The sequence below is a fragment of the Convolutriloba macropyga genome, chromosome 6 (assembly GCF_964194025.1).
Source record: "Convolutriloba macropyga chromosome 6, txConMacr16.3, whole genome shotgun sequence".
Taxonomy (NCBI): domain Eukaryota; kingdom Metazoa; phylum Xenacoelomorpha; order Acoela; family Convolutidae; genus Convolutriloba; species Convolutriloba macropyga.
In genome coordinates this window covers 56,507,371-56,917,370 of record NC_134473.1, presented here as the reverse complement: position 1 = coordinate 56,917,370, position 410,000 = coordinate 56,507,371, and the positions used below count along the sequence as shown (strand labels likewise).

General features: G+C 36.1%; 6 protein-coding genes across 8 annotated transcripts; 5 read left to right on the top strand and 1 right to left on the bottom strand.

The window, feature by feature from the left end:
* The first annotated feature begins 2,016 nt into the window (after positions 1-2,016).
* Positions 2,017-9,935, top strand: LOC142341790 (repressor of RNA polymerase III transcription MAF1 homolog). Its single transcript, XM_075393024.1, has 4 exons — positions 2,017-2,921; positions 3,052-3,181; positions 3,398-3,684; positions 9,404-9,935. Exons 1-4 carry the CDS (start codon positions 2,774-2,776, stop codon positions 9,613-9,615), a joined length of 777 nt encoding a protein of 258 aa, XP_075249139.1. The 5' UTR covers positions 2,017-2,773; the 3' UTR covers positions 9,616-9,935.
* Positions 9,936-15,108: 5,173 nt separating this feature from the next.
* On the top strand, positions 15,109-29,344 carry LOC142341069 (WD repeat-containing protein 53-like). Its single transcript, XM_075391920.1, has 5 exons — positions 15,109-15,298; positions 15,788-15,974; positions 22,454-22,617; positions 24,497-25,031; positions 28,929-29,344. Exons 1-5 carry the CDS (start codon positions 15,268-15,270, stop codon positions 29,239-29,241), a joined length of 1,230 nt encoding a protein of 409 aa, XP_075248035.1. The 5' UTR covers positions 15,109-15,267; the 3' UTR covers positions 29,242-29,344.
* A 3,561-nt stretch (positions 29,345-32,905) lies between these two features.
* Positions 32,906-143,592, top strand: LOC142341789 (uncharacterized). 3 transcript variants are annotated; one of them, XM_075393023.1, is made up of 16 exons: positions 32,906-32,991; positions 33,355-33,625; positions 53,208-53,381; positions 53,652-53,936; positions 76,315-76,487; positions 79,510-79,708; positions 90,911-91,663; positions 99,329-99,481; positions 101,411-101,859; positions 105,808-106,019; positions 118,175-118,425; positions 118,813-118,917; positions 119,455-120,011; positions 124,024-124,179; positions 142,667-143,263; positions 143,329-143,592. In XM_075393023.1, the coding sequence occupies exons 2-16, from the start codon at positions 33,385-33,387 to the stop codon at positions 143,332-143,334; spliced, it is 4,311 nt and encodes a 1,436-aa protein (XP_075249138.1). In that variant the 5' UTR covers positions 32,906-32,991; positions 33,355-33,384; the 3' UTR covers positions 143,335-143,592. The 3 variants fall into 3 exon arrangements, with proteins under 3 accessions (XP_075249138.1, XP_075249137.1, XP_075249136.1); XM_075393022.1 differs by having other exon boundaries at positions 53,652-53,930; positions 142,667-143,592; XM_075393021.1 differs by having other exon boundaries at positions 142,667-143,592.
* A 1,296-nt stretch (positions 143,593-144,888) lies between these two features.
* On the top strand, positions 144,889-186,252 carry LOC142341068 (exocyst complex component 8-like). Its single transcript, XM_075391919.1, has 9 exons — positions 144,889-145,090; positions 160,517-160,858; positions 161,032-161,170; positions 161,783-161,912; positions 162,308-162,540; positions 179,340-179,459; positions 180,121-180,714; positions 184,994-185,206; positions 185,638-186,252. Exons 1-9 carry the CDS (start codon positions 144,963-144,965, stop codon positions 185,977-185,979), a joined length of 2,241 nt encoding a protein of 746 aa, XP_075248034.1. The 5' UTR covers positions 144,889-144,962; the 3' UTR covers positions 185,980-186,252.
* A 4,799-nt stretch (positions 186,253-191,051) lies between these two features.
* Positions 191,052-230,839, bottom strand: LOC142341357 (uncharacterized). Its single transcript, XM_075392285.1, has 6 exons — positions 230,672-230,839; positions 217,720-218,376; positions 213,348-214,072; positions 207,873-208,076; positions 195,146-195,854; positions 191,052-191,371 (listed from the first exon to the last, which is right to left on the bottom strand). The coding sequence occupies exons 2-6, from the start codon at positions 218,324-218,326 to the stop codon at positions 191,052-191,054; spliced, it is 2,565 nt and encodes an 854-aa protein (XP_075248400.1). The 5' UTR covers positions 218,327-218,376; positions 230,672-230,839.
* Positions 230,840-236,011: 5,172 nt separating this feature from the next.
* Positions 236,012-367,554, top strand: LOC142341067 (uncharacterized). Its single transcript, XM_075391918.1, has 16 exons — positions 236,012-236,137; positions 236,507-236,750; positions 241,315-241,510; positions 245,788-245,956; positions 250,511-250,650; positions 256,161-256,241; positions 259,776-259,879; positions 270,593-270,782; positions 282,839-283,002; positions 287,613-287,742; positions 297,190-297,377; positions 323,345-323,507; positions 342,190-342,346; positions 348,468-348,635; positions 366,583-366,693; positions 367,195-367,554. Exons 1-16 carry the CDS (start codon positions 236,106-236,108, stop codon positions 367,376-367,378), a joined length of 2,421 nt encoding a protein of 806 aa, XP_075248033.1. The 5' UTR covers positions 236,012-236,105; the 3' UTR covers positions 367,379-367,554.
* The last annotated feature ends 42,446 nt before the right edge of the window (positions 367,555-410,000 follow it).

The following is a 410,000-nucleotide window of genomic DNA, read 5'->3' as shown; positions in this document are numbered from 1 at the left end:
GACAACTGTGTGGTGTACTTATTCGTTTCCTTCTTCAATTACTCCTGAAACTTGTATATGATCACTCCTACCGTATTTTTCTAATGTATCAGCATGAAAGGCAACAGTCGGGGTCCGCGATGAAACTTGTTCTCAAACTTCGGAAACTTCTGTAGCCTGTTTAGCTGAGCAGAACCCACAGTAAAATGGTCGAGTCAAAAAGTCTCTGGGATTTTCTTCGGTAGCCACACCTGTGTCCATGCAACACATCAATTGCCCTTATCCACACCCGTGCACTCGATGAGATGAAGGCTTCCATCATCAATGTCATTTTCCGTTGAGACTGAGTTTTACTGAGATTTGGGACGCATCAGAACTTCGCCCGTGGGCTCCCCTATTTAATAAGTTTATCGCAACAAACACTTTCATCAAGTGACCTGCATCAAGTGACTTTTTTGTCTTGATCCAGCCAACTGAGACCAGTTGTAAACTCACCGGAACCCTGAATTCCATTGCTTTCTTAAGTAGTAGTAGTAGTAGTAGTAGTTGGGATTCGGCCAGGAGATACCTTCATCTGCTGGCACGGGGATCGTCTCCCTTTTTCTTTCGTGATGGTGAATGATGGCAAATTACACTCTCCACGTCGCACTGACAAGTTCGTTGTAATTTGCTTTGAAGAAAGTCCAGAGAACACGTAGTAGTCGTTGTTTTAGGCCAGTGGGGTTATTGATGTCGATCGTTGCTGGCAGTCTGTTGACGAGGGCACCGGTACGGAAGAAAAAGCTCTGCTCGCTTTGGCTTTTACGTGGTTTGCGGTGGTCAAATCTAACGTCGTGTGAAGATCGGATGTCACGAGTGCATTTCCTCAAACAAAGATATGGATTAAAATCGATATCAAAATATCCCGTCATGCATTTGGATAGAGTGAGCAGATCTTGTAATTGCATGTATAATGACAGGGGAAGTATTCCAGCTTTTAACAGGAGCTCTTTGTAAGTACTGTTTCGGTCCGAGCAAACCCATTTAAGAGCCCGTTTCTGGACATTTTCTAATGATTTCAAATTGTCGATATTGGCATACCAGCAACTACTGCCGTAAATAAGAACAGGGATTATCATGGATTTGAAAAGATTCAGTTTAACAGACATGGTAAGAAGGGGCGAGCTCCTTTTCAACAGGCATAAAACACCTATCGCTTTATTACATGCTGCTCTAATGTGATCAGCCCATTTAAGATCTCGGGATATCAACAAACCCAAGTATTTTTGCACAATATGTTTTTGTATCTCGTTGCCTGCAAAGAAAAACGCCTTGGTTGTATTGCCGAAGTCAAGATGGGTGCATTTCTTAACGTTAAGTGGTAGTTTGTTATGATCACTCCACTTTTTAATTCTTGATGAGTCCAGCTGAAAGAGCAATGAGGAGATGTTGATTGAGATGAATTTCGCATCTTCGGCACATAGCAGGGGTTGGCAATTCTTGCAGTTGAGAGGCAAATCATTTATATAAAGAAGAAAGAAAAGGCTGGCGAGGATTGAGCCTTGTGGGACCCCACTGGTAACCGGAATTTCTTCGGAAAAGGTTCCGTTGATTCGCACACGTTGAGTTCTGTTCGCTAAGTATGATTGCATCAATTTAAAAACTCTGCCACGAATCCCCATTTTATATACTTTCTGTAACAAAATCCCGTGATCGACATTGTCGAAAGCTTTTTCGTAGTCAGTGTAAATGACGTGAATTTCGTCGTCAGAATCTAGGGAATTGTAGATTTTCTCAAGGTATATTAGTAATTGAGTGATACAAGAGCGTTGCTTCCGGAATCCGAATTGAGAATCACTGAAATAGGGTGATGCGTATCTATTACGAGAATCAAACAAAGTTCGCTCGAAAATTTTTGAGATAATACAAAGGAGTGATATTTGCCTGTAGTTTTCTACATTCGCTTTAGAACCTTTTTTAAAGGTTGGACTTTTTAAAAGTTAACCTCATCTAATTTAAGGTTAATCGAATAAAAAAAATTATTCGTTTATTTCGCTTGTTTTAGATGCTCAATGGTGTCAATCAGTAGACACAATAGCCACTCTGTTAATTTCTGTATACGTTGTTTGAATACTTAAGGAGAAGATTTTACAAGCTTGTCGACTTGATGATGGCAGATCTTTCTGCGCACAGAGATCTGTGATTTTCCCTTGCTGCTGTTGTCTTCGACCCTTATCACATAGTTTTATGAAACTATTCAGGATTTTAGATCATCTGCAAATGTTAATGGTCGTCACTTCTGACGTCCAGTCTTTACCTTTTAATCTCTTATCTACTCTCTTCTTTCTGAATTTTTAACGATGAATAAAGGGCCGTGTACACCATCCGGCAATGATGGATATAGGTCGGAAAACCTTTTAATAATCATTTTATCGTTTACCTTTTTAAATAATCGTTTAACTTTTAATAATCATTTTTCCTCGTTTTTTAATTAGCTCCATTTTGTTGATAAATTTGGAAAATACAAAGTGTGTTCGTAGACAGAGCTGAGAGGAACCCGGACCAACCAGTTTTCACCCACTATTGGAAAGGCATTTTAAACATTTTATTAAACGGAATATGATATGCATAATGTGCTGCGCTGTTTCATGAGTAAGTGGTAACCTGAAATTTCTGGTTATTTGCAAGCTTCTGGGCTGAAACAGTTGCTGGGCTCTAAACGTCACACTTTGAAGTTGAAGGGTTTTTTGAAATTTTATGTTAGCAATGGATAGCATGAGCTTCAGTCACTGATTTCCGTGTAGAAACGGTGAAAATGAAGCTCCTCGAGTTGCCAATTTTTGAGCAGATCAATGCATTGCTAACCCAAGAACGACAGAATTGTCATGTGGAGTCTAAAATTGAGAGCTACTCGTGCAAAATGGTTGCAGATGACAAAAAGCTTCTGAAAGAACTCAGCCATGGTAAGGCTATTCCTGATCTCTTTCCCTTCTATAGCATGTATAATCATGGCGAGTCTTACGAGAACATGTGGCGGTAGTGTTTTTGTGCATAATGAAAATCGAAATATGACCTGTTTATTTTCTTGAATAGGTTGCATCGATCAAATGCTACCTTTGAGTCCACCAGAAGACAATAAGCTCTATCTTGGAACAAGTCCAAACAAGCATTACTCACGATGCCAATCGAGTTCTGATGAAGACCAACAAATCAACCCGTTGAGGTAATTAAGATTGATATTGATAAGGTTACACATAGCTGTATCGGCAGCTTCTGTGAGCGGCATATACTCACCGTTCAGTTCTGTCAAAGCGTATTTTCTATCGCCATAAACCACTAAATATGTCCGCAACTCGAAGTGGTGATGTTTTAAATACGGAGTTTATCAGATGAAGCTCCATTTAATGTGTTCTCTAACCAAAAGGATGCAATATTTTAGTTCGCTCAGCGTGAAGACCCATTTCTTCCTCGTGGCGACGCTAAACAAATCGTTCCATCCAGACTATTGTTTTTCTTCCACTCCATCGACTGACTTCTCTCGAGAGCTCAATCTAAATTCTGTTGTGAACTCAGTTGACAGTCTCTTGCTCACACTGGGAGGTACTTACTACAGCAGCATGTTCAAACCCAAGCTGTGGGAAGAAATAGACCGAGAGATCAGTCTAAAGGACTGCGAGATATACAAGTACTGCCCCGATTTGAATTGCGGACCCTTTGGCGAACCAGGTAACAATAAATTTTTAAGCTCGTTTTTCAATTATATCAAATCACGGCCTCTTTCTGATATAGACCCTCCCAAAAATAGTCCTCATAGATGGTCATCAGAATCAATTTCTCTTGCAGAGGAACTGACCATTTATGCAAAAAGAGAACCGTGACTCCATAATTATTACGAGGAGACGTTAATTTTGATAGTGCATTTGGGAAATTTTGTGTTCAATCTACGAGTACGAACATTCAATACTTAATTGTGCAAACATAATTCTAAAACGCCCAAAAAGAAAAACCTAAAAATCAACTGGATGTTTGTTCTTATGGACAATCCGAACGTACTAATAAACCGACCTAAAACAATTGAATGTTGACATATCATTCAGCTCAGATCAGACAGTCTTCAAAGTAGTATCTACAACCATTTCACGAAAACAGACCTGATTGAAAAAGACAAAATAATGCATTCAAAAAGGTAAGATTGAGCAAACTAAATGCAATCATATCATCAGAAAATCCCTTCAATCCCTACTGCTACAGTAGATGGACAAATTTGTTAAGCAATGGTACAAATGGCTGGAAAATTTTTTCGCAAAAACGTTCCAAAAACAACCAAGCGCTCTCTCACCCCGTGTTTAAGACATCACATTTAGTGAAAACAATTTCAATATTAAAGAAGAAAGTTCCCAAAAAACCAAATTTGTCAAAATAAGTGAAACTGAAGATCAATTACAAAATAATTTTTGTCAAAGCTCAAGCTGAGTTTGAGGATAAAATTCTTTCTAGGTAAAAACTTCTCAGACCTAAAAAAATATTTGTTTTGTATACAAATGTAATAATTTCCCTGAAACGATTAAAACATAGGGAAAATGAACCATGATGCACAAAAGGTAATTTTTTCGGTCACCTTTTTGCGAGCTTTTCTGAAAAGTAGAAAAGTAATCAAATAGATAGGAATGAACACTTCACGAAAAACACATATCATGCGAACATCAACGAAACGAAGTTTTAGCGAAAGTAACCGAATGATACACTTAGTCCGTCTAAACGCTTTCGGTCTCGGCGAAACTGGGCGCTTGCGGTAATTACTTGAAAATTGTTGCCAGCTACCTTAGCAATCGAATACAATATGTGCAATTAATTTGGCTGTAAGTCAGAAACTGAACAATCGACTGAGTGGGTACCTCAGGGATCTTTATTGGGCACGCATTATTCAACATCGTTATCCATTGTCTACAAGCAGAGAAAAATGACAGCAAGCAATTTGAGTATTGGTGTTTGAAAAATAGATTGAAAGTAACCGAAAAAAAGATGCTATTCCTTACCGATCAAAAGTGAAGACCCAGGGAAACTTTGAGTAACAAATTCTTACAGTGCCATAACCAGCAAAAGATCTAGGCTTTACCATTCTCAAAGTCACTTAAAACGTGAAGCGTCGAGGGTCTGCATACCGGAGAGCTAAGCTGAATGCTTACGCAGGTTATATGGTCTAAGTTATTACATATGCGTCAAACCTGATTCGCTAACAAAACTGAAATCGAAAATGGAGAGAGGTAAAAACAAAGCTACAGCTTGCATTGTCGGGAATTCGGAAACCAACTTAAAAAAGACTTCTTCTAAACCAACTTCGGAAACCAACTTAAAAAAGACTAAAAAAAATCATCTTCCTTTCTTAATTACTTTTCTCACTGGAAAGTGTAATATTCGTTGCCAATAATAAAAAAGTAAAATTTTGTCGAGCAGCCATATAGTAGACAATACGAGCTAATAAATATCAAGAAAAGCCGATAACAGATCCATCAAGTCGTTAAATGTTGTATGTGAAAGCAAAAATACGACGACAGAAATTTTTACTAAGGATCGTTCAACACAATAATACTAGAATTATTTCTCTCGTCGCTATTCAGAAATAAATTCTTGTATCTGGATCCTACTGTGCGACTGTAGCAAACCGGATTGTCACGATACTGAAGCCTAAATTACTACTGATAGTCCTGGTGTTAATTTCAACGCCAATTGAATTTAATAGCACGTTCGTTGCATCTCATATGCAGAAACTAATTAGGGCACAAACTGCTTTGACATATAATGGCAAATCAAAATTTTGAATTTCATGCTAATAGGGGCATTACTTTTGGCGCACAATTTAAGAAAAATAGCAAATAATAATGAGCGCTTTTATCAGTTTGGTGATAGTTTTTCATTCGAATGTCTTGATCAAGCTATTTTGACAACCGACAGCAATAAAAATAATAATTGTTTCCATCAGTCATCAAGTATCTTCAGAATTACTTTTACAAATGCAATCTCATTTTTGACTGTGGGAGAGCACTATTGGGCCGATGGCCCGTTCTCAAGTGTCTCATTCAGTTTATCTGGATGAAAATGATTCAAATTGAAAAAAAAGAGAGGAAGAACAGTTTTTCTAGGTATCATTAAACCTGGCAAAAACATAATTTTGGTTGAGGAGTACCTTTGAGCTGTTATATTAAAACTCCTACAACATTCTGACCTTTTCCGCATTAACCAGATATAATTAATCAATTATTCAGGAATTGATAACAGAAATTTCGGTAGACATGTTTTTCTCGATTATTTCATTATCGTAATCAGGAAGCGTTCTTAAGACTCGCGCTGTCCTGACTATTATTGAGAAATTGTGAAATATATTTTTTTACCTAGAGTTATCTTGTTTTTACTCAACTGCTAGTCTTTTAAAGGCCGTTTTGGTTTGAGAAACCCTTTTAAAATTGTTGAAATTTTACATTGTACCCTTGCGTTTATAGTGCTTGCTTGAGGTCCTTAAAGGCAAGTAACTCTGATGCTAAATGTATCCTGTGTTTTACTCTTTCCTCGTAAATGCTCTCAAACTTTTTTCGATCAAAACTTAGCCTCACGATACGTTTGATAACTTTGTCTATTTCTCTAATCGTTGTGATTGTTGTTGACCCGTTTATCAAGAGTCCATTTTGTACAATTGGTTGTTTGTATGTTCTAAATGCTTTTATCATCTTAGCTTTTTTTATTTTTGTTACAAAAAACATGCTGTTTGTTTTTTTCCGTGTTCAATGTAAGTTTGTTTTTTATGAGCCAAGCATTAACATTATCTAATGTTTTGTCTTGATCTTCATCAATTTTAGATGCAGAACTTGTGCTCTTTACAAAAATTCATTGGCATAAAATTACGTTTGATTTTTTCTGGGACACGCTCAAGTCGTTAGTGTAGATAAGGAGACGCAGAGTTCAAAGAATTGAACCCTGTGGCACGCCTAGGTTTATAAGCTTTAGTTTGGACTGTTTATCTCGCTTTTTGTACATTTAATTTTTGTACATCGCTTTCGTTTGGACAAATATGATTTTAAAATGTTGTTTATTGGACCGCGAACACCATATCTATAGCTCTTGTGCAATAAGATGTGGTAATCAACAGTATCAAACGCTTTCTGGGTCTAGAATGTTGCATTTTGTTCTGTCGCTGTTGTTGTGGTGATTTGATCTTATATCCTGTTTTAAAGTTGCTATGTCATCAAACGTGTTCTTCCCGTGCCTAAAGCCAAATTGTGAATCTGAGTGAATCTCAAATGCTTTTAGGTTATTTTGATTTTGATCAAAGATGATCCGCTCGAAATTTTTTTCTGTAATTGGTAGGAACAAAATTTGCCAGAAACTTCATGGTTCATATTTATTTCCATTTTTGAAGAACAGTAAAACTTTTGCAGTTTTGAGACATTCTGGGTACTTTCCAGTTTCTATGCATCTGTTTGACAATAGTTGTAATCAAACAGCGATCGTAAACACCTCCATCCTTACGATCGCTAAATATAATGGTTTCATAGCCATCCAAAGAAAAACAGTTATTGTTGCAGTTAGGATTGAGCCATGTCTCAGCAAGACAAGCTGCTTCTGGTTTCTGGGACAAGCCATTAATGTAAACTTTAAACTCGTTTGAGTTAGTTAACTAGTCAATCTTAGAAACTGATTGAATGTTTTGAAGAACAAATTGGAACAGTCTTGGATGACAGATCTTTTTACTTGTCATTGTTGACGTAGAAATACTGTTCGCTTGACGTAAAAATACTGTTCGTTATCAATTCCCTGCCGTTAGTCTATTTCTTAATTTTTTCTTGTATAAAATTATCAACTGTTTTGCTAAGTTAGAGTGTAATTGTTTTTCTTTATTTGTTGCGCCTGCGGAAATTACAAGCAGAGTGCTGAAACAGTTTTTAACGTTTTTTTAGTAGACTTTGAGGTCATTTTGTTAATATATTAGCCGACATCAAAACGTTACGCTTATTAGGTCTGGCAAAAAAGTTTGTATCTCAAATCTTTAGTTGTGCTCGTATTAAATAGATTAAAGAATCCAAACAAATAATCAAGTTGTTTCTACTTGTAATTACAGTTACTGTGTACGTGAGAAGTCAGTGTTTCAATTCCTTTTGAATATTTAGTCGTTTGTATGCAGGTGAATTGATAACGTCATCAATAGAGGATATTCCGAAATGATTTTTTTATTGCATTGACTGATCAAATCTATCACGTTAATTTTGACAAATTTTGCTTTTTCTCTGCTGTTTTCAACTAATACTGAGACTGCACAATTGTGTTCCATTTATCTGCTTCGTTTTCAATCTGAGCTTCACAATCTTTAAGGGGCTCGTTGTGATACATGAATTTAATATTTGTCCTGTTTTTTGTTTTTGAGTCATTTTCTTTTTTTATGAGCGCTTTGTTTGTCTGCAAAATAAATATATTTTCTATTTTCTGTTGGCAGTTGGTACTTGTTTCCGGAATTGAGAATCATGTGACAGGCTTTAATTCTGTCCTCAGTAATTTCGACCCACAAGAATTTCGCAAAAAAATGTTGAGTCGTGCGTCAATTTGGAAACTTGTCAGGCATCGAAGGGCAGATTTACGATTAGATTTGCGGGTGTGTCTCTCCTATGCTCTTAGTGGATCCGTAATGCTTTTTTTGCGTTGCCCTTAGATCCCTAAATTTTTCGTCCTTTAATCTATTTTTTGCTTTCAAGAGCTCGATTTCCCTTTTCAATGCACTAACTTCTGTGTCTTGAATGGTACTCACGGCAAACTCGGAACCTAGTGGTGTTGACTAAGAGATGATGTAGCATCCATCTCCATTGCCGAGTGATAAAATATAAAGTAAACATCAAATTGATTTAAAAAGTAACTCTCAAATAGGAATGTTGTTCGATAAGACTGTAACGGCAAAGAAAGAACGTTCTTTTCAAGCAAACATTTAAAGTTTTCGCACAACGTTTCTCTCAAGGTTAACCGACTGTTCTTCCAAATACCATGTATTCGGATCCCAAAAAATCTGTCAATTTTACCACCAATGCCATCCAATTACCGCGAACAAATTGAAGTATCGCTGTACCAAAAGGGAATTTTTTGGGGTGGGAGAAGGGGTGCTAATGGATTGCTTGCATAGGACGGGGAGGGGTCAAACAAAAAAGCTCAATAACGAATGATTTAAAGAATTGTTGATTAATTACATTATTTTACGTTATGCTCATTTGTTTTCTCTGTAACAAATGGCCTGTTCCAAATAAGCTTCCAATTAAATTAGTATCCAGGAATGTTGCTCAGAATTCATGTTGATCTTTCTCAGGAGAATCTTGTATCACTCGCACTATTGAGCTCTTCTGCTATCAAATATAAATAAGTGATTAAGCTAGTAGTCAACAAACTCCTTCTTATGACATGACTTATTCTTCAGGTGTTCTGTGGTCTTTCAACTATCTCTTCTACAACAGGAAAATGAAGAGAATTGTCTACATGAGCTGCATCGCGCGTTCTGGCTATGCAGACAATTTGGAAACTGAGAATTCTAGATTGGAAGCTGATGAATTAATGGAAGATGACGGCGATGAAAGTAACATTTCCGACCATGATCAGGAACCCTTTCAGCAGGAAATAATCGAAATCTGAGATAGTGTCTTTATTTTTAAAACAAGCTAATTTTTATTGTTTCCTTTTAGTTTAGTGGCACTTTATCTTCATTTAGATATTTAGATGACAATTGCAAAAATTGTTACTCGTTTTTCAAAGAGGGCTCAAAGGAAGATTCCTTTCTGCGTGTTTGTCTTCATTTTCACCATCGCTGCAAACATTTCTGCTCAACTTTACCAAAACTAGGCTGTAAAATATATAATTTCAGTCCGAATCATGATAGGGGAATAATTTTGAGTTGTTCTTCAGTTTAATTGCTCTCAAACTAACTTTCGCGCATCTTTATTGGTCCTGTTGGTGGATAATGATTGATTTTTGGTCAAACCTATTGCTGATCGGTACCGCAGATTTTATTTCGGTTCAAGTGACTTCCAGGTGGATGGGATAATAGGCGAAAATTCGATTAGGCTAACGAAACTTTTAGCCATTAAGCCAAAATCCGAAACTAAAATTTTGTGGAAATTAGGCGATTAGCAACTAAAACACTTAAAGGTACTTAAAAATCCAATTGATGTTATAAAGTTGCCAAGTGTCCCTAACAGTCGTCTTCACATGGTAACAAGTTGTTAAAGTTACCTAAAAATTTATCACTGTTTTTAATGTTTTGTAACTCGTTTACTCAGTGTCATCACGGCCAATGATTTTGATTTTCAAAAAAAGTTACAGGGAAAGAATGGTGAATGTTTAAAACTACTTATTATTAGCTTTAATGTAAATAATTTAGATCTACCGGTTGAAAAAACGCACAAGAAATTGGGAAAGTTAGGCTCAAACTACATCGTGGAAAGAATCAAAATTTTAAAATTCTGGTCAATTTTCATTTGTTTTAAAAGCTTCTTTTCTGGGAAGTCAATTGGTAAAGTCAGTTAATTATATTATAAGATCAAGTCGATATTGCATACCTCTTTTAAGTGTTTTGACGGGTATTCGCCTATTTAAGTTCAAAATTTTTGCTAATGGCTACAAAAAATAATGTGTTCGCCTAATCGAATTGTCGCCTAGATGCATGACTTCGTGATGTTTGTATAATAAAGGTGGCTCTCATTCAGAATTCAAATTGTACTGAAGGAGGTTTCGCCGCGTAATTTAAAAGTCTATGAAGTGCTGATATTGAACACTAGTATAAGAATAACGGTCTTATTTAAAATGAATACCAAATACGGCTGGTAGATTTAGATCAAAAATCAGAAGCCCTTGTCCGAAGTAGTTTTCAGCCCTGCTATTGTTTGAGAGCAATTCGTCCAGCGAAAATCAGGTCTTTCTCTATTATTTATGACTGGTAATTAGTTCTATATGTCACATTTGTGATATTTGAAGACTGGTTATTAGGAACTCGCTCATTTCATCTGAACTGTTATATTAAAACAGATTATTGTTCATTTACAACTCATTGTTGTTTAGTTGCTAGATAATTTCTGGGTATATAGAAGTATCTTTTCCTTTCTTGAGAAGCGGCGCATTATATTTTGAATCAAAGTTCTATTTTTCTTCTTGGCGTTTACTGTGTGTTGATTGATGTGTACCATTTCCTTAGCAATACTTTACCTTAATTGTTCTTGTTCACAGACAGTGGCTTTTAATATCAGTAGATTTATCTCACTCTTACTGTTGAATTGATGTTAGTTTAGTTTACTGTTTGTAAAACATAGTTAATAGATTATTTTGAGACATTTCTTCTCTCTTGAGCTAAGTGGTTGCAATTCCATTCGAAGAAAGGCTGGCTATTCATAATAATTTTGTGAGAAATTACTCTGCTAAAAGGGATTGGAATGTGCGGTGAATGTTCGAAATTGTAAATGCCTAAGTCATAGAAAAGCTCTAATTAGCGTGCTTTATTGGAAACTCTATTTTTCTGTATTTAAATCTTCACATATATAGTAAAGAAAATTTAGTTCAAAATATATGGAACAAGCATCTGTGGTGGTAAGTGGTAAATTCGCAATATACCACCAAATTGCGTACAAGACAGGCCAGAAATGTTTTCTCTCATTTGAAAGGGATTTTAAAAAGTCGTTTTTGGAGCGAAAGAATTAGGGCCACCCAAATTGACTAGGAGAAAAAAAACAGAAAACTTAACTTTTAAAAAAAAAAATTGTAGCATTTAAATTTTTAGATGAAATGTTAACAGTACTTTCTGAAGATGGATTGGAATTTCTCAATATTCAAAATATTTCTTCTGTAAAATTTAAATGTTATTTTAAAAAGCCGTTTTTGGAGCGAAAGATCATTAGCTTTTATCTGAATATTGTATCTTTATTTTGACTTCTATTTATACTAACTCAGCTAAAATTACACTGAATGAACAAATAACTTTAATTGAGCCACGTTTGAAAATAATTGGGATCTGTTATTACGCGATTGTGCTAAAAGAAAAGAAAAAGAAACAAAAATACACCACTCAAGTAACTTTTTATGAAAACGCATATTGTCCCACAAATAAAGCACCAGTTACGTCATAGTATCAGTAAACATGTTAATTTTTAAAATGCGTGGAATTGTATGGGACCTCTCAATAATGAGAATAAGTTACAAGTGGACAAAAGCAACAACAAAACTGAAAAAACTGAAAAATCCTTTAAAAATTTTAAAAACGTAAAATATAAACTTTCAGACTATTCGCAATAAACTGACTACTTCGGGTAACATCATTCATTCAATCCTCAATTACAAGCGTACGGGACATGCAAGCGTTTTACGGCTACCTAAAGAATAAAGAGCAAAATCAGCAAAAGAGCAAGAATAGCAAATTCAAAAAATGGAGCGAGAAAATTGTCGTAGCCATTGAAAAATGAATTTTTCATAAAACTTTTCTTCTTTTAATTAATTTTGTAACAGCAATGGGATTTTCCTTTTAACAATTTGATTCCAATAAATCAACAAGCATGAACAAATACATTAAAACCACCAAATTTTTGAGAAAACCCGTAGTATCAATGCCATTAACTTCAATGGCTTTCAACGTAAGCTATTAAATACGCTAAGTTACGCCTCGATGAGACAACAAAGATGTTTGTCACTCATAAGTCATCAATAGGACATTACAATAAGTCATTGACTATGAAAATAACAAACAAAGTCAAAATCCAAAAATTAGTAGAACAGTGCGAGAAGAAGCACTTAAGCCCTAAGTTTTTCTCTGAAAACTTTGTATGATCCAACGAATGTCATCTCTAAGCCAATGCAAACATCAATATTAGAATAATGTTTCAAGTTTCCGAATGAAACCAAAATTACGAAAAAAACATCCAAAAATTAAAAAAATATGAAAACTATGAAAAAGTATGTTCATCGAGATCATAACAGCAATAGTTAGAAGTTGAAAGAGTCTTAAAATAAATCGAAAAATTATTTTCAATTTCTAAACAGCCATTAAATTCAATAGCTTTCAACGGAAGTCAATAAATACGCTCAATTTTAGCATATGCGTCGATTGGAGGAAGGGAATTTTTCGTCATGCATAGGTAATCAATAGGACATGACAATAAGTCCTATGGCTATGGACTCATCAAATACAGGCAAACACCAAAAATTCAGTAGAAATGTGCGAAAGTGTCGAAGTCATCTAATCCATAAGTTCTTCTCTGAAAACTTTATCCATGGTCCACTTTCTCAAGCCAGTTTTCTCCAAGCCAATGGAACATATAAACATCAGGATAATGTGATAAGATTTCAAGAGAAACCAAAAATAAGAATATATCCAAAGTTTTTATGTTTTTGAAATCTTGTGTCATTGAAGTCATAACAAATAGTTCCAAGATAAAACCGCTAACAGGAATAATTTTGGTTGCAGTAGAAGAGAAGCGCTCCTGTCATTACTGAGACTGACTTAACAATTCATTAAAATAAGTTTATTATCGGTTAATATGAAAAAAAAAATTTAAAGCCTTTACAGCCAGTAGCTGTCCGCTGAAAGCCCTAGATAGGTTCACTTAATGCTCATTAGAAAATCTATTGCACTGTTAGTCAACGAGACTATGACATAGGACTCTAAAAAATTAGCAAAACTTCAAAAAGAAATTCAAAATTTTAAAATTACGAAAACTCGAGTTGGAGCCGAAAAAACACGAGCTATTCCTTTGAAATGAGGTGTTTTTTGTTCATTGGGCTTCATTTGACTGTAAAACAAGTTTGTCACTAACGGAACCTAGATATGAAAAATGACCACTAGGTGACCCAAAAAAACAAAAATATGAAAAGTTTCTAAAAAAGAGCTCTCAAATAGAATTCGTATTTTTTTGATATTAAACTTCTCTATGAGACCAGAACTAGTCTCGTCTGTTAGGAAGTCAAAATTGTTTCATTTTGTGGCGTGAAAGTTAATTTCGAATTAATATTTTAATGAAAAAGATCTTAATTTGAAGAAAAACTACACCAAAAGTGAACAAATTGATGCCAAATATCCCGTGTTCACACAAAACTTCAATCCTCGATAACTCCGCGACAAAAACGAAATTCAAAAAAAATCTTTTTAGTTTCAATTTCTACGCTGGTGGAGCTTTTTAATGATACCAATCACATTTCTCTTTGATGAATATATCGATCGGCCAAAATTGTCTGAACAAAAAAAACCCATTTGAGTATATAGTTCCTCCCCCCATAAGAGGGGTCGGAACAATAAATTTTACTGCAGGTTTCCTTCGTGAAAAATTCAAACTAATTTTTTTGCTTTTATTTTTCCATAATTTCTACTGCGCTTTCTCGAAAAATTCTTGATATCGTCAACCTACCTTTGGGTATTGGTCTGCTCACTGTTCAAGATTTAGTTATCACTGTTTCCAAAGTGAAAATTGCTGTTTTTGAACGTTTCATACATCTTCACTTTTTGGAAAACCTGAAAAATCATAAAGGGATCCATCTAATGCGCAACAGATTTTCTGGTAGCTTGGCTCTGCTGGTTTCCTCTACTTTGTAGAGCTAAACGGTCTCAAAAATAACAGTTGAAGGTGTTTTGAAGTCGATTTAAGGGACAGAACTGCTAACAAACTGCTGGCAGATCTTTAAATTTCGTATTACATCAGGTTTGAGGAAATGAATTGTTTACAATGTGAGTCTTTGGAATCGTTAAATGTGATCATGATCTAATGAGATTTCTATTTCCTTATTTATTGACATCTATACGATCAAATATGTACCAAAATATGTTACCCAATGAATAGTAATGAACTGTAGTAAGAAGTTAAAACTCATTTTGTGATTAATATGGTCAGTTTCAGTAATTGTAGTAGTTAATGCGTATGAAATATGATCATTCAAAAACACATTTAGTGTGTGTGCTGACTTTGCCTTTTTGAAACAAGTAAATTCAATACATATAAAAAAGGTTAGAACTTAAAAAAAATAAAACTAATTTTATATTCTATAAATCATGCAAATAAATTTAATTTCAATCTCTGAATTTGAAATAAATTGATGCTCTTGATAACTAACATTTTGTGCATGTTTTTGCAAGTTAATTTGTCATTTTTCAGATGATATGACGTTGGATGAATGTGACCGACAGTCATATCCGTTTTGAGTAGTGACCTAATCTGTTTAAGACTAAAAAGTAGTCATGTAATTTGTCTGTCTGTATGATGTCTCCTTTTCATCTCTGTGATTTTGTTGGTTTTGGCCTTTGTCAACTCTGATTTGATGTCATCACCTGCCCAAAGCAACAACACAAGTTGGCCTCTGTTTCGACAAGTTTTATCTGCAAAAAGTTTACAAGATGGCCGGGGAGGGGGGAAGGGGAGGCCAAACTGATAGTTTTTTCATCCTGATGATTATTCCGAAGTGATAGATGCGCTTGAGGACTTTAAATAGTGCTAGACCATTTTAGTTATTACTGTAATGATAGTGCCAATATGGATAAATCCGAATAACTCAAAACTTTTTATTACATGAATAACCTATTTTTCTTGGTTTAAGAATTTTTAATATAATTCTACAGAAAATTTACTTCTTGCATGCGCAGAATTTTTTTAGCCCGGTGCGGAGCATTCTTGAAGCTATCTTTGATTGATTTTTATGTGAACAGTTGTTTTAAAGCAGCATGTATGAGATACAGATGCTGCTTTTCAGTCGGTTGCTTTACCCAAACATTGTAAAATACACTAATGGTTAAAGAATATTTTTTTAAATAACACTTAGAGCCAACTTGTGGTGTTATCAGCTGTAATATGGCCTTCGTATCACCACTCGTCCATTCTGTCTTTGGATTGCAATGTAAACGGAGGCGTCCTTGTTTCGGGAGCCGAGTCCAGTGATGTCTGCATCTGGGATGCCAAGAACAGGTCTCTAATCCACCAGTTGTCCGGGTTCCCTGGTGAAGTCACGGCTGTCTGTTGCTACAAAAACCAGTAAATATTTTTTAAAGCTGCTTCAGTTGTTTCCAAAACTATGTTATATGTCGGGGTGCTGGGAATACGAGATTATATGTATTTCGCAAACTACGAGTGAAAGATTTCATAGAACTAATATAGAAGCAAAGGGGGTAGTGGTACCCATTACGTAAGAAACTTTTGATTAAGATAAATAAATTGAGAAGTCTCCTGAGGGAAATCATTGAGCACTTCGTTAACTTTTTTTGCCAAGTTGAACGTGCACATCTTATAAAGCGCCGCAAAGGAAACAAATTTCAAATAAGAGTTGAATTGCTTTATAATGAAAGAAGTTCGGCTCCCGCAAAAACAAGCCCGAGTTCGTCCATTTTGCAAATCTTTTTGTTTTCCTTCTTGCACGAAAAAATTAGCAGAGCAATCGCAATGAGCGATAGTTTAAAAATAATGATTCAGGGAGCCATTTAAACTGAATTTGAGTCTAAAATTACAAAATATGGGTAGATTATCTAAATCGCAAAGCTATGATGTAATTTTTGTTCTGACCCACCTTAAGCATTACCCTTCCTTCGAAGCTTCGGCATTTACCAAAAATACTAACAAAAAACTTAAGAAAAGACCCGAATAGTTCGCTGATTTCGGAAGTCAGAAAAGTTAAGCAGAAAAAGGGAAGGGCTGTACATGAAACTAAAAGCGAAGAAAACGATAAGTATATGGAAACAAAGAAAATAGTTTTTGTAGAGCAGACCCAGCTATTGTGCTCTCGTATGAGGAAACTGTCCATAAGAAAAATAAAATGACATCACCAAAACAACCTGAAAAGCTGATATCGCTGCAGCATGAATCAAACTCAGATCAGAAAAATTAGTAACAAACACAGCTATAAATTAAGGCACAGAAGATTGAAGCAATATCTTTAAAGGAAGCGATCCTCATGTCCTCACAATAAAGGATTCTTCCGTGATGTATAATGTTTGTAAAAATATTCACTACCAACTGCTAGACAACTGAAACGAGCGAAGTGTTCACAGGTACAGAGAACATAATACGTTATTGTGGAACGAAATCGTGATTTAACGACAGACATAAGGTTCTTAGAGAAATTCACTTGATTTATTATTTATTAAATGCTATTAGAGGTTATTACAGCCCGCTGAATTGTTGAACGCTGAATTTTGAGTATATTAAAGGAAAATGTGATCAGACTTGGGCAAGTTTCAATGTTCCGAACCCCTTTAGTGGGGGAGGAACTATATGCTCAACTAGTTTTTTTTATGTTCAGTCAATTTTAGGTGATCGATATTTCTATAGCAGAGAGTTGTGTGTGGTATCACTAGAGAGCCTATCAAGCGTATAGTGCAAAATTAAGTTGTTTTTAATTTTTCGTCTTTTTAAGTTATGGAGGTTTAAAGTTCTTGCCAACTTTTCACACTAATTTTGTTCACATTTTGAACATTTTTAATTAAAGAAATTGTTCATTTTGCCCAAATATTTCACCTTTTGCAACATTGGCTGGTTTTAGTAATCCTGAAGCGATATCGAGGTTATTTTTTGTTTCAACGTGGTTTTTTTTATCGTAAAACAGATTTGTCTTCACATTTTTTGGTTTTTGTATATAGATGATTAATTGCTGTCTCGCAAAGTTTTGGCAATTATATTAGTTCTGTGGTCTTATCCCATATATTTTTAACCATTTTTTTCTAATTTTTGTCCTGGAAAACAGGATAAAAAGGTAAAGCCCCGGAAGTTAAATCCCGGAGAGTAAGTGGCTGAGTAGCTCTCTTAGAGCCCTACCCCTTACTATTTTCTAATCATGCGATTAACCAAAAAGAATTTAATGTTTTTCACCAAACAATTTCATGTGAAGGGCCCTTCTTTAAAAGTTTAACCACTGAGTCACCCCAATTGACCTCCCCACTACCCCCGTATCGACCCTCCTCCACCTGGAGATTTGGCAACTCTGGTGACCTCCAATGCCAGCATTCTTAAGCCTCCACTGGCTACTACCAGATTTATTCGCCCGGCGATAGCCGGTTATGTTTTTTTCTGTAGTTTTGTCAAATGAATACTGAAAGGTCTAACTGTTTTCAGTAGTGGATTAGGTAAAGATTATCAGTGACGCGACTTCATAAGCTAAGGTTTTTTCTGATTGCAAACTATATGTGACTTCATAGTCTAGTTTTTTTTTATTGCACACTAATAGTGTTCAAGAATGTAACTCTGAGTTCTGACCCCTTTTTTAATAGCCGCACAGCGATAGCTGGGGCTATTATTGGCCTTCTCTTGTTACAATTCAAAGAATTTGAATTGTATTGGTGCGCTGTGTTGTTTTTTTTTTAAGATGTGTTCACACATTTTTCAATGACTTTGATCTTTCAAAACGGGATAAACAGGTAAAGCCCAGCGGGCATTAAGTTTCATTAGAGGCCCAATGTGGGCTTTACTAGTCCCTCAAGAGCATACAGTGGTGCAGCTGCTGGGATGGCCTTAATTTAAGGTTAAAAGGTCATTTTTAGGCGTTTTTGGGCTCAAAATGGTGCAATGTTTCATGATTGTGATTTTTTGTTTTGATTAGTCTTAGGTTGAAGCTTTTAAAAGTTGGTGAAGGCCATTTGCGAGACAAAATTGCTTGTTTTGAGCATTTTATGAGCTATATGCTTTGGTACTACAAACATAAACACGCAAAGTGATACTAATTTTTGCAATTTTTTTCAGGTTTTTTGAAAATTTTAGTCATTTTTTGAGTTTTATAGCCATAAGTGTCAAGAAACCTCCTCTAGGGTTGTTGATGATAGATTAATGCATAGTTTCTAGTGGAAATGGAATGGTTTTCATCTTTTTGCCTTCATGAATTTTAGCATTTTTTGACAAAACTTGCAATTTTTTTGACATTTTTTGACATTTATTTTCATTATTCAATTTTCATGAGTCACAGGGGCCAGAAAACCTCATCAGAGGTTGGATAATAAGTTTTGCGTCGCCATGGAATAGGAATCAACTTTTGAGTATCACAAATTTTTTGCAATTTTTTTTGGACAAAATTCGCATTTTTTCAGGTTTTTGAAAATTTTTGTCATTTTTTTAGTTTTTCCAGCTTCAGGGACCAGGCAATCTTTTTTTTCGTTTTCGAGTTAATCGATCTTCAAGGGCCAATGAATTTTTTTCTGTCTTGCAGATGTTATACTGGACCGATTTCAGAAACAAAAATCCGTTTTGAACAAATTTTTGTAATAGATGTTTTTAAAGGGAAAAATTTTTGCCTGAGTTTTAAAAGCTTCAAGAGTTTTAGCAATGAGTTTGTTTTTGTTCAGTTTTGATTCTATTAGTTTCTCAATTCTTTGATGATTTTTGTGTGCTGGCTGGCATTGTTCAATTGATCTGCTGGTCAGGTAGAGTACGTCTGAATTTTTATTCAATTCTTTGAATTGTTTTTCAGGACTTGTCCTGCTATGTTTTTTTTATTTCGTCATGATTTTTGTTACGACCATATGACGTCACAGCCACTTTTTGTTCATTCGCTCATGCAATTTCAACTGAATTGCATTTGGCGTAATTTTTCGCTCTTGGTGGAGCTAGTTTTTTCATGCGCGTGATTAAATTTTTGGTCACATTTGACTTACCTCACTCTCAAAAATGACTTCCTCACTTTGAAATTGACTTTTATTTACTTTAATTCAAAGAGATAAGGTCAAATGGGTGTGTGTCACTCTAAATGAAGGTTATTTAAGATCAGCTAATAGAGGCAGCAATAACTTACAGATTTTTAATCAAAATATAACAGATAAGCCTTCAATGAAAAGACGAATTTTTTTGGTCTGTCTTTTTTTACTTTTTTATAGACTGCCGATCTACGAATCTATTGCGGCTATTTTCTGGCAATCTGCCAGCTATGTTTGTTGATTTTTAGTTCTTTATTTTGCACCTGATTTTGTAGTCTTCGTGTGTTAATAATGAGGCATATTTGAATCAAATCTTTTCAATTGACGGCTAATCATTGATACAAAATTATCGCCATTTGATTTTATATAAATTCGGAGAGTTTTTGAGTTTTGTTCTTATTTGTTTTTATTTGTTTTTCTGTGTTAAATTTGATTGTTTACAATTGCACCTATGAAATTTTCTGATTGATTATATGACCAATTTTCTAAGGAAGCATAATTGGAACTTCTGAATGTTTCCATTTGGTAGCGAATGGTTTCAAACCTTCTTTGGAAAATATGTTTTTGGTCAGGTTTTTGTTTTCGCATATGTGACTTTATGCTTTTATAACTAATTTATTTGAAAAAAACGTTGGACAAATTCCAGAGGGCAATCTTGTCGTACATCACTCATGGCTTAGATTGTGATTATCCAGTTTAGTTGAACGCTCTTTTTTTAGTCTTTATTTCCTTCTTTTTTTTCTGCACTCACTTGTAAATCTAACTTGAGCATTTGGAGTCAAATAGAGGTCAGGAGCAAGCTAAATAGTATTGAGTTTGCTACTGGAGAGAATTAACAGTTTGACATTCAGTTTCAAAATTTGATAGATATAGACTTTCGGATACCATTTTTTGTTTTGTTGGGTAAAATTGTTTCTTGATAAATTGTCGTTTTACATTCTTACTTATTGCGAAATTGTATTGGATTTGGTTTTTTAATCTATCGTTCCATTTGTTTTGGTGTTCATTCAAACATGACTCTTTTTGTTTACTTATTTTGAGAGTCTTTCAAAGTTAAGGTTACAGTATGAGAACTATTGGGTCTAGCAATTGTGAAGTATCTGACTTGCGCTAATTCACAATACTGAAGTCTCGTTGAAATTCTATTGAGGTATAATAAACATACACAAGGTCTGTTTTTATATGTTATGGTATTGTTTACTTTGAAACTTTTTTAGGAAAAAAGTTGTAAATTTTCAAGTTTCGAGAATTTTTCTTATGAATGGCTGAATAGCTTATAGTTTTCGAAAGAAATTTTCATGTTCGTCTTGTTTTTTGCTGTCTTGTCCTTCAATCTCATTATTAAACTGTTTCATAATTCAGTAATTCGGCATATCTGAATCAGTTTTGTCTTCAATTGATAGCGGATCCGATATATTATTGACGTCAGTTACTTTTGTAAAAGTTTGGCGAAATTTCGTTGGATGTGTATATTTTTCTTTCTCCTCATTTGTTTTTTTGTTAGATTTGCTTGTTAATTGCTCTTGAGCAAAGTTCATATCAATTATTGTAAACGTGTGTGTCTTTATGCAAAATTTTTTGCTTGACAATTTTGACTTTTCGAGTGACTTTTACGCCCTTGACCTTCTGCCCCGACTAGCAGGCCGCAGTTGATTAGAGCTCCCACTAGTCGTTCGAGAGCAATCCTTCCGACGTTTAGTCTGTTATGTTTTAAAATTGAATTTATCAATTGTTTTGATTGATGACAAATCCTCTGGTTTCTAGAAAGGGATAATTGAAACCGTTGAATGTACCCATATAACTACGAATTGTTGTTAATTTTGTTTCATACATAATAAAAGGTTTTGGAAAAACTTCTGGCCTTCAATATTGTTTTGTTGACTTGTGAATTAATCTCATTCGCCAGATACCTGATTATTTAGCTTGGGTAACCTCTATTTGAATTTAATCTTTTGCATTCTCAATTTAGATTAATAAGTGAGTGTAGTGGTGATTTTTTCTGCACTCACTTAAGTGTAATCAAATTATGGATTATTTTTGGATCCTTTCGGAAAGATTCGGTGTCCCTTGAGTTTTAATTTATAACAAATTAAAACCTTTTCCATGGTATAGCTGGATTCGAACAAAACGTTATATTCGAACAACAAGACGACTGCTTTCTCAATTATTTACGTTTCTTCTTTACACGTGTTCCTTACAAGTACTCGTCTTGGCATGGGAAGTGGTTTTATGTTGTGATGGGCAATGATTTAAATCAAGATTTTTTCATTTACTGGAGAAATTTCATCCTATTTTTTGCAGTCTTTTTTTCGATTTAAGCTACTGTATCTATTTTATTACTAAAGAGATATTTGCAGGTTTTGTACTTCCGCTTTTTGAACATTTTGTTACGTTTGAAGGCAAAGATAGAAATTTTGAGAATTTGCTTTATTTTTTTGCAAATTTCTTCAGAAGTAATGACGTCGTTTGATGCTCCTGGCCTGTGTCATGATAAGTAGAAATTCTAAAACCATCTCTCAACTGAGCAGCTGAGGAGATATAACTACTGAATGCAAATAAGTCTGTTTAGTTTTCGTCTCATTGACTGAGATTTCAACTAACTTTATAACAAAGAATTGTTAACTGTTGCACATCAACAAATGCAAAATTTTAAAGAATATTAATTATGTATAAATAACGCATTGGGGGTACTTCGACAAAATTATTTAAATTATTTTAAAAAATTAAATTTTGAATTGAAAAGATGATCACACGCGAATTTGGTGTATTCACATTAAATAACAATGAGGGGAAGGTAAAAACATTGGATGCTTTTGTGCATGTACGACGTGTTTGATGTAGGAGTCAGTCACAATATTTCTGGGTGGCGAGCGACTGTATGTTGATGCAGTTCGACCTGAGGAACTATGAGTCGCCTGTCTTTGATGTGTGTCACTCTGACGACGATGTGAACATGATACTGTTGAATGAGACAACTGGATTGATAGCAGCTTGTGATGATTCAGGTGACAACATGGTAGACTTCAACATGAAGTAGATTGTTCACCCATTGACTCTTGCTCACAATACTGAAATCTGTTCTTCACCTCATATGACCACCCTTAATTGAAAATTTTTATAGCCGCCTCAGCTTCTAAGCTGGCTATTATAGCGCTCCTATTTTTTTACAATTCAAAGAATTTGAATTGTATTGGGGCGTTGCTTTTTTATATATATAAGATCTGTTCGCACATTTTCGATTTTTGAAGTGCAATTGGAGTAGTGATTTTGGTCACGCCGCAACAGGAAATGGAGCGAAAACGCGAGTGGTTTTGCGGTGTGATCTAATTTTAAAGTAGAGTGAGAAAACGGTGTTTGAAAAAAAATTCGCTCTTTCGCTAGTGGTTTTTTGTTCACATGCGGGAATTTCACTTTTATTTTTACTCTTTTTTTAAATTTTTTGGATTGGATTTTTAAATGGTTTTCCCCAATCCATCCATACTTCATTCTAGGCCTAGTGTTTTTTGTTTGTATAAAATTTCTCCTTCTTGCTAGTGGTTTTTTGTTCACACACGGCATTTTACATTGATTTTCCGTTTTTTCAAAAAATTTTTTGATCTGATTTTTTTGGAAATGGTTTTCCCGTTTCACTCATTGTCCGTTCTGGGTGTAGTTTTTGTTTTGTCAATGAAAATTCTTTGAATCATACACCAGTACTTGCCCTGCTATGTTTTTACAATTCAAAGAATTTGAATTGTATTGGGGCGCTGTCTTTTATCTGTTCACACATTTTCATGATTTCTGAAGTCAAATTGGAGTAGGTATTTTGGTCACGCCGAAACAGGAAGTGGAACGAAGAAACGATTGGTTTTGTGGCGTGAAATTTTTCTACTCTAATTTTAAAGTAGAGTGAGAAAACGGTGTTTGAACAAAAATTCGCTTTCTCGCTAGTAGTTTTTTGCGATTTCATTTTGATTTTTTTTAAATTTATTCGGATTGATTTTTTTAATGGTTTTACCAAGCCGTTCATAGTTTATTCTAGGCCTAGTTTTTTTTGTTTGAACCAAATTTCTCTTCCTCGCCTAGTGGTTTTTTGTTCACTGTTGCATTTTGACATTGATTTCAAAAATTTTTTTTTGGATTTTTTCACTCGGCTAGTTTCAAGTTGTCGAACTTTTTTTCGCTTTACCTATTTTGCCGCTTTTTCGACATTTTGCGTGAAATCTTTTTGACTTGTCTAGGCTAGTTTCAGTCTTCTCTCATTCTGCTAAAAGTGTTTTTAGACAGCAGTTGCCCAGCAAAGCAATTCAAATTGAGCAGAGCAGTATCAAAAAAACTAAATCTGAAATAGAAACGGGATAAACCCAAAGCCCAATTTACAATCTCTAATGCTATTGGTATTGGCACGATCCTCTGTGTCGTCTCACTACGAAAAAGGGGTATGGTCAGCCCCAAAATAACATCAAAAGAGTTTGCACTTTAAAATCGTTTTTGTACAAAAATCATTTTCATTAGTTTTTTCTTTTTTCATTCCCAATCTTGGTTATGGGATTCAACGGCGGCTGTTTTCTGGCAATCTGCCGGGTATGTTTGAACCTTTAATACAAAACAATCTTGGTGGAAGAGCAGTTTATTAACTCATATGCTTTTGAAGACAAATTTTACTCTATTCTGCCCCCGATTGGGGGCAATATATCACAAATATTTTGTGCACGGGGGGCACTGCCAATGGAGATCGTGCGATTAGATGTTCAAATAATAAGTCCCCACTAAGCTTGTAGTGAACGAACGGAAAATATCGAATAAACTCTACACTCAGTAAAATAAGGGATGATAAATTGGGGAGTTTTACGATGATCGTTTTGGCTGGAATTATTAATTTATGAACAATCATTTTTTATTTAGGAGCTGTGATTGTGCTGGATGACCGCAAACCAAACAAGGAGTTGCTGCACACGTTTGCGGATCATGACAGTTGTGTTAGTAGCATCCAGTTCAGCCCCACTGAGTTGGAACTGTTCTCAGCAGGCACAGATGCCCAGCTACGGGGCTGGAACCTGAAAGACGGATCTCCAAGTGCCGTGTGCTATCTTAACGATTGCTTTAATGAATCTGCTGCTGCATCTGAAGGTGGAGAATTGGAACCAAATGCTAACATTTTGACACCGCCTATGGCGCACTCTATAGCGATTAATAGCACCGGGACAACTCTTGCATGTGGCTTAGAGAACTCAGGACTGCTTCTTTTTGATATTATGAACGAGATTGCCTCGAATGGTGCTTCCAAACTGAGGACCTCGAATTTGCTAAGTGGGCACACGGGTGCTGTGTCTCAGACGGTATTTGCCAATTTGTGGAAAGATGCTGTGAGTTGTAATGAGGATTTGTTAATTAGTGGAGGTTGTGACAAAAGAATCATATCGTGGAAGGCAATCGAGAGGTTAGTTGTTCCTTAAAGAGATAATTGTAAAATTGCGTGTATGAATGATATCAGCCGTGAAGATGATTTTTAGTGAGTACGGATTTCAGTTACAATCGCTATGAAGATTAATTTTTTTTGCGGTGACTTGTTAAATTGTTATTTTCTGGTGTGCACCCGAGCACACCGTCAGCAACATTTCTTTAGAAAATGAACTATATACCAACCCACTATTAATTGCTCTCCGACGATGGTTTTTGTCGTCTGGCCCTATTGACTTTTCGTCCTCAAAACGGGATAAACAGGTAAAGCCTGGAGGGCGTTAAGTTCTCTTAGAGCCTATCGGCTTACTAACTCTACGTATGCGAAGCACCGAAACTGTTCTAGAGACATGAATTTAGGGGGTCCTCCATCCCACGCCCCTTCAGCTAAAGCTAGCCTCCCTAAACCGTAGCTAGCTACTGACGAAGCCAGCCGCTCGCCACTTGTTTGGGAGCAATTCAAACGACGTTAGTCGGTTATGTTTTCTAAAAGTTTTTCTACATAATTTTTGGGTTTTGATATTTTCATTTTTGGTCATTGTCCTGCTCTACTGGCCGCTTACGAAACAAGCATAATATATTCTCATTTGAACACTGCCATACGTTCTTTATATGTATGTATTTCTGATTTCTTGACAGAGAACGGTTTTAAACTGAGAAGGTATCTATCTCATCATGAGCATTCCAAAAAAGTTGTACAGGTATTTCTTTATCCAGTGGTAGGATTGTTCACGCACTGACACGAATCATTAATTGCTCTCAAATAAAGTTTATAGTAGTTTTTTGGGTCATATTGATCTTGTCAAGTGCAATTTTTGCTTGATCAATTTTTTCATCTGATCGATATGATTTCACGCTTTACTTGAGTTTTGCATGATCAAACTTGCTATCACGAAGATTGTAATCTGATGACGTAATTGGCGAACTTTAAATCAAAAGAACCAAAGTCGCGGAATTTTAGTTGGTTATGTTTCATCTGACTAAATTGCCTAACCTTGTCTCTAAACTTCATCTTAAAGTGTAAAATTGATGTCTGGAGGACTTTAATTCAGTGCAAGAAATCTTTATTTTGCTTTTCATGAAAATGTTTGTTCTTTTTGCTGCCCTTTAAAGTGATCAAGTTTATGAAACGTGTTGACAAATCATAAAAACATTCTATTACATGTGTGTTATATTTCTGTAGAGAGCAAAAATGTGAGTTTCTGGAAGTGACTGCGAAGGCTGTCTCTCTTTAAATTAAGTCCTAAGGAGGTCCTAAAAATAATGAATTCTAAATTTTTGAAAATTTTTAAAGAGTTTCCACGAAGGTCTTTTTGGCAGTATTTCGTAAAAGACGCCGTCATCTGCCCAAATGGATGTTTAGTAGGCGCTCTCCTTTTTTAATTTAGTGTTTCCTTTTTTATTGCAGTGGCTTCAGTTGGTATTATGCTTTTTATCAGTTGGTTTTCAAGTAATTTTCAGTTGGTATTATGCTTTTTATCTTCCAATTTAAAGGCTGAACTAGCCATGTTTAGCGAATTATCGAACTGTGGACAACATTAGAAAACAGTTCGAGAAAAATTTGGCGTTCAGTCAATCTCTTTAATTATCTTTAATTATTGATTCGATCCTAATGCACCGGACAGGGGATCAATGCCGGCTGTTGTCCGGCAATCTGCCGGCTATGTTTGAAAATTTCCGGGTAAAATTAATCAATACTGATGTTAGATCATGAATAAAAAAATTGAATTGGGAAGGTAACTCAGATTTTTTTGTTTTACAAGATGCTTAAAGATCTGTTGGCTGGCAAATGATCTGCAACATGCTCTGTTAAGTAGAATCGTTTGTAATATATATCAAATTAGGATAATATAATATATTAGTATATATAAAAAATATATATTTAATAGCCGCCGTTAACCTCTCAAGGCTATTATTTAGGCGCTCTCCTTTTGTACAATCCAATGAATTTGAATTGTTCTAGTGCTCTATCGCTTTTGTAAGATGTTTTCTGAGTTCTTCCATGTTTAGGGGCTGCTGAAAGTTTTTGTAGGGCTTCATGACGGGTCACTGCATGGTTTCTATAGACAATGAAATTTTTTGAGGATTTTAATTACTAAAAAGTTAGCGACCTATGAATAACTTTTTTGATTTTCTGAAGATTTTTGAGGCTTGAAATTTATTTACTGGATAGTTTCTAAAAACAACAAAATTGTTTTGAAGTTTTTATTTTAAGAAATTTTATCAACTTTTCGACAGAAAAAGTTCACGTTCACATGTTGTCATTTTTGGTTTGTCGATCTTTAAGGGGCAGTGAAACTTTTTTAAAATTTATTTGGAAACTTTTGGAATTTTAGCAACTTTTAATAAAAGTTGCATTCTATTTCATTTTTTGAAAAAAACCTGCGTCGTTTTTCCTATTTTTTCAATCCCCAGGTGCCTATGTGCCCTTTTCAAGATTTTTGCTTGGGTTACGAGGTATTTTTAAATGAATACAATTAGGTTTTCGGGATATTAGCTGCAAGATATTTAGCAATGCTAATTTGTTAATTTTCTCTAATTTTGTGAGGCTGTTCGGCTGGCGTTGTTTAATTACCCTGCTGGTGAGGCAGCAATAGTAGCTGCAGTAGCTGGTGTTACAGAAGTTTATTTCAGTCAATTTACCGGATTGTTTACGGGACTATGACGTGTCCTGCTGTTTTTTTTTTTAAATTTTTGCTGTACCTTTTGATCACGTTTTTTGTTTAATACTTCTTTTCAAACATGTATCAGTAATATTGCTGCAGCTTTCTAAAAAAAATCACTGTTTAATTAAAGTTTTCTGCTCAGCTATACAATGTAATTGTGATTTTAAATAATTTGGTGTGGATTGTTTATCGTTATTGATTTTTTTGACAAAAGTAAATAACGGGAACATTGTATCTTTATGAAAACTATCCTTTTTTCTGGTTTGTGTTCTCTAGAGTTTTTGTTTTAACAACCACTGTTGTTTTTGAAGACAAGGCAGATCAATTTTGCGATGCTTTTTTTAAGGAACTTTTATATTGATCTCAAACATAATTAGCAAATATATTAGTTCGGCGGTCTTTTTCCTTTGACAGATTTTTCGTTTGACTTTTTTAACCTTTCGTCCTCAAAAATGGGATGAACAGGTAAAGCCTTTCGGCTCACCAGACTTTAATTGCCCCCATATCAGCCCTCCTTCACCACCCAATTCCCAACCCTGCACATCTTTGTACCCCTAAAATAGCGTGCTCGACCCCCCCCCCCTCAACCTCTAAACCGTAGCTAGCTACTGACGAAGCCAACTGCTCGCCAGTCATTTCAGAGCAATTCGCCCTACGTTTGTCGGTCATGGACTTTTTCGGTATGTCAACGAGCGAGCAGCTTTTGAGTGATCAACAATCAAAATTAAATCAAAGATTGCACATCATTTCAAAGTCTGTCATGGTTATTAGTAGGGACGGGGCGAACTGATGAAGCGCAATCAATACCATAATACCATTTAGTTAATACTTTTCAATTTGCTTAAACAATGTGCTTTTTTCAATGCGCTTAAACAAATGTATGTACAAAAAAATACAAGATGATGCAGGCTCTGCTTATAAGATATATTAGCATTTGTATTATGCTTTTTTTGCGTTGTATGCTGATTACTAATGTGGAAACATTTTCTACCATACGCAGAATCATGCGAGCGTTCTTGTTATGTTAGGTTTGATAATTTGTAGTGCATGCTCAGGCTTAAGACTTAACATGCCTTGTGGGCTGTTTTGATATCGCTGCTGATCCTAATATGGGTTTTAGAGCTGCATTAAAATGTCTTAATATTGAAAATGTAAAAGTTTATAAGAAATTATTGTGCGACAAAGCATCAGCTTTAATTTTGTGGCTTTAGCTGCGAAAAAATGGCAGATACTCTGGAAAGTATAGCCGAAGATGGAGAGTTTACAGTTGAGCCGATGGAAGACGATGATAGTGGTGGTGGCAATGATGTTGCAGATGACTTAGCAGCCTCATCCACAGTTCAGTCGCTACCTAACCCAGCTGCCCTCTCTATCTCATCCAACTTTTCCCAAATTAAGTGCAATTCGCATCACAACAAAATCAATTGGCTCTGTCCCGCTGTAGTCAACGGCAACCCCCAACTATTCGTGGCTGATCTCTCTACTGTTATAACCTCTTATTACTATCATTCGCTATTTTCTTAATGGAGATCTTCGTTAATTTTGGTACCCGTATTGTACACATATTTCATCTTTAACTATTTGCAGATTTATTCTTCTGATTTGAAAATTTATAGCTTTGATTGTGGTCTATTTTTTAAGAGGCTGAAACTAAACGCGGTTTTTTCGTGAGTGCAGAGTGATAGATTGAAATTTGACATGTCGGAGGCTTAATAGTGTAGTAGAGGTGGGCATGCGGGATAAAAGTAGTGATTGTCATCGAGGGAATTGATTAAAAGCTTTTATATGAATCCCTGATAGTCAGATTATTGACTTCTTGTGTAGAGCTAATTGTCAATTTCTATTGCGCCAGTCTACCACTAATTTTCACATTGAAACATAAAATTACACAGCGATCTCTTATCAAGTGTCGGAAAGGTAACCCAGATTCTCCTAACTCTAGTCATGCACAAAATTTTTTTGCGCCGATTGGTTCTGATCGGTTCGCGCACGTGAAAATGACTTACCCTAAAGAAAGGTCTTGGAGGGCTGACACCCAACTGATCACCCGACAGTGGAATGTCAGAGGAAAGTTTTTATTTGATGGCTGACACCCAACTTGTCACCCGACCGTTAAACGTCAGAAGGCAAAAAATGCCCGAGGCTCTCATAACTGCAGACATCGGAAAATTTGGTCAAGAAACAAAAAGTTTATTTTCACTCTTTTACATTCAAATTGAGTTTTAGTTGAGAATGAAATCTGCCAAAGATGATCACTGGGGTGCGCTCGAAGAAAAGTAGGATTATATCACTTCAAAAGTTCTCCAGGGAAATTTTGCTCAAAACTATTGAATAATTTATCACTGTATTGAAAACTTTGAATCTTTTTTGCTGTGCAAGCCTTTGTGTCAGCTTTAGTCTTAGTACACAGCCACATGTACGCACGTAACAAATACTGTTCAGAATTGCGGTTACGTAGAATGTTGTTGTAGTTGTTGATAGTTCGCAGCATATGCTTCAGGGCGATTTAGTTACACGATCGTCAGTATGAAAATTATGTCCACTTATTTCTACACGTAGAGCAATCAATAAAATTTGAGACGCGGAGACGTTCGTTTCCGAAATTCTAGCATTAAATTTCCACATCAGGTTGATTAATCTGCTTGTCAAGTTTTGGTCGCTGGTCAGGCCGACGTATTTCGCCACATGATTTATGATTCGACATGTGTTGAACACAATTGCTCCGCTTGCCTTTTCAGTACGCCTGTTTGGTAGATTGAATATTTCATTGCTGCTTCCAGAACAGTTCTGCTCCTGTGTCAGCATCAGATTAGAGCCTTTGTTTTCTATCGTAATGAGAAGAAGAAAATTTGTCTGCATGAAAATCGGCAAGCGAAGAATTTTCAGTAGACTGACCTGGCTAATATATCAAGCTGACTTCTTTCCTAGTTTCCATATAACCGCCTTCTGGAACAATTCAAGAAGTTGAAGTTGACCGCAGTTTTCAGTCACGGATGAGAATCCTTGTGACATAACTTGTCAGATGAGAGATTTGCCCGGACCCAGTTTGCTTACTGATTTGACTTTGGCGGCTACATTCCTCCCGAAGCTACAGGACTAAGTTGGCTTTCTTCAAACGCTCTTAAACATAATTTTTCCAGTTGAGGTCTTCTGACACATGAAAGCCCAGGTATTTGATTGATTTTGAGCAGTCAATGGGGCTGTCTCCGGTTTTCTAGATAATGAGAACCTCCAATATTCACCGACGCCGAGTTGTGCAACTTTTTTTTTGATCAACTGAAAATGAGGTTCATTGTCGAAAGCCTCTGAGAAATCATTATAGAACGCTGTTAATTCGGAGTTCGTAGCCTGATCCAACTGTTCTTAGATTTGCTTCAGGAAAGACAGCTTGCTCGTCAGAACCAATCGTTTTTTGACACAACCATGCGTGTGGTATTTACCGAAGTCATTGCACAAGATGTTGATGGACTTCTGCGAGACTTTGCTGTCAATTTTCAGTCATGACACATTCTGGTAGTTTTCTACTTTTCTTTCCTTTTGAAAAAAAAGTTAGTTACGACAGCTATTTTCCCAGTTATCTATGTTCTTCAGCACTTCATGAAGTGATGAGTTTATTGTTTTAGCAATCTTTGTAAAAATGTAGGAAGTAAACCATTCAGAGGAACTGTTATGGTGAGGTCCAAAGATATAAGGATCTCGGAAAGGACTTCCGAGATACGCTAAAATTTATGATTACTCGATTTTTCATATCCAGAACCGGGAATACTGACAAGTTTGTCGAAAACTTTGAATGAAAGAATTGATTCATCATATTGACTTGCTCAAGTACATTTGTGCTTCGAGTCTGAGTTTGGTCAATTATCAGTAGCTTTGGTAGACTGGACTATTTGCTGAGAGTTTTAAAGCGTTTGAAATTCGCATATGAGTTTCGTGTTTCCATCAGCTTTTCCTGATATTTCAGGCAATCCGTCGCACCGGTCTGTCACCAGGTTTTTCAATCTAACAACCTGTGGTGCTCTAGAACTCTTATGCGTCTCTATTAACAATTTACGGCTAGTTTGAGTAATTATTGTGAATGTGTGTCTCTTTATGCAAAATCTTTGCTTGACCGTTTTTTGCGCTTTTGTTCTAAAAAAATGTAGCTTTTTCACACTTCAGTTTTCAATTTCTTGAGTGATCTTATTTGGCCTCGTTCTGAAATCTGAAATAGTTCGCTGGTCAAAGTGATCGTAAGGGAAAGGAAATAGATGGAATTGTGGCTGAGTTGTTAAGATGTCAGACTGCCAACCTGTAGCTCAGGGGGTTCGAAACATTTTTTAATGTTGGTTTTTGCTTACTATTTGGAATTCGTTCATTTCTCTGAGTTTTGATGGGGTTAATTTTCCGTGACTCCTGTGCTTATTTGGACAAATTCTTGTTTTTTTTGCAGTCTTTGGTAATAAGCAGGTTGGAATATGAAATACTAGGCTTTCAGGGTACAAAAATCTGGTTTTAAAGTGTTAAGAAGGATTCTGGGCTATTTTCAGTTCTTTTGTTTTTCTACACTCTTTGACTCTGTTTCAGATCTATGTCATCTGTCAAAAATTTCTGGTTAAGATCAGTATGGCACAATTTTATTGGTCAAGTATAAGGAGGTCGTTAATTAATTTGCCGAAAAAAGAATTTTGGTTCTTATTGACATGTCTTAACAAACTAATGCTTTTTGCACTGATAATGGTTTACGTAGCTTATGAAGAGAGACTAGCAATTACAATTTATAACACTATTATGGGGTAAATTTGGGTCATAGTTCCGGCTTGGGTATACGCAAATGGACATTTTTTTGAAGTTCGTCGAAACAGCTTTAAGCGAACCAGTACTGCAATGTCTTAGTTTTGGGTGCCGCATCTCTCAAAGCAACAGCAATGCGGCAACACAAGGGACCGCTAGAAAATTTGAAACGTAAATTTTTGGTTTGGGATCAATTTATTTGCTGTGGGAGATTGGCCAACTAATTTGTATTCGATATCCCCACAATCTTCAGAATAATGATACACTCGCATTGAAGATATTTGAATTTTACAGGGTGCTTTTGCATTAAGTAGCCCGAAAGTTAGATAACAAAGGCATAAAATTGATCATTACTTGCGTCTAAAATATAGTTTTTGCAGTCACCGCAATGTCTGAAAATGGTCTACGGATCCAAGTACGCATTTCTCTTTATCTTTAAGAGACTGTATGAATTTGTGTGCAGCTGAAAATACTCTCATAGGAGTCATATTTGAGTGGCTCATTGTTAGGAGCTGTTTCCTGTTTACTCGTGCGAGATCGATATTTCATTCCCTGGTCGAAAACAGCCAAAAGCAACTGTGAAGTAATCCCTCTAATAAATGAAACAATTTTCAAAGATACATTAAAGTGAGTGAACTCGGAGCTATGATTCACTCAAATAACTTACATCTTCAAATCAATTAAGACGGGTCTAGTAAAGACGTCTCCACGAAAATTAGCTCTAGTCTGATTCCTCTTTTTCCCCCTAAAATTAGGTGCGGGGTTTTCTATGTAAAATTAAGTGGTTTTTTTTTCGTAGTTGTTTTTCGAAACTCGTACTGCGGGAAAAGTACGAGGAAACAGCTCCTTCATGTTTTCGTTGGCAAGAGTGAGTAGAAGACTAGTTGAGTGCAATTAATGGCTGTGAATGTGAAGCAACCCGAGAGATGGGGGTGGGTGCTGAACTACATGGACTCCGAACATATCCAACTGTTGCAGTCTGAAGTAGAGACTGCCTACAAATTTTACCAAGTGCCTTGTCCAGATGGACCCCACGCTAGTGCAAACTGCAAGACCAACATTGCTTGTGTCACTAACTTAGGTCAAGACAAAGTGCTCAAAGATACTTTGCCGTCTAGCAGCAAAAAGCGCAAAACAGGTTTGTAAAAAACGGGTCAAGTATAATTGAGGTAACAGAGTGTAATTTCTGATTATGTAGAACTGATTAGGAACGATCTAAGGCAGGGAACTATCAAAACGATCTAAGGCAGGGAACTCCTCCGTCAGTTTTATGATCAAATCCCTGGAACTTAAAAACGATTTGTATTTTGATATGAAATTAATGAAATCATTTTTAAGTTTCTGGTTCTCACAAAATCTTTCAATGCTTGCCAATTGGAATGAGAATATCACTTTTAGAGTTCAGCGCAATATTTAAAATAGACGGCGCAGATCAGCGAAAATATAAAACTTGATAAACTTAGTTTTTTTTGTGGTAAAACGGACAAGCGAATTGACTGACGGTTTATACTCCCCTATTGAGTGAGCGCAATCAGAAAATTCTGTTGTTTGGCTTCAAGTAAGACGGAATTGAATTTTGGTGATCCTTTTTCAATGGGTGAGAACAATATTGTCTTCGTCGGTTATTTTTTCGGTACGTGTACCGTTTTGGCCAAGTTTGATTTTATTTTGTGGTCAAATTTGAAGTTAGTTCTGTTTTTTTTTTACATTTCGTATTTCAATTATTTAAACAAATGTTTATTTTTCTAAGCTCGTTTTTTTGAAAGCTGCGAGGTTCAGTGATCTGCCACTCCGAAACAGATTTTATTCTTTGTAGACGGATGTTTCGGACCAATGTTTTTGCGTATCTATTTTTCTCCTAATTTGGCAGTAATATGAAAACCGAACGCGTATTTGAACTTTTGAGTTAATTGCTCTCGAACAAAGTTTGAAGCAATTATTTTAACACGTTGGCCTTTTTATGCAAAAATTTAGTTTACCGTTTTGAGTCTAGCTTACCGTCGTGACTTTTACGCCCTTGACTTTTTCGTTTTGCTTGCTCTAAATTGTTCTCTCTCGCTCACAATTTTAAGCAGCTGAACTCTTCACTGCAATGGCTGAACTATTCACTGCTAAAAGTCAATGTGCGACAAAATTGGTTTAATTTTCTCATTTCAAGCCTCTCAAAAACTCCAAAACTCCGCTTGGCGAGATCTTCCTTGCTTGTCAAGACAGCAATCCTGGGCTTCTGGAGAACATTATGGCCACGCCACTTTTCGTCATGAGGGCCATTAGGAATGGGCCGAAGACTGTTGGATTTCGAGATAGCGATGTTTGGTTTTATTTACCAGCTGGATATAGCTTGTTATGCCAGCCTTCATTGTGTTGCCATGCAGCATTAGCACTAACTGCAGGACCTTCACTAGTTACTGGTTGGAAGGTTTTTGACGATACCAATTACGTTGCACGAAGCCTCGCATATTATGGCATCGGTGAGGAAAGGCATTCTGTTGTCTGAGGGAAGAGTGCCCGCCGTTGTCTCTTGGGCCGAGGACGCCAATCCATTGATTCTTCTGGATACGCGTTTTCGCCTACTTCGACAAGATCTCTGATTGTTTTGATGCGGACAAAGACAACTCGCAGTCGTTTGGGGTGGGAAGCATGTAGCCCAGAGTGACAGATTTCAAGGTGTCATTTTTTCCACCCAAGTATTCATCTGAGGCAACATAAAGCAAGAGTTTTAATAAAATGAATTTGAAATGAGGTATGTTTAAAACAGTGGGTTGGGCAAACTAATGCCGGATGTACAGATATTAAGGTAAGTTTCAGTGAATTTGTTTATTCGAATTGCAGAATTCAAATAATAAAGCGCCAATCCGTTTCGATTTTTTGTTGCTTTTTGGGAGAAGTGGTTGGTTGCCAAAAATATTTTCAATGTAATTTGAGCATGATTTATTGTTTTTTTGATACTTCCCAGAAAAGGAATTCATTATATGTTTCAATTTTCATGTTGCGGAAACGCTAACTCAAGTATAAACTGATAATTGTTCCTTCAGCGGTGTTGTTGTATGCAGGAGCTACAACTAGTTGTAACTAAGAGGCGAGAATGGGGTTTATTAACAGTTATCTTGTTAATAGCCGCGAAGCGATAGCGGCTATTATTGGGGACATCGTGGTTTTTTTGCGACTCGAAGAGGAGTATTGAGATTCTACAGGTTTTTTTAGCAGAAAGCAAGTTTGTTCATGACTTGAGTTTTGACTTCTTTCTAATCGAGCTTTTACCTCCGTTTTTGATTTTTGACTTCTGTTTTCGAACATTGGACTTGAACAATAGCTTAGTTTGTAATGTATAGCAATTGGTATCAATCTGTAATTCAAGGTGAAGAGGTCAATTTGAGAAAATTTGATCCCATTTAACTACCTACCCAGCCCCCCGAAAAAACTACCCCCCCCCCCCCACGTACCTACCCCCCCCCCCCCACGTACCTACCCCCCCCCCCACCCAAACGTACCTACCCCCAAACCCAACGTACTTATCCCCCCCCCCCCAACGTACCTACCCCCCAAACCCAACATACCTACCCGCCTCCCCCCCCCCCCGGCAACGTACCTACCCCCACCCCACCTACCTACACCCCTACCACCTACCTGCCCCCACCTACCAACCCCCCCCCCCCCACCAGCACCTAACCACACCCCTGAACTGAAAAAATTTTAACGCTTTTTATGTTATATTGGTCTACTATTTTTGTTATTTCTAGTGTATAATTTAGAAATTCAAAATTGTCCAAGTTAGGGTAGAGACTATCTTGCACGACGATTCGAGTCGTTTCCGGTATTCTACCGGCTATGTTTTTAATTCGTCGTCTCCATCGATGATTCTTACGACCTGACTTCTTGGAATTGACTTTTTCACTAACTTCTATTGCTTTGCAGTTAAAATTTGTGTGCGTGACGTCATTTCTGCTTTTAGGCCAATTGCGTGACTTACCTCACTCAAAAAATGACTTCTGAACTCACTTATGGAACTTTAAATTTCATGAACATTTTAGTTAAAGACCAATAGTGTGCATCTAAGTAGTGCCAAATTTATACGCCCTAATTCTTGAGTATTAGTCTTGAGTTTTTGATTTCGAATATCAATTTTGAAAAAGCTCTCTGAGCTTTTTTTCCTTATAGACCGTATGTGTCATAAAATTGACAGTCCGAATCTATCCCTAGTGGTCTATTAAAGGACTCGTGGTCGATCTATCTCTTATTTCTTTGGTTGTTTCATTTCATGGAAGGCCACAAGCGTCTATCGCGGCTATTTTCCGGCAATCTGCCGGCTATGTTTCAAATAGCCCCTCCATTATGTCTGACTAGAGTCAATTGTACACATAGTTGTAAGCTGAGATAGTGGTGTCAATGTTAACACGTTTGGGTGGGTAACGGGTGTTTTCTTGTCCCTTGTTTGGTCATGATAGAGGTTAATAAACGTAACGAAGGGGGAATAGTGTGTATATAGCCTCCGTCGATTATTGCTGATGGAATACATGGATGTTTCAGAAATATGGAAGTAATTTTGTTGGCAACTATGTCCTTGCCACCTTTCATTAAAGGAAGTGCAACTGGTTGTTTTGGAAAGGCATCTATGCCTGATAGGATAAATGTATATGGTGATGGGTGCGTTTTTCCTACATGTCTATAAGCTTTGTCTGCTGAAAAATTTTGGTTTGATTACATGGGGTGGTTCGAGTGACACTGTTGGTATAGTTTGTTTGCAAACAAATCAGGCATTTTCGACTGTAGTCGGTAAGTGTTTTTGTAATGTTTGAGAAGTAAAAATTTTTTGCGAATATCGAATTTGGTTAATGTTATACCTGTATGACCACTCCATGTGCTGGTGTTTATCCTGTGTTGTACTTCTTTTAGGTTTCGTGAAACACAGTAATGTTTGATAAAATTGTTGCCCTTGTGACCAGAGAATTTTCTGTACAGCACGTCATCAAAAAGAGCTGATCTAAGGTATTGTTTTAGATACCTCTTCATGTCTGCCGAAAGGTGGCCCATCTTTTGTGGCTCTCCTTAGAAACATATGATCTCTAAATTGATATCATTATCCGTGGCCGTACACGAGTCTATGGCCGCACAGGAACCCATGGCCGTTTGTAATTAAATCAACCGGCGGATTTCGCTCGACGTACGATCACTTTTCCTGGAATGTCCTAGGATATCAAAGATAAAAATGTCTAATGTGCCAGTGGTATTAATGTTGTCTGGAAGAATCTGGCGACTGATATGCTGTGTTAGTATGAGCACTGTTTCTGATGATGCTTCATCAGAAACAGTGCTCATAATTTTTTTCGGTTGGACTATTTTTGATCCTAATGTAACTGGTGAAGAGTTGATCCTGGATCAATTTTTTAGCATAATAACGTGGTATTTTTTTAAATTTTGATGATGATGATGATGAAGATTTGTTTGACCAGTTTTGTCTGTCCTCAAAACTGGTAAGGGAGTTCATTAGAAGGATTTGCAGAAAAGGAGAGTTTTCAATTTCTTCTTAAAATTCTCGTATGCCCTTCCATTCTGAGATATTCGGGTAGTGCATTCCATCTCTTGGCTCCCTGATAGGCGAAGGAAGGCCTTGTAGTCTCATTTGTACACTTTGGAAGACGAAAGAGTGATTGTCGAGCTGTAGATCTTGATTCTGTATTCTTCTCAAACATTTCAAGGAGGTAAAGTGGAGCTGTTCTTCTATCAACACTAAACATTATACATAAACACTTGTACTCAATGCGCTGGGCGACTGGTAACCAATGAAGCTGAAATAGTAGTTTGCTTGCAGACACCAAACGATTCGTTTGAAAAACAAATCTAGCAGCACTGTTCTGCATCTGTTGTAGCTTTTTCATCAGTTTTCCGCTAACTCCGATGTAGAGGGCGTTGCAGTAATCTAAACAAGAAAGAACAAAACAGCAGGCTAAAGATTTTCTTTGCTCAAAATCGACCAGGTTTTTTATTCCATATAACTTTTTAAGCTGCAAATAGCACTGACGGCACACGTTGTTCACTTGCTTTTCAAGCGTTAAATTTTCGTCCAAGAAAAAACCCAGTAATTTGACGCATTTGCTGATTTCAATATTTGAAGAGAGAAACGTAAAATTTGTCGGATAGGGGTTCTTGTCTCGTAAGGTCTTGAAAAATATCATCTCTGTTTTTGTCACATTAATTTTCAGTTTGAGTTCTTCAAATTTTTGAATCACAGCTGTAATTATGCCTTCAACTTCTTCTTTATCTTCTGTGAAATTAAAAATAAATTGACTGTCGTCCGCGTAGAAATGATGTTTTACCTTCATTCCACCAAGAAGGTCCATTACAGGCTTAAGATATAACGAAAATAGAACCGGCCCTAGAATAGAGCCTTGAGGCACTCCAGACTGTGCAATCAACTCCCCAGATATTGAATTTTTGACTTTTACCTGTAATTTGCGTCCATGCAAGTAACTTCTAAAAAATTTCAAAACAGTTTCTTCAAAACCGTATTCCTTCATGAGAATATCCAATAAAGTATCAAAGTCAACCGTGTCAAAAGCACTTGTTAAATCCAGGCTCACAAGCAAGGCTAATTTCTTTTCATTCAAAACTTTGTTGAGCCCTCCGATTATATAAATAAGAGATGTCTCGGTTGAATGGTGTTCACGATACGCCGACTGATACACTGGCCACAGTGAAAAACGTGATAAATAACTTTTCAACTGATAAAGAACAACTTTTTCCACCACTTTGGAAAAAATTCGTAAATTGGTAACTGGTCTGTAGTTCGATAGCGAATTTTTGTCACCTGTTTTGTAAAGAGGTACATTTATGCCACGCTTCAATTCATTTGGGAACACACCTGACTGAAGAATGCAGGTTACCATATCAGAACATAGAGATGAATACTTTGTTGCAAAATACTTGAAAAATACGGCAGGTGCAAAGTCATTAGGCGACGTTGAATTTGAAACTTTGGTTACAATACTTTCGATTTCTTCACTAGTAACTGTTTGAAAACTTTTCCAGTGGTTAAAAGATTTATCGAGCAAGACTAGAACCAGATGTGAGTCAATAGATGAACGTACTTTTTCAACTTTGTCCACAAAAAAAAACTGTTAAAATCATTTGCAAGTTTTGTGTGATCAGTGGAGTCTGGCAAAATCTTTTCTTTCCGCTTGAAAATTTGATCAAAGGTCATAAACCTAATACGAGAGTTATCACTGTTCAGTCTACTTGTGAGGTATTCAGAACGTTTTTTACATAATAAATCATAATATGAAACTAAGTGGCTCTCAAACCGCACTTCGTTTTCGGTACTTGGATTTTTCTTAAAATTTCGTTCAAACTTTCGCTTCAGTCTTTTAGATTGTAAACACTCATCGTCAAAATAACGTGGTTTGTTATACTTCTGGACTGATCTCCAATAGTTTGCCAAGCACTCGCGGGTATCATCTAAAGAGTCATAAAATGCCGTTTACGATTGTTTACGATTGTTTACGAAACATTTGTTTACGATTTCCCATTCCGTAGACAATAAATGAGGACCTACTGTCTCTAGTAGCACATCAAATTTGGTAAATAGGTGATCAGCAAAAACTGCGTGGTTTACGTTTTTCCATCTGTAATCAAAGTGCTCAGTTATCAACGGCTTTTGGGTCTCTACAGTAAACTGAAAGAATACAAACAAATGATCCGAAGCGCTGGTTTGAACTTTCACCTCCACTTCTCGGTCCATATCTAAAACAATTAAGTCTAGTATGTTGCCACTCGTGATTGTCGGGACATTGACAAAATTTGCTAAATTGAACTCGTTAAAAAGCGAAAATAGACTCCAAGCAGTAGGAGAACTTCGATTCATTGGAATATTAAAATCACCAAGTAAAATACATTCCGGATATTTCGGGTAATAAGTCGATAATAATTCCGATACTTTATCAATAAACAGACTCGTAGATCCACTGGGAATGCGATACATAACAATAACCAAAAAGATAGACTTGTCAAACTTTACTTCAACAATGAGGTATTCCCAATTTTTGGTAAATTCTTTCTCCACAAAATTAACTTTAAAAACATTCTTCACGAACAAGGCTAAACCACCACCACAGGAAGTAACTCGGTTCGAATGATGAGAAGTATAAGTTTCGCCAGCAATTGAATCGAGCTTAAAATCTGTTGCTTCGGAAAGCCATGTCTCGGTTACCACAAACAGAGATAAATCATTTGATATTATGAACGAGGATAGATCTTCGTATTTATTATTCAGAGAACGAGCATTCCATAAACATCCACGAATATCCTTTGGTCAAAGTCCAGATAAGCCTGGATCAGCTAATGGTTTCAGCCATGTTCGTGCTTCTTCATTCAAAAAATATCTAACAATTATGTGTTCAGGCCATATTTCACTGGATTCCACTAGTTCAGATTTGTCTTCGGGGAAAACAAGATGAAAGGATTTCTGATTCAAATTTTTACTGGGAAGATCTCTGCAGGCCAGTGGTTGTCCAAGATTTTGAGCTTTGCAGTAATTGACCAGCGATGAGATATCAACATCCTTTTCAACGCGGCTAATAAAATAATGTTTTCTTGGTGGTTTACGATCTGCAGGTTTCACCCCTTTAAGCACCGCATCCGTTTTCTTTCCGAGAACAACATCAGCCTTTGTGACCTCCCTTTTGCGCTTTTTGGTGTTTTCAGCATTTGATTCAGAACATGAACTATTACGTCGATCCATTTTGAAAATTCTTTGAGGAATTGTCATCTTTTTTGCTTGTTCAGCATACGTGTCTGATTTGGAATTGCACACAGTAGAAACATCTGTTTGATAATCTTTGCGTTCCATCGACAACTTTAAATCATTTCGCAACAGTATAACCTCTGACTGAATAGCATCTATTTTATTCAATTTCTCTGCAATCGAAGTTAGTAAGTTAGGAATACTTAGCTTTGAACAGGAACTGCAGCTCCACGCCGTTGATCCTGATTTGACAGAGATGGCATCCAGAGGACATCATTCCACACAGATTGTAGCCTTTTGACACCAGAGGCATCGAGTGGGCTCATCACTACTGAGTCCATTGCAAGCACAGCATATGTAGGATGCAGGTTGATGACCCCGGCCATCACCCGTTATGCTCATTGTTATATGAATCTATTTAATAAGTTTATCACAACAATTAGGCTATTTTGGTTTCCTTATTTAGGGTCCGTTGAAAGGGAGTAGTTTTCCCGATAGTTCGGGAATGAAGACTATGTAGAGTTGAAATACTTATCGTTTTTGGCATTTCAAAGTTCTTGAGGAAGGTTTATATTTTCTGTGGTTTGGTTGTTTAGCCTGCTGATGTGATTGTATCCCCGAGAACTTGTTCATCGCTCAGTTTGAACTGGCACTTATCGGTTGCAATCTTCATACTGGCATCACGGTTGCATGACAAAATTGCACGTAAATTTTCATAAAGTTGTTAAAACTAATATGTCATGTTCGAGGTGAATTGAGTTTCTTTGATTTTTAGATTAAACAGACCTTTCGGTGTCAGGGGTTGTTAACAGAGAATTTGAGGTATTATCCATTAGCATATCTGTGGCACTTAAATATATCATTAACTTAGACAAGTAAGAACTCAGTTCTAGTTCTGTCAGACCCTGATAATATGCTTTCATTCCACTAAAATGAGTTCAAGAAATATTTTACAATCTTTGCTGTTTTAAACAGTGTTTAAACCGCATCGTAGATACGCTTTTCAACAACAGTGAGTTGGTTTGAGTCATGATGACTTTCTGTACCAAGGAACCAAAATCAGTTATGGTTGGTGGAAATGTGGTTTATTTTGCGCCATCGATTGGTTTTCTGTACGTTTTAAACTTTTTTCTGAATTTCTATTTGTAATAGTTTTGGTTCTAAGAGTATAAGATATCGAGCCTGTTCGGGTGTGATGGTTTCAAGTGTGGCAACAATTGATCTCTTTCGGATTTCTAGAAGTACTTCTCGTGAGCTAATGGCTCGTTGAGTAAGTGTTTTGCTTTACTCAGTTTGTCCATGTTTATGGTTAAGACCAGTCCAATTTTTTTTAAAAAAATGGGTTTTTTTACTATGCCAATTTGATGTGCTATTTGCGGCTGTAATAGCTTCCGTTTTTGAAGGGCTGATGAGGTGCTGTATTGTTGTTTGCAAAGCAATTTGTTTGGTGTGTTTAGACGTTTGCTTCATTTTTCCTTCTATTTTAATTGTATTCAGCTGAAAGGTAGAATCTGGGCAATTTAAGCAGTTATTGGGGTGAAGAATGATTTTTTTATTTTGCAAAGAAAGGGAATCCAATAAGTATTGGTCATTTTTTCAAATATCAAAAATTTTTCTAGAGGATTGTGTGCGATTTTAAAATTGAATTGTGTTATAAAATGTATTGGTGATTTCTGTAAAAACGCCGTTGAAACGTTAATTGGCAGGTGGGGTTGTTATTAGCTTTTGTGTGAAGAACTTTGATTTGTATTGTCAAATTATGTGTGTGACATCGCTCTACTGAAGGCGCTCATGTCAGTTATGGCTTTTTTTGAATTTTTCTGAATTCTAATGGTACAAGAAAAACGTTTCCCGAAAGTTTAATATAAAGCTATCTAGGTTTCATAGAAGAGCATGCAGAGTATTTTTTGGCTACTGATTTAACGGCATACTTTCGTCTCAGTATGCTTGTTGTTGTTCGAGGCAGTGACGACTAGTGTGCTGACTGCTTGCATTATTTCGGTGTGCTGATTGCTTGCACAAGGTCGGGTATGGAGTATGAGACCGTTTTCGGCTATGATTGAATTTTCGATGCTCATTTGTTTTAAAAACCCTGTTCCTTGGAAGCCCTCTCCTCTTTCCCCTTTACTTTTTTGATATTGAACCGTCTGCTGATATGGCTATTGTTAAAGTTGTACAGTGTCCGTCTGAGTTGCGAGAATGATCGCTGTCTCCTAAAGTTATCGAGATTTGGTTGTTGGTTTGAAGTTAGTCCGAATAGTTGATCCTGAGATTGTGTCACTTGCACTAAAGCAATGCCTGCCGCCATAATCTCTTTGGGTGCCTTGAAAACTGCTGGGTTGCTTGCGGCGTCGAGTGTCTAAATTAAACACAGGCGTTTGTGATGGTTTTGAGTGCATTTGGTCAATGCGGACTTGTCTCTTGATGATCAAACATCAATTTTTTACCGGAACGTTATCATTTTTCTTTAGTACTTTGTAGGTGAAGGGCATTCCTCGGTTGCTTTGCTCTCGTATTCCTCAATGTCTTTCTTCTGAGCGTTGCCTGCTAGGTCGTCGTCGAATGGTTGCAAGTTTGGAGATGCGTTGCAGTTGTGTTGTAATTGGCTGTCTGTTCTTTAACGGGGTCGAACTTTGGAGATTGCTAGTCGATTTCGAATTTTCATCTTTTTGTTTTGCTCCTGTGTATCTGTTTCTAAGCTCTTTCAGGGAGTGGTAGAGATCTTTTCAGTGCATTTCCTTCAAGGCGTAGAGAGAGATTTTGTGCCCTCAGGTGGTTGGCTTCTCTGATTTTCTTGGCACTGCGATGCTTGCCGGAAGTAGGCCTTCGAATTTGTCCCAGTTTTCGTTCGGTAGTCCGGAGAAATGTCGGAGATGAACATGAAAAGGATTTGTGTCAGCCATATTGGTTTAGGTTAAGTCATTCTTCTGTTTGGGTTTTGAAATGAACTCACTTCTGCTTTGCTGAAGTTAGTAGGTAGTGTGTTGTTGATGCCGTTGGAGTTCCAGTCAAAGATGTGAGGTTTTAAAGTTGCCGTGTTCTTGAATGTAAATTTAATTTGCAGAGAAATGTCATCAAAAGTAACATTAACTTCAATGCGCCTGGGCGATGGGACTATTGATAACTAAAAGCGTTTCAAAACGTCTAGTAAAAATGGGATAAGTTCAGCGGTTTGTTTTGTTTTTGATATTGAAAATGACTATAATGAGGATTTTGTATAGAAAGTATTGTGGCAGAAAAAACGTTGCAAACCTCTGTCGCTATGGGGCATCGGCTATGTGCTAGAGTGCTGCTACTAGTTTTCTCTAGGTTACTGTTAGCAGCCCAATAGGGGATTCGGTAATTTTTTGCCAAGTTTTTCAGAGTGCGTTTGAGGAAAAACGTTCTGATTTCTGCTAGGTCGAATTCTAAGATTTTTGTCGGTGCTCTATGAACCAACTGGATAGTTGTAATATTATCAACTAACTTTCTGAAATTTTAGTGGATTAGTTTTTTATATGTTCTACATTTATCGACCAATCAAAAGCTGGAAGCTTGATAGATGTGGTTTTTTTGTCGAGCTGAAGAACTACAATTTGTGATAAGCTAAACTGAAACTTCTGAAATAATTTAACTATTACTTTTGAGAGGTGAGGTAAAAGAAGAAAAAGATTTTTAGCTGGTCCAGTTTTAATATAAAAAACGGGTTCAAGATTTATTAATGTCTTCACTTACTTAGTTGACCATGAGATTGGAAGCTTTGGCTTCTTTATTCTATAGTTAATGAAGAAACCCAAGGATAGAAATGGTTGGAGTATTTTTAAAAAAATTTTCGGCTTTCCTTTTACTACCGGTTTTACGACGGAAATTTATTTACCACAATTTTTTAGCTGTTCTGGAGTTATTCCGGAAAACGCTGGGTAACATCTTGTAAAGCGTTCAATTTTCAAATTAATTATTCATCTATAGCCGTCTTTGTTTATCTGGTATCCTGATTTATTGCTCACATTTGTGACCAACTCCCGTAAAGGTTCAGGTTGTTCGCCTTTTTTTCTTCTGAAAGAGTTACGCTACGACGAAGTACCTATCGAAAGTTTGAAATAAATGTAATTTTGTCTAAACAAAGTTCGAAGATGTGCCATAGTTTGGAAGATGTACCATAGATGATTTGATTCAAGACGTGATATCAAATCAACAGTTCTGCTTGAAGTTTGTAATAAAGATTGGCGTAAAATTAGGATTTGTGATCCATCCGAATTTGAATTATTATTTCCCCTTTTGAGAGTGAAAGCCTTAGTAGAAAATTTTAATGATGAGGTTTGGAACAAATTGCGAGCTCTTACAAACCTTTGTTTGATTTAGTTCAGATTAAAAGCGGTTGCATTTAAATGCAATGCAGCTGCGCTGGATAGCAATGCTAAGACAATATAGCAAAACGTTAATAGCCATGTAGCAATCGCGAAGCTCTTCTTGAGCTTATTTTAGTTTTTAGATCCTTGTAACCAATTATTTGGCACGTGAACAGCTCATAGCAGCACTTTTTTGGCTAGTAACGTTCAAAAATAGATTGTTTGCGTGCCGTTAATACCTTCTTCAACATAAATTTTTAATGAAATGTGTTTTACGTAGGTGCACTTACCACCTTCCCAAAATGACATCTGCACTAAGACATTTAAATCAAACGAAAGTTTCGATTTTGAGGTTTTAGCTTTTAGCGCTGTTTATGAGAAGCTGTAACAATGGATTTCGGAAACAAATTTTACTATAGGAATTTGTCCTCATCGTTTTGACCTGACCTCGTCCATGAGAGTACGACCTCTGTCACCCCGTGGCTTTTTTCTTTCGCCCTTACCAAATGAAATATTACTGATTAAGGTCTCATCGAAAGGTATTATGCTCTGATAAGATATCAGATTTCTGATAAGGTTCCCATTTTATGCTAGTAACAACTGCTTCTGAAACTACTTTATTTCTGAGCTAATTAGTGATTCCTTTAAATAGGAAACAAGCGGTGTTGGTTGAAATTGTAACAGAAAGCAGTTCAAATTTTTTTCAGCGTATTGTTCAATGACATCATTAGAACCTCGTTAAAATATGGCCATCTTTAAAAGTTGTTAAAGGAGAATTCAATATATCCACAACACAAATATTCGAGAACAATAATTATAGATCTAAACTCTGATTAATTGCTCTCGAACGAAGTTTGTTATGTTGTTGTGTTGTTATTAAGGCCCTCACAGGGATCGGGTCAGAGCAGCGGCCTTCTCGGGGTCTTCCCAGAAAAGTTTTGCGGCTTCTCAGAAATTGCCTTGCATGTTTCTTGCATGGAGTGCTTCACTGTCTCAATTTCCTTTTTGCAGTTTCTGCAGTTCGGGTTGCCCAGGATTCCGAGTCTTAGGTGGTAGTTCAGGCTGCTGCATAACCCGCTTCTCTGTGTGCCAGTACGACTTCGTCTCTCCTGTCTAGGTTCTTTTTGTGTTAGTCTTGAAGTGATCCGACTATTGGTTGATCGTTGAGGACTGTTGGAATCGAATTTTTCACTGTCCGCATTCCGTGTTGTAGAATTGCTTCATGCTCGACTTTGTTGTGTGGTGGACCTGGTGCCGTGCAGACATTTTTGTGACATTCTGCTCCTGATTGTAGGCGTGTACTTAGATCACATGCACTGATCCTTTACTAATAGCCGCACAGCGACGGCCTTCTTTTGGTTTTTTTACGACTCGAAGAGGTGTATTGGTTTTCATGAGGTTTTTTACGACTCGAAGAGAGTATTGATTTTCTTAAGGTTTTTTATTGTAACTTGGATTTTAATTGCTCTTGAACGAAGTTCATAGCAACTATTGTAAACGTGTTGGTCTTTTTTATGCAAATTTTTTGCTTGACCATTTTGCGCTTTTCTTCTAGAACATTCTTTGACTTCTCAAGTGACTTTTTCTCGCTTTCGCTCTTCAAGTGATCTCTATTGCTCTCACTCCGATGTAAAGCTTATTGCTAATATAAAGTCGGTTGCAGCATAGAAACAATAAGGGCCAAATAGCACAGTCGGCAGTGAATATGGTTATGAAGCGGGAGGTGAATGGTTCGAATCCCGGTGGGGGCAAATCTTTTTCCACCCGCCTGTCGTTCGAGAGCAATTCTTCCGACATTAGTCGGTTTATGATTTTAGAAGCAAATTTTGATCGATGCCGCATGAATATGCAACCTTCTGTAATCGATACCACAATGTTTTTGAGAGCTTAATATTGCGTTTCAAGTGCAAAATTGGCCAATATTTCTCGATTTTTTGTCAATTTTTGGCTTTTTTATTAATTTTCTTAATTTTTGGCTCCTTGATTGGACTTTTTTAACCAAATTTGTAAATATGTCAACGTCTTTTTGATAATTACTGAATTGAATGGCTCTTTTTGATGTGAGGTGTTTTTGTTTTATAAAATTGTACACACACTAATCGGATTTTGGCGGTTTTCTCAAAGCTTTCTAAGTTCTTTTGGTTGTACTTGTTGAGTTTATTTGCCATAAAAAGTCTTTTGGCTTTTGGTGCCACATCGGTGTGTTTGGTTTCGTTTTGTTGCTAATTGAAATGTTTTTTGTCGATAACTCTTTAAATTTCAGTGAACATTTTTACCATATTTCGAACATTTTTTTGAATTTGTTTTACTGTTTCGCAATTGAGCTGTTTTATCTTCTTACTGAGACAGGAAGATGGATATGTATTGTTCTTAAACCTCGATTGCTTAATGACAAAAATCCTTGTTTTTTACCTCATTTTGTTCGTTTTTTAGGGTTTCTAATTTAGTTTTTTTTTCTATTTAAGTTAGTTTTTCTAAACTTTTTCACAATGTATGTATTCTCCCCTTTCTAGCATTTTTGTTTCTAACACTCTCCTAAGACTTATAGTTTTATTCGCTCTGCTTTTATTAAATTGAAAATTAATGCTTTGAACTAATAGTCTTTTTCCTTTCAGTTTTTTAAAATTTTGTTTACAATTAATTTTTTAAACATATGGCACTGAGGTTTTGCTAGCTTTACTTTTACAAATGATGAACAACGCTCATTTTCTGCGGATTTTCTTAGGTCATGATTTTGATAACATACAAAGTTTTGCATTTGAATATTTTTCTCTCTTTTTTATGATTAATTTCGATTTTATTAATTTTTTGGTCATTTAGTTTTATTTCGTTCTTTGTAATTTAAAGCGACAACTGTTTATAGTTAAAGCGACAAAGTTCATTCAGTTACCAATTGATCACAGTTTTTATGTTAATAAAATAGTGTTTCGATTTAGAGAACTTATTGAAATTGATAAAATTTGTAACAAGTTTGGCCATTTTTTGTAGTATTCAAATTTTTCTTCGGAATTAGAGTTTTCGGAGCCTGACATGGCTAAAAAGCAAAAACGAGTAAAATTGCCGTGTGAACTATTTGTGTCTGAGCGAAAAAAGTGTTATCGTCATGCGCTGCGTTAATTGAATGACTCTTTGACTTTGAAAAGTGTTTTTGACAGAATTGAGCATATATATAACCGTTTTAAGCCGTTTTTTGGCCAATTGGCCCAGTTTTTTATTGTACTTTGTTTTGTGTATGGAAATAATTTTTTTTCAATGCTGTATTCTTATGCAAGCTTCTAAAATTGATACCACAGTTTATGAGAGCCTAATAATGCATTTCGAGTTCAAAATGGGCGCATATTTCTTCATTTTTTAGTTATTTTTTGGCATTCGTCTAATTCTTTTTTAAGCGGAATTTTTTGAAAACTCAGTGCATATGGCAATGTAATTTTCATAATTTATGCATTGAATGCTTCTCTTTAACAATTTGTTGATTTTTTCTTGTGACCAGAAAAATATCTCATTGTGCACTGTCACGGATTTTTGATTCGTTTTTATCGAAAATTGAGTTATTTTGTTTCTGTTCAGTTAAATTTCAGTAAAAAAAATCGTAAGTGCTATTTTAATACCTTTTGATATTCTTGTAAAATATTTTGAAATTTGGAAACTTTGAAATGTTTTTATTTTTTCTATCTATACAGGGGATTGCCATTCAATGTATCTAATCCTCCAATTTATCTTTCTTTAGTTTTTCTGCTTTCTTTCTCTTCACTTTGATTAGTATTTTTTTGTAACTCAAGAAGTAATCTTTTTGTTTGTTTTTTTTTTGCAATACGTGTCTTTCTCCACCTTCTTGCATGTATCATTCTAGCACTCCTAAAACCTATGGTTTTTTTAGCTCCGCTTTTTTTGTTTCATTTTGGCAATTGTCATGAAAATTTAAAGATTTAAGCCTTTTTTTCTTGAATCTTCATTTTATTTTAACATTTTCTTTTTATTCTCTAATTTAGTTCCTGTTTTATGAATGTCTGTCATATGATTTAACAAGGTCTTTTGGTTGGCAGTGTTGATTGCGCAGTTCCAACTTTTTGAGACTAGTATCTTGATTCTTTTCATGACAATTTGTGGCGTTCTCGGTTTTCTGAGCCTATCAGTTTTGACCGTACTATTAATTGTGGCCGTTTTTCAACTTTATCAAATGTTTGCTAAGAGTTTTTTCAGTCAAAATGACAACTTATATTTTAAATCCGTGTGGCTTTATATTAGTTCTGACTATTGTCGTAATTCTTTTTAATTTCTCTCAAACGAAGCTTGTAGCATTTATATTAGTCCGGTGGGTCTTTATGCGATTTTTTTGCTCTACCGGTTTTTCTTCTGACCCATTTGACTTTTCGTCCTCACAAATGGGATAAACAGGCAGCGCCCAGCGGGAATTAAGTGCTCTTATAGCGTTTTAGCTCATTGGTCTCCAAGTATGCGATTCATAGAAACTGTTTTGGAGACGTATACGTATGGTGTGAAGGGTGGTTCTTAGAGTTGACGCTCCCTCCCCCACATCAAACCCGCCTCTCACTTCACCCCCCCCCCCCCACTTCACATCAGCCCCTCCCAACTCACATCAGCTCCCTCACTGCAATCCCCCTCAATCCCCACCCCTGCACATAGTTCAGGCCTTAAGTGCCCGGTGCAGCCGTATACCCCCTCCCACCGTTGAACCCCCCCCCCCCCCCCCGGTTGCACCCCATCCCTTGATGGTTCAGTTAATTTCTGGCTTTCTTTTTAAGCGGAATTTTTTGAAAACTCGGTGCATATGTCAGTGTCCCTTTATATTCTCTATTATGTCTGTTTTTTTAGTTCTCTAATTCAGTTCATGTTAAGAATAATTTCTGCCATATAATTTGACAATTTCTTTAGGGTGGCAGAGTTGATTGCGCAGTTCCAACTTTTTAAGACTAGTATCCTGATTCTTCTCATGACATATTGTGACCTTCTCGGTTTTCTGAGCCTATCATGTTTGACCGTACTATGAATTGTTGCCGTTTTTCAACTTTATCAAATGTTTGCTGTTTCAAAGTTGTAATGAGTTTTTTCTGTCAAAATGACAACTTATATTTTAGATCTGTGTGGCTTTATATTAGTTCTGACTATTGTCGTAATTCTTATTAATTGCTCTCAAACTAATTTTTAGCAATTATATTACTCCTGTTGGTGTTTTATGCAATTTTTTGCTCTACCGGTTTTTCTTCTGACCCATTTGACTTTTCGTCCTCACAAATGGGATAAACAGGCAGCGCCCAGCGGGCATTAAGTGCTCTTAGGGTCTTTTAGCTCATTGGTCTCCAAGTATGCGATTCACAGAATCTGTTTTGGAGACTCATACGTATGGTGTGAACGGCGGTTCTTAGAGTTTTACCGGTTGACTCCCCTCCCCCCACATCAAACCGGCCTCTCACTTCACCCCCCCACTTCACATCAGCCCCTCCCAACTCACATCAGCTCCCTCACTGCAATCCCCCTCAATCCCCACCCCTGCACATAGTTCAGGCCTTAAGGGCCCGGTGCAGCCGTATACCCCCTCCCACCGTTGAACCCCCCCCCCCCCCCCGGTTGCACCCCATCCCTTGATGGTTCAGTTAATTTCTGGCATTCTTTTTAAGCGGAATTTTTTGAAAACTCGGTGCATATGTCAGTGTCCCTTTATATTCTCTAATATGTCTGTTTTTTTTTAGTTCTCTAATTCAGTTCATGTTAAGAATAATTTCTGCCATATAATTTCACAATTTCTTTAGGGTGGCAGAGTTGATTGCGCAGTTCCAACTTTTTAAGACTAGTATCCTGATTCTTCTCATGACATATTGTGACCTTCTCGGTTTTCTGAGCCTATCATGTTTGATCGTACTATGAATTGTTGCCGTTTTTCAACTTTATCAAATGTTTGCTGTTTCAAAGTTGTAATGAGTTTTTTCTGTCAAAATGACAACTTATATTTTAAATCCGTGTGGCTTTATATTAGTTCTGACTATTGTCGTAATTCTTTTTAATTTCTCTCAAACGAAGCTTGTAGCATTTATATTAGTCCTGTGGGTCTTTATGCAATTTTTTTGCTCTACCGGTTTTTCTTCTGACCCATTTGACGTTTCGTCCTCACAAATGGGATAAACAGGCAGCGCCCAGCGAGCATTAAGTGCTCTTAGGGTCTTTTAGCTCATTGGTCTCCAAGTATGCGATTCACAGAATCTGTTTTGGAGACTCATACGTATGGTGTGAACGGCGGTTCTTAGAGTTTTACCGGTTGACCCCCCTCCCCCCACATCAAACCGGCCTCTCACTTCACCCCCCCCCCCCGCCCCACCCGCACATCAACCCCTCCCAACCCACATTAGCCCACCTCACTTCAACCCCACCCCAATCCCCACCCCTGTACATAGTTCAGGCCGTAAGGGCCCCGTGCAGCCATAGACCCCCTCCCACCGTTGAAACCCACCCCCGGTGCACCCCCATCCCCCGATTGTGTCCAATGATGATAATGCTCAAATGTTTCTCGTTTTGACAGTTGTGCATTTTTTGCCAATTTTCAAATGAAATTTGGTCAGTCGAAAAGTAAACGTATCAAGACAAAAAGATAATAATTCGAGTCGGTTTTGGAATTTGTCCGGCTATGTTTTTTTATGTCGTCGTCAAGATTGTTGTTACGACCATATGACGTCTCAATCACTTCAAATCTGCTTTGTGTTCATTCGTTTGTGCAATTTCAATTGAATTGCGTGTGACGTCATTTCTCACTCTTAGTGGAGCGAATTTTTTGTTCATTCGCGTGATTATTTTTGGTCACACGTGACTTACCTAACTCTCGAATATCACTTCCTAACTTTGAAATTGTCTTTTCTTTACTTTAATTCAAAGAGAAGGTTAAGTGAATGTAAATGAAGTTTATTTGAGAGCAGCTGATAAAGGCAGCAATAACTTATACAGATTCTTAATCAAAATATAACATCTCATCCTTTAACGAAAAGAGTATTTTTGGTCTGTGTTCTGTTTTTTTTTGAGATTGGAGATCTACAATGCTGTTGCGGCTATTTTCTGGCGATCTGCCAGCTATGTTGGGAATGCACTGCGTTTCATACCGCTGATGATCGATTCGGGTCCTGCGGAGGCATCCCGTGGCATCTAGAAATGCGTCCGTTTGTCTGGCCTCCAGTTTGTGCCAGATTCGGTGTCCAAACTCCGAGGCTTACTATCGTAGTCGTGTGTCTTTATGCAAAATTTTTGCTTGAGCGTTTTTAGATTTTTCGTTGGCTCGCATGAGTGCTTTGACTTTTTCTCAATAAAAACAGGTAAACTAGTAAAGCCTTAGGGCTTTGACTCGCCCGGCAGCTCTTTCCGAATCAAGTAGGCGCTTATTCTACAGTACAGTGACGCTGGAAGATGCTGGTTAATGCTTCGTAGTGTGTGAATTTCATGGTGTGAAGGGTGTTTTCGGGAGGCTTCAATGACCCTCTGCTGTTATAGCTTTTTTATCATCGCTCAACTCCCGGGACCAACCTACCTAAGTTTAAACTAGCTTCAATCAGAGAATTCCTTGCGTGTTGAGAATATTTGACCATTTTCTGTAATATCCATTGTAGGGGCTCCTAACTTAGGTGGTAGTCGATCATTTTTAAGAGGACAATATTTAGATGACACGAGTGGTGTGATTGTGCCTGAGGTGCGTGACCTTTCGAAACATCAGCCGATGGGACTGAAGAACTTGGGAGCCACGTGTTATGTCAACTGTTTCCTTCAGTTGTGGTACCATGATAAGCAGTTGAGGAATCTTCTATTCTCTTTGGACATCCTTGTCGAGAAAAAAGGTTGGCCCACTAAGCTTATGGCGATACACTTTTATTAATGTTTCCTGTTTTCGATGTCGCAAACAAATAATTTCTTACCGATCAGTACATGAGCACTTTTATTTTGTTCTGCGCTATAGTATTATTGAAGAACACTAAAGATCAATACTTTATTGAAGCTGTTCAAAAATCAGTTTTTGATTTTTCAAGATTTTAGAATTTTTTGTGGTAATTAATAAGTTTTAGACTTCGTTTGATGATATAACCCTGCAAATTGTGTTGCCATCTTAGATATGGTGTTGGATATGCTGCAAAATCTTTGCCCACAATCAGAGGCTGAATCAAAGATACTTATCATACTTGAGCTGAGGCGTCTGTTTGCCCTGATGTTGAAGTCAGAACGACCTGTAGCCGACCCAACACCCTTCCTCACAGCTTTAGGGGTGGGAGTGATGGAGCAGCAGGATGCTAGCGAGTTCAGCCAGTTACTTCTTTTCAGAATTCTGGAAGAGCACATATTGAAAGCCAGAGAAATGATGAGCGATCAAGCAGCCTGCACCAACCTACCCAGTGAGGGTTTGTACCAAGAAGTAATCAAACAGAAACTCTAAGACGCCGAATTGTTAGCCTCACCGTGTTACCTTGAACCTATTGCGCTCACGTATATTTCTTATAATTCTGCTGCTTTTCGTCAATCGGCCACTTGCATTTCAATATTCATATCTATCACGTTATTAATAGACGCACAGCGATAGCTGAGGCTATTATTGGCCTTCTCTTGGTTTTTTACGACTCGAAGAGGAGTATTGGTTTTCGTAAGGTTTTTTGCGACTCGAAGAGGAGTATTGGTTTTCTTAAGGTTTTTTTTACCGGAAATACTATTCGTTCAGACGATGTTTTGACCTAAAAGCGAAATCGAGTAAAATTGCTGTGTAAACTAATTTTTTCTGAGCGAGAGAAGTTTTTTTGATCATGCGCTGCGTTTAGTGAATGACTTTTTGACTTTGGAAAGTAGTTTTTGACTGAATGGCACATATAGATAACCGTTTCTAGCCGTTTTTCGTCTAAGTGACCTATTTTTTGCTTGTAATTTGGTTTTTTGTAGAATTAATTTTTATTCGCTGATATATTGAAATGTAAACCCCGGAAATTGATACCACAGTGCGTTTGAAGTTCAAAATTGGCACATTTCTTTGTTTATTATTTAATTTTTGCCTTTTTTTCTATTAATTTCTTCATTTTTCAATCTTCCAGCCGTCTTTTGTCAAATATCAGTTAATATGGCAACTTCCCTTTGATAATGCATATAATCAACGCCTCTTTCTACCTCGATGTAATTTTGTTTTATAAAATTGTGCATATGCTAATCCGATTTTGGTAGTTTTTTTCCAATTTTTCTGTTTTTTGTTCGAATTTTGGTTTTAATTACTAGAAAGCCTTTTTGTGCAACAAGAGGGACTCCAATTTTGTTTCAATGAAAATCAACCCCTTTAGGCGTAACAAATTTTTGTTGCGTCTTACCCTGACTTCTTGGAATTGGCTTTTTCAATGACTTCTGTGACTTCTATTGCTTTGCAGTTAAAATTTGTGTTCGTGACGTCATTTCTCCCTTTAGGTCAATTGCGTGCCTTACCTCACTCTAAAAAATGACTTCTGAACTCACTGATCGAACTTTAATTTTCATGAAACTTTACTAATTAAAGGTCACTAGTGTGCATCTAAGTAGTGCCAAACTTATATGCCCTTTTTCCTGAGTAATAGAGTCTTATATCGAATATTAATTTTGAAAAGCTCGATTAGGGCTTTTTCCTTGTACAGCAAATGTTTCTCATAAAATTGGCAGTACGAATCTTATACAAATTGTCCAGTGGTCTAATAAAAAGCTGGTGGTCGATCTGTCAATCTTTTTTCTTTAGTTTTTTTTTATTTCATGGTAGGCCACAAGCGTCTATCGCGGCTATTTTCCGCCAATGTGTCTGTTGACTATGTTTTGTTCTGTTCAGGAGGATGGAACTTTGTCTCGGATGACTCGTCGTCTTTTTTGTCGCGAATGCTGAACAATGAAATTAGTATTGTTTCTGAACGATTTTTTGCCTTTGAATATCATTCTGTTGCTTTTTCTATGATTTATACTTTTTGAGTTAGTATGAAATCATTTGGTCCATAATCTTTATCCAACAAGGAAGACTTATATGCTATTTTTGTTATAATTGCACTGATTAGAAAACTAGTAGTGGTTTTATCAGTCTTTCATTGGCTATTGGTTTTGTTTACAGCTTTTTGAGCTTGTCAGTATTTTGATCATCCCTATTATTTTGGACACATTTAACGTTACGAAACAATTTCAGTAATTTGAAATTTTGCTCCATTTTGTTTCTCTTGGCGACAGCGGTAAAAATTCCACCAATTTTTAGATCAGATCTGGGGAGGTAATGAGTTAAAGGTTTAATACAAAAGGTAATGGCTTCAGCTGCAATTACGGTATTTTTATGAAAATCTGAAGCTTCCAGTCGCTTCTGGATTTCTTCCGGCTATGTTTTTTTTTATTTCGTCGTCAAGTTTTTTTGTTACGACCATATGACATCATAACTTCAAATCTGGTTTTTGTTCATTCGTTCATGCAATTTCAACTGAAATGCGTGCGCGATGTCATTTTGCGCTCTTAGTGGAGCGAGCTTTTTTTGTTCATTCGCGCGGTTAAATTTTTGGTCGCACGTGACTTACCTCACTCTCAAAAATGTTTTTCTCACTTTAAAATTGACTTTTAGTTACTTTAATTAAAAGAGATAAGGTTAAATGGGTGTGTGTCACTCTAAATGAAGGTTATTTAAGATCAGCTAATAGAGGCAGCAATAACTTATACAGATTTTTAATCAAAATATAACAGATCAGCCTTCAATGAAAAGACGATTTTTTTTGGTCTGTCTTACTTTTTTTTAGACTGCCGATCTACGAATCTATTGCGGCTATTTTCTGGCAATCTGCCAGCTATGTTTGTTGATTTTTAGTTCTTTATTTTGCATCTGATTTTGTAGTCTTCGTGTGTTAATAATGAGGCATATTTGAATCAAATGTTTTCAATTGACGGCTAATCATTGATACAAAATTATCGCCATTTGATTTTATATAAATTCGGAGAGTTTTTGAGTTTTGTTCTTATTTTTTTATTTGTTTTTCTGTGTTAAATTTGATTGTTTAAAATTGCACCTATGAAATTTTCTGATTGATTATAAGACCAATTTTCTAAGGAAGCATAATTGGAACTTCTGGATGTTTCCATTTGACAGCGAATGGTTTCAAATCTTCTTTGGAAAATAAGTTTTTGGTCAGATTTTTGTTTTTGCATATGTGACTTCATGCTTTTATAACTAATTTATTTGAAAAACGTTTTCTGATAGCTGGGGCTGTTAATGGTCACACGTGACTTACCCACTCTGAAATATGACTTCCTCCTTCTTAAGCTGACTTTTTTTAAATTAATTTAACGAGATAGGGTCAAGTTAGTGTATGTCACTCTAATTGAATGTTTTTTAAGAGCAGCTAATTAAAACAGCAGTAAGTTTAGAGATTCATAATCAAAATATAACCTCCCAGCAAATAATGAAAATTATAGCTGCAGCTGTTATTGGCCTCCTTTTGGTGTCTTACAATTCAACGAAATTGAATTGTAGGGTGTGCTGTCTTTTTGAAAACTCGAAAATGAGTTTTGGTGGAGCTTCTTTTTTGTTGTATTGGTAATTTTTTGAATCGGTATTTTTGTTGGAGTGTATTTGAAACAGGAAGTAACTTGCGTTCAAGGAAAGTATTTCTGTCAAATTGCTGGAGAGCGGAGAGAAGTGAGATTGTTTTCTGTTCATGCCGCTTTTTCGAGGGAGAGCGAGAAAAGTTTGTATGAGAATATTTTTACTATGCCAGGGGATTTTTTTATCACTTGCGGTATTTTGAAAGTAGTTTTTTAGTTTAACCTCCAATTTTTCTGTCAAAGTTGTTTGTTTCTTTTGCCCAAACTAGCAATAGTGCGTTTAAACGCGGTTTTGCCTATCTAAATAAAAAAAAATGATGTTTTAGTCATTTTTGAGCTATTTTTGTAACATTTTGCCTTGTACGCTATTTTAGTCAGTTTTTGTTTTCTTCAAGTTCTCGTAGCATTTGGGGCGTTCTGTGATTCAAATGGGAGTTTAAGTGGTTTGCGTTGGCTTTTTTAGTTGTTTTTTAAAGGTAAGTGAGTAAATGTAGGCAAACGTGGCAGATTTTTGTCTGTTTTAATTTTTTTAAATAGTTTAGCTCGTTTTGAGCTTCTCGCTCTAATTTTTCTTGTTCAGTCTTTAGTTTGGAGCTATTTTATATGTTTTGCTCCTTAAAGCTGCCCTTGAAGGTGAGAGAGGGCACCCTTCACTGAATTAATTAAAACAATTTTTTAAAATAATTTTTTTGGGCTCTTTCTTTCCTTTGCATTTTCTGTCGTATAGTAAACTTTTGCCAGATTTTGGACGGGTAAGTGCCTGACCAGAAGCAGTAATAAATGTGGTTGCCAAATAATTGATTACATTTTAGCATTTGTATGTTTTTGTTCAAATGTTCTGTTGAAATTGTTTTCTACATTCTCCATCATTTTTTCGTTCCTCAGTTTTCTGTTATGAACTTCTTTGTCACGTTTTCTGTTAATTGGCAGTTTATTGAATGAGAACTAATTGTTTCGAACGGTTTTTTCCATTAGTAGTTTTAGAGCCGCAATTCAATGAGATTTTTTATCAGATTCTTTATCAATTTTTGTTGTCAGTTACTTTTGCATTGTTAATTTGCCTGTTATGTTTTCAAACTGATTATCATTATCTATCAGGAGGCTCCCTATATTAGTTAAAGTAGCCAGTTTTGTCTTCTGAGTCGTTTCTGGAAATCTTCCGGCTATGTCTAATGGGTCATTTTGCTGGAGTATATTTCAAACAGGAAGTGAAATGCGTGAAAACAAGGTGTTTAGTTCGAATAGCTGAAAAGCAAAAAGAGTGTCTTTTTGTTCATGTTGCTTATTTGACAGAGAGCACAAAAGTAGGTGTGAAAAAATTTTCACTGGCCGAGCTGAAATCTTTGGTCACATAAAGCTTTTTGGAACAGTTTTTCTTAGTTTTAACTCAAATCTTTTTTAGTCAAAGGTGTTTCGCTTTAAACTGTTAATAGTGCGTTTGGAAGCTTGTAACTGGTCGTTCATCTGAAGCGAACTTAGCACTTTTGGTGTCGTTTTTCAACTATATTTACCATTTTGCCTTGTTTTAAGATTTTTCAGCATTTTTTCTGTTCTTCATGTTTCTTCATGTTTCTTCTAATTTTTCATGTTTTTTCTTTGCTTTTTAAATTTCTTTATATATTTCTCTGCAAAGTACTAGTCGGATGACTGTTCTAGAAAAATGAAGTGCGTGCGTGAAGTCATTTTTCACTCTTAATTGATCGAGTTTTTTATTCATTCGCGTGATAAAGTCTTCGGTCACACGTGATTTACCTCACTCCGAAAAATGACTTACTCCTTATGAAACTGACTTTTTTTAAACCCAATTCAATGAGATAAGGTCTGGGGCTGTTAATTGTCACACGTGACTTACGTCACCTTGAAAAATGACTTCCTCCTTCTGAAACTTACTTTTTTAATTTTATTTTAATGAGATGGGGTCAAGTTAGTGTATGTCACTCTAATTGAAGGTTATTTAAGAGCAGCTAATTAACACAGCAGTAAGCTTACAGATTCAGCAAATACTGAAAATTTTTCTTTCCTTTGCCTTTTTCTTTTACTATCTTTTTGAGAATGTTGATCTTTTATGCTATTGCGGCTATTTTTGGCAATCTGCCAGCTATGTTTATTTAATTGGTATCATTTTGTTGTCAACTAGCCGTATTTCTCTATTACCAGGTCCTACCTGTACTTTTGGAGTAACAATTTTGTAATTTTTATCAGATGTTTTCTGGTTTTGTCATTTCGTTTCCACACTTATTTTTGCCTGTTTTTGTTTCGAAGCATTTATTGTAATCAAGTATGAAATTCGTCAGGTCAGTGAGGTTGGTAAGTATAGTCTGAGTTGTTTCCGGAATTTTTCCTGCTATGTTTTTTATCACTTTTATTGGAGTGATTGTTGCAGCAGGGAACGCGTGAAAATTTTTGGTGTTTGGGTGGTGAATAAACTTGAAGATTGGAGCATAGATAGAGTGCTATTTTGTTCATACCGCTGTTTTCGAGAGAGCAATAAATCTAGGTGTGAAAAAGTATTTCTGCCAACGATCAAAATTTTTTGTTTAATTGCGGGTTAACGTTTGGTTTTCAAGGGGTTAATTTGTTATTGGTTTGAAGGTTTTTGGTAATTAATCTAATTTTTTTTAATAATTTGTATGTTTTTCAGCTGTTTTGCTGAATTTTGCAGTTTTTCGTTTTCTCATCTCAGAAAAGTTTCTTAGCCTATTATGACTTGCCTGTTCTTTTGCGAGCATTGTTTTTTGGGCGTGGTCTTTTGCCAATAGGTCTTTTGGGAGTTGTAACTCATAAGGAACTTTTTGTTAGATGATTTATCATCTTTTCTGGGCAGTTTGATCAGAAAATTGTTTCCGATCGTTTTCATATTATTGTTCATTTTCTTGTTATTGGTCATTTTTGTTATTGTTAACGTGATCAGTGTTTTTTAAAATATGCATTGTATCAGTTACGGTGATCAATTTTCTCCTTCGAGTCGTTCCTGGACTTCTTCCGGCTATCTTTTTAAAATCTGTTCACAAACTTTCATTTTTGGAAGTCAAATTGGAGTGATGATTTTGATGACGTCGAAACAGAAAGTGGAGCGAAAAAGCGCATGGTTTCGGGGCCTGAAATTTTTTCGCTCTGTTTTTAAAGTACAGTGAGAGAACGGTGTCTGAAGAAAAGTTCTCTTCCTCGATAGTGGTTTTTGGCTATTTGACTTCGGCAGGCGATTTTTACTGGCTTTTTCCAATTTGCTTGATCAGGTTTTTTTCTGAATTGTATTTTCAATTCGTGTATAATCCATTCCAGATCTCGTTTTTGTTTAGTCAATGAATATTCTTTAAATTGTATCAGGACATGTCCGGCTGTTTTTTTTTCGTCAAGTTTTTTACGACTATATGACGTCACAATCCCTTCAAATCTGCCTTTTGTTCATTCCTCTATGCAATTTGAACCGAATTGTGTGCTTGACTTCATTTTTCACTCCTTGTGGAGAGAGTTGTTCATTCGCGTGGTTAAATTTTTGGTCACATGTGACTTACCTCACTCTCAAAGATGACTTCTTCACTCAGAAATTTGACTTTTCTTTACTTTAACTCAGAGATAGGCGCTAGTGGGTGTGTGTCACTTTATTTTAAGGGCGTTTAAGTGCAGTTAATAAGAGCAGCAATAAGCTAAACAGGTTCTTTATTAAAATATAACCTCGCATTTAATTAAAGGTTTCTTGTTTGCTGTTTCGTTAATCTTTTCGAAACTGCAAATCTACAAAGCTATTGCGGCTATTTTCTGACAATCCGCCATCTCTGTTTTGTTGTGTAATATGTTTGAAACTTCTCGTTTAGAGAATTGAGATGGTTGAAGTTGTGGTTTGTGGTTCTCTGTTTTTCTGAGACTATTTTTCTGCGATATGAAGCTTAATGGTTTCCTAATTGCCGCGGTGCAATAGCTGGGATTGTTAATGGTCACACGTGACTTTCCTCACCCTGAAAAATGACTTCCTCCTTCTGAAACTGACTTTTTAATTTTAATGAGATGGGGTCAAGTTAGTGTATGTCACTCTAATTGAAGGTTTTTTAAGAGCAGCTAATTAAAAGAGCAGTAAGTTAACAGATTCATAATCAAAATATAACCTCTTAGCAAATAATGAAAATTTTTCTGTCTTTCGCATTTTTCTTTTACTATCTTTTTGAGATCGCTGATCTATCAAGCTATTGCAGCTATTTTCTGGCAATCTGCCAGCTATGTTTATTCAATTGGTATCATTTTGTAGCGAACTAGCCGTATTTCTCTATTACCAGGTCTTACCTGTACTTGTAGAGTACCCACTTTATATAATTTTTATCAGATGCTTTCTGGTTTTGTCTTTTTGTTTCCACGTGTAATTTTTCCTGTTATTGTTTCGAAGCCTTTAGGGTAATCAAGTAGAAGGTGCGTCAGGTCAGTGAGGTTGGTACTTCTAGTCTGAGTCGTTTCCGCAATTCTTCCCGCTGTTTTTTAATCTTCTTTTTGAGTGAACGTTGAAGCAGTAAATGAAAAGCGTGAAAAATTTTGGTTTTTGGGTGGTGAACAAAATTGAAGATTGGAGGAAAAATAGAGTGCCATTTTTTTCATACCGCTGTTTTCGAGAGAACAATAAATCTAGGTGTGAAAAAAACATATCTGACAGCGATCCAAATTTTTTGTTTATTTGCGGGATAACGTTTGGTTTTCAAGGGGTTAATTTGTTAGTCGTTTGAAGGTTTTTGGTAATTAATCTAAATTTTTTTTTACCAATTTGCATGTTTTTCAGCTGTTTTGCTGAATTTTGCAGTTTTTCGTTTTCTCATCTTAGAAAAGTTTCTTAGCCTATTATGATTTGCCTGTTGTTATGATTTGCGAGCGTTGTCTTTTGAGCGTGGTCTTTTGCCAATAGGTGTTTTGAGTTGTAACTCATAAGAAAGTTTTTTTCAGATGCTTTATCATCTTTTCAGGGCAGTTTGATCAGAAAATGGTTTCCGATCGTTTTCATATTATTGTTCATTTTCTTTTTATTGGTCATTTTAGGTTATTGTTAACGTGATTAATGTTTTTAAGTAAGATAAGCATTATATCAGTTACAATGCTCCTTCGAGTTACAGGTGATCAATTTGCTCCTTCGAGTTGTTCCTGGAATTCTTCCGGCTATTTTTTAAATATCTGTTCACAGATTTTAGTTTTTGGAAGTCAAGTTGGAGTGATGATTTTGGTGAAGTCGAAACAGAAAGTGGAGCGAAAAAGCGAATGGTTTCGGGGCGTGAAATTTTTTAACTCTAGTTTTTAAGTAGAGTGAGAAAACGGTATTTTAACAAGAGTTCGCTTCCTCGATTGAGTTTTCTGCGAGTCGACTTCGACAGGCGTTTTTTACTGGTTTTTTTCCAGTTTTCTTGATCGGGTTTTTTTGAATGCTATTTTCAATTCGTGTATAGCCCATTCCAGATCTCGTTTTTGTTTAGTCAATGAATATTCTTTAAATTGTTTCAGGACATGTCCGGCTGTTTTTTTTCGTCAAGTTTTTTACGACTATGTGACGTCAGAATCCCTTCAAATCTGCCTTTTCTTCATTCCTTTATGCAATTTGAACTGAATTGTGTGCTTGACTTCATTTTTAACTCCTTGTGGAGAGAGTTGTTCATTCGCGTGGTTAAATTTTTGGTCACATGTGACTTACCTCACTCTCAAAGATGACTTCTTCACTCAGAAATTTGACTTTTCTTTACTTTAACTCAGAGATAGGCGCTAGTGGGTGTGTGTCACTTTAATTAAAGTGTCTTCTAGGGCAGTTAATAAGAGCAGCAATGAGCTAAACAGGTTCCTTATTAAAATATAACCTCGCATTTAATTAACAGTTTCTTTTTTGCTGTTTTGTTCATCTTTCTGAGACTGCAAATCTACGAAGCTATTGCGGCTTTTTTCTGACAATCTGCCATCTAAGCTTTGTCTATGTTTGAAACTTTTCGTTTAGAGAATTGAGAATATCTGTTAAAGCCCGAGTGTTTTTGAAGTTGTGGTTTGCGGTTCTCTGTTTTTTTCAGACTATTTTTCTGCGATATGAAGCCTTATCATTTCTTAATAGCCGCAGGGTGATAGCTGGGGTTGTTAATGGTCACACGTGACTTACCCACTCTGAAATATGACTTCCTCCTTCTTAAACTGACTTTTTTAAATTAATTTAACGAGATAGGGTCAAGTTAGTGTATGTCACTCTAATTGAAGGTTTTTTAAGAGCAGCTAATTAAAACAGCAGTAAGTTTAGAGATTCATAATCAAAATATAACCTCCCAGCAAATAATGAAAATTATAGCTGCAGCTGTTATTGGCCTCCTTTTGGTGTCTTACAATTCAACGAAATTGAATTGTAGGGTGTGCTGTCTTTTTGAAAACTCGAAAATGAGTTTTGGTGGAGCTTCTTTTTTGTTGTATTGGTAATTTTTTGAATCGGTATTTTTGTTGGAGTGTATTTGAAACAGGAAGTGAATTGCGTTCAAAAAAATTTCTGTCAAATTGCCAGAAGACAGAGAGAAGTGCGAGTGGTTCTCTGTTCATGTCGCCTGTTCTAGAAAAAGAATGAGAGAGAAAAATTGTTATGAAAATATTTTCACTAATTTAGCGTAATTTTTTGATCACGTTCGGCTTTTGCGAAGCAGTTTTTTAGTTTCAACTCCAACTATTTCAGTCAGAGATATTTGTTTCAATTATTTAAACCGGTAGTATTGCTTTTGGAAGCATTTTTAAGCTGTTTTTGAAATTTTGCCTATCAAGACATTTGTTGAACATTTGTCCGAATAGTAGTTTGGAATATGCTCTATAGCATTTTGTAAAAAAAATTTTGTTTGCAAGTTTTTTTTGATTTTATTGTTTTGAACCGATTTACATTGTCTCTACATTGTTAGTTCTTTGCAGACTAACTATTACAAGGTATTTGTCCAACAGTTAGAAATGCGTTTTAATTTTGTTTTTATCAGATGCTTTTTAGTTTTTATTTTTCAATTCGTTATAGTCCATTCCAGATCTCGTTTTTGCTTATTCAAATGAATTCTTTAAATTGTTTCCGGACATGTCCGGCTTTTTTTTGGTCAAGATTTTTATTACAACTATATGACGACACAATTCCTTCAAATCTGCTTTTTGTTCATTCCTTTATGCAATTTGGACTGATTTGTGCTTGACTTCGTTTTTCACTCCTTGTGGAGAGAGTTGTTGTTCATTCGCGTGAAATTTTTGGTCACATGTGACTTACCTCACTCTGAAAGATGACTTCCTCACTCTGAAATTTGACTTTTCTTTACCTTAATTCAAAGAGATAGGCGGCAGTGGCTGTGTGTCACTCTAATTAAAGTGCCTTTTAGGGCAGTTAATAAGAGCAGCAATAAGCTAAACAGGTTCTTAATTAAAATATAACCTCGTTATTAATCAAAAGTTTCTTTTTTGCTTTTTCGTTCATCTTTTTGAGACTGCAAATCTACGAAGATTTTGCGGCTATTTTCTGAGAATCTGCCGTCTATGTTTTGTTGTGTAATATGTTTGAAACTTCTCGTTTAGAGAATTGAGATGGTTGAAGTTGTGGTTTGTGGTTCTCTGTTTTTCTGAGACTATTTTTCTGCGATATGAAGCTTAATGGTTTCCTAATGGCCGCGGTGCAATAGCTGGGATTGTTAATGGTCACACGTGACTTTCCTCACCCTGAAAAATGACTTCCTCCTTCTGAAACTGACTTTTTAATTTTAATTTAACGAGATAGGGTCAAGTTAGTGTATGCCACTCTAATTGAAGGTTTTTTAAGAGCAGCTAATTAAAACAGCAGTAAGTTTAGAGATTCAATCAAAATATAACCTCCCAGCAAATAATAAAAATTATAGATGCAGCTGTTGTTGGCCTCCTTTTGGTGTCTTACAATTCAACGAAATTGAATTGTAGGGTGTGCTGTTTTTTTGAAAACTCGAAAATGAGTTTTGGTGGAGCGTATTTTTTCGTTGTATTGGTAATTTTTTGAATCGGTATTTTTGTTGGTATTTGAAACAGGAAGTGAATTGCGTTCAAAAAAAGTGTTTCGGTCAAATTGCCAGAAGACAGAGAAGTGTGAGTGGTTCTCTATTCATGTCGCCTGTTCTAGAAAGAGAATGAGAGAGAAAAGTAGCTATGAAAATACTTTTTACTAATTTAGCGTAATTTTTTGATCACGTGCTGCTTTTGCAAAGCAGTTTTTTAGTTTTAACTCCAACTATTTCAGTCGGAGATATTTGTTTCAATTATTTAAACCGGTAGTATTGCTTTTGGAAGCATTTTTAAGCTGTTTTTGAAATTTTGCCTATCAAGACATTTGTTGAACATTTGTCCGAATAGTAGTTTGGAATATGCTCTATAGCATTTTAAAAAAAATTTTGTTTGCAAGTTTTTTTTTGATTTTTTTGTTTTGAACCGATTTACATTGTCTCTACATTGTTAGTTCTTTGCAGACTAACTATTACAAGGTATTTGTCCAACAGTTAGAATTGCGTTTTAATTTTGTTTTTATCAGATGCTTTTTAGTTTTTATTTTTCAATTCGGTATAGTCCATTCCAGATCTCGGTTTTGCTTATTCAAATGAATTCTTTAAATTGTTTCCGGACATGTCCGGCTTTTTTTTTGGTCAAGATTTTTATTACAACTATATGACGACACAATTCCTTCAAATCTGCTTTTTGTTCATTCCTTTATGCAATTTGGACTGATTTGTGCTTGACTTCGTTTTTCACTCCTTGTGGAGAGAGTTGTTCATTCGCGTGATGAAATTTTTGGTCACATATGACTTACCTCACTCTCAAAGATGACTTCTTCACTCTGAAATTTGACTTTTCTTTACTTTAATTCAAAGAGATAGGCACTAGTGGGTGTGTGTCACTTTAATTAAAGTGTTTTCTAGGGCAGTTAATAAGAGCAGCAATGAGCTAAACAGGTTCCTTATTAAAATATAACCGCGCATTTAATTAAAAGTTTCTTTTTTGCTGTTTGGTTCATCTTTTTGAGACTGCAAATCTACAAAACTATTGCGGCTATTTTCTGACAATCTGCCATCTACGTTTTGTCTAATATGTTTGAAACTTTTCGTTTAGAGAATTGAGATGAACTGTTAAAGCCCGAGTGTTTTTGAAGTTGTGGTTTGCGGTTCTCTGTTTTTCTCAGACTATTTGTCTGCGATATGAAGCCGAATGGTTTCCTATTAGCCGCAGGGTGATAGCTGGGGCTGTTAATGGTCACACGTGACTTACCCCACTCTGAAATATGACTTCCTCCTTCTGAAACTGACTTTTTAACTTTAATTTAACGAGATAGGGTCAAGTTAGTGTATGTCACTCTAATTGAATGTTTTTTAAGAGCAGCTAATTAAAACAGCAGTAAGTTTAGAGATTCAATCAAAATATAACCTCCCAGCAAATAATAAAAATTATAGCTGCAGCTGTTATTGGCCTCCTTTTGGTGTCTTACAATTCAACGAAATTGAATTGTAGGGTGTGCTGTCTTTTTGAAAACTCGAAAATGAGTTTTGGTGGAGCGTATTTTTTTGTTGTATTGGTAATTTTTTGAATCGGTATTTTTGTTGGAGTGTATTTGAAACAGGAAGTGAATTGCGTTCAAAAAAGTGTTTCTGTCAAATTGCCAGAAGACAGAGAGAAGTGCGAGTGGTTCTCTGTTCATGTCGCCTGTTCTAGAAAGAGAGGGAGAGAGAAAAATTGTTATGAAAATATTTTCACTAATTTAGCGTAATTTTTTGATCACCTTCTGCTTTTGCGAAGCAGTTTTTTAGTTTTAACTCCAACTATTTCAGTCGGAGATATTTGTTTCAATTGTTTAAACCGGTAGTTTTGCTTTTGGAAGCTTTTTTAAGCTATTTTTGAAATTTTGCCTATCAAGACATTTGTTGAAGATTTGTCCGAATAGTAGTTTGGAATATGCTCTAAAGCATTTTGTAAAAAAATTTGTTTGCAAGTTTTTTTTTTGATTTTTTCGTTTTGAACCGATTCACATTGTCTCTACATTGTTAGTTCTTTGCAGACTAACTATTACAAGGTATTTGTCCAACAGTTAGAATTGCGTTTTAATTTTGTTTTTATCAGATGCTTTTTAGTTTTTAATTTTCAATTCGGTATAATCTTTTCCAGATCTCGTTTTTGCTTAGTCAATGAAAATTCTTTAAATTGTTTCTGGACATGTCCGGCTTTTTTTTTGGTCAAGATTTTTAGATTTTTATTACGACTATATAACGTCACAATTCCTTCAAATCTGCTTTTTGTTCATTCTTTTATGCAATTTAAACTGAATTGTGTGCTTGACTTCGTTTTTCACTCCTTGTGGAGAGAGTTGTTGTTCATTCGCGTGATGAAATTTTTGGTCACATGTGACTCTCACTCTCAAAGATGAATTCTGCACTCTGAAATTTGACTTTTCTTTACTTTAATTCAAAGAGATAGGCGCTAGTGGGTGTGTGTCACTTTAATTAAAGTGGCTTCTAGGGCAGTTAATAAGAGCAGCAATGAGCTAAACAGGTTCCTTATTAAAATATAACCTCGCATTTAATTAAAAGTTTCTTTTTTGCTGTTTCCTTCATCTTTTTGAGACTGCAAATCTACGCAACTATTGCGGCTATTTTCTGACAATCTGCCCTCTACGTTTTGTCTAATATGTTTGAAACTTTTCGTTTAAAGAATTGAGATGAACTGTTAAAGCCCGAGTGTTTTTGAAGTTGTGGTTTGCGGTTCTCTGTTTTTCTCAGACTATTTTTCTGCGATATGAAGCCTAATGGTTCCTTATTAGCCGCAGGGTGATAGCTGGGGCTGTTAATGGTCACACGTGACTTACCTACTCTGAAATATGACTTCCTCCTTCTTAAACTGACTTTTTTAAAATTAATTTAACGAGATAGGGTCAAGTTAGTGTATGTCACTCTAATTGAAGGTTTTTTAAGAGCAGCTAATTAAAACAGCAGTAAGTTTAGAGATTCATAATCAAAATATAACCTCCCAGCAAATAATGAAAATTATAGCTGCAGCTGTTATTGGCCTCCTTTTGGTGTCTTACAATTCAACGAAATTGAATTGTAGGGTGTGCTGTCTTTTTGAAAACTCGAAAATGAGTTTTGGTGGAGCTTCTTTTTTGTTGTATTGGTAATTTTTTGAATCGGTATTTTTGTTGGAGTGTATTTGAAACAGGAAGTGAATTGCGTTCAAAAAAATTTCTGTCAAATTGCCAGAAGACTGAGAGAAGTGCGAGTGGTTCTCTGTTCATGTCGCCTGTTCTAGAAAAAGAATGAGAGAGAAAAATTGTTATGAAAATATTTTCACTAATTTAGCGTAATTTTTTGATCACGTTCTGCTTTTGCGAAGCAGTTTTTTAATTTTAACTCCAACTATTTCAGTCGGAGATATTTGTTTCAATTATTTAAACCGGTAATATTGCTTTTGGAAGCATTTTTATGCTATTTTAAACATTTTGCCTATCAAGAGATTTGTTGAACACTTTTTTCCGAATGAATAGTAGTTGGGAAGTTGCTCTATAGCATTTTGTAAAGAAATTTGTTTGCAGTGTTTTTTGATTTTTTCGTTTTGAACCGATTTACATTGTCTGTACATTGGTATTTTTTGTTGCAGACTAACTATTACAAGGTATTTGTCCAACAGTTAAAATTGCGCTTTAGTTTTGTTTTTTATTAGATGCTTTTTATTCTTAATTTTTCTCATAGTTTTGTATCATGAGGTAATGGGTGCATCAAGTCAGTGCGGATGGTCACTCCTCTTCTTTGACTAGTTTCCGGACTTCTTTTGGCCATTATTTGTGAGACCTTTTTTACATTTTCATGGTTTTTGAAGTCAAATTGGAGAAGTTAATTTGGTAACGCCGAAACAGGAAGTGCAACGAAATAAAGCAAGTGGGTTTGCTGCCTGACTCCAATTTAAAAGAAGAGTGAGCAAACGGTGTTTGAACAAAAATTCGGTTTCCCGATTGTGAATCATTGTTCGCATGTGGCATTTTGACTTTTATTTTATCTATTTTCAATGTCTGATCAGATTTTTACTGTTTTTACCATTCCATTTATTGTCCTTTCGAGGTCTGGTCTTCGAATTTTTTTTTGAATTGTGCCAGGACTTATGTTGTTTTTTATTTCGTCATCAAGATTTTTGTTGCAACCATATAACTTCACAATTTTTTCAATTCTGCTTTTTGTGCATTCGTTCATGCACTTTCGACTGAATTGCGCGTGTGACGTCTTTTTTCAATTATTATTGGATGTTTTTTTTTCATTCGCATGATTTAGTTTTTAGGTCACACGTGACTTGCGTCACTCTCAAAAACAAATTCCTAACTCTACAATTGACTTAGGAAGATAATTTCACGCGAGTCTGTCACTCTTATTGAAGTTTATTTAAATCAGATGATAGAAGTTTATTTAAATCAGATGATCAAAATATTACATGATAGTTTTTCAAAAGAAATTTCTGTTTTTTTTTTAAAAAAAGATCCAGACTGCAGATCTACGAAGCTATCGTGGCTGTTTTTTGGCAATCAGACAGCTATGTTCCTTGTTTTTACGGCTATATAAATAGTTACCCAATGGAATGCTATTGCTGGTGCTATTTTTGATCGCTTTGGTTTTTGGGTTGTCTGGATTGAATTTTCGTAACATGTTCAAAAGCTCGGAACTCGGTATTCTTTGACATGTACTGTTCAGTAAATTTATTACTAGCATGATGACCCTCATATATTTGTTCTTACCATTATCTTTGATGTACATGCTATTCTTGTGCATTAAGCACATTGGTACTAAAATATTTCATTCGCAGGCTCATAAACAAGCCTATCCCTGGCTCGGGAGTTTTCATTGCTTGTGCTATCAAAGCTGCTGTAATTCAATTTCAAAACTTGCATTTTCGAAATTTTCCCAGAAAGTTTAAATTTTGCATTTGGCAGTCCTGTCGCAATGGTGTGCGAAAATTATAGGCCGATCGCGGTAACTCATTGTTTGCAAAACGTTTTGAACGTCTTCTATTGAATCAAGTGATTGAATACGTACAAAAAACTCATTGATACCCAATTTCAAAGGTTTTAGTCGTCGACAGATGCTGCTCTACCTTCAGTTGAAGCCCTACAGTATAGTATAATTACGATAAATTTCAAAAATAGGTTGCTATTTTTATTGATTTTTTAAAACGTTCAACTCAATATGCCATGCCATCAAATCTTTTCAGGAAAATAAGTGCTTACGGATTTTTAGACAACGGTGTAAAAACGTTTCAGGGATTTCTTGCTATTAGAAGCCAATGTGTGAAACTAGTGTGTGGTCGTTTAATTACTCTTGAACGAAGTTCATAGCAATTATTGTAAACGTGTGTGTCTTTTTTATGCAAAATTTTCGCTTGACAATTTTGACTTTTCGAGTAACTTTACGCCCTTGAATTTTTGCGTTTCGCGTGATCTAAAATTTGCTCTCAATCACAATTTCAAATAGCTGAACTCAATTGGTGGCAATTTAATACTATAAGTCAACTGAAAAGTGCTCCGAAATTGGAGTCATTTCTTACTTAATGGAGTCATTAGAGGTTAACATATACCACTATTAAGATTAAGTGGTATATTTTTACCTCTAATGTGGTTATTTGAAGCCCACTATTGAACTTTCTAGTCCATTTAGGCTCCCCCGACTGAAGTAGGCTGCAATAGATTAGAGCTCCCACTAGTCGTTCAAGAGCAATTCTTCCGACGTTTAGTCGGTTATGTTTTCTTTAGTTGTTTCGATTCATGGAGGGCCACAAGCGCCTATCGCGGCTATTTTTCGGCAAACTGAGGGCTATATTTGTGACTTATTTTCTCGTTGTTTTTCTTGAGGATATTAGTTTCCACGAAAAAGTTGCAGAAATGATGAAGTCAGTTAGAATGACTACTCTTGTTTTAAACTTAGAGGCATGCGGTAGTTGTATCGCATGCTACGAGCAACGTTGCTATTCAAAGCGCTATCAATGAATCATTGATCAGTTTGTTATCGCAACTTCCTTGTTCCGACCCCACCTTCCTTAGGGGGGGGGGGAAACTATATGCTCAGCTTGTTTTTTTTGTCAGTTTCCATCGTAAAGAGTTGTGAATGGTATAACCAGAAAGGAAAGTCCGTCCGAAGGGGTAGAATATGGAATGAAAATGTTTTTATATTTTTGTTTTTGCGAGGAGTTATTAAGGCTAAAATTTGACTTCACACCAACGGGGTTTTTGATTTATCAAATGAAACTGAAAGTCAACCGGAGAGTCATAATTTTGTGGAAGGATCGGAGACTGGTTCAGAAAGTTGTTATTCAGCTTCTGACTTTGATACGAAGAAGAGTTCTTCGACGTGTTCAATACAGAGTGCAGCTTGCTACATTGTAAATCGGAAGTTGTTGAAGGAGTGGAAAAATATCAGAAAAGCAGCCAAATACTCACAGGTTATAAAATATGGCTGAGAAAATGTACTGCTTTATTTGCCTTTTTGAGTTTGGGAAAACGCAGCTAAAACAAAACAAGGAGTCTTGGTAACATGCGTTTGCATATAATGTTCCGACCCGGCTCATCTGGGTTTTTGACTTAATTGTCTACCAAATGAGGTACTGATAGAAAACTTTAAACATTTCACATGTTGTTCAAAACCTCTAAATGAATAAATGAATAAAGTAATGACGTATTACAGGGTTGATGAAACCTGCCAATCATGAGACTACGACAAGACAAACGTAAAAGTCAAATAAAAATAAACATTAATTACACTCAAAATTCGATGTTCATGTTTAGAAGAAAACACAGTAACAAAATCCAAACAGCATCTGATAACACCTGAACTAAACAAGATGACCTGTACCTTGCCAAGAGAAATTATGATACCTGTCCTCAATGAGACTCCACACAATTCGAAAAATGATTTCAGAAAGGGAAATGTTCAAAAATAAGTTTCCATTTTTGAAAACCATTATTTTCTAAATTATTAAAACCATTAGGTATCAACTCAAATCATTAAAAGGATTCATTTCAAGGTTCTGATGTATTATTGAGAAAGCGAATAAAACTGGCAATTTAAAATTCTTATGGCGGCAATTCTGACCGATCATTATCTAGATTGTCTTGTAACAACAAAAAGACCGACAAAAATAGGCAAACTTTCTTCAAAAAATGTAATAATTTAGCAAAGAAACGGTGTCACAGCCCGTAATACGATTGTAGTTTCACTGAGAACAATAATTACGTTCAATTGCGCAATCTTTCAACGCCAAGGGGACCTCCTCATTAGATCGTTTTTATGGAAACAAAACAGATTAAACTCGAAGTTAGCAGATATCCAAAATAGCATTAGCTAAAATGAATGTGCGTAGTATCCTTATCAAAAACCATCAGTTGAAAACCAAACATATATAAAGCTGGGATTTTGCCTCGCTAGAAAGCTGATACGGCACGGCCTCTCTTTACAGATAAAAAGCTACTTATTGACAGAAAGAAGGTAAAAACTGTTAGAGCTAAAAATTATTTAATTATTCTAAATGAGTAATTTCAGAAGTCATTAAAACCATAAGCCTTCAACTAAAAACCAAAATAGAATGTCTTGCAACTCCGGAATGTAATTGGGCTCGGCTTTAGAGTTACTGAGCCAGACGACTACAAAAAAAAACAATAATTACAGACGGATCTCAATATTTTACAAGTTATATGACGGAACGAAATTTTTGAAGCCATTAAATCTTTGAGATTTAAAAAACCATGAAAAACTCTGATAAACTGATTTTTTTAAATCTTCACTTCTGTCTCTTTTGATCATCGATGTGTCCTCTTTGTAAAGGATTTATGTGGAGAAAGATAAAAGAACCTGAAATATTGACCAGTACAGAAAACTCAATTAACAAACCATTTGACGAAACGTTATTCAAGCCATTAAAACTGAGATTTTAATAACCATTAAATACCATGATCAACTGAAAATATTGTTTTTCGATATGGTCTCATTTGATTTTCAGTGGGTCTTCTTTGTAATTTGTTTTTTGAAATTCTGACCAGCACAGAGAACCAGTACAGATAAAAGTTCCTTTTAAAGCAAATCGACTAAGCCATAAAGTCATCAGTCAAAAGATATAACAAACAGAAAACAAATATTTGGTGCAGCAAAAGTTGACAATACTTATCGATAATGTCAAGATCAAAAACAAAAAAGGGAAAGATTCAAAATGCTTAACGTTTTGAAAAAATTTCATATGAGAGTTACTGAAACTATTAGCTATAATATCAATTTACCGAATTTGCTTATTCGTACGGTTATGTTCACTGAAGCTCACTTTCATGTAAGTTGCACTTCCATTTTATTCAATAACTTAAAAAAATGTTTTGAAAAAACGTGCCGCAATACAATGCGAACAATTTTAAGTAACAAGAGCCCACGAAGCCAGCAAAACTCGCCCTGATGTAGCTGCTCGTCCAACTAAACACCCAATGGCTCCCAGATTTATAGTTTGGCAATTGCAAAATCTCTTAAAAAATCAGAAACAAACATTTTAGATACAAATCGGGTTACAGCGAAAAACGGGCAATTTTTTTAAGTGATGAGGACTCAAGGAAGCGGAAGCAAAAAGAGCCCTCTTTCGGAGTTGTAAAAGGTTGTGATAGCAGTTTTAAGGTCTGTACTTCAGGCAAACTTAAACAAATGGACTAAAAAAATTTTGGCACCTTTTTTGATGAAAATCTGAAATTCAAAATGTTAACAAAAATTTAGCAAAAAAAATCGGATCAAACCATTCAACGACCCTTTTCTATCTTAAGATGTAAAACCACTAACACTTTTGTTAACACTTTTTAATTGCTCTTGAACGAAGCTCATAGCAATTATTGTAAACGTGTGAGTCTGTTTTTATGCAAAATTTTCGCTTGACAATTTTCAAGTGACTTTCGAGTGACCTTTACGCCCTTGACTTTTTGCGTTTTGCGGGATCTAAAAATCCCTATCAATCACAATTTCAAGCAGCAGCAGTGAACTCAATTGGCGGCAATTTAATACTCAAAGTCAAATGAAAAGTGGTCCGAAACTGGTGCCATTTTTCACTTTATATCTTAATAGGGGTATATATTAACCTCTGATGTGGTTATTTGAAGCCCACTATTGTACTTCTTAGTCCCGTTTAGTCCTCGCCTCCCTCCCTTCCTCCCTCCCCTCCCCGCCCCCCGACATGCAGGCTGCAATTGATTAGAGCTCCCACTAGTCGTTCGAGAGCAATTGTTCCGACGTTTAGCCGGTTATGTTTTCAGAATGAACAATAGTCAACCACGGGGTTCCTCAAGGAACTGTCTTGGGGCCTCTCATTTTCATGATGTACATCAATGACCTTAAGGAAAAAGTACCAGGATTCTTGGAAACTTTTCAATTTGCGGATGATACAAATTTTTATATCAAGTGTTTGCATTCATATCAAATGATTTGTTTCCATAAAATATTATGTTGTTTTGTTGTGGCAGTTTTTGCAATTGCTTGTTGTCTTGTTTCTCGTCGGTAATGGCTTTTGTTAAGGCATAGTTTAACAGTTTTTTGGTTTCCTCTGAAGTTTTACAATTTGATCAACTTTGACAATATTTGTTTTCAGAAAATGTGTTTAGTGGGATTTGCTCGTGTTTGTTGTTCTTGTGTGCTCGTTATGTTTACTTAGTCGCGTTTAGTCCTCGCCTCCCTCCCTTCCTCCCCCTCCCCCCCCCCGACATGCAGGCTGCAATTGATTAGAGCTCCCACTAGTCGTTCGAGAGCAATTGTTCCGACGTTTAGCCTGTTATGTTTTCAGAATGAACAATAGTCAACCACGGGGTTCCTCAAGGAACTGTCTTGGGGCCTCTCATTTTCATGATGTACATCAATGACCTTAAGGAAAAAGTACCAGGAATTTTGGAAACTTCTCAATTTGCGGATGATACAAACTTTTATATCAAGTGTTTGCATTCATATCAAATGATTTGTTTCCATAAAATATTATGTTGTTTTGTTGTGGCAGTTTTTGCAATTGCTTGTTGTCTTGTTTCTCGTCGGTAATGGCTTTTGTTAAGGCATAGTTTAACAGTTTTTTGGTTTCCTCTGAAGTTTTACAATTTGATCAACTTTGACAATATTTGTTTTCAGAAAATATGTGTTTAGTGGGATTTGCTCGTGTTTGTTGTTCTTGTGTGCTCGTTATGTTTAGTTGTGACATGTTTCATCGACTTTTTGTTTAGACGAATATTATTCCATTTAGTCTCTGAAAGGCAGTAGGCTGAACGTTTTTGAAACAATTTTTTGAATTTAAGGGGTTAGGAATCACTAGTCTTCTTTAGAAAATGGGAAATAGAGTGGTTTAAAGATCTTTTATTTTCCATGTGTTTTGGTCTATGCTTTCTTGACACTTTTGTTTGTTGTCCAAGTCTTAGGATTATTCAAAGGGAGTGTAAAAGCGAGTAGGTTAGCAGTGTTATTGTTTTCAGACTTTCTAACGTAGAATGAGACATCTGTGTTGAAACAAAGTTTCTCACATTGAGTGATTTTTCGCGTGCGGTAATTTGACTTTTTCCGTGTCTCTCTTGAGTCCAATTAATTTACTTGTCTTTCTTTCACATGCGGCGTTTTGACTTATTTTCTTTCACTTTCTCATTCTAATGTTTTGCCTGACTGAGACACCTTATGTTTCAATGAGTTTTTGATCATTTTGTCACTTTCGCCTTTATTGAAAACAGTTAAGCTACTCATCGCTTGTTGTTGTATTTTGTGACTACAGTTATACGAAGCTATCACAGCTCTTTTATGGCAATCCGACTATGTTTTGCATTCAAACACTTGCAATAATTTGACTCTTCTCAGCCGACTGCTATTGCGTTCCTCATTTTTCTATTCATCAATAAAAAATTTGCTTTGTTTTACCAAATTTTTGCCGCTTTTACATTTTACACAGCTGTAAACTGAGTTTAGCTACTTCTTCTGACGCTTTTTTCATTTCACATTTGAACGGAGCGCTTTTGTTCGCATTCATGCCGCTCGTCAGCGGCTTTCATATGCTTGACGTTATCTGTTTCTCTTTAGTGGTGTTCTAAGATGAATTGCTTGATTTGTTATAACCATAAATGATTTGCTATTTTGGTACACAGAAGTTGTGCTTTTTGTGGTTAAATGTTTTTCTTCGTTAAAATCTTTGATTGTTGGATAACTTTCTAATTTAAGTTTATGAAAGTTGTTTTTTTAGACGAAGCGCAACAGGAGTTTATGGCCCGCTTCTATGGCTCAATGACTGAAGAAATGACTTGTCATCAGTGCAATATGACCAATGGTTCTTCATCTGTCTTCACCCATATGAGTCTAAACATCACCAACTGCAAATCACTAGCCGACTGCTTCAATCAATTTTTCATGCCCGAGGTTACTAATAATATTCTACTTCCAATGACTTTTATATATGTGCCTGATCTAAATTGCTCTGATTAATTGCTCTGGAAAAAAGTTTGAAGCAATTATTTAAGTTGCTTGTCTTGCTATGCAATATTTTGCTGGAGCGTTTAGACTTCGAGTGATTTTTACCTCGCTTGACTTCTTGATTTTTGCGTGATCTAAATTGCTCTCTCATTCACAATAATGAGCAGCTGACCTCAAGTGTCTGCATTATACTCTAGAAGTCATGAATAGTGCGCCGAAAAGGGTCTCAATTTAATCTTACTAATGGCTTGCGTAAGCTCTATTAGCATGATTTAAAGTCCCTTTGTAAACCTATTGTCGCACACTACCAACCTCTTCCACCCGGTTAATTTACAACAGAATTAAACCACCGTCAGTGGTTTGCGTTAAATTTGTCCGACATACGGGTTAAACCACCGTCAGTGGTTTGCGTTAAATTTGTCCGACATACGGGTTTTTGTGAGCGTCACAGTTATATTTCCAGCGAGCCTGCATTTATCCTCATGCCTTCTAGTAACTGTATAGTTTTTTGCCTTTCAGTAATTGTGCATATTTTTAATAGCTGCATTAGAAGTAGCTGAGTGGAGCTGTTATTGGCTTGACTTTGGGTGGGGTAATTGATTGAGCAGAAAACTTTTTAAATTTTCTCTGATTAGTTTTTGGGAAGCACTGTCTATCATTTTGTAGTAATTTTTAAAGATTTTGTTTCCTTTTCGTTTCTGGGTTTTCTCTGGGTACACTGTTTTAAATGTTTATCTATCAATTGGGAGTCGCTAATTAATTGCTCTTGAACGAAGTTTGAAGCAATTATTGTAAGCGTGTGTTTTTCTCTTCTGGAACACTCCTCCACTTCGTTTCTGGGTTTTCTCTGGGTACACTGTTTTAAATGTTTATCTATCAATTGGGAGTCGCCAATTAATTGCTCTTGAACGAAGTTTGAAGCAATTATTGTAAGCGTGTGTTTTTCTCTTCTGGAACACTCCTCTAACTTTACTTGTTACTTTTCCACGTTAGGTTTTTTGAATGATTTGAATTGCGCGCATTCAGAAATTAAGTCTGTTGCCGAATTGAAACCTATTTTGAGCGATTATCGCGCGTAGCACATTTAGCGTGGAGGTTAATTTAAGCGACTCTAATCGAAGAGTTTGCGGGTTCGAACTCCTCGCCAGTCAGAAGTTTTTGCACCATAAAGGTTTCTCTACCTTATAAGTTGTTTGCTTCGCCAGTTTTTCGAAATTATTTCCAATGTTAGTAGGTCTGTTTTTATTGAGTTTTTTTAAATCGAGAGTTTCTTTGCCAATAATTGTCTTGGAGTTGCAATTTGTAAAGAAATTCATATGAGAATTTTTGTCAGTTTTTGATTTTTGGTTTGTTTTTTTTTTAACTGTTTTTGCTTCAGAATGAGATATTATTAATGAGTTGGGGCTCAATTTATTTTGTGAGTATTTGGTTTGGGCGTAAGTTAATTTATAATTCGATTCAATGCCTGAGTCTTCTGCTATGTTTTTAAATATGCAAAATGGCAGATTTTTGCTGCGTAATTCTTTGCGCTACGGCGGAGTTAAATGTTTGATGTCTTTTTTATTCTTATTGGAGTGAATTTTTTGTTTATGCGAATGATTAAATTTTATTCATACATTACTTACCAGAATCTCAAAATGACTTACTTCACGATCAATGGACTTCCCTCTCTCTCAAATTGACTTTAATTACGTCAGACATTACTATCAGACATCACTATTTTTCTCTTCAATTTTCCTTTTTTATTAATAGTAGCCGTCAGCCTATCAACGGCTAATATTTAGGCACTCTCCTTTTTATAATTCAAAGGATTTGAATTGTACTGTGGCACTTTCTTTTCACGACTCGAAGAGGAGTTATGTTGATCTATTGTTTTAATCGTTGAATTCTCTTTTCACAGGATGCAAAGTAAAATGACGTACGTGAAAGAAAGTGTTCAGTTCGATGTACTTATTAGAGTTCAAATTCAGAGCGAGAGAAAGTTTTGTTTTTTGATTGAATTTTTTAAAATCGCAAGTTCGTTTGCCAATAATTTTGGGGTAGATTCTTGTAGAGAAATTCATATCAGTTTTGACAGATTTAGTTTTTTTCATGTTGTTTTTACTGCTGTTGTTTCAAATGAAATTTTTATGAATGGGTAAAGCCTCATTTTGCTTTGAAGTTGTTCTGAGGCCTATGTGAATGTTAATTTGGAGCCGGTTCCGGAGTCTGCTATGTTTTGTTAGATCTGTTCTCTTATTTTAATGAATTTTGAAGTCAATTATAATTGATAATTTTGGTCACGCCGAAATAGGAACTGGAGCGAAATAGCGAGTAGTTTTGTGGCGTTGTTTGAACGTTGTTCGAATAAAAGTTCGATTTTACGCTTGTGGATTTTGTTAACTTTGGAAATTTGACTTATGGTTTGTTTTTTATGGGGGATTTTTTATGGATTATTCGATTTTTACAATAGGATTTTGTTTTAAATGGGTTTTTGCCCAATCTATTTATAGTCCATTCTTGAGCTATTTGTTGTTAAACCAATGAAAATTATTTGAATTGTTGGTCTGGTCTTCTCCTGCTAATTCTTTTTACCTTTCCTTCGATTTTTTCGTTTCACTAGATTATCAATTTTCCTTAGAGCAATTTTAGCTGGCATTAGTTTTAAGGCTAATAGCCTTCAGTTTAGAAGCTAATTTAAGTCTTATTTTAGACTGCTTACCAAATTAGAACACTTTTTCACTATCTTCTGACAATCTGGCAGCTATGTTCTTATAATTTGCTTTTCAGCTACTTACTGATATTTGCGTTTAATTGCTAACGCTAAGTTAAGTCGCGTTGAGCTCAGCAAAGCCTATAGAGCTAATTTACATGTTAGTTTCCAGCTTCTGAAAGTTACTTATGTTGAGTGCTGTTAAGTGCTGATCTCATAGTTCGGCTAAGCATATGTAATTACGGTTTGACCGCTTGTATTGTTATGTTATATTAGGTGATGGAAGGTAGCAACCAAGTGTTTTGTGACAATTGTGGGTGCAAAGTGTCCAAAACGAGGAGAACATCTCCGCAAAAGCTGCCAAAGGTGCTCTACCTGGATCTGATGCGCTTTCAGTGGCAACTCACAGGGCGTGTCAAGTCCAAGCAAAAAGTGTCAATACCCTTAATCTATGACTTCTCATCTCATTTGCCAGGTTGTTGTTTTTCTGCTATCAGTTGAAACATTAGTTTTACCAAGTCGAGTGGCATTGTTGGTTTTTGATTTGAAGTCCCTGGGTTTAGAATTTTTTTGACTGCCTTGAAAAAAAATGTTTAAAAGGAGAGCACTTTTCACAAGGTTTTGTGATTTAATCTTGATGCGAACAGTGTTTGCGCCTTAGTGCAATATGTTTTGCTGTTTCTAATTGAATGCGCGCTTTTATGAGTTTTTCTAAAACCATACTAGGTAAATGAACTTAATTTGATCTTAATTATCCCTGCTCTTAAAATGAATTTTAATTGAGTCTGAGTGAAATCTTTGATTCACATTCATGCCGCTAATGGTGAAATTATTATTAATAGCCGCGAAGCGATCGAATTTGAATTGTATTGCTGCTCCGTCTTCTTTTGTGAAATGTATGTGATCACTCATTTTTTCGATAACTTTGAGCTCTTTCGAAAATGATAGTTATTTTTAAGTAGTTTGCCTAAATTTTCCTTGTATATGCGCAGCTATAATTTGAGCGGAGCTATATTCCCGTGATAGTTGTTTTTCTTTTTGTTTCGTCGTCTGACGTTATTTTCTGTTGTGCATTATATGTAACGCCAGAAACCTCCTAAAATTGGTTTTGTTCACACGTTCATGCCGCTCTTTCAATGATCGTTTGCTGATTTAATGTGGGTTTTGTCATATTTTCAAAATGGATGGCGTCATAATTGGAATTGAGTTTTAAGCGGAATTTCGTGATAAGTTTATTTGATCCTAAATTACAAGCTTTACTCTCTAAATGATTTTTGCACTAATGTTAAGGTCATTTAACGTTATTCTTTCAACGTCAACAAGGGAATCCTGTCTAATGGAGATGTGAATAATATAGCATGGCGAGCAAAATAACGTAAGCGTTTCAATTTTTCTCAGAAAACAAAAACATTAAGAAAAATTTTGAAATTCGGACTTTATTTTGCTCGCATGCTATATTATTCACACTCCATAATGGACTCCTTTATTGACGTTGAATACACTCACGTACACATACTACAAAAGCAAAATGGTTTTAGTATTTATAAGAAAATTTGTAATGCTTACGTCATGCTTACTCTCGCCACGCTTTATGATTCAAAACGCCATTATAAAGGACGCCTTTCTTGACGTTGAAAGAGTTTAGAGAAACGTCAATTGATCTTAAATTTAGTGGTAATAATGATTTAGCGTGAAGATAATATAAGTCATATATAATATAAGTCATAAGTCATGAATATAATATAAGTATGTTTTGTATTATATCTTGCGCAATATTTTGTGGGAAAGTTAAAAACTTTGCTTGAATGAAACAACGTTTTTCTTTTGTATGTGTACTGGTACTATATGGAAAAGTTAATTTACTTATGACTTAAGAATTAAGAATCTGAAATAAGATTGTTATTTTCTCTGACCTGAGGGGTTCTACCAAGAGTTTTAATCTTTCTTACTTCTCTAGGCTGGTTTCAGTCTTCGCTCATTCATTCAAACAGCAGTCGCTCAGCTAAGCAATCTAGAATCAACGGAGTCATTAATCGAAATAAAATCTAGATACGGGATAAACCCATACACTTCAATTTTAGATACCCGCTCCTTAAAATTTTTTTATAAGCCTTAGTTACCATCTCTAATGCTTATTGGTATTGATTATATCTGGCTACCATATGAAATTAAAACTATTGCACTTGAAAACTGTCTTTGGACAAAAATCAGTTCATTTTTTCTGTTTTTCATTCCCATTGTGGATTATGGAATCAACGGCGGCTAGAACAAAATTGGCACTTGATGACCTTCCTAAATTGATTTTTGTCACTTAAGTAGATAGTTTTTGTGAAAATGTTTGGCGTTTTTGACTCTGTTCTTCTGTTATCTGCTGCTAGGTGGTCGCGTGCTTTTTGCTATGGTCAGGCATGAAGGACGGGGTAGGGGCCCAGGACGTGTGATTTACAGGAGTTGCGGATACCTCATTTTTTGCGCGCATCAAGTTCTCGAATTGCACCCTCAAAATTTTCTGAAAATTTGACAGCTGTTCCAAAATCGCGAGACGAAAATTTACCCTTATGTCTTGAAACGATTGAAACAATCCTTCCATGGTTTTTGGGCAAATTTTGGTCGAATTTTGCTCTTCGGCTAATCCGCCAATCGGCTCATTGACCAAAAAAAGAGTTCATCTGAGAAAAAGTGAATTTTCTCAAAGTTGCAACAAAACCTTGATTTTTTACGTTGGTCCATTGAAATTGTCCTGAAATCTAGTTTATATTATACAAAACCGTTGAGAGATAGCTTTTCCCAATTTGAAGAAAACCCACTTTAAAGTTCGCCCCACTTGCTTAGTTTTTTTTATGCGGTGGAAATTGGCGCATTGCGCGATATGCGTTTGCCTCCCACGCTGCAGGACGATGTCAGAGCGATTCTGAGCAGGAAAGAGAACGACCATTGAGTGAAGTTTTCTAGTCAACGTGTTCTGTTTTTTGTTTACTTTAAACCAAACAGGAACTGTCTAAGTGGCTTGTTCCCCGCCAGACAGTTCCTTTCATAGTCAATCGACAATGAACCAACTGTACTGCTTCTTCATACCGGGAGCCGAAACGTCATTCAGATGTAAACAGCACAAAGCGAAAGACTGTGTGACATGGGTATCTCTTGACCACTCCTGATTGAGGGGAAACTCCTGACGGTTATAGGTGGTCTTGTGCTTTTCGCTATAGTCATGCTTGTAGGACGGGGTTTTGTCGGACGTGTGATTTACAGGAGTAGTTTGTACCTCAAAATTTCCCCGCGTCAATTTCTCAAATTGCACCCGTCAGGAACCAAACAGGAACTGTCTAAGGGGCTTGTCACCCGCCAGACAGTTCCTTTCATATTCAATCGACAATGAACAAGCAGTACTGCTTGTTCATACCTCGAGCCGGAACGGCTCAAATTGACATACGTCTTTCAGAGGTAAACAGCACAAAGCGAAAGACTGTGCGAGTGACATGGGTATCTCCTGACGACTTGCCGAGCGGAGAAACCCCTGACCGCTCTAGGTTTCTGCTAGCCTGCAACTTAACTGTTTTGAAACATCGCGTTCGCATTTAAGTCAAAATTATCAGACAAACTTCACAAACTGTCGATGAATTGAGCTGTTTCAAGGTTTTAATTGCTCTGAAACAAAGTTTGTAGCAATTATATTAGTCCTGTCGGTCTTTTATGCGATTTTTCGCTTGACCGATTATTTGTCTGACGCTTTTGACTTTTCGTCCTCAAAAACAGGATAACAGGTAGCGGGGATTAAGTGCTCTTAGACCTTTTCAGTTCGTTAGAGTCCAAGTATGCGATTCACAGAAAATGTTTTGGAGACTTATACTTATGGTGTGAAGGGCGGTTCTTAGAGGTTGAAGACACCCCCACTATTGCCAGCCCCACCGCGCTGTTGCCCCCACCTCACTGTTGCCCCCCCCCCTCCCATCTCCATCACCCCCCCCCCCCCCTTGTGGCTACTGACTACTAACGAACAACCAATCGCTAAAAACTCGCAGTTTTATAATAATTTTCAAGCTTTTTTAAAAATTTTTGTCATTTTTTGAGTTCTTTCAGCCCTAGAAGTCAAGGAACCTCCTCTATGGTTTTATAATAGGTTACTGCATAGTTTCTAGTGGTAGTGGAATGGTTTCAACATTATAACATCACGAATTTTAGCATTTTTTGGACAAATTGTGCAAATTTTTTCAAGTTTTCTGACATTTATTTTTCATTATTCGTCTTTCCAGACGCAGGGGCCAGAAAACGTCATTAAGGGTTTCATAATAAGTTACTGAAAATATTTTATTTGCCATGGAATACCTTTCAGTATTTTTATATGACAAATTTTAGCAATTCTTTTTAGAAAACTTGCATTTTTGTCAAGTTTTTTTCTTAAACTTTTTGTCCGTTTGAAGGTTTCTCCAGCCTCAGGAGCCGATGAACGTCCTCATTGCTTTGACAATAGATTACTGTAAGGTTTCTAAATGTAATGGGTTATAATTTTTTTTCACAAAAATTGAATTTTTTCAATTTTTTTGACATTTTCATTATTCAGGTTTTTCAGCGTAACAGAAGATCTCCGTTAAGGTTTGAAAAAATTTACTGGAAAATGTTTTTCGGCCATGGATTAGTATTCAATTTTTTAATCACAAATTTTAGCAGTTTTTTATGCAACTGGCAATTTTTTTTACAGTTTTGTCATTTTTTAGGTTTCTCCAGCCTCAAGAGCGACATAACCTCCTCTAGGGTTGGATTATATGTTACCGAATAGCTTCTACTTGTAATGTAATGTTTATCAAGATTTTAATATCAGCATTTTTTTTAAAAAATATTTGCAATTTGTTAAAGTGTTTTGGATCTTTTTTGAATTTTTCATCATTTTCCGGCACCAGGGTCCTAGGGACCTCCTCCAAGGTTCTATAAGCTGTCGCATAGTTTATAGAGTTAATGGAAAGGTTATCAGTATTTTAAAGACTCCAGCTTAAGCAATTTTTTGATAAAATTAAATTTTCAAATTTTCGGAAAATTACCTCTTTCCAAGTTTATGGATCTTTTAGCCAGTGAAACTATTTAAAGCTTGAAATAGGGATACTGGATAGTCTCTTGAGACAATGAAATGGTTTTGAAAATTTTAATATCTTAAATTTTAGCAAGATCTTGTTAGAATTTGCGATTGATTTCAAACATTTTTGAATAATTTTGTCCTTTCCTGAGTTTAACGATCATTACTGGCCAACTAAGTTTTTCAAATCTTTTAGATGGGTTTCTTGACATAACTGACATAACTCAAGACAAAAAAAAAACATTTTTTTTGAAAATTTTCGCTGCTAAAGCCTGCCTCACTAAACCGCGGCTAGCCATTGACGAAGCCAACGGCTCGCCGGTTGTTTGAGAGCAATTTGCCGGACGTTAGTTGGTTATGTTTATTTTAAATTGTTCAATTAAAATGGTCACTAAAACTTCCTTCGAGCTTTAAGCTCGTTCTTGAGCTCATTTCGCGTTACAAATTAGGTTTCGACTATTGTGTAGATATGAGTAAGCGAAAAAAATTAATCATCAATTTAATCTGGTAAATCATCTGTTGTCACTAAACCGAACACTAAAGTAAACAAAAAACATTAAGAAACAGGCAAAAACAGATTTTCGGCTGCAGTTTTTTGAAGCTGCAGAAAAATTACTCTTACAACGAAACCATAATTTGCGTTTAATATCTATTTTTCGGCTCGTTAAATGAATATCTGTTTTTACTATTGTGTGGGAAATTTTTATAGTCAGGCTTAGAGTAATTGATTATGATGAGAATCCATTGAGAAATGCTTTTTCTGTTTTCAAGAAGGTTTTTAATACCTATCTTGTGGGTTTTTCCAGTCTGCATAAAATGAATTGCTCGAGCCTGTCAACGGCTGCAAGTGACTGGAATCAACATATGATAGTTCTTCAAAATGAAACGTTTTGAAGGTTTTTTAATTGAAATTCTCAGAAATTGAAACTACTATCAGAAATCTGTTCATGGCCACTGTTTTTCCTGTGAAATGGGGACGATGCAGAGTTTAGATTGGCAAGAACATCTAAAAGTCAAGTCTCTTAAGTCTAAAAGTCGTTAAGGTCAGCTTACTATAACTTCACAACTCAACAATAATATGTTTTCCGGTGACGCTGAAATTGCCATGATTAAAAATTTTTGACACTAATTCTTTGTTTTCAAAAATGCAGTTGAATTTTGAGTACATGGAGAAAGCAAACGCTCATCGTCATTAAGTTTGCTTTCCATTAAATTTATTGTTAAGCATTTCTACCAGATGTGCCCAAAATATTCTAACTTGCTTTCTCAACCTGCACTAAAAATTAATTTGTAAAATTTGAATTTCTAAAAATTATGAAATTGAATTTCTTAAAACTTGTGTTTCTGTTTGTGTAAACAAGTTTGCAAGTCATTGAGTAGTTTGTCTGGCATCGCTTTATTGTTTTTTTTATGTTCGCAGTAAAAGCGAAACATTTGACAAAAATGAAACATCAGCTACTTGTATTTTTCTAATTTAAATATTTTTTCCTCACAAAAACTGTTCTAAAAACTGTTGTTTCTCCCAGTGTACTGCTCTGATATTGAAACTGTTTGAGGCCCTTTGTCAGCAAAGTTTTTTTCTGTGCATATGCATTCAACGATTGGACATTCAAAGACTATTTTGACCGACAATAAAGGATCTTAACTTGAAGGTTATTGACATTCGGTTAATTTCGGTACCACGTGTTTTTGCAAGTGAAATTGCTCCTATTTCCAAAGAAGTGAAATGTCAAATTGTCCTACTAGTTCAGCCAGAACCGTAGAAAATTATTGATTTGCTCTACAGTTGTTGAGAAATGATGGGACAGAAGAAAAAATGTTTTTTATCGTAAGACCTGTTAATCAAAAAGAACTACATATAACTAATGAAAATAGCTGAAACATTTCAGAAACTGGCAGAATGAGATGAAAAAAAAGAGTTTTTGTATAAATTATATTCCGGATCAGTTCATTAGATTTTGGAAGCCCAAAGAACCCTTGCTTTTAGTCAATAAGGTATGTCAACAGTAATGGCGGCGTTGGTTTTTTTGTGTAAAACGGACAATCTGAGCTAAAATTGGCTGCTTTGGCGTCCAATTTCTTCCAAAAAACGTATTTATTGATATTTCAGCCAAAATGTTGGCTGAATGATTCTAACGGAAATGTTTGGCTACCCATTAAAGTCTTTAGATATTAAAAAGGTAAATAAAGCTAAATTTGATTAAGAATTTGTGAACATTTCATCAAAGTAACTTGGTCAAAGTTTGCTGATAATTTTTAATCTCTATAACTCATAGAAAAAGAGGCAATAAAAACCCTGCCATTAATTTATTTTACTCTCAACGGGCTTTATGGTGGTACTCTAATCCTTCTGCGTCAAATATAGCGGTCGTCCAAATCTGACAACGAAAGGAACCAGTTGGACATTTAGCTTTGCAATTGTGGGTTTCTTATATGATTTATGGCTTGCTCACTATGGAGGAGTTAACTAGGGCTACACTTTTTTTCATTGGGATCTTTTTCAGTCACTTCGTTATAATAATCTACCACGGTTTAGGCAAATCTTCTAAGCTCTTTCAAAAGCCAGTTAGCAATTTTTGTCTGATTGTTGTTTTGTGTTTAAATTGACTTGTAGAGTGATTTTGTTGCTCGGTGTTTTTTAGTTTTGTTGGGTTGTAAGTTGATATCATTGAGCATTTCAACAATTTTCGGTAGTTAATACTAAGAGTGAAATTGAAATTTCCCAACATTTGAATTCATTTTATCAATTAAAATATCCATAGTTGTCTCTAATAGTCTGTTTAATAGCCGACCTCAGCTTCTCAGCCGGCTCTTATAGCGCTCCTATTGTTGCAATCCAAGAATTGGATTGTATTGGTGCTCTGTCTTTTTTTGTTAGATGTTTTTACACATTTTTTTATTACTTTGATCTTTCGAAACGGGATAAACAGGTAACGCTCAGGGGGCTTTATGTTTCATCAGAGGCCCATAGCTGAATTTAGTAGTCCCGCAGGTGCTCAGAGTAGTGCAGATGCTGGGAACGGCTAAATTCTAAGTTATAAGCTTATTTTTAGGAGTTTTTGAGCCCAAATTTATCCAATTTTTCTCATCTTTTTTTTTGTCTTTTTGGAGTTTTTGTTTGATCAGTCATAAATTTGCGTTTTTTAAAGTTTATAAATTTCTTTTGCACGAAATAATTACTTTTTCAGACCATTTTCTGAGCTATATGTTTTGGTACTGCAAACATAAAAAGCAAAATCATTCTAATTTTTGCCATTTTTAAATTTTTCGATACTTTTTTTTGTCATTTTTGAGCTGTCCAACCCTAGTGGCCTGGGGAACTCCTCTACGGTTTAATTGTACGGGACAATGGAATGTTTTTCAACATTTAAATTTTACGAATTCTTGCAGTTTTTTTTAATTAAATTTGATAAATTTGATTTTCAATTTTTATGAGAGTTTTTGTCATGAAAATGTCCTAATTTATCGGTCTTTATTGGACAATTAAACTTTTTTAGGCATAAAATGGGCTTACTTTGAGTTTTTGGAGACAACAAAATGGCTCTGAGGATATTATTATCACGATTTTTAGCATCATTTCAATAAAATTTGCAATTGTTAGCAAATTTTTTGAAAGTTTTTGCCAATTTCTTAAGTTTTCCTACCTGTAAGGGCAAATGACACTTTTTAGTTCTTGCAGATTGGTTTCTGGACAGATTCGAGAGACAAACATTTTATATAAATTTTGCCATGCTTAGAAGCCTTCAACAAATATTCCAATTTTCCTTTTTTGAAGTGTTCATAGTTATCGAGTTTTTCCTTCTTTTGGCCTTTCAATTCTTGTGCGTGTGTTATTTTGTGTGTGTAATTGGATCAAAATTGGCCTTCAGGGTAAAAGTTTTAAGAGTTTAGCAATATTTTTATGTTTAATTGGTTTGATTTTTTTAGTTTCATTTTTTTCGGTTTGTTTTTTTTGGCTGGCATTGTTTAATTGATCTGCTGGTCGGGTACAGTAGTTAAAGTTTTTTGTGCAATTCTTTGGATTGTTTTTCAAGACTTGTTCTGCTATGTTTCAGCAAAGCAACTTAAATGAACGGAGTCTTAAAAGCAAATAAAACGGGATAAACAGGATTGCTGAAGACCAATTTTAGATAAGTGCTACTTGAACTTAGTTCGTATCAGTCTTAGTTACCATCTGTAAAGATTTTTTATTGATACTAGCCCCTGTATCCTCTCATTCAGAAACAGGAGTTTGTCTGTCTCTAGGAAATCCTGGGTTATGGGTATCAATAGTGACTATTTTCCGGCAATCTGAAGGATATGTTATAATGTAGTTCTAAGCTCTTTTTCCCGGTTACATTTGATTTTTGACGTCCCGTGGGTTTAGAGCATCTCGCCCGACGAGTGCCAGTACTGTTTCATATTTCACAACTTTAGAATGGAAAACTTTTTGTAGTCGCCGTCATCTATAAAAGGCTATTATTTAGGCGCTCTCCTTTTTTAGAATCTGTGTTTTATTGTGTTTGTCACACATTTTTGTGTGAGCTTTCACAGCGGGATAACAAAAGCCAGTGGGCATTGATTGGTATTAGAGTTGCGTAGCTGACTTTGGTAGTTTTTGAAGTACTTGGTGAACTGACGTTGCTGAGAAGGTCCAAATCTATGGCGAAAGGCCACCTTTTGAAGTTTTTAAATGAAGCAATGAACAATTGGTCAACAATTTTATAATTTGTCTTTTGGGTTTTGATGTAGGTCGGAGATAGTTTATGTGGCTCAAAAATAATTTTTTCAATGTTAAATTTTCTGTGTATATCTATTGTTTTGTTTACGCCGACTTTAACTCACAACATTTTCAATGATTTTTGCTGAATTTGTCATTTTTCTGGTTGTTAGTCTTATGGGAAAAAAACTTCTAGTGCTATCAGATGGGATGATAGGTGGATTTTAGCAACACAAACTATTGTGAAGATTTTAGCGATAAAAGTTTTAGTACGTTTTTGGTAGTTCTGCTAATTTTTTTCAATTTGATTTATTTAATTATGTTTTCTACCGACACAAATTTATGCCAACACAAAATTTTAGAAACGTTTCTAGTTATTAATTGTTTTTTTTGACATTTTGTTGTGTTTAGAGTGTTTCTATTCTTTCCCGATCTGTTATTTTCCATGCAGGATGGCAGTTGGCAATCCAGCTATCTGGCCACAAGTTTGTTTTTGATAAGAAATATTGGTTTTCGATACATTAACACTTAAAACGGCAATTGAGTGCCAATTTTTCCTTCAATTTGTAATAATTTTTTGTCTGTTTGTATCGTGATTATTAACAATTAGTCTGCTGGTCAGGTCATTGATTTTCAGGTTTTTCATTCATTGTTTTGTATTGTATATCATGACCTGTACTGCTATATTTTTAAATTCGTCTTGCCTTTCGATCGCCTTTTTCGTTTTACATCAGTCACGAATTGACGTTTGATTGATGATTTGCCGAATGAATTCACTAAGCAATGTTACTCGAACGTTCAACGTCAAAATGCGAATTGAAAACAATTGCGATAAAGCCCGGGCTCTTGAGACTTAATGTTAAATACTTGAACTTAGTGCATTAAGTTATCAGAGTTCCTTAGAGCATGCTCCTAACTGTAATTTGCTTTAAATTACTTTGCTCCTATTTACAGGTTTAATTCGCCATATTTAATGAATCAAGTGAAACTGCGAACCAAATAATAACTTTTTTTGACACTTAGGCTGTCGTATTTTTTTCCTTTTTCTCTAACTGCTTAAGTCCGAACTTCAGTCAGTGGGGTCAACTTTTTAGTAATTTAAAACGCATGAGTTTGTATTGGATGGTTTTACTTTTTAATTTAAAACGCATCAGTTTAAAACGCATAAGTTGAAATAAGTTCAGATAAAATGAGAAATTGCTGAAAAGGAAACCGTTGCTACACAACCTGCTATGTTGGATTTATATTGACGCCTGCGGGGGTTATTTTATTGACCAGGTGCCGCTTACATAGAAATGCGAATAGCTTTTTGGGAGACTTTGCCGGTTCTAACAAATTTTCCGGATATTATTTGGATCTTTGGGTCCTATTGGTCTTATTTTACTTATTTTATGCAATTTTTCACTTGATTAGTTTATCGTCTGACCGTTTAACTTTCCGTCCTTGAACATGGACAAACTGGTTAAGCCACCAGATCACTAAGTCCATGTGCTGCTCTCTTAGAGCTTAAGTAGGTTTTCGTGGTACGGTTCGCAGCTACTGCGGAGACTGAAATTCTTGGTGTGGAGAGAAATTTAGGTCTGGCCGTCCTTTTTTAACCTCACCCCTAACTTTCCCCGCGCCCAATGAGGCTTTTGTCAATCTCCCAACGACAGCTTCTGTCAATGCAAATTCCTCGCTAGTCGTTGCGAGCAATTTGTTCGACATCAGGTCTCTGTTTAAGTTTCCTGCATGTTTTGTACTGCCGACGATGTATTAGGATTGTTAACCTTTTCTCGCATTCCCTTGCAATGTTGTAAATAGAATTTTTAATTATTTACAATGGTTTAACAATTTGTGACTATTTTTGCAACACTGATTAGGATGTTTTTTTAAACTCATGATTAATTTTGAGTGCCTTCTGTGTGTTTCAGGATGTGGTGTCACGAGCGATAGCAACTATCATTTAGTAGGAGCAATATTTCACATAGGAACTTCATCTACAAGCGGTCACTACATATCTTCCATCAAAACGTCGAAAAATGGTCCATGGATTGATTTCAATGATCAGGAGTGGAAAAGCTCAACACAGATTCCTAAATTATCCAAAACAGACAAATCTGGTGCTAAAACGTCATCCAAAATGGAACCGAAAGGAAAAGGAGCGCCTTTGAAGAAGGTGCCAAAAATCAATACCAAGGATGGTCCAAGAAAAGTGAATTCTGAGAATGCAAACCCGTTAAGCTTTTCATCATCTGAAGTTTACGTTTTAGTATACGTGGCCGAGAATTACCGTGACAGTTACTTCCGACAAAATCTTAGTCAATCAGAGAGTCTTATAAGCTGTTCGAGTTCAACTGTCGATAGCGCTGGTCAGACGAATGGTTTTGAGTTCCTGCTTTTGAATGGAAATCTTCAAACAGCTGAAAGCATAGTGTCCGAAAATACCGCGTCTGTGGTTTCTCGTGTGCCACAAATGCCTGTTGCCAGAGAGATTGAAGTATTACCTGTCGATTTACAAGAGTATGTTGATCTGGATATAGCTATGTATCGACAAGATATCATAGAAGCTACTGCCAAAGTGAAAGACGGCGAGGAGGAAGCCAAACGAGAAAAGGGATTTTTGGCCGAATTTGCTCTGATGTTGCCTAATTCGGATCCGTGCCAGAAACACTCTTATGCGCCTAGTACGTTTGTCACCAATTGCTACGAAAGTAGAGTTCGGAGTGCTATTATTGGTTTTCTTTTTAAACGGCCTAATTGTTGGTAGCCGCTGTCAGCCTCTCAACGGCTATTATTTAGGCGCTCTCCTTTTCCTGACTCGACGAGGAGTATTGTGAAGCAGTGTCTTTTTAAAATTACTTCTATTGGAGTGAATTTTGAAGCAGAAAATCAAACGAGTGATTTGGTTTGGGATTGGTTTGGGTGCTGAGCAAAATTGACGAGTAGAGCGAAAGAGAGTGGTTTTCATGTTCATACCCCTCATTTCGAGAGAGCAAGAAATCGAGGCGTGAAAAGTTATTTGCAAGCGAGCAAAATTTTTTGTTCACTTGCGGCTTTTGCAAACTTTTTTTAATAGCCGCGTCAGCAATTCCAGGCGGCTATTATTGCGCTCCTAATTTTGTTTTTTACTTCGTCTAACAGATTTTTGATTTGTCTTACCCTGACTTCTTGGAATTGACTTTTTCAATGATGTCAGTGACTTCTACTGCTTTGCAGTTAAAATTTGTGTTTGTGACGTTATTTCTGCTTTTAGGTCATTTGCGTGACTTACCTCACTCAAAAAAATGACTACTGAACTCACATATGGAACTTTCAATTTTATGAGCATTTACTAATTAAAGGCCAATAGTGTGCATCTTAGTGCCAAACTTATATGCCCTAATTCCTGAGTGATAGAGTCTTGAATTTTAATATCGAATATTAATTATGAAAAAGGGCTTTTTTCTTGTAGAGCAAATGTGTGTCATAAAAATGACAGTTCGAATATAACCCAAAAAGTCCAGTGGTCCATTAAAAAGCTGGTGGTCAATCTATCAATCTTATTTCATTAGTTTTTTCAATTCATGGTAGGCAACAAGCGTCTATGGCAGCTATTTTCTGGCAATCTACCGGCTATGTTTTTTAGTTTAGGGGTTTTATTATGATGTATTAATTTTATGGTTGTTAATTGCTCTAAATTGAAGTTTGAAGCAATTATTAATTGCTCTCAAACGAAGGTTTTAGCATTTATATTAGTCCTGTTGGTCTTTTTTTGCGATTTTCTTTTGACCAATTTTTCGTCTGTCCCATTTTACTTTTCGTCCTTAAAAACGGGATGAACAGGTAGCGTCCAGCGGGCATTAAATTTCATTAGAGGCCCTTAGCCGCATTTAGTGGTCCTTGAAGTGCCTAGTTTGGTGAATCTATTGGCTGTAGTGTAGGTTAAAAGGTCATTTTTTAGGAGTTTTGGAGCCAAAAAGAATGCATTTCTTTTGTGTTTTTCCGTCACTTTTCGAATTTTTTGTTGGACCAGTCTGAAGTTGAGGATGGTTAAAGTTGATAAATTTCTTTTGCAAGACTCAAGTACTTTTTATGATCAATTATGAGCTATATTTTTTGTACTCCAAACGAAGACACGTAAATTTATACTAATTTTTGAATTTTTTGTCATTTTCAGCCCTAGGTGTCAAGGAAATTCCTCTAGGGTTTGATGTTAGGTTACTGCATAGTTTCTAGCGGTAATGGAATGGTTTTCAACATATTAACATAACGAATTTTACCAATTAAACTTTTTAAAAAAAATTATAGCCATTATTGAAGTTTTTCCAGCCCCAGGGGGCCAGAAAACGTCCTTAAGGGTTTGATAATAAGTTACTGAAAAATTTTTACTGGCCATAGAATAGTTTTTAATATCACGAATTTTTGCCTTTTTTGATAAAACTTGCAGTGTTTTTTAGGAAATTTTTCTCTTTTCCAGGTTCTCCAGCCCCAGGAGCCCATGGATTCGTTTTCAACTTTTTTATATCACAAATTTTACCAATTTTTTTAATAAAACTTGCAATTTTTTTCAAATATTCGAAAATTTTTGTCATTTTTAGGTTTCTCCAACTTCAACAGCAAAGAATTCTCCTGTAGGGTTTGATAATAGGTGACTGCATAATTTCTGGATGTAATGGAGTGTTTTTCGAGATTTTAACATTACTAATTTCAGCATTTTTTATAACTTTTTTCACTCTTTTCACTTTATTTTTCAATTTTTTTTCACTTTTTTGACATTTCTCACTATTCAGGTTTTTTAGCCTCATGGGTCAGAAAACCTCCTTTAGGGTTTGATAATAAGGTAATGAAAAGTTTTTATTGGCTATGAAATACTTCTCAACTTTTTAAGTTTGGTAGTACTTCAGCGCAATAGTTTCCAAGTTTGCGATTCACAAACTGTTTTGGAGACTTATACTTTTGGTGTGAAGGGCGATTCTGAGAAATTGATCACCGCCCTATCCCCACCACCAAATCCGCCCCAATCCCCACCTCTGCATATCGTTCAGGACTTAGGGCCCCGTACAGCCAAAGACCCCGTTGCCTCCCCTCCTCCCCCCTCCTCCACTGTAATGTTCTCACGCCCCTTCATTTAAGCTTAAGCTAGCCTCACTAAAATGCGGCTAGCTACTGACGGAGTCAATCGCTCGCTGGTCGTTTAAGAGCAATTCGCCAGTCGTTAGTTGGTTATGTTTGTAATCGTTTTTGTCTTTTTATGCCAAATTTTTGCTTGACGCTTTTGAATTACGTAATATACTGTCAAGTTGGGGAGCAATATCAGAAGAAACGGAATGTGCCGATAAAGCCTGGTCACTTAGTGTTATTGCATTAGGTTATCAAATTTCATAAGAATGATTGCTAGCTGACATTAATTTTAAGGTCAACTAGCAGGCCCGCAAAAGCATCACCAGAAAATCATCTAAACGAAAAGATAGAAGGTTAAAAAAATCGTTTTTTTTGCACCACCTGGGGCTGGAACCTGGGCCCCTCGTTCAAGAGCAATAGGTATTACGTTTCGTCACCGATGTGTTTCGTTTGAGTATATTACACTACGTGCCAACAATTTTTTGTTCAGCCGTTTTCTGCTTTACCATTTTGCATATTTAAGGAGCGCTAAGACTTGTACAGATAACGATATTCTACATGGTGGCATAGTGTAACTCATGTTCTACGTTGCGCTGCATGTATAAGGAGCGTTTATAACAAGCGATGAAACGGAGCTTAAACATACGAAAGAGAAAAGGGAGAAGAAAGAAACGAAAGACAAAAGACAGGAAAGAAAATGAACGCAGAAAAAAAGAACAGGAAAGAGATAAACAAAAGAGAGAAAAGGAGAGAAAATAGAAAAAAAACAGAACAGAAGAGAAAAGATAGAGAAATGAAACACAAAAAAAATAATGAAAGTGGGAAAAGAGAAAAACAAACGAAAAAAACCAAGACAGAAAAGAAAAAGAGAACAGAAAGAGTAAAGAAAAAGAGAAAAGAAATCGAAAAACGAAAGACAGTAATGAAAGAAAAGGAAAAAAGAGAAAAAGCAAAAGAGAAAATAGAGAAAAGCAAGAGAAAAGGAGAGAAGACAGACATAAAGAAATGCAGAAAATGAACAAAAAAAGAGGGGAAATAGAAAAACAACAGAGAGAAGACACAGCGAAAAGCAAAGAAGAGAAAAGCAGATAGAAGAATGAGAGAAAAGAGAAAAAAGGAGAGAAAAGAGACAGGAAAAAAATAGAAAAGAATCGATATAGAAAAAAGAGAAAGAAACGAAAGAAAAAAGAAAAGCAGAAAAGAAGAACAAGACAAAAAGAGGAAAGAAAGAGAGAGACAAGAGAGACGAAAACGACAGAGAGAAAAGAGAAAAGCAAGACAAAAAATCGAGGCATAAAAGAAAGGCAGAAAAGAAAAAAAAACGCAAGAGAAAGGAAAAACAGAAAGAAAAAAGAAAACAAAAATCTAAATAAAAAACGAAAAAGAGGATCAAAAGAGAGAAGAATGCGAAGGAAAGGCAAAAAAGAACAAAAGACACAAAGAGAAAAGCAAAGTAAGAGAAAAGCAAGTGAGAGAAGAAAGACAGGAAAGAGAGAGAAAAGCAAAAGATAAAAAGAAGGAAAGAAAAGAGAAGAAAGCGAAAGGAAGGAGAGAAAAGGAAAGAAATAAGACAGAAAAGAAAAGGCAGACAAATGAAAAAGAAAATACAACACGGAGAAATGAAAGAGAAAATCAATTAAGAAAAGAAAAGAAAAGCAGGAGAGAAAGGAAAGAAAGAAAAGAAAAAGAAAGGCTGAAAAGGAGATAGAGAAAAGAAGGAGACAATAGAAAAAAGAACAAAAAAAAGAAAAAGAAAAGAAGGACTGAAACAAAGGACAGAAAAGAAAGTGGAAAAGCAAGACAGAAAAGAAAGAGAGAAAACGAAATAGAAGGGCTGACAAGGAGAAAAGCTAGAGGTAAGGAACAAACAAAGGAAAGAGAAAATAACAAAAAACCAAAGAAAAAACCGAAATGAGGAACGAAGAAGATTGGGAGAGAAAGGTAAAAACGAAGAACAGAAAAACAGAGAAAAGAAGTTGAAAAAATGAGAAAGTAAACAAACAAAAGAGAAGAAAGGCAGCAAAGGAAGAAAGCAGAAAAGCAAAATCCAAAAGAACACAAAATAAATAGGGAAGAGCAAAAAAAATAGAGAGACGAAGACAAGAGAGAGAAAACCAAGAGAGAAAGAAAGAAAAGAAAGACAGAAAAGAAAGATAGAAAAAAACAGAAAGGAACGACATCAAAGAAGGAGAAAAGCAAAAGAGAAAAAAAACCGAAATTAAAAAAGATACGGGAAACTAAAGAGAAGCGGAAGAAGAACGAAGAGAAAAAAGAATAAGAAAAGACAAAGACAAATGAAAAGACGGAAAAGAAAAAAAGAAAAGAGAGAAAACAAAAAACGCAAGAGAACAGAAAGGCAGAAAAGAAGAACAGAAAAAAGAGGAGGAAGAAAAAAGAAAGACAAACCAAAGACAGAAAAGTCAGACAGGAAATACAAAACAGTGTGAGAAATGCAAGAGAGAAAAGCAAGAGATGAACGAAAGAGAAAAAAAACAAGAGAACAGACAGACAGAAGAAAAAGAATAAAAGCGCAAAGAAAGATAAAAGAAAGAAACAGAAGGGAGAAAAGAAAGACAGAAATGAAAGTCAGAAAAGAAAGCGAGAAAAGAAAGACGGAAGAGAACAAAAAAAGGAAGGGAAAAGAAAGAAAAAAGACAGACAGGAAAAACAGAAGAGAGAAAGAAAATCAAGAGAAAAACAAGAAATAATCAAAGAAGAGAGTAGACAGACAGACGAAAACAAAAAACAAATAAGAAGATAAGAAAGAAACAGAAGGGAGAAAAAGACAAAGAAAGAAAAGTAGGAGAGAAAAGAAAGAGAAATGAAAGAAAGAAAAAAGGAGGAAAGCAACAGAGATGAAAAACAAAGGAAAAAAGATACGAAAAACTAAAGAGAAGCGGAAGAGGAACAAAGAGAAAAAAGAATCAGAAAGAGAGAAAAGAAAGATAGAAAAAAGACAAAAGAGAAAAGACAGAAAAGGAATACAGGAAAGAAAGAAAAGCCAATGAGAGGGGGAGAAAAGGAAGAGCGAAAGAAGAAGCACAGAAAGAAAAAGAAAGACGAAAGAGCAACAGAAAAAAGACAAAAGAAAAGAAAGATAAAAGCAAAAAAGAAAAACAGAAAGGAAAAAAGAAGCGAGCAACTAAAGAGAAGTGGAAGAGGAACAAAGAGAAAAAAGTGACAAAAAGAAAAACAGAAAAGAAACAGACAAAAGAAAGAGAAAGAAGACTGAAAAAGAGAGAAAAGACAGAGAAACGAAAAAGAAAAAAGACAAATGAAAAAACAGAGAAGACAGACAGGAAAAACAGAAGAGAGAAAAACAAAAGAAAGAGATAAATGGAAGATACAAAAGGAAGAGGAGGACAGACAGAAGAAAACAGAAAAAAAGCGAATAGAAAGAGAAAAAGAAACAGAAGGGAGAAAAGAGTCAGAAACGAAAGACAGAAAAGAAAGCCAGAAAAGAAGAAAGACGGAAGAGAAAAAACAAAAGAAAGCGAAAAGAAAGACACAAAAGACAGACAGGAAACACAGAAAAGAGAATGAAAAGCCAGAAATAATCGAAAGAGAAAAAAAGAAGAGAATAGACAGACTGACGAAAACAACAAAAAAATAGAATAGAAAAAAGAAAAAAAAACAAGAGAAAAAGACAGAAAGGAAAAACAAAAAAAGAGAAAAGCAACGGAGAAAAGACAGAAAAAAAGCAACAGAGAAACGAACGACTGAAAAGCAAAAGAGAAGAGCAGAAGGGAAAAAAGATACGAGAAACTAAAGACAAGCGGAAGAGGAACAAAGAGAAAAACAATGAGAATAAGAAGGACAGATAAAAAGAACAGAAAACAAAGAGAGAAACAGAGAAAAGAAAGATAGAAAAGAAAAAGACAAAAGAGAGAAAAGACAGAAAAGGAGCACAGAAAAGAAAGAAAAGAAAACGAAAGAGAGGTTGAGAAAAAAGGGCGAAAGAGAAAAGAAATACAGAAAAAAAAAGAAAAACGAAAGAGAAAAGATACAGAACAAGACAAAAGAAAGAGAAAAGAAATCGCAATCTTTGTTGAGAATTTAAAAACGCTACACAAAATCTTGACCGTGTTGCAATTCTATCTACGTAATTCAAATTTCTTTTTCATTTTTCATCATTTCAATGGAAAATTTTTCATCTTCGATTTCATTTCGGACTTCATTTCTTTCAAGGACCGTTTTCGTGTGACAAATTTTTCGGCGATGGAGTAAATTTTTATAAGCAGGTTTTCAGTCATTGACCTATTTTTGAACAGACAGGTTTCCGGACTTGGACAGCTTTTTGGTCAATGACCTATTTTTGCATCCACGGCTAATCAATCATTGACCTTTACGGCATTGGTAGCTTTTAAGTCACTGACCTATTTTTGCATCCGCAGCTTTTCGGTCGTTGACCTTTTTGGCACAGGCAGCTTTTCGGACATTGGCAGCTTTTCGGTCAATGACCTATTTTTGCATCCACGGCTAATCAGTCTCTGACCTTTACGGCATAGGTAGCCTTTCGGTCAAAGACTATTCTGGCAATAGCAGGTATGCATGCAAAACGATTTCGAGCATGGTGTTCAGTGGTTCTCTGTCGACGTTGAATTAATAGATGCTGAACAGCAAGGGATTTAGCCTAGTGGTTTCCGAACGTTTTTATACCCTGATCGAACTCAACAGACCCCGGTTCGAATCCACCTCGCAGCGCTCAAAATGCATGCAAAACGCTGGGCTGCATGTTTAAGGGACGCTAAAACCTGTGAAGATTAGGAGCTTAATCATGGTGACGTAGCATTCGAGTTAGAATTAATATATAGAAGATAGCCTTAACTTTGAAGCTGAATTAAGTAAATTTAGAATATGACTGAAAAACACTTAGAACACTTTCTGACACTTGGAACGAAATTTTCTCAATCTCTACTTTCAATCATGATATGCGTCAAGGGGTTCAGCGGCGGCTTTTTTTTCGGCAGTTTTCCGACTATGTTTGCAACTTTTGAACTTGAGTTTTTACTCCGATTTATTAATTTAAACAGTTGTTATTCTTCCAATAGCAGAAGAATGTTTCATATGAAAACGAGCTAAGAATGGGTAGAGTACTAGTCTGAACATACTTTGTCAATCTGATTTAGTGTTGTTCCTATAGAGACTTTAGATCCCCCTGGAGTTAAAAGCTTTATTAATCGGAAAAAGTTTAATTCTTACATTTACTTCCTTTTGTTTTTTAGTTTTTGTCTTTTTTCTGATTTTAGCCAGTTTGATTCGGAAATTCCTGCAGAGTCCGAGTGCTGCTTTGAGCGAGTTTGACCCCAACTCGTTGGATGCAATGATGTTGTGCGAACACAGAAAATTATCTGTGAAGAAACTCCATTCGCAGACGGGACTGAAACGCATATCAGCTGCAGGTTTGTTACTTAATTTACTATTAAGGTGTCAACTGGAGATCGTAGATGATTGGAGCTGCACCTTAATCGAGACTCATATGGCGATCCGTAGCTAGATGTGCCCTTTTCCCTGATTTGAGATATTTTAGAAATAAGTTGTCTTGATCTCCAAAAGATGAAAACCTTGAAAGCCACAGGTTTGCGAAGCTTTGTTGCTCACGTGATCCACAGAAGAACAATTTGTTGATTCCGATCTGCCGAGAACAGCTTTTATTTCAGTCGTATGTTTGCTTTTCTACTATTCTGTCTGATATACATTCATCTGCTATTTTATTGCTATCGAACGAATTATATTAGTCCTGCTCGTTTTTTAATGCAATTATTCGTGCTACCAACTTTTCGTCTGATCATTTTTTTTCGTCTGATTGTTTGACTTTCCGTCGTCATGACTTGTCCAGTGACTTTTAACCCTTGAGTTTTCATTTTGCATATCTGATTGTCTTTCATTCACAAGTCAGCAGCTGAACTCAAGTGGCAGCAGTTCTAAAAAGACTAAAAAGTCAAATTAATAATTCATCGAAATTGGTGTTTTTCACTTTAAGTTTTATTAGTGGTTATAGCGGTATTCTATAACCTCTAATGACGCCATTTGAAGCCTCCCGTAGTGAAATAAGTTATTCAACCCCCCCCCCCCCCCCCCCCCGAGTGAAGCAGGTTGAAATAGATTAACAAAAAGTTTCGGATAACTTTTGTTTGTATATCCATGATGCCTTTTTTAGAAATTTCCCTTCCAATTTTTGTTTATTATCCCGTCATAGTTAGTTGGCTGATTCTATCAAAGATTTTGTGCCACCTTCATTCACGATTAATAAGCATAGGATAGTTCTTCTGTTAAAAGACGTTCAGTGCTTCTGGCTTTAATTTTAATGTACATAGTAATTGTTTTGACTATTTAGTGATGCGAAAATGTTCCGACCCACCTTAGTGGGGAAGATCTATATGCTTAACTGACTTTTTTCAGTCAATTTCGGCCGATCGATGTATTCATCGAAGAGAGTTGAGTGGTATCATTATACAGCCCGTCCAGCGCAATTTTTTCTCTACGGAGTTAACGAGGTGTCTTGGTTCACATTTTGTATTTTTGCTCATATTCTTGTCAGTTTTCCTGAAAAATGTGAGATGTTCAGATCTAGAAACTGTTGACACAAACTTCTCGAACTTTGAAATGGGCTATTTTACTTCCGTTACCTCTGAGTGTTCTAGAATTCAAAGTTTGCCGATTTTTTTAAAATTTATTTAAATATTTATATGATATTCAGAATTTATTTTTGATATGACCTTTTCGGTCTAGAACCTCTAACTAACATTTGGAACGATTACGGTTTTCAAATGACAAGCAGTAGTAGCTGGGCTATTATGATTTGGATTGTTTTGGGGTGCTGTCTTTTTTTATTATTTCCGCCATTTTTGTTCTTGTTACCTGGTGACCAAGATAATTTCAAATCAATTCCCGATTGTTAAGTATAATGTTTTTATAGAATATTTCATGGTTTTCACGGCTTCGACACCGTTTTCTGGCAAAATTCAATTGCATTTTTGGTTTTTAAGGTTTCACTGGCTTCGAAGATTTATTTATTTCTTCGAAGATTTTACTTTAGTTGATGGACTAAACGTTTAAATATTTTATTGGAATTATTGAGCTGTACTGCTTTGAACGATGCTTGGCCCACAGAACTTCTAAAAAGTATTGTACAATATCTTGGATTAATAGCGGATGAGTTTTTTTGAGATCATAAAAGGTGCTAAAACCTATTTGGCTGGCTATTCTTGAGTTTTTGAGCTCATATCCTCAATCACATTATGAGTATCCAACCAGCAGTGAGCTTTGCAACGTTTGTAGTGCAATATATGTAAGAAAAATTACTGATCAATTGGTTCTGACCTTTTCAGCTGCTGAGATTTTGAGCAACGCTGGCTTCAAACTGCCCTCAAAAGATGATATCTGTAATACTTGTGTTACGGAATCAGTGGAGAAGTATGTAATGGATGAACGACTAAAAAACGAATGGAAGATTATTTCCAAATATCTTACGAGTGGCACCATCACCCAAAATGTGGAATTGTTGAAGTCGATTCAGAGGGCTGGTTTGAAGGAAGCGTCTTTGAAACTTCACACCAACGGGGTTTTTGATTTGACAAATGAAACTGAAAGTCAACCGGAGAGTCATAATTTTGTGGAAGGATCGGAGACTGGTTCAGAAAGTTATGATTCAGTTTCTGACTTTGATACGAAGAAGAGTTCTTCGACGTGTTCAATACAGAGTGCAGCTTGCTACATTGTAAATCGGAAGTTGTTGAAGGAGTGGAAAAATATCAGAAAAGCAGCCAAATACTCACAGGTTATAAAATATGCTGAGAGAATGTACTGCTTTATTTGCCTTTTTGAGTTCGGGAAAACGCAGCTAAAACAAAACAAGAAGTCTTGGTAACGTGCGTTTGCATATAATGTTCCGACCCCGCTCATCCGCGTTTTTGACTTAATGGTCTACCTAATCATTTCACATATTGTTCAAAAAACCTCTAAATGAATAAAGAAATGCCGCATTACAGGGTTGATGAAACCTGACAATAATGAGACTACGACAATACAAACTTAAAAGTCAAATAAAACAAACATTAATTACACTCAAAATTCGATGTCTATGTTTAGAAGAAAACAGTAACAAAATCCAAATGGCATCTGATAACACCTAAACTAAACAAGATGACATGTACCTTGCGAAAAGAATATATGAAACCTGTCCGCAATGAAACTCCATAACAATTAGAAAAAAGATTTCAGAATGGGAAATTTTCAAAAATAAGTTTCCACTTTTTAAAACCATTATTTTCTAAATGATTAAAACCATTAGGTATCAACTGAAAATCAGTAAAAGGGTTCATTTCAAGCTTCTGATGTATAATTGGGGAAGCAAATGAAAACTAGCAATCTAAAATTCTTATGGAAGCAATTATGACCGATTATTATCCAGATTATGTTTTGTAACTACAAAAATATCGACAAAAACAGGCAAACTGTCTTCAAAAAATTTAATTTAGCAAGAAAACGGTGTCACAGCCCTTTATTCGATTGTATTTTCAATATGAACATTAATTACGTTCTTTTGTGCAATTTTTCAAGGCCAGGGGGACCTCCTCCTTAGATTCTTTTTATGGCAATAAAACAGAGATTAACATCGAAGCAGATATCCAAAATAGCATTAGTTAAATTGAAAATGCGTAGTATCAGTATCAAAAACCAGAAAGCATCAGTTGAAAACAAAACAGTTATAAAGCTTGGATTTTGCCTCACTAGAAAGATGATACGGTCTGTCTTTACAGAGACTAAGCTACCTATTGACAGAAAGAAGGTAAAAACTGTTAGAGCTAAAAAAAATTTTATTGTTTTTCGAAATAAGTAACTTCAGCAGTCATCAAAACCATAAGCCTTCAACTAAAAACCAAAATAGGATATCTTGCAACTCCGGGATGTAATTGGGCTCAGCTTTAGTGATACTAAGTCCGACGACTGCAAAAGAAACAATAATTACGGACGGATCTGAATATTTAACAAATTATTTGACGAAACAAAATTATTGAAGCCAATAAAACTATGAGATTTTAAAAACCATGAAAAACTATGGTCAACTGAAATTTTGTAAATATTCACTTGCGTGTCATCTGATCATCAATGGGTCCTCTTTGTAAAGGATCTATGTGGAAAAGACAAAAGAACCTGAAACATTAACCGGTACAGAAAAATCAATTAACAAACTACTTGACGGAACATTATTGATGCCATTAAAACTCTGAGAATTTAATAACCATCAAAAATTATGATCAACTGAAAAATTTTTATTTCCTCACTAGGGTCTCAATTGATTATCAATGGGTCTTCTTTGTAATTTTATATTTAATTATATGACCAGTACAGATGAAAGTTCTTATTAAAGCAAATCGACTAAACCATAAAGACATCAGTCAAAAGATATAACAAACAGAAAACAAATATTTGGTGCAGCAAAAGGTGGCAATACTTATCGATAATGTCAAAATCAAAAACAAATAGATGGAAAGATTCAAAATGCAGTGTTTTGAAAAAATTTCATATGAGAGTTACTAAAACCATTAGCTATAATATCAATTTACTGAATTTGATTATTCATACATACGAATGAAGTCATAGAGATCTTTCGTAATCTAGGGTTGTTTAAGCGGCTGCAAAGAACAAATACAGGTAAAATTGAATTTTTTAATCAATTTTGCGAGAGAACCATTTCGCAACAGTCAAAGCCGTAAGATATTTGTCAAAAACATAAAAATATGTTTCATTGTGCAATCTTTAGACTTCTTTTGGACCTGTCGTTAATGTGATATTTTGTCAAGCTAACAATATTGAACCTCAAACTTTGGCAAAAATGGTCAACTTTTTTATAAATTGAGTTTTTTTTAAATAACTTTTTAAAAATTTTGAACGAGAGAACAATTTTGCAGCAGTCAAACCCATAAGATAATCGTCAAAAACTTTAATTGTGTTTCATTGCAAAATCTTTAGACGTCAGTTGTCGTTAATGTGATAATTTGTCAAGCAAATAAAAATGAACTTCAAAAATTGGCAAAAATGACTTTTAAACTCGTAGTACCAAAGCCAAGAAGCAATTATAGAAAATATTTTCTTTCTGAATGGAAGAAAAATTGAGCTGTTTTTACTGAGACTAAGACACCAGTCGACAGAAGTATGATATAAAATATGCTTAGTTCAAAATTTCGCTGATATTTTCTTAAAACAAAAATATGCAAAGTGTACGTGCCATTTTATATCCACTGAAAAGGCGGTATAGTTTCACTTGTACCGAATTAAAACGTCTATTGCATTTTTAAAATTGTTCAGACTAAGCTATGAGACTGCAAAAAGAACCAGAAGTTCAGGCAAAAGACAATTCTATTTGAATTTTTTTAAAAAAAAATCATTTAAAGCCTTTAAAACCATGAGCTCATTCTCGAAACCTAACGTGTTTTGTTCACTGAAGCTCCCGTTCATGTAAGTTGAACTTCCATTTTTGTCACTTACTTAAAAAAATTGTTTTGAAAAAAACGTGCCACAATACAATGGGAACAATTTTTGTAATAAGAGCCCACGAAGCAAGCAAAACTCACCCTGATGTAGTTGCTCGTCCAACTAAACACCCAATGGCTCCGTTTATTTGCCAAATATATAGTTTATTAATTGAAAAATCTCAGAATATCAGAAACAAACATTTTAAATACAAATCGGGTTAAATAAGCGAAAAACGGGCAATATTTTAGTTGAAGAAGACTCTTATAGGAAGTGGAAACAAAAAGAGCTTTCTTTCGGAGTTCTAAAAGAAAAGATTGTGATAGCAATTGTCAGGTCCGTACTTCAGGCAAACTTATGGGCTAAAAATTAATTTTTGGCACCCTTTTTGATGAAAGTCTGAAATTCAAAATGTGTAGTAAAAATTTAGCAACAGAAACTCGGATCAAACCATTCAGCGGCCCTTTTCTATCTTAATAGGTAAAACCACTAACACTTGTTATCACTTTTTATTAAAAAAAATTAAGAAAATTTGGGCTAAAATTACGGAAAATGGGAATAAAGAGAACGGGAATCTGTCTACTATTCACAAAAATTTAAACCTCGATAAATCCCCCTAGAAAATGGAATGCGCTGGACGGGCCTTTTAAAGATGCCACTCACAACTCTACGATGAATATATCGATCGGCAAAAACTGAATGAACAAAAAAACATAGTTCCTTCCCACTAAAGTGGGGTAGCAATAATTATTGATTGATGGCAAAAATGGATGATTTTGGCTCATTAAAACTTTTACAGGGCAGTATTGAATTAACATGTGATTCAGCATTATAGATTCAACGGTTAGTTAATTCATCTAATGTCAAGTCTCGAAAGTTAAGTTTGAAGGTGACATTGTAACGATTGAAACGGTACGGTTTTACAAATCAGATGAAAGTAGATTTTAATGAAAGCTGCAATGGTTTTGCAACTGAGTTAGCAAAAGATTCATACCATTTTTCGCGTATTGATTTTTGATATAATTGACGTACCAGCCATGAAATATTGGAACTTATTATGAATTTCTTTTTTTTGGGTGATTTTCTCTAATTGTTAGAGAACACTATCACCCCTTTGTAAAAATTTTTGTCACTACAGGATACAACTATTTTTCTCCGATGAATTTTTGCCTGAAGACTTTTCATAACAAATAGGCCAGGTTAGCATATTTTTTCGAGGCTTGAACAAGTAAAATTTAACGTTTTTTCACAGATCTTGGAAACCTCACCTGTGTTGAATGAGGTAGTACTGAACAGTAATGAAGAAATAAATTCAGCTGGAACTGGAGTCGTTGGTACTGACAATGATGGATCTGATGAGATTGTTGGATCTCCACCCAATGAGGAGCAAGACAATCAGGGCATTGTGCTGAGTCTAACGGAAGACCTCATTTGTACTCACCACAGAAACAACCCCGATGATAGGTAATGTGGTCAATAGATGTCTGCCGAAAAATTATTTTCAATTGATCTCTGTGCAGCTCTGAGGATTTTCATTCCTTCATGATTGGATGAATAAATGTTGGAATAAAAGGTTTGATGAAATTGTATTGGTCAAACCTCTTGAATGTACCTTTTTTCGCTCTTCATATTTGTTGAAATGACAGTGGAAAGAATAGCAATAAAGAACGTTTTGAACCGCATTTTGTACCACATAGAAAACGAAATATTTAGTCATGAGCACCGCTTTTTTATAAGCTTTATTGGAGCTTAAGTAAGTTTTTAAGTGTACAATTCACCGGGGTTGCAACGGGTTTTCCACTGAATTATTAAAAGATTCAGTCCATTTCACTTATACTCTGAAAGGTTGATTTTTGATATATAGGTTTTGTACAAAAGTTCACCTTACTAAGTGCTCTCGAATGAATTTCGGAGCAAATATTGTAAACGTGGTCGTCTTTTATGCAAAAGTTTTGATTGAGCATTTCGAGTGATTTTTAGGTCCATGACTTTTCCGTTTTGCGTGATGTAAATTTCTCTCTTATTCACAACTGTCAGCAGCTGAACTCAAGTGGTGCCCGTTCACTGCAAAAAAATACAAGTCAAATGAAAAGTGCGCCAAAAGTGCTATTTTTCGGTAGTTATATTTGTATATAATCACCTCTAATGACAATTTGAAGTCACCTTAGTGAGTTTATTTACCCTCCCCTCCCGACTGAAGCAGGTTGCAATAGATTCGAGCTCCCACTAGTCGTTCAAACACAAATCTTGCGGCCTTAGTCAGTTATGTTTTTTGTGACTGTTTGAATGTTACGCAGTAAATGAACGAATTTCATCCAATCAGAATCGAGTATTTCTAAACTTTAAAATAAGATTTAAATACGTTCTAATATACGTAGAAAGTTCGAAAACGTTCAATTAACCTAATTTTAAGTAAATATAACCACGATATGTACCGATTGAGGTGGTTTTCGGCTTAATATTTTTAGGTTTTCTAGATAATTGCCGATTGAATACGAACTGATTTTGACGTCAATGACATCAGACAAAAAACCTGTTAAATGAACAACAAAAAATCTTGCCGTCTAAGTTCCACTTGCTGGCTTCATCGTTGCTTACACGTTGCTATCATTGATAATGCTTACACGTTGTTGACATAAATATGAATAAATTGAATTGACTGACGTTCGAAAGAGTGTTGTGTTGCACCTTTTACATGGTGCCGCTCCGGTTTGTGAACCGTTTTAGACTAGTTGTTGTGATGAACTTCCCTTTCCGACTGAACCATTACTCCTTTTCTACTGCCTCCTGCCCCCGTATTACCTCCATTGGCACCAGCGTCAGGTCCGGTTACACCCCGATCAATGACAGCAGTGGAAACCGAGCTGCAGGAGTGGAAACCCAGCTTCAGGTGGGTGCTAGTGGGTCGTCAGGAGGGCTTTTTCGGAGAAATTAAACACGTATCGGACAGCAAACAATTGCATATCGGATAGCAAACGAACAAGCTGCAAAAGCAAAGAATTGCATTGAAGGATGTGGACACAAGAGACAGTGCGGTGCGGCTAAGAGACAGTGCAGTGGTTCTGTGTCTTAGTAGATCTCAAACAAAAGGCGACAAATATCAATTGAATCTGTAAGATCAATACTGTTTAAAACTTCTATCCGATGGGGTTTTCCATTTCTCGTAGTAAGTTTCCTAGTTTAATGTAAAATTAACACCTTTAGATGGCAAGAAATCCAACCCCTTTATTCAATCCAAACAAATGTTTGATTAAAAGTGATGGTAATTGGCGACCATTAACGCCCCACAAACACAATTTTTGACACGAAAAAACATCGATTTTGAAAATTTCTGGTAGATTTACCAAAAATTCGAGAAAATTGATATAGTCGGTTCGTATATCAAAAATAACCCCTGATAAAGAGAAAATTGAAAGAAAATTATGCTAATTTGTCCAATTTTGAAAATTTTTGGTCAATTTTGATGCAAATCAAAAAACATAGAATATCAATATAGAATATTGAAAAACCGTACGTTCAGGCATAAAACCGTCCAATTTACTGGATTACCATTCCGTATTCAAAAAATTGCAGAAATATTGACCAAAAATAGAAAAAATTGAACAAAAGCATAAAATTTTGACAAATTTGTCAAAAAAAAATCAATTTTCCAGCAAGATGGTTCGTAAACACAAAAAAGTTGTGAAAATTTTCACAACCTCCGGCCAACAAAAAAAAATATATCGAATTCCCATAATTTTTCTCGTCGATCGTTTATGAACCGTTTTGCCCGCGTCCTTTTCGTCCTTTCGCTTTTTAGTTTTCCGTGTTACGATTTTTTTCTCAATAACGTCGCTCTCCCAAAACTTCGCTTTTCGTTTTCTTCCGCTTCTTTTCCAGATTTCAGTGTAGTATGTCATATGTGATGAAGTATGTTGTTGTTTTTGCTGTAGTATGTTGAGTATGCTAGTATGCTGGTTTGTTTAGTTCTTATAGCTTTCTAGGGTGTGACTTAAGTTTATTCTCGAGTTACGGCTGGATTGTTCTTTGACTTTTCAACTTTACTAATTTACTAGCCCTCCTATTGTAGTATTTCGATTTTCCTGCTCTATGTTTGTGTGTACCTGTATGATTGCTATTTGGTTTGGTCTTGTTACCTTCTAGGGTGTGACTTAAGTTTATTCTCGAGTTACGGCTGGATTGTTTCTTGACTTTTCCAACTGTCTTAGTCTACAAATACACTATTGTAGTTCATTCAATTTTGCTGTAGTTTGTTTAATACCGTTAGTATGCTGATTGTTTGTTTTGGTTTGGGTTTTGATAAGATGTGACTTAAGTTTATTCTGGAGTTACGGCTAGTAAATTTCTTGACCTTTACATCCTTTTAGTGTACTACTGCATTGCCGTAAATTAGTTTGTCTTTAAATTTGTCGTTATAGACCCATTATGAACTATGTTAGATTGTCTTGCAGTAGCTTCTCTCCTTCTTCCTAGGGTGTGACTTAAGTTTGTTCTGGAGTTACGGCTAGGTTGTTTGGTTGAGTTTTTGCTGTGGTCTGCTAACATAGTTCTTTCCAACCTCATTTCCCGTCTGTTTTTTCCCACCGTCCCGTTTCGTGGCGTTGCGCAATTTTCGTTCGCCTTCCCGCACGTCCCATTTCTGTTCCGTTGCGCACTGCTCGCTCGACTTTTCGTATGTCCCGTTTCCGTTACGTCGCGCGTTGCTCGCTCGACTTCCCGTCCGTAACGTCTCCGTTTCGTCGCGCGTTGCTCGCTCGACTCCCCGTGTGTCTTTAGTCTCCCTCCGCGTTGAGCGCATAACGTTGAGCGCTGCCCTTCTGTTTTTGTCGGGCACTGTGTGCTCGACGACCTTTTCTGCTCGTTTGTTTTACAGACTGTCTACAGTGTGCTGTGTTTGGTGTCTTTTGCGTTGGGTTTTGTTTTGCGTGGATTTGATTTGTTTGGAGTGTGCATATAAAATATAACCGTGTGCAGTGGTAGGATTGCTGGTCTTTGGAAATAATAACATCATGATGTCTAATAGTCTTGATCAAAAAGTCAAAAAGTTGTACGCTGCCAGGTCAAAGCGTGAGGCTGAATTGCATGCTATACATGAATATATCCTTCATTGTATAAATAGTCAAAGTAGGCGAGTGAAAGTTGAACGCCTAGTAACAAAGTGCAACGAAGCATTTATGACCGTTGTAGACAAAAATGATGACCTGATTGCATTTGCTGGAGAAACGGAGGATCCAAGTGCACTTGTTCCTTCACTAGAGTCTTACTTAGAGGCAATGACAACCAAGAACGACAAGATCCTCACTTCAGCACAAAACTACATCAACTCTGCTGATGATAAAGTGAGTGAGTTTCAGGAACCGAGGGCTTCCATTCGTTCTAGACTTCCCTCATTGATGACCTCGTCAAAAACATCTAGTCAGCGTAAACATGATTACGTAATTGCTAAAATGAAGCGCGAAGAAATTGAAAAACAGAATGAGGCAGCCATTCGCCTTGCTAAACAGAAAAAACAAATGGAATTGGATGAACTGGAGGAAAACAACAGGAAACGGATGACAGATGCAACTCTGCAAGAATTTGAATTGCTGGACGCCGTTTCTAATGGTAGTCAATCTGAAACAACTGCAAGTGCTAGGAGCTCAATGAGAAGTGAAAAGGCTGTCCAAGACTGGATCAATACCTCACTTGCTTTAAGTTTTCACAATGAGGAGAAAACTAGCGAACCACAGGTTATGATTGACCCTCCAGAATGTCCTAGCCACAACAACGGCAAAACAGTGGAAGATCAGAGCACTGAAATTTCAAGGCATTCCATTCCAAAAAATTGTCGAGGCAATTACATTTTAAGCAATGAGACCTTGCAGCAACTCGACCCCTTTTATACTCCACCTGAAAATTTTTTGGCTGCTGCTAACACACAGGCGTTGTACCAGGCGCATTTAAGAGCGCAAATAGATCAAACCGGCCAGCAAGGCATGGCGCTTCCAAGCATAACTAACCAAGGAACCACGGATAGTCAGCCGCCTTCTGTACACGCCCCAGGGGCTTCTTCACCCCCTATTCAACAGCCCGTTCCACCACAGCCGTTTGCACCGCAATTAAATCAAAATAATTCATCCGAGTTATTTCCAAACGCACAACTTCAAATTTCACAATCCAGGGGACCTGAAACATCAAGTCTACCCAAGAATAATTCGGCCCAGCGAATATGCTCCCGACAACAAATTAATTTTGTCCCCCAAGCACCAAACGCCACTATTCCTACTTTTCCGACAACAAATCATCCAGCCCCCGCAATAAACGTTCCCTTGCACCCAAGCGCCCCACCAAGTCCAAACACTCAACAGCACAACTCCGAACCCGCTCATCCCATTGACCTTCCTATTCCGGACCCAGTATTTGCACCTAACGTCACTGCTCCCATTCTACACGCCCCAATGATCAATCAACCTCCCGTCTACAACACTTTTCAAAATAATAATAACCGAGTAAACAAAGTCATACGTTCTGTTGCTCCTCCTTTCCTAAATATGCCCAATATCCCTCTTGGCCAGAACTTTGTGCCAAATATGAGTCATTGGCGGTTTCCACAGCACAGACCGTCAATAGTCAACCAAGACACAACCACCGTGAATAGTCTGCCTCCAAATGTACACACGCATATCGCACCATCAAGCACTAATGTTCCGCTACGAATTTATCAGAATTCGCCCCCTTTGATTGATATGCAATCACCATCAGGTGCACAGCAGGAAAACCCGATCGGGATTACTAGTAATGTTGTACCTGGTCTAGCCACTCCGGTTTTTCAGCCAACATACCCCTATGTTGGGCCCACTGCGTTGAGTTGGAGCGGTCCGCAGGTGTCTGCAACTGCCCCTCCGATACCAGACAATGCGTCATTGATTAGGGAACTGGCTGATGCGATAACAAGTAAGAAAAACGACCCTTTACCCGAGTGGAAACTTGCAGAGTTTAATGGCGACCCATTAAAGTGGCATGAGTGGTATGGTCAATTCAAAAGCGCGATTGACTCGCAGTCGCTCACTGATGACGTTAAATTGACGTACCTTAAAACACTCGTCACCGGTAAAGCAAAGATTGCAATCGCCGAGTTTGCTTATTGTGGTTTAATGTACAAGGATGCACTAAGGACTTTAGAACGTAAATTTGGCCAGCCATAGGCAGTCGTAAGTGCACACTTGGATAAACTAAGCAACTTTCCGCCTCTTAAAATGCACAATAGTGATAACATCATAAACTATTCTGCAGCAATATCCAGCCTCGTTGGGGTTTTCAAGTCACTATCATATGATGCTGACTTGAAGAGCGCTTCCCTACTTAACCAAGCAGTACAAAAGTTACCACCAAACATGAAAGAGTCATGGTCGCTCTTTACGGTTAAGAAGCACTGGGTTAAGCCTACCCTCCTTGACTTTAACGACTGGCTTAAAGAAAAGGCTGAGGCCCACGATCTTATGAAACAAAGCGCAACCAAGGCAAGGCCTGAAGATAACAGCACTTCAGTAACCAAGACCAAAACAGCTTCAAAAGTGTTTGCATCAAATTCGCAACAAAGGGAAACAAAGAAGCAAATGCCATCGGCTTCCACAAACACTTTCTTTCGATACATTGTATGCAAAGGTAACAACCGGCTATGGGAGTGTCGAGTTTTCAAGGAAAAGACTCCAACTCAGAGAGCTAATTTGGTGGCGGATAACAAACTTTGCTTTTCGTGCTTACGGGACAAGCACACATTCCGCCAGTGCCCTCAGCCAAGAAAGTGCCGAGCAGAGGGGTGTAATAGTTCGCATAACTCACTATTGCATGGAGCAGATAGGGTTTTCCCAACAAAACAGTCAACAAATCCCAATAATATCCAGTCTTCTGGCAACACAGGTCAAAGTAAAGCAACTACTAGTCAACAGCCGTCTAATAAGACCACAACAATGTCATCTGTTACTGATGTTAAGGGGCTCCTTCAGGTTACGGAGTTGCAGTTGGTCAATTCGTCCGGTTTAGATACCAAGGCTTTAGTATTGTGTGATACCGCCTGCAGTAACTCTTGGGTGGCCGGTAGTCTCGCAGATAGACTCGGTTTGCACGGTAAAGCACTAAAGCTAACTGTCAAGGGTATTAATACCGAAGAAGTAGTTGACACTAGGATCGTTGAAGTTACTGTGAAACCAAGAGAACATCAAGATTTCGAACCATTTACCATCAATCCTTTCGTTGAAGAGGGTCTGAACGTCGGCTCTGATATAATTAATGTACAGGCCCTGCAAGAGACTTACCCACACTTAGCAGTCCTTGATCCTGTGACATATTCCTATAAAGACATTGAGATGATACTCGGACAAGATGTCTATCATGCATCCCGCCCGTTAGATTACTTCTCTGCCGATGAGAAGCGTTCACCCATTGCCGTACGCTTACCCTTAGGCTGGGTCTTAAGCGGTCCGCTACCATCAAGTTCGTGTTTAACCTCAACGTGCTTTAAAGTGAATATCGAACATGACAAGGAGTTAGCAAGTCAAGTAAAGGCATGGTACGACATTGAATCATTCGGAGCGAATACGCAGGTCGACCCACGATCTGCAGCAGACGCAAGGGCTCACGAAATTCTTGAGAGTACCACCATACACAATGGCCTAAGATACGATGTCGGAATGCTATGGGCAGCAGATAACACCAAGCTCCCAAATAATTACTTCTCCCTTGTGCAACTAAAATCTCTCGAAAAACGATTGGCCAAGGATGAAGACCTTAGAGAGAAGTATACTAGCACCATTAAGGAAGACCTAAATAAGGGGTATGTAATTGAGGTTCCGGACGCTCACAAGGTTGAGAACCGGTCCAATAAAGACTGGTACCTACCCCACCATCCGGTTTTAAACCCGAACAAACCGGGTAAGATGCGTAGGGTGCTCAATGGAGCAGCGAAATTTCATGGCGCCTAACTGAATAAATCTTTGCTCACTGGCCCTGATCTGCTCCAAAATCTTATTTACGTACTTCTTCGCTTCCGACAACATCCATATGCCGTGTCCGCCGACATCGAGGGAATGTTTCTACAGGTTGGCGTGTTACCATCTGATCAACCATCACTTTGCTTTCAGTGGCGGGAGGACCCCAAAACAAACGTTGTAGTGTATCAATATACGCGCCATATATTCGGGGCTAAAGACTCGCCCACATGCGCCAACTATGCATTACAACGCACTGCGAGAGACAATGCCAAGTTTTACCCCGAAGCTGCAAAAGCCGTCCTTGAAAGCTTCTACATGGACGATTATCTTGACTCAGTGGAGTCTCCCGAGAAAGCCATCAATAGATCGAAGGAATTGGTACATCTTCTCCATCTCGGTGGGTTCAAGCTTACAAAGTTCGTAAGCAATGTACCAAATCTGGCTGACCGAATTGATGGTTCCCCTCAATCTACTGAGCCCAAGGTTATTGTTTCATGTCAGGAGGATTCATCGCATGTGCTAGGGTTAAAGTGGGATCACACTAATGACACTTTAGTTGTGAGTCGGGGTACAAGCTGCGCTATCACCAAGTCCCTCACGCAACGCTTGGTCCTAAGTCTTGTCTCGAAAGTCTTTGACCCCATTGGTCTTGTCGCACCGTTTACCGTCGGTGCGCGACTGCTCTTAAAAGACATCTTGCGTGTCACAGGACAACAATGGGATGACGAGCTCCCACAGGACATGGTTCAAAGATTTTTGGTCTGGAGTGCGGACTTACCAAAGCTTGAAAACATCAAAATTCCTCGAAGTTAATTTAGTGGACCCTTTGATAATACAGAGTTGCATATGTTCGGTGACAGTTCCCAAGATATTTTTAGTGCCGTCGCATTTCTTCGAGCCCGAGTAACAACTCCTACGGGCAAGATAAAAACAGAGCTTGCGTTTGTTTTGGGGAAAGCGCGCGTGGCGCCAATGAAAGTAATGACTGTCCCTAAACTGGAATTGCAAGCAGCTCTACTTGCCGCTCGGCTGAAGAACGAAATTATTCAGGCACTTACTGTAACTGTTAACCAAGTATTCATGTGGACAGATAGCACGACCGTTCTTCAGTGGATAAACTCTAATGAAAAGCAACCAATCTTTGTTGCAAACCGCGTTTGTGAAATTTTGGAGTATACCAGCGTCGACCAATGGAACCACGTCGCAACTAAGGATAATCCAGCTGACGCTGGCACGCGTGGAATGTCCGCTGAGGTTTTGCGACTAAGCAGTTGGGTCAATGGTTCACATTTCTTAACTAAATCAAGGTTCCCTTTCGAGCCGAACAAAGACATCATTAATAACATCAAACTTGGCGTCAACCAAACAGTCATTATAGAAGACACTGTTTCTCTCGCTACATCTGTTAAAAAACAGACAACTCCCGTTCCGTCGTTATTCCCATTTGATAAGTTTAGTTCTTATCAAAAGTACTTGCGCATTGCCGCATACGTTCTCCGGCTTTTGCCGAAACATGCCGGCTACCGTAACCCCGATGGTAGCATTACCAACCCTACTGAGCTTGACGAAGCCGAGCGTCATCTACAGTATTTGGTGCAAGGAGAGTCTTTTGAAGCCGAAAGAAAAGATCTTCTTGGCAATAAATTTGTTAAACGGAGTAGCCGAATTGCTCCACATTCACCGTTTATTAGTCCAAATGGGCTAATACGTTCCTCGGGCCGCATCAAGCGCTTAATTGAAGTTGGGTTTAATGTAAAGTACCCAATCATCTTAGATGCACGTCATCCGTTTGTAAAACTGTTCCTTGAACACACGCACGTAAAGCATTATCATCAGGGCGTTGAATACCTAAGTTCAATTGTGCAGGAACACTACACAGTACTGAAACTAAGATCATCCTTGCGTTCCATCAAAGCACACTGCCTGAGATGCCGAGAATTCCAAGCTGTTACTATGCAACCAATCATGTCTGACTTACCTAAGGAGAGACTTGCTTACCAGTCTCCTCCCTTCACGAACACTGGCGTTGACTACTTTGGGCCATTCTATGTTACTGTCCGCCGTACTACTGAGAAAAGGTGGGGCTTCCTCTTCACCTGTCTCACTACTCGCGCTGTCCATGTCGAGATAGTTACATCCATGGACACCAGTTCTTGTGTTATGGGAGTTGAACGGTTTGTGTCACGTAGGGGTACACTCGCCATGATTTGGTCGGACAATGGCACTAACTTTATTGGAGCGGAGAAAGAACTCCGAGAAAGTATTGAGAAGTGGAACGTTGTCAACATTGCAGCTGAGCTCGCTCACAAAGGTATAAAGTGGAGGTTCAATCCACCCAGCGCACCACATCAAGGGGGTATCTGGGAGAGGTTGGTACGCAGCTTCCAACGCGTCTTGTATACTATTCTTGGCACGCGTCGCCTCACGGATGAGGTACTGCATACCACCTTTTGTCTCGTGGAGAATGCTCTCAATTCGCGTCCTTTAACACCCGTAAGCGCCGATCCGTGCGATTTGAACGCTTTAACGCCCAACCACTTTCTTTTAGGAGAACACTCTGCCTGTATTCCGTCTGTTGTCGGCAACAATGAGTTCGACCATCGTAAACGTTACGCCCGTGCGCAGTCGTACGCTAATGCGATCTGGTCCCGTTGGATCAAAGAGTACGTACCGACGCTGAACCGACGCTCTAAGTGGCAGACGCCTGCCGAGCAACACCTTAAGACCGGTGACTTGGTTTGGATAGTTGAGAAAACCAACCCCAGGGGTTACTACCCAACCGCTCGGATTGTGGAACTCCGTTACGGCTCCGATAGCGTCGCGCGCTCCGCCGTTTTACGTACGTCAACCGGTTCACTCGTCCGCCCGCCATTAAAACTTGTACCAGTTTTCCCAACATCTTCTTCCGGGCCGGAGGATGTTACGCAGTAAATGAACGAATTTCATCCAATCAGAATCGAATATTTCTAAACTTTAAAATAAGATTTAAATACGTTCTAATATACGTAGAAAGTTCGAAAAAGTTCAATTAACCTAATTTTAAGTAAATATAACCACGATATGTACCGATTGAGGTGGTTTTCGGCTTAATATTTTTAGGTTTTCTAGATAATTGCCGATTGAATACGAACTGATTTTGACGTCAATGACATCAGACAAAAAACCTGTTAAATGAACAACAAAAAATCTTGCCGTCTAAGTTCCACTTGCTGGCTTCATCGTTGCTTACACGTTGCTATCATTGATAATGCTTACACGTTGTTGACATAAATATGAATAAATTGAATTGACTGACGTTCGAAAGAGTGTTGTTTTGCACCTTTTACATTGAATCCCAATGTCCGTTAGTGGGGTCAACTGCGGCTATTTTTTGGCAATTTGCCGGCTGCATCTTTAAAAGATTGAAACATTCAAGTACAAAAAAGCCGTAGAGATGAATACTAAACATTGCTGGAAGCAAGCAGCAAATTTTTGCAAACAAAATTCATCTCGAATTTTAAAAGAACAATTAATAATAATCTTTAACCAAAATAAATGTTAGAACCGAATCCAAACCAATAATCTAAGATAATTTAGTTCGAAAGATTTGGAGTTTGAAAAGTTGTTTGCAGACAAGATAGCTCACAGAATTGTTGCAATACCACGAAATACTATTTGAAAATTTAAAGAAACTTAATCCTGTTGTTGTAGATTTGACATGTTCAAAGATGTCCACGGTGTCATTGAAAATGGCCTGGAATTTACTTATCGTTAATTGCTCTCGAACAAAGCATGTTTTGTATTAGTGCATGTCTTTAATGAAAATTTCCCCTTGATAAGTTGTATGCTAGAATGTTTTTTCGCTCGCTTTAGCGATTTGAATTTTTCAGTGACTTTTTTCACTTGGTTTGTTGATTTTTGCGTGGCCCAATTCGCTCTCTAACCCAGAACTGTGACCAGCTGATGTCATTTGGTGGCCAGGTACGAATGAAGATCCAGTGAAAATTGCACCAATTTTGATTGTTAAAGTCCTGTAAGTTTTTCAAGTGCAGTGAAATTTTACGTTTTAGTGCTTTTTCTGTTTTCCACGATTTTGTTCGAAAGGCGATACATGTGAGCTAACGTTGCTTTTTTGTTGTTTAAACCACTCGAAGGGCTTTTTCATTTTTTTTCTCTTTTTTGTGTTTTCTTAGTTGACTGACAGAGGCTGTTCGTTACGCCCTACTAGTCTCTACGTATGCAATTCACCAAAACTGATTTGAGGAGACAACTTCAGTGTGAAGGGTGGTTCTTAGTCTTAAAAGTTTGACCCCCTCAGTCACCCCCACCCCTCAGTCACCCCCCCCCCCAGTCATCCCCCCCCCCGATACCCTCCTCCAACCTGGCGTTTTGGACCCCTCTCTCGTCCAGCTCTCCCACAACACTACCCCCCCCCCCCCCCAGAGAGCAATTTGCCTGACGTTTTTCGACTCTTTCATTGGGGGTATTGCTGCAAAAATTGATTTGAGTTTTCATCTGGATGTAGAATTACAACCATTTTTTTCATTATATGATCCTAATGTTTGCTTTCGATTGGAGTAAAGCATTGACATTCATTGTTTAGTTGGACGGAAGTTAATGGAAATTAATTATAACAAATTTAATTGTTCACGGTTAAACGTCCTTTTACAGATTATGGGCGCTGGTTGGCGAGGATGCAATGGAAATGATAGAGAAGTTCTTTTGCGAGACTAAAAGATTAACTCCTCTCTTGGTAGAAACAACTCCAACACTGACCATGTCTTCACTGAACACCACCACCACACAACTTGTGGGCAGTGGATCAATTCAATGGAAGAGTTGTTCTGAATGTGTTGGTCTGTTGAACAAAGAGGCGGAACTCTCAGAAGTGGCCAAGCAGAACTTAAAGCCATTTGTTCAAGGTTTGCATTGTCGCTAATCGAATAATTAAATAAGCACATGTTAAGATTTCATACTAAATTTTCGAATGAGTATTGACTCTAAGTCTATACATCTCAAACAAAAAACACCAATGGTATTGATAGATATTTACTTAGTTATGCGGGTTCTATTGGTCTCTTTTATCTGATTTTTTTTGCTTGATTGTTTTATCGCCTGACCGATCTGACTGTTTACTAATACTACAGAGGGGGCATAATTTCATGGTTTAGAGGATGATTTGGAGTTTTCTCAGGTCTCATCCCTTCCACTTATTTGAGGCTCACTCAAATAAATTCTTCAAAATGGGTTGTTCAAAATGGGTAGTCCCAATGATTTCTTGCAGTGTTGCATATGGGTGTTTATTTCAGCGCTTAAAAGTTTGAAGAGGAGTGAAGAACTGTTCCAGGTGGGACGCCTTCAGTATCTCCCAAACACCTCAAGACTCTACGTTGTGCCTTCGCAATTTATCGAAGGTTAGAAAAATTACATTGAGAGAATCCGCGCCCTCTGTGTCTGCATTATTAGAAAATAGAACAAAATAGAAGCAAAAGCTATCACAGCATTCCTGTTTTGCTCCAATTTTGTAGGTTATATGATGCAGAAAGTGGTTTTATATACCAAAAATTTAAACTTGGGCAGAAAATCTGTAAATAATTAAATCGCGACTAATGGAAAACGCCCGAGTTTCCCAGGTTGAAAGCTGTCTCATATCGAGAGTTTCTCATATTTGAAAGCTGCCTGACTGATCACATTGAAGTATCAATGGTATCAACTGTCCATAGATATTAGAAGTAATCGTTCTTATAAATGCGTTCTTAGTTGGGATATTTACCTAATTTAAATTTGAAAGAAGCTGCTAAAAAGCTGCCGGGAAAAGAATACAAAATTCAAACGTGATTATATTCTTTGAGAAACAAGTTCATTTCAAAAAGTGCTATCCTGAAAGTACTATTTTAACATATTGTTGATTCCTCAAAGTCTATGACAAACGCAATCAATGTTTGTTTCAGATTTCAGCGATTTTGTGAATACGTTGAAACTGGATACGTCTACTCTGATGGTTGACCTTGCTCGCATTCCAGAAAGGTTTCTTTCAATCGACGCTTCGAAATTTTACTGCGGCTGTGCTGAGCAACACCAACAGAGGCGTGTACCTGTGCATGTCGATGGTGCCAAAACTGGTCAAGAGCAATCGGTGATAGACCAGTTCGATTTGGAATATTTTATCATATCAGAAATGCAGAAAGCTGTTTTAGAAAGTCTCAATATTGGCTTTAGTGATAATGCTATCTATTTTGAACGTACGCCCGATAATGAGCTGTTCGTTGACGGATCTGCAGTTTCAAGTATTGAAAGTTCAGCGGACGGGTCTCGAGAATTAGACGATGGTGGTGTTCTGGGAGGCGGTGTTTATTTTTCGACCACGTGGAGAGTTAATGTTCCGTTTTGTGTCTTGAGTTGGCTGCAATTGTGTGAAAAATTTGAACGTGAACAATATGTATTTGAAGAGCGGAATATCTATGTTGTGTCCCGAAGTCGTTTGGATCGAGTGAAAGAAGTCGCAAAGGTCTGATTGTTTAGTAGCCGCAAAGCGATAGCTAGGGCTATGATTGGCCTTCTATTGGTATTTACGACTCGAAGAGTATTGGTTTTCTTTAACGGAAGTACTATGTGTTCAAGCTAAAAGCGAAAGCCAGTAAAATTTTTGTAAACAAATTGTAAACAAATTCTTGTGAGCGAGAGAAGTTTTCAATTGCTCTCGAAAAGAAGCAATTATTGTAAACGTGTCTTTTTTATGCAAAATTTTCGCTGGACCGTTTTTTTGACTTTTCGAGTAACTTTACGCCCTTGACTTGTCGCGTTTTACTTGATCTAAAAAGCTCTCTCAGTCGCTATTTCAAGCAGCTCAACTCAATTGGCGGCAATTTAATACTAAAAGTCAAACGATAAGTGCGACGAAATTGGTGTCCTATTTCACTTTGTCCTAATAGTGGTATATATTAACCTCTAATGAGGTTATTTGAAGCCCCCTAATGAATTTCTTAGTCCCATTTAAGCTGCCCTCTCCTCCCCTCGCCTCACCTCCCCCCCCCCCGACTGAAGCAAGTTGCAATCGATTAGAGCTCCCACATGCCACTAGTCGTTCGAGAGCAATTATTCCAACGTTAGTTGGTAATGTTTTTTATGCGCTGCGTTGAGTGATTGACTTCGATTCTGAAAAGTGTTTTCGAGAGAATGGCACACGAGGGCAAGAGGGCAACCGTTTTAGCCGTTTTTTGTCCATTTGACGTATTTTTTTTTACTTGTAATTTCGTTTTTTGTAGAAACGTTTCATCGATGCTGCATTAATGTAACCCTCTAAAATTGAGATCACGGTGTTTTTGAAAGCCTAATAATGCAATTCAAGAGAAAAATGGGCGCATCATATTTTTCAACTATTTAGTCAGTTTTTAGCTTTTAAATGCTCTCGAACGAAGTTTGGAGCAATTATTTTAAATTTTTGTCTTTTATGATGCCAAAATTTTTGATTGAACGTTTTTGCGCTTTCCTTCGAGAACATTCATTGACTTCTTGAGTTAATTTTTCACGTTTGAGTGCTTCATATATGAGTATTCTAAGTGGCATGTGTCACTCTAGCCTCCTCCTATGACTTACATTTTTATTTACTCTGCATTTTTAAGCTCTTACGATTGTAGAATCTTTCCTTCAATTTTTTAACATTGTTTGCTTTGAAATTGAAGTCATTTAATATAATGCAGCACTGAGAATTTGCTGGGATTACATCTAAAATTTTGTAAGTATTTTCGGTATTTTTGTAAGCTATTTTGCGTTTAGTAATTTATAAACATTTTCATTCGATTTTGTGGCTTTGAGTACACCTAAATTTTTTGTTTGTTTTTAGTTTTGATTTACTGGAATATTGATTGAGTTCGGGATTTTAATTCCGTGTCGTTGATAATTCAATTTTCTGGCTTTAGGAACTCATTAGGAGTAAGAATTTCATTTGGAATAACTCGGAGTTTGAAATTCCTTGAAATTTTAATTATTTTGGTTTTAAAAAAATTTGACTTTTTTTTGGCAAAATTTAACATGGTTTCAAATCTTCAAATTCTTTCCCCTTTTTAGTTTTGACAGGTGTTTGATATGTCTTTTACCGAATCCTCAATGCTAAATAATGAATTGTTTGTTTTCTACTTTTTACTGTTGGCTCTCAATTTTCAAAATCACGAAAATGCCTTTTTGTTACTGTGTTTTACAGTATGTTCATTATCAGCAGACCTTGGTTTTGATCATTTTTCCTGACAAATATTTGTGTTGAGTCTTAACCATAACCTATAGGTTTTATCGCTTCGCTTCTATGCGTAGAAAAAGAAATTTGTAGATTCTATCGTTTTTTGGCAATTGTTAGTTTCGATTTTCTTTGTGTCCAGTTAACTTTATATAACATAATGCACTAGAAATTTGTTGAAATCACTATTATAATATTTGTTCTTGTTTTTTATGATATCGTTCTACAATAATATCTAATTTCTGTAAAATTTCTTGCCCTTAGGTTTTGGTAATGAACCATTTTCTGCCTTTCGAACTGAGTTTCGAACTGTTTCTTTCGTCTTTTTTCCTGATAAAGCTCAATTTTTCCAAAGCTAGCGTTCATTATAACAAAAATTGTTCCGAAAAGACAAGTATTTAAAAATTTATAATTTCTGAGACGCAAAAACGAAAAAGTGAGACCTAAACTTTTCGTTCTAATTATTCAGCTCAGTATTTAAAATTGTTATCGACCTTAGGCTTTTCCTTTTTATGTTTTTTAGATCTTATCAGTTTTTGTCCATCTTAAGAGTGTGGGCTAGTTTTCAAACTTACCAGGTATGTTCCCAACAGATATGCTAAGTTTTTTTACGAAATGCACTGGTGAGGTAAACAGTAATTATATTTAGACAAAAGATATTGGTTTCTGCAATTAAGATCTTGATTGGGAGGGTACGAGGCTTCGCCTTGCTTCCGGAGTTGTTCCGTGTGTGTTCTCCTTGGATCTTTTCAGTTTGTGCTTCCTCCCCCAGTGCGTTATGCACTCGCAGTTCCAGAGAACGTGCTATTACATAGAAAATCTTTCGGTAAAATTATAGCACGTGCGTCTGGGATTGCATATAATATGCACCCACTAGGCGGGGTGGGTGTACAAACGGAAAAGATCGTTTTTTATTTCGTCGTCAAGATATTTGTTACGACCAAATGTCACAATCACTTCAAATCTGCTTTTTTATTCATTCATGTATGCAATTTACCTGAATTGCATGCCGTACGTCATAGTTCTCGCTTAGTGGAGGAAGTTTTTTTGTTCATGAGCGTGATTAAGTTGTTCACTTATCTCTCAAAAATGACTCTCCTCACTTTCAAAGTGACGATTTTTTAAATAGCCGCACTGCGATAGCTGGGGTTATTATTGGCCTTCTCTTGGTTTTTTGCAATTCAAAGAATTTGAATTGTATTGGGGCGCTGTCTTTTTTTTAAGATCTGTTCACACATTTTCATGATTTTTGAAGTCAAATTGGAGTAGTGATTTTGGTCACGCCAAAACATGAATTGGAGCGAAAAAGCGAGTGGTTTTGCGGCGTGAAATTTTTTCGCTCTAATTTTTAAGTAGAGTGAGAAAACGGTGTTTGAACAAAAATTCGCTTTTTCGCTAGTGGTTTTTTTGTTCACATGCGGCAATTTCACTGTGGTTTTTACTGTTTTTTTTTCAATATTTTTGATCGGATTTTTTTCGAAATGGTTTTTCCAATCCATGCATCGTTCATTCTGGGCCTATTTTTTATTAGAATTTCTCGTTAGTGATTTTTTTGTTCGCTAGCGGCTTTTTGACATTGATTTTCTGTTTTTTTTTTGTTTATCTGATTTTTTAAATGGTTTTCACAATTCACTCATAGTCCGTTTTAGGTCTAGTTTTTTTGTTAAGGCAATGAAAATTCTTTGAATTGTACGTCAGGACTTGTCCTGCTATGTTTTTTTATTTCGTCTTTGTTTTTTTGGTCTGTCTTTTTTACTGTTTTTTTTTTAGACTGCAGATCTACGAAGCTACTGCGGCTATTTTCTGGCAATCTGCCAGCTATGTTCTTTAATTCAAATAGATGAGTTTTTGTCACTCTAATTGAAGGTTATTTGCGAGCAGTTATTAGAAGCAGCAATAAGCTATACATATAAATATAACTTCTCAGCAATAATAAAATTTCTCTTTTGGTTTGTTTTTGAATCTTTTTGGAACTGCTGATCTACAAAGCTATCGCGGCTGTTTTCTTGTAATCTGCCAGCTATGTTTTTCCTTCCCATAATAGCAATGTCCTTTTGGAGGCAGCGTGCCAGTGAGAAATCGTGAGTCGTCTTGTTTCTTTAAGTTAACATTTTTAGCGCATATTTAGTTACCTTAAGTCTTGCTTACTTTTGATTTAAGCCTTCTTTGTGCAAAATGAATAGTAAATCTGTTTGGAACCGTACCATGACAACGAAATACGATCAGCCATAAATTTATGATTTGAATATGGTTTTTAATGATCCGTTGCTCAAAGAATTTCCATTTTTAGCTGTCTGGGAAGCGGCATGCGTGTCTAACGGGATCGTTTGTTGCACTGGTGAGCTCCAGAACCACTGTGATGGATGTGAAAATTGCAGTGGCAAATAAGTACAGAGTCACATTTCCTTCCTGCATTGAGCTGTCCAAGTATGACATTAACTCACAGGTTGGTTACCAGGTGCTCATGGAAAAAGAGTACCATTTAAAGCTCCTTCAGAAAAAAAAACTTGTCAACTAGATGTTTGATGCCACGAAGTTATTGTTTTTAATAGCCGCCCTCATCTTCTCAGCCGGCTATTATAGCGCTCCTATTTTTTTTTACAATTCAAAGAATTTGAATTGTATTGGGGCGCTGTCTTTTTTTTTTTTAAGATCTGTTCACACATTTTCATGATTTTTGAAGTCAAATTGGAGTAGTGATTTTGGTCACGCCGAAACAGGAAGTGGAGCGAAAAAGCGAGTGGTTTTGCGGCGTGAATTGTTTTCGCTACAAATTTAAAGTAGAGTGAGAAAACGGTGTTTGAACAAAATTGGCTTTCACGCTAGTGGTTTTTTGTTCACATGCGGCAATTTGACTTTGATTTTTACTGTTTTTTCGTTTTTTTGGATCGGATTTTTTTCTAAATGGTTTTACCAATCCATTCATAGTCCGTTCTAGGTCTAGTTTTCTGTTTAGTCAATGAAAATTCTTTGAATTGTACGTCAGGACTTGTCCTGCTATGTTTTTTTTTACTTCGTCGAATAAAAAAATGTTTCGCTTTACCTCATTTTGCCGCCTTTTCAACATTTTGCGTGAAATCTTTTTGACTTCTCTAGGCTAGTTTCTCTCTTCTCTCATTCTTCTAAAAGTGATTTTGAACATCAGTTGCTCAGCAAAGCAATTCAAAATGAACAGAGTCAGTATAAAAAGAAGTCAGAAATAGAAACGGGATAAACCCATAAAGCCCAATTTTAGATGCCCGCTATTTGAACGTCGGTCCTACAAGTATTAGTTACCTCTCTCTAATGCTTATTGTTATTGATAGTAGCCACTGTAGCCTCTCTCTAAGAAACAGAAGTATGTTCAACTACGAAATGCCATCAAAATAAATCGAACTTAAAAAATTGTTTTTGTACAAAAATCTTTTTTTTTTCAATATTTTCTGTTATTTCAATCCCAATCATGCTTATTGGAATCAACGGCGGCTATTTTCCGGCAATCTGCCGGTTATGTTTCCTGTATCTATTAAACAAAATGTTTATTATAGCTGTAAGCTGAGTGCAGCTATATTGCAGTGCTCTGGGTTTTTTTACGACTCGAAGATGAGTATTGGTTTTCTTAAGGTTTTTTTAACCGGAAGTACTATTCGTTCAGACGCTGTTTCAACCTAAAGGCGCAAGTTGCCGTGTGAACTAATTTTTTTGTGCGAGAGAAGTTTTCTGATCATGCGCTGCGTTTAGTGAAATACTTTTTGACTTTGAAAAGAAGTTTTTGACTGAATGGCACATATAGACAACCGTTATTAGCCGTTTTTTCGTCTAAGTGGCCTAGTTTGTTCTTACTTGTAATTTGGTTTTTTGTGGAAATAATTATTTATTCGATGCTATTTTGAAATGTAAACCTCGGAAATTGATGCCACAGTGTTTTGCAGAGCCTGAAAATGCGTTTCAAGTTCAAAATTGGCACTTTTTTCTTGGTAATTCAGTTATGTTTTTGGATTTTTTCTATTAATTTCATTTTTGGATCTTTCAGCCGTCTTTTTGTTAAAATTCAGTTAATATGGTGACTCCCCTTTGATAATTCAAGTACTCAACGCCTCTTTCTACCTCGGTGTAATTTTGTTTTATAAAATTGTAATCCGATTTACGTAGTATTTTTTTCCAATTTTTGTCAGTTATTGTTTGTATTTTGGTTTTAATTACTAGAAATAGTCTTTTTGTGCAACATGAGGGATTTTAATTTCGTTTCAATTAAAATTCAATCAGTTTTTGACGTTAAGTTTTTGAAAAACAGTTGAATTATTTTTATAAGTGCGGTCTTAAAAGTTTTTTGACCTTTTTTATGCAAAATGTTTCATTGTTTCGTATGTTTGAATTCTGCTTTTTGTTTTCTTTGTTCTGTTCAGGAGGATGGATCTTTGTGCCGGATGATTAATTGTCTTTTCTATGTCTCGAATGCTGAACAATGGAAGGTATTCGTTTTTTTTTTATTTTTAACTTTCAAAAATCAAGAATTAGTTTTTTTTGTTACGGTGCTCCTTACTATGTGTCCATATTCTTCACATTCTAGTTTGTATCATTGTAGCGTTGTCATGACACCTACATTTATTTTCCTTCTTTATCGATTTCTTCAGTTTGTAGAAAATTGAACGATTTCAGCTTTTTATTAGATTTTCGCCATTTTTTGGTTGGCAATTGGTTTCATTCAACATAAGGCAGTACTGAGAGTTTGCTAGAAAGCCTTTTTCAAAACTTATTAACATTTTTTGCATTTTTCCAGCCTTGTTTCGTATTGTTATTAAACGACTTTTTGCCTTTGAGTTTTATTCTGTTGTTTTCTATGATTAATTTAGTTTTTGAACGAGTATGAAATCATATTCTCGAGCATATATACAACAAGGAAGAAGTATGTGTTGTTTTTGTCTCATATGCAGTGATTAGAAATATTTTTGTAGTGGTTCTCTGTTTCCTTAATATGAGCATTCTTTTTTGAAAAATTTAACTTAGTTTCTAAGATCATTGTCTGCTGTTTGCTTTCGCGACCTTTTTGAGATTAGAATCATGAATTATTTGAGGGAAATTCATAGCCCTTTTCAGTCTACGAGTATTTTGACGTTGCTAATTATTTCGGACTTTTGTAACGTTACCAAACGTTTAATTTTGCTCCATTTGGTTTCTATTGGTGGCCGTGGTTAAAGTTTCGCCAATTTTTAGATCAAACCTGGGGAGGTAATGAGTTAATGGTTTAATATAAAAGGCAATGGCTTCAGTTGCAATTACGGTTTTTTGTTAAGTTTTGACGATTCGAGACGCTTCCGGAATTCTTCCGGCTATGTTTTTAAATCCAAAGAATTTGAATTGTTTTGGAGCGCTGTCTTTTTATTTAAGATCTGTTCACACATTTTCATGATTTTTGAAGTCAAATTGGAGTTGTGATTTCGGTCACTCCGCAATATGAAGTGGAGTGAAAAACCCGGTGGTTTTGTGGCGTAAAATTTTTTGCTCTAATTACATAGTAGAGTGAGAAAACAGTCTTTGAACAAAAATTCGCTTTCTCGCTAGTGGTTTTTTGTTCACATGCGGCAATTTAACTTTGATTTTTACTGTTTTTTTTCAATTTTTGGATGGGATTTTTTTTCTGAGTGGTTTTTCCAATCCATTCATAGTTCATTCTAGGCCTAATTTTTGTTTAGTCAATGAAAATTTTTTGAATTGTAGGTCAGGACTTGTCCTGCTATGTTTTTTTGTTTCGTCGTCTGACGCTCTTTTTTTTTAACATTTGTTGACACAGCAAAATTGAAAAAGTCAAATCTTATGAATGACTTTTTCCTCTCACTAACGGCATTTGCGCAAGTGACGTCATTTCTTACTATTTAGCCAACGTTTCTAAGTCATTTGCGTGATCAGATTTTGATGATGTGACTTACCTCATTGTATAAAAGGACTTTGCACTTTTTAATTTGAGTTATTATAAGGTCAAAGGAACTCATTTGTGTATTAAAGGTTCCTAATAAAAAGGCTTCTGAGGAATGAATTTTAACAATCTTCATTAATTTATCGAGGAATTTTTTTTGCATAGCGTTTTGAGCGGCGTCGATTTTTCTGCCGGCTATGTCAATTATCTAACTTGTAATAAATTTGAGCTCATAATAGGTATTAAAGTCGCTGTAAATTGGCGTTACTAGGTAACAACGTTAGCCGCAAAACTAGTATCGAAAGGGTGTCATAAAAGTTTTTGTTAATAGCCGCGATTGAGTTAGCTGTCAGCGGGCTTTCATTGACCTTCTCTTTGTTTTGTAAAATCGACAGTATTTGCATTACCTTTCTACGACTGGAAGAGTTATGGTTATCATGATAAATTTTTTTTACTCAAAGAGGCTCTCCCATGGTATCCTGCTTTTATGATAAGTGAGCGAGAAAAAAAACAGGAAGTTTGGGTACAGAATAAAATTTGAAAGTTGTATTTGGCAAACAAATCTGAAGAGTGGAGAAAAGATAGTAGTTTTTAACTTCTTTTTAAAGAGAGCGGGACTTGTAGATGTTTGAAAATTTTTGGGTAGGTGAAGAACAATCGAGCACATTTTGTTCGTGCAGCGTTTTGAAGTTGTTGTTTTTCTAGTTTCATTTCTTTAATGTTTCCTGGGTTTTAGTGTTGACTAAAATATAATAATATTACGGTTGTTTTGACCACATTGTGATGCTTTTTGCTACTTAAATGGAGCTTTAACGCCAATTTGGAGTTTTCTGCTGTTTTCTGGACTATGAGCGATATTATACCCATTGTTTTGTTTCACTTATTGTTAATTGAATTCTAAGTGAAGTCTAACGCACCTATGCATTTCAAAGCAGTTTTTTTTTAATTTGAGAAAGAAAAATTTTGAAATATTTTTGTTCAAGGTTTCCTCCTTTTTTCAAAGTTACAGATGCCAATATGCTTGTTTTGGCTTGCGTGAAGTAGTAGACAATTTTTTTGGTCCTCAGTGCATGTATTAATGTTTTCAATTTTTATATGTACTTGTAATAGTTGAAAAAGTAATTTGACTATTTTTTGGGTTAGTTTTTTTCTTGCGAACTTTATAATCTGACTTGCGATTGTTATTTTTTCTGCTTTCATGCATCAGATGGTAGTTAGTTGAAGGGCTAGTTTTTCATTGAAAATTTATTTATGCTATGCTTTTTAAATCGGTGTAAAAGAATTAAGCTCCTTTTTACTTCCTCTCCCCCCACATATTCACTCCATACATTTCGGTCCTCCCAAAAATCTTTCATTTCCTGATTTCCATTCCCCCAACCTTCTTCCTCGATGCTTTTTATTTGTTGGTTTAATTGAAGAAGTCACAAGTGGTTGGTATTTACTTTCAATATTGTTTATACTAAGGAATTTCCCGTTTTGGACCATAACTTGTGTGCCAATGGCGCGAAAACAGATAAAACCTTGAAATCAAATCGATCGAAAGAGAACCATGTTCGAGGACAGAGCCGACATGTGAGTAGGGATAGCAGGACAGGGCAAACCCAACAATAGCTTTCTTTTCACAGTAATAGCCAAGCTGGTCCGACGATTAGCCATAGGAACATACACGAAGACAATAACAACCACTGTACAATTGTTCCGCACCTGATGGACACTATAACAATAGCTATAACAACAACCTATACAATGGCGTCCCAATCTTCCCGAGTTATCCACCAGACTGGATGCAACACCAAGCACTCATGTTCCAGAACATATTGGTTTTGCCTAAGATATTAATTGATAATTTTACAGGTGATCCTTTGAAATGTCACCAGTGGTTCAGTTTCTTCAAAGCAACCATTCACAACAAGAATGGCCTCTCAGATGCCCAAAAATTGACAAATATCAAAACTAACTCATAAAGAAAGAGATTCCATAACAAAATGCTCATACAATGGAGAGTACTACCACGAAGCCATCGCTGAACTGACCAGGAAGTTTGGCAACCACTGCGTATTAACCCTGCATACCTTGATCAATTGGAGAATTGGCCTAAACCTAGATTAGACGAACCAAACACTTTGAGCTTCTCATCTTTCTTGAGCAGACTTGTGCAAACCTTCCGGCTTCACAACTTCGAATCTGATCTCAAGTCTTCAGCTGTCTTGAGAATGGCCAGAGACAATCTGAACGCTTCCTTGATGATCAGTTGGAATCAACAAACAAGAAGCCGAGATCTGTTGCAACCTAACCCTACCCACTTCGCCTTACCCACAATTGGATTGACTCTACGCAAAAGCGCGTGAGAATATTTCTCCAATACAGAACCAGAGAACCGTAGAGACAATACTTCTAGAAGGTGGGCTACAGATGACATGTCAACTCTGCTCACAAAACCACAGCCTTGGTCGATGTCCCGAATACTCAGAAATGTCAGTGTATGCTTGGCAGAGTTGTGTGAGGAAGTTTAATCTCTGCCCTAACTGCCTAAGAGCTCACGAAAAGGGCCTCTGTCAAGCAAAAACAGGATGCTTATTGGATAAATGCAATGGCTTCCATCACTCTCCACTCCATACGACAGATGAAGGGCAACAACAACAAAATGCACTACCAAGTAGGAACTGGAATCAAATCTCACAAAACAAAATCTCCAGAAACCAGACAAACCAAAACAGTCAAACTATGAACGTTTCTTTAATAATGAAAACCAAAGGCAGCAGATAAGTTCGAACTACAACCAACAGAATAGAAACCAGAATTGACAATGTGGATCCAACAGCAGCACTTCACACAGGGGCAACAGAAATAAAAACGGTTTTCACCATCAGCCGATGAAAACGCAGAACAACAACTGACAGCAGAATAACTTTCAGCCTACTGTAGCCCAACAGCAGGCAACTACTCCGCAACCAAAATACACTTGCAGCAACCAACAGAAAAATTCTTGGATCAGAGCTCAGATAGAGTTGCAGCCAATACCAGTAACGTTTCTCAACAGAGATATTTGCATTAAAACCTACGCACTGCTGGCAAGTGGCAGTGAAAACAAACAATAACACAGAAGGTTGACAATGCACTTCAAGCTCAGCAACCCAAAGACATAACCCTACCACTCACTTCACTTCATGGTGAACACTTAGTTGAAACAGTAGATGTAATTATCGGGATGAGAGCTTTGTACAGCAGTTGTCCTGTGACGCAACAGAATACCTGTGTACGCAACAGCAATGGAGGAGTTTCGGATGAGAGTTGAAATTGAGATGTTGAATTTGATCTGCAGAGACCAATCTCACCACCAGAACATAAGTTTTCCAACGATCAGGGACAACCGGATAGGATTACTGATTGGAGCATATGCATTTACAGCAACAGTTCCCTGACAACCTTAACTGGACCCACTGGCACCCCATAGGGAGTCAACACTCTGCTTGGTTGGACACTGACGGGGCCCATTACTCAGCGGTTCTCACAGAAAAGGGTCGGGCAATCAAACAACACAAGCATAGCACTTTCCAATCATATCAAGAGACAACAAAGCGATCAAGATGAAGATCTTCTTCAGCTTTTCTGGATAATTGACGGAGTGAAATTCAATCACTATTCCTACAAGGGACAGTCTTCAGATGACAAAAAAGCTGTGCCCATCCTCAATGATACCATAAAACACATTGGTGACAGATACCAGATTGGACTTCCATGGAAAAAAGACATTACACTCCTAACAACTACTTCATGGCCAAGGTTCAGTGGCACGCTCTGGAACAGAGGTTGGTCAGGGACACCAACTTGAGAGACCGCTACGAAGAAACAATCAAAAAAAGATTTGGATAAGAAATACATCACAACTGCAGACCTCATCACCCTTCCACACTTGTTACCTTCCTCATCACCCAGTGATCAACAAACAGAAGCCAGACAAAACCGGCAGAGTCACAAACGCTGCTTCAAATTATCAGGGAATATCACAGGGCCAGATCTACTTTGGCCTTCTTCTCTGCTTCAGAGAGTACTCAAAAGCAGTCAGTGGACATAGAGGCAATGTTCATGCAGATTGGCATCCAAGCACAAGACCAGGACAGGTCCGACGATTAGCCGTAGGAACATACACGAAGACAATAACAACCACTGTACAATTGTTCCGCACCTGATGGACACTATAACAATAGCTATAACAACAACCTATACAATGGCGTCCCGATCTTCCCGAGTTATCCACCAGACTGGATGCAACACCAAGCACTCATGTTCCAGAACATATTGGTTTTGCCTAAGATATTAATTGATAATTTTACAGGTGATCCTTTGAAATGTCACCAGTGGTTCAGTTTCTTCAAAGCAACCATTCACAACAAGAATGGCCTCTCAGATGCCAAAAAAATGACAAATATCAAAACTAACTCATAAAGAAAGAGATTCCATAACAAAATGCTCATACAATGGAGAGTACTACCACGAAGCCATCGCTGAACTGACCAGGAAGTTTGGCAACCACTGCGTATTAACCCTGCATACCTTGATCAATTGGAGAATTGGCCTAAACCTAGATTAGACGAACCAAACACTTTGAGCTTCTCATCTTTCTTGAGCAGACTTGTGCAAACCTTCCGGCTTCACAACTTTGAATCTGATCTCAAGTCTTCAGCTGTCTTGAGAATGGCCAGAGACAATCTGAACGCTTCCTTGATGATCAGTTGGAATCAACAAACAAGAAGCCGAGCTCTGTTGCAACCTAACCCTACCCACTTCGCCTTACCCACAATTGGATTGACTCTACGCAAAAGCGCGTGAGAATATTTCTCCAATACAGAACCAGAGAACCGTAGAGACAATACTTCTAGAAGGTGGGCTACAGATGACATGTCAACTCTGCTCACAAAACCACAGCCTTGGTCGATGTCCCGAATACTCAGAAATGTCAGTGTATTCTTGGCAGAGTTGTGTGAGGAAGTTTAATCTCTGCCCTAACTGCCTAAGAGCTCACGAAAAGGGCCTCTGTCAAGCAAAAACAGGATGCTTATTGGATAAATGCAATGGCTTCCATCACTCTCCACTCCATACGACAGATGAAGGGCAACAACAACAAAATGCACTACCAAGTAGGAACTGGAATCAAATCTCACAAAACAAAATCTCCAGAAACCAGACAAACCAAAACAGTCAAACTATGAACGTTTCTTTTATAATGAAAACCAAAGGCAGCAGATAAGTTCGAACTACAACCAACAGAATAGAAACCAGAATTGACAATGTGGATCCAACAGCAGCACTTCACACAGGGGCAACAGAAATAAAAACGGTTTTCACCATCAGCCGATGAAAACGCAGAACAACAACTGACAGCAGAATAACTTTCAGCGTACTGTAGCCCAACAGCAGGCAACTACTCCGCAACAAAAATACACTTGCAGCAACCAACAGAAAAATTCTTGGATCAGAGCTCAGATAGAGTTGCAGCCAATACCAGTAACGTTTCTCAACAGAGATATTTGCATTAAAACCTACGCACTGCTGGCAAGTGGCAGTGAAAACAAACAATAACACAGAAGGTTGACAATGCACTTCAAGCTCAGCAACCCAAAGACATAACCCTACCACTCGCTTCACTTCATGGTGAACACTTAGTTAAAACAGTAGATGTAATGATCGGGATAAGAGCTTTGTACGGCAGTTGTCCTGTGACGCAACAGAATACCTGTGTACGCAACAGCAATGGAGGAGTTTCGGATGAGAGTTGAAATTGAGATGTTGAATGAGATCTGCAGAGACCAATCTCACCACCAGAACATAAGTTTTCCAACGATCAGGGACAACCGGATAGGATTACTGATTGGAGCAGATGCATTTACAGCAACAGTTCCCTGACAACCACAACTGGACCCACTGGCACCCCATAGGGAGTCAACACTCTGCTTGGTTGGACACTGACGGGGCCCATTACTCAGCGGTTCTCACAGAAAAGGGTCGGGCAATCAAACAACACAAGCATAGCACTTTCCAATCATATCAAGAGACAACAAAGCGATCAAGATGAAGATCTTCTTCAGCTTTTCTGGATAATTGACGGAGTGAAATTCAATCACTATTCCTACAAGGGACAGTCTTCAGATGACAAAAAAGCTGTGCCCATCCTCAATGATACCATAAAACACATTGGTGACAGATACCAGATTGGACTTCCATGGAAAAAAGACATTACACTCCTAACAACTACTTCATGGCCAAGGTTCAGTGGCACGCTCTGGAACAGAGGTTGGTCAGGGACACCAACTTGAGAGACCGCTACGAAGAAACAATCAAAAAAAGATTTGGATAACAAATACATCACAACTGCAGACCTCATCACCCTTCCTCATCACCCAGTCCACACTTGTTACCTTCCTCATCACCTAGTGATCAACAAACAGAAGCCAGACAAAACCCGCAGAGTCACAAACGCTGCTTCAAATTATCAGGGAATATCACAGGGCCAGATCTACTTTGGCCTTCTTCTCTGCTTCAGAGAGTACTCAAAAGCAGTCAGTGGACATAGAGGCAATGTTCATGCAGATTGGCATCCAAGCACAAGACCAGGACAGTCTAAGTTTTCTGTGGACAGAGGATGGCAATGAGAAAATCTTCAAATACAACCGACTCATTTTTGGAGCCACATGTTTACCTTCTTGTGCGATCTTTATTCTGCAGAAGGGGGCAAATGAACACAAACAAGAGCATCCAGAGGCGTACACATCAATTATGCAGCGTTCTACATGGATGATTTCATGCAGACCTACCCTTCTGAAGAGGAGGCCCGCAGATGTGCAGAGGAGATGAAAACTCTTTCGTAGACAGGATTAAATTTGACAAAGTTCCTATGGAGCAAAATTACGAGACTGCTGATTGAAAAGGCACGCCATGACTGTGGCCATCAGTGCGTGGAACATGTGAAGGCTCACCTGCAACAGACTTTCCTGATGATTAGATTGAGAAAAGTACTGAGAAGTCTGGGAAATACTATTTCATTTGCATACGATGGAGGGCAGACAATGTAAGACCGAAGATGGCTGATTTGCCTGAATTCAGATTTCCATATGTAAACAAGCAGTACCCTTTCGTCAATACAGGAATTGAAATGTTTGGACCTTTCTACATTGAGAGAGGGCACTCAGATGCACTACGTATGCTTGTTCACATGTCTGGTCACCAGAGCTGTCCACCTAGAAGTATGCCATGACCTATCAATCGATTGTCTCATGGCCATCCGCAGATTTGTATCACGACGTGGATACCCCGACTTCATTGTGAGTGACAATGCCAAAAACTTCATTGGAACCAATCAGGCAATGAAGTAAAAAAATTCCAGGGAAACTAGCAGCCAGACAACGAGTACATCAGACTGCAATTGGCTCAACGGAACATTCGGTGGATTTTCAATCCACCATTGGCATCACAATTGGGAGGAGCGTAGAAAAAGTCAATACATACGGCAAAGATGACTCTACTAATAGTGCTGGACAGTCCGAAACTAACACTCTCAATTTTTCACAGTTGTGGCAGAAGCTGATGCAATTTTGAACTCCAGGCCATTGACTCATGTGGGCTGCCTCATCTCAGATGAGGGACCACTTACGCCTAATCACTTCTTATTTCGCACGCATCACATATGTTTGAACCCTTTTTTGAAAAACAACCAGCGGTTCTCCACTAATAATAGTTGACGCTGACACTACTTGATCACTACTGGAGCAGGCTGCTAAAGGAATATGTTCCTGAGCTCAACAAGAGAATGAAGTGGCAAAAATCAAATGATGAGCTGGACGAGGGTGACATTGTGTAGGTGCTCAGGGACTTCACACCCCGAGGAATCAGGCCTCGTGGAAGGATTGTGAAAGCACACAGAGGTTCAGATGGAATACCGAGGAGCTTCGACATCCGTACGGCTACAGGAATGGTCCACAGACTAGCGTTAACCCTATGCCGTGTATTCCCACGATTGTCAGATACTCCGGAATGTCTTGAAACAAGTTAATTGAAACACACACAAAAAACTCAATATCAGAATGAAAACTTTGCTGCTGTATTTTATTGTGTTTACCTTTTCATATCAATTATTGACTTTTTGTTGCCGGGAGTGTAGGGGAGCCAAGTTCTTTTTACTTTATCTCCCCCACGCGCTTTTCCTTCTCCCACACATACATTTCTGCCCTCCCAAGTCCTTTTTTTCCTTATTTCCATTCCCGTTTTCCATTCACCTTTTCCATTGATGCTCTTTATATTTGTTGATTTAAATGTAGAAGTCAGAAGTTGTTGACATTCACTTCCAATATTATTTATAGAAAGAGATTTCCCGTTTTGGACCTTAACTTGTATGCCAATGGCGTGAATTTTAATGTATATATAGAGCTTGATTTGCTACCATGAGTGCGACTCTCAGAACTACAGATATTGTTGTAAAATTGTCTTGGTATCCAAGACTTGGGCTGAAGAGCATAAACAGTTGGTCAATTGGTTGTAAATCAGGATTTCAATGTCAATTGCTCACGTAAAAAATATATTTACTATGATGTAATTGTTAGTGGCTCACGTAAAAGTTTTGGTGTAATAGCCGCAAAGCGATAGGTGAGGCTATTTTTGGCCTTCTCTTGTTTTTTTAATTTTGTCAAAAGGATTTTTGTTACGACCATGTGAAGTTACAATCACCACTTCGTTCACCGGTTTTTGTTCATTCGTTCATGCAGCTTCAATTGAATTGCGTGCGTGACGTCATTTTTAACTCTTAGTGGAGAATGTTTTTTGTTCATTCCAGTGATTCAGCTTTTGGTCACAGGTGACTTGCCTCACTCTCAAATATGAGTTGCTCACTCTGAAATTGACTTTCGTTAACTTTAAATCTTTGAGATAAGGTCAAATGATTGCGGTCACGCTGGTATTGAAACGATTGAAAAGCGAGTCGTTTCAAGGCATAATTTTGCAAAAAAGTGTTTGAAGGGAGAAAAGTGTTTGAACCACTTTTGACATTCGGCCTTTTGACTCATGTTTCATTTTTTTCTCTTCTTTCTTGAATGGTACACTATGGTACCAAAAAGCTACGTACAGCATGATTTCTGCATTCAAAGCATGATTAGTGCTTCATAAGCATGATTTGCGCGAAGCCGTGAAGAAAGATGAGCAATTTAGAAATTTTAAGAGAAATTTCATTCTCACTTTCTCCGCTTAAACAGAAAAGATGGTTAAACCGCTTTGTTCTTATACCGTTTGCCAAGTTGTTACGCTAAGAGATGTCGGATTTTCATGGTCTAAAATACAAAAGCAACTCAAATTAAAATCAAGATCCAGTGCACAGTATGCGTACAACCGTTACCTGAAAAACAACAGTTTCGAGGCCCAAAAATCGAGCGGAAGACCCCCCAAAATTGTCAAAAAAATCAGAAAAGTTAGTTGCCGATGTTTTGAAAGATCCCAAAACCTCACTGGAGCGAATTCGTGTGGCTCATAACGCTTTCTCTTGCTACGATACAATTTACAGAGGTACAGTTAGACGAATTCTCAAAAAATATGGTGTTTTCAAGAAATGCTGCAAAAAAAGTCAGTTTGAAGAAGAAAAGCAAGTGTTTTCGTTGAAAATGGTGTATTAATATGCTCAAGAAGCCGTTCTCTTTCTGGCAGAATGTGGTTTTTACTGATGAAACAAGGGTGCGCATCTCCAGCGACGGAATCGTTAGAGTTTTTCGAAGAAATGGAACGAGATTTCTTGAAAAAAATACAAAAAATTTGAGTTCGGACAAACGATCACTTATGTTTTGGGGTGCAATACGATCAGATGGACGGAAATTGCTTGTTAAGTGTCCAAACAAGCTAAACGCTGTCGGTTATTTGGAAATTTTGAAAATTTACGAAGAAAAAATGCATTTCCTGGACCTTATTTTTCAGCAAGATAATGCTCCTGTGCATAAATCGAAGATTATCGGCAATTTCTTCCAAGAAAACGAGTGGGAGGTACTGGAATGGCCAGCATTCAGTCCAGATCTGAATCCTATATAAAATTTATGGGTGATTTTGAAGCAGCGATTACGAAAACAGATAGTTTTTTGGGAAAATTTAGAAGAAAAAGTGTATGAAATTTGGAATTAAATTGACGCAGACGTCCTGAGAAACCTGTATGAAAACTATACAAACTTTCTACTAAACGTTAAAAAAGCTAAAGGTGTAATGATGCGTTATTAGAGAACTAATTTGAACTCAAAATGTTTTATTAATTGTTGTCTGTATTGCTTTTTAAAAAATCTTAAGGTGTACGTAGCTTTTTGGTACCATAGTGTATTTGAGGGCAGCTAATAGAATCAGCAATACTCCGCATTTTAAGAGTTTCTTTTACCTATTTCTTTTACCATCTTTTACCATGGTCTATTTCTTTTACCATCTTTTTGAGACTGCTCATCTACGAAGCTATTGCGGCTATTTTCTGGCAATCTGCGAACTATGTTTAATTGTGTCCAAAATTGAAGAGCGGAGAAAACAGACTGATAATTTTTTCCAAAACTTTTTTTCTAAGTGAGCACATTTTTTGATCACTTCTTCTAAAGAAAGCTTTAAGTTTGAATTTTGGCCAAAGTTGTTTCGCAGTTATGGTATAGCAATTGTACGTTGAAACATTTGTGACCACCTCAAGCAATTAGACGTATATTGCGGATCTGAGTTATATGTTTTTTCCGTGTTAGACAATTTGCTTGCAGCTTTGCATTGTTTTTTGCTGAAGTTAGTTTTATTAAAATTTTTGAGCTGTTTTTAAAGTGTAAATTGAGTTAGTTTAATCTCATTTTGGATAGCTTTGTCTATTTGGCAAAAACTTTTTATGGTTATTTCTTTTTCATTTACGCTTTTCGCAATCGTTTTTCTGGTGTAATCCTATATTGAGAGTCATTCTGTGATTTTACTAAGAAAAAGACAAATGAGTGTTAGACAGGGCTGTTTTTACGGTATTGAATAAAACAAATTTGTGTTTTTCAATTTTTTTGCTTTAAAAATTTTGTCCTTTCCACGTTTTAATCGCGGAGACAATTCATCAATGTGTTTTCGAAGGACAGTTATTGGGAGGTGTTGCTTTTAAAGATGGTAAATTGTAAAAAGAAATTACTTTTGATATTTTCCTTCATTTTCTCTTCTTTCGCGCTATAGCTATTTCGGGGTAAACAATCGGTTCTGATGGGCATAATTGTAATAACTTCAAGGTCTTATTAAGGTTTCCAGTTGATAGCTCAGGTATCGACAGCAACCACTGGCGTTCCGACGTTTTCACTCGTGCATAATTTGTTCACTTTCGCTTTTAGTCTATTCCTTTCTTGTGATGAATATTTCGTTGTGTCTTGATTTTTGTATATATATATATATATTTATTTACGTGTTTTATTTATTTTATTTAGTTTATTTATTTAATTTTGCCGTTTTTTTATTGTTTTTTTTTCTCGTCCACTTTTCGGAATGTCCTGTGACGTCGCGTTAACTTCAAATCAGCTTTTTGTTTCATCAAATTAGCTTCATGGGATTTTTTGACTGAATTGCGTGCGTTAATTTCTGACCCTTTTTGAATCCAGTTTTTGTTCATCCGCGGAAATAATTTCAGTCATGACTTATTATTTCTCTCTCAAAATGACCTTTATAATATTTCAAGTCAAATACAGGTATCGGAAGCTATCACAGCCGTTTAATTTCAATCAGTCAGATATGTTTTAATTGCTCTCGAGCACCTGTAGGGGTTTGACTCCGTTGTCATCTCAACTGGCTAAAATTGCTCCCATTTTTTAATTGATCAAAATTTTGTTTTGGTTTACTAAATTTGGCTGGCTTTAGTTAATTTTCCTAAAATTTTGTTGATAAATTTTGCTAATCTCATTCTTCGCTCAATGTGCTGAATGCTGAAAGCGCGTTCAAATATTAGTTGCTCAGGAAAGCACTTTGGCATTTTCTTTATTTAACCCAATTGGGGTTATAGGAATCATTGGCGGCTATTTTTGCTCTCTGTGGGTTTGTATGGTTGTTTTCTATAGCTGTAAGCTGAGTATAGTATTTGGATACTCTTAGCTTATCTTCTTGTTTCGTTGTCGGCCCTTTTTCATTTTTTCAGCGCCTGTATCGCTCAAAGGAGTGGATTTTATCCACTTGTTCTTGCCGCTCTATAGCGTCTTTTATACGCTTGACGCTATCCTTTTTAATAATCAGTGGCGAGTTTTACTTGAATTGCTTGATTTGTTATTGCCATAAATGACTGACCACTCTATCATAATGATTTTCAAGGCCAGCTCAGGTTACTTCAAAACCTTTTCAAGGCCAATAGAAGACAACTGCTTTTTGATGTCCGGTAAAATTCAGACATTCGGCTGTCCAAATTTGTTTTGTTTTCGAAATGCCATTCTTAATTTGCAGGCTTAGTTTTCATCATTGATATTGCTGCCAATCATAAACTAAACATGTCGGAACATTCTGTGCCCCCGCCCCACATAATCATTTTTTTTCTTTTATGACTTTTCTTGCAGCGAGTTCACATATGATTTCTCACTTTTTCTCGATTTAGTAATTTTTCAATTTGTTTCTCAAGTGTGCTGTAGAAAGCGATCTCTAAGAAAGCAATCTCTCCCTTGGATCTATTCTGTTTTGGCCCCTCAGTGGTTTTTATGCCCCCAGTTACAAATTATTTGTTGTTATATAGCACGTTACTATGTTAAAAAATAGCACGTGCGCCTGGAGATATAAGCCCACTAAGATGGGGGGAACAGAATGGATCCTTTCCCATTATAAGGCAACGTTTCTGCATTTTTTTTGAATTTTAAAAAAAACAACGGCTCAACAGGCTATTATCGCGAGTATACTTTCTAAAATTTTAAGAAATTGAATTGTATCAGGGCTCTGTTTTTTCATGATCTCGTTTTTTTGACATTTGGCAGTGAGAAGTCAAATTGTAGTCGTGTTTTTAATCATGTTGGAGTAGTAAAAAGAGCAAAAAGCGAGTTTTCCAAACTGCTTTCACAGTGGAGTGAGAAATTGATGTTGGAACAGATATTTGGTCTTAGAAAGCAAATTTTTTCCAAGTACTCCGTTTTGACTTGCTTTACTGTATTTCTTTTAAGGGGCCATGAATGTGTTCTAATGCATAGTTGAAATTTCCAAACAACGGCAAACACGTGAAAAATTTCAATCGCCCAAATTTAGTTGAACAAGAAATACTTTTTGAGTATATAGATTTCCTTGACACTACTTGTTTCCAAAAATTGTTTATAATTTTTCTTGCGTTTTCCCATATATTACAGAATATAATAAAATTGTTAACGATAGTGTTATAGTTAAACATTTAAAGATAGAAGATTAGCACTGAATTGTTTGACAACTCAATCTCATTAATAGCAGGTTTTTTTTATAAAAAATCTGTCCTCTTTCTTTTAAAACAAAAATTAATATGTTTAGTGGTATTTGCTCTTATGACTATGATATTACGAGTTTTCCGAAATTTTTTGTCTTTCTGATAGGTGAAGACTCCTAGTATTAACACTCCTTCCATGGTTTTTTGGGCATTTTTCCCGGGAAAATCGTTAAAATGAGTTGATGTAGGAGCTGGGGAATCCTAACTTAATATTTAAATACGCCTTTTCCTTTAAAACAATAGGTATATATTTGTTTACTGTAATGGAAGCATATAGAGAAATCAACTGTAATAAAGACAACAAAGCTTATGAAGCTAAAACGTGGGTTACATAAAAATCATGACTTCTACCTTTCCGATTTGATTTCATTTTGAAAGATTTGAATTTTTGTTACATGGCTATACTTGATACCATGACCTCTAAATGCTACTGTATCCTACATATCTCCCCTTCCTGATCAATCGAGAATACACATAGACCTTTCACAGCAGGTCGAAGACCAAAAATGTGTCGCTATCTTCTCTATTTTGCTGAAAAAGCAAAATCATGTAAAGCATGGTGTCAGTGGCCAGGACAGAAGCCCAAAAACGTAGAGCCAACGTCTCGTGCAAACTCTCCAGCAAATCGGTCAAACTAGTAACCCCTAGTTTGTGCGCGGCAACCTCTGGGGTAATCTCTGCATTTGTATAGCCGCTAAATTAGGAGACAATTCAATTGATTTCATAGCAGACAGGTTCGATGACATCAATAATTATGCCTAGTTTTGTTAATACAAACTTCGTAAGACCTACTGTAACAAAACTTAGAACAGTCGATGGAGATTCAATTAAAATTTTTGGCAGAAGGTCGTTATCAATTTGATTCCTTCTTTGCGAAGAACTATTTGACTTTTTGTTACATGAATATACTTGATACCATGACCTCTAAATGCTACTGTATCCTAACAGTATCAAATTCTTTAAACCGCTAAACAGAATTAGTTTACGTTTTGCTAGAAACAATATGAAACTAAGCTACAAGTTGGCTGAAATATGATGACAAAGGGACAACGCTCAAACAGGTAGTGATATTTGGTGTTAACTGAAAACACTATCTATATAGGTTCGACTATAACTTTTTATGAAGCTAATTGGACCTTTGCCTATTGAGACGCCATTTTCTGTGAGTTTTTTGTGCATAAATGTGCAAGACAAGTCCTATTGACGTTTAAAGGAGGCCCAAATTCGCAGAACATTTTTTCCAGTAAATTGCTTACGGTTTTGAAGTTTTAACACTTTTCTCCAAAATTTTAATTTATCTTTGTCTGCGTTTGATATTCTTTTTGCTCAAAATGCTTTTAAACAGCAATTGCTGAGCAAAGCAATCAATGAACAGAGTCATTGACGAAAAACGAAGTCTGGATTAGAAACGACAATTTGGTCTTTGCTTGAAGTCGCAGTTGAGGTCACAGGACTCAATCATTGCTTTCGTCTGGCAATCTATCGGAACTATTTTGCTTCTGTTATTGAGAGAGGACTACCGTTTGACGCACGTCAGGGATTGTTTTTTTACGCAAATGAATAGTTAAGAAGTTGACCTGCTATAGATGTAAATGACTTTTACGTTTTCAGTCGGTGAAGGTGCTCGAGGAAAGAGAGCGTTCGCTTGAGTTCTATCAGATAAAGCCCCAGGACCACCTAATGTGGAGAGAGCTGGAATGTGATCCTGCAGAGCTGAAACCTGACACGGATGCCAATTATCGAGAGACTGGATTTGCAGGCTCAAACCTTCTTTCTGGTGGCGGTGGTGGAGTGGTTGGAAGTTCTGGAATCCTCAATAATGCAAAATGTGCAGATGATGTTGATCCAGAGAAGAATGCTGCAGCTGATGCGACACACCAACTCTCCAAAAATGACGAATCAGTTGTAAACTGTCAGTACCGGGAAACAATCTCGGCTGCTAGTGGCACGGGGCAAAATAGCAGTGTTATCGAGATTCATGCTGTCACTCGTCAGCGGGATCCAGTTGAAAACGTTAATTTGGGAAACGTGAGTGGACTATCGGAATCTGTTTTGTCATTGGTCAAAAATCAACTGAGTAGCGAAAAAGGTTCAGATAACAAAACAGAATGTGCTCACGGAAATGAAAATGACTATCAATTTTTGTCGAACAGATTTGTTGATTCATCGGGAGATATTGGTGGTTATACCAAGGAACAAGGGTCGCAAGTGAGTGGGTCTTACGTCCTAAATGGCATTTCTCAAAATCAAAAGGCAAGAAATGATTTTTTCAGCACTGAAATTGATAGAATCGCTGCTGAAACTCTGAACAGAGCAAATGGTGATGAGCTCGGTAGCTCTGAAGTCTCGCAACAGAGTGATTCGTCTGTCATTAGCTGCTAGCGGTCACGAAAAAGATGAAAATAAGAATTAAAAAGATGAAATAAGAATTAAAAATTGCTTTTTGTTTGCTAGACTAATGCTTGAAAGTTTTCTGTTGGATTGATCGATTGCTATTTGATGAATTATATAGATTAATAATTTATTTTGTGTGACTATTTCAGTTTTTAGCACTTTCAGGTTGGAAAGCATTCATTTTGGAATGCATAATTGCTGTGCTATAATTATTGCAGACTTTAATCTGCATATGGTTTATTGAGAAACGTTCGTAGTCCCCTGGAACACGGATGCTGAGTTTGGTAGCAAGGCGTTTGAATTAACTAGCGCTCTTCAAAACGCTTTTTCAAAATTTTGCGGAAAAAAAATTATAAAAAAATTAAACGATTTGCGAAAAAACAATCTTGAAGCCGGATTTCAAGCATTTTTTCGAAACGAAATAGTAGTAGTTTAACTTACGCAACTTTGTCCACATTTTTGCAAATTTCCTTCAAAAGGGTCTCCTGATCAATTTCAATTATCTCAAAACACGGGTACCAAAATCTATTTTTCGCAATTGTTACGCATATTTTCGCATCCAACGGACTTTGAAGAAATTGCACTGGCTACCCATCGAGCAACGAATGAAGTTTAAGTCGTGCTGTATAATGTTTTGCGTTTTTCACAATTGGAACTGTGCATATTACCTATTGAAATTGGTTAAAAGAAATATATCCTCTGTTAACCCTTCGCGAGGAAAAAGTTTGTCGTGCCAAGATACAGAACAGAATTGGGAAGAAATTCTTTCTCGTATCAAAGCGCTGTGTTTTAGAACTCGCTTTGTTCTTTTGTGACTGACATCAATGAATTTGCAGCTTTTATAAGTGCTCTCAAGACGTTTCTCTTCCGTAAATCTTTCTGAATTGCTCCCCACTCTGGAGTTCAAGAAGGAGTGGCTAAACAAATAAACATTTCTTTTGCCACCATCTACGGGACTTTTAATACGCAGAGTTGGTGTTGCTCGGTAACAAAATTGAATTGAAGCTCAACAGAGAATACTGGTCTTTCGGTTTCCTAGATTTTATTCCGGGTTTATGATTTGAACTGTTTGAATATCTTAAATGGTCTAGTCTCCGAGTGTTTCTTTGTTTGAGATTTTCAAATTTTGAGTTACTTTGCCCATAATTAATCGATTCAGTACTAATCAGAGATTGAATTGTTTCTCTCATTTCGTGATGCTCTGTTCCCGAAAAACGTTTCTGACTTCTACTTTCTGAGGTGGCGATTGGCGAGCTTGATGTTTAATTTTTCGGCAGTTATGACAAAACTTTATAATGGCAAATATAAATTGTAATAGGTAGCTCTCTTAGTAGGCTAAACATACCATTATCAATGCAAAGACGCTCATGAGTTTGTTCACACATTGTAATGAAATCAAATTGTTCTACAAGAGTAAAAGGCGACTATTCAGTCAGCTTATCAGGTGGTTTTTTTTCAGATAATATAGTTTTGGTGCATCGGTGGAGAAAAGAGGTCATTCACTTAGGCAACAATGAATTCCTCCACCTCCGATTATGCCGTGTTGAAGCAGCAAATGAGCGAAGAACAGATCTCTCTGTTTGTGAGGCGACTGGCACAACAGGAGATTGAGTTCGAAGACTTCAAAGCTCACTTTACTCAGTTAGTCACATTAATAGTTACAGGAATTGACACGATTTATGAATTGCCGAAAACGAAATTTAAGCCTTTACTGTAATGGTGCGTGTCTTTTTAATAACCGCAAAGCGATAGCTGATGCTGCTATTATTGGCCTTCTCTTGTATTTTTTACGACTCGAAGAGGAGTATTGGTTTTCTTAAGGCTTTTTTTTTTACCGGAAGTACTATTCGTTCAGACGATTTTTTAATAGCCGCCCTCTTCTCAGCCGGCTATTATAGCGCTCCTAATTTTTTTTACTTCGTCGAACTTTTTTTCGCTTTACCTATTTTGCCGCTTTTTCGACATTTTGCGTGAAATCTTTTTGACTTCTCTAGGCTAGTTTCACTCTTCTTTCATTCTGCTCAAAGTCATTTTAAACAGCAGCTGCTCAGCAAAGCAATTCAAAATGAAGAGAGTCAGTGTTAAAAAATCAAAGTCAGAAATAGAAACGGGATAAAGCCCATTTTTAGATGCCCAGTACTTGAATTTTGTTCTCGTAAGTTTTATCTACTATCTATAATGCTTATTAATAGCCGCCCTCATCTTCTCAGCCGGCTATTATAGCGCTCCTGTTTTTTTACTTTGTCGAACTTTTTTCGCTTTACCCATTTTGTCGCTTTTTCGACATTTTGCGTGAAATCTTTTTGACATCTCTAGGCTAGTTTCACTCTTCTGTCATTCTGCTCAAAGTCCTTTTAAACAGCAGCTGCTCAGCAAAGCAGTTCAAAATGAAGAGAGTCAGTATTAAAAAATCAAAGTCAGAAATAGAAACGGGATAAAGCCCATTTTTAGATGCCCGGTACTTGAACTTTGTTATCATAAGTTTTAGTTACTATCTATAATGCTTATTGGTATTGATACTAGACCCTCTAGCCTCTCCTTGAGAGACAGGAGTATATTCAATTACAAAATGACATCAAAATAAATTGCACTTAAAATGTTTTTATACAAAAATCAATTTTTGTTGATTTTTTTTCGTTTCTTTCAATCCCAATAGAGTTATGGGAATCAACGGCGGCTATTTTCCGGCAATCTGCCGGGTATGTTTGACCTAAAAGCGAAAGTGAGTAAAATTGCCGTGTGAAATAAATTTTTCTGAGCGAGAGAAGTTTTTTTGAACATGTGCTGCGTTTAGTGAATGACTTTTTGACTTTGAAAAGTAGTTTTTGACTGAATGGCACATATATATAACCGTTTTTGGCCGTTTTGTTGTCCAGGTGGGCCATTTTTTGCTTTTAATTTGGTTTTTGCGGAAATAATTTTTATTCTAGGCTATATTGAAATGCAAACCTCGGCAATGGCAATTAATACCACGCTATATTGAAATGCAAACCTCGGCAATGGCAATTAATACCACAGTGTTTTCCAGAGCCTGAAAATGCGTTTGAAGTTCAGAATTGCACATATTTCTTGATTTTTTGGTTAATTTTTGGCTTTTTTTCCAGTAATTTCTTCATTTTTGGATCTTTCAGCCGTCTTTTTGTCAAAAATCGGTTAATATAGCAACTTTCCTATGATAATTCATATACTCAACGCCTTTTTCTATGCGGATGTAATTTTAATTGTACATATGCTAATCCGGTTTTGGTAGGTTTTCAATTGTTCTCAGTTTTTTGTTTGTATTTTGGTTTCAATTACTAGAAGAAGTCTTTTTGTGCAACATGAGGGACTTTAATTTTGTTTCAAAAAAAATTCAATCATTTTTTGGCAATATGTTTTTCGAAAAATAGTTTTTCTATTTTGCGCTTTCTAGTTTGTATCATTCTGTTTTTGTTCTGGGACAGTTTTCGTTGTTTTGATTTTTTCAGTTGTTAAAAATTGAATGATTTCAGCTTTTTCTTAGATTTTCGTCATTTCTTTGTTTGCAATTGATTTCCTTCATCATAAATTAGTCCTGAGAGTTTGCTAGTAAACCTATTCTAAATTTCAACTTGTTACTACTTATTGCAATTTTCTTCAGTCCTTGGTATTGTTTTTAAACAATTTTTTGCCTTTGATTATTATTCTGGTGCTTCTCTTTTCTATTAATTTAATTTTTGATTTAGTATGAAGTCATCTTGGCTGGAATATATATATATATATATAATATATATATATATATATATATATATATATATATATATATTTATCAAAGAAGAAGTGTTTTTTATTTTTCCCTTAACTGCAGTGATTAGAAATCTAATTGCAGTGGTTTTCTGATTCTTTAATTTAAGCATTCTTTTTTGAAAAATTTAACTTAATTTCTACGATTATTATCTGCCGTTCGCGACCTTGAGATTAGAATCAGGAATCAATTGAGGACAATTGATAGCCCTGTCAGTTTTTTCAGTCTATTGTTTGTTTGGCCATCCAAAAAATTTCGGAGTTTTTTAACGTTACCAAACGTTTTCAAATATAAAATTTTGCTGCTTTTTGTATCTCTTGGTTGTAGTGGTTTAAATTTCACCAATTTTTAGATGAGACCTTGGGAGGTAATGAGTTAATGGTTTAATACAAAAGGTAGTGGCTTCAGTTGCATTACGGTTTTTATGTGAAGTTTTTATGCTTCGAGTCGCTTCCGGAATTCTTCCGGCTGTTTTACAATTAAAATGTATTTGAAACAGGAAGTGAAATGCGTGAAAACAAAGTGTTTAGTTCAAATTGCTGAATAGCAGAGAGAAGGGAGACTGGTTTTCTGTTCACATTGTATTTCTGTTCACACTGAGAGCGAGAAATAGGTGTGAAACAATTTTCGTTGATCGAGCAATTTTTTTGATGACGTTCGGCATTTTCAGAACACGTTTAGTTTTAACTCCAATTTTTTCTGTCAGGGATGTTTCTATCGCTTTTTCAAGCAGGTAATAGTGCGATTGAAACCATATGAAAAAAAATGATGTTTTAGGTTTAATTTGAGCTTTTTTCCATTTTGCCATGTTAAGCTTTTTTGGCAGTTTTTCCATTGCTTAAGTTTTCAATATCATTTGGGGAATTCTGTGGTTCAAATGAGCTGGCTCTAATGGTTTTGGTTTGCTTTCAATGTAATTGTAATTGATTTTGAGTTTATTTTGAAGATAAGTCAGTAAATTAAAGCAAAGTTTGGCCTATTTTTGTCTGTTTTTTTTCAAAAATTTTCTTGCTCATTTTAATTTTCTTGCTGTAGTTTCCTGTTCTATCTTTAATTTGGAGCTGTTTTTATTGCTTGTGCTCCTAAAAGGTGTCATTGCAGGTTAGATAGGGCACTTATCACTGAAATAAGAGTTTTTCTTACTCTTCAAATATTTCTTGTTTATTCGGGTTCTTTGTTCTGTTTATTTTTTTGTTCTTTAAGTTTTTACTCAGTGTTTTGTGTGTAAGAACTTGAACAGAAGCATAAATTTTGCGGATAATTTTGTTCAAATGTTTTGTCGAAAATATTTGTTTTCATTGTTCTTCATTTCTTTTCCCTTTCCTCGGTTTTCTCTATATGATCTATTTTGTCTCTCTTTCAGTGAATTGGACGTTTATTGAAAAAGAACTAACTGTGTCGAAAGGTTTTTAATTGCTCTTGAACGAATTTCGTAGCAATTATTGTAAACGTCTTGGCCTTTTTTATGCAATTTTTTTGCTGGACCGTTTTTGCGCTTTTCTTTTAGAACATTCTTTGACTTCTCAAGTGACCTTTTCATGCTTTCGTTCTTCATTTTTGAGTGATCTCTATTACGCTCACTCCTTAGTAAAGCTTGTTGCTAATATAAAATCGGTTGCAGCATAACCGAGGGCTATAAAAGTAGGGCCTAATAGCCGAGTGGGCGGTGCATCTGGTTATGGTTCGGGAGGTCAGTGGTTCGAACCCCGGTGGGGTCATTTTTTCCTGTCGTTCAGGAGCACTTCTTCCGACATAAGTCGGTTTATGTTTCCCAGTAGTGGTTTTGGATTCTTAATAAAATTTTAGCGGGATCTTTATCAGTTTTTGTCAGTTACTTTTCCATTGTTAGTTTGCCTGTTACTGATACAAATTGATTAGCATAATCAATTTGGAGGTTCAATGTGTTTGTTAGGATATTCATTTTTCTGCTCAGTCCGGCTATGTTTTTGATATGTGAGCGGGGAAAGAAATTCAGGGAGTTAATAAAGTTTGAAGATGTTTCAGTGAACAATTCGAACAGCGGGGAAGAGAGGGTGGTTTTTTGTCATGCCTTCTATTGAAACAGAGCAAGAAATGTAGGTGTGAATATCTTTCTTCGCATGAGCAATTGTTGTTGGCTCACCGTCGGGTTTTTCAAGCTTTTTTTAGTTTTCAAAGTTTTAACTTTCAGTAAAGTTTTTTTTTCAGGTTTTTTTTATTGGTTTGGAAGGTTTTTGATAATTAATTGGAGTCATACGCTAATTTGAATGTTTTTCAACTAATTATCCGGTTTTAAGGCTAAATAGGCGATTTTTGGCCCTTTGTTGTATATTATTGTTTTTACTTTTAACTGAATGTAAGCTTAATGCTCGTGGGCGCAGTTTATTACAAAATAAATGCATGTTATTTGGTACCAAGCCTTTTTTGGACCTTTTCTGTTTGTGACCCCCCAGTACCCTATGCACCCCCAGTTACAGAGCACGTGCCATTACATAGTGACTCATTATGCTATAATATGGCATGTGCGTCGGGGGGCTATAAATAATATGCGCCCACTATGCTTGGGGGCACAAACGGAAAAGGTCCTTTTTTGAATTTTGAAAAATAATTGAAAAAAATTGTTAAAATTTTTCCTAACTTGTTATTTTTTTTGCTCTACTTCAAAATCAAATGTTTTTGTGCTTATTTTGGTTTGTCCAAATATGTCTGAACAATTGAATTTTTGTTTTGTTTTGTTTAATTTACTTCGTAGTCAATTTTCCTTCTGCATTTCATTTAAGACTGCCTTTTCTGTTCTTTGCTGCTCATTGCCATCAGAAAATAGTCATTCGATAGGCTGCTTTTTGACGATGACATCTTCGAGTCGTTTCTGGAATTCTCCCGGCTATGTTAAGATCTGTTCACGCGTTTTCGTGCATTTTGAAGTCAAATTGAAGTTATTTGAAGCGATTGATCACGCCGAAACAGAAAGTAGAGCGACAAATCAAGTGCTTCTGCGGCTGAAACTTTTTTCAGTCTATTGTTAAGTAGAGGGAGAAAACGGTGTATGAAAAAAATCGCTTTCTGGCTAGTAGTTTTTTCACATGCGACAATTTCGCTTCGGTTTGTAATGTTTTTCTATTTTTTTGATAGAATTTTTTCAAACTTGTTTTCCCAATCCATTCAAAGTCCATTCTAGACATATTTTTGCTAAGTAAATGAAAATTCTTTGACTTCTCTTGCTATGTTGTTTTTTTTCATCAACAGGATTTGTGTTACGACCATATGACGTCACAATCACTACTTAAAATGTGCTTTTTATATTATTCGTTCATGCAATTTCAACAGAATTGCGTGGGTGACGTCATTTTTCACTCTTATGGGAGCGAAATTTTTTAGCATTCTTGTGATTAAGTTTTTGGTCACACGTGAGTGACTTACCTCACTCTCAAAAATGACGTCATCACTCTGAATTTGATATTCTTCACTTTAATTCAAAAAGATAAGGTCAAGTGATTCGTGTCACTCTGAAGGTTGTTTGGGACCAGCTAATAGAAGCAGCAACAGGTTTTACTGGTTCTTGATCTAAATTTAACATCACACCATGTAAGAAAAAGAAAATTTTTGCTTTTGCTCAGCTCTTTCTAAGACTGCATGTCTACGAAGCTATTGTGGATATTTTCTGGCAATTTGCCAGCTATGTTTTGTTACATTTTTCCATCTTCGCATAGCTCGAGTGGTAATTAATGTTCGTGTCGCTTCTTAATTAGTCTCAAATGAGAAACAATTATTGTAAAGGTGTTTTCAATTAACCCCGATTTTTAGTGAAGATACAAAACCGTGATAGCCGAGTGTTTAATGCGGCTGTCGAGGCGAATCGGAATAAGGAGGCCGGGGTTCGAACCCCACTTTCGTCTGATGTTTTTGCACCCATAAAAAATTTATTTATGATGATGATGATGATGATGATGATGATGATGATGATGATGATGATGATGATGATGATGATGATGATGATGATGATGATGATGATGATGATGATGGAGGTTTAGCCACTCTTTCCAGACCCAAAAGTGCTTGTCGATAATCAAAAGGCTTGACAGAATAAGTGTGTTTTCAGCAGCTTCTTGAAATCTTCAAAGGTTTTTGCGTTTCGTAAATAATCAGGTAGCTCATTCCATCTTTTAGCACCTTGAAAACTGAAGCTTTTTCTCATGGCATCTGACGAGCATCTTGGGATTCGAAACAGTTTCTGACGGGAGGGCCGAGCAGAGGTTGTATTCCGTTGAAATAAATTCTCTATATAGATAGGGGCCATCGATCGATCAACTTTAAACATGAGTGCAAACAATTTGAAAAGGATCCGTTGCTCAATAGGCAACCAGTGTAACTTTTTCAGTAAATGTTTTGCTGAGACGTTCCGTGGATAACCCAATACAAACTTTGCTGCCAAATTTTGAATTTTTTGAAGTTTTTTGATAAGTTTCTTACTTAACCGAAGGTATACAACGTTACAATAATCCAGGCTAGAAAGAACAAAACAGGATACAAGTTCTTTCCTTTGCTTTTCGCCCAAAAACTTTCGAATTGAATATAATTTCCGTAGTTGTACATAACACTGCCTACAGACGCGGTTCACCTGATTTATAAAAGTCAGCTTGCAGTCTAAAGAAAAACCTAATAAGTTTATCGAGCTTCTCAATGGTAACTCAATCCCCAATAAAGTAGAGGAATCAATGGACGGAATATTAGAATTGCGATTGCAAAAAACAATCAGATCAGTTTTGCTACTGTTATTCACTAACTTCAATTTGCACATAACATCAATAATTTGTTTCAAAATGAAACTTATGGACGTAAAGTTGTAATCTAATTCAAAAATAAACTGACTGTCGTCTGCATAAAAAGGGTAAATTACGCCAGGTGCATTTAAAAACTCATACAGGGGGGTCAAATAAAATGAGAACAACACTGGTCCCAATATCGAGCCCTGTGGAACTCCAGCTTCATTGTAAAAGTAATCTGAGAGCTCATTCTCAACAGTGACTTGCGAATTGCGGTTTTTCAAGTAACTTTCAAAAAATCGTAATACAGATCCTTCAAACCCAAGTTTATTTTGTAGTATTTTGAGTAACACATTAAAATTGACTGTATCAAAAGCGATGTCAAATCAAGAGATATCAGAAGTGCTAGCTTCCTTTTTGGCAAAATTTCAGTCACTCTCTCAAGGCAATAAACTATTGCTGTTTCAGTTGAATGATGCTGACGATAAGCAGACTGTAGTGGCGGCCATAATCCAATCCAGTCAAAGTAATCAACCATTTGCTGAAGAACACATTTTTCGACTATTTTTGACATTGTTCTAATATTTGTAACAGGTCTATAATTTTCAATTTCATTCTCGTCGTTTTTTTATGGAGAGGAATTATTATTCTTTGCTTCAGCGAAGATGGAAACACGCCCGTTAACAAAATGGAATTTATGAGGTCAGTAAAAGACTGGACGTAGCAATTGATGATAACTTTAAGGACGTGCGTGGGAATGACATCATGAGGTGCAGTGGAATTCGATATTTTGTTCAACGTTAGGCTTAAATCCGAACTACTCACCAACATAAAGGAAGAAAAACTGGATTTGCATGTTGCTTCTATCTCGAGCGTTGTGTTATCAAAGTTCTGCAAGAGAGTACTAACTTTTTCTCTGAAGAAATTACAAAATCTGTGTGCTAAGGTAGTTGGATTTTCGTTCTTAGGTAACTTATAAATTTTTCTTCTGAACAATTCGTCGAAAGTAAGAAATCTCAGCTTGCTAGACTTTTCCGACAACTGTTGATCGATTGTAATCGATTGTAATCTGACCTCACTCTCAGTTGATCGCATTTTTCTCCAGGCTCTCTCAAGTTTACGCTTCAAATGTTTTGCTTTAATGCATTCATCATCAAAATATCGAGGTCGATTTGACAGCACAAGAAACCTTTTGAAGGGAAATAGCTTATCTCTGACAGAAATGGCACTTAAGTAGAAGCAATCATAAAGTTTATTTACAACATTAAATACTTCTTCCGAATCCACTTCCAGCGAAATGAATTCAATAGAGTTGTTCTGAATGATTTCCAGCGAAAGATTCGTCAAATAATAGCATAAAGCTTTCAGCGAACTCAAAGTGATTTACCGATTTCCATACATAACCTTCGCGAGGAATCTTCTGGCTTTCAACTTTTCCAATTACCATGTTAAAAGTAATAGCGTAATGGTCAGAGGGCATTGTTTTATCTATATTCAGCTCAAAAGAGACATCTTTGTTCATCAAAACCAAATCAAGTAAATTGCCCTTTCTCGTCGTTGCTTAACTGTGAACAGATACTAAACATGAAGTTTTCTGATAAGTTTCTTACTTAACCGAAGGTATACAACGTTACAATAATCCAGGCTAGAAAGAACAAAACAGGATACAAGTTCTTTCCTTTGCTTTTCGCCTAAAAACTTTCGAATTGAATATAATTTCCGTAGTTGTATATAACACTGCCTACAGACGCGGTTCACCTGATTTATAAAAGTCAGCTTGCAGTCTAAAGAAAAACCTAATAAGTTTATCGAGCTTCTCATTGGTAACTCAATCCCCAATAAAGTAAAGGAATCAATGGACGGAATATTAGAATTGCGATTGCAAAAAACAATCAGATCAGTTTTGCTACTGTTATTCACTAACTTCAATTTGCACATAACATCAATTGTTTGTTTCAAAATGAAACTTATGGACGTAAAGTTGTAATCTAATTCAAAAATAAACTGACTGTCGTCTGCATACAAATGGTAAATTACGCCTGTTGCATTTAAAAACTCATACAGTGGGGTCAAATAAAATGAGAACAACACTGGTCTCAATATCGAGCCCTGTGGAACTCCAGCTTCATTGTAAAAGTAATCTGAGAGCTCATTCTCAACAGTGACTTGCGAATTGCGGTTTTTCAAGTAACTTTCAAAAAATCGTAATACAGATCCTTCAAACCCAAGTTTATTTTGTAGTATTTTGAGTAACACATTAAAATTGACTGTATCAAAAGCGATGTCAAATCAAGAGATATCAGAAGTGCTAGCTTCCTTTTTGCCAAAATTTCAGTCACTCTCTCAAGGCAATAAACTATTGCTGTTTCAGTTGAATGATGCTGACGATAAGCAGACTGTAGTGGCGGCCATAATCCAATCCAGTCAAAGTAATCAACCATTTGCTGAAGAACACATTTTTCGACTATTTTTGACATTGTTCTAATATTTGTAACAGGTCTATAATTTTCAATTTCATTCTCGTCGTTTTTTTATGGAGAGGAATTATTATTCTTTGCTTCAGCGAAGATGGAAACACGCCCGTTAACAAAATGGAATTTATGAGGTCAGTAAAAGACTGGACGTAACAATTGATGATAACTTTAAGGACGTGCGTGGGAATGACATCATGAGGTGCAGTGGAATTCGATATTTTGTTCAACGTTAGGCTTAAATCCGAACTACTCACCAACATAAAGGAAGAAAAACTGGATTTGCATGTTGCTTCTATCTCGAGCGTTGTGTTATCAAAGTTCTGCAAGAGAGTACTAACTTTTTCCCTGAAGAAATTACAAAATCTGTGTGCTAAGGTAGTTGGATTTTCGTTCTTAGGTAACTTATAAATTTTTCTTCTGAACAATTCGTCGAAAGTAAGAAATCTCAGCTTGCTAGACTTTTCCGACAACTGTTGATCGATTGTAATCGATTGTAATCTGACCTCACTCTCAGTTGATCGCATTTTTCTCCAGGCTCTCTCAAGTTTACGCTTCAAATGTTTTGCTTTAATGCATTCATCATCAAAATATCGAGGTCGATTTGACAGCACAAGAAACCTTTTGAAGGGAAATAGCTTATCTCTGACAGAAATGGCACTTAAGTAGAAGCAATCATAAAGTTTATTTACAACATTAAATACTTCTTCCGAATCCACTTCCAGCGAAATGAATTCAATAGAGTTGTTCTGAATGATTTCCAGCGAAAGATTTCGTCAAATAATAGCATAAAGCTTTCAGCGAACTCAAAGTGATTTACCGATTTCCATACATAACCTTCGCGAGGAATCTTCTGGCTTTCAACTTTTCCAATTACCATGTTAAAAGTAATAGCGTAATGGTCAGAGGGCATTGTTTTATCTATATTCAGCTCAAAAGAGACATCTTTGTTCATCAAAACCAAATCAAGTAAATTGCCCTTTCTCGTCGTTGCTTCACTGTGAACAGATACTAAACATGAAGTTTTCTGATAAGTTTCTTACTTAACCGAAGGTATACAACGTTACAATAATCCAGGCTAGAAAGAACAAAACAGGATACAAGTTCTTTCCTTTGCTTTTCGCCTAAAAACTTTCGAATTGAATATAATTTCCGTAGTTGTATATAACACTGCCTACAGACGCGGTTCACCTGATTTATAAAAGTCAGCTTGCAGTCTAAAGAAAAACCTAATAAGTTTATCGAGCTTCTCATTGGTAACTCAATCCCCAATAAAGTAAAGGAATCAATGGACGGAATATTAGAATTGCGATTGCAAAAAACAATCAGATCAGTTTTGCTACTGTTATTCACTAACTTCAATTTGCACATAACATCAATTGTTTGTTTCAAAATGAAACTTATGGACGTAAAGTTGTAATCTAATTCAAAAATAAACTGACTGTCGTCTGCATAAAAATGGTAAATTACGCCTGTTGCATTTAAAAACTCATACAGTGGGGTCAAATAAATTGAGAACAACACTGGTCTCAATATCGAGCCCTGTGGAACTCCAGCTTCATTGTAAAAGTAATCTGAGAGCTCATTCTCAACAGTGACTTGCGAATTGCGGTTTTTCAAGTAACTTTCAAAAAATCGTAATACAGATCCTTCAAACCCAAGTTTATTTTGTAATATTTTGAGTAACACATTAAAATTGACTGTATCAAAAGCGATGTCAAATCAAGAGATATCAGAAGTGCTAGCTTCCTTTTTGCCAAAATTTCAGTCACTCTCTCAAGGCAATAAACTATTGCTGTTTCAGTTGAATGATGCTGACGATAAGCAGACTGTAGTGGCGGCCATAATCCAATCCAGTCAAAGTAATCAACCATTTGCTGAAGAACACATTTTTCGACTATTTTTGACATTGTTCTAATATTTGTAACAGGTCTATAATTTTCAATTTCATTCTCGTCGTTTTTTTATAGAGAGGAATTATTATTCTTTGCTTCAGCGAAGATGGAAACATGCCCGTTAACAAAATGGAATTTATGAGGTCAGTAAAAGACTGGACGTAGCAATTGATGATAACTTTGAGGACGTGCGTGGGAATGATATCATGAGGTGCAGTGGAATTCGATATTTTCTTCAACGTTAGGCTTAAATCCGAACTACTCACCAACATAAAGGAAGAAAAACTGGATTTGCACGTTGCTTCTATCTCGAGCGTTGTGTTATCAAAGTTCTGCAAGAGAGTACTAACTTTTTCTCTGAAGAAATTACAAAATCTGTGTGCTAAGGTAGTTGGATTTTCGTTCTTAGGTAACTTATAAATTTTTCTTCTGAACAATTCGTCGAAAGTAAGAAATCTCAGCTTGCTAGACTTTTCCGACAACTGTTGAGAAAAATAATTGTCCCGCTTCAATTTCAGAAGTTCCCTATAATTGCATAGATGTGATTGTAATCTGACCTCACTCTCAGTTGATCGCATTTTTCTCCAGGCTCTCTCAAGTTTACGCTTCAAATGTTTTGCTTTAATGCATTCATCATCAAAATATCGAGGTCGATTTGACAGCACAAGAAACCTTTTGAAGGGAAATAGCTTATCTCTGACAGAAATGGCACTTAAGTAGAAGCAATCATAAAGTTTATTTACAACATTAAATACTTCTTCCGAATCCACTTCCAGCGAAATGAATTCAATAGAGTTGTTCTGAATGATTTCCGGCGAAAGATTTCGTCAAATAATAGCATAAAGCTTTCAGCGAACTCAAAGTGATTTACCGATTTCCATACATAACCTTCGCGAGGAATCGTCTGGCTTTCAACTTTTCCAATTACCATGTTAAAAGTAATAGCGTAATGGTCAGAGGGCATTGTTTTATCTATATTCAGCTCAAAAGAGACATCTTTGTTCATCAAAACCAAATCAAGTAAATTGCCCTTTCTCGTCGTTGCTTCACTGTGAACAGATACTAAACCATGCTCTTCCATAAGGTACGTAAACTTCCACTGATGGGGTCCAATTTTATTCAAAGCAATATTAAAATCTCCCATAATTACAACATTTGAATACATCGTAGTATTTTCAGACAGTAAACTGGATAGCTCCTCCAGGAAATGATTGGCGGAACCTGATGGTGGTCTGTATCCAACTATAACTGAGAGTCTTTTGGCGATAGAGAATAATTTCAACTCCTAGGCACTCCAAGCACGGTAGCACAAGTTCAAAAAGAAGCTTTCCTTTGAATTTACTTTTAAATAATAGAGCAACGCCACCTCCGCGGCAGCTTTTACTGTTAACATTGAAAACAGAATAATTAGAGCCAGCTATTAAATCAACGCAGTGTTGTATGAAATCGGATATCCATGTTTCGATAATAGCGAATAAAGAGACATCATAGACTAATAAATAAGGCTCAATGAAATCTATTTTATTGCAAATTGACCGTGCATTCCATAATCCTACGCGTAAGCAATGTTGTTGTAGTCAATTCACCTGCGGCTGGCTGCTAGACTTAGAATTTAATGTCTTCAGTCAGTTTCGCGCTTCCTCATTTAGAAAATACCGTCTTAATATTATGTTAACCGGCCAATTTTCAGTGCTCTCAACAAGTTCTGTCGTGTCTTCGGGGAAAACGACATGGAAAGATTTAAGCTGCCTGTTCCTGATAGGTAGATCTCTGCATGCCAAAGGTTTCAAGTTTTGCTCGTTACAATAATCAAGAAGTGATGCGCCATCAATGGATTGCGGTACTCTACTGATAAAGTAATGTCTTCTTGGCGGAAGTCTTGGTTTTGGTTGAACTCCTTGAAAACTAGCATTCGTTTTGCTTACCTGAACTATGGCAATTTCGTTAACTGATCGTTTCCGTTTTTTCGATTTATCACTCGACACCCCCTGGTTACACCCCCTGAATTAAATTGCCCCACTTGTCATTCGAGAGCAGTTTTTCTGATGTTATTCGGTTTATAATCTGCTTCTTTCATTTTGCGTGATGTCATCTGTGATGCTCATTAAAGGCGAGTTTATAGCTAAATTGCGTTATTTGTTTTTATCGTCAATTACTTTCACTTGATTATATAAATAATGACAAGTGCTTTATAGAGGCTGGAAAAATTAAGGCTTCGGTAGTAAAATTAAATACGGAATTGGATTTTTGCATTAAAAACATTTTTTGTTAAATAAAGGAAACTTGAATTTTAAGTATTTTAGTGGAATGTTGTCTCGCAACTCCATCGATTCAGTCCAATACCTGTAGCTTTCTATATTCTTTAACCCGTAACTTACCAGCTGTTTTGACGATATGCCGTTTGTTTTATATTTAAATTCCCACTAATTAGATTTTCGTTAGATTTTTTGCCTTGACTTCTTCAGTTTTGCATGATCTAAATTGCACTCCAATTCACAATAGCAGGCAACTGAATTGACCACGGCTTAGTATTAGCAGTCAAGTGAAAATTGCTGGAGTCTGATTTCATTTTCCAATTCAATTTTTCGCAGGGGGTAGTAATAACTTGTGTTAGCTTTAACTTTGAGTCTGAAGCGCAATCTTTATTATATATTTAGTTTTAACAGAAATCTGGAGCGCAGTTTTTTCAGTATCATTGGCTCAAAAAAGGGCGCAGTAATTGCTAAAGTTATTTGCATAGATTGCAAGAACACATCCCCGGAAACAGCCCCCATGAGACGTAGCGGTCAATTCTCCGTTGAATATTTTTAACATTGAGTTATTAATCGCTGCTATAATGATCGAGCTATTTTACTTCTATTGGCTTCTCAATCATAGTAGAGGTGTATCGCGTTTTTTTATCGGTCTATATTTCATGAAAGAAATCATGTCTTACGGCGTTTCAATCTAAAAGCAAAAGTGAGGAAATTGTCGCCTGTTTGTTTTTTTTCAGTTGTCGAAGATATCTAGCAATTGGTACTGAATTGTTTTCGAAACCATATTTATGCATCAAGGAAAAATTGGCTTGGCAAGATCTTACTTTCCATTTCTTAATTTTTGCTTGCAAGAACTTCGGTTTTATTTATGAACGGATTCTGCTGTCATCATTCTATGATAAGTTTTTTCTATAATTTTATCATTGGATGTGAGACATTTTCTAAATGGTCTGTTTTTCTATGGATTGTACATAAACTAATGTGATTTTGGCCATTTTGTAACCCTTTTCACGAAGCTTTCAATTGAATTTGGTTTTGTTTATTAGCAAAAGTTTTCTTCAGAAATTAGTAAAGATAGCAATTGTAGAAATGGTAACGTTTTGAGTTTCGATATTTGAAGAAAATATTAGTAGAATTTCTTTAAAGTTTGTTTGCAAGTGCAATTCTACTAACATGTTGTGCGCTTTGCTATTTGATTTTTCGTGAGAATGTAAGTTTGTTTCGCATTTTTGCATGGTATTTTTTAAAATGGTTTTTGGCCCTGGCATAATTGTGATAACACGAGGATCCTTCCTTCAAAGATTAGTTTAATGCTCTGTGCCTTAATTTCTGTAGGCGTGTTTGTTACTGATTTTTGTTCTGAGTTTTTAACGCTGCAGTGATGTCAGCGTTTAAGGTGTTGTTTCGGTGATATCGTTTTTTTCTTTGGTTAGGTCCTCCATAGAGCACAATAGCTGAGTTTACTCTACAAAAGCTATTTTCCCTTCTTCTTTCTGAGTTTTGACTGATCAAATCAGCGAATTATTTGAGCCTTTTCATATAAGTTTTTTCTGCTAGTAATTTGTGGTAAATACCGAAGCTTCAAGTTATTCATGCAATGTGTTTTTGTTTCGTCTACGCTCACGCTTCGTTGTTAATTATGTTGTTTGTTCATGCGAGCAGTTATTTTGTAACACATCAGATGACCTACCTCCTTGACTTCACCTTCCTGTTAGTGGAGGAGTTTAAGATAATTTGATATCTCTCTATTGTTGAGAGGGGGGACTCGGGGAGGTCACTTTTTTGTCGCAGCTTGATCTCCTTAATCAATAGGAATGTGATGCAGGTGTATGAAGCAATTGGAGCTATTTTCTGTCAACGTGCCATTTATCAAATTTAGCCAATTTAGCAAATTTAGTATCTAATGAAGCCAATCAAATCTAATTCAGGTAATCACTTTAGGCTGAACAATATGAAAGCACAAACTGAGCGGCAGCTGAAATCAAAGGTGTTCACTAATTACAAACACTTTATCGATACTGCCAAAGAAATCAAACGACTGGACAGTGAGACCAAAAACATTGGAGATATTCTATCTGACCAAAGCCAGACGCTGTCGGCTCTGAACAAAGCGCTTGCGCAAGTCTCGAACTCAGATCTGTTCAACATGAAGTTCGAACCCTCGGGCAACTCTGTCAACAGTCGTCTGAACACTGAGGTCTCAGGGCTGAACTTACCCGTTAATGACAGTCGGAGTCTGCTGGCTGAAAATACAGTTGATGAGATTGACCTCCATACTAACAGGTACTGAAACCTTATCAGATCCTAAAATTGTATGATGATATGAAAGTTTTGTTATGTCGTTGGGATCATCAGTGGAGGAAAACGCGTCAAGTTTTCAGTCCTTACAGCTCAAAGATGTGAGATAATTTGTAATTTGGTGATAATTTGGACACGAGATATTGCACATGTTTTAGGCCTCGCCAGAAACTTTGTGTATTTATGCTGTCTGATGGTCTTTTGACGACTCGCTTCACTCCTGTTGAAAACCCCTTCTCATCTTGCAAGCTAATATGCGTTGAGTTCTACCTCTTCAACTCCATATCAATCGAACAGGTTAGATTTTTTCGAATGAATGCGTGATATTTTCAGCTGATCTTCTGCATCGTTGTAGTTTGAACTGAAAGCTATCAAATGGATGTAGTAATTACTGGAACACGTTTTTGTAATAGCAATAATTCGCGTAAGTAGACTTAGGGAGATCTTTTCCGTTAATGTTGATAATAGTAAATTTGTTTTCAGTACGTTACAATAACAATAATTTAGATTTAGTATGGAGTAACTGAACGGATTCTAGGAAGCATTTTGCCTCATTCAGCACCGTTCAATCTCGACGTAACTAGATTTTGGGAGATCTTTTCCGTTATAGTTGATCCAATGATGCCGCCATAGTTACTTGTAATGATAGTTAAGGGGTGTGGATTTAGTTGTTATGCGTCCGTCCGTCGCTAAGAAAAATGACGTAAGAGTCGTTTTTTTGTCAAATGAGTCAGTGAATTGAGCTGCAACCTTTCGAAAGCCAGAAATGTTCGCATCAAATTTAAGCATTGTTTTGTTAAACTGCTATCAATGATTTAAGTCATGTTGGTTTTTAAACTCTGGGACAACAGTTAAAAAATTCAAAACTTGTGAAATTATAATTAATTTTGATTTTTTTTGTAATTATAGTCATCGCCCACGGTGATCAAGGCAATCGTGTACCCTGAACCAGTGATTCTTCAGTTCGACAAATCCTCCGAACTCAAAACATGGATGGATGTGTTCACTCAGGGGAAGAAGAGAGCTCAAATGAATCAAGGTCATATTTGGTCGACAACCCAATATTTACCTTGTGTCTTGAATCGACTGAAGTATCTTCAATGAAAGCAAAATTTTCTAAATCCTGTAAAGTATAAACTGTTTAATTAAGGGGTTTTTGTGGTGTAGTCAGTATTTAATACGTCTATACTTGTTTTCTAAGTGTGAAACGTTATGTGAGACGGAATCAAGATCTTCTATTCATGTCCTTCAAGATCTTCTATTCTTGACAGAAATACTTGATGTTCAATTTATTCATTTTTTATTGTCGAGTGCGTTGACTTCTGCACATTCATTTTGTTAGAATTTTTTTGTTAGCATGTTTGAAATTGTTAAATGGTAACTTGGAAATGGATTTTGTTGTGGGTCATATGGAATTGTGATTGTTTGCTATAGGAGCATTGAACCGGCGACGGTCATCAGCTGAGACTGATGCAAATAGCAGTGGAGTCTTCTCCAGTTCTAGGAGAGGCACAACTGCATCTAACTCATCATCGAATTATAATGACCGGACATTAGTGGGCAGTGGAGGAGGTGGTAGTGGGGATCTCTTCATTTATGACATTCCTGCTCACTTGGATGTGTCAATTGCACTGAAAGATTATGAATCATGTCTGAAATATCTCAAAGTATGTCATTTAGTTTGATATGATATCATTACGTGGCAAATGTCCGATTTCTCGATTTTGTCCCAATTGGGTACCACCATGTTTTAAGATTTTCGTCATGAGCGTGTGTGGAAATTGGTGACGGTAGGCAAATTTTGTTTAAACTCGCTTAAAGTTTGGTTATATCGGTCAGTTTTTTTTGATGAGTGTTTTTGGGGACAGCGTGAAAAGTTTTTGTTTATCACTCTTTTCCACAGTATAAGCAACTCATTTCTCGGGTCAACTGTGTACACGGTTGGATTATCTATTATCTAAGATAGTTTCCTTTAACCGAAATGAAAAAAGCCTAATTGGCGATTGTTCTCAGAAATTATTCTCCGATACTAAAAAAACGAAAGTTTAATTTTAATTCCTTTAGTGTCAAAGGAACTCATATGTGTAATAAAGGTCCCCAGTAAAAAGGCATCTGCGGAATGAACTATTATAGCGCTCCTAATTCTTTTTACAATTCAAAAAATTTGAATTGTATTGGGGCTATGTTTTTATTACGACTCGACGAGGAGTATTGGAGAAGTCCTTTTTTAAATCAATTTTATTGGAGCGAATTTTGAAGCGTAACACTTGAAAAAAATTGGAGTGATTTTGTTGCTGAACAAAATGAAGAGTCGAGCGAAAAGAGAGTGATTTTTTGTTCATGTGGCTGTTTTCTAGAGAGCGAGAAATTGAGGCGTGGAAAAAACTCTGTGAGCGAGCAAAGATTTTTGTTCGTGTGCGGCATTTTAAAGCAGTTTTTTTTCATTTTTTTATTAAGAGGATTAGGTATGATTAATAGCCGCGTCAGCAATTCCAGGCGGCTAATATTGCGCTCCAAATTTTTTATTACTTCACCTAACAGATATTTGTTTCGTCTTACCCTGCGTCCCGCGTTTTTTTTTCGCACATTCCCATTCGGTTTTTAACTTTTCTACTATTTTTTCAGGCCTCTTCAAACTCAATGAGTATAGTATGTTCAAATGTTGTTTCGTTCATTCATTCTTATCAACGTATTTGTTACACGCATTTCAACGCTTTGAATTCAACTGTTTTGAATAATGTTTTACCTAACTCTCTCTGACCAATTGCAAGAGTAATTTGTGATGTTGCCATTGTCTCAGCTTTATTATTTATTAATAGCCGCCGCCTCAGCAATTCCAGGCGGCTACTATTGCGCTCCTATTTTTTTATTTCGTCCAACAGATTTCTGGTTCGTCTTACCGTGACATCATTTCTGCTTTTAGGTCAATTGCGTTACTTACCTCCCACAAAAAATGATTTCTAAACTCACTTATGGAACTTTAATTTTTATGAGCATTTACTAGTTAAAGATCGATAGTGTGCATCTAAGTGGTGCCAAAATTTTATGCCCCATTTCTTGAGTATTAGTCTTGAGCTTTTGATTTCGAAGATAAATTTTGAGAAAGCTCTTTTTGTGTTTTCTCCTTATAGACCGTATTTGTCTTAAAATTGACAGTACGTATTTAACCCAAAAAAATCTAATGGTCTACTGAAGGACTTCTTGTCAATCTGCCTATCTTGTTTCTTTAGTTGTTTCAATTCATGGAAGACCACAAGCGTCTATAGTGGCAATCTGCCGGCTATTTTGTTTGAATTTTAGGGTGGTTTTGGTAGTGCTTGTGGTTTCTGGAAATTCATATGAATTTTATGCTAATTCGGAGTTTTTTCATGTAGTTTTCTGAATTTCGGTCTAATTTTTCCTTTTTTTGACGATTGTTTTGTTTTACTGGCTCAAATGAATATTGAAAAACCCGTTCTACTTGAGCTAATTTTAGATAACAATTGTTTGCAGTTTTGTGGATATGAATCTTTTTTTTGTTGAGAAATATGACAAAAAATGGCGAAAATTGGAACTGTTTTTCCTAATTTTTTTGCACTTCGTTTTTTGTCTTTTCTTAAGACAAGTTTCTTAGCATATTATGATTTGACTATTGGTTTGCGAGCATCTGGATACCCTATTGGCTGAAAGGAATTTTTCTTTGGATTTTTATGCTTTTGTATTATTAAAAAATTTAATAATTTCAGTTTTTTAGTGAAAGTTGTTTTTTAAGAGCTCTTTTTTCATAATTTGGCTTCAAGCATTTTTAAAAATTCAATTAAGTGGTTTTAGTATGTACTTGTTGTTTTGATAGAGTAATATTGACAGAGATAGTTGTTTCGGGATCTCAGTTTTTAACACAATTTATTATAATCATTTTTTATCATATTTTAACAGATTTGATTTTATTGTATTTACTTTTTTATTTTATGGTTTTGTTTCAAGATAATCATAAATTAGTAGTTAAACATTCTGTCTGATGAGTAGTTGGATGGAGTTTAAATGGATTTCTCCGAGTCGTTTCTGGAATTCTTCCTATGTTTTTAAGATCTGATCACTCATTTTCATGATTTTTGAAGTCAAATTGGAGTATGGATTTTGGTCACGCTGGAACAGGAAGTGGACCGAAAAAGCGAGTGGTTTTGTGGCGTGAAAATATTTTTTCACTCTATTTTTAAAGTAGAATGCGAAAACGGTGTTTGAACAAAAATTCGCTTTCTCGCTAGTGGTTTTTTGTTCACATGCGGCAATTTCACTTTAATTTTTACTGTTTTTTCGGATAGTTTTTTCCTGAATGGTTTTCCAATCTCTTCATCGTTCTTACTGGGCGTAGTTTTTTTGTTAGAACCAAATTTTATTTTATCGCTATTGGTTTTGTTTACATGCGGCATTTTGACATCGATTTTCTGATTTAATTTTTCGATCTGATTTTTTTTTAAAAATGGGTTTCCCAATTCACTCGTCCGTTCGAGGTCTAATTTTTTGTATATTCAATGAAAACTCTTTGAATTGTACGCCAGAAGTTGTTGTGCAATTTTTTTTACTTCGTCGAATAATATTTTTTCGCTTTACCTTAGTTCACAGCTTGTTCAACATTTTGCTTGAAATATTGACTTCTCTTGGCTAGATAAGTTTTTAGATGCCCGTTACTCAAACTTCGTTCTTAGTTACCATCTCTAATGCTTATTGGTATTGATACTTGCCACTATGTGGTCTCACTACGAAACAGGAGTATGTTCAGCTCCAAAATGATATCAATTTAGTTCGCACTTCGAAATTGTTTTTTGTAAAAAATCATAATTTCACCAGTTTTTTTCTCTTCTTTCAATCGCTATCCTTTTTATGGGAATCAACGGCGGCTATTTTCCGGCAATGTGCCGGATATAATTTTGTTGCTGAATTTTTTTACATAGATTTTTGAGCGGCATCGATAACTTTTTCAGTTTGTATCTGTCAGGTTCTATCTCTGCTATACGGCATACAAGTCTATTTCGCAGCTATTCCGATAATCTGCCAGCTATGTCAGCTATGCCAGCAAGTTAACAAAACGAAAATGAAAGTGTTTTTTGTCCAAATTGTCAAAGGTTCAGTTTGATCAGAAATAATCAAAATTTTCGAAAATTTGGTTGGAAATAAGAGCAAACTGAGTCAAAAAAGGACTATCGAACTTTCTCAAAATGGAGAGGTTTTAAAAGTTTTTTACAGCAGAAAGCTCAAACAAGGATGATCGGTAATGCGCGTACGCGCATAATGTTCCAACCCCGCCCATTCACATTCTTGAATTGATTGGCTACCACATGATGGACATAGAGAACATTCAAAAGCATACAAATCGTTCAATAAACCACTAATGGAATGATATAATGTCACGCAAGAGGCCCGATGAAACTTGTTGTTAACCTGCGTACGTACCTGTGTAATGATGTACCTCTGTACGTCATATAACCGCCAGAACAAGATCGAATACCGGCAATATTAAAAATTTCACTTAAACTTTGCGCAAAAATGGCAGTGAAGCCGTTAAAACAATAAACTTATCACTAAGAGCATTAAAAATGTCCAATTGCACATTTTTCCAAATCGAACGGAACCTACCATTAGTTTTATAATCCAAAAATGAAACAAAAGACCTTTAAAATGTACAAATACAATAAAAATCTCAAACTTTATGAATTCCCCTATTAAACAAGTAACAAAGCCGAAAAACAATTTGTCGAAATTAAAACCGGTATAAAGAATAAATTATAGCTCACCGGAAATGGGTTATGACCTGTCTTTACAGTGACTAAGCTACAAATCGAGCCAAAATGAATTTAAAAAATGTCAAAGTTCAAAAATCCAAATGTTTTTGAAAACAATTACTTTCAATGAATTGAAGCAATTTTTTTAATGCTGAATAATTTTTTTAAAGTTTTTTGAACGCCTGCGATAACTTTTTTAGTTTTTATCTGTCTGGTTCTATCTCTACTATACGGCATGCAAGTCTATTTCGCTGCTCTGGCGATATTCTGCCGGCTATGTTTATATTAACAAACAGCCACGGAAATTTTTTTGTCCAAATGGTCAACGCTTCATTTTGATCAGAAATAATCAAAATTTTTGAAAATTTGGTTGGAAATAAGAGCAAACTGAGTCAAAAAAGGACTATGGAACTTTCAAAATGGAGAGGTTTTAAAAGTTTTTTTACAATAGAAAGCTAAAACAAGGATGCTCGGTAATGTTCGTACGCAAATAATGTTCCGACCCCGCTCATCCACATTCTTGACTTAAGTGGCTACCAAATGATGAAGATGAAAACTTTCAAGAATTCTAGAACATAAATATCTTTGAAAAAACCACCAATTGAATACAATGATGTCACGCAAGAGGGCCGATGAAACTTCTGTTAACCTTTGTACGTACCTGTGTGATGATGTACCTGTGTACGTCATAAAACCATCAGAAGAAGGACAATACCGGCATCTTTGAAATGTTCAATCAAACTTAGCGCAAAAATGGCAGTGAAGCCATTAAAACAATAAACGTGTCACTTTAGAGCATTAAAAATGTTAAAAATTCTCAGTTGCACAATGTTCCAAGTCGAATGGAACCTACCATTAATGTTATAATTTAAACAGTAGTAACAAAGACGAGAAACAATTTTTTGAAATTAAAACTGGCATAAACAATAAATTATAGCTCACTGGAAACGGGTTTTGACCTGTCTTTGCAGAGACTAAGCTACAAATCGAGCCAAATTGAATTTAAAAAATGTCAAAGTTCAAAAATCCAAATGTTTTTGAAAACAATTACTTTCAATGAATTGAAGCAATTTTTTTATTGCTGAATAATTTTTTTAAAGTTTTTTGAACGCCTGCGATAACTTTTTTAGTTTTTATCTGTCTGGTTCTATCTCTACTATACGGCACGCAAGTCTATTTCGCTGCTCTGGCGATATTCTGCCGGCTATGTTTATATTAACAAACAGCCACGGAAATTTTTTTGTCCAAATGGTCAACGCTTCATTTTGATCAGAAATAATCAAAATTTTTGAAAATTTGGTTGGAAATAAGAGCAAACTGAGTCAAAAAAGGACTATGGAACTTTCAAAATGGAGAGGTTTTAAAAGTTTTTTTACAATAGAAAGCTAAAACAAGGATGCTCGGTAATGTTCGTACGCAAATAATGTTCCGACCCCGCTCATCCACATTCTTGACTTAAGTGGCTACCAAATGATGAAGATGAAAACTTTCAAGAATTCTAGAACATAAATATCTTTGAAAAAACCACCAATTGAATACAATGATGTCACGCAAGAGGGCCGATGAAACTTCTGTTAACCTTTGTACGTACCTGTGTGATGATGTACCTGTGTACGTCATAAAACCATCAGAAGAAGGACAATACCGGCATCTTTGAAATGTTCAATCAAACTTAGCGCAAAAATGGCAGTGAAGCCATTAAAACAATAAACGTGTCACTTTAGAGCATTAAAAATGTTAAAAATTCTCAGTTGCACAATGTTCCAAGTCGAATGGAACCTACCATTAATGTTATAATTTAAACAGTAGTAACAAAGACGAGAAACAATTTTTTGAAATTAAAACTGGCATAAACAATAAATTATAGCTCACTGGAAACGGGTTTTGACCTGTCTTTGCAGAGACTAAGCTACAAATCGAGCCAAATTGAATTTAAAAAATGTCAAAGTTCAAAAATCCAAATGTTTTTGAAAACAATTACTTTCAATGAATTGAAGCAATTTTTTTATTGCTGAATAATTTTTTTAAAGTTTTTTGAACGCCTGCGATAACTTTTTTAGTTTTTATCTGTCTGGTTCTATCTCTACTATACGGCACGCAAGTCTATTTCGCTGCTCTGGCGATATTCTGCCGGCTATGTTTATATTAACAAACAGCCACGGAAATTTTTTTGTCCAAATGGTCAACGCTTCATTTTGATCAGAAATAATCAAAATTTTTGAAAATTTGGTTGGAAATAAGAGCAAACTGAGTCAAAAAAGGACTATGGAACTTTCAAAATGGAGAGGTTTTAAAAGTTTTTTTACAATAGAAAGCTAAAACAAGGATGCTCGGTAATGTTCGTACGCAAATAATGTTCCGACCCCGCTCATCCACATTCTTGACTTAAGTGGCTACCAAATGATGAAGATGAAAACTTTCAAGAATTCTAGAACATAAATATCTTTGAAAAAACCACCAATTGAATACAATGATGTCACGCAAGAGGGCCGATGAAACTTCTGTTAACCTTTGTACGTACCTGTGTGATGATGTACCTGTGTACGTCATAAAACCATCAGAAGAAGGACAATACCGGCATCTTTGAAATGTTCAATCAAACTTAGCGCAAAAATGGCAGTGAAGCCATTAAAACAATAAACGTGTCACTTTAGAGCATTAAAAATGTTAAAAATTCTCAGTTGCACAATGTTCCAAGTCGAATGGAACCTACCATTAATGTTATAATTTAAACAGTAGTAACAAAGACGAGAAACAATTTTTTGAAATTAAAACTGGCATAAACAATAAATTATAGCTCACTGGAAACGGGTTTTGACCTGTCTTTGCAGAGACTAAGCTACAAATCGAGCCAAATTGAATTTAAAAAATGTCAAAGTTCAAAAATCCAAATGTTTTTGAAAACAATTACTTTCAATGAATTGAAGCAATTTTTTTATTGCTGAATAATTTTTTTAAAGTTTTTTGAACGCCTGCGATAACTTTTTTAGTTTTTATCTGTCTGGTTCTATCTCTACTATACGGCACGCAAGTCTATTTCGCTGCTCTGGCGATATTCTGCCGGCTATGTTTATATTAACAAACAGCCACGGAAATTTTTTTGTCCAAATGGTCAACGCTTCATTTTGATCAGAAATAATCAAAATTTTTGAAAATTTGGTTGGAAATAAGAGCAAACTGAGTCAAAAAAGGACTATGGAACTTTCAAAATGGAGAGGTTTTAAAAGTTTTTTTACAATAGAAAGCTAAAACAAGGATGCTCGGTAATGTTCGTACGCAAATAATGTTCCGACCCCGCTCATCCACATTCTTGACTTAAGTGGCTACCAAATGATGAAGATGAAAACTTTCAAGAATTCTAGAACATAAATATCTTTGAAAAAACCACCAATTGAATACAATGATGTCACGCAAGAGGGCCGATGAAACTTCTGTTAACCTTTGTACGTACCTGTGTGATGATGTACCTGTGTACGTCATAAAACCATCAGAAGAAGGACAATACCGGCATCTTTGAAATGTTCAATCAAACTTAGCGCAAAAATGGCAGTGAAGCCATTAAAACAATAAACGTGTCACTTTAGAGCATTAAAAATGTTAAAAATTCTCAGTTGCACAATGTTCCAAGTCGAATGGAACCTACCATTAATGTTATAATTTAAACAGTAGTAACAAAGACGAGAAACAATTTTTTGAAATTAAAACTGGCATAAACAATAAATTATAGCTCACTGGAAACGGGTTTTGACCTGTCTTTGCAGAGACTAAGCTACAAATCGAGCCAAAATGAATTTAAAAAATGGCAAAGCTCAAAAATCCAAATGTTTTTGAAAGCAATTACTTTCAATGAATTGAAGCAATTTTTTTATTGCTGAATAATTTTTTTAAAGTTTTTTGAACGCCTGCGATAACTTTTTTAGTTTTTATCTGTCTGGTTCTATCTCTACTATACGGCACGCAAGTCTATTTCGCTGCTCTGGCGATATTCTGCCGGCTATGTTTATATTAACAAACAGCCACGGAAATTTTTTTGTCCAAATGGTCAACGCTTCATTTTGATCAGAAATAATCAAAATTTTTGAAAATTTGGTTGGAAATAAGAGCAAACTGAGTCAAAAAAGGACTATGGAACTTTCAAAATGGAGAGGTTTTAAAAGTTTTTTTTACAATAGAAAGCTAAAACAAGGATGCTCGGTAATGTTCGTACGCAAATAATGTTCCGACCCCGCTCATCCACATTCTTGACTTAAGTGGCTACCAAATGATGAAGATGAAAACTTTCAAGAATTCTAGAACATAAATATCTTTGAAAAAACCACCAATTGAATACAATGATGTCACGCAAGAGGGCCGATGAAACTTCTGTTAACCTTTGTACGTACCTGTGTAATGATGTACCTGTGTACGTCATAAAACCATCAGAAGAAGGACAATACCGGCATCTTTGAAATGTTCAATCAAACTTAGCGCAAAAATGGCAGTGAAGCCATTAAAACAATAAACGTGTCACTTTAGAGCATTAAAAATATTAAAAATTCTCAGTTGCACAATGTTCCAAGTCGAATGGAACCTACCATTAATGTTATAATTTAAACAGTAGTAACAAAGACGAGAAACAATTTTTTGAAATTAAAACTGGCATAAACAATAAATTATAGCTCACTGGAAACGGGTTTTGACCTGTCTTTGCAGAGACTAAGCTACAAATCGAGCCAAAATGAATTTAAAAAATGGCAAAGCTCAAAAATCCAAATGTTTTTGAAAGCAATTACTTTCAATGAATTGAAGCAATTTTTTTATTGCTGAATAATTTTTTTAAAGTTTTTTGAACGCCTGCGATAACTTTTTTAGTTTTTATCTGTCTGGTTCTATCTCTACTATACGGCACGCAAGTCTATTTCGCTGCTCTGGCGATATTCTGCCGGCTATGTTTATATTAACAAACAGCCACGGAAATTTTTTTGTCCAAATGGTCAACGCTTCATTTTGATCAGAAATAATCAAAATTTTTGAAAATTTGGTTGGAAATAAGAGCAAACTGAGTCAAAAAAGGACTATGGAACTTTCAAAATGGAGAGGTTTTAAAAGTTTTTTTTACAATAGAAAGCTAAAACAAGGATGCTCGGTAATGTTCGTACGCAAATAATGTTCCGACCCCGCTCATCCACATTCTTGACTTAAGTGGCTACCAAATGATGAAGATGAAAACTTTCAAGAATTCTAGAACATAAATATCTTTGAAAAAACCACCAATTGAATACAATGATGTCACGCAAGAGGGCCGATAAAACTTCTGTTAACCTTTGTACGTACCTGTGTAATGATGTACCTGTGTACGTCATAAAACCATCAGAAGAAGGACAATACCGGCATCTTTGAAATGTTCAATCAAACTTAGCGCAAAAATGGCAGTGAAGCCATTAAAACAATAAACGTGTCACTTTAGAGCATTAAAAATATTAAAAATTCTCAGTTGCACAATGTTCCAAGTCGAATGGAACCTACCATTAATGTTATAATTTAAACAGTAGTAACAAAGACGAGAAACAATTTTTTGAAATTAAAACTGGCATAAACAATAAATTATAGCTCACTGGAAACGGGTTTTGACCTGTCTTTGCAGAGACTAAGCTACAAATCGAGCCAAAATGAATTTAAAAAATGGCAAAGCTCAAAAATCCAAATGTTTTTGAAAGCAATTACTTTCAATGAATTGAAGCAATTTTTTTATTGCTGAATAATTTTTTTAAAGTTTTTTGAACGCCTGCGATAACTTTTTTAGTTTTTATCTGTCTGGTTCTATCTCTACTATACGGCACGCAAGTCTATTTCGCTGCTCTGGCGATATTCTGCCGGCTATGTTTATATTAACAAACAGCCACGGAAATTTTTTTGTCCAAATGGTCAACGCTTCATTTTGATCAGAAATAATCAAAATTTTTGAAAATTTGGTTGGAAATAAGAGCAAACTGAGTCAAAAAAGGACTATGGAACTTTCAAAATGGAGAGGTTTTAAAAGTTTTTTTTACAATAGAAAGCTAAAACAAGGATGCTCGGTAATGTTCGTACGCAAATAATGTTCCGACCCCGCTCATCCACATTCTTGACTTAAGTGGCTACCAAATGATGAAGATGAAAACTTTCAAGAATTCTAGAACATAAATATCTTTGAAAAAACCACCAATTGAATACAATGATGTCACGCAAGAGGGCCGATGAAACTTCTGTTAACCTTTGTACGTACCTGTGTAATGATGTACCTGTGTACGTCATAAAACCATCAGAAGAAGGACAATACCGGCATCTTTGAAATGTTCAATCAAACTTAGCGCAAAAATGGCAGTGAAGCCATTAAAACAATAAACGTGTCACTTTAGAGCATTAAAAATATTAAAAATTCTCAGTTGCACAATGTTCCAAGTCGAATGGAACCTACCATTAATGTTATAATTTAAACAGTAGTAACAAAGACGAGAAACAATTTTTTGAAATTAAAACTGGCATAAACAATAAATTATAGCTCACTGGAAACGGGTTTTGACCTGTCTTTGCAGAGACTAAGCTACAAATCGAGCCAAAATGAATTTAAAAAATGGCAAAGCTCAAAAATCCAAATGTTTTTGAAAGCAATTACTTTCAATGAATTGAAGCAATTTTTTTATTGCTGAATAATTTTTTTAAAGTTTTTTGAACGCCTGCGATAACTTTTTTAGTTTTTATCTGTCTGGTTCTATCTCTACTATACGGCACGCAAGTCTATTTCGCTGCTCTGGCGATATTATGCCGGCTATGTTTATATTAACAAACAGCCACGGAAATTTTTTTGTCCAAATGGTCAACGCTTCATTTTGATCAGAAATAATCAAAATTTTTGAAAATTTGGTTCGAAATAAGAGCAAACTGAGTCAAAAAAGGACTATGGAACTTTCAAAATGGAGAGGTTTTAAAAGTTTTTTTACAATAGAAAGCTAAAACAAGGATGCTCGGTAATGTTCGTACGCAAATAATGGTCCGACCCCGCTCATCCACATTCTTGACTTAAGTGGCTACCAAATGATGAAGATGAAAACTTTCAAGAATTCTAGAACATAAATATCTTTGAAAAAACCACCAATTGAATACAATGATGTCACGCAAGAGGGCCGATGAAACTTCTGTTAACCTTTGTACGTACCTGTGTAATGATGTACCTGTGTACGTCATAAAACCATCAGAAGGACAATACCGGCATCTTTGAAATGTTCAATCAAACTTAGCGCAAAAATGGCAGTGAAGCCATTAAAACAATAAACGTGTCACTTTAGAGCATTAAAAATATTAAAAATTTTCAGTTGCACAATGTTCCAAGTCGAATGGAACCTACCATTAATGTTATAATTTAAACAGTAGTAACAAAGACGAGAAACAATTTTTTGAAATTAAAACTGGCATAAACAATAAATTGTAGCTCACTGGAAACGGGTTTTGACCTGTCTTTGGAGAGACTAAGCTACAAATCGAGCCAAAATGAATTTAAAAAATGGCAAAGCTCAAAAATCCAAATGTTTTTGAAAGCAATTACTTTCAATGAATTGAAGCAATTTTTTTATTGCTGAATAATTTTTTTAAAGTTTTTTGAACGCCTGCGATAACTTTTTTAGTTTTTATCTGTCTGGTTCTATCGCTACTATACGGCACGCAAGTCTATTTCGCTGCTCTGGCGATATTCTGCCGGCTATGTTTATATTAACAAACAGCCACGGAAATTTTTTTGTCCAAATGGTCAACGCTTCATTTTGATCAGAAATAATCAAAATTTTTGAAAATCTGGTTCGAAATAAGAGCAAACTGAGTCAAAAAAGGACTATGGAACTTTCAAAATGGAGAGGTTTTAAAAGTTTTTTTACAATAGAAAGCTAAAACAAGGATGCTCGGTAATGTTCGTACGTAAATAATGTTCCGACCCCGCTCATCCACATTCTTGACTTAAGTGGCTACCAAATGATGAAGATGAAAACTTTCAAGAACTCTAGAACATAAATATCTTTGAAAAAACCACCAATTGAATACAATGATGTCACGCAAGAGGGCCGATGAAACTTCTGTTAACCTTTGTACGTACCTGTGTAATGATGTACCTGTGTACGTCATAAAACCATCAGAAGAAGGACAATACCGGCATCTTTGAAATGTTCAATCAAACTTAGCGCAAAAATGGCAGTGAAGCCATTAAAACAATAAACGTGTCACTTTAGAGCATTAAAAATGTTAAAATGCTCAGTTGCACAATGTTCCAAGTCGAATGGAACCTACCATTAATGTTATAATTTAAACAGTAGTAACAAAGACGAGAAACAATTTTTTGAAATTAAAACTGGCATAAATAATAAATTATAGCTCACTGGAAACGGGTTTTGACCTGTCTTTGCAGAGACTAAGCTACGAATCGACCGAAAAAATTATAAAATGGCGAAGCACGAAAATCCAAATATGTTTTTGAAAACAAATCCAAATATGTTTTTGAAAAAACCCAAATATGTTTTTGAAAATCCAAATATGTTTTTGAAAAAATTATAAAACGGCGAAGCTCGAATATCCAAATATGTTTTTGAAAACAAATAGTTACAGAAGTCATAAGAGACATAACATTTCAACAACAAAAAGTGATGTATTTAGTTGCAACACATCAGGAAGCGAATTGTGCATATTATTAATGCGACTAAGTCACGAGACTACAACATATCAACGAATACATCCAGAAGCCATAACTTCACAAACAATTTTACGACAACACAGTGTTCAAGGCACTATCTCTGTAGGATGTTATCTGCAAGAACTGGAAAGCGTCCCTTGTTTTTCATCGGAACATCAACGGGTCTTCCTTATAAAAAAAAGAGTGCGTAGAAATGACGACAAAAATAAACCCAAAAATCGAACAGTATAGAAACTTTTAAATAAAATTAAATGATCGAAGCCATCAGCCAAAACATATAACAAAGAAAAAATCCTTTAAATCAACAAATGTATTTGTGACCTATTAGTGAGATTAAGTTACATGGTGACAAAAATGAGAGCAAAAAATACCTATAAAATGAGCAGTTTTGCTAAAAAATTGAAAATCAAAACCAAGTAACCATCAGTTATAAAAAACGTTATTAAATTATAACTCACCAGAAATGGTTTAACGCCTGTTTTTTTTTAATTGGACCTGTCATTAATTTAAGGCGACCAGGAAACAAAATGAACCTATTAAATGGGCAATTATTCTCAAAATAAAAAAATGGAAACTCGTATCAGAACCAAGAAACCATTAGTTAAATATAAAACCGTTACAGACATTTAATTTTAACTCACCTTAAATGGTTTTCCGCCTGTTTTACTGAGACTACGCTTGAAATTGAGAGAAATAAGATAAAATAGTGGCAAAAATTCACCCACATTTTCTTAACGCAAATTTGTGCAGTCATGACATTAAAAAACAGCAACTGAAAGCATCGTCTAGGTTCACTAATACCTCATAAAATGCCAATTGGATCCTTGATTGGGGAGACTAAGTCATTGCACTACAAAAAGTGTTATAAATGAAATTAAAACACAAAAACTTTAGGAAAATATTTGGTCACAGCTATAAAAACCATGAGCTTTACTCTGAAACCATAATGTTTTGTGACTCACTTTTTGTAATGAGTATCTGTCAATAATTGAGCTTCGATTTAGAATTTTTTCAGTAATATAAATAAATCTATAAATATTTTGAATGCGCAAATATTTTGAAAAAATGGCCACGGCCCATTAAATTCCTTTTTTTACCCGTAAGGATCCATGGTGAGTTCAAGATCACTCCTGATATCGATGCGCATCTAAGAAAACACTCTATTGTTCAGATGGTTGCAAAATAGATCAATTTTTAATTAAAATTTTTCAGTATATCAAAATTAAATAATGCATTTTGTATAATTATCGAATTTAAATTGGAAAAAACTGGCAAACTTATAATTCCAGAAGACGTAAAGCCAGCAGCAGTACGAAGACTTTCTTTTTGAGCGCACGGAGATGAATTCAGTTTTAAGGATTATACTTTAAGGAGTATACTCCAGCAAATTTAAAGAAAGTTGCTAAGAACAAACATATCTGGTCCCAATATTGACGAAAAAGTCTGAATTTTAGCGTAAAATCTAGCCAAAAAACTCGGATGGAAGCATTCAAAAACCCTCCTCTATAAAATCAACCCACTGCCGTTAATAATTTTAACTTATTTTTAGCACAAATGACGAAATTTTGGTCAAATATACGGAAAACGTGAATAAAAACAACAATTGTGAATAAACACAATGGTCTCCCCTATAAACAAAATTTTAAACCTCGATAACTCCCCGTAATAAGCGAAAATTAAAAAAATCTTTTTATTAATAGCCGCGAAGCGATAGCGGCTATTATTGGGGACATCGTGGTTTTTTACAATTCAAAGAATTTGAATTGTATTGGGGCGCTGTGTTTTTTTTTTTAAGATGTGTTCACACATTTTTCAATGACTTTGATCTTTCAAAACGGGATAAACAGGTAAAACCCAGCGGGCATTAAGTTTCATTACAGGCCCAAAGTGGACGTTAGTAGTCCTTCAAGTGTTTAGAGTGTTGCAGCTGCTGGGATGGCCTCAATTGAAGGTTAAAAGGTCATTTTTAGGAATTTTTGGGCTCAAAATGGTGCAATTTTTCATGTTTTTTGTGATTTTTTTAAAGTTTTTTGCTTGATTATTCTTAGGTTGAAGTTTTTATAAATTGATGAAGGCCTTTTGCGAGAAAAAATTACTTGTTATGACCAGTTTATGAGCTATATGTTCTGGTACTACAAACACAAACACACAAATTGATACTAGTTTTTGCAATTTTTTTCAAGTTTTTTGAAAATTTTTGTCATTTTTTGCGTTTTTCCACCTTCAGGGGCCAGCGAATCTCCTTTAAGGTTTGATAATAGGGCACTGTATAGTTTTTAGTTACAATGGAGGGGTTTTCTACATTTTAATGTCTCGAATTTTAGCAGTTTTTTGATAAAATCTGCAATTTCTTTGAGGTTTCTTAAAGTTTTTGTCAATTTTTGACATTTGTCCATTCTCAAGTGCCAGGAAACCTATTCCAAGGTCTGAAAACAGTTGCTGCATAGTTGTTTGTTTTAATTGATTTGTTTTCAAGAATTTAACCTTTCGAATTTTGAAAATTTTTTGATAAAACTTGCAATTTTTTAAAGTTTTCATTCAAGACATTTTTTTATTCAGTTTTTCTTGCCTGAGTAGCCAGATAACCTCATACAGGGTTTGATAGTATGCTGTTAAATAGTTGCCTGGGGGTAATTGGATGGTTTTCAACATTTTAATAGAACGAATTTCTTTTTTGAAATATGAAATTTTTTTATAAAAATTATTGCCTATCGATCTTTGAACCAATTATTTTTTAAGACACTAGAATCATTTTTCAAGAAATGATTCTTAAGATATTAATGTCACGATTTTCAGTAACATTTCATTAAATTTCAATTGACATTTTTAGTTTTTGAAAATTTCTGAGTTAATCGATCTTCAAGGGCCAATGAATTTTTTCAGATAAAATACTGCAGATATAATACTGCACCAATTTCAGAAATAAATTTTGGTTTTGAACATATTTTTGAAATAGGTATATTTAAAGGGGTCAATTTTTGCCTTAGGGGTAAAAGCTTCCAAGTTTTATCAAGGATTATATATTTGTTTAGTTTGTTTGATTGTTTGTTTCTCAATTTTTTGAGACGATTTCGTTTGTGTTGTGGCTGGCATCGTTGAATTGATCTGCTGTTCATGTAGAAAAAATCTAAGTTTTTTATTCAATTCTTTGAATTGTATTTCAGGACTTGTCCTGCTATGTTTTTTTAATTCGTCGTCTCCATCGATGATTCTTACGACCTGACTTCTTGGAATTGACTTCTTGGAATTGACTTCTTGGAATTGACTTCAGTGACTTCTATTGCTTTGCAGTTAAAATTTGTGTACGTGACGTTGTTTCTGCTTTTAGGTCAATTGCGTGACTTACCTCCCTCAAAAAATTGACTTCTGAACTCACTTATGGAACTTTAATTTTTAATGAAGATTTACTAGTTAATAGTGTGCATCTAAGTTGTGCCAATCTTATATGCCCTAATTTGTGATTATTAGTCTTGAGTTTTGGATTTCGAATATCAATTTTGAAATAGCTCTTTAAGGGCGTTTTCCTTATAGAACGTATGTGTCAAAAATTGACAGTCCGAAGCTAACCCGAAAAGTCTAGTGGTCTATTGAAGGACTGGTGGTCGATCTGTCTATCTCATTTCTTTTGGTGTTTCAATTCCTGGAAGGCCGCGAGCGTCTATCGCGGCTATTTTCCGGCAATCTGCCGGCTATGTTTTCCATATTCTACGCTGGACGGGTTTTCTAATGATACTACTCACATCTCTGTACAATTATTATATCGATCGGCTAAAATTGACTGAACAAAAAAACCCATTGGATGAATAAAGTGGGCAAGCATAAATTTTGACAAAAGAAATGTGGGACAATAAATGGTTTCTCGGTCCTCTACACGGGCTTAGTTGGGAAGTTGAAAATTAAGATTTAGTATTTAGCATTTTATGTCTTTTTGATTGCGTTTACAATGTTTTTTTTTAAATTTTGAGTCGTTTATGGTACCTTGGGTTAAGTTGTTTGGAAATTAAATTTGTTTCAGGAAGCAGACGATTTTTTCAAAGACAATGAAGCTTTGTTAGAAGATGGTTCTCTTGCTCAGTCGGGGAACACTCACAGCTCGTCAATGGGGAGAGTCAAGGAGAGCATCGATGAAAAGAGGGTGAGCATTGAATCCTTTTAGTCGCTTATGCCTTAAAACTCGATGATTAATGCTTTCCGTAATATATATGAACTTGTGTTTTTAATTGCTCTCAAGCAAAGTTTGTAGAAATTATGTTAGTCATGTGGTATATTCTTTGCAAATTTTCGCTTGGCTGATTTTTCGTCGGACCTATAGGACTCCTCAAAAACGGGATAAGCAGGCAGCGCCCAGAGGGAATTAAGTTCCCTTAGAGCCTTAATTTTACCAGTCTCTGAGAATTTGATTCCCCAAAACTGTTTTGAGGAGACAATTTCATGGTTTGAAGGGCGGTTCTTAGTCTACCGAAGCAAATCGCTCGACAGCTATTTGAGAGCAATTCGCCTGTCGTTAGTCGGTTGGGTTTGAATCTAATTTTTCTCAACTGACCCCCTAATTAAAATTTGATACAAAACTCCAATTTATTTTCCTATTAAAGTTTGGTTATGCAACGGCTGTATTATGTGCCAGAAGTTTCGAGGCCCAAGAGCTATTTGCGTAGCATCAAAAAAAAGGTACCCGAGAGAACAGTTAAATAATTGAGCTGCGCAGTCAGTATACGCTTTGGTTACCTAATTACGCATACCTTATGTTGAAGTTCAGTTAGGTTGATTGGTTTTATTGATTAATTATATTGTTCTAGGAATTGCTGATATCGACACTTCGTGAAGAACTATCTATCGAACCCTTGGAGAAAAACAGCTTTGGTCGACCAGACACATCAGGAACATTCCGTCTGATAAACATGCCGGGATCATTCGGCAAACGAACTGGGCAACTGAAAGCGGCCTCAGCTTTGGTCAAATTGGGCTTCACAAACGAAGCTTGTCATTTGTTCCTGAAATCAACTTCTTTGAACCTACGACGTGTTCTTCTACAGAAGTTGTCTGTCTCTATTGAAAGCTTATCCTCCATTACTACTTTTGTCTTCAACAGTCTAAATTTGGCCGCTCAAGACTTCCAACAGATGTTTAGTCTTTATCCTTCTATCTTTTCATGCTTATCAGTATGGGCATGTGATGAGGTGTCGCACTTCTGTGAACAAATTACGCAACATTTTTCAAGAAATAATTTGCTCTTGGATTTGACGAAAATGTCAAATTTGGTGCAGGCTGTGATGGGCGATTCTGTGTCTCTGTTGGCTGAATCAGGTTTAGAAGTGTCCTTGTTCCTGGAAGAGGGAATTGAGCCGCTGATCAGACAATGTGCGGAAAAAGTGGTCAACTTAGTGAAGCAGGTAAAGCAAATGTTCAAAAGTGTTACCGATTCTCAATTAAAAAAAATATGGAACGCTTCACGATTTTGCGTGTCATCCTTGCGCAGGGCGGCAAATGTGCGAATCAATTATGCGGCAAATGTGCGAATTGGATTACGAAGGATAGGAATTTTAAGGGAAATTTTAATTGCCCGTGAACGAAGTGCGAATCAACTATAGGCGTGTATGTCTTTTATGCAAACTTTTTGCTTGACCATTTTTTCAATTGAATTTTTAAGTGAGCTTTTTTTTATCATGCTTGACGTCTTGATATGTGTATGATAAAAATTGCTCTCTCATTCACAATTCTAGGCTGCTAACGCAAATGGTGGCAAATTGTTTTCGTTTTCTGTCTTGATGCCGAAGAAAAGTGACATTTTATAATCACATATATCAAATGTTTTTCATTGTCTAACTTTAATATGGATTATTTTTTTGATAAAAGCACGGCAACGTTTGCTGGGTTTAATGGTTTAATTGGTTCTCAAAACATTATTTATCTGAACGATTTGTCTTTCCGATTCACTTTTTTACATTGATTTCTTCAATTTTGTGATATAATTTGAATTCACTTCCAATTCCACCCCCCATGCTTGAACCCCTTAAAACCCCAACCTCGCCCACACCACTCACTAACGACCCTCCATCCCCAGTCCCGTCCTCCCCCCACAAAAAAGTAATGTATCCCTGTCTCTATTCCCTTTCTGGATATTTTCCGTTTGATGTCCCCCCCCCCCCCCCAGCTGAGTGATTGTATATATTCATTATGAAATGGCACATCCTCTATAACTGGGGGTACATAACGTATGGGGGAGGGGGCTCTGAAGCTGGCTACTACTGAAGCCAGCTGCAGTCGTTGGAGAGCAATTCGCTCGAAGTTTGTGGGTTATGTTCATCTGAACGGAAAAGAAAGGATAAACTGTCGTGGTGCAGTTCTGTTATATTTTGATCTGTCCAAAAATAATGCAACAAGTGGCATGCAAAATAAGTAATTAGAAATTTCATACACTGAGAATAACAAGCATCAACCAAGGTTGTGTTTTTCAGTGATAATTCTCATTAAAATTATCCGAATCTCTAGAATTTGTTTTTATGATTAGTGTATGAAAGGAGGCTTTGATTGTTTTTCACCAAATGGAACCCGGGTTGAGTTTCTAAATTATGTAAGAAATGCGCTGATGGTTGGTGTAAAAAAGCGTGATGCGCTATTTGTAATAATTTTTCAGCAAACTTGAGAACAATTCAACACTTTTGAGCATTTTTGTATTTTTTTCAGCCCATATTCAGCTATATTCTTCCACATTTTCCAAGCTTTTCCGTCACAATTTCCACAGTTTTGTCACAGTTATGCTGTGATTCCTCTGCCTTGATTCGAGTTTCCAAAACTATAAAATTGAACTGGAAGATAATCTGATCAGAATAAAAAAATACCCTGAAGACAACCAATTGGAGCTCAATGATGACAAAACGGTTATCATTGTATTGGGTAAAATAAGTGACAAAAAAGCTAGCATTAGAGTTGGTCCACAAGAAAAAGGAGACGTCAAGTAATTGGTTGTCCTTATTGATAATGAACTTAAATTTGAACGTCAAGTTAAACACATTTTATCAAGAATTGCACAATTCATAAAATGCTTTCGTTCTTAGCCATTTGCACTACTCTGATGTACTGTTTAGCACTAAATAAACTCAAGTTTGCGAATATCATTAGATAAACTGAAAATAACCATTTTTAGAGTATCGGTGTGTGTTGTACACCAGAAGAACATTTGACGGTCTAATACCAGCTTCTAACGTTGAAAACGGACCCGAGCCCTAGTGATAGGCTATATCAGTACTGATTCATTATACTCTAATTTTATCCATCCTGTGAAGAAAATAACATTCTGCTCCTTATCTGTGTAGAATTACTTGAACACGGCTCACTTTCTGTGTAGCATGATTTTTACACGGCTCACTTTCTGTGTATACGATTTATACGCGGCTCACTTTCTGTGTAGAATGATTTAACACGGCTCACTTTCTGTGTAGAATGATTCAACACGGCTCCAATTTCGTGCATATTTTCTACTGAATTTAGTCTGAACGTCATGATCACCAAACTATCCGTATATGCAGAACAAATAATTGAAAATTTCGAAAGTCATTCCGTGTATAAATCATGCTACACAGAAAGTGAGCCGTGTATAAATCATGCTACACAGAAAGTGAGCCGTGTAAAAATCATGCTACACAGAAAGTGAGCCGTGTAAAAATCATGCTACACAGAAAGTGCGTAGTGTTTTAGTCTAATAACTCATAATAGACAGAGTGATAAATGCCATGATCAGAACACTTGCAAGTAGAAAATCCATAATGAAAATGCCATGATCCATTACTGGGTGTAGCTGGCTCTGGTCTCCGGTAAGAAATATACTTACCACGAAAAAATTTTGAGTGCTACTAAATGCTTTTGTTCTTAGCCATTTGCGCTACTCTGATGTACTGTTTAGCACTAAATAAACTCAAGTTTGCGAATATCATTAGATAAACTAAAAAAAACCATTTTTAGAGTATCGGTGTGTGTTGTGCACCAGAAGAACATTTGACGTTCTAATACCAGCTTCTCACGTTGAAAACGAACCCGGGCCCTAGTGATAGGCTATATCAGTACTGATTCATTATACTCTAATTTTATCCTGTGAAGAAAATAACATTCTGCTACTTTTCTGTGTAGAATTACTTGAACACGGCTCACTTTCTTTGTAGCATGATTGTTACACGGCTCACTTTCTGTGTATACGAGATATACACGGCTCACTTTCTGTGTAGAATGATTCAACACGGCTCCAATTTCGTCCAATTTTCTACTGAATTTAGTGTGAACATCATGATCACCAAACTATCAGTATGTGCAGAACAAATAATTGAAAATTTCGAAAGTCATTCCGTGTATAAATCATGCTACACAGATAGTGAGCCGTGTATAAATCATGCTACACAGAAAGTGAGCCGTGTATAAATCATGCTACACAGAAAGTGAGCCGTGTATAGATCATGCTACACAGAAAGTGAGCCGTGTAAAAATCATGCTACGCAGAATTGGAGCCGTGTATAAATTAATCTACACAGAAAGTGCGTAGTGTTTTAGTCTAATAACTCATAATAGACAGAGTGATAAATGCCATGATCAGAACACTTGCAAGTAGAAAATCCATAATGAAAATACCGTGATCCATTACTTGGTGTAGCTGGCTCTGGTCTCCGGGGAATTTAACTTCTCAGTAGCTTTTATATGCATGAAAGAACTGGTGTCATCTTCTGCAAATATAAAGTTTTCTCAAAAAGTGTTATAAGGAAAAATGTGATCTCGCACAACAGTCTCAATTGCAACTTTCTAGCTTTCCAGCAAAAAGATTGCAAATAAATATCAATCTTTTTCATGGATAAATATAGAGAGGACCTAGTCAGCTTATCATGGAAAGATTTCAAGTTCACTTGAGCTTATTATCCGTAAATGTCTTATTGATGCATTATTTACAATAATTTATACAGATTTTTACACTACTTGATTATCTTGATAATTGCTCTTGAACGATGGTCATAGCAATTATTGTAAACGTGTGTGTCTTTCTTTTTTATGCAAATTTTTCGCTTGACAATTTTGCGCTTTTCTTCTAGAACATTCTTTGACTTAAGTGACTTTTTCACGCTTTCGTTCATCATTTTTGAGTGACCTCTAGTGCTCCGAAGTTGCTAATATAAAATTGGTTGCAGCATATCAAAATTAAGTCACTTGTAGCGCACGGGTTAGTGTGGGTGGGCATGTATCGAGAGGTTAGTGTGGGTGGCCATGGATCGAGAGGTCAATGGTTCGAATCCTGGTGGGGTCAAAGTTTTTTTGCACCCATAAAGAAGAATTGATCTAGACTAAAGACCATGAATTAAATTGCCTCGGCTGTCGTTCAAGAGCAATTCTTCCGACATTTGTCGGTTTATATTTCATAACACGTAACCAAAATCAAAACAGTGCTCTTTTTGTAGTTCTTACACATTTTCTACACGTTCCTTAAGTAATTTCCACACTTCTTCATAATTTCTGCAGATTCAGTACATTTTCCTCACTTTCATTACATAATTTCCATACATTCTTGACATATTTTCCAAACCCTCGGCCAATCTTGCTCACGCGTTCTTAACATGAATTCTAAACTTTCAGCACTTCTTTTCTATAAACTTCCACAATTTACCACATTCCCTAGTGATTAATTCGCTATTTTAGACGCTAAGTGAAAAGTCACCGCTCGACTCCAACTGGGACTGTGTAAAGTTCGAAGGCACACCCGAATCTCAATCGGAACAGCTGACTCTTTTTCTCAAGTCCATGGACGATATTGGAATAGACCTGCTTAGTCTGGCTAGTGAATCGGAGGACTCGGTTGCCGTTTGTCCCATTTCAATCTCATTCTTCCGACTGCTCATGCCGATATGCCAGGTGAAGCTAAGCTACTCTTACTATTCGGTTTAAGGACATTTCTAAATCTGTTGTATTAATCAGTACCTGATATTTATGTTAACAAACCTTTTGACAAAGTTTCCTCAACTGATTAAGTGCTGCTAGTTTTTAGGTCGATGTACAAAAGAAAATCAAGAAGCTTGAATTTTGGTTTCCTTTTTCTGATTGCTGTTGTTACAACTTTTTGCCAATGTTTCTAAACTTAACTAATATTTTTTATTCAAAATTGGCGCGTTCGTCATCAATATTTAATTCATGAAATTTTCGATGTCGTTAGTAACCGTTAGTTTTCAAATGGAGTTGCGGTTTTGGGGAAAAAGTCATTGCATTTGGCGTTTTTAGTTTGAATAGTCTATCTTACTTTTGTGATCATGTTTTTGTAACAAAAGTTTAATTTTTCTACTCTGCAGGATCTGGCAATGATTAGCAAATTCGGCAATCGGTCCATCCCAATTAAAGCCGTCCACGATCTGGTTGGACTGTACATTGATACGTTGACTACCAGATTGGGCAGCTTAGATGAGCAGAATGAAAATTATGAATACGAGAAGGAACTGATTTTGTTACAGTTGGAAGTGTTCCGTGATTACGTTTTGATATCTTTAGTGGAGGTTTTTTCGAATTATTCAGACGGGACGGCTGTTGATTTTGAAGTTGAGAATACGAGAATATCAAGTATCTGTTCAACATTGGCAGACGGCGAAGTTAACGAAAATGAAAATGAAAATAGTCACCAAGCAACTGATGTGTGAACAATCTATTATAAACAGATATTTCGTTCTTGGCTTTAATTTATTGGAATAATTTTTCCACATCCCTTTAGTCCCCTTATCATATAAGTTAACAATGAGCGCAGAAAGATATGCTTGTCCCGTACCGAAACAGAACTGATTTTGAATAATATCGTTGCTTTCAGTGGTTTTATTGCAGTAATCAGTTTTAGCTAATAATAATTTATTGCATTCACTATTTCTGAAAATTATTTTTGATTCCAAAGAATTCTATAGTTCGAGTTTTCAGTTTCGTGTTTTGGTTGAACCGCTCTATCATTAAAATAACAATTCTAGAGTTTTGAGGTCCATTGTGGTTAAAACCGAAGTCATGAAATCTTTAGATTTGGGTACTAAACGGTTAACATATTTACTTGTTGCAATTCACTAGCAATTATTGCCGGAATGGGTTGAGTACATCCTCAGATGCGTGATGTTGTAAATATCAGGAATTATATCCTTGATACTTGTACGTGCAAGCTTTAAAATGCCAGATCATTGCAATGCCATACTTCAAACTTGCAAGTTCATGTTTCAAGCAAGGTGACGCGGCTCCTGCTAAAGTCTTCGAAATTCTGGCTGGCAACTCGAACCGCTGCGAGGTTATCGGTTAAAGCCAGATTTTTACAGTGACTCGATCATTGTCACGAAACTGATACTTGCAGCTCTCAACATTTTGTAGGATCATGTGTAGCTGACATTTGACTTACGCTAGTCGACATATTACTAATCTATACGCATCAATGTCTATGTTAAAACATGCATGAGCTTATTCACAACAGCTACTGAAAAACGTGTTCAAAGGGAGAAAGGTAATTGTTCCCGCATAAGATTTGAAAAATTGTATTTCATGTCTATATTTTTAAATTGCTCACAGACAAGGTTTGTAGGAAATATATTTGCCCAGTGGTTTTATGGGACTTTTCGTTCGATCGATTTTCGTTCGGTGCTTTTGACTCTTTGTCTCGTAGTTTCTAGGTGGTCTGGACAACCTGACTTAGATAGTTCACCAAAGATGACTCCGGGGAAATCGAAGGTCTTGAAAAATAACGCAGGTCAATTCAGGAAATCAAATCCGGATAAAATTAAATCCGAATGAAAGCCAAACTGAGAGTTTTCGAAACTTGATGGTCTCACTAATGAAATGAAGGAAACATATACTCTTCACTTAACATGCGATCGATTTTTATATAGCCAAATAAGAAAGACCAATATGTCAGTAAGATTTCGAAATTATCAAATGTTGATAAAAGCGCAGTTATGCATTTTTGCGTAATTTTACTGTCAACGTCTTCAATATCAACAAAAGCACTGGAAAACCCCACAGACAACAAATTGGCGCTCCTGCTTAAACTCGATTTGACTCCTAATAGAAAAAGCGAGACAACTAAGAAACCTTTTGAAATGACATGAGAAAAGTTTCAAATAAATTAGAGGCAATTAACGTCTCTGAAGTTGAAAACGATTCTCCCAACTTACGAAGACGCATTCCAAAAGACAACAAAAAATCCCATTACGAAATTAAAACATGAACAGCGTTTTGCTGATAATTTTTAATTGCTCTCGAACGAAGTTTGAAGCAGTTATCGTCAACGTGTTTGTCCTTGAGCAAAATTTTCTCGTGACCGTTTTCTTCTACAACATTTCAATTTCACATCGAGCAAGACTTTTCACGCTTGAATTTTTGATTTGTTTAGTGAATTGAATTGAGTGCACCCGGAAATTACATCTGCTGCTAAATCAAAACGGATTGTGGGAGATGAACGTACATTGCGAATGTAGCGTAGTGGATAATGACAACAACTCTTATGAGATGTGGCGGGTTCGGACACCTCTAATCAAAATTTTTTTGCACCATAAAAGTTTCTCTAGACACTCCCGCCTGAATTTTCTGCCTCGCCAGTTGTTCGAGAGCAATTCATCCGATGTCAGTCGATTTATGTTTCTCTGCTGTTGCCTAAAAATACTCAAGTAAAATGTTATGAAACAAATGTGCTGGTTGAAAGTAACTTTCGTTTGACATAATTGTCAACCAGATGAAGAGATAATCAAAAATAGATGTTTAAAATTTTTAAAAATTATTACACAACCAAACTGCTAATTGAATTGCATAATACAACCAAACTACTAAGTATTCCATGCCTCATTACAGCGCTGACAAAATCTGCCAGTAAAACGACTACGAGAACAAAAAACAAACAAAATAAGCAAAAACTAAAAAAATTAAGTCAACAGCAAGAACTTAATATCTAAATTTAAGAGCACCTAGTAAACAACGTCAAATGCAATCAGATAAAAAATTAACTGCATAAATTTTCTTTTATTTTAACTATACAGCAGGTGGGAATTTTCCTTAATGAGACTAAGTAACAAGTTAAAGGAAACAAAAAGGCGAAATTCAAAAATCAATCATTATTTTTTAAACCAATTAATTTCAAACGTCTCGAAAATCATTCGCTTTCAACAAAGTATTTTTTGATAAAATTACTAAAACGTCATTACGAAAATGATAGGACCTGTCTTTGGTTAGACTAAGCCATAGAAACGGACTAAAGATGCAGAAAAACTCAAGAAATTTTAGACCCATTTGCGAAAACATAAGCTTTTGAAGGCATTAAAAGGATCAACTTTTATATGAGTATATTGTTTTTTATTCCAAATAATATATATACTAATTCAGCTAATACTGAACAATTAATAAAGTTCATTTGGGCTTTATTTAAAAATGTTTGGGCTCTGCCATTTCGCGAATGTGCTAAAAGAGGAAAAACAAACACTCAAAATATTTATGAAAACGCAAATTAACAAACAAAACATCAGTTACGATATAATATCAATAGATATTTTAATTTTTTAATTGCAAGGAATTGGTTGGCACCTCTCAATGATGAGAATAAGTTACAAGTTGACGAAAAGAACAACAAAAACTGAAAAACAAATTAGAAAACGATTATCTTAAACTTTAGGACTATTAGCTATGAACTGACTGCAAAGGGTAACATCATTTATTCAATCCTGGAAAAGAAGCTTTCGAGAGCTCTTAGCATTTTACGACTAAATGAAGATTAAAAAACAGCAAAAACAGCAAAATCAAAAACCAATTTAAAGAAAAGTATGAAAACGTCTCCATTTCAAATTAATTTTTTAACAGCATTGAGTTTCCTCTTTCCTTAGTCATACGACTTCAAAAAATCGACAAATATGAAAAAAAATTAAAACATCGAAGTTTTTTTTTAAAATCCCGTAGTATCAACGTCATTGAATTCAACAGCTTTCAATGGAAGTTAACAAAGACGCTAAGTTATGCCTCGATGGGAAGACAATGCTGTTCGTCACTCATAAGTTATCAATGAGACATAAGAATAAGTCTTATGTCTACGAAAACAATAACAAATACAAGTAAAAACCAAAAATTCAGTAGAAAAATGCGAGGAAAAAGTGTCGAAGCCATTTAATTCATAAGCTTTTCTCTGAAAACTTTCTCCATGGATCATTTAACGTCTTGTCTGAGCCAATATTAACTATAAATATAATGATAATGTGATAAGATTTCAAAAGAAACCAAAGTTATGAAAAAATATCCAAAATTAAAAAAAAACTATATGAAAACTCGTCGCATCGAAATTGTGAAACGAATAGTTAGAAAATAAAACGGCTAACCAGATAAATTTTGGTCCCAGTAGAAAGGAATGCGCTCTTGTCGTTACTGAGACTGGCTTAAAATTCACAAAATTAAGTTTGAGATTGGTTAACGTTCATTTTTTTTGAATTTTTTTTAAAAAATCTTAACAGCCAATAGCTGTCTACCCAAAGCACTGAAAACGAAAAGTAAATTTTCATTAAAAATTACGACAACTCAGAGCCGCAGCCAGAAAATACGTGCGATTCCTTGAAAGCTAATTTTCTGTTCGTTGGTCATCATTGGACTGGATATGAGGTTTGCATTAACGGAACCTCGATATGAAAGGTGACTATTCTCTAAGTGACTTCAAAAAAAAAAAACAGAAAAGTAGAAAGTTTTCTAAAAAACAGCTCTCAGATAGACTTAGAAATTTTGATTGTAAACATCTCTACGAGCCTATGAGAACAGAACAAGTCTTTTTCAATCGCTTTTCGTCCATTAGGAACACCAAATTGATGCATTTTATAGCGTGAAGTGTAAGTTTGAACTATTATTTTTTATAGAAAAAAATGTTGTTTCGAACAGAATTTACAATAAAAGTAAACAAAGTGAACCAAATATCCTGTTTTCACTAAAAATATTAAACCTCGATAACTCCTAGAAAAAAAAACGAAATTCAAAAAAAAATAAATTTTGGATTCTGCACTGGGCGAGCGTTTTAATGTGCCACTCAAATTTCTCTACGATTAATATATAGATGGGCCACAATTGTCTCAACAAAAAAAACCATTTGTGTGTATAGTTCCTCCCCCCACAGGTGGGGTAGGAACAATTAATAACATAAGCTGAAGTTAGAATAAACAATACATATTAATGAATTGCCCATATATGAACAATTGTATATTTGAAAAAAAAAAGTTTATGAATTTCTCCGAACCTCAAGTAAAGACTAAATCTCTTAAAAATATGGCGAGCGAGACAAAATCCCGGAGAAGTGAGCAACCTTGCCAATAATATTCTGGCTTGAGATTTCTCTAGAACACTGCATACTATGAACTGATTAAACCAGTCAAGCCTGTTTAGATTTTTCAATAGCAAAATTAAGGGCCCCGGATTCTGCCATTTTGTCGCATTTCAATATTGCGGTCAATCTAAATTATATCTAAAATCGAAAAAAATGGAACCTCAATATAATTAAAATCTTGGAGTATAGAAAAGAGTTGGAGTTCTTCAGATAAATTAACTAAACATAAAAATCCTAATTTGGAAAGAATGTTGTCAGTAGTTATCTATATCGGTCTCTAATTGATAAACTTAAGTTATGAGTTGATTATTTGTATATCTACCGGCAAAATTCTTCTTGTAATTATATCATTAATTATATCGGTTTCAAAAAGGAGAAATACCATAAACCGAATACAGCGTTCACAAGTTATTGATTGCTCAATTTGTCATTCTGCTGCTTTTGTCGAATCTTGTTTTTGATAATGCTGCAGATAGCTTTAGTCAGCAATGCGTGACTGTTCACGTTCATGCCTCGAATGAAGTGGTCCTGAAATGTGGGGAAGTGGTGATCGTAAACAACGAGAGGGAAGCAGTCGCTCTGATTAGAAGCCGAGAATTTGAGATCGGACAAGTTTTGTTTTCCTGAGAATAATTGTCGCAGCTTCCGTTCATCTGGCATAATTTCAATCAAGCCGAATGTATCCAGAGGCATTTTAGTGGCATCGTTCAATCCCAGTTTTGAGAGACCTCAAACAAAGGTTTATAACAGAAAATTGAGGTGCCTTAATTACATAGCAAAATTGAGGTTCTTATTTTTATTGATGCCAAGTTGAAACTATTAGGTACAGGTCTTGGTTTTTAAGACTCGAAGAGTCATTGAAAATTGTAAACCTCAAAGCCGCATGTAAATACCAGGGCAATATGCTGAAAACAAGCTAAAAGCAGATACAAAACGAGTGGTTTTTGCGCATAAATCGTTCCGAGACAGCAAAAAGGTGTAAACAGATTTGAAAAAAGAAGCAAAAAAATTTGACGAAGTAACAAAAGAAATACAAAACTTTTTCTCACAAGAGGCTGGAAAACGGTTTTCAATATTAAACAAACATCGGAGGAATTTATTCAAGTTTGAAACGGAAGTATCAAAAGTACAGACATTCTACAGGTTTTTGTGAATCGATAAAGAGTATTGGTATTATAAACGTTTTTAGGAATCGAAGAGGAGTATTAGTATTCTAAAGGTTTTTAAGCCTCGAAAAAGAATACTTGTATTCTAAAGGTTTTTTAGAGTATTGGGATATTCTGAGAACTCAAAGAAGAGTATTGGGATTCTACCGTTTTCTTTTTTTTTTCAGCTGAAGCATAATTCTTCATGACCTGTACTTTGACTTTTGTTTTTTAAACATTGACTTCTGTTTTAGAACGTGAATTCTGTTTGCGAACATTGGAATTTAGCAGTAGCTTAGTTACTAATATATAGTGATTAGGTAATGCTTGGTCATTATGTAAATAGGCAATGTGCAAGATCCCCCACCTTCCTAATCCCACCTAACTACCCCGTCCTACTCCCTACCCACCCAACCTACCTACTTCCAACCCCACCTAACTACCGCCCGCCCCACCATTCAGTCTACAACCTTCCCCCACCTAACTACCCCCTGGCCATAACTACCTACCCTCTACCCATCGATCAACCCTTCCCGTTCATCCCTCCCCACCTGCACCCACCCACCAAATCCCATCTATACCTAACCCCCTCACCAAGCTAACCTTCCTCCCTATTTACCTGAAAACACCCGCAAACTGAAATGTGTGTCCTCTTATTTCAAAACACGAGTTCTGTAAGACATTCAATTTTCTTCCTGTTGGTGATTCCCATATTTTTAGAACTCTCTTTTTGATATTTCTGATTTAGGGTTTATTTTACACGACTCTTTGAGAAGTTTCTGGAGTTCCATAGGCTGTGTTCTTTATTTGAATGAAAATTGTTTTAGGCTTGAACTTTGAAATTATTTATATTTAACCATTTTCCTCCGCTCTTGTACTTTCACATCTATTTTCGAACATTGAACTTTAGCAGTAGCTTAGCTTGTAGGGTACACTAATGAGGAACTGTTGGTAGTTCTCAAGCTGAGTTGGTAACTTTGAAATGTTTGAAACCACTTGAATCCCTCCTTATCTAATCCCAATCTACAGACATCACCTACCTAACAAACCCTCCTATCTATCACCAACGTGTCCCTTGAGTGCGTATCTACCCCCAAAATACCTCTCCTAGCACTACTGATTTTGCTGTTGTTTCTTTGTACATTGAGGTCGTACAATTTATGGAAAAAAAACTTTGCTTATTTGAGGGCGAGGTGCAATCAAGTGCACAACAAATCAAATTAACGATACTGAACGAAAATGTACAGTTTGATTCAACTGGACGACAGTTGCATACAATTTGATTCTAAAGCTTCCCTAAAGAACATGACCAACTAACGTCGGCCGAATTGCTCTCAAACAACCAGCGAGCAATTGGCTTCGTGAGGTGCTAGCCATGCTTTAGTGAGGCTAGTTTTAGTTTATTTGAAGGGGCGTGAGGTGAGCGCAGCAGGGGGGGGGGTTTCAACGCAGCGGGGGGGCTTGGGGTGGTTCAACAAGGGGGGGGGGAGGTTAACGATGGGGTCAATTTCTAAAAACAGCCCCTCACACCATGAGTATAAGTCTCTAAAAAATTTTCTGTGAATCGCATACTGGGAGACTTCAGAGCTAAAAGGCTCTAAGTGAACTGAGCCGGTTCTGAGGAGGACGAAAAATCAAATGGGTCAGACAAAAATTCGGTCAAGCGAAAACTCGCGTAAAAAAAGACCAACAGGATATATATAATTGTTGCAAACTTAGTTTGCGCGCAATTAACAGTGATTTCCTAAAAGGTGCTACTTAAGTCATTTATGATAAAATTTTCCTGCCATGATACAAAGTAAATCAGGATAATAGATCTTGACATCACGCCATATAACATCAGCTGAAAAGCGGCATCAAGAAAAGAGTTAAGGGAAGAGAGAGATAGATAGTGCATGAAAGAGATAAAACGTGAACGAGAAAGCAAAGGACAGAATTCCCAACCAACAGAGAAGCGAGAGCGAGATATTTTCAATGATGAGATTCAACTCTCCAACTTCTACTTTTCTAGCCTTGTTAGTATATAAATCATATAGAATAAACTGAAAAGTACAAAACTTCCAGATTTCGCAGTGAAAAAAATGTTCAAACCTATTTTTTTTCTCTGGAGAGCTGTCATGTAGACCATCTGCTAGACCTAAAAAGTTTTGTTGGCCAGTAATGATCGTTAAACATAGAAAAGGACAAAAGTTTTAAAAAATTTTGAAAACAATTGCAAGTTTTAACAAAAATTTCTCCACAATTTGTGACAATAAAATCTTCAGCACAATTTCAATATCTCAGACACTATCTTGTATCCCTATTTCAAGCCTTAGTTTTTTTCACTGGTTTATAAAGATCCCTGAAATTGGAACATGATAATAATTTTTAAAAAAATTTGAAAAAATTGTATTTTATCACAAAATTGCTAAAACTTGAGTCATTAAAATGTTGATAGTCATTCTATTAGCTCTACCAATCAAGCAGTAGCTTATCATCAAGCTTTAGAGGACGTAACTTGGATGAGGTGCCGGAAAAAAAGATCGAAATTCAAAAAAATTTTAAAAAAATTTGATTTAATTCGTGATATTAAATTCTTGAGAAGCATTCAATTAGATCTAATGCAGTAACGTATTATTAAACCCCAAGAGGAGGTTCCATGGCTCTTGAGGCTTGAGAAACCTAAAAAATATGCCTAAAAATTTGATCAAAAAAATGCCTATAAATTTAAAAAGTAATAATGAAAACTAACCAATGGCCGATAAAAAAATCCATCTAGTCAGTCTCAATTTTAGACTGGCCCAGCAAAAAATCAAAAAAATGACGAAAAAAAACGAAAATTGCAACATTTTCTCCTAAATATGAACTTTTAACCTTAGATTACGGCCTTCCCAGTAGCTTCACCACACTTGAAGGACTACTAAACGCGGCTAGGGTCCGCTAATAAAATTTAATGCCGTCTCGACGCTACCTGTTGATCCCATTTTAAATGACGAAAAGTCAAATGGTCAGACAAAAAATCGCATAAAAAAAGACCAACAGGACTAATATAATTGCTACAAACTTCGTTTGAGAGCAATTAATTACTACTGTCTTAATATTCCTTCAATTATAGCATCAAATGTATCTATATTGACTCATAGAAGAATGTCTCTTTTATCGTTTTTTAACATTTTTAATGCCCAAATGGCAAATTTTTACCTCGAAAATGATAAAAGACGAATAAATGATGAGAATGATAACAGAATAATCAGCGTCTGGCAATCTTGCTAGTTCATCCCTTGCGTTATTGGCTGGATAGACTTTTCTGATAGGTGTTCTAGACTATTCTGATAGGGAAGAATAACTTTTTCTGTTAGCAAAATAAAGAGTACTTACGGACTGAAAAGCAGACGGGAATGTTTCCTGAAAGATTCTGTGCCTGGAACAAATTATCATCTTCATCTTTGGTCCTGCGATCATGATGCTTGAAATTGATGCCAACTTTTGATCTCGGAATTTCTCTTGTCACCGATATCAACACCTCTTTCGGCGATACAGGACAACCGTAAATACCACAGCTGGGGTATTTTGATCTCATTTTCTGAAGCTTTGTACTAACTTGCAAATACTCTTTGGTAAATGTTATCAAAAACACGAGTTTACTGACAGCTAAATCGTTGAACGGATGAGATATTCTCGAAATCTTACCGCGATGTTTCTTTTTCAAACGCTCTTTACAAAAATCACAGTTGAAACACAACGAGGCAGAGTTGTTGAAATAACTGAAATTTTCACCGTTTTCTGAGGTTAAAAATTGATTAGAGCGTGTTTGAAAAGATACACCATTCCGTTCTTCAATTGCAGGAATTGATCCGACCGAGGTTTGGTTGTGATTGGAATTGATTGGATCTGAAAACTGGTTTTGTAGTTTAAGACTTGAAGTTGCTGTGAGTTTTGGGTGGTTGTTGATGCACTGTTCTAATTTTGGAGTCCCATGTAAGCTCAGAGGTCTTCGGGTTCCAGAAGACGAGCGACGATCGGGGCTTCGGACTGACCCTTGACTGTCATTGTTAACTGAAGGGAAGCGAGAGAATGTTGTTAGGTTCTGAAAGCACAGAAGGATTGATGAGCCAGAAACGTGAACCTTTTTGTTATATTAAACTATTTTTGTTCACATTCCCTACCAAGTTTTGCATCATTGATACTGAGACCTCACCATTGTGCTACGTAACCTACCAAAGATACTGTAAAATGCTAAAGACTTTACTTTACTATGAATGATAACGAGTAATATTGATAATGTTCATTCGACCCTAAAGTTCTCCCCGTAAAATGTGAAACACGTTTTTCAATTCAAAGATGTCTATAGCAGTAAAAAGCGGTAACAATATACAGTTTTCTGTGTGAAAGTCTTTCTAACACGTAGCCATCAGAAGCAGATTTGTGACTTAGAGATTTGGTTGCACTTACACTATCTTGTCTCCTTTTGAAAAAAAAATCAATAAAGAAGTTTAAAATATAGAGTTCTTATTTATTTCTCTTTTGACATTCTGCATTCTTTATCTCGAGATTAGGTGACAAATGCTACCAAACCTCATACATAAAACTCAATTTCAATAGTCTTAATTACTTTAAATTATCTAGTAAATTAAAAGTTGTCAATATTGACAAAATGTTTAGTTGTTGAAAGCTTCCTTCTACTTTGCACTCTTTTTTAGGTAAAACGGCTACATTAGTGAGTTTCGCAGCCAAATTACATTGTTTTATCAAATTAAAGCGGGCTGCTACAGATCACACAATACAGGATCTCTTTATGTATGCCGATCTAACTTGACAAAAGATATAACAAAGCGAAGGCAAAGATGTATGCCGAAGACCAGTTTGTGCTATAAGTCTCAATTTAAAGAATGGAGGGCTGAACGAGATAATTTAAAACATAATGAACAAAAATTTATACGCTTACTAATTACCTGTTGAGTAGTCAAATCGACATGAGCTGGGGATTTGTTTTCTTCATGTTTAAACTAGAACACTTTTCAAGATTTATCTCAAATAAGGAAGACGACTGTTGTCTGCAGTCTGACGAATTTCAATCAAATTCTTTTCCCCTTTTTCACAGAACTATCTTAAAAAGTTATTCTCAGCTCCGTTTGGGCCGATAGAGGGCGGAAAATCATGTACACGTTCATAGTGAAACTCTGCTGTACACGTTCATAGAGAGAATTAACTCTGCTAATCTCAGGAAAGTATTATCGTTCTTCCATTAAAAAATTTAAAAAACGGGAGCCTTTGAGCTTGTTTCATCATTGCGTAGGCGCCTTAATTCTTCCCCTTCTGCTCTTTTAACCTTGAAGTTTGTGGGGGAATCTATTACTTTTCTTTAGATGCACCTGCATTGCTTTTAGTAGTCCGCCTGAGTTGCAAATGTCAGTCAAAGAGCAGGGAATTTGAGCAGTATTAGTGAGGCCTACTCATATTTAGTTCCAGTTCTAGTTTGGACTTGGTCCTGGATAATCCAGGCCTAAACTGAAGCTCGTTTAAAAATTAGAAAACTAGGGGCTCAAAAGCTAATATATTGTTAGCCTAAGCGCGCTTTAATTTGTTTGGCGGTTGCTAAGTGTAGTGGTTAATAACGCTTAAAAGTATGTGTCCAATTTGTGGGATTAATTGTCTGCTTATTTCTAGCTGGTCTAATACCCGGATCGAAAAATTGATTAAAAAAAGAAATACACTGCATTGTAATAAAATATTATTTAATATACAGATTGAGTGGACTTATCAAGTTTCAAAACTTATGGTTTTATAAAATAGACAATTACAGGCAGCTCAGTTGTAGACAAGAAATCGCAAAAGGCGATATGACTGTTGAAGTAAAAAACTAACCGCAAATGACGATAGATATAAAAGAGTTTGAAAAGACGATGAGAACGTCAGAGAAAAAACACTGGAGGCGAAACAACTGAGCTGTGTGCAGTGCTGCTTCCATCTATTCGTATTTCGATCACTTCCACACCTCAACTGGGGCATCATCATCAACGTTGGTCTGCATGTTAGTTTCGCTTCTGTTTCGACCTCTAGCTTTTGACCTCTTTGCTGTTTGGCAAGATTGAAAATTGGTAAAAGTTCGACATGAGTTTTTCGCTTGATTTCTCCTTCATCATATTTGTGCTCTGAATGCACGTCTTTTTTATTAGGACTTCCATCAACTGCATTACTTTCTCATTTTTGATCTCTGTTTCGCTGAAGTTAAACTTTTTTGTGAAGGTTTGATTCTCATTGATGAAACCCTTAAATTGATCTTTGGGTAGTTCCATGGGTCGTATACTATCGTCAGCTTTTCAAATTATGGTTTAAGATCTTTTAAATAATTGTTAAAATCGGTTTCTAATTCGTACTGTTTCGTGAAATCCTGTAGACTTTACCGTTTTTCACATTTTTTTAGGTTTTTCTTTCCTTTTTGTTAGTTCAATGAAATCTTGTTTTGGGGGCTTTGTTTTTCAGTTACATGGAAGATCTGATCCCAACTTGTATCACTATTCATTAGATGTTTCACGAAGGCTATGTTATCAACGACCGAGAATTCGGGTTCCTGTTTTTTTTCAATGACTTCTAAGGTGTGACCAATTGGACCGTTTTTTATGGTAACATTGCAATTTTGAGGATTATTTACCAAAAATGGAAATTCTTTTTCCTTTTCTGAATCATTGGACATTGTAGGTGTAGATACCTTTGTCCTGAAGCTTACTTGCTATGACAAACGAAGTTCCTTTCCGGAAAGATTCGTTTGGGGGTCTGGTCGATATGACTCCGGTTGATTTTTTTGTGCGAATGGCAAGGATTGTTCAAGAGTTACAATTTTAAATACACTGATGTATGTATCGCTTTTTGTTTGAAAACTAGAAATTAAAACAGAAATTCCGGGCAAGAATTTAAGATCTATATTTAGAGCAGATCTATCGATAGAACTTGCAGTATTTTCAATAAAACCCATTCTCAATAGGTTTGGCTTACATCCTTTTATTCGCCGATACCCATGCGGTAACATCTACTTGATATTTGCATGCAGTATCAAAAGAAGTTTCAAATTTTATTTGGCCAAGAAGTTTTAATTTATCACCATTTCCTGCAATAGTGTGATTTTTGAATATTCAAGTTCAAGATGGTGTAATTTGCAGAGTTCATGATAAGAGTGATAACTAACTATTGGCTTGAGACTCCAGTAATTAGCGAAAACTGTGTTTCTAAACCGTTACTTTTATGTGTCACAGACGGAGGGGTGTAAATTAAAATAAATATGAGAATAATGATCTTTATTGTTTGTATTAGTAGTGTTAACTGAGGAGATCTGGTTAGTTTAAATAGATTTCGTTGTTGTTCTCGTCAACGTAGTAACCACCTGGAGTCCCATTAACGAATTGAACTCGAGGAAATTGTCCACGACTACTGTCCCTAGAATTGTTTCTTTCAGTGGAGCGGTTGGGGATTCTATTGCGTTAATCTCGATTGCGATCCCTATCTCGTGATCTATCATTTTATTACTGTTGATTACTCTGCGTTTGCCTATCTTGGCTATAGGATTGCTTTGATAATTGTTGTTACCATATCTATCAATTGTTTGTCGGTCTTGTGACCTACTCCGATTATGATAGGTTTTGATTGGTTAGACTGACTTGATAGGTGTGGAGACTGATGTCTACTACGTGAGGGGAAACTATTTTGATTATGTCTGATTTGGTTTTGATTATAATTGTTGCTACTATTTTGCTGGTAATTTTGGTTTCTGTTTCGCCTAAATGATTGTTGCTCAAATGTTTGCGCAATTTACAAAATCTAGTTTGCTTTGTTGAAACCTGGGATTATCTGCCTGATTGTTGTTTGGGTAGGTGGCGTTTATCATTGATCTTTAAGAAGACTTTTCAATTCTTTGAGCTGATTTTCTATTTAATCAATTTCTTATTTGTTGTCTGTACTGTTAGTACTGTCTGTATTGATGATGTATCGGTGAATTAACTGACCATTGAGTAGTTTAAACCTTTATTTCCTCCATGACCCTGCAATTGTTGCCACGTTGTGACTGGGTTTTCTATTAATAACTGATGTGCTTTTTCTCTAAGTTATGGTGGAGCAAAGACTTCTCACAAAAATTCCATTTATTTCAATGTTCGATTTTTAAACTTAAATTAGCCCTCGTATAACGGAACCAAACAGGGCTCTTCACAGCGCATCATACACAGCTTGCGGGTCTGGATCTGCAGGGCATGTTCCCAGAGAGGACTGTATTTTTCTTTGTTTTTATTTGAAAAAACATCGAGCGTCCTCAGATGGATCCAGTTTTTGTAAGACAATATCAGGGTATGCATCTACGTTAGTTAAGTTAGTGAAGGGTTTTTGTTTGTTTTTGTTTGTTTGTTTTTGTTTTGTTAGATTAAATACTTTACTGTAGATATAAAACGTTGTATAAAAGTTACTACGTAAAACTAGTTTTTGTTTTTTGTTTGTTTTTAGTGTTTTTTTTGTTTTGTTAGATTAAATACTTTACTTTAGATATAAAACGTTGTATAGATGTTACTACGTAAAACTAGTTTTGAAAAATTGCAAATAGGAAAAAACTTAGGGACCGTTCAGTGACTGTACTACAAATTCAAAGTTTTTTCCGTTGTTTGTGCTAAATATTTCCATCCACGAATGGTTGTCGGATTGTTTTATCGTATAATTCGATAGTCAGGGGGTATGCACGGTCCGAATGTTCAATTTCAATACAGTAATGATGGTAGTTTCGAATTCCACCAAACTTTATTTGTGTTACTTTCTCTTTTTCTAGTACTAATTTAAGCAAATCAGCTAAGTTTCCTGGCTGACTGAAGGGTATATTGAAAAAAATGATTAAAAAAAGAAATACATTGCATCGTAAAAAAAGTCATTTAATATACATATTGAGTGAACTTATCAAGTTTTAGAACTCATAGTTTATTAAAATTGACAGTTACAGTCAGCTCAGTTGTAGAAAAGAAATCGCAAAAGGCGATAAGGCTGTTGAGGTAAGAAATTAACCGCAAATTGCGATGAATATAAAAGAGATTGAAAAGGCGATGAGCATGTCAGAGAGAAAACTTTCGGAGGCAAAACAACTGAGCTGTTTGCAGTGCTGCTTCCATCTTCTCGTAATTCGATCACTTCCACACCTCAAGTTGGTGCATCATCATCAACGTTGGTCTGCATGTTAGTTTGGACTTCTGTTTCGACCTTCTAGCTTTTGACCTCTTTGCTGTTTGGCAAGATTGGAATTTGATAGGAATTCGACGTTAAATTTTTGTTTGATTTCTCCTTTATCATATTTGGGCTGTGAATGCACGTCTTTGTTTTGGATTAGAACTTTCATCAACTGCCTTAGTTTCGCTGAAGTTAAACTTTTTGGAAAAGGTTTATTCATCATTGGTGAAACCCTTAAATTGATCTTTGGGTAATTCCATGGGTCGTATACTAACGTCAGTTATTCAAATTGTGGCTGAAGAGATCTTTTTATTAATTGTTAGAATCGGTTTCTAATTTGTACTGGTTCGTGAAATCCTGTTGACGTTTCCGTTTTTCATATTTTTTAGGTTTTTCTTTCTTTTTTGTTAGTTCAATGAAATCTTGTTTTTTGTTGATATTTTTCACGTACATGGAAGATCTGATCCCAATTTATATCACAATTCATTAGATGATTCACGAAGGCTATGTTATCAACGACCGAGAATTCGGGTTCCTGTTTTTTCTTCAATGTCTTCTAAGGTGTGACCAATTGGACATTTTTTTGTATGGTAACCTTGCAATTAGGAAAATTCTTTTTCTTTTCTGAATCATTGGACATTGTAGGTGTAGATACCTTTGTCCTGAAGCTTACTTCCTATGACAAACGCAATTCTTTTCCGGAAAGATTCGTTTGGGGTCTGATCGATATGACTCCGGTTGATTTTGGTGCTAATGGCAAGGATTGTTCAAGAGTTACAATTCTGTTTTTGTTCAAGAGTTACAAGATCTGTTTTTGGAGCAGATCTATCGATAGAATTTACAGTATTTACAATAAAATCCATTCCCAATAAGTTTGTCTTACATCCTTTTGTTCGCCGATACCCATGCGGTAACATCTACTTGATATTTGCCTGCTTTATCAAAAGAAGATTTAAATATTGTTAGGCCAGTTTAAGAGATTAAGTGTTTAAGATATGTATGATAGTTAACTTTTGGCTTCAGGCTCCAGTAATTAGCGAAAACTCTGTTTCTAAACCGTTATTTTTATGTGTCTCCAATGGATTGCTGTAAATTAAAATAATATGTGAATAGTGATCTTTACTCTTTGTGTTAGTAGTGTTAACTGGTGCGACCTGGTTAGTTTAATTGGATTTCTTTGTTGTTCTCGTCAACGTAGTAACCACCTGGAGTCCAATTAACGAAGTGAACTCGAGGACGAAGCGAACTCGAGGAGAAGTTGTCCACGACTACTGTTCCTAGAATGGTTTCTTTCAGTAGAGCGGTTGGGGATTCTATCGCGTTCATCTCGATTGCGATCCCTGTCTCGTGATCTTTTATTTTACTGTTGATTACTCTGCGTTTGCCTATCTTGGCTATAGGATCGATTACTTTGATAATTGTTGTTACCACATCTATTAATTTTTTGTCGTTCGTGTGACCTACTCTGATTATGATAGGTTCTTGATTGGTTAGAATGACTTGATAGGTGTGCAGACTGATGTCTACTACGTGAGGGGAAACTATTTTGATTATGTTTGCTTTGGTTTTGATTATAATTGTTGCTACTGTTTTGCGGGTAATTTTGGTATCTGTTTTGCCTAATTGGTTGTTGTCGATTTTGGCCAGAAAACTGACTGCAATTTCGCCTATATATATCAGTAAATTTTTCTCGATAATGAGGAGGTGAACGATCCTCGTCCTTGTAATCTTTGTATTTAAAGAAATAAGCGGTTGTTTGACTCGACTCGAACGTTTGCAGAACTTCCGAAACCTAGTTTGATTTTGTTTTAGCCTGGGATTATCTGTCTGATTGTTGTTCGTTTATCTTTGATCTTTAAGAAGACTATTCAATTCTTTGAGTTGATTTTTTATTTCATCAATTTCTTATTTGATGTCTGTACTGTTAGATGGAGGTCTTTGTTTGCTACATGGTCCTGCAATTGTTGCCACGTTGTGACTGGGTTTTCTATTAATAACTGATGTGCTTTTTTTTTAAGTGACGGTAGAGCAAGACCTCTCACGAATCCCATGCGTTTCAATGTTCAATTTTTAGTGTTAAATTCAGAATCTGGCCATCTCTTTTCTAATGATTTTGTTAAACTGTGTATAAAATTTTTAGGAAGATTGTCCGGTTGCCGTTTTATACTTCGATATGTTTTCTGTTTTTATCCTTAGCATCAGTAATTCTATTGATTAACTGTTCTTGGATCTCATTCCAATTTAGACCAGGAGCTGGCGATTCAAACCACTGTGCCGCAAGTCCTCGCATAACGGAACCCAACAGGGCTCTTGGCCGCGCATCATACACAGCTTGCGGGTCTGGATCTGCCGGGCGTTTTGCCAGAGAGGACTGTTTTTTTCTTTGCTTTTAATTGAAAAAGCCCTGAGAGTATTCAGATGGATCTAGTTCAGTGAGTTTTTCTAAGGCAATATCAGGTATGCATCTACGTCTGCCAAGTTAGTGCAGGGTTTTTGTTTGTTTTTTATAAGTTTTGTTAGATTGAATACTTTACTGTAATTATAAAACGTTGTATAGAAATTACTGCGTAAAATTAGTTTCGAAAATTTGAAATCAGAATAAAACTTAGGGACCTTTCAGTGACTGTTCTACAAATTCAAAGTCTTTTCTGTTATTTGTGCTGAATATTTTGATCAACGAATGGTTGTCTGATTGTTCAACTGTATAATTTAGTAATCAGGGGTATGCACGGTCCGACTGTTCAAATTTAATGCAATAATGATGGTAGTTTTGGATTCTTACACAATTTCTTTGTGTTACTTTCTCTTTTTCTAGTACTAATTTAAGCAAATCAGCTAAATTTTGCGGCTGACTGAAGGTTATATTGTATCAATTGCCTTTCTAAATTCAGGTTCTTTCAGTGAAAACTGTAACAATTTTCTTTGGTAGTTCATTAAGGTGTAGAAAACTGGGTATTTCTATTACTTTGTAACAATTTTCCAGAGCATACAAAACTTGACTACAATTAGAACTTAAATGTTTAAATGTTATGTAATTACGTCCACTTTTATCTATTGGTAACTGTTAATTCCAATATTGGTAACTGTAATTCGTATCTATTATCTAAGTTAGTTTAAAAAAGGAACTTTACCGATGTTGTTGTCTTCTTTAATTGTATTATATAAATGATCAACGTCATTTTGTATATGCGTCAAATAAAAGTGGTAATTCTAATTTTTGTAAGGGTTATATTCAATAATTTTTTGAAAAATTTACACTAAAAAATTTTAAATAATTTAATACATGAGTTTTAATACATTGGGAATTTCAAAAACGGTGCGTTTGCCTTTATTTTTCTGTGTTATGAACTATGAGCCTGTTTTCGGGGTAAATTTCTCGTTAATTTGTGTAGTTTTGGTGGCAAAGGTGGTTAAAATGCATAAAAACCGCGTTTAAATTGTGAAGTACTACAAAAATCTGCTTATTAATAGGCCAGAATTGCAAAATTTTTCCTTCCAAATAGCTTATTTTCTCAAAATTTGGGCAAAATTGTGGCCAAATTGGCGATAACTTACTAAGTTTCTGTTCTTGGGGGTATGAATTCTGTTTAATATTTGGCTAATTAGTGTGCCAACACAAACTGGATGTATATTACGCCCAACAAAATTATTTCGTTTTGTGGGGGGAGGGGGGAGAGATTTGGTTGAATTTCGGTTTTTGGGAGTGAAAATTACAAAATTTAACCCTAAATTGTCTGAAACTGGGGTCCAATTTGGATAAATATGGTTTTGGGGGGTGAATTCTGGCTAAAAATTACGCTAATTACGTTTTCGGGGGATTGATTCGGATTAAAATTTGATTATTGAATGTGAAAATGCTAAACATTGTCCATAATTCTGTAAAAATTGTGGTTAATTTTAGTGCTAGTTGATAGATTGCGTTAGATAGAGTGAAAATACTAAAAGTCAACCACACATTCGATAAAAAAAATTGGGTAAAAAATAAGTTAAATACGTTTCGGGGGGGGGGGGGGTTGAATCGGGTTGAAATTTGGATATTTAGAGTGAAAATGCTAAAAGTAAACCATACATTTTTTGAAAACTGGATAAAAATTTGGGTAAAGATTGTTTTGGGGGGATCAATTCGGGTTAAATTTTGGCTCTAAAGTATGCAAATACATCAATTTATATATAAACAAATTAAAAATTGGATATAGATTACCTCGGCCTGGGTCAAAACAATTTTACAAGAGTAAAGAATCAACTGCTTGTCTCTATTTTACTGTAATTTTACTGTATTTTGGCTAAAAAATTGTTATAATTTACTCTATTTGTCTTTATTTTAGTGTGCGTTCATTGCTATGCTAGCGTTTATCTCATTATTTAATTCTAATTGGATAGAAATACAAAATTCAAAATTCAGGCGTGATAACTTCCTGTGGGCGCACCAGTTATCAAATTAGAGCGGGCTGCTACAGATCAAACAATAGGGGATTTCTCTATCTATGCCGATCTAACTTGACAAAAGATAGAACAAATCGAAGGCAAAGATATATGCCTCAGACCTCTTTGTGCAATAAGACTCAATTAAAAGATTGGGGGCTGAAATTGTGAACTTATAAAAGATTGCATAAAAATTTATACGCTAATTTATACGCTATTTTATACGCAAATTAATATGAGCAGCGGATTCTTACAGTTGTGGTATTGAGCTGAAAATAAAGTCTTCTGGTTTTGAAATGGAATCTCCGCAGGACGCAGAAACCTGTTGTTACTATAATTTGAAAAGATAAAATTTGTTTTCTTCTTGTCTAAACTAGATTATTTTTTGAGAATTATCTCAAGAAAAGAAGACGACTTTTGTCTGCAGTCTGACGAATTGCAATGAAACTCTTTTCCCACTTCGCTGAGAAATATCTTAAAAAATTAGTCTAAGCTCCGTTCGGGTCGATAGGGGGCGGAAAACCAAGTACACGTTCATAATGAAACGGCCTCCTGCTTTTTCCATTGACCAAGAAATAGAGAGAATTAACTCTGCTAATCTCAGGAAAGTATTATCGTTCTTCCATTAAAAAAACTTTAAAAAACGGGAGCCTTTGAGCTTGTTTCATCATTGCGTAGGCGCCTTAATTCTTCCTCTTCTGCTCTTTTAACCTTGAAGTTTGTGGGGGAATCTATTACTTTTCTTTAGATGCACCTGCATTGCTTTTAGTAGTTCGCCTGAGTTGCAAATGTCCGTCAAAGAGCGGGGAATTTGAGCAGTTTTAGTGAGGCCTACTCATATTTAGTTCTAGTTCTAGTTTGGACATGGCCCTGGATAATCCAGGCCTAAATTGAGACTCGTTTTTAATTAGAAAAGTAAAGGCTCAAATGTTAATATGTTGTTAGTCTTAGCGCGCGTTAATTTGTTTGGCGGGTGCTAAGTGTAGTGTTGATTAACGCTTAAACGTGTGCGGCCCATTTGTTTTGCGGTAATAATTGACCGTTCATTTCTAGCAGTTCTAATACTACAGTTTTTTAAATAGAAACTTAAAACTAATAGTTGTTGAAAGTTTGTTTAAAGAAATAAATGAACTTGCTAAAACAAGTAAAATGTAGAAAATCATGGCGCAAAAAATTGTGCGCGTTTGATTGCGTCAAACTGGAACCTGATTACATGTTTGTTTTTGAATAAATTTTATTTAGTTTCCTTACATAGCAAATAAATTGACCTCTGTAATTTCAGCTCTCATAGCTTTTTAGTCCCCAAAAATAATGTAAAATCTGAATATCATACGTAAAATTGCAGAAAATGACTAACAATCATTCGTTATATTTTGAAATTTGAGGGAATAAACATAAATTAGTCATTTTTGTCAAACAAAACCACTAAGACATTTTTCGATAATCATACCTAATTTTAAAAAAAACTACTGTTCTATCTTCACCTATGAGAACATTATTGCGGACTATAAAAAACAATTACAAATAATCTTTTTTCGATAAAAATTACTCTAGGTATTGAAAAATTCAAGGTATGTTCGATAATACTAGGTATGAAAATTTTTGATCTTTTCGGTTTGTGTCCCCAGCTTGCGGGTGCATATTTTTTGCACCCCCAAAAGCACGTACTTGATTTTTACACAGTGATGTGCGCTCTTCGGTTAAAGCTATTGACGACTCTAGTCCCAGAGACTTAGCACTAAATCACAGAGGAATCGATAAAAATAACATCTTTTCTAAAATTATCATTGCATATATCTGTATCAATTTTTATAACAGTAAAATCAAATTTTTATAACCATAACAGAAGTATGGTTAAATATTTACATTTTAAGAATCGCATTATAAATATTTGATAGTTTGGTCCTTAAACTACTAGTAGAGGTTTGAGGTACGGGTTAAATGTCTCTGCTGAGAACTTAAATAACTTGTAGAGAACCGCGTATCGTTTCGAGACATTAAGCCGTTAAACTTTTTCAATATAACTTCTGCAGAATCCCATAAATTTGCTTAAAACAGAAACTTTGCAAGCTTTATAATGCTGAAAGTTCATGGCACTCATCTTCTGGCTTAGTATATTGGCACTTCTGGCGTTTTATCATCTGCACTGCCGCTTTTTTGTGTTTTATAACTCGCATATGCGTATTTAAAGTATAGGTTACGCGATTCTGACGAAGTCAATGATAATAGACGGACAATATTAGTGGCACGAAGCCTTTCATGAGAAATGCACTTTGCAAGTTTTAAAACGCCGTCTTTTAAGTCAGAATTTTGATCTGACGTTAGCAGAGTCACGTCCTTGTTTGAAACAGGTACTTTTTTTCCAATTTTAAAATCTGACACTGTGTATGGACAGAAAACCTCGCATTCTATTATCTGGATCTGCAGACTTTTGGAATTTTAATACTTGCACGTGCGTGTTTTAAGTCTAGTTCTGAAAAAAATAACTAACGTATGAAGGATTGTGGAAAGACCTTAACCCTGTCTCCCTGTTGGATTCTGTCCTTGTAACTGGTAAACTCTGTCGCAAAGCTGAACGTCTTCGAAAATTGACCGCTTTGGTCTCTGCTTCTGCTATTATCAGCTCCAAGATATCATCATCGTCTAGCAAATCGAAAGTCGAGGCATCATCGTTTCTCAGATCAGTTGGACTTTTCTGCACGATGGTAAGTTCAGGGAATCAAGAACTTTCTGGAACGCTCGAAAACATTCTAGAAGGACTGTGCTGCTCTGAGATATTGCAGGAAATTCCACTGTCAGTTATAGAATCTCCGTTATTTCCACTCGGAGAATTATTCAAAGTGGACAAACTGCAATTCAATGAGTTGATTGCACAAGAGCTATTCGTTATTGTCGGTGGGGTTTTACCTCGAAAAGTTGACATCTGAACTAAATTAGATTTGGGGTTAATTATTTCGGAGGAATTCTGGAATTGTTTTGTGGCATCTCTACCAAGTGCCACTGGTTGAAAGTTTTGATCGCGAAGATGAATTTCACCGCTTCTAACTGATTGTGTGGAATCTTCTGATAATTTTCTGATGCTTACTGATATCGGTATTGAAGTTGTGTTTGGCAATTTACTTTCGGGAGATTTGTTAAACCTCGGCAATGTACAATGAAGCGTGAACTTATCTTCCAGTGCGCTTCGTAACGAAGTTAACTTCTGTGAACCGAAACCTGAAAACATTTTTAGCTAATTTGGCTCTCAAGTTTATCTATTTTTTTTTCAGCTAAAACTGGCCAAATCTGAGATATCAATAATTGACCAAACCTTCATTTACGGCAGTTTCCTTTTCGCAGATTATAAACGACAGATTTAAAAACTGCAGATTTTCTTCTTAAATTGAATGACTGCTAGTTAAGTTGAAGTTTGCTTACAGAATTACTGTTTTTTTCTTTGCTTTTAATTGAAAAAGGCCTGAGAGTATTGAGATGGATCTAGTTCAGTGAGTTTTTCTAAGGCAATATCAGGTATGCATCTACGTCTGCCAAGTTAGTGCAGGGTTTTTGTTTGTTTTTTATAAGTTTTGTTAGATTGAATACTTTACTGTAATTATAAAACGTTGTATAGAAATTACTACGTAAAATTATTTTCGAAAATTTGAAATCAGAAAAAAACTTAGGGACCTTTCAGTGACTGTTCTACAAATTCAAAGTCTTTTCTGTTATTTGTGCTGAATATTTCGATCAACGAATGGTTGTCTGATTGTTCAACTGTATAATTTAGTAATCAGGGGTATGCACGGTCCGACTGTTCAAATTTAATGCAATAATGATGGTAGTTTTGTATTCTTACACAATTTCTTTGTGTTACTTTCTCTTTTTCTAGTACTAATTTAAGCAAATCAGCTAAACTTCGCGGCTGACTGAAGGTTATATTGTATCAATTGCCTTTCTAAATTTAGGTTCTTTCAGTGAAAACTGTAACAATTTTCTTTGGTAGTTCATTAAGGTATAGAAAACTGGGTATTTCTATTACTTTGTAACAATTTTCCAGAGCATACAATAAGAATGAGAAGCTTGACTACAATTAGAACTTAAATGTTTAAATGTTATGTAATTACGTCCACTTTTATCTATTGGTAACTGTTAAATACAATATTGGTAACTGTAATTCGTATCTATTATCTAAGTTAGTTTAAAAAAGGAACTTTACCGATGTTGTTGTCTTCTTTAATTGTGTTATATAAATGATCAACGTCATTTTGTATAAGCGTCAAATAAAAGTGGTAATTCTAATTTTTGTAAGGGTTATATTCAATAATTTTTTAAAAAATTTACACTAAAAAATTTTAAATAATTTAATACATGAGTTTTAATACATTGGGAATTTCAAAAACGGTGCGTTTGCCTTTATTTTTCTGTGTTATGAACTATGAGCCTGTTTTCGGGGTAAATTTCTCGTTAATTTGTGTAGTTTTGGTGACAAAGGTGGTTAAAATGCATAAAAACCGCGTTTAAATTGTGAAGTACTACAAAAATCTGCTTATTAATAGGCCAGAATTGCAAAATTTTTCCTTCCAAATAGCTTATTTTCTCAAAATTTGGGCAAAATTGTGGCCAACTTGGCAATAACTTACTAAGTTTCTGTTCTTGGGGGTATGAATTCTGTTTAATATTTGGCTAATTAGTGTGCCAACACAAACTGGATGTATATTACGCCCAACAAAATTATTTCGTTTTGTGGGGGGGGGGGGAGAGATTTGGTTGAATTTCGGTTTTTGGGAGTGAAAATTATAAAATTTAACCCTAAATTGTCTGAAACTGGGGTCCAATTTGGATAAATATGGTTTTGGGGGGTGAATTCTGGCTAAAAATTACGCTAATTACGTTTTCGGGGGATTGATTCCGATTAAAATTTGATTATTGAATGTGAAAATGCTAAACATTGTCCATAATTCTGTAAAAATTGTGGTTAATTTTAGTGCTAGTTGATAGATTGCGTTAGATAGAGTGAAAATACTAAAAGTCAACCACACATTCGATAAGAAAAATTGGGTAAAAAATAAGTTAAATACGTTTCGGGGGGGGGGGGGTTGAATCTGGTTGAAATTTGGATATTTAGAGTGAAAATGCTAAAAGTAAACCATAAATTTTTTGAAAACTGGATAAAAATTTGGGTAAAGATTGTTTTGGGGGGATCAATTCGGGTTAAACTTTGGCTCTAATGTATGCAAATACATCAATTTATATATAAACAAATTAAAAATTGGATATAGATTACCTCGGCCTGGGTCAAAACAATTTTACAAGAGTAAAGAATCAACTGCTTGTCTCTATTTTACTGTAATTTTACTGTATTTTGGCTAAAAAATTGTTATAATTTACTCTATTTGTCTTTATTTTAGTGTGCGTTCTTTGCTATGCTAGCGTTTATCTCATTATTTAATTCTAATTGGATAGAAATACAAAATTCAAAATTCAGGCGTGATAACTTCCTGTGGGCGCACCAGTTATCAAATTAGAGCGGGCTGCTACAGATCAAACAATAGGGGATTTCTCTATCTATGCCGATATAACTTGACAAAAGATAGAACAAATCGAAGGCAAAGATATATGCCTCAAACCTCTTTGTGCAATAAGACTCAATTAAAAGATTGGGGGCTGAAATTGTGAACTTATAAAAGAATGCATAAAAATTTATACGCTTATTAATTACCAGTTGAAGTAGTCAAATTAATATGAGCAGCGGATTCTTACAGTTGTGGTATTGAGCTGAAAATAAAGTCTTCTGGTTTTGAAATGGAATCTCCGCAAGACGCAGAAACCTGTTGTTACTATAATTTGAAAAGATAAAATTTGTTTTCTTCTTGTCTAAACTAGATTATTTTTCGAGAATTATCTCAAGAAAAGAAGACGACTTTTGTGTGCAGTCTGACGAATTGCAATGAAACTCTTTTCCCACTTCGCTGAGAAATATCTTAAAAAATTAGTCTAAGCTCCGTTCGGGTCGATAGGGGGCGGAAAGCCATGTACACGTTCATAATGAAACGGCCTCCTGCTTTTTCCATTGACCAAGAAATAGAGAGAATTAACTCTGCTAATCTCAGGAAAGTATTATCGTTCTTCCATTAAAAAACTTTAAAAAACGGGAGCCTTTGAGCTTGTTTCATCATTGCGTAGGCGCCTTAATTCTTCCTCTTCTGCTCTTTTAACCTTGAAGTTTGTGGGGGAATCTATTACTTTTCTTTAGATGCTCCTGCATTGCTTTTAGTAGTTCGCCTGAGTTGCAAATGTCAGTCAAAGAGCGGGGAATTTGAGCAGTTTTAGTGAGGCCTACTAATATTTAGTTCTAGTTCTAGTTTGGACATGGCCCTGGATAATCCAGGTCTAAATTGAGACTCGTTTTTAATTAGAAAAGTAAAGGCTCAAATGTTAATACGTTGTTAGTCTTAGCAAGCGTTAATTTGTTTGGCGGGTGCTAAGTGTAGTGTTGATTAACGCTTAAACGTCTGCGGCCCATTTGTTTTGCGGTATTAATTGACCGTTCATTTCTAGCAGTTCTAATACTACAGTTTTTTAAAGAGAAACTTAAAACTAATAGTTGTTGAAAGTTTGTTTAAAGAAACAAATGAACTTGCTAAAACAAGTAAAATGTAGAAAATCATGGCGCAAAAATTTGTGCGTGTTTGATTGCGTCAAACTGGAACCTGATTACCTGTTTGTTTTTGAATAAATTTTATTTAGTTTCCTTACATAGCAAATAAATTGACCTCTGTAATTTCAGCTCTCATAGCTTTTTAGTCCCCAAAAATAATGTAAAATCTGAATATCATACGTAAAATTGCAGAAAATGACTAACAATCATTCGTTATATTTTGAAATTTGAGGGAATAAACATAAATTAGTCATTTTTGTCAAACAAAACCACTAAGACATTTTTCGATAATCATACCTAATTTTAAAAAAAACTACTGTTCTATCTTCACCTATGAGAACATTATTGCGGACTATAAAAAACAATTACAAATAATCTTTTTTCGATAAAAATTACTCTAGGTATTGAAAAATTCAAGGTATGTTCGATAATACTAGGTATGAAAATTTTTGATCTTTTCGGTTTGTGTCCCCAGCTTGCGGGTGCATATTTTTTGCACCCCCAAAAGCACGTACTTGATTTTTACACAGTGATGTGCGCTCTTCGGTTAAAGCTATTGACGACTCTAGTCCCAGAGACTTAGCACTAAATCACAGAGGAATCGATAAAAATAACATCTTTTCTAAAATTATCATTGCATATATCTGTATCAATTTTTATAACAGTAAAATCAAATTTTTACCATAACAGAAGTATGGTTAAATATTTACATTTTAAGAATCGCATTATAAATATTTGATAGTTTGGTCCTTAAACTACTAGTAGAAATTTGAGGTACGGGTTACATGTCTCTGCTGAGAACTTAAATAACTTGTAGAGAACCGCGTATCGTTTCGAGACATTAAGCCGTTAAACTTTTTCAATATAACTTCTGCAGAATCCCATAAATTTGCTTAAAACAGAAACTTTGCAAGCTTTATAATGCTGAAAGTTCATGGCACTCATCTTCTGGCTTAGTATATTGGCACTTCTGGCGTTTTATCATCTGCACTGCCGCTTTTTTGTGTTTTATAACTCGCATATGCGTATTTAAAGTATAGGTTACGCGATTCTGACGAAGTCACTGATAATAGACGGACAATATTAGTGGCACGAAGCCTTTCATGAGAAATGCACTTTGCAAGTTTTAAAACGCCGTCTTCTAAGTCAGAATTTTGATCTGACGTTAGCAGAGTCACGTCCTTGTTTGAAACAGGTACTTTTTTTCCAATTTTAAAATCTGACACTGTGTATGGACAGAAAACCTCGCATTCTATTATCTGGATCTGCAGACTTTTGGAATTTTAATACTTGCACGTGCGTGTTTTAGTTCTGAAAAAAATAACTAACGTATGAAGGATTGTGGAAAGACCTTAACCCTGTCTCCCTGTTGGATTCTGTCCTTGTAACTGGTAAACTCTGTCGCAAAGCTGAACGTCTTCGAAAATTGACCGCTTTGGTCTCTGCTTCTGCTATTATCAGCTCCAAGATATCATCATCGTCTAGCAAATCGAAAGTCGAGGCATCATCGTTTCTCAGATCAGTTGGACTTTTCTGCACGATGGTAAGTTCAGGGAATCGAGAACTTTCTGGAACGCTCGAAAACATTCTAGAAGGACTGTGCTGCTCTGAGATATTGCAGGAAATTCCACTGTCAGTTATAGAATCTCCGTTATTTCCACTCGGAGAATTATTCAAAGTGGACAAACTGCAATTCAATGAGTTGATTGCACAAGAGCTATTCGTTATTGTCGGTGGGGTTTTACCTCGAAAAGTTGACATCTGAACTAAATTAGATTTGGGGGTAATTATTTCGGAGGAATTCTGGAATTGTTTTGTGGCATCTCTACCAAGTGCCGCTGGTTGAAAGTTTTGATCGCGAAGATGAATTTCACCGCTTCTAACTGATTGTGTGGAATCTTCTGATAATTTTCTGATGCTTACTGATATCGGTATTGAAGTTGTGTTTGGCAATTTACTTTCGGGAGATTTGTTAAACCTCGGCAATGTACAATGAAGCGTGAACTTATCTTCCAGTGCGCTTCGTAACGAAGTTAACTTCTGTGAACCGAAACCTGAAAACATTTTTAGCTAATTTGGCTCTCAAGTTTATCTATTTTTTTTTCAGCTAAAACTGGCCAAATCTGAGATATCAATAATTGACCAAACCTTCATTTACGGCAGTTTCGTTTTCGCAGATTATAAACGACAGATTTAAAAACTGCAGATTTTCTTCTTAAATTGAATGACTGCTAGTTAAGTTGAAGTTTGCTTACAGAATTAAAATGTCAAGATCTAGAAATATTTTTCCATAAATTAATAAATCAAAATTTAAGACCAGAAATGGACAACAGCTGCAATTAATAAAACAGTATGAAATTTGCGTCTCAACTACGCCCAATATCGCACATAAAAATGACAAAACAACAATTAACGTAAATATTTGGTCTCTGACATAGAATTACGTGAAACTTTTATCACCTAAGTAATATTGGCGATATTATGCTAGAACGATCCCCTCCCCGCTTTTAATATCGCAAGCAGAGTTCTGTGTTTTGTTAAGATTAGTCTGGATCAATTCTGAATCAAACACTCAAGCTAAAATTGTCTGTTTTAAATTCACACGGGAATTTTTGGGTATTTTCCGTCCGTAAGAAATTTTGTCTCACATCAAAGAGAACAACTCTTCTCGCTATTTCAGAAGTTGCAATAGCAGGTTTAAACTGGTAGTCAGTAATAAATTATATCGTCCAAATAGCCCATGAGCTTTTGTTTCTTTTCCTCCACTAGTACTCCTGCAATTATTTGGAAAGTTTATCTTTTGCCAAGTTACAACAAGAATTACGAAATTGAAAAAAAAAATTATTATTGAAGTTCTCAGAAGTTTCATAATTTTTGCCTTGTCTCCTTAAAGAAAATTTCAACAAGATAGAAGCCACATTGAGTTATTAAGTTACGGTATTTTAAAGCTAAAAAAGTTTTAAACCTTGAGAACAGGATCACTTACGATCGTACACTTTTCGAAAACATAAGACTAAAAACAGACTAGGTACTCAAATATGCTGACAAGCGGTTCTGAATGAAACCGGTGGCTTTAGTCCCGAAAATCTCACAATTGTTTGTCTTGCGTGAATTTTGCTGAGATACGATTTTATAAGAGAGGAAGTTGCGAATCTCTATAGCAATGGGTTCAATAAGTTTTATTTTTATTCAAAGTTTCATAGTTTGAACGCGTCTTCATGAACAATAATAAAGTTGGCTGATGAGTACAACTAAATTTTGGCAACAATTTGGGCAAAAATAACGAAGATGGAAATTTCCAGAGTGGGTTAGGCGGGATGATGATAACAGAAAAACCAAAATTTTTATATGTTGCCACCAATGGTTTAATGTTGTTTTCATAATAAAAATGGCGGCTTTTAGTTTCTTAAAAGACCCTGTTTCAAATTGCAGCCATCACAATAGTGTTGGTTGACTACAAAATAAAAACCCATTACTTAACACTACTGAGCTTTGTGTATCTTATACTATGGATTTTCAGCGTGTAGATTTACAAATTGATCGAAACTAAGCTTAGAGTTTGAGTGAACCAAGATTTAACTGCAAGTCAAGATCATTTTTTCGCTTGTATTTGACATTTTCTGGACCTATTTTGGACGTTTTTCGGCCATTTTTGACGTTTTTTTGGCTATTTTTGACGTTTTTTGGAACTATTTTGGACGTTTTTTTGTCCATATTTGACGTTTTTTGGCTATTTTTGACGTGTTTTAGACGTGCCAAGTCTTGGCCAAGACTTGCATTTAGACTTGAACGTCTTGGCCAAGACTTGCATTTAGACTTGCACGTCTTGGCCAAGACTTGCAATTAGACTTGCACGTCTCGGCCAAGAATTGCATTTAGACTTGCACGTCTTGGCCAAGACTTCCATTTAGACTTGCACGTCTTAGCCAAGACTTGCATTTATACTGACAAGTGTAAAAAGTGTCATGATCATAGCTCTGAATTAGTACTGATATAAGACTTGCAATTTGACGTGCCCAGTACTGATGCTGACTTGCCGTTCAGTCCGGGAAGCCATTAACAATGGGTTGCGAAATGTGATGGAAAAATAAGCTTATTGCATGTCCGTTTTTAGACATGATCATAGAAGAGTTGACGTTTTAGGCAGCATTATTGGTTTGTTTCGTGTAATCATAGATAACCGATTTAACTAATTCCAACTAGCGCTAACTATGACTATTGTTTGTCAAAAAATATCTTACGATCTGCTGGTCACAAAAAAAATTATGCCCGCGTGCGTCAACGACAAAATTCTGCTGCTCATGGAAATGAGCTTTTTTAAAGTCTGCTGCTCATGGAAAATTATCATAAAATGTTTCGCGAGCAAAATCAGATAAAATAGTAATACTTTCGGTCCCCTTCCAATCAGTTAAAAGCGAGTCAATATTTGTTATAAAAATATCTGTTATCCATTAAAAATATCTGTTATAACTCTTCAAATTTTTTCATCAATTTCACCATGACAGTGTTATCAGCTCTGAGCAGTTGAGTTCGAAAAGTTCGTAGGCTTTATACGGGACCGTAGATTCGTAATTTTTATAGTTATATAATTATTACTCAATGATTTACGCGATGAAAATGAACTTGAATGACCAGATTTTTATCTAAAGGTATTTTTGGGAGGTCAGAGTTGAAAAGGGCTGTAGAACAGTTGAGTAGACTTTTGATAGCCCTCTACTAGATCGCAAGTCAGACTGTATAAAGTTTAGTAAATTTGCAAAGTTGTGTCTATGGTTGTTCAACTCGGACACAGCACTCTCTTGCAGTCAAAACTCTTCATTAACAATTATGATTACCGTCTTTCCCACTAAATAACTGTCTCAGGACTGTTGAATCAATAGTCAGTATCAATCGACACTTGACATATTAGTCAGCAGTGTAAATGGAATAATGAAGTAAAATATTTATAATTGGACAGTTTGGCTCGTAATATGTCATTATTGAAAGATGACAAATTTATGGTTCCAAAAAGTTTGTGCTCAAGAGTAAAAAAATAGGTGAAAATTTGTCATTGTTTTTTCTCCACTTACACAGAAGAGACGTTTAAGCTATTTTTAGTTTTACTGTTTGCCACGCTGAAAAAATTGTAAGTGTCAGATTTTAATGGACAAACTATAATAAGAACTCAGATTAAAATCAGGATCTTCTGCAATGTGTGTATACAAATGCTACCAAAAAGTAACGATTTCAACGCCTCTCCAGTGACGGAATTGAGTGAGTTTCTCGAAGAAATACTAGCTCGTGAAGTACTAAAAAATGTACGGAAATTGCTTATTAGATGTCCAAAAAACTAAACGCATTAAAGGAGATTTGGAAAAATTACAAATAAATGCATTTTTTGTACCTGATTTTTAAGCAGTTAATGCTACCTTGGATAAATTGAAGATTGTCAGCAACTTATTTGTAGAAAAGGAATGACACTTACTGAAATGGCCAGTGTATTGTCTGGATATGAATCCAATTAAATATTTATGGAAAATCTTGAAGCAGCGATTACGAAGATTACAGAGATTATTTTAGAAAATCTTGAAGAAAAGTTACCGCAAAACTTGACGCACGTGTCACAAATTGTCATGATTCAGGTGTCACAAGGGTTTATAGTGTATGTAAATTAAGAATGTTTTTACAAGACTAACTATCTATAGTTAACTGTAAAATATACCTGCATTATGGTGTGGACAAGAATAGATGTCTCTGTTGTTTTGGGTTGCATCCGGATTCTGAGGAATTTCCAGTTTCAAGTGATCGATCTTTCTGTCAACTGCTCTACCGTTAGCTAATCGCTCACCATTTAGCAATACGTCACTTTGGAACTTTAGAATTTTCCCGCTTTGATCCAAATCGAATCGACTAAAGCTTCCCCGAGAATCGCCGAGATTTCCTCGTGAAATACTTTTCCAGTCGGTAAAATGCAGTCCTTGCTGTTGATTTTTCAGCAAGTTTTGTTTATTTTCGAGTGCTATATCATCGTACGAAAAGTTGAGAACATGATCCGATTTACAAATATTTTGATTTGAGGATAAATTGTAGTTCGATTGAAACGTAGAAAGTGAGGTACTGCTATTCTGACCGATAACGTTGTCATGAATTTGTTCTCCGCTTTTAACTGTGTTTAGAAAACCGTTTTGTTGATTTTCGAATGAATTTGCTACTTGAATTGGTAAATTTTCGCGTGAGTTACTCGAAAGGTCGACGCTACAGGTTTTGTTTCTTTTCCAAAAAGCTCTTCGCTTCGCAGTTTGGCTTTCAGAAGTCTTTTGTTTGACCATCACTTAAAGCGTTCTGATGGTAAGTTACGTTAGAGTATTATTTCCTCAAACTAAAACAGAGCAAATACGGTTTCTTTTCAAATTTATTACATACGTTTTGTGTTGAAACTCACAAAATGGCTGCTTATAAAATGAATTGGAACTTGTGCAAAATCAGGTTTCCATAGTTTGACCACAAAGCTCGAGTATTTAAATTGGAGGTCAGAAAAAATGGTACGAATTTGCTGTAAATTCAACAAGAATTTGCTTAAGCATTGTTTAAAAGAGCCTCAGCAACTGCAAACTGCGCTATCTACTTTTGGTAATCATTATTCTTTTTGGATACGTTTGTAATTTTTCAAGTCGGATTAAAAATTAATGTTTGACTGATGGTAATAAATTTGTCTCAATATACACTCTTTTTTGTTAAGGAAATTATTTTTTCACTGCCGCTTCTTTCTTGACAAATTTCTTTGCTTTCCCTTAACTTTCCTAGGAAAATGTTCTGTGTCATCTTGCACGTTGCCTTTCAAGACTTTTGCAAATTGTTGACGGTTTTTTCCCAAGAGTTCTGCTAAAAGACGATTATCTTACAAGAGCTTATGATTTTACAAGGATCAAGATCAAGATCAGGATCTTACAGGAGTCTTGAAAGATAACCATTGGTTTGTACTAAGGCAGTGGAACGATAGTAGGTAAAGACCTTTACGGGACGCGTTGTCAGGAATTTTTTCTTATCACAAAATTCGTGTCTCTCAGATTTTTCTTCCAAAAGAGTCTGGTCCTATAGAAGAAGACAAGACCAGTTATACAACTTTGTGTATGCATAGCTATCAAAGAACAAACTCAACAACTAAAAACATAATGACAAAGCTGTATCTGAAAACTGAAAACCAAAAAAGCAGATCCGATAGTAAAATAAGAAGGAAAAATGTCCATAATTCAAATTGAACACGACACTAAACCTTTTATTTAACTTTATATACCAAATTGCTGCAGTGACTTAAAATGCCACCTATTCTTATGTAAACTAAATTTATACATTGTTAAATTTATAAAGTGCGTGTTCGAAGAATCATTACGCTACTCCACTTTAGTAATTTCGAAGATCTGAATTACTTTTCAAACGTTTTTGAACATTTGAGCAAGAAATTAGATAACAAAAACGCAAAGTCTGTCAACGAAAGGTTTCCAGACCTCTTTCATAAAAACGAAAGAAATTTCTAAGGAAAAATAAAATCTGTTCTTAATTTTGTCCTAAAATTTTGTTGGTTTTCAGTGAAATCCAGTTTTCAGTGATATCATTTGATTATAAAGTTATTCTATGACTTCGCCGCACTGGCAAAAAACAATTCGCCAAGTAGTTAATTTGACTTCTGAGTCAAAACAACTTTTCACGCGCTTTTTTTAGGATTGTATTCAATTGTTAGAACGTTCAGATTAAGAAAAACAGTGAGTCTTTTGAAGAGACCTGGAATGAATGATATAACTTTATGTTATAATGAGATACTCGCATGGCAGAAAATGGTATTGCTGTTTAAATTTAAATGTTGAGTAAAACCAAAATATTGAATTGCTTGTCGAGTGATATTTGCAAGGGGAGCTTAAGAGTTGGTGACAAAAAGCCACTGTAACGAAAACGACTAAGCACCAAAGTTTTTATTAATTTTATTTGGGTATCTACTGTGAATAATATCTTTATTAAAGTAAAACCCCTTGTTCCACAAATCTTTGTTCTCAAGCGATACTTCACTTATTCTTGTAAGCTCATTATTTATCACGAAGGACTAGCAAAAAACTAGCGGATTCTTTTTGTTTTCTTCTTCCTCCATCCAGACTGATTGGTGAGAATTTTGGAAATCTATTTACTCATCGGTTGCTGAAACTTATGTGCTCTATTTTCCTCTTATTCAAATTTAATCTGTTTTAGTCTGAAGACTCAGCCAAACACTTGACTGGGCTCTTTTGTTCTTCATTTGCAGCTGATTGGTTTTTGTTCCTGAAAATACTAAGTTGTCATCAGAACGTTGGACCAGGTTACAGTACAAGCTAATAAGACAGCAAAAATTATTGATGTATATACTAATGAGCAGTGAGCCAAGAATCGTACCCCAAGGAGCACCTCTGTTCAATTCAATCTAGTTTGACTCAGTATCATTGACTGAATTTTTTTGAAGCCTCTGTTGGGTCAAAGCATAATTTGTATCAATTTTTCATCAACTCATTTAGAGATTAATTTTCTGTACAAACCATTATGTTCAACTGTATCAAACTATATTGAGAGGTCAAGAAGTGCTGTTGACACCTATACATTAATTACAATTAGAGAACGTAGGGTTTTCGTGAAGTAAGTGAGTGCATATTGTGTAGAATATTAAGACCGGAAGAATATTAAGACCGGAAGGAATATTGAATTTATAGATGGCAGGCGGTAGCTATCCAAAAATTTGGTTACTTTTTTGTTTCAGAAATAATGATTCGAATGCTTTTGAAAAAGCACAAGTGACCAAAATTAATCTATAGTTCTCTGTATTTTCTCTCTCATCTATTTTGCAGAAAAGAGTAACAAACGTTTTTTCAATTAAGAATACTCTCAGACTAACAACCTTTTTTTCAATTCAGAAGGAATTAGGTCATTACAGTTGCTCAAGAGCAATGTCAGTTAAGGAATAGTATATTTGGCACCATATTCTAGAGGTCAGGCAGAGATGATAGAGAGTTCTAGAGATTTGTTGTGTTCAGTGATTTGATGACGTCATGCACCTCTAGCTCACTAGAGTCGACATAGCTGCTTTCTCTTTCTACTCGTTATTAAATTTGGATATCTTGGCAGTTTCTTGATTTGAAATGTAATTGCCATATCGCGAAACTTTGGAATTGAGCAGATTCGCGATGTTTCATTTATGATGTTCCATTTTTTTAAATCTGTAGTTGCGTGTTTGAATAGCTCGGATTTGATTCTAACGCACTTTGTACGTTTTTAGTTCGTATATGACAACGCAGTTTGTAGGTTTTATAATGTTCAGTATGCAGAGTTTTTATATAGCGTCATATCTTTTTAGAGGTTGTGATATTTGTAATATATCATCGCCAGACTATGAGACAGGTCAGGTCATAAGGTAACCCATGAAGCGAGGTAAAATTTAGGGCATTCTTATTTTTAGAGGGTATTGTCTGTCCGTTTCTCACTAGATTTACCGAATTCAAGCAATTCTTACTTATTTATTAATTGCTGTCCTATAATAGCAGCACCTGTGTGTCGTTTTGATCAACATTTGTTGCTTTTTTGTAATTTCACGAAGAGGGCACTAAAAATTGTACACGGAGGGGTTTAATATTAAGGGAAATAATCTGAACTGAATTGGAACAAGCAGATTACAAAAAGTTTCACTTACCTGAATTTTGACAATTGAGGACAAGCTGGCCCCAGGAAGGAATGTCTTACCCAATTTATTGCTTTATAACTAATTGGTTTGGGGCAAGCCGAGGCTTAATAAAACTAACTTTGGGCTCACAATTGAACTAATAAACGAAAACACCGCTTGTTGGAAAACGTGTTTTGTGAGATCACATTTTCCGGTCCAGTTCAATACTATTTGGAGCAACATGTAGCGTGTCTGGGTAAACACACTGGCCGCGGGTTTCTTGTCAAACTACTACCCTCCTGTTTTCATACAAAGGACTGGTTAGCAGACGGTTTATAACTACAAAGCTTTTATTGTGTGGCTGCGCAATCTACCATTGACAATGAACAGTAAAGACAATATGTACTTACAAAAAAGCATATATGCATCGCACTTTTTGACGCACATCCATCTGATGGATGGATTCAAAATTGCTACAAGAATCTTGAAAATTGCTGCGAAATTTCTTGAATCCCACTAACAATTCTGTGAGTTGTGAAACAAATCTGTCTTAAAATCAAAAATTTCTCTATGAATCATTTTCTGGAGCCCAAAAAGCACACTAAAAATGTATAGGTAAATTTACCTGAGGAGTGTGCAGGTAAGGTCATGTGCAGGTAAAATCTATCTGAACACTTTTCCCCAAATTTACTTACCTGCACACCGTTCAGGTAAATTACCTGCATTTTTTGCTGTTGTTAATGGATAAATTTGAAGAAAAACTTTCCAGAAAAATTGTATTTTGAAAATACAATTTGTAAATCATCTTTCTAGACCGGAAAAACGTTCTCATGATGCTTTTATATGATTTTTGCAAACTAAAAAGAACTGAACCGTAAAAATTTTAAATTCTTCTCATTATTTATTTTTATTTACCTTTGCAGTACACTCACTATATAGGTAGATTACCCAAAAAATTCACGTAAATGGTGCAAGCACTTTAAACCAGAAATTTGAAAAATTCAGATAATTCTTAGGTAAACTGTGCAGGAGGTCTACATGAACATTTCAGGTAAAATTAGCTGCAATTGCAGGTACGTGCAGGCAATGTGCAGAACCGCCAAAGTACATGCACAGTTCAGGTAAATTTGCCTTAATTTTTAAGTAAACTTACCTGCACAATTTTTAGAGTGAGGCTTCCTCATTTTTTGGTCAGGATTCGTATTTCATGCAAGATTTGAATGCGCCCATCACTAGGGCATTTATGTTTCCAAAGAATGAAAACGAGATAAATAGGCTTAAACTTAAGCTGGGATTCATTTTTTCTGGCTAGAGTAGTTGGCATATTTGCTGCAAAGCATAATAAAAACTGTTAAGAATCCGATGGAAATGTTTTTTTTGCGTGTCTGTCTGCAGTGTTGACAAAAATTTCTTATTTTCATTCAGATAAAGAGGAAATTCAGAAACACAATCTGAATTTTGCGCTGATTCAGAGAGGTTTCAGAATTGATGCAGAAACTATTCTGAAAGTGTTTCGAATCAGTGCTGGAAATCAAGAGTTCTTTGAACTTTTTCTGAATCAGTACTGATTTTGTCTGTGCATTAGGTACGGGTTGTGTTTTTAACATCAGTAATTGTACTAATGTCATTTTTTTCTTTTTCATTACCCTTGTTTTTGTCGGTCCGTCAGAAGCGATACTTTCCATTCAGTTTGTTCACGTTTTCATCTAAGCTGTGACCATTGACTAATCTCCTGATCTCGTGGTCCTTCTCTGTGTTGCAACTTGTAGGCAACCACTGATTAGTTGATTGAAAATGATTCTATTGTAAAAAAATTGAACGAGCCATTATTACTATGAGATGCTTTGCAGTTAATTTTATTTCAAATGTTAGGCAGTACGTAATTGAAAAACCAATTCGAAAGAAATTATTGGTTCCGTAAAATTTCCGCTGTAAATTATAATTAAGAAGAAATTAAGGTGACAAATTGTTTCTTAAAAATGATTGCTCAGTTTGCATCAGACCAAAATTTTGGCTATTTTTCTTAAAACCAAATTTTGTATCCAAAATAATTCATGTCAAGCAATGTCATGAATCCTTTGAACGTTTCAAAACGGTTGCTTTCATTTTTTCGTTTTTACGTCACCAACGAACAAAAAACGTTGTTATGTATTTAAACATTGTTATGTACGTAATTTTTACAGTTTCAAAGTTCAATAAAAATAAAAGTTTTGCCATAACCATCTAGAAAACGTTTAACCCTTGTAAAAAAACGAAATATTGTAGGGATAGAATACAGAAAACAAAACACCCTGATGAGATAATCATCCCCCAATTACATCGTTATTGTTATCATTCTTATCTCTTTATGACAAACTTTGCTTAATCTTTGCAAATTTGTTGATGCCTTTACTCTGACAGCAAGTTAGTTATTTCAGTTAGAAAAAAATGAATAACATCCCTGCGCCATTATCCAGTACTGTTTCCACAGGTGTTGTAAGTCCAGCTTTCGAAATGAAATTGGTGACTTAGGAGCAAAAAAAATCACAGGTTTGACTGCGGAAAGTTTTTTTGCAAAAACATAAAATCGAAAAACCTGGAAACCAAACACATGTAATGAAAGAGAGGCTGTGTGCGCAAGAGCGTTATAAGAACAAAGATTGTCTGGTTATTTGAATCCCCCTTCGACTCAACTGATGAAAGATATGTTCTTGTTAACACTTCAAAATTTTTTTGCTTATCTCGGAGTTAATTTATCTGAAGATAGAATTGAAGCCTGTCATATTCTCCCAGGAACCAGGGGCACAGGATTGCTCGCTTCGGTTACTGCCAAAATTATCTATTTCAAAGAAAAAATTGGGTTTATAGCGATCGGCGAAATCAGAAACAAAAACAAAATCTTGTTAATGGGAGACACATTTTCATAAATGAAAGATTGCCTAAATATGAAGTCGACTCTAGAGCTATTAAAAAATCATATGTTGAAAGCAAACGAAAATTTACGCGTGAAGTTGATCTCGACTATGGCTCCGATAGAAATTGCAATCAATCATCTGACGCTAAGAAAGTTGTCAAAAAGTGAACAAAAATTAGAAAGCGAGAAAATGGCAACATTGTTACGGTCATAATGATTTGTGTTTTGCTATTATCTGCCCCTAACTTCAAATAAAAAATTGAATACTGAATTATAACATTAAGTGGATCCTTGAATCAGTTTCCTTTCTTGTCATTCTAAATCGAGAAGTACATGTAGATACATCAAACGATCTAAGAACGCAACTGGTTGTAGCTCCAAATCTACTGGCGTAAGGATAAGGAAATTATTCAGCATCATGCTTGACTATGATCCAAAGTTTACAAATATAATAAAAGCAATGAACAGAAACAAACTGGAAAATTTTATCTCTATGTGTGTCCAATGTTACATTCAAGTCAATGCTTAAGTATTTTCAAAGTTTTACTGATCTTTATTTCTTTAAATTTTTTTTGTTGGTTTTTTAATTCCATTTTTTTTGTCAAATAGTGGAGTTTTGTTACATTGGAGTTTTGTTAAATTTTAATTCGGGTCAAGTACCTCTAAACTGCTTCGAGGTATCACTAGACTAGGCGTCTTTGAAGGCTATTGATGTATAGATGACCTGAGTTATATGTTTGTGCTGAGTGGATAACATGTCCTTGAATTTAATAACAGTTTCTGTTTATTTTTTGGCTGGTTTGAAACCACTGGAGTGTTATTAACTGAAAACATAACTATTTAATTTGTTTACAGATAGTTAAATATAGGCTAAAAGTACACAACGTGCCTTTTAAACCATTACGTGCTTATCCAGATCTTAAAGCTCAAAAAATGTTTCAAGGGTAGGCACTAAGTTTCGAAATCTCATTTCGATGTAAGGGGATAAAAAGCGCCCCAAAGTTTCCCGTGGTATAAGAAAAAGACCGAATAAAATTATAATGAAAATTTTCTCTTTCTCTGAGTCTTTGAGAAGAACTTGTTGCTATCTTAATCTTCAATTTTTTACGACTCGAAGAGGAGTATTGGAGAAGTCCTTTTTTTAATCAATTTTGTTGGAGTGAATTTTGAAGCGGGAAATGAAACGCGTGAAAAAATTTGGAGTGATTTTGGTGCTGAACAAAAGTGAAAAACGCAGCGAAAAGAGTGGTTTTTGTTCATACCGCTGTTTTTGAGAGAGAGCGAGAAATTGATTTGTGAAAAAATTTTCTCTAAGCGAGCGAAATTTTTTTGTTCACGTGCGGCTTTTTAAAAGCAGTTTTTTGCAACTTTTGATGGTTATGAGGTCCGATTATGATATTTTATTAGTTGTAGGCTTGTTTGGATAGGAATTGAAGGTAAAACCAGTTAATTTGAGTTTGATGCTAATTTGGAGGTTCTTGATCAGTTTTTGCTGATTTTTAGACAAAATTTAACAATATTTTTTAACTGTTTTTTTGTTTTAATGCTTTAAGTGGGATTTGATTAGAAGCTGGTTACTTAAGGAGTATTCAGATACCAATTGACTAAAGCTTTCTTGGTATAAATCACTTTTTTCTTAGGAAAATTGACAGAAAAATTGATAAATTTTAAACCATTTTTCATGTTTTTTTTTGCAGTTTTCTTTTTTTAATCTTAGACAAGTTTCTTAGCCTATTATGACATAACCCTTGTTTTGTGAGCTTTTCATTGCTCTAATTGCAAAGGAATTTTGTTTCCTTGTACTATTAAAATAAACTCAATTTAAAAAAAACTTAATTTTTTCTAGTTTTTTTTTGTTTAATTTGTTTTTGAATGCCGTTTCTATTCTTCCTTAAATGTTTTTTGTGGTGGGTCTTTTGTGGAGGGTCAGGGTTCACAATTGTTGTTCTAGTTGTTTAGTCATAAGTATGGGCAATTTTCTCCTTCTAGTCGTTTCCGGAATTCTTCCGGCTATGTTTTTCTTTTTCAACTGAACTGAATTAGATAATTTGAAGCTAAGTTAGCTGCAACTGGTTGATACTTCCTGGTTGATTTTATTTTTTTGGATATTTTCGTCTGGCATTTTTCTCGTTTAGATTTGTTTCGTAATTTCCTAACTGTATCCCGCTTAAAGAGCTTTTGCATGGGGATCGCTTTTAAATTTTGTTCATATATGATAGAACATGAATTTTAAAATCAGTATTAAACTATTGGTGAATTATAGCGCGTTACTTTTATTAGAACATTTTTTCCCTGAGATTTACGCCCACCAAAGTTTGGATCGTTATTGTTGATTGTTATCTGCATGCTCTACAAAACGTTTTCTCCGTAGTTTCAAAAAATTAAAATTGATTTTTTTGTAGCGCTACTGTTTATTTTAGTAGTTGGGCTTCCAATATCCCATAATTATGTGCTATGGTTGAACTATTTCGTTGAAAATCAAATTCTGAGAAAAACCAGCCAGAAATTAGGTTGATATTATAAATAAAACTGTCTGGAAGTTGTCTGGAAGAGATTTCGCATGTAATAAAGAGGGACGCTTGCGAGGGGTTGTTTATAAATGTTGTTTCATACACAGAGCTTTTGTTGTTCACTTTGCAGTGCTTGTTCTCAAATTGAATGTCTATGGGAAGTTTCAGGTCTCGACTGAAATTAAGAAATGTTTCTTCAACCTGATTTAATTCAGTCTAACAATTAAACGAGAGTCTTCAATTAGAGGCAGCCTTGAGCAAGCTGCCAAAACACAAAGCGTTAATTTCTGGACAAGAATTTGTGAGTTGAAGAAAATTGTGATCAGTGGTTAGCGAGAAGTAAATTTCATGGTGGCTGCACTATATACCGGTAACAAACCGTAAGAGATCATGCTTCATCTTAAGCGTGAGAAACTCAGAAGGTTCTTTTATCTCAGAAATATTTTATTTAATTCTTGTTAATAAAATTTTTTAAAGAAAGGCTAGCAGCATACTACAAAGCCGCACCCAGTCCGCTCAGAATAGTTATCATCTTGCAGAGTCTTGCCAGACGATACATTGTCTTGCAAGATTTTCGTCCAAAATCGTGCATGATCTTGTCGGGTATAAACATCCCCCTGACATTTGAGAATTTTTATCGTCTAAGATGTTACAAATTTCTTACAAAATTGTCTTATATGTACTTATAAGATTATGCGTCGCCTGACTGAGACTTTGTAAGACAATTTATCAGGTCTTACAGGATGAAAAATTTTAAATTTTTTTAACAGATAAGATAAGATCTTACACGATAAAAGTTCACTTTTGTCAGATCTTACAAGATAAGAATTCTGCTTCAGAAGATCTTACATAATAAAAATTCTGCCTGACAAAAAACTTTTTTGGGTAAGATCTTATAAGAATTTTATAAGATTTTGTAAGATAAACATTCGGAAAGCTATGACTCATCTTTTTGATAAGATTTTTATCAGATCTTATACGATAAAAATTCCTTAACTATGACAAGTTTTACAAATTGAAGATAACTCAGGGTTGGTCTCAAGCAGTAGCCAAAAAGCTACAGATGCAACACTTAAATGTCAGAGCAACAAAAAGAAAATTATCTTATATTGTCTTTCGAGACTTATAAGATATTGTGAAAAAGGTTATTCGGGTGTTAGGGGCTTTTCCTGAGGCAGTAATTAATTACAGCCAAACCAGGCTGTAAACATTTTCTTCAAAGACCAAAACTATCTTGGACTGCTAAGTTTAACCATATTATCTAGTTAAGATTCAGAATTATACTGCCGTCAAAATAGAATCAACAAACATTTTTGGTTTCGAAATTGGTTAGTTGATCGATTATTTTTTACTTTCATAAGAATTTGACGACGTTATACGGTTTTACTGAAATCATTAAAACATGTCTTATCAGATCTTGACGATAAAAATTTAGCCCTACGTGAACTTTTATCGTGTAAGATCTGATAAGATACTTTTCAGATCTTATAAGATGATAAATTAGGGATGCGGTTGCATTTGAAGATCAAATTATACTGCAGACATTTGTGACTAAAATTGAAACTGAATAAAAAATTTCCTGCAAAGGAATCGAAACCGTTTGACATCAAAACTTTCGACCGTGTCTTTTTTTTCGAATTAGTGTTCGATTTTTGTATGAATTACTACCAGTTTGTTTAACCGGCTCATTTCATTGTATTTTGTGCTGTAACTCAGACTTTTTTCTCGCTTGCTGTCCAGAATAACTTCCCAGAACTCTAAACAGGCCTTTCCCGGCCGAATGGAGCTTCAGTCAGATTTTCGCGCGCTCGAATATTTTTACTAGATCAAGTGCTAAAAGTTATGATCTTTCATCAGACTCAATTTGGATTTTTTCCGGATTTTGTGCGACTCTGGCTCAGACAATTTTCACTCCATTTTGCGGAGATTCGTGCTCTTGGACTTTTAAAAATGATAAATGCGGTGGTGTGAGTAACGCACTTTTTTGATTTTAAACAGGCGCGATGTTTAAAATTTTGTATCAAAGTGTTTGAAAACAACTACAGTGATACCTCTACACCAATCTTGTGATAATAGTGTGATCTCTAACCACAGAAATCATAGAACAGTATCAATAGTAGCTGTCGATGATACTATGGTACTTGGAATTTATGATAAATCTGAATTAAAAAAGATTGGTTTAACATGTCAAAATGGATAGAAAAAAATCGAAATGAAGAGAAATCGTAAATAACCTTTACCAACAAATGATAAATTGGGGATGCGGTTGCATTTGAAGATCAAATTATGCGAAGCTCAAAATATCAAAATGTTTAGGTGTGTGGCTACGTTCTCAATTAAGTATTGAAGAACACCTAGAGTCTGGGAAAAAAGTAAAAAAATTTATCTGTTTTCCCCAGTAAAAGGTCCCCAGTAGTCAATCAAAAAACGTTAGGACACCTTGCACACTATTAGATCTATCAAAAATTACGAAGTTTTGATCAACCAATTTTATTATTGAAGTTAGACAGAAATTTAATTGACACTATTAATTTAATTGTATCAAATGTAATCTAACTATATCAAATTTTAATTGTAACCATATTGAATTGTAACTATTAGTCAAAATTATTAATAAAAATCTACACTCATAAACAATGAAAACAATTGTTGAATTGAAAAACTAATAAAAATATACTGATTTAAGGAGTAGCAAACAAAACAATAATTGAGCCATTACGAAGACAGCAATTTACGAATACAAAATTGCGTTTCGTATAAAAAAAATGTGAAGCTAAAAGGTGAAGAAGCAACAGAAAATATTGTCATATTGTGATGTGAATGTTTACGAATTATGAAATCTCTTAGCAAGAGTGCGTAAACAGAATCAACAAAGTAGAATCAGAAGAAATTTTGTCACGCGAAAAGAATTGGAAGAAAAATTTTTAGATGAAGCAAGAGTGAAGGAACTGGCATGCACGTGGAGATATACAAAAAACAATACAAAAAGTATCTCTGTAAGAACCTGGATAATATACAAAACAATTGTTCAACTACATAAAAGATTTCTTTAAAATTTGACCGAGAATGATACTATTGAGTCTTAAATTAGAAGAGGTTTGCATACTTTAAGAGACAATCAAATCATAGACCCTGAAGCTTTTCAAATACAATTGAAGTTGGAATTCGAGCTTCTTCTAGATGAATGATTAAGTGGTGTCTTTGGGGATATCTCGCTCTTATAAAATTGAATCGGTTGTGAAAAGGAAAATCTTTCCACGTGAAATAGAAACTTGTTGCGTAGCCTTATTGTGCTTTCTCAGACTTGGTGCTCAGGATTTAATAAATCTATGTTATTGCAAAAAAAGTTTTTGAACCAATCTGAAAAGTATTTTTTTACTTTTCATTTAAAAAGTGTTAAAATTATTTACCAAAAAAACAGTGAGCAATTTTTAGTCCAATTGGGCGTACAATCTATATGAAACCTGTCATAAAAACTTTAGAGGCAGGTTCTTTCTTTCTTTCATTTCAGTATGGCAATTTGTTCAAAAACAGTATAAGTAAAGTTAGTAAAATGAGTTATTAACTCCTTGGGTTATTATAACTTTAAGGGGCTTACCTGGTTTATTACCAGTTGAAGGTAGTTCTGAACATTTGAAATAAATCTCGACTTGCTTTCAAATCGAATAATGGTAAAATTGTATCAATGTTTGAAGGTATTATAAACGAAACTTAAACCAGTTAAAATTTATTAGACTGCTAATTCAAACTACTTGATTAAATTGAAAACTTTCAACAGATAATCCTAATCTGATTTCAAGTTTTATGTGTTTTTGAATAAAACTTTCAAAACTTTGTTCAAACTATGCTCTATAATCAATCCTTTTGGCAATAGTTGAAATTTTGTAATTTTTGTTCAAATTTGGTTCGGTGAAATTAGCTGGGGGTGTGAACTTAATATCCTTTAGAAACGGATAGGTATTTTTTCCCGTACAATAAATAAACTTTTTGATTTTTCCAAATATCGATTAAATCAAATACAATTTGTTGAAATATTTGTTCTTATTCGGCAATCCCCATTACTTTTTGTCTCCAAAATCTTATTCAAAACCATTAGAGATCAAAATAATAATTTGTAAGCAAGTTTAAGGAACATTCTTTTTAACTTTTGTTTCTGAATGGCACAAAAATGAATAAGCAATTTAGGGCTACCGTCAATAAACTAAATCAATTCAATACGCACACACCATTATTGACTTAAGGCATTGGTATGGATTAGTGTTTTAGAACAACACAGGGATGGGATGAGTCATTTATTGTCAATTGATTGATTTTTTGGCCACTAACTGAGAGCGAAATTGGTTGCCACACTACGGGCTAATACGTCTAATAAAGAAAAGAAAACTGCCATAAAAGGATTGACCAATTTGACCGCATTTAACCATTTTCCAAAGAACTTTTAGTTAGTGATTGTTCGATCAAGTATTTTACAAATCTTATTTTAATTCTGTGAATAGAACTATTGAACAGAAGTTTGCAAAATTCAAAAGAGGAAACCAAATAAAGGAAAAGACAAAAACTGAAAATTAAATGTCAATTTTTAACTTTCGGCTAAGTGAGCATGGTAGACTTAGCGTTCTGCTAATTGAGTAGTTTGTTATGAGAGGGTTGTTGGGTGCAGTCAATTAGGGCACAGTAGTGGCCCTTAGGGCTCATTTCCGGGTAATTTGGTGCCATAATAAGTTGAGAAGGAATTTACGTCTGTTCCACTCTCTGGTTCTCTCTTTCTCATACCTGAGATCGAGTTGATCACATGAACTTAATCGCAGCAGGAGAACGTGTATAGTTAGAGAAATGAACACAAACTCAATCCCTAATTTTAAGGTAAAATTCTGGCTTAGATAAGGCGAAGTTAAGGGAATATTTAAGATAATGTTAAGGTAATTCTTTATAGTAATTTTAAGGCAAGTTGAAGTAAAATTTAAGGTTTTTTAAGGTAATGAGGCGTTAACTTTTCAGGTAAAGTTCAGGTAAAGTTAGGGTTAGTTAAGGTGAGTTAAGGAAAGGCAAATCTACCTTAACAGTTAAGGTGAGTTAGGAGTTAGACCCGCTGCTTTCAGCTCAATGAAGTACTAGGGCCAAAACTCAGTCCAAATAAAAGTTCGCCACTCACCACTAACCGTTCCTGTATTTGTTTACAGGAATTTTTATGCCCTCTATTTGTTGCAGTCTTATATAACTGTTTTTTGATGCTCGTTTTGCGGAAATTAACAATTGGGTTACTTGTCCGGTATCGGATACTAGTCAGTCTACCATTGCTCGCTGAATAACTTTGAAAAACTATGTTGGAAAAACGTTTGAGCGTTTTGTTGGGCTATTTCTAGCCCCATTTTCTATCGTTGTTCTTTACCTTTTCACGTTTTAGTTACTACACGTCTTTTTGACCAGTTTCGAATATTTTTGGACCCAGGCTGTTTTTGGCGATTTTCTTTTAAACTTGGGATGTTTTTGGAGTAGCTAATTCTTGACCACGAGGTGCATTTTGACAAATGTGCATTTTTCAAGTCATGGCCACTAGTAGCATTTTAAAAAAGTCTTATGGTAGTCTCTAGACAGTCAGCAATTATATAAGACTTGCATTTGGGCTCGCGATATGGATTTGTCCACTAACTCACAGTAAAAGTAAAAGAAAATAAACTTTGCTGTTTGGTTCGAATTAGGCTGCTTCTTAAAGCTTCCTAGATATTCTAACCAGTTCATTTTCGGAATAAAATGACTAAGAGCTAGTCAGACAAGGGGCAATGGATAGGCCAATTTTGATGTTGTTTTTCTTTCCAGTACATTATTAATTTGTTATAATTGCTGCGTATCGTTCCATCAGATTATATTAATCCTTTTTGTCAAAAAATATGTGAAAAAGAATACAAGTTTTTTTGAATTGATATAACAGTAATATTGATCAGACGCAGAGATAATTGAAAATAAAAATGGCCCCAATAGGATAACTTTTGAAGTCCATTCTTTTAACTCTGATGTTGTGGGGATTTTATTCGCTTAATCTTAATTACCACACTAGAGCTAAACCGATATTATTTAAGCGACCTTAATTAAGTGCTAGAATAAGCCTCACTATATGCTCACAATGTTCTTTTCTAATTGCCAAACCAATGTGTAAAGTGCTGGAAACAAAACGATTAGGGATAATGATTAATTTTGAAACAGGTAGAAATGATAGAACACAATTGGGGGTAATTCGTACGTTGAACATATGGTGAGGTATCTAATCTTACTCAAGTAATTAAATCCATCCTACTGCTGGATGTGAATATTACTCTATGTTGAAGTTGTTAGAAAACCGGCAGACTTACAATTGCTGCACTGTATTCCCGCTTAGCGGAGGAGAAGAGTATTCGCTCTTAGAGCACAGAGAGAGAGAGAGAGAGAGAGAGAGAGAGTGAGAGAGAGAGAGATTGAAAAAGTTGAGCTGAAGGAGAGTGGCTTAAATCGTGCTTGTTGATTTGTGAAACTGATTTTTTTCAACAGCAAGCTCTAGAATCGTACGTGTTTAAAGTTGAGTCAACACGAAACTTAATCACGAAGCTTATCACTAGCTCCGAATGAATTCCTGGGTCATTCGTGTAGCCGACTGTTATTCGTCTTTAGTCATTTATTTGTTTCAGACTTGCTGCTGTGAAGAGCGGTCTGTATAGCTCCAGTATCCTCTACGCTATAGTCTAGCGAATGGTGCATTAAATAATACACAGCAGCATTGGCTATGAATAATGTATTCTTTTGCTCAACACATTTCATGCAGCGCAACTCACTTTTAGTATTTCCTTCAGTTTACACTAAGTCCAAAGTGTTTGCAAACTCGGCGGGTAAATTAATTTAAAATACTCTGTAGTATGGGTAATTCCGGCGGCAATTATACAATTAGCAATCCTACAATTCGCATGCTGTTACATTAATAGGTTTACAATGACAGGTTTATCCTGTTAAAAATAAAATACCATTCAAAAACATTTCTTCATCTTTTTCAGAAAAATGTTCCATCTTTTAATCGTCATTTTTCCAAGTGTTTGAAAATAGACTTTTCGTGTTCGCGTCCTTCTTACATCAAAAAATTTTCTTTGATGCCTTAAATTTACTGCCCAGTTTCTTCTTGAAACATAAGTTGTGCCTCTAAATAGTCAAAAAATTGGCAAAACTCAAAGCACTGCTCAAAATTGAACCCAAAAAAAGAATTTTTTGCATCAAAATCAATATCTTATTGTTCACAAAGAACAAAAAGATTTTGTTATTTGTAAAGATATCTCAACAAATATCGGAAAAATGAAGACAACGTCAGAAATATTGATGAATTGTCGCTTGAGGAAAACAGTATACAAACGTCAATTGTTTTATTAAAAATGTTATGATAGTATGAAATGAACCTATACCACTAAAGAAAAAATGTGCTGAAATTTTGAAAAAATATAATTTTTGCCTTCGTAAAAAATAAACTTGATTAAAAATTCTGCAATTATTATAAAAATCAATTTAAGAGAAGGAATTGATATTATTTTCAACGGAAAAACAAAATCTATGTCTCTGTTGCAACAGCTTTGAATTTTTTTCTCAGATATTTTCCTCAAAATGTGCATTTGCCAAATGTTCAAGACATTGTTTCTATTTTAGGGCGCCAACATATAAAAAGCAAAGCCAAAATGCAATGAACACCGGCAACTACTTTTTAATCCAAAATGATTTTCATGGATGCTGTATCCACGTGTCGAAGCAACTCTTTGTTTTCTTTTTTACAAATTGATCTTTTTTAGCAACAACCTCATGACATTAGAGAAAACGGTTCTTTCAAAGTACTTTTTTTCTGCTATATGATGTTTTCAGCTGCCATGCATAATTCTGTGAATGACGGGACATTAACTAAAAAAAATTGAGTCGTCTGTGTCTTAAATGACACAGTAAGTTACAAATAAAACTGCCTCAAAAATGTCACTCTTCAGGATTTGCGTAAGATTGTTCACAAAATTTTTCCAATTTTGAGAATTTAATGAGATTTCTTTCAATTTTAAAGGCATTTCACAGCTTTCAAAAGCATAGGTTCCACAAATATTAAAAGTTGAGGTCAATGGTTTTTCTATTCAGCATCTGAGGGCAAACCTTAGCATCCGAGAAAATTTATACAGTTGCTGAAACCATTTTCAGTATGAAGATCTCATTATAATTGCTAAAAAATACCAGATTTATTTTTGCCATAATGAAGATTGTTGTAATTACGGTTGATTGTGCGCTTTTGCTGCATTTTCAACGATGGCCAGTACTACAATTTTACCATAAATGTTTTAGAGCTTTTGAGCTCTCGCATGCAAAATTTATAGACGTTAGGAGTTTTCTGTACTAGTTTCTCAGCTCTGCCAACTACCTGCCCATATATGTCAAGGCCTTTTTCAACAGATTCAAAACATTTGTTTGCGTTAAAACAGTCAAATGTGATATTTAATGAGAGAGTTAAATGAGAGAGTCAATAACTTTCTACATGCTCTGATCAAATTGCAAAAATTTTTCAGTGAGTATTAGAATTTTTGACAGCTTTGTTTTATATCTGCGTTCTGAAGTTGTTCAGAAACAGGTTGTTAAAAGTGATGTAATGTTACAGCAACTTTTCTCCATTAGTTATTCTATGGCCTCTGAAGCAGACAAATTTTAGACAAAAAGTGACTAAATCAGCTTCTGAATCCGTGTAGTCATTGTTCTGTATTTTTTTCTGATTCAGTACTGAAATTCCTTTAGAGTTAGGGACGCGTTTGTCAGGCATTCAACCATGTAACTACTGAAACTTAATCATTGTGTGGCGATGAATCATTGTACAAAAATTGGTCACCTAATTTTAATGGCAGCAAAATAATGGTGCATGTTTAGTGTTGTAAATCCTTTTAACGTTCACGTTTAGCGAGTTCATTACATGAAAAATTCTCATTTCGATATGTGAACTAAAATTTTCTTCACGAATTCCGATTTAGAAATCACTTGAACATTACATGTAAATTATCGATATGAGCACCGTCTCGTCAATCAATACAGATGAGTTAGTTACTAGCTAAAACTTTTCTCTTTTTTATTGACAAATTTGCGTACAATTTCAGGTCCATGATAAGAGCTGTAAAACTGTAAAAATCCCACTCTCGGCAATTTTCCCGGCATATTGTCAACGTTTTAAGAAACTAATTCTGGGATAGTTTTGCTTTTTTTATTTGAACTCAATTTAGTAGACCGAAAACTTTAAGTCATTCAACAATTAATACAACATTTACGCAATACAGAAAGTGTGAGCAATAAACTTAATAAAGTTTTTGTCTCTAGAATTTTATGAAGCCAAGGTTTCTAAGGTTTTCAAAGTCCTGAAACAAATGAGCTGTCCGGAATAAATACCAGCGCGAGTTTTTTTGTTGCATAGGTCAAGTTGGAAACGTAACTTTGGGGGAGGTAATCTGAGCCCTGATGCTGCCAATTTCAATTCACGACGACTGTCTGTCGTATGGCCACAGCTGAACAACTCTTCTACGTCACAAGTGTTCCGTGGCAACAGTGGTGTAGGGAGCAGTGCACTTGGGCTGAATTTGACACATGACTACAGCCGAATCAGTTCCGCAATTTCATGGACAAACAGGTGGAAAAAGGAGATTAAACACGATCGAGGAGTTAGTTTAAATTATTTGACCTTTTTGACACTTAAGAAAATTTTTTAGCACGAATTGGTCAGCAATTCCCCCGTCCAGGATTAACTGGACGCAATTTGCATACATCCGTTTTGGTGACCAAGTTTCCTCTTTTAAGCTATTGACTTTTGTTCATTACAAAATACTGAATCTGATTTATTAATATTGATAATTAATTGTGCTTCCTGCGTAATCGCAGCGGAACAGCATTGGGCCTACAGTAGCCTGTTCTCAGCTGTCTTTTTTTAATAGCCGCACAGCGATAGCTGGGGCTATTATTGGCCTTCTCTTGGTTTTTTTTTACAATTCAAAGAATTTGAATTGTATTGGGGCATTGTCTTTTTTTAAGATCTGTTCACACATTTTCATGATTTTTGAAGTCAAATTGGAGTAGTGATTTTGGTCACGCCGAAACAGGAAGTGGAGCAAAAAAGCGAGTGGTTTTGCGGCGTGAAATTTTTGCGCTCTAATTTTAAAGTAGAGTGACAAAACAGTGTTTGGACAAAAATTCGCTTTCTCGCTAGTGGTTTTTTGTCCACATGCGGCAATTTCACTTTGATTTTTACTGTTTTTTTCAATTTTTTGGATCGGCTTTTCCCCATCCATTCATAGTCCGTTCTATGTTTATTTTTCTGTTTAGTCAATGAAGATTCTTTGAATTGTAGGCCAGCACTTGTTCTGCTATGTTTTTTTTTATTTTTTAATGATGTTTTCACACTTTTCATGACTTTGAGCTTTCAGAACGGGATAAACAGATAAAGCTCAGCGGGCATCAACTTTCATTAGAGGCCCTTAGACGTGTTTAGTAATCCCTCAAGTGCTTAGAGTGGCGAAGCTACTGGAAAGGCCGTAATTCAAGGTTAAAAGGTCATTTTTAGGAGTTTTCGAGCCCAAAATGTTCCAATTTTTTTCGTTTTTTCGCCATTTTTCAAATTTTTTGCCGGACCAGTCTAAAATTGAGGTTTGTATAAGCTGATAAACGTCTTTTCCAAGGCATAATGATTTTCTATGACCGTTTTAAGAGCTATATGTTTTGGTACTCTAAATATAAACGAGCAGTTTTATACTAATTTTTACAATTTAAAAAGCTTTAATAAGTTTTTTAAAATTTTTTTTGTCATTTTTTTGAGTTTTTCAGCCCATGGTTTCAAAAACCTGCTTCAGGGTTCGATAAGAGGTTGCTGCATAGTTTTGAGTGTTAATGGAATGGTCTTTGAACATTTTAACAGCACGAGTTTTTGCAACTTTTTGATAAAACTTGCAAGTTTTTTTGAAAGTTTTTGTCATTTTTTAGGTTTCTCAATCATCAAAGGCCACGGAATTTCCTCTACTGTTTAATACTAGGTTACTGCATAGTTTTTCTGGCAATAAATAAGTAACTGCACATTTTTCTAGAGGTAATGGATTGGTTATCAGTTTTTTAATAACATGAGTTTTTGTAATATTTTGATAAAAATTAATAATTTTTCTTCCAAAATTTCTGAAAATTGTTATGTTCCAAATTTATTGACCTTGATGAGCCAGTGAAACTATTTAAGGTTTGAAAAAAAAACATTTTATAGTTTCTGAAGAAAACAAAACAGTTCTGAAGATGTTAAAATCACGAATTTTAGCATTATTTTGTTAAAATTCTTAATAGTTTTTTAATTCTAAAATTCTTTGCCATTTCTGAGTTTAACTATCTTTACTGGCCAACAAAATTTTTTAGGTCTTGCAGGTGGGTTATATGGCAGATGACCACAGACCAAAAAATGGTTTTTGAACATATTATTGCCGCAAAATTTAGAGACTTTCTTTAAATTTTGCATTTGTCAATTTTTTTGAAACGTATGTCAAATGTCTCGAGTTTATCTACCTTTAGTGGAGCATATTTCATGTCTTATGCGTGAGTAAATGAGTATATTGAATTGTATGATAATTGGCCTTCATGATTAAGGCTTCAAGAGTTTTATACATGGTTATTTTTATATTTAATTTGTTTGATAATTTTAATTTCACTTGATCTGCTAGTCAGGTTCTCATTAATTCTCAGTATTTCATTCAATTCTTTGAATTGTATTTCAGGACTAGTCTTGCTATGTTTTTTTATTTTTGTAAGATGTTTTCACACCTGTTTTCATGACTTTGAGCTTTCCAAACGGGATAAACAGGTAAAGCTCAGCGGGCATCAAGTTTCATTAGAGGCCCGCTCAAGTACTCAAGAGTGGTGAAGCAACTGGGAAAGCTAAAATTAACAAATTTTTAGCACTTTTTTTGTCATTTTTTGGGTTTTTTGTTAGACCAGTCTGAAATTGAGACTTATTAAAGTTGATAAAGGTCCTTTGCAAGACGTAATTGCTTTTTACGGCCAATTTAAGCGCTATATCTATTGCTTCTCCAAACATAAACACGGTAATTTATACTAATTTTTTCAAATGGTTTGAAAATTTTTGTCATTTTTTGGGTGTGAGTTGTTTCAGACTTTGATTTCAAAAAAGCTCCTCTGGGTTTAATAAAAAGTTATTGCATAGTTTCTAGTGGTAATGAAGTGGTTTTAAACATTTTAACGATTTTTTTTAAACTTGTTTTTTTTCAAATTTTCTTACATTTATTGTCATTATTCAACTTTTCCAGCCCCAGGGGACGAGAGACCTCATATAGGGTTTGCTAACAGTTTACTGAAAATATTTTTGTCAATGGAATGGTACTCAACATTTTAATATCTTTTACCAATTTATTGATAAAGTTGCAATTTTTTTCTTTATTTTTTCGAAATTTTTATTTAGTGGCCAGGGAACCTCCTATGGTGTTTGCTAGTATGTTACTACATAGTTTATAGGGACAATAAAATAGTTTCCAATTTTTTAATTTTGCAATTGTAGGGATTTTTTTAAATAAAGCTTGCAATTTAAAATTTTTAATTGTTTTCAAATTTTTCAATTTTTTAGTCATTCTCTGAGTTTAAATATTTTTACTGGGCAACGAAACTTTTTAAATATTGTAGATAGTTTACAAAACAGAACTCCAGAGTCAAAAAAATGTTTTGACCTTTTTATAGCCCTATTTTTGGAACTTTTCTTTAAATTTTCTCTCCTCAGTTTCTTGATGCATTTGTCATATTTGTCCAGTTTTTCTACTTTTAGTGGCAGATTCATCTCTTTCAAGGTTTTTGCGTGAGTTATTGAATACATTGAAATGAGTCATATATGGCTTTCAAGTTAAAAACTTCAAGGGTTTTAGCAATGATCGTTTTCTTTGGTTAGTTTGTTTGATTCTTTTAGTTTCAACTTTCTGAGAGTTTGTCTTGTTGACTGGGATTGTTAAATTGATCTGCTGGTCAGGTTCATTAGGTCTGTCTTTCATTCAATTACTTTGATTGTATTTCAGGATTTGTCCTGCTATGTTTTTTTAAGATCTGTTCACACATTTCATGATTTTTGAAGTCAAACTGGAGTAGTGATTTTGGTCACGCCGAAACAGGAAATGGAGCAAAAAAGCTAGTGGTTTTGCGGAGTGATTTTTTTCGCTCTAATTTTAAACTAGAGTGAGAAAATGGTGTTTGAACAAAAATTCGGTTTCTCGGTTGTGGTTTTTTGTTCACATGCGGCAATTTCACTCTGATTTTTACTGTTTTTTCGATTTTTCGAATAGGATTTTTTTCTAAATGGTTTTCCAATCCATTCACAGCCATTCTCGGCCTAGTTTTTGTTTGAATTAAATTTTCGTTTCTCGCTAGTGATTTTTTGTGTTCATATGCTGCATTTTGACATTGATTTTCTGTTTTTTTCTTATTTCTAACCTAATTTTTTTAAAGAATTATTTTCTCAATTAATTCATAGTCCATTCTAGGTCTAGTTTTTCTGTTTAGTCAATGAACATTCTTTGAATTGTACGTCAGGACTTGTCCTGCTATGTTTTTAATTTCGTCGTCATGATTTTTGTTACGACCATATGACGTCACAGCCATTTTTTGTTCATTCGTTCATGCAATTCTAACTGAATTGCATGTGTGACGTCATTTTTCGCTCTTAGTGGAGCGAGTTTTTTGTTCATGCGCGTGATTAAATTTTTGTTCACACTTGACTTACCTCACTCTCAAAAATGACTTCCTCAATTTGAAATTGACTTTTATTCACTTTAATTCAAAGAGATAAGGTCAAATGGGTGTGTGTCACTCTAAATGAAGGTTATTTGAGATCAGCTAATAGAGGCAGCAATAACTTTGACTGATTTTTAATCAAAATATAACAGATCAGCCTTCAATGAAAAGACGAATTTTTTTGGTCTGTCTTTTTTACTGTTTTTTAGACTGCCGATATACGAATCTATTGCGGCCATTTTCTGGCAATCTGCCAGCTATGTCTTATTATTCCTCACATTTCAGACCGATCTTTTTATGAGCAGCATTCCTCTTTTTGGTGACTATGGCCTTTTTTTTGCGTCTGAAACTTTCACATGGCACCATCATTGCAGCCAACGTGGGTCATTCTATGGTCAACCTGAAGCTATGGTTAAGTAAGAGCTCATCCTCACACAGACAGTATGTCCTAGAATTAGTATATTACAGGCGTACAGAAATGAGAGTGTGAAGTATATAGTTTGTCACATAGTGTCATGGTTGAGTCTGGTGTCTCTGATCTGTGTGGACATCTACGTCTGTGTCACTGAGATGAACTACAGAAACGTCTCTCCATTCTTGCGTCTCCCTGAACAGTACAGCATATTCCTCACTGTCATCAAGGGATTCGTATACATTGGGCTATGTAAGTATGGCTCAGGAATTTTCTGATCAAAGGGCTAAGTCTGGAAAATGTTCTGGCAAATGTGTCTGGAACCGCAGACTGAGTCACTAAATGCCGTTTGAGAACAAAGAGTGATTGCCGTAATAAATTCTTACTAATTTCGCAAAGCTATTGAAAAAAGTCATTTACCCCTTAGATTTAAAAGCTATTTATTCTTTTACGCAAGACAATTGATTTGTCAAAAATTTTCCCTAAAAATTAACGGAAATTAATTCGTCCCCAACAGTCCCCCTTTCGTTACTTTTCATCTTTTCAACAGTCCCCCTTTCGGTACCTGGCAGTTTCTCAGTTTCTCATTCCCATTTCTCGGCTACATCTAATGACAAAGTTTCTTGATTTGCAGCTCAGTTACCCTAATGATAACATGAACACGATAGTGGACTCTGTACAAGGCGATGCCTATAGTGTATATTTGTTTATATGCCGGATCGGTTAACGCAGCAAATCGAACCCACTGGCCTACAAGCATAAAACTCTGCTCGCTTTAAATACCTCTAAAGCTAAATGTATTTTTTTGTTTTAAAAAACAGCTCCTAAAAAAGTCTAAACAAATTATTTTAGTCCTGTTGGTCTTTGCAATGCTAATTTTCGTGCTGTCAATTTTGTTTCTGGCTTGAAAATTTTGTAGTTTTTTGGCTTTTTTTCTAAGAAACGGGATAAACTGGTATATTCCAAGGGCATATATATTCTGGTATATTCCTCCAATCCAATTTAGTGGGGGAGGGACTATATGCTCAACTAGGTTTTTCTTGTTCAGACAATTTTTTCGGATCGAAAAAAAAATCGCACAGAGTTGTGAGTTGTATCATTAGAAGGCTTGTCAAACATAGAGATATTTTTGAATTTTGCTTTTTTACGAGGTGTTAGGGAATTTTAAATTTTTGTGAACTCTAGGCTCACATCCGTTGTTTTGTTCACATTGTTTGCAAATATTGCAATCTGCTTGAAAAACTCCATCTCTTTTGATAAAAGTATGATTAATTTCTTGACAATAGTCGCATCGTTTTAAGTTTAAAAATGAAAGAGAGTTGCTGAATTGTTTGAACCAACTATATTTATTTAGCCTTCTTTGTTGAATTAACTGGTTGTGCCGACATAAAATTAACTGACACGACCATCAATGATCAGGACTATTTATCCCTCTATACTTTGAAAATGTTCTGGAACAAACACTTTGGCTAGTTTGTATCGGTTTTTATTTAAAGCGCACAGTTTTTTTTTGATATCTTAAAAAATTGTTTCACCAAAAATCTATTACGCAACCTATTGGAACAATGGCCTTTTATAATAATCCTGCAGTGATATCAAGCCACGGGGTTGTTTTCGCTGTTTTTTTGAAACTTTTTGCTCCAACAGAAAAAATCGCTTTTCTTTCAGTGATTTTAGAGGAATGAAAGGTCCCAACTATATTGAAAGGAGACCAAAAGAAATAATTTAGTGTTCTCTGATTAACGCTCATTGTTTTAATGGCTCCAAAAATTTTTTCTCAATTTTTAATTAAGTGCTAAGATTGAGTCTGGACATTCAACGGGTCTTATTTGCTGTCAAAAGAGCATTTAAAAAACTGTTTGATGTTTTCGGTTGATGCCTAATGGTTTTTAGCAACCATAACTTGATAATTATCCCAAATTCATCTCTCTTTTTTTAATTATTGACTTTTTTGTCTATTCAGCTACTTCGGTTAGTTTTGGATTAATTATTGGTTTTGTTGGACAAGCAGCAATAGCATGACTAGTTTTGGTCTAAATGTGGATTTTTGAAATTCAAAAGATATTCAGAATTTTACAAAAATACTTGAGTTCTTTGTTTGTTCTATGTTAATTGAAGAGCAGACAAATTTCATACCAACAATCAGTTTTTGACAATTCAATTTTACTAAAAAATGAACCTCAACAAGGTACATGAAAAATTCAGCAAAAATTGTGGTTATTCGGCTTCAATACTCTGTTTGTTTAAAACATGTTTTTGAAATGCCTGTTTTCATTGTTCTTGTTAGACTTCAGAATTAGTCTTGAGACTTAGCGTCAGTAATGAAAAGTCCAAAAGGCAGTACCAAGTTGATCAATTTACTGTGTTTTAGTTGTTAGCATATGGTTGTTATTACTTATGAATTGAAAAAAAAAATTTGAAAAAAAATGTTGTTTGGATTTGAAAAATAATTAAGGAAGAAAGGCATGTCACGGAAAAGATGAAACTGGTTACACGTTCTACAACATATAAAAGAACCAAATATGACACCAAATCTTTACTCAATGCCTATAAATTCGTAATCATACTACTACTGAAATTACATAAATTTAATTTTGCATTCTACTAACGCCATTAACAAAATGTGTGACTTGTGATTACGGTAGTAGACGAGCAAGACGACAAAATCTAACCTCAAAAACGGAAAAATATCCAAATATGAATGAATTTTGAAATCTCGTAGCATCGTTGCCAGAAATCCATTATTTCAATGATAGAACAGCAATCGAGACTACTGTCTGTTTCCAATAAATGAAACTCTGGCCTCTCTCATTGTTGACAACATAGTAAAAATTGTTAGTAGAAAGTTTTAAAAAGGCAACTCTCAAAAAAGTGATAATTTTTTACAAAAACTTTAAAAACCGAATTTGAGCTTAGAACTAAATAATAATGAAAAGATATACTTGTTACTGCCTAGGAAGCCAATTGAAAAAAATTTAGACAAACTAAGTCAAAAGACTACAAAATAACAACGAATACAGGCAGAACTCAATAATTCACAATTAAAATTACACAAACGGCGTAGAGGTAAAAAAAACAGCGACGTTTTTGCTTAATTTTTTTTTTATTTTCATTGGCCTTCAAATGAACGTACTAGTGACCTGTCAATAATTGAGTTTTTATATGAAAGCATCAAGGCCTTAAAACAACATTAAAAAGGCCAACATATTTTTTTTAGAAAAAATTACAGAGCTCCACTAATCCGATTTGAATTGTAAAATTCAACAAATATGACAAAATTGGTCTTTTTATTGCTGCTTGTTGAAAGAAATATTTTGCAACTATTACCGAAACAGCTTATTTGACCAAAAATTCAATATATCAAAAATGAATGATGAGTTTTTACACTTATCTAGAAACATAATCAAAAAACCATTATGGATCAATTAAAAGGATTAGATGGTTTCTTTGTTAGCTCGCTTGACAACGAATTTGATTTTTGAAGAATAAGAGTCTTTCAAAAAAGAACATCAAATACTGGTAAAACTCAAGAGTTTGTTTAGAGTTTAGATAGGCAATTTGTCGGCGCCAAAAACCATGAGCTTTGCTCTGAAAACACCGTATTTTTTCACTGGACTCTATTTGAACATAAATGAAACTTCTTTTTGCAGCTTCTGACTTGTCTGTAGTTGGTATCAAAATGCAAACAATTTTACCAAGGACAGGTCCAAAATAAAATCCGAATCCTATTTCATTTCAAAAATTCACCAGTGAGACCAAAACTCATCTTGATATCGATGCGCAGCTGATAGAAAAAGCAATTGTACCAAAAAAGTTTAGTAAAAATAGCCCTGATGTGAGTAAGCGAAGATGGTATGAGCAGTTACCTTTATCCAGTACCAGTGAAACTGGGCAAATAAGCACAGTAGCTGCCATTTTTCCTGTAAAAAGTTTCAGAAAATTATCCAAAAATTTAGCTGGTTCAGACAATTCACCAACTTTTCTAACTTTAAACGTAAAACCAATGAAACTGTCCTTAGAAATATTTATCATATTTTTAGCAAAAATTAAGACAAATTAGAAGTTAGGCTAACGTTCACAAAATTTAAATCTCCTATTACACCTCGGAAAAAAACAAAATTGAAGCAAATCTTTTCAGTTTTGTATTCCACGCTTGATGAGTTTTCTAATTATACCGCTCACTACTCTTCACGATGAATATACCGATCGGCAAAAATTGACTGAACAAAAAACCCCATTTGAGCTTACAGTTCCTCCCCCACTAAACTGAACCGGAATGATTAAAAAAGCCTTTATCAACTAAGTATCCTCAGAAGAGAGAACAGCTAGATTTGAGACTCAATAATTCTTCACAGCGGTGAACGAGATGCGCATCGTGCGAAAGATTTGGTTTCATTGCCTTTTTGAATATAAAAGCAACGTTTTTGTTTGAGAGGTCTCTGTATCGGCAAAAATTGATAAAACAAAAAAGAATGCAAGATTTTTCAAACAGGGACAAATATAGTTGCACAATTTTGTGTTTATTTCAGTGGTGTGTCACTGTTTCCGCAGTTACCAGCTGAAGTGTCACCACCATCAGTTCAGCTACTACAGACCACATTTCATGGGAGACTGGATCTCGGATGCACTCACTGGATCATCTTATCTCACCCAGCTCTTTCTGGCAGCTGTCGTTCCCTACTTCCACCGACAGGCCACGTGAGTGTCATATTAATCACCCAGCTCTTCCCCCTCCCACACACACACAACCGATGAACAATGAGTTTGGGGTAGGGCAACGCCTGAAAGTCTTTGCGTACAATTTGGAATGTAATTTGCCCAGTTCAAGGTAAAGCTTTTTGAACTGCAAAACTAAAATATGGGCGAATTGAAGCGCTTGCATAAAATGATGGAGCTATACGCCCAACCCTGTTTTACAATTTGATTGACTTGCTATGACCTAGCTTGTGGTATTTCAAGCTAACAAATCTAATTCTTTAGCAGTATATGCAGTTAGCTAATACCACAGTCGGGTTGCTACAGACTTCCATTGTTACTGGCGTCCATGGTTCATCCGTATTTTTTCGCGACAAAAACGTAAAAGTAACAAATAATTAGGTGTGAGTTTTGAGCAATTTTGTGTCATGTTTCCAATTGTTCTCAAACAAAAAATGCGGGAAATATTTGGGTCATATTGGTCCTCATTTCTCAGCAATTTTTCGCTTCTTGTCGTTTTTTCGTCCGACCGATTTTTTATTTGGTCCACAGAAAGGGGACATAAACAGGCAAATTTGCCGCTCAGCTCCAATGTATGACTCTATATATATATATATATATATATATATATATATATATATATATATATCTATATCTATATATATATTATATATATATATATATATATATATATATATATATTTACTAGTCTTAATGTACTTTTTACGCAAAACTGGTGTAATTTCAACATGGTGTAATGAAGTCTTGGTAATAAACCCCAATGTGAACATTAGGATTGGGTCGTTATAATTTTTGATTGCTCTCAAACGAAGTTTGTAGCATTTATGTTAGTCCTGTTGATCTTTTCTAATACAATTTTTCGCTTGATCGGTTTTTCGTCGGACCCATTTGACTTTTCGTGTAGCACTCTAAAACAAGTAGCGCTCTAGGAGGGCATAAAGTGGCCGAAGAGCTCTCTTAGTACCGTAGGCCTTGCTAGTCTCTAAGTATGCGATTCACCGAAAGTTAAAACTTTGACCCCCAAGTCCCCCCATACCCCAGTCGACCCTGCTCCAACTTGGTGATTTTTTTTAATTATTAAAAAGAATAGAAAACTGAAAATTGCAGAGTCCAATCCCATCTTAGAAAACATTACTAGCTCTCTCTATTGCTCTGTCGGTTGGGGTTTCTTTCCTTCTCTTTCACGCTTACGTTTTATCTCACACACTCTATCTATCTCTTTCTCTCTGTGTGTGTCTCTTTTGATGCCACACTTCATCTGCTCTTATGTCGCACAACGTCATCATCTATTATCCTCGTTACGCTGAGTTATAGTAGAAAAAGTTTATCATAAATGAAACAACAAGAAATTTTCAGGAAATGAAATTTGATTACTCTCAAACGCAGTTTGTGTTAAATATATTAATCCAGTTTGTCTTTTTTAAAGAAATTTTTTTCCGCGTGTAGGAATTTTTTTCTGATGCATTCCGGTTCTTGTCTTCGGAATCGGGAAAAACAGGTAGCTCCCAGCGGGCATAAGTGCTCTTAGAGCTTTTCAGCTCTGTTTCAGCTCAATTTGTATTGGAGACTTATACTTATGGTTTCAAGGGTGGTTCTTAGAGGAAAACATCCCAACCCCCCACCCCCCCCCCACTGTTGACCCCACCCCCCAAAATTGCCCAACCCCCGGAGCGCTGTTGCCACCCATCCCACTGTTGCCCCCCATCAGTTTCCGCTTCACCAACCCCCCTCCTCCCTGTCTAGTTATTGACAAACGACCGCTCGCTAAAAACACGCAAAATTATACTAATATTCACAAACTTTGTACAGCTTTTTGAAAATGTTTGCCAGTTTTTCAAAATCTGTTAGCCCTAGGTGTCAAGTAACCTCATATTGAGTTTCATAATAATTTACTGCATAGTTTCGAATGGAAATCGAATGGTTCCAAAATTTTAACATCACGAATTTTAGCTTTTTCAGACAAAACGTGTTTTTTTTAGTTTTTTAACAGTTTTTAGAAATATTCTAGTCTTTCCAGATCCAAGGGCCAGAAAACCTCCTTAGGGGTTTTTAATATATTACTGGAACTTTTTTATTTAGGTTTCTGCAGCCTCAAGGGCCAAAGAACCTCCTCTAGGGTTTGACGATAGGTTATTGCACAGTTTGATTGAGTTCTAGATTTGAGCCTTGAATGCAAAAAAAAACTTTCAAGATTAAAACATCTCGTTTTTTTTGCGTTTTTTATTTTTATAAAACTTGCTATTGTTTTAAATATTTGGAATTTGTTTGTTATTATTCAGATTTTTTTCAGCCTCTGTGGTCAAAAAACCTGCGATAGCGTTTGATATTAAGTTGCTTGAAAATATTTATGGCCATGAATTAGTTTTCACTTTTTCATATCACAAAGTTTTTAAATTTTTTATATCACAAAGTTTAGCAATTTAAAAAAAGCTTGCAATTTTTTTCAAGTTTTTTGAACTTTTTTTGGCTTTTTTTAGAGTTCTGAAGCCTCAAGAGCGCCCGAATTTCATCTAAAATTTGATATGAGGTAATAGGGTTGTTGAATAGTTTCTAGGATTAATGGAATGTTTTTGAAGATTTTAACAATACGAATTTGAGCAAGTTTTTAAAATAACTCGAATTTTTCAAGATTTTGAATCTTCTGTTTATTTAAAACTTTTTTCCGCCATCAGGGACCCTGGAATTTTGATAACTAGCCGCTGTATAGTATCTGGAGTCCGTGATTTGGTTATCAAAATTTCAAATACTCTAGTTTTAACAATTTTTTGATATAGTTTTTTCTATTTTTTGGAAAAATGTTATCTTATTCCGAGTTTTTGGATGTTTATGAGCCAGCAAAATTATTTAGGCCTTACAACAAATTTACTGGATGGTTTTCTGAAACGATAGAATGTTTCTGAAAATTTAAATATCTTGCTTTATAACCTGCTTTAAATATCTTGCTAAATTTTTGCTTAACATATGCAATTGTTTGAAAAATGTTTGAACATTCTTTACGTTTTCCGAGTTTAACGATTATAACTGGGCACCGAAGCCTTGTAGATGGGTTATCAGACATAACTCTGGAAACAAAATAGAGTTTTGATCATTTTCATTGCGAAATCTGGAAGCTTTTCTTTAAAATTTTGCAAAATTTTTCACGACTAGAAAATGGCTTACGTGTTAGAGATCTGGAAGCAACAAATGATTTTGAAATTTTTGATTTCGAAATTGGAATTTTTTTTAAGGTTTTGCGCTCAACAGTTTTTTCTGTTCAATTACTAACAAGGCTGAAATCTTAAAAGTTGCAGAATTCAATCCCATCTTGGATAATCTATCTAGCTCTCTCTCTCTCTCTCTCTCTCTCCTGTTGTTTCTTTCCTTCTCTTTCTTGTTTATGTTTTATCTCTCACACTTTATATCTCTTTCTCTCAGTCTTTGTTGACAACGCAATTCATCTGCTGTTATGTGGCCCAACGTCATCAGTTATCCTCGTTAACGCTGAGGATTAGTACAAATGGTTTCTCATAATTGACTCAGCAAGCACTCTCCTAGAATTCTTGGTGGTTAATTGCTCACAGACGCAGTTTGTATTAAATATATTAATCCTGTTAGTCTTTTTAATGCAATATTTTTTTTTGCTTGACCGATTTTTTGTCGGAATCATTTGACTTTTTGTCCTCATAAACGGGATAATGAGGTAGCGCTCAGTATGAATTAATTTCTGTTAGAGCCTTTTGACTCACCAGTCTCAAAGTTTGCGAATCACAGAAACTGCTTTGGAGACTTATACCTATGATGTGAAAGGCAGTTCTTAGAAATTGATCCCACACCCCCAACCACCGCCATCACATCAGTCTCCCCAAGTCCACTTTTGCACCCCCTCTAAGGTACAACCCCGCTGCCTGCGCTCATCTCACGCCCCTTCAATTAAGCTAAAGCTAGCCTCACTAAACCGTGGCTAGCTACTGACAAAGCTAACCGCTCGCCGGTCGTTTGAGAGCAATTCGCCCGACTTTAGTCGGTTATGTTTTCTGTTGTGATAGTTTCATATAAAATCCCATGTGACGTTAAAGCATGACCATGGCCTGTGACGCAATGCCAAATGTGCTAAATGCGCATCTATTTAATAGTCAAGTGGGGGTTTAATTTTGTGGTTTTTTTCCAAAATGGGGGTCAGCGGCAATTATGCTAGTTTTGGATATCCCTCTTTTTTTGTTTGTAGAGTTCTCTACAGCCAACTAATGTTTTAGTGGTTCTTGAAAAAAACCATTTATTTATACATAGGAAATAAACCCGCACGGAAATAAACCCCACGGAAATGAACCGCCCCACTTATCTTTTAACGAGCTGCGCATTGCATTTGACCATGCCTCGCTGCCATGGCCATGCTTTAGCGGCTCGTGGGACTTCATATGAAATTATCACAATCGAAAAAATTATCACGACTAAAATTGAAATTTAAAATTGGGGTTTATTTCCGTGGGGCATTTGTTTCCTATCTAAAAATATATGTTTTACTTTACTTGGGGGTTTATTTCCTTGACCCATTTTTAGACTTTACTTTCTGTTCTGGCTGCATCTGATGAGCACTTGCAGCATACTAGTGTGTGTGATGTACTCGTACTACTCCATGTTGAGACACAACAGTGCCGAGAACAGAGCCCCGATGTCAACTGACCTGGCCGAGGAGTTCAGTGAGTAATTAGTGACCACCGCTCTTAGAAGCAATTATTTCGGTCGGTTCTATTTAATTTCATCCCGATTCATTCAATCCCCCCTTATTATAATGACAATTGATTTTACCCCCTTTCACTTCATATATCATTAATCTTTCAATCCAGTAAATTGTTAGTCCCAAAACCGCTTCCCCAAACTCCAAACGCTACCCAGGTTGAGGTGTAAAACCAATCCAGACGGAAGTGACCTCTGATCAGAACCAAGTCCAACGCTCACGGTTTGTTTCCAGACCAAAATTGCAGGGTCTGGGATTTGGTTCGAGCGCGCAATAGTATGATCAGAGGTTACTTCGGTCTGGGGATGATCTGATCAGAGGTCATTTCCGTCTGGATTGGTTTGATCAGAGGCGGAATCAAGCGCAAGTCTGATCAGAGACCATTTCGAGCGCAATTTATTTCCTTCAATTTTTTGTATTTTTTAATGAGAGATGTTGGCGCTGCCAAGAGGCAGTCAAAAAGCAGCATTCTGATCAGACAGACATCTGGAGTCTGCTGCCTCTGATCAGAGTCAAAGGGGCCCAACTGATAGCAAAAATCAGTCTCCTTAAGAGTAAATTTTGATTAACTGAAGACCACGACGTTTCTTATGGAAAGCTATATAAGTTCATCCATTGAGTCAGAAATATGCAAAGAGGGTATGCTAAATAATTTTTTTGTCAACAGCTGGGTATCATTTCCATTAGCAATGCTTTTGCGAAATGGCTTTTCCTCAGATGAATTTAATACTGCAAACATCAATTTGTGTAAAATGAATCTATTGTAGCAAAATTAAAGAGATTCGTTCATAGTGAAAAATATTTACTGATCAAACCATTTCGAGCGCACAATAGTCTGACCGGAAATAATTTTGAGCACACAATCGGCTGGACAATGTTCTGGGTTTCGTCCGATCAGAGGTCATTTCCATCTGGCAAGGTCTGATCAGTGACAAACTCAAGCGCAATCCGAGCGCACAAGGCGTTTCAAAGGCACTTCAGTCTGATCAGTGGACATTTTGGCCTGGGAGGGTCAGTGGACATTTTGGCCTGATCAGATGTTTCTTTCATCTAGTACCGTCTATTCAAAGGTCACTTCAGGATGGCACCTCAACCTGGGTAGGGTCCTCATTTTTGAAAGTTAAGTGAGCCAATTAGGTGCAGAATTAGAATTGGGGCGAAATGGCAGAAGGATGAATTGATCGGGGTGAAATTGTAGGGGTTGAAACTGATACAAGTAAAATGGACGGCACACCTATTGTTCTTTCATATCATTTTTAATGCTGCGTTTTTGTCTTCAATGATTAAATTGAAGTTACTTTTTACTCTTATCTATATGCTCTCTTAATTTTTGAGTTTTGCGGTATCTGAGTCTCTCTTTTTTCAGAATTTGAATTCGAATTTTCGTTCGTAGCAACACTTCATAAAATCTAACATTACACTGTTTATTGGCTTGATTTCAATTTTGAATACTGACCATTGGATCAGTCTCATCGAAGATTGGCGTGGTTATCAATACTTCGTACTTTTCATCTACAGCATTTGCTCGGTGGGCTGATCACCCAGAGCGTTTCAGTACTGAACCTGCCTATTTCAATATTAACAGGTGAAATCAGGTACTGAAATAGCTTATTTACATCACAAAAGTTGGTCATTTTGTCCAGAAAAAAAACCAGAATAACTATTCAAACTGTTCAGATAAATTCCATGTAAAACAGTACTTTGAAGTTTTTAAAAATGTTGAAAATTCTTGAGCAACTCGGAAAAACATGCAAAATGCATGCATTTTGAACGCTAATCGGTTATGTTTCCTTTTTATCATCTGGGCAATAACTCCATTCCTTTAGCAGAGTTTCTTATGAAAGTCAAGACAAAAGGTCCGGTCAAAAAAACAGCGAAAAAACAGCCGCACGAGATTGCTTGTTCTTATTGTTCCGACCCTCTTGAGGGGGGAGGAACTATATACTCAAATGGGTTTTTTTTGTTCAGTCAATTTTTGTCGATCGATATATTCACCGTAGAGAGTTGAGACTGGTATCATTAGAAAGCTTGTCTAGCGTTGAATATGGATTTAAAAAGATTTTTTATTTTCGTTTTTTACAGAGAGATATCGAGGTTTAAACTTTTGAGAAAATAGAGTGAATTCCAGTGATTTTATTCACATTTTCCGGAATTTTCGCCAATTTTCGACTACAATTTTGCCTATTTTGCTTAAAGTTGTTAATTTTTTTTTAAATGTTTTTAAATGTTTAATGATTTTATTGCTAAAGACAAAAAAATATTCTGGGCTATTTCTATTTATTTGTCAAAAGTTTTGGCTAAATGCTTCAAAATTCAGAGTTCTTCATCAAAAACAGCACGAAACAAGTTTCTTTAGTCCACTTTGATTAAATGTACAGGAAGTACACAACCAAACACCACCAACACATTATTTGTAGACTCAAAAGGGGGCAATTTCTACTTCAACTTCGGTTGCGAGTTCTCCGTAATTAAAACTTTGCCGTTTTTTGTTAACTTTATGCCTTGGTTATCAGAAACGCGGCATTTATTTTTGATTTTTAACTAACAACGTATCTATATCTACAACACTAGAAAAATTAAGTGTTCTTAATTGACGAACAGCAATAGCAGGGCTAATTTTGGACCAATCGTGGACCGTTACAATCCAAAAATAATTCGGATTGTAATCAGTCGGTCTTTTTATAAAAAAAAACTTCGATCTTTTTTATATTAATTAAATAAAAGAAAATTCCAAATCAAAGATCACTATTGATAGGTCCATTTGACTTCCTAATTAGCTCCATATTAGTTTGTCTAATTTTTTACTTGACGGCTTATGGTCGTTCTGACTTTTTAAAAAAATTAGTTTTTAAATAAATAATGGCATATTGAAATTTACCTCCATTTTTCACTTAATTTGGTCAACTTGTAGATTAGTGTCAGCACTGCAAAAACACTTCCTCTTCCTACTGAAATTAAATTCAATCATTATTGCGGTTTTACGCCATAAGTTATGGTTTTCTTGCTTTGATACTACTAGATTTAAAATTTTATTTTATTTTTAGGTAGTTGACTATTTTTCACATTATCTAAATTTCTCACATTATCACGCTATTGACAGTTCGTATACCGCAATATTTTCGTTCAAAATAGAGCACAATTGATAATATTATGATCCTTGAAGATGTAGATTATGGTTTTAACAGCTTCGACACTACTTTTTTGAAGAATTTCAAAGAATTTTTATCTTTTTACTTTGTCTTTTAGACGTACAAAAACACGGTTATGTTTATTTTCCTGTACAATAACAAGGTTTCATTGGTATTTGCGGAAGAATAGATGAGCAGATATTTGGATATTAATAGATAACTGATGGCTTTCATGACTCTGAAAACAATTGTTTTCCAAAAAAGACACGTTTTACTTTCACAACTTTGTTCATTTTTTTCTGTTTGTTAACTAGTCTCGTTAATTACAGGCCAAATATGACATTTTTGTTGTTGAGGGAAGGTGTCGAAAGGGATTGGTGTCACAAAATCTAAAGTTTTTTAAAAAATCGTTATGTCTTTACTTACTTCGACAGGGGTTTTCTACAGAAAATAGGAAACTAATTTTTGATCTTAGTCGATTTGACGTAAAACATATTCTAGTTAACTGCAGGTCTCAAGGGTTCCCCATGGAAAAATAAACGAACCTATTTAATTATTTCATATTGTTATTAATGGCTTTGATCTCTTTGGAAACAATTTTTTTTCGAAAAAAAACTGGTTTTACTAAATTTCTTCTTTATATTTTTGTCTACCTGTTAACTAGTTTCATTAATTAGAGGTCACACGTTACTTTATTGGCGTTTGCCAAGGCTGCAATCAAACATATTTTGAGGGCCAAAGTATGGCTTTACAGCTTCGAAAAGGTTTTCTGGCAAGTTTCAACTGATTTTTTGTTTGTTCTCTATTTGTTGTTATTTTGTAACCGCATTAAAAATTAAATACCGACAGTTTTTATTGCCCGTATGTAAAAGTTGGGGAAATTTTAAACCTATGGGACCTTTTACTTGATCTTCAATTGTTTCATTACTTTGAAATTAATTGTTTTTTTTTAAAAAAGGAGTGAATTTTTCAACTTGTTTTCAACTGTTTTAACAGCTTTTGTTTTTATTGTCTAACTGTTACCAAGCTTTATTACTAACTGGTCCCATATCTTTTACAAGTTATTTTGTTTAGTTTCAGTTTCATCTGACACTATTTTGACTTTGATATTAGGTTTTGTTTTTAAAACAGACAAAGTTTTTGATGTAATTAATGTTTGTTGTTGTTGTTGTTGTTGTTGTTGTTGTTGTTGTTGTTGTTGTTAATAGCCGCACTCATCTTCTCAGCCGGCTATTATAGCGCTCCTATTTTTTTTTACTTCGTCGAATAAAAAAATGTTTCGCTTTACCTCATTTTGCCGCCTTTTCAACATTTTGCGTGAATTATTTTTGACTTCTCTAGGCTAGTTTCTCTCTGCTCTCATTCTGCTAAAAGTGATTTTAAACATCAGTTGCTCAGCAAAGCAATTCAAAATGAACAGAGTCAGTATAAAAAATTGAAGTCAGAAATAGAAACGGGATAAACCCATAAAGCCCAATTTTAGATGCCCGCTATTTGAACGTCGTTCCTATAAATATTAGTTACCTCTCTCTAATGCTTATTGTTATTGATAGTAGCCCCTGTAGCCTCTCTCTAAGAAACAGAAGTATGTTCAACTACGAAATGCCATCAAAATAAATTGGACTTTAAAAATGTTTTTGTACAAAAATCTTTTTTTTTCAATATCTTCTGTTATTTCAATCCCAATCATGCTTATTGGAATCAATGGCGGCTATTTTCCGGCAATCTGCCGGGTATGTTTGTTGTTGTTGTTGTTGTTGTTGCTGTTGTTGTTGTTTTTGTTGTTGTTGTTGTTTAATTTCTTAATATTGGCATATCTCATCAATCTAATGCATCAGTTTTTTTACTACACAGAGTTATTTGCTTTGGAGGCTTCTTTTCGTTCATATACAAATCTTATTTGAAAATTAATTGAATTTTTGGGTTTTTCTATCTGTTCCTCATTTGGTATAGAATTATGCCAAAAGTGTGGATGAGCAATGTCGAAACCTTATGAGCGATCGAACATTACCGAGCCTCCTTGTTAATTTAATATTAGAAATCGCAGAAAAACAGACTGATTGACAGCAAATTGTTGGTCCCACAACGAAAATGTCTAGTTTCTGAAAAAAGGGGCTGAATATTTAAAATTACTGGGCGAGATTCTAATTTGATCTTTTATCGCCATAAAATCAGTAGATTTAGAAAGAACTCAACAGTGTGATCTGTCCAGCTTTTCCCCAAAATCCAAACCAATCATAGGCAAATGTAAGTAACTTCCGATCTGTGATCAGTACGAGGTATAACGTAGAATTTTAAAAGATTTGTTTAATTAGGTCTGGACGAATGATTTTGTTTATTTTAGAGATAGTGGCATTGAAAAAACGTCAGATTATTCCCTCAGCCAGATACTACAAAGTCTGCAGAGTCATCGGAGTACACCTCAGTTAGTACCCTAGTTGAATTGCGATGCGCTTATCATCTGCTAAGATCTTGCATGGCTAACGGTTATCTGGCAAGAGTCTTGCAAAGGCTCTCTCAAGATGATGCTTAATCGAGGCTACGGATATTAGACGAAAGCTCGATTAGGTGAAGCTAATTTCCGTAGACATTCGGCTAAAGCTTTCAAATATTTTTTGTGTAAATAAGGGGGGAAATAATTCAACACTTAAAAGCGGCTCAATGTCCGCTTGACGTTAGAAAGTACTCAAGTGTCCCTAACAACTTTTATTCTTTTTACACACCACGGAAATATCCGAGGAAGATTTTGATAAAAGTTACGGCGAAAAGAAGATTTTTTAATGCTTTATTCCTAATAACTTAAAACTATGTTGCGTGACTTCGAAAAAAATTGTTGGCATAACTCTGGGATAGAACTCAAATGAAATACTGTGAATGAGCAAAATTAAAGAAACTATTATTCCATATTTTTAGCTAATATCATTTTAAGTGGTTTAAGTAGTTTAAGTAGTAAGAACTTTCGCCTAATATTCCATTCTCCACTTATGCAATCTAGAGCCATTCAAGAGAGTCACTAGATAAATAGATATCTGTCATATTTTGATTAGGTAAGAAATTATTTTTAGTGACGCTTTTTTGAAGAACTTTAGAGCACTTTTTAGAGGTCATAAGAGGATCATAATGAGCTTCAAAGCTTGAAAACTGCAGTAAGATCTTGACAACATTCTTGCTAAGAAAATCTTAAAACATATATCATTTTTGTCAATTTTTTTCATATTCTAGAAAAATTGGCTTTTTACTCACATCTTATAAAATTGAGGCAGTTATTATGAGAAAAGTAGCTAATCAAGATTTTGCTAAAACATGCTCAATTTTGACAAGAAAATGAAAACATTAATGGCAAAAAATCAAGTTTTGTACGACTGGGACCAAACAAAGGAGAGCGCTAAAGATTAAGAACGCTAGAATTAAATGCGATTTTGAAGATAAATCAGCTATTATGAACACATCATTCTGCAAGAAAGTATGTGAGGCTATTGTCGGAAACCTTACGCTAGCTTAGTTGAAAATGTTTGGTGCTCAAATTTCATATATCTGTTTACTGATTTTCAGGCAATTAGTTTTTCTAAATTTTGTTGAGATAAAACTTTTTGAAATGAGATTTCTTCAGAAACTTTGAGAAAGTTGGTAGCCTTTCTAATCATTAGAGAAAATCGAGCTCTCATTCAACTTTAATAAATATGATTTTTTTTCAAAACTGTGTTAATCGGCGTTGCACACAAACGTCAACAACTATCAACTCTCAATCTGGAAAAAGTGTTTTTGTGAGTACTGTTGTAAAGACTTTATTCAAAAATTTCAAAAAAGTTTCTATGTGTGTTGTTTCTGTATGTCATCAGGGTGTCAATTAACAGTGTTGCACGCTCATTGTTGCTTTATACGACTAGTTTTGGTTGAAATATACATTCAGGGAAGCAAAACAGACCATAGAGAATCCAATACATTTAATTCTTTGAGCTCAAGAGATCGCTGATTTTTTATATTAGCTTCTTAACAAAAGTTTCAAATATAAGCTGCGTCGACCATAGGCAGTGACTATAGTGTGAAGCTATGGTCTGTCTAAGCTATGGTCTGTCTGATTGTTTAGATTTGAATGTTAACACTTAAGATATCATTCAGATTGGATTATTTTTAGTTTCATTGATTCTGAAATTTGCAATATTCTCTTTCGGAACTGTGAAGATATTGTTGTTATTATACTTTTATTGATGATAGCTGCTTGCAAGTGAATAATCAGACGGAAAATGTTTAAACAAATAACATTCAGGTTTTTTTAAAAACAAATTTAAGAATCAATGCTGCCTTATTTTTTTCTCCGATTTCAGACCATTTGTAAAAAAATATAGTAAAGTATACACGGTTTTTAGGAACTTTTTTCTACAGTTTTTTTTTCATAAACCTTAACCAATGCATAAAAGTAGCAGCAAAGCAATTGAGACATAGAAATGATTTTTTCAGACAATATTTCTATTACATCCTATTAGAGGAGAACACTCTTAGCATAACTGATCCATTACACGTGTCTGCCAGAGATATTTAATAGAGATTTGTTTTTTTATGTACATATATACTGATAAAAACTTGTCTCACTGAGAAAACACTTATTGAAAGTATTAATTTTTGTAAAATTTTTTATTGAATTTTTGAATGAGGCTGGGTGTTTTTGAAATTTATTCTCAATGTTTTTGAAAGCACAATAAATGCAGGCTTACTGTTGTTTTATCTGCTGCTGGAGTAAATACTTTTAAATGGCCGCGGTCAGTCTCTCAAAGCCTATTGTTAGTTTTTACAATCAATTACCACAGAAATCATATAAGATTAATCAGAAGAATAAAAAATATACTATGGAAAATTGGACAGCTGGACTGACATCATAAACAACAATCTTACGTGTATAGTGAAATGAGAATTTGTTTGAGCATAAAGGTGTCAAATTTTAAACAATTAGCAAAATTATTGTTTGAGAATTATAGCAATTTGTAGCAGACTAATAATCCAAGTAATCATTAACTGAACACAAATACAATCGCAAAGAGAAATTTTTGAGCCGAGAGCCCCAAAATTTTTATTTAAAAAAAATTTATTCCTATCCCAATACAGAGCAACCCCGGTTATTTTTTAGGGATCTCTCGGCAATGTTCCAGAAAACTGAAACTAGTTTAAATAACAACTATTTACTTGTACCTTACCTCTTACCTTAATTAAAGTCACCTAAAGTCAGCTTGCTCCACTGTTTCTTTTTCTTTAAACTTAGCTAGGCTTGTTTCCTAAAACTGAAATTCATTGCATAAAAATTAATAAAAATCTGATTTTTTTTTCCAAAATTCATATTATTAATGCAGAACAGCTCCATTACGCATGGTAACCAGAGTTACTACAAATTTGTTTTTTATGTACTTATATACCGATAAAAACTTGTGTCACTGAGACAACACTGATTGAAGATATTAACCATTATATGATTTTTTTTTGAATTATTGAATGAGGCTGGGTGTTTTTGAAATTTACTCTCAATTTTTTTTGAAAGCACAACAAATGTTGGCTTACTGTTGCTTTATCTGCTGCTGGAGCAAATACTTTTTAATGGCCGACGTCAGCCTCTCAAAGCCTTTTGTAAGTTTTATTATAATCAACTATCACAGTGATCATATAAGATTAATCAGAAGTCATAAAAATTATATTATGTCCCAAAATCACACAATTGCCCTGAGTTTCGTGAGCTCAAACTTTTTTCCAAAATGTATAATTTAATCACAGACTCAAAATTCATGTTGTCAGAGGTCTATGACATCGACTTGGATAGTTAGCAGAAAAGTAAGACAATTGCAGGTGTTTGTAAAGGCACTGACAATCAATAATCAATAAACTAAACTAGAATTGATGTAAAAAGTAAACTAAAGAGAATAAATTTATTAATACTAATCTATGTTTGATCAATCATGTGTGTGTTGTTTGACAGATCAGAATGTGCGGGCAGCTCATGCGGCAATCTATGTCACAGGCGCTTACTGCTATATATGTCAGGTTCTAATTGGCAAGGGATTCCGTGATGAAAACCAAAATGTAAGCTCATTTCGAAACGATTGAGTCAATTATTTATTGAGTCAAAAAAGTTGGTAGCAATTATATTAGCCCTGTGGTCTTTTCAAAGCAATTTTTCGCTTGACCGATTTTTCGTCTGAGACATTTGACTTTTCGTCCTCAAAAAAGGTATAAACAGGTAAAACCTGGAATGCATTAAGTGGCTGAACAGCTTTCTTAGAGCCTTACGCCTTACTAGTCTCTAAGTATGCGATTCCTCAAAACTGTTTTAAAGAGACAATTTGATGCTGATGCTGCGTGAAGGGCGGTTCTTAATCTTAAATGTTTGATCCCACTCAGCCCTCCCCCCTCGCCCAAGGCTCCCCCGTCCACCATCCTCTACCTGGCCATTTTGGTCTTTGCCTCTCGTCCTGCCTTCCCAACCCTACCCACATTGCTTGCCCCCACCCCCACCTCAACAACTAGCTACTACCAAATCCGACCGCTCGTCAGTCGACTGAGAGCAATCGATTCACCCGACGTTAGTCGGTTATGTTCAAATGTTTTGATTAAGCCGTCCCGGTCAAATGTCCTCCTAATAATCCTAGAAGGGGCCGCAATGGGAGGATTTTTGAGGAATTACACCTAATAAAAATCGTGATCTATGAGTGGGTTGCAATGGGCACTGCAATGATTGTGATGTAAAACGGATTGTGATGTAAGACGGATTGTGATGTAAGACGGATTGTGATGTAAGACGGATTGTGATGTAAGACGGATTGTGATGTAAGACGGATTGTGATGTAAGACGGATTGTGATGTAAGACGGATTGTGATGTAAGACGGATTGAAGTGACGTAAGAGTGAGGGGTAATTTGTTGAGAGGAGGTAAAATATTGTAAGAGTAGGGCTGCAAGGAGAATAAATTGACAAAAATTGACGTAAGAGGGTGGTTAATTTATGCAGAGGGGTAAAATAATTTAATGACTTAAAAATACCATTTATATACATGTATTTACCAGTTTCTGCCAGGCATCAAGGGTGTGGGGGTTAAGGAGAACTGGCTGAGGTAGAATAGTTTGTGATTTCGAGACCGTTAGTTAATGGACAAGGGGGATAGATTGATGTAAGAGTGGGCTACCCAGAGGGCTTCAACGGTTAAAGAGTGGGGCTGCAATGCGGTGACTATTTTGGAAATTCTCCCATTGGAGCCCTACTCTTTCATTTTAACCCCCTTCTTGGAAAAGAGTCTTCTACGTCACTTCGCAACCCATTGGGGCCCAAATTTTACAAAATAGTACGCCCTTGAAAGCGGAAAAAGATTGCAACCCAAAAAGACGTAAAAATTTTGTACTATTTTCTAAAAAGTTCACTCAATGCAGCCAAACTTTTTTTGGTGAAACAGTGAAAAAATTAGACCCCGGGGACTCACAATTAATTTATTCCAATCCACCTATTGTTCTTTCATTTGGACTAATACCCAGCTCTATTTTCAAAACTAATCATAACATTTCAATTATGCATCGTTTACCCTTGATAGTGATAACGTTCGTGTCTTCTTTAGGCTGGTCATAAAATGCAAAAACAAAAAATTACCCTGAATTTTCAAGCTGTTTTCCAAGCTGTGAAGTAAAAAAAAACATGCTGAAAGAATATGAAGTCAGAAATAATTAATTTTTGAAATTTTATTTCGTACAACGTCATTTATTTTAGGAGAAATTGAAGTAATTTTAGATTTAACTGCATGTGTTGTCCTTTTACTGCGATAGCGGTAGCTTATCGGAGCTATTATTGGCTTCGGCTTCGTCTTGGTTTGTATAATCCGAAAAATTGTGATTTTTTTGTTGTTGGTCTGTTCACTTATTAAAAGCCGCGAAGCGATAGCTGAGGCTATTATTGGCCTTCTCTTGGTATTTTTGTTACGACCATATGACGTCACAGCCACTTCAAATCTGCGTTTTGTTCATTCGTTCATGCAATTTTAACTGATTTGCGTGCGTGACGTCATTTTTCACTCTTAGTGGATGGAGCGAGTTTTTTGTTCATTTGCGTGATTAAATTTTTGGTCACACGTGACTTACCTCACTCTTAAAAATGACTTCATCCCTCTAAAATTGACGTTTCTTTGCTTTAATTCAAAGAGATAAGGTCAAGTGAGTGCTTGTCACTCTAATTGAAGGTTATTTAAGAGCAGCAAAGAGAAACAGCAATAAATTATATAGATTTTAATCAAAATTTAACATCTCAGCGCTTAATGAAAAGAATAAGTTTCTTTTTTGGTCTGTCTTTTTACCTTCTTTTTGAGAGTACAGATCTATGAAGCTATTGCGGCTATTTTCTGGCAATTTACCAGCTATGTTTTATCTAATTTTTGTTCTCAATGATAACCCAAATCTAGGTAGAGACTCATGAAAAGACAACGCCTGACCAAATCTTACTATTAAAAGACCATACTCGACTCATTTGAGCTATGAAAAGATTTCAGCTGGGCTTTAAGACATTCTGGACTTTAGTTTTTTTGCAAAAGACTCAGATTTTTGCAAAACACTTTAGCCGGACCCCAACTTTTACAAAAGACTTTGGTTCGACCCAAAATTTTGGCTGGATTTAAGTTTGACACAATGTCTGCAAACAAAGTCGAGTTAAAGTCTTTTCATGGGTCCATCATTGGTCTTTTATTTGGTCGGAGTTTTTGCTATTATAATTTTACGTGAAAAATTGCATATTACGTAGTCACCATGTATGATCCTTCATCTGTTTCGATTCAGATGAACCACAAATCCCTCAAATAATCTTTTCATAAGTCGAGGATCAGGCCTGGGAAGTCAAATTGGAATAGTGATTTCAGTCAGGCTTGAAATCTGGAAAGATTGAATATCAATTAATTTTGAGTAATTTTATTTAAACTTAGTCCGAATTGCCTTTAAAGTGATGTGAGTGAACACTTTTTGATTAAACTTGCGGTTTTCAGAGAGTTTTTTTTTCAGTTTGGGGGCTTTTTGACTTCCGTTTCGCTGCCTTTCTCCTAATGTTTGTGAAATCTTAACTCATAATATAATTAGTTAAAGCCTTCAATTCATGCCTATTGATATTTATTTGATCTAAAATGAAGTTCTTAGCAATTACATTAGAGCTGTGGTCTTTTCATGCAATTTTTTGCTAGACCAATTTTTGTCGGATCCATTTGATTTTTCCTCCTCAAAAAAGCCATAAACGTATAGCGCATGGAGGGCATTAAAAGTCAGAGAAACTTTTTCAGAGCCTTACGTTTTACTAGTTTCAAACTATGGAATTCACCGAAACTGTTTTAAGGCAACCATTTCATGGTGTGAAGGGCAGTTCTTAGTCTTAAAAGTAGGACCCTCCTCTGTCACCTCCCCCTTGGTCACTCCCAGTCCCCCAACACCTCTCCCCATACACCCTCCTCAAGTCCGGTGATTTGGACACCCCTCTCGCCAGCTCTAGCACAACCCTACCTTCCTCCCCCTTCTCATCACTTGACCCCCCATCACTTGACCCCCCATCACTTGACCCCCTCTCAATCCGCTCACACCCACTTGATGTATCCCTAAGCCCCAGCTGGCCACTACCAAAGACCACCGCTCGTCAGTCATTTGATTGTAATTCGACTGAAGTTAGTCGGTTATGTTTTTTGATTTTGACGCTATTTATTTCAGAAAAAAAAGAGTTTGACGCCTCTATCGTGTTCATTTTGTTGTGATGTTTTATATTTTTGGTAATGACAGGTCCAATAGATTTTCTAGTGCCAATTTTTAGTGTCGTAAAAATTAATTTTTTTTATTAACTTGCATTTTTTAACATCATTTCTATGTATTGTCATTGAGTATTTTTAAAACTTTTGACTGTTACCCGTATCTGTCGAACGTACTCCGTTTATATCCTTAATGAAACGTCGCATTGGTTACGTCGCATATCTAGTTCAAACAAATAAAGCGAAAAACTTTTGGCCAATTATGTACTCTTTTTGTCCCTCGACGCTACATTTCTAAAAACATTATTTGTTTTTTCTTTGGCCTTCTTATTTGTCTTATTGAAACAATTACCGTTTAATGCACAAACTGCAAACATATTTGTCTTTTTCTATGTTAAACTTTGACACTTTTTGCGTTTCAGTTCGAGAACGTTCGGTGACTTCTGAAATGATTTTTTCAAGCATCAATCCTTTATCTTTTATATTAAAAGAATGACAGTTTATAAAGCACCATGTTTAACGAAAGGCTAAAAAGCGTTTTTTAAAGGCCACTGAACAGCATGGGAAGAGGTGAGTGACCGAAAAAAATTATCTCCTAAAGGATCAATGTCCGAAAAAGAGAAGTCGAAAAGTCATTGACCGAAATGCAAAATAAGTCAATGTAAGAAAAATGCAGATGTCAAAAGGTTCATCAGCCGAAGAAAACAGGGATGCAAGAAAAGTAAGTGGTGGAAAATTTTTGTAGAATTTAGAAAAAGTTGCAAAAGAAAGTAGCAATGGTTAGAGGGTAGTATCCCTAGACATATCTGGTAGAAAACAATTCTACAACAATCGCGGAATGTTCTTTTCGTGTCCCTTCTCTTCTACCAATAGCTGCGTTAGTGATAGCTGAGCTGAGCTATTATTTGCCTTTACTCGATTTTTAACTTATCAGAGAGATAATTATGACAACCATATGAGGTTACAGTACTCTTCTTCTCCTATTGGGAAGTCTGTTTTGTTGGCTTAGGCAATTTAACGATTTTCTGTTAACTATCGGATGCTTTTTTGCAATTTCTTGAATGCCTTCAATTCCTCAATTCTATGAGATCTAAATTTTGTTCTGAAGATTTTTAGGTACTCGAAACGGCTTTTTAATATCGAAAATAAAGTAAAAGTTGCACCAGTTGTTTGTCGTTTTTTTAGTTGTTAGTAGTTTATAAATAAAAGTTGTTTGTAGTTTATAATAGTAGTTGTTAGAAAGTTGTTAGTTTTTTATAGTTGGTTCTGGTATCGCTTAGTGTGCTTGGAGAGGTTTTTAGCTGACCGCCAAGGAAAGCAGCAGTTATCCCTCGTCAATTTTCGGAGGTTATTTTTTTGGATGTTGGGCGGTTGCTACATTGCAATCAAAACAGAACACATGAATTTTCTATTTATGTACCGGCAATTTTGCTCATAATTTCTGGCCATTGCCTTGCTCCCATTTTCTCTATTTTAGGGCAGAGTTTTTCAATTATTTCAAGATCGTATTCAAATAATCGGTTTTTGGTAAATGAATTGAAACTAATATTGGTATGCGCAGATATGCTATTCCAAAGGTTTGTGAAAGTTTTTTATTGAAATTTATTTAGCATGCTTTAAGAGACCTGCTGGTTTTGAGTGATTTCATTTGCGCTCATTCTTAAATGAAGTTTATTTTTAACATAACAGTGATTGTTAGTGGTTGAACATCAACGTGGTTGTAGCCTAATGGTTAAGATGCTTGACAGATGTCATGGAATTTTCGGGTTTGAATGCTTATCAAGTCCGAGTTTTTGCACACAAAAACATTTCTAAGATACACGCCTAAATAAAACTGTCCCTGCTTTTCGTTCGAGAGCAAATCAATTGAATTTAGTTGGTTTAAAATCACTTTTTCTCAATAATGGGAGCTTCATTGACACGCTAGTGATATGCTATGAAAAAATGTCTTGAATGTTTCCTGTTAATAACAAATGGATTTTTGATTTTATCAGTACATAATTTCATGAAACATTAGTTAAATTTTGCATTTTGCCTGTATATGTTGTTTTTATTGTCGTGTTACAGTCTCAGTAATGATAAAAATCAATCTCATTGGCATTCTATGGAGACATAAGTGAATTACTGTGAGTTTTATCCGTTAGGTGCTCATTGTTTTATCACATTGATTTTAATTCAAAAGTTTTTAATGGCTGCCTGTATGTTCCCTATTTCTGTTTTTTTAAGCCTCGTTACTGAACCCCAATTATGACGTTTTACATATGCTTTTTTTAAATGAAATATATACAATTGTCAATGGTTTTAGCCGTTAGCTAATGATTATTTTTAGTTGACACTGTGAGTTCTCAAAAATTTATCTGTGGATTTTTCCTAGATTCAATTATTTTTGTGTTTTCTGTAATCTCATTTATAAGGGGGTATCATGGGCCATCTAGTGAACCATAGTGAGCTTGTAGCTATCGTTTTTATTGTTATAGCTGCAAAGCTGTAAGCTGAGCAGAGCTATATTGCGGTGCTCTTGGTTTTTCCTTTCGTCGTTTGACGCTTTTGAGTTTTTCTGTCATTTTAGTTAATGGATCTTCAAGGGCCAAAGAGTTTTTATCAGGCATTGCAGATATAAAAATGGACTCATTTCAGAGACAAAAAACTTGTTGTGAACAAATTTCTGAAATAGGTATATTTAAAGGGATCAAATAAGATAGAGTACTTCTTAGTTTTTCATTCATTTCTTTGCATTGTATTTCTGGACTTGTCCTGCTATGTTTTTTGTTTCGTCGTCTGACGCTCTTTTTTGTTTTACATTTTTTCACACAGCAAAGTCAATTTTTTAAATGACTTCTTCCTCTCACTAACGGCATTTGCGCGCGTGACGTCATTTTTCACTCTATTTAACCAACCTTTTTAGCTCAATTGCGTGATTAGATTTTGATCATCCGAGACATACCTCACTCAATATAATGACTTTTGCACTTTAAAACTTAAGTCTAATTTGAAATAGTTTAAGGTCAAAGGAGCTCCTTTGAAAAGGCTTCTGCGCAATGAATTTTAGCAAGCCTTATTAACTTACCTCTGAATGTTTTTATATAGTTTTTTTGTGCGGCGTCGATAACTTCTAAAACTTACATGTGTAACTGTTTCTATCTCTATTATGCGGCACGCAAGTCTATTCTTTCGAAAAAATTCCGGCAATCTGCCGGCTATATTTTTGATGGACTCAATGCTTTCAAATAATTTGAGTATTTTTTTTAGCCTTGCCTCCATTTGCTGTTTATTTTGTCAGGTTCCTTTTTAGTAACAATATTTCTCCTAGAAAGGTCTTCTGTTTTTTTAAATTTAATATTTTTTAAAATTTGTAAAATCAGCATAAAATTGTTTTGGAGGTACTGCGGCAATCTGCTTGCTATGTTAATTAAAGGTTGAGTGGCTTATTCGCAGCTCGCATCAGGCTTCATCAAGTTAAATTCTACTGTGCTCTCTTTACATTTATGCTCTCTTTTTGGAATGGACAGAAGTGCTTTCTTTTTAAATCTGAATCTTTTATATTTTAATTTGCGAAAAAGGTTTTAAATATCAACCAAGTTAGTGCTGAGATAACGCATATTTTTGCACGTGGAGTTTGGTTTATTAGGTGAAAATACAGTTAACCGAGACAAATACTTGTAGTGATTGAGCAAATTTTTGAATTGAAGATTTGTGGACATTAGGTGAATACCTATCAAAGTACTTACAGCGGGTACTCCTAAATCCACTTGAGGCTTTAGAGTATTCTAGCTACAAAAGAAGATGCAACAAAGCATTTGAAAAAAGTACAATTTTTTGAACTCTCGAATGATTTATACAGCCCTCGGTACTTTTAGGAAAAAAGTGTCAAAAAATATAAAGGAAAGAGTAGAAAACATAACAAAAAAACTTTTCTGCGCTTTGTTATAAATCCTAAAAACTCGCGAAAAATGTTTCTATAATTGCTGGATCAAACTAAATTAAAATGGTATAGCATCAAGTGGATTTGGGAGTACCGTCATAAGGTTTTTAAGTGCTTTCACCTGATCTACAAAAATTCTTCAAAATTTTTGCCTAGTGGCCTAATACTGTCGAGGGTCTATAAGGGGAATGCGCAAAGTAGCAACATGCCATAGTTAAATTTGTTCTGTTTCAAAAAACGAAACAGCTAATGGAAAGGGCAGTAAAACGGTCTAAGTTTATGGCCTAACTAAAACAGCCTAACTTGCAATGTATTCGTGCTCTGCATTTTTTTTTTGTAAAATTGCTCTCAAACGAAGTTTGTAGCATTTATAGTTGTCATGTTGGTCCTTTATGCAATTTTTGCTTCACCGGTATTTTGTCTGATCAAAAACGGGATAAACAGGTAGCGCCCAGCTGGCCTTAAGTTTTCTTAGAGCCTTTCAGCTCACTAGTCTCTAAGTATGCGATTCAAAAAGTGTTTTTTAGACCTGTACTTATGATGTGTAGGGCGGTTATTATGAGTTGACCCTCCACCACTCCCTCCCACATCACACTCCCCCATCCCTGCCCATACACATCGTTCAGACAGTAAGGGCCCCGTGCAGCCAAAGACCCCCTCCAACCTCCTCCCCCCCCCCCCACTGTTGACCCTCACATCCCCCGCTGTTGCATCCTCCCACCCCCATCAGCCCCCCTCCGGTGCACCCCCACCCCGCTGCACTCACCACATGCCCATTCAATTAAGCTAATGCAAGTCACACTAGCCGTGGCTAGCTACTGACGAAGCCAACTGGTCTTTTGAGAGCAATTCAGCCAACGTTAGTCGGTTATGATTTTACACCTTATTCTATGACTTTGAGCTTTTGTAACGGAATTAACAGGTAGAACTTGAATGGTATTAAATTGAAATAGAGGACGTCAGCTGGCTTTAGTAAATTTGTTGCCTAATGTCGCCCAAAATTCAAGGTAAAAAGTTTTTTGTTAACTTGGTTATTTTAAAGATCCGCAACAGTTTATAAGAATGTTATGTAGTGCAAAATATATTTGAAATTTAATGTTGTTTATTCAATTTTTTCTATACTAATTTTAAAAAAGCCAAGCACTCGTCAACTTTTTCAAAAGTTGTTGTCATTTTCTGTGTCTTTGCAGTATCGGGGCCAGGGAACCTTTTCCAAGTTTTGATGAAAGATTACTGTAAAATTTTAGTGACAGTGGAGTGGTGTTCATCTTTATATAAAATATAAATTTTCAGGAAAATTTTGATAACACTCGAACTTTTATCAGGTTGTATGGAAACTTTGATCAATTTTCTTTTTTGTTTGCTCCAGAAGCCAGGAAACCTCCTATAGTGAGCGGCAGTGAGATGGTTTTCGACTTGATAACTTAAAATTGGGTTACTGGATAGTTTTTGGAGACAATGAAACGGTTCTGAAGACATAAGTATCACAAATTTTAGCTTTACTTCAAATAAAATTCCAATTGTTTTGAAAATATGGCAATATGTTTGTCATTTCTGTGTTTATCGATCATTAAAGGCCATTAATTTTCTTAAGTCTTGCTGAGGAATTCATGAACGCATTCGGGAAACCAAAAAATGATATTTTTACTTATTAATTTTATCAATCCTTGAGTTTATTATTTTAGTTGCCACACACCCCTTTCAATGTTTGTGTGTGGTTCAATAGTTATTTTTAAAAGGATCAAATTTTTCCTTCCGGGTGAAAGCTTCAAGATTTTTAAAAATGGTTGTTTTTATATTCAACTCGAATATTTTAATTTCGCAGTATTCGAGACTTTTGTCTTTTTGGCGGGCATAGTTCTTTTGATCTGCTGGTCACATGCAGTGGCTCTGCTCTAATTTCTCCATTCAATTCTTTGTATTGTTTTGAAGGACGTGTCCTGCTACATATTTTTTTATTCTGTCGTCATGATGTTTGTTAGAAACATATGACGTCAAAATCACTCCAAATCTGCTTTTTGTTCATTCTTTTATGCAATTTTATTTGGATTGCAGGCGTGACGTCATTTTCATTTTTTACTGGAGAGGGTTTTTCACAATTCAAAGAATTTTAATTGTATTGGGGTGCCCTATTTTTTTAAGATCTGTTCACACATTTTCATGATTTTTGAAGTCAAATTAGAGTAATGATTTTGATCAAGCCGAAACAGGAAGTGGAGCAAAAAAGCGAGATTGTTTTCTCTCTAATTTTAAAGTAGAGTGAGAAAACCGTGTTCGAACAAAAATTCTTTCCCGCGTTAGTGATTTTTTTGTTCAAATGCGGCAATTTCAATTTGATTTGTACTGTTTTTTCGATTTTTTGGATCGGATTTCTTTCTAAATGGTTTTCCAATCCATTCATAGTTCATTCCAGGCCTAGTTTTTTGTTTGAACCAAATTTCAATTTCTCGCTAGTGGTTTTTGTTCACATGCGACATTTTTACATTGATTTTCTGTTTTTTTTTAAATTTTTTTAACTGATTTTTTTAAGAAATGGTTTTCCCAATTCACTCATAGTCCGTTATAAGTCTAGTTTTTTCTTTAGTCAATGAGAATTTTTGGAATTGTACGTCAGAACTTGTCCTGCTATGTTTTTGTTTATTCGCGTGAATAATTTGTTCATTCTTTCATGCAATTTCAATTGAATTGCGTGAGTGACCTCATTTTCACTCTTTAGTACAATTCAACTCATTAGTGGAGAGAGATTTTTTGGTTCTTTCGCGTGATTAAGTTTTTGGTCACACGTGACTCACGTCACTATCAAAAATGACTTCTTCACTCTAAAAGTAACTTTTATTTACTTTAATTCAAAGAGATAAGGTCAAGTGAGTGCATGTCACTCTAATTGAAGGGTATTTGAGGGCAGTTAATACAAGCAGCAATAAGTTAAACGGCTTCTTAAACAAATTACAACATCTGAACATTTAATAAAAAGAAGTATTTTTGATCTGTTTCGTTTGCTTTCTTTTTGAGACTGCAGATCTACGAAGCTATTGCATCTATTTTCTGACAATCTGCCATGTTTTTTACACTATGGGGGTTGCAATTCTGAAAAGGGACTGAGTTGGATTTGTTGTTGTAGGAATACGATTACCAGAGCGACGGTGTTTTGTTCAGTATTGTGTACCTGCTAGGTTTGTTCTTCGTGCTGCTGTTTGCCTGGTTCTGGTACGAGAACTTCATTCTCAAGGACATCGGGGTCATCTACACTAGCCCCTGGATCATATTCTTCTTTGTTCTAATCTACGGATTCTTCACTTACGATGTAAAAGGTCACAGCTTACTTAAGTCTAAACTCTATGAAGTTTTTTCCGTTCCTGAAAAAAACTAGCGGAGGTTGGACCATATGAAAAGACTAAGTACAACCAGAATAACAGAATAAGGATAACAATTGACTTCATTCATAATAGTGATCTTTTTACCCCGGAATCGCAGGACAGTTATGGCGACAAAAGGGCCAGATTGAGGAAAAAGATTGCATACGATGTCTTTTGGGAGAAAGCGTACGTGAAACAATATTTATCGAACTTTTCGTAGATACAATATATGCATAGAAAACCTGAGACTAACTGAATGCTTCAGACAGAATTCACCCGCACTTGAAATTTACCTAAACGAGCTCGAAAACCACCTGAAAAAAGCTTTAAAACAACTGATAAATTTTTAAATCTCAAAATATCCGAGCAGCTCAGCTAAATTGAAGAGTTCAGGTAACGTTGCCTAAATTATATGAGTTTTCCCCGAAGACACAAAAATTTTTCTGGTATACTTTATTAGTTGTGTGATTAATCAATTTATTGTTACCAACTGAAGGTAGAACATGGGGCTAGGGGTATTAGCCGACACACAAATTAGAAGACACGCCAATTGGCCGACAGATTTCATCAAGACGACGTGAAAAAGACCGAAATCGATACTGTGTAATTTAATTAGTGTTATTAGAAGCGTCGACTTAATTATGTTCGGCCGTAATAATTTGTTCGGTTGTGATAAATTCATATCAAGTCCCACGCGCCGCTGAGGCATGGCCGAATTAGTTAGCAGTAATAGCCAATTAATGTTTGTTTTACAACTAAGGGACGCTACTTTTACCGCTTAATGCGCGGGTAATTATCGTCAACTGTGGTTTTCGAGTAGTTATATTTGCTCAAGTGTCGGCTAAAAGGTGTGTCGGCTAATTTGTATGTCGGCCAATTGGCCGGCCACGGTAGAACATATTTTAGAGCATAATGGACGGTTGCAATATGCGAAAGGGCACGTTTTAGGAATCTAGATTTTACTCACCAAAATAGCTTTTAATTACTTTTAATGCGCTGCACGCTATAACTTTGCCTTTTCATCTTTAATTTAGAACTAATCTGTTTACTCTAATTTAGGTTTCGTTCCTAAAAATTGCCAGAGAAGGCTAGACATGTCGCACCTTTGACTGAAATCAACCTTACTTTCTTTTCAATTTTCTTACTTTTCCGTTCTTTGTTCTTTGATTTCTTGTTATTTAATATGTGTCTGCGAGATGTTGAGTAAATAAATGCTTGAGGAAAAGAAGTAATCGTTTTTCAAAAAAAAATCGTTGGGGTGCAGGCTTTAAGCATTTTGTCGAGAAATTTGTTTTTAATAGCCTCACAGCGATAACTGGGGCTATTATTGGCCTTCTATTGGTTTTTAAAATTCAAAGAATTTGAATTGTATTGGGGGCTGCCTTTTTTTAAAGATCTTTTCACACATTTTCATGATTTTTAAGTCAAGTTGGAGTAGTGATTTTGGTCACGCCGAAACAGGAAGTTGAGCGAAAAGGCGAGTGGTTTTGCGGCGTGAAAGTTTTTTTGCTCTTATTTTCAAGTAGAGTGAGAAAACAGTGTTTGAACAAAAATTCGTTTGATCGCAAACTGTTTAGTCAATGAAAATTCTTTGAATTGTACGTCAGGACCTGTCCTGCTATGTTTTTAAAATTTGTTAAACACATTTTTATGATTTTTGAAGTCAAATTGCAGTAGTGATTTTGGTCACGTCGAAAGAAGAATTGGATAAAAAAACGAGTGGTTTTTTGGCTTCAAATGTTTTCCATCTAATTTTGAAAACGAATAGAAAAACGGTGTTTGAACAAAATTTCGCTTTCGTGCTAGTGGATCTTTGATCACATGCTGCAATTTCACTTTGATTTTCACTGTTGTTTCAAATTTTTCGATCGGATTTTTTTTCTAAATAGTTTTCCGAATCCATCTATAGTTCTTTCTGGGCCTAGTTTTTTTTACCGAACGAAATTTCCATTTCTCGCTAAAGGTTTTCTGTTCACTTGAGGCATTTTGAATTTGATTTTCTGTTTAGTTTTTATTTTTTTTTATTTTGAATGTTTTTAGAAATGTTTTCCCAATTCACTCATAGTCCGTTCTAGGTCTAGTTTTTTGTTTATTCAAAAAAAATTCGTTGAATTGTGTGCAGAACTTGTCCTGCTATGTTTTTTTATTTCGTCGTCAACATTTTTGTTACGACCATATGACGTCAAAACCAATTGAAATCTGCTTTTTCATTCATTCATGCAATTTCAACTGAAGCGCCTGCGTGACGTTAATTTTTGCTCGTAGTGGAGCGAGTTTTTTTTTGTTTTTTGCGTTATTATTTTTTTTTTGGTCACATGGGACTTACCTCTCTCTCAAAAATGGCGTCCTCTCTTTGAAATTGACTATTATTTACTTTAATTCAAAGTTATAATGTCAAATGAAAGTGTGTCACTCTAATTGAAGGTTATTTGACAGGCGCTAATAGAGGCAGCAAAGGCGGCAAAATATAAAATCTCAGCCTTCAATGAAAAGACAAAGTTTTTTGGTCTGTCTGTTTTTGCAATTTTTTTGAGACTGCAGAACTAGTAGGCTAATGCGGCTGTTTTCTGGCGATCTGCCAGCTAGGTTTGAATTTTGCTCGTGTTTGTTGTTCTTATTGTGTCCTTGTTATGTTCAGTTGTGTTAATTTTATATAGGTTGAAATTCATCTATTTAGTCTCTAAGGGGCAGTAAGCTGAACGTTTTAAACAATTTTTTGGATTAAATGACTTAGGAATCACTAATTTTCTTTAGAAAATGGGAAATAGAGTGCTTCAAAGACCTTTTTTGTTTTCCATGTCTTTTGGTCTATGCTTTCTTGACAATTAAGTCCCAAGTCTTTGGGTTGCATTTAAAAGGAGGCTGAAAGAGAGTAGGTTAGAAGTGTGATTGTTTTCAGACTGCTCTAAAGTAGAAATTTGTGTTCTAAAAAACAAATTTGTAATTTAGAGTAAATTTTTTCAAGTGCGGTTATTGAAGTTTTTGTATTTCTATGGTGTGATGACTTTGAGAGCATTGTTTGTCAAAAAGTATTGGATAATTTTCAAAAGGTGCCCGTATTTTCCGTTATTTTACTTTGTCATCACTTAGTCTCTTCACTGAAAGGTCTCATTGGCTACTAATGAGTAATCTTTTTTGTCTGTTTTGCCCTTTTTTTTCGTTACCTTTCATCGGTGTTCTCTATATGATTCTTTTTGGTTTTCTTTTTATATGGCAGTCTTTTACAGAAATAAGAAAAAGAACGGAATTTTTTTTGCACGTGCGCCATGGAGTTGCATATCTAATTAGCTGAGCCAGTTTTTGTTGTCAGATTTTTTTCCATTATAAACGTTACGTTCTTGTGGTTGTTTTAGAATGAATAGTATAACTAAACTGAAGTTTTTTTTAGGTTTTTATGGCAAGTTTTTTAATTCGGTTCGTTTACAGAATTTTTCCAGTTTTTTCAAGATCTGATTTTAATTGCTCTCAAACGAAGTTTGTAACAATTATATTAGTCCTGTCGGTCTTTGTTATGCGATTTTTGGCTTGACCGATTTTTCGTCTTACGCTTTTGACTTTATCAAAAACGGGATAAACAGATAGCGCCCAGCGGTCATTAAATGTTCTTAGAGCCTTTCAGATCTGTTTCATCTCAAACTATTTTACAGACTTATACTTATGGTTTGAAGCGCGGTTCTTAGGGGTTGAAGACACCCCACGCTGTTGCCCCCGCCCGACCCCACTGTTGACCACCCCTCACTCCCCATCAACACCCCCACCCCCGTGGATACTGACAAACAACAGATCGCTAAAAACACGCACTTTTATACTAATATTTACAATTGTTTTCAAGCTATTCGATTTTTTTGTCATTTTTTGAGTTCTTTCAGCCCTAGATGGCAAGGACCCTACTTCAGTGCTTTATAATAGGTTTCTGCATAATTTCTTGTGGGTAGTGGAACGGTTTCAACAATTTAACATCACGAAACATGAAAAATGTACAAGTTTTTTCAATTTTTTTCACATGTATTTTTCATTATTCACGTCTTTCCAGACGCAGGGGCCAGAAAACGTCATTAAAGGTTTGATGATAAGTTACTAAAAAAATTATTTACGATGGAATAGGTTTCGATGTTTTAATTTGACAAAATTTAGCAATTTTTTAGATAAAATTTGCATTTTTTAAAATTTTTTCGAAAATTTTTTGTCAGTTTTTGGGTTTCTCCAGCCTCAAGAGCCAAGGAACCTCCTCTAGGGATTGACAAGAGGTTACTGTACAGTTTCTAAAAGTAATAGAGTATTTTTCAAGATTTCAACACCACAAATTTTGACAAATTTTCGTACAAATTTTGCTAATTTTTTAAATTTTTTTTGACATTTTTTGTCGTTATTCAGGTTTTTCAGCCTAACAGAAAATCTCCGTTAGGGTTTGATAATAAGTTATTGAAAATGTTTTTTGACCATGGATTCGTTCTTAACTTTTATTTTTACAATTATTAGAAGTTTTTTATGCAAACTGCAATTTTTTTAAGTTTTTTGAAATTGTTTTGTTATTTTTAGGTTTCGCCAGCCTCATGAGCCACATAAGCTCTGGGGTTTGATTATAAGGTAGTGCTTAGATTCTAGACATAATGGAATATTTTCCAGATTTTAATATAAGCAATTTTTGAAAATATTTGCAATTTTTACCTAGGTACCTCCTACAAGGTTTGACGATAAGCTGTCGCATAGTTTCTAGAGTTAAGGGAGTGGTTATCATTATTTCATTGACTCCGGTTTTAGCAACTTTTTGATAATTTTTTTTCAAGTTTTCGGAAAATTATAATCATGTTCCGAGTTTATGGATCTTTATGAGCCAGTGAAAACATTTAAAGCTTAAAATAGGGATACTGGATAGTCAGTTGAGACAATGAAATGGTTTTGAAGATTTTATCATCTTGAAGTTTAGCGAGATTTTGTTATAATTGGCAATTGTTTTCTAAACTTTTGAAAATTTTTGTCCTTTTCTGAGTTTAACGATCATTACTGGCCAAGGAATCCTTGCAGATGGGTTACATGACTTAACTACAGAAACAAAAAATAGTTTTGAACATTTTCATTACAAAATCTGGAACATTTTCTATAAAATTTTGCAATTTTTTCAAATTTTTGTTTTTCATTTTTTATTTGATTTATTTACTAACAAGATTAGAACACTAAAAGTTGTAGAGTCGAATCAAGCAAAAACCAGTCTCACTTAACCGTGGCTAGCTACTGACGAAGTCAACCGCTCGCCGGTCTTTTGAGAGCAATTCGCCAGACGTTAGTCGGTTATGATTTTTTCTTTTTTTTTCTATCTTTTCTTGTCAAAATGAGTCCGATTAGAATAAAAAGTTTAATAACGCTGGACGAGTAAAAGGGGCAAAAAGCGAGTAGTTACAGCGTGTGATTCTTTTGTCATACTGTTTGGTTTTCGAGCGCAATTTTTTCATCAAGTGCTGCCATTTACATTCTGTTTTTCTTTGGTTTTATTTTCTTTAAATCCTGTACGGATATTTTTAAAAGGGATACGTTTATTGTTTTAATGCATAGTTACTGTTGCGCAAACTTCTCAAAACGCAAATAATGGTTGTTCAAGACTTAGCCGACCTTTATCTTCATAAAATTTAAATTTTGCCTGTTTTTTTTTACAATTTTTGTTCTGTCGTTTGTTCCCCTTATTGATGGATATTAAAAAGTTCTGGATTGAGGTATAAATAATTTATTCAATGATTTCGATTGAACTCTTTTGGTGTCAACGAATTTGGCATCACCTGTTTTTATAAAGATAGTCGCGACTTTTCGATTTTCTGCACCATTTGTCATTATTTCTATTGTTTTCTGTTTTTTTGCCTCGTCTTATCTTGGAAAAGGATAAATTGCTTCTTTTCCAGCCAAATTTTGACTTATTCAGTGATTTTAATTCAGATTTGATGGTGTTTACTAATTTGAAGAAAACTACTTTTTTTTGAATTTCTTGCCACTTATTTGCAATGGCAATTTAAAAATAATTTCTTTGGCCATAAGATCTTTATTGCCCTTTTACTTTTTCACTCAATGTTTTTGAGAGAAAAAGTATAAGGGCAATAAAGATCTTATGGTAAAAAAAGTTGTCTTTAAATTGCCATTGCAAATAAGTGGCAAGAAATTCAATACAAAATTCAATAAAACGTTGACATTGATGGTCACAAATATTTTGATGACCTTATTTTTCTGAGAGATAATTGAATAAAATGTTTTTAGATTTATAAATTGTTCTCGTTATTTTGTATATGATAATTAAATTTGTGACCATGTGAGGTTTTTCTTTCAAACAGGCTGATAAGGTTGTCTTTAGTTTTCAAATCTTTGAATTTCAACTCAATTTTTGTCCTTCTGTTTTATTATAATTCAAAGAATTTGAATTGCATTGGAGCGTTGTTTTTTTTAAGATCTTTTGACAAATTTTTCGACTTTTTGTCATGAATGAAAATTGACCAAAAAGTGATTACATTAATGGAGTGAAGTTTTAAAAACTCCTTTTGAGTGAAGTGAGAAATCCCGTCTTTGAGCAGAATTTGGTTTTTGTGATCAATTTTTGTCCTCATGTCTTATTTAATTATTTTTGATTTTTTCCGAACGAAATTTTTGTTATTTTGACTCTTGTGTTCTGATATTAGATATTTGTAGCTTTAAAAACTCCTTAAAAGGCAACTAATAGTTTTTGAGATGTTGACATTTTTTTTCAACTGAAACATAACAATTGTGTGATTTTGCCGGTTTTTTGTGAAACTTTTATTTTTTCTGTTACCTAATAACACTAAATATAGGTCTCAATGGCTCTCTCTAGGGTGAAATTAAAACAGATTTTACTGAAAATCTAATCGATATCAAATGACTATGACACTACATGGTTTCAAATGAATATTAGCGACGCTTTCACTGTTTCCATTTTTTATTGTTCATTTCTATTGAGTAGTCTCCTGTCTTAGGCTTGTTTTTAGTGCTATGTGGGTGCTGTCGAAATCAATTTTGTTTCTATTGAATGTTTGTTCACACCTAAAAATGTTTTTAGCTTTAACACAAATATTTTTTAAACAATTTTTGAACTTCTAGACCCTACCGTCTTTGGCTTTTCTAGTTTTTCCGTCACTGAGTCTCATGAAGTATAGATATCAGCGGCACCTCTATTGAAAATATTCAGATTATTTACTCATATCACTTCAAAAGTGACGGTTTTAGCAACTCCGTCGTCACTTTTTAGTAATTTTTTATTTGCAAGTTTTGATGTCGTTGTTTTTGTGTTGAGCTTAGCCTCCTTAATGACGGGCTTCATTTGATCTCTTATGAGATGTAATTGATTCCGGTTAAGAAAATGAGTTTGCTGTTAAGGATTTCATTGGCTTTAAAACTACTTTTTCAAAATGTTGTAACTTTTGTTTGTCTCTTGAATATTGTTGTTTTTTTTTGTAACGTATTCATAAAGGGCTCTCAATAAATTCGACAAATGCCAGAAATTCAATTGCTTCTTTCAATTGCCAGAAGTTGTGTAATATGAGTTTTAGAATACAGAATTTAGGTTAGTTTAAAATATGATTTTTTGGACAATTTTTCAAGGACGTTTGTAAAAATAGTCTTTTGCCAAATGTCGTTTGTATTGTCATTTTTTTCTCTGTGGTCTTCTACAAAGATGGTGCTCGCTGCTTGACCTCCTTTTGTTTTGACTTATTTTTTGGTTGATTTCGCTAGAGTGATCTCTCTACCTTTTTAAAGAAAGAATTAGAGTTCGTATTGTATTAGGTTTTTTAGTACTTTGCTTTTTCTTGTGGAAGGTGTGATTTAAATTTCACTTCAAGGAAATTCAGGACTTGTCATGCTACGTTGTCTTAACCCTTTTTTACTTTTCAATCACTTTTTTCGTTTTATATGAGTCACTTTTTTCTCTTTTGACTTCTGACTAATCTCATTCACTGCTTCAAAAGAATGGACGCTAAAAATCAAGTAAAAATAGCCCTTGGAATTATATTATACCCGTGAAAAAATTTTCTTACGCGTCAGAAACTGTTCAAATGTTTTGCAGTTGCATTAGAATTAACAAAAAACGTTAATTCAGCTTCAAAGTTGGAGAACAATACGCTGAACACTAAAACCAGCTGGGCTTGTACTCTAAGGAACTCTTCTAATTTTACGTTCTCGGTGGGGTAAACGGTGGCCATATTTGAGAACCTGAGGGCTGTTTTGTAATAGCTGCGGCTATTTTTGGCCGTCTCTTGGTTTTTACAACTCGAAGAGGAGTATAACCGGAAGTACTATTTTTTCTGACAACGTTTTGACCTAAAAGTGAAAGAGAGTAAATTTTTTGGCATTTTTAAGTACGTTTCTTCAATTTTGGACATAAAAGCGGTTTTTTTAAATGAATGAAAATGGCAATTTAATTTTGATATTTTAGGATTTGAATGCATCTTGATGACGTGAAGTATTCATGTTTTTTGGATTTGTACACTTGCTTGCTCGATTTTGGCAGTTTTTTGCCCAATTTTTCTCCGTTTTGGGTTTGTTTTTTGGATTTAATTACAAGAAAAAGTCTTGGTGTGCACTGTCACTGATCCTAATTGGCTTCGATTAATAATCGAATAACTTTGTGGCGTTTAGTATTTGAATTTCAGCAAGACTTTTATCATAAATGCAATATTGACTAATTTTTAGACAACTTTAATGCAAAATAACTGATTATTTCCAGTCTTTGAACTATGTTTCTACATTTTAATCCATACAGGAGAATAGCTACACAATTTTATGCTAAATAAGGAAAAGTAATTGTTTTTCTCTTTCATTTTTTTTATCAATTTGATTTTTACTTTCAAAAAATTAAGACCAGTTTTTGAGTTTCTTTTTGTGTTTTTGTTTCTGTTCTTATTTTCCCTGTTCTAGCATGTATCATTCTGTCATTCTCCTGGGTTTTGTAGTTCTAATCAGCTCTGCTTTTATCAGTTCTCAAAAAATAAGGATTTTAGCCTTTTTCTTAGCTTTTTGGTATGCAATTCATTTCATTTTACATAATGCGGCACTAAGAAATTGCTCAAAATCCCGTTTATATGTTTTGGTTGGTATTAAATTTCTATGAATAATTTGGTGTCTCAGTTTTTTTTTTAAACGTTTTTTTCCTTGTATATCCTGTTTTTTGTCCTTTTGGTGATTAATTTGAAAATTTTTCAACTACTTTGCTGATTTTCAAGTCTTTTTGCAATTTTTAGCCCATTGTTTTGTTTTACTGATTTCATTGTCAATTGAATTAAAACCTCATGACTGTAGGTGTTTTTCTACAAAGGATAAAAGTTTCTTTTGCAAAAAAGCGGTCTCTTTTTCCGCAATTTGACAAAAATTGAGAAACTTTACACAATTTCCTAATTATTTCTCCCTTTGTTCGAAAATAGAGATGTTTGTGAGCAGATAAAGATTTGGCTAATGTTTGTGGTTGAATAATTAGTTATCATAGCATCAAACAACAGTTTTTGTTTGTAGTGAAACAACAAAAACAAATTGAACTTTCCGAAATGTTTGTTTATTTAATTTCCGAATTTTTTTTTGGTTCACTTTAGATTGTTGTTTTTTTCTGCATTGATGTTTTCCGCATGGAGACATTAGCTATCTGAAAAACCAGATCTTTCGGTGGCTATGTTCTAAAGTTTTTTTTAACCGGAAGTATTATTTGTCCAGACGCGGTTATAACCTAAAAGCAAACGTAAGTAAAATTTCCGCGTGAATTAATGTTTTCTGAGCCAGAGAAGTTTTTTGATCATGCGCTGCGTTTATTGAATGTCTTTTTGACTTCAGATAACCGTTTCTGCCCGTTTTGTCGTCTAATTGTCCCTTTTTTGGTTATAGTTTGGTTTTTTGTAAAAATAATTTTAATTTGATGATATATTGAATTGTAAGCCGCAGGAATTAACAACACAGTCACAGCAGAGACTGAAAATGCGTTCCAAAATTTTAAAATTTGTTAAATTTTGCCTTTTTTCTGTTAATTTCTTCATTTGTGGATCTTTCAGCCGTCTTTTTGCCAACAATTAGTTAATATGGCAACTGCTCTTTAAAAATTCATATCCTCAATGCCTCCTTCTACCTCGATGTAATTTTGTTCTGTGAAATTGTACATATTCTAATCCAATTTGGTTAGTTTTTTTCCTTTTCTGTTTTTTGTCAGCGTTTTGGTTTTAAGTACTACAAAATGTCTTGCAACACGAGGGACTTTAATGTCGTTTCTTAAATTTCATAAAAGCACTCTAAAAAATTTTTTGACCATTTTTGCAAATTGTTTCAATACTTCGTGTTTTAATTTTGCTTTTTCTTTTTTTGTTCTGTTCAGAAGTATTGATTTTTGTCTCGGATGAATCGTTTTTTTTCTATGTCTCAAATGCTGGACAATGAAATGTATTTGTTTTTTTCTTGATTTTTTAATATGATTTTTAACTTTCAAAAATTAAAAATTAAACTTTTTGTTACGGTGTTCCTTACATTATGTCAATATTCTTCACTCTAGTTTTTATCATTCTAGCTTTGTCCTGGCATATACATTTTTTTTGTTGAATTGATGTTTCCAGTTGTTAGAAAATTGAAATTTTTCAAATTTTTTAAAGATATTCGTCTTTTATTTGGTTTGCAATTCGTTTTATTCAACATAAGGCAGTACTGAGAGTTTGCTAGAAAACTTTTTCCATTATTTCAACCTATTAATATTTATTGCAATTTTCTTTCGGCCTTCGTATTGTTTGTTTTACACGACCTTTTGCCTTCAAATTATAATCTGTTGTTTATGTCTTTTTTGTGACTAGATTAGTTTTTTAAAATTTTTTAACAAGTATAAAATCATGTTGTCGAGTATACATACATTAAGGAAGAAGTATGAGTTAATTTTGTCTTAATTGCAGTGATTGGAATTTTAATTAGAGTCTTAATTTTGAGCATTTTTTGAGAAATATAACTTAGTTTCTAAGATCATTATCTGCTGTTTGCTTTCGCTATCTATTTGAGATTGAAGACATGAAATATTGGATTGCAATTGATGGCCCTTTCAGATTTTTCAGCTTATCAGTTTTTTGTTCATGTTGATTAGTTCGGACTTTTTTAACGTTACTAAACGTTTTCTTTAACATAAAGTTTTGCTGCATTTTGTTTCTCTGGGTGACAGTGGTTTAATTTTCACCAATTTTTAGCTCAGACCTGTGCAGGTAATGAATTAATGGCAAAATACAAAAGGTAATGGCTTCAGATGCAATTACGTTTTTTGTGAATTTTTAACGCTTCGTGTTGCTTCCGGTATTCTTCGGGCTATCTTTTTTATTTCGTCGTCAAGATTTTTGTTCTGACCATATGACGTCACAATCACTTCAAATTTGCTTTTTGTTCATTCGTTCATGCAATTACAACTGAATTGAGTGCGTAACATCGTTAGAGTTTTCACTCTTAGTGGAGCAAGTTTTTCTTCTATCGCGTCATTAACTTTTTGGTCACACGTGACACACGTCACTATGAAAAATGACTTCCTCACTCTAAAATTGACTGTTCTTTTCTTTAATTCAAAGAGAAAAGGTCAAGTGAGTGTATATCCCTCTTATTGAAAGATATTTAAGAACAGCTAATAGAAACAGAAATAAGTTATACAGATTCTTAATCATAATATACCATCTCAGCCCTTAGTGAAAAGATAAAATTTCTTTTTTAAACTGTCTTTTTTAATCGTTTTGAGACTGCAGATCTACGAAGCTATTGCGGCTGTTTTCTGGCAATCTGCCAGCTATGTTTTTAAATAGTAGCCTTTACTCAATTTGGATGTTGTGGTCAGGCAGGGTCTTGAAGTTCGGAGAGTAGAGGTAAAGTTCGGAGAGTAGAGGGGAGGTGAAGTTCGGAGTGTAGAGGCGAAAGAACGTATTATTTTAGTCCTAGTGGCAACTGCTACCCGATTAGTGTTTTCTACGCTTCGTTTGAGCAAAAAGGTATATAAATGTCAATGAAAAGAAGCGTGTTTTGAGTTTCAGAGGTGACGGATAAGGTAGTTGCATACAAGAACCAGTTAGAGGCTGCGCAAGAGGTTGTGTCAGAGAACGAGATGCAGTACGGCTGGGAAGACTGGTTCGGAGAGGAAGAGACGGTCATGCGTGACGTCATCCTGGCCACGATATTGATGGGATTAGCACTCAAGGTAGAAAAAATGCTAATGGTAGAAAGAAGCAAATGCTCAAAAAATGATAACTATACTGATAATGCTGATTTATATATCCTGAATTCGCAAACTCTTTCTTAAAAAGCTGTAAACTTATTTTAGATGACAAACACGATACGCCTTCTAATATGCTCGACAGCAGGTTTTGAAACAACTTAGTCCTGCTCTTTGTACAGCCTTCTTACTTGTGAACGATAGAATAAAATCTGAAAGTTATTAATAGCCGCCCTCAGCTTTTCGGGCCGGCTATTATAGAGCTCCTATTTTTTTACAATCTAGAATATTTGGATTGTATTGGTGTGCTGTCGTTTTACGACTCGAAGAGGAGCATTAGCGGAGCGTCTCTTTCTTCTCGTTAATTTTGTTTAAATTCATTTGAAATGAAATGCGTGAAAACAAAGTGTTTGGATCTAACTACTGAAGAGTTGAGAAAAGAGAGAGAGAGAGAGAGTGGTTTTTTGAGAACAAGCGATAAAATTTGGGGTGAAAATATTTTCACTAACAAATTTCTCAAAAACATAAAGTGAGGCTTTTTGAAAGCTGTTTTTTAATAGCCGCACAGCGATTGCTGGGGGTATTATTGGCCTTCTCTTGGTTTTTTTATTTCGTCGTCATGATTTTTGTTACGACCATATGACGTCACCGCCACTTTTTGTTCATTCGTTCATGCAATTTCAACTGAATTGCATGTGTGACGTCATTTTTCGCTCTTAGTGGAACGAGTTTTTTTGTTCATGCGCGTGATTAAATTTTGGTCACACTTGACTTACCTCACTCTCAAAAACGACTTCCTCACTTTGAAATTGACTTTTATTTACTTTAATTCAAAGAGATAAGGTCAAATAGGTGTGTGTCACTCTAAATGAAGGTTATTTGAGATCAGCTAATAGAGGCAGCAATAACTTATACAGATTTTTAATCAAAATATAACAGATCAGCCTTCAATGAAAAGACGAATTTTTTGGTCTGTCTTCTTACTGTTTTTTTAGAATGCCGATCTACGAATCTATTGCGGCTATTTTCTGGCAATCTGCCAGCTATGTTTAGTTTTAACTCCAACTTTTTCAGTCATCAGAGGTGTTTCTCTCAATTACCTAAACTGATATAAGTGCACTTGGAAACATTTTTCACTTTGTGAAGATAATTCTAATATTTTGGTGTCAATTTTCAGCTATTTTTATTACCATTTTGCCCTTATAGAACTTGGGATTGTCCCAACTTGATCGATTTTAAATTTGAGTTGTTCTTGGAAAGAAAATCTAGTAAATTTGAGCAAATCTCTGCCATTTCTGTCTGTTTTAATAAGTTTTTTTGCTTATTTCTTCGAATTTTACCCTTATCGCTCTAGCTTTTCTTGATCAATTCTTATTTAAAAGCAACCTTTTATGATTTATTAACATCACGTGCCACCCGAGAGCTAGACAGGGCACTTTTCACAGAAACAAAATATACAATATTTTAGTTTTTCTCAGGTTTTTTCCTTTGCTTTTTAAAAATTTGTTGCTTAAGGTTTCTCTGCGAATTAATGGATGGTGGTACACTGATCTAGCAAACGGTGTAAATAAAATTATCCTCCGAATTAATGTTGAGAAGTTTTATTTTATAGCTCTGCAGAAAGTAATGTTCCAATTTCATAGAGAATAGTATTTTTGGGTTTGTTTTGCATCAATTTTGCCTACCGTCGATTTTTTTTCTTTAAGACACAGTTTCATCGTCTTTCAATTGGTAATAAATTGTTGCAAACTTCCCATAATCTTATTACGAAGTCGTTTTCCGCCACACCACACACACAGACAGTTTCTTGGGTTGTAACTTTTTTTAGTAAATTTATTCAGATGCTCTGAAAGTTTTGATGGTTTAATTTTGTCATGTAAATTTTTATTGTTTTGTCTAAAATGTTTTCGTTTTCATATAGATCTGTTTACGTTTTTTTTGGCTGTTTCACAGCTGTTTTCATTTAGGTTGCTGATTTTTATCACGTTGGAGTAGTAAAAGGAACAAAAAAGCGAGTAGTCTTGAAGTTTTTCCAAGTGCCTTTAAGGCGAGGATAGTTTTCAAAGTTGCTTCTCTTGGGTGCTAATAATATGCTACGGATATTGTCTAATGGTGCCTATTAACATTTGATTGAACTCAATGACGGTCACCCAATGCTTTTTTCCTTTGTAATTATTAGTTGTCACAAAACACTATTGAAAAATTGATTTTTGGCCTTCTTTTTTGTTATTCCTGTTGCTTATCACATAGTATCGTTAATGACCGTATCGTTGGCTGCGAATATTGCCTAATTGGGCCCAATTAAATTATTGAGTTAATGGCTAGTGGTTTTCACAGCTTCTACACTATTTATTCTGTAAAATATTGTAATGCCTTTTTCGTGTTTTGAGAGTACTTGTTGTAATTTTTCTTGTCTTATCATTTAATCTCTGTTTGGACAGGTCTCATAAATTGCTGATTTGTTTTTTTTCGGATTGAATTAAATTCTTCAGATCAAAACCATTAGTTTCTATGACTTTGACATTCAATTTTTCCAAGAAAAGTTGTCGAATTTTTGAGGTTTTAAGAAATATTTTATCCATTTTTTGTTGGATCTTCACCGTTTGTACCCAGTACGTTCTGCATCCGCCAGCTATAGAGCGTATTCTGTTACAAAGTAAGTTTTTTTAGAGCTTCTAGTGAGGCTTAGTTTTAGTCAGTTTAGTGGATTCAAATTTTAGCTAGTGGTACTATTCACTGAGATTCAATTTGTTTTTGAAAAGTTTGGGTGAATTCCCAAATCTTGCCTTCATTTGTTGTTCTGTTGTCCCTTTCTAAGCCAATGGGACTGTTAAAAAACGTTTTATGACCTTCACAATTTTATGATATGCTGTGCATAACAGTTTTCGATTGTCTTTATGAGGTTGTTTCAGTTTGGCAGCACTGATTTCGAAGTTTCTGATTTTGCCAAAATTCTTCAGTTTTTGCGTTTTTTTTTGCGTTGTCTGTCATTGATTACCACAAAACTATTGTGTTATGTACTCAGTTTTGGGATGCATAGAGTCAATATTTTCTAATACTGTTGCTACTTTTGGAAAATTCTCGGAAAAATAAAATTCCTAATTGTTTTTGAATTTTTTGTTCAATTTTGTGAACATATGAATTTTGTTGATTGTCTTAGATTGATGTCATCGTAAAAAATTATTTGCCGGATTATTAGTTTGTTCAATTCTTTGGATTCTTGTTTTATGATTTGTCCTGCTATAATTCTTAACTTCGTCGAACACAAATTTGTTTCGTTTTACCTTAGTTCAAAAGCTTGTTCATTTTTTGTATGATTTTTTTACTTCTCTAGGCTGGTTTTTTTCTTCGATTATTTTGCTCAAGATAATTGTTACTAGCGGTTGCTCAATAAAGCAATCTAAAGTGAACAAAATCAGAGAATCAGAAAACAAAATAGAAGCGGGATAAACCCATAAAGCCCGTTTTTAGATGCCCACAGCTTAAATTTTGTTTTTATGATGCTTATTTCACATCTCAAATGCGTTTTTGCATTGATACTAGCCCCCTGCATTCTTATTAAGAAAATGCAAAATAACTAAGTCCAATCAAATTAGTTTGCACTTTCAAAATGTTTGTGTACAACAATCCTTTCTTAATTGCTCTTAAACGAAGTTTGTAGCAATTATATTATTCCTGTTGGTCTTTTTTAAAGAATTTTTCGCTTGTCAGATTTCTTGTCTGACTCATTTGGATTTTCGTCCTCAAAAACGGGATAAACAAGTAGCATCCAACAGGCATTAATTTCTCTCAGAGTCTTTCTGCTCACTAGGCTCCAAGTATAAGATTCACAGAAACTGTTTTGAAGACTTATACTTATGGTGTGAACGGCAGTTCTTAGACGTTGACCCCCCTCCCCCTCCCCCGCCCTCACATCAGCCAAACCACCAACTTCACCCTACCCCCAACCCTACTCCTGCACATCGTTCAGGCCGTAAGGGCTCCGTGCAGTCAAAGATCTTCCTCAAACCGTTACCCCCCCCCCACCCATTGACCCCCCCAAGGTTGCCCCACCCCATCAGTCCCCACGATGCACCCCCCCCCCCCCACTGCGCTCACTATAGGCCCCTTGGATTAAGCAAGCTAAAACTAGCCTCACTAAACCGTGGCTAGCTACTGAAGAAGCCAACCGGTCGTATGAGAGCAATTCGCCCGACGTTAGTCGGTTATGTTTATCATTGTTTTTCTATTCCTTCAATCCAAATCGGTGTTATGAGAATCAATGGCGGCTATTTTCCCTTGGCATGTTTCTAAATATTGTATCATTCTTCTTGTGCAATGTAGGGCGGGGCTGTTTGCCCGCAAGATTCCGGCGATGTATTAATTTCAGTCTGGTTGAGAGGTTTTTGTACTCAAAGCTTAAAAATTCGCCTATCATAAGATTTCCTGACGACCATTTTCTTGTAACCATACAGTGCCACACCTATATTCTTCTATAACAGTTAAACTTTAATCATTCATATATTAAGAGGATTAGCTCAGCAGATATCCTTTTCTTTTAGAATTTTAATTGGTGATTGTGAGAACAGCTGCGTATGTATGTTTTTGTGTGTCAGATAGTGGTGTTGAAAGAAGTGATGTCCGAAGCACCAGCCAAGGAGGCAGAGGATGACTTCTACTTCGCTCGCACAAGAGACTACAGACACGTGGTTGGCAACAGGGGTGCTGCTGTCGACAAGTCATCACGTCAGTTGCTTCCTGACGTGTCCAAATTTCATGCTTCGGCCAAGTTACTCACTTTGAAAATATCTTGAGTGAACCACGCAAAAAAAAATTGTGTATTTCCAATTCCACGCGTCAAAACGGGCGGAACTACAATGAAAGGTCCATTTCACACGGAAAATGGTGTATTAGATTATAGCACGAGAAAAGTTTATCACGCGATTATCGTTTTAATATATAGAGTGCTCCATTTTATTTATTGGGAACTGGGATCTGGGGTGAAATTGAGACTGCAATAGGATTTTAAAAAGATTTGTAAAAGAAATCATACAGGTGTAGAGTTGATAATCTACCACTGCTTTGGATAGGCATTGAACCATGCAAGCTTTGATTAGAACTTTTCTAACAACAACTGTTTAGTTGATCGATAAGCCACTTAAGTACTGATTGAGCCCATCTGTTTGTATGTTTAATAGCCGCGAAACGACAGCGGCTATTATTGGGGACATCGTGGTTTTTGTAGTAGCCGCCCTCATCTTCTCAGCCAGCTATTATAGCGCGCCTATTTTTTACAATCCAAGAATTGGATTGTATTGGTGCTCTGTCTTTTTTACAATTCAAAGAATTTGAATTGTATTGGGGCGCTGTGTTTTTTTTTCTGATGTGTTCACACATTTTTCAATGACTTTGATCTTTCAAAACGGGATAAACAGGTAAAGCCCAGCGGGCATTAAGTTTCAATAGATGCCCAAAGTGGACGTTAGTAGTCCTTCAAGTGCTTAGAGTGTTGCAGCTGCTAGGATGGCCTCAATTGAAGGTTAAAAGGTCATTTTGAGGAGTTTTTGGGCTCAAAATGGTGCAATTTTTCAAGTTTTTTGTGATTTTTTTAAAATATTTTTTGGTTGATTAGTCTTAGGTTGAAGTTTTTAAAAGTTGATGAAGGCCTTTTGCGAGAAAAAGGTACTTGTTATGGCCAGTTTATGAGCTATATGTTCTGGTACTACAAACATAAACACACAAAATGATACTAATTTTTGCAATTTTTTTCAAGTTTTTTGAAAATTTTTCTGATTTTTTGCGTTTTTCAAACTTCATGGGCCAGGGAATCTCTTTTAAGATTTGACGATAGGGCACTGTATAGTTTCTAGTAACAATGGAGGGGTTTTCAACATTCTAATGTCCCGAATTTTAGCATTTTTTTAAATAAAATCTGCAATTTTTTGCGGTTTCTTAAAGTTTTTGTCTGTTTTTGATATTTGTCCATCCTCATGTGTCAGGAAAGCTATTCCACGGTCTGAAAACAGTTACTGCATAGTTGTTAGTTTTAATGGATTTTTTCTCAACGATTTAACCTTTCGAATTTTGAAAAATTTTTGATAAACTTGCAAGTTTTTTTCAAGACATTTGTCTTTTATTCAGTTTTTCTTGCCCGAGTAGCAAGACAACCTCATACAGGGTTTGACAGTATGTTATTAAATAGTTGCCTGGGGATAATTGGATGGATTTCAACATTTTAATAGAACGAATTTCTGTTTTTTGAAATATGATATTTTTTATAAAAATTATTGCCTATCGATCTTTGAACCAATTATTTTTTTAAGACTTGGAATTTTTTACCGGATAGCCTCTAGAGACAATAGAATCAATTTTCAAGAAATGATTCTTAAGATATTAATGTCACGATTTTCAGCAACATTTCTTTTCAAATGATATTTTTTAATTTTGAAAATTTTCGAGTTAATCGATCTTCAAGGGCCATTGAACTTTTTCAGGCCTTGCAGATATAATACTGCACCAATTTCAGAAACAAATTTTGGTTTTGAACATATTTTTGAAATAGGTATATTTCAAGGGGTCAAATTATGCCTTAGGGGTAAAAGCTTCCAAGTTTTATGAAGGACTATAAATTTGTTCAGTTTGTTTGTTTGTTTCTCAATTTTTTGGGATGATTTTGTTTGTGTTTTGGCTGGCATCGTTGAATTGATCTGCTTTTCAGGTAGAGTAAATCTAAGTTTTTCACTCAATTCTTTGAATTGTATATCAGGACATGTCTTGCTATGTTTTTTTTTTATTTTTGTAAGATGTTTTCACACCTTTTTTCATGACTTTGAGCTTTCAAAAAAGGATAAACAGGTAAAGCTCAGCGGGCATCAAGTTTCATTAGAGGCCATTAGCCGCGTTTAGTAGTTCTTAAATTACTTGGAGTGGTGAAGCTACTGGGAAGGCCGGAATTCAAGGTTAACAGGTTCTTTTCAGAAGTTTTTGAGCCTAAAATGTTGCAGTTTTTTCGTCTTTTTTCGGATTTTTTGTTGGGCCAGTCTGAAATTGAGGTTTGTAAAAGTTGGTAAAGGTCTTTTTGCAAGACGTAATTACTTTTTAATGTCTTTTTAAGAGTTCTATGTATTGCTACACCAAACATAAACACGGTAGTTTATTATAACTTTTAAAAATTTTTTTCAAGTTTTTTGAATATTTTTGTTGTTTCAGCTCTTGGTGTCACAATAATAGACCATTTTATAGTTTCTAGTGGTGATGGAATGGTTTTCAACTTCACTAATTTACCAATTTTTTTGATAAAACTTGCAGTTTTTTTTCCAAATTTCTGACATTAATTGTCATTATTCAAGTTTTCCAGCTCCAGTTGGCAAGAAATCTCGTCTAGGATTTGCTAATAGTTAACAGCAAAAATTTTATTGGCCATGGCATAAGCCAATTTTTCCAAATTGTTGAAAATTGATGTCAATTTTTAGGTTTCTCTAACCTGAACAGCCAAAACATTTCCTTTAGGTTTTGATAATAGGTTACTGCATAGTTTCTAGTGGTAATGGGGAATGTGTTTCAAGATTTACGTATAACAAATTTTAGCGATTTTCAAATTGTAGTTTTTGACTTCCTAAAATTTTAGTCTTTTTCCTCATTGGCCAGGGGTCTGGTGCTATTGAGTTTGCTAGTATGTTATTGCAGAGTTTCTAGTGGCAACAAAATAGTTTTCTATTTTAATAGATTGCCAATAAATAATAATATATATCGAGTTATAATATAATATATATATATAGCTATATATATATATATTATAATATAAAATTATATATATATATATATATACATATATATATATATATATATATATATATATATATATATTATAATATAAAATTATATATATATATATATATATATATATATACAATAATTTTTTAATTAAAGCTTGCAATTTAATTTTTTTTGATTATTTTCAAATTTTTTAATTTTTTTTGTCGTTTTCTGAATTTAACTTTCTTTATTGACCAAAAAAAATTTTTAAATGTTGCCGATGAGTTACAAGACAGAACTCCACAGAGAAAGAAAGAAATTGAACGTTTTTTCCAGACACATTTTCGAAAAAAGTTTTTAAATTTTTCCTTTTCATTTGAAGCATTTTTCACATTTCTTTTTGAAGCATTTGTCATTTTTTTCGAGATTATCTACCTTTAGTGTCAAATTAATTTCTTTCAAGTCTTTTGCGTGAGTTAATGAATACAATTGCATTGTGTCATAAATGGCCTTCAGGTTAAAAGCTTCATGAGTTTTAGGAATAATTGTTTTTTTTGTTTAGTTTGAATCTTCTAGTTTCTCAACTTTCGAGATTTCGTCTTTTTGGCTGGGATTGTTCAATTGATCTGCTGGTCAGGTACATTAGGCTCGTTTTTCATTCAATTCCTTGGATTGTATTTCAGAACTTGTCCTGCTATTTTTTTTTACTTCGTCGAACTTTTTTTTCGCTTTACCCATTTTGCCGCTTTTTCGACATTTTGCGTGAAATCTTTTTGACTTCTCTAGGCTAGTTTCACTCTCCTGCAATTCTGCTCAAAGTCCTTTTAAACAGCAGCTGCAACAGCAAAGCATTTCAAATTCAAGAGAGTCAGTATAAGAAAATCAAAGTCAGAAATAGAAACGGGATAAACCCATGAAGCCCATTTTTAGATGCCCTGTACTTGAAGTTTGTTCTCATAAGTTTTAGTTACTATCTATATTGCTTATTGGTATTGATACTAGACCCTGTAGCCTCTCACTGAGAGACAAGAGTATGTTCAATTACCAAATGAGACCAAAATAAATTGCACTTAAAAATGTTTTTGCACAATTACCAATTTTTGTTGATTTTCTTTTCTTTCAATCCCAATAGAGTTATGGGAATCAACGGTGGCTATTTTCCGGCAATCTGCCGGGTACGTTTTACAATTAATAGAATTTTTACAATTCAAAGAATTTGAATTGTATTGGGGCGCTCTCTTTTTATGATCTGTTCACTCATTTTCAAGATATTTGAGTGTTTATTTTTGGAGTGTTTTGGAGTGAGTCAAATTGGAGTGTTTATTTTGGTGACGCCGATACATGAAGTGGAGCAAAAAGCGAGTGGTTTTGCGGCGTGAATTTTTTCCATTGTACTTTTAAAGTAGATTATTTATTTAGTGTTTAAACAATAATTTGTTTTCTTGCTAGTGGTTTTTTGTTCACTTGCGGCAAATTCACTTTGATATTTACCGTTTTTTAGATTTTTTGGATCGGATTTTTTTCTAAATGGTTTTCCCAATCCATTCATAGTTCATTCTAGACTTAGTCTTTTGTTTCAACCAAATTTTCATTTCTCGCTAGTGGATTTTCTTTCGCATGCGGCATTTTGACTTTGATTAATTGCTCTCAAACGAAGTTTATAGCAATTATTTTTAGTCCGGTCGGTCTTTTTTTATGCGATTTTTCGCTTGACCAATATTTCGACTGACGCTTTTGACTTTTCGTCCTCAAAAACGGGAGAATTTTAAGTGCTCTTAGAGCCTTTCAGCTCTGTTTCAGCTTCAACTGTTTTGGATACTTATACTTATGGTGTGAAGGTTGGTACTTAGAGGTTGAAGACACCCCCACTCTGTTGACCCCCCAACTATTGCCACTCCCCCAATGATATCTTGCCCCCCAACCCACTGTTGAACAACCCCCCTCCCCACGTTGCAAGACCCCTCCTCGTGGCTACGTTCGAACAACCGGTCGCTAATGACACGCAATTTTGTACTAATTTTCACAATTTTTTCAGGTTTTTTTGAGAATTTTTGTCATTTTTTGATTTCTTTCAGCCTTCGATGTCAAGGAACCTCCTCTAAGGTTTTAAAATAGGTTTTTAGTGGTTGTGCATAGTTTCTAGTGGTAGTGGAATTTTGGCAACATTTTGCACAATACGTGCAAACTTTTTCAATTTTTTTGAAGTTTGTTTTTAAATATTCACGTCATTCCAGACGCAGGGGCAAAAAAAGGTCCCTATGGGTTGGATTATAATTTGCTGAAAAAATTAAATTTGCCGCAGAAAAACTTTCAATTTTTTAATAAGGCATTTTTAATTAATTTTTTTGATAAAACTTGCTTTTTTCAAGTTTTTTGAAAACTTTGGTTTGTTTTAATGTTTCTCTTGTATCAAAAGCCAAGGAACCTCTTCTAGGGTTTGAAAGTAACTTGCTATGTGATTTCTAAAGTTAATGGAATGTTTTTCAAGATTTGAACACCACGAGTTTCAGCATTGTTTTACAGAACTTGCAATTTTTTTCAATTTTTTTAAACATTTATTGTCATTGTTCAAGCTTTTCAGTACAACAGAAAGCCTCCGCTAGGATTTGGTAAAAGTTACTGGAAAATGTTTTTTGACCGTGGATTAGTTTTAATTTTTTATTATCACAAATTATAGCAGTTTTTTTATGCAACTTGCTAATTTTCTCATGTTTCTTTAAATTTTGTGTCATTATTTAGGTTTCCCTAGCCTCAAGAGCCACTTATTAGCAATATTTGCAAGTTTTTTTAAAAATGTTTTTGAATTTTTCATCATTTCTTCTGCAACTAGTGACCTCTTCCAAGGCTTGATGATAAGCTGTAGCATAGTTTCCAGAGCTAACAAAACGGTTATCAATATTTCAATGACTCCAGCTTTAGCAATTTTTTTTTTATAAAACTTAGTTTTTCTATTTTTAGAAAATTATCATGTTCCATGTTTATGGATCTTTATGAGCCAGTGAAACCATTTAAAGCTTAAAATAGAGATACTGGATGGTATCTTGAGATGGATTGGATGATCTGAACAGATGGATGGTCTCAATGAATTGGTTTTGAAGATTTTATTATCATGAGTTTTAGCAAGATTTTGTTATCGCAAGAAGTTTGCGATTGTTTCCTAAATTTTTGAACATTTTTGTCCTTTTCTGTGTTTAGCAACCATTACTGGCCAACGAAGTTTTTTAAGTTTTGTAGATGGGTTAGTTGACATAACTCCGGAGACAAAAAAATGCTTTTTCATTATTTTCACCTCGAAATCTGGAAGCGTTTGTTTTTATTTTTTGCAATTTTTTACAATTTTTAACATATCAGTTATTTATTTGATTTTTGTACTAGCAAGGCTAAAAAACTGAAAATTGCAGAGTCGCAAGGAGCTAAAGCTAGCCTCACTAAACCGTGGCTATTTAGTGACGAAGCCAACCACTCGCCGGTCGGTTGACAGCAACTCGCCCGACGTTAGTCGGTTATGTTTTTTGTTTTTCAATTTCCTTTAAAATGGTTTTCCCAATTCACTCATAGTCCGTTCTAGGTCTAGTCTTTTGCTTAGTCAATGAAATAATTTGAACTATGCGTCAGGATTTGTCCTGCTAAGTTTTTTAATTCGTCGTCTCCATCGACGATTCTTACGAACTGGCTTCTTGGAGTTGACTTTTTCAACGACTTCAGTGACTTCTACTGCTTTGCAGTTAAAATTTGTGTGCGTGACTTCCTTTCTGCTTTTCCATCAATTGCGTGACTTACCTCAGTAAAAAATGACTTCTGAAATCACTTATGGAGCTTTAAATTTTATGAACATTTTAAAGATCAATAGTATGCATCTCAGTAGTGCCAAATTTATATTCCATGATTCTTGAGTATTAGTGTTGAGTTTTTAATTTTGAATATCAATTTTGAAAAAAACTTATTAAGGGCTTTTTCCTTATAGACCATACATGTCATAAAATTGACAGTCCGAATCTAATCCAAAAGTCTAGTTTTCTGTTAAAGAACTGGTGGTCGATCTGTCTATCTTATTTCTTTAGTTGTTTCAATTCATGGAAGGCCACAAGCGTCTATCGCGGCTATTTTCCGGCAATCTGCCGGCTATGTTAGTAAAACTGTCCTTCGATATTTTTCGATGTAATTTTTTTCCTCTCTTGAACTCAGTAATCCATTCGTCTTCCCGCTCAGTTGACAATTGTTCCAATGAAACCAGCTAATGCGGGTTCATTGAATCTTTGGTAACTTACTTGTTCCTCGGATAATCACTCTGGCAACTCAGAGTCACTAGATTAATTAGGTAGCCCAAATATTACTAATTAGTTTAAGCCAACTGTATATCCCATAAAGATTGCTCTTTCTTTTACATCACTTTCCAGTGATGCCTGGAACCGGGCCAAACGAACCATAACTATATTTACCCTCTTGATTGTGACTTGATGGCACAGGACGCATCTTCGTAACGCGGCGATGTACTATCTTGACACAGGTAGCGGCGTTGATAAGCAGAACAGAACCGACAGGGAGGTACAGTAAGAACACATCCGCGTACTCCTTGTCGAACCAGGAGTATTTATCCTTCAGCGCACAGTACTTGAACTGGGAATTGTCTAAGAGAACAGCCACACGTAGCTCTCGAAAGAACAAGTTTGGACTCATTACACCTGATAAAAATAATAAAAAATTAACTGAAAAAGGTTAGTTGGCCTGAGTGCACAATGGTTTTGTTCATGAAATCAAAAGAGAAAGAAAATAGAAAATTAGAAAAGTTACTTGCGTGTTTTTATATAGCACGTCACTAAGTAGCAAATACAACGCGCACCGGGGCGCGGGGGAGGGGGATTAAAATTATATCTTCAATTAGCTGGGGGCGGGGGAGGGGAACAGAACAGATACCTCAGAATGGCATCTTAAGTTAGATTGCATTTCAACTTTAAGCTGGGTCTTTTCTTTCAAATACTTAAACTGGAGCTTTTAACCTATGGTTAAAAGCTCTTATTTCTTTCATTGTTTCATTTCATGGAAGGCCACAAGAGTCTATCCCGCCTAATTTCCGGCAATCTTCCGGCTATGTGTTTTACAGTACCACCTGCTAATTGTCAGAAAGAAAACTCGAGCAATGAATTCATACACACTATTGAGAGGTAAGTGATGTCAATAATTTTGGGGTCATAAAGATTAACTAACTATTGCGACGCACATTTGACAAGAATACCTTTAAATGCAAGTATCACAATCCACGGATGGTGATATTTAGCTGAGAGCTAGCATTTTTAAAATCTAATTATTAATAGCCGCCCTCATCTTCTCAGCCGGCTATTATTGCGCTCGTATTGTTTTTTACTTCGTCAAACTTTTTTTCGCTTTACCATTTTGCTGCTTTTTAATAGCCGCCCTCATCTTCTCAGCCGGCTATTATTGCGCTCGTATTTTTTTTTACTTCGTCAAACTTTTTTTCGCTTTACCATTTTGCTGCTTTTTAATAGCCGCCCTCATCTTCTCAGCCGTCTATTATTGCGCTCGTATTTTTTTTTTACTTCGTCAAACTTTTTTTCGCTTTACCATTTTGCCGCTTTTTGGACATTTTGCGTGAAATCTTTTTGACTTCTCTAGGGTAGTTTCTCTCTTCTCTCATTCTGCTAAAAATGAATTTGAACATCAGTTGCTAAGCAAAGCAATTCAAAATGAACAGAGTCGGTATAAAAAATTGAAGTCAAAAATAGAAACGGGATAAACCCATAAAGCCCAATTTTAGATGCCCGCTATTTGAACGTCGTTCCTATATGTCTTAGTTACCACCTCTAATGCTTATTGGTGTTGATAGTAGCCCCTGTAGCCTCTCTCTAAGAAGCAGAAGTATGTTCAACTACGAAATGCCATCAAAATAAATCGGACTTAATAAATATTTTTGTACAAAAATCTTTTTTTTTCAATATATTCTATTCGTTCAATCCCAATCATGCTTATTGGAATCAACGGCGGCTATTTTCCGGCAATCTGCCGGGTATGTTTTACTATTGAGTCAATTGGCCCAAGCTCAGTGAAAAATAGACTATTAGGTCGACATTTTACTTTTGACTGTTAATTAAATGTGTGTCAAGATGTTGAATGTGTTCTGAGGTATAAATATTAAGCCAAGGTAATACCAATGTTATATATATATATATATATATATATATAATATATATATATATATATATATACCAGCTCTCAAAAAAGACTAAAGCTAAATGAGGCAGACTACAGTAGACGTTGTTCCGTATTGTTTAGACCAGTTGTTCCGTATATATATATAATGACCTATAATGCCTTTACCTCGAACGTTTGTTTTGATTTCAGTAATTTTTTCAAGATTTTTGGAAAAAGCTTTAAGGATATAAATACATGGGGCAAACAGCTCCACTTTTGTTGTTTTTGCAGTGCCGTCATTCAGCATTTCGGAAAGCGATTCAGCCGAGATTACCTTAACTAAAGGAGGCTCATCCGAAATGTATGTGGATACTAACCCAAACATAGCCCAGTTAGCCTCAGGGGGACACCCTCACCCTCCCCCAACATCTACTGGAGCAGCAGCAACCCTCTCGGATAGTCTCGGTCAACATCAACAGGTTTATTGAACTTCTTCCCGGGTTGACCCTTTTTAGATACCATATCCAAGTCAAGGCAAAATTTCTTGTACGCTCATGCTATGGTTTCTGAGAGCACGTTTTAGGAATCTAAGAGGTATTGTAAGCAGAGCAGCACGTTTTTGATGAATTTCTCACAGATCTAATCTTTTTATTATCAGGGATATGGTATCTGAGAAATCATGCATGACTTACTTATGAAATCAATGATAGGCTTATGGTGGTCAACCTGGTTTTATTGCTTCAAGAATTACTACTGGATAACATGAGCAGAGTAACGATCTTAATTTTTATCCCTCTCAGGTTGAGACCGAATGGTTAACTTGTAAGAACTTGCAAGTTTCTTGCAAAAGATGGTTAACTTGAAAGAACTTGCAAGTCGAATGGTTAACTTGTAAGTTTCAGTCCAAACTGAAAAACCCATTAAAAAGAAATTATGATTGATTTGGTATGAAAAATTTTCTAGTTATATCGAAGTTTCTTGAATTATTGATATTTGACGGAAAAAAGATTCTTCTTGACCTGTACTAGAGGCAAAAATTCCAAAACATTTTGACTGTTCAAAGTTTCTGACTTTATTAATTTTTATTGTTAAAGTTGCGAAGAATATATTAGTCCATATTAAGAACCTTTGCACGTGGTTAATATGAGAATGAATTTGCTGTTGTTCTCTGCTATTTTAAGGGAAAACAATTAAAAATTTTCACTAGATTCTTTTTCTCTGTACTTTCAGCGTTAACTTTTTTGTTGACAATCTCTGCAAAGAGCGAAAAAGCTGCACACATTGGGCAACTATTATTTCATTGATTAATGTAATTTAAAAAAAAGTGTGAGGGTCCCGCTTTCCCTATGAGAAGTTGCTGCTTAGCAGAAAGGAAACAATTTTTTTTTGCAAACTTTGAATCGCGAAACGTTTTGTTTTGATTGGAGCCAATTTCAATTTCGTAAGCCGGCTTTAAACAATACTAATGGCCACAAAAAAAGTCCAAGTAGAAGAAACATGCTATTAAAAGATCATATGACATAAATATTTTACATTTAAATGTACTTGTTTGTTCAAAGTTTCCTTTTTTATGAAACTCAATTGCCTATAACTTTCTGGTCCGTAACTCTTCTGCAAACTATAATAGTGTTAGAGAAAATTTAGTAAAAGGAGAAAACAAAACATTTTAAAAACGGATGTGGTTTTCTGCAAATACCAAGAAAAGAGAAAAACCTCGACGAAACTACTGTTTTCTACTGAAAAAGCCTCAAAAAATACTGTTTTAACAGTCAATTGCGGATTTTTCTGTAATAAAAATATAGTTCATTGTCTTGCCGTTTCGAATATTTATTCTTCTGTTATTGTTTTTTATTGCGTTATTTTGAAAATTAATTACTCTGCTTGACCTCAACCAGATGACAAAATTCAAAAAAAATTTGACTGTTCATAGTTTCCGACTTTATTAGTTATTATTGTTAAAGCTGAGAAGAGTATATTAGTCCATATTAGGAACCTTTGTGCGTTTTTATTGTAAGAATAAATTCGTTTGTGTTTTCTGCAATTTTATGGTAAAACATTTAAAAATTATCCAGCCTATAGTAAGATTTTACCACGAGGGGAACTCAAGGAAGCGTGAATTGCCTATTTAATTGCTCTCTGAGAAATTTTGTTTCAATTATTTGTGACCTGCTGGTCTCTTCATGGGATTTGAAAAAGAGTAATTATTTCGGTAACGTCTGAAACTCAGCATCTGACTTTGAATGCATGACCTCATATGTTACTCTCGTTGGAATGAGTTTTTACGTCATTCAGGTGATAACTTTTTTTTATCATACGTGACTTAACTTCACAAAAAAGTTGGTTAGAGCTGCAGAAAAAATGCATACAAACACTGCAGAAGTGGACGCTGAAATATGCAGAATTGAACGCTAAGGAATGCTAAAATTAACTATGAGTTTACATTATAACCATTCAAAGTTGTTATTAGCACGAACTCCGTAATTGACTATTTTATATTTTAATCACTCGCCCAAACAGAGGGGAGATTGCTCGATCCATTGTAGGGGAAATGACAAATTTTATTTGCCCAAGCAGAGAGAAAATGAACCGTGTCTAGGAAATCAACCCCCCACGCAGAAAAACCACAAAATTTGAGATTGAAAATTAATCCCCACGGAATTAAACACTCATTTTAAATCTTAGTTTTGATTTTGATAGTTTGTTTGGATGTGGTAGTTTCATATCAACTCCCACAGACCGCAAAGGCATGACCATTGCCCGCAAGTGTTATTCGAGTGGGGATTCATTTCAGTTTTGTTTGTTTCCTATCCAAAAATAAGTGGGTTTTTTCCGTGCTTTTTTTCTAAACCCAATTAAGATTATAAACGCTAACTTTTTTTCAAAAGAGCTCACTCAATCCCTAATGATTTAAAAATAATGACGGCAATGGGTTTTTTGCCGTTTCCAACAGTTCATTCCCTCCAGGAGTAAAATTTTGATGCAAAAAGAATTTAAGATCTTTAAAGAGTAACTTTTATTTAGAAAAATTACAATGGAAAGCTCTACAATTGGAGATTAAGAGTTGGAACCTGAAAATTTGATCTTGAAACATAATTACACAAAAAACTAATCTAGAAATATTTCTGCAAGATAAAGCTCGTATTGCAGTATTAAAATTTCTTCCATCAGATACGCCCTTAAACATTCATATGCTTGAGTTATATAGAAAAGATCATCTGTGAACAGTTTTTCATTAAAATAATATTGACCCAGAACACTTCCGAATGAACCAGATGGCTTCAAAATTTAAAGATGGCAAAATGAGAGTACCAAGAGTTCATTGCATAAATTTTTATAGCAGTTTTTATTTCCTAGATGTTCTTAAAAACTTATTGGAAAAATTTTAAAGCGGCAAAAAATTGGGGACAAAGTTTTGTACTTTTAAAAAAGTAGAAGCGAAATAAGGGCCTAATCCAGACAAACTAACAGAGCTACTCCAAACTGAATAAATGATTGCTTATCTGTTTTTATAGACACAAAGCTGTAACAGGAGAGGAAATACTTTGCGGTGCTCCTGGTTTTTTTGCAAATGGAAGAGGAGCATTGAGATTATAGTTTTTCTAGCTGACGCCAGCGTGTTTATGAGAAGAACCTTAGAGTTTTATTTTCAAATATTGACTTCTGTTTTTGAAGATTGGATTTTAGTAGCAGCCTTGTTACTAATACATTTTAGTTTGGAACTCCTAGTTTTTCTCAATGCTTGAAAAGGAATTTATTAGCTGTTTTCTTCCCATAAGATTCCTGCATTCCTATTGCGAATGACAAATAATACACGCCCTTCCGACCCCCCGCCATCTCACCAACCTCTAAAAAGCTTCTGCAGAATGAACTTTAACAAGATTTAATAACTTTTATTAATATACCACTGAATGTTTTCACATCGAAGTTTGAGCGGCGTCAATAATTTTTTTAATCTTATATTTGTATCTGTTTCTTTCTATTTTATATGGCAAGCACGTTTGTTTATTTTGCTGCTATTTTGGCATTCTGCCGTCTTTGTTAATTAAATAAATTCAACTAGGATAAATATCAGAGCAAAATATTTTTTTTTCGTTTTCATTGACTTTGATAATGTGTGCAAGGAATAAATAAAAAAGAATCTTTTGGTCTTATCAAGACGCGGCTTTTCCTGCCTTCTCTGTCGTATCATGTCTCTTTGTTCCCATTATTACATTTTCAAATTTCAATTGTTTGTTTTACTGATTAGTTTCCTTACCTGACATCAAAAGTTACAACTCCTTTCGTCTTTTCAGGTGGCTTTCAAAAACCCTAACATTACGGAGCAATTCATATACGGCTATTAAAGCACTGACATGTCCAAGTGTCAATGAAGTCAATACGATCAATAATAGGCACCTACTAGAGCTGGCGATTGCAGCTGGGGCGAGGGATTGCGTTGGCGCACTACAGAAGGATCACTTTCTCGTCCATGTGTCAAGGAAGTTAGTAGGAGGTACCTACTGGAGCTGGCAATGGCTGCTGGGGTTAAGAGGTGCGTTGGCGCTCTGCAGAGGGAGCACTGACACGTACAAGTGTCAAGAAAGTCTGTAGGAAGCACCTATTGGAGCTGGGGATCGCTGCTGGGGTGAGTGAGTGCGTTGGTGCACTGCAGATTGAGCAGTGACGCGTCCAAGTGTCAATGAATTCAGTAGGAGGCGTGTACTGGAGCTGGCGGTGGCAGCTGGGATAAGGGGGTGCTGTGAATGGTTGATTCCAAAACATACATTATGCGCGTTTTGGTATTGTAGTCTTTTAAAAACTTCACAGGATCCGATTATTTTAAAAACTTTTTTTTAAAGATACAACTAACAAAATAATGTCACCATTAGGACTTTGTTTTTTTACCCCAGCTTTTTCTCGGCATTTCAAACTGGAAAACAGTCTGCAAATAGTTTCTCAACCCAATATTCGAATTGGCTATCTGTTAATGGGTTTTTAACCCGAAGCCAACTTAAAACATAACTGGCCCCGAAACTCATTTTATAGTTCACCGTAAAAAGCGTTTCATACACTTTCAACTCTCAAAATGACGGTTCCTCTTGACCTTGAAATCCATTTGACTACTTCACGACTGTTATTTTCAATGTTTTGTACTCACAGAGTTGACGTTGACCAAAAAATTGACCCATTGCCTACAGTTGTACACTTCTACTATACATTGATGAAGGACCACTTCCTTGTTGTGTTATCTTTTGGAGGTAAACTTGCTTCATTTGTTGGTGGAACTCATCTCGGATCGCCAATATGATCACGACGTTGCCTTTCCTTCATTTTCTGTCGTATCATGTCTCCTTGTTCCCATTATTACACGTTTCGACTTTCAATTATTTGGTTTCTTAATTGATTTCCTTACATGACATTAAAAGTTACAACTCATCTTTCTTTTCACATGACTTTCAAAAACTTTATAACATTACGAAATGATTCAGAATGAACAAAATAGGACACTTTACGCAAATTAATGGAGAAGTTAATACTGGGCTTTAACATCCTCGGGTCCCGAAACCTGACCCTAAATTGACGGGGGTTTGCAGTACACAAGTTGCAGCTTAACGGCTGGTCTAGTTAAAGAACCTAAAGCTGTTTTTTTGCAAGACATGGCGATTTTGTCGAGCCCGATAGAAATCCTGGTGACACGCCCTCGTGGCCACATTCCTCTGGGAGTCCACTCCTCCAGCAGCCATACCAAATCGCCCACGTACAGAGCAGCTTCTTTTGACGTCCCGTTTCGTCTCTGATTCACTTTGAGGATGTACTTTTGAAGCAGTTTTTTCCAGTTCTGTTGCAGGAATTGCTTGACTTGGGTCCATGATGTCGAGTTCAGACTGGCTGACTCTTGGAAGAAAAGTGTTGGCACATTTGCAAAATGTCGCTCCAAGAGGAAATGATCGGATGTCTGAGGATTGTCGTCCTTGTTGTCATTCCTAACATGAGTCAATGGCCTGGATTTTACAAGACAACCCGCTTCTGTGAGAATGGTTGCAAAGGCCTTAGGTGTCAAGTTCCAAAAGCTAAAATTGATGAGAAGAACTCCTTAACTATTCAGACGAGTCTCCAAATAGTTAAACAATTTCTTTTCATCAGTCTTGGCTCTTTGAGGTTGACACCTGATGTTTTTGCAACCACTGTCAAGGAACCGGAAAGTCAGTCCATTGACTCACGTGAGGAACGACAACCCAGACAACAATCGTCTGACATCCCATCATTTCCTCTTGGCGCGACACTTTGCAACCTCTGGGTTGAGGTTGTTCGTTGGCGCACGGCTTACGGAGCATTGACACGTATAAGTGTCACTGAAGTCAGTAGGAGGTGCCTAATAGAGCTGGCGACGGCAGCTCGGGTGAGAGTGCGTTGACGCGCTGCAGAGGGAGAACTGACGGGTCCAAATGTCTAGGAAGTTAGTAGGAGGCACCTACTGGAGCTGGCGATGGCAGCTGGGGTGAGGGTGTGTGATGGCGCACTGCAGAAGGAGCACTGACACGTTCAAGTGACTAGGGAGTCAGTAGGAGGCACCTACTTTAGCGAGCGATGGCAGCTTGGGTGATCAAGTACGTTGGCAAACTGCAGAAAGAGCACTGACAAGTGCTTTGGCGCAAGGCTGGGAATACTGACAGGTCCAGGTGTCAAAAAAGTCAGTAGGAGGCACCTACTGGAGCTGGCGATATCATCTGAGGTGAGGGAGTGCGTTGGCGCACTCTAGAAGGAGCACTGACACACATAAGTGTAAATGAAGTCATTAGTAGGCACCTACTGCAGCTGGCGCTGGCAGCGGCGGTGATGGAGTGTGTTGGAGCACTGCAGAGGGAGCACTGACACGCCCAAGTGTCTAGGAAGTCAGTAGCAGGCACCTACTTTAGCTGCCGATGGCAGCTGGGGTGACCAAGTGCGTTGGCGCACAACAGAAGGAGCACTGACAAGTCCAAGTGTCAATGGTGTCAGTAGGAGGCACCTAGTGGAGCTGGCAATGGCAGCTGATGTGAGGGAGTGCTTTGGCGCGCTCAAGAATGAGCACTGACACGTCCAAGTGTCGATGAAGTCAAAAGGACCAATAGTGTGCACCTGTTAGAGCTGGCGATAGCAGCTGGGATGAGAGAGTGCGTTTGCGCACGGCGGTTGGAGTACTGACACGTCCAGGTGTCAATGAAGTTAGTAGGAGGTACCTACTGGAGCTGGCGATGTTAGCTGATGTGAGGGAGTGCGTTCGCACACTGCAGAAGGAGCATTGACTTGTCCAAATGTCTAGGAAGTCTGTAGGAGGCACCTACTGGAGCTGAGGATTGCAGCTGGGGTGAAGGAGGACAATGGCGCATTGCAGAAGGAGCACTGACAACTCCAAGTGTCAATGAAGTCAGTAGGAGGCACCTACTGGAGCTGGCGATGGCAGCTGAGATGAGGGAGTGCGTTTGCGCACAGCAGAATGAGCACCGACACGTCCAAATGTCTAGGAAGTCAGTAGGAGGCCCCTACTGGAGCCTGCGTTGCAGCTGTGGTGAGGAAGTGCGGTGGCGCACTGCAGAAGGAGCCCTGACACGCATAAGTGTAAATGAAGTCAGTAGGAGGCACCCAATGTAGCTGGAGCTGGCAGCTAGGATGATCAAGTGCGTTGGCGCACTGCAGAAGGAGCACTGACAAGACCAAGTGTCAATGGAGTCAGGAGGCACTTACTAACGCTGGCAATGGCAGCTGCGATGAGAGATCGCTTTGGTGCACGGCTGTTGGAGTACCGACACGTCCAGGTGTCAATGAAGTCAAAAGAAGGCACCTTTTGCAGCTGGCGATATCAGCTGAGGTGAGGGAGTGCGTTGGCGCATTGCAGAAGGAGCACTGACACGTCCAAGTGTCAATGAACTCAATAGGAGGTGCCTATTAGAGCTAACAATGACGGCTGGGGTGAGAAGGCGCGTTGGCGCATTGCAGAAGAAGCACTGACACGCATAAGTAAAAATGAAGTCATTAGGAGGCACTTATTCTATCTGGCGCTGGCAGCTGGGTTGAGGGAGTGTGTTGGAGCACTGCAGAGGGAGCACCGACACGTCCAAATTTCTAGGAAGTCAGTAGGAGGCACCTACTGGAGCCTGCGTTGCAGCTGGGGTGAGGAAGTGCGGTGGCGCACTGCAGAAGGAGCCCTGACACACATAAGTGTAAATGAAGTCAGTAGGAGGCACCTACTGTAGCTGGCGCTGGCAGCTGGGGTGATCAAGTTCGTTGGCGCACTGCAGAAGGAGCACTGACACGCATAAGTGTATATGAAGTCAGTAGGAGGCACCCAATGTAGCTGGAGCTGGCAGCTGGGATGATCAAGTGCGTTGGCGCACTGCAGAAGGAGCACTGACAAGTCCAAGTGTCAATGGAGTCAGGAGGCACTTATTAACGCTGGCGATGGCAGCTGCGATGAGAGAGTGCTTTGGTGCACGGCTGTTGGAGTACTGACACGTCCAGGTGTCAATGAAGTCCAAAGAAGGCACCTAGCTGGGGTTGTATCTGGCGCTGGCAGCTGGGGTGAGGGAGTGTGTTGGAGCACTGCAGAGGGAGCACCGACACGTCCAAGTTTCCAGGAAGTCAGCAGGAGGCACCTACTTTAGCGGGCGATGGCAGCTGGGGTGATCAAGTGCGTTGGCGCACTGCTGAAGGAGCACTGATAAGTCCAACAGAAATGAAGTCAGTATGAGGCACCTACTGAAGCTGGAGATTTCAGCTGAGGTGAGTGAGTGCGTTGGCGCATTGCAGAAGGAGCACTGACACGTCCAAGTGTCAATGAACTCAATAGGAGGTGCCTATTAGAGCTAACAATGACGGCTGGGGTGAGGGAGCGCGTTGGCGCATTGCAGAAGGAGCAGTGACACGCATAAGTGTAAATAAAGTCATTAGGAGGCACTTACTGTATCTGGCGCTGGCAGCTGGGGTGACCAAGTGCGTTGGCGCACTCTAGACGGAGCACTGACAAGTCCAAGTGTCAATGGTGTCAATAGGAGGCGCTTACTAACGCTGGCGATGGCAGCTGGGATGAGAGAGTGCGTTGGCGCACTGCAGAAAGAGCACTGAGACGTCCAAGTGTCTAGGAAGTCAGTAGGAGGCACCTACTGGAGCTGGATATGGCAGCTGGGGTGAGGGAGTACGATGGCGCACTGCAGAAGAAGCACTGACACGCATAAGTGTAAATGAAGTCAGTAGGAGGCACCTACTGTAGCTGGCGCTGGCAGCTGGGGTGATCAAGTGCGTTGGCGCACTGCTGAAGGAGCACTGATAAGTCCAACAAAAATGAAGTCAGTATGAGGCACCTACTGAAGCTGGCGATCGCAGCTGAGGTGATGGAGTGCGTTTGCACACTGCAGAAGGAGCACTGACACGTCCAAATTTCTAGGAAGTCTGTAGGAGGCACCTACCTACTGGAGCTGGCGCTGGCAGCTGGGGCGATCAAGTGCGTTGGCGCACTGCTGAAGGAGCACTGATAAGTCCAACAAAAATAAAGTCAGTTTGAGGCACCTACTGAAGCTTGCGATCGCAGCTGAGGTGAGGGAGTGCGTTTGCACACTGCAGAAGGAGCACTGACACGTCCAAATTTCTAGGAAGCCTGTAGGAGGCACCTACTGGAGCTGGCGATGACAACTGGGCTGATCAAGTGCGTTGGCGCACTGCAGAAGGAGCACTGACAAGTCCAAGTGTCAATGGTGTTAGTAGGAGGCGCTTCTTAACACTGGCGATGGCAGCTGGGATGAGAGAGTGCGCTGGCACACTGCAGAAGGAGCACTGAACCGTCCAAATTTCTAGGAAGTCTGTAGGAGGCACCTACTGGAGCTGGCAAGGACAACTGGGCTGATCAAGTGCGTTGGCGCACTGCAGAAGGAGCACTGACAAGTCCAAGTGTCAATGGTGTTGGTAGGAGGCGCTTCTTAACACTGGCGATGGCAGCTGGGATGAGAGAGTGCGTTGGCGCACTGCAGAAGGAGCACTGAGACGTCCAAGGGTCTAGGAAGTCAGTAAGAGGCACCTACTGGAGCTGGAGATGGCAGCTGGTGTGAGGGAGTGCGATGGCGCACTGCAGAAGAAGCACTGACACGCATAAGTGTAAATGAAGTCAGTAGGAGGCACCTACTGTAGCTGGCGCTGGCAGCTGGGGTGATCAAGTGCGTTGGCGCACTGCTGAAGGAGCACTGATAAGTCCAAGTAAAAATGAAGTCAGTAGGAGGCACCTACTGAAGCTGGCGATCGCAGCTGAGGAGAAGGAGTGCGTTGGCGCACTGCAGAAGGAGCACTGACACGTTCAATAGTCTAGGAAGTCAGTAGGAGGCACCTGCAGCAGCTGGCGATGGCAGCTGAGCTGAGGGAGTGTGTTGGCGCACTGCAGAAGGAGCATTGACACGTCCAAGTGTCAATGAACTCAATAGGAGAGGCCTATTAGTGCAAACGATGGCAGCTGGGGTGAGGGATCGCATTGGTGCACTGCAGAAGGAGCACTGACATTCATAAGTGTAAATGAAGTCATTAGGAGGCACCTACTGTAGCTGGCGCCGACAGCTGGGGTGAGGGAGTGCGATGGCGCACTGCAGAAGAAGCACTGACACGCATAAGTGTAAATGAAATCAGTAGGAGGCATCTACTGTAATTGGCGCTGGCAGCTGGGGTGATCAAGTGCGTTGGCGCACTGCTGAAGCAGCACTGATAAGTCCAAGTAAAAATGAAGTCAGTAGGTGGCAACTACTGAAACTGGCGATCGCAGCTGAGGTGAGGGAGCGCGTTGGCGCACAGAAGAATAAGCACTGACACTCATAAGTGTAAATGAAGTCACTAGGAGGCACCTACTGTAGCTGGCGCTGGCAGCTTGAGTGAGGGAGTGTGTTGGAGCAGTGCAGAGGGAGCACTGACATGTCCAAGTGTTAATGCTGTCAGTAGGAGGCGCTTACTATCGCTGGCTATGGCAGGTGGGTTGAGGGAGTGCGTTCGCATACTGCAGAATGAGCACTGACACGTCCAGGCGTCAAGGAAGTCAGTAGGAGGCACCTACTGCAGCTGGCGATGGCAGCTGAGGCGAGGGAGTGTGTTGGAGCACTGCAGAGGGAGCACTGACACGTCCAAGTGTCTAGAAAGTCAGTAGGAGGCACCGACTGCAGCTGGCGATGGCAGCTGAGGCGAGGGAGTGTGTTGGAGCACTGCAGAGGGAGCACTGACACGTTCAAGTGTCAATGAACTCAACAGGAGGCGCCTATTAGAGCAAACGATGGCACCTGGCGTGAGGAAGCGCGTTGCACACTGCAGAAGGAGCACTGACACTCAAAAGGTAAATGAAGTCTTCAGGAGGCACGTACTGTAGCTGGCTCTGGCAGCTGGGGCTAGGGAGTGTGTTGGAGCACTGCAGAGGGAGCACTGACACGTCCAAGTGTCTAGAAAGTCAGTAGGAGGCACCTAATTTAGCGGGCGATAGCAGCTGGGATGACCAATTGCGTTGGCGCACTGCAGAAAAATTACTGACAAGTCCAAGTGTCAATGGTGTCAGTAGGAAGCGCTTACTAACGCTGGCGATGGCAGCTTGGTTGAGAGAATGCGTTGGCGCACGGCTGTTGAAGTACTGACATGTTCAGGCGTCAATGAAGTCAGTAGGGGGCACCTACTGGAGCTGGCGATTGCAAATGCGGTGTGGGAGTGCGTGGGCGCACTGCACAAGCAGCACTGCCACGTCCAAGTGTCTAGAAAGTCAGTAGGAGGCACCTAATGGAGCTAGAGTTGGCAGCTGAGGTGAGGGAGTGCGTTGGCGCAGTGCAGAAGGAGCACTGACACATCCAAGTGTCAATGAACTCAATAGGAGGCGGCTATTAGAGCTAGCGATGGCAGCTGGGCTGAGGGAGCGCCTTGGCGCACTGCAGAAGGAGCACTGACACTCATAAGTGTAAATGAAGTCATAAGGATGCACCTACTGTAGCTGGCGCTGGCATCTGGGTGAGGGAGTGTGTTGGAGCACTGCAGAGGGAGCACTGACACGTCCAAGTGTCTAGGAAGTCAGTAGGAGGCACCTACTTTAGTGGGCGATGGCAGCCGGGGTGATCAAGTGCGTTAGTGCACTTCAGAAGGAGCACTGACAAGTCCAAGTGTCAATGGTGTCAGTAGGAGGCGCTTGCTAACGCTGGCGATGGCAGCTGGGATGAGAGAGTGCGTTGGTGAACGGCTGTTGGAGTACTGACACGTCCAAGTGTTTAATAAGTCAGTAGGAGGCACCTACTGCAGCTGGCGATGACAGCTGAGGCGAGGGAGTGTGTTGGAGCACTGCAGAGGGAGCACTGAAACGTCCAAGTGTCTAGAAAGTCAGTAGGAGGCACCTACTGCAGCTGGCGATGGCAGCTGAGGCGATGGAGTGTGTTGGCACACTGCAGAAGGAGCACTGACACTCAAAAGTGTAAATGAAGTCTTTAGGAGGCACGTACTGTAGCTGGCTCTGGCAGCTGGGGCCAGGGAGTGTGTTGGAGCACTGCAGAGGGAGCACTGACACGTCCAAGTGTCTAGAAAGTCAGTAGGAGGCACCTACTTTAGCGGGCGATACCAGCTAGGATGACCAATTGCGTTGGCGCACTGCAGAAAAATTACTGACAAGTCCAAGTGTCAATAGTGTCAGTAGGAGGCGCTTTCGAACGCTGGCTATGGCAGCTTGGTTGAGAGAGTGCGTTGGCGCACGACTGTTGAAGTACTGACATGTTCAGGCGTCAATGAAGTCAGTAGGGGCACCAACTGGAGCACGCGATTGCAAATGCGGTGAGGGAGTGCGTGGGCGCACTGCGCAAGCAGCACTGACACTTCCAAGTGTCTAGAAAGTCAGTAGGAGGCACCTAATGGAGCTGGCGTTGGCAGCTGAGGTGAGGGAGTGCGTTGGCGCACTGCAGAGGGAGCACTGACACATCCAAGTGTCTAGAAAGTCAGTAGGAGACACCTACTTTAGCGGGCGATAGCAGCTGGGATGACCAATTGCGTTGGCGCACTGCAGAAAAATTACTGACAAGTCCAAGTGTCAATGGTGTCAGTAGGAAGCGCTTACTAACGCTGGCGATGGCAGCTTGGTTGAGAGAATGCGTTGGCGCACGGCTGTTGAAGTACTGACATGTTCAGGCGTCAATGAAGTCAGTAGGGGGCACCTACTGGAGCTGGCGATTGCAAATGCGGTGTGGGAGTGCGTGGGCGCACTGCACAAGCAGCACTGCCACGTCCAAGTGTCTAGAAAGTCAGTAGCAGGCACCTAATGGAGCTAGAGTTGGCAGCTGAGGTGAGGGAGTGCGTTGGCGCAGTGCAGAAGGAGCACTGACACATCCAAGTGTCAATGAACTCAATAGGAGGCGGCTATTAGAGCTAGCGATGGCAGCTGGGCTGAGGGAGCGCCTTGGCGCACTGCAGAAGGAGCACTGACACTCATAAGTGTAAATGAAGTCATAAGGATGCACCTACTGTAGCTGGCGCTGGCAACTGGGTGAGGGAGTGTGTTGGAGCACTGCAGAGGGAGCACTGACACGTCCAAGTGTCTAGGAAGTCAGTAGGAGGCACCTACTTTAGTGGGCGATGGCAGCCGGGGTGATGAAGTGCGTTAGTGCACTTCAGAAGGAGCACTGACAAGTCCAAGTGTCAATGGTGTCAGTAGGAGGCGCTTGCTAACGCTGGCGATGGCAGCTGGGATGAGAGAGTGCGTTGGTGAACGGCTGTTGGAGTACTGACACGTCCAAGTGTTTAATAAGTCAGTAGGAGGCACCTACTGCAGCTGGCGATGGCAGCTGAGGCGAGGGAGTGTGTTGGAGCACTGCAGAGGGAGCACTGAAACGTCCAAATGTCTAGAAAGTCAGTAGGAGGCACCTACTGCAGCTGGCGATGGCAGCTGGGGCGATGGAGTGTGTTGGCACACTGCAGAAGGAGCACTGACACTCAAAAGTGTAAATGAAGTCTTTAGGAGGCACGTACTGTAGCTGGCTCTGGCAGCTGGGGCCAGGGAGTGTGTTGGAGCACTGCAGAGGGAGCACTGACACGTCCAAGTGTCTAGAAAGTCAGTAGGAGGCACCTACTTTAGCGGGCGATACCAGCTAGGATGACCAATTGCGTTGGCGCACTGCAGAAAAATTACTGACAAGTCCAAGTGTCAATAGTGTCAGTAGGAGGCGCTTTCGAACGCTGGCTATGGCAGCTTGGTTGAGAGAGTGCGTTGGCGCACGACTGTTGAAGTACTGACATGTTCAGGCGTCAATGAAGTCAGTAGGGGCACCAACTGGAGCACGCGATTGCAAATGCGGTGAGGGAGTGCGTGGGCGCACTGCGCAAGCAGCACTGACACTTCCAAGTGTCTAGAAAGTCAGTAGGAGGCACCTAATGGAGCTGGCGTTGGCAGCTGAGGTGAGGGAGTGCGTTGGCGCACTGCAGAGGGAGCACTGACACATCCAAGTGTCTAGAAAGTCAGTAGGAGACACCTACTTTAGCGGGCGATAGCAGCTGGGATGACCAATTGCGTTGGCGCACTGCAGAAAAAGCACTGACAAGTCCAATTGTCAATGGTGTCAGTAGGGGGCACTTTCTAACGCTGGCGATGGCAGCTTGGTTGAGAGAGTGCGTTGGTGCACGGCTGTTGAAGTACTGACTTGTTCAGGCGTCAATGAAGTCAGTAGGGGGCACCAACTGGAGCACGCGATTGCAAATGCGGTGAGGGAGTGCGTGGGCGCACTGCAGAATGAGCACTGACACGTCCAAGTGTCAATGAACTCAATAGGAGGCGCCTATTAGAGCTAGCGATGGCAGCTGGGCTGAAAGAGCGCGTTGGCGCACTGCAGAAGGAGCACTGACACTCATAAGTGTAAATGAAGTCATTAGGAGGCACGTACTGTAGCTGGCTCTGGCAGCTGGGGCAAGGGAGTGTGTTGGAGCACTGCAGAGGGAGAACTGACACGTCCAAGTGTCTAGAAAATCAGTAGGAGGCACCTACTTTAGCGGGCTATAGCAGCTTGGATGGCCAATTGCGTTGGCGCACTGCAGAAAAATTACTGACAAGTCCAAGTGTCAATAGTGTCAGTAGGAGGCGCTTTCTAACGCTGGCGATGGCAGCTTGGTTGAGAGAGTGAGTTGGCGCACGGCTGTTGAAGTACTGACATGTTCAGGCGTCAATGAAGTCAGTAGGGGGCACCAACTGGAGCACGCGATTGCAAATGCGGTGAGGGAGTGCGTGGGCGCACTGCGCAAGCAGCACTGACACTTCCAAGCGTCTAGAAAGTCAGTAGGAGGCACCTAATGGAGCTGGCCTTGGCAGCTGAGGTGAGGGAGTGCGTTGGCGCACTGCAGAAGGAGCACTGACACGTCCAAGTGTCAATGAACTCAATAGGAGGCGCCTATTAGAGCTAGCGATAGCAGCTGGGCTGAAAGAGCGCGTTGGCGCACTGCAGAAGGAGCACTGACACTCATAAGTGTAAATGAAGTCATTAGGATGCACCTACTGTAGCTGGCGCTGACAACTGGGGTGAGGGAGTGTGTTGGAGCACTGCAGAAGGAGCACTGACACGTCCAAGTGTCTAGAAAGTCAGTAGGAGGCACCTACTTTAGCGGGCGATAGCAGCTGGGATCACCAATTGCGTTGGCGCACTGCAGAAAAATTACTGACAAGTCCAAGTGTCAATGGTGTCAGTAGGAGGCACCTAAAGGAGTTGGCGTTGGCAGCTGAGGTGAGGGAGTGCGTTGGCGCACTGCAGAAGGAGCACTGACACGTCCAAGTTTCAATGAACTCAATAGGAGGCGCCTATTAGAGCTAGCGATGGCAGCTGGGATGAGAGAGTGCGTTGGCGCACGGCTGTTGAAGTACTGACATGTTCAGGCGTCAATGAAGTCAGTAGGGGGCACCTACTGGAGCTGGGGATTGCAAATGCGATGAGGGAGTGCGTGGTGCACTGCACAAGCAGCACTGACACGTCCAAGTGTCTAGAAAGTCAGTAGGAGGCACCTACTGCAGCTGGCGATGGCAGCTGAGGCGAGGGAGTGTGTTGGAGCACTGCAGAAGGAGCACTGACACATCCAAGTGTCAATGAACTCAATAGGAGGCGCCTATTAGAGCAACCGATGGCAGCTGGGTTGTGGAAGCGCGTTGGAGTGCTGCAGAAGGAGCACTGACACTCAAAATTGTAAATGAAGTCATTAGAAGGCACGTACTGTAGCTGGCTCTGGCAGCTGGGGCGAGGGAGTGTGTTGGAGCACTGCAGAGGGAGCACTGACACGTCCAAGTGTCTAGAAAGCCAGTAGGAGACACCTTCTTTAGCGGGCGATAGCAGCTGGGATGACCAATTGCGTTGGCGCACTGCAGAAAAAGCACTGACAAGTCCAAGTGTCAATGGTGTCAGTAGGAGGCACCTAATGGAGTTGGCGTTGGCAGCTGAGGTGAGGGAGTGCGTTGGCGCACTGCAGAAGGAGCACTGACACGTCCAAGTGTCAATGAACTCAATAGGAGGCGCCTATTAGAGCTAGCGATGGCAGCTGGGATGAGAGAGTGCGTTGGCGCACGGCTGTTGAAGTACTGACATGTTCAGGCGTCAATGAAGTCAATAGGGGGCACCTACTGGAGCTGGGGATTGCAAATGCGATGAGGGAGTGCGTGGTGCACTGCACAAGCAGCACTGACACGTCCAAGTGTCTAGAAAGTCAGTAGGAGGCACCTACTGCAGCTGGCGATGGCAGCTGAGGCGAGGGAGTGTGTTGGAGCACTGCAGAAGGAGCACTGACACATCCAAGTGTCAATGAACTCAATAGGAGGCGCCTATTAGAGCAACCGATGGCAGCTGGGTTGTGGAAGCGCGTTGGAGTGCTGCAGAAGGAGCACTGACACTCAAAATTGTAAATGAAGTCATTAGAAGGCACGTACTGTAGCTGGCTCTGGCAGCTGGGGCGAGGGAGTGTGTTGGAGCACTGCAGAGGGAGCACTGACACGTCCAAGTGTCTAGAAAGCCAGTAGGAGACACCTACTTTAGCGGGCGATAGCAGCTGGGATGACCAATTGCGTTGGCGCACTGCAGAAAAAGCACTGACAAGTCCAATTGTCAATGGTGTCAGTAGGAGGGGCTTACTAACGCTGGCGATGGCAGCTTGGTTGAGAGAGTGCGTTGGCGCACGGCTGTTGAAGTACTGACATGTTCAGGCGTCAATGAAGTCAGTAGGGGGCACCTACTGGAGCTGGTGATTGCAAATGCGGCGAGGGAGTGCGTGGGCGCACTGCACAAGCAGCACTGACACGTCCAAGTGTCTAGGAAGTCATTAGGAGGCACCTACTGAAGCTGGCGTTGGCAGGTGAGGTGAGGGAGCGCGTTGGCGCACTGCAGAGGGACACTGACACGTCCAAGTGTCTAGGAAGTCAGTAGGAGGCACCTACTGTAGCTGGCGCTGGCAACTGGGGTGAGAGAGTGTGTTGGAGCACTGAAGAGGGACACTGACACGTCCAAGTGTCTAGAAAGTCAGTAGGAGGCAACTACTTTAGCGGGCGATAGCAGCTGGGACGACCAATTGCGTTGGCGCACTGCAGAAAAATTACTGACAAGTCCAAGTGTCAATGGTGTCAGTAGGAGGCGCTTACTAACGCTGGCGATGGCAGCTGGGATGAGAGAGTGCGTTGGCGCACGGCTGTTGAAGTACTGACATGTTCAGGCGTCAATGAAGTCAGTAGGGGGCACCTACTGGAGCTGGCGATTGCAAATGCGGCGAGGGAGTGCGTGGTGCACTGCAAAAGCAGCACTGACACGTCCAAGTGTCTAGAAAACCAGTAGGAGGCACCTACTGCAGCTGGCGATGGCACCTGAGGCGAGGGAGTGTGTTGGAGCACTGCAGAAGGAGCACTGACACATCCAATTGTCAATGAACTCAATAGGAGACACCTACTTTAGCGGGCGATAGCAGCTGGGATGACCAATTGCGTTGGCGCACTGCAGAAAAAGCACTGACAAGTCCAATTGTCAATGGTGTCAGTAGGAGGGGCTTACTAACGCTGGCTATGGCAGCTTGGTTGAGAGAGTGCGTTGGCGCACGGCTGTTGAAGTACTGACATGTTCAGGCGTCAATGAAGTCAGTAGGGGCACATACTGGAGCTGGTGATTACAAATGCGGCGAGGGAGTGCGTGGGCGCACTGCACAAGCAGCACTGACACTTCAAAGTGTCTAGGAAGTCATTAGGAGGCACCTACTGGAGCTGGCGTTGGCAGGTGAGGTGAGGGAGTGCGTTGGCGCACTGCAGAGGGACACTGACACGTCCAAGTGTCTAGGAAGTCAGTAGGAGGCACCTACTGTAGCTGGCGCTGGCAACTGGGGTGAGGGAGTGTGTTGGAGCACTGCAGAGGGACACTGGCACGTCCAAGTGTCTAGGAAGTCAGTAGGAGGCACCTACTTTAGTGGGCGATGGCAGCCGGGTGATCAAGTGCGTTAGCGCACTGCAGAAGGAACAATGACAAGTCCAAGTGTCAATGATGTCAGTAGGAGGCGCTTACTAACGCTGGCGAAGGCAGCTGGGATGAGAGAGTGCATTGGCGCACGGTTGGTTGAGTACTGATACGTCCAGCTATTAATGAAGTCAGTAGTAGGCACCTACTGGAGCTGGCGATGGCAGCTGAGGTGAGGGAGTAAGTTGGCGCACGGCTGTTGGAGTACTGACACGTCCAGTTGTCAATGAAGTCAGTAGGTGGCACCTACTGGAGCTGGTGATGGCAGCTGGGGTGAGGGAGTAAGTTGGCGCACGGCTGTTGGAGTACTGAAACGTCCAGGTGTCAATGAAGTCAGTAGTAGGTACCTACTGGAGCTGGCAAAGGCAGCTGGGATTAAGGAGTACGATGGCGCATTGCAGAAGGAGCACTGACACGCATAAGTGTAAATGAAGTCAGTAGGCGGCACCTTTTGTAGCTGGCGCTGGCAGCTGGGGTGATCAAGCGCTTTGACGCACTGCTGATGGAGCACTGATAAGTCCAAATATCAATGGAGTCAGTAGTAGGCGCTTACTAACGCTGGCAATGGCAGCTGAGATGAGAGAGTGCATTGGCGCACGGTTGGTTGAGTACTGATACGTCCAGGTGTTAATGAAGTCAGTAGTAGGCACCTACTGGAGCTGGCGATGGCAGCTGAGGTGAGAGAGTGCGTTGGCGCACTGCAGAAGGAGCACTGACACGTCCAAGAGTCCAGGAAGTCAGTAGGAGACACCTACTGGAGCTGGCGATGGCAACTGAGGTGAGGGAGTGCTTTAGCGCACAGCAGAATGAGCACTGACACGTCCAATTGTCAATTGTGTCAGTAGGAGGCGCTTACTAACGCTGGCGATGGCATCTTGGTTGAGAGAGTGCGTTGGTGCACGGCTGTTGAAGTACTGACATGTTCAGGCGTCAATGAAGTCAGTAGGGGGCACCTACTGGAGCTGGTGATTGCAAATGCGGCGAGGAAGTGCGTGGGCGCACTGCAAAAGCAGCACTGACACGTCCAAGTGTCTAAGAAGTCAGTAGGAGGCACCTACTGTAGCTGGCGCTGGCAACTGGGGTGAGGGAGTGTGTTGGAGAACTGCAGAGGGACACTGACACGTCCAAGTGTCTAGGAAGTCAGTAGGAGGCACCTATTTTAGTGGGCGATGGCAGCCGGGTGATCAAGCGCGTTAGCGCACTGCAGAAGGAACAATGACAAGTCCAGGTGTCAATGGTGTCAGTAGGAGGCGCTTACTAACGCTGGCGATGGCAGCTGGGATGAGAGAGTGCGTTGGTGCACGGCTGTTGGAGTACTGACACGTCCAAGTGTTTAAGAAGTCAGTAGGAGGCACCTACTGCAGCTGGCGATGGCAGCTGAGGCGAGGGAGTGTGTTGGAGCACTGCAGAAGGAGCACTGACAAGCATAAGTTTAAATGAAGTCAGTAGGCGGCACCTTTTGTAGCTGGCGCTGGCAGCTGGGGTGATCAAGTGCTTTGGCGCACTGCTGATGGAGCACTGATAAGTCCAAATATCAATGGAGACAGTAGTAGGCGCTTACTAACGCTGGCAATGACAGCAGAGATGAGAGAGTGCGTTTGGTTGTTTGAGTACTGATACGTCCAGGTGTTAATGAAGTCAGTAGTAGGCACCTACTGGAGCTGGCGATGGCAGCTGAGGTGAGGGAGAGCGTTAGCGCACAGCAGAATGAGCACTGACACGTCCAAGTGACAATGAACTCAATAGGAGGCGCCTATTAGAGCTAACGATGGCAGCTGGGGTGAGGGAGTGCGTTGGAGCACTGCAGAAGGAGCACTGACACGTCCAAGTGTCTAGGAAAACAGTAGGAGGCACCTACTTTAGCGGGCGATGGCAGCTGGGTTGATCAATTGCGTTGGCGCACTGCAGAAGGAGCAATGACAAGTCCAAGTGTCAATGGTGTCAGTAGGAGGCGCTTACTAACGCTGGCGATGGCAGCTGGGATGAGAGAGTGCGTTGGTGCACGGCTGTTGGAGTACTGACACGTCCAAGTGTTTAAGAAGTCAGTAGGAGGCACCTACTGCAGCTGGCGATGGCAGCTGAGGCGAGGGAGTGTGTTGGAGCACTGCAGAAGGAGCACTGACACGCATAAGTTTAAATGAAGTCAGTAGTCGGCACCTTTTGTAGCTGGCGCTGGCAGCTGGGGTGATCAAGTGCTTTGGCGCACTGCTGATGGAGCACTGATAAGTCCAAATATCAGTGGAGACAGTAGTAGGCGCTTACTAACGCTGGCAATGACAGCTGAGATGAGAGAGTGCGTTGGCGCTTGGTTGTTTGAGTACTGATACGTCCAGGTGTTAATGAAGTCAGTAGTAGGCACCTACTGGAGCTGGCGATGGCAGCTGAGGTGAGGGAGAGCGTTAGCGCACAGCAGAATGAGCACTGACACGTCCAAGTGACAATGAACTCAATAGGAGGCGCCTATTAGAGCTAACGATGGCAGCTGAGGCGAGGGAATGTGTTGGAGCACTGCAGAAGGAGCACTGACACGCATAAGTTTAAATGAAGTCAGTAGGCGGCACCTTTTGTAGCTGGCGCTGGCAGCTGGGGTGATCAAGTGCGTTGGCGCACTGCAGAAGGAGCAATGACAAGTCCAAGTGTCAATGGTGTCAGTAGGAGGCGCTTACTAGAGCTGGCAATGGCAGCTGGGATGAGAGAGTGCGTTGGCTCACGGCTGTTTGAGTACTGACACGTCCAGGTGTTAATGAGATCAGTAGGAGGCATCTACTGGAGCTGGCGATGGCACCTGAGGTGGGGGAGTGCTTTGGCGCACTGCAGGAGGAGCACTGACACGTCCAAGTGTCTAGGAAGTCAGTAGGAGGCATATACTGTAGCTGGAGCTGGCAGCTGGGGTGGTCAGGTGCGTTGGTGCACTGCAGAAGGAGCATTGACAATTCCAAGTGTCAATGGAGTCATTAGGAGGCGCCTACTTGAGCTGGCAATGGCAGCTGGGATGAGAGAGTGTGTTGGCTCACGGCTGTTGGAGTAATGACACTTCCAGGTGGCAATGAAGTCAGTAGGAGACACCTACTGGAGCTGGCGACGGCAGCTGAGGCGAGGGAGTGCGTTGGCGCAGTGCAGAAGGAGAACTGTCACGTCCAGGTGTCAATGAAGTCAGTAGGAGGCACCTACTGGAGCTGGCGAAACTAACTGTGGTGTGAGTGTGCATTGGCGCATGGCTGAAGGAGATATGGAATGTCTAAGTTTCAAGGAGTAATGTAGAATGTACCTACCGGAGCAGGCGAGGGCAGCTGGGGTGAGGGAGTGCGTTGGTACATGGCTGTTGGAGCACTGACACGTCCACATTTCAAGTAAGTTGGTAGGAGGCACCTACTGCAGTCGGCGATGGCTGCTGGGATGAGGGAGTAAGTTGGCGCACGGCTGTTAAAACACTGACGCGTTCGAGTGTCAAGGAAGTCAGTAGGAGGCACCTACTGGAGCTGACGATGGCAGCTGGGGTGAGGGAGTGCGTTGGCGCACGGCTGTTGGAGCACTGACACGTTTTATTGTCAAGGAATTTAGTAGGAGGCACCTACTGGAGCTGGCAATGGCTGCTGGGGTGATGGAGTAAGTTGGCGCACGGCTGTTAAAACACTGACGCGTCTGAGTGTCAAGGAAGTCAGTAGGAGGAGCCTACTGTAGCTGGCGCTGGCAGCTGGGGTGAGGGAGTTTGTTGGAGCACTACATAGGGAGCACTGACACGCATAAGTGAAAATGAAGTCAAAAGGAGGCACCTACTGTAGCTGGCGCTGGCAGCTGGGGAGAGGGAGTGTGTTGGAGCACTGCAGAGGGAGCACTGACATGTCCAAGTGTCAATGAAGTCAAAAGGATAAATAGTAGGCACCTGTTAGAGCTGGCGTTGGCAGATGGGATGAGGGAGTGCGTTGACGCACTGCAGAAGGAACACTGACACTTTCAAGTGTCAATGAAGTCAGTAGGAGGCACCTACTGGAGCTGGCAATGGCAGCTGATGTGAGGGAGTGCTTTGGCGCGCTCAAGAATGAGCACTGACACGTCCAAGTGTCGATGAAGTCAAAAGGACCAATAGTGGGCACCTGTTAGAGCTGGCGTTGGCAGATGGGATGAGGGAGTGCGTTGACGCACTGCAGAAGGAACACTGACACTTTCAAGTGTCAATGAAGTCAGTAGGAGGCACCTACTGGAGCTGGCAATGGCAGCTGATGTGAGGGAGTGCTTTGGCGCGCTGCAGAATGAGCACTGACACGTCCAAGTGTCAAGGAAGTCAGTAGGAGGCACCTACTGGAGCTGGCGAAACTAACTGTGGTGTGAGTGTGCATTGGCGCATGGCTGGAGGAGATATGAAATGTCTAATTTTCAAGCAGTATAATAGATGGTACCTACAGGAGCTGGCGAGGGCACCTGGGGTGAGGGAGTGCGTTGGTACACGGTTGTTGTAGCACTGACACGTTTAAGTGTCAAGGAAATTCGTAGGAGGCACCTACTGGAGCTGGCGATGGCTGCTGGGGTGAGGGAGTAAGTTGGCGCACGGCTGTTAAAACACTGACGCGTCCGAGTGTCAAGGAAGTCAGTAGGAGGCACCTACTAGAGCTGACGATGGCAGCTGGGTTGAGGGAGTGCGTTGGTGCACGGCTGTTGGAGCACTGACAAGTCGAAGTTTCATGTAAGTCGGTAGGAGGCACCTACTGGAGCTGGCGGTGGCTGCTTGGGCGAGGGAGTAAGGTGGCGCACGGCTGTTAAAACAATGACGCGTCCGATTGTCAAAGAAGTCAGTAGGAGACACCTACTGGAGCTGACGATGGCAGCTGGGGTGAGGGAGTGCGTTGGTGCACGGCTGTTGGAGCACTGACAAGTCGAAGTTTCAAGTAAGTCGGTAGGAGGCACCTACTGCAGCTGGCGACGGCAGCTGGGGTGAGGGAGTAAGTTGGCGCACGGTTGTTAAAACACTGGCACGTGCAAGTGTCAATGAATTCAAAAGGATCAATAGTAGGCACCTGTTAGAGCTGGCGATGGCAGCTGAGATGAGGGAGTGCGTTGACGCACTGCAGAAGGAGCACTGACACTTCCAAGTGTCAATGAAGTCAGTAGGAGGCACCTAGTGGAGCTGGCAATGGCAGCTGATGTGAGGTAGTGCTTTGGCGGGCTGCAGAATGAGCACTGACACGTCCAAGTATCAAGGAAGTCAGTAGGAGGCACCTACTGGAACTGGCGAAACTAACTGTGGTGTGGGTGTGCATTGTCGCATGGGTGGAGGAGATATGAAATGTCTAAGTTTCAAGGAGTAATGTAAAATGTACCTACCGGAGCTGGCGAAGGCAGCCGGTGTGAGGGAGTGCGTTGGTACACGGCTGTTGGAGCACTGACACGTCCACATTTCAAGTAAGTTGGTAGGAGGCACCTACTGCAGTCGACGATGGCTGCTGGTGTGAGGGAGTAAGTTGGCGCGCGGCTGTTAAAACACTGACGCGTCCGAGTGTCAAGGAAGTCAGTAGGAGGCACCTACTGGAGCTGAGGAGTGCAGCTGGGGTGAGGGTGTGCGTTGGCGCACGGTTGTTGGAGCACTGACACGTTTAAGTGTCAAGGAAGTTAGTAGGAGGCACCTACTGGAGCTGGCGATGACTGGTGGGGTGAGGGAGTAAGTTGGCGCACGGCTGTTAAGACACTGACGCGTCCGAGTGTCAAGGAAGTCATTAGGAGGCACCTACTGGAGCTGACGATGGCAGCTGGTGTGAGGGAGTGCGTTGGCGCACGGCTGTTGGAGCACTGAAAAGTCGAAGTGTCAAGGAAGTTAGTAGGAGGCACCTACTGGAGCTGGCGATGACTGCTGGGGTGAGGGTGTAACTTGGCGCACGGCTGTTAAAACACTGACGCGTCCGAGTGTCGAGGAAGTCAGTAGGACGCACCTACTGGAGCTGATGATGGCAGCTGGGGTGAGGGAGTGCGTTGGGGCACGGCTGTTGGAGCACTGACAAGTCGAAGATTCAAGTAAGTCGGTAGGAGGCACCTACTGCAGCTGGCGATGGCAGCTGGGGTGAGGGAGTAAGTTGGCGCACGGCTGTTAAAACACTGGCACGTCCAAGTGTCAATGAAGTCAATAGGATCAATAATAGGCACCTACTAGAGCTGGCGATTTCAGCTGGGGCGAGGGATTGCGTTGGCGCACTACAGAAGGATCACTTTCTCGTCCATGTGTCAAGGAAGTCAGTAGGAGGTACCTACTGGAGCTGGCAATGGCAGCTGGGGTGGTTAAGGAGTGCGTTGGCGCACTGCAGAAAGAGCACTGACACGTACAAGTGTCAAAAAAGTCTGTAGGAAGCACCTAATGGAGCTGGGGATGGCTGCTGGGGTGAGGGAGTGCGTTGGTGCACTGCAGAATGAGCAATGAAGTCAGTAGGAGTCGTGTACTGGAGCTGGCGGTGGCAGCTGGGGTAAGGGGGGCGCTGTGCTTTGTTGATTCGAAAACATACATCATGCTCGTTTTGGTATTGTAGTCTTTTAGAAACTTCACAGGATCCGATTATTTTAAAAACTTTTTTATTAAAGATACAACTTACAAAATTATGTCACCATTAGGACTTTGTTTTTTACCCCAGCTTTTTCTCGGCATTTCGAACTAGAAAACAGTCTGCAAATAGTTTCTCAACCCAATATTCGAATTGGCTATCTGTTAATGGGTTTTTAACCCGAAGCCAACTTAAAACATAACTGGCCCCGAAACTCATTTTATAGTTCACCGTAAAACGCGTTTCATACACTTTCAACTCTCAAAATGACGGTTCTTCTTGACCTTGAAATCCATTTGACTACTTCCCGACTGTTATTTTCAATGTTTTGTACTCACAGAGTTGACGTTGACCAAAAAATTGACCCATTGCCTACAGTTGTACACTTCTATTATACATTGATGAAAGACCACTTCCTTGTTGTGTCATCTCTTGGAGGTAAACTTGCTTCATTTGTTGATGGAATTAATCTCGGAGCGCCAATATGATCACGACGTTGACTTTCCTTCATTTTCTGTCTTATCATGTCTCTTTGTTCCCATTATTACAAGTTTCGACTTTCAATTATTTGGTTTACTGATTGGTTTCCTTACATGACATTAAAAGTCACAACTCATTTTTCTTACATGACTTTCAAAAACTTTATAACATTACGGAATGATTCAGAATCAACAAAATAGGGCACTTTACACAAATTATTGGAGAAGTTAATACTGAGCATTAACATGGCCAGCGAGAGACAAAAAAAATGTTTTTAAAAAATTTGACTGTTTTCGTTTCTGAACAGGAAAGCATCCCTTTAAAAACAACTTGGCGTCTAAAAGTTATTGTTACATTTATGAAGAAGGCAAAATAGCTACTAAAATAACTATTTTGTTAAATAGCTTTATATTTGAAATAGCTTTAATGTGACATATAACTTTTTTTTGTTCATCTACATATTTTAAGTAACTTCATTAATTTTTTGGTTGCAGTTTGTATGTACTTGTTTTAAAACAAAAAATGATTTCCTACGGTCGCAAACAATTAACCGACTTGTTTGAGTAACTGATGATCTGAATTGCACGGGAATGAAAACATTGCAGTGAAAAGTAAGAAACTATTTTTAATAGATGACATCTTTGAATCGGGTCTTAAAATTTGAGTCATGGTCTCTCTGCTCCGTCCAAATATCATGCTTTCTTAAATAATTTCAACCTCAATTGGACCTTCAATTGTTTGAGACGGCCATTTCCTATACAAAAAGAATATTTTCTTAGGTTTGAAAAACGTTCCAAAAACGGCTAATTTCCTAAAAAATAACTCAATGTAACAATCACTTCCTGTCAAGAAAACGATCAAAAACGTTTAAGCCGCTCAACAGGGTTTTGATAGTTTTTGACTGAAAATACCGATCAAAAACGATCATCTGTTATGCTTTTTTGGGCAAAATTTCAACTGGGGTGCACTAGTAATTCACTTTAAATTGTTTAGCACCTGTCACGAGACAAAAGTACAACAGTTACTGGAGGCCTCGGGTACCCTACAACATCAGCCACTCCTCGCATCATCCCAACAAATCAGAATCAACTGGAAAACACGGGCACCAATCAATCCATTCAAATGGGTCGACCCATCTCACCTGCATATGACCCACGTGAGTAAAATTCACATGAAGCACCTCGGAGTTTATTCACTAAAAAGTTAGCAAAAATTAATAAAAATACATATATTTAATTGTATTTCAGTGAATATACATCTACGTTTTTCGCAAAACAAGTAAAATGGGTCATGCCTGTCGATCTAGATTTGACACTCGTTTTTTATAGCTGCAAAGCTATGAGCTGAGCGTAGCTGTATTGCGCTGTTCGTGGTTTTTATAATTCAAAGAATTTGAATTGTTTGTGAAAACTAAGTGTTTAGGTCAAACGGCTGAACAAATTGAAGAGCAGAGAAAAAAGAGGTTTTCTGTTCCAATCGTTTTTTCAGAGAGAGCGAGAAAAGTAGATGTGATTAAACTTTTGTAAAGCGAGCGAAGTTTTTTTAATCACGAGCGCTTTTTTCAAAGCATTTTTTTGGTTTCAACTCCAATTTTTTGTGTCAAAGCTGTTTTTCGCAATTATCTAAACTGGTAACAGTGTATTTGCAAAGCTTTTTGACCATCTGAGCCAACATGCAAATATTACATTTTAAGATTCCTTTTTCAGCTATTCTCACCATTTTTTCTAAGTTATAAGCTTTTTTATAGCTGCGCAGCTGCATGCTGAGCAAGGCTATATTGCGGTGCTCTTGGTTTTTTGTTTAGTAGCCGCCGTCAGGCTCTCAACGGCTAATAATTAGTCGCTCTCCCTTTTTACAATCCAAGAATTGGATTGTATTTGGGGACCGTTTATTTACAAACCAAGAACTGTATTTTTGTAAGATGTTTAATTTCACTCTCAATGGAGGTTTTTAGCAATTATATTAGTTCTGTTTCTTTTTTTATGCGATTTTTCGCTTGACAATTTTTTTTTGTTTGACCAATTTGGCTTTTCGTCCTTAAGAACGGGATAAACAGGTAACGCCCAGCGGGCACTAATTTTCATTAGAAGCCCTGGGCCGCGTTTAGTCCTTCAAGTGCTTAGTGTGTTGAAACTACTGGTAAAGTAGAAGCTACTGCTAACCATAATTTAAGATTAAAAGGTCTTTTCTAGGGGTTTTTTTAGGCACAAAATGCTGCAATTTTATATTTTTCCCTCATTTTTCAAAATATTTTTGGAGCAGTCTAAAAATGAGGCTAGTTAAAGTTGATAAAGGTCTTTTTGAAGGCATAAGTACCTTTTATGACCATTTTTAGAGCTATATGTTTTGGTTTTCCAATCAAAAACACGCAAATTTAGACTAACTTTCACAGTTTTTTCAAATGTTTTTGGACATATTTGTCAATTTTTGAGTTTTTTCAGGCCTAGGTGTCAATGAATCTCATATAGGGTTTTATAATAAGTTACTTCATTGTTTTTAGTGGTAATGGAATGGTTTTCAACAATCTGAAATCTTTTTGACAAATTGTGCAATTTTTTTGATATTTAATGTCATTCTTCAAGTTTTCCCAGCACCAGGGGCTAGAAAACCTCCTCAGATATTTGATAATAAGTTACCGCTAAATTTTTATTGGCCATAGAATAGTTTGCAGCTTTTTAATATCACAAGATTTAGCAACTTTTTAAATAGCCGCACAGCGATAATTGGGGCTATTATTAGCCTTCTCTTTTTCTTATTTCGTCGTCATGATTTTTGTTACGACCATATGACGTCACAGCCATTTTTTGTTCATTCGTTCATGCAATTTCAACTGAATTGCATGTGTGACGTCATTTTTCGCTCTTAGTGGAACGAGTTTTTTTGTTCATGCGCGTGATTAAATTTTGGTCACACTTGACTTACCTCACTCTCAAAAACGACTTCCTCACTTTGAAATTGACTTTTATTTACTTTAATTCAAAGAGATAAGGTCAAATGGGTGTGTGTCACTCTAAATGAAGGTTATTTTGAGATCAGCTAATAGAGGCAGCAATAACTTATACAGTTTTTTAATAAAAAACTACGGATCAGCCTTCAATGAAAAGACGAATTTTTTTGGTCTGTCTTTTTTACTGTTTTTTTTTAGACTGCCGATCTACGAATCTATTGCGGCTATTTTCTAGCAATCTGCCAGCTATGTTGATAGAATTAGCTTTTTTCCAGTTTTTTTGATTTTTTGGTCAGTTTTCAGGTGTTTTTTTAATCTTAAGAGGCAATCAAGCTTCTCTAGGGTTTGACAATACTTTACTGTTTGTTTTTTTAAGAAAAAATGGAATGTTTTTCAAGATTTTAACATCACGAATTTTAGCAAAACATCACCAAAACTTGCAATTTTTTTCCATTCTTTCTGACATTTTTTGTCAATATTCATGTTTTCTTCAGCCTCAGGGGTTAGAAAACCTAGGGTCTGAGTATAGGTTACACAAAAATTTCTCGGCCAATGAACACTTTTCAATATTTTAATATCATAAAATTTAGCAAATTGCAAGTTTTTTGTCTTTTTTAATATTTTATCAGACACAAGAGCTAGAGCACCTCCTGTATGGTTTGAAAATAGGTTGCTTCATATATTCTAGATGTAATAGAATGTTTTTTCAAGAATTTGATATCACCAATTTAAGCAATTTTTTAAAAAAAGCATTTTTTCCAAATTTTTGAAAAGTTCCGAATTTTTTTATTCTTTTCCGGCAACAGTGTCCCAGGGACCTCCCACAAGGTTTGAATTTTCGGCTGAAGCATAGTTTCTGGAGGTAAAGGAATGGTTTTAAATATTTTAATGAGTCCAGCTTCGACAATTATTTGATAATTTTTTTTTCAAGTTTTTGGATAGTGCTTATCAATTTCCAAGTTTATGGATCGCTAGGAGCCAGTGAGACTATTTAAAGTCTCACTGAAATTTAAAGAATATTTAAAGTCTCACTGGAATTATTTGATAATTTTTTTTCAATTTTTTGGATAATGATTATCAATTTCCAATTTTATGGATCTCTATGAGCCAGTGAGACTATTTAAAGCTTGAAATAGGGATACTGGATTCTGTTAAGACAATGAAACGGTTTTGAAGGTTTTAATAACTTGAATTTTAGCAAGATTTTGTTAAAATTGGCAATTGTTTTCAAAGTTTTTGAATATTTTTGTCCTTTTCTGAGTTTCGCGATCATTACTGGCCAAGAACCTTTTCGAGTTTTGCAGATGGGCTACTTGACATAACTCCAGAAACAAAAAAATAGTTTTGAACAATTTCATTGCGAAATCCGGAAGTTTTTCTTTGGAATTTGGGATACTTAATAGTCACTTAAGACAATTGATTGGTTCTGAAGATATCAATATCACAAAATTCACCAATATTTGGTTAAAAATTGCAATTATTTTAAAAAATTGATGAATATTTTAGTCCTTTTCTGAGCTTAGCTATTATTACTGGCAAAATGAAGTTTTTTGAAGTATTGCAGATGGGTTACATGTCAGATATCCGGAGACCAAAAATGTTTTTAAACATTTTCTTCACTCTGATGCAATATGTGGAAACTTTTCTTTTGAATTTTGCACTTTCCTTTCAGTATTTTCTGTATGATCTAATTACGAACAAAGCTAGAAAAATTGAATGCAGAGTCAAATCTCATCATGGAAAGTTTTTTTTAGCTATCTCTCTCTCCTTCTGTCGAATTAAGGTTTCTTTCCTTCTCTTTCTTGTTCATGATTTTATCTCTATCTTACTCTCTCTCTCTCTCTCTCTCTCTCTCTATCTCTCTCTCTCTCTCTCTCTCTCTCTCTCTCTCTCTCTTTCCTTAACTCTTTTGCTGATGCCGCACATCAACTGCTGTTAATTGGCGTGATGTTATCGTCTATTACCCTCATTAATGCAGATTTATAGTAGAATTGTTTTATCAAAAACGACTTCAATAAATTTTTTTTAGGAAATCATTGTTAATGGCTCTCAAACGAAGTTTAGCAATTATATTATTCCTGCTGGTTTTCTTTTAAACGAATTTTCGTTTCATCAGTTTTTCGTCTGACCCATTAGACTTTTTCTCCTCAGAAACGGGATAAAAGGTAGGGCCCATTGGGTTTTAGGTTCTAGTAGAGCCTTTCAGCTCACTAGTAATCAAGTGTTCGATTCACAGAAACTCTTTTGGAGACATATACTTATGGTGTGAAGGGGGCTCTTGGAAATTGATCCGATCACCCCAACCTTCCCAAGCTCGCTCTCCATGAGTGCCAAATCCCTATCCCTGCTCATCGTTCCGGCCGTAATGGCCCCGTGCAGCTAAAGTTTCCCTCCCACAGTTGCCCCCCCTGTTGCCCCGATGCTGTGCACCCCACCCCAGCTGCGCTTACCTCCCGCCCCTTCAATTAAGCTAAAGCTAGCCTCAGTAAACAGTGGCTAGCTACTTACGGAGACAACCGCTCGCCGGTCTGTTCACGGCAGCAATTCGCCCGACATTAGACGGTTTTGTTTTTACGCTTTTTTAAAATTAGTTTTAGCTTTCAAAGCGGAATAAACAGGTAAAACTCAGCGGGTATCGAGTTTCATTACAGGTATTCAGCTGATTTTAGTATTCCTTCCAAGTGTTGAGTGTTGTGCAGCTGCTGGGAGGGGCCTTAATTCAAAATTAAATGGTCATGTTTACGAGCTTTTAAGCCCAAAATGGTTGTGGCAATTTTTCTCGTTTTTTCGTCATTTGTGAGTTTCATTTAAAAAATTTAATCAGTCCTCAATTGGCGCTTTCAGAAGATCATAACAATTAACGTTTGTGAGATGTATTTTGTGTCATACACAAACTCAATAAATTATACCAAAAATTTTCAACTTTTGTCGTTTTGGAGTTCTTCCTGTCCCACTGTTCAGAGCACCTCCTTTTGGTTTTGATAAAATTTTACTCAATAGTTTCAAGTGGAACTAAAATGGTTTTCAATATCTCAACATCATGCATTTTAGAGATTAATTGATAAAACTTTTATTTTTTTAATAGCCGCACAGCGATAGCTGAGGCTATTATTGGCCTTCTCTTGGTTTTTTTTTATTTCGTCGTCATGATTTTTGTTACGACCATATGACGTCACAGCCATTTTTTGTTCATTCGTTCATGCAATTTCAACTGAATTGCATGTGTGACGTCATTTTTCGTTCTTAGTGGAGCGAGTTTTTTTGTTCATGCGCGTGATTAAATTTTTGGTCACACTTGACTTACCTCACTCTCAAAAATGACTTCCTCACTTTGAAATTGACTTTTATTTACTTTAATTCAAAGAGATAAGGTCAAATGGGTGTGTATCACTCTAAATGAAGGTTATTTGAGATCAGCTAATAGAGGCAGCAATAACTTATACAGATTTTTAATCAGAATATAACAGATCAGCCTTCAATGAAAAGACGAATTTTTTTGGTCTGTCTTTTTTACTGTTTTTTAGACTGCCGATCTACGAATCTATTGCGGCTATTTTCTGGCAATCTGCCAGCTATGTTTTTTCAATATTTGAACTTCTTTCCACTTTTTTATTTCTTCAGACCCAGGGATCAAAGGATCATCTCTAGGACTTGATAAGAGGATACTGCATAGTTTCTAGTACAATTGAATTGGCTTTCAACATTTTTGTATCACGAAATTTAGAATTTTGTTTGATAGAACTTGAACTTTTTTATATTTATTCACGAAAAAAAAATTTGTCATTTTTTTTGTTTTTCTAGCTGCAGGGCCAGGGCATCTCCTCCAGGGTTACTTGCAAAATTTTTTTTATAAATCTTGCAATTCTTCAATTTTTTGAAAACGTCTGTCATTTATCGAGTTTTTTTAGACCCAGGGCCAAGGCACCTCCTCTTGGTATTCATAACAAGTTACTGCAGAGTTGTTAAGAACAATGGAATGAATTTACGGTTTTAATTTTCCCAGATTTTGCAGTTTTCGTAAAGAATTTGAAATTTTTTAAATTAATTCTGAAAAAAAATTAAAATTTTCTGAGTTTATTGGTTTTTATGAACGTAGATTTCGACTAGTTTTTATTTTTTCATTCATTTCTTTTATTGTATTCCGGGACCTGTACTGTTATGCTTTTATTAAGATGTTTTTGTATATTTTTTATGACTTTGACCATACAAAACGGGATAAGCTGGTGAATCTCAGCGGGCATCAAAATTCATAATAGGCCGTTAGACACAACTGACACAGCTTTGCAGCTGCTGGCAGTGCGTGTTTTCAAGTCGGACTTTTTGAGCGTTAAATGAAACAATTTTTGTAACGTTTTTTCCGTCAATTTTCAAGGCTGCTTGTCAATATTTACAAACTTTTTTTGCAAGATTTTAATTCTCTTTACGAGCTTTTGCTACTCGAAACAGAAACACGCAAAGGTATATTATATAAACACAGCAGCATGGGCCAGTGAACCTCTTCTACGGTTTGAAAAGAGGCTAATTCATAGTTAGTCGTGGCGATGGAATGGTTTCCAAGGTTTTGATTTTGTCAAAATAACCTTTTCTTTATTAATAGCCGCACAGCCATAGCTGGGGCTTTTATTGGCCTTCTCTTGGTTTTTTTTATTTCGTCGTCGTGATTTTTGTTACGACCATATAACGTCACAGCCACTTTGTTCATTCGTTCATGCAATTTCAACTGAATTGCATGTGTGACGTCATTTTTCGCTCTTAGTGGAGCGAGTTTTTTTGTTCATGCGCTTGATTAAATTTTTGGTCACACTTGATTTACCTCACTCTCAAAAACGACTTCCTCAATTTGAAATTGACTTTTATTTACTTTAATTCAAAGAGATAAGGTCAAATGGGTGTGTGTCACTCTAAATGAAGGTTATTTGAGATCAGCTAATAGAGGCAGCAATAACTTATACAGATTTTTAATCAAAATATAATAGATCAGCCTTCAATGAAAAGACAAATTTTTTCGATCTGTCTTTTCTACTGTTTCTTTTCGACTGCCGATCTACGAATCTATTGCGGCTGTTTTCTGGCAATCTGCCAGCTATGTTTCTTAAACATGCATTTTTGTCGTTTTTGAGTAATTCTCTCCCCAGTGATCAAGCCAACTTCTCTTGGATTTGATAGCATGTTAGTGCATAGTTGTCATAGGCAATAAAATAATTTTCAAAATTTTAATGTGACAAAATTTTGCATTTTTTTCAATTTTTCTGAAAATTGTCATGTTCCTAGTTTATCGATTTTATGCGACAGTGAAACAATTTTGGACTTGAAACGTTGTTATTGGATACTCTCTGAAAACAATTAAATGGTTCTGCAGATAATAAATTCACAATTTTTAGCAACAACTTATTAAAAATTTCATTTTTTTTCAAATTTTGCAAAATTTTCTGACATTTTCTAAGTTTAACAATCTCAAATTTTCATTATTTTCAAAGCGCTTGTCACATTTCCCGATTTCTTTTTAAATTTTTAGAGGCTTAAGCCTGGGTTAATTATTTTTTTCTCAACATTTGTGATTGTTTGTCTTTTTGGCTGGCTGCATTGCTCAATTGATATGCTGCTCGGGTACATTAGTTCTGAGTTTTTCAATTCGTTTCTGTGGATTGATTTTTGAGGAAGGACTGCTCCCATCGATTTAACTTTTAATTTTTGATCTTGTTTTCTGTTTTATATTATTACGATTTTCACACAATACTTCTGACTTACCTCACTCATTGTTTTAATTAAACGGTTATTAAATTTTTTTGCAATCATTGGATTGCGCAATGTAATAAACTTGTTCAAAATGAACAGAGCAAAATGAAAAAAGGGGCAAAAATCAATAAATCTTGGACACTAATTATTTGTGCAGTGGGTTATCACAACTAATTTAAACCGTTTCTAGCTGACGTTAGTATTAGGCTTAATATCTTTCATTTCGAAAGCTGAATAAAGTATAGTCATAGAATCCAACTGCAACTGCACACCGAATAAGAACTCTTTGACCGTTAGAAAAAGTTCTCTCTCTCTCTTTTCAATCTTTAATGGCCAGTAATATTCTTCCAAGGCTGGTGCCTGGGTTAATGTGTATATTTTAATGAGTCAAAGTTGGCCTTGAGCGTAAAAGTGTCAAGATTTTTAACAATGATTTTTTTGGTCGGTTGATTTGATTATTTTTTTCTCGCCATTTGAGATAGTTAGTCTTTTTGGCTGGCTGCATTGCTCAATTGATATGCTGCTCGGGAGCATGAGTTGTGAGTTTTTCCATTCGATTCTGTGGATAGAATTGTTGATGAAGGACTGCTCCCTTCCCTTTAACTTTTAAATTTTGATCTCGTTTTTCGTTTTATATTCTTACGATTATCACACTTGACTTCTGACTCACCTCACTCATTGTTTTAACTAAACAGATATTAAATTCTTTTCAATCTTTGAATTACGCAATGTATTGAATGTTTTCAAAATCAACAAAGCAAAATGAATAAAAATGGTTTAAATCGTTAAATGTTCGTCACTAAGTATTTGTGCAGTAGGGTATTAAAGTTCATTAAAACCGATGCTAGCTGATGTTAGTACCAGGCTCAATAACACGCTTTTCAGATGCTGATTTAAGTTTAGTTATAGAATCTATTTGAAAATGCAAACCGAATAAGAACACTCTGGCCCTAAGAAAACAGTTCTCTCAATTTCTGTTCCTTTTTTCTTTTTATTAGCCTTGAAGCGATTGCTAAGGCTATTATTGGCCTTCTCTTGTGTTTTTTGTTTCGCCGTCAAAACTTTTGTTACGACCATATGACCTCACAATTACTTCAAATCTGCTTTTTGTTCTTTTTTTCGTGCAATTTCAACTGAGTTGCGTGCATGACGTCATTGTTCACTTCTGGTGGAGCGAGTTTTGTTTGTTCATTCGTGTGATTAAATTTTTGGTCACACGTGATTTACCTCACTCTCAAAAATGGATTCCTTGCTCTGAAATTAACTTTTTTTCTTTAATTCAAGTGAGTTAGTTCAAGTGTGTGTATATCACTCTAATTGAAGGTTAGTTTGAGGGCAGTTAATAGAAGCAGCAATAAGTTATACAGATTCTCAGTAAAAATTTAACATCTCACACCTTATGAAAAATAAGTTTTTTGGTCTGTTTTTTGCTTTTTTAATTTTGAGAATGCAAATCCAGGAAGCTATTGCGGCTTTTTTATGGCAATCTGCCAGCTATGTTTCTGTTTCTAACCCGATGTGTGTCAAGCGCCTCAACTATGTCTATTTTCAGGCAATCTGTCGACTATATGTGTCGTCTGTGCTCTTTTGTTTTTGGTTTGATCTAGAACATTTTCAGTGATTTCGTCACGATTGATTTCTTGCTTTTTGTGTGAACTAAATTGCTCAAATTCAAAAACTATACCTGTTGCTAAAACAAAATCAATTGTATAATTATTGGTGACAGGGGCCTGATAGCCGAGTGGTTAACGCTTGCGCTTCTGACTGAAGTTTGAACCTCTGCGATGCCAAAATTTTTGCACACAAAATTGATCTCAATGCACAGCCCCTTTGAGTTATTTTCTATAGGTGGCCGGGAAAACTTTTTCAAACCCCATTATGTATCTATCTTCATCTGTATTTTACTACGCGCAAATCTACTACGCAGCTTTTCAGGCAGTCTACCGGCTAAATTTTGGCAACTTTTGTATTCTTTAATTTTATGTAGCATCTTTTATAGTGTTGTGTGGTTGGAATTAATTGTTTCGGCTGTTTTGATGGTGCTTCAATTTGACTAATTGCTCCCAGACGAATTTCGTAGCAATTATGTGAGTACAATGGTCTTTTTACGCCGTTTTTTACTTTTCCATTTTTTGTTTTCCTTTTATCTTTTCGTTTGCAAAAACGGGATAAACAGGTAACACTCGGAGGGCATTAAGTTCCTTTAGAGCATTACGCTTAACCAGTCTCTAAAAATGTGATCCACCAAAACTGCAAAACTGTTCGGAGAAGAGAAATGTGTTTATGGTGCGAAATGTGGTTCTCGATCTTGACCCTCAGTGACTCCCCTGAATTCAATCACACCACCCACTCACACCACCCAACGCAGTCCCCAACTCCTCCCTCCTCTAACTGGCGGTTGGACCCCCTCTATTCCTACCCTCCCAGCCCTGTGCACCAAATGCCTCGATCCCCCTATTGCTGGACCCCCTATGCCAGCATCTCTGAGCCCCAGCTGGGTACTACCGATGCCAACTGCTCACCGGCCTTTTGAGATAATTTTGCCCGACTTAAGTTGTTTAAGTTTTTTGTTTATTTTAAAAAAATTTTTTTGAATGAAGTCGAGTAAATTAGAACAAATCAGTGCCTAATGTTGTCTGTTTTTATCGTTTTGGTCCGTTTACTCTGAGTTAATGGTTCCCACTGTATTTTTTCATGGTCAATCCTTAATTAGGAGCTATTTTTTTGTTGTTGCTTCTATGAACTGAAAATTAAAAGCTAGATGCGTCATTTTTCACTTTTACCGGGTTTTTTAATCCATGCATTTTGTCTCCGCTAAGTATTGGGTGGGTGACTGACACACCATAAAATGTAATTGAAACTTTTCCTAGAATAATGGTTTGGAGGTTGGACTTCGAAATTTTATAAAGGACTTTATGGCAAAAATTTTTTTTGATCTTCTCTTTTGTAAATTCCTTTCCCTCTCCTCGCTTTTGTCTTGCTTAGATTGTCTTTTAAACGGTAATTTTGTGTTGCAAATCACCTATATTACAAAATCTTATTAGTATTGCCAATAGTTTTCTGAAGTCGCAACTGAAGTAAATTTTATCAGATGCAATATCATTTTTTGTTAGTTAAATTTTTAAGCTATTTTTCTTGTTCTTGTTTCAAAATGTTTGGTATAATTGTTTATGATCCGCTTTAGGTCAGTGAGCTTTGTCATTTTTCTACTTCAAGTTGTTTCCGGTCTTCTTTTGGTTAAGTTTTATTTTAAGATCAGTTTCCGGCGTGAAGTTCTCCCGTTATAATTGTAAAGAGAAGCAGTAAACGGTGTTTGAGCTAAAATTTACTTTCTCGCTAGTCTTTTCTGTTCACCTGTGGCAATTTGACTTTGGGTTTCACTTCTTTAGGTATTTACATTTTTAAAAATTTTTGGATAGGCTTTTTTCTAAACAGTTTTTCCAATCCATTCACACTTCATTCTTGTTTTAATATTTTCTTTAATCATTGATCAGGATTGATGGTCAGATTGTGCCCTTCTATGTTTTTGTTTGGTCGTCTGAAGCTATTTTTATGTTTTAAATTTGATCAATGAGCATAGATGAAGAAAGTAAATTTTGTTTATCTTACGGCCCTGCGCGCTTGACGTCGTTTCTAACTCTCTCTACGAAACTTTTTAGGCCATTTACGTGATTAGATTTTGATCAGAACTTACCTCAATAAAAATGACTTTTGCTTTTTAAATTTAACTTTAGTTTGAATTAGTTCAATGTCAAACTGAAAGTTGTAATAGAGGTCCCTGATAAAAAACTTTTTCGGAGTTTCATCTTAGATCTGTATTGTCTCTATCTGTGATAGACGGCTTACAAGTCTATTATATGCAAATGAAGCATAATTAGATCAAAACGTGTTGATTATTGCAGCAGTGTAAATATATTTAGGGCAAAATTTTTGCTCTATTGTTCTCTGGTGTTCCTAGCAGTTCTTCAGTTCATTCAAACTGATGGTTGTACTACGTTACAATCTATAGCATCGCTTGTCTCAGAAACATTTTTAGCATTAATGGATAAGAAAACGTAAGCTATAAATTGTACTCAAAGGAAGCTAGTAATCGTTGCATAAAAGAATTTGAGTAGGAAGTAATGTGCCACATATTATAAAAAAAAAACAGAGCTAAAAACACTAAAAATGTGTAGATTGTTTCCGTTCCGTCAGACCAGAATTTATTGAGTTCTTTTCTCTTTTCCATTCTTTTTTGTTTTTTAACCTCTCCGATTCAAAATGTGCTTCCCAAATTCTTAGCAGTAGAAATCATTAGAAATATTTTCTTATTGTTCCGACCCCTCTTGAGGGGGCAGGAACAATATACTCAAATCGGTTTTTTTTGTTCAGACAATTTTGGCCGATCGATTATATTCATCGTAGAGAGTTGAGACTGGTATCATTAAAAAGCTTGTGTAGCGTAGAATATAGAATTAGAATATTTTTTTTTAGATTTTCGCTTTTTACAGGGAGTCATCGAGGTTTAAACTTTTGGGGAAAATAGAGTGAATTCCGTTGATTGTATTCAAAATTTTGGGAATTTTTAACTGAAGTTTTGCCAATTTTGCTAAACTTTGTTAAAATTTTTCAAAAAATCTTGTTGATTTTTTTAAAGACGAAAAAAATCGTGGACTAATTTTTTTTGTCAAAAAAATTCTGAGTAAATATTTCACAATTTTCATCAAAAACAGCACGAAATAAGTTTCTTTCGTTTACTTTGATTGAAAATGCGGGAAGCGCACACCCAAACACCACTAAAACAAAATTTGTAGACTCAAAAAAGGGCTTTTTCTACTTCAACTTCCGTTGCGAGTGCTCTGTAATTAAAACTTTGCCGTTTTTTGCTAACTTTATTCGTTGATTACTAAAAAAACAGCATTTATTTTTGATTTCTTAACTATCAAAATATCTATATCTATGACACTAGAAAAATTAAGGGTTCTTAATGGAGGAACCACATTAGCACTGCTAGTTTTGGACCAATCTTGGACTCTTACATTCCAAAAGTAATTTGGATTGTAATTAGTCGGTCTTTTTTATTAAAAAATTTTGATCTTTTTTATAAAATAGTTAAATAACAGATCAAATCAAATCAAAGCTCTGTAGTGATAGATCCAATTCGCTTCCTGATAAACTCCAAAAAATTCTATCTAGATTATTGCTTGAAAACTTATGGTCATTTGACCTGTAAAAATATTTGAGTTTTAAATGAAAAATGGCTTATTGAACTTTGCCTCCATTTTTCTTTTAATTTGGTCAACTTGTAGCTTAGAGTCAGCAATTAAAGTGTCCTTCTCTTTTCTACTGTTTTCAAATTCAATCTTTATTGCAGGTTTACGCTATAATTTATGGTTTCCCGGCTTTAATAATACCAGACTTCACAATTCTTTTTGTTTTTAGTTATTTGCCATTTTTCATCTTTTCTAGATTTGTCACATTGTCACTTGATTGACAGTGCATATATGACATTATTGGCGTTGAAAACAAAAAAAAATGATGAAATTAAAAATTAAATCCTTAGAGATATAGGTTGGTTTTTTTACGGCTTCGACACTACTTTCTCGAAGAATTTAATTGAATTTTTTAAATTTTGTCTTTAACTGTTGTTTTTACTTTGTCTTTCTAGTCGTCTGAAACTTCCTGAACAATGACGCAGTTTCATTGGTTTTTGGTTTAAAAAAATAAATGAGTCGATTTTTTGATAATATAAGATAGCTGATGGCTTTCATGACTTTGAAAACAATTGTTTTCTAAAACAATAAAAAAACAATTCAACTTCGCAATTTTGTTCCTTTTATTTTCTGTTTGTTACTTAGTCTCGTTATTTACATGCCGAAAATGACATTATTGTTGCCAAGGGAAGCTGTCAAAAGAGATTGGTATCATAAAATTTAATGTGTTTAAAGAATTCGTTAAAAAAGTAAATTAATATTCGATTTTTCTCTCATTTGACGTTCTTTTTGTAAACGTAAGACATAGTCTGGTTAATTACAGCTCTCATGGGCTTCCTTTGAAAGAAGAATGGAGATTTATAATTTATTTCGTTTTGTGACTAATGGCTCTCATGTCTGTAGAAAAAAGTTTTTTTTTCGAACGCTTCGAAAGTGTTTTCTGGCAAGTTTTAATTGATTTTTTGTTTGTTGTCTGTTTGTTGTTTTTTAACCGCATTAAAATTTGAATTCCGACGGTTCTTAATTCCGTTGTATAGAAGCCTTGTTAATTGTAAACCAAAGGGATGTTTTAGTTGATTTCTAATGGTTTTCATTACTTTGAAATTAATTGTTTTTTTTTTTAAATAAGCGAATTTCTGTTTTTGTTCTTTATTGTCTACTTGTTACCAAGCCTTATTGTGGACTCGTCTTATATCTTTTTTTTTGAATTCCAAGTTGTTTTTGTTTAATTTCAGTTTCATCGGACGCTATTTTGACTTTGTAATTAAGTTTTGTTTTTTAAAACGGACATAAAGTTTTTGATGTAATTAATATTTGTTGTTTTTTGATTTTGCTGTTCGTCTTGACTCGCTTTCTTAATATTGGCATATCTCATCAATCTAATGCAGAATTTTTTACTCTACAGTTATTTGCTTTGGAGGCTATCTTTTCGTTCATACACCAATTTTTTTTTGAAAAATACTTTAATTTTTGGGTTTTCTAACTGTTTCTCATTTGGTAGACAATTATGCCAAAATTATGGATGAGCGGGGTCAGAACCTTATGTGCAATCGCACATTACCGAGCCTCCAAGTCTTCATCTATTTCATTTGTTTGACATCTTTTACGACAAAAACGTTCTCTTTGATTACAGTAACATTTTTTCGAGTATATTTGCATCCTTGGATTTGGAAACAGAAACACGCAAAAATGAAAGAATTTAAAACCAAATTTTACTTCAAAAATGGGTCAGCTGGTTAGATAGCTAATATTTGACACTCATTCTACATTTTACGCAATTTGCAACTTAAGCACTATTTCCTCCAATTTTAGACTTTCAGAATTGTTTACATCAAGCAAAAAAGCATCTGTTTGTAAGTTACAGGATTTTTGTCTTCGAAAGTGCATTTTGCGGGTAACCATATTGCGATACACTTTGGCGTTTGTTTTAGGGCGTGACGCTCATTTTTTTTGTATTCATTTTTCATTCCGCAGAGCCTGATGGAGCGAGGTATCTGTTCATCTGTTTATGACGTTATTTTGCTTCTACTTTAGTGTCTTTATGTGCTTGGTGTGTTTTTGTTCTCTTAAGTTTTCAGTTGTTCAATTAATTGAGTGATCAGTTTTCAATTTAAGTGATTTAAGTTTGTCTCTCATTCAGAATTTTATGCTAAGCAGTTGAATTCAGTTGACGGCAGTTCACTTACTAAATGAAAAATCAAATAAAAATTGCACCGATTTTATAGTGGTGTATAAAAACCTCTATTGACAAGAAACCTTCCTTTATTACATTAAAACATACCCCCCCCCCCCCCCCCCGACTTAAGCAGGTTGCAATAGATTTGAGCTCCCACTATTCGTTCGAGAGCAATTCTTCCGACATTAGTCGGTTAGGTATAACAATTGCAAAAAGAGTGGCCCAAGTGGTTGGGAATGAACTTGAGGTTTGAAGCAAGAACTTTTAAAAAGGAAACTTTGTCAACTTTATCGACTCTGGTAAACTTTTGTTGCTATGTTTTTTTTCTATTTTTTCTAAAACTTTCAAGTTATTTTTGCTGCTGTGCTCTTATGATTTGCCGCTATCAGATTTTTTCGGGAGAATTCCGCTTTGTTTAAACAAAGACTGATTTTGATCACTAAACAGCGAGAAGTTAAAGTATAAATTGAGCGTGTGGTTAGTGGCCAAAAGATCTTTTTTCAGGTATGAATAAGTAAGTAGTCACTTTATACTAGTTTCACAGTTTTGGTCAGTTTGGTATAGGAAAAAACCCTCTGTTATTCATTTAGTTAATTTGCAATGGATTTAATCTTCTTTTTATTTCAATTTGATTTTTCGCGTTACTACCGTTTAATTTAAACCAATAAAATTGAACCTTTTTTAAATCATAATAACATTTGCTGCACCTAAACATAATTAAATGTAGAAAATAAATAACTCTAAACATTTTTAGAACGATTGTTCAAAAGTTTTTTTTTAATCAGTAAAAGTATCTGGACAAAAAATTTGAGTGGTTAGATTGAAATAGCATCGCAAAAACTAAAAAAAAATACTTAGGCAAGTGAAATTTACAAGCCTTCCAAATTGGAAATGTTTTCCACATGAATAACAAATTTGAAGTGCTTGTAGTTGAATCGCATTGTGGGTGATTTCAGAACAGATCAAGATATTATGATTATTAATTGCTCTCTAACCGTTTTCTTCTAGAACTTTCTTTTGCTTGACTTTTAAATTTTTGGATTGATGGAAATTGCTGTCATTCAGTATTTAAATCTGTCCCGGGCCGAGGTGTCAACGCTAAAAAACGCAAAATTATGTAAGATTGGCGTTGAATGCGTAGAATTTATGTAAGATCTACGCTTGAGCGTAGATCTTACATAAATTCTACGCATTCAACGCCAATCTTACATAATTTTGCGTTGAATTTTGGCGTAGATCTTACATATTTAGCGTTGAATTTTAGCGTAGATCTTACAAAATTAGCGTTGAATTTAGCGTAGATCTTACATTAATTCAACGCATTCAACGCTAATCTTACATAATTTTGCGTTGAATTTTTGCGTAGATCTTACATATTTAGCGTTGAATTTTAGCGTAGATCTTACATATTTAGCGTTGAATTTAGCGTAGATCTTACATAAATTCAACGCGTTCAACGCTAATCTTACATAATTTTGCGTTGAATTTTGGCGTAGATCTTACACATTTAGCGTTGATTTTTAGCATAGATCTTACATATTTTAGCGTTGAATTTAGCGTAGATCTTACATAAATTCTACGCATTCAACGCCAATCTTACATAATTTTGCGTTGAATTTTGGCGTAAATCTTACATATTTAGCGTTGAATTTAGCGTAGATCTTACATAAATTCAACGCATTCAACGCTAATCTTACATAATTTTGCGTTGAATTTTGGCGTAGATCTTACATATTTAGCGTTGAATTTAGCGTAGATCTTACATAAATTCTACGCATTCAACGCCAATCTTACATAATTTTGCGTTGAATTTTGGCGTAGATCTTACATATTTAGCGTTGAATTTTAGCGTAGATCTTACATATTTAGCGTTGAATTTAGCGTAGATCTTACATAAATTCAACGCATTCAACGCTAATCTTACATAATTTTGCGTTGAATTTTGGCTTAGATCTTACATATTTAGCGTTGATTTTTAGCGTAGATCTTACATATTTAGCGTTGAATTTAGCGTAGATTTTACATAAACTCAACGCATTCAACGTTTAGCTTACATAATTTTGCGTTGAATTTTGGCGTAGATCTTACATATTTAGCGTTGAATTTTAGCGTAGATCTTACATATTTAGCGTTGGAGTGTGGGGGGTAGGGGGTGTTGTTGGGGGGAAGGGGGGGAGGGCGGAGGGGGATTGGTTTAATTGTTAGGTGGCTAGAGATCATAAAATTGGGTTGTTCAGTGCAGAAAAATTGAGACCATTTTACGATTTCAAATTTTTCAAGTTTTTTTTCAAAAAGTTAATTTTTTAACTGTTTCAACCCTATACTGCACAGGTGAGAAAAATCACTTTTTAGTGCTCTTTTATAGTGCAAAATCCGTTTCAGACCATTTTACAATTTCAAAACTTTTTCAAGTTTTTTTTTCGAAAAATTAATTTTTTCACTATTTCGAACCCTATACTCCAAAGGTGAGTAACAAGAAGTCAGAAAAAATCTTTTTTAGTGCTCTTTTATAGTTTTTTTTCGAAAAATTAATTGTTTTTACTGTTTCGACCCCTATACTTCACAATTGAGAAAAATGAAGTCAGCAAAAAATAACCATTTGCTCTCTTACGGTGCAAAAACCATTTCAGACCATTTTAGGAAACAAAAAAAATTTTAAATTTTTCCCAGTACTTCTCACATGATAAATGCGTTGAATACGTTGAAATTATGTAAGATCTCGGCTAAATTCAACGAAAAATATGTAAGATCAAGGCTAAATTCAACGAAATATATGCAAGTTCTACGCCAAATTCAATGCAAAATATGTAAGGTCTACGCTAAAATCAACGCGAAATATGTAAGATCTGCGCTAAATTCAACGCAAAATTTGTAAGATCTACGCTTTATAAGGATTGCGGCTCTTAAGGAAACCAAGGTACGGTGGCGCAATGGTAGAAGAGGCGACAAGTAAACAGGAGGTCAGTGGTTCGAGTCCCATACCAAGAGTTCTACGCGTTGATCTTTTGTAAGATCAACGCTAAATTCAACGCAAAAATATGTAAGATCTACGCTAAATTCAACGCTAAATATGTAAGATCTACGCTAAATTCAACGCTAAATATGTACGATCAGCGGCAACTAGCGTTGACAAGTTGGAAAATTCACCGCCATTTCTTACATAATTTTGCGCTGAATGCGTTGAATTTTTGTCTTTAAATTCAACGCATTCAACGCAAAATTATGTAAGAAAATTGCGGTGAATTTTCCGACTTGTCAACGCTGGTTGCCGTTGATCTTACATAATTTTGGCCAAATTCCTCGGCCCGGGGTAGCTAAAGCAAAAGCGGTTGCGAGGGATTAGACTCATTGTGAGCGTAGCTTAGCGGTAAATGTCGACTACTGCAAACAGGGAGTTATATCAAAAGTTCTCCTGTTTTCAACAAGGAGGTGAAAGGAGGATACTTAGAAATTTAGTGGGCAAATAGTGCAAATTAAGCATAGGCTGAGGTCCCAGTCCGAAACCGTCTCAGATCAGACTCAAGTACTCTCAAAATTTTCTGCGCTCAAAGTGCACTTGATTTGACCTCTCATCAAACTCAAGTGCGTTCTTGATGTTAAACAGCTTATGTAATTTCCAGGGCAGAATGCACAGGTTTGCGCTCGACTGAGTCTGAGCAGAGATTACTTCGGTGTGGGACCTCAGCATGTGAGGTTATCCGAACGCATAGCTTGCAAGAGTCTTGCAATATTCTTGTGCAATCTTTTAAGAGAGCCGTCGGTAATTGACTAAGGTTGACATTTTCAGATGGTTCCCATCGTAGAGCCAGTCTGATTAGTTCCAGTGGCGCTGGCGGCAGTGGTGGTCGCACTAGCAAACTGGCCGCTATCATGCAAACAGCCGCACTATCTTCAGCTAACAGAGGAGGAGAGTCACGAAGTTCTATTTTCAGACCAAAGCGAAGGTCAAGTTTTAAGCCAATTTTTTAGATTAGGTGACTCTGATGACGTCACTCAGAAAATCTCTGATGACGTCTCCTCACTGTTGAGGAGGTTTAAGATTATGCAGTCATAATGTGTAGGGTGGTTCTTAAAGTTTGACCCCCGAGTCCATCCCCTACATTGCTCATACTCCCTAAGTTACACAAGTTTGAGGCACGAATTTTGCAATTTCATATTTTCTTACTGGATATGGGAAAAACGGGCACTGTAAATTTGGGCATCACGAGGATCTGAAATTATTATATTTCAATGTGTGTTTTCTATTACTGTATTTTAAATTATTTTTAATAGCCGCCCTCATCTTCTCAGCCGGCTATTATAGCGCTCCTATTTTTTTTTTACTTCGTCGAATAAAAAAATGTTTCGCTTTACCTCATTTTGCCGCCTTTTCAACATTTTGCGTGAAATCTTTTTGACTTCTCTAGGCTAGTTTCTCTCTGCTCTCATTCTGCTAAAAGTGATTTTAAACATCAGTTGCTCAGCAAAGCAATTCAAAATGAACAGAGTCAGTATAAAAAATTGAAGTCAGCAAATAGAAACGGGATAAACCCATAAAGTCCAATTTTAGATGCCCGCTATTTGAACGTCGTTCCTATAAATATTAGTTACCTCTCTCTAATGCTTATTGTTATTAATAGCCGCCTCATCTTCTCAGCCGGCTATTATAGCGCTCCTATTTTTTTTTTTTACTTCGTCGAATAAAAAAATTTTTCGCTTTACCTCATTTTGCCGCTTTTTCAACATTTTGCGTGATATCTTTTTGACTTCTCTAGACTAGTTTCTCTCTTCTCTCATTCTGCTAAAAGTGATTTTGAACATCAGTTGCTCAGCAAAGCAATTCAAAATGAACAGAGTCAGTATAAAAAATTGAAGTCAGAAGTAGAAACGGGATAAACCCATAAAGCCCAATTTTAGATGCCCGCTATTTGAACGTCGTTAATATAAGTCTTAGTTACCATCTCTAATGCTTATTGGTATTGATAGTAGCCCCTGTAGCCTCTCTCTAAGAAACAGAAGTACGTTATCTTCAACTACGAAATGCCATCAAAATAAATCGGACTTAAAAAATGTTTTTGTACAAAATTTTTTTTTTCAATATCTTCTATTCTTTCAATCCCAATCGTGCTTATTGGAATCAACGGCGGCTATTTTCCGGCAATCTGCCGGGTATGTTTGATAGTAGCCCCTGTAGCCTCTCTCTAAGAAACAGAACTATGTTCAACTACGAAATGCCATCAAAATAAATTGGACTTAAAAAATGTTTTTGTACAAAAATCTTTTTCTTTCAATATCTTCTGTTATTTCAATCCCAATCATGCTTATTGGAATCAATGGCGGCTATTTTCCGGCAATCTGTCGGGTATGTTTCATTTGCTATTTCAGAACAACCAACGTTGTATCCTGACAACTCACTTATTCAGGACTTTTTGAGTAATACTAAAATTAATTCAAATTTTCTCAAAATTTAACGTTGTTGAATTATACGTTGTTAACAAAAATACTGTACAAATTTAACAGTGCAGATACTTGAAGGGATATCAAAAGGCTGCGTTGCCTAGCTGAATGATGCCTTTGAGATTCAGATGCAGTTTTTTATCAGTTATTTTGACAAACGTAAAGTAGGAAGAAATATTTTCTTCTAATGAAATGAAGTTTTACTATAAACCTTTTATGGGGAAAAACTTTTATCGGGAAGCATACAGGGCATAGAAAACTTTTTTCTGTATTGCAGTACATTGAACTTATTTGAGCCAAAAGGTTCATTTCAAAAGTTTAAAATCAAAATTTATAGTTTTTTTTTGGTTCCATGGAGAAAATTTTGTATTTTGGGTTATACTAAGGGATGACCCTTCTTAGGTACCATATCAAAAACCATATGTAGATCCATCCAAGTCTGAGCAAAATTTCTCGGATGATCTTGCTATGGTTTCTAAGATGCCATATATGATCTTTAGTATGATTTTCAAGTTATTACATGAAATTGATAGTTTAGGCAGAGCAGCACATTTTCGATGGTTTTCCCAACGATGGAACGTTTTATGCTCTTTGATACGGAACCTAGGACGTTATATATAATCTTGGATATGGTTTCGTGGATTCAACAAAAATATTAAACACTGCAACCAAATGAAGGCTTTTCAATGCACTCTCACGAGTATTAAGTTGTATGATCTTGGATACGGTATCTAAGAAACCCTTACGATCTTCGATATGGTATCTAAAACACCTTAGATGAACTTGGATTTGGTTTCTAATAGTTAGCAATATAATTCAAACACTGCAACCAAATGAAGGCTTCGCAATTCATCAAAACAAAAGTTAGGTTTTACGATCTTGGATATGGTATCTAAGGAATTGTTATGGTCTTTGATATGGTATCTAAGACAATATATATGAAAAATTGACTTCCAGTATGATCTGTTGGTGTTTCCCTCCTCCTTTGTCATCCGGGATGGGGATAGCTTTGGTGGTGATAGAAGCAAAAACCGTAAAAGAATTGAGCGGAACATTAGTTTGAACACCATGCTCGAAAAGCTCTATCTAAAAGAAACAAATAGAAACCATAGCTAAGATTTGTCGGAACATTTTTTCAAGTTCATAAAAAACTGACCTGGAGATTTTTTTAGTATCTTCCGGTTGTTTTGCCGGCTTTGTTTTTCATAAAACGGGCAGTCGCAGAGTTATTTAAAAATCACTATAGTAGGTTTGAGACCTTAACCATTGCAACCTTTCTTTTTAGCTACTTAAACTGAAAATTGCAACATGTATGACAAACCCAACTTTTCTAAATATCCGAACTGGATGTGGAAAATTTAAACAACAAACTGTAGTACTACCTCTGTTTTGATACTGTTTCGAATTGAGCTTCTTAAATCAAAGGTTGCAGACCCTCCTGTTGAGCCCCCGCCCCCACTTTTCCCCCAACCCTCCATGCGTTGTTACCCCCATCCCAGTGGCAACCCTCATCAGCCCCCCCCCCCCCCCCCCGTGTCTAGCTAGTGACAAACAGCCGCTGGCTAAAAACACGCAAAATTATAATAATTTGCACAATTTTATTCAAGCTTCTTGAAGAGTTTTGACAATTTTGAGTTTTATCTACCCTAGTTGTCAAGAAAACTCAGCCCTATTTGTTCTCTAGGGTGTAAATTTAGGTAACTGCACAGTTGCTTGTGGTAATGGAATGTTTTCAACATTTTAACATCACGAATTTCAGAATTTTTTTTGATAAATCTTTCCTACTTTATGAAACTTTTGTTGTTTTTTTAACAGTTTTGCAGCCACAAGAGGCAAGGAACCCTCTCTAGGATCTGAAAATACGTTACTGTATAGTTTCTATAATTAATGCATAATCTTTCATGATTTAAAATCACGCACTTTCGCGTTTTTTTTTTTTACAAAACTTGCAATTTTTCTCAATTGTTTTGAAAACTTTAGACATTATTTAGGTTTTTGAGCCTCAGGGGTCAAAAGACTTTCGTTAGGGTTGGATAATAAGTTACTGGAAATCATTTGTTGGCAATGGAACAATTTTCAACTTTTTGGTGTCACTAACTGAAGCAATTTTTTTTATAAAACTTACATTTATTTCAGGTTTTTGAATTTTTTGTCATTTATTAGGTTTCTTCACCCTCAAGAGCCGCGGTACCTCCTCTACGGTTTAATAGTATTTACTGAATAGTTTTCAGAGGAAATGGAATAATTTCCAATATTTCAATATCACGAATTTGAGCATTGTTTTAAAAATATTTTCAAATTTTTGAATAGTTTTCGGCACCAGGGGCCCTGGGACCTACCCCCAGAATTGAAAATTAGCTGCTGCATAGTTTCTGGATTAGAATGATTGGAATGTTGACCAATTTTTTTAAGATTCCAGTTTTATTGTAATTTTTGGATAGGAATTAAATTTTTTCAATTTTTCCGAAAAATATCATTCCATTCCAAATTTATAAACCTTTATGCGCCGGTGAAACTATTTCAGGCTTAAAACAGTGATAGTGGATATTTTGTGAGATAATTGAAATGTTTTTTCAAGATATTAATAATTCAAATTTTAGCAAGATTTTTAAAGATTTGCAATTGTTTTCACAAGGTTTGAACTTTTTTTGTCTTTAAGTTTAACAATCACTACTGGCCAAGGAATTTTTTTAAGCGTTGCAAATGGGTAAATTGATAGAGCCCCAAAGACAAAAATTGGTTCTGAACTCTTTTATTGCATAATCGGAAAACTTTTTTTTTAATTTTTGCCTTTTTCAGTTTTTTTCTATATGATTTATTTACTAACAAGTCTAGAAAACTAAAAACTGCAGCGTCGAGTCTCATCGTGAAAAATATCCCCATATATATATATATATATATATATATATATATATATATCGGTTAAGGTTTTCTTCTTTCTCTTTCTCGTTCAGATTTTATGTCTCTTTCTCTCTCTCTCACTCGGTCTCTCTCTCTCTCTCTCTCTCTCTCTCTCTCTCTCTCTCTTTGTTGACGCCACACTTCAGCTGCCGTTATGAGGCGTAATGTCATTATTTATTATTCTCGTTAACGCTGAGTTAAAGTGGAAATATTTTTATCATAAAAGATACTTACAAAAATTATTGTTAATTGCTCTCAAAAGCAGTCTGTAGCAAATATTTTAATCCTGTATGTCTCTTCTATGCAATTTTTTGCTTGACCGATTTTTTGTCATACCCATTTGACATTTCCTTTTCGGTAACGGGATAAATAGATAGCACCCAGCTGTCATTAAGTGCTCATAGAGCTTTTCAGCTGTTTTTCAGCTCAAACTGTTTTGATGACTTATGCTTATGGTGTTAAGGGCGGTTCTTAGAAATTGATCGCATACCCCCACCCAATGCCTCCACATCAGTCCCCCCAATTCACTTTTGCACCCCCGCTCTGGTGCAACCCCGCTGCGTTCACCTTAAGCCCCTTAAATTAAGCTAAATCTAGCCTCAACACACCGTGGCTAGCTACTGACAAAGCTAACCGCGCGCCGGTTGTTTGAGAGTAATTTGGCCGACGTTAGTCGGTTATGTTTTATATATATATATATATATATATATATATATATATATATATATATATTGCATATCAAAAGTTTCCCTGTTTCACGAGTTTCATCCCATGAATTAGTAAAAATGTTCATCAAATAAGTTCTATTATAAAAAAAATCAACTCAAGCTCTTGTCAAAGTAAGACACATTGAAGACTATCCAGTTGCACAATACTCTTCAAACTATTACCCTAAAATTGAAATTTTCCAAAAGTCTTACGTAATATACTTGCGTCACTTAGAAAATCTGGCATTCGCTGAGAACCGCGTAGCTGTTCGATGTGTAAATTTAAAATATGCAAATGAGTCTTAAAAAACGTCACGTCATCTTGCTTGAAACACACACTTTGGTAGTTTTATGTTCTGGCGCTGTAGGAAAACCATAGGAAAATCTGGCACTCTGGAAATTGTCATTAGAAATATGGCGATTATAAAATTTTAAAGTTAGCCTTTTAATGCTAAGGAAAAAAATCTGTACAAAATGTTACATTTATTCATCTTGACTCACACCGTAAGCAATATCATACAAAGAGCTTTTGTTTTGAAGTCAAAATATGAAAAAGGCTGAAATTGGATTACCAGAAGCTTAATATCACATCTGTTTGTAATTTTTGCCTTCTATTCTTTGATATCTAGAAAGAAAAATTTGCTCTAGTGAAGTCTCAAATATGCAGAACATGTCCACTCATTTTTTTGCGTTCAACCAAATAACTAAAAAGGTAAAAAAACATATAGAGCTCATATAAATTAAATCCGTCATTCGGAGTTTATTTAACGTGTTCCCGATTGTCTATTATGTGCATAGTAAAATATTGTGGTTAGGACACAACGATCTCCATATCAATGAATTCAAATGATGGAAAGCTCGCATGCTAGTCCCCAAACAAAATTCCAAGTCAATATCAGTACAGGGCAAGTCGAATCGGAAGTCTAATACAGTTACTTTTAAAACTTAAATACTAAAAAGACCTGCCTAGAACTGATTCATAATCATGTTACTTTGTATACTTTGTTCTTATTTTTTTCAGATCGTTTTCATCCAGCTTAGACACGCGCCCAGCTTTGCAACATCACTTACCGCGTCAGCACTCCAACTTGAGTGAAGTGGGACCATCTGACAGTGGGGGAGTGACTACTCCTGCCATCAGTATTAACACATCAACTGATCACATCGGCCAAAGTCAACCCCACATAAGGTACTGTTTCTTGGATTGAGAGTTTTGAAAATATTTTCAATATCACTAGCTCTAAAAAGAAGCTTTTAGCTATTATTTCCTTTGTCTGGATAATTAAATGTTCTCGAACGAAATTTGTGACACATTATATTAGTTACGCAGTCTTTTTTAAAGCATATTTTGGCGGGCTTTTTCAATACAATTTTCTGCTTGAACAATGTTTCGTCTGGCGTCTTTGACTTAGTGGCCTCAACCGCTGAGCAGCTCTCTTAGAGCCGCTGAGCAGCTCTCTTAGAGCCTTGCTAGTCTCTAAGTCAATTCACAGATTTTGCTGAGAAAAGATGTTTTTATACTGTGAAGACCAGTTCATTCGCCGTTTTCTATATCGCTCCAGCCACGTACCTAAACAAATTAACTCCTAATGCACGTTTTTTAAAGCTTAAGCTAGCCTCAATACACAAAAAAGCTGTCTACCGCCGCAGCCAAATGCTTGCATGTTGTTTGAGAGCTATTCGCTCGGCATTAGTCTCCTATAAGTTTTTATTATAAGCCGCGAAGCCACTGTCGTACGCAATTCTTTGCTGCGAAATTTCTTGTTGGTTCGCTGTGCGTTTAGACCTATTATATTTCTAGTGCTGATTCGCGAAACAGGCATAAGAATTTTGTGTTTTCATATTGATTCGCGGGGAGGTTCGGCCCATTATAACTACAGAGTAGTTTTGCTTGGCGGATAGAACAATTTTATTGAAGTTTTATTTCAGTAGTGAATCTCAACAAATCCAATGAAAGAATGATAATTAACTTAGGCAGTCAAGGAATGGCTGCTAGAAAATATATGCATGAAAAGAAGAAAATGTGTACAACAATGGAGGAAAAAACACCAACGAAGCTGCAAAAGGTATGAACAAAGAAGTAAATTAAAAAATGCAACTTGATAAAAACAAATCTATTAAGAATTATACCAAACAAACAAATGGTGAATTATGTACAAGTTAGTGTTCCTGTGTACCACAATTCCTCATCTGCAAAACGAAAGTAAAGCTTAGCTTTGTTTGCGTTAGAATTTACGAATCTGTAGGAAAATTGGACATCATTTGTACTGGTTACCAAAAATACTAGAATATGTGACTGATGTTTCTTGGTTTTGAATTTTGGCGGGATCTAATTTATATCAGAGTTGGTGTTCATATCTGCTTCTATGGCAGAGCGTATTATTGAGTACAAGTTTTTTTAATCGCAGGTTTGGATCACTGGTGCAACTTGTGGCGAAGTCAGTCCAATTTCTATATGCGTAGTTGGAGTGTGGTTTCGCTCCGCGAAGGTCTGTATGCCTTCGACTACAACGGTTTGCTGCCGTACTGGAGAAAAAGCGAAGGGGTTGCTTTGGATGAGCCGTGTTGACTGCTGTGTTCCTTTGCCAGATTGCTGCTCCTTTTGCAGCCTTTTCAAGTAGTCGATACCGCAGGGCACCATACTATTGACTCTCTTGATGAATCTGTATTTGTGGTGCGGTTTCTTTTGCTGTTTCTTTTTTGTTTTGCTGGTTCACTTTTTGTTTTGTTGGAGTTTGGCCGTCTGTGTATTCTTAATCGGGGATGGTGGCAGTTGATGTGCTGGCTTCACTGGTGTTTGTACTTTGAGTGCCCTGAAATAGTTCCAAGTGATCGATGAAACGATAATGAAGTCAACAGTTCTTTGCAGGCAATTTGTTTGCCGCCCTTTACTTTCTTCCTTAGATCACTGGCCTGTTGCGCTGACGGTCCAGTCCTTCTAATTTTATGAACCGCGACTCCTTTGAAGTTTTACCCAATTACCCTTCACTCCCGTCGCAAACTTTGTTGGTTTTTTGGTCTCATTGTAGCGTCACTGCAGTCTTGGTCTTCAGATTTGTCCTTGGGAATGAGGATGGCCCACTAACCAATATCGTGGTCTAAATTTTTATTTATGTAATTTTGATCAGACAGTTTATTTAGATTTGGCTCAGTGCAAAATGTGCTTAAAGGTGTATATTGTTTGAGGGCAAAATGCGCGTCAAATATGCTTAGGTTTAGAATTTTCTGTCTGCATATTATAAACTTGTATTTTATAGAGTTAGTTTAGCTTTTCAAATTAGATTCTAGGTCAACTCACAGATGGTGCTGAGAAAAGATTAAATTGTTTTGTGGAGACCAGTTTATTCGTGGTTTTCTATACATCCTAATTTACCCCATTTTTTTCAGCTCTAGCCACGTGCTTAAGTCCCACTACAAAAAATGCATGTTTTTGAAGCTTAAGCTAGCCTCTATAAACAAAAGCTGGATACTGCCACAGCCAAATGCTTGTCGTTTGATAGGAATTCACTTGGCACTTGTTTCTAATTTTAGCACTTTTTTATTGACAACCACGAAGCCGCTGTTGTACGCAATTCTTCGCAACGGTACTTATTGTCGATTCGCGGTGCGTTTAGGCCGATTATCTTTTTAATGCTGATTGGCGGTGCGAAACAGGCTTTAGAGATTTTTGTGCTTCTATAGTGTTTCGCGGGCAACTGCTACTCAGGAATTGTGTTGGTGGATGGACGGTTTTTTTATGGTATTCGTAATCTGAGTGCCCCGGAGAAGTTCAAATTAAGCTAAAAAACGATACTGCCGTCGTGCACAGGAGGTTTCCGGGAAATTCATTTAACGCCCTCCTCTTTCTTTTTAGACAGCTTGCGTGTTTTGCCATTCTTTTTTTGATAATTTGCCCTGACGCTGATTTTGGCCGTTTGTTTGTGTAATTTTTGAGGCGAGTGTCCTTTTGGTTTTGTGTGCCAAAGTTCAGCATGTCTGGTTTTATTACGGTTACTGTAATTTTGCCCGATTCCTTGATTGTGTAAGTGAAATCATCGTCTTTGAAGATCGTTGAGCCGGATGCTAGGACCTCAAATAGCACATGCAAATATTCGAGCGTTTATTAGCTGGAATTTAATTTGCCAGCGTTCATTGTAGAGATTCCCCCGTTCTAAGAATTTGGCGGTCTAGTCCTTCAATCTTTATCAAGCGCGTTTCATCTGAAGTTTTAATCAATTACCTTTCAATCTTGTAGCGAAATAATTGTTTTTTTTTCGTTTCTTGTTTATTGTCACTGCAGACTTGGTCTTCCCATTTGACCTTGGGAACGTTGTGGTTCAGTGAGCAGTAGCTTGATCTAAACATTTGTCAAAAATTTCTCGATAAGACATTTTTTTTAGATTTTGGCTTAGCGCATATATTGTTCAAGGTTGCATTTGATTTTGGGCCGAAAAGTGACTCAATTCGTCTTTTTTCTGAGTCTTCTTAATACGTTTGCTAAGCTGGTACTTTAAAGAGTTAATTGAGCTTTTCAAATTGAATTGCGATTTAGCAGCTTCTTTAATACATGCAAATCTACGTTTAACTGTTTGAGTCAAGCGCTCTACTAACTAAATATCCCTGCGGTCTTTGATTGAAGCCGCGATTTTTCAATTTTGTATTGCTCACAAAAATTACTGATTTACATCGAAATTTGACTGCTTGCTTGGTCAAAGCAAAGGTGCTGCGGAACGCCGTGTAATAGGATGTATTTTTAAATAAAATCTTGAATATTTCTAAGTATTAGCGTGTTCATAGACTTCTGCTGATGGAAATTTAGAGAAACGAGTGCAGGTAAAAAATTGAACTTTCTAATTTTTTTCATTATAAATCGATCCGCCAAAGTCAATTTGAAATTTTTCATCAGGTTCTTGGCAGGTTTTTATGTGAAATATATTGGTGTAACCGGTGCAATATATTGGTGTAATATATTGGTGCAATATGTTGGTGTAACGGGTTTTAATTTTTTGACATGTTTTGATGCAGGGCTCCAACTTTGAAGTTTTTGAAAGTATATTCCTGTTCATATATAGCGACCATGCACAGATGGCCATATCAGTCATCCCCAACTTCTGTGATGTGTTGAGTGAATTGCCTCAATTTCGACATTTTCTGATGGATTGTAGGGTCTTGACGCAGATCCATTTTGATATTACATAGGTCCCGCCAAAAATTGTGAACGCTGAGACTCAGCTGCTTGCATCTTCCCTCGTTCCATGTCAGCACACAATCTCGGACATTTTTAGTATCACTTTATTTGCTGTAAGGCAAACTAGTAGGCGTTAAGTAACGATCTTGCTTAGAGCGAAGTTTAAAGCATCTGCCTAGATGTCCATTGGGGTTGTTGGAGCAGGATGCCATCTGTTGTTGGGGGTTTGATGTTTGTTTTTGTGATGCAGATTGTTGAAGATCGTCGTCAAATCGTACTCTGAATGGTGTACTTTGCTTAGCTCTTTTTGGCATTTGGACAAGATTGAGAATTTGCCGGGAAATTTTTTGAAAATTAGAGTGAAGATTAACTGACTTTATCAGGGCTATCGAATTGGTGGTGTGATTTTCTCAGTGCGGTCAATAAATTTGTGCTTTCATTTGGATGAATGTTTTTTAGCCTTAAATTGCAAATTTGTGTGAATTGTTTTCAAGCCTTCTAATCGCGCCGCAAGGTTAAGAATTTCACTTGTATTCTTGCCAATTTTTGTTATTGATTGATTTGCATCCAATTGCGGCGCGATTGACTCATAATTTGATCAAGCCTAAATTTCTGACCTTTTCAGTAGTAGGTCTTAAATGTGGCACTGTTTTGCCAAATTCTATAAATATTTACTGAGATGGGAAAACAGATCCCAGAAATGATTTTACTTTTCAATGTGTTTGGTGATTTTAGATTAAAAATCGCGCTTGTTTTTGCTTCTAACGGTCCTGTACCACTTTTAGAGAAATTGTAACCGTACCACTTGTTTTCATTATTGGCAATATAGCAGTTTGATATTTTTATCCTCCGGTTTTCATCGTCTACGTTCTTTTAGCATTTTTGAGCAAATTCGGTGTTCGTCAAGCGATTGAATCAAAATTTGATTTATTTCAGAAGAAAACGTTCTGCGCCGCTTTTCAAAAAATCTAGTTTTGCTACCACAAATTGCTCATCGTAATGTGTTATTTTGGGTGCAACTTGATAGGCCCTAGCAAGTTATAATCAACCAAGCCCTTTTTTTGCCCGGCAAATCTTTTGATTCCTAACTGCTGTTATAGAAATTGTTTGAGCGATGTTCTTTTTTAATTGAGAGTAATGCCCGACGGTCTGTGCTGACTGCATTTTTTCCCCAAATAAAAAATGCTTGAGTATTCTATAGACCATATCTCCCCCAAAAATTCTAAGTCGTCGTTGATATTAAATCTGGATCCAACCGAATATTAAAAAACGACAGGCGAATGGAACTGTTTTCCAGCCTTCATGGTCTAATTGTTACAGAGCTGCCCCTAAACTCTCTTTAGACGCATCGTTTTCTTGTGTTCTTCCGGAGTCAAGTATAGTGTACTGTTTCCATTTTTAGTTTACACGTTTTGCGGTGTCATTTCATGGTATTCGTCATTGGTTATTGCTGCCACACAATTGTCATCTGGTGAATGAATGGTAGACGGAGTGGTACCTATCTTCGTAGTTTTCCCTATTATGTTACGTCTTCTTCGGTTTCTGCATAGTTTTCAATTTTTTGCTCTTATTTATTTTTAAATTGTGGCTTTTGCACATTTTTGCTAAGTGTTTGGGGATTCCACACTTTTGCACTTTTTTCCTAGTGCAAAAGTTTTGTTTGTAATTTGGTTGCAATGCTTGACCGCAATTCCTACACTTGTTTTTCTGATTTCGTCTATTGTGTTGTTGATTGATTCTTTGGGTCGTATAGCGGTACCAAAACCACAAGTATTTCGTACCGTGATGCTGATGGTGACTTGTGTCGTTTTAGTTATATTCAATTCGTTTTTTTGTCCCATCTCCATATCTATGGCTATTTGTAAAGCTGTACTTGGCTCTTGAGTTTAACGGAGCAAATTTTGCTGGCATTTCTTATTCTTAAATCTTGGATATGAATACGTATTGTTTAACTGTTTTTTACAATCTGCGAATTTGCTATTTTTGGCTCATTCCATTAGTTTGCTGCAATATAGCTCAACAGTCTCCCATTTCTTTTGTTTTCTTGATAAAAAAGAAATCTGTCGGACGTGATCTTACGAGGTCTAATTCTCTAATGAACGATAGTTTCCTTAGCTTCCATAATTCTAGTTTTGTCATTTCGTTGATGACTGCGTGAAACTATTTTGTGTTTAACAATTGTCTCCCTCGGTTCCAATGCTCAAATATGGAAGAGAGACGCGTTTTTGATTGCAAAAATCCAAGAGTCGGTCACAACATAGTAATTCGGTTTCATTTTTTTTTACATTTGAGCTCCCAGCTCGATTTCAGGTGGTGAGCAATTCTTTTTTTGCGTTCTCGTTTTGTAGCTTCTGTGGTATTATCAAAGGGCTGTTCGTTAGTCGGTTCCGTTGCAAGGGTTACATTTGCGGGATTTTTTTACGAAGTAGGGTGTCCAGGGTTATTTCCTCCATGGCAAGGATGGCTAGCTTTGTTTGGGTACTCCATCTCGCTCAACAAAGTGAAGGTTTCGTCGACGATTGAACAACATACCAGTTTCATTGGGCGGATAGAACGATTTTATTGAAGTTTTATTTCAGTAGTCAATCTCATCAAATCAAATGAATGACTGAAAATTAAATTGGCTAGTTAAGGCATGACTGCTAGAAAGTTTTTACATGAACAGAAGAAAGTGTTTACTCCAATGGATTAACAAATTTAGCAACAAAGCTGCAAAAATTATGAACAAGGAAGTAAGTTAGAAACTGCAATGTGAAATCTCTCAACATCCGAAATAAACAAATCTAACAACAATTATGCCCAATAAAAACTGGTGAAATAGGTACAAGTCATGGTACCTGTGTACCACATTCCCTCCTCTGCAAAACGAAAAGTGGGATTAACTTTTTTCGTTATCTCTTACAAATCTGTAAGAAAATTAGTTAGCATATGTACTGGTTACTATAAATAGTAGTATATGTGGCCTATGTTTTCGTTTTTGAATTTTTGCGGAATCGAATTACTTTCAGAGTCGGTGTTCGTTTCTGTTTCTAGGGCAGAGCGTGTGATTGGGTACCATAACCACAGACGAGCCTTCTTTTGGTTTGTTTTACAACTCGACGAGGAGTAATATTTCTTTTACCGAAAGTAAAATTCGTTCAAACGATTTTCTGACGTAAAAGTATGAATAAGTAAAATTGTCGTATCAATTAATTTTAACTGAACAAGAGAAGCCTTTTAAATGTTCGCTGCTTTCAGTGAAAACTTTTCGATTTCGAAAAATGAATTTTAGAGACATTCACAGATAGATCGACGTTTCTTGACCGCTTTTGGCTTGTTTTTTTTGTTTTTCGTATGAAAGTTTCTTGACCAATCCTGCAATCATATTTAGCTCTCTGAACATGACTATAAAAAGTTCCTGCAAGTCTAATGTTTCGTTTTAAGCGCAAAATAGTCACATATTTCTATTTTCTATTAAAAACCGCAAAACGATGGCTGATGCTATTATTGGCCTTCTCTTTGTTTTTAAATTTTGTCATCATGATTTGTTTCAACCATGTGATATCACAATCAAATTAAGTCTTCCCTTTGCTTAATCGTCCATAAACTCTCAACTGAATTGCGTGAGGGGGGTCATTTTGCACTCTTAGTTTGTTTCATTACTGCTGATTAATTCATAACTACTGTTATAGGATTTATTTCAAGCAATGTTCTTTTTTGATTGTGAGTATTGCCCGATGGTCTGTGATGACTGTAATTTTTTTGCCCAAAACAAATGGTTGAATTGTTTTGTAGCACATGCCACCCTCCAAGGATTCTAGGTCGTTGATACTATATCTTCTGGATTCAACCAAAACGGGAGACGAATGCAATTTTTTTCCAGCTTCATTGTCTAATTGTTCCAGAGCTGCCCCTAAACCCTCTTTAGACGCACCGCATTTTATTCTGTTTCCTAATTTGGGTAATAGTTTTTCTTTTCAGTTGATTATGCTGTTCGATTTTTGAAGATTCCTTCGATGTGTATGTTGTAGTTTTCTGTGCAAGTGTATTTTTGTGAATTTTTAATAATGGTCTTACGGGTGGCACCTTGTAGCCACAATCGGTATCAATTAGTAACACGGTACACAGATCCAGGAAATGATCTTAGTTTTTCAATGTGTTTGGAGGTTAAAGATAAAGAATCGCGCTTTTTTTAGTTTCGAACTTTCCTATACCACTTTTCGAGAAATTGAAAGAGCCATTTGCTTTCATTTTCCTGCAAAGTAGCATTTTGATAGTTTCATCGTTTACTTTCTTTTAGCAATTTTGAGCAAATTTGGTGTTCGGCAAGCGATTGAATCAAAATTTGATTTATTTCAAAAGAAAACGTTTCGCGCTGCCTTTCAATAAATCTAGTTTTGCTACCACAAATTGCTCATCGTAAAATGTTTTTTTTTGGGTGCAACTTGATAAAGCCCGAGCAAGCTGTACTCAACTAGGCCCATTTTTTGCCTGGCAAATGTTTTGAATCCTAGCTGCTGTTACAGGATTTGTTTGAGCAATGTTCTTTTTTAATTGAGAGTAATGCCCGACGGTCTGTGCTGACTGTATTTTTTCCGAAATAAATAATGCTTGAATAATCTATAGCCCATACCACCCCCAAAAAATCTATTTCGTTTATACTAAATCTGGATCTAACCGATTATAAAATAACGACAGGCGAATGGAACTGTTTTCCAGCCTTCATGGTCTAATTGTTACAGAGCTGCCCCTAAACCCTCTGTAGACGCATCGCTTTCTTGTGTTCTTCCGGAGTCAAGTATAGTGTACTATTTCCTATTTTAGTTGTCAATTTTTGCGGTGTCATTTCATGGTACTCGCCATTGGTTATTGCTGTCACACAATTGTCTTCTGGTGAAAGAATCGTAGACGGAATGGTACAAATTTTTGTAGTTTTCTACATTATTTTTTGTTTCTTCTTCAGTTTCTGCATATTTTTCGATTTTTTGCACCTATTTATTTTTCAATTGTGGCTTTTGCACAATTTTGCAAAGTGGTTGGGCATTCCACAGTCTTGCAATTTTTTCCTAGTGCAATAGTTCTCTCTGTGATTTTGTTGCAATGCTTGACCGCAATTCCTACACTTGTTTTTCTGATTTCGTCTGTTGTCTTGTGCAGTCTTGTCTATGCGCTGCGTTCAGTGAACAACTTTCAATTTCGAAAAGTAATTTTTAGAAACAAGCACAGATAGATCGACGTTTCTTGACCGCTTTTGGCTTGTTTTTTTTTGTTTTTAGTAGGAAAAATTCTTGACCAATCCTGCAATCATATTTAGCTCTCTGAACATGACTATAAAAAGTTCATGAAAGTCTAATTTTGAGTTTTGACTGCAAAAAAAGGCACATATTTCTATATTTTCTATTGAAAACCGCAAAACGATAGCTGATGCTATTATTGGCTTTCTGTTTATATTGTTTTTAAATTTTGTCGTCAAGACATTTTTTTACAACCATATGATATCACAATCAATTCAAGTCTGCCCTTTGCTTAATCGTTCAAAAAATCTCAACTGAACTGCGTGCGTGGCGTCATTTTTTACTCTTAGTGGAGTGAATCTTTTGTTTTTTGCGGAAAGTGTTCTTTTATTCGCATGATAAACTTTTTCGTCTCATGTAACTTACTTCACTCTCAAAAACAACTATCTTATCTCACACTGAAGTTATTTTTTGAAGAGATAAAGTCAGCTGAGTGCGTGTCCCTTTAAATAATGGTTATTTGAGGTAGACAGCCAACAGAAACAGCAATAAGTTAAACAGATTCCCTAACTAAATCCGATTAAATAAACAGATTAAATCAAAATTCAGTTGATTATGCTGTTCGATTTTTGAAGATTTCTTCAATGTGTATGTTGTAGTTTTCTGTCCAACTGTATTTTTGTGAATTTTTAATAATGGTCTTACGGGTGGCACATTGTAGCCACAATCGGTATCAATTAGTAACACGGTACACAGATCCCAGAAATGATCTTAGTTTTTCAATGTGTTTGGAGGTTAAAGATAAAGGATCGCGCTTTTTTTAGTTTCGAACTTTCCTATACCATTTTTCGAGAAATTGAAAGAGTCATTTGCTTTCATTTTCTGCAAAGTAGCATTTTGATAGTTTCATCGTTTACTTTCTTTTAGCAATTTTGAGCAAATTTGGTGTTCGGCAAGCGATTGAATCAAAATTTGATTTATTTCAAAAGAAAACGTTTCGCGCTGCCTTTCAATAAATCTAGTTTTGCTACCACAAATTGATCATCGTAAAATGTTTTTTTGTTTGGGTGCAACTTGATAAGGCCCGAGCAAGCTGTACTCAACTAGGCCCATTTTTTCCCTGGCAAATGTTTTGATTCCTAGCTGCTGTTACAGGATTTGTTTGAGCAATGTTCTTTTTTAATTGAGAGTAATGCCCGATGGTCTGTGCTGACTGTTTTTTTTCCGAAATAAATAATGCTTGAATATTCTATGGCCCATACCACCCCCAAAAAATCTATGTCGTTGATACTAAATCTGGATCCAACCGAATATAAAAAAACGTTAGGCGAATGGAACTGTTTTCCAGCCTTCATGGTCTAATTGTTACAGAGCTGCCCCTAAACCCTCTGTAGACGCATCGCTTTCTTGTGTTCTTTTAGAAACAAGCACAGATAGATCGACGTTTCTTGACCGCTTTTGGCTTGTTCTTTTTGGTTTTCGTATGAAAATTTCTTGACCAATCCTGCAATCATATTTAGCTCTCTGAACGTGACTATAAAAAGTTCTTGAAAGTCTAATTTTGAGTTTTGAGTGCAAAATAGGCACATATTTCTATATTTTCTATTGAAAACCGCAAAACGATAGCTGATGCTATTATTGGCTTTCTGTTTATATTGTTTTTAAATTTTGTCGTCAAGACATTTTTTTACAACCATATGATATCACAATCAATTCAAGTCTGCCCTTTGCTTAATCGTTCAAAAAATCTCAACTGAACTGCGTGCGTGGGGTCATTTTTTACTCTTAGTGGAGTGAATCTTTTGTTTTTTGTGGAAAGTGTTCTTTTATTCGCATGATAAACTTTTTCGTCTCATGTAACTTACTTCACTCTCAAAATGAACTATCTTATCTCACACTGAAGTTATTTTTGAAGAGATAAAGTCAGCTGAGTGCGTGTCCCTTTAAATAATGGTTATTTGAGGTAGACAGCCAACAGAAACAGCAATAAGTTAAACAGATTCCCTAACTAAATCCGATTAAATAAACAGATTAAATCAAAATTCAACATTTCAGCAATTTAAAAATGTCCCTTCTTTGGTCTGTTTCTTTGGCGGCTATTTTCAGGCAATCTATGAACTAGGTTTTAATTTCTGGAATATTTCCATTGCTTTGTTCTCTTTTAGGCTCACTGAAAGGAAAGTTTCTTGAAAATTCTTGATAACGTCCTCTTGATAACTCATGCATTAGGTGCTTCTCTTTAACTTAGTAAAGTTTGTTTCAATAACTGTACTTATAGTGATCCAATTTTTGTTTGATTTGTTTTTAGTTTTAATTAGTTTTTTTTAGTTTTAATTGGTAGCTTGAACTTTTCTGGGCAGCAGCATGGATTTTAATTTTGTTCTATGAACAATTGATTTAGTTTTTTAGTATTGTTTTTGTAATCCAGCGAAAGTTTGCTTCAAAAACGCAGTTTTAACTTTATTTTGACATCATTTTTTGCAAATTAGTTTAAGGTTTTGAAGATTTGAGCCCTCTCAACACTTTAGTTTAAACAATAGATTCTTGTTTGATATTTAATTGACAAAGCTAACGAAGTAGTTTTTTTGTTTTCTTGTTTTCTAGGCAATGTTTACGTATTATCATGCTCTAGTCTGCATCATTCTATCGTTTCCCTCAGACCTAGATTTGGATTGTCACTAAATTCTTGTTCGAAAAAGATTAAATTTCATCATTGTCAGATCAGTTGCGTACAAAACTAACTTTGTACGCTACCCATTTCATATAGAGTGTAGCACCTCGACTTATTGGATTTAGTTTTACTTACTTTGGCTTATATATAGTTTTTAGTGAAATTCTTAGTCTAGAATTTTAGGCGTTTGAAAGCGATTCTGTTCCTGTTGTTTTTTCAGTTCATTTCAGTTTTGCAATAGTTTTCATTAACTTTGTTCGCTATATCCAGCAAACGTTTCGTTTAGTGTTTTTTGAGTCCTCCTAAATTTAATTTTCCTTTTGTTGGAGGCATTTTGTTTTTTAAGAGTGTTTGCTGCCATATCTTTTCAGACTGCTTCTTTTGAGAGTTATTTGCAGATCACTGAGTTTTCCATAAATGATGTTAAGTTATTTTAGCACAAATTTTAGCCCGGTCAATTTTTGATCCTGATTTTTTTTCTATCCCTGATCATTTTTTCTAATATTTTTATCCAATTGTCATGTTACCAGATACATTTTATGTAGTTTGAAAGGCTCGGGTATCAAAATGTCACAGTGAATATCGTCTGTCAAAGGTGTATTAGATTTTTTTAGTCTTTTCTTGTGCTCTTAAAATGATGTCGTACCGTTTTTTTTGTTTGCTAGTTTCAGTCATTTTTTGTTATGAACTTTTGCACCAAATAGTCTCGTCAACTCCGGTTCGGTAAGTAAAGATTAAATTTGTAACCCAAAACTTAATGGTTTCGGTTGTAGCCGGGTATATTTAGATTCTGAACTTACGTCACTTACTTCACTACATAAAATGACCTTTGCACTTTGAAACTTATGTTCAGTTTGCTTCAGTTTAAGGGCAGGTCATTGGTAATTTCAATATTTTAGATAGTAATTGGGGACTCGTCCTGCTATGTATTCACAAATTCCGCTGTTAAGATTCTTTAAAACAACCTCAGAATGTCACTCTCATTTCAAGCCTGCTTTTTGTTCATTCGTTTATACATTTTGAATTGAATTGTGTTTGAGACGTCTTTTTTCATTCCTAGTGAAGCGAAGCTTTTGTTTACTGAGTGCTTAAAATTTTGGTCATATGGGGCTTAGCTCGCTCTCAAAGATGACTTCCTGACTTCGAAATAAGGTCAAGTGAATGTGTATTTCTCTAAATGAAAGTTAATTGGGAGCAACTAATAGAGGCAGCAATAACTTATGAGATTCTTAGTCAAAATATAACAACCCATCCTTTAATTAAAAGAGTAATTTTTTGGTCTGTCTTTTTTAATGTTTTTTTTGGAGACTGAAGATCTACAAATATATTATGGCTATTTTCTAGGAATCTGCCGGCTATGATTATGCGATTTTCTGCTTGACCAATTTTAAGTCTAAACCATTTGATTTTTCATCCTCAAAAACGGGATAAGCAGGTCGCGCCCAGCGGGCATTAAATGCTCTTAGAGCCTTTCAGCTCTGTATCAGCTCAAACTGTTTTGGAGACTTATACTCCTGGCGTGAAGGGTGGTTCTGAGAGGTGGAAGACCCCCCTCACTGTTGATCCCCCCAATATTTCCCCCACCCACCCAGCGCTGTTGCCCATACCACACTGTCGCCCCCCCCCTCACCAGCCTCCACTGCCCCCCCCCCCCCCCCCACCGCGTCTAGCCACTGACGAACAACCGCTCGCTAAAAACTCGAAACACGCAAATTTTTAGTTTGTGATATATACTTTTTCTTGAATTTTTTGAACCTTTGTTCTTGATATAGAATTTTATGCGTTTGAGTGTTATTCTGTTCCTTTTGTTTTTTTTCAGGTTCATTTCTGTTTTGCAATGTTTTTTATTCATTCTGTTCGCTGTATCCAAGATATGTTTAGTTTAGTATTTTTTGTGTCCTTTTAAATTTAGTTTTCCTATTGTTGAAGTCATTTTGTTTTCTAAGAGTGTTTCCTGACTTATGTTTTCAGACTGCCTCTTTTGGGGGCTAATAGCGGATCTGTGCCTTTTTTCAGAAATGATTTTAAGTCATTTTAGCACAATTTTTAGCCCGGTCAATTTTTTTAGCCTGATTATTTTTCTATCCCAAAATTTCTATCAAATTGTCAACGTTACCAGATACATTTAATGTAATATAAAACAATACGGTATCATGAAGCCACAGTGAGTGTCGTCTGTTGAAATTATATTAGATTTTCTAGTCTTTTCTTGTGCTCTTAAAATGATGTCGTACCGGTTTTTTTTGTTTTATAGATTCTGTCTTTTTTTGTTATGAACTTTTGATCCAAATAGTCTCGTCAACTCCGAGGAGATAAAGAAGAACAGCTCTAACACAAAATTTAAAGGATTCGGTTGTAGCCAGATATCTTTGATTCGTCGTCAAATATTTCACTACTTAAAATGTCTTCTGCACTGCGAAACTTAAGTTCAATTTGCTTCAATTAAAAGACAGGTCATTGGTAAATTCAATAATTTGATTCGTCGATAAGAATTTGTAAAACAGCCTCAGGATGTCACAATCATTTCAAACCTGCTTTTTGTTCATTCGTTTATACAATTTGAATTGAACTGTTTGCGTGACGTCATTTTTCACTCTTACTGGAGAGAAGCTTTTGTTCATTTGCGTGCTTAAGTCACATGGCGTTTGGTCACATGGGGCTTACCTCACTCTCAAAAATTACTTCCTCACTTTGATATTGACTTTTATTTACTTTAATTAAAAAGATAAGGTCAAGTGAATGTAAATTACACTAAACGAAGGTTCATTGGGAGCAGCTAATAGAGGCAGCAATAATTTATACAGACTGCTAATCAGACTATAACATCTCATCCTTTAATTAAAAGAGTAATTTTGTTGGTCTATTTCTTAACTGTTTTTTGGAGACAACAGATCTACGAAGCTAATGCGGCTTTTTCCTGTCAGCCTGCAAGCTATGTTTATGCGTTTTTTGTTTCGCCGATTTTTCGGCTGACCTATTTGAGGTAAAATCCTCAAAAACGCGATAAACAGGTAGCGCCTAGCGGAATTTAGTTGCTCTTAGAGCCCTTAAGCTCAGTTTTAGCTCAAACTGTTTTGGAGACTTATAGTCATTTCGTGAAGAGTGGTTCTTAGAGGTGGAAAACCCATCACTGTTGGACCCCACTTTTGTCTCCAGCCACCGAGCACTGTTGCCCCCAACCTCACTGTCGCCCCCACCAGCCTCCATTGCACCCCCCCATGTCTGGCTACTGACAAAAGCCGCTCGCTAAAAACACGAAACACAAACACTTATACTTTTTTTTGTACAGCTTTTATCAAGTTTTATGCCATTTTTTGAGCTTTATCAGTCCTAGTTCTAAAAGGACTTCCTCTAGGGTTTGATAATAGGTTAATGCATAGTTTCGGGTGCTAATGGAATGTATTCAACATTTTTACATCGCGAATTATAGTTTTTTTTGTGGCAAAACGTTCAGTTTTTTTCATTGTTTTTGACATTCTCCTCATTATTCAAGACCCAGGGGCCGGCCAGAAAACCTCTTTAATGTTTGATAATGAGTTACTGCAAAACTTTTATCGGCCATGTCATACTAAATGATGGTTGTTTAAGAACAAGTAACAGAAGCTGCAACAAATTATAGAAGTTCTTATTGAAAAATAGCGTATCAGCATTTAATGAGAAGATAAATTTTTAATTTCTTTTGGATCTGTTTTCGTAATATCTGTTTGAGATTGCAGGTTCGTCGCTTTATTAATTTTTTGTCCAATTTTTTGCTCTCAAATTTTCAAAATGGGTTGAACAGTTAATTACCAGAGTATATCAAGTGACCGAATAGCTTTTTTAGAGACTTAGTCATCAGTGGTCTCTAATTATACAATTGTTTTTTGGAGACAATTTCCCGGTGTGAAGGGCGGTTCATAATCTTATCTCCTTGAACAAATCAATTACTATTAATCATTTTCCTTGTACACCTAAGTCACCCCACTCACCTCTCTCACTAACACTCCAATCGACACCCGCTAATTGAAAGTTTCAACCCCCCTTTTGATCCAGCCCTCCCAAACCTGCTCCCTAAATCGTTTGACACCCCGTCCAAAGGTTGTCCTTGCTCCATCAACTCTTGCCCCACACTAATGCTTCTATATCTAAGCCGCAGCTGGTTACTACCAACGCCAACCGTCTGCCGGTCACTTGAGAGAAATTCGCTCAACTTTAATTGGTAATTTTTGTTATTAATTTGAGTGATAGAGTACTGTCTGTACTGTGGTTTCAATTCTGTCTTCGATTACCAATTGCTCTAAAACAAAGTTTTCAGCAATTACATTAGATTTGTTTTCTTTTTAATGCAGGTTTTCCCTTGACCAATTTTTTTCATGGCTTTCAAATTTTCATCCCCATTAACGGGATAAACAGGTAAATCTCGGAGGATAGGAAGTGGCTGAGTAGCTCTTTTAGAGATTTAAACATTAGTAATGCAATTGTTTTGTGGAGAAAATTTCACGGTATGAAGAGCGGTTCTTAATCTTAAGCCATTAACCACCTCATTTACCTCCTTTCATCCTCCCTGTCCCACCTAAGTCACCCCAACTCAACTCTCTCACTAACATTCCTCCCGCCGACGCTCCTCCAATTGGCGATTTCAATCCCCTTTTGGCCTTCCCTTCAAAACCTACTCCCTCAATAGTTTGACAACACAACCAAAGCTTGTTCTTCCACCGCCAACCCTTGACCCCCTCCCCCTAATGCTTATATCCCTAAGCCGAAGATGTTTACTAGCGACGCCAACCGCCGCCATCCGCCAACCCCCGTCGTTGATTTGAGAGAATTTCGCCCAACAATAAATGGTTATATTTGCTATTATTTTAATTGATAGAGTACTGTTTATGGTGTGGTTTCAATTCTGTCTTCAATTACCAATTGCTCTAAAACAAAGTTTTCAGCAATTACATTAGTCTTGTTTTCTTTTTAAGGCAGGTTTTCACTTGACCAATTTTTTTCATGGCTTTCAACTTTTCGTCGCCGTAAACGGGATAAACAGGTAAATCTCGGAGGATATGAAGTGGCTGAGTAGCTCTTTTAGAGTTTTAAACATTAGTAATCACTAAGTATGCAATTGTTTTGTGGAGACAAAATCACGGTGTGAAGGGCAGTTCTTAATTTTATGTCCTTGAACAGCTCATATACCCCCAATCATCCTCTCTCTCCCTCCTAAGTTACCCCACTCAACTCTCCTACTAACACTCCTCCCATCGACCCTCCGCTAATTAAGGGTTTCAACCCACTTTTTATGCAGCCCTCCCAAACCTACTGCCCCAATCGTTTGACACCCCATCCAAAGCTTGTTGTTCCACCACCAACGCTTGACCCCCTCCCCCTAATGCTTTTTATCTCTCAGCCCCAACTGTTTACTACCGACGCCAACCGCCCGCCGGTCTTTTGAGAGAAATTTGCCCAACATTAGTCGGTTATTCGTGCTATTAATATGAGTGATAGGGTACTGTTTGTACTGTGGTTTCAATTCTCTCTTTAATTACCAATTGCTCCAAAACAAAGTTTTTAGCAATTCTATTAGTCCTGTCATCTTTTTTAATGCAAGTTTTCACTTGAACGATTTTTCTTCATGGCTTTCAACTTTTCGTTCTTATTAACGGGGTAAACAGGTAAACCGTGATTGCATAATGTGGCCTTGTTCTTTACTAGTCGCTAAGTATGCGATCGACAGAAACTGTTTTACAGACATTTTCATGATGTGAATGGCTGTTCTTAATGTTCAAACTTTAAACCCCTCAGTCACCCCCGCACCGCACACTCGGCCCCCCAAACATCCCCCCGTCCACCGTTTTCTCCACCTGCCACTTTGGACCTCTCAATCACATCCCACTCACCGTCCCATCCAACCGCCCCTCCCCCCAACACTGCCCCATCTACCCTCATCCCAACAGGTCACTTGGAACCACCTGCCGTTCAGCCACCTCAACCACACACCCCTCTTCCGCCCAATAATGCTAGCATGCCTAAGCCCCAGCTACTACCGAAACCAATCGCTTGCCGGTCTTTTGAGAGCATTTGCCCGACGTTAGTCGTTTATGTCTATTTGTTCGTTTAGGACACCACTGGATGGAAGCCTCTCTGGTGGAGGAGGTGGAAGTGGTGGAATCAGGAGACGGATAAATGTCATCAGTCCTGAGGACAAGGAGGACAAACTGGAAGAAGAGAAGTACCGTTGATTTTCTAAAAGTTCCTCACAAACAAATTTGAAGTGATTAATTGGGGTCCCGTTGGTCTTTTTTAATGCAGGTGTTTAAATGCAGAACGGAAGAACAACGAGACACACTGTAGTGGTCCAGTTATGTTGTATTTTGATCTCTGCTTAACCGGCAACAACTAGGAGTATGCATCAACTGGCATGCAAATCAAGTCAATTTAGAACTGGCAGTCTCTGTGAGAGCAAAAAAGCATCAACCAAAATTTCATTCTTCATTAAGAATTCTCATCAAAATTTTCCGATTCTACTGAATGCGTTTTTATGACCTTAGTGTATGACATAAATATTCGATATTCGATTGTTTTTTTTTTCACCTAAAGGTGTGGAGTCTCATTTATTGATGTCTTTTTTTATTGGTGTGGAGTCTCATTAATGTCTTTTTTTATATCAGCTGCGGCGCTTTTGAGGGGACGATCGCACGTTAATATTGGGCTCTGTTTTCTGTCTTTTTAGGTCGTCAACAGAAACGAGCAAAGATTCATGGTCTTCGGATGGAAAGGCAGAAATTTCAAACTCGAAAGTTGTAGAGGAAAAGAGAAATTTCAGGGCAAGTTTTTCCACTGCTTTCGATAAAGTAGACGAAGACGATAAAAGTGATGGACAGAGCAGTTCTTTTGGAGACGAAATTGAGCTTTAACACTCAAAACTGACTACAAAATTTGCAATTTATGCAATGATATTTCAAGAAATTGTATATTGACTCAGTCGCTTCGAAAAACAGTAAACTTACTATGAACATGACCAGAAATGAACACTTGTATACACTGCAAAACTACACTGAAATTTTAGCTTGAACTATCCAGACAATAAAACTACTAGTCTTTTCTGCTAATCCTTCACAGATGCCTTGAAACACTTGTGCGTCGAACACGTGAATCGAACTTTCTTCGGGCGCAAAATTTAAGCTCCAGTTATATATTTGTAGCATCCCTTTGTAGGCATATTATTATTAACTGCTCTAAAACAAAGTTTGTAGCAATTATATTACTCCTGCTGGCCTTTTCTCGTACCGTTTGTTGTAAAATCAATTTTTTCGTCTAATCATCAAATTTCGTTTCGTGACGAGTTTCGTTTCGTGACAGATATATATCTCTGTAACTGTCTGTTTTAAATCTAAAACAAGAAATATTTAGGACATTATCACAAAATACTAGAATAAGCACACCCGCATAAATAAGCATAGCCCTCCACCTAAAATCATGCTTTTATACTTATTATGCTTTTTATGCTTATTGAGCTGAAGGTCTATTTTTTTCAAAATTTCTATTTAGTCATCAATATCAAAACAACTAGCTTCAAGTTTACAAAATAGGAAACACTATTTACAAGAGCAACCGGATTTTTTATTAAAATAACCACCTCAAGGTAAATAAACCTCTGGGTGTACTCTGTTTATATGACCCCTCAACCCACTAAAACTAACAATAGAACTACAGTGTTCGCATTTAACTTTACTAGCACTACAGTCCTTACATGTATACTTATTTATATCAAAATCCATTATATGTTTAATAACCTTACATTGATAACAAGCTCTTATTGGATCCTGTCTAACCCCTTTACCATTATTAAAGAGTGATCTTCATCTTCATCCTTAACTTTATCTTCAACTTTATCAAACTTATGGGTTTTATATTTAACTATATCTTTAACCAAGTTATTAATCTCATCTGCGGGGTAGCTTCCCTGATCTGTGATCCGCGGAGCTCTTTCACCGATATCGTCTCCGATTTTAGTCTTACTCATACTCTTATTATAACCATTCTTAATACAAACACCACTAAATAAATCATATCCATATTTACACACACCTCTCTTATCACCATGAAGTCTGGCATAATGACACTTGATGGAATACTATCCCCAAACTCTTTAATACACTCAAAACAATTATAAACCATTATTTACTACGGGCAAAAATTTCTATTATATCAATAAAACGATGTTTAGAGTTATATAACTCTGAGAGAATTATTAGCGCTATAGCTAATATATATAGGTGGTTCTCCCTCTTTAGCATAGTTTTCTGATAGATAGTTGGTAAAAACCCTAGTAAATTTTCCATTAGCAGAAAAATCTTCACCCATAGCTATAACACCAGCGTTATTTAAACACTTAGTAACTTTATTAATATACTTATATTTTAAACAGGACATCGTCAATGTTGGGTTAACCATATTTGGAGACTCTTCTCTATCTTGGTTAATGAACAAGTCCACGACAATATTGTGATCGTCGTTATCTTTATGTTCAATTCCATTTTCTGAGTCTTCACCGTACCCATAGTTCTTTCAGGGAATCTGCTTCGCAGACTTTTGATTAACATTTTAGTTCTATTTAATGCATGGCTAGCAGTAGTAGGCGCTAAACCAGCAGACCTTATATTTCATTATTTGGTGCGATAGGTGAAGCCACTTCGTGGATATAATTATATATTTTTAATCCACTATCTAAAATACCAAAACCAGCAGATGTCCAATTTAACCATTTAGCTCCAATTTGTTATTTTGCTAAAACTGTTATTGCTATTGTTATTGTTATTTTGCAAAATCTTTTTGAAATTCAAATCATTTATGCTTTAGATATTTATTAAGATAGAAAATATAGTTATTTATAGTAGTCTTATCAGTTAGACATTTGATTCTTGGCTTTAGATAACTGATTACACCATTCCTCTCTTCAATTGATAAATCTCCTTTACGACTCAATGCCTCAACATTAATATTTCTAATAGAATAATCATATAATATATTTCTTTTTTATCTATGATAATTAATGGGTCCTTAATGTGGTTATATTTTATGATTCCGTATTGAAAATCAAGGTTAATCGAGTTTAATTTAGTCTACGGGTTTCGCCCGGGACCTAGTCTAAGACATTCTTAAAGACATAGCCTAAGGCCTCTTCTAAGACCTAGTCTGAGACCTAGTCTGAGAAGTAGTCTAAGACCTAGTCGAAGACATAGTCTAAGACCTAGTCTAAGACCTGGTCAAATGCTTATATATAAAACGATGGCCAAGTATGGAAGAAGTCCCATAGCTCTAATTTATTGGATCCTGTCTAACCCCTTTACCATTATTAAAGAGTGATCTTCATCTTCATCCTTAACTTTATCTTCAACTTTATCAAACTTATGGGTTTTATATTTAACTATATCTTTAACCAAGTTATTAATCTCATCTGCGGGGTAGCTTCCCTGATCTGTGATCCGCGGAGCTCTTTCACCGATATCGTCTCCGATTTTAGTCTTACTCATACTCTTATTATAACCATTCTTAATACAAACACCACTAAATAAATCATATCCATATTTACACACACCTCTCTTATCACCATGAAGTCTGGCATAATGACACTTGATGGAATATTATCCCCAAACTCTTTAATACACTCAAAACAATTATAAACCATTATTTACTACGGGCAAAAATTTCTATTATATCAATAAAACGATGTTTAGAGTTATATAACTCTGAGAGAATTATTAGCGCTATAGCTAATATATATAGGTGGTTCTCCCTCTTTAGCATAGTTTTCTGATAGATAGTTGGTAAAAACCCTAGTAAATTTTCCATTAGCAGAAAAATCTTCACCCATAGCTATAACACCAGCGTTATTTAAACACTTAGTAACTTTATTAATATACTTATATTTTAAACAGGACATCGTCAATGTTGGGTTAACCATATTTGGAGACTCTTCTCCATCTTGGTTAATGAACAAGTCCACGACAATATTGTGATCGTCGTTATCTTTATGTTCAATTCCATTTTCTGAGTCTTCACCGTACCCATAGTTCTTTCAGGGAATCTGCTTCGCAGACTTTTGATTAACATTTTAGTTCTATTTAATGCATGGCTAGCAGTAGTAGGCGCTAAACCAGCAGACCTTATATTTCATTATTTGGTGCGATAGGTGAAGCCACTTCGTGGATATAATTATATATTTTTAATCCACTATCTAAAATACCAAAACCAGCAGATGTCCAATTTAACCATTTAGCTCCAATTTGTTATTTTGCTAAAACTGTTATTGCTATTGTTATTGTTATTTTGCAAAATCTTTTTGAAATTCAAATCATTTATGCTTTAGATATTTATTAAGATAGAAAATATAGTTATTTATAGTAGTCTTATCAGTTAGACATTTGATTCTTGGCTTTAGATAACTGATTACACCATTCCTCTCTTCAATTGATAAATTTCCTTTACGACTCAATGCCTCAACATTAATATTTCTAATAGAATAATCATATAATATATTTCTTTTTTATCTATGATAATTAATGGGTCCTTAATGTGGTTATATTTTATGATTCCGTATTGAAAATCAAGGTTAATCGAGTTTAATTTAGTCTACGGGTTTCGCCCGGGACCTAGTCTAAGACATTCTTAAAGACATAGCCTAAGGCCTCTTCTAAGACCTAGTCTGAGACCTAGTCTGAGAAGTAGTCTAAGACCTAGTCGAAGACATAGTCTAAGACCTAGTCTAAGACCTGGTCAAATACTTATATATAAAACGATGGCCAAGTATGGAAGAAGTCCCATAGCTCTAATTTATGAGGAATTTTTTAATAAAAAATTTTTTGATAATAAAGCTATGAGTAATATAAAAATTGAGCAAAAATGGGTAGAGATATACGTCTAATATCAATTGAAATAGTAATGTGCGATCAGACAACAGAATCTATCAATGAAACCAACTTTAACATTATTGTTAATATACATCCAACTGATTGTACTCATTGGTTTTTAGTTATAAGGAGAGATAGCGGTGCAGCCTATTGTTTTCTTAGTTTTGATGTCGAGACACCACTATAATTTTTAGAAGACCATATTGATCTGGGGTCAGATGAGAGGATACAACAATATGGTGAATGTTATTTTGGTTCATATTGTCTATACATGTTTCACCCGCAACCTGTGGCTGATAACGATGGTAACAATAGTGAAAATGTTAATGTCAACGGGTTTCGCCTTCGGCCCCTGGCCGATACTAATGTCAATATCAATGGGCTCCACCTGCGGCCTACAGCCGATGACAAGGTCAATATCATTGACAATGTCAATATCAAAGATAATGATAATGATGGCGAAGGATGGTCGAAGACCCATAACGATAAAGATACTGATAATGTTAGTATATTTTTCCCAGAAACTATCAGATGTGTAATTTAAGGCCCAAATGAATGTGGTAAGACATAGTTATTAAAGAATCTAATTACAAATAGATTATATTTTGATAAGTTATTCATAATGGATACAATAGGTGATCAATATGAAGATCTCGAAGGTATTAATGAAAAGGCAGATGTTGAGTTCATCAAAAATATAAAAGTTTAACCTTCGGCTGATCAATTACCAAAGAAGTTAAAGAAATTTATGATACTTGATGATGTTAAAGCAAAAGAAACCTTTAATAATGAAAAATTCTGTAGAGGTAAACATTATAATCGTAATAAGATATACCTTAATCAAAATCTCTGCTCTTTGGATGGACAGAATGTTGAAGACAATTGTAATCTTTTTGTTTTATTTGAACAAAGAGGTAAAGCCCTTTTGTCTATTTGTCAAGACTTCTTCAATGACGTTCAATTCACTTATGAAAAGTTTATTAGTTTATGTAATGAGGTGAGGAGAGAGCCCTATAACTACGTTGTCATTGACATATATATATATATATATATATATATATATATAAATGTGTATATATATATATATATATATATATATATAAGTAAAAACAATAATAGTATACTGAAAAATAATTGGGTTTTGAAAATATTGCAGGATAAAACTATATTATATAGTTATATTATAGTTAGAGAACAAACTAAATCTATATTTATTACTATACCTATTACTATATCTATTTTTTGTTAGATGGACTTCCATTCATCTAGTCTTTAGACTCCATGGACCTCCGGTCAGCTGACTACGTCAGATCAGCGAAGTTGCTGGCTAAACTATATCAGTGAAACTACTTCGCAGATGGGTCTTCGGCTAGCTGACTAAGTCAGTTGTAAAGTAAAATTCTATACGTCAACACTAAAGTCAATTGATCCTCCTTGCTTATCTCTTATATGCAGCTCTACATTTCCTATTCTTTCTTTTTTAACATTTTGATATATTATTTTTGTAGGGATATTAATTATCATGAAACCGGGTGGTCCTGCTAGATTAAATGTACATAATATATCTGTATCTTTTCCATTATCTTTGGCGTCAGATATAACATTACAATGAATAATAATTGCATTGAAACTCCTATTTGATATCCTATTTTCTGTATGCTTACCTGTTGAATTAATTGTTTTTCAAAACATAGTAAGGATACTACTGAGTTTTCTACATCAAAAATAATTGAACTTTGTTTCACTTCCATTTTACATTTTATTGTAATTTTATCCGCTTGTTATAAAATATTATCATTTGTTTCTTGTTTTATTATATCTGCTCTATCAGCTAATTCATATTCTTCTGGTGTTATAGTACTAGTCTTAGTAGTATATATAAACTGATTATCCCTTTCAGTTATATTAAACACCGAAAGATAAACAGATAATCTAATTAAACCTAACTTTGATGTTTTAAGTATAGGGTTATTAAAGTCTTTCATTTGTTTTTTATCAATCTAAAGTTAAGTGTACTTTCGTCTTTATTTTCAGTTAACTCTTTAGTTATTTTCTATAGATCCCAGAGTACGAGGTTGTTGGTAGTCATTTTATTAGGGCAATTTTTAGCTTAAGCTTAGCTCTATATCCAGCTCTACAACTAAATATAGCTTTAGTTTAAATGAAATTATAAAGTTAACTAAAGATTTAACTATAACTGAAATTTTAACTTTAAATTTGACTCTAGATCTAGCTTCAACTATACCTATTAATTTAGCTTAATAATTTAACTTAAAAAATGAACCCTTATTTGGATACAACTTATGGTTATAATGATGATATACATAAGGGTAAGATCATAAACATAAACATAATATTCTAGGAACAAGGAATACAGTTAATACTATTATTAACATAATTCTCAATATTGAAGAGAATCATTTAAATATACGCGATTCGTATCTGGAGATAGAGTTTGCTGTAACAGTTAATGCTAAGTGATTTTTGCAAATGATGCTAATATCAGACAGTTTATTTATGTTAAGATGTCTTTGTTTAGTTCTGTTAAACCTGAAACTAGCGGTGGCAGCACTAGCGAATTTATAGATCATTGTCATCCTGATCTATTGATGTATAAGTTATTTACTAGTACTAATGTCGAATATGAGAGTTGTTTTGTTAGAAATCAAGGTAATATAGACAGTCGACTTAAAAGAAATGATGTTGCTGCTGAACGTGGTCAAAGGTACATGATGATTAAGACGATTGATCTATTTGGGTTTGTGAATGATTTAGAAAAGATTATATTTGGTTTAGGATTTAAACTAATATTAAAAAGAAATAACAATGATTGAGTTCTGTTCAGAGTTTATGCTTTTGCTGGTGCAATAACTATTGGCGGTAACATGGAAATTAATGATTCGTAATGATGTGTACCTAATAATGATCTTTTTAATTAAAAAAAATTTATTGTACAGAATGGATTAAATAAAAAGAATAATATTGACTTCAGTTATTTTGAAAGAAAGACTTTTTATATGAATGTTCCTAATGCTTCTTATTCGATTTAGGTGTGGCAAATGATATGAACAGACCTCAATACATAATAGTTGACTTTGAGAACAATCATGGTAATGAGCAAACATATGATGCAAGAAACTTTGATATAATGAATGTTACTGAATGTTATTGTAAGATTGGTAGTGAGTTTTATCCTGAGGAAAGAATGAATATTAGTTATTGTTCTAATAATTAAAAAGAGGCTTTCAAAGAGATTGTTAATTTTACTAAAGATTACAAGGGATTACCTCATAATACTAAACCATATATAAATCATAGAGCATTCAAAACTTGTTATGGAATATATGTATTTGATACTAAATATCAAAATGATTATATAGGTTCACAACCCATAAAGCTGAATTTTAATTTTGCTGTTGCAGATGTTATATGTCATGCACTGGTATTCATTAGAAAGATAATTAGTTTAATAGTGATGGTAATAAGATGGTTTATATCGTATCGTAGAGACATGGACGAAGGTATATTATATCAGAGCTCTAGCTCCTGATATAGAGCTGAGATAGCTCTAGCTCTAGCTCTAACTCATAATTGTCAGGGACATAGAGCTAACTACTCAATAATTTAAAACAAGACTACAACAATTAGCGAACTAGTTATCTCATCTAGTCCAAAATGGGGCAATTATGGGCAAATGAAAACTGAATGGAACTTAAGAAATTTTCTTTTTATGATATACCCGATACGTTTTAAGAGTTTTTGCTGTATGACAGCGGAAAAGATAACCAAGAGAGTATTTTAATTTCTAGTGGTCCGAATATGACATCGGTTCTCGAGGGCTACAAGTTTTTGTTCGCGAATGGAAGCTTCAAATTATCGCCCAAAAATTTATATCAAATATACATTCTTCAGGTATATGTTCTCGGTATTGCTCCTGCTTGATTGTATGCCCTCATTCCAAACAAAGCAAAAAACTCTACAGCCGATTACTTGATGACTTAGAGGCCTTTGCTCAGACTGTAAGCTCGATAAGGTTCTGCTAGATTTTGAAATTGCCCCTATTAATGCCTTTTAAATGCACTATCCAGCTTCAATGCTATTGCGCTGTTATTTCCAATGGACCCAAAAAACTTTTTACAAAAATTGGAGACCCTGGACTAAAAAAAGCTGGTGTCAGGAAATCATGACATGGCCCCGGCGCTTAAAAAGATCCCTGCTCTAGTATTCGAAAAAATTGAGGAAATAGAAAAATTTTTAGAATTGATTGTTGAGGAAATAACTAATGTGGCAGGCAACAATATTTATATAGCTTCGTTATTGAGAAAGCAGACCAACTTTGATTATATTTCAAATCAAATTATATCAAGTGTTCGCTATTGAACGGTTCTCCTATATCCCACGCCTCAAATTTGAAATCAAATAGACGCAGCCACTGAGGGAATTGCCGGAGCATCTAATAACCTTGCGGGCTGGCATTATGGGATGCAAGCATAGTTTAGCGGATCCCATCCAGGAATTTCGAAATTTTTGGCTAACTTACAAAAAACCCTGCCGTGCACACCTTAAACTTTTGGAACGCCTCATCAGTGCAAAAATTCCCAAAGAAGAAGAAGTTTGAGAAATTAAAAGGGAAAGTACAAAACTTAACTTGATGCAAAATTACAGGGATGAAACTGATATACATTTTTTCAGCGCTGTTGCCAGTTTGACTTAGTCGTCTATTTATTGTGTAAATTATTTTGTATATTGTTGTGGTTATGTTTTCGTGTTATTTCAAATTTGAAATCCATCCCAAAGTTGTTGAGTTGGCGCCCTCCTTGCGTCCTCACGGAGTTACGTCGAAGCCTCATTTTGTGACTCATTCCGGTTCTTCCGTCATCTAGACAGTTTTTGAAATTTTTTGATTCAAATCAAAGTGCAACATAAAAGAGGTCATACTTGTCAAATGTTCTTTTTCGATTAAAGGCATTGTTCTAAAAAGCAGTCTAGTCATCATTCTTTGATTTGACACAAACGCAAGCTGTTCATTGCAAGCCGCACTCTTGAAGGTCAGTAGTTTTGTTTTATTAAAGTCCTTTGAAATTTAGTTTTGCTAATTGTTCTTTTGGATGCCGAAATAGATAAAAGATTGCGTTGTCAAACCAATTTCGGGTTGAATAAATTGCGGGGTTAAATGAATGAGGGCTAATTATGTACGGGGTTAATTTATAAGGTGTTAATTAAATCGGGGTGAAAAGAAGTAGAACCGAATCAGACTAACCCATAGTTAAAGTGTGTCATTATCTAAACACATGAATAATAGTTTTCAAAATCAATTTGGCTGAGATGAATTGTTATTAGCTGCGATATCAAGCTTTTATTGACTTTCTCTTGTTTTGTTTTACAATCTAAGGACTGTTTGATGTCAACAAAAAAAGCACCAAACCAGAGTGATGATTTTTGTCGCAATTAAGTTCAAAGTGATTAAAAAACAGTAGGTGTAAAGCGGCGGGATCTTTTTCTAACTAACTTGTTTGAACAAAAATTGTGGAATAATTGCTGAATTGTTTTTTAAACGTAAATCTTTTTCACCTGAGGCAGACTGATTTGTTTTCAGTCTCTTTACTTTGACTGTAATTTTCCTTCATTCTGTTGTGTCAATTCTTCTCATTGATGGCAGATCTCAGCAGTTGTTAGCGACGCAAAAAGTAATCAAAATAGTGATTCAATCTAATAACTTGTGGCTATTAAGTCTTTTAGACAATTTGTTTATCATAATATCACTATATATTGAATTTAACATAATATATCGAATTTTTGAGTTTTGACTATTTCTGCTCATTTTACGCATTGTCATTTAGTCCCTTTGGTGAATTCATGACAGGAGTAGTGATGTGTCTCTCTGGGCAAACAACGGGGGGCATAAGTGTCTTCCCGTGAACACTACGGGGGGACATAAGTGTCTTCCCGCTCAAACTACAGGGGGGACACAAGTGTCTTCCGGTGAACACTACAGGAGGGGGGGGACACAAGTGTCTTACCGGTCAAACGATAGGGGGGACACAAGTGGCTTCCGGTGAACACTATAGGGGGGGGGAGGACACAAGTGTCTTACCGGTCAAACGACAGGGGGGACACCTAGATTTTTTCTTTGTTTTCCTCTGAGTCTTATGGAGGGGAGGGGGGACACTTGGATTTAAAAAAATAAGTTTAAGGAAACCAACCAGGAAGAACATTAAAAGCTTTGGTGAAAAGAGCTGTCATGTAGACACACACAAAAAAAAGTAATTCTCATACCCTGCAAAAGTAACCTAATTTTCGTTTGTCTATAATGCTTGCTCAAAAACAGAATGACAACAACTATCGCAACCGTAGATTTAAAAACCATTAATGAAATCTATGAATTAATAAAAACAGACTATCCAGAGCATAATGAAAGATTTCTTTACTTTTTGGCAACGTGCTTGCAATTGGACCCTGATGTTAACCTCGAAATTGCACTAAAGTTGAGGCCTTATGGTGGTATCATTGGAATTGATAACTCTTCATTGGACACTTATTTGAAATCATTTAAAGTGCTTCGCTTACATGCAATTCTTCATGATGCCTCTGGATTTATTGCAGAGTACAGCCAAAAGGGTCCAGGATACTCTTACGTTTTGCCTTGTCCAATCACAAACGCTTACGTTGGTCACCTGACAGGTTTATTCTTCTGCTTGTTCGTGAAAACTTTTAAACGTAACTTATTCAGTTTGCTGGAATGTTGAGTCCGGAGAGTTTTGTTAAAGATTTTGAAGGTTTTCGACACAAAAAGAGTGGATTCTTTATTAAAGAGTTATCTATTTGTTCAAACAACTACTCAGACAAGGTCCTTTTTCTTCCTCCAATTTCATTCAACTCGCTGTCCTCGAGTGAGAGGAAGTCACATCAGTGGGTAACGAAGCATTTGCGTGGTATTTAGTGGGACAGTGGCAGCTACCCTTACTGGTTTCTATCACAAATAATTTTAGCAATCAAAATCCGTTTACCTTCTGCTAAATTCTACGCAAAGGGGAAGGAGAAGACGGAGACAATGCAAAAACTCCTTCAAAAAGACGTCACAAATTTAGAAACATTGCTATGTCCAAAATTTGAAGAAATCTTCACTCCAGTAGAGCACTTGACTTGTTCACTTCATTCATCTATACTACCATTCAAACAACAGAAAAAGCACTGCGCAAAGAGAAAGGCACAGGTGTACTTTTATTGGATAACACTACCAACTAATGAGTCGTCGTGTGGAGAAAGCAACGCCTTCGGTTCTTCAAGTGAATTTATCTCCAATTTTGACAGTATGCAGTTGCATTGCGAGTGATAACCAGTTGACAGTGACTTTTCTGAAAGAAGAAAAAAATGATTATCGTGGACAAACTATACTGAGGAAGCAGCAAATACTTTGTAATACTGCTGAAATTGAAAAACTAAAGAAATACCTTTCACTGCTGGAGTACTTTCAAATGTATCATGTCTTTACAAGAGAAAATGAAAAAACTGAAAGTAATCCCTTTACCTACGCCCAAGTATCCAGTGCCTGTACCAATACCCCTGGACGACAAGAGTCTCCACGATGAAATCAAAGAGGTAGTCAGAGAAGGAAAGGTGGAGTCAATTGTCTATTATGGCAATGACTACGGATTCCAAGCGAACTATAAGATAACATATAAGAAGGAAGACGAAAACTCTGAATTTATTACATACGATTTTTTTATGGTTGATGAACTAACTAAATAATAAACTAACAAATTACACAATTTTGAATTAAATTCATTTTTGAAAATTTTTTGCTTTCAAATTGAGTCAATCAGAAGATCAATTAGATTGCGCTGCCAGTGGAGGAGCAGGAATCGCTGATTTGGTTTTTGATGATAAAAACCAAGAGAGACAGTCTTGGAGGTTCTGCAACTCTAGATTACTGCGCTCTGAGGTAGTTTATTTTACTCAAGTTTCGATAATAGTTTTTCTTTTTGTAGTTTCACTGACCAAATTAGTTTTTTTCCAACTCGATTGTGAAGAATCAACATTTTGGTTTTCATTGCTATCATGCACAGTTGGATATGCACTTCCAAATCCTAAGTTATGAATAAAATAGTCTCAACAAGTGGCAGTCTGTTTTCATGACAGTCTGTGGGCCTTCAGGTTGTGGAAAGACCAAAATTCTTAACCGATGGAGCGTAACTTGAACATTTATTTTAGCAAATTTTCGGGATTTGAATTCATTTCACAGTTGGAAAACTGTTTGCTCGTCTTCGACGGTTCTTGCGAGGAAATTTTCAATGACAAGGATTTTTCAAACAGCTGGACGCCACAAAAAAAATCAGTGTTATCTATGTTAAACATAATTTGTTTCAACAGAGTAAATGGTCTCGAACAATTGATCTCAACACAACACACATCATTTTGTTCAAATCTCCCAGAGGTATACAGCAGATAAATTATATCGTAAAACATCTCAATAACACAAATTTTTTATGAAGACTGCTATGATCTTGCAACTAAAAGTTTACTTGAAAACTACGAAACATCACTCCGACATTTTCTTTCCAAAGAGACAAGTTTGAGGGAAAAGCGTCAGCTATTGGTAAAAAATTTACTTCAACCTCGGAGCATAAGTCTCTCTTGTTAACTTTACTTGAAGAATTAGTAATGCATGCGGAAGAGTTTGTCTTGATACCGAAAAGAATGTTTGTGTCAAAACAACCAACTAGGACAGAAATTTTGGATAATCCAATTTGTAAACAGAAAGCTGCTCAATTGTCACTCCTCCAAAGAAACAACCCAAAAGATTTTGAGAGCAAAGAGGCGACTGAACAGGAAACTAATAAAACTAATATCGTGAACAAGAGCAAAAGAAGAAGACCAAGTAGTGTTGATTTAAAAAAGGAATTGCATGATGGAAGTGAAAGTGTACAGTCTTTCTTTAGTGATGATGAAGAAATTGAGCCCGTATTGAATAAAAGACAAGCAGACTTTGACTCATGTCAGAAGTAGAATTAATGGAAGAAAACAAAATCCAAAGAGCTGAAATCATCCTTAACAAGATATTTAGTTCAGAAACAGTTTCCATTGAGGACCCGAGCGGTTTCCCTCATATTGAGGACAAACCTATGAGAGTTAAAGTGTCAATTTTTTTGTACAATTTGCAACAGTCGACAAAGAAAACTGACTTAGCCGTGTACACAAATCTTTTGCACGAACTCAAGACATCCCCACATTTAGTATCCAACACTAATGCTAAAAAAGTTCTCAAAGAAGTTTACAGCAATGAGGAGAAACAAGAGGAAACCGAACAAAGTCAAGGAGAATCAGAAAGGCAACAAAGAAGCCAACAGAGCAGTTGGCAGTGGAAGTCAGAGTAAAGCTTCCGGATCAAAATCTGCAGAACCAAAAAATCAAACAAATAAAAAGACAGAGCAGGAGACGAAAGGAAAAAAATGGTCTAACTATTAAAGATGTGAAACTACTGGATAGACTTTATTCTAAAGGTCCAGCATCATTCGGAAGTTCAAAAGGACTGCAAGATTTGAGCAAACTACCAATGACAAAAGTCAAAATGTATTTGGAAACAAAACCATCCTTCACAAAATATCGTGCTCAGTGGTTGAATTTTCCGCGATTAAAAGTAATCGTCAACGATCTGAATGAAATCTGGTCTTTAGATTTAGCTCACGTTGATGAACTTGCAAAATACAATCGTGATGATAAATATATGCTCGTAGCAGTTGACTGCCTCTCGAGGTATCTACGTGTTGAATCGTTGAAAACAAAGTTTGCAACAGAAACCGCAAATGCCTTCCGAAACATGATCAAACACAAGCGACCACAAAAAGTTTGGGTAGATGATGGTACTGAGTTTTTGGGTGCTTTCAAGACACTCTGCAACAAACGAGGAATTCATTTGTATATTACTTTCAGCGCAAAGAAGTCTGCGTTTGCAGAGAGAAACATTAGGTCACTTAAAAATATTATTTACAGATATTTGGAGGAAAAATGGACATAATCTTATATTACCAATTTGGATCAATTTGTAAAAACTGTCAACTCCCGTGTTAATCGTATCACCAAACTTGCTTCCAACAAATTTACCAAAAAAGATGTACCAAAACTTGTATCATTAACTGTGGAGACACGTCGCAGTCAAAAACCAAAACTTTACGTTGGTAACTTTGTTCGAACCGTTAAAAAGGAAAAAACTTTCCGAAAAGGATACAAGCAATCGTTCACTGACCAAGTGTTTGAAATTGCTGGTAATCTGACGCTTAATTCACATACATATTCTCTTAATGATTCTAACAAAAAAGTTATCCAGGACAAGTTTTATCAGCCAGAATTACAACTAGTACGAGAATCTCCAAATCAAAATGAGTAGTAACCGTTTTGATCATGAGTTCACAGTACCTGTTATATCATCTGCTTCGATGGACATATCCCACGAAAACACTTTAGCAAATTTTAGAAATTTTTTTAATGATGAAATTAATCTCACAGGAGACTGGAGAGTGGCTCTTGGTGAAATCATTTTTCCGACAAAAATTGAACACATAGTTAATGAGGTAATGCAGATTTGGTTGCGTTCAGTCTCAGGGGATTTGAGGAATCATAAAACCGCGCAACTGGATCTAACGGACCCTACAATGGAGAACAATTAGCGTTTATGGCAGGCACTTATGATACATTGCTCAACTTTTAGCAACTATCAAGAGAACAGTCGGACTGCCTAACTTTTCTTTCCGAGAAATCAAAAGCAGTGGAAATATGAAATCAGTTTTGGTAAATACGAGGGAATTACCTTTCCAAGTGAAGAAATACCCAGTATAATTGGCTTTAAAGGTATTCCAGATGGTTACGGAATTCATATTGGATACAAAATGATTCCCACAACAGCGAACCGATTAATGAAAAATGATGATACGAAAGCATATTATGGTGATTTTCCGGAAGACCTTTGCGCTGGTAAGCATTTAATTTTTATTTAAACATACATTATTGAGTATCAGTAGGTGGGTGATGAAAAAGCACCATTGTTAAGAGTCATTGATTTAAAACAGCGTTTGAAAAACGGTAGCGTTTGTGAGTTAGAGCCCACTCACCGGATTGTTTTCACAAATTTAGACTACAAAAAATTATTTTCGAACACCATTCAATCAATATCAATTGAGCTACGAACTGAAACGGGGCAGTTAGTTCCCTTTTCGCGGACTGGTAAAGTTACTTTAACATTACAATTTAAAAAAAATGGTGATTAAATGGATTCCTACTACGCCAACCAAGCATCATCATTGCCTCACTTTTCCGGTCACTATAGACAAAGGGGTAGTGGTTTTGGAGCATTAGCTAGCGGTATTGGACGTGTTGCACTGCCACTTGCTCGGAAATTTCTTTTGCCAGCAGCTAAACGCATCGGAAAAGAACTGTTGCTACAAAGCGTCCCTGAGTTGATGGATGTTATCGGTAAAAAGAAATCACCAAAGCAAGCTCTAAAGAACACCATATCAAACACAGTGAAAAAACAAACAGGTGGATCTTCAGCCCTCCGAATGAGACAAGAGAAAAATGAGAAGGAATTCAAAACGCTTACGCACTGGACCAAAGAAAACAACCAAACGCAAAACCACCATTTCACGAAAAAGAGTACCCAAAAGAAGTCGGTCGGACTTCTTCTCCAATGTAAAAGATGATCGGTAATTTGTTACCAGCCAAAGCAACCAATAGTTCGTTGGATTTATTCGAGAAACCAGCTCTCCTGGTTACATTTGATGGAAGTTTTCGTCAGAAATTGGGACCGGTTTACAGCCCTAATGGTCCAATGCTAGAGTTTGAAATTGCAGGAGACCGCAACAATTTCATTGATCTCAAAGAAAATTTTCTTGAAATCAAGTGCAAGATTGTACAATCTTCTGACGCTGATTTGAAATATGACAACGCTGCTGCTGCAGATGTGACTAAAACAGACGCGCCATGCTTTTGCAACAATGTCTTACATTCACTTTTTTCTGATTGTACAGTATCGGCTAGCGGTTTGAAAATTTCAAGTGCCAATGGTAACTATGCCCACAAAAGTTTCATCGAAACCGAATTTTCTCACGATAAAGATGCCAAAAGCACGTGGTTGGCATGTCAAGGCTATTATTATGAAGCAAACTCAGGAGGAATTGCAGCATCCGAAATCACCAGACGAAAAGCTCCAGTCAGAGGATCTGCTGAGTGTACATTTTACGGAAAGGTGGCGGTTGAATTCTTTACCTGTGATTGACATCTTCTCAGTGGTGTAACACTTCGAATCTCTTTTCGGCGATCAATTGATAATTTTTCTTTAATTTCAGATGACGCTGCAAAATCCTACAAAATAAAAATTACAGAAGCTAACTTATATGTACGGAAAATGACGCTCAACGATGATGTTGTGTCAGCAATGGAAAAGACACTTCTGTCCAGTCCAGCATCCTATCCATACCTAGAAACGATTACTAAAATTTTTCTGGCTTCTGCCGGTTTGCAGAGTTGGAAGCGAGAAGATGTTTTTGGTAGAGAACTCATTAGAAGACTCGCCATTTGTTTAAACACGAACGAAGCTTTCCTCGGAAGCAAGCTGCTTAACTCATTTCACTATAGAAAATTCAATTTGGAACAAATTTGAACTTACCGTAATGGTCTCCCCGTTGCTGATAGTCCTATTTCAACTGATGATTCAAAACGTGTTTACTTTAACACTATGTCAGATCTAGTTTATATCGAAAATGGACATGGAATTAGTCTAGAAGACTAACCAGATCATGGTTTTCGATCTGACAAGTACTCAGCAGGCGTCTCATGATTTTATTCACCCTGAAATTACAAATTGTTCTGTATCAATTGAACTAAAGTTTTCTGCTGCCTTAGCTCATAATGTAGAAATATTCCTTATTGGGGAAGAAGCAAGTACCATTTATATTGATTCGGCGCGGAAGGTTTCAAAGAATCATATTTTAACAAACTAATGAACGAAGACAATTTGAACTCTCTGATTCAGAGATTTTCGGAACTAGAACACAAACTTTGCGGAGTTTATCCGGCTGATAATTTTCCAAGCAACTTAACTGACAACAGCTTCATTATAGTCAATATTTCAAAGTCTGCATCAATTGGAACACATTGGATTCTTCTCTGCCAAAAAGAACAAAAACTTACTTTTGCAGATCCCTTAGGCCAAACTCTATCGTCATACAAACACTTGCAGTGCAAAACAAACAAAATTCACCTTTATGAAGAAAAAATTAAATTTTGAAAAAAAGATTATTTTCAATATATGTTAGTTTTGTTAGAACATCATACGAACATCATTCTGGTTGTTGATATTTGTTTGTGACATTTTTTGGTAAACATTGGCAAACGCTTTTGTACGGAAGCAGTAGTGTCTGCTTTTGAGTATCCGTTGGAATTGCTTTTGTTGTACTCAACTGCCAGCAAGAGTTTTTGAAAAACATCTCCCTTTGCCTCCAGTGTATCCGAAGATGAGAAGAGATACTTGAAAGTTGTAAAAAGACACGGAACTGAACACGGTTTTGTTCGTTTGAGAAAGTCAGCTGAGAACTCCGACACGTCGATAAGAACATGATAATGATTAGTAGGGTTAAAATCACAGTGGATGCTCTCAAAATGCATGCGAAAGGCAAAGTTCTTGAGACAAGAAAAATTAGGTTTTTCTTCCAATATTAAATATTTCAAGTTTTTCGGAAACTGTTTGAAGAAACCCGGAGAACGCTCAATACATTGCTCCCACCATTTTCTAAGATATTACAATTAGTCTGAATTGTCGTGCTCGTCGTCTTTTTTAGTTTTGCGTCTTTTCGTTGCTGGAGCTTTGTTAGCGTGATCGTTTTCAGTAGCTGTTCCTACAACAGCAGACCGTATTTTAGCTGACATTTTTGACAAAAGCTCAAACTCATCTGAAGTTAGAGTAATTCGTTGTTGAAGTTCATATTCTTTGTCAACTTTTTTAAACATTTTGAGAAATACATAGGCAACCGTATTTTCATAAGACTTCACTGTTGCACGTATCAATATTTTCTCTGTTCTAGAGATTTCAAAATGCACACCTCCAAACTCTGCGTCTTCATCAGCAGTGAATGGCATTTTCAAGAATTGTGTACTTAAACTCTGTCAAACTACCTGTTTTGAAAGAATTTTCGGAAAAGTTTTTATACAAGTACCTTTAACAAACACAAACAACACTTGAAATGCTTGCTACTGATAAGAGCGCTCTTAATTAACATGTAAGCTTCTGGCTTGAATTTGAATGTAAGTCTAGGTTATAAAGCTTGGCAATTTTGTCAAAATGTGAGTCAAAACTCGTGACCCTCACTTAAACTGTTTTATTGCGTAGGTATTAAAGTTTATAATTTGGACAATATTACTCAACATAGCGCAGGAACTAGTGCAATTTAATGGAAAACAAATGTGACCTCTCTGTGTGTCCATAGATAAGAAAGAACTTAAAATTACACAGAAAGCGAAAACGTGGGAGCTTTAGGCATTTGATATAACACAGTCTATACTAAACAAAGCAGCATAATAAAACTGAAAATTATTGTGTTTTAGTCTGTGTATATAAGACATGCTTATACATTTTGTAGCTAGTTACCAAGAGACCGCAACAATTTCATTGATCTCAAAAAAAATTTTCTTGAAATCAAGTGCAAGATTGTGCAGTCTTCTGACGCTGATTTGAAATATGACAACACTGCTGCTGCAGATGTGACTAAAACAGACGCGTCATGCTTTTGCAACAATGTCTTACTTTTACTTTTTTCTGATTGTGCAGTATCTGCTAACGGTTTTAAAAATTCAAGTGCCAATGGTAACTATGCCCACAAAAGTTTTATCGAAACCGAATTTTCTCACATTAAAGATGCCAAAAGCACGTGGTTGGCATGTCAAGGCTATTCTTATGAAGCAAACCCAGGAGGAATTGCAGCAAACGAAGTCACCAGACGAAAAGCTCTAGTCAGAGGATCTGCTGAGTGTACATTTCACGGAAAGGTGGCGGTTGACTTCTTTACCTCTGATCGACATCTTCTCAGTGGTGTAACACTTCAAATCTCTTTTCGGCGATCAATTGATGATTTTTCTTTAGTTTCAGATGACGCTGCAAAATCCTACAAAATAAAAATTACAGAAGCTAACTTATATGTACGGAAATTGGCGCTCAACGATGATGTTGTGTCAGCAATGGAAAAGACACTTCTGTCCAGTCCAGCATCCTATCCATACCTAGAAACGATTAGTAAAACTTTTCTGGCTTCTGCCGGTTTGCAGAGCTGGAAGCGAGAAGATGTTTTTGGTAGAAAACTCATTAGAAGACTCGCCATATGCTTAAAAACGAACGGAGCTTTCCTTTCGAAGCTTAACCCATTTCACTATAGGAAATTCAATTTGGAACAAACTTGAATTTACCGTAATGGTCTCCCCGTTGCTGATAGTCATATTTCAACTGATGATTCAAAACGTGCTTAATTAAACACTATGTCAGATCTAGTCTATATCGACAAGGGACATGGAATCAGTCTAGAAGACTAACCAGATCATTTTATCATGGTTTTCGATCTGACGAGTACTCAGCAGGCGTCTCATGGTTTTATTCACCCTGAAATTACAAATTGTTCTGTATCAATTGAACTAAAGTTTTCTGCTACCTTAGCTCATAATGTAGAAATATTCCTTATTGGGGAAAAAGTAAGTACCATTTATATTGATTCGGCGCGGAAAGTTTCAAAGAATCATATTTTAAGAAACTAATGGACGAAGACAATTTGAATTCTCTGATTCAGAGATTTTCGGAACTAAAACACAACTTTTGTGGAGTTTATGCGGCTGATAATTTTCCAAGCAACTTAACCGACAACAGCTTCATTATAGTCAATATTTCAACGTCTGCATCAATTGGAACACATTGGATTCTTCTCTGCCAAAAAAAACAAAAACTTATTTTTGCATATCCCTTAGGCCACACTCTATTGTCATACAAACCCTTGCAGTGCAGAATCGCCTCGAACTTTAATGTTATTACCGTATATGAATTACAGAGACCCACCTATAGAGAAACAAAACTCAATTTTGTGTGGTTTATTTTGTATTTATATTGCTCATATTATTTTCAGTGGACAAACACTTGTAAAAATGAGTGATATTGATTTGCTATGTTTTGCGCTTCGTATGATGTTCTAACATTACTAACATATATTGAAATAAATTTTTTTTTCAAAATTTAATTTTTTCTTCATAAAGGAAATGAACACACAGAACATCAGAATCAAATTCTAACTTTTCATATCCACTAATAAAATTATCCATTATTTGACAAAAAGCACCACCATGCGGTCCAGAGAGAATCGATTGAAATATTTTCAGAGTTTCAGTTGTTAGTTGATCAGTTTGAATTGGTTGCTTTTTCTGCTTCGATGCATTTACTTCCAAACTTTTGTGTCCTGCAAAGTTTCGTTTTAAGCATTCTGGTTGTTGAAATTTGTTTGTGACATTTTTTATAAACATTGGCAAACGCTTTTGTACGGAATCAGTAGTGTCTGCTTTTGAGTATCCGTTGGAATTGCTTTTGTTGTACTCCACTGCCAGCAAGAGTTTTTGAAAAAACATCTCCCTTTGCCTCCAGTGTATCCTAAGATGAAAACAGATACTTGAAAGTTGTAAAAAGACACGGAACTGAACACGGTTTTGTTCGTTTGAGAAAGTCAGCTGAGAACTCCGACACGTCGATAAGAACATGATAATGATTAGTAGGGTTATAATCACAGTGGATGCTCTCAAAATGCATGCAAAAGGCAAAGTTCTTGAGACAAGAAAAATTAGGTTTTTCTTCCAATATTAAATATTTCAAGTTTTTCTGTAACTGTTTGAAGAAACCTGGAGAACGCTCAATACATTGCTCCCACCATTTTCTAAGATATTACAATTAGTCTGAATTGTCGTGCTCGTCAACTTTTTTAGTTATACGTCTTTTCGCTGCTGGAGCTTTGTTAGCGTGATCGTTTTCAGTAGCTGTTCCAACAGCAGCAGACCGTTTTTTAGCTGACATTTTTGACAAAAGCTCAAACTCATCTAAAGTTGGAGTAATTCGCTGTTGAAGTTCATATTCTTTGTCAACTTTTTTAAACAGCTTGAGAAATACATAGGCACCCGTATTTTCATAAGACTTCACTGTTGCACGTATCAATATTTTCTCTGTTCTAGAGATTTCAAAATACACACCTCCAAACTCTGCGTCTTCATCAGCAGTAAATGGCATTTTCAAGTATTGTGTACTTAAACTCTGTCAAACTACCTGTTTTGAAAGAATTTATAGAAATGTTTTTTACAAGTACCTTTAACACACAAAACACAAACAACACTTGAAATGCTTGCTACTGATAAGAGCGCTCTTAATTAACATGTAAGCTTCTGACTTGAATTTGAATGTAAGTCTAGGTTATAAAGCTTGGCAATTTTGTCAAAATGTGAGTCAAAACTCGTGACCCTCACTTAAACTGTTTTATTGCGTAGGTAATAAAGTTTATATTTTGGATAATATTACTCAACATAGCGCAGGAACTAGTGCAATTTAATGGAAAACAAATGTGACCTCTGGGTGTGTCCATAGATAAGAAAGAACTCAAAATTACACAGCAAGCGAAAACGTGGGAGCTTTAGTCATTTGATATAACACAGTCTATACTAAACAAAGCAGCATAATAAAACTGAAAATTATTGTGTTTGAGTCTCTGTATATGAGACATGCTTATACATTTTGGAGCTAGTTACCAATACATAAAATTATAACACAGACAAGTTCATGTAGAGTAAACATTCACAATTGCAGTTACAACCCTTGACCTGGGTGTGTTAAGTATTCAACAAATTTCACACACAAGTGTTGCTAATATTGGTATTTGCCGGATTTTTTTTATTCTTTTTACACTCAAGACTATAGTTGTTCAGCTCTGCTCCATTTTCAAGAGAACAAATTGTAAAAGCGCTTTACAAATAATGTCTTATCATATTCTTTGCGAGTCTGAAGATTCTTGGGAGTGCAGTATTGTGTATCACACTTAATACGAAAACTACATCGTTTTTATACAGCAGAAGAAAAATAGCGAAAAAGGCTGTTGGAGATCAATTGAACTTCGCATCATACCAAAAATGTTCGTCAATTTTGTTGCAACACTACCAGATAAATACGTAACTACATAAGACAATGGCACGAAAATTGTGTTAACAGCTGGAGGATACAGCGTTCCTCTGAAAATGCCCCTACTTCTCCCCTATGACATTGACACACTTTCTTCAAACACAAAGAGACTTTTGTACCGATACGATTGTAAATGTGTGTTTATTTTTGAGAATCAATTCGGCCACTTCCAGGCAATAGAAGAACTGGCTCAACTTTGGGGAATTCAACTTTCACCAACCTCACCAGCTACTTCACCAATTGGATCACTGGCAACAAACGACCCAAGCCCCATTGTTACGCCGGAAACAACAGATACAAAACGAGAAACAGTAATCGCTTCAATCATGGACAAAACGTCTTGGAATATGGGGTCAACCGAGCAGTTCGAACCGAATTTTGATAGTTCTCTTCTTTCAGAGACAATTTTTGTGACACCAACGCAGAGAGCAGAGAATGCTACAGTATCCTTCGAAACGTACAGAACCTCAACCAACACAACACCCTCGAATTCAGAGACTCCCAAAGTATGCAACGCTCCACAGAACAAACGTGCCAATCGAACACCACTTATAGATATATTTGAGGACTAAACTAAACTCTGAGAACTGAAGTTTTCCAAGCAGTCACATTTTTATGAACCTCTAAATAAATAAATTGTGTGTGCTTTAATCATATTTTTTGGGTGTGAAAACGTAAAAAAAATATCAAGTTGCAATTGTAATTTTAATTGAACATCATAATATCTCTGTTTTCTTTAGAGAATAAAACGGGGGAAGAGAAAGCAGAATCAAAAAAAGTATTCCGTCAAACTATTAGTTATTTTTGAAAGAAAACAATCTCACAAGTTATAACATAAAAACACAGCAAGCAAGCAACGTTCTGTTTAAAACACATTTTGAAGAAAGAAATGTTTTGAAATGGTGAAAAATCAATTTTCATATGTAGGATTTCTGTAAAGGTGCAAAAATCTCACTATTTAAATAGTTATAAAAAACTTTTATTTTACTAACCATAGGGTAAAAAAAGGTTTTTAAATGGTAAAAAGTCAATTTTCGTATGTAGGAGTTCACTTAAAGTGCAAAAATCTCACAACTTAAGTAGTTATAAAAAATTTTTATTTTACTAACCATAGGGTAAAAAAAGGTTTTTAAATGGTAAAAAACCAATTTTCATATGTAGGAATTTGATAAAAGTGCAAAGATCTCACTACTTAAGTACTTATAAAATTTTTTTTATGTTACTAACCATAGGTTAAAAGAAGGTTTTTAAATTGCAAAAAGTCAGTTTTCCTATGTAGGAATTCACTAAAAGTGTAAAAGTCTCACAACTTAAGTAGTAATAAAAAATTTTTATTTTACTAACCATAGGGTAAAAATAAGGTTTTCAAATGGTAAAAAGTCAATTTTCATATGTAGGAATTCACTAAAAAAGCAAAAATCTCACTATTTAAGTAGTTACAAAAAATTTTTATTTTACTAACCATAGGGTAAAAAAAGGTTTTTAAATGGTAAAAAGTCAGGTTTCACATGTAGGAATTTTGTAAAAATGCAAAAATCTCACTACTCAAGTACCTATAAAAGTTTTTTTATTTTACTAACCATAGGGTAAAAAAAGGTTTTTAAATGATAAAAAGTCAATTTTCATATGTAGGAATTCAATAAAAAAGCAAAAATCTCACTATTTAAGTAGTTACAAAAATTTTTTATTTTACTAACCATAGGGTAAAAAAAGGTTTTTAAATGGTAAAAAACCAATTTTCATATGTAGGAATTTTGTAAAAGTGCAAAATTCTCACTACTTAAGTAGTGACAAAAAATTTTTATTTTACTAACCATAGGGTAAAAAAAGGTTTTTAAATAGTAAAAAGTCAATTTTCATATGTAGGAATTCATTAAAAGTGCAAAATTCTCACAACTTAAGTAGTTATAAAAAATTTTTATTTTACTAACCATAGGGTAAAAAAAGGTTTTTAAATAGTAAAAAGTCAATTTTCATATGTAGGAATTCACTAAAAGTGCCAAATTCTCACAACTTAAGTAGTTACAGAAAATATTTATTTTACTAACCATAGGGTAAAAAAAGGTTTTTAAATGGTAAAAAGTCAATTTTCATATGTAGGAATTCACTAAAAAGCAAAAATCTCACTATCTAAGTAGTTACAAAAAGTTTTTTTTTAACTAACCATAGGGTGAAAAAAGGTTTTTAAATGGTAAAAAGTCAGTTTTCCTATGTAGGAATTTTGTAAAAAAGCAATAATCTCACTAATTAAGTACTTATAAAAATTTTTTATTTTACTAACCATAGGGTAAAAAAGGTTTTTAAATGGTAAAAAACCAATTTTCATAAGTAGGAATTTTATAAAAGTGCAAAAATCTCACTACTTAATTACTTATAAAAATTTTTTATGTTACTGACCATAGGGTAAAAAAAGGTTTTTAAATAGTAAAAAGTCAATTTTCATATGTAGGAAGGCACTAAAAGTGCAAAATTCTCACAACTTAAGTAGTTATAAAAAATTTTTATTTTACTAACCATAGGGTAAAAAAAGGTTTTTAAATAGTAAAAAGTCATTTTTCATATGTAGGAATTCACTAAAAGTACAAAAATCTCACAACTTAAGTAGTTACAAAAAATTTTTATTTTACTAACCATAGGGTAAAAAAAGGTTTTTTAATGGTAAAAAACCAATTTTCATATGTAGGAATTTGATAAAAGTGCAAAAGTCTCACTACTTAAGTACATATAAAATTTTTTTTAGGTTACTAACCATAGGGTAAAAAAAGGTTTTTAAATAGTAAAAAGTCAATTTTCATATGTAGGAATTCACTAAAAGTGCAAAATTCTCACAACTTAAGTAGTTACAGAAAATTTTTATTTTACTAACCATAGGGTAAAAAAAGGTTTTTAAATGGTAAAAAACCAATTTTCATATGTAGGAATTTGATAAAAGTGCAAAAATCTCACTACTTAAGTACTTATAAAAATTTTTTTATGTTACTAACCATAGGGTAAAAAAGGTTTTTAAATAGTAAAAGGTCAATTTTCATATGTAGGAATTCACTAAAAAAGCAAAAAATCTCACTATTTAAGTAGTTACAAAAAATTTTTATTTTACTAACCATAAGGTAAAAAAAGGTTTTTAAACGGTAAAAAACCAATTTTCATATGTAGGAATTTTGTAAAAGTGCAAAATTCTCACTACTTAATTAGTGACAAAAATGTTTTATTTTTACTAACCATAGGGTAAAAAAAGGTTTTTAAATGGTAAAAAGTCCATTTTCGTATGTAGGAATTCACTAAAAGTGCAAAATTCTCACTACCTAAATAGTTACAAAAATTTTTATTTTACTAACCATAGGGTAAAAAAAGGTTTTTAAATAGTAAAAAGTCAATTTTCATATGTAGGAATTCACTAAAAGTGCAAAATTCTCACAACTTAAGTAGTTACAGAAAATTTTTATTTTACTAACCATAGGGTAAAAAAGGTTTTTAAATAGTAAAAGGTCAATTTTCATATGTAGGAATTCACTAAAAGTGCAAAATTCTCACAACTTAAGTAGTTATAAAAAATTTTTATTTTACTAACCATAGGGTAAAAAAGGTATTTAAATGGTAAAAAGTCAATTTTCATATGTAGGAATTCACTAAAAGTGCAAAATTCTCACAACTTAAGTAGTTATAAAAAATTTTTATTTTACTAACCATAGGGTAAAAAAAGGTTTTTAAATGGTAAAAAGTCAATTTTCGTATGTAGGATTTCACTAAAAGTGCAAAATTCTCACAACTTAAGTAGTTACAGAAAATTTTTATTTTACTAACCATAGGGTAAAAAAAGGTTTTTAAATAGTAAAAAGTCAATTTTCATATGTAGGAATTCACTAAAAGTGCAAAATTCTCACAACTTAAGTAGTTACAGAAAATTTTTATTTTACTAACCATAGGGTAAAAAAGGTATTTAAATGGTAAAAAGTCAATTTTCATATGTAGGAATTCACTAAAAAAGCAAAAATCTCACTATTTAAGTAGTTACAAAAAGTTTTTTTTAACTAACCATAGGGTGAAAAAAGGTTTTTAAATGGTAAAAAGTCAGTTTTCCTATGTAGGCATTTTGTAAAAAAGCAAAAATCTCACTACTTAAGTACTTATAAAAATTTTTTATGTTACTGACCATAGGGTAAAAAAAGGTTTTTAAATAGTAAAAAGTCAATTTTCATATGTAGGAATGCACTAAAAGTGCAAAATTCTCACAACTTAAGTAGTTATAAAAATTTTATATTTTACTAACCATAGGGTTAAAAAAAGGTTTTTAAATGGTAAAAAAACCAATTTTCATATGTAGGAATTTTATAAAAGTGCAAAAATCTCACTAATTAAGTACTTATAAAATTTTTTTTGTGTTACTAACCATAGGGTGAAAAAGGTTTTTAAATGGTAAAAAGTCAATTTTCATATGTAGGAATTCACTAAAAAAGCAAAAAATCTCACTATTTAAGTAGTTACAAAAAATTTTTATTTTACTAACCATAAGGTAAAAAAAGGTTTTTAAACGGTAAAAAACCAATTTTCATATGTAGGAATTTTGTAAAAGTGCAAAATTCTCACTACTTAATTAGTGACAAAAATGTTTTATTTTTACTAACCATAGGGTAAAAAAAGGTTTTTAAATGGTAAAAAGTCAATTTTCGTATGTAGGAATTCACTAAAAGTGCAAAATTCTCACTACTTAAATAGTTACAAAAAATTTTATTTTACTAAACATAGGGTAAAAAAAGGTTTTTAAATGGTAAAAAGTCAATTTTCACATGTAGGAATTCACTAAAAGTGCAAAATTCTCACAACTTAAGTAGTTACAAAAAATTTTTATTTTACTAACCATAGGGTAAAAAAAAAGTTTTTAAATGGTAAAAAACCAATTTTCATATGTAGGAATTTTATAAAAGTGCAAAAATCTCACTACTTAAGTACTTATAAAATTTTTTCAGGTTACTAACCATAGGGTAAAAAAAGGTTTTTAAATAGTAAAAAGTCAAATTTCATATGTAGGAATTCACTAAAAGTGCAAAATTCTCACAACTTAAGTAGTTACAGAAAATTTTTAATTTACTAACCATAGGGTAAAAAAAGGTTTTTAAATGGTAAAAAACCAATTTTCATATGTAGGAATTTGATAAAAGTGCAAAAATCTCACTACTTAAGTACTTATAAAATTTTTTTTATGTTACTAACCATAGGGTAAAAAAGGTTTTTAAATAGTAAAAGGTCAATTTTCATATGTAGGAATTCACTAAAAGTGCAAAATTCTCACAACTTAAGTAGTTATAAAAAATTTTTGTTTTACTAACCATAGGGTAAAAAAAGGTTTTTAAATGGTAAAAAGTCAATTTTCATATCTAGGAATTCACTAAAAAAGCAAAAATCTCACTATTTAAGTAGTTACAAAAAGTTTTTTTTAACTAACGATAGGGTGAAAAAAGGTTTTTAAATGGTAAAAAGTCAGTTTTCCTATGTAGGAATTTTGTAAAAAAGCAAAAATCTCACTACTTAAGTACTTATAAGAATTTTTTATGTTACTGACCATAGGGTAAAAAAAGGTTTTTAAATAGTAAAAAGTCAATTTTCATATGTAGGAATGCACTAAAAGTGCGAAATTCTCACAACTTAAGTAGTTATAAAAATTTTTTATTTTACTAACCATAGGGTAAAAAAAGGTTTTTAAATGGTAAAAAACCAATTTTCATATGTAGGAATTTGATAAAAGTGCAAAAATCTCACTACTTAAGTACTTATAAATTTTTTTTATCTTACTAACCATAGGGTGAAAAAGGTTTTTAAATGGTAAAAAGTCAATTTTCATATGTAGGAATTCACTAAAAAAGCAAAAAATCTCACTATTTAAGTAGTTACAAAAAATTTTTATTTTACTAACCATAAGTTAAAAAAAGGTTTTTAAACGGTAAAAAACCAATTTTCATATGTAGGAATTTTGTAAAAGTGCAAAATTCTCACTACTTAATTAGTGACAAAAATGTTTTATTTTTACTAACCATAGGGTAAAAAAAGGTTTTTAAATGGTAAAAAGTCAATTTTCGTATGTAGGAATTCACTAAAAGTGCAAAATTCTCACTACTTAAATAGTTACAAAAAATTTTATTTTACTAAACATAGGGTAAAAAAAGGTTTTTAAATGGTAAAAAGTCAATTTTCATATGTAGGAATTCACTAAAATTGCAAAATTCTCACAACTTAAGTAGTTACAAAAAATTTTTATTTTACTAACCATAGGGTAAAAAAAGGTTTTTAAATGGAAAAAAACCAATTTTCATATGTAGGAATTTTATAAAAGTGCAAAAATCTCACTACTTAAGTACTTATAAAAATTTTTTATGTTACTAACCATAGGGTAAAAAAAGGTTTTCAAATAGTAAAAAGTCAATTTTCATATGTAGGAATTCACTAAAAGTGCAAAAATCTCACTACTTAAGTACTTATATAATTTTTTTTATTTTTTTAACCATAGGGTAAAAAAAGGTTTTTAAATGGTAAAAGACCAATTTTCATATGTAGGAATTTTATAAAAGTGCAAAAATCTCACTACTTAAGTACTTATAAAAATTTTTTATGTTACTAACCATAGGGTAAAAAAAGGTTTTTAAATAGTAAAAAGTCAATTTTCATATGTAGGAATTCACTAAAAGTGCAAAATTCTCACAACTTAAGCAGTTTTTAAAAATTTTTATTTTACTAACCATAGGGTAAAAAAAGGTTTTTAAATAGTAAAAAGTCAATTTTCATATGTAGGAATTCACTAAAAGTGCAAAATTCTCACAACTTAAGCAGTTTTTAAAAATTTTTATTTTACTAACCATAGGGTAAAAAAAGGTTTTCAAATGGTAAAAAGTCAATTTTCATATGTAGGAATTCACTAAAAAAGCAAAAATCTCACTATTTAAGTAGTTACAAAAAATTTTTATTTTACTAACCATAGGGTAAAAAAAGGTTTTTAAATGGTAAAAAGTCAATTTTCATATGTAGGAATTCACTAAAAAAAGCAAAAATCTCACTATTTAAGTAGTTACAAAAAGTTTTTTAACTAACCATAGGGTGAAAAAAGGTTTTTAAATGGTAAAAAGTCAGTTTTCCTATGTGGGAATTTTGTGAAAAAGCGAAAATCTCACTACTTAAGTACTTATAAAATTTTTTTATTTTACTAACCATAGGGTAAAAAAGTTTTCTAAATGGTAAAAAGTCAATTTTCATATGTAGGAATTCACTAAAAAAGCAAAAATCTCACTATTTAGGTAGTTACAAAAATTTTTATTTTACTAACCATAGGGTAAAAAAAGGTTTTTAAATGGTAAAAAACTAATTTTCATATGTAGCAAATTTGTAAAAGTGCAAAATTTTCACTACCTAATTAGTGACAAAAATGTTTTATTTTACTAACCCTAGGGTAAAAAAAGGTTTTTAAATGGTAAAAAGTCATTTTTCCTATGTAGGAATTCACTAAAAGTGCAAAAATCTCACTACTTAAGTAGTTATAAAAAACTTTTTTTTATTCATCATATAGTAAAAAAAGTTTTAAACACTAAAGGAGTTCATTTTCTTTAAATAGAATGCATTTAGTTATTCCACAATCACATTTATGATTTTCACCAATTGACATTTGGTAAATGTGTTATCAGTATTAGTGTAAATCTAAAATCCTTAATTTCAGTTGCTTTCTACCTATCTTTGTCTTATATATAGCTACAGTTTAATTTTTGCACAATGATAAGATAGAATGTGTACTGTTTTACATTGTGTCCACATAAAACACTCTGATAATAGCAGTTTAGAACAATTTTAGTCAATAGTATAAGAATACTGCCAAGTGTTCCAGAAACCGAAAGGTGAAAACTGATAATAAGGTTGAAAATACAACGGAATTTCGATACACCCCTCGAAGACTTCAGAAATTATAAAACAAGTTTTGTAGAAGAGTATTTTGAACAGTTGAACTGTTTCCCGAAAGCAAAGAGTATATTGTAATTATACTGCGTTAGCTATGTTTCAGTTGTGGTAGATAAAAGATTTAACTACAACTACACCATAACCTTTTACCATGCATGGAAATAATGGAAGTGAGTAGTTCCGAAACAGGAACACACCAATTATTGGTCAAAAGTTAACATGGGTTAAAGTTGACATACACTCCAACCAATAGTTGCGTTCCAAACTTGGTAAATTGTGTCGATGTGCAAGCACACCCTATAGGGAAATTGTTCTCGTGTAAAACACAACTTTCAACCAACTAATACTCCCTCTAATTGTACCAGTTAACTGTTGTTACAATTTGACTTCATTTGCTCTGTCGTTTTCTCAGTAAAACAGTCAGTCGAATTTTCGAAAAAAAACTTGAAAAACTTAAAAATGACCCAACCGTGTGAAATTTGCGCAAAGGAACTGGCCGACAAAAGATGCCTTCGAAGACACAAACAGCGCGTTCATTGAGTTCAACCGGAATTCCCAGCCTTGCAGTGTAGCACTTGTGGTTTTGAGACTCTCAACATTCTGATAATTAAACAACACACCCGACGGGAGCACGGTGGAGAAGTTGAAAATCAGTGTGCCTACTGCACTCTGGTTTTCAACAACCAGAGTAACTTTCATCAACATCTGAAGAATGCTCACGGATTGCCTGCTTGGAACCGAGGTCAAAGCAATAATCAAGCAGTACCAGTACAGTCGGCAATTCGAGGTGACCTGGAGATCTACCAGATTGAAGGTAATGGTCACACTGACGTTTTGTCTTTCATGAACTCATCGAGATATCACATCAATGAACTTATACGTCAAAAGACCCTTGAAGGTCCTCAGAAAGTTCAACTTTTTCTAAGCATTACACTCACTAAGGGGTTTAATGAACAAGAAAAACACGTGACAATTTACGCTAACCCTGAAATGCAAATTGTGTACGCGGATGGGCTCTCCGAAGAGCAGTTCTTTGAGTCCTTTCAGCACATTGTAAACGTGGTTTCAATGTATGCCACAAGTGGAAAAGGTTGGATTATCGAAAAGGTAGTCGAAATTCGATTTGCAAACTTCAACCCTATTCGGGGATCATCCTATATAGCACTTCAACTGAACTTAGTGCTCTTAAATGTCTGCTCAATATCAGCAAATTTAACGATCCAAACTGTTTCATGTATTGTTTCACGGCTGCCTACCATTTGCAGGGGAAAGATTGCCCCCTCACGCAACCTGGGGATCGGTACAGCAAAAAAACAAACCCCGCAACATACGCTCGCTCAAACCCTCTTAATCATCAAGCAATAGGAGATTTCCCGATGCCGATGCCAATTGACAAAATAAGCGCGTTTGAAAGATGTAATGAAGTAAAAGTGAAGATTTTTCGATACGAAAAGAAAAGTTTGTATCCTTTCCGTGTTTCAAGGCACAACTCTGATTTTGTCGTTGATCTCCTACTGATAACTGACGGTGAACGTTATCACTACGTTCTAATAACGGACCTGGTAAACTTAGTTCGAAAAGTGCAAGGGCGGCAGATTGATGCACGCGCTAAAATCTATCGCAACTGCTCTCATGTTTATTCGAACAACGAAACGCTTCAAAAACACGAAAAACTTTGCTATCAATTCGAAACTTGTCAAGTTCTACTACCTGAGCCAGACAGCAACAGTCTTGCTTTCAAAAAATTTCAAGCAAAAACAGCTCTTCCACTGGTTGTCTATTTTGACCTAGAGTCAATCATTCTTCCGGTATCATCAGTTGAACAAAATCCGCAGACTTGAGGAACTCGTGTTTTGGACAAACACATTCCGAGCGGTTACTGTTATGTAGCCATTTCACATGGAAGTCTAAATTTGGAGTTCTTTCATCTGTACAGAGGGGAAGATTGCATGCAAGTTTTTGTGAAGCAAATGGAGACACTAGCAAACGATATCTACGAGAAAACACAGGTATTTCACAGGAGCAGTTGGACAAGCAAAAGAGCTGGCGACTCACTGTTGGATATGGGAAACTACTTTTTCTGCGGACAACAAAAAAGTCTTGGATCACTGTCATTTCTCAAATCAGTTTCTTGGCTGGGCTCACCCAAAATGCAACTTAGAGTGCAGAACACAAAGCTTCGTCCCCATAATCGCGCACAACCTGTCAGGATATGACTTGCATCATGTTGTAAAGAGTCTTCATCACTGTAACCCTAACAATAAATTTTCAATAATGCCTCAAACTGATGAGAATTATATCAGCTTTAGCTTTAAAGTTTGAATCAAATATATTGTTAACAAAAATCAAAACGTCATACCCATATACGAAGAACTTCGCTTTATCGATTCTCTTCGCTTCATGCAGTCGTCTTTAGATAAACTAGTTCAGTCTTTGCCTGAAGATATTTTGGATATACTCGATAACCATTTTGAATACTGTGACCAAAATGATGTAAAACTACTGCACGGTAAAGGTTTCTACCCCTACTCCTACATGGACACCTTCAGAAAATTCAAGCTAAAAAAATTGCCGCCTAAGAATTGCTGGATCGACAAGCTCAAATCAGAAAAAGTCACAATAACGGAAGCTGACTACGAAAAAGCAAAGCTGATCTTCGAAAAATTTGATTGTAGAAAGATGGGTGACTATCACGATTTGTACTTGACAGTCGACACCCTCTAGCTCGCCTGTTGGTTTGAGCGGCTACGAGCACTCTGTCTGGACTCGTACAGCTTGGACTGTGCTCAATATCTATCAGCACCACACTTAGCGGGCGATGCCTTTCTGAAGATATGTCACCCCGACCTGGAGCTCCTCACAGATCGCAACCATCTTGATCTAGCAGAAGAATTGTTGCGAGGGGTTATGTCCTCAGTATACACAAAAAGACTGTTCACGCCAAACAACAAATATCTGGAAAGTTTTGATGACGTGCAAAAGTCAACATATGGTCTCACCATAGATGCTAATAACCTCTATGGTAGGATCATGAAGGATTTCTGCTTGCAACTCAATTTTTTCCAGACGGATACAGAAGTGACGATTGAACAAAGTTTGCAAACTCCAGACCAAGCAGAATTTGGATACATCGTCTGCGTCGACTTGGACTACCCCGACTCAATTCACGATGCTCACCAAGATTTTCCAATGGCACCTACCCGAGAACCTGTGGACAGCATGTGGTTGAGTAGTTAGCAGTTGAACCTTTTGGAAGAATATCATCTCCCAAAAGTTTCAAAGTGCAACAAACTGCTTCAAACACTCTATGATAAGAAGGATTATACACTGCACTATGTAACGTTGAAGATTTATGAACGTAACGGCCTTAAGGTTTCAAAACTGCACAAGGTGCTCAAGTTCAGACAATCAAAGTGGATGGCAAAGTATATCGAACTGAACAAAAGATTGCGGCAAGCAGCAACCAGCAAAATTGCTGAAAACTTCTTCAAACTCATGAACAACTCCGCTTTTGGAAAGTGTTGTGAAAGCATTCGAAACCGAGTTAACGCTTTCCTGGTCCGAGATGAACGAGCTCTCCTCAACCACACAGATAATTTCAACATGAAATCCTTTAAAATGTTTGATGAAAACATGGCAGTCGTGACAACAAGAAAGACGAAAATAAACTTGGTGAAAGCTACAATAGTTGGTGCTTCAATTCTGGATCTTTCTAAAGCATTCATGTTTCGGTTTCACTACGAGAATATGAAACAGTGGTTCAAGTGTGAACTTTTATACTCTGATACCGACTCACTTACATATGCTGTCGATTGTGATGACTTGTATGAGGAGCTGGCACGAGCAGAAGTCAGCACAGATTTCAATTTCTCCAATTACCCTTCTGATAACGCATTGTAGAACACAGAAAATCATATGGTAACTCTCAAATTTAAAGACGAATTGGCAGGGGTGGTAATGGAAGAGTTCTGTGGCTTGAAACTCAAAATGTACTCAATACAAACGAAAGGTATGTGTAACATTTTATATTATTAAAACAAATTCCAGTTTTCAAACTAACCAAATTCATGAAAGCGTCTTTTTAATATAATAGGAACATTGACACCTAGATTAGGAAAGCACATAAATTAAAATAAGAAATGGATTGACTGTAATGTTGTTTCAGACTGTCAGAAGAAAAGTGCAAAGGGGATAACACATGAGGGGCAAGAGCAACTGAAGCACGAGGTCTTCAAGAGAGTATTGAACAGCGGGGAAATTGTCCGCGTCAAAAATGTGACCATCAAATCAGAGAAACATGAGTTGATGACACTGGAACAAAACAAATTTGCACTTTCGGCTTACTCTGACAAGCGGTTTTACCTTGACCCAATAAATTCCCTACCATTTGGACATAAAAATATTAGAGAGTTTGCATTTCACAATGTTATATTAAATGATTGGGATTGGGAGTCAGAAAACGAAAGCGACTTGGATTCAATTTCACAACCAACCCCGGAAAATGTGATATCTGAAAACAATATTTTTCTCCCCCCGATCCAGGATTCAATCAGCCAGATTATTCAGAAAGTGAGCTTGACCAAGATATTGTTGACTGGAATGAACCCTACGCAATTTCCCCGCCAGCCCTTGACAATTCTTTTCTAAATTGGAAGCTGCTGAAAGCGAAGCAAGCAATAAAAGTGATATTTCTGATTTATCTTCAAGTACTAGCCTTATAATAGAACCAACATCAAAACGCAGACGTCTAGTATTATAAGATTCAAGCAGTGAAGATAACTGATAACTTACATTTAAATTTAGCTGAAGTGCATGGATAAATTATATAAAGCATTCATATAAACTAAATACAAATTATTGTAAAAATTCAAACGTTATTATAAAAAGAAGACAAATCTAAGGTTTCTCTAACGTCGTTTTAATGTGATTCCACGACGGCTAAGAATAATTTCCATAGGGGAATGGCTCTTAACATGATTAGTCAAACCATTTTGGCTGGGTAAAAACTTTGAAGCAAATTTGACACCTTAAAACTGGGTTTTGGGTAATTAGAGGGGACGCAACAATTGCTGAATTTTGACACTGGTGGTATCGTGTATCAACTAAACGCCAAAATTTCCGATCGCAGGTTCCACATTGATATTTAAATTTGTTGGGGTGTTTTTCTCCAAAATGAGTAAAAAGATATTCAGAACTTAAAAGTTTGGAGTGACACAGAAAGCATTCCAACAAGGGACGTTTTCGCCTTGGTGGCATTTGGAATTCGTAATCTTGTATTGGGAGTGTAGGTTCTTTATAACTGTGGGTAAAATATTGAAATGGGCCCAGACCAAAACAAGATTAAAGTACCCTGGCGCAGACATATGACGAATTAACTTTCAAAGCAAAAGCGGCGGTAGTTAAAATGGTTTCAAGCCAAAACCGGCAAACCAGTCACGCAAGTGGAGGGAAAATGGTTTCCTAAGATTATTTTCATGCATGGAAGGGGGAATAAGGAGAAAGAATTTCAAATTGTCCCACCCTGTATTTTGCCCAGGAAGAAATTTGTGTCCCCAACCCCCCCCCCCCGTAGTGTTCACGGGAAGACACTTATGCCCCCCCCCTCCCCCCGTAGTTTGCCCAGAAAGACACATCACTACTGACAGCTTTGACTGGCTGACAATTGGGCATAATCGAATCTGTTAATTCACCTGAGATGATGACAGTGACTAAATAGCTAAATATTTTAATGTTTTATTTTATTTCAATTGGTTTTAATAGATTTGATAATATTAAAATTATTATTGAAACACTGAGATCTGCCTGTCTTTTTTTCAATTTTCTTGTGTTTTCGTCATTCTGTCTCAACGATTAAAGCTTCGCCAGCCTTCCAATATAGCGTAACTTTGGCCAATTTATCGTCTTTGTTTTTAGGTATTATTTGCTCTCAAAGAAAGTTTACAGCCCGGGCCGAGGTGTCAACGCTAAAAAACGCAAAATTATGTAAGATTGGCGTTGAATACGTAGAATTTATGTAAGATCTACGCTTAAGCGTAGATCTTACTTAAATTCAACGCATTCAACGCTAATCTTACATAATTTTGCGTTGAATTTTGGCGTAGACCTTACATATTTAGCGTTGAATTTTAGCGTAGATCTTACATATTTAGCGTTGAATTTAGCGCAGATCTTACATAAATTCAACGCATTCAACGCTAATCTTACATAATTTCGCGTTGAATTTTGGCGTAGATCTTACATATTTAGCGTTGAATTTTAGCGTAGATCTTACATAAATTCAACGCATTCAACGCTAACCTTACATAATTTTGCGTTGAATTTTGGCGTAGATCTTACATATTTAGCGTTGAATTTTAGCGTAGATCTTACATATTAAGCGTTGAATTTAGCGTAGATCTTACTTAAATTCAACGCATTCGACGCAAATCTTACATAATTTTGCGTTGAATTTTGGTGTAGATCTTACATATTTAGCGTTGAATTTTAGCGTAGATCTTACGTATTTAGCGTTGAATTTAGCGTAGATCTTACATAAATTCAACGCATTCAACGCCAATCTTATATATTTTGCGTTGAAAATTGGCGTAGATCTTACATATTTAGCGTTGAATTTTAGCGTAGATCTTACATATTTAGCGTTGAATTTAGCGTAGATCTTACTTAAATTCAACGCATTCGACGCCAATCTTACATAATTTTGCGTTGAATCTTGTTGTAGATCTTACACATTTAGCGTTGAATTTTAGCGTAGATCTTACATATTTAGCGTTGAATTTTAGCGTAGATCTTACATATTTAGCGTTGAATTTAGCGTAGATCTTACATAATTTTGCGTTGAATTTTGGCGTAGATCTTACATATTTAGCGTTGAATTTTAGCGTAGATCTTACATATTTAGCGTTGAATTTTAGCGTAGATCTTACATATTTAGCGTTGAATTTAGCGTAGATCTTACAAAATTTCAACGCATTCAATGCCAATCTTACATATTTTGGGTTGAAATTTTGCGTCGATCTTACATATTTAGCGTTGAATTTTAGCGTAGATCTTACATAATAAGCGTTGAATTTAGCGTAGATCTTACGTAAATTCAACGCATTCAACACCAAGTTTTTATATATTTTGCGTTGAAAATTGGCGTAGATCTTACATATTTAGCGTTGAATTTTAGCGTAGATCTTACATAAATTCAACGCATTCAACGCCAATCTTACATATTTTTGCGTAGAGTTTTGGCGTAGATCTTACAAAATTAAGGTTGAACTTTTTGAATTCCGTTTCAGACCACTTTATGATTTCAAATTTTTTCAAGTTTTTTTTTTCAAAAAGTCATTTTTTTCACTGTTTCGATCCCTATATTTCACAGGTGAGAAAAGCAAAATCAGCAAAAAAAAACCACTTTTTTGTGCTCTTTTATAGTGCAAAATCCATTTGAGATCATTTTACGATTTCAAAATTTTTCCAAGTTTTTTTTTCGAAAAATCAACTTTTTACTGTTTCGACCCCTGTGCTGCGAAGGTGAGAAACGTGAAGTCAGAGAAAAATCATTTTTAATGCTCTTTTATAGTGCAAAATTCAATAGAGACCATTTTACGATTTCAAATTTTTCAAGTTTTTTTTAAAATGTCAATTTTTTAACTGTTTCGACCCTATACTAAACAGGTGAGAAAAATCACTTTTTAGTGCTCTATCAAAGTGCAAAATCCGTTTCAGACCATTTTACGATTTCAAATTTTTCAAGTTTTCGAAAAATTAATTTTCGACCCCTATACTGCACCATTGAGAAAAATGAAGTCCGCAAAAAATAACCATTTGCTCTCTTACGGTGCAAAAACCATTTCAGACCATTTTAGGAATTCAAAATTTTTTCAAAACTTGAAAAAATTTTAAATTTTTCCCAGTACTTCTCACATGATAAATGCGTTGAATACGTTGAAATTATGTAAGAAGTCGGCTAAATTCAACGAAAAATATGTAAGATCTAGGCTAAATTCGACGAAATATATGCAAGTTCTACGCTTAACTCAATGCAATATATGTAAGATCTACGCTAAAATCAACGCAAAATATGTAAGATCTACGCTAATTTCAACGCAAAATATGTAAGATCTATGCTTTATAAGGATTGCGGCTCTTAAGGAAACCAAGGTACGGTGGCGCAATGGTAGAAGAGGCGACAAATAAACAGGAGGTCAGTGGTTCAAGTCCCATACCCAGAGTTCTACGCGTTGATTTTTTGTAAGATCAACGCTAAATTCAACGCGAAAATATGTAAGATCTACGCTAAATTCAACGCTAATTATGTAAGATCTACGCTAAATTCTACGCTAATTATGTAAGATCTACGCTAAATTCAACGCTAAATATATAAGATCAGCGGCAACTAGCGTTGACAAGTTGGAAAATTCACCACCATTTCTTACATAATTTTGCGTTGAATGCGTTGAATTTTTGTCTTTAAATTCAACGCATTCAACGCAAAATTATGTAAGAAAATTGCGGTGAATTTTCCGACTTGTCAACGCTACTTGCCGCTGATCTTACATAATTTTGGCCAAATTCCTCGGCCCGGGAGCAATTATAATAGACCCGCTGTTATTTAATGACAAAAAGAGGAAAGTTGGTATTCTACCGGTTTTTCAGCTGCAGCAAGTTTGTTTCTGACTTGAACTTTGAGTTTGTTTTTGATCGTTGAATTCAGTTTTCAAACATCAGACCTTAACAGCAACTTGGTTTCTAATGTTCACTTATGAGGAACTTTTGGTAATATTCAAGGTCGAAAGGTAATTTTGAGAAACTCTCATAGTAGTTGAAATAAATGTAATGAAATTATGAACTGATAGTAAATTTGCAACGTTAAAAGATTAGTTTGAAGAGTTCTGATGTTTTGATCCCCATTAAAGTCCCCCTTCCCCGAAAATTGAGACAATATCCTCTCTCATTTACCTAACCTACCTCACCAAACAGCCCTTCATATAAATAACCCCCCCCCGGGCCGAGGAATTTGGCCAAAATTATGTAAGATCAACGGCAAATAGCGTTGACAATTCGGGAAATTCACCGCAATTTTCTTACATAATTTTGCGTTGAATGCGTTGAATTTAAAGACAAAAATTCAACGCATTCAGTGCAAAATTATGTAAGAAATGGCGGTGAATTTTCCAACTTGTCAACGCTAGTTGCCGCTGATCTTACATATTTAGCGTTGAATTTAGCGTAGATCTTACACATTTAGCGTTGAATTTAGCGTAGATCTTACATATTTTTTCCGTTGAATTTAGCGTTGATCTTACAAAAAAATCAACGCATAGAACTCTTGGTATGGGACTCGAACCACTGACCTCCTGTTTACTTGTCGCCTCTTCTACCATTGCGCCACCGTTCCTTGGTTTCCTTAAGAGCCGCAATCATTATAAAGCGTAGATCTTAAATAATTTTGCGTTGAATTTAGCGTAGATCTTACATATTTCGCGTTGATTTTAGCGTAGACCTTACATATTTTTGCATTGAATTTTGGCGTAGAACTTGCATATATTTCGTTGAATTTAGCCTTGATCTTACATATTTTTCGTTGAATTTAGCCGAGATCTTACATAATTTCAACGTATTCAACGCATTTATCATGTGAGAAGTACTGGGAAAAATTTAAAATTTTTTTTATGCTTTGAAAAAAATTTGAATTCCTAAAATGGTCTGAAATGGTTTTTGCACCGTAAGAGAGCAAATGGTTATTTTTTGCTGACTTCATTTTTCTCAATTGTGAATTATAGGGGTCGAAACAGTAAAAAAAATTAATTTTTCGAAAAAAAAAAACTATAAAAGAGCACTAAAAAAGATTTTTTCTGACTTCTTGTTACTCCACCTTTGGAGTATAGGGTTCGAAATAGTGAAAAAAATTAATTTTTCGAAAAAAAAACTTGAAAAAGTTGAAAACTTGAAATTGTAAAATGGTCTGAAACGGATTTTGCACTATAAAAGAGCACTAAAAAGTGATTTTTCTCACCTGTGCAGTATAGGGTTGAAACAGTTAAAAAATTAACTCTTTGAAAAAAAAACTTGAAAAATTTGAAATCGTAAAATGGTCTCAATTTTTCTGCAATGAACAACCGACTTTTATGATCTCTAGCCACCTAAAAATTAAACCAATCCCCCTCCGCTTCCCCTTCCCCCCAAAAACATCCCCTACCCCCCACACTCCAACGCTAAATATGTATGATCTACGCTAAAATTCAACGCTAAATATGTAAGATCTACGCCAAAATTCAACGCAAAATTATGTAAGATTAGCGTTGAATGCGTTGAATTTATGTAAGATCTACGCTAAATTCAATGCTAAATATGTAAGATCTACGCTAAAATTCAACGCTAAATATGTAAGATCTACGCTAAAATTCAACGCTAAATATGTAAGATCTACGCCAAAATTCAACGCAAAATTATGTAAGATTAGCGTTGAATGCGTAGAATTTATGTAAGATCTACGCTCAAGCTGTAAGATCTTACATAAATTCTACGCATTCAACGCCAATCTTACATAATTTAGCGTTTTTTAGCGTTGACACCTCGGCCCGGGCCACCCAGATAAACAACACCAGCAAACGAACGCCCAAATAACCCATCAACCCCCCTCCCCCAACGCATCTCAATTTTAAACAATTTTATAGGATATTATTTTTAAAGTTTTTTCTCTCTTCTTTTATATTTACGTTTTAGATAGGGTCAGATTTTTGGTTACATATCACGACGCTTCTAGTTTTGCATCGTTTCCAATTTTCTTCCGGATATGTTCTTATGCGATTTTTCACTGAACCGATTTTTTTGTATCATGGTTTAATTTTTCAAAAAGTAGATAAAACAGGTAAAACCCATTGGGCATTAGGTGGCTGTTGTGCATTAAGTCTTTTTTCGTTTTTTTAAATCGTTTTGAGACTGCTGGTCTATAAAGATATCGCAGTTGTTTTACTTTTACAGAAATGTGAAATCTAATTGAATGTTAATTGAATCCTGCCAAACACAAACAGAACGTTGAATACAATCAGTTTCTCAAAACAAGAGAGTTGTCCACTTGATTTTCAAATTATAACTTTAAATGATAAGTACGATGTAAAAAAAATTAAGAGACTATACACAAATTTTGTAAAAATCTCTTTTAGAACTCATGCCGAGACAGTTTTGTAAGAAAAAATCTAGTTTCATGTAATCGTTGTCCTAAAATTCAAAATTGAAGGCCGACAATATTTTTATCAAACAGTTTTTATCTAAAAATGAGTGGGAAAAAAACAAGCTCCAGTGTATCGATTTAAAGTTGCTCAAACCATGAATATCAACCGTTCAGACATTAAAATTAGATCAGCTAGGCTGTTTTTCAGGAACAAATTGATTGATACTAATTTATCTATAGAAGAAAAATAATTGCCTACTAACGAACTCTCCTGATTTCAGTTGACTACAATCAAGTAAATTTTTGCGTGTATTATCATTGAATTGTCGTTCATTATTAAGTATGGATAGACGAGTGATGTTGTATACCCTCCTGAAAACAATTAATCCCGATATTGTTTGCCTCACATAAACCTGGTTACACCCAATTATTGAAAACCAGGAAGTCCTAATTAGTCCATCTTATTCAATCCAGTCGCGATCAGTTAGAAAACTTGGACAGCAAGGGGGTGTCCTAATAGCACACCGAAACACATTATCATGCAAAATGGAGGTTTTGCGAACAAATTCAGATTTCATTTGTTGTTGCTTATACATCTTCAAGGAGGTTACAATCTTTATTATCACCATTTATAATCCCCCAGCCGACAGCATATATAGACTCAGTGCAGATTTGTTCTGCAAAAACCATTCAGGAGATTGTCAGAGATGTCCAAGAATATCAAAGATCCATTGAATCCTTTACTTTCTTTTTGAATAGTGACATTAACTTCACTCACACAGATTGGCTCACTTTAAGTAGTAATTGTTCATACGAAAAAGCAGTTTTGGACGAACTCAAAAAAATAAATATGTCATCACTGCAATCTCATTCACGCTCGCTGGACATTTTTTCTTAGTAAACAATGCCAACTTGTGTAGCGAAATATTACAGGAGAAATGGTTCTCAGATCACAAGTCTTTTTTTGCTGAAATTTCGATCGAATATGCTGAGCAAAAAGCCTTGCCTAAAATGAGGCGTTTGAATATTGGCAAAGCTAATTGGGAAGATTTCAATAATATTTTTTTAAATTTTCCAATGTCTTCATTTGACTCAATTGATAATATTGTTGACTCCTTTTACCATAAATTAGAACTAGCGTCTTCTGTTGCAATTCCACTCAAAACCTCTAGAAGAACCATTGCGCCTTTTTACATGTCCTCTAACAGTATCCATTTAGAAAATAAACTCAGAACAGCTTTGAAAAATACACAAAACGCAGAGAAAATTTCACAACTTAGATAAGAATTATCCATTTCTCT

Excerpts from the sequence above, each read along its gene's own strand:
- LOC142341790 (XM_075393024.1), top strand. The coding sequence starts at position 2,774 with ATGAAGCTCCTCGAGTTGCCAATTTTTGAGCAGATCAATGCATTGCTA. Across the intron at positions 3,182-3,397 it reads CAACAAATCAACCCGTTGAG|TTCGCTCAGCGTGAAGACCC; the intron begins GTAATTAAGATT and ends GCAATATTTTAG. Across the intron at positions 3,685-9,403 it reads CGGACCCTTTGGCGAACCAG|GTGTTCTGTGGTCTTTCAAC; the intron begins GTAACAATAAAT and ends CTTATTCTTCAG.
- LOC142341069 (XM_075391920.1), top strand. The coding sequence starts at position 15,268 with ATGTCATCACCTGCCCAAAGCAACAACACAA. Across the intron at positions 15,975-22,453 it reads GTCTGTTGCTACAAAAACCA|GAGTCAGTCACAATATTTCT; the intron begins GTAAATATTTTT and ends TGTTTGATGTAG. Across the intron at positions 22,618-24,496 it reads AGCAGCTTGTGATGATTCAG|GAGCTGTGATTGTGCTGGAT; the intron begins GTGACAACATGG and ends TTTTTTATTTAG.
- LOC142341789 (XM_075393021.1), top strand. The coding sequence starts at position 33,385 with ATGGCTGTGAATGTGAAGCAACCCGAGAGATGGGGGTGGGTGCTGAAC. Across the intron at positions 76,488-79,509 it reads ATCAATTTTTCATGCCCGAG|GTGATGGAAGGTAGCAACCA; the intron begins GTTACTAATAAT and ends ATGTTATATTAG. Across the intron at positions 118,918-119,454 it reads GCCTTCGCAATTTATCGAAG|ATTTCAGCGATTTTGTGAAT; the intron begins GTTAGAAAAATT and ends TGTTTGTTTCAG.
- LOC142341068 (XM_075391919.1), top strand. The coding sequence starts at position 144,963 with ATGAATTCCTCCACCTCCGATTATGCCGTGTTGAAGCAGCAAATGAGC. Across the intron at positions 160,859-161,031 it reads ATTGACCTCCATACTAACAG|GCCTCGCCAGAAACTTTGTG; the intron begins GTACTGAAACCT and ends CACATGTTTTAG. Across the intron at positions 179,460-180,120 it reads AGAGCATCGATGAAAAGAGG|GAATTGCTGATATCGACACT; the intron begins GTGAGCATTGAA and ends ATATTGTTCTAG.
- LOC142341357 (XM_075392285.1), bottom strand. The coding sequence starts at position 218,326 with ATGGTCAAACAAAAGACTTCTGAAAGCCAAACTGCGAAGCGAAGAGCT. Across the intron at positions 214,073-217,719 it reads TTGTCCACACCATAATGCAG|GTTTCGGTTCACAGAAGTTA; the intron begins GTATATTTTACA and ends AAATGTTTTCAG. Across the intron at positions 191,372-195,145 it reads TCCCGTCTGCTTTTCAGTCC|GTCTCTCAAAACTGGGATTG; the intron begins GTAAGTACTCTT and ends CCTTTGTTTGAG.
- LOC142341067 (XM_075391918.1), top strand. The coding sequence starts at position 236,106 with ATGAGCACCGTCTCGTCAATCAATACAGATGA. Across the intron at positions 241,511-245,787 it reads ATTCGTATACATTGGGCTAT|TGGTGTGTCACTGTTTCCGC; the intron begins GTAAGTATGGCT and ends TGTTTATTTCAG. Across the intron at positions 366,694-367,194 it reads GACAAACTGGAAGAAGAGAA|GTCGTCAACAGAAACGAGCA; the intron begins GTACCGTTGATT and ends CTGTCTTTTTAG.